We start from the raw sequence: 576,716 nt of genomic DNA, 5'->3' as shown, positions 1-576,716 counted from the left end.
TACCCTAGGAACATGAGAGATCACACTGCCAGTGGGCGATCTTCAGGAAACTGGAAGACAGAGAGAAGGGCCAATGGCCAAGGTAACCTCTCCTCAATTTACCGAGACAGTTTTTTTGGCAAGCTGAAACACAATGGTGGAAAGGGAAAGATTTTCAAGGCCAAGGTACGTCAAATATCGGTTTGTATGCCTTCCCTTCCGATACTGCAAACTTAAGACTGTCAAAGACTCTTGGGAATTACTAATTTTAATAAATTGAACTGCAGGGAACCACCTGCATGTACTGTATTCTGTGTACATAACACAACACCTCCGCTGCAGCTCATAACACCTTGGGAGGGTGGAGGGAATGCAACACAAACTGGGGGGGTTAAGCCCCTCTCCGCCACATCATGGGCCTGATCCACACAACCACAGATGCTTTAGGTAAGTAAAAAGATGTCAAGAGACACAGTTACATAACGCTCACATGACATGTTGTTGTTGGCAACCTTCAGTCTCGAAAGACTATGGTATCACGCTCTGAATGGTGGTTCTGGAACAGCGTCTAGTGTGGCTGAAAAGGCCGATTTGGGAGTGACAATCCCTTCCACACTGGGAGCAAGTGCAGTCCGTCCCTGGTCTGTCTCCCTGGCTATGGGCCTTCCTTCTTTGCCTCTTAGCCTCAGACTGTTGGCCAAGTGTCTCTTCAAACTGGGAAAGGCCATGCTGCACAGCCTGCCTCCAAGCGGGCCGCTCAGAGGCCAGGGTTTCCCACCTGTTGAGGTCCACTCCTAAGGCCTTCAGACATGTAGGCAGATGGCATTTCACACTAGCATTTGCTATTAAAGGATTCCGGGACTAGGACAGACCTCTTCTTGAAACAACAGAGAATTAGTCAGTGCCAAACCATGCAGATATATAAAGCAACTATCATCAGAGAAGAGTTTCTCAATTACATTATTATTCCGCCCCATCTGCTGGGGATGTTGGCTCACCACTGAAGTGACATGGTCACATACCATACCATGGTCTCACACCATTCTTATCACAGGACATAGGTTGAATGTAAGGAATGTGTTACATGTCCACTTCAATCCCAGGCCACAAATTACATAAAAAAGTTTAAGGGCCTAATCCTATCCATCTTTCCAATGCCGAAGCAGCTATGCCAACAGGGTGTGTGCTGCATCCTGTAGTGAGGGGTCAGTCACAGTGGCTTCCAGAAGGTAACTTTTTCCCCCTTACTTTGGGGCTGCACTGTGGTTACATCAGTGCTGGAAAGATGGGTAGGATTGAGCCCTAAGTGATACTGAATCAGGGTAAGTACTAACCATTGCCTGTTATCTAGCATTCAGTTAATAATGTATGAATTAAACCATGAAATCAGGTATGGCTTTATGGATCTTTAAAGGCTTCATTCTGTGTCCATAATGCTTCACAAAGAATCTGGCTCCTTCATGTGGAAGATTAAGGACCATCAGAATAATACATGTAATGAAATTAAGCAGCGTAAAATAGCTGAGAGGAAGGGAGAAAGAAACACTTTCAGCGCAAATTAAAAATGCTACCAAGCTGCAATTCAAATTAAGATCTGATCTGCTTACAGATGCTCTTGGGATGTCAGTTTAACTGGAAATAAGCAATACAATAATTGCTGCTGTTACTAAAGAACAAGCACATTATGACTGAAGAAAGGAATAATGTTTAAGCCATCATGCATCAGTTACCGTACCTTCCATCTCATAATCAAAAATGAAATTACCAGGAAACAAGGTATTTGAAAGTTATTGTTAACCATTTACATTTAAAAGACCAGCTGTTAGGTTGTTTTTTGTTTGTTTTTTCCAGGAGAACTTCACAAAAAGATGTGTGATTCTCGGTCCACTGAAGTGATCACAAGTGGTACAGAAATGTGCAGCATCTGACATTCTAGGCGAAGTTTCAGCTGCAAATTACAACTTTGGGAGAGATGGTTGCTTTCAGGATGGCCGATTTTCAGTGCAAAAATGGCACAGGGACAACATGTTAATAGCTTTCTCTACTTGTGTCATGGTACTTCTCCAGATTCCCTGTCCCGTGCACCTGCTATGTCCTGTCTACTTTGACCCTCAGCGACTTGCTCTTCCCATGTTTGCAGTAGAGCAGGAAATGGCAGGAAGTCCCATGGTGGCACTTCGCTTACTCGAAAGAGACCTAACAACTGCCCCCGCTTACTGTGGATGCAGCACACACTCCATTGGCATTGCTGCATTAGCAGGAGGAATTTCAGGAGGATTGGACTGCCCATTTATTAAGCACACGGCACTGTATTGACTGGGAACCTGATGTAAATCACTCAGAAACCAAGAAGAATGTTTCAGTTCTGCAGTCCTTTGCAGTATGATTCTGTTCTAAATGATTCCCACTGGAAATATTGGTTGAAATGGAATCATAACTTTGACCCAACAAAAGATAAAATCCCAGTTATAATGCACAAAGCCTTCAAATAATCCCATTCTGTCCATTACCTGAACTCCTGATGAAACAAAGTGGTATAATAGTTGGTGTAAGTGGTTTTTCCAACAAATATAACAGGTTTTTTCCCCCCAGACGTCCTTTCTAAAAGCCTGTAATTATGGAACATCAGCAGATGAGATTGTGGAATTTGCCATGCTCTTGTTCTAATCTAAATTGTCATTTGCATGAGATATTTTTCCCCCTCAGTATATTATTCTGTGTGAGAAGTATCTGTGCATAAATGGTGAGAAGTTGCAGGGGGAAGCTCTAGGGTTTCCAGAGTCAAAGCCAGAGAACAGCCCCTTACTTTGAAATCTCCTGCTGCAAGGAGAGGAAATGGCAGCTCCTACCTAATTCTACCCCAGCCCTGGGAAAGAAGACTGTTAATTGCAACATGAACGCATATGGTTGTTGAATTGGCAGACATCCCTGCAAATGTAGCATGTGCTCTCAACCATTCTGTTTTATTTGCCAACATTCAAGACAGAAAAATAGACAAACTGATGTAGTCAAAAATGTGCATAGGCTGCTTCTCTTCCATCTTCTACCCTACCCCATGAGTAGGGGTGTTTGAAAATGATTTTATTTTGTTGCAGATTTTGTGATTCAACGATGATGAAAAACCAGAAGTGGTGTGATGTGTTTTTATTCCAAGTTCTCATTCCATTTTTGAACACGTTAAAATGTGCCAGGTAGGTGATATCGTGTCAGCAGATGCAGCCACAGTATTATTTCTAACTGGAAATGTAATCTATTTAAGTTCTGATAAATATCTTAAACACCAAAATGTGGTGTTTTGTGTTTTTGCCTACCTATCTCTATGATGTCTATATCTCTACCTATCACAGGCCTCTACCTATAAGCCTTCTTCCCCTGCATCTCTTCCTTATACATGATCGAGATGCTCCATGTCTTTCATCAGGGTTTGGATTTCCTTTTGCTTCAGCACCAAAGTGTGCATTCAGAACAAGCAAAATACACTTGCATTTGCTCACACATAGAGCCATAAACACAGATGAAGAAGGGTAGCAAGTACTAAAGGAAAATGGGAGGGGAAAAGTCCCAAATACATATGTGGATTTCTTGTGGGAGCTTTTGAGAAATGCTTTGTTTTCTACTTCGCATGCTGGCTTGATTAGCTGCATTCCAGTTGCTTCTGTGGCTGGGAATGGTGACGCTTTCCACTGTTGTGGAAGGTGACTGATAATTTCGTTTCACAGGTATTCCAATTTGTTTAGGCAACTGTTTTGGAGCTTACTTAGCAAAATGGTGAATTTTCAGCCATGTTACGTATGACTTTGTGGTTGGTATACAGGCTGGAGAACTTCTTGAAATATATTATGGAACAGCTAGCTAGGGAAAAACTGAGTAATTTACATGTTTGGACTGAACGATGTATAATGAACTTTTTTTTTTTTTTTACTTTCAGTTAAAAGTTGTCAGCACTTGTAATTTTTAAATTACAAATTTCATTTCAATGCAGTGCATTTCAAAGTTCAGGCTTTTCAAGAAACTTCTTATCCTCCACGATTAGCACCTCATTTCAGTGAGAAGAAGGGATCAACAGGGCCAAAGTGTTCACAGGTCATGTGATGTGTATAGCAGTGACAAGGGAATATGTGTGGTGTAGTTGCTAAGAGAGATGGTGAAGAGTTGTGATGGGCAGCCCAATCCTAACAAACCGACTGCGCTGCAATGCAGCAGTGGCAGAATGGCTACTGCTTTATCCAGCATAGGGCTGAGGTTGCTGAAGGTCTCGCTGAAGTAAGGGGATATTTATCATCTTGCCCTAGGGAAAGCCCCAGCAGCTGCTATGGGGCTATTTGGGCTAGCGCTAGCAAAATTGCTGGCGCAGGCCCAAGTACTCTCATATCAGTGGATTAGGCCCCAGAGGGGGATAGGAGCCAGCAGGCCTGGTGTCTACCTCTCTCCCAGGCCTGGTCCACCCACCCCCCACCCCTGTCACCACCCTCTCCCTGCTCCATTTCCAGCATCACTCTCAAAGGCCATCTCAAAAGTGCAAGGACTTTACCAGCAAGGGAGTTCCACAGTTCAGGTGCCCCAATAAAATGGCCCTTCTCTTGGCCATCATCTTGTCCAGTCCATTTGGGTTGTGAGTGAATGAATCAGTAGGCAGAAGATACGCGTACATTGCAAAGTGGAGACAGCTTTCCTTCTAGGGTATAATATCAGATAAGTGACAAAAGACACAAGGCAGTCAAGTCCACCACTGTCCCAGAGACAGGGTAAGTAAAGGTAAAGGAAGAGAGATCCAGTGACCTCCTTTGAACTTCTGAAACTCTTCTCCAAACCTGAAGTAAGCAAATTTAACAGCATCTCTGCCTCTGCTACAAATACTTCTGTCATCGTACACTGACAAGCAACTTCAGAAACAGCACATTAGTTCTTTCTGTTCATTTTGGCAGCTTCCTGTCTATATCTTCCTTGATTGTGCAGCTATTTTGGGTTTCTTCTTTTGGCCTCTCCTGTCCACTAATGAGATTCTTTTCCCTTCTGATAGTTTTTCTTCCCCCTGACCTTTCACCGTTTCTTGATTCTGCTCTTCATGCTTTTGCATAATGCCAGCTTCATCCTGACCAGGATCTGTCTTTTTGTTATCCACAGCTCTCAGTAATGTTCCTGCAGACAGATGGATAGCTTGTCCTAACGCTGTTAAAAAGAACCTGAGCCTGCAAGTTGGATGTACACCCCAGTCAAATGTCAAGGCAACTCTAATGAACCTATGGGTGATGAACAGGGTGATGTCCTGCCTGACTGGAAAGGGATTTAAATGAATTCCAGGGATGAAATGCACAGGGCTTGAGAGTGGCCAATCAGAGAGGTCCATTTGAAGCTCTGAGTGGGAGGAGGAAGAGCAGGAGGACAGAACAATTGAACCAAATCTAAGGGAGTTGGTGGTGGTGAAGTTACAGCCCAATACTATCAAAATGTATTTGCTTGCTTGTTTGTTTGCAGGATCTCCCACACTGAAGGCAGTTTGAATCCCTCAACCACTGATGCAGCAGCACCACTGGAGCACATGCTGCATCATGTGGGGGGGGGGTGAGGGGGAATTATAGAGGTCTCTTCCAGGGAAGGGAACAATTCCTTTGCCCTGGGGTAAATCTCTGCTGCCCTGATGGGTCTACTTGGACCTGCACTAGCAATTTTGCTGGCACAAGTCTGAGGAGGGAACTCAGGGAGGTGGATCTAGGCCAGGGGTGCTCACACTTTTTTGGCTCGAGAGCTACTTTGAAACCCAGCAAGGCCCAGAGATCTACCAGAGTTTTTTTTACAATGTTTGCGCCATCATAACATACAACATTTATGTGTACAATGTATGTTGGTGTACCTTGAGCCCCACTGAGTATAACAGGACTTACTCCTGACTAGACATGCCTAGGATTAGGCTGTGAGGCTGCAATCCTAGCCACACTTACCTGGGAGTAAGCCCCATTGAGTACAATGGGCCTTACTCCCGGCGTTTCCTCCCAGAGGCACCTGAAGGGGGGGGTCGGCACTCCGCGATCTACTCATTTTGCCTCCCGATCTACCGGTAGATCGCGATCCACCTATTGAGCACCCCTGATCTAGGCCAAGAAGGATCCAGGCCAACAGTGTAGCTGTTGCCACTGATATCCACCCCCTTCCTGGCTTCAACACACGCTGATCTCCACCCATTGTCTACCCCATTCTTCCCCTGCCCCACCTCATCGGCATCAGGTTTCTCATAGTGGTCACTATTGCCCAGCCACTGCTGCTTACTATTTCCAGCAGCTGCCAGGCTGTGCAACATAGCCCATCATGTTTTGCAATAGCTATAAAGCATACGGCACCGCTGGGATGTGTATTTCAGTGATGCCGCAGCCCCATAGAATTGGGCTCTCAGGGCCCAATCCTATCCAACTTTCCAGCTCCGGTGCAGCCGCAGTGCAGCTCTGAGGTAAGAGAACAAATGTTCCCATACCCTGAGGAGGCCTATGTAACTGTTCCCCCACTGCAAGATTCCACACACACCCCATTGGTATTGCTGCACCGGCCCTGGAAAATTGGATAGGATTGGGCTCTCAGTGGTTGAGGCAGGAGTGGGAGAGTTTTAGGTCTGTTAGGGCTGTGTGGAAACTGGAGTCAGAAAGACTCAAAATTGTTAGGCTCGTCTGTTACCACATACAAATGCAAGCTGGAGTTGGAGTTATTTTGTGAAAGAAATTCACATTTTGTAACACTCTACTAAGGTGACTGTGCTATGAAGGGAAGACTGAGGCCTTTGCAGATCCACACTCCTAGGGCAGTTACATCACTTAACGCAGTGTGTCTCAAACTGTGGGTCGGGACCCACTAGGTGGATCGTGAGCCAATTTCAGGTGGGTCCCCATTCATTTCAATATTTTATTTTAATACGTTAGACTTGATGCTACCATGGTATGCGACTGCATTTGGGGAAATGTGACAGATCTGTACTTTGGCTACTATGTTTATGCTTTTTACTCCTGGGTAAGTGTGGGTGGGATTACAGCCTAGGAGTGTTAAAAATTTCCCTGCTTGATGATGTCACTTCCAGTCATGACATCACTTCCGGTGGGTCCCGACAGATTCTCATTCTAAAAAGTGGGTCCCGGTGCTAAAAGTGTGAGAACCACTGACTTAACAAATAGTGATCATCTCACTGTAATAGGAAGCGCTCTGCAAGAGAGCAAAAGTAAAAAGTAAAAACTCAAAATACTTTTAAACTATTTTAAATCATTTGCTTTCTCTGACTTACTCCAACCAGTCAAGTTGTAACCTCTTAAACCAGAGTAATCTGCACCCAGCGTGAAGCTGTGAAGCTGTAACATTGCATTAAGTCTGAAGAAACAGTCACCAAATAAGCTGTCTCGCACTTGCCAGGAGATTGCAAACTCTTTCAAAAACCAGCCTCCCATGCAGTGCTCCCTCTAGTTTTTTGTGCAGCTGTGCAGACCTCTTCTATGGCTGCATGGCTGCACCTCCGGAGTGCTAGTGATGACATCGCCATCATCACCGACTTCTGGAAAGCCGAGCTCTGTGCTGTGCGGAACTTGGTTTAGCTCTGCAACCTCATGGCTGCAAAGCTTAGTGGGAACAGGGTGCCTGCATACTCCTGAAGAAAGGTTCCTAATCAAATACCTAGACACAGCTCTCCACCACCCTATGAGTTCACAGAATAGTATCATCAAAGCCACATTCTATATAAAAAGTGTAACGCAACCACAACACACACCTTTTGCATTCATACACGTATTTGTGAACCCGAATTTGTGAACTGTGACCCATTGGAGGGTAATCTGTCCAAACCCATCTGTGAGTCCCTGGCTCAAGAAATAAGAAATCTTTTCCTGCCTCATGGGGAAACTCTGACTCATGTCTAATTGTAGGGGTGCCTACACCATACCACTGCCATAACAATCACTGGCATCTTGCTTATTAGTCTTATCCTCCATCCAGTTCACTTAATTAGTTTCCCATCTGCTTCCACACTACTATCTGCAAATTTATTAAGATGCTGGTATTCATCACTGTTTACTTTGACATTCATGCCAGTTTTTCCTGTCCTGTTGCTAACTTCCAGTCTTCACTGTGTAGAAAGCTACCACCGACTTTGTTGCATCTTCTAATCTATTACATTCAACAAATCTTCCAGGGATTATTTAGGTATGACCTACATTTTTGAAACAGAACCTCTGCAGAGACTGCCTAACACTTTTTTTCCTTTGAATGATCAGACATAATGATAGTGAAAGATGGGACACCATCTTCAACTCCTTGTCAGAGTTGAAGTGCAGCTGTTTCCTTTAGATCTTGCTCAAGAGGCCCAAAGTCAAGGCAACTGCAAAGCATGGTAGTATCAAGAAGTTACATTATGGAATATAGGCATAAGGCAAGGGTGAGTGTAATAGAGAGCATGTATGTATACTACATGTGGTGAATCCACTCTTAGATGACCAGATGATGCTTTCCTAAGGGCCAAGCGACACATTACATTCAACGTATCATTAGCACTGACAGATTTATATTTTTTCCCTTCAAAAATAGAACCTATGGGGTTCTCCAATCCAGACTGAAACCATGGTGAGGCTTTGACCCTACTGGGGGCACACAATCCATATTCCCCTATTCCCCTTCAGTGGACGGTGGAAGGTAGTAGCTTCCATTGTCATCAATGAGAATGTTTTTCCTTATCAAACAGCAGCCAAAGAGGTACCTGATGAAAATTGGAACTGTGGCAAGGTCAAGGGATCCTGAACTTTTAGCCAGTAATGATTTCTGAAGTAGTTTTTATACTATCATCACTGTCATCAGCGAGAATTGGAACTGTGGCAAGGTAAAGGAGTCAAAATCACAGGTATGTAGGAAGCTGCCTTATATTGAGTCAGACCAATTGGTCCGTATAGCTCAGCACTGTTGACACTGATTCACAGTAGGCTCTGCGGTGTTTCGGGCAGAAGATTTTTTTTTCTGCTTTACTTGGAAATGCAAAGGATTGAAAATGGCACCACCTGCAGAAACAGTATATGCTGCACTACTGAGTCAAGTCCCCTTCTTCTCCCACAATAGTCCTTTCGCGGTTGTGACTGCTGTTTTGAACATTAAAGCCATTTGTGCCAATGATGGACACCTGTAGTTTGATGTAACATGTAGTTTGACAATGTTGACAATGATGTAACATGTAGTTTGGCTCTAGATAGCACAGCAGGGATTAGAAGAGAGTGTCAGGAATTTGTTTCCAAGCAACTGCTTTGCTTGGAAACAAATTCCAAGAATGCTTGCTAAGTTAGGGCACTCAACTACCATTTCTTCTGAAGGATCTCATAGCTGAACAAAACCAGCCAGAAACTGGCTCAGTCAGAAACTAGAATAACAGCAGTGTTTACTCCACTTGAGTAACTGGAAACCCATGGAGGTAACCCTTGGCTACACCCCAAACTTTATTATTATTATTAGTAGTAGTAGCAGTAGTAGTAGTCACTTCTCTGCATAAACAGACCATCTAAAGAGGATGGAGCGTACATTCACCCAGGTAATGCTACTTGCATGCTGTAGTACATGTCAGATGCTTGATGGAGGACCACACCCAGGAATGTAGTCATGGAGGAGTGGGGTAGAGTGGAGCTCCTGGACTTCTCCTACATCAGGACCAGTGATATCACAGCAGGAACAACCAGGTACTGTCATTGAAACTATTGTCAGAGATAACCTCAGCAGGTGGCATCATCTAATGCAGGGCTGTTAAACTTCTTTTATACAGTGGGCCGAATAGCATTCATGATGCTGGCTGAGGGGGTGGAAGTGATGTCATTAAGTAGGAAGTGATGTCATTAAGCAGGTCATGTCCAGAAATGAGCACCTTTTCCCATGTAAGAACTCATTAGCTGCAAATGATAGAAGAGAAAATACACAAATTTTGATCATATGTTCAAGATAACGGAAGAGCCTAATTATCAAGCAGATTACCCTTTCAGAAGTGACATCTCAGCACAGGAGGTGCTGGAAGAGCCTGAGGGCTGGATAAAGAGTTACTAAGGGCCGCATTTGGCCCACGGGCCTTATGTTTGACACTCCTGATCTAATCTCTAGATCACCCATTCTCAATGGGAGTCTTGGCATATTTGAAGGGGGCCACAGACTTACAACTGTGAAAAGGGGATTTTATGTTTATTGATTCATGAAGGGGGGACTGGAACCTGAGAAGAGCTCCTAAGGGGATGTAGCCCCCACCCCAAAAAAAAGGGAGAAAAAAAGGTTGAGAATGGCTGGTCTAGACCAGGGGTGTCCAAACTTTTTGGCAGAGGGCCACATCATCTCTCTGACACTGTGTCAGGGGCCAGGAAAAAAAAAAGAATTTACATTTCAAATTTACATAAATTTACACAAATCAATACATTAGAGATGGAACTTATATGAATAAATGAAGTCTTGCCTATAAAAGGCCTTGCACAAAGCAAGGCCAGCCTTTCTTTCACTGCTGCTGCTGCATCACAGACATGAAACCACAAGCCGTGGAGGGAGCCCTTGTCCCACAGCTAATGCAGGAGGTTGAACAGTCACCCTCAAGCTGAGAGCAGTTGCACTGTGTCAGCACAGGCTCCAGCAAGTCTCTGGAGGGCCAGAGTCTCATTGAAGATTGAGTGCTCCCTGCGGGCTGGATTGGGAGTCCTTGAGGGCCATAAGTGGCCCCCGGGCCGGGGTTTGGGCACCCCTTGTCTAGACTATTGTTTTTCCCAAGGTCTAGCTGTGAGACAGCATGTAATTCATATTATATTAGGGCTGTAATCCTATGATAATTTAACTGTAAGTCCTACTGGATACAACAGGATTTATTTTTGAGTAAATATGACTAGGCTACCACACTAACGTTTTTTGTATTTATCTGTGATATTTTAAAATTCTATTGTTCCATTTATGTACATTTGTCTTTGCAACCCACTCCAAGAATCTGAGATGAAATGAATTATATATTTCAATGAAGTTGTGATGAATCCCCTATTTTTTCTCTTCTATTTTCCTGTGTTTTTTGGACACCTTAACCTTCCCAGAAGCTCCTGTATAAGTTCAGCAGCCTAGAAAGCAGCTGGGGCATCCTTTGCAAGCAAGCATTGGCCTTTGTATGAAAACCCATTATGTAGTGTGTGTTTGTGGATTGGGGAAATTTCTCCACGTCTGGAGTATTGAGATTGACACATGCTTAGTGATTGGGAATGAAACCTGTCCACCTCGGTCAAGGGGTTGAGAATTGTTTCTAGAATCTGAGCCAAGAACTAGGTGGATTAAGAACATAAGAACAGCCCCGCTGGATCAGGCCATAGGCCCATCTAGTCCAGCTTCCTGTATCTCACAGCAGCCCACCAAATGCCCCAGGGAGCACACCAGATAACAAGAGACCTCATCCTGGTGCCCTCCCTTGCATCTGGCATTCTGACATAACCCATTTCTAAAATCAGGAGGTTGTGCATACACATCATGGCTTGTAACTCGTAATGGATTTTTCCTCCAGAAACTTGTCCAATCCCCTTTTAAAGGTGTCTAGGCTAGACACCAGCACCACATCCTGTGGCAAGGAGTTCCACAGACCGACCACATGCTGAGTAAAGAAATATTTTCTTTTGTCTGTCCTAACCCGCCCAACACTCAATTTTAGTGGATGTCCCCTGGTTCTGGTATTATGTGAGAGTGTAAAGAGCATCTCCCTATCCACTCTGTCCATCCCCTGCATAATTTTGTATGTCTCAATCATGTCCCCCCTCAGGCGCCTCTTTTCTAGGCTGAAGAGGCCCAAACGCCGTAGCCTTTCCTCATAAGGAAGGTGCCCCAGCCCCGTAATCATCTTAATCGCTCTCTTTTGCACCTTTTCCATTTCCACTATATCTTTTTTGAGATGCGGTGACCAGAACTGGACACAATACTCCAGGTGTGGCCTTACCATAGATTTGTACAACGGCATTATATTAGCCGTTTTGTTCTCAATACTTCCTAATGATCTCAAGCATAGAATTGGCCTTCTTCACTGCCGCCGCATATTGGGTCAACACTTTCATCGACCTGTCCACCACCACCCCAAGATCTCTCTCCTGATCTGTCACTGACAGCTCAGAACCCATCAGCCTATATCTTGTTTATGACACTGATGGCCTCTGCCCTGGTACTGTTTTCAGTTGGAAAATGAGAAGCGATTAGGCATGCTGTCCAACCAGCTTGGTATTCATGCTGTTGAGAAGGTGGGCAAGTCTAATAGAGAAATGAGAAGGGCAACATCTTGGAGAAGTGAGAGAAAGGCTAAGTTTCAATGACAGATCCACTGCAACTTGTAGAAAGACAAATGGAGGCAGATTCCTACACACTGTCTCTATGTTTCCCTGTATATCCACACTGGCCTCATGAAATTACATTAAAATATTTAGCAGGGGGAGAGTAACTAGCCCACCTCACCCAGCAGTGTCTTTTCTAGTGGTTGTCCGCTGGTGTTCTTTTGCATCTTTTTAGATTGTGAGCCCTTTTGGGACAGGGAGCCATGAGTTATTTGATTTTTCTCTGTAAACCACTTTGTGAACTTTAATTGAAAAGTGGTATATAAATACTGTAGTTAATAATAATAATAATAATATCAGTGACTGGTTCACATGTTTTGTCCCCATGCAACCTTGCGGGCTGAGGATTAGTTGCACAGTGGGCCACAGCAGGAGAAAAATGTATTATGTGAACACACCCAATACATATGCAATCATTGGGCGATGGGTCAATAGACCTTAAAGCCAAAAGCAGCTTTTGCTTGGGATTTGTGGTTGTCTCTAGACTTGTGCAACTCAAATCAGTACAAATAAGTTGGTAATAGAGTATACCCAAAATAACACATTCTAATGAGTCTTTTATTCAATTATTGCTTTTTTATTGCTTGAGATTTTCATTAAGTTCCCCACTAGCCCTTTGTTACCGAGAAGCACATTTGTTTATTTTCATTTTCAGCAGGAGGCATGATGAGCACCTATAAAAATTCTGTTGGGTATTCATTAACGTCATTATTAGTGATTTAAGCCACCACCTCCATTTTTGGGGAGTAATTTATAGGTTGGGCAATTGCTGAGAGTTAATTGCAAAGAATGGATTTGTGCTTAATTACATTTGTTTCTTCTGAATTCGACACCTGTGTACGGAACGAGCAAGATGGGAATCAAGTTTCTAAGCAAGGGCTGCTGCTCTAATCATTGATGGCTTCTTCATTAAATGAGATAATGGCGCAAATGCTAGACTCACCTGAAAAAAAAGAGATGGAAGTTCATTCCCACAGCAACTGGGAGTTGCTTGACATATACTTGCCCATTAGAACTGGTAGCGATATTTACCAGAAGGAGGTAAACTTCCCGATTAGTTACTGGAAAGATGAAAGTGATTTGTCAATCTGAGCGATGGGAAATATATTTTTCTTTTCAAACATCGTTTTGTAAAAGGTTAGATCAATTCCCCAAGGCAGCCTGTCAAGATTAGAAATAAGAGCACAGCCATTTTCTCTCTAATTGTGCATCACAAGTAAACTTGACTGAAGCACAGACCCATAAATCCTTGAAAGTACATGATAAACAATTGATATCATGGGTGGGTGAGGGATTTATAGTCATGACGGAAAGAGTGGTTTAGGAGGATCAAACATCTTCCACTGAAGAATAGACCTTCTTCATACCATCAAACCCAAATCTAATGCTTCAGCAGCATTTAGTGTGTGGGGGGGGGGGGGGAAGAGGGAAGAGACTAATTAAAGGGGGGAAAAAATCCATACTACCATCTATTCAAGAGGAACACATCCAGGTGTTAGATTATCATAGTTATCAATTTCAGGTTCTATAATTATGGAAATATGGAGCAGAAAAGAGAAACACGGACACTTTGAAGAGAGCATCTTCTGATTTTAGGGTTGAGCTGAAATGCTTGCCCCCCCCCCCCAAGTTTGCAACTCCGTTTGTAAGTGGTGAAATTAGGAAGAGTAATAGTTGCAAGAACTTAATATAAGATTCTCTGGCATCTGGGAAACTGGCAACTGCTCCTTCTTTTCGAACAGACAGGCAGAATGAAGGTGGAGAGTATTTGTTTCATTCTAATTGGCTGCAGGATAATTCTAGATTATCATGAAGTGTTGTCCTTGAGGGAGATCAGAGTAGGGGCATTGCAGCCCACCTTCACCCAGCCTGCTGTAGGGAAAAAATGATAGCTATTTGATGTCAAATGGTAACACATGAACCAGGAAGGAGTGTGAGGCAAGAGAGATTTGGGATTCTCTCTCTCTCTCTCACACACACACACACACACACCACATTTTGAAGCAAAAGGTCTGTTGAAAGAACATTTGATTCAGTCTTTTTTTTAATTAATAAGAGCTATAAAATGCAGTTGGGCAGCAAAGGTGAGGATAACAGAGACAACTGTCTTAGGAGACATGCAGCCAAGTCCTATAAAAATTCCCCCCCCCCAATGCAGCTGCACCAATGGATCACGAGCTGCTTCTTGCAGGGGGAGTTAGTCCCATAGGTCTCCCCCTGGTAAGGGAACACTTATTCCGTTACCAGGGGGTAAGCTGTTGCTACCCTACTAGGCCCACTCAGACCTGCACCAAGTATCAGTGGACCCTAGAAAGTGGATCAAGGCTGGGAAGGGGGATACAATCTCAGTGATGCTGCTGCCACCAATTCTGCCCCCTCCTCTGACTCAATTTTCCCCCTCCCTGCCTGTTCTCTGCCCTGTTCCTCCTCCCTTTTTGCCCTGTTCCATCCAACCCATGCCTCCCTCCCATCCCCTGGGCTGACTTACTAGTGCCAGTGCTCCTTCCCTGTCCACTGGTGCACAGATCTAGCCACTTACAGCTTGCTGTTGCAGCAGCCTGGCTGCACAAAATGGCATGTCACCTTTTGTGACAGATGTGAAGGATCTTGTGCTGCCAGAACTAGCATTCCAGCAGCTCAAGGCCCCCATGGGCCAGTGGTCAAGTTCTGTGAATTCACATCTGTGAGGTCTGATGGTTTTAGAACTTCTTTTGGTGCCAGCAGACAGGCAAAGAGCACGTACAGAAGCTACCTTTAAGGAGTGACAAATCTTTTATCATTTGCTCCAGTGCTTAGGCAGATATTAGTGGAAGTCACAGAACCATTAATTTGTAGGTGCCTCAAGAAAAATGGTGATTAGTAATAGCCCACATAGGTTTGTTAATGATCACGACACCCCAACATAATTGCCTCATTTAGTAAGATAAGTCTTCACAGACAAGGAGAATAATAACATATCATGACTTCAGCAAGGCAGCTGGCTGGGTGCCATCCTCTTAAGAGAGCATGAGATATGGCAATTGTAGTCTAGGCCTCACTGCTGTCTGTACAGGAATCCCAGCAACAATAGCTAGCTGCACCAATTCACCTAAGAAACAAGAGGAACACATCCAAAAATGCTGTAGAAGCCTGGATTATGTCTCCAAACATATTCCCTATGTTTTTCAAGGGGCAGAGTTGTATACATATATAAAATGAAACCAGAGGCTGGGTTAAGCCACAATAACAAATCATGGTTTACAAGATTCATAATTTAGACTTCAATACATGATTTGTATTGAAGTACAATACACTTTGTACTTGAGTACACTTCTGTACTGCAGCGAGTTATGGACTCTTCGCTCACAACAGGAGAGGAAACTGAACGCTTTCCACATGCGCTGCCTCCGGCGCATTCTCGGCATCACCTGGCAGGACAAAGTTCCTAACAACACAGTCCTGGAACGAGCTGGAATCCCTAGCATGTATGCACTTCTGAAACAGAGACACCTGTGTTGGTTTGGTCATGTCGTGAGAATGGATGATGGCCAGATCCCAAAGGATCTCCTCTATAGAGAACTCGTGCAAGGAAAGCACCCTACTGGTAGACCACAGCTGTGATACAAGGACATCTAGAAGAGGGAGCTGAAGGCCTTAGGGATGGACCTCAACAAGTGGGAAACCCTGGCCTCTGAGCGGCCCGCTTGGAGGCAGGCTGTGCAGCATGGCCTTTCCCAGCTTGAAGAGACACTTGGCCAACAGTCTGAGGCAAAGAGGCAAAGAAGTAAGGCCCATAGCCAGGGAGACAGACCAGGGACACACTTGCTCCCAGTGTGGAAGGGATTGTCACTCCCGGATTGGCCTTTTCAGCCACACTAGACGCTGTGCCAGAACCACCTTTCAGAGCGCGATACCATAGTCTTTCGAGACTAAAGGTTGCCAATACAATACATGATTTGTGTTGTAGAAAAACAAACTTTGGCTTGTACTCTTTCTCTTATGCTCCACTTTCTTTTAAAATCCTGAAGGATACCCCAAATCTTTTGGCATTGCCAAAGCTATGCCACGTGAGATGCACTCTGACAGTTGGCACTCTGACAGTTGGCAGCTCAGGGGTAGAGAATGTGCTTCTGAGCATAAGTCCCCAGGTTCAAGCCATAGCAGCATCTCCAGGTAGGGCTGAAACAGATGCATCTGAAAACCTGGGAAGCTGCCAACAGCCACTTGTTGCCAATGCTGACCTAACAAAGGTTTGATAAGGCAGAATCATATGTGCAGAGCAAGCTGAATGCTTGTCTCTTTGGAAATGTGTTGCATTGTAGGGGAAGTACAGGCAGCTGCAACAGACCACCTACCTCCTCCAATCAATTCCTGTTGAAACAATCAAGCCACAAACCCTGCAAAGCAATATTCCTCCTGTACCCATATGCTTCCTTTCATGTGTACTGGTTAACATCTACAAATTTTGGTCCACACTTACCTAAAATGAACAAACAACAAACTCACAGGGATTCCCACCAGACTTCTCATCCAAACTCACCTGTTTCCATTCATTCAATAAAGGCAAACCTTTTTAAAAATAGTTTTATTAATGATCACTCAATAAAACAATGGGGATTTGCAATGATTAGCTGAGAATATAGGATTGGGTTTATATCAAAGAGTAGGAGGAAGGGAAGGGGATTCCAGACCTATGTAAGAATAGTTTTCCCCCAAGAACTGACTCAGGGCATCTCTCATGGTATGATTGAAAGGTTCAGTTCACATGCTGCAGAAATTCCTCTATCGTATCAAAATGGTGTATATGCAGAGATGGCAAACCAGGAGTGTCTTTAAGAGAACTGGTCTCTTGGCTCACCAGTGTTGTGCACACCACACCACCATCACATATACAGTATACAGTACCACACAGTATACAGTACCGTATACACACATACATATACAGTGCCACAATATCCTCTTTCACATTCGGTGGACTATGGAGATATCTCCCCTTGACATTAGCTATCCAAATGTTCTCTTCACCAGCGTCCTTCACTTGATATAGAGTAGCACTTATATTTCCTTTTCAGAGTAGTATGATGAAGAAAGTACAGATTCAGTCACATCTGCAATATACTTGCAGCGCACTCCTATCCCCTGCCACCCCAGAGCATGCAGCACCACTGATGGAGCACACACTGCGTGCTATGGCAGGGAGGTAATCAATGGCCAGTAAGAGGCAAGTAAAAATATTTTTAACTTACTTCCCAGTAGACCTCTTCGTCACCTCTTGGTCATCAATGGGTCTCCTTAGACATACTCCAGCTATTTTGTTGGTATAGCTGAGGAGAAGAAAGGGGCAGTCCAGACTGGATAAGGGGAATAGGGTCAGGCATGTGTGACTGCTGCTGAGATTAACTTCCTCCCACCCCAAATCACTTCACAGTTTGGCCCACTCCCTGCCCCATTCAATCCTCCACCAAACCACTCATGAATCGCCCCCTCCACCACTATGCTCACATTGGCAGAGCATATGGGTGGTTCTGACACAAGCACGGAGCCTCCAGCTGTTTCTGCTGGCAGCTCCATAAGCACATGACAGCAGTGTGACATTTGCATAGTCACAAGGTGACTAATGGCAGCACATCGCTAGATCCATTGGATCCTATGGGCCATAGGATTGGACCATGGATTGCTGATGGTTGCAGAGTTTTGGAGTCAAATTGCTTATGAGTTCTGCATGCTCTGAGAAGCATGTCAAGACTTGAGTTTACACTCCAGGGACAATGCTCAAACTATTGCTGCATCATTTCATTTCCAGTATTTATATCCTACTTTCCCAAGGAAAACCTACAGCAACTAAAAATTGAGACATATGCTATCAATATCAAAACATCAGTATAGCAATGAAAAATGTGTTTGTGTTGGCAACCTTCAGTCTCGGAAGACTATGGTATCACGCTCTGGATGGTGGTTTTGGCACAGCGTCTAGTGTGGCTGAAAAGGCCTATTCGGGAGTGACAATCCCTTCCACACTGGGAGCAAGTGTAGTGTGTCCCTGGTCTATCTCCCTGGCTATGGGCCTTCCTTCTTTGCCTCTTTGCCTCAGACTGTTGACCAAGTGTCTCTTCAAACTGGGAAAGGCCATGCTGCACAGCCTGCCTCCAAGCAGGCCGCTCAGAGGCCAGGGTTTCCCACCTGTTGAGGTCCACTCCTAAGGCCTTCAGATCCCTCTTGCAGATGTCCTTGTATCACAGCTGTGGTCTACCTGTAGGGCGCTTTCCTTGCACGAGAGGAGATCCTTTGGGATCCGGCCATCATCCATTCTCACAACATGACCAAGCCAACGCAGGCGTCTCTGTTTCAGCAGTGCATACATGCTAGGGATTCCAGCACGTTCCAGGACTGTGTTGTTTGGAACTTTGTCCTGCCAGGTGATGCCGAGGATGCGTCGGAGGCAGCGCATGTGGAATGCGTTCAGTTTCCTCTCCTGTTGTGAGCGGAGAGTCCATGACTCGCTGCAGTACAGAAGTGTACTCAGGACGCAAGCTCTGTAGACCTGGATCTTGGTATGTTCCGTCAGCTTCTTGTTGGACCAGACTCTCTTTGTGAGTCTGTCTTTGTGACAGCAATGAAATTGCTCTTTGTGAGCAATGAAAAATAAGTAGGAAATAATTCAACAAGAATACCATGTGACTTTTTCACATGGAAATTCCTATTGTCGGGGTTCCTCTCCTCCCACAGGTCCCCAACTTACCCAGGGAGAAGGCTTCTGGGCCAGAGAATCAGGGAGGAAGCTGGTGGAACATGGGGCCACCTCCCCATATGCTGCCTGGACACTCCTGTAGGCAGCAAAGCACAGCAGAGGAACACTGCACGCTGAACCCCCCGCTTCTCCCTCTGCCTTGGAGGGGAGATGGGGGAGACAGGATGCAGGCCATTCGGCTGCTGGGCAGCTGCAGCTGTCCCTCCCCCGCCTCAGGGGGAAAGGGGAGCACTCCCTCATCCAGCCAGCCAGGACCTGCCTTGCTGGGCAGGGCTCCTGGCTATGACATCAGGGGCCCACAGCTGGACCTCCCAACATTGTCTGCAGGGCTACAGGACCCGGGGGGGGGGGGCAGGGCCAGCCCACCCGCCAAAGGCAGAGACCAGAGCAGAGGCAGCAGCCTTCCCAGCCCTCTCAGGAACAACCCCAGCAGCGAGGAGAGAGAAAGGGGAGGAGTTGCAGTAATCCCAGGGGAGGGCAGTCCTAGAGACAGGCCCTTTTTGTACCAGCCCTGTGAGGGAAGGGGAGGGGCCAAAGGAGAGGGGTCTGCCCTACATAAACCTGGAGGCCAGGGATGACAAGGCAGTTGGGAGTTAGAAGAGCAGACAAGAGGATCTGCTGTGAGCAGCCCCTGCTCCTGACTGGCAAATGCTGCCAACCCAGAGAGGGGGAACCGGGTGACACAATCCCCCCTTCTTCTGGTGAAGTAGGTGTGAGGCCTCCACAAGGGGGTCCCCCCCAGAAAGGCTGGGTGAGCCCACCCCTCCCCCCACAGGGAGGCCTCACACAGATGTGAAATTCATTTCCCAGGAAACATTATTTCAATTTTGAAACCCCATCATCACCTTGCCTTCATCACCCATCTGCATGACATCATGCACAAAGAATTCTTTCATAACTTCTTTGAAACTGAATTCTGGAATATGCCACAGTAGAAGCCAACATGAACTGAACCAACATGCTGTCAGGTTTTTGGCATCCCAGGCTTGAGATTGTTATTAGCCAGGATGTGGCAGGAGGCCCTGATATCTGGGCCTGGTGTGAATTTGTAAAGCAGCACAGCTGATGCAATTAACTGCACCGGTTGCAGGTGGGAGACTTGGGGAGAGATGAGTGCTGAGTCATGTAGGCTATGGTGGAGTGGTGCAATGCACCACTGGACAGCCAATCAGAGTGGGTCACAAGACAGTCTTGTGACTATGAGGTTTCCCTACTCTGATTGGTTGACCCCAGTATCTATGGGGGCAAGAACAGACACCAGGTGTGGGTTATTGTGGTGGTGTTTCTGTGTGTTGTGCTGCTGGTTTTTGGACTGCCTTATCGTGACTGTGACCTGCTGTATCCCTGACTTCTGGACTGTGTGACTGACTACTCTTCTGCCTGCTCCTTTTACCAATAGCTGCTTCTGCTACAAACAAGCCTGTGTCTGCTTCCTTGGCTCTGTTTGGGATCGCCTGCTTCTTGTGCTATCTCCCTATGCTCTCGTGCCACTCTGCTATCGGGAAAGCAAGGGCTATCCTCCCCTGCTGACCTGACACATGCTATTCAACATGGCTGAATAGAACCAACGTGCTATTCAAAGTCCTGTCACAAATGCTAAAGGCCAGCTTGTACTGGATGCTAGAGAGTTTCTCCTCCACAATCACCAATATATTCCTGCAAGATGGGAGCTATCAAGATTCTCCAGGGACATTCTCTGGATCCTAGTAAGGTCCATTTTCTATGCTGTGTCCTCCAACATCAGATGCTGCACAGTCTTATAAGTGATGCCAAGCAACAGCTTCATGGACATGTTCCCTGTCACTCTGCAATGTAAACACCAGGTGGCTGTTGATGGCCCCAGTAAATTTCCTGTGAGCAGCAGAATTTCTAAACCAATCCCTACCTCTTGAGGATATTACTTTGATCTTTTAAAGTGTTCTTGAAAAGTGATTCATTTTACTTCAAAGGAGAGTGGGGAGCTGCCTTCTATAATGACATTTATGGTCTGAACAGGCAATGGAGTGAGTTGGAAAGAAAATATCACCCTTCAGTGATGACAGTTACTAGCTGAGAGGGCAAGAAGGTGATACTACAGAATTCTGTTAGAACTTATAAGCCTTATAAAGGAGGGAGCAGTCGATTTAGGATGGTTTCCCTGAGTTTACTTTAAAGGATGGAGAGTGGAAGACAGGGACCACCTGCTTTAGAGATAGCTCACTGTAGACAAGCTAAAATCCACCAGCTGAAAAATTATATTCAATGCACTGGAGAGTCTTTCAGTGACTGTTGCATGGCATCTGATGGTGGGGCATCTGACCTCCTGGTCTCAGGTGACTGTGTCTCAATTCAGTTGCCATACATAGAAAAAAGAATAGCAATATTGCACAGCAAAATGGGACACACAACCCTTTCAAAATGCTGAATCCTTCTCCATAAGATAAACTAGACATGATGACCGGGGGGGCAATCATTATCCTGGCCCATGTGCCTCCCTGGGTCAGAACTGCAGAATGCCCCCCCAGGAGACTGCTGCCCCCCACTTACCGGTCATGTCCAGAGCCTCATACAATGTCCTCTAGCCCTCTGAAAGCTTTCTGAGGCCTCCAGAAGGCCTTTAAATATTAGTTCCAGTTTTTGCTGGGAAACTGGAAGTGACGTTTAACGGCCCTCCGGAGCCCTCAGAAGACTTTCAGAGGGCTAAAGGATACTGCACAAGGCCACCTTGGCCCTCAGAAAGTCTCCTGAGGGCAGCAGCAGTGCAGCAGGGGGCATAGTGAGACCCCCACAGGTCTCACAGGCATGGCACCCCAGGGCATTTGCCCTCCCCAACTCTCCAGGAATGTCAGTGACAAGCAGTCATAAAGATGGTCAAGAGGAAGGGGAAGGAAAAGGAAAATTCTTCTATGTGTGCAGCACAAGGACAGCCCAATCCTGAGCTGCCCAGAGCACGGGGCTGCCACAACACCAAAATGGCTGCCACGGCTTCCAACGTGCAACCGGGCAGCTCCTCAGGAGAAGGGGACTTTTGTCCCCTTCCCCAAGTAAGGGAAGTAGCCCCACAATGGGGCTGTTCAATCCTGTGGCAGCTCTGGAGGCAGCACAGTATCGGAGAGTCCCATGTCAGACCATGCGGATCCGGGCTCAGGATCTGGTGAAGCAGATCTCGGCCAGTCACATCCCTTCCCCACTCCTCCCTGCCACAATCCCTCCCTGCCCTCCACCCACTTCTCCCCACCCCGGTACACCTCCTCCCCTCCTCCAGTCCAGGCGACCGCCATGTGGTGGAATGTAGACCCAGCGCCAGAGCTGGCCCAGTGCAGGCTCAGGCTGGGCTATCTTTGGCACTGGGCCCATGGTAAGGGCTCGCAAACATGTGACAGTGTGCACCAGCAGTAAGTCAGTATTCACAGGTCTGGATCAGGCCCTATGCCATTTCTGCCCAATGCTGCATAGACACAACAGGGAGCAAATGTGTACACCTGTGGGCTGGGCAAACATGGGTTAAGTTTTCCCAAGTAACCAGTCCTTCCCCCACTGCTCTTTCTTTTCTACCTAAAATCTATGTTTTTGTACTTTTTAAGATGCTCAGCCCAGATCAATTCCCCATGAACCCATGCACACCCTTCTTGCCCCGATGTTCATATGAGTGATGGCTTCTATTAGTAGTGTAGCACACCATCAGCACACCTTCAATCAACCTCACTAAGACGTCTTTTGAGAGTTTTGGGGGGGGGGACGAATCTTTCCCCAACCATGCACTTAGACAGAGGCAAAAACTGTGTCTCTTTACTGAAGATTTGAAATCCAATGCTTTGCAGAGTTCAGCATCACTGGGGTGGAGGTAAAATACCCCCTCATTTTTGTTGGCATAGCTGGTTTAAAATGCAGGGTTTGGGAGATTTCTGTTATTAAGATCACTGCAGTGATTTTCAACCATTTTCATTTCATGGCACACTGACAAGGCACTAAAATTGTCAAGGCACACCATCAGCTTTTTGACAATTGACAAGGCACACCATGCTGTTGGTGGGTGCTCACTTCCCCCATTGAACCAACTAATAAATGACCCTCTCCCAAATTCTTGTGGCACACCTGTGGACCACTCTCGACACACCAATGTGCCACTGCACAGTGGTTGAAAATGGCTGCTTCAAGGCATGTGATAATAAGGGAAGTACCTTATTGATGACAACTCTGTACTTGGATAAGGAGAGAATGGGGCTGGCCCAAGAGCTCCTGATGTGGCACGCCAAAATGCGGCCCCCCTTATGTGATAATGTGCCAGCCTCTGCTCCTCCCACTCACCATTGTTCTAGCTCAGTACTCCCTTCTACATTTGATCTTCCCCTACCTTCCTTTTCCATTTCAGGGCAAGGAAGGAGGAGCAGGGAAGGAAAATTGGTGAACAGAAATGGCACCCGCCCCTTACCAGCCTACTGCCTGGGGCAACCACTTGGTCGGCCTCATGGTTGGTCTGACCATGGGGGAGAGAGAGAGAGAGAGAGAGAGAGGGAGAGGGAGAGAGAGAAAGAGAGAGAGATGCCTGCTATCTAACTGGAAAGGGACTCTTATTATTAGCAGTCTTCTTACCAAAGCAAGCTCACTTTTCCAACAGAGAAAAACTCACATCCCTTCTGGCTTGCTTGATTGTTGCACCTTTCCTTTTCACCTTTCATTTTCCGATAGACCCTATAGGTCTATAGCTGGCACAACTCCAAGTTGATCCATGCATGCGAATCAGGCCCAGAAAGGGGGTTTGGATTCGGTGTGTGCTGTTACCACTGAACCCATTTGCCTCCCAGGCCTGGTCTGCCCATCCCCTTTCCCATCTCCTCCCTGTTCTGCCCTCCACTGCCCCTTCTAAGGTCAGCTGGCACATGCAGGAAGACTTTAGCCTTCCCTCTGGCACCCCAGCAGCTTGCACTGGCTTCAAGTACTTTACAGCTGCTTTTCAGCAGCCAGTGCCAGTGGAATGCACATTCTAAAGGTGCAGCAGCCCGACAGGATTGAGCTATGAATGGTGGCAGTAGTAGTTTATTGAACATGTCAAAGAGCAGTAAATCTCTTCTCTGCAACCATCATGATATGACATCATTTCAGGGGCTATTCTGGATTTTAAAAGGAAAGACAGCTGCCAGGGGGCAACAGCCAAGATGATCTCCAGTACTGTTTAAAAAGTTAAAGAAAGCTTTCAAAATATTTCAAAATTCATCCCCTACCTTTACAAATCACTCCCCTAGTTCAGGCCTCTTTTCTGCCCTGCAAATTTGGAGACACAAGTTAAAATTCCAAAACTTCTTATCTGACTTTACTTAAGACCTGCATGCAGTCAATATTTCTGCGGTTTCTTCTCCCCTCAAACACACACACACCCCTCCAATCAGGACAGCCTGGCTTCAGTCCACAGTTTAAAATTTCAACCAAAGCTCCCCTTCAAGCCCAAAATGTGATCCTAACCATTATCTCACTTCACACCTCATATAAACTTTTTCCTACTGATATAGGAAAAAATCTGTTTTCATAATGCTTGTGAGCAAGCTGAAAGAGATATCATTTACAGGAGTTTTGTTTAAGTTTTGTTTAAGTAAACCAAGAAGGTCTTTTTTTTCAACAAACATACACTGACTGTTTTCACAGAAACTGAAAAAAGAGGCAATGAAACTTTTTCAACAACAACAAATTATTCAGCCTATTCAACCAGGCCACTGACACCTAAAAGTTGTATTGGTAGTTGGCAACCTTCAGTCTCGAAAGACTATGGTATTGCGCTCTGAAAGGTGGTTCTGGAACAGCGTCTAGTGTGGCTGAAAAGGCCAATTCGGGAGTGACAATTCCTTCCACACTGGGAGCAAGTGCAGTCTGTCCCTGGTCTGTCTCCCTGGCTATGGGCCTTCCTTCTTTGCCTCTTTGCCTCAGACTGTTGGCCAAGTGTCTCTTCAAACTGGGAAAGGCCATGCTGCACAGCCTGCCTCCAAGCGGGCCGCTCAGAGGCCAGGGTTTCCCACTTGTTGAGGTCCACTCCTAAGGCCTTCAGATCCCTCTTGCAGATGTCCTTGTATCGCAGCTGTGGTCTACCTGTAGGGCGCTTTCCTTGCACGAGTTCTCCATAGAGGAGATCCTTTGGGATCCGGCCATCATCCATTCTCATTAGTAGATGCTATAAGGCATTGGTGGGCCCCTGGCAAAATGTGATCTAGTGGCTCAACATTCCTTACCTATAATCCTTTCAACCTCATACAGTTTGATTAACTTAGGCCCCAATCCTATCCCCTGCCACATTATAGTAGCATGCAGTCGTGACAACAGAGGTTGTGCTGCATGCTATAATGTGGGTCAATTGGAGAGTCTGTAGGAGGTAAGTAAAAAGTATTTTACTTACTCCCTAGACCAGGGGTGCCCAAACCCTGGCCTGGGGGCCACTTGTGGCCCTTGGGGGCTCCCAACCCAGGCCGTGGGGAGCCCCCAGTCTCCAATGAGCCTCTGGCCCTCCGGAGACTTTCTGGAGCCCATGCTGGCCTGAAGCAACTACTCTCAGCATGAGGATGACTGTTTGACCTCTCACCTGAGCTGTGGGATGAGGGCTCCCTCCACTACTTGCTGTTTCATGTCTGTGATGCAGCAGTGGCAGCAAGGGAAAGACTGGCCTTGCTTTGTGCAAGGCCTTTTATAGGTCTTGAGCTACTGCAAGACCTTCATTCATTTCTATAAGTTCCATCTCTAGTATATTCATTTATGTAAATTTATTCAAATTTGAAATGTAAATTAATTATTTTTTCCCCTGGCCCCCAACATAGTGTCAGAGAGATGATGTGGCCCTCCTGCCAAAAACTTTGGACACCCCTGTCCTAGACTGATCAATTGCTTTTGGGTTTTCTTGGACCTACACTAACTAATATGGATGGTGCAAGGAGAGCCGGGGGCAGGGAGGTCAGAAAAACTGGCAGTAAGATCCAGCAATGAAATAATAAATGTAAATCATGCTATACAGTATAGCATAACCAAATAATACTATTTTGCAAAAGCTCACCTACACTTCTCCTGCCCTGTACTTAAAGCCTGTTAGGGTACTTTCTAGCTGCAATCCAAAACACATCCCCCCTGAAAACAAACCCCAATGAATACAATTAGATTTGACCCTGAGCTCCCCTGTACCCAACTGCCCCAGAAGATTCCCAGTGCAAATCAATAAGCCATCCTCACTAAGTTAAAGGAACATAATCAGGTACATAGCTAGCAGGCCTGTTTGAATCTCTTAGGAGACTGGTGGAGATCCTTCAGAAAAGCAGGATTAAACAATTCAAAAACTTGATAAAGAAAATGATTATTGTGGGACACAACAAAACAAAAGTAAGAAAAAGGCTAAAGTCCAAAAAGGGGGGGGGGAAACCTATAAATTAAAAAAAAATTCATAAGGGTTTTATTGAAAAGTAAAATGTATCCATGATCTCAGAGGGGCCGGGGAAGGCCAAACTTAAAATAAGAATTACCAAAGAAAGGGAGAAAAAGACAAAAGAAAAGGCGCTGTTTTTCCTTCTATGGATATACCAGGATTATACAATTTATTCAATTTCACACCCCATTCCATTCCAAAGTGTGGCTTTCCTCCATATTCAGTGTATATAAATTCTATATTGTGTGTTTGCATTGATCTGTCACAGCACGTGGCCTATTTTGGACACAATTTGCCCTTAATAAAGTCCCATTTGGTTTAAGTACCATTGCAAAGGTATTGATTACTGCAAGTCTCGTTTTCTCCAGGTACCTAATCTGTGAAACTGAGCCATTGCATTCTCCACTGCCTGTTTCATTGTGTCCAAAGGCCACCCTTTAGGAATGCTCATCTCTTCGAGAGGAAACTGTTGTCTGATTTCATCTCAGGTGACCCAGGCAGCCTCATCTGTGCCAACTTCCGTTTTCTTGATTGATAAAATGTTAAACCATCCAGTCTGAGCAGGTCTCTGGTTCATATTCCTGCTCAGGAAAGCAGCTCACCTTTAAGGCATTATGAGCCCAATCCTATCCTGCAGTACACTGGTATACTGCTGCTCTATTGGTCTGTGCACCACTCCTGCTAGTGCAAGGGGTGGGAAGCTGTACACCATCAGCAGTGCTGCACAGATAGTCCCTAGTAGGGTTCTGCTGGTGGTGGAAGTGGATTGGGGCAGTGTGGGGGGAATGGTTAAAACTCCAGTGCCTTCCACAGTTCATATGTGCATGGGGGAAACTATTTGGCTTCTATTTGCAAGAAAAAAAATGAGGCACGCAAGTGCTAAGTACACCGTAAATATCTTGCCTAGTGTGACCCCCATAAAGAGTTTTAAAATTCCCCTTTTAATGCATTCCATTCCACCTTACAAATTACTGATGCGGATGCTCCCAAGGTAAAATTCTCAGACATTTTCTAATTCTGAAAATGTTTCCTAAATTGTGCACTAAGGGCCCAATCCTATTCAATTTTCCAGTGCCAGTGCAGCCTTACCAATAGGGCATTCACTGCATCCTGTGGTGGGGAGGCAATCACAGAAGCTTCCTTAAGGTATGGGAACATTTGTTGCCGTACCTTGGGGCTGCATTGCGGCTGCACCAGTGCTGGAAAATTGGATAGGATTGGGCCCTTATTCTTTTATCTTGAATTTTTATTTGTAGTTATCTTGATAGACAGGAGAGACCCGAGGACTTTGCAAAGACAGTTCTGGACCTATGGAATAAGGGCATGGTACAAACTACTGCATGGCAACCACATTTATTATCACTGGTTTTGAGTCTTGAGTCCTGGTCAGGCCTGGAGATAGGTTTAGAGGTTGAGTCCTGGTGAGCAAAGGATCAAATTGGCTTTGGTATTAAACCCTTCCAGCCAAATAAACCTTCTCTGCATGTTACACTGTACTTTGTTGTACACAAAAAGTATGGGTTTATTCTGGGGCTGAATGAGTGTAGCCATGCATGTGTGAATGAATGAATCAATATTTAGTGCATTAATTAATCCTGACAAGTCAGGCAAATAAAATGATTGCTTCAGGAACAAAGGCCTAGATAACATTAGTCAGTCTACACAAAAGGCAACTAATCCTTTTATAATTAATGAAATCAGGGTCTGCACTCATGCCCAAGCCAACTGGATAGCTGCGTGAAGTTCTATCATCATACCAAATAGCCAACGGGCATCCCCAAGGACAAATCTCATGTCTTTCAGATCCTGCAGTAATGAAAGTTAAGTTCCCTGCTGCACATTCCATGCTGCAGGATGATTGACTCCAGTGTCAGATTTAGGCATAAGCTAAACAAGTTTAGGGCCTCAGAATCTGCAGCAACCTAAAAAAACAAATTCAGAATTTGGGGCTTACACACACACACGCTCACACCTTTGTTAAATAGCTTGTGCAGCAAATTTGGGTGCAATTTTTTTAACAAGAGTTTTCCAGGATTTATGTATCTTAAGGCCTCACCAAGTCAAAATCCACCACTGACTGGCTCCCAGGTTGTAGTTTCCCAAACCATATTCTGAACATGAGCTTCAGTACCAGAGAAAGAACAAGGCTGAACCCCACAGGCTTGGTACATAATTTAATTCAGCAGACCAAGCTATTTTTCTAAAACATCAGGGGGAAAAAACCTAATTTCATATGCCAGCTACAAAGCAGACTCCAGATCAGATCCTGATGATGCCATGAAAAGTGCAGGGGGGTTCGTTCCTCCTCCCAACCCTTCCTAAATCTGCAACCAAGCGCTATTACCTTACCTACTGCCTGCAGTCCTATGCTGCTCTGGTAGCAGGGAAGGATCTCTCTCTCTCTCTCTCTCTGGGAAAATGTTAGAAAAGACCAGTTTGCAGCAACAGTGTTTCAGGGGCTGGGAAGTGAGAAGAAGGAACGAAGTTGAAGGCACCTCCCTTCTTACCACTATAGTGCTAGAGTAAGAGCTCTACTCTGCACACAATAACACATAACACCAGAACCAAGGGACATCCACTAAAATTGAGTGTTGGAAGAGTTAGAACAGACAAAAGAAAATATTTCTTTACTCAGCGTGTGGTCGGTCTGTGGAACTCCTTGCCACAGAATGTGGTGATGGTGTCTAGCCTGGATGCCTTTAAAAGGGGATTGGACAAGTTTCTGGAGGAAAAATCCATTATGGGGTACAAGCCATGATGTGTATGCGCAACCTCCTGATTTTAGACATGGGTTATGTCAGAATGCCAGATGCAAGGGAGGGCACCAGGATGAGGTCTGTTGTTATCTGGTGTGCTCCCTGGGGCATTTGGTGGGCCGCTGTGAGATACAGGAAGCTGGACTAGATGGGCCTATGGCCTGATCCAGTGGGGCTGTTCTTATGTTATGTTCACAATCAATGAAACTATTCCAGAAGCAAGGGGAAGAGCTGGGACGTGGCTTTAATTTTAATGTACTGATCCATGTCTTGGAGGAGAGAAAGATGTTGAAAAGGAGGCTAGGATCCAGCACATATTGCTGTCAGATCCATCCCCTCCTGTAGCCTCTCTGTCCTCATTATGGCCCAACCAGTTTCATCCCACCCTGTTTCGCCTAAGGACCACCTAAGGCTGCCTTACCTGCTCTGGCGGGTGTAGGCAACTCCAATGACAGACTGGGAATGCTGCCTCCTTGTGAGGTAGAACTCCCAAAAGCGCCACTGACCGAGCACTGTCTGCTACAGCAGCAGCCATTTTGTGAGCAGAACTCACTTCCACTGTTGCAAAAAGCTGCACATGATAGCCCAATACTCAATAGGAATTGGCTATTAGAATAGTGATATTGTTGCTTAGTTGGACCTTACTGGGACATTAAAGTGTTCCCAAACGGTTGATTCAATGCAATACAGATTTATATTGGAACATCTAGACCCGATCCCTGTTCAAACCACGGAGAGTTTCACCTGGAGGCGTGCCGGCAAGCCCTGCCCTCACTGCTGACACCCTCTCTAGCTCCAGCCCCACTACTGCTGGTAAGTGAGCACTTGCGATCACAAAGCAAAACTCTCTATGAAGACAGCTTTTGCATGTGCAGGCAAACACGGTCTATAGGAAGAGGGGACAGGGCTGTGGAACACGGGGGCGGGGCTTGCTGGTGTGCTGCAGACATGGTCAAAACTGTCATGCGACAGAATCTTCAGTTTCAGAAGTCCTGAACAGAACCGTAATCTTTTCTAAAAACGAGGGAACAGCCCATACTGTTTCCTTCACACCAAAAAGCCTGGTATAGCCCAAGATTGTTTCTAGTACCTAGAAAGTCTAATTAACAGGAGTCTACTTAAGTCCTCCGATGTTCTTTCTTGAGTCTTTTAGGGCTATACTCCCATGTCCAGGCCCCCCCCCCTTTTCTTTGCTAAACCACCAACATGATAAAGAGCTTTGAAGGACTCAAAAGCTTTCTTCAGACTTTGTCTTTTGCAGTGATTCTAATCAAGAATAGAGAGTGCTAGAGAGTGACTTTTGGTTTTTTCTAATGGATCAGCATGACTGCCTGCGATTTTTTTTTTTTTTAATTTTTCCATTTAATTTCTTTTTTTGTTCTTTCTGCAAACTGTCCAGATGCTGTTTCCAGATGCTGAAAAACCAAACACTGTTTGGGATTTCTTCCCCCCCCCACACACACACACAGGGAAAGGGATTGAACAATGGAAAATTAATCCCACTCTTTCTCCCTGCTACCTCTTGCTTCCTCCATTAGTTGAGATTTCCTCCAAGACATTCATCCATTTCTCCTGCATCTCTGCCTCAGCCATCTGCTTAATTTCTGCACACTGGTTCCCTTTGGCTTGTTACTTCAAATTCGGAATTAATTTGTGTTGAAACTCTGCTCAGAGTTGTGCTCTCCCTTCATCACTTTTGCAAAAGTGCACAAATGTTTCTGATGATTTTTGAAGGTTTGGCTAAGACAAAAATGGAAACTATAAACACATCCGGTGAACCTGTCAAAAGCGGTTACATGTTAGGGGGGGAACAAAACATTCATCCAATAAGAGAAATGACCAAATCTCACTGGTCATTCAATCCAGTTTTGGACAGGGGAAGAGGACGCAAAGACAGGAAAGGTTAGAATCTCTAATTTAAAATGAAGCAGAAATTTTTATTTGTTTACCTGGTCTTAACTGAATTACACAGAAGAAAAAGGAATCTTGGGGATGTCAGAGGGGTGGGGACTGCTTTGGGTTGCCGGATAAGGAATAGCATATTCATATGTTATTTATCCCTTTTTTCAATTAGGGCACAATCCAAACCTGCACTGGAGCAGGCAAGCCAGGAGGCTTGCGCTGTATCCAACGCAGGTTTGTTGGGTGCAGTGGCTCAGCCAGGGGCAAGGTGAAGCTCTTCCCTTTACCCCTGGGTAAGGGCTGCATGCCCCAATGGGTCTCCTCGGACCTGCGCTACTTCTGGAGGTGACACAAGTCCGAGGAGAGGAGAGGTAGACACAAGTCCGAGGAGAGGTAGACACAAGCTACCTCTGGAGGTGACACAAGTCCAAAGCCGCTCCGTTCTCTCCGGGGACGGGAGTTGGGATCGGCATAACTGCCAGGTCCCAGCCCCGCCCCCGGGTCCCTGCACGCCCGCCCCCGGGGTTGCTCATCACCCACCCCCCCACGCCTACCTTCGCCACTTGTGCCAGCGCAAGTGCACCAACACAAGCGGCTGCATGGGAGCCGCTGCGGAGGCTTCTGCCTGCCTCCGCACATCGGCGCATCTGAATGTGCCGACACGGCTCCTGCCCAAAGAGGCGCAAACATGCCTTACGACACGTTTGCAACACTCCAGGGCGTCCTATGCCAGTATAAGTGCCGGTTAGGATTGCGCCCACAGTAATATAACAGCAGAACTTTTTTGATTCCTGGATGAGGGCTAAACCAACACGGTCAATGAATGCTTCCTTTTAGCATGCATATATACATTGCACCTGTAAAGGTATGGCTACCCTTTACTAGGAAAACACTTTTGTTTCTCATTAGTGTGCTGGTCTTGTGCACACAAAAGTAGATGAAGGTTTAAGGCCATGTAATAAGGAGCAATTCACATTTTGAGTTTGGAGGAAAACTAGCAGGGTTCTACCATGATGCTTGTAGTCGCTGACCCAATTCTCAAACTGAGCTGTGATCAGATACCCTATGTCAGGGAAGGAACAAGAGAGAGCAGGTTGAGAGGGGAGTAGTGCCTAGTGGTGAGCATTCATTCACCCCTTCCCGTACTCCACTCACCCCTCCTGGGCTTTGGTAAGAGGCTGGCTACTCCAGACATAAAGAAGCACTAAATCTACATCCAATGTATGGCTGTCTGGAAATGGCATGTTCAAAGAAAGGACAAAAGCTGTTGAAGGATAAAGTTCCAGCAGTTTTTAGGCTTCTAAACCTGCACATGAGCTTTTGGGGGATTAGAAGTCTCAAAAAATAAGTAAAAATAGCTTAATAAATGGGAGGGGAGAGGGCATTCATCATACCTGTCATAGCACATCCCACCCCCTAGCTGGCCATACAATTTTGGTACAGGGTCATCCTGGGCAGACTCATAAGAACATGGGAAAAGCCCTGCTGAATCAGGCCACAGGCCCATCTAGTCCAGCTTCCTGTATCTCACAGTGGCCCACCAAATGCCCCAGGGAGCACACCAGATAACAAGAGACCTGCATCCTGGTGCCCTCCCTTGCATCTGGCATTCTGACATAGCCCATTTCTAAAATCAGGAGGTTGTACATACACATCATGGCTTGTAACCCGTAATGGATTTTTCCTCCAGAAATTTGTCCAATCCCATTCCGCTCCATTCAGAGATCCCTCTTGAAAGTCTCCTAACATCAGACAACAAAACAATGCAGGTTTCCTTATTAAGGAAATGTAAGACCCATGAGCTCTAAGCTACCAAAGAAACGTCATTTGCCATCTGTGGTTGTCACCTCAAGCTCTAAAATGAATGAAGACATTTAGCTGCTAAATCAACAGTACCCCAATTGTCAGCTGGAAGTGAAAGTAACCCACCATGAAGAATATTTTGCTGTACTTGTGTTTCTTGAGGCAACATCATTCTTAGACACATCAGGAATCTTGCTGTTCCACATGCAGGGATTCGTCCCCCGTTTTAGTTCTCTGCAAGCAGTTGGTTCTTGGGGGGAGGGGGAGAATGAAAGAGAAAGAGAGATGCCTTTGGCTGCTTCATGCTGCTTTATAGTGGAAAGAGGGGACAGGGTTACCTGTCACACTATTCCTTTTCCTCCTATGGCAGGCCAGAATCCCTAGGTCCATCAGCCTGTTCTCCTTGCCTCAGGAAGCCAGCTGCCCTGGAGGGAATGTCAGCTGGAGCAATTCCTCTGGACACATTCGTGCTGCTGGACATATTCTATTTTTATAGTGTGTAATACTGGATGGTTTTTTCATTGATATTTCATCACTGGAATACAAAATGATCAAATTTTCTTTTGACATTTTTTTAATAATGGGAAGGCATATAAATGATGTACCAAACTACATTAAGGAAATTTCATCATCAAAATCTCAAAACTGCAGAATCTTTTCCATGTCATGTTTCCATGTCATGTCATGTTTGTGAAGCTGTGAAATTTCTGGTTACACAGAAGTAGGGTAAAATTTTATGTGATGAAGTAAGAAGTCAAATAAGAGAGACCTGTGCTATAAACCATGCTAGATCCATGTGCTAGATCTGCATGTACACTGGCATTTAGAAAATTCACTCTCTTGTTCTGCAACTCTGCCCAAGTCTGCAGACTTCTGACATTTAAATGTAACTTTCAGAATTGGGCATTCAGGACTAGAGCTTCTCAAAAATAAGCTGGTCAGTCTATGCTCCGAGCCCACACAGGTTGACTTTACAGGGTGAGGTAGACATTTTGAATGCAAAATGTGGGGGGCCATTAAAAGATAACACATTAGGCTCTGGGTGGGGAAGGGAGCCATAGGTCAGTGGTAGAGTGCATGTTTGTCTATAGGAGGTCCCTGCTGCAGTTCCCAGCATCTCCAGTTATTATATCTAAAGTAAGTTCTGGTGACCCACTGCCAACTAGAGTAGACAGCTGAGATAGTTATACAGACCTTTGATTCAGTATAAAATGGGTTCATCCATTTCTTTACAGTAATTTATATCCTATCCCTCACCATTTTACGTTATGCAACCAGCTGCTAGAGCATGTGCTGCATGCTATGGTGGAAGACAACCCAGGAGAGGTAAGTAAAATTACTTACCTCTCTGTAGGCTGCCTGGCTATCAATGGGTCTCTTCAGCCCCACATCACCTAAATAACTGGTGTAAGTGATGTGCCTCAGAGGGTGTATTGGAATGGAGATAGGCTCTTGGCATGTGCTAGCACCAGCAAGATCCACCCCCTTCTGCCTCATGCCACACTGTGCCAACTTTCCCCAATCCTCTCCCAAACCAACCCCAAATTGCCCATGAACCACCCCAGTTCCACCGTATTTACTCTGGAATGGCATCCAGGATTCACTAGTAGGTACCTATTAGTGCTGAGAGCTCTGGAGTACATGGCAGCACACCTTTCACGTTGTTGTAACAGGACATACAGCAGTAGAGCATGAGATCGGTCACTGCCATAGGCCGTGCAAAGGATTAGGCCATTAGATTATAACATTTTTACCACCACGGGGAGACATTATTTAAGCTTTCTACCTCCGATACTCAGAGTGGAAAATCCTACTCCCCAGCTCTCATATGTCACCCGTGGTTTGTCCCTAAGGACAGGGTCCAGCAGGAAGTGTTCTTGCATGGATGCCATAGAAATGAAAGAAGCAGAAGTAATCCATAGTTGGAAAGAAACATCAACTATTGAGTCTCCTAGTCAGAACATCCTAGTCAGAACATAGTCCTAGTCAGAACATAGTCAGAACATCAAGCGGCTGTTTTAGGTTGCATCACCTAACCTACTGTGCATTAAAAGTACTCAGAGGTTTTATTGTTGCTGTCCCTGGAGTTCTCTCCTTTGACCAGAGCATGGTAGTGGTACAAAGATCATCTGTTCCCCTGTCTGACATTTCCAAGGTTCTGGGTGCATGACACACTACACATTTGCTTGACTCCTGGCAGGGACCTGCACAATATTGTGATGGGATTTATGCAGGAGAGCATCTGAGCTGGCTGCGCCATAAATTTCTGCAGAACATCATGCTGAACATTCAAAAGATGCACATGCTAATATTAAGTGGTTGTGCAAATATGTCAGTGTCTATATCTGTTGTTATGCCAGCTTGGTGACAAATACATTTTGCAGTGCAGTTTATCTAATTATATTTAACCAGGTTTGCAAATTGATCATTTCCATTGTTTACATTTTGTAAGAAATCCGCTTGCTTCCTTGCTGAAAGCATAATATTTGCCTTAGGTTCCAATTTGTACACATGATTTAGATGACGTTTCTAAGAGTTTGGTACATTAGAGACTTTACTTGCTTATCAAATGTAAGAGAATATAATGAGAAGCAATTCTTTATAGCATCAGTAACAGGGGAAACACTAAGTGCTCTGGTCACGGAGACATGTTTGCTTCACTAGAAATGTCATTGATTGCAATTCATTTGGCTTTTACAGAAATCAGATAAAATAGCAGTGGGTACTTTCAGTATGCGACATGAAAGAACATGCATAAGTCGATTGAAAAATATTTGCATTTTTTACACTTTGATATACACTTTTATATCATGTCATTTAGTGGGGACAGATCTTTTTCTATAATGTTGGGGATCTTCATGCTCTGCAGGCTGACCTGATGTCAGTAGCCTCCATGGGCTTAGGTTTGCCTTCCTCCTTATAGGACTGGACTGTTAATCTGCCAATTCAATCCCAAGATACCATATAGCCTATAAACAGTAGACTGTGGTCCAAAAAGTTGCAGGAATTCACCTGATGCTTTATGCTGAATTAAAGCCAGCAAATACGGGGGGGGGGGGGAATATACATATACTTTATCATGTGAAATGTATTACACAATAATTCACACACATGCTATCATATTACAATTCTGCACATGGTGTACACAGAAGCAGTTGCTTGTCCCAGTTAACTAATGCATTAATGATTTATAGCCCAATCCTGAGCTGCCCATGGCGCCCGGGTCAGGCGGCTCCATGGCGGACTCCCGCCGGATCCTGCCCCTCCCATGCTACTGCGAGAGGCTCCTCGGGAGAAGGGGACATTTGTCCCCTTCCCCTGGGTAAGGGAAGCAGCCCAGCAATGGGGCTACTCACTTTAGTGGCGACCAAAAGGTCGCTGCTAAAGTAAAGGCGCTCGTGTTGGGCAAGCAGCCCTGCCCGAGCGCCTTGGATCCTGCAGAGCTCGGCTCCGCAGATCCGCCTCTCCCCCATCCCTGGCCACACCTCCCCCCTCCCCCGGAACGCCTCCCCCATGCCCTGGCCACGCCCCCACCTCCCGTTTCGCAGCCCCACAGTCCGGGAGACCACCAAGCCGGGGAACCCGGGCACCCACCAGGCGCTAGCCCAGTGCCAGTCGGGAGCCCAGCAGTAAGCCCCGCAAACATGCCTTACGGCACGTTTGCAACTGTGGTTTGCGGCGCAGAGCTGCGCCATGGACCACAGGATCAGGCTCTGAATCCATTAATTTAGTGGTTCCCAAACCTTTTAGCATCGGGACCTGTAATGGAAGATCAGAAGATCATCAGGTGGATGATGTGGTGTTGACAGCGATTCCATGTTTGATAGCTGTTTGACCTGAGGTAGCTCACAGGTGAGCTGCATTTTGAATTATGAGACATACAGGAATAAAAGGCAGCTTCAGAAGGAGCAAGGCTACCCTGACCAAGAGATACCCTGACCCAGAGGGAGATGCTACCTGACCAAGAGCTACCTGATCCAGACCAACTGGAGAAGGAGACTGCCAGGACTCTGCTGGAGGAGACGCTCTGCTGGAGAGGACACTGCTGGCGAGGAGGGGCTCTGCTGCAGAAGACTGAACTGGGAAGGCTGGACTGTGCTTTGGAGACTAGATTGGACTTGGACTGGAGGCTTCAGACCTTTACCCACTGAGTTAAGTGGAGTTTGGGGGAGAGAAAGCCTCTGGACAAGAGGACTTGCAGGGAGTGTGTGTGTCTGTAGCAATAAATTCTTGTTAATTGCTCAACTGACAAGGAGTTCTGTTCATTTCTTTGCACACCACAGCTGTTGTTCTTGGAAAAGAAGGGTGTTAATTAGTCAAAAAGTGGGCATTAGAAGGGAGTTGAAATATTTGGATGGGACAAATTGGCGTAGTTGGCAGGATAGGAAAAATTGGGATAGGACACTGACCAGCTGCTGAATATTTATTCTCACAGTCTAAATTGTGGCTTATAGGAATCTTTGCGATTACAACATATAATTTGATAATTCTAGTTGACGTGCCAGCATTCATTTGAACAACTTCCATTTGGTAGCCAAATGCGAAGAGGCTGTTAGTGCATTGCCAAACATAATTTGGCATTGCACTAACATGCACGTTGATATTAAAAAAGGCATGTCAGGGAATGAAAAGTTTCTTAAAGCCTCTCCAAATGGCTCGCTTTGCCTTGCCTTTCTTGTGCCAGTTTACTCCTGTTCGCAGCCCTTGCTTTCCAGTGCAGCCTAAAAAAAGGGAGGGAGAAATCCAGTATTCTTCCAGGAATCAGTGAAATTGTCATATAATCAAACACAGAAAGGAAACAAAGGTATTCACAGTAAAGGCATCTGCATCCGTTGCCTTTAGTGATATTTTCATCTAGAAAAATCTGACAGTTACATGGTGAATAGTGTATTTCTAGGAAGAAAGCTAATTAATGGTTCTGGAGTTAGACTTGGAAGATTCAGGTTCAAATCCCAGCAAAGCTTGCTGGGTGACCTTTGGCCAGTCACTCTCTCTTTGCCTAACTGACCTCTCCGGGTTGTTGAGAGGCTAAGAGGAAGGATAGAACAATGTACACGACACCAAGCAGCTTGGAGGAAAGGTGGTATAAAAAGGTAAAAAAAAAATTAAACTACAGTTAAGGCGCTGAAGCAGCAGCGGATTGGGGCTGAGAACAGACTAAAAACAGGAGGGGAGCACTGAGGGGGTCTTGTGGTCTTGCAGGGAGCACTGAAGTGGTAGGGATGCAGGTCTCCTTTGATAGGCCCCTTCTTTTGGCTCAACATGAGGACTGGGGCCCAAGTAACTTTAGGCAAGCGAGTACATCTCAGCTGCAATATTGGGACAATAATATTTAGCTTATAGAACTGTTGAAAAGAATACATCAAAATAATACATGTGGAGCACTTTGCCCATGCAAGAAAAACACCATACATATACAGGTAACGCCTCCTTATTCGCGGATTTGGGACCCTGCGGCTTTAACTAATCTCTGACTAAGCAGTTTTGGCCACACCTGGACTCTGAATGCAACCACAGCTCTGCTCTGGTAACATCTGGAGGACCTTCTGAATGCCAGGGAAGTTGCACACAGCTATCCCAACCCTCAGCAGGTCTTCTGAGGCCTCCAGAAGGCTGAAAACTGTCACTTTCAGTTCTTGGATAAAAACTGGAAGTGACTATTTTCAGCCTTCCGGAGCCATTCTGAGGGCCAGGGAGGCTGTGCCTAATGGGTCTGAGTGCAAAGACCTGTGGATCTTGATTAGCTGCAGGTTTTGGCATGGGGGGGGGGGGTGGTTCTGGAAATGGAACCCCTGTGGATGCTGAGACACAACTATATATTCCTCATCATTGTTTATAATAGGAGGACTATATAGCATATACAGTGTCTTCCTATATATACTATATATTCTTCCAACAGATTAAAATGGGAGAGGTGTTTCTAAGGAGCATATAGATGTTATATAGTCCTTGTTTTTGGTATTGTATAGTTTGTATTTTCTTTTTTTATCCTTTTCTGTTGTTTTTTTTTAAAGTTCTCGAGGACAAGGCATTCGTCTGATTGGGAGAAAGGGAAATGTTTATCATGCAAGGCCGTTTTCAGTCGGAATGCTAATATATATCACTATAGTTCCACACTTTATTTTGCAATAATTCAACCAACTATGAGTCACGAGTTATTTGATGTTCAGGCCAAAGGTTTGTTTAAATGCTCTGGCTATATAATCTTTCTGATTCAGAGTCTGTGTTATTGGCTTTCTAAGTCTCTGGAACAGATTGTCCTGCTTGCTTCATTCACTGAGGGTTGATTCTGATTATATTTTAAAGCCCAAAGCAGCTCCTGATGTGCACCCTCTAAATTTAATTTTAATAATTCACAAACTTAGCATGCATCACTCTTTAAATGAAAGACTGTAAGAAACAAGCTGGTTCAGCTCACATCAGAACAAAATCAACCCATTTTTCAAGAAGTTTTAGTTAGGACAATTAATTGAAATGAAATGCCTTGGCCTGAGTTGAATTCATAGTGTTTTCATTTAATAAAAAAAAATACATAAAATAACTTCTTTCAGTTATATATAATATCTTTATGAAGCACTTTATTAAGCAGGTAATATCCAATAGCATATATAGCTATTTTATTTGTGAATAAAAGAGTGCATGAGCAATCAGCACTTTTTGAACAAACTGAATGGAATACTTTGCATTTTTGCTTGATTTACATACGGTTTCCCCCTAAATTTGCTCTTCTGTGCTTCAAATCAGAATAAAAAGTGATCATTCAAATTGAAAAGATTGGGTTCCTATTAAAAAGAAAAGAAAGAAAAAAACCATCTGCAAGCTACCAGCATGAAATCCAAATTGACTTGGCCTCACTGCAAAAACATCCTTAGGCTGCAATCCTACACACTTTCATGGGAATAAGCTCCATTGAATACAATGAGACTTACTTCTGAGTAGAAAGGCATAGGAGCACCACAGAAATGTTCACACAAAATGCAAGAACAGTACATCACTGAGCTATAATTAAACCACTACTCACCGCCCAATCCTAACTAGGAGCAGGCCAAAGACTGCTTTGCCAATATCCTGACCCCCATTTTGCCCTCACGATACCCCCTTGGGTCTGCTCATATTGCACCAGAAAAATAGCAGGCGCAGAACCAAGTAAACCCATTGAAGGCAGGAGTGGAGTAGAGAAAGTAAAATAATATGATGGTAAAAAATGCAGGTGCTACTGTACCTTACGGGTAGCATTTCATTAGGATTGGGCCCTTAGACTGACAATAGCCTTGGGTTATACACAGGATACTTGTCTCTCAAATGGGATTACAAACCAGCTGGAAAAGCACCTCCCTGGCTGATTCACAATATCTGTCCATCAAGGCCTGTTGCCAGGCAGCAGAAGCAAAAGCTCGCTTTCTCACATCATTAATTTTGCATTGATTTTTTTTTAATTTGAGACTTCCTGAGTGAATTCCAAGGACCGGTTGCTTCGGGTCTATGCCCACATTTTTATGGGAATATCTAAGCCCCTCAAAATCATGCAGCGGAATTATTATAGTGGCACCAACTTTGTGGAATTCCCTCCCTCTTAATGTAATAATAATAATAATAATAATAATAATAATAATAATAATAATAATAATAATAATAAACAACTTTATTTTTACCCCGCCTTTCTCCCCAAAGGGACTCAAGGCGGCTTACAACAGGTTAAAACAGATTAAAAACATAGTTTAAAACAAATAAAAACATATTAATAGATATCATAAAAACAGCAGTCAGACAAAAAATAGTTAGGTAAAAAAGAGCATAGAGCAGCAGCAAATCATAAGAATCAGGCCTGTAAAAAATATTAAAAGATGTTAAAAAATATTAAAAGATGTTAAAAAGATGTTTAAAAAGGCCGAGAATTCAGAAGGCTTGTTTAAACAGAAACGTCTTCAGGCCTTGCCGAAAAGTCTCAAGAGAGGCAGCCATTCTTACAAACCGCTCCCTCCTTAGAGGTTTTCTGGCAGGAACTAAAAATGTATTTTTTTACTCTAGCCTTTTGAGCTATTTAATACGGACACTCAGGGTATTTTATAGGGATGGGAAAGTTCAGTGCGGCTTGACTTGAGTCTAACTGAGAGTCACCGCCCCTCTGAGACTCAACTTGAAAACACGTCATAATAGGAGCACTTTCCAAGTCACTGAGTCACCCTTTTGCAACTCTAAAGGACTCAAGTTGAATTGCCCCATTTAAAAAGCCAGCCATGGAAAAAACAAGGCTGCTGTGGGTGTGTCAGAGTTCTTTAATACTCCCCCCCCCATGTCCCATCCCTTCTGTAAACAAGGCAGGAGGGGGTGAGAGGGACTGCATGAGAGCACAGAAGGAAGCAGCAAGGAGGAGGAAGATCACAAGCAGCTACTATGAGGCTTACCAGGACAACCTAATCATTGTTAACTCTACTCAGAAGTAGTCCCACTGTAGTCGGTCATTCCATGAGGGTTCCTCACCCCATCTACATGCCATGCAGTAGAAAACATAATCACTATGAACTGCCTCCCCCCTTCTCTGCCTCCTCTCCCTCCCTGGGCTTTTTCAGCCCATTGTAAAGCAAGAACCCCCTTGGGCTCCTTCTTCTGCCCTCCCTCAGTCAAAGAAATATCAACCCTCCCATCCTGCATCCAATGATCGTTGGTGCCTTCCTTCCTATCAGAGATAAGGAAAAAAAACTCATTCCTGCCTTCCCCCCTTTCAGTTCATGCAAAAGGAAAATATTAACCCTTCCCTACTTCCTGGCAAGAACCTCTTTACAAAGAACTGTTGGGAGATGTGATAATATGGAAAAAGAAGTACAAGAAGAAAAAGAAGTATGGTATTGTACAGAGAGTTGAAAAAGTCAAGGCTGTGACTTTTCAGTACTTTCAGATCTGACATGCTCATATTACATTATTATGGAAAAGCAGAGCTGAGAATCTTCAAAAGCTTAATTTCAAAAGGCAATTCCAATGCCTTAACGTACAATAGATGTGACATTACTACACTACGAGACATGAAGTCTATAATCTTCTAATATATTTCCCTATCTTTCTTCATGCAAAAAAAAATTAAAGAGAAAAAAATTGAATACTGTACATTGTGGACACTGAGGTTCTTTCCTATGCAATGGGGTCCACACTAGCAGTTCTTTGGTTACGGAACATGCCATTACTTTTAAGTAGCCTTAAGACTGTCTAACATAAACACCAAATGTTCAATCCAATCCTCTCATGAATGCAGTTCAGCATACGGAGAGATTCCTTAGCAGGCTAAAAGTACAGTTGCCCTGCATCTTGGAATAAGATAGAAGAAGATAGTGGCATGTGGTCAACTAAGTCACAACTTAATGAAGTGACACGGCTGGAATGGGGGTGGGGAGGTGGAATGGGGTGGTGAAAGCTTGGGGGATGGGTGTATCAGGTCTGAGATGGGGGTGGGTTCAGTGATGGTGGTGGCAGCTAAATCCTAACCCCCTTCCCAGACCTGATCCCATGGTACAGGTCCACACAGACTTGTGTTGGCTATTTAATTAGTGCAGGTTCAAGTAGACCCCCTGTGCCCCAGAGGCTTATCCCCAATAACCTCCTGGATTGCTTCCCCACTGCAGGATGCACAGCATTGGTGCCATTGCGTGGGGTCAATGGGCCACAACAATAAGTTTGGGCTCTAAATTTAAGTAGATTACACAGTTAGAGCCAAATCCAACATACTTTTAAAATTTTTGTAAATAGCAACTGCTGGAGGGAGTCAATCCAGATCAAGACTGTCACAGTGGAGGAGGAGTTAATGCCTCCCGCCTCCTAACTCTCTCAATCATCCCAAATATATGCAAAGGCTTTCCCCAGAGAGTGGCAATTCATCAGAAAAATAATGCCAGAGAAATACTGCCCCCCGGCCTTGGTCCTGGTGTGGAACACCTCTCCCTTGCTGATGCTATTTTCAAAAAGTGTAAAGTGACCACAAGTGACTATGTCATAAAGTGACTATGTCATCACATCTCGTTTGGCTTCTAGATTCCAATTCAGCTTAAGTTAGTCATGACTAAACTCCATTGAAAGCAGTGTGTTTCAAATTAACCATGACTAATTTCTTCGCATTGGCTGCACTAGGACTGAAAGAATGAGAACTTTGCAAATAAACTAGAATTGATGAACAAGAGTAGCAAACAGTCGTCGTTTACTTGACAACCCGCTTTTGAATGAGTGTTATACCAAGTCACTTCTGACAACTGATGGAGGTGAGAGAAATGTTAACTCTTGCTTAAAGCATAGCACTTGACCACCTCCTTAATAAGGCATCACAAAATTACCCTGAAATATATTATTGTCCTAGCTTGGAGAAGCAAAAACCATCATTTCCATACAGATGCAATTTTACATTTACATATTCAAAATAGACTGGGGTGATTTACTATCAGTTTACACTTTTGCCTCAAGCAAAGCAGATTTTTTTTTATTTGCATGTAAATAAATGATAAACCAAGGTTAAAATGCATTAGAATAATACATTACAATAATGTCATTGTCTTTGGTGAATACAGTTCCCCAACTTCTCTAGCCAGAAGGCAAGAAAGATGTATATCAGAAATTTTAAACATGGGTTGCTAATGCCATCTCACATCTAAGCTCTCAGATAGAAACAATATTTATTTGTGGGCTGAGTTGGCCTCACTCAGATGCATACGTTAACAAAAACAATCTCTACAAAGTAGCATTTTCAATTATCAGATACAGTTAGGTTGCCTCTGATATTGTTAAGATATGTTAATGACGTTAAGATATCAGATGTTAAAATACCTCTTAAGTTGTTGCACCCAAGTGACCTGCAATAAGCTGAGCAGTGGCTACAAAGGACACATCAGTCTGTTTCCGGACTGTTAAAACACACATACAAATCAATACTTTATGGGACTGAGATGGAAAGACTCTGTCAATTTTGCTGAATAATCTCAGCCATAGCTCCATTGCTCTAGGCTCCCTACAATATTTTTTCTTTTGCTAGGATTTGTATTTCTCTTCCCTTCTCTAAGAATGTTCTCAAGAGCAACATAAGTCTGAAGCTAGCTATGCTTGATTATTCATTTTAAATCCAGTGATCTTTAACTGTAAACATAATTGGAAGATAACTTTGGACCAGGTCCCCTAAAAAAATCTTCTGTCAAGTACAAAAGTCCAAACTTTCTGAAGGCAAAACCTGTTTTTTAAACCAACCATCTATTTGCAAGAAGCCATTCTGGCCCCATGAGGTTTTCTAAACAAGAATTTAGACCCACCATGTGTGATTGAATGCATGCTGAACTTTGCTGTATTGGGTCTGTGTGTGCACCTTCCAACCAATCAGAATACAGTACATCAGTGTTTCTCAGACTATGGGTTGGAACCCACTAGGTAGGTCACAAGCCAATTTCAGGTGGGTCCCCATACATTTCAATATTTTATTTTTTAATATATTAGACTTGATGCTATCATGGTATGTGACAGCATTTGGAGAAATGTGACAGATCTGTACTTTTAACAGGTTACTATGTATATAAAGTACTTTTAACAATGATAGTAAATGGGACTTACTCCTGCATAAGTATAGGTAAGATTGCAGCCTAGGATTGTTAAAAATTTTCCTGTTCGATGATGTCACTTCTGGCCATGACATCACTTCTGGTGGGTCCAGAGTGATTCTCATTCTAAAAAGGGAGTCCTGGTGCTAAAAGTCTGACAATTACTGCAGTACATCAGCCTGGCAAATGCAGTCATGTCACCCTTCTCCCCTCCTTCCCATCAACTGATCAGCACCATCAAAGATGGAAGCACCAATCACCTACTCACAGTACTCGCCATGCTCACATTATGTTTTGGGGGGGGGGGACACTTTACAAACCATGCAGAAATAAAAGAGTGGTTTGGAATGAAACTGACAAGCCCTAATTTTTTTGTACAAATATGAAAGGGGGGGGGTTAGGTTCAATTTGATTCTTAAGATTAAAACAGATGTGTGGCTCATGAAAATGCATGACCAGATGTTGATTTGTTACCCTTTCTCCCCTCATGCTATGTATTAAACACACTGTGTAGAAACATTCACCCTAGTCTCAAAACCACTGACAAACCCATAGGGCCCAGTTCGATCCAACTTTCCAGTGCTGATGTAGCTATGCCAACAGGGGTGAAGCTGTCATTGACAGCTCCCCAAAGTAAGGGAGCATTTGTTCCCTTAGGGCTACGTTGTAGCTGCATCAGCACTGGAAAGTGGGTAGGATTGGGACCTTATTGTTGGGTCAAAGAGTTGAGTGGCAAGACCCCTGCCCCCAGAGTGGCATCCTGGAACGGGATGCACTGCCACTCCTCCTCACTGCAAGTATTGTCTCTCTGTGGAAATTTCTCTCTGCTTCAATTTAGCGAGCTGTCTGAAAATGAACTAACACATCTGTAGCTATTAGAGAGTACAACAAAATCTCTCTCAGGGTGTTGTCAGAGAAATTAATTATGCAAACCAAGGCTGGAGATAGAAAATTGTTCTGGGTTTATTAAAGCAGCAGTGTGATGGCGACAGCCTAATGCATCTGACCCAGATTTTAGAATTCAAACACTTCTTTTGGCACTATGGAACAAAGAGATAGCAACAGAACAGCATACCTGTCAATCAATCATGACAAAACAAGCAAGTGGAGCATGACTCCAAACAGTCTGTTTCATGTTGCCAATAAAAACCAGCACTTCTTACAGGGCTAGGAGCCATCAGGAAGAAAACACGGGCCCTACGCATACTGGAGTGGAGAGCTAAGATAACTCATCCTGTTTCACACAACAGTAATTCAGGGCCACTGATGTATGTGACTCACTTACTTAAAGGAAATGGTGGTTTGATGCAGACAAGACGGAGTTTGAGACTTGTGCTTTTTAACATGGGGAAAAATGCCTAAAAATTGGGCAAATACAACTTAATTAAAGCAAAAATCAATGTGAACAGCTGCGTTTAAAAATTCATCTCTTGCTATGACAAAAATGCATCAATTAGTTGTGCAGCTGATTGTATGTTCAGTTCTTACTTGATCATGTGCTCTGTCTAATTGCTTCCCCATTAGTATTTGTGGAAGACACAGGGGCTCTCTGTGCATAGAGAGCAGGTGTTTTCTGAAACTCAGAAGCAAAAAAGAGCATTCTAATTCCCAAATTGTTGTTTACATGGACACAATTTCAGTAAACTGTAGTTAACAGGTCCAGCCTATTTATACACGGATTTTTTATACATGGATTTGACTCAACACGAATGACCCCTGCAAATGAGAAGGAATGTGTTGATCCCTGGAGAAGGGGAAAAATGCATCCCTAATCAGTTTTAAAAACTGAACAGTCCTTTAACAACAGCCTCCTTAATGAGAGAGAGAGAGAGAGAGGGCAGCTGGCTGACAATCCATCAATCCTTCTCTCTCCTTTGGACCCATCCCTTCCCCCAGCACATGAAAGAAATGTGATCATTTTGCATTGGTGAAGGGAGGGGATGAGTGAAGTGCTGATGGATTGTCTTCTTAATGACTCTTATCTTAGAGTCAAAAGGTCAGCAAGGCTGTTTTTCCATCACTGGAGCAAAGAAACTTTGTTTTTTTAAATTGATTTGCTATAGTTAGTGCATTTTTTTTTTTTAAATCCAGGTGAGTGCTTGGAACAGAACCCACGCGAATAATTAGTCTCAACCTGTATTATGATTGGAACATTTTCTGCTTATAATGCACTTTAACATGAAGGAGAGTTCAAAGTATTTTCCTTTAGTGAAATGAGTTTTTAATCTGTAAGAATGTAAATGCCCACTAATGCTGTCATCACCCATTGCTTCCTTCTGAGAAAATAAAAAGTTCTATCATAATCTGAGGCTAAAACAGGCAACTCTCCTCTGATGGAGAGTCATCATCATCATCATCATCACAGTATCATTTATATACAGCTTTTCAACAAACATTCCAAAAGCAGTTTACACTGCAAAATAAATGAAAATGTTACCATAGGCTTATAGTCAATGCACCACAATAATTAAAGAGAATTAAAGAAATGCATTTTATGCCAAATGGTTATTTCCTGAAGTTACATCTGTGGCCTCTTAAGAAGTTCTCCTCCTTAGCTGGGAAGCAGTCAGAAGAATTGTTGAAGCTGCTGCAGGTGGAAAGAGCCAAAAAGGCCAGTTCCTCCCTTCCTACACTATGAAGGTGAATTTGAACCTACATTTCCAAGTCTACTCACTCAGGAACTGGTAGTACACCTTCCTCACAATACAGAGCAGTTGCATGACTGACAGCCCCATTGTGTTCCCAGGAGGCAAACAGCAAGCAGCAGTGCTGGCTCTGGTGCATACTATGGGCTGGCCGGAGACCATGATGCAATGAAGATGAAACCAAAAGGCATTTTTACTTACCTACTTGCTGCATCATGATCCCCAGTGTGTCTACTTGGATCTGTGCCAGCTCTTTGGATGGTACAAGTCTAAGTGGGCCGAGGGGAGCATGTTGAGTCCTAGCACTGAATATTGCACCAATGCACAGCACCACCTTTACTAATGATATTTGCCCTGTGCCCTTTCCAACATACTCCCAGTCAGTACCAGCACCTGCTCAGATTTTTCCTCTCCCTGCCCTTGGCCCACCCCCACTACCAACTTAGTTTCACCAACGGTGGCTGGGTGTTCCAATGGCACGCATGCATGGTCCCCAGGTATTAAAACTGGCAGCTCCCTTGCATGCACTATTGCTGCAGCTGCAGTGTGAGCAGCCCACGTCCTCTGTCAACGGAACGGAAGTTCCATCATTGAAAGATCTGAGTCGGATTGGGCCATGCATTCTTTGGAAAATTAGTGCTAACACCACATTAAAGGAGCACTGAGCGATGCAATGAATTTATTTTTTACTAGTTAAATAACCACAAAATTCAGTCAATTAGAATTAATTCTGATGCACACTTAATGAAGCCAAAGTGTGCAAAGAGCCCTCTCTCCTTTCTCAGTTAATTTACAGTCTTTGATGAAAAGCAGATTGCTCATGAACTGTTAATTAGAGTAAACACTTTGCTTAGAGTATACACTTTACTCTAAGGAGGTGAAGTTTACTTCAAAGGGTGGTTTTAGCAGAGTATAGGAACAAAAGAAAAGTACTTTTTATACACTTTTAATGGAGTTGAGAGCTATTACTTTCTTTTATAGGTCTATACTCTGCAATTCTATTCAGGTATACCCAGGCAAACATTACAAATGTATTGCAATTACATCAATTTATTATACGAACTGGATCAAGGGACATTTTTCTTAATTTTTTAATTTAATTTTTTTTAATTTGGAAAAATAGGTATATATCTGAATCTAGGTCAGCTTGATTATTTAGTGGGTACAAAAGATAATGGCAGGGGAAGATGATAATTGAATTTTAACAAAAACTTAAAAGATTAATGCAGAGCACCAAAAGAATGAAGCATAATAATACAAAAAGAATAAAGATTGTATAATTGGATCTTTTGACCCATTGACCTATTCTGTGGCATTTATTTAAATAAAATAGTTCTACTACATTACAAGGAAATAAAAACTTGAAATGGCTTTTGACACATGCAGTTAGAAACAGCAGTCACATGGAAAAAAATTGAACTACTCGATATAACTCCCCTGCAACGTTTGAAAAAGAAAACGCATTGAAATGGAATTCAATTTTGAACCAGCCATGATCCTTTGCTTTGCAGAAGGTGGATGGTGTTATTTTCAAGACAGCTGTAATACTGTCTTGTCGGAAAGTGTCAATCTTGTAGCTAGCATCAGAGATGCTGGCATTGTATGGCCAGCATCAGAGATCAGCATCGTTGGGCAGCTGCCAAGGATCCACAGTCTTGATAAGGGTCCACTGCTAACCCGAGATGACCTCTGAACCCATAGCTTTTAAGTGGTGGTGATAGAACAACTGTCTTGAGCAAGGGCAGTGTCAAGGAGTGTCCACGTCAGGCACTGGTTGAGGGCCCAGGCCATTCTACATCTTTAGACTCTGGATAACTCCTCAATATTAACTAAAACTAAGTGTACAATTCCCCCCAAAAGTTCAAGGCAATCTTATTATCAGGTGAAGGAATGTTTATATATCAAAGGGCATATGTACAATCTGTAAAACTTTGAAAATGCATTTTCTGATACTGGCAATGTTAATGTAGACCACCATCTCCAAGGATCTCCTTAAGCACTGGTGAAACTACCAGACAATAATGAAAATAACCACTAGATGAGCTACATCATACAGTAAGGTGATTATTCACTTGCTCACCGAAATGGTGCCATTTTTCAATCCCCTGAAGTAAACACCTGCATCATCTAATGCTGAAGTACAAATGAGTTGTTTGCTGATTCATCTCCTCAGGCTTCTTTGAAGTCTGTATCTTCACATGTTCTCCATCAGCAAACCATAGCAATAAATTACTAAGCATGCCAACAAATTCCCCATTCTGCTTGACATATTCTTGCCATGGCTGCATTTCAGTTATACAAAACCTTGAAAATACGCAACTCTTTACAACTAAGAAACAAAAAGTGTCGCAAAGGATGGGTACTTAGACTTGTGCTGGGGGTTATGAAAGGTCTTCACAGAGAAGTGATTTACCTTTTATCCTATATGTGTAACGTGGCTCAGCATGTTTGTTGCTTTTTTTAAAAAAAGAGCAGCTGGGGGGCATGAAAAGAAGCAGAACTGTAGTGAGGGGACAGTCACTCAACTCTTCAGTGAGGTTCCACTTTCTTTCATGGCTGGCCCCACCATGAAGCATGGTGACATGGATGCCTTCAGTTGCAGCTCCAGGCAGTTTCCCAGAGAACCACAGCAACACACATAGCACACACACAGATGGCCTGCAGGGAACGAAAGTGAAGTGGCACCAAGCAGTTTTTCTGAGGAAAAAGGAGAGAGAAGGAAGGAGGCGGGTGTCATTTGCTGCTCCACTTCACACAGCATAATGCCATGAGTTGACACTGCTGGGCCATCTCAAGCTGTTCCTGTCTCTTCAGGAGCTGATAATATCTAATCATGAGAAGAAATTACTAATAAGAAGGAAAAAAATGGTACTGAACTCAGCAACAACAGATATGGAAACAATGACAATGACAGCCCAAGCCTACCTGGACCGGGAAATGGAGGTGCTCCTCTTCCTCTGGTGCTGACTCCCATCAGTACCAGTTGTAAAGGGTACTCCAGAACAATGGAGGGAGAGATGGAGCTTTGCCAGTGAATCCGGAGTGCCAAAGTTCAGGTGGCAGAGGAGATGGTGGGGTAGGGGAAAACAATGCTGCAACGGGGTAAAGGGGCAGAACAGGACAGGGATTATTGTTCTATTACCAAGAGAAGATCTCCACAACACCTCCCCCCCCCCCCCCCGCAGGATGCAGTAGTAGCCATTTTGGCACTGCTGCATCAGAGTGGGCAGAAGGATAGAACTGGGTTCTGACTAAGGTAAAAACAAAGCCGGTCCCAATAACATCAATGAGACAAAGTACTGTTGAATCCAAATATGGTGTCCCAATAGGTTTAGGGGGGTCAGAATGCTAGCAGGAATAAGAGATATTAGACAAATGATTCCATGTCCCTGCCTTTTTATTTAAAGAGGCATTTTTCCTCTGAGGGATGAGTTGCACAGCAGACACATTTTTTGTTTCAGAGGCAGCCTATTAGCTTGAACATACTAAGTTTTCTCTTTCACTTTGATCTTTAATTCGGTCATTAGCACTCAGCTTAGTTTTACTAAAATTATATTAAAACTTGCTGGAATATCTTATTTCTCTACTCTTTTGCATGGTTATTTAATTACACAGTTCGCCCATTATGAAGAAATGAGACACTATAGAAACTCAGGGCCAATTTTGATTTATTGTGACATATTCACCTGATTAAAAGAAGATGAATATCACTCTTATTAGTGGAAACACAGTGAGCGCACACAGTATACAGGGGTGTACACACCATAGAGCTCAGCAGTTGAAAGATCTCCTAATCTCCTCAAATGACTTGGCTTTCCCCCCCTTTCTACCTTCTATGCCTAGAACATACTTGCAAATTACCTGCACGTCACTTCCTTTTTTTGCCTTCTCTATAGAGTTCACATTTTCATCAAGTTTTTGGTACATACCCAACTTCCAATTAAGTATCCATACAGGACAGGGGTGTCCAAAGTTTTTAGCAGGAGGGCCACATCATCTCTCTGACACTGTGTCAGGGGCCAGGGCAAAAAAAGAATTAATTTACATTTAAAATTTGAATAAATTTACATAAGCTTTATTTACATATACATAAATGAATATATTAAAGATGACCTTATATGAATGAATGAAGGTCTTGCAATAGCTCAAGGCCTATAAAAGGCCTTGCACAAAGCAAGGCTGGCCTTTCCTTTACTGCCGCTACTGCATCACAGATGTGAAATAGCAAGCAGTGGAGGGAGCCCTCATCCCACAGCTCATGTGAGAGGTCAATCACCCCACAATGAGAGCAGTAAAAGTGTCCTGCTCCCTGTTAACATTCATTTAGTCTTCTCTAGCGTTCAGGCTGCCTGCCTGTTTGTCTTTCTATAAGCTTGCTAACTTATAGCATTCGTAAAAGGAAGATACATAACAGGCAGCCCAATCCTGAGCTGCCCAGGGTGTCCAGGCTCGGTGGCACCGAGAAGGGCTGATGCCGGATCCTGCGCCTCCCAGGCTACTGTGGGAGGCACTTCAGGAGAAGGGGACTTTTGTCCACTCAGGGTGGTATAAAAATGGTTCCTCCTCTGTGAGATAGGTGAGGCTGACAGCGAGTGCACTGTTGTTTCTGGAGGGGGATTACCTTTGCCTTTAAAGTCCTATAAGTACCCCTGCTCTGAGCAGAATCTTGCACTAGGCACTGGGTGATTGTGGCCATGGAGCCCTGCTCCCTAGTCTTGTGTGATAGCAGCAAAGAGCCCTCAGTCAAATTCCAATCTGACCAATAAAAAGAGTGGCCTAGGGAACAAGGGGAAGAGGCCACCATGAACCACTAGATACTGTCTCCAATTTGGCCTTCAACTTCTTCTCTCTCATCACAATCTCATTGCCTAACATCTTTTTTTTCTTTTTGCCTAAGATCAATTCAGTAATTTCTAAAGGAACATTTTAGGTTCCTATGAATTTATAACCCATGTTAGTTGAATATTTACTATACAGCAGTGGTTCTCACACATTTAGCACCAGGTCCCACTTTTTAGAATGAGAATCTGTCACGACCCACTGGGAGTGATGTCATGACCGGAAGTGACATCATCAAGCAGGAACATTTTTCACAATTCTAGGTTGCAATCCTACCCACAAGAGTAATTCCCATTGACTATCATTGTTAATGGATATATATAGTATATATACTATATATACTATATATACACAGTATATATATAGTAGCTTGTTAAAAGTATAGGTCTGTAACATTTCCTCAAATGCAGTCACATACCATCAAGTCTAATATATTAAAAATAAAATATTGAAATGAATGGGGACCCATCTGAAATTGGCTCATGACCCACCTAGTGGGTCCGGACCCACAGTTTGAGAAATGATGCTATAGTATCCTGCTAATAATTGGCATGCATGCATATCAGGCCTGTTCAGCTCGTGAGTTAGCAAGCCAAATGCAACTCATTCATTGTATAAGGTGGCCTACTGGGGCCTTAATAAATCTTATGTTTTTGTTGCCTTCCTGGGACTGTAAAAACAGAGTAGTTGTCAAGCAATTTTCAGGCTACATCACAGTGCCAGTATGCTGCATTTGGCTTGCATAGCCACAAAGAGAGTCACATCTCGAAGACCTGACGCTACCATTGATTACGATCCTCGTTTGTCCTACTGATTTCAACACAATCTTTAAACATGCCCTGCTCCTGAAATCAAAAGGTCCTAATAATACTTAACTGTGGCTGGATTGTGCCCAGCATATATATTATAAACTAGAAAACATACACGAACACAATATACCTCCTCTGTAAATTTGTAAGCAAAACTCAAAACAGAAATGTCACATTCCAACCCGACTTAACTGCCTTTGACATTTAAATACTGTAGAAAAGGGGTCAGTTTTGGAATGTTTTTTGCCTTACAAATGTTTCTTTGCATTTTCTACAGCAAGGTCTGTGAAATAGCAAAATTAAAAGAAAAAAATATATAGTAGACAGTGAAATTTTGTGCCTTTCTTATGCTTTCCTTTCAAGATCTGTAATGCTTTCACTGAAGTTTTTTTTTAAATCTGACCTTTGGGCTGCTGTTTCTACACAGTTTAATTGTATGAAACCATGTCCTCATTGTTATTTATCTGTTTTGTTGCACACTATCTCGTGTAAGCAAAAAGGTCATTTAAACTTTTTCAAGTAAATAATAAAATTACAATACAGTTACAAAACAGATTACTTTTTTTTTTTTTAAACATGGAATTGGAATGGAAATTTGGCACTTATTGAGGCCCCAAATCAGTAAAGCTGATGGATGTATAAGCATATATAATCTGACAGGGTTAGATGTGGCAGAGTTTGACATTAAAAAATGGATATTGTGCCAAGATGCTTTTTCTGAAACCCAAGGTATGTCATTTATTAATGTTCCTGTGAGTCTGGTTTCTGGACGTAATGGGTAATAGCAAATACCTTGCTAGTTAAGACAAGATCTTCTGTCATATCTTCAATTAAGAAGGTATTTAATATGTATAGCATTTCCCCCCAATGAATATGATCAACAAGTTTCAACAGAGAAAAACCCTTGATAAAGATCCTCCTCAAAACTGTTTTGATTAATATTCTACTGCAATGTACTTTGGGATCAACACAGCAGAACCATCATCATTCCTATTGTCTGATTGGGCACAATGAATCTGAAATGAAGCTGGAGCTATCATATCATCCTCACCTTGCGCACAACTAGCAGCTCAAAACTAACTGGGGTGTCCTCCAGTGGAACGCACAGAAAAGCGTTGGCCACAGTGTGCTAAACTAGGCCACCAGTGCACATGGCTGGCAACCACATCCACAGGCTGTTGGAGAGGCATCCCACTACCAGCACCAGTGAGTTGGTAATGGCGCTAGGCTATAGGAAGAACAGGGCAGAGAGGGGGAGGAATGGTGGAGCGTCAGGGTTGGGAAGACAGCGGGCAGGAGGTGCAATAGGGAGGGGGGGTGGATCCTGGTAGCAGGGGGATGCACCAGGATCCTATCCCCGTTCCTTCCCCTGTTCCTCCTTTATTCTCCTTGGTACTGTACAGAGGCATAACTAGTGTTGGTGTCACCCAGTGCGAGAAAATCATGGAATCACCCCATGCACTTCCTCCTCCCACAGAGATAATACAGAATCCTTAATTTTTTTTGTACTAATGTTACTCATAAATTGTAATTCCCATACATGTAATTCCCATGTGGCAATATAACTTTTATCATCTCACAGCACACTGACAAGGTACTAAAACTGTCAAGGCACACTATCAATTTTGTGACGATTGACAAGGCACACTGCACTGCCGGAGGGGGCTCACATCCACCAATAGGCCTACTAATTACCCCACCCCAAAATCTCCCATGGCACATCTGCGGACCATTCATGGCACACTGGTTGAAAATTGCACCTTCCATTACACCTTGATTAAAATTTGTCAAAGCTTCCGCAAGCCAGGAAAACTTCTTTGAATTAGAGCTCAACAGTAGAAAACCCTGGCTTAGATAATGTCTAAGCTTTAAGTCTAACTGATGAAATGTTTATTCATCAGTTCATTTGTATTCATTTGTATTGCCCTGAGCAAACAGTGTGGAGAGCATCTCAGACCAGAAGTTTGACCTGATTTTTCAAGACTGTGGAATATTTATTTTGAATTTCATAACTTCTTGCTTCCATATGAAGCAAACTGAAGAGTTTTCATTGCTTTTCATTATCAATTAGCAAACAATGTCAATTTAGGCTTAAACAAATAACCAGGCACTTTGGATGCTATATACCAACAACTCAAAAACATTTATCAAAAGCAGGAGTGGAATCCTCATATTTTCTTCCTTGAAACTGCTGCTTAAGATTAAAGTTTAATTATCCAAAGGAAACTTCCCACAGAAGAACGACTGTTTTAAATAGCAGTCATTACTAAACTAAAAGAGATGAGCAGCCTTGCCAACAGCGGGACTAGAGAAAATTAATCCTTCAACAAGGCAGCAAAGCTCTAAAACAAACCCCAAACTCCACAGTAGGGGGAAGGAAAATGGAAAATTGCCTTCAGCAGCAGTAGCAGCAGGTGTTTACGTCTGACAAGGGGGAAGGGGAGAAAGAGGACCAGAAATGCTTGATGAGAGAGAGAGAGAGAGGCTTGGGATATGCAGGCATGTATTAAACCAATCAGCCTTTGACTTGGAAGCCTAGGAAAGCAAAGATCATACACAAGTTTGTCAAGGAGGGGGAGGAAAGGAAATACTAAAGAGACTGACAGCCCAGTCCTAAGCTTCCCTAGTACCCATAGCACGTATGTTCCCTTACCCTGTGTGACACTCAGGCTGCCCCAATGTGTCTCCTCGGATCTGCGCCAGCTATTGAGCTAGCATAGAACCAAGGAGATCCATGTCCCAGCCTAGGAAGGGGGTCAGGATGCGGCAGCAGAGCCTGCTGCCATCTTTGCCCCCTCCCAGGCTTGTTCTGCCTCTTCCCCCCAGTTCTGCCCCTTTACCACCCTCCCCCCCCCACCCAAAAAGCCCTGCTGCCATCCTTACCACTGGGAGCTCTCAGCATCCATCTTCGGGCACTGAGGTTCAGCACACTGCTGCAAAAGTGCTGGGGCTGTGGCCCATAGGATTGGGTTCTGGGTCTACTCTAGGAAAGGTAGCAACCTAAACCCAACCATACACCATTGGGAGGGGGGAGATGCCTCATACTTTCTCACACTCCTGAGACTGAAGCCAGAAAGATACATGGGGAGGTGGGAAGGAAAAACAGGCAGGCAAGAATGGCCCAGGAAACAGGAAGGTGGCAGATCTTTCAACACCACCCCATTTGTAGACCTCCTCTGAAGACTGTTTCCCAGCAGTGTCAGGAGGAAGAAGATTGCTGAGCACAGGTGGTATGGCAGGTATGGAATCAGCCCCAGCGTGGTGTTGCTCAGTGCGCCCCATACTAGCTGCACCCCCCTAGTGACTCCCCTGGATCTGCATCAGCAAAAGAGCTGACACAGATCAGAGGAGACCAACTGGACTAGTGGAGGCTTCCCCCAAAGTAAAGAAACAAAAGTTCTCTTACCCTGAGGCCATTTTTGAACTGCAACCCCTCCCCTGCCAGGATGCAATGTGCACACCATTGACATGGCTGCACCAGTGGTGGGATTTAGTTAAGATTAGGATTGGGCTGCATGAGATATTCTGTCTCAGACAAGTGGGATACTTTCTCATGCAGACGAATGCTGTAATGTGATGGGATTTAGAGACTGCTTTCTATTATAATATGTGGTTTCAGGTACCATTAATAGCCTGCTTAATATCAATTGATTTCCATGGCAATGTGACCTCAATTGATATTGAGCGTACTAACTGATATCTTGCCCTGTTGGTTGCAGGTGCTGAAAGGGAAGGGCAGAAAGTATCACTTGGAAAAACACTGAACATGGAAAAATGTTCATTCGGACTGCATCACTTGTGCTCACTCTGATCATCTTCAGAATGACTATTTAGATGAGCAAGGATTGGCAGAGACCCTTTATCCTCACAGGTCTTGTGTGTATTTGATTAGTGCAACTTACACATGAAAAGCAAGACTGTTTACCCAGACACAAGTGTCAAGAGTTTCATCAAAAAAATCCAATTTAATGCCCAGATGCACAGTGTTTTTCATGCTGATCCTTGCTTTATTTAGCACCTGCCTGTAGACCCTGGATGTTGCAGCATGCGCATATTTGCTCCCAATTATATCCAGTATGGGCTTTGCACGCCCTTTAAACTGAGTAAACACGCTGGCACATTGTTATACTTGCATAGTTGCTGGAAATCTCACACAGTATAGGGATACCAAGTCTTTTGAAGCTGCAGAAGAAATGACATTGCAGAACCAACTCACCTGAACTGGGTCAAACTTAGCATCTTGACTGGCCATCCAGGAGAACAAGCAAAGAAGTGGAATAATAGAAATCAGACACAATCCACTACTCCTCAGAAGTCTTCTGCATTTTTTAGGTTGGTGAGAAACACCCTAAGATAGAGATGTCAAACTTGTTTCATACAGATGGCTGAAGTTCACATTCACGGTGCCTGCTGAGGGCCAGAAGTGATGTCATTAAGCAGAAAGTGACATCGTTCAGCAAACGATGGCCAGAAATAAGCGCTTTGTTCTCACCTGAAAACTCCTGAGCTGCCAATGACAGAAGGGAAAAGGTAAAAATCTTGTTCATATTTTCAAGCCCAGAGAAAGCCCAATTATAATGGGAGCCAGATAAATTGCTCAGAGGTCACGTAAGACTCATGGGCCTTATGTTTGACACCTTTGCCCTAAGACATCTCACTTGTCTTAAAAAGCGTATTTGGCTTCCCAATTGTCAGCTGTTGCTCTTTAGAAGGAATCTTGAAGTTTGCTTCAGTTCTCTTTGTGTGAAATTTCATGGCCAACCCTGGATTTTACTAGAAACAAAACTGTAAACTAATATTAAAAGGCTGGCCTGTAGATGGAAAAGGGGGGCAAGGATGAGAGGCCCAGTAGTATCTCTTGACTTCATCAAGTATGGATGAGGACTAAGCACCAGAGTTACTCTAAGCAGAATGACATTTAGAATCCTGAGGGCTCAAGGTACTGGGTTTTAGTGGCCAATATCCATTAACTTGCTAATCTGCTCACAGGTCAAGCATGTACTTACATATTCTGTTTTATATGATCTAATTCAGTCATATGTTTACAGCTAATTAGATATTTGCCAATTTAGGAATTGTGGTTAAATGTCCTTTATCTGGACCTATATTCTATTATTATTCCATTATATTGAAACAGTTCAAACACAATAAGCTTTCATATACAATAAAGATTGTCTTGAATAGATGTGATTGTGTGTCCTTCTGCACTGAACGATAAGAAATCCAGGTGCCTAGCAACCAATTTAGCATTATTGATATTTTAGCCAAGTGAAAAAACTACACTTTTTTTTTTTACAGCCAAATGCTATCGCCTAATTTGTGTAGACATGAAGTTGTACATTGGTCAAGGTCTCAAAGAGAGAACTGATATGGATCTCTGTGCTGCATCTCAGATTTCCAGACTATTTTCCCAGAAAGTATTTTATGTTTCCACCACCACCAATCTATGCTCGGAGAACAAATGGTATAGTAGCCCCTTGACATCCACAGAGGTTCCGTTCCCAGACCCCTTGCTGATGCAAAAATACGTGGATAGTCAAATCTGTTTTTAAGAGGTCTAAAACAAGTTTTTCAAAAGTAAAAAATAGCATTAGCACTGCAAACTGCACCAGCTGCAGGGCAGTCTCTGGCACTCCTAGATGTTGCTTCTGAGTTATGCTAAGGCCCTTGGCATGCTCCTGAATGAATCATGGAAAAGGTTCCCAAACACTTCTGCAATGCATTCTGGGGCAACTCTTGGACAAGGGAGGGAATCACAGGCCTTGGCACAACCTGGAGATGGCTTCCAGGAGCACCAGAGACTGCCTGCAATTGGTCCCCTGGCATGTGCAGATCTGCAGATAGTCAAATCTTCAGATACCAATGCCATGGATGCCAAAAGAAAGACTACTGTCTTTATAGCTTTCCTCTTCAAGACTCAAAGTCATGGTTTCTTGCACTTGCCAGTCATCCTAGAAGTATTGCATTTGGTAGTATGCATACTTATTTGGAATGATGTATGCTGTCAAATAAAGCAGTGTAATTTAGTCAAACTTATTCCATCAGAAGAGCTGGGAGGAAAAAGCTCATTTATGATTAAATGCAAACTTTGAGTCTTGAATAGCTACCCTAGGAACATGGTTTCGTATAGTTCATCCAATTACTTCCACACTTCAGGTATACTGGGAAATTCATTTATCTTAGTAGTAGAACTTTATTACGGTCATAAGACCAGCCACACACTTATCTTAGAAGTACTTATCTTAGAAGTACTTAGAAGAAGTACTTATCTTCTAAGAAACCCTTGAATGTAATTTGGTTTATCCCAAGTATCTCTGGAGAAACCAAGATAACTAATTAGTAATTGGGCTTGGCAGTTTTAAGTCTTGACTAAGTTCACACTTGCATTGTGGTCACCTTGATCCCCAGCTTAAGTATCTGAAACTAAATCAGTCCTCAATCCATGAACTAGATAGCAAAGTCATTAAGCTACTTTTTTATCCCCCTTTTGTCTCCAAATTTTTAAAAATGAAATGAATTCCCAGTATCAGTAATTTTCTGGATCAGTGTTTCTCAAACTGTAGGTTGGGACCCACTAGGTAGGCCATGTGTCCCGTCTAATTATTCCAACTCCCTTCTAATGCCCACTTTTTGGGGCTAATTAACACCCCCTCTTATCTCTAGAAACAACAGCTGTGGTGTGCAAAGGAATGAACACAGAACTCCTTATCTATAGCAATTAACCAAATTTATTGCTACAAACACTTACACTCCCTGCAAGTCCTCTTGTCCAGAGGCTTTCCCTCCCCAAAACTCCATTTAACTCAGTGGGTAAAAGTTGAAGCCTCCAGTCCAAGTCCAATCCAGTCTCCAAAGCACAGTCCAGTCTTCCCAGTCCAGTCTTCTGCAGCAGAGTCCCTCCTCGCCAGCAGAGTGTCTCCTCCAGCATGGTCCTGGCAGTCCTCTCTTCTGTGTCCTCCAGCACCAGTAGGTCTGGGTCAGGTCTGGGCTTTGCTTCTTCTGAAACTGCCTTTTATTCCTTTATGTCCCATTATCCAAATGCAGCTCAGCTGTGAGCTACCTTGTTAGCTCATTGTTAAGTCCAAATTAGGCTCAGGTGAGACATCCCTTCAGTCCATGTCCATTCAAAGTCCCATCAAGGTCAAATGAAGCTCAGGTGTCCATCCAGGTCTCCATTGGCCTTGATTGATTACAGCTGTGGAGCCAGCCCTGCCCCTCCCAGAGCTGTCAACCAGCTGTCAAAACATGGAATCGCTGTCAACACCACATCATCCACCTGATGATCTTCTGATCTTTCATTACACCATGAGCCAATTTCAGGTGGGTCCCCATACATTTCAATATTTTATTTTTAATATATTAGACTTGATGTGACTATGCCATGTGACTGCATTTGGGGAAATGGGACAGATCTGTACTTTTAACAAGCTACTATGCTTTTAACAATCATAGTTACTGGAACTTACTCCTGGATAAGTGTGGGTAGAATTGCAGCCTAGGATTGTTAAAAATTTTCCTGCTTGATGATGTCACTTCCGGTCATGACATCACTTCCGGTGAGTCCTGACAGATTCTCATTCTAAAAAGTGAATCCCGATACTAAATGTGTGAGAACCACTGTTCTGGATAGATTATATAAATAAAGTTAACATTTTTAAAAATAAATGACTCAACCATAATTTATAATAGACATTTATTAAAACAGGCACTTAATACCTATTTTAAAATAATATTTCCACTATAATTTTTTGATTGGTATATGTATTCCAATATAACAAAACTCAATTCCTACTTCGCTAATAATTCCTTATCTTCTCTACCCTTTCCCTTTCCTCTAAAATCTAACCACATTAGTGAACTACTATATAAGATACTCAACAATATTTTCAACAACAAAGTCCAGAGTAAAACAATACCAAAAACATTGTGATACGATAGAAACAATTAAACAATAAGACACAATAAACTTGAATTACAGTTAAAAAAGATTCATAAAAAAGCACCACCCTCCCCACCAGCATAAAAAGGTTTCCCTGAATAAAAAGGTCTTAAGACCCTGCCAAAAGAGCTGTTCTCAATTCCATGGGGAGTATCACTCAGATACTCTGGACCCAAGCCATAAAGAGCTTTAAAAGTCAAAACTAGCACTTTGAATTGAGCCCAGAAACAAACTGGCAGCCAGCATAGCCGCCGAAGCAGCGGCCCGACTGAGTCAAGCCAATGAGCCCCAATAACCACATGGGCAGCCATGTTCTGCATTAATTGCAGTTTCCGAACAGTTTTCAGAGGCAGCCCCATGTAGAAGACATTGCAGTAATCTAATCTGGATGTCACAGAGGCGTGAGTTACAATGGCCAGGTCTGAGCGACCCAGGTATGGTTGCAGCTGGTAAATCAGCCGACACTGAGCAAATGTTCCCCTGGCCACAGCTGCCACTGGGGAATCCAGGAGCACCCCCCAAACTGCAGACCTGCTCCTTCAGAGGCAACCCCATTCAGAGCAGGACAACAGCCCAATACCCGAGTCGTGAACTTCCGAACCAGGAGTACCTCTGTCTTATCAGGATTTAATTTCAGCTTGTTCTCCCACATCCATTTCCTGACTGTCTCCAGCCAACAATCTGGCTGTTCTATTGTTTATCATTGCTCAATACTGTATCACCACAACATCACCTATGCAGCACAACAGAAAATGTAGCAGTGTAATTACAAAACATAATATGACAGATGCAAATTATAGCTATTTAATGCTACGACATTAGGTTGCAATCCTATACACACTTGCCTGAGAGTAAATCCCATTTAAATCAATGAAATTTATTTCTGAGTCATATATAGAATCGCCTGTTAGTCCAATTTTCACAGTGTATACTGTTCTTACAATATGACTTTAATATTGACAGAGCACTTTCTCATTATACCAGCTGCTTCTTTCATCAGAAACCTGAGACAGGTGGAACTCTGCCATCACCTCTGCTCCTAGAAGACAATAATGAACTTGCCTTTTCTCAAAGTGTCATTACTTAAGTTTTTGCAGTTGCAGACCTCCCATTATGTTCTATGGGGCAAATGCCCTGGGCACAAGCCTGCAGGACTCCACGGAACTCTTGCTGAAGCTCCCGACAGGGTCGTAAACTGTGCTTATAGTGTCGGGGAACCTCAGAGAGGCAGCCATGGGTCGCACGAGGCTCTGTGTGCCTCAAGTGAGTGGGGGGGCAGATTTGCACAGGGGGCAGTAACAGCCCACAGGAGGCCCAATTGCAGACATTTGCCCTGGGGTGTGGGGCTGGAGAGGTTCACCACCGAGTTTTTTACATCCCAGTTACTAAACTTATGCAAGTCACAACCCCATTTAGAAAGAAAGGGTCAAAGTAAATAAAATAATTCATTTTAACTGTTCTCTTATTGAAGATTTGCTTTGCAACTTTGATTCACTGTTATTTGAAACAAGCCCTACCCTTGTAGAATGTTACCTGTACTGTTACAGGAATGTATTTAAATGCATGTAACATGAGCACATGGAGGAAAATTAATTGTTATGGAGAGATCCTGTGCAGTGTCATAGCATATGGTTCAGCTGGGAAGGAAGAGGTAGGCAAGGGTGAAAGGTGCAACAAAACAAACTTTATTGTAAGAGTAATGTAACAATAAAAGGGAAGAGGAATAAAAAGAAAGCAATAGAGCCCTCACCCGTATACATCACTCACACAGAAAGGAAGAAAATAGCAAGCAATAAGAGACAGCAAGGATTTGAGGACCAGTGGCAAGGCTGCACCAAAGACCAAGTTTACCCATTCATATCTGCTGTGTGTCAAGATGGGCATATCTCCTGATCAAAGGAGGGTACAAATGTAGGAAAAGTGTTTGAAAGCTTCCCTAAAAACAGGCATTAGCCCAAGTTCACAGGAGGAAGGCAAAAGAGCTGGAAAAGCTTTCCAAGACAGAAGGGACACCTGGCAAGATGGCCCATAAAGATGAGCTGTCCAGCCTGCACTGGCACTGTGGTTTAACTTGTGCTTGGGAAGATCAGCAGGGAGAAAGGGTGGAAAGGAGAGGGAAGTGTGGAATGCCGATCCTGGGCACAGCTTGGCATGGTGGTCCTTACATTACAGCTGGAAAGGGGGATGCAGCCCCAGCAAGTGAAATGCACAATGAGCCAACAGTAGGGCAGGATGAAGGAAAGATGAAACCGCAAGAGACAAGAGGGTCTAAAAAGACAACTCAGGTTTTTATGTATTTTCCACCTTTTATGGGCAACCTAATCAAGGCAGCTTTCTTTATTAGTTTAAAGCCCTTGATAGGTGCTGCTTTTGTCTTTGCACCTGGCTGAGAGCATGGTACCTGAGGAGTTTGGCCTGTGAACATGCCTCTTTGACTGAGTTCAGTCATGGAGTTGGTGGAAACAGTTGGGGTTGGAGATCATTCTTTTCGTTGTGCCAACATCTTGTTTTTCTGAAAGCTGCTAGGAGGTGGGTTTTGTCACAAGGTCAAACTTGCCACACTAGCAAAGTGAGGTCACTTCATTAGAATTTTGGAGCAGCCAAAGCTCCATATGAATCAGTCTAATTCAGGGGCAGAGTTGATTGTTCTGACAAATAAAGAATCTAGCCGTGGACTGGGGAGCTAAGGCCTCTTGCCATCAGTCCAGGAGCTTGGCATCGCCTTTACTGGCCTGGGCTGTGCTCTCTTACTGGACACCAACCACCACATATGTGTGTGCTCACCTGTGTTCCCTGCATTCATCAACATAAAAGAAGTAAGAGCTACCTGGCAACGGCATGCTTGATCCAGAACACTTTTGCAGATTCCTGATTGCACAGAGAGAGCCTACAACACAGTATGTAAACAGGTAGGCTATGTTCAAAACCCTCACCTAAACAGGAACAAGAATAGAGGGTGCGATCCTGATTCCTCCCTCCACCCCATCCATGAATATTTACACAGAGCTATCACCTTGAAAGACTCTAAGCCTGATGTATTTTTCATATGAATGGTTCCTATTATAGTGACAAGCATGGCATAAATAATTTTCACAACAACCTTGTGAGGTACGTAAAGCTAAGAAATATTGACCTGCGAAGGCCAGGCAATACAGTGAAGTTTATGACTGAGTAGGGATTTGAATCTACATTTCCCCTGTCTAAATCCAACATGCAGTGCCAGCTCAAAGCCAGCTAGGGACACTACATCTGCAAAAGCAGACTTCTGTGTGTTCTCAGCTCTAATCTTCAACTAGATAGAGAAATGCATCCACAAAGAGGTATTGCAAGCATATTTTGCTACCTTGACCCAGTCACTGGACTGTGCACATAGAGCCCCTTTTATAAAGCTAAAATTCTGTCAATTGGCTGTTCAGCGGGAGAACAGAATGCTGATTGGTGGAGTCTTACCTTCTTTAAAAGTGATCTGGTCAGTGGCATCACTAGGGTTCGCATCGCCCAGTACGGGATGCCAGCGCATCACCCCCATGATGGACTTCCTCCTATGCAGTGGGTGGGGCAACACCTCAGGTGGTGGGTGTGTTGGGTACCATTGCCCTGCCCTCTGGTTTTTTGTCTGCACCTTTTGATAGAACACAGATATTTCAACGTGATTTGTTTCATTGCATTCTGCATGAAATTACACACCAATTGGTATATAACATGATGGTATTATTCCAACAAACTGTGATTTTAGTGATTTTGGTCACTAGTGGTGTCGCCCCCCCCCCTGCTTTGTACCTGCCTCATTGGATGGTAGTGAGCTTTCTAAGAGAGCCCTGGACCAGTGGTTCTCACACATTTAGCACCGGGATACACTTTTTAGAATGAGAATCTGTCATGACCCAATGGAAGTGATGTCATGACCAGAAGTGACATCATCAAGCAAGAAAATGTTTAACAATCCTAGTCTGCAATCCTACCCAACACTTACCCAAGAGTAAGTCCCATTGACTATCATTGTTAAAAGCATATACAGCAGTGGTTCTCAAACTGGTAGGTTGTGACCCACCAGTTTGTGTAACGCTTTCCCTGTCCCTTTAAGGAGCAGGGGAAGGGGAGGGAGGCAGCAACATGATCCCCAGGATTGCGCCGCTAAGGGGGGCGCTTTGCACTTACTTTCATAAGGCAGGGCTGCAGCAGGCTACATGAGGTGCAGGAAGCCCTGCACAGCGCTCCTCGAGGCTTGGAACCTTTACTAAAAGTGGGTACAAAGCACTTCCGTTTTGCAGGAGGTGCTTTGCGCCTGCTTTTAGCAAATGTTCCAAGCCTCGGGGAGTGCTGTGCAGGGCTTCCTGCACCTCATGTAGCCTGCTGCAGCCATGCCTTATGAAAGTAAGTGCAAAGCGCCCCCCTTAGTGACACGATCCCCAGGAGAGGGGCTGCCCTGGTCCCTCCCCCGTAAGAACTTACTGAGGGAGTAAAGCTCCCTCAAAGTTTGAGAACCACTGATATACAGAGTAGCCTGTTAAAAGTTAAAAGTTAAAAGTACAGGTCTGTAACATTTCCCCAAATGCAGTCACAGATCAGGGTAGCATCAAGTCTAATCTATTAAAAATAAAATATTAAAATGAATGGGGACCTACGTGAAATTGGCTTGCAACCCACCTAATAGGTCCCGACCCAAAGTTTGAGAAACACTACCCTGGACAGTTTAATGCACTGATTTATAAAGCAGATTTCTTTGTGTCTGGATGGACTGGCAACTCAAAATATTTCACCAAGAAATAGTTGAGAATGGTTTGGCCACATTAAAAAACAAACTAGTATAGTAGTTAACCAAAGCTGATATTTGATATTGCACAGTCTCATAATGACAGAAAATGTTCTCCTCCCAATATTGTGTTCATTTCTCCCCCAAACTATGAAAAGGTCTCTCCTGAATTTTCCATTCTTATTAGGCCCTAATTCACTTTTGTTATTTCCTTTGTCCCTGTCAGAAGCAGAAAACAAAAAGTCATTTATGGCTCAATTAGGCAAATACTTTCCTTGGTAGCATGTCTGCAGGCTGATCTAATGGGTAACAGTTATCTAGTCTGTTATACTGGGAAAAACAGAGACCATTCAGTGCCCTTGGCGTTGGCACACAGGAAACATTTACTATCCAGTTCCATAATATGTTGGGTTATTTTACAGTCTCTGTCCAAATGATTGACCTAAAAGAACCTTTCCTATATAAAGCATTTGTCAGCATAAATGGACTTACCTGCATGGTTCTTTCTGAATTATGTTAATGTAATTTTGACATTTCTCTCTTCTTCTTTTTAAAGCAGCATTTAGATTAGGTAATTAATACCACTTAGCATGGTTATGCTCTCAATATGGCACACCACACTGTTGCAGTTATCCAAGTCAAATTTCATCAGTTAATCAGCTTAGATTTCAACATTCTACAAATGGAGAACCATGATGAGCTAATTACAAAATCTTGCTATATGAAGAGAAATAATGGCTCCAGGCTCCAGCATCTTCATTAATTCTTTCAAATATGAAATCGCTATTTTGTTTATGAAGTTCAAGGTTAAGAATAAGGTATACCTAGGTGATAACTTACTCCATTCCTGGTTTGGTCTTTCTGACTAAAACAAGATAGCTAATGAGCAGATACCTTGGAAGAAAAAAAACAACAGATTCTTTCCTTATTGCTCATGGCTGTATTCACAGCTGCTTTTGTTGGCAGTGAAAATTGCTGGGGAATTCATATGGGATTTAAAAAACTGCAGGCACATGAAGAACATAAAGGTTTGATGTGCATTGAATGTACATCCATGCCCCTTTGAAGTGGATACAAGTTCAAAAGGACCTATGTCCTTATACATATGTATTAAAAGTTCCCATGGAGAGCACTTTTACGAAAGTAATGAATGAATGAATTAACCTGCATAGCTTCCCAGCAACATTTGGTGTGAGCACAGGAACACATTTTTAATGTCCTATGTTTGCATAATTCACCACCAGACAGCTTTGGGCTAATTCACTGTTTGTTCATACAACTGCAATCAGAAGACTGATAATAAGTTAAGGCTTACAGCCAAGCTTTTGTACACTAGTGTTCTATTCACACAGAGATATAAATGTCAAGTTGATTCTGTTTTATTGTGTGTTTGTATTGGCAACCTTCAGTCTCGAAAGACTATGGTATTGCGCTCTGAAAGGTGGTTCTGGCACAGCGTCTAGTGTGGCTGAAAAGGCCAATCCGGGAGTGACAATCCCTTCCACACCGGGAGCAAGTGCAGTCTGTCCCTGGTCTGTCTCCCTGGCTATGGGCCTTCCTTCTTTGCCTCTTAGCCTCAGACTGTTCGCCAAGTGTCTCTTCAAACTGGGAAAGGCCATGCTGCACAGCCTGCCTCCAAGCGGGCCGCTCAGAGGCCAGGGTTTCCCACTTGTTGAGGTCCATCCCTAAGGCCTTCAGATCCCTCTTGCAGATGTCCTTGTATCACAGCTGTGGTCTACCTGTAGGGCGCTTTCCTTGCACGAGTTCTCCATAGAGGAGATCCTTTGGGATCCGGCCATCATCCATTCTCACGACATGACCGAGCCAACGCAGACGTCTCTGTTTCAGCAGTGAATACATGCTAGGGATTCCAGCACATTCCAGGACTGTGTTGTTTGGAACTTTGCCCTGCCAGGTGATGCCAAGGATGCGTCGGAGGCAGCGCATGTGGAAAGCGCTCAGTTTCCTCTCCTGTTGTGAGCAAAGAGTCCATGACTCGCTGCAGTACAGAAGTGTACTCAGGACGCAAGCTCTGTAGACCTGGATCTTGGTATGTTCCGTCAGCTTCTTGTTGGACCAGACTCTCTTTGTGAGTCTGGAAAACGTGGTAGCTGCTTTACCGATGCGCTTGTTTAGCTCGGTATCGAGAGAAAGAGTGTCGGAGATCGTTGAGCCAAGGTACACAAAGTAATGGACAACCTCCAGTTCATGCTCAGAGATTGTAATGCAGGGAGGTGAGTCCACATCCTGAACCATGACCTGTGTTTTCTTCAGGCTGATTGTCAGTCCAAAATCTTGGCAGGCCTTGCTAAAACAATCCATGAGCTGCTGGAGATCTTTGGCAGAGTGGGTAGTGACAGCTGCATCGTTGGCAAAGAGGAAGTCACGCAGACATTTCAGCTGGACTTTGGATTTTGCTCTCAGTCTGGAGAGGTTGAAGAGCTTTCCGTCTGATCTGGTCCGGAGATAGATGCCTTCTGTTGCAGTTCCAAAGGCCTGCTTCAGCAGGACAGCAAAGAAAATCCCAAACAAGGTTGGTGCAAGAACACAGCCCTGCTTCACTCCGCTTCGGATGTCAAAAGGGTCTGATGTGGAGCCATCGAAGACAACAGTGCCCTTCATGTCCTTGTGGAAAGATCTGATGATGCTGAGGAGCCTGGGTGGACATCCAATCTTGGGGAGAATCTTGAAGAGGCCATCTCTGCTGACCAGGTCGAAAGCCTTTGTGAGATCTATGAAGGCTATAAAGAGTGGCTGTCGTTCCCTGCATTTCTCCTGCAGTTGTCTAAGGCCTGTCCCAGTGAGCGCAACCTGCAGGTCCGAACTGCTCGCAGCAAAGTCCAACAGACTGCCAGGAGATGTGCTAACGACTACTGGCTCCAGCTCTGTTCCGAGATACAGATAGCAGCTGACACGGGCAACATCAAGGGGATGTATGATGGTATCAAGCAGGCCCTAGGTCCAACACAGAGGAAAATTGCCCCTCTGAAGTCTGCCACAGGCGAGGTCATCCAGGATCGGGCGCAGCAGATGGAACGCTGGGTGCAGCACTACTCTGAGCTATATTCCAGAGAAAATGTAGTCACCGAAGAAGCACTGAACAACATTGAGTGCCTACCTGTGCTGGAAGAGCTTGACAGTGAACCAACCCTAGAAGAACTTCATGTGGCCCTGGACTCCCTTGCCTTTGGCAAGGCACCTGGAAAAGACAGCATCCCTGCTGAAGTCCTAAAATGCTGCAAAGAGATCATCGTCACTGAGCTGCATGAAATCCTCTGTCTCTGCTGGAGAGAAGGTGGAGTACCTCAAGACATGAGGGATGCAAACATCATCACGCTGTACAAGAACAAAGGTGACAGGGGTGACTGCAACAACTACCGCAGCATCTCTCTCCTTAGCGTTGTAGGAAAGCTGTTTGCCCGAGTTGTACTAAAGAGGCTCCAGGTACTTGCAGAGAGCGTCTATCCAGAATCGCAGTGTGGATTCCGAGCCAACAGGTCCACCACTGATATGGTATGTTTTTATTAACATTACTATTAACATAAAAGATGTTATCAGGTGCTGGAACTCTCTTATTTACTTTGGTGCCGTTCCCATGACCTCTCAGCACTTCTATATTTACCAGGCAGTACAAAAATAATGAAGTGTCCTTATGTGAAGTTGTCTGCATATCTGTAAGTCTGTCAATAATGCTTAGAATTTTACAGCAGCTTTAAGCAATTAACTCTCAAAGCTCAGGAAAAAAAAAGAAGTTGCATATGCTTTTTTTTTTTTCTTTCAGACAATGCACCTGAGAAATGGCCAGGTATTTCAGCAAGTGAAAAGCAAAGGAGTCCAACCCAAAAAGGGGGTGGGGTGGGAGAGGATGCACCAAGACAGTCCCATACTAAAGGCTGATTTGCACATGACATTTTCCCAATCTCAGGATTGCTCTCCAAAATCCAACTTGCTCTGTCTGAAATAACATCCTTTGTTTTCCAACCACCTTATGGCTCATCTAGATGCAACAGCAGCCACGTGTATTTTCTGTATCAGCCAATTTCATATATAAAGTGAGTGTATGTGTGGGGAGGGTGTCTGTTACATTTCACATTAAATGGAGCGTGCAAGTGAAGCAAATCGAGCATTGCCTGCCCCTCTGCCTTACTTCATTGTGTTTCACTGCTTTCAGCCTTTTTCCTCTCCAGACCAACTCACAGCCTGGAGGAAAATGATGACTCTTTCCCTCACTCATTTCATGTAAATATTTTTTTTAAAAAACATTGGAGTAAGATAGAACCATACAGCATCCTATAATGCTTCCCATACCTTTTCATAGCAGAACCCACTTTTTAAAATGGCAATCTATCTTGACCCACTAGACAAAAAAAGAAGAGAAATCATTAATTAATAATATTGGGGTCCTGGAGATCTTACATATGTGTGTATACATATTTGCTAAACTATCCCTAGAAGTGGAGTTCAAGAACTGTTCCCCCAAACTTTTACAGTCATTCCAGGGTACTCAGAAGATTGAACTGGAGAGCAAAATGTGCAGTTAGGGACTTCCAGGCCGGACAAAAAGCTGAAATTGGGTACACACATGATCTACAGCATGCCAATTGCTAGAGAAAATAGGAAAACATGACATTTTAATTTGGGGATATAGAGACCACCTCATACCACAGGTCAGCATTCCAGCTAATGATTTTCTAATGGAAGAACTGGGTAAGGGTGCTTGCAATTTTTTTTTAAATGTTTAAAAGACTATTCACACACCACCCAAAACCAGCTTGTGACCCACTAGTGGGTCCTGACCCACAGTTTAGGAAACACTGCTACAGTGAATCTGCCAGAAGATTTGCCAGCATCACCTCCTGAACCCCTCCTACTAGGTAGGAGTAAAAGCATTGCAGTGCAATTTTGTTCTGACCTGATGAGCAGGACCCCACAAGGAGATACTATCCAACCATCCAGGCACTCAGGTAAAGGGTATGGCTGCAGGATCACTGAATACGAAAGGGGAACCATTAATAATAATACTGTTAATAATAATTAACATTAATTATTAACCATTTTAATTATTAATTTACATTAATAATAATACTGTTAATAATTAATAATAATAATAACCATCAAAGTCTGAACTTCACCTGTGGCCTGATAGCTCTCATAGGCTAAACTTCCCCTTCCAGACTCCACTTCCTTCTGAATAGTAGAGAGCCTTAAACAGATAAACCTTTGCTGGGGAGCCTAACATTTATTTCCCTCTGTTAATTCCTGCCTGGAACATTGCCCCCAACAACAAGTAGGCACTGCAGAGAGTGAGTGGAAAGAACTAGACTTTTGGAGGAATCAAGATTAGGAGAGGTCTCTGTTTGGGATTCTCTGTTTCTAAGGTCTCTGTTTGGAATTCTCTGCCTTGAGGGACTATTGATTGACAAACATCCCAATCCTGAGCTTCCCAGTGCCCAGGGCAGCAGCTGCATGGAAATGGCTACTGCTGCATCAAGCTGGGCTGTGAAGCAGCACTGCAGTTATGGGGTAAGGGAGCTTATGCACTCTTACCCCATGTAATGGCCAGGCAGCCCCAATGGGTCACCTTGGATCTGTGCCCACTATTGAGTGGGCCCAAATTTGAGGAGACCCATGTTGGGTCTTCCAGGCCTGGAGGGAGTCAGGATAGGGTGGCAGGGTCTGCCGCTGTCTCTATCCCTCTCCCGCCCTGCTCTCTGGCAAACCCGCCATGGCTTCCCCTTGCCCTCCCACCACCCCATCTCACCTTTCCACCATCTGGTGCTTACACAGAGCACTAGGTGGTGTTTGACTGGCCTATTCCTGGAACTGGCTCAGCACGGATTCACACTGTGCCAGCTCCAGCTCCCACCTGGTGCAGACTGTTGCAGGCGTGGCTTGCGGCACATTTGTGACAGTGCGTGCCAGCGTGCGGGCCATTGGATCAGGTCTCCAGGCTCTGGCCCCAGATCAGTGTTGGGATATTGGTCTAAGACAGTGGTGGCTAACCTATGGCATGCGTGCCAGACAGGGCACACCGAGCCCTTTCTGTGGGCACGTGCCCCATAGCCCCAGCTGCTAGGCGCGAGCCTCTAGGCTCACAGCCCCTGGGAGGCACCAGCAGCTGCGCATCTGCTCTGGAAGGCTGAGGAGCCCATGCGCAAAGGTGGGAGGAGCGAGGCCAAGGGGGGAAAGGAACAGACAGCGGGGGAAGAGGGAGATAAGGCAGGGGGGGCTGATGCCAAAGACTCAGGTGTGCTCCCAAGGTGCCCCAGGCCACCCGGGGAGGAGGAAGGCTCTATGAGGGGACTTTCTCACATCACCCACCCCTCTGCCCAGCAGCCCAATGGGAGCGCTTCCTCCCTTCCTTGTATGGGGTAAGGCAGGCCGCACACAGGAAGCTGCTGCTGCAGGCTTTGGGGCGTCAGCCCTGCACATGGTGCTGGTCCTGAAGTAAGTCTCATTAAAGTCATTGGGGCTTGCTCCCAGGAAAGCATGGCTAGGATTGCAGCCTGAGAGTCCATTCCTATGCATGTTTACTCAGGAGTCAGTTCCATTATAGTCAATGGGGCTTGCTCCCAGGAAAGTGTGGCTAGAATTGTAGCCTGAGAGCCCACTCCTAAGCATGTTTACTCAGAAGTAAGTCCATTGTAGTCAGTGGGGCTTACTCCCAGGAAAATGAGGGTAGGATTGCAGCCAGAGGGGCGTGGCAGGGTTGGAGATGAGCTAGGTTGGAGGGGAGCATAGCTCACAGCGTGGCATAGCTGGAGGGGAGCAGAGCACTCGGGCCACATCGCGGGCGGTGACAGCCTTGCACATGCTGCTGGCCCTGCCTTGTTGCCTGCTGGAGGCTTATCTGTAAGAACCTCACACAAAACTAATTTTTATATGATCTTAAAGGTAAACCACAGAATTGCTTCTCCAATCCTATTGGAAAAGAAGTGCATGCAGAATTTCACATAGCTGTGAGTGTTCATGAAATACAGCATGATGCAGCCATCCAACTAGGATACTGCTGGCTTAATTAAAAAATAAATGCAATCTTGCACAGTATTACTATTACTGACAGCATTTATATGCTCCCTGTCCCTAAGGGGCTCACAATGTAAAAAGAAACAAAAGAACACCAGCAGACAGCCACCAGAAAAGATACTGCTGGGGTGCGGAGGACCAGTTACTCTCCCCCTGCTCAATAAAAGAGGAACACCCACTTACCCAGCATGTACACACTTACCCAGCATGTAATTGCCCAGCATGTAACACCCACTTACCCAGCATGTACACACTTACCCAGCATGTAATTGCCCAGCATGTAACACCCACTTACCCAGCATGTACACACTTACCCAGCAGGTAATTGCCCAGCATGTACACAGTGAGTACAATTACCCAGCAGGTAATTAACCTGTGGAACTCCTTGCCACAGGATGTGGTGATGATATCTAGCCTAGATGCCTTTAAGAGGGGATTGGACAAATTTCTGGAGGAAAAGTCCATCATGGGTTACTAGCCCTGATGGGTATGTGCTACCTCCTTATTATAGATGTGGGCCACTGTGAGATACAGGAGCTGGACTAGATGGGCCTGATCCAGCAGGCTCGTCTTATGTTCTTATGTTCCTATGTTCCAGCCACTCATACAGCCAACCAGTCACCCAGCCAGCACTCTACACTGCACAGCACAGGCTGAGGGAAGCAGCACAAAGATGTTGATGTATGAGTTATTTTTTCTAAAGGAAAACTTCAGTATTCAGGTTAAATTGCCTGTCGACACTTTGCGTTAAGTAAGTGGGTTTTGGGTTGCAGTTTGGGCACTCCGTCTCTAAAAGGTTGGCCATCACTGGTCTAGGACCTCTCCTGCTGGTGCCACTGGCCTCTGGAGTTCACCAGCTCCTCCCTCTCTATGTCAGAGTGCCCACAGCTCAAGACAGGGTTCTTGACAGATTCCTTCAATCCAGAAAGGCTATTCAGAAGAATTTTGTGGTTGATGGTATCAAAAAGCACATGGTATAGCCATTATTGCTTGCAATCTCAAATGACTTCTTCTGAAATAGTTCTTCTTTTTATTGACTCCTCCTGAGTAACTGACATGCAGCCCAAGTCAACAGAGAATGGCATTTACATTCCCCCCCCCCAATCTGATATTTAAACTATTATATCATTTAAGTAAATGTTGTGTCATTTTTGTTTTATTTCTTCAGTATGAGCCTGTGAGAGTGATGTCTCATTTCATAATGTACATGCTGACCAGAATGAAATAAGGCTGTCTTTATCAGTATCTTTGCTGACAATATATCATCTGGAAGCTTTTAGAAAACCAAGATTAAAATAACCTGTAATACTGTGCTGCACTCTGAAGCAAGCAATATGCGTATTTGAGAGCAGATGGTTACAACTTTGTTCGATGCTGTCACGCAGTGGTTCCCTTGGACAGAGGAAGCTTTCTCAAATTGAAAAGATATGTAGCACGTAAAGAGATCTGAGTCTCTAGTAGTTGGCAGCTGTAAAACCATAACATGAATATATTCATAACTTTGTTTTTATTGTCCATTGATTCTCCACACACTTCACGTACACATAGAAAGGAATAGCTCTTTATTTGTAACAGTTGGCTGTAGCACTTTAAAACAGGGCATGTCTTAGAGACAATAACACAGCAAGAAGAAGAATACAATAGGTTATAACAGTGGTTCCCAAACTTTTTACCACCGGGACCCACTTTTTAAAGTGTCATTCTATGAGGACCCACCTAGCTTTACAAGACTTTAAAAAAAAAGATCTAGAAAGAAATAATATTTTTATTTACAAGTGGTAATAATCAGAAAAAAACACTCAAACATTTTATCTCTGTATTTACACAAGCTTGCTAACTGCAGGAGCTGAGCTCTTTGCAGGGCAATTAGCAGCTATCTGATTTTTGAATAGCTTCAGGGCTTGAGGCAATTAGTTATCTGATCTTTCATTGGAGGATCTGCTTGGCATTTTGCAACCCACCAAAAATCAGGTAGCAACCCACCAGTGGGTCCTGACCCACAGTTTGGGAACCACTGGGTATAAGATATCAACATTAAAGAAGGCCACATGAATTTTTTTAAAAAAATAAAATCACTATCTATGTAGCACTAAAGGTGCACAAAGCTCTGCAGAGAAGTGGGTTGTCTTTTGAAGGTAGTGCCCAGGTAACATCACTGTGCACTGACCTGGGAAGAAAAAAGAAGGAGGATGGATGATTCCTATTTAATTTGTTTTACCTGTTATCTAGCAGTTGCCAATGTAAAATGCTCAAACAATATTTAGCATTTATATAGCATTTTCTGCAAAGTACTTCACATGCACTGATGATGTCCTTATAATGATTCTGGACGGTAAGTAAGGCTGCAATCATGGGCACATTTTCCTGGCAATCAGACCCACTGAACAAAAAGGAAATGAATTCTGAGTAGACAAAATATAGGAGCATGCAACATGTATTATTTTCCTCACAGTGTAGCTAAAGGAACAGCCCACTCCTGTGTTCAGCAGCCTCTTCTGCATCCTGCAGGCAGCCATGGAACCTGGCATGACAGAGAGGCAAGTAAACAAATCTTTTACTTACCTGCTCTACCATGCTATGGTCCCCAATAGGTCTACTGAGATCTGTGCAAGCTCTTTGTCACAAGGGGGTGTGGCTGAGCAAGAGGCATAAGATATCAGCACCGCTGTTGTCACCAATAACCATCCCCCACCCTCCTCACCTCCCCTTCCCCACCTACAACCCACCCGCATGCCAACTCACCTCCTGTCGCTGGGTGCTCTGGTGGCACACTCAGTCACCAGCCTTTCACACTGGTGGCCCCGCTGCATGCATTGTTGCTGCAGACGCAGTGCCAATGGAGTTGGCCTGCTGTGAATGGAATGTTCATGCCATCAGTAGAAGGTGCCCATAGGATAAGGCTGTAAGACAGAAGGAGTGGCTTGTGAGTACAAGGAAGAGACAAGATCTGAAGAAAGGAAGTCCTGTTTCACAGCTCATTCTCTTACCCTGAGATCCTCTAAACTCTTTCCTGGAAGGAAGCCCCAGTTAACACAATGGGACTTACTGCTATAATTATTGAGTTGGAGGGTATTCCAAGGCCATCTAGTCCAACCTCCTCCACTTGAAGCAGGAAAACCCTCTATAGAACATCTCCAGAAGGTACCTGCCAAGCTCCTGCTCGAAGCCCACTAGTGAGAACCCACCACTTCCTTCACTATTCAGTTCCATTGTCAAAATGCTTTTACCATTAAGAATTTCTCTCCAGTAACCAACGAAAATCCACCCTTCTGCAGCTTAAGTCCATTAGATCTCACTTTGCTCTCTCAAACAGCAGAGAACAAATCTTTGCTCTCTTCCATGTGACATACCTTCAGATATTCGAAGACCATTATTGTGTCCCCCCTCAGTCTTCTGTTCTTTAGGCTAAACATACAAAGTGCCCTCAACCTTTCCTCATAGACTTGTTTTCCAGACCTCTGCCATCCTTGTTGCTCTTCTAGGAAACTGGTCCAATTTGGTTTCAAACTTCTTAAGGTGTGGCACTCAGTGGCATAGCTGAGGGGGTCTGGGGGGATACTATGCTCCTGGGTGGCACTGCCCCCGCAGTGATCAAACTGCCTGGTTCTCCTCCTCGCAGTTACTCTCAGAGCAGCTGCAGATTCTTCTGCTTTGTAAAAAAGTGGAAGAATCAGGTGGCCACTTGGAGAGTGGCTGCAGAGGGGGGGGGGGGAGGAGAACTGGCTGCTTGATTCTTCCAATTCTGATGATGATGATGATGATACAGGTATTTCTATACCGCCTTTCTTGGTCCTCAGATTTCTCCTTAGACTTTATTCAAGGCGGTTTACATAGGCAGGCAAAGTTAAATCCCAGTAGGGATTTTTACAATTTGAAAGAAGGTTTCTATCTTTCAAGAAACCACAACATTCAGGTGTTTCTTTCTTGATCTGGTCACACATTCTGGTCTCCATCCTCCCACGCTCAGTGCAGATGGAATAGCTCGGCTCAGCTTGTCAGCTGCTTCAAGATCGCAGGGTGCCGGTGGCCTTGAACTGGTGACCTTCGGATGTTATCTTCAGGCAAATGGAGGCTCAACCCTCTAGATCAGACCTCCTGATGCACCAGCATAAGTAATTGTGGTGATGTTATCACCACAATTCCTTCTGGGTCAGGGATGGACTGGAAGTGGTGGCAGTGGGCAGCACAAGAGGGGAGGTTTGGCCATTGCAGACAAAAGTGGAATCACTACTTCTTGTGATTTGGAAGCTATGGTACTACTATCTACATTAGCCTTCTTTGCAGGTACAACACACTGCCGACTAATGTTCAGTTTGTGATTCACTGCACCAAGGCACCTTTCGCACTTTGTACTGCCAAGCCAAGTATTGTTCATTCTACACCTGATTTTTTTGCCAAAGTGCAGAACCTTGCATTTGTCTCTACTGAATTTCATTTTGTTCGTTTCAGCCCAGTATTCATTCTGTCACGGTTCTCCTGCACGCATATGAATGGATAAGGAAAGGATTGAGCTGTTACCCACTTCGCTAAGGTAAGAACGCAACAACATTTTGTTTTAGTCCAATATAATCAGCTGAAAGTCACAGCAAAGAGCTCCTCAAACATTTTAGCCACAATCATGAACTGAATTCCACATTTTGAGAATTCCTTACTTGCCTTCCCCCCTCCCCCCACTGCTCTAGATGGAGCATTTTAATGTATTTATGAGATGCCCATAGATGGGCAGAAATTAATATTGTAAAAAAAAAAATGAAGAAATCATTTTACTTATTGCTTGACTAGCTCACGATAGCCAATTATGATGTTATAAAGTCTGTGTAATTAAAACCTTTATGAAGTGCCAGTAAAAGTAATTGCAATGCCAAATAATTATTTTAGAGCTCTTAGTATGTAGGATGCTTTTAATGTCAGTTTCTCAAGTTTCTCAAACTTTTCAAACTCAGACTTCCCTTTCAAAACAATCTTTAATTTGTCCTTCCCCAACCAATACCTATAATGGACAAAGATTTCATCCACAGTTGCATGCATGTGAGGTTCTATGGACTGGAGTTTGATGAACACATTATAGATACATATGAAAGTGGTACTGCATATATGCCAGGCAGGTATGCCCCAGACCAATCGTGTAGTTTTTGAGAACCAGGATGGTGTTGTGGTTTAGGAGTTGGACTTAGATCTGGAAGATTCAGGTTCAATCCCTGTTTGGCCATAAAGCTTCCTGGATGACCTTGGGCAAGTCACTCTCAGCTTCACCTACCTCACAGGGTTGTTGTGAGAAGAAAGGGAGGGAAGGAACTATGTTCATTGACCTGAGATCCTTGGAGCAAGGGTGGAATAAATAAATATTTTCTTTGAGCTGATAAAAAGAATGCATCAGCTTTCATAGGAAAAATGCCAAACTTTAATTCACCAGAGCAACATCAATCCCCTACCCCCACTCTAAGCTGGGTGGTTTTAGGAGAAGCCTTGCCATTCTCTTTTGGGGAAATTCCACAACCAGCTGCGCCTTGCTTGGTCAGCAGATTTTAATCTGTAAACAAACCACATCCTGAGAGTGTCATGACTTCGAAGTAGACAAAGTCATAAGTGAACGCAAAAGAGGTACCTTCAGTTTTGGCTTCCCTCACAAATGTCGCTGTAACCTCAGTCAAGAGTTGTACAATAATTAAGGCAGGGGCATCCTGTCCAATCAGAAGGCCTCTGCCAAACCCTGCGCAGGGTACAGAACCACAGAGTCACAGAACCACAGAGTCATCCATCTCAAGTGGAGACGGACCATCAAGAAACAAAAGTTGTTGTTGAGTTCACCCCATAATAGCTTGTGTTCCCCTGTGGAAACTTTAGGTTTATAAGGCTTTATAAGGTTTATAAGGCTCACAGACCTCTTGTTTTCGCTGCTCATCTGTCTGCAGTTTTCTGTTGTTTGTGGATTGTGCACTCCATTACCCAAGAACCACTAGCCCAGCTGGTACCCAGGGCTCTCTTAGACCACTCTCTTCTTTTTTCCAACTTTTTCCCCTTCTTCCTCACACCCTTCCTTTGGGAGCAACAGCAAGCTCTCGTGCCAGTGCTACTGAACTTGGTCGCTGAAAACATATTAGATTTCCCCCTTGTATGTGACTTAGAGTGCACCTGGTAACAAGATTACTAACCCAATACAGGTCTTAGTGGAGGAATAAAACAGGAAATTCTGGAAATGAACCAAAACTTCAGGACTTGTCTACCCATCCTTATGCCACAAGTCATAAGACATCCTTGTGCCATAAGCCATAGTTCAGTGGATTGCATGATTTGAAGGCAGAAGTTGTGTACCTGCCATAGACCGCAACAGGGCAAAAGCCCGAGGTGCTGGTTGCTAGGACCCCGCGGAAGCCTCTCTAGGCTCCTGACAAGGGCGGAAACTGTGCTTCTAGAAAACCGGAAGCACAGTTTATAGCATGGGGGAAGGGGAACCTCACAGAGGCTTCCCCGACGTGGGCGGAGGTTGCACGAGGCTCCATGAGCCTCTGGTGAGTAGGGATGATTTCTGCGTAGGGCCGTGGCAATAGCCCACAGGGGGTGCCATCGCGGAGCTTTGCCCCGAGCGCGGGGCTGCGGTGTTCCGTGGCTGGGTCCAGGGTTCAGATTCTAAATTCTCAAGCTGAAAGGAATGGATCAGGTAGTAGTGATGGGAAAGGCCCCTCCCTGAAACCAGGACTAGCCTAAGCAGTTACAGACCTACCATAAGCTCTGATGGGGCAAAAACCCGAGGCACGAGCCTCTAGGGCCCCGTAGAAGCCTCTCTGAGGCTCCCGACGGGGGCAGAAACTGTGCTTCCAGTTTTCCAGAAGCACAGTTTATAGCATTGGGGAACCTAACAGAGGTTTCCCAACACGTTCTTGGGTCACGTGAGGCTCCGTGAGCCTCAGGAGGGTGGGGGGGCAGATTTCTGGGGTGGCCAGCAGTAACCCACAGGGGGGCACCATCGCGGACCTTTGCCCCAGGCGCAGGGCTGGGGAGGTCCACTGCTGAGCCTAAGATCTCCTGAAACTTGGAGAAGCATGTCAAATGCTGCCCTCCCTTACCCAATGATGTCCCAACCTCTGCTCCTCCCGCTGTCCAGTATTGTTGAAAGACCACTTTTCAACAAAAAAAAGTTAACAAAGCAGTTTGCAGAAAGAAAAAAAAAATCAAATAACTAAATGACTTTCTAGCTTAGCTCTCTCCTCCTCTCCGCATTTCATCTTCTTCCCTGTCACACTTTTCCAATCCAGAGAGTGGAAGGAGCAGTGGAGGCAAGTAGGCAGACAGAAGTGTGCTGTCTGAGACTGCAATTCTACTCACACTTACCTGGGAGGCTGCAATCCTATCTACACTTCCCACACTTCCACTCACCATTGAATATAATAGGACTTATTTGCTAAGTAGACATGCATAGGATTTGGCTCTAAGGCAGCTGCTTCAGTTGGCCTTGTGGATGGGCCAGCCCTACCTGAGACACTGGAGAGCCACAACCAACCAGAATGTGTTAATAAGGCAATGTCATATGTCATTCTTTATATGTCAGAATGCAGTTGTTGTACCTTTTCCAATAGAGGGTGTCCTGCCAAGGCACATTCAGTGGATTCTACTCCCACCCCCTCTGGGCTCACCCCATACCAAGAACTGCAAGTTTAGGGTTAAGTGGGCATGGGACCATTATATTCAGTATAATGATTTAAATGGATATTTATTTATTGGTTTTCATAGATTCAGTGTTGCTGCCCACTTTCAGTCCATGGGATGAGGAGGGTTGCCAGTGAAATAAATAAAGAACATTATACGACCTTTCCATCCTAACTGCAAACAGCTATAACAAATCTTAAGCTAGATATGGTCTGGAAAACACAGCTTTTCACATTTTCCCACTACCAACTCAATTAGCCAATTAAAGCTTGATGTTCTGGGCTGAAATGTATGTTATATTTTTATAAAAAGTTTCCATGAGGAAGTCCATGATAAAGCGTAGGCATTGTAAACACATTCTGAGTTGCTGCCTGGCAGCACCATGAACTGCAAACAAGGGCCTGAAATTATAAGCCGTGTCCCAAAGTCTTCCACTTACCTACACACTTCTTCTTTCTAGAACAGTGAGTCTAATCATTTTATTAAACAACCAATTAATGAAGCGACAATGGTGTAAACCTATACATGCCTACTCAGAAGTAAATCCCATTTATTTCAGTGGGACCTACTCTCAAGGAAGTGTGCTAAGGATTGCAGCCTTAATTGAGCACTCAAAATTTTGCACTACCCCTTACAACATAGGCCAATGCTTTCCCAAGCCAAACATCCTGTACCATTGGTAATTATGCCTACATCCATCATGCTCATGATGTAGCATGTAACGTGGGCTGTCCATGCCGCTGCCTGTATGTATAGAGACCTGAATCACATGGATCTTTCTCAAAAATATTATGATTAGAGAGGAAAGAGCACACCTGGCATTCTTACACGATCTTCATTCCAGGTAAGTATCCAAACTGGAACACAGCATCTTACTGAGGACAGTCTAGTGAACTGCCAGGAGGGGTTGGCCAGGTCAGGCATTGGGTGGTGGCCTATGCCCATGAGAGAGCCTACCTGGTAGACCAACTGCCTGAATCCGACCGCCAGAACTGGTTGGATATTGCAGATTCTACCTACTCAGGGCCCAATCCTAAACACTTTCAGCAGTGGTGCTGAGCCTCAGTGCCGGTGCAGGGTGTCGCAGATTTGCTATAAGGCACATCTGTGGCACCCAGAGATGAGGGGCCGCCAGTGTTGGGTCAGTGCCACTCAGTGCTGAGTTTCAGTGCTGTGTGGAGGGCCAGCCAGTGTTCCAGCAGTTTTGGGGCAGGAGGAATGAGGGAGTGGGCAGAATGGGGTTGGGGGAAGACCGGGTGGGGGGAAGAACCAGGCTAGGAAGGGATGAGACTGGCGGAGCTCTACTCCGCCAGATCCTGAACTCCATGATGGGCCAGATAGAGTTTCTCAAGTCTGCGTCAGCAAAATAGCCAGTGTAGACTTAAGAAGCCCCATTGCGGGGCTTGGGGCTTTCCCTGGGGGAGGGGGACGAAAGTCTCCTTTCCCCCAAGAAGACTCCCAGCAGCTTCCCAGCACCCACTAGATAAAATGGTAGATGCTTTGGCATTAATTTTCTTGGGGAAAAGGATTTTACTCAGATTGCACCTGGTACTATCACTGATGATCATTCATGAATGAGTTCATGGGCAGATGTATTTCTTGACTAACTGCGATATCCAGCACATGCGGAAATCGAAGGAGGTGTTCTGGTTTTTTGTTCCACGTTCTTAAACTTGAGAAGCAGATCTCTGTACAAATTGCTATCAATTCTGTTTATACTCCCATTCTTTCAATATTAGCCATTGTTCATTTCAATTAAATCTTTCAGATGTTTTTCAGCATTTTTTCATTTTGTGACAAAACAAAATTTATGTGCTACATTTATAGGTGTGAAAATGATAGAAAATGGTTTTCATGCTCTGTTGTTCACTGCTCAGAGTTTATCTTTTAAAACCTGCTGCAGATCAGTATTTAGGCATTTATTTTTCTACACAGGCTTCCAAAGCTAAACCACTTCAGGTGAATGCATCAATGTTGCTGGCAACCTTCAGTCTCGAGAGACTATGGTATTGCGCTCTGAATGGTGGTTCTGGAATGCATCAGTGAATCACTAACAATGAGAAAACTTTTCATATATGGTAAAGAGAAGATAATCTATGCTGAGAAGATCTCCCCTTTGGGAACAGTAGCATGTTTGCCCTCATCCCCCATACTGCCATAAGGCAGGGTGGATAAAACTAGCCCTTTGGCTGGCATGACTTTTTTGTGGGGGGAGGGACTTTGGCATCCATTCCTGTTCTTCCCCAAATGAAGTGGTATTTGAGCTCTGCGCAATGAAGACAGATGCTCCCTCTCTCCCTGGAAATCAGTGTGAGATTAGCTGGTTGCCTTTGGAGGTTGGGTAGAAATCATTTGCTCTCACATGATAAACGTATTTTTCACCTACTCCAGACTGATAGTGAGGGCAGCAATTAATTGACCAGGATAGTAATAACTAGCTAGAATAGTGTGGGATGGTGGGAATAAGTTTAGTGATGATGTACACTCTAAGGCAAGCAAGCTGTCAAAGCAATGCCCAGAACCATCCTCCAGAGGTCACCTCAGATGACTCAGATATGCAGGCTGGGGAGCTTCTGCTAGGCTTTGTAAGCCAGTCTCTGGTTTGGAATAGGTAGTACAACCCAGCTTCCTTGAACCTCCCTTCCAAGAGCTGACACTGAGAAGCTATTGACATTTTACAGTATGCAGCTTGGAGTCATCATGGGATTGCTCAAAAGGGGGGAGGGGAAGACATCCACTGTGTTTTGCCATCAAGTTATGAACCTCCACGAAAGGGGGGGCAGGTTTTGGGTGTCAGGAGTTTGAATCTGCTGCAGAGTATATTTGAATTGGATGTGCCTTATTCAGTCAATTGTAGCACTTGCTTCTGCCCTATAATGCAGCTAATTAGACTGGTTGTCTGTGTTTCATCAACTTTGCACCTATTTCCATGTACTGCATCTTTTGCATTCAGACGCAATTCGGCAGAGGACATGCTTATTACTTGCACCCAGTTGGGTCCCATGCAGGTCCCAGAAAGCAGAGCAGTCAATCTGTTCTTATTTACCATACATACCAGGTTACCATAAGATGTTCTACAGGTGGAGCAGCTGTTCAAAGTGCAGTATGTCCTTATATTTCAGCATCTCTGGATGAGCCTTAGGGCACAATCCTAATCCACTTTTCAGCACCACCATAAGGGCAATGCTGAGGTAAGGGAACAAACATTCCCTTACTTTAAGGAGGCCCACCCAACTGCAGGATGCAGCACACGTCCCACTGGAACTGCTATGCCAGTGCTGGAAAGTTGGTTAGGATTTGGGCCTTAGAGAGTAACTATGGTAGTAATTCCATGGGGCCATGGTAGGGTCTGGACAGATCACCTTCAAGGTACATTCCAACTCTAGCCATTTTATGCACCTATCATTTTTCTCATCTCTTTGCAAAAATTATGAAAAAACACATTTTTCTGAAACAAGGGTTTAATGACTTCATTTTAATGAATTTGTATAAGAAAAAATATATGCTGGGTGTAAAATGTATAATGAAAACCTTCCATTCTAAATACATAGCTGGTGAGTTACACAGAAGTCATACTGACTTTTTCTGGCATAAGTTTTCAAACAGACCTTCTTTCTTAAAACATTCTGCCAGTAAAATGACATTGTAGTATCACTACTGAAGGAGTCCTCTTCACCAGCCATTAGTACAAACAGAACTTCAATAAACGGAATCACAATAGTCAACATAAACTTTGAAATACTCAGTTTTTGAGCTTTTGTGCTTTTTAAATTTTTTACAAGTTCACTCACATGAAAACCCAGCATTACAAATAAGGACATCTATTGTTGTTGTTCACACATGTGTAGTATTTGTAGATTGTGGTGTGTCAATCTTGCTCTTACTTTCTTTCACATCATTCAAAGACGATCTGTTACCAGTCTGACATTTAAACACTTGTTTATAGGCCTTCCTAAAATTCTCAGAGAGGAATGCATATATAATGGGATTCACAGAAGAATTGCTATAAGCCAGGCAATGCGCTGTCACTCTGAAGATAAATGAGGCTTGGGTCAGAGGGAACTCTCCAAATTCAGCCCAGAGGTGTACGACATGATGCGGCAGCCAGGATATTCCAAAAACTACCACCACCACCAGGACCGTTTGTGCTGTCTAAGGTGGAAAAGGCAAAGCAGAGATTATTTATTAACAATTGAACAGGCTGCCTCACAATATATGCTTGAAAATAATATATTCCCCATGTGTGCCAGAGCAGCTACCCAGACTCACCAATGCAGGTAAGGCAATGGGGAAGACGGGATGGGGGAAGGGTTGAACAGGAAGGTGAGGGCAGAATGAGGTGGCGACAGGTACAAGGGACGGCAGAACATGGCGGCAATGGGGTGGTGGTATAGTGGATTGGTGGTCCACAAAGGGGGTGGGTTTGGCAGTAGTGGCAGCCACCAAATCCTAGCTCCCTTCTCAGATCCAATTCCACGGTGCAGATTCATGTGGATCTACACCAGTGAATTTGCATAGTAGTAGCAGACCCATCCATACTGTGAAGGCTTATTCCCTGGTAAGGAAATGAATGTTCTCTTACCCAGAGGAGTCCACCATGACGTCCCCTCCAAGCTGAATGCACTGGTAGCGGATAGCATCAGGCTCTAACAATGACTCCAATTTGGAATTTCCTTCTCCCTGGAGACCTGACTGGCCCTTATACTTACCTCCTTTAAAGTTCATTTTATATTGCTGCTTTAAAGGAGGCAGTTAAGACTTTTTGTTTCAGCTAGCCTTTTCTTGACTTCTCTGGTTTTTACTGCTTCTCCGTTGCCTGTGTTTTTGTCCGCTTGCATCTGATTTGATCACAGTTTGAATTGTTGTTTTAAATTATGCATGATTGTCCGGTACTTTGATACTTCTTCTAGTGAAGCTAGAAGGTGGTTTGAAGTATGTTAAGCACATGGATTGATTGATTGTCAGGATGGAATAAGTTAATTGGAAAGTATTGTATGTCCCTATATACTGAAATTTTAGCTAGTGCGACAAAGCAATCGGACAATCTGTGCTATACATTAAGAGTCACTCCACACTTAGAACTAATTTTAGGATATGTGAATTTACTTTAGTTTTTGTCAGAATGAAGTCAGACTGATTAGAAATAAAATTATTCCAAACCTGAAGGATGATAATTTGTACCTTTCATATATTTTTTCAGCTAGAAGAAATAAACAGGAAAAGGGAGTTTTGTGGGACCATTTTTCTGACATTGGTCAAAAACAACTCATTCTGTTCATGAATCCAACTAGCAGCACAATCCAATGTAGGACCGTGCTGACATCTATGACAGTGGAACAAAGTTGCACTGTCATCAATGGCTATAAGGTGGAACACTCAGTATCCTGCCAGCAACCTTTTTGAGTCTGCTGCTGCAAACGGTGGTGATGTTGGAGGCCCACTGCCCTTGCCAGTGATGTCTGGCAGACAAGGTAACCCAGCATTGGGGGCAGGGAGCAGCTGGGAGTGAGCAGGACAGGGTGGGGGGATGGGGGAACTTACTGATTGGGCAGGGGGTGGGCAGGTGTTGGAACAGAAGAGGGAGGGGTAGATCTTGGCAGCTCAGGTGTGTGCCAGATCATAATCCCATTCCCTTCCCCTTCCCCTTACTCTCTTCAGACTAGTACCACCAAAATAACTGGTGCAGATCTGAGGAGACCCAATGGAGTAGCAGAGGCTTGCCCTGGGATAAGGGAACAAAAGTGTCTTTGAAGAAACCTTGAAACTGCCCCCCTCCCGTAGAATACAGTGTGCATTCAACTGGCATGGCTGCATCAGTGGAGGGAGGGGCGGGGACGGTGGGGATTTCATTAGGACTGAGGTGTAAAGCAGCCATAGTTTCTAGCTTATAATTACATCACACTTCTCAATATGGGGTTTTTTCTGTCTTGGACTATCACAAGACTTGTAAATAACACTTAGGTAACCACAGATGTAACTGATGACATATTTGATCCTCTGCCTCTTCAACCTATCATACTTATGATAGATGATTCCTTCAGTAGGGGTAATTTTACATAATAGCCTGAAAAAATCCTTTGCAACATTTTATCCCATTATATCTCAGAAACCTGTATAGCACTATTGCAATTTGCAACCAAGGAAACACCATGTTGGACTTGTTTGTTTCATGGAACTGCTCTACGATTCACTCCTTAGAAAATAACAGTGCATGAAATACAATTCCAGCAAATATGAAACACATTTCTAACATCTTATTTGTGGTATTTATACATTATAAACATGATACATCACACTCCAGCCTGCCTCTTGATAACCTTTGGCATTTACTCATGAGTAAATTATGTACTTGTGGACAGACTTCCCTGCCTGCTACCTGAAGCAGCATCTTATGCTTGCTTATTTACTGTGTAAAAAAAAAAAAAAGCAGCAAAAAGCAGACCTCTTCTAGTAATTCAAGTGTTTATTGCTTATAACCTTGAGGAAAAGTGCATAAAACAATTTCAAAAACAAAAAAAACAAAAAAAAATGAACCAGGCAGAACTTATCTGAGTACTGACTAGTTCTGGTCAATCTATGCCTCAGGAGAAATCAGCCCAGTCACTCCAACAGACATCTGCTGCATAACTTTCACATAACCTTTCAAGAGTCTGAGGCCTTTGGGAGTTGACTATTCAAGAGGCCAGGCACAACATGTGACTAGACTTGCTCATTGGTAAACATCCCAGGCTGCTGTTTCAAGTAGAAGGTTAAAGCACCTATCTTTCAGCAAGTAGGTATCCTGGCCTGGCCGAGTATGATAAGTGGCAACTGGACCACCTACCCAGAAGATCTACCCATGAGTAAGGGCTATCACCTTTTGCTTGTACAGTACCTTCTTGTATCTCTCGTTGATTGTTTTGTACTGTGTTTTTGTGAATATGCAAAGAGCAGGCACAGGAACAAGCAGGGACAAATGAAAGCCAAAGGTCCAAAAGAACCAAATTTTCAGTGGTATGGATTCATGAAGATGCACATACAACAGCAGCCAGAATACTGCGCTCCAATGAATCCTTCTAAAAATCATACTGTATTTCATCATTATACATCAACAATACTCACCTTTTTCTTGGATGCTTCAGATTTCTTTGATATGTTCCTCAGTTTTTTACGCAGATGATTGAGGACCTGAAAAAGACAAATTTGCAACTTCCACTGTATTATATGTAACAAAGTCTTCTCAAAACTGTGTAACAGCTAGTTGAATTGAATGAAGAAAAATATAACATATTTCATTAAATGCAAGTTCTAACAGCTGAACATATAACTTTTCATTGCATGTACAGGTATAACCTAATTATCCATGGATTTTTTTACCTTCAGTTTTATCTCAATGCAATGAGAAGTGCCCTTTAAATTAAAGGAAAAAAATCCTTTAACAATAGCCTCGTTAATGCGAGAGGGCAGCTGGCTGACAATCCATCAATCATTCTCCAGGCACTTGGAATAGCTTCACTCTAAGGCAAGGCACTCCTCCCTTCCCCCTGAGCATGTGAAAGAAAGTGCTTTCTTAGCATTCTGGGTGAAGGGAGAGGTCACTGGCTCTGAGTGAAGCCTTTCTAATCACCTAGAGCAGTGATTTTCAACCTTTTTCATCTCACTGCACACTGACAAGGCACTAAAATGGTCAAGGCACACCACCAGGTTTTTGACAATTGACAAGGCACACCATGCTGCCAATCTCCCATTGGCCCTATTAATAAATGATCTTCCCCCAAATTCCTGTGGCACAGCTGTGGACCACTCGCAGCACACCAGTGTGCCACGGCACAGTGGTTGAAAATGGCTGACCTAGAGAGAGACCGATTGATGGATTGTCTGCCTAATAACTCTTTCTGACATCACAAAGGTCAGCAAGGCTGTTTTTAAATCACCTAGCAAAGGGACAGTTTTTTAATGGATTTGTTTTAATGTGATTTTTGCTATCCATGTGAGTTCTGGGAATGGAATCCTCGCGAATACCAAGACTCAACCTGTATTCAAAATATGAAGCACATAGCCTGTGATCCTCTGCTAACTTTTTACAATAGAATCTATTGCAATTTATGAGACTTTTTTCTAAATAATTATATTACTAATCAGAGGTAGACAAATATTCCAAGGCAAAGCCACTGCATCAATGCTGCTGCTAATTTCATACCATTACAGCAACTACACAACAGCTGCCAGAAAAATTTTCCCCTGGCAATGACTGCATGTACCAGCTGTAACTTGATTGCAGCCCACCAGGTGGATTGGCCCAATCATATAGAGAGTTTACATACTGGCTGTACACATTCCCCATGGCTGTTGGCACTAGCGTAAAAGCACTACATGAATGCTGTGATTCATGTGTTGACTGTCTATTGCACATTATAATCATGGCATGGAGCCGCTGTCACATGGGAGCCTTTTCTGTTCTTCCAATGAATGAACAGGATGAAACTACGATATTTTTAAGACTGCTATTTTAAGTCATTTGACACTAATGATTGCTTCTATTTTTGTAGTACAATTTTTTGATGTTAAAATTATAATAACAGAACAAGATGTATCAGTTATGAATTTGAGATTGGATACCACATTACCAAGTACTTTTAAGTACAGATATATAATGACAAATAGCCCAATCCTATCCTGGCTGCCAATGCCGCGGTACAGCAGTACAAAAACAGTCACTGCTGTATCCTGCAGTGCCCAGGAAGCAGCTGGAGGTCTAATCAAGATAAAGGAACACCAGTTCCCTTACCCTGTGCTGGGACCAGGTAGCCCCTATAGGACTACTTAGATCGCTGGTGCAGATTTGAGTAACCTGTGTAGGGCTTTCAGGCATGGAGGGGGGATGTAGGATTCTATGGCAGTCTCTGCTGCCATCCCCATCCCAGGCCTGAACCATCCTGGGCCACCCTTCCGCTCCCAGAGCCAGCCCCTCTCCCCCTTCCCCCACCCTCTCCCCATCCCAGAATGCCTTCCTGCCATCTGTCCATCTGAGCAGCACAGAGACCATGTGTCAACTGGCACTGGCCTCTCTGCCTGCTTGCTCCCTCTCCTAGCTACAGAGAAGTGCCTTGTGGCACTTTCACAACAGCCGTTACCTGGGCAGTATGTGCAAGAGCGGCACTACCCAGGCATAGGATTGGGTCCAAAATTGTCCCGGTCTAAAAATTAATATGAAGTATTTCAGTAACTAAGGGCACAATCCAGAGTCACCCTTGGGCTGCCGTAAAGTATGTTTGCACCTCCTCTAGAGTTGGTTGAATCCAGCCTCTGCACTGACTTGGGGATGGAGCAGGGTGATCAGGCAGCACGAGGTGGGGCTGGGATCCAGCTCTTATACTTCTGGAGGTGGCGCAAGTCCAAGGAGACCATTGGGGCTGTGGTGGCTTACTCAGGGGTAAGGGAAAGAGTTTCCCCTTTCCTCTGGCTGAGCCACTTTGGGGCCCTATCTTGCACTGTGTGGGGTCTTGGCTTGAGGAGGGACCCTCGTATCTGCAAGAGGCAGCGGTAAGGTACTGGAGGTTCTGTCTCCCAGAGCAACAGCCCAGCCACCAGGGCCTCAGCAGAGAATGTGGGGAGAAGGGGGGTTGTATCACCTGGGCCCTTCTTCCCCAGCTGCTAAGGCTTTTTGGCTCCTGGCCAGTCTTTGGTTCACGGGCAGGCTAGGTTCTGCTCCCTCCTGACCCTGACTGCCTTTATCCTTGGCCCAGCTGGGATATGCACATGACCAGCCCCTCCAGGCCCTGCCCCTTCCTCCATGGGAGGGTTAAAAGGCTGACTGGCTTCTCCTAGCCCCCCTTCTCACTGCTTATGATGGCCAAAAGGCTGGAGCCTGGTGTTCCCTCCTCCTCCTCCTGGCCTTGGAGCTTGTATCCTCCTTGCCTTGAGTTCCCCTCTTGCCCTACAAACCTGTTCCCTCTAGGTTTCCCCCAGTTAAGTCAGGGGGACCCTGACACACTGGATACAGCGCAGGCCTCCTGGCCTGCCTGTTTCACCACAAGACAGGATTGTGCTGCATGAATGGTGCAGAATTTCATTGGCTGGTTCCAAAAAAAAAAAAAAAAAGTTTCCCTTAATCTCTATGCCTCAAGAATAACTACAGTCCCTCAAAGCTGTATATCTGAAATATCTGATTTCAGATATCTGAAATCATTTTGAAGGGTTTTGATATTTTATGGTTAGGATATATCATATTTTTATATACCACCTTCCTGAGTGGATCCCTCGTAGCGCCAGAGAGAATGTGCCAAAGACCAACCCCTTACCTGGCAGCATGCCAGTCACCTCCATCTCTCCTATTCCTGGATTTGAAAAGGAAGAAGGGAGTGAAGAGGAAGTACAGTTTGGGAACCACTAGGCTATGTGTTTACTTCAACTGATTTTTCAGATAAAATCAATGCTAACTAGCAAAAACAAACAAAAAAACCCAGACTGGCAACAGAGTGATACATGTTACTGAAAATGTAAACTATGCATGACTATCTCCTGGGGGCTGGGGATAAGAATAGGCCCTCAGTTTGACTGTACTTGTCATAAGAGGTGACTAAACAGCCACGGGTTCATTAGCCTGGGAAGGCAGCTCATCTGAGAGAAAGAAAACTCTGATCCCAAACCTCCACTGCCTTGTGGCTACATTCAGTTATGGAAAAGGCTTCAGGAGTCAACCTCGAGGCAAAATCCGGAGCTGGAATCCCTGAGGCAGTTCATGGCTGAACACAGTCACGTTCTGGCAACTCCTGCGACGCCGCTGGAACCAACCGTATTGGCCTCTGCCTTTCCACTGGACCATTTCAGCGATGTGGAGAGGGGGATTTGCTGCATGGGAAACAGTCTATCCTCCATATCTACTTTACCCAGGCTTCGCGCACTGGACAGGACACTCTGTTCCAGAACCACCATTCAGAGCGCGATACCATAGTCTTCCGAGACTGAAGGATGCCAACAGGATGCCAACAGTCTTCCGAGACTGAAGGATGCCGAGACTGAAGCATCCAACAGCAGCACGACTATTATCTGGGTTCTCATCACTTGAAAGTGTTTTATCACACAGGTACAACCAACTAATTGGAAGCTGATACAGATAAGAGGTAAGTATGAACCTTGAGTTTCTGGAGAAAACACTACATAATGTGCTTTTCAGAGTAGCCAGCTGTGGTTGAGATCATTTGTTTTTAGTTCAACAGCAGCCTGTGAGAAAATTCCCAGAAGATGACTGATGGGCCTTACAATGCTTCTTAAATGCAAGTGTTATGTTAATACATATGCTTTTATAATCAGAATTATGGGTGGCTTTAAAAAATCGCTCTCTAAGGCCTGCTTATAAATGATGGTGCCCTTCTGAGAGTATTGTGAACAAACATATTCCTTTTTTACATCTCCTAGAAATAACAAAAGTACAATAAAGGCCAAATTGTATACAGGTGTAAGATATAGCTGCCAAACTACCAATTATACCATTCTCACTAAGCTCAAAATGGGATGTAGGAGACTATGATGGGGTCCAAATTGGAAAAAAGAGAAAAATAACAAGAGGCATATATGCTGCAAAATCCAATACATAAAGCACCACCAGTAGTAAGTTCAATTAAAGAAGTAAATATAATAATTTAAAGAACAACTCACAATCTCTTATATTTGGATGTGTGCAGTAAACAATTTCATGTTGAAAATAATCTGCCCCAATTGAATTTCTTGAGAAGTGAGCTTGCATATTATAGAAAAAAATGTATAGAATCTAGCCAAAAGGCCATGAAATGGTACAGATTGCTATTTCTGTGTCAACCTGAAATATATACAGACACTTGCATAGAAATGCCACAGATGAAATTTCTTGCATTTCACACACAGTTTATCGTTTTTTCCTATGTTTGTGTCTCATTTAGCTTATGGGCTTTTTTTAAGTGTTTAATCAACCCTTCACATAGTAGGTCATTTAACAATATCTGGTATACAGGTGCAGCCTGTTTATCCACAGATTTTTTTATCTGCAGATTTGTCTCACAGAGAATGGGGTGGGAAGGAAACTGAAAGTAGCACACACCTTTGCCTCCTTTGCCCTGAGCTGCCAAAAGGCTCAAAACAGGGAAATAGACCTGGAGCCCTGGAAGAGGTTCCCCTTGTGAAGGATCAGTAAGACTCCTGGAGCCCCTGAGCAGGTGGCTGGCTACAGGTGGGGTGGTGCACTAAGTTTTGCACCTGCAGAGTGCAAGTGGCTCCTACCTCGCCATTCTCCTCACCCCTGCCCACATGGCTCCAAAGGGGAGGGGAGGAGCTGCTTGCATGCTTTCCGTCTGATCTGGTCCGGAGATAGATGCCTTCTGTTGCAGTTCCAAAGGCCTGCTTCAGCAGGACAGCGAAGAAAATCCCAAACAAGGTTGGTGCAAGAACACAGCCCTGCTTCACTCCGCTTCGGATGTCAAAAGGGTCTGATGTGGAGCTATCAAAGACAACAGTGCCCTTCATGTCCTTTTGGAAAGACCTGATGATGCTGAGGAGCCTGGGTGGACATCTGATCTTGGGGAGAATCTTGAAGAGGCTGTCCCTGCTGACCAGGTCGAAAGCCTTTGTGAGATCTATGAAGGCTATAAAGAGTGGCTGTCGTTGTTCCCTGCATTTCTCCTGCAGTTGTCTAAGGGAGAATACCATATCAGTGGTGGACCTGTGGGCTCGGAATCCGCACTGCGATTCTGGATAGACGCTCTCTGCTAGTACCTGGAGCCTCTTTAGTGCAACTCGGGCAAACGTTTTGGTTCTTGTTAATTGCTCAACTAATAAGTTCTGCATTTCTTTGCACACATCACAGCTGTTGTTCTTGGAAAAGGAGGGTGTTAATTAGCCAAAAAGTGGGCATTAGAAGGGAGTTGCAATATTTGGACGGGACAGTTGCACATGTAGATAAACAGGTGGTGGCATTCCCAGAGGGGAGCAAAGCACTAGGTTTTGCAAGGTGCCTCATCATGGCCTGTAAACTGCCCCTCTCCTTACCATCAGAGCCATTTGAAGTGATGAGAGCAATGCAGAGGAGATGCCTCTCTATTGCTTTCACCACTTGGAATGGCTTCACTGGTGAGGGGGAGAGGCAGCTTACAGGGCATGATTAATTGTCTTGCAAAACTTAGTGCTTCTCCCCCTGTGGGAACACCACTGTAAACATTCAAATTCAAAGAAACAACTTTAGTCACAGTGCTCAAGAATAGTTGTTGATGCCACTTCTAAAGCAGCTACCTAAGTAGGTTTATCAAAGTAGGACCATGCAGCATTGCCCTCCTTGCCACTGGAAATACCTGGGCAGACAATCCTAACTTGCGCTGGAAAAGGCATGCCGAGTGGCCTGTGCTGTATCCAACACAAGGTAGGTGCTTGCTGGAGCGCAACTTGGAGTAAGGGCATATCCCCTTACTCCATGTCAGCCCCCAGTCACCCCTATAGGGCTAGTTGGCATATGCCGGGCTGACTGGAAGGGGAGTTAGGATTTGGCTTGCAGTGCCGTAGTCAGTTCCACCATCCTCCCAGCTGCCCAGCACCCTGCCCTCTCACTGCCACCCAGAAATGCACCCTCCTTACCCTTGTACTACCCTCCATCTTCCACCCCCTAAGCCAGCCTGCCTGGGCAGGTGCAAACATACCCCTTTTGTGCCTGGAGCCAGCGTCCAGGAGCCAGTGTAGTCCTCTGTGTCAGGCCAGCCAGCTCCAGAGTAATTGCAAACATGTTTACAGCATGTTTGTGAAACTCCCAGGTCTGCACAGGAAACATGCACATGCCCATCACCAGGTCTGGATTGTGCTGCAAATTAATCTAGAAATGGGCAGAGGCTTGGGTTTGTGGCAAGGAGTTCATTTACTAATTTAGAGCCATTTGAGTCCAGCAGGAGGGGAGACTGTAGTAGCTCCATCTCCCTCTTTCAACTGGTGCAAAAAGAAAGAGGGGGGCATTCTGGTTCTGGCATCCACAACATCCTCTCTGAAAAGAGAGAATAAAGTGTTCCAATCTGCCCAAAAGCTGGTCCTAGAGGTCTGGATTTCTAATTGCAAAGGTGGCTGTAGTTACTTGGTGGTGGTGAGATCAAGGTAATTTTGCATGTTCAGGTACTCTGTTTTTTACAACCCCTAGTTGATTGAGTCAAATCTTAAACTTATGCGACACTGTAACCCAATCCTATGAGATGCTGAATCAAGATGACAACTTATTATTAGGAGAAAATCTGGTAATTGACTGCTGCTGATGAAAATAAACACTACTACTTATCATATCCACCTATTGTGTAAAATAAATTCAGTATGTTCAGTAGAATAGAAACAGAACAGAAAGACAGACGACTAAATTATTTTAGATGGCATAAAAGAAGCCTTCATTGAACTGTCTTTCTAAGGCTATAATAATGATGCATTGAATTATAGACAATAGCAGAAATTAAGGAACGGTGCTTTAAAGCAGCCTCCAGAGATTTAGTAGCATTACTGTGTTAATTTTCTACTTATCCAGCCTTTCCATCCATTTACTCTCTATTCTCATGCAGTTCAGGGGGAAAGAGGTTCTCACAAAAAAGTATCACTGATGCTACTTTGTATGTACTTCTTATTAACAGATTCACTTTTATCCTTTCTTGAGAGCGAAGAGAACAGATTTTATTAGCTTTACATTTTCATAGAATTTTAAAATATCAAAGGTAGATAAATCTGTAGTCAACAAAACCTTTATTAGGCATAAACATTTGATAGGTGAGAACTCTGTAGATAAATCTGTAGATATATCACTAGAAGCTCTGTGTCCTAATGGGGCTGCCCATGCCACCGTACAGCACCATTGAAATGGCTACTGCTGTATTCCATGGGGGCAGGGAGGCAGCTGGAAGTCTCCTCAAGGTCAGAGAATATTAGTTTCCTTACCTTGCATTGAGTCCCAGCAGCCACTATGGTTCTACTAAGATCTGGGTCTACTCAGCTTTTTTTAGTAATTAGTTAACTGCTGTTTATAGTTTTTTATGTATATTTTATGCATTTTAATTGCTGTTAGCTCTCCAGGGAGAAAGTCCACACACATACACACACCCTCCAGAACTCAGAGTCCTCTAAGCCCAGCAAAAAAAAAAAAAAAAAAAAAAGCTGCTTCTAGTTTCTCTGTGAAAAAGGAAGTGATGTTTTTATTGCCTTATAAGGCACTGGGAGGCCCTGCGAAGTGCTGGAGGTGTTTTGAAGCCCTGAAGTTGCCTCTGTGTAAGCATGTGCATAGTCATGGAGAAGAATCACACCTTTTGTTTACACCAAACCTAGTGATGCCACTGCATTTAGGGTGGGCAAATGATGTTTTAATTTATTCTGTATGCTCTGGTACAGGAGAAGGTCCATCATGGGAGTGATGGAATGAGGTCTTGCACCAGGTGATACAAACCCTAGTGAAGCCTCTGACCACCACATATGGGTGCGCACATGTGTGTTCCCTGTACACATCAACATTATAGTCTGTTGCTACCTGGCAACACATGCCTCTGGGTTTAGGGCTTGTTTTCCATCCCCAGACAATTGACATAAACTATCACATTTAGGGTCAATCCTAACCCCTTATGTCAGTGCTTTCCAGCACTGGCATAGTGGTGCCAATGGGACGTGTGCTGCATCCTGCAGTTGGGTGTCACTCAGGGAGGTTAAGGAGTGGTCATTTATTTCCCACAGAAGACTACTTTTGACTCTTATGTTATAATTATGAACAAAGCTTTATCATACATTCCTTAATTGCAAATTGTTTTATTAACAGCCTAATCCTAACCAAACTTCCGGTGCAGATGTATCGGTGAGAGTGGAGCATGTGCAGCATTCTGTGGGGCGGGGGGGGCAGTCATGGAAGCCTCCTCAAGGTAAGGAAATGTTTGTTCCCTTGCCTCGGGGCTGCACTGCAACTGCATCTTGGTTAGGCTTGGACTGCAGTGCTACATATTCTGACATCTATGTGTACTGTGGTCCATGCTGAACAATTTGCAAAGGATATTGTTAGAACAATCTTCACTATCAACCCAAACCAGAGCCAGCATCAGGAGCAGCAGGGCCCAATGCAGAGCACTCACACAGGGCCTCTCACCCTGTGCCTCCGCATGGGCAATTCCATTCTGGGGTGGTGGCATGGAGCTCCTTCAAAGTGTGGGGCCCAATTTCACTGAATCAGCCAAATATGCCTGAAGACCAGCCCTGATCCAAACTATCTGTTCTGGTTCATGTAAATGGTTTTCATGGTATTTTTTTTCTTCTTTTGCCCAAGTAGACATGAGATACTGTACTTTGGCCATGGAAAACAAGCTGCTAAAACAAGGTATAGGGAGTCAGTCATAAGGAAAGCAGTCATTGGTAAAAGGCCTCAGTTCCATTCCTAGATGGTTGATAACAGAGCTGGTGAGAACATACTGCTATGAGAGCATTCAGTTCTCTGATCTGGCAACTAGCATGCACGCACACCTCTAATCGATTTGAAGCAATCCCATTAACGTCCTGAAAGCTCAAGAAGGGAAAACAAATCTTCCCCCTCCCTAACATAGAGAGCTGTCCTAACCCGCTTTCCAGCACTGACATAAGGGCAATGCAGCTCTAAGGTAAGGTAACAAGCATTCCCTTACTTTGAGGAGGCCTCTGTGAGTGCCACTCAATTGCAGGATGCAGCACACGTCCCATTTGAACCGCTATGCCAGTGCTGGAAAGTTGGTTAGGATTTGGGCTATAACTAATCAGAGCTATATGATGCAAAACTCTTAGCCCATCGTGGCAGAGCTGAATTAGAAAGATTATGGAACTGAATTTTTAGAAACCCTTCTCAGCGCTCAATAAGGGAAACTTGCTATGCTTCTAGATTACACATGGTATGGGGGCATATTTCATATTTTCAATTATCTGGTTAAAATTGGAAAGGTTGCCTTAACTTTACTTCTTGGAGCAAACCTCCACTAGCCTCCTTCTGTCTTTTGTCCAGAAGTTTGACTTTTACACTCCTATGCTTTCTTCTAACCTCAAAACTTGCCAAAGTGTAATTAGAATTGAAACTGGAACCTGCCAAAGTGATATTTAAAAACAGTGTAAATATATATTTTAGTGCAGTCTGATTTAGTTATGTTGTAGGAAGTAAACTTAGCCCCTTCGCATAAATTTTTAGGTTTAAATTTTATGTTAATTGCAAACATTATTTAACAGGACTTTTAATAGAAAGATTATTAAACATTATTTCACAGAAATTTAGAATGTTCTGAATTTCCTGTCAGGGGAGCATTGATTCTTTTATCATTTAATTAGCATCAAACAGCTCTCTTGGATGGTTGTTCAGTAAATTTTCCATATTACCAGAGGCACTGTATCTGCAGGGAGAGTGTCGTTGCAGACATCTCTCATTACTTCTTGGGCCACTCTGCACCCAATGCTATCCAACTTTCCAGTACTGATGCAGTTGTGTGAACAGGGTGTGTGCTGCATCCTGCTGTGTTGGGGGGGGCAGTCAAGGAAGCCTCCTCAAGGTAAAGGAATATTTGTTCCATTACCTTGTGGCTGCATTGGCACTGGAAAGTTGGTTAGAATTGAGCCTCCATGTGTTAACATATCTAGAGCTTTCTTATGAGAAATTTCTCTCTTATGAGAATTTCCTACTGATCAGGCTGAGGAAAAATTAATTCCTACTTACTAGCACTGACAGGAACATTAATTAGTGGCATGTGTAAACCAAAACGTATTATCTATACTGCAGCAAATTATTTTAAAGGTGTTACTATGATTAGTGATATTTTATTATTTTTGCAACCAGTAAGCAGGGCTGGAATCAACACATCAGCACAACTTGGGCTGTTGCCAGGGATCAAGTGTCTCAGGAGGCCCAGCATTAACATTTGCCCTGGCCTCCCAATGAAGGTCTGGGGTCACATAGCAAGTACGTAGTAACCACTGACTGTGTGGGCACTTGTAGTGGAATAGAGGAAGATCTGGTGAGGAGGTAGAATGTGGTGTCTGCAGTGGCCCCTTTAAGAGTTAAGGCCTGGGCTTTCAACAAAGGGTGTGTTGCACAGCTGCAGCCACTGAAGGCAATAAGGCTTTCAGGCATAAAAGCACCTGCTGAAGGGAGAGTTTGGTGTGGGTTGTAGAAGGATTGCAGGTTGGAGATAGGAGACTGACTGGGCGGGCTTAGTGACTTTGGAATCTGACTGTGACTTGGCTTATTGATGGACTTTGCCCTGGATACTCTGACTTTGTGACTAATGGACTGCTGGAACAGACTGCTGGGGATACTGGAGTTTGGTGTGTGGCTGCTGTGCCCAAGACCTGCTGAGGACCAAGGGGCTGCTGTAGTGGTAGCAGGCTGCTGGCAGGAGAGAGGACCTCTGCAGGTTGAACAGGCGAGCTACCCTGGAGGTGGGGTCCAGCAGGACTGCAGGGCAGAACCAGGGTCATTTGTTGGGGGAAAGAAGGGGAGCTAATTTGCTTAAAGTAGGCATAATTCTCCAGGTAGAGCTTGGCCTTGGAATCTGGCAAAACAGCACTCCTACTCATTCCTTGGTAATGGATATGGTAGTGGATATATGAGAAAAATAGAAACATCTACCACCACTCACCATTCAGATAAAAGGAGGGGAATCCACCAGCCTAAGAGACCCACTGGAAGGCATGCTGGCCTGCGCTGAATCCAGTGCAAGTTTCAGGCAGCCAGTGGCTCAACCATGGGCAAGGGGAAGCATTTCCCCTTACCCCAGGGAGAGCCATAGCCTCCGGAGACACATGGGAATGGGGTCCTGATCAGGCATAATGGCCAGGTCATGATGCCGCCGCCTGCTCCCCACCTGCTGCCTGCCCTCCCCCTGCCTTGAAGTCTTAACCCAAGGTAAGAGAACAAAAGTTCCCTTTCCTTGAAGAGATCTCCAGATCCTACCCTCCCCACCCCTGTATGAAGCACACACTGTGTTGAAGCATCTGCTTTGCAGGGGGGAGATTTATTTAGGATTTGGCTGTGAATTAGAATTAAAACAGTAAGGGCCCAATCCTATCAAATTTTCCAGCACCGGTGCAGCCGCAATGCAGCCCCAAGTAAGGGAACTAATGTTCCCATACCTTAAGGAGGCTTCTGTGACTGCTGCCTTACAACAAGATGCAGTGCATGCCCCATTGGCACAGCTACACCAGCACTGGAAAATTGGATAGGATTGGGCCCTCAGGCTGCAGTCCTAACCTCACTTTCCTGGGAGTAAGTCCCATTGAACACGATAGGACTTACTTCTGAGTAGACCTGGTTAGGATTGTGCCCTCAATTTCTTGCACAGGCAGCTAAACTTAGAGTAGTTACACTAGTCAGTATATCATGCCAATCTTTTATCAATGGGTGTTATGCCTTTACTGCAATATTTTTCTGTTTGGACAAGGAATTTGTTGATAGAATAAAAGCAGGACAGTGCTTGTATGCTAGCTTTGTTTTAATACATCCTCTGTAATTAAGGTTGCCCCTCTAGATCAGCCCTATCACCACAGACTGGAAGTGGCTATCCAGTGTTTCACAGCCCAATCCTATGCATGTCTACTCAGAAGTAAGTCCCATTTGAGTTAATGGGGCTTATTCCCAGGAAAGTGTGGATAGGATTGGGCTGTCAGATAGCAGTTTTCCTCTGCTCTACCTAGAGATGCTCTACTACTGAGTCACAGCCATTCCTTTGAATAAACATGCATAGGGTCCTGCTGCATGCCCAGTCCTGTCCTTTCCCCCCTGCTGGTGCAGTTGAACCAGAAACAGGTGTATTGTATCTAATAGGGAGGAGTTGTATTGGGAGGCTTCAGAGACAAAAAGGGATTTAAGGTCCAATCCTATGGGCTTTACCACCAGTGGTATGCACATACCACTGGCTTTGGGTGTTGCAAACATGCTGTAAAGCACATTCGTGGCACTCAGGGAGCAAGGACTGCCAGCGCTGGGCCAGTGCCAGTTGGTGCACCAGGAGGACCTGTCACCGGAGCAGCCCGTGGTAAGCTTCTCTGCCAGCTGGTGGATCAGCTTTTGAGGTGTGGGGAAGGCGGGAGGAGGGCAAATGCTCCCTTACCCCAAGGGACTCTAGTGGCTGCCTCAGCACCCACAGGATACAGCAGCGGCCATTTCAGCACCACTGTTTCTCTGGGTGCCGGGGAAAATAGGATTGGGCTGTTAAACTCCTTACACCTTTGTAAGCTTCCCTCTGCACAATTTTGCTAGTGCAAGTCCAAGGAGAGAAAGGGAATGGGGAGGCTATAGCAGAGGGGGATAGGATCCATTGTACACCATCACTGCTGGATCCACTCTGTTCTGCAGCCTGCCTCCCCCCATTACACACCCTCCATCAGTGGTGTAGCTAAGGGTGGGGTGCAGGGGTGGCAATGACACCAGGCAGCAAGCTTTAGGGGGCAACAAGCTTGACACTAGTGGCCAAAATTGTGAAAACCTTGGTAAGTACCAATAATACCATAATGTTATATATCAGTGGAAAGATAATGAATGCAATTAAAGAAACCACATTGGAATATCCTTATTCTATCAAAAGTTATGGCCAATTAACCAGAAATTTTTACTTACTTTAATTTTGTTGCGGGGGAGGGGGGGTGGTACAAAATCTTCTCTGAATCTAGGTAGCAGATGCCTTAGCTATGCTGCTGCCTTCTATGTTCAGTTTTGCCACTCCCTACTCTCATTTCACCCTCCCCCATCCCCTCCTGTCTCTCCTGCTGACTTATCTGCTCTGGCCAGTGGCAGGAGAGAAGATAATGTGGGGGGTCCTGACAGCATGCTACTGAGCACACAGCTGGAAAACACTTTACAGTGCTTTTGCAGCATTTAGCACTGATGGAATGCTTGTTCTGCCAAGCACTAAAGCCCGATCTAGTGGGCCGTCAATGTTGATACTCATCCTGGATCTTTTGTATATATCATAGATTAGAATTTCAACGGCTACATGATTAAAACAAAACATATTTAGCACTAACCATGAAAACTTACAATAGTTTCTATTTTGCAGTTTAGCACTATTATTATTATTATTATTATCATCACTTTTGTACAAAAATGGAGATTTCTGTTAAGAGAAACCATCCTCACAACAATTAAATGACTGACAGGCTCTGTTAAGTGAAAACTTTACATTCCTGTTGTGGTTAACATAATTGGTATATCAAATCATGCATGTAATATTCAAAGATTTCAGTTTATTTGAAACTTTGGGTTTCTGTACAAAAGCTGTGGTGTAACAGTTATTTCAGAACAATCTTGCTGTTGAAGAAACCAGTTCTAAAATCCATTGCTCTTTACAACATAGCCTTAGGTGATAAGGATTATTTACACACATTGAGAGAGATGTATTATTATAATAAATTTATGTATTAAGGCAACTGACTAGTTGACAATCTGTGTTCTAAATTCCACCAAAACAGCTGCGTGAATTGTTCTTCATTCAAGAGTGCAAGCAATGGCAATACAAAAGTGGACCTTTGGTCAAAATGAAGGGAGTTTTAATGAAATAATTGCATTTCTTCAACTCCTAGTACCTTTGTTCCCCCCCCCCCACTATCTCAATCAGTGAATCAGGATGTGCATCACTTCATCAGTGATTGCTTTCTACTTGGTAGGGATATTACTAAAGCCAATAGCAAAGTTCTCAGATATCTGTGATGCAGTGTTAGGGACACAAATGCCCAGCTGGTGCTCATTGCTTTCTGCCAGTACAATCCATATTCCATTGAAGGACAGGGAAACTCCCACTGGTATTAATAATGCTTAATAATAAGTAATAATACAATCCCTCAATCATTCCCTATCTGGTAAAAGACTCCAATTCACAGATGGCCCTTTGAATTGCAATCAGCACCTGGATATCAGTCCTGGTGATCTGAAGTACACCTAACCTCCTATCTCATGGCAGGTGATTCCCCACTGTTACAACACTCAGGTTTTCAATAGGAGATCATCCTACAAAGCAGCATACTGGACAGCTCAATGCTGTCACAAAGAAGTCTGGATAAGGGTTATATTTTTTTTTTGTCACAAGATAAGAAACAGTTCAATAATGCAAATATGCACCCTATCTTTGAAAAGTATCAGATGAAAAGTTTCATCTGGAAGCCATGTCAGGAACAGGTATGAATATGCTCTGAGTAAGTTGCCACAGAATACGTGGATGACTCCTGCATGACCAAAATGGAAAGATACCATTGTTGTAACCTACTAAACGTACTTGATTTGGTACATAAACCATGAAATTTTGTAATGCATGAAGATAACTCCAGATCAATGTTCATAATCTCTTGAGACTGATATATAAATTTGTCTGAACTAGTGCATATTCAGTGAAACCCTTGTTGCAACCACAACCTTGACATTTTAGTTCTAAGTCACACCCTGTATTTTTCATGCCTTATCTTGATATAGTATCCCTAAACAAATTTATCTCAAAAATAAACATACCTACTGTATTTGTAAACATCATTGACTTCCCTCATCTCCATGAATCCTAAATCACCTGTTACATGTTGAGCACATAGAATAACTATATTTTTAGCTTTGAACCTGACTTAGATGCTGTAACTCTACACACACTCTTTCACTATTTATGTAAGTGAAACACTTTCTCAGAGCTCTGGCTCAATATTATTAAAAAAAACTATTTTATTTTCATATAAAATGTACTGCAACTCATTTAGGACACTGTGTACATATACAATCAAACAAATTGCTCACTGTAATCTGACATGCTAAGCACTCTTTCACACTTTCTTATTTGGGTGCTGCAGGTGGAAATCCTCTATCACAGACATGCATGCATGCACACATGTGCATTGTATAATGTCCATACTCATCTATGTTAGCATAAACCCTTGTGTTCTGGAGCTGTACCCCCTTCTTATATACATGGGAAAGTGGCTGTTGCACACATATATACCTCTGTTTGTAGTTTATACCTACACCCACCTTAGCATAACAGAAGGAGATGAGCAGCAAAGGTAGCAGGTACCCAAAGACAAAGGTGCAGATCACATAGACTTTCTTGTGATGAAGATTGGGCCACACTTCCCAGCAGAAAGTCTGGTTAATGATCTCCTGGTAGACAATGCACTGGTGGTGAGCCACAGGTGAGGCCATGGCAATAGACAGCAGCCAGATGACCGCTACACCAAAAAGTGCATTGCGGGGCACTCGCAAGGATGAGGACAGCTGGGAGTGCACAATGGCCACATAGCGGTCCACAGACATAGCTGAAAGGGTGAAGATGCTGACCAACATGGAGACAGTGAAGAAGTAGTGGATAAACTTGCAGATGAAGGTGCCCAGCACCCAGCCAGGCAACATGTACACCGTAGACTGGAAGGGGATGCAGAAGAGCAAGTAGGCCAAGTCGGCAATGCTCAAGTTGAGGATGAAGATGTTGGTGGTGCTGCGAGGCTTGCCCGACTTGCTCCTGGCCAGCACTGTGATGACCAGTGAGTTACCCAGCACGCCCAGGGTGAAAATGAGGCCAAAGACAACCAGAGTGAGGAAGTTCTCGATGCCTATGTCGAAGGAGAAGTTGGCACCCTGCTCCTTGCCGGGCTGCTCTGGGGAGGGCCAGGAGGCATTGGAGCCCGGCCAGGAGAAGCCCCCGGTCTGGTTCATGGAGACAGCGGTGGCAGCAGCCGCCTCTCCGCTCATGCTCTGTGCAGGTGGAAGAGAAAGTAGACGAAGCCAAAGAGCCCAAGGCGGCCTCCTTCAGTTCCCTCCCATCTTCAGAAAGATGCCCTTGCCAAGCCAGCCCCCACCAGGAATCCATTCAGACGAGCCAAGTCCCTCTCCCCAGCCCGTGTGGAGAGAGCCCCGCAGTCCGTGCCACCAGTCCCTCCACAAGGCGCACGGCGGCGCGCGCCCGTCCCGCTCTTTTCCAAAGGGGAACTTCCCACAGCCTGGGCTAAGGGAGGGCAGGAGGCGGGGCGGCCAGGGGCTCTGTCCCTCTCGGCGTCCGGCTGCCAGCGCGGGACGCTGCCCGTGGGAGAGTCCCAGGCAGGCAGACACTCTGCTGAGCGCGGCGCTCCTCTCGCGCGTCTCTCTTCCCCGGTGCCAGGCGAGCCCGGCTTCCAGCAGCAGCCACTACTGCCAGCCGGACTGGGAGCTGCCTGGAGCGCGCGCTGCCTTTTCTCCTAACGCCCCCCTTCTAACTCCTCCCTCCGCAGCCTGCCTGCCTGACGCGCCGCGAACCCTGCCAGCGAACTCCGCGCCAGCCACTCCCTGGGCTGCCTCCTCACACTGTTGCTACCTCTCCCTTGTTGGGCTGCAGCCAATGGGGGGGGGGGGCAGAGAGAGGCTGAGGAGGCACCCAGTCCTATGCGTGCCTACTCAGAAGTAAGCCCCATTGGGTTCAACGAGACTTACTCCCAGGAAGGTATGGCTAGGATTGCAGCCTGAATGCGCTCTCTTTCTCACTCCTTCTTCTTCTGCAGCCCAGTCAAGCTGGCATAACCCACCTAGTAGTAGCACTACACTGCACCCACAGTGTGTAACCCCCTCCCAGGGCGACAGAGGCTGCACTCCTAACCACACTTTCCTGAGAGTAAGCCCCATTGAACAAAATAGGACTTACTTCTGAGTAGACCTGGTTAGGCTTGTGCCCAGAGTGCCTATACCTTTAACCACAGTTTAGAAAAGGGAATTTTGGCAGGTGCACCTCAACATAGAAGGGTTTAGAAAGCTATACCTGCCAAAATCCTCTCTTCTATCTAGGCATTCTTTCCTCCTTTACATCTGGTCACCCATCCAGGGCGACCAGATACATTGGCGGACAGAGTGCCTATACCTTTCACCACTGTTTAGAAGAGGGAATGTTGGCAGGTCACCTCAGCATAAAAGGGTTTTAAAAGCTGCATCTGCCAACATTCTCTTCTATACAATGGTTAAGATATCCGCACTCTGTCCTCCATTGTATCTGGTCAACGACCCCCGTCATTATTTGCCTTTTCTGACACGTTTCTTACCCTCTCTCTCTAAGCTCAAGGTAGTGCCAATGTCCCTCCTCTCATTAGTCTCATGCCAACCTAAGCTAGGCTGAGAGAGAGACTTGTGTGACCAGCCCCAAATCTTCCACAGAGTAGTAGCCTATAGGGCTCCTCAGTCAACACCTGTCCTTTCATCTTCACCCTCAGTGAATATTTTCCATTCAGAACATGTATCATCAGCTTTCCTCCTCACATATTCTTTCTATATCCCATGGGGAGGGTAGCCAAAGGTAATACAGACTCATCATAGGGCTTGTGGACCTTCAAATGGTGTGTAGATGAAGGAAATTCATTTCTTACATAGTTTTTATTTTTATTTCATTTATATATGCAGAGAATTCAGAGATTGTACGTGCCTTTGTTACACACAAAGCGTAACAATTGGTTTCCTTTTAAAAGCGTTTCTTCCTAGCGTGAATGCGAAGCCTGCAAGGGCCAGGAGCTGCATTCAATGTCTCTTGCACATTCTCTTCCATCTCAGCAGAATTCATACATGAGGAAAAAAGAAAGAGACCACAATGTGCTTCATAATGTCACATAGGAACATGTCCAGGTAAACGTTGCCAAGAGAGGAGAAAGCCGTAACCTGACAACATTTTCTCTCCAGCAGCGCTATGAACAGAACTGTCTTTTATTACATTTAACCGTACATAACCAGTTGAGTAGCTGAAAGTGCTTTTTCATTGATTTATCAACTTGGTTTTAACTTGCTTCTAAAACTGAAAAGGTTGTGTGTTCTAAGCAGCAAATTGATGTGGAGAAATTAAACAGGCTTCATTCACTTCATTTCTGCTTGTTGGAAATGTCAGGAATAGCTAAGTCTAGCTAGTTTTATTGTTTCTTATTACTGATCTTATTTATTGCTGATCTTATTGCTTATTACTGATCTTATTTATTGTTTTTATGTACATTTTGGTGTGGATCTTTGTAAGCCACCATGGGCATTTGCTTCAGCATAGGAAAGGCAGGATATAATTTTTTTCAATATATAAAATTGAAAAAAAAATTCAAATAAATAATATTTGAAAATATTTTTCAAATAAATAATATTTGGCTGGTTTACATATCCAGGTTAGCCCTGTACTGAATTTTTCCTGCTCCATGGGATAATAAGTGTGGGCACATGTTTAATCTCACTGCCCTTGCAACATGCAATCATACTTAATTTTTTTTAAAGAAAATTTGTGAGCTTAACCAACAGAACACAGGAACACACATATAGCCCAAAAAGTTGCCAACACAAGAAAGGCTTGTCTCTTCCTCTGCATTGATGTCCAGTTATGTCAGCAACTGCTTAAAAAAAATTCTTATTTTCCAGTTCTTAGTAGGTAGTGCATGCCTGTCAGTGGTGGTGCACATCACCCATTGCTTTTACTTTTAAAAAGTACCAGACATAGTTCCGTTTTCTGTTCTGTAGCATGGCAGGGCTAGTCTTATTTCCTTGGATCCTGTGAAAGTGCCAGAGCCTGGGTCATTTTGTATGGGTTTCGGACAGGGGTGTGGGTCTATGTCCCTCCATGGAAGAGCAGCTGTGGAAAAAGTAGCTTGAGCGTTAGGGAGGGTTTATTACTAGCCTGTGGAAGGAAGAGATAGGATAGGAACTGGGGCAAGAAAATGTTTTCTGTTTCTTGACTGTTAAAATCTTTTTGGAGTTTGTTTTTATCTTTTTGTGCCAATACAGGCCTCTCTAAAGGAAACTAATAACGCTGTTTGAATTTATTTATGTTTTTCATAGACTCTGGCTAATTTTTCTACAATTCAGCGTAATGAGGCCATCCAACACAGTTTTCAACTCCAAGACAAATCTTTATCCATCGCTCTCATCTACACATTGCTTGGAGTTGGGCTTTTTGTACTAAGCTATCCTCTAAAAGCTAAAATGTGTAGTACATTTGGAGTACACATTAACGGATAGCCAAAATAGTTGTAGTAGTTGGCAACCTTCAGTCTCAAAAGACTATGGTATCGTGCTCTGAATGGTGGTTCTGGAACAGCATCTAGTGTGGCTGAAAAGGCCAATTCGGGAGTGACAATCCCTTCCACACTGGGAGCAAGTGCAGTCTGTCCCTGGTCTGTCTCCCTGGCTATGGGCCTTCCTTCTTTGCCTCTTTGCCTCAGTCTGTTGGCAAAGTGTCTCTTCAAACTGGAAGAGGCCATGCTGCACAGCCTGCCTCCATGCGGGCCACTCAAAGGCCAGGGTTTCCCACTTGTTGAGGTCCACTCCTAAGGCCTTCAGATCCCTCTTGCAGATGTCCTTGTATCGCAGCTGTGATCTACCTGTAGGGCGCTTTCCCTGCACAAGTTCTCCATAGAGGAGATCCTTTGGGATCCAGCCATCATCCATTCTCACGACATGACCAAACCAACATAGGCGTCTCTGTTTCAGCAGTGCATACATGCTAGGGATTCCAGCTCGTTCCAGGACTGTGTTGTTTGGAACTTTGTCCTGCCAGGTGATACCGAGGATGCGTCGGAGGCAGCGCATGTGGAAAGCGTTCAGTTTCCTCTCCTGTTGTGAGCAAAGAGTCCATGACTCGCTACAGTATAGAAGTGTACTTAGGATAAGCCAATCTTCAGCGTGCATTTTCATACATGAACTTTAAAAGCAGTTCCTGCTTCAATTGATTTGCAAAGTGAATTACACTGGCCAGGATTCTCATTGGGATTACAGATGCATCTCGCATTTTCTCTTCTGCAGCATGGGTAATGGCAAACACAGCTCTCAATAGTGACTCACATAAGCTTCATGTATCAAGGTGCTCTAATACAGCTACTCTTGCTGTTCTGTCATAGGTGCTGCTGTTCTGTAGCAACCCCTGCTGGCTACACTTTGTCATGCCAAAGCTATGTTTTAGCACCCAAAGTGGATCTTTTTGACTTCAGATTCTTAAAATTACTTACTGACTGTTCCTGAAAAGGCCTGTTACTAATGATTCATTACTTGACCAGATCAAACCAGCAAAGAAGTCCTAAGTTATTTATTTAAAAAAAGATCCTGACACACTTATCACCATTGAATTTGCTTCATAGTTCTTCTTTAGTCTCTGTTCTGAAAGTGCTTAGATATTTTTTTAAAGCACATAAATGATTGTTACAAAGCCATTAATATTTTCAAGAATGATTTTACACACAGGATTTGTTCAAAGGGCAAAATGTTAATGCTTATAATAAATTTTACAAGAAAAGGAGAAATGATATTTTAAGACTCATGACATGGTAGAACACAATGAGGATTATATACTGCTGTGAAGCTTTAGCCAGACACAGCTACAATCTGAAAGAACTATTTGTTCAGACTGTGAAGATGTATAATATATTAATAAATAGGAAGAGGGATATATAAAATTAGGGGGAAAGATCATTTTAGAATAAAAGTTTAGAGAAGATTTGCTGAGGACAGAGCTCTGAAAAATTTCAGTCTAACTATCTTCAAAGAGGGGGATTTGCTTTGAATTTTGAACCAAAAGATGAATGAATATACGGTATACCATTGTGTGACAGTCATACTAGTTCTTTTTTAATGATACAATAGTCTGTCCTTTGGCAATGGATGGCAGAACTGGAAAAGGATAAATAAACTGCTATTTGGGCATTTAAAAATAGCAGCACTGAAGATGGAAGGGCATGGATTTCCAGTAAAAAAAAATAGCAAAGGGTACATAAAATTGGGGTGAAGCATTGCTAGTGTTCAGTGGGGTATGCTCAGTCTCTAAAGCAGCAAAAATTAATTAAGGGCGCAATCCTAACCCCTTATGTCAGTGCTTTCCAGCACTCGCATAGCAGTGCCAATGGGACGTGCTGCATCCTGCAGTTGAGTGTCACTCACAGGGGCCTCCTCAAAGTAAGGGAATGTTTGTTCCCTTACCTCAGAGCTGAAAATCACTGACATAAGGGGTTAGGATTGTGCCCTAAATATATTTCATTTGTGTCAGTCATCACCATTCACATCAGAGGCAATATCCATTAAAGTATCAAGCCTGTGATACTAGACCAGCCATTTTCAACCACTGTGCCATGGCACACTGGTGTGCCATAGATGGTCTGTAGGTGTGCCAAGGGAATTTGGGGGAGGATCATTTGTTAGTAGGGCCACTGGGGAATGCGAGCTCTTGCTGTCAGTGTAGTGTGCCTTGTCAATTGTCAAAAAAACTGATGGTGTGCCTAGACAATTTCAGTGCCTTGTCAGTGTGCCATTAGATGAAAAAGGTTGAAACTCACTGCTCTAGACAGCCACATTGCACACAGTAATCATGACAGTAATAAATCCACTTTTTGGAGAGGGTACTGTAATACTGCAGATCCAAAACACAGTGTATCTACTAGTATTGGAAAATGCAAGTACAAGGAATAAAACCTTGCAGGAAGATGTTTGGACAATGCATAGCATATAGGTAACAACTGCACATTTAACTATGCTAAAAATGTAATACCTGGAAAGGTCCTGGTAAATTTCTACACAGAGTGCACATATATACAGAAAAGCCATGTAGATGGTTTCATATGATTTTCAAATGGGATACATGCTGCTTCATGCACGGAAATGTTTTTTGTATAGGAATTGTCATACATTTGAAATGGCATCTAGGTTGTGATCCTATACTCACCTGGGAATAAGTCCCATTGAACACAGTGGGACTTATTTCTGAGTAAGCATATATAGGCTTGTGCTGTTAGCTTTTATTTGTTCTTTCCCTTCCTGTCAGCCCAATCCTAACTAACTTTCGAGAGCTGATGTAGCTGGGCCAGCAATCTGCGTGCGCTGCATCCTGCAGAGGGAGGAGCAGTCATGGAGTCTTGTTTGTTTCCTTACCTTGAGGCTGCATTGCAGCTGCATTGGCACTCAAAAGATAGTTGGGATTTGGCTGTGTGGCATATTCTATAATCTCTGCATTAATCTACCTTAGTCTAATAGTTTAATAGTCTATTCACATTTTGGGATTGAGGGGGTATCTCAGGGCCAAATCACACATTATTAGAAACTCGTAACACTGCCCTTTGTTTTTTATTTTTTTCTAAACACTACAATGGAGGGTGCCCAAAACAGCATAAAACCATAGTGGAAACAGGTAGGAGAGGTTTAGCTATTTGCCTCTGCCCTAGTTCTCACCCTAATCACTACCCACTACATACTATTTTTATTGGGGGGGGGGGGAATACCTTTCATTGAAAACCAATTGTTATGCTGTCTACACGTTGACTTAATTTTTCTGCCTACTCTTGCCTGACCTTCTGGTCTGTATCACATTTGCACATCATCTGCAAATTATGTCAAGTCATTGGGGGCAGTGACTCTGCAACTCGACTTGAGTCAAGCCCCACTGAGTTTTTCCAACACTGAAAATTTCCACACAGCAAAAAATGGAATGAACTCTCAGCATTCTCCACACAATTTCAGCATATGAAACACATGATCTCGAAAATAACTGTCATAACTGTACATATAATTTTTTTTTTTGCCTTGCGATTTCAAAACATACCCTCTCAATATCTAGTGGCCTCTCAATATATAGTGGGTGAGTACTCTAAATTACCAGGTCCTTGTGAATCAAGAATTAGAACTTGAGGCACCAGATATCTTTCATCTGTTCCTATAATGCTGAACTCTAGATTTGGTGCTGATAGACCTGTAAAATGGGATAGCCCACAGCCCATGGAGGTACTTGAATATAAATCAGTGTTTCTCAACCAGTGGTACGGGTACTACCAGAGGTGCTTGAGGTGGTATCTGGTGGTACTAGTGGGACCTCTGGACACCTGCCACCCAGCAGTGAGACCAGGAACATGACACACCAAACAGCAGTAGGAGGCTTGGCTCAGAGGGCAGAGCTCTAAAGCATGCTTTTCTGCGCTTAGAAAAGCCCTCCCATTCACCCTGAGCCTCTTTCTGGTGCCTGTCCTATCACATCTGGTCTCTCAATGGAGAAGTAACTGGTGATGTTATCTTCAGTTACTTCCAGTGATACTTTGAATAGGTGGACCATGTGAAGTGGTACAGTGGAGGGCAAATGCTGAGAAACACTGATATAGATAATTGCTTAGAGTTATGCAGAGTTTCTTTTAAAAAGTTTCTTAAGGGGCTGTTACCAAAAGAGCCTGGTTTAGTTGTTTAGGGGAATTAGTACACCAGGTCTATTGGAACACTGGGAACTTTGACTGGATGCGAACCAGCGTTCTGCAGAAATTCTCTTTATTTAAAGAAGAGACTGAGAGAAATATTCCAATAAATGATTACAGTTTTATTAAAAGGGACACAAAACAGATATCCAAAAAAATCAGTAGAGGACTACTGTAGTGCCCTAACCAGAGTGTCCTATAGTGGTGAGTGCAGTGTTGTGAGAGTGTATTTGGTGCATCCGAAGAAATCAGAAAGAGAATGGTAGGGAAGGATTTCAGGGGTCCCTGTTCTGCCAACCCCAGCTGCTAGCTAAAGATGGGGAGAGAAGGGAACAAGGAGGGTGAGGGAAGAGAAAGAGTTCAAAGCGCAAGGTATAGCTACCTGTCTGGACATCTGGTCTGTGAGCAGCAGTTTATGTGAGCAGCGTGTGTGGACACCCCGGAGAGTGACCCCGTGTTAGGGCACTCAGGAGAGTGACCCCATGTTTGGGCACTCAGGAGAGTGACCATTTGCTAGTCAAACCCTCTTAGTATTTAAGGATATTGAAAAGTTGCTTACGTGTAAGCAGAATGTTTTGGGGATAAATGTGTAACTTAGGGTGTTCGCTTTTAATGTATCAATAGGTAACTAGGGTATGAATGAAGGGAATTCCTTTTAATCAACCAGGATGCAGGTAAACAGGGCTAGCAGTGTCAGTTAAAATGCATATTAGCCCTTTGGTGCCAGAGGATGTCTAGCAACTTTAAGTGAGGTTTACCTAAGAATGCAAAATACAGATACAATCTAATGTTTTGGTGCAAAATACAGAAGTTACTGGGACTGCATTCAGGAAAGCAATCACAAACTGCAGATACAATGGTAAACCGTCTGACAGGATTACTGAGTTTCATTCAGCTAGAGATATCAGTTTCCTTCCAGGATGTGTGATTGTGAGGGGAGAAGAGAGAACACACAACCAAGAGTCTGAGCTTGACCAAAGTGCAAATGAGGCCTGTAAGCCAGTGTTTTCTGGGAGAATAGTTCATTTTGCCTGCTAGCAACCATATATGGAGGCCTTGATGTCACAGTAGCATAACCAGAAATACAATAAAATGGGGGGATTTTCCATAATGGCACCAACCCCAAAAAACAAATATTAAAAAAATAGTGCATGAATCACTCCCTTCTGTTACTTCCATTCACTGCCTGAAGAATGAAGGGTTTAAGGAGTCAGTGAGAGGATTCCTAGAAAGGCTACACAGAGTTTAGCACAGACATTTCCTGTGAAGGCCGGGTAGGAGACAATCATTTATTTTCAAACTGAGTAGTATAAGCAGAGCAAAGGAAGGAATTCATTATGCTCAAGCACACAGTGGGCAGAAGGTCTAAGCAACAAAATTTTATTTGAAGTTGGCAGGGGCTTTGTTGAATGGAACTTACTTATGAGCAGGGTGACCAGATATGGTGGAGGACACAGTGCCTATATCTTTAACCATCTCATATAAAGGGGAATATTGGCAGGTGTAGCTCAACGTGGAAGGGTTTAAAAAGCTGCACCTGCCAAAACTTCCTCTTCAATGCAATGGTTAATGGTGCTGGTACTCTGTCCTCCATTGCATCTGGGCACTCTGCCTAGGAGTGTAGACACTCCTGTAGAAACTGCACTCCACACACTGTAGAACAGAGCTGCTCAATACGTCGATCGCGATCGGCCAGTCGATCGCAAGGCAAAATGAGTCGATCGCAGAGCTAGCTAGACTCCTGTCACTTGATTGACATACATGGCAGCCAGTCAGATGACAACTGATTTTTTCTGACCTTTAGATCACGGTGCATGTGCAAACAACTTGACCGGATGCCAGAGTTGGGGGGGAGATTGTGAAGTGGGGGGGGGCTTGAGCAGCAGCAGGGAAAGGCTGCAGGAGGAGCAGCCAGTGTGGGCGGGCGGGGGCTGAGCGGTGAGGCACCCAGGGGGAGAGAGCAGGTGCCTGCCTGCCTGCCTTCCCCCCTTCAGTAGCAGCGCTCAGGCAGCACGCCCTGGGGATGCCCTGGCAGCTGCCGCTGCCCCCTGCTGCCTGGGCGCATGGGGGAGGAGGCCAAGCCACAGCGGAGAGCAGTGCGCAGCCCCCCGCCTCCTGCTGCCCACTGTGCCCTGTCGCTGCCCAGAGGGGTGCTCCCGCGGCTGCTTCCAGGGCGCTCGTCGGTCCCCTGCAGCTGCGGCAGCCCCAGACCCAGCAGCCGAGGAGCCCCGTCCATGCCCTGCCAGCGCCGCCAGCAGCAGCAGCACCGCCTTGCTGAGGGAGGAGCCGCGCAGGGGATGCGGGGGAGGCCGGCCGGGGACTGCTTGCCTGGCTGGCTGGCCGGTGGTCCCCTCCAATCCTGCCCGCAGCGGCACAGGCAGGAGGAGGCGCTCTGGCGCTGGAGCTTCGCCTCCCACAGCACGGGGACATGCGTGCTGCCTGCTGCGCGGGGAGGGGGCGACGGCACCAGCAGCAGCAGCCAGCCTGTCCTCCCGCCTTCCCGCTGCCACGTCCGGCGAGATGCAGCCTGGCTGGCTCCCAGGTGCGCCCTGGAGATGATGTGCCGGTGGACCTTTCCGGAAGGGTCCCTCGGCTGGCAGGCCATGCAGGGCTTCTACAGCCCCATCCTAGGCATGTCTACTCAGAAGCCAGCAGCATCACAGTCAATGGGGCTTACTCCCAGGAAAGTGTGGAAAGGATCGCAGCAACCAGGTGAGGTGCTAGTGGTGGGGTACCTTTCAGGAGGTGTCCCTTGGCTGGCAGGTGATTAAGGACATCTAGAGCCCCATCCTAGGCACGTCTACTCCTAAATAAGCACCATTATAGTCAGTGGGGTTTACTCCCAGGAAGATGTGGAAAGGTTTGCAGCCCTTGGTCTCAGGAAGTAAGCATCACTGTGTGCAATGGGGCTTACCGCGAAACGTTAGTCCTGACACTAATACAGCATTCTTTGTTAGCTGATGTGCAAGTAGGACCTGCAGCAGAATGTTGCATGCATCCCCCCCAGCAACACTCCTGTCCACCCCCAAGCCTGCCAACTCCCTCTCCCTCCTCCTGTTTCCCTCTTCTCCTCAACTGCCACCTTCAACATTCTAATGGTCTAATCACCAACATACATTGTACACATAAATGTTATATGTTATGATGGCGCAAACATTGTAAGAAAACTCTGGTAGATATCCGGGCCTTGCTGGGTTTCAAAGTAGCTCTCGAACCAAAAAAGTGTGAGCACCCCTGCTGTAGAAAGTTCTTGGCCTTGGAGGAAAGCTTCTAGCACTACATTAAATGCTATGTGGAACATATACATATACAGCGTTTATATATATATACATATTGTGGAACATATACAGCGTTTGTGGAACATATACATATACAGCATTTGGGCCTCTTCAGCCTAGAAAAGAGATGCCTGAGGGGGGACATGATTGAGATATACAAAATTATGCAGGGGATGGACAGAGTGGATAGGGAGATGCTCTTTACACTCTCACATAACACCAGAACCAGGGGACATCCACTAAAATTGAGTGTTGGGAGAGTTAGAACAGACAAAAGAAAATATTTCTTTACTCACCGTGTGGTTGGTCTGTGGAACTCCTTGCCACAGGATGTGGTGATGGCGTCTAGCCTGGACGCCTTTAAAAGGGGATTGGACAAGTTTCTGGAGGAAAAATCCATTACGGGGTACAAGCCATGATGTGTATGCGCAATCTCCTGATTTTAGAAATGGGTTATGTCAGAATGCCAGATGCAAAGGAGGGCACCAGGATGAGGTCTCTTGTTATCTGGTGTGCTCCCTGGGGCATTTGGTGGGCCGCTGTGAGATACAGGAAGCTGGACTAGATGGGCCTATGGCCTGATCCAGTGGGGCTGTTCTTATGTTCTTATATTTTAGTTTTGCTTGCATCTAATTCCAGAAATGCAGTGCTCTAGTGTAGAAGTACCTCATGTTTCCCTTAAGAAAATTTGTTTGGTGGAATTAATGGTTAGGAAGCCAGTGTAAAGATGTGGTGCATGTGAAGATTCTTTTCAATAAGGCTGCAATCCTAACCACACTTTCCTGAGAGTAAGCTCCACTGAACAAAATAGAACTTACTTCTGAGTAGACCTGGTTAGGATTGTGCCCTAAGACAAATAAGTTATTACCAATAATGTAACATCATGCCATGTTTGTGTTACTGCATAAAAACTAAGGTGTACTTCTTTGCAGAGGCCTCTGAGAGGAATTATTTTCTTTTGGGCCCCTTCTGAAAGGGGGTGGTTGGCAGTGGCAGAATGAAGGCAAAACAGGCAAGGCAAAAGTGGCAACAGCTGGAATAGTCTTTGGAGCCCAGGTCTACCAGTCTTCTCAGTGCAGAGCAGGCAGGTCTTCCTGCCTGCCTGGTGCTGGCAGCTAGATACAGAAAACCAAACACACTCCTAAGTCTCTCTAAAAATCTTTCAAATATAGAAAATCATTGTAGGAGATTAGCATCATCCTATTTAGGCTCATACTAGAATGGAAAATGTCCTGTGTACACCAAAACCGACTTCTGCAATAGCTGCAGTCCCACAGCTGGGTTCCTGAGCTCCTTTACACTCCTTTGTGGTTAGCAGAGCCACAAGCCAAAGAGCTACTGTAGCAGCTCAGGTTCCTCACAGATGTGACACTGTTAAGGAATGTATGCATTCCTGGCCTGGTGTGTATGGCTTGTAGCAGTAGTCGACACCATGTGCCCACGGTAATGCACCCAGCATCCCAAGTGGGCAGTGAGTTTGGGTGAGATTGGAAAATGGAAGATCCCAGGGTATTTCTGGGCCCCCTCCTTTGGCTCCTGGGCCCCCTTTCTGACCCTGGGCCTGGGTACAAATTACCCCCCTCCTAGGCCCTGCTTCTTTGCAAGACCATATAGAAATTTGTCAAATGGATTTGCTGATCTGGCAAATTACAGTAAAATCAATTTTAAATTTTGTATATTAACCATTGGTTGAACAATAGAGATGGTGACAGTGCAGAAATGGAAGAAAAATAGAACCTATGTAATCTGAACAAAAGTGTAACAGGATTATGCCCAGAGTACCAATTCTAAAATTGTGTGCCAGAAACAATAAGTAATAATGAGCTTCTGTGTACCAAAAGTACCCATACAGGATGCTGCCAGAAACATGTATGCATGATACTGATGGAGAAAAACTAAGTTTGCTTTAATTAAGTTGCATTTATATTTTTTGGCTTTTCCCTAGGTGAAAAAGCACAAATAGACTCTATTGTGCCTGGATCTAAAAGCACCTTTCCCTCTAAGTGAGAAGGTGACGTAGACCAGAGGCCTTTTGCTGTGAGAACCAGAAATGTCCCTTCTTAAGACTGTAGAAGTATGCTGAAAGGTCTATAGAGATGGAGGTTTTTTTGGTGATAAAAAAAATGAAAACACACAACACCACTTTCTGCACTTTTCATTTTTGGAAAGAAAAACAAAATCTGAGGAAAAATAAAACCGAAGAAGCACACCTTCACTTATCTATGAATGCCAGGGTGTTAGATTTCTCACTTGTTTTCATTTCTGCTAGATGTGCTTTTGAATTATGAAGACATGACAGTGACTAGTGTTGGAGCCATGAAAAATATTTTTAGTTTTCTGATGACTGATTGACAATAACGCTTTCCTACCACTTTCTCTTTGTTTACTTTGTGCTATAAGAAGTGAGTGAATCCTAGAATCTGTATCCATTGTGTTACGCATTCACCCAGCAATGCTTTAACAATTTTGTCTCCAGCCTCATGTTGCTTAAATAACTTTATCAGTACCTTGCCTCCTTCCAGTCCATGCCCAGAAGCAGTAATTCACACTGACAAAGGGAAATAACTTCTTCTCTGTATATGTAATTAACCTTACAACTGTAAAAGTAAGTCTACTGGGGATATAAAATTGAATTGCACTTTCATTTTTAATTCTGAAAAAAAGTGTACTTCAGGTGTTGGACGTTTGGATAACACTGGCGTAAGATCTGTTCTCAACCCTGAAACATGCAATTTAGTAAAGGGAGAATGTAACCCTGACCCATGCAAAGCATTTTTACTTCAAAATTATCGGTCATACTACACATTATACTACATATGTAGCTTGGTCCTGTATGAGAACTTAAACCAAAGCTGCAAAAGGGCTCAATTAGAATCGGCATCATAATAAACAAGGAGAGAGTATATAATCCTTTTTGCCAAATGCTGTGACCTCAGGGAAACTGTTGCCCGCCCTCCAAGTTGGTAGGGTCCCAGGAAGGAAGATACTATTTTGTTGCCATGAGCAATCAAACACAGGTCACATATCAAGGAGAAAGGTTTGTGCTCAGACTTCAAGGCAGAACCCTTGAACCCTGCAGATCTCATATTAGAAATTACGGTAAGCCAAAAAGCCTAATCCAAAATGATTGATGCATTCTGAAGCACCTGTGAGGACAGCAGCTTCTCCAGTTATGGAGTCTACATATTTTTAGTAAAAATGAAGAGTAATAGCAAAGCCACAAATTCTGTCTGGCAGATTTTAATTGTACCCTAGGCATTGCTCCAGCATTTCATGTCTGGCAAATGATGCTATTATTGTAGTAGCCAAGATTATGACATTGCCAACTTCAAAGAGACCAATCATTTACTTTATTTTAGTTATATATGGCCTCCTAAGGAGTTTTTACTTTCACTCGGCCTTATTCTCTAAATAATTGCTAATTTAAAATACAAACCTATTAAAATACAAAATAAGTAGTGGGTAGCTTGCTTGTCCTTCTGATATGGATAATAGAATCTCTGTCACTAGGCAGCAAAAGGTAGAGACTGGTACAGTGCTGCAAATTCCAGAGTTTCTGCTGCTTTTCTACACCAGATTCTAGCCTGTAAACAGCCACGTTTTCTTATGTCAATTCCAGTCAATGCCAAGCATCTTTTTTTCCGGCTCAGTACAAATTTGTAACATGGGCTTCTGCTCACCCCCACCCCCTCCTATCTGGCCATTTTGAAAGATTAAAGGATTGATTTGTTCCTTTACCTTTTTTTTGTTCCCCTTTTATAAACTTCTTTGTTTCTGGCTGCCTGATTTGTATTTATAGCAAAACAGGACAATATGGCAATGTTAAGGCCCAATCCTACCATTCAGTAATTTGCCTTCTGATGTCATAAATGGTGCGGTGTCACCATAAATGGCATGCCAATGCCATGCTTGAGGGAGCCAGCAGTAGAAACAGCTGGTGGCTCCCTGTGTGTGCCAACAGTCCACCTGGGCTGCACCAGAAGAGGTAAGCTGATGGAGGGGCAGTTATAGGCAGGGAAAGGAAGATTCAGGGTGGAGAGGGGGAGGGAAGGGGGAGCAGGCTGAAGGTGGTGGGTTTCAGAAGCAAAAGCATATCCTAGATCCTATATGCCATTTTACAGCCTAGCCCACCCACTTCCTCTCTTCAGACTTATGCCAATTACATAACTGGTATAGATCCAAGGTGACCCTTAGGTGGCCAGAAGGTCTATCAAGGGGCAAGTTAAAAAAAATGTTTTTTATTTATCTCTCATGGGCTTTCTGGTCACACCCTTGCCCCCCACATAGTATGCAGGGTGCGCTCTATTGGCATGGCTGCGTGCTATAGCATGGTAGGAGATAGGATTGGGCAGTTAATCATGTACAAGTAACATATGTTCTCAGTGGTGTCGCTAGGGGGTGCGGACTGCACCAGGTGACACGCAAGGGCTGGTGAGGTGCATTGGGGGGGCTTAAATCACATGCTAAAATCACCATCATCGTAACCCCATCATGTTATATATTGTTGGATATGGAATTTTGAGCAGAATGCAATGCAGAACATATGAAATATCTCCTTTTTATCAAAAGTTATTGGCAAAAAACTGGAAAACAAAAAATGCATGGAGCCCAATGGAAAGTGAAACTGAGCCGTATCTCGTGCTTACTCGCAAGTAGGCAAACTTGTCTTAGTCCATCAGAAAGGGCAGGCTGAGAGGAATCCAACAGCACCAGAATGGTCCTGATCCAATGAATGTAGCCCCCCAAAAACACAGAAAAGCAGAATGGTCCTGATTTGATGCAACTGGAGCTCAACAAATGCTCCAGAAGGCAGGGCCCCCCCCCCAATAAAAAGAATGAAACAGAAGCTTGAAAGGGTAAGGTGAATTTTTTCTGTTTTAGGCTGCAATCCTATCCACACTTTCCTCGGAGAAAGCCCCACTGACTATAATGAGACTTACTTCTGAGTAGATAGGCATAGGATTGGGCTCTCAGACTTATAAAGTCAGGTGGGTCCTGATAGTGATATGTTTGAAACATAAGAACTTAAATTGAACTGGGTAGGGATGAAAATCTTACTGATTCTTTTTGGGGGGAGGGGTTTATTGCAGGCATGCTACAGAGAAAAGTCACTTGGTGGAACAGGGCTGGCTTCCCCTTATTTAATTATTTGTTTTACTTTAATTTAATTCTAATTATTTATTTTAATTTGCTTTCTGATGGCTCCTGAACAGATTGTCATTCTAAAAAGTGGGTCCAAGTGCTAAAAGTTTGAGAACTGCTCCAATAAGGTGTTAGTAAGTTGACACCCTGGGTGTGTGTGTGTGTGTGACACCACTAGTGAGCAAAATCACTAAAATCACAGTTTGTAAAAATAATACCATCATGTTATATGTATATCAATGTGTAATTTCATGCAGCATGCAATGAAACAAACTGCGTTGAAATATCTTTATTCTATCAAAAGGTACAGCCAAAATTATTAATTAATTCACATTCCTCTAAGCATGGTTCCTCCCCTTATTTTAACCTCACAACAACCCTGTGAGGTAGGTGAGACTGAGAGCTAGTAATAGTCATGACATGAAATTAATAATAATATTGGCCTGAAAGTAAATGCAGTGAATATTCTCCCACAAGCAATGGATAAAATTCTGCAACAAATGGTATATAATGGTCAAATGGTATATAACATGATGGTATTATTTCTAAAAGCCACAATTTCCAGAATGTTGGTCACTAGGGTGTCACCCCTCCCCACAGGATGTCTCATTGGCCTGTTTTGAGTTCAGGCAGTGGTTCTCAAACTTTTAACACTGGGACCCACTTTTTAGAATGACAATCTGTCCAGGACCCACCAGAAGTGATGTCATGGCTGGAAGTGACATCATCAAGCAAAATAAAATAATTATAAATAATTAAATTAAAGAAAAAAGGTAATTAAATAAGGGGAAGCTAACCCTGTTTCACCAAGTGAATTTTCCCTGTAGCCTGCCTGCAATAACACACCCACACACAAAAAATCAGTAAGATTTTCAGTGCTCCCCAGTGCCCACCTTACCAGCTCAAGCCTCTGTTTTGTTCTTGGGGCGGGGGGGGGGGTGCTGCTTCTGGAGCATTTGTTGAGCTCCACTTTCATCAGATTGGGACCATGCAGCCAGCCTTGCATTCCCCTTTGCCTGACTTGAATAGCAGCCAAGGCACGTTTGCTTACTCAAGAGTAAACATGACCATATGGCTTACTTTCACTTTCCATAGGAATCAATACATTCACTTACTTGGAGGGAGTGACTTCCTTCTTGGGTGTTTTTTGGGGGCAGCTTTCGTTGGATAGGAACCATTCGGGTGTCCTTGGATTCTTCTCAGCCTGCTCTTTCTGATGAACTAAGGCACGCTCACCTACTCGCAAGTAAACGAGCGATATGGCTAGGTTATACTTTCCATAGGGCTCCATGCATTTTTTGTTTTCCGTTTTTTTGGCTATAACTTTTGATGGAAAGGAGATAATTTCCTCTGGTTTTTTGCATTGTGTTCAGCTGGAAATTCTGTATCCAATGGTATATAGCATGATGGGGTTACTTTTCACCTCCCCAATGTTAGCGATGTTGGGTAATTCGTGGTGTCACCCCCCAAGGCTGGTTCCTGGGGCAGTGTGCTCCCCGCCCTTTGCTAGCTACGTCACTGAGACCATAAAAGAGTCTCAGACTATAAAATATATCAACATTGTCCATACATCTATGCCTCAAAAGACTAGAGACCTAACGTATTTAGGGTGCAATCCTAAAACACTCTTGAGCCAACACAAGACCATGTAGCAGCCCAAGACAGTCACAAAAGTGCCATAAAAAACTTTTGCGCTAACTTAAGAGGAGAGAGGCCAATGTGGGACCCAATCCACCAGTGCAAAAGTAAGCCTTTGCTGGCTGAGCTCAGCTAGCGCAGAGATCTGGGGCTGTGGGGAGGGTGGGAGGGAGGCATTTCAGGGCAGAGGGAGGGAGAGCAGTGGGCAGGCCTTTGGGCAGGCAGGAGGTAAGCAGGGGTGTGGCCAGAATCTGGCACTTATGCCAGATCCTAACCCCATTCCTGGGCAGCCTGGGCCAGCCTTGAGCTGCTTGGATCAGCGCCACCTCTTTAGGTAGCGCAGATCTGAGTATACCCATTGGGGCTGCTGCAGCACGACACAGGAAAGGGTAAGCGATTCCCCTTGCCCTGGCTGTGCAGCTTTCAGCCCCATTCCTGCTTTGGATGCAGCGCAGGCCTGCCAGCCTGCCTGCTCCAGAGCAAGTTAGGCTTGGGCTGCCCCTCACATATGTTCTGGATCATGTAAATGTGATCTATATATTTTCTCCCCCAGTGCTGACTTTTCTTTCCATTATTATGTCCATTCTTATTAATCCTATATTAAAATAGGAGTGCTACTCTCCGTGTTTGCTCTTCACATAAGTATCTCTCTGTTTTCATTTTCACTGCATTTCTCAAATGCCTCCTATTTGAACTCAGGAAGTTCCATTTTGAGATGAGTAGGGCCAATCCTAATTAGATATATTTGAATAAACATTAATTTATAGCTTGACTATATTCATGTTTACTCAGAAATAAGCAATGTTGGACTCAAGGGGACTTATTTCCAGGGAAGTATGTGTAGGAGAAGACCTTAATTTATCAAAAAATAGGAACTGTTCCTAGTGAATAAGGATAAGTATGTGAGCATAAAAATGTATGTGTGCACACATCCTGAAAATACATGGTACACAAATGTCCATTGGTGAACATATGGGCAAGCTTTGAAGTCGCACAGAACATGTTATCAGGCAGAATTGCAAGACAGCCTAGTTCTTGGCTATATAAAAAATGGGCAGCCCAGCCCTAACTTGCTCTGGAACAGGGAGGCTGAGTGGCCTGCACTGTATCCATCACAAGGTAGGTGTCAGCTGGAATGAAACTCGGTATAAGGGAATATTTTTTCCCCTTACCCCATGTTGCATGCCAATCCCTTCATGGGACTACTCGGATGTACACAAATCTGAGTCGCCCATGTAAGGCTGATCAGACCAGGAGTGAGGGTTAGGATTCGGCCTATGCTGCCCTCAGCCACTCCCATCCCTTCCCAGGCCCAATTCGTCTCCCAGTCCATTCACCCCCTCTCGAAAATGCCCCCTTCTCACCCCCTGTAAAACCCTCTTGCCACCCTCTCCAATCCCCTACACCGGCCTGTCTCGGCCAGCATGAACTCACTCAACACTGGAGCAGGCTAGAGATCACCTCAGGGTACAGTGGCGTCGTGCGGGGGGTGCGGGCCGCACCGGGTGACTCACACAAGGGGGGTGATGCTCACTGGGGGGGGGTGATACACTAAAATCGCGGTGATTAGGAGTAACCCCATCATGTTATATACCGTTGGATGTGGAATTTCCAGTGGAATGCAATGCAAAAAACCAGTGTGAAGTATCTCCTTTCTATCAAAAGTTATGGCCAAAAAACCGGAGAACAAAAAATGCATAAAGCCGTATGGAAAGTGAAACTGAGCTGTATCATGCATTTATGCGTGAGTAGGCGAACTTGCCTTAGTCTGCCGGAAAGGGCAGGCTGAGAGGAATCCAACAACACCAGAAGGTCCTGATCCAATAAATGCAGCCCCCAAAAACACCTGAGAAGGAAGTCCCTCCCTCCAAGCTGACAAATGTATTGAGCCCAATGGAAAGCGAAACTAAGCTTCACGGTTGCGTTTACTCACGAATAAGCAAACATGCCTTGGCTGGTGTGGAAGATTAGGTGAAGGAGAGCGCAAGGCTACCAGAATGGTCCCGATCCCATGCACCTGCAGCTAAACAAGTGTTCCAGAAAGCAGCCCCCCCCCCCCACTAAAAAGGATCAAAACAGAAGCTTCAGCTGATCAGGTGAACTTTTTTGAGACTTGCAAAGCCAGGTAGATCCTTGCAGTGATCTGGTTTAAACAGAAGGTCTTAAATTGAACCGGGCACTGGATATGGCTGAAAACCTTACTGGTTTTGGAGGGGGGTATTATTGCAGGCAGGCTACAGAGGAAAGTCACTTGGCGGACCAGGGCTGGCTTCTGCTTATTTAATTATTTGTTTTACTTTAATTATTTATACTGATTTATTTTAATTTGCCTGATGATGTCACTTTCACCATGACATCACTTCTGGTGGGTCTTGAACAGATTGTCATTCTAAAAAGTGGGTCCCAGTGCTAAAAATTTGAGAACTGCTGCAATAAGATGTTAGCAAGTTGACACCCAGGTGTGTGTGTGTGTGTGTGTGTGTGTGTGTGTGTGTGTGTGTGTGTGTGTGTGTGTAAGTGACACCACTAGTGACCAAAATAACTGAAATCACAGTTTGGAGGAATAATACCACCATGTTATATATCAATCAATGCGTAATTTCATGCAGAATGTGTTCTATCTTTGTTCTATCAAAAGGTACCGACAAAAAACCAGTGGGGGCGGAGTGATGGTACATCACCACCTGGGGTGTTGCCTTGCCCACTGCATGGCGGGTGACGCACTGACATCCCGCACCAGGTGACGCGAACCCTAGTGACGCCACTGTCAGGGTAAAAGAATACTTTTCCCTTGCCCTGAGTAACGTCCCAGCCTGCCCTATGGGGCTACTTGACTCTGCACCAGCTATTTGGCTGGTGCAAATCCAAGAAGCCTGGTATAACGCTGGGCCGGCTGGGAGGAGGATTAGGATATGGCTTCCGCCGCCATTGCTGATCTCACCCTCCTCCTAAGCCTGATCCTCCCCCATTCTGCTTTCCCTGCCCAAAACCCATTTCTCTATCTCCAGAATGCCCTCCCTCCACCCTCATGGAGGCCTGTGCAGGCATAACAGGCAGTTAAGATTGGGCTGCCCGTCTTACTAAACGCCGACATCTTCTGCATAAAATACAAAAAATCATGGTGATCCACATGACCCACAATTAGACAAAGGTTTTAGGAGAATTTTTACAGAGGAAAATATAACGACAATTTGTAAAAGTCAGATTCTTGCAAATCTAAGGGCACAAGCCTATCCTGCACTGGAACAGGCAAGCCAGAAGGCTTGCGCTGTATCCAGCACAGGATAGGGGCTATAAGCGGCATAGTCAGAGGCAAGGGAAAACTTTTCCCCTTACCCCTGGGTAAGGGCTGCTGGCCCCTATGGATCTCCTCGGACTTGCGCCACCTCTGGAGGTTCTCCCCAGAAATGGTGGTTGGGATTTGACAAAACTGCCAGATCCCAGCACTGCCTCCCTCTGCCTGCCCACCCCTGGGACTGCCCACTGCCCGCCCTTTCCCCTCCCAGGAATGCCTCCCTCCCTCCTCCTGCCCACCTCCCCCATGCCTACCTTTCGTCCTTGCGTTGGCTCACTGGAGCTGATGCAAGGTGCTAGGAGTAAGCTGGCGTGGAGACGTCCGTCAGCCACCACAGACCACTGCTTCTGGGAATGCCGGCCTGCCTTTCTCCTGAGGAGGCACAAACATGCCTTATGGCACATTTGCGACCCTCCCAGGTCGGCCCAAGGGACTTGGGCTGGCCTAACGCCTTGTTAGGATTACGCCCTAAGACTTGTAGTCATTATTATTAATGGTACTTTTTGACATAGTCTGTCCATTCCATTGAGATTGCAAGCAGAAGATCTCCAGGCCCTTGCAGTGGGGACACTGGAGCAAAGGGAAGACTGATTCTACATCGTATTATCAAGTTTATTCCACAGTCGCACATCCAGAGGTCTACAACTTATGCTGATACTTTGTGTGCTTGATGCATGGAAGATGGGTCACTTTTTGAGCCAGTGTGGGCTATACTACCCTCACAACTCAAAGAGTAAAATGGGTACACGGTTCATGTCATACTGTACCCTTTTCAGCTTTCTGTTTTTGAAGAGGAAGAGTCAAACTGGAAGAAAGTCCCATGCAGAAACATTCACTAAAAATGTGCAAATTCCTCTGGAGAAATTCTGTTGGTAGCACTGGGAAATTTCCTGGATAAATGAACAGCAATGGATTTAGTGACAATCATGCAGATTCTAGGCTGCCATTTGCTTCAGAACACTCTTCTGCTTTAAACAAATTGCATATTTCAAATTAAATCCACTTCTATTGCGTTCTTTGGCAAGCTGTCAAAGCCCAGAAGAGCTAGGAAGTGCTAGGATGTGATTCAGCATAGGCAGATGATTATCAAGATGCAAGTAGCAGAAGAAATGGGCTGGTTTTTAGGCGTTTGGTTAGGCAGATGGGAACCAAAGATCCATAGGAAAGAGATGCATTCAAAGGTAGGGTGGTGAGCAGTGAGATGAGGTGAGGCAGGACAATGCTGTTGGTCAGAACAATAGGTTGTTCACACTGAGGTCCAAAAGCCTGGAGTGAGTCTTCTATACAGGGCCTCTAAGAGGAATTTTATCAGAGGGTATAAAGTTTTTTGGCGGCCCCTTTGCAAAGGAGAGGGGGTGAAAGACTGGGGGAGGGTGGTGAAACTAAGGGGGAAACAGGGTGGGGGAGGGTGGAAACAGCTGGAAAAGTCTTTGGAGCCCAGGTCTGCCCACCCATGTGACATCAGCAGCTAGATACTGTAATACGGAAAAGCAAACACACTCCTAAGTTCTCTAAAATCTTTTAAATATAGAGAATCATGCAGAAAATTAGGCTCACATGGGAATGGAAAGTGTCTTGTGTGCACCATAACGTCCTTCTGTAGTCCCACAGCTGTGTCCCTGAGTTCCTATATGCTCCTTCTTGGTTAGCGGATCCACTAGCCAAAGAGCTACTGTAGCAGACCAGTTGCCTCCCAGATTTGACACTGTTTTAAGGAGTGTCCAGCATGCATTCCTTGTGGTAGTGTCCCCAGCATCCCATGTGGGCAACAAGTCTGAGTAGATAGGAAAATGTAAGATCCCAGGAAATTTCTGGGCCCTCTCCTTTGGTTCCTGGGCCCCCTTTTTGACCTTGGGCCCAGGTACAGATTACCCCCTTTACCCCCCTCTCCTAGGCCCTGCTTCTATAGAATCTGCTAAGTCACTGTTGGTACTTCCAGTCACCTGATCTGACTGGGCTGAAGAGCAGTAGTATCAATTCTGATATCTGTATGAGGTCAACTACAACACCTCAGATTGGATTTATCATTTCCTCAGCTTGAGTGCAGTCTTGGTGGCACAAGGACTAAGTCATCTTGTCAGAGCAGAAGGAGCAGCTGTCAACCACTGCAGGTTGATCCATGGTGCTAGAGTCTAGTGGTTAGCACACTCACTCCCTTTCTGCTCCTCTCTCTCCTCTGTCTGACCATGAAGCTCACTGAGAAAAAACCTTGGTAGAAAGAATCAGCTACCACCTGCTCAGGAAATCAGGCTAGCCAGAGCGGCCCCCTGGGCAGAACCCCCCTCCTGAGAAATACTAGACCTCATGGTTCCTATCAAAATCACTCTCCTAGTAATGCCTGCAGAGTGAGCAGACATGACAATCCACTGTACTTCCCATATCAAGAACCAAGCAGGCTCAAGGTTAAATGTAAAAAGTTTATTAACAGTCAAACAGCGAGTGCTCTCTCCTCCATGGAGAACCCCGAGTGACTGCCTTGTGCCACTTGCTCCCAAGGGGAACCTCCACAGGAGATGCAATGTGGCCACAGCAAGTGCTCCTTTCTCCAGGGTGAAACTGATGTGATATCACCACCCCAGGCACTGGGGCAGAACATTACACCTCTGGTCAAAACAGTATTTTGTTCAACATTTGTCCCTTTGGGTATCAGTGTGTGCAGTGAGCCTGGTCAGCACCAGTGATGGGTTTGGAACTATTTACACCAGCAATATCAACTAGTTCTGCTCAGTTATAGATGAGGTTTCCTGTAGCTATATATCCGCAATGAAATTTATCTTACAGTGTCAACAATCCAACTTTCTCTGAAACATTCCCTCCAAAACATCTACAGACACTGTAGTAGGAACCATGCACCTTGCCATCCTGTCTGTACTTACCTGGGAATAAACCCTATTGACTTGGGATTTATTTCCAAGTAAAAATGCAAAGATGCAGAAATACAAATGGTATTTGAGTGACAGTAACAGTAATACAGTTCACTTTAATCCTAATCAAATGTCAACTCACCGATGTACTGTCTGGTGAATTTATGTATTCATAGTTGTAATTATTGATAAGTGTGGTATTTTAAGAAATATAGAGAGAATTATAAAATTCAGACCTAGTTACACTGTATCAATAGAAAAATCACTCCCCTGTGATTCTTCCAAAATCACTAATGTATCTACTAGAATCCTGAAACCATAGAAGCAGGAACAATCATATTTGTCCTTCCCATCTAATTCATATGACTAATCCTGCCCACATAGTTCTAGGTTTCCAAATATTATGGTGGCAGGAAACCACTGAAGCACAGCCAATCATAACAGTCCTTCCCGCTCAATCCTTATGATTAAACTGGCCACATAGCTCATGGCTTCCAAATATTATGGTGGCAGGACAGGAAGAAGTTACAGGAGAAGCAACAGGAAAGTCTCTGGGTTGATATGTTTTTCTCTTTTTAAAAAGTCATATAAAATGTGTAAACAAACTCCAATGATCAAAGTGCAATAATTTCTCCATTGTGAATAAAAAATTAAAATATTACATTGACCTTTTCAGACTTAGGGTGATATTTCTCTTCTACAGCTCAGAGACTCAAGAACACATTTCTGTGCTAATATTATTCCTGCCTGTTCAATGAGAAGCAATTTACAGGTCATAAATTTTTGACTAGGCTCTGGAATAAAATTTATTTTCCTCTTTGTCATAATCATAAAAGGTAACCAACGATTTTCACTACTTGTCATCCACATACTAGAAATTATGACTCAATTACTTTGATCCAGAAATCCATCCTCCTGTAGTCCATTTGAATAGTTATATGGACTAATATGCTTTAATTGCAGTGGCATACTGAAGAAACATGTCTATCTAGGTAAGCTTCTTGGGACAGAAAATGTTCCCATTAGAAAGTGAGTTGTTATTCAATTTTTGCATATACAACAGAAATAACAGGCTGACCTGGATAACTGAATCCCAAAAACCACATGGAAAAATTAGAATTTATTTCCACGTGTGTGAGCACAAGAAGGAAGGTGTGAATTCCAAGAAGGTGAAAAAGAAACTGAATTTGATAAAAATGCCTTTGAAGCCTAACTGTATTTCAATGAATGTCTTCTTCTAGGGCACAAAGTAAATTGATTCCAACAATGTGGGACTCTTCGGGCATCTGTATGTGGGAACACAGGTATTTAAAAATGCAGGTAAACGAATTGCCTGTACACCCACTGAAAGAAGCACACAAGACAGAGGATTAGGTTTAAGATTGGCGACTGTATTAATAATTAATTCACAATGCCCAGGAGGGAGGAGGAGGGAGAAGACTATCTCTTCTCCCCATGTGTGGGCATTTACTAGAGGGGAATGAACCATATATTCCCCAGAATAAGGAGCAAGACCACCCTGATTCCAACATGACCTTTACTCAGTGCGACCTTTCCACGGTCAACCCCAAAGGGTCGAGGCAGCCAGAGTGTGCAGACTCCCACAGGCCAGAAAGCACTTGAGGTTGCCTTTGCTAATCGAAGCCAGAAGGCTCACCAGCCAGCCTTGCCAAGCTAGAAAACATCTGACAATTGGTACTGGCTTACCCAGTAGGTGTGCTTACCTCAGGGTGTACACCTACAAGCCAACTTGTAACTCTCATGCCCACAGGACACCTGCCTAAAGCAACCCAAAGAGAATTAAAAGGAATACTATGAAATGAAATACCTAATAAAAAGCCAAAGCACCAAAGGCAGGTCTGGGGTAGCTGAAAAAAACTGCCATCCAAAGGCCAATCAAACTAGCAGCAAAAAATTCCTACCGGGCTCCCTAAAAGAGCAACCAGCTAGTCTCGCACTGCCCTAAGGGAGAGAGGGACAGGGGTCAAAATTCCAGGACTGAAAGTGACCAGTGGAATTAACACTGAGTACCTGCTGATTCCCACAACCTCAAAACAAAGCACCAATCAGGTGCTAGGAGTTCCGCACCTCTGCCTTAACACGGGAGAACCAGGAAAGACTAGCCAGCGCACAACAAGCATGCACAACTGAAATAGTTTAGATCAGTGGTTCCCAAACTGTGGGTCCACCAAACCTGATTTTTGGTGGGTCCCCAAAGGGTGGTGGAAAGATCACATAAGTAATTGCCTCAAGCCCTGAGGCTATTCAAAATCAGATACTGTAGTTGCTAATTACTCTGCAAAGAGCTCAGCTCCTGCAGTTTGCAAGGATGCGTAAATATAAGGAGATAAATGTCTGAGGGTCTTTTCTGGTTATTATTACTTATAAATAAATAATTTATTTCTATATCTCCTTTTTTCAAAGTCTGGTAAACTTAGGTGGGTCCCAACAGAATATTATTTTAAAAGTGGGTCCCGGTGCTAACAAGTTTGGGAACCACTGGTTTAGGTACCTTACCACTAACTTTTGGTGTACTTCTTGACCTCCAACAAGAAAACACAGAATTAGGATGCCTTCGTAATTTATATCATAGTTCTCATTGCGCTGGGAGGAGGAAGGAAACAAGGAGACATGCAGGCTGTTGTGTGGCAGCGGAGACAGCATGTGATCAGAGATACACCAATGTATAGCCACAAAGGGTGAGAATGGTTGCCTCCAACAGCTCCAAGAGGAGCTGCAACCTCTGTTGTCAGTTGTGTTGAATTTGTTGGCTGCTTCTCTTCCAATATATAATTAACCCCTTTTTGTAGATTCTTAGTTTTCTAGTCAGTGATTCTGCCTGCGTAAGTAACAATGCAAGCAGTTGTTTTTTTTTTTCTTGTGTCCATAACACTCAACTTTGCTGCATGTGGGACTGCTTGATTCCCTCAGCTCAATTAACAAGCCATAAAGAAAGACAGAATGGATGCAGTACCTGGAAGGGTGACCGGATGTCATAACCACAAAAGAGGACAAGGCACTCCAAAATGTAGGACATCCAAAAAATGTAGGACATGACAAAAATAAAAGCTAAAAACCACTTGTCTATTGATTTCATATGGTTAGTTTAAACACGTTACTACTTATTATTAAATTTAAAACTATATTACATATAATTCGTCTCTGTTTCAGCAGTGCATACATGCTAGGGATTCCAGCACTGTGTTGTTTGGAACTTTGTCCTGGCAGGTGATGCCGAGAATGTGTCGGAGGCAGCGCATGTGGAAAGCGTTCAGTTTCCTCTCCTGTTGTGAGCAGAGTGTCCATGACTCGCTGCAGTACAGAAGTATACTCAGGACGCAAGCTCTGTAGACCTGGATCTTGGTATGTTCCTTCAGCTTTTTGTTGGACCAGACTCTCTTTGTGAGTCTGGAAAACATGGTAGCTGCTTTTCCGATGCATTTGTTTAGCTCGGTATCAAGAGAAAGAGTGTCGGAGATCGTTGGCTCGGTCATGTCGTGAGAATGGATGATGGCCGGATCCCAAAGGATCTCCTCTATGGAGAACTCGTGCAAGGAAAGCGCCCTACAGGTAGACCACAGCTGCGATACAAGGACATCTGCAAGAGGGATCTGAAGGCCTTAGGAGTGGACCTTCAGATCCCTCCTAAGTGGGAAACCCTGGCCTCTGAGCGGCCCGCTTGGAGGCGGTCTGTGCAGCATGGCCTTTCCCAGTTTGAAGAGACACTTGGACAACAGTCTGAGGCTAAGAGGCAAAGAAGGAAGGCCCACAGCCAGGGAAACAGACCAGGGACAGACTGCACTTGCTCCCAGTGTGGAAGGGATTGTCACTCCCGAATTGGCCTTTTCAGCCACGCTAGACGCTGTTCCAGAACCACCTTTCAGAGTGCGATACCATAGTCTTTCGAGACTGAAGGTTGCCAACAACAACAATTACATATAATTTATTAATTTCAAGAAGGGTGTGTGTTATCTGCAGAGGCCTGCTCACAGAGAAAAGGAAGACATTTCAGTTCTTTTCCAGGACACAATGCTAAAAAAGAGAACATGTCCTGGAAAAAGAGGACATCTGGTCACCCTGGTGCCTGGTAGTTAATGACTGTGCCCACATCTCCACTCCCTGCTTCATTCTTTTAACTGCATAAAATCAGGATTGGGATGCCAGGAGGAGGGGATGGTAGTTACCACTGCCACCACCCAAAGTTAGAGACCCACAGAGGGACACTGGGAAAAACCTTCCTCTCAGTTTAACAGTGAACCACAAAAAACTAACCAGTAGCAGGATGTACATCGTATATAGAACCCGATCCTTCTTAGATGAACTGAGACCAGGCAGGTAAACAATATAAAGAGTTTATTAAAAGGTCATAAAATCAGGACAATGGAGAGAAATCTGCAAGGAGTAAAAACAAGGCACAGACACATTTAGCAAAAGGCTAAATGGGAGCAGATGGCAATAGACTGGCAAGGATATCAAAATGCAAGTGGAAAAATAAAAACATTTAGGTTCTCTAAACCAACTTTCCAGCACTGGCACAGCTGTACCAATGGGGCATGTGCTGCATTCTGCAGTTGGAGGGCAATCAAGGAGACCTCCTCAAGGTAAGCAAAGTTTGTTCCCTTACCTTGGTGCTGGAAGGTTGGTTAGGATTGCATCCTTTGGTGACTAACTGGGAATTATTTCTATTACGTATTCATGCTGTTTCCTGATCCTGGTCTCAACATGCACACCAGCAGTAGGGTGAGCGGTGAGCCCCCAAAAGAATCACATGCTCATGATGTTGGACTGGAGCAAATATGCAAATAGAGTTGTATAACCTTGTTTTTTATGACCTGTGGGCATTCATCCAGCTTCACCTGTGGGTTGGGTACAGGAACAGGGAGATCATCTGTGTCCCTGAAGTTCCCAGCCTGGATATCAGGTGGGTTTTACAGTCCAACAAACTCAAAGTCAGGTCCTTGGTTTAGTGGTCAGTTGAAGATGAAGATGTGCCAGCAATAAACAGCAAGAAGGAATAATGTTTTTGAAGGACTCATAACTCTTTCAGGACGCTGGGGCATCACAGAAACCTCTGAGGTATTTGAAGGGTATAAACAGGGGGAAAATAGGCCAGAAAAGGGGGAGAACCAGGGATTGTGATCTCAGCAGCTCATTGGTCCACAGTTTTCAGATAAACAATACCACTATGGCATAGGAAGAAATTGGAGCCTGCTAGACAAGTCAGTGTATGTCAGATGCTCAGTAATATATATCTATGGCTCTGTAGGAGGTCCTGGAGTACACAGTACTGGAGCTCAGCTTGAGTTGACTGAAAAAGAGAGAGACTACATTTGCTGAGCTTACCATTCATCAATATTAAGCCTGCTACTTTTCCTATGAGGCCAGAGCCAGTTATTTCTCTCATTGGCTGGCAGGCTGCCAGGTTTTAGCACTTTTGTCAGCATAGGCTCTTTTAAAAAAACCATATAGTTTTCTTCCATGCAATTATCTTGCATTTGTCACTATGATTGCTCTGTTTGGTTCTCTGCAGCTTAAACCTTTTTGCACTATTGACTTTGGTAGCAGGCTGCTCTAAGCAGATTATTGATGAAGAATCTGGTATTGATTATATAATTTGCTTTAGGATGAAGCATATTTTTATGTCCAGAAATGACATAGGGTGCAATCTTAACCAATTTTCCAGCACTGGCATAGCTGTGCCATTGGGGCATGTGCTGCATCCTGCAGTTGGGGGGCACTCACGGAGGCCTCCTCAAGGTAGGGCAATGTTTGTTCCCATTCCCATAAGTTGCATTGCTCTTATGTTGATGCTGGAAAGTGGGTTAGGATTGTGCCCATAGTGTCTTATTGCATCTTAAAGATGAACACTTTTATTTCAGCATACACATTTGTAGACTGGAGCCTATTTCATCAGATGCATGAGATATCCTGTTGCCATCTTTCTCTCTCTCTCTCTCTCTCTCCCCTCCACATGTGTTTTTGTGTATGTGGCCAACTGTTCAGATTCCATTTACTCTGGTTTCAGAATATTTCTCTCTCAAGCTTAGTTAGAAATTCAATATGAAACATAGACAATTCATTTATTAAATATAGCTAGGAATTTTGTTGTGCAACAATCAAAGATACATCTCAGGCAAGAGGAAGACCGATTCATGAAATGAGTAAACTGTAAACTCAGCAGTGGACCTAGCACTGGGCAAACGAGGCAAATGACCTGAACGCTGAGTCTGCGCACCTCCAGGACCACGCGGGAAGCCTCAATGAGGCTACCGACACGGTCAGAAACTGTTTTCTGGAAGTACCGTTTAAGACTGCGGGGAAGCCTCAGAACACTTCCCTAGTCGGTCCTGGAGTTGTGAGAGGTTCTGTCGCACTTGAAAGGCGGGGGGAGTAGCTTTGAGTGTGGGGGTGGCACCTCACAGGGAGCAGCATGGCAGACCTTTGCCCTGAGAGCAAGGAGGGTTAAGTCCGCCACTGTGTAAACTTCTTGCATTTTGAAAAAGGTATTCCTCAAATGAGTTTGTCTTAGCAAAAGCAAGAAATCTACTGGAGGGAACTCAGTTAAAGTCACACTATGAGATGGTCTGGGTTTGGTTACTGAAGTTATTTTAAACTTTGGATTATTAAAGAAAAGTAACGGCCCAATCGTATCAGAGGCTTCCAGTGGTAGTAAGCATGTTATGGTGTTGCGAAAGGCAACCCAGAAGTGCATGAAGCCGCACTCTTCCAGGCCACCACAGCAGGTAGGACACCGTGACAGTGGCAAAGAGGAGCCCCACCAATACAGGTAAGTTGGTGGGTGGGCAGAATGGGGTGGGGGGTGGGAGGATCAGTGTGGATGGGGGAGGGCTAGGGGAATGCCTGAGGCAGGAAGGGGTGGTACCCAAAGCGAGCAATTCACACTGATGCTCTTCCCTCTGGTGCCAGTTGACATGCCCCCTTTCTCTCCTTGGCCTTGGGTCTGCTAAAGAGCTGGCATGGGTCCAAGGAGACTTAGTGGTGGACAAGGGGCAAGGGGAAAAAAGTTTCACTTTCCCCTCCCAATTCTACCGAAGGCTTCCCTCCCACCATAGAATGCAGTGCAGCTTTTTGACATGGCTGCATGCCAGTGTTGGGAACTTGAGTCTGGTGACTCGGACTCCGGTCGTGAAAATGCGCATTTTTCTGTGACTGCAACTGGTGAGTCACATGCATGGAAGACTCTGAAAAAGACTCGACTCAGGGTCCCCCTGACTCAGCACTCATTCTCACACATGCTGGCTCCAGTCTGCCTGTGTCTGGGTGTGCTTGCTTACTGCGTTCGCCACGTGGAAAATCTGGTGGACCAGCATTCTGAGGGTGAGCAGCAGTGGAAGAGTTGAATCAGGCAGGATAGGGGGAGGTGGGAATGAGCTCTTTTCCCCCATCTCTGATAGGAAGGAAGGAACAGATTATCATTGGACAAAGGCTGGGCATTTGGATATTTTTATCGGCTGAGGGAGAGCAGAAGGAGGAACCCAAGGGGTTTCTTGCCTGAGAGTTGGCTGCAGAAGCTCTTTGGCCCGATTCTGCTTTCCAACCTTTATGTCTTCTTGGCTCTGTTGTTACTTGGCAGAAAAACACTCATTGAATGACTGGCTGCAGTGGAACTACTTCTGAGTAGGGCTGCCAAGGATCAGGTCATCCTGGTAAACCTTCCAGCTGCTGCTTGTGACCTTCCTCTGTCTCGCTGCTTCAGCTCTCACTCAGTTCCTCCACCCTTCCTGTTGTCTGTACATATGGGTGGGAACAGCAGGGGAGTGAGTAAAGAGAACTCACACACACACACACACACACACACACACACAGAGAGAGAGAGAGAGAGAGAGAGAGAGCCTGGCAGCAGACAAGTTTTTTTCCATGGGGGTTTTTTAAAGGGGGGGCTGACTAAAGGGTGTCACTAAAGGGTGACTGGAGACTTGGAATGTACCCCGGTTAAGACTCTTTTCGAGTCAAGTTGCAGGGGGCAGTGACTGTGACTCTGCTCGAGTCAAACCCCCTGGGTTTTCCCAACATTGCTGCATGCTATGGTGGCAAAAAGAATAAGATTGGGCTATTAGATTGATTAGCGTTAGCTGATTAAGCTATGGGGAGACATTTCTAATTAGTGGGATTTACAGTTAAGGGCACATTAGCATGTTTTATTTTATTCTATTTGCTGGTGTGGTTCTGGTCAACTAATTAATAGGGAATAAAAAAAGAAAAGAAATGCTAAAGATTGTCTTTCCTTATAACCATAAACAATAGTTCTTTATTAAACTGTACCTTTTTCAGACTTCAGTACAGTATGTCAAATAGGCACCTATAGCAGTGACAAAACTAAGGGGGTGCAAGGGATAGCAACCACACCAGGCAACAAGCTTTAGGAGGGTAACAACCTGAGCTTGACACTAGTGGCCAAAATTGTGGAAACCATCATGCTGTTTATTATTTGATGTGGAATTTAATGCAGCATGCAATGAAACAAACTGCATCAAAATAATTATATTCTATCAAACATTATAGCCAAATAACCAGAAAATAAAAACACAACGGCACTATGTAACAAAAACTGGATTTTCTTAACTCAAACTGACGAATGAGATTGATTGTTCCACAAGCCAATTAGGTGTTATTATGATACAGCAGGGAGCCAATATGGTATTAATATGGGGGAGGAGCCTGGGGGGCAGCAGAGCAAGTGGGCAGCAAGTTGCTGGGGGGAGGATGCAGATTCCCCCCCCCCCCATTTTCACTTTTTTAAAAGCCTGAGCGTGACGTCGCTTCCAGGACATCATTTTGAGCTCAGCACTGGGCTACACGATCATTAGCTATGTCACTGACCTTTAGTGAGTTTTTGAATTCAGTTGCTTAACAATTATTCTCTTAAAAGGTGGACAGTTGATCAATTAAAGTTCTTTGCAGCACAATTCAATTAATGTTTACTTGGAAAAAAAAAAAAACAACTCACTATGTTCAAGGGCTTCCTCCCAGGTAAATGTGTTCTGGATTGCATCTGTAATCACCCGATAACCCTAGGGCACAATCCTAAAGCGCCTTTGGGCCAGTTCAAGTCCCTTGCACCAGCCCGGGAGCATTGCAAATGTGCTATGAAGCATGTTTGCGTCTCCATTCGAGTTGGCAAGGCTGGCGCAAGGACATGCAGTGGCCTCCTCATGCCTCTTTGGCCGCAGGATGGGTGAGTTTGTGCCAGCCTTTCCAGACCACTGCAGGAGTTTGGGTGGGCATGGGGAGGGCGGGGAGGAAGTGTTCCAGGATGGAGGAGGGCGGACGGACCTATGGGAGGGCAGGCAGGGAGGTGAGCCCACGATTGGACACTTATGCTTAATCCTAGCCCTGTTCCAGGGCAGCTTCAGGCTCCTCAGATTTGTGCCACCGCTATAGATGGCATGGATCTGAATAGCTCCATTAGGCTGTGGTGTTACCTGGGGTACCAGGAATTATTTCCCCTTGCCCAGGGTTGGCCAACAGTCAACCCCAAACTTGCACTGGGTACAGCGCAGGCCCACCAGCCTGCCAGTTCCAGTGCATGCTAGGACTGCGCTGCTTGTTGAAAAACTATTCAGAATTCCATATGCAACCAGGAAAGAAAATCTTCTGCAAGAAAACTATAGGACTCAATCCAGAAGCTCTGGCTACTGTCACACAACCATTTGTGGCACTTTTTTTTTTTTTAACTACCTTCTGTTAGACTACTGGAACTTTTACCAACAAGGGGGTCATGTGGGATAAAAGAAGATTGCAAAGTGTATATAACATAATAGGTTTTCACATGCGTCACTAATCAAAGCAAATATTCACCTTAATGCTACTTTGCTCATCTTCTTTCCTGAGACAACATGAACAGGGGTGGCAGTATGTCTGCTGGCAGCTACTGACTGACCACCCAATTCTAATTAAATTCCCATGCAGCGATGCAGCGATGCCGACTTGGGCTACATGGCATCCTGTGGGGGAATTTCAGCTACTTGAGGTCTCCTCAGGGTAGGAAGACATTTGCCTGCTTGCTCCAGTGTAAGCCCCAGCAGCCACAGTAGGTCAACTTGGACCTGCACCAGCAAAATGAGGAACCTGGTGGCGCCTTAAAGCAGGGGTCTTTTAAGTACAAGGGCCACATCATATATTTTACACATTTTCACGAGCCAAAAAAAAAAAATCAATTTTATAAATTAATGAATTAAATATAAATGAATAAATAAGATTTACTTGGATCTTTTATCTAATCAGCATGATATGATTCAGAACAAGAGAGAAATGTGCCAAATACGAAGAAACAATGTCATGTCTAAACATAGAAATGATATATAATAAGTAAATATGTCAAAACATCAGTAAATGCTCTGACAAAAAATACAAGTTGCTGCAGGCTAGATAAATGTTGTGACAGGCCAGATATGGCCATAGTTTGGAGACCCCTGCCTTAAAGACTGACACATTTATTTCAGCATAAGCTTTCATGGATTACAGTCTACTTCATTGGATGCATGATACATCGTAGGCAGCTATGGGCATAGAAAAGGAAAACCTGAAAACAGCAGAGTGAATTTGCAAAAGGACATTAAGCAAGGCTGATCCTGAAACAGCATTATGCAACACAGGCACAGAGACAGTTCACAATTAGTGCTCATGATCTCATGGCAATGCTAAGTTAATTATCTCTAATGTGATAAGAAGCCCAGGTCATGATTCAGATTTTGGTTCGTTGAATGTCATTAAAAGACACATTACAAAATGGATTAGACAGCAAGATAATTGCCATAATAAATCTGTTGATCTTTAAGGTACCACAAGACTGTATTTTTGCTGCAACAGGCTTCTTTCTGTAAGATAGCTGATTGTGCTCCAGAACAGTGAACCAAGTGGCAAAAAGAAAACCTAATTGCAAACCTGCTGGCAATCACAGTGACAAAGCAGATTTAGCAGGCATACAAACAGGCATACAAACAGATAAACATCTGGTGCATGATACACCAAATAGTAACAGAAAAGAAAAAAAGGTCTAGATTAGAGATGTGGCAACACTCGGGAATGCAAGAACTGAAGATAAAGAACATCAAATATATTATAGATAAAGCAATCAAATATAAAGACCTTCAGGCTGAAGCAAAACAACATTAGCAAAGGCAAAGATTGTGCCAATAATGGTGGGGGCATACCCCAAAATCTGGAAAAACACCTGCATTTACACTTGGGTGTAAATGAAATCACCACATATGAGCTGCAGAAACCAACTTTACTTGGAACTGCACATATTTTATGCAAATACCTCTAGATATCTTCAGTCCATGGGGAGGATTTGATATTTAGAAAATTCCAGCCACCATCAGGTGGGCTGTGCACTTTAATTAATAAATAAATAATAATAATAATAATAATAATGACCCACCTTTAAGGTTGCTGATATGCTTAAAGCTAACAATAGTACATAATTATTTGGTATATTGCTGAGTGTTCTGAATTTTCTTAGAGAGGTTCCCTAACTCTACCATGCCATACAGTTGTAAGGGTTTCTTGGGAAAAGGAACTGACAAACTAAATTAACTTGGTAATATAGCTATGTCTACATGGATGTTTGAGAGCAACTTGTTTTCATTCAGGGTATAAGATGTAGAAATGATACCTGCACTGAGCTTTTATAAAAGGTGGTTTGTGGCTTTCCACCTTTAATCTGCACAGAGGCAACTTTTGCCTCTGCTACATCTATTCTAACAATGCGGATTTATCGATCAGGATGAAAGAAGTGCTGGCTTTGAAGAAAATCAAAAGACTCCTTCCCTGACATTTCTCATTTCAGATACTACCAAAGAATCTCTTTCTCCCTAAAATCTGAGACATCATAACCAAGTATTATCTTTCTAGTGTTTTATTTCTGCTCAGACATTTCAGCTTATGGAAGGAGAGAGATGCCAGCCTCAATCCTTCCCTGGAACATAGGAAACTCTTATACTGCATCAGAGCACTGCTTCATCTAGCTCAGTCCTATCAACACTGACTTAGAGTGGTTTTCTAAGGTTTGAGGGCCCAATCCTATCATACCTCAGAGCCGGTACTGAGTTCCAGTGCCGGCACTGGGTGTCACAAACATGTCGTAAGGCACATCTGTGACACCCAGCGAGGAGTCAGTACTGGTGACAGCCCAGCTCCAGATGGGCGCTGCCCAACATGGAGCACAGTAAGAGCTCCAGGCAGTGGTGGGGGTGGAGGAGGCATTCTGGAGCATGGAAAGGTGGGGGGAGGGTGGGAAGGGAGGGAGTGACCGGCCCTTGAGGGAACTGGGACCTGCTCTGCCAGATCCTTTCCTCCATGTTTGGTTGCAAAGCCCAACACAGAGGCTCTCAAGTCTGCACCAGCAAAATAGCTGGCACTATTGCAGTGCTGGGGGCTTTCTCCAGGACAGGGGTCTCCAAAGCTTTTGGCAGGAGGGCCACATCATCTCTCTGACACTGTGTAGGCGGCCAGGGAAAAAAAAGAATTAATTTATATTTAAAATTTGAATACATTTACATATGTTTACATAAATGAATATATTAAAGATGAACTTATATGAATGAATGAAGGTCTTGCAATAGCTCAAGGCCTATAAAAGGCCCTGCACAAAGCAAGGCTGGCCTTTCCTAGAGGGAGCCCTCATCCCACAGCTCACGTGAGAGGGCAAACTGTCACCCTCACGCTGAGACCAGTTGCGTCGGGCCAGTGTGGGCTCCAGCAGGTTTCCAGAGGGCCAGAAGCTCATTGGAGACTGGGGCCTCCCTGAGGGCCGCATTGGGAGTCCTTGAGGGCCGCAAGTGATCAGGGGTTTGGGCACCCCTGATCCAGGATGGGAAGAAATCCTGATTCTACAGGGAAAGGATTTCTTTCCAGAATCCTTTCCCTACAGAAAGAAAGTTACTTGCCCAGGAGTTATCTTAGCCTGGCCTGCCAAGACATTTTCAGTAGTAGCAGTGTACTTTGTAAGTTAGAGCTGTAATCCTGCATGTACAATATTTATAGTGATTCAAACCACTTCCAGCCTACTCTCATGCTGTTTGATTTAATAAGTCTTGAGATTAGGACATAAAATGTTGTTTAAAATTGCTTTGTACAAGTTGAAGAGAGTGGCAAATGAGATCTAGAATTTCAAAGTCCTTGGATTTTACTGGCAGGCAAAACCAGAGAAACTGTCTATCTTGTGATGTCGCGTCAGCAACAAGTCTCCTCAATGAGGTTGCTGTTGCAGTGAAAAATCTCTAGCTTATTACTAGTCAGGAAAGCAAGTGCTGGTCCTTTGGCCAAAGTTATGCCTATAAGTCAAAAATCAGATAAGATTTTTTTTGCTAGGCACATGTCTTTGTTACAAACAGAAAGCCCTATTAACCATGCAGTGCACATTGTCTGGATATTTGGGATGGCACCATTCTTATTTCAATTCCCTGAACACAAGAATTGATGTGACAAGTTGATTGAAAGGATGGTTGTGCATACCCATGAGCTAAGAGCCTGCAGTTTCTTGGTGAAATGGCACATTGTGGCTACTAATGAGTTTTGTTTGTTTTGAATTAGAAGGCAAACTTCCAGAAATAGTTATAGTTTTAATTTATATACTGGAGAGAAGGGCTCTCAATTTACATACCAGGAGAGAAGGGCTCAGTCAGGTAGGAGGGAGTCAAACAGGATTCACCTTGTTGAGGACCTCTTCAAACTTGGAACCGGCCCTGCTGGCAGGGGACATGGCAACCGGGTGTTCAACAAGAACAGTAGAATAATCAATTCATCAGTTGAGACGGGAGAAGGGGATAGGGTTTAGGAGATAATAGGAGGATGGAGAACAAGAAGACGATGAGAGGTAAAAAAAGAGATCCTCTGTTTTCAGGTGTAAATGTCAGGTAGCCATTTAGGATAGATTCACATAGGCATCTCTCTTCATCTGTATCAGCCAATCGCTCAGCTCTCAGCCAAATGTGCAAAATCTCTCTACTGAAAAGTGCTTATGAAGGCACCGGGTGATATGGAACTACTATTTGTGGAAATTAATCAGTCTCTCACGCACACTTTCCCACACGCACAAGTTACTGTTAAAGTCACCACCGAGTGATGAACACGTCCGTGAAGCACCCTTTGTCAAAATTCTGTCGGGTATCACAGCATTTGATGACTTGTTCAAGGTTGTCTGTGTCATTAGCCTCTTAGTTCATGAGCCATGGGAGAGCAATCACAGTTGCCATGGAGCCTTCAGGAGTAACTGTTTCAGAATCTGTATCATCCTCAAAGGTGAGGGGCAGCATGTCAATCAGATCTAGTGCTGGAAGGATATAGCCCAAGGAAAAAACAATTTTTAGACCAGCACTACCATACCAAAATTAATATAACCACAGCCATACTATAGAATACTGGGAGGTATTAGCCCTGTCCACTCATTCCTCTCATTCATTCAGTGAATGTATGAAGGGGAAAGCAGGATTTCCCTCATTGGCCATGCCCACAGTGCCGTTAAGTTTTGCAGCTATATGTGCATAAGCACTTCCATCCAGATCACACTGAAACTACTATGTGTATACAGCCATATATATACATACATACATACTCTCACATGTTCAACTAAACACACAAAAATAATGTCAGGGGTGTGACCAGTGGCCCTCTGACATAAGTAACAGGGACAGCAGGCGTGGTTCCACTCTCCTCTCCTCTCCCAATTTTCATTGAGCATGTGAGAAGAAAAAAATGAATGGGGTTATTTTCTTAGAAATCCAATTTGTACTCCACCTCCAATTTTTCATTTTCACAATACTCTGTAAATTAACTCATTATCCTTTACGAGCCTGTGCAGAAGCTGCTAGAGCAGGAACTGCTATGGGTAAACAATTCAAATGTTATAGTAAACTCCATGTCTGAAATGACAAAGCTTCATAAAGTTAAAAAAAAAAAAAACCAAATTAAATGGCTGGTTATGGTTGGCAACCTTCAGTCTCGAAAGACTGTGGTATAAGCCTACAGCACTTGGTATTCCCTGGAGGTCTCCCATCCAAGTACTAACCAGTTCTGACCCTGCTTAGCTTCCGAGATCAGATGAGATCGGGCATGTGCAGGGATGGGAATTGCATCACTTCAAAACACCTATTAAATAGGTACTGTGCAGATGTTCTCACTATAATGTGGTACACTCAGTAGATAACATTTTTCAGTTGAAGTGACCATCAAGCAATGATGATTGATTTTGTACTAACTATGGATATCAAATCCACAATGGAACCAATAGTATCTGGGGTATTAGTAGATACACAAAATTCAAAATGAAATGATTCTGTGGCTGGTGCTTTTGTCCTGTCTCAGAAGTTTGATTTTGGAATTACATTTTCTATGCCTGAGCCATGCAGTTTCATCATAACGTGCATTGGAACTTATGAATAAGATTGAGGCTGAGAAATGGCAGCAACGATAACATACATGTAGTGGTGTAGCTAAGGGGGTGCAGGAGGTAGCAGTTGCACTGGACTTTAGGGGGCTTTAGGGGGGCTACAAGCTGAGCTTGACACTAGTGACCAAAATTTGTGAAAATCTTGATATGTATGAATAATACCATCATGTTATATATAATTGGAAAGGTAATTTAATGCAGAATGCAATAAAACTAACTACACTGGAATATCTGTATTCTATCAAAAGTTATGGCAAATTAACCAGAAAATGAAAACACAACTACCTTATGGAACAAAAAGTGGATTTTCTTAACTCAAAACCGACATATGAGATTAATTGTTCTGAGAGCCAATGACATGTTATTATGTTATTGACATGTTGCAATGACATGTTATCATGATACCAATATGATACCAATCATGATACAGCATGATATCAATAAGGTCTTAATATGAGACAGTTCTCATTTCCATGTATCATAATACAGTTACCCCTGCTAACTGGGTAAAAAGGCACATTTTCAAGTGGTGCCCCTCTTATATTTAAGCAGGGGGGAGAATAACCATCCCTCTTCATCCCAGCAGTGTCTCAAACCAATCAGGGGCACACTTTTTATTTATTTACTTAATTAAATTTGATTTTGTCTGGGGGGGCTACAAATCTTTTTTGACCCCAGGTAGCAGATAGATTCCTTAGCTATGCCACTGACTGGGGGGAGGCAGCAGAGCAAGTGGGTGGTGAGCTGCTGGGGGGAGGAAGTAGGTTCCTCCCAATTTTCACGTTTTTAAAAGCCTGGGTGTGATGTCACTTCCTATTGTGACATCACTTCTGCGGCAACATTTTGAGCTTGGCACCATTAGCTACACCACTGCATAAATGGCTTCTTGCTGTAATCAGATCACAGAAATGAGAGAAAGAGGCTCAGATGTGGAGCTAGGCAGATTAAATTAGACAATTTTTACTATGCTATCAAAGTTTTGATTGCTCTACAGAGGGGTTATAAACATTAATGAAAAGAGGGGAAAGACAGGTACTGTATTTCAAAACTATGTATGGTCCTTCTGGAGTTTTCCATCAAGCCAAAGAACGGTGCTATGATTTGAAAATGAGTTAACAATGGCTGTCATCTGCCTAGCAATTCTACATTCACTACCACTTGGGTGCAGCACTGCTATGATGTTTTTAATGAGGTAACTATTGATCCAGAAGCCCAGATTATAAATGACAAACTATCCCAGCTGGAGTCATAATGCCCTGTAAATATCAAGGAGGTGGACAATCTCATTCTGCAGCTGGCTGATGAAAAGGCTCCAGGCAAGGATGGTCTTCTTAATGGGGTTTTCAATTTTTGATTGGCAGGCACCTGCTAAATCGTTAGACCTTTTTGAACAAAACATGCCAATTTAACTTCTGTTAATTTAACATGTTGCCCAACTGCTGATTAGAATGCAGGTTTTATAGTTCCTGTTCAAGAATGGTAGCAGAAATCAGTTTTTAAAAATGTATATATTCATTTTTCTAAAGAAAAAAATACATTTTAGAACACAATACAAACACAAACAGAAATTTTTGCAAGTAGGGATCAGCTTTCAATATAGGTCAATATGTTTAACTGATGCTTTGGACAATTATAAATACTATTTAAATATTTATTTAAATATTTTGTAGGGTCAGTCCACATATATTTTTTTAAAGAACAGCAGGATTTACTGGGAAGAGCTGTGTCAGAGTTGCATCGTCATGGCAGTCTTGTTCTATGGCCCTTGTTGCTTTGGTGTTGGTGTGCCCTCAGTGTGATGTTGCCAGGACAAGCTTAGAATAGATGTAATAGATAATAGATGTAATAGATAACTTAGATCTACCACTGGGTAGATGGAACTCGTCAGCCTGGGAAGGCAGCTCATCTGAGAGAAGGAAAACTCTGATCCCAAACCTCCACTGCCTTGTGGCTACATCCAGTTATGGAAAAGACTTCAGGAGTCAACCTCGAGGCAAAATCTGGAGCCGGAGTCCCTGAGGCAGTTCATGGCTGAACACAGTCACATTCTGGCAACTCCTGCGACGCCGCTGGAACCAACCGTATTGGCCTCTGCCTTTCCATTGGACCATTTCAGCAACGTGGAGAGGGGGGATTTGCTGCATGAGTAGCAGCCTATCCTCCATACCTACTTTATCCAGGCTTCGCGCACTGGAGAGGACACTCTGTTCCAGAACCACCATTCAGAGCGTGACACCATAGTCTTCCAAGACTGATGCCAATGTAAGCTTAGAATATGATGGACATTGCATGGGTATACATGCACTCTTAGCATGGTATCCAAATAGGATTGGGCCATTGATTAATTCATGAGTCTGAATAGGTCCATCTATGCTTGTGATTCCACACAACACAATGCACAAATTCCTCTCTCACACCATAATTCTGTATGAAAAATGAAGGTGTACATGTGCCATTTTGGTAGCACTGTAAGGGTGCAATCCTAATCAACTTTCCAGCACTGAGGTAAGGGCAATGCAGCTCTGAGGTAAGGGAACAAATATTCCCTTACCTTGAGGAGGCCTCCATGACAGTCACCCAACTGCAGGATGCAGCACATGCCCCATTGGGCACAGCTATGCCAGTGCAGGAAAGTTGGTTAGGATCTGGGCCTAAGCCATACTATTCCAAGTTTGATCATTCACAGGAACTGTTTTGCCTACAAACTGAAATTTACAAACACACATGCCTGTCTGCAAAGATGAATTCACTGACATAAGAGGGCCACCCAGAAAATACTTGTTACAAATATTCATGTGCCTCATGGGTACTTTTTAAAACACTAACTATATTCTGTAGCAGTGTTTATCCACAGTGTGATGTCCATCCCCCAAAACATTATTTCACTCTGTGACACACCAGGTAGCTGGAGGCTTCCTCAATAATATAATCCCCTCCTGAAAGGTTCTGGATTCTGTTAATGGAACAGTTTTCTTTTGTGCCTCAAATTGTCATGGGCATAAGGTGTACCTCAGGGTATTCATTCAGGATGCAGTGAATTCAGCTGGGCCGCTCGACTCGTGTATATTATGTAAGTGATGTACAAAGGAAATGGCTCCATTGTAGGTGATTATGAAGTTAAATTCTATCTCCTGAAAATGTGTTTGCCTAAGGTGCCATGCTTTAACTGGCAAATGGTTGTCCCCCAAAATATTCTATGCGCTTTACACTTAAAAAATTCAAAGTATGTTTCACTACACCAACAAATAAATATCCAGTTGGGTTGCAGTGAAAACACTAAAAGCATTTCTATTTTGGTTAGCTTTTGAGGGAGGAGTAGGGGGCTGCTGGCCCAATCCTGTCCAACTTTTCAGCACCGGTGCAACTGCAATGCAACCCTGAGGTAAGGGAACAAATGTTCCTATACCTTGAAGAGGCCTCTGTGACAGCCTCCCCACCACAGGATGCAGTGCGTGCCCCACTGGAACAGGTGCACCAGCACTCGAAAATTGGATAGGATTGGGCCCTGCCTCACTGCCATCCTGTGATTAATGGGCTGTTCACTTGCCATTGCTCCCAGGGTTTCATGGGGTATGTTTTGTCTATAACTGTTGTTTTGATTCCTGTTTTTATCGCTGCTATTTTATTGCCTGTTGGCTTTTTAAAAAGGTATTTTCAGCCTGAAGCTATTGGGCTTCCCTGCTGGCAGAACTAGCTTTTTGCTAATGCTGGCTGCCAAAAAGCAGTCATAAAGCACACACTGGCCATGCACACTGCCGGAATGCTGGCAGGAAGGCTGGCCATCCACCAGAGCAGGTAAGTGGCAGGTGGGAAGGGTTGGGGAGGGCAGAACAGGAGCAGGGAGGAAGTAAAACTGGGAGAAGAGGGGAAGGAATGGGGCTGGGGAGGCTGCAGGAGGGGGTGGATCAAATGGTGATGATGCACATTGGATCCTATCCCCTCCGGCAGCTGCCTCCCCATCCCCTTTTTCTCCTTGAACGTATACCAGCGAAATAGTAGGTACAGGTCCAAAGAAACCCATTGCGGGGCAGGAGGCTTACAGAGAGGAAAGGGGCCTCCTGCTTCACCTCCTCCCAATGGATACAACCCACACCTTTCTGATGCAGCTGCACCAGCAGGGAGAGAGGAATCCAAAGAGCTTCTTGGACATGCCTTCCTATGCCAAAAGCACCTCTGCAAAAAGCATCTCTGACTCAATTTGCCTACATAGGTATGCAAATCAGTTGGGAGCTTCGGTTACATGGGGCCTAATGGAATTTGATTAAATGTAGTATTTGGAGAGCACTTTACACCACTTAATTTTCCTTGTTCAAAGAAGAGTCTGTCCTTCATATACATCTGTTCAGCTGCAAGATGCCTCTACAGCATCTAGTTCAGCTGATATTATGAATAGGGAATATTTTGTCCCTGGTTAGTGAACACAAGTTGAGCCTGCATCTTATCTAATAATTATTTTTTCCCACATTAGCATGGATGCTAAAGCAATTCGTAATTGCTGCATTAATATTCTCATCCTGGTCTCATCTCCTGTTTTCTTGTTGTTTACCTCCCGAAATAGTTGGACTTTTAATGTTAGTGCTTTTGACCATTTAAAACAAACAAAAAACAACCACCGTTATAGGTTGTGAAAATGATGACTGTGTAGGTGACATCATTTTCCCCCCTCTAAAACAGTGATTATGAAATGTTTCCCAGTGCTTATAAGTGAAAAGCTAATGTCCCTTTACCCTGAGGAGACTTCCAGTAGCAGCCATTTCAGCTGCAGCCCAGGATAAGATTGGGCTCTTAATTATTATTATTATTATTATTATTATTATTATTATTATTAATTTGTATCCCGCCTTTTTGCCCAACGGGCACACAAGGCGGCTTACATCATTTAAAAAAAAATACAACATTAAAAACAACAACAATTTACATAATTAAAAAAAATCTAAAAACAAACAAACCCCGTGGATTTTCATATAAAAGCAAGAACGCCAGCCAGCCTGTCAACAATTAAAAGCTTTTTGAAATAAAAAGGTCTTCAGTCCACGCCGAAATGTTAGCAACGAGGGAGCAGTTCTCAGTTCTAAGGGGAGGGTATTCCACAGTTCGGGGCCACCACCGAGAAGGCCCTCTTCCGGGCCGCTACCCCTCTCACATCTCTTAGTGGCGGCACAGTCAAAAGGGCCCCCCAGATGATCTAAGAGCACAGGCAGGATTGTAGGGAAGGAGGCGGTCCCTCAAATACCCTGGACCCGAGCTCAATGATCACACGTGTGTATTTTCATGTACTGGTGGTGCCTGAACAATGGGAAATCTAGCAAACACATCCATATTGTAATATTAATATTTACAGCGCAATCTTAACTTGCACTGGAATGGGGAGGCCAGCTGGCCTGCCCCGTATCTAGCATGAGCTTGAGGCCAAAAGTGGCTCAGCCCAGGGCAAGGGGAATCGCTCTCCCCTTACCGTGGGAGAGCTGCAGCCCCAATGGGTCTACTCAGACCTGCGCCACCTAAAGAGAGCTGCCCAGGAATGGGGTCAGGATCTGGCAAGTGACCCCACCCCTCTCTCCCACCACCTGCCCACAGGCTTGCCCAACACCTGAACTCCCCAGTTCCAGTACGCCTTCTCCCTGCCCTCCCTACCCCACCCCTCCCCCAGATCCCTGCACCAGCCGGCCGGTGGGGACTTACCTCCATCTGTCGTTGCAGAGGCTGGCTGCAGCTCTGTGGGCTGGTACATGTCCTTGCACCAGCCAGGCCGACAATTGAGGAAGCACAAACATGCTTTATGGCACTTTTGCGACCCTCCTGGGCCAGAACAAGGGACTTGCACTAGCCCAGCACAGTCTTAGGATTGTGCTCTTAATTACATATTTAATAAGGCATCCTCAAAGGGCAGTAACAGGGACAAAATATGGACAATGATTTATCAGGAAGGGACACCAGAAAACAGAACTTGTCCCTGGTAAAGTGGGCCAATTGAATCATATGCTTTGAGCCTTTTCTTTGTAACCACTGAAATTATTCCAAAATATGTTCAAAGCCAAACCACTGACACAAGAATATGTAATATATGCTACACCAGCATTCAACACACGCCCAGTTTGGAACTTGGTCCAAATCTCAACTTTTCAGTGCACATGAGTAAAATTAAACAAAAGGAAGCTTCATAAATTACAAGAAAGGTCAAGATGAACATTGTCTCATAAGTCTATGAGAAAGAAAGAAAAAACAACTTCCATTTTCCTGATGAAAACAGGAAGTGCTTTTTTTCTTTTTCAAAGTGGTTTGGAGCTGCCAGGAGGGCAGCAGAGGGAGTCACAGGCTCCCCAGACCCTCCAGAGAGCCATAGTGACCCCAGGTAAGTTGCAAAACCCCTTCCTTCCCCAGCAGCAGCATGATCTTCCCAGTCGTGTTGCTGCCCTCTCTCCTCTGCTTTTCCTCCCCTACAAATACTTACAGGTTCCCAAAGTTTGAGTAAGACTTTGGGAACCACTGCTTTAGTAGCCATAATCTAGTAGTGCCTTTTTGGGGACCAACCAAAATGACACAAAGTCTCGTGCAGCTAGCTTTTAAGTTTTCCATAGTTCTTAATTAGACCTTAATTAATTGTCATCAAGCAAAGCAAAAGAGAAGGAGGGGGAGATGAAAATGGTGCTCTAGTCCAAAAGGACTTCAGTTTATAACATCTTGAGATGAAGTATTAAAGGAGTTATGCAAACTTGTGTTGATTAGTCTTGCTAAGGGCTAGACACTAATCTCAGATTGTGCGCAGGGCTTCCTGGATGAAGAAGAGACAATAATGATTGTCCTCCCATTTTCTTTTCATTGTCCTTTCAGCATAAACCTCGCTGTCTGTACTTAATGCATTCTTGAAAATTACAGCTGAACACAATGAAATTATATTATGGGATGTTAGAGAAGGACACTTTGTCAAAGCCACCACAATGGCTTTTAAGTTTGATGTCTTGTGATTATACCAAGACATTTTTCTACAATGGTCTCTGCGGAGTTAAGGAACAACTAATACTAGGTCTCTGAAGCATTTTAAATGTCATTGTGAAATTTGAGTATGGTGAAGTATTACATTTGAAAGGTCGAAAGTATTACATTTGAAAGGACATTTGAAAGTGTCTTATGTCGACACTTACAGCTTCCTGGACAGTGTGTTGAATATGGAGCAAGACGATACGGATTCAGGCCTCTGCTCTGCCACAAAGTTCTGTGGCCTTGGGCAATCATACCATATTATGGTGTTGTGAGAATAAGAACATAAGAACAGCCCCACTGGATCAGGCCATAGGCCCATCTAGTCCAGCTTCCTGTATCTCACAACGGCCCACCAAATGCCCCAGGGAGCATACCAGATAACAAGAGACCTCATCCTGGTGCCCTCCCTTGCATCTGGCATTCGGACATATCCCATTTCTAAAATCAGGAGGTTGCGCATACACATCATGGCTTGTACCCCGTAATGGATTTTTCCTCCAGAAACTTGTCCAATCCCCTTTTAAAGGCATCCAGGCAAGTCACCATCACCACATCCTGTGGCAAAGAGTTCCACAGACCAACCACACACTGAGTAAAGAAATATTTTCTTTTGTCTGTTCTAACTCTCCCAACACTCAATTTTAGTGGATGTCCCCTGGTTCTGGTGTTATGTGAGCGTGTAAAGAGCATCTCCCTATCCACTCTGTCCATCCCCTGCATAATTTTGTATGTCTCAATCATGTCCCCCTTCAGGCGTCTCTTTTCTAGGCTGAAGAGGCCCAAACGCCATAGCCTTTCCTCGTAAGGAAGGTGCCCCAGCCCCATAATCATCTTTGTCACTTTCTTTTGCATCTTTTCCATTTCCACTGTCTTTTTTGAGATGCGGCGAACTGAACACAATACTCCAGGTGTGGCCTTACCATAGATTTGTACAACGGCATTATAATATTAGCCATTTTGTTCTCAGTACCTTTCCTCATGATCCCAAGCATAGAATTGGCCTTCTTCACTGCCGCCGCACATTGGGTCGACACTTTCATCGACCTGTCCACCACCACCCCAAGATCTCTCTCCTGATCTATCACAGACAGCTCAGAACCCATCAGCCTATATGTGAAGTTTTGATTTTTTGCCCCAATGTGCATGACTTTACACTTACTGACATTGAAGCACATCTGCCATTTTGTTGCCCATTCTGCCAGTCTGGAGAGATCCTTCTGGAGCTCCTCACAATCACTTCTGGTCTTCACCACTTGGAAAAGTTTGGTGTCGTGTGCAAACTTTGCAACCTCACTCATTCATTCACTCATTCAGAATGAAATAAGATAAGCCTGTTTCCGTTGCCTTGGACTTGGAGTAAACATGTGATTCAAATGTGACAGATAGATAATTTTTGAAAACACGTTTAATGTGAAACAGTAATGTGTGTGTAAAACAGGTTATAGATTTTTTGCAGCTAGTTAAGTTTAATCCCTTCCCTAAGGATCCAATCTTAGGATTTGTTCAAAAGTGTACTGAGCCACATGGGAGCGACATCTCCATGATGATATGTCACAGGACTGTAGTACATGGATACCAAATCTACACTGGCTGGGCTGATTGGTAGGACATTATCTTGGAGAAGAAGATTGTAAAGGGTCTGATGTGAGCAGAAAAAGTGTACTGCATTTACTGTGATATTGAAAGAATAATCATTTGAATAGCACTTTCATGTGCCGTGTAGTATTCTGGTCTGAGTCTGCAATAAATACCAGATTTGCTAGCGGCAGGCTAGTTGATGTTAAATAACCCAATGGCATTAAGAAAAGCTTTATATGCTATCTTTCAGCCATTCCATGCATTTCAGACAAATTTGCAAATTTCCACAGCACAACATTTCATCCAGAACTGATATAGCCTGCTTGATTAAATACAAAAAAGCCAATAATTCACTGTTGTGTGATTTTAGCCTTTTATAATAATACCAACTTGCTGCCTTAAAGGCAATTCACTTAAAAGTAACATGAAGAATAATAACTTTTCTACTTGGATATTCTTGTTCAATAAAAAAAATGTCATGCTTGGTTGAGCAGGAAAGCAATAATCATTCGGTGGCATCATTTCCTATTCTTATTCTTTCTGTATCTTCTATGCTGAAGCAACCTGACTTTGTTGCCATGTCCTCCACAGCTCTTACACCATAAAGGAGCTGCTCATGTAAGTACCTAGAAAGGCAGGCTCTAGTGGCAGGCTAGCAGGATGAGTAACAGTTGATGTTACTCAAGTAAGGGTTGGAGAAGGCAACTGGCCAAGCCAGCTGGCCAAGTAAAGTGAGGCAGTGAAGGAAGTGGATGAGCGGAAGAGAGGGAAAAATGTTTCTGAAGAAATGTGGGAAATGGCCAAAAGGAGCTATCTCAGGAATGGATAAAACAGGAAGAGTCCAATCACCAGCAATTATCAACAAGTATTCCAAGTTTGTTTGTTTTTTCCCAGGTGAATTCAGTATTTTCTACCTATTTTTACATTTATTTATTTAAGATATTTGTACCCTACCTTTCCACCCTGCTTAAGGGCCCTCAAGGCAGCTTACAGCAATATTTTAATATGTTAAAAACAGTGCTAAAAATATTAAAAACATTAAACAAAAACAATAAAACACAACTGGATCACAGATTAAAAGATGTTTCATTTTTTAAAAAGTGCTAGCCCCCACCAATGTTAGCATTTAAAAGCTTCCCGAAATAAAAAGGTCTTGCCAAAAGGACTCCAAAGGAGGAGCTGTTCTCAATTCCAGTGGGAGGGAATTCCACAGATGGGGTGCCACCATCGAGAAGGACCTATTTCTTGCTGCCAACCCCCTTACTTCTGCTGGTGGTGGCAGTTAGAAGGGCCCCCTCTGATGACCTGAAAGAATGGGTAGGATTATATGGAAGGAGGTGGTCCCTCGAATACTCTGGACCCAAACCATAATTTACTTTATTAGCATGTAGAATTTTCTTTACCATTTGGCATAGGTCTCTCATCAGTTTCCTATGGACCAAAATATCTTTTAATAATCACTATTTCTGTGTTACATTTATATCCAGCTCTCTCTCCAATAAACATAATGCAGACTTTAACCTCCCAACAATTCTGGGAGGTTTAGAGAGCATCACCAGACAACCTCATGGCTATGGGGAGACAGAAACTGGAATTTCCAACATCAAAGACAACGACATCCTGTAATGGAAGATCAGAAAATCATCAGTGGATGATGTGGTGTTGACAGTAATTTCATGTTTTGACAGCTGGTTGACAGCTCTGGGAAGGGCAGGGCTAGCTCCACAGCTGTAATCAATCAAGGTCAATGGAGACCTGGATGAACACCTGAGCTTCATTTGCCCTTGATGGGACTTTGCATGGACTGAAGAAGGCAGCTCACAGCTGAGCTGTGTTTTGGATAATGAGGCATACAAGGATAAAAGGCAGCTTCTGTTCTTGGGGGGGGGGGGGAAGAGGGTATTAATTAGCCAAAAAAGCAGTCATTGGGAGACGGAACATTTTTTGGACGGGACACACCCCTATAGCTCTCAAACTACTATAATTGTTGCAGCAGGGAATTGCTTCCTCATGCTAAGGCCAGTGCTACAGTTCTGACAACTTGCAATACACATTGCTAGGATCCTTAGCCAGTCCAGTAGTCAGTCCATGCCACAAATACAGTGACTTCCTCTTGCTCAATTCAGCACAAGGCGGTTTTACCATGATGAATGCATAAACCAGAAGCCATAAGGATGTAAGAGCATTCCTGCCCAAACAGTTCAACACTCTGCCTCTCACAGATATTTCTAGGAAGCCCACCAACAGACAGGAAGTCAATACTTTCCCCTGCTGTTGTCCTCAAGCAATGGTATTCGTGGGCATACAGCTGTGAACCTGGAAGTTCAATTTAAAGGTAGACCAATCTGCCAATCATTCATCTAACCCACTTTTGAAAGCATCTCGACAAGCATAAGCTACTTCCTCCCCTTCACTCCACAGCCTCTCTCCTCAACAGCCTGAGCGTGTGGATCCAGCATGCTTCAGGGGCAGTCAGAACTACTCCCTTTATTTATTTGTTTAAAATCCATCTTGTTCTACCAGGCAAATGCCTCTCTGCACATAATTTTGAGTACATTTCAAAAATATAGCCTAGAAAGAAAATCAGCAGGAAGAAGATGAAAACCAGAAATAAAAAATAGAGGTTGAAATGCAACTTCTAAATGGCTTGCATTCCAATCCTGAGCTGCCTGGGGCGCAGGGCTACAGAGGCGCCAAAATTGGCTGCCTCCGCAACCTGCGTGCTCTGGGCAGCCGCCTGCGGATCCTTGAGAGAAGGCTCCTTGGGAGAAGGGGACTTTCAATCCCTTTCCCCAGGTAAAGAGGGGCTACTCACCAACCAAAAGGTTGGCGGTGAATCAGGAACCTCCATGTAGGGCAGTGAGCCCAACATGGAGGCTCTGGATCCAGCCGAGCTTTGCTCTACCACTTCCGCCTCCCTCCCTCCCCGGTTCCTCCCCCCAGCACACCTCTCCCTGCCTCTCCCCACCTCCCACCTCCCCGTAATGCCTCCTCCCCGCCCTCTTCCCACCTGCTTCCTTCCACCCTGGAACACCTCCTCCCCACCTTCCCCCATGCCCCCACTTACCTCTCCGCTGCTCAATGGTCCTTGTGACCGCTAAGTGGTCGAGCTCTGGCGGCTGCCTGGCACTAGCCCAGCACCAGTCAGTACTGGGCTACCACCAGTGCTCACCCAGCGGTAAGCTGGCACACACTGCTCAGGATTGGGCAGTCAGACAGATGAAAGGGACTTGCCTGGCACCGGTCAGATATGATGGTGCCATTTGAGCCTCTATCAGGAGAAAATTTTCAAGTCAGGATGCCCCAAACGAAAGGCCCCCTCACAGATACTGAAACGTCCTTTTTCTGTAATTATGATAATAAACTAACCAGATCTCTCAGTATAAATCCTCTTTTTGTAAGAGAGCACCTTCTTGGGCATTTCGAATTGTGATTATTCACATAAAGATTAAATAGCATTGTCTTCAGGCCTGCAGGGTTTCAAAGAACATCTGGAAATGTTCAATTACCTCTAATTTCATAACTATTAAGTTGTAAGACAAATGGCCTGTTCGGGAACAGAGTGCTTTATATTGGCAAAAAAAAAGATTTCATTTCATCAATTATGAAAGAAACTCTGAGCGTGTGTACACATCCACTCGTATATACTGCCCACAAAAGCTAAAGGATGTAACAAGATGTCCATTGCAGGGAACAATTTAAATTAGAGACATCCCGATAAAACAGGATTTACTGTATAATATAGTTCCTGAACGGAAGGAGCCCTTGTTTAAGGTTATATTTCTAGAGAAATACGAAGACTTCACAACACCAGGGACAATGTAATCATGCCATTATTCCACAAAGCAGGATGCTGAAAGGCCAAATTATGAGTAAATAGGGGGAAGTAAATGGAAAAATTCAAAAGGAAGAAAACACCTGAAATTGCTTACTGTACTGAGGAAAAACAGACTCAGCTCTCTTCATATTTCAGTCACCACAAGTTTCAAGCCATGGAACTTTCTCTTGGGCTTATCTCTTCAAGTTTGTGCACTTCCTCACTCAACCCATCTTCTCTTGTGTGCAAATTCTGCCTGCTCCTTCCCCAGTAGTCTCAAAGTTTATATCTTCACTGACATTAATCATGGTTAATACTAACTCCCATTTGCCAGGGTTTGCAAATCCATTTCCGAGCCTGGCTTCAAATCCTGCTTAAGAGCAGGACCCTGGTTAGTCTTAACCACTAGTGGTTAGTCTTAATCACTGGTGGTAAGCCCAGGCAATCGAGGAAGAATAAATGGATGGAAGATTGAATGTAGACATTAGGGGAATGCAGGCAAAAGGCTAAGAGAGGGGGTGTGCAATCACAGAAGCTGATACCAGTCTACTAGCTATGTCTGCACCAGTTCAGTGTAATGAAAATAACTCACTCATTCTGTCATAAAGTAATTCTTTTCTCTTTAGCTGACATAATTAGCAAATTTGAGTTATTTGAGCATGAACGTTTAGCTACATGTTACATTCTTCACATGAAATAGCACTATGGGAGTCAGGCTCTGACTGCTGAGAATTTTGAAGGCCCACCAGAGAAAGGCCAAGAAAACTAGAGGAGACCCTAAGCAAACAAATCAGCAAGCTGGAACTACTAGCCATGTTATTCCACTTTTCCCCATTTCTATCCCTGGTTTCCTTACATCTCCCTTGGTAGCTAATTTTTCCTGCCCCTTCCCTAGGGACAATTAGTTACCAAAGTGAAATAAAGGCTGGCTTCCAGCTGCTGGGGCACCGGCAGGCCCCAACACTATCCTTTGTCTAGCATAGCAGCTGTTGCTATTGCTCACTGCAATCACCACCTACTCACCTGCTTAGGCAGCAGAGCAGCAACAGTGACAAGACAAAGCAGTAGCTGCCACTCACTCACCTGCCCTCCTTCTCTGGGCAGAATTCCCATTGTCAGCCAGAGGGAGAGAGCTTTCAAGTGAGCATTTGGTGGCAGATGCTGCTGGTCCTTGGTCACCATCATCTGCTTGCTTACTCATCCACCAGCCTTTGCAGAAATAAGATGACATTGAGGAGGACATCAGTACAAGATCCTGGAACAGATTACTAAGTGGAATGTCTGTGAGCGCTTCGAAAATAATGGGGTGATTTCTAGAAGCCAACAAGGATTTAAGTACATGTTGTGCTGGACTAATCCCGTCTCCTCCTTTGAAAGAGTGACTAGGTAGGAAGACCACGGTAACGCCATGGACATCGTGCATGTCCTAGATGTCAACAAAACGTTTGACAAAGTCTCCCATGATGTCTTGTGAATAAAAGGGTAACGCGAGCTAGGTGGTGTTATTGTTAAGTGGATTTGAAGCTGGTTGAACAACCATTCCCTGAGAGTGTTACTAAAAGCTTCCAGGTTACCCTGGAAGGATATATTGCCATAGGACTCTGTCTTGGACCCTGTGCTGTTTAACATTTTTATAAATGACCCAGATGAGGAGGGGGAGGGAATCTTTATCAAATTTGGATGGGGGGTTGACATGAAGGGGGGGCGATGTAGCTAACACCTGGAAGACTGAATCAGATTGAGCTGGATGATTGGGCCCATACCAATAAGACAAAGGTCACCAGAGACAAATGTAAAAGTTCTGCATGTATGTATTTTAAAAAATCATAAGTACAGGATGGGGGAGACCTGCCTGGCAGCAGCATGGGCTTAATAAAATCTGAGTGTTTTAGGGTGCAATCCAGAAGTGGTGATTGGCCAGTGCAGCTCCCTCCCCCGTGCCAGCCCAGAAGTGTCACAAACATGCTGTCAAGCACATTTGTAGCTACTTGAGAGATGGCTGGGCCAGAGTAAGGATATGCACCAGCATGCCAGTTCCAGATCCAGGCTCAGAGGGGGTAAGCTGGCCTGGGCAGGCTGGTGCAGGGAGTGGGAGGAGGGTGGCACAGGAGGGTGTAGGACAGGGAGGGGTGTTTTGGTGGGGGAGGGCAGATCTCAGAGGAAGTGGGATCGACTGCAGAAACCCACACCAAATCGAAACTCCCACTCCTGACCTGCACAGCCTCACGTGGGCTGGTCAGATTTGCACCACTGGTTTTGTTGGCACAGATCCGAGTAGCCTCTTAAGGGTGGCTGGGGTGTTACTTGGGGTAAGGGGAAAAAATATCTCCTTATCCTGAGTTGCCCTCCAGCTGGAACCTAAACTGCAGTGGATACAACGCAGGCCACTCAGCCTGGCTGTTCCAGTGCAAGTTAGAATTGGGCTGCCCATGGACCACGAGCTGAACTTCAGCTTTGATGTGGTTGCCAAGAATACTGGACTGCATTAACAGAGGCACAGAGTCCTGATCACATGTGGTAATAGTTCCACTCTATCCTGTTCTTGTCAGGCCTCACTTGGATAACTGTGTCCAGTTTGGGATACTATGTACCCAAAAGGACACTGATTATTTAGAGCAGGTTCAGAGGAGGGCAATGAGAAGCCTTATGCTTCCCAGCGCCTGTTGGAACAGTGGTGCCAAAGTGGCTACTGCTGTATCCAGCGGACACTGGGAACCTGCCAAGAGCCTCCTTAGAGGAAGGGGACTTTCATCCCCTTCCCCAGAGGAAAGCCCAGGCTCCAGCAGTGTGTGTCTTTACATCTGTATAGGCTATTATGCTGTGTCAGGCCTCTGTATTGGGCCTTCCATGTGCTCTAAAAGTGCCCTTCCCTGTATATAACAGCTATAAGTAGACTGCATACTTTTCTCTGACTGTCAGGAACATCAAGAATTGGACTGTCACCCTAGAGCATTTTAATGTATTAATGGCTTTTGAATCAGTCTACCTTGAATGTGCTGTAACACCTATAAAGCAAAACGTATCTTGGATGTAATTATGGTAGTGACTGATCACATGTGGTGGTGTTGGCTAGAGGAGGGATGGGACTTTCAGCAAATGTTAAAATGAAACTTCATCACACCTCTCTTTTTGTCTGCCTTTATTACGACATCATCTTGTGCTACCACTCACCTTTTTTGGAGCGTGTCATTTTTGAAATCATTCCTTTTATGAATATTAATAAATTGTCATGTCAGGATAAAGAAGCTTTGAAAGAACACTTTTGCTTTCAGGACTGAAAAGCACTTTCTTTCAGCCAGGTTTAAATGTTTGATCTGTATTCATCAGAGAAATTACAGTTCTGAAAAAAGTATTGCAGCATGGGCTTAAACACATCCATGCAGAGAAAGCTTTCATAAATATATATGCTCCTAGCTTTGGGGCATTAATTCCAAAGCTATTCAGAAGAACATTCAGAGGCATGCCTAGAGTAAAGCACATACTTGAGCCCTATGGGATCCGGAGGGGTTTATGCTACATGCCTAAAGCTATTGAACTGGGATGAACGGATTATAATGAACAATAATCATTTCCAAATTTTCCAGTAAAACATGGTTTAACAGGCTCAGTGGAAAGCTTTACCCAAGATCACATGGGAAGCCACTGATCAAGAAAAAAAAATCTAAATTCTAAAAAGAAGCAAAGCCTTCAAATATTTTTTGACCCTGGAACTAAAGCACCTTGCAAAGAGGTGCTAATGGCCCCTAGACCTAAGACTGAGAGCTTTTCTCCTGGCAGAGCTCCTGGGCCTTAGAACAGATACATGATGAGTGGAAATTCAGGAGGTGAACCTTTCCCAAGCTAGAAAAAGCTCCTTTTTCTACCGGTCCTGTTCTTGCACCTTTAACAGCCTCCCACCCAAGACACTGAAATTGGGCAGAAGCTGCCTTTTCCAGGGAAAAGCTTTTCTGCCTGATTTTGATGTGCCAGGTTCTATTCAGCATCCAAGGCAGCGTACATAGAAATCATTTTTAAAAGCAGTTATAACAATAAAATAAAGCTATGTTTTTAAAAATCGAAGGTGAAAATGCTTATAAAGTCACTCACTGTGACAATGCTACTGCCAGTGATGTCTTATTTGCTGCCCTGTCTCCTCAGTTAAAAAAAAAACAAAATCTTTAAAGGGCCACCAACCTTTAAAGAGGTGCTGGCCACATCACTCCCAGCACCTATGTTTTCACACCTCCCCATGCAGGTGTGACCCTGGTCCCAGAAACAGCTGCATTTGGAGCCATAGGGAAACAAGGATGGGTGGGCAGGCTGATTTTGCGGCATTTGCACACCAACCCAGCAGAGGTGGCAGAAAACCACCACTCCACCACAATATACCCCCCAGCCCTGGCTTAGCTACACCAGTGCCCTGAGGATGTGCCCATCTGAGGGCAGTAAGTGTTCAACTCTTGCCAGCTCATATGCTGCTTGTTTTCTGTGGAAACATGCTGACTCACTCTAATGGGAGCAAGCTGCTGAATTGAGGAAAAAAATTCAGGCAAACAACTGGGAAAATATTACAGAAGTTGTTACACAGCTAGAACCAGTTGAAATTTCCATCAACTGCTGAATTGTCTATGGAAATCAACTGACTAGCACCAGAAAAAATTTCAGTTTTTCCTAGATTTTGCATATGACCAGTCAAGGAGTTCTGAGCAAAATTTGTTTGTAGGGACACAGAACTCCATAGATACGCTTTGGGTCATCCACATAAATGTAATCCATATATATGAGACCCAAATTCAGGTTGAGTAATGGCACCTGAAGATGCTATAATGTGTGGTTTGGTTTCCATACTGGTGCTGGTTTGCTGGAGGCCTTGGGGCAAAGACCTCCATTCCCCCCACTCCCCTGGTTACTGCCCAGTTACTGGCAACTGATGATGGCATCAGGCAGTTCCTATCACCCTCCCATCGGCAAGTAAGGACAAAAAAAATGATAGCTGACTGGTACTGGGAGATTCAGAGAACTGACACAGCCAGATGGGCTTTCTTCCCATGGCTGACCTAGCCAAACTCTGATGTCACCCTGGATTGACTTATTTGCCTGGGCGATCTGAAATGCTGTACTAGTCTTTTTGCTCTGGTTGACTATTTGTTGTGGAGCCCTAGGGTCACTGAACTACACCTTGTTCTTTGGATGGTGTGTAAGAAAAAAAAATAAACACAATTCTTTCCTTTAAGATATAAAAGGAATGTTTATCACGGACAAACTGTTTAAAATTCTGAGCAATATGAATCCATCTTTCACCTCAACATAGATCCTACCAGAAAAGACAAGACAGTGAAAAACAAGGGCTAAAGGCAGGGTAATCAGTTAGAGGTGCTTCTTTTGTTGAGATTGTCATCCTTGAGAAAACTGCAATAAGTCACTCCTAGAGCTAAAATTGAAAACCAAAACACAGAACGAAACTTTGAAAACGTTATACCTGCATCTGCTCAAGAGCAAGAAATCAGTATGCCAAAGCTCTGCGGTGCCCTTGGCACTCCTATATCGATTCAATGGACACATTACAACAATGCTTCTAGGTTGCACTTAACTGCTCTCCATCTCTGGGGAGCAAGCAGCCCTGACTTCTGCTCTTTCTAACAAATGGCACTATAGTGAAATTCAGAAGATAAGCTGACACCATGGCAGAAGTGTTGCAGCTCCGTGATCAAACACCTGCTTTGCATGTGGAAAATCCCAGGTCCAGTTCCTAGCGTCTCCAGGTAGGGCAAGAAAAGGCCTACATCTAAATTCCTAGAGAACTGCTGCTACACACTGCAGAAACAATGACCTAGCAGCTTTCTGTGATCTGACCATTTCCACTCATTTACAAACAAAACGGGCATAAACGGAAAAGAAAAATCTTGCACCTCTGTTTCCACTCCAGGGTAGGAAAAGAGGGAAGATGGAGTGGAAGGGGATGGGACTGACCTCCTGTCGATCTCCTCTTTGCTTGAGAATAGTACGTTCTGTGTTTCAATTCCCTTGCAAAAATATCACTTTTGCCTTTTCCCTGTCAGGGTCCTGAAAGATGAATCAGAGGCAACAGATCAGTGGTATGGATCCATCGAAGCGGTACTTTTCCCACAACCATCTAGATAAGTCTCTATTGATCATCATCACTGTCAGGTAATTGAAGATGTGGGTAAATACATTGCTTCTTTTTTGCAGGCTATTGATGACAGCTTTTCAGTTTTGCTGGTAACTACAACAGTGTATGTGGCAAAGAAAAATGAAGCTTGTCTACAGGAAAACTAAATGGAAATGTGAAAACTTTCATGACTTGTTCTCACTGTCAAACTTTTTTTTCAATTTTGAGTTCCATACCTAACTAGAGAGATAATATTAGAAGGGCTTGAAAAGAACTGTGCACTGCAAGACCAGGGACTGATTTCCATTCACATGGATCCATTTTAGCATACAGTATTCTTTTCACCCATTCTTTCTCTGTGTGATAGGAGCACGAGCCTGGATGCAACCAGTGGTGTTCTGAGGGGGGAGGACAGTAAGTTTTGCAGGCTCCTCAATGTGACGTGTAAGCGGCCTGTCCCCCTTGCATTCAGAGCCATTCTAGGTGATGAGAGCAACATGGAGGCGTCTACTCTACGTTGCTCTCACTGCTCGGAATGGCTTTGGAGGTGAAGGGGAGGGGCCGGTAACATGGCGGGTTGAGGCACCTGCAAAACCTACCATTCCCCCTCTCAGAATGCCACTGGATGCAATCTCATTTCCCCACCCACTGTATCTACTGTATGTAGTGATAAATTTAGAGAAAGTAACATCCAAACCAGAAAATTCAGTCAAGGAGATTCCATGGCCAAAAATGAATTGGTCTCTTATTTGCATGAACTCATTTGGTGGAGTGATCTGAAACATAGCTCTAGAAACTATACATGACCACACAAATAATGTTTTCTATTGCTGCCTTACTTGAGGTTGATCGACTGATCAAATATTCAATGAAACCAAGAACAGAAACATAGGAGACCGCCTTATATGAAGTCAGACCATTGGTCCATCTTGTTTAGTATTGTTGGAACAGACTCTCCAGAAACAAAACTTGTCCAGAGACAAAACTTTCCAGAGTTCTGAAGATGAATTTTTCTCTGCTCTACCTGGAGATGCCGGGTAGATGCCAAATGCTGGAGCCTTCTGCATGCAAAGCAAATGCTCCCCACGGAGCTGCAGCCCCTCTGCCATAGTGCAGCTGGCATCGTTACAATTAGCTCCAGGAATTGGCTTTTTGCATTTCTCTCAGGGATGAACATCCCCCCCCCCCAAAAAAAGAAGCACCTTAACCTTGATTATCTACTTTTATTCCTCTTTTTTATTTTCTTGTCTTTTACTGTCGGATCCATGCTCATTGAATAGAAATGAATTAATATCGCTCGGAATTTTAAGCAGAAAGGTTTGTCCTTGGTTAAAAAAAATTTCTCTGCTGCCTTTAGCAGCAATTTGACATGCAAGATTTGGCAGGTGAAGCTATTCACAGCATGGAGATAAGCGTCCTGTTCTTAATGGTTACAGGTCACCTAAGTGTGAAAGGCACAGCTACATGAACCAAGGACAAATTAGCAGTCTGCTTGAGGGCCTAATGCTATTCAACTTTCCAGCACCAATGCAGTCATAATGCAGCCCTGAGGTAATGGAACAAATGTTCCTGTATCTTGAGGAGGCCTCCATGACTGGCCTCCCACTGCAGGATCCAGCACACACCCGGACAGCTGACACAATAGGATTGGGTCCTGTGGCAGGAAGAACAGTGGCAAAGAAACACAGGGCACCAAAGGGCATGAAATGGTATTCTCACAAATGCCTAGGGCTAATTTTAAAGAATAGGGTCTGTGCACTGGAGGATATTTGGAGGCCTTGTGTCTTTCTGATGAGTATGCCATATTCTTGTGTTTGCCATTGACTTTGAGAATAGCTACATCAGATGCACCCACTGGCTTGACATCCAGGAATTTAAGTTTAGGGGTGGGCAACTAATCATCTCCACATTCTCATCAAGCTTTTGTTCCCAGAATTCTTCTGGTAAAACATGACATTTAAAAATATATGATGCTAATAGGAGTTTATAATCTTGAAGAGGTGTAGCTGAGGGGGAGTAGAGGTCTAGCACCTCTCCTACAGCAAGGGCAGTGATGTTGATGGAAGGTGGTAGAATAACCAGGGTGACAGCAACCTGGGTAATATACCATTCAAGTAAATAGCTTAAAAGCTACATCGCTAAAGCATGGAAACACAGAGAATAGTAAAACGCTGTTTGAAGCAAAATTGTTAGTCTCACAGAAGCTGCTCACAGAAGCTGTTTAGACCTCAGAGTGTAAGCACACTGGAATTTAGCAAAGACAGTGCAACTAAGGCAACGAAGAGATAGGCTTCACCATATATATATATAAAGGCAAGAGCTAGGGCAAAATAATTTTTGCCCTAAATTGTAATTCACATATGGGGACATAGTAGTCATTAGAAGTAGTTCTTAAGGAACCAAAAGGTTGCTTGATTTTAGAAAGAAAAGACAAGAAGCTTTGCAGAGAGGCTTCACAGGTGTCCAATGTTTGGACTAACACAAAGAAAAGGAACGCAGAAGAGATAAGATAGGCCACTCGTACCAGGCCATCCTATTGAAGGAGGAGTAAGTTCTGCCAAGAAAATATCTTATGAAGTCAGCCTTCACACCTGTCTTTGTGTTACACTGCTCTCTTTTAATGATGTAGATAAGAGGACCGTCAAGTAATTTCTAATTGGAATGATGGATGTGAATAAGGTTCAACACTGGATAACCACTGGATGAATGTTATAGCAGACCCTACTGGTTTTTGAAAACTTTGTAATTCAATATGTTTAAATGTCTGATTTAACCTTTTTTGGAAACCTGTAACTTGAAGCACACCTATCAGGTGTCTCTAATGTTATCCTTAGCCTATTAAGAGTTAGCCCCATCTATGATGCGAATTTTCAGTAAATGGGAAGTCCAGATTTCCAAGACAAAGAACCCAGAAAAGTATAAAGGGTCCAGTTAACGTTGACAATTGTTCTTACGCTTTGGACACTAGTTCCATAGGATGCCCATTGCTAGCAATGAAATAAAGCTTGTGAACGACCACTCCTGTGTACTGAGTTGTTCTTGAGTTGCTTCCTTCAACCTTGCAACAATGTCAGCAGCAGGAATGTGCAGGTGCTGCCTTTGAAGCTTTTTTCCAAAGGAGCAAAGCAGAAGCATCAGATTCCATAGGAGGCAAACTAAGAAACTATGGAGGCAAACTATGCATAGGGGCATAATTTAATGTCTAGAATACCTTCTTTTCTAGAGAGCCAATATGTTGCTCATAGCACATTTAGGCTACAATCATATACACACTTGCTTAGGAGTAAGTCCTATTGAACTAAATGGATCTTATTTCAGAGTAAACATGCAGATGCCAGCACTATTATTCCTTTATTTGGGATTTTTTTAATTTCATTTTTCTTTTTCTATAAAGTTTTGTTTTAAACTACCTCAGCCCACTCCAAGAGTTTGGGATGAAATGAGCCATGTCTTTAAATGAAGCATAAGAATTTTCAAAGTTGGAATAAGTGGCAGGAAAAGAGAGCACTCAAATGAATGTATCAACAGTTGGTTTTGTTGTTGCTGCTGTTATAGTCTTAATGGGGCATGGCTATGTGGGTGATGCTATGGGGGTATCATGACAAGCTACTATACTTTAACATTTGCCACTGAGTATAGAGCATCACAGTTCAATCTTAACCAGTGGCATAGCTAAGGGGGTGCAGGGGGTAGCAGTTGTACTGGGCAACAGGCCTTAAGGGGACAACCAGCTGAACTTGACACTAGTGGCCAAAATTGTGCAAAAGATTGGTATGTACGAATAATGCCATCATGTTATATATCATTGGAAAGGTAATTTAATGAGGAATGCAGTGCAACAAACCCCACTGGAATATCTGTATTCTTTAAAAAGTTATGGCTAATTAACCTGAAAATGAAAACTGCCTTGTAGAACAAAAAGTAGATTTCTTTAACTCAAAACTGATCCATGAGACTGACTGTTCTGAGAGCCAGTGAGATGTTATTACGGTACAGCACTGAACCAATAAGGTGCTAATATGAATCAGCTCTCATTTCCCTGTATCATAATACAGTTACCCCTGCTAATTGAGTAAAGAGACACTTTTTCAAGTGGAGCTCCTCTTATATTTAGCAGGGGGAGAATAACTGTCCCTCTTCACCCCTGCACAGTGTCTGTAACCAATAAGGAGCACACTTTGTATTTATTTGCTTAATTAAATTTGATTTTGTTGTGGGGGGGGGCCTAAAAAAATCTTCTTTGACCACAGGTAGCAGATAGATGCCTTAGCTATGCCACTGGCTTGGGGGGAAGTGGCAGAGCAAGTGGGTGGCAAGCTTCTGGAAGGAGGAGGCATGTTTTCCCTCAATTTTCACTTTTTAAAAACCTGGGCATGACATCATTTCTGGTTGTGACATCACTTCTGGGGCATCATTCTGAGGTTGGCACTGGGCTACACGATCATTAGCTACGCCACCAATCTTAACAAATGCCTGTACTAGCAGAATATACATTCCATTGGCAAAGGCTACTGCAAAAACATCAGAAACCTCTTTGTGGCAGTGCAGAGAGTTGGCATGCTGGCAGGAAGACCAGAGCCTTTGTGTGCACGCTGGTGGAGCAACAGAGCCTATTGGAGCAGGTAGGCCCTGCACAGGAGTGGGTCAGGGTGGGGGAGTGGATTGAATGTGATGGGGTGGAATAGGGAGGAGATTGGACAGTAGTGTTCTGGCAGATTCCCACTCCAAGCCTCACTTAGGGAATTTATGCCCACTCTAAGCTAATTAGCTCCCCTTTTGTTCCCCCAACAATGGCCCCAGTTCTCTACAGCAGCACTGCTAGACTTCACCACCAGGGTAGCTTGCCTGTTTAAACTGCAGGGACCCCTCCTCCCAGTTCCTAAGGCAGCAGTCCTTCCCGGTATAGCAGCATACCTCAGCTCTCCAAAGCCTGTTCAAGTAGTCCATTAGTCAGTCAGTTAGTCACAAAGTCAGTCAGAGTATCCAGGGCAAAGTCAATAAGCCAAGTCACAGTCCAAGGTCAGATTCCAAAGTCAATAAGCCAAATCAGTCTCCTCTCCTACCTGCACTCCTTCTACAACCCACACCCCCTTCCTGCCTCAGGTGCTCCTTATATCCCTGAGGGCCCTATTGCCTTCAAGTGGCTGCAGCTGTGCAGCACATTCTGCTGGATGCCCAGGCCTTACCCTTAAAGGGGCCACTGCAGACACCACATCTACCTCCTCGCCAGATCTTCTGCTATTCCAATACAAGTAGTCAGCAGATTGGGTCTGGGAGGGGGTGGGTTCGGCAGTGGCAGTGCATGCCAAATCCAACCCTCTTCCCGGGCATACACTGAGATTAAAAGTTGCCATTCATGCTAATCTTGCTGGGTGTCTTATCTTTTCCTTCTGTAAATGTGGATCTTTAAAACAGACAAGCTCAAAGACACCTACAATTCTTCTTTCAAACTTCTGTTGCCCACAGTTGGTTTATCTGCCTTATTAAACCACTTTCCAGTTGCCTCCCTTGACACAATGAAAAACGGGACAGCTGCTCACAACTCAAAGCTTAATCGGAGCATGTAAGAAACCACACAGAGGGCAACCTGCAAGATGAATCATGTATGAATCAGGAGGCAACAAGCTGGAAGTGTTGCAGAAACTCTCAGCTGAAGAGGAAGCATGATGGAAACACTCGCCACAAAGCTAAAGGGGTGCATATACCTTCAAACCCCAGATCCAGAATTCATTGGCCTACAAGTGAGAAGAACATTAATAAACATAATATTCTCCTTGAGATCCAAAAATAAAGAGACTACCACTGTATACCGTGGACTGAATGACTACAATGTGAAAAGATGCTACTGTATTCTGCTTCAGAATTGCATGCAGATTTGGCAATCACTAGGAGACATTCAGATCTCTAAGAGAAATTGACACACCCATTCAAGTACATAAGGCTCATTTTAGCCCTCTCATGTGATTGCACAAAAGAATAAAATGAACTGTATCTCAGAAATGAGCTTATTACCATGCAGATACCTGCACATTATGACCTTCACAAATAGCTGGGGGAAAGATCTGCTTTAGGAAAACAAGAAATGAATATGAAGTTGCTCATGGATAATCTGCTGTTTTCTATGTTCATATGCTCAGTCTGAAAGAAAAACCCAGAAAAACCCTTCTCCAGAAATGAGCTTCAAGTCAGATTATCAAAATTCAAACCCTGGTGATCACATGTGATGCTGGAGAGAAAAATCATACCTATATAGTTGCTGGTGAGTGCAATTAAATCAATATCAGTCTTGCTATGATAGAGTTCCTTTTGGATCAAACGGTATTAGAGCACTGGCCTTCAACTTTTTCAGCCCAGGCGTGCATTTAATCACAATCTGCTATATGATACCCCATTTCTTTTTAAAATGTATACATTTGGGCGCAATCCTAACCCCTTATGTCAGTGCTTTCCAGCACTGGCATAGCAGTGCCAATGGGACGTGTGCTGCATCCTGCAGTTGGGTGTCACTCACGGATGCCTCCTCAAAGTAAGGAAATGTTTGTTCCCTTACCTCAGAGCTGCATTGCCCTTAAGTCAGTGCTGGAAAGCACTGACATAAGGGGTTAGGATTGCACCCTTTGTCTCATTCTCTCTTCCGGTCTATGTTTACCTTTTCTCTCTCCATGACCCCCATCTTTCTGTTTGACCCCTTCTTGAAAAAAAGAATTAAAGAAAATTCATGATTGTGTCTTTGGTGTAACCTAACAGGTTTTGTAGGCAACCTAGCTTTGGGTTCTTACCCCTGCTCCATGATGACCAGTGCTTTACAGCCCAATCCTGAGCTGCCCATGGCACCCAGGTCTGGCGGCTCCATGGCGGGCTCCCGCCGTATCCTGCTCCTACTGCGATACTGCGGGAGGCTTCTCAGGAGAAGGGGATGTTTGTCCCCTTACCCCAGGTAAAGGAAGCAGCCCCACAATGGGGCTATTTACTTTAGCGGCAACCTTTTGGTCGCCCCTAAAGTAAAGGCGCTCGTGTAGGGTGAGCAGCCCTGCCCGAGTGCCTTGGATCCTGCAGAGCCACCTCTCCCCTGCCCCCCGACACACCTCCCCCATGCCCCTGGCCATGCCCCTACCTCCCGTTCCGCAGCCTGGCGGTCCAGGAGAACGCTGAGCCGCGGAGTCCGGGCACCCGCTGCACACCAGCCCAGTTCCAGCTGGCGCTGGGCTAGCTCCGGCGGAAGCCCCGTGGTAAACCCCACAAATATGCCTTATGGCACATTTGCGACTGTGGTCCACAGCGCGGAGCCGCACCACGGACCACAGGATCAGGCTCTGAGTATGCTACCTGCTGAGATTCTGTTCTTCTTTCACTGGATAAGCCGACACTTCAGTTCTCAGATTGTGGAATAGACTCTTCTTGGCTGGCAGTGGAACTACTGGAGGAGGAATGTATCATGCTCCATGAAGAGAAAAGATTTTGGGACAGATGGGGGTCTCCTTCTACCAGCAACCATAACATAGATGGACTGAATGATCCCTAGCAGAGATTCTTCATTGAATGTGTAACTGTTATACTACTGGCATCATCATCTCAGTCTGATTTGGAAAACATTCTTATTTTAATTATGTTTCCTGTCCTGGTTTTTGGAGGAGCTGGGCATATCCTGTTATAGTCCATTTTTAACTCCTGTCTTATATTAGCATCCCAGACCACAGATCAGTACACTCAGCAGCAGCCTGCATGCATGCAACTGTGTTCAAATGATGAGAGGTGACAGAACTAAGGTGACAACAACCTGGGCAACATGCCATTCAAGCAAAAAGCTTAAAAGCCACACTGCTAAAGCATAGAAACACACAGAATAGTAAAGAGCTGCTTGACTTCATTTAAAAGCAAAAAAAATTAGTTTTACAGAAGCTGCATGGGCCTCAGAGTCTGGAATATAACTTAGATAAACAAGTTCCAGCAGGAGAGATGGACCTCACGACCATGGCAGAAAATACACGTCTTGGCAAAACATTCACTCACTGATTAATGCCTGCATCCACCAGAGAAAGACTCTGCAGCTCCTAAACTTCTATACCTCTATACTGTCATGCTTTTAGAGCAAAAGGAACATATAGACAAAAAGCTAGGACAAGATAGTCTTTGCCCTAGATTGTAACCCACATATGGGGACATAGTAGTCATTAGAAGCAGGTCACAAGGGACCAAAGTTGCTTGGTTTTAGAGAAGCTTTTAGAAACCTCTTTAATAAAAGACAATAAACCTTAGTTTTGCAGAGAGGCCCTACAGGTGTTCAATGTTTACATTAACACAGGGGAAAGGTATGCAAATAAGATAAAAGTACCAGGCAGATCACATTGTGTCATCTCTTTTAATGATGTTAGTAAGAAGACCTGTCAAAACAATTTTAATTGAATTAAATGATGGGAATGTGAATAAGCACTGGGTAAATGGTATTATAGCACACCCTACTGGTTTTTGAAAACTTTATAATTCAATATGTTTAAATGCCTAAATTTACCTTTTATGGAAACCTGTAACCTGAAAAGCATTCTATCAGGTGTCTTTAACGTTATCTGTAGCTTATTAGGCATCTGCCCTCTCTATGATGCAAATTTTCAGCCAATGGGAAGTCTAGATTTGAGGACAAAGAACTGAGAATTGTATAAAGGTTCTGGACACCATCAAAACCAGCTCCGTGCTTTGAGACAAGAGTCCCATGGGCCATTGCATATGCAATCCAAATAAACAGCCTGTAAACCATCACCCTTGGGTACCGAGTTTTCTTTGAGTTGGCTTCCTTCAACCTTGCAACACAAGGATCTGTGCCTAACTCTGTTGTGAAGCAGATAGTTGATGCTGGGTTGGGGGCTCAAGAAGTGAAATATCACCTCCATGATGCAGAATATCCACAAGTGGATTTCCCATGTGCTACTAATTTGATCAGGAAAGGAGAGAGAGAGAGAGAGAGAGAGAGAGAGAGAGAGAGAGAGAGAGAGAGTAGACCTTTTAGCCATGCTGCTTTTCCAATCTAAATTCACCTCTTCCCTGAAACTGCTGTCCACTTCCCAGGAGACAAAAATACAGGTGCTTGTATAACCCTTAATGTCCAATTAGCTTTCATTTTTACTGCTGGAGAGAGAATATTACTGAAGAGAACCTATTTTCCCGTGCTCCCTAAATGGGCTCCACAAATGTCAAAGCAGTTGTTTGAAAATGCCCACTATGTATTATTTGTATTATGTACTCTTGCCAAGATCCATTAGAATTTAATGGGTGGAAAAAAAATGTTTTTTTTTAAAAAAAAATATATACATATATGCGAATACTGATGATTCGGTAGGAAAATTATTTTGGGTGCCATTTGAAAAAATCAGAACTGAAGACAGATGATGAGTAGTAGTTTTAAAAGAACATTGTTTAGTCATTCATAAATATAAATCAATTAAAAATCAAATTATTCTCAAATTAAGACAGAATGTTATGTATCAAATCTTAGCAGCAACTGTTACCCTGCACGTGCCCGATCTCGTCTGATCTCGGAAGCTAAGCAGGGTCAGGCCTGGTTAGTACTTGGATGGGAGACCGCCTGGGAATACCGGGTGCTGTAGGCTTATACCATAGTCTTTCGAGACTGAGTAGCTCAAAAATTTGCTAACTGAAAGTTTTCTCTAAACGGCTGGCACCATAGATACATTGACAGCCCTGACAGAACTCTGACAGAACTCAAGGCCCAGGCCACTGGTGCAACGGCCATAGTGATGGTGCACAGAATAGTGGCATGTGCCACCAGAGAGCCCAGCCACCGCTGGTGCTGGTAAGTTGGTGGGGGAGGGCATGGGCAGGGAGGGGGATGATCGGTGCTTTTTCAGGGAGGAACTGGGGAGTGTTTGGGGACGGAGGGGTGGATCCATTGGCAATCATACAAGCCAGATCCAATCCCCATAACGCCACCCCAGAATGCCCATGACTCTCCTCAGACATACACCAGCCCCACAACTGACTTAGTGCCAAGGAGATTCATAGGAAGCCAAAAGGTCTATGAAGAGGTAAGTAAAAACATGTATTCCTTCCTGTTTGCTTTCAGGTGGCCCTCCCCACAGCATGCAGCCCAGCCTCCCTTCAAACAGTTGCTACTCTGCATCTTGTGGGGGATTTTGGCTAATGGAGATCTTACGTATAAATAGTAAACCACTACAATAATACTTAGCATGTGTTTTTGAGAACACAAAGCACTTTACCTGTATTACCACAGTGTAATTACCACACTTACTCAACACTGTGACACAAGTGAGCAGTTTCATCATATTGTAGTCGGGTTGCTGCTGCTGCAGCTGAGAGGGAGGGGCTTGCCTAAAGCCACCTAGTAAGTTCATGACAGAGGAGAAACTTCAACCAGGTAAGTCCTCATTTGTGGCGGGCAGTCCAATCCTAACCTACACTGGAAAGGGGAGGCTGGCCGGCCTGCCCCATATCCAACTCAGTGAATGCAGCTCAGCCCAGGGCAAGGGGAAATCTTCCCCTTACCCTAGGAAACGCTGCAGCAGCTCCAGTGGAACTACTCGGATCTGTGCTACCTCAAGAGGTGGCTCAGATCCAAGCAGTCCAGAGCTGCTCCATGCTGCCCAGGACCAGGGTTAGGATATGGCACAAGCCCACACCCCCCACAGCATAGACCTAGTGTGTTTTTTTGAGCCAAAAAAAGTGTCTTATATTTTTTTTGGTTCAAAAAAACACTCTAGGTGTCTTATTTTCAGTGTCTTATTTTCGGTGTCTTATTTTCAATGTCTTATTTTCGGGGTAAACACGGTAATAGTCTGCTGCAGAAGTTTTAACCTTTTGAAAATTTTGCTCATCAGTCGTTCTGCTAGAGTCCTATTGAAATTTATGTTATTGTGGATAGTGTAAATGCCAAGTAAATACAGAGTTACCTTCAGTCTGCTGGCCATGAAGAAAGAATATGGACATGCAACACAATACAGGAAAGGCCACTTGGAAGCAGATGTAATCAGATTGTGTTTGCTCAATTAAGTGATATTAATTAATGAGCTGGATTCTTTATCTGAACTCCTGCTGAGGCCTCAGAGCACTTCCACCTACACAAAGAAGTGATCATTATTATTGCTTGACTGTAAGCAGGGGGTTTCAAGTATTATCTTAATTATCCATCATATTGATTCTTCCCTGAAGCAAGAGAATAACAGACTAGCAGCAGAAAACCCTGTAGCCAAAGAAGTTCTGAGATCACAACTGTCTGTTAGATAACTGGATTTTGCTGCTGGATTTGTGGGGACCCTGAACATTTTGCATATGTGCATAGACAAGGATTGTTCTGTTTGGTGCTAGTAATCCATAGTGCTTCCCTCGTAAGGGCACATTTGCTCTAAAGATAGTGGGAAAGAGAAATAAATGCTTTGTGAGTTGGGGGTTCTTCACTGAGCTTCAGAAGAGGAGATGTCACTGGTAGACTTCCCTCTCCCCGCTCCCAGGGCAAAGGTCAGCAAAGCTGCCCCCTCTCCCGCAAGATGCTGCTCCCCCCAATGCACAAAGCCACCCCCTACCTTTGGAGCACGACAGAGCCTCGCTCAACCATAGGACCGACTGAGGAAGCCTTGTGAGGCTTCTTCGCAGTCTTAAGCTGCACTTCCGGAAAACCAGAAGCGCAGTTTCTGACCGCGTCAAGATCCTCAGTGAGGCTTCCTGTGCGGTCCTAGAGGTGCATGGACCCAGCACCTAGAGCATTTGTCCTATTTGCCCAGTGCTAGGTCCACTGCTGGGAGATGTAGCAAAAACTAGTTAGTGAGAGGAAGAACAAAATTATGGGGCAGCTCTCACCTCCCCATGAATGAGAGCAGAAAGCAGAACTGCACACAGAGCCCTTACCAAGTTGAAGACCTCATTGACCTGAGTGTGAGAAAAGTACAGGAAGGCATCAGGGCCCTCAGGGGTCTCTCCTAGAGATCCTGACCTCAAGGCTCAGATCAGAATACATAACTATAAAGTAATACTGGAAAATATTTGTAAGTGGCTAGAGCAAAAACTAGGTTGAGCCAGGAGGGGAGAGATAGCTAAGGGAAAATGGCTTTCATCACATCTTCATCCAGTAAGGGAAATGATTGCCAACTACAAGGTTGCCATTTCAAGACCCTGAATAGTCTAACATTTCATAACCTGGGCTCTTATATCGCTAGTAAGAATCAGGCCATGCAGGGTGTACACAGGTTCTGCATTTGTCGCGGTCATCCATGTAGATAATAAGAGGCAAGCACGGAGTTCATAGCACATGTGAACTGCAGAGAATGTGATCTAATGCCTCAGCTTTACAATGCTATAAATAACAGGTGATGATCCAATCTTTGAAATAAGTGCTGTGTGCTTGTGCCCATAAGGGCAGTTAGAATTTAAGCTTATGCTTCAGGTAATTTACTGCTGAAATATGCTAGAAGTTGCAGCATAGATGGTTACAGGTCACCTAGATAATGGAGAATAAATCCATGCTCCTTCCCATGAGTTCCTTCCCATCTGTGCATATACCCTTATATCCGAAGGCCAATTTTTCCTGTTATTAGTTGAAAGTTTGAAATGTAATTTGGTACAATTTGAACTTCAGAGGTGGCTGGCCTTTGCTAGCCCTTCTTCACAAGACATGGCACTGGAAAGATTTCCTTTGTCTTTTTGATGGAAAATGAATTGAGCCCTCTAGTCTCCTATTGAAATGTGAAGTCTCAACAAGTTCCAAGAACCGTTTGGATGTCAGGACAGGAGAGCATTGCGGCTGTAATTCTGTCTTCTTCCCCTTTGAAATTTTTTCCTGTCACTTCATTTGATAAATTAAACTTGTACCCTTGAATGTTCCTTCATGTGATTTTCATAAATTATGAACTGAAATGCAGTGTCCTGTGAAACTGAACGTTCAACACCTTTGCTTTGCTCATTGGCTTAAAGTCTCCTACCCCATTTTGCTCTGAGAGGGAAGTTCCATTGGTACCAGTGGGATGGTCCATCTGGGGGCAAATACCAGTAAAGTGGTGGGGTGATTCACACTGAGACAATTGTAAGGGGGAAAGGCTAAATCCCCCCCCCCACACCAGTGCACCATAGTCCCATTATGAATTTGGGGGCCCAGAAGATGCTTTGAAGTTACTTAAGTAGATAAGAGCCAATGATGCATTTTCGTATAACATGTTCATCAAAGACCCAACTGGCTTTGATCTGTAAATAAAACAGTGTTGTATGCTTTGAAAAGAAGGAGTATTATATAGGGTGGTTTAGAAGGGACAACAGTGACTATTATAAACTCATTAACTTTATTCCTTGAAATAAGAAAACAAAATATGAATAATAACCTTTCCACCATGTTAACAAGGAGCATAACATTCTTTTATAGCCAAGAATGCATTTTAATTTGTTTAATTTCTTTCCGTTAGGTTTGAAGGTCCTTAAACAATAATTAGCATTCTGTAGAGCCTATTCTTTCATTTTGTATTCAGCAGCCTTTAGAACATAGCCTTCTGAAGATGATTAATGTTGTCAAATCTGGCAGAATTCTTGCATTTTGTATCTTTGCATGGGTCTTCAGAGCAATTGGGAAACCCCCTGATGCACACTTCTAAGGGTACTACATTATAGCAAGTGACAGGCTACACTAGGGATGGGCAAACAGTGTCTTCAAGAAACAAACGAATGGCCCAAGATGAGCTCACCCCACAAGAGACTCTATGTTGCCCTATGGAGAAGTCCCCTATAAAAGAAGGGGCCCACTCCGAGAGCCCAGGGAGGGGTCAGCTCCAGCACAGCTCCTAGGAGGTGCAACCTAGGCACAATCACTCTAGGATTAGGAAGAAGAGGACTGGGGGGGGGGGGCAGTGGACATTTTGCAGCAGTGGGACTCCTTCAAATGAAGATGCAGCTCTCCCAACAGCTCCTCCAATCTGCTACATGAACCAGTTGCATGGACACAAAAAAGTGGGGCTACCCAGAGGTATGTGCCCAAGTGGAGAGAGGAAGAGCAAAGGAAGTCTATGCTGCGCCTTATCCATATTGCCTGTGAATATTTTATTTTAGTTTATGATTTTTTTTTTCCTTGATTCATCCATGTTTTCTTTCTTAGGAATTCCTAATACTTAGTTTCGTGTACTTGTATGTAGATCCTGATTTAGGAAATCATCTCAAGTCTGTCCCCTTAAACTAGAATATAGTGAAAGAATATGATGAATGCCCTGTTTCCCCCCTATTTCTTGCCTATATTCTGTATTTTTAGATACTTTTAACTCCTCCGAAGTTAAACCTGGGCAGATTCAGCAGCCTAAAAAGTTGCTGGGGCATCCTATGCAAGCAGCCTTTGTTTGAAAATCCATAATCTAGCTCTAAGTGCATTTGTAGATTGTGGAAATTTCTCAGTGTCTGGAGTACAGAGACTGGCAGCCAAACATGTGGGATGAGTGAGCAGGTGGATTCCATTCATCCAATCAGAGAAACTCCTCCAATCGGATAACTTCATCAAAGTCATAAATTTCCCACCCCACAGGAAGTGACTCTTTCAATTGCCTGAGTGACGAGCACTCATTGTTCACCCTCAAGTGCAATGACTGGGGATTCCTTGAGCAATGTACTGTAACTTACTTAAGTTAGGAACCTTCTATTTAGATGGTAGTCAGAGACCTTTTGATGCTTTTCCTGCTAAGTAACCCCAGCCTTAAAATTCCTTGACTTAAGGTAGGAATGGGTAGGTTGGATTGTAAGCTGTTTGAATATGCTCCATCTGCTGGGCATTAGTGGTTACTGCATCCATTTGGTGAAAACTTTCTTTTATGCTTTGAAATCAAATCCGGTTATTTTCCAACAGCCTGGCTATAATTTTACAACTGACCATTCTTTCTCCATATTGCTTAATCCCCTTTTTATTAAGACATTTAATAGACTAGTTACCTTTTGACCCCTTGTCTGCCTGGTCCATGTTCTCAGGTAATTTAGTGGATTATCAGAATTTGCCCTGCAAATTCTACTGTATTTGATTTTTACTAAGAAACCCTGAAGTCCAGTGATCTTTCTGAGAAGGTGGTTTACACAATCAGTGCCCCTCTGCCTGGTCTCTGTAGCCTGGGATGATGTCAGTGGATAAAAACTACCTAGGCTTTTTCCCTGTTCAGCTGCTGGTCCTGTAAAGGGAAAGCAGCAAGTAGGAAGGAAGGGGTGCATATGCACTAACCACTAGGTGTTACTCACTTTGGTCAACTGGACTTCTCCTGGGAGTTCCTTTTCCTGACTATAGTAAACCACTTTGTGTGCTCTGGCAAGAAGGCAAAATATAAACACAGCAAATAATTGAAAGGCTCAGAAGCAGTACAGGTACATCTGAATCAGACCTCAGAGATACCCCATTCTACACAATGTAGTCTGGTTTGAAGCATATGATTGTTCATGCTGTGACACCTTGAAAAACTCCTGCTATAATTATGCACCATGGCCATTATTAATCAAGAAACAGTATGGCCCACTGCTGTGCAGTAAGGAACGGGTGTCTCTGATTCATTTTAATGTCCACATAAACAGCCACAGGAAAGTTCAGGAGGCCTTGTACGTATGACCATTAACTAAGTTGTTAATCCATCTTCTGTCAAAAAGTTGCAAATGCTTTCTCTGCTCATTCTTTTAAACTGTTCTGCGTGGCAGGTCATTACAGAATGTGAACAGCCAGCAAAGAAATAGTTTCTAGAATAATGACCCTTCAGATGCCTGTTATGGCCTAGAACATTTACATGCTGTTTTGAAGAAAGCATACCACAAGAAAATAAAATCAATAAGCAGCAGCAACAGCCTGAAATCACAAAATACAGAGATTTAAGTGAGGAAATAGCAGAGAAACTTGAGTTTACTACAACATTCATTACAGACAAAAATAGCAAAATAGACTTTTTTTTAAAAAGACTGAAGAAGGACAAAATCAGCAGTGGACTAGTTGTTTAAAAACAAACTACTACATTTTAATATTGAACAACTGTAATCAGAAAAAAGGAACAATGTAGAAAAATGTAAGAAGATAGGAAAGATACAAAAGCAATATAGTGAGATTTCATTTTCGGTAACATAACAGTCCCCAAATAACAAACAGTTGGCATTACTAGTTCATATAAAATGGGGTGGGATTGATTTTTACATCAGAATGGGTTCACAGATTGTGAGAGATCAACTTTCTCCTTACCCTTCCCCCATGCTCTGTTATGCCTGTAACTTTTCGCCCAACCCCAGCTCCAAAATTGGAAATTGAAGACGGAGAGGGTCCATTTGTTTTCACCCAAGTAGCCAAACTTCCAATCTCTGTAATGCGTATATGTGAATGGGGCAGACTTCTGAATGGCTGTCCAGTCCCATCACATCTCATTTGGCCCTCAAGCAGTTGAGGGTGAGGACTGATTTCAGTATTTGCATAGAAATGGACAATAGAGATCAATCTGAGTGACTTTTCTATCAGGGCACATCTTACAACACTCTGAAATCTTTCAATTTATGTAGCTTTTTATTTTCTTCATATCAGACAAGCACCCTTATTGCAAGCACATCTACTGATTTTTTTTTTTTACTGTGGCTTTTTTAAACAGACAACTGATAAAATGAGATGGTTTGAAATGGAAGATATTACTGACTTTTGGTCAGTGATATGAGTATCAATCATTTCAAAAGCTATGGAAAGCTTTGTACACACTGGAAAAGAATTGTTATCAGGTTCATAACTCTGGATGTGTTAATTGCATTTTGAGTTTAATAAAACAAATTTTAAAATGGGTGGCAGCTTCAAGAGAGACATTCCAGATGGGCAAGGCACTAACACCTTTACACATCTCAGATCTGCCTTGTACAGTCTGACTACGCAAAGCAAGGCATATTTGGTACGATTTAGACTAGCAACCATTTAAATTACCGCAAAACTATAGGCATGTCTAACTGGGCTGAACAACACATTTTAAAGGAGGGTCCTCTTATGATTAGCAGGGGAAGAGCAACTGTCCCTTTTCACCACAGCATGTTGTCTTTTCCAGTGGCTATTGCTGGTGTCTTTTCTGCAACTTTTTTAAGATGTGAGTCCTTTGGGCACAGGGAGCCATTTATTGATTTATTTTGCTATGTAAATTCATGGTGACCAGATACAATGGAGAACAGAGCGCCTGTACCTTTAACTACTGTATAGAAGAGAGAATTCTGGCAGGTGTAGCTCAACATGGAAGGGTTTAAAAATCTGCCTCTGCCAAAATTCCCTCTTCTATGCAATGGTTAAAGGTAGAGGAACTCTGTTCTCCATTGTATCTGGTCACCATGTGTAAACTGCTTTGAGAACTACTTTTTGTTGAAAAGTGATCTATATTATTAATGTTAATAATACCCAGAAGTATTGGGGCAAAAAATCAAAACTTCACATATAGGCTAATGTGTTCTGAGCTGTCTGTGACAGATCAGGAGAGAGATCTTGGGGTGGTGGGCAGGTTGATGAAAGTGTCAACCCAATGTGCGGCGGCAGTAAAGAAGGCCAATTCTATGCTTGGGATCATTAGAAAAGGTATTGAGAACAAAACGGCTAATATTATAATTGTATTGGCAACCTTCAGTCTCGAAAGACTATGGTATCGCGCTCTGAAAGGTAGTTCTGGCACAGCGTCTAGTGTGGCTGAAAAGGCCAATCCGGGAGTGACAATCCCTTCCACACCGGGAGCAAGTGCAGTCTGTCCCTGGTCTGTCTCCCTGGCTATGGGCCTTCCTTCTTTGCCTCTTAGCCTCAGACTGTTGGCAAAGTGTCTCTTCAAACTGGGAAAGGCCATGCTGCACAGCCTGCCTCCAAGCGGGCCGCTCAGAGGCCAGGGTTTCCCACTTGTTGAGGTCCATCCCTAAGGCCTTCAGATCCCTCTTGCAGATGGATAATATTATAATGCCATTGTACAAATCAATGGTAAGGCCACACCTGGAGTATTGTGTCCAGTTCTGGTCGCCACATCTCAAAAAGAACATAGTGGAAATGGAAAAGGTGCAAAACAGAACAACTAAGATGATTAGGGGGCTGGGGCACCTTCCTTACGAGGAAAGGCTACGGCGTTTGGGCCTCTTCAGCCTAAAAAAGAGATGCCTGAGGGGGGACATGATTGAGACATACAAAATTATGCAGGGGATGGACAGAGTGGATAGGGAGATGCTCTTTACACTCTCACATAACACCAGAACCAGGGGACATCCACTAAAATTGAGTGTTGGAAGTGTTAGAACAGACAAGAGAAAATATTTCTTTACTCAGCATGTGGTTGGTCTGTGGAACTCCTTGCCACAGGATGTGGTGACGGCATCTGGCCTGGATGCCTTTAAAAGGGAATTGGACAAGTTTCTGGAGGAAAAATCCATTATGGGTTACAAGCCATGATGTGCATGTGCCACCTCCTGATTTTAGAAATGGGCTATGTCAGAATGCCAGATGCAAGGGAGGGCACCAGGATGAGGTCTCTTGTTATCTGGTGTGCTCCCTGGGGCATTTGGTGGGCCACTGTGAGATACAGGAAGCTAGACTAGATGGGCCTGATCCAGTGGGGCTGTTCTTATGTTCTTAAATAAATTCCACTGAGTTCAATGGCACTTAGCCCTGGATACCTGTGTATAGGATTACAACCTTAGAGCCCAGTCCTGAGCTCTGCGTGCCAGCTTACCACTGGTGTGCAATGTCACAAACATGCCATAAGACATGTTTGCAGGGCTTAGCACAGGCCCAACTCAAGAGCTAGCCCAGTGCAAGTTTGTGCTGGACTAGCACCCGTGGAACACCGGTACTCCACCACTTGGCAGTTGCTCAAACTGCCAGGCAGGGGACAGGTGGGTGGGGATGTGGAGGAAGTTGGGGGAGGGTGGGGAAAGGGTGGGGAGGAGGCATGTCAGGGGAAGGGAAAGGGCAGGAGGTGGACAGGACCAGTGGATCTCAGCCGCACAAGGCCTGACACGGAGCTCTTTGGTTCTGTGGCAGCGCCAGAGCTGCATCAGAATCAAGTAGTCCCATTGTGTCCCCTTTCCCTGAGGAGCCACCGGCGGCTGCCTGGTTGCGCTTACGACACCGCAGTAACCATTTTTGATGCCATGGCAGCCCCACACTCTGGGCAGCTCAAGATTGGGCTGTTATGCAGTAGCAGAGTCAGGAGACAGAGCTGTAAGTTCCACATGGCTCCAAAACTGATCATATAAGCAGCCCCTCCCCTCACTTTTGGGGTCATTCTGAGGAGCGAAAGCAGCGTGGAGGCATCTCCTCTGTGTTGCTTTTGCCCCCAGACAGGCTCTGAGACATCTCTGCCCCCCCAGCTCTGCTACTGACCTTCAGCATATTTACCTAGGAATAAGCTACATTTGAATCTGTAGGATTTAAGTTTAACTAGACATGTCAAGGATTGCACTGTACAGCAGATTAATAGCTACCATTAAGAAGAAGGGAAAGGAGAAGAAATTCCTCTTTGTTTCATTTTCTTTGTCTTCTGGCTGTTGTCAGACTTGTAAATAAAGTTACTGGCAATTTCAGAACAGCCTTGAGTTGATTGCTAGAAACGAACAAACATATACATCATTCATCAGTTCAAAGACTACTGAACTAGCCTTTTTTTAATTTTTAAAAAACTATAAATATCAACCCTGTTAATAATAGCATCATCACCACAATTAAAAAAAAAATAAAACTTTAGGATGGAGTAGATATAAAACATTCACCATAAAAGGCCCAGGCAGGGGGCACTCTGGCAGTCCTGAAGGATGTGCACATCTGTGACCATACCAATCTGAGGCCTGCCTCCTTCTTCCCCCTTTATTTTTAAGGGAAATATTTTTTAACTGGTGGGTGACCCTCCCAGCAGTGTAGAATTGCACCTATCATATTGGTGTGATTGTGCACTACTCCAGGCCATCCTGCCTTCTTTCCCCTTTTTTTAAAGGGGAAGAAGTGGGTGACCCTCAGACTGGTATGGTTCCGGACCACACTGATCTGAGGGTCACCCCCTTCTTTCCCTTTAAAAAGAAGGAGGAAGAAGGAGGAGCCTGTCCAGAATGGCCCATGATCACTTTTTTAAAGCGAAAGAAGCCAGTGTCAGCTTACTGTCCAGGTACACCAGTGGATGAGCCTCATCTTGGGAAAAGCATTCTCCAACCAGGTTGTCACAGCTCTATCTTTCCATCACCTTGTGTTTAGGCAAACCTTCTCACGCCCATATCCTCCAGTGTGGGGATAAGAGACAGGATTTTTGCAATAACTTCAACAGAATATTTGTGAAGCTCTTTGCACACTCAAAAGTGCTGTATAAATGTCTAGATCAGTGGTCCCCAAACTGTGGGTCTTGACCCACTAGTGGGTTGCAAGCCCATTTTTGGTGGAGGGGCTAAAAATGACATGCTGGTAGCTGACAAGGAAAATGTATTGAGCCCTATGGAAACTGGAACGGAGCAGCATGTTTGTGTTTATTCATGAGTAGGTGAGTGTACCTTGGTACTCTTCAAAGGGCAGGTCAAGGGGAATGCAGTGTCACTGGAATGGTTCTGGTCTGAACAAACTCTCAAGAAGGAAGTCCACCCCGCCAACTGACAAGGAAAAGTGAAACTGGGCTAAACGTGTGTGTTTACTTGGTGCACTGTGAAGGGGAACTCAAAGCCACCAGAATGGTCTTGATCCAACAAACACTCCAGAAGGTCCCCCACCGCTACCATAAAAAAAAATAAAAGCAGAGGCTTGAGCAGCTGGTAAAGTGCAACTTTCTTTTTGTCTCATAAAGCTAGATTGGTCCCAATAGGGTGTTGTTTCAAAAAGTATGTCCTGGTGCTAAAAAGTTTGAGAACCACTGCTGTAGTTGATCTCCTGTGAGATGCTGTAGGTCATACCTCTCTCTTCTCTGCCACACACTTCATCTTCTTGCTGCCCACACTCTGCTCAACTTGTAAACACTGAACACATGGGAAGCAGAGGACGCAGAAGTGGAGAGATTGCAGCTAGGCCAGCTGAGAGGATAAATATCTATGCAGACAGACTTTGGGTGTGCTCATCTTTCTGAGGCATCCAGGTCACCCTGCATCATGAACAGGCTGACCCTGGAGATCACCCACAATGTCCCAGGTTCAATCCCTGGCATCTCCAGGTAAGTCTGGGCAGGATCCTTGTCTGAAACCCTGGAGAACTGTTGCCAGCCAGTGGACAATTCAGAGTTAAATCAACCATTTGACTCAGTAGAAGGCAGATTCCTTCTGTCCCTAATTAAAAATCATTAACATTCAGATATTCTGATGCTGCTTTGAATTGTTTTTTAAAGAAGAAGAATGTGTTAACATTTTGCCCATTTCCTTCCATTTTATGCTTCTTTGATAGTTTTAAAAAGACCTATTATATGATTGCCTCTAAAAGAATCTCTAAAAGAATTGCTAAAAACAGAGGCGCTTCTAAATGAAATCTTCTTTAATAGAATTGTATTAACAAGAGTCACCAGGGGGCATCAATTATTTGTGCAAACTGCCTTAATGAATCAGAGGTGCTTAATTCATCTGTGTTTTTATATCCTAAAACAATCTATTACCAGAAGGAACAGAGTTGCAGTAAGTGGGAAAGTAATGATAAAGTGGCTTCAGCATGGATTTAAATGATGTAACAACAATAAACTAATGAATAGATGCTTTAGGCAATTCTTAAACAAACAGTCTTTTTTGCCAACATTTTCAATGACAATTTTGCAGAACTATTATATAATGTCATGGAGAGACTAACTATATTTGTTGATTTTATTGTTTCAGTTATTGTTGCTTAACTTTTTATTGTGTTTTGAACCAGGGAGAGCAAATTATGACAGCAGAAATAACCTCCTCTGTTGTAAAACGGCTGTCGGTGCGCACAGTGCACCATCAGCAGCCATTCTGTGTGTGCTGCTGTGAGAGGTGATGTCGCCACAGCTCTGTCACCAGACCCCGCCACATTTGATGGAGCTAGTAAGTCAGAAGCAGGGGGCTGGGGTGGGTGGGAAGGGGGATGAATTGGGTAATAACAGGACAGGGAAGGGGGAGGAACCAGGAGTGGGGAGAAGGTGGGAGGGGTGGATCTGGCAGCAATTGCATCTGCTGAATCCTATCCCCCCCATTCCAATGCTCCCCACTCCTTTTCTCTCCTTAGATATACGCAACCAAAAGTGGTGTCATATGCCCAAGAAGACTCACAGGTGGTCCCAGGGCTTACCAGGAAGTAGTTACAAAACAGTTATACTTCCTCCTGTTGCCCTTGGGTTCTCCCCCCATGCACTGGTTGCAGCATGCAGAGGATAGGATTAAGCCCTAAATTATTGCAATCTGCCTTGAGTGCCCTTACTGGGAGAAAGGTGGGGCTAAAAAATCAATTAAATAAATAAATGTTATGAGCAAATGCATGTGTTTGATGCCCATGCATTTTGAATCCTACAGAGCAGGAGAAGCAGCTGGGGAAAGTGATTAAGGCCCATATCCTAACCACCTTTCCAGCACTGGTATAGCGATGCCAATGGGATGTGTGCTGCATCCTGCAGTTGGGTGGCACTCACGGAGGCCTCCTCAAAGTAAGGGAATGTTTGTTTCCTTACCTCAGAGCTGCGTTGCTCTTATGTCAGTGCTGGAAAGTGGGTTAGGATTACGCCCTTAGTGTAGAAAAATGATACATCTACCTCAAATTCACCCCTCCCAATTCTTTAAAAAAAAAAAGGTATCAAGTGTTCCTATATAGGAAGCTGTCATCTATTGAATCAGATCGTTGGTTTATCTAATTCAGCATTATCTACACTGACTGGCAGTGACTTCAGGGTTGCAGATGGAGATCTTTTCCAATCCTATCTGGACATACTGAACTTGGAACTGTGTGCCTGCAAAGCAGGTGCTCCACCACTGAACTGCTTGTTACGTGTGTTTCTAAGGAATATTCAGTGGTGGTAGAAAAGCTGCCTTCCAGGGAAGGTGGTCTGCTATTACCTGTTTTCCCAGGTACAGAGGTTCTTGAGCTTCCAACACACTGTTCACCCTAAAATGCAGTTTGAAGGTGACTGTACTCCCTTATGCTCCATTTTCTATCTCTATGTCCAACACGAGACATCTTACCCTGTTCTTTTTTCAATGTCTCTTTTATCACTCAAGGGTTTTTTGTTTTTTTTCTTCCTTGGCCACTCAATTAGCTGGTTTATATGTCAACCAAGTGAAAAATGAAGCAAAAGATAACCTTAACTGTAAGACCTGTTTTAATTATTTAAGTACCCCTATGTAATTCTTGGCACCCAGCAGGCTTATTTTGTATTGATTCATTGTTTGGAAACAGAACTTAATTTGAGTCAAAAGATCACCTCAGCCCTGGAGGAGCTGATCACTTGGAAACAAGGCCAGAAGCTATTTATGGGGAAACAGATGGATTGCCCTGGCTATTTCCCTAACCTGGCAGCAACTTTCCCAGACACTTCTTCTAGTTCACAAGTACAAAAAGAAAAGAATAGAGGCTTCCCCCATATCTGTGGATCCACTATCTGCTGCTTCACTTATATACAGATCCAAGGGCCTCCTGCACACACAACTGTGCTCATTACAGTACCTTTGTTTCCCCTTAGAAGCAATTGGAGCAGGGGTGTTTCTTGTTAACAAATGAACATTCTTTTGGGGAATTGCAACATTGAGCAGTATTCATTGGTCAAGGGAGCATTTAGTTCTTTGAAGTAAAACTATATGTGGTCCCTTTAGTGGTTATTGTAAAGGGTGTGTCTTTTGCTGATTTCCTCTCTGTGTATATATAGCTTTTCTGACTTTCCTGTTAGCTTTGCTGATTTTTGCATTATAGGTGAGTGTATCTTACTCTCTGGTTTTAGCTACTGTTTTTTTAAATCATACCTGCATGCATCCAGGGGCAGCTATTTAGGGCTCCTGGTCTTTCAGTGTTAACTACTTTGATGTGAGTAAGTGTCTGCATGAACTTGCATCATGTTGAAAAAAGTAAACCTTTCTCAGTCTTAATCTTTGACCTAAGTTTTTTTTGTGCCTTGGTTTGCAAGCAGCCTGGGTAGAAGAGCAGTTCTTTTGGGTGATAATCTTTTGCCCTGTTCCAACACATTCTAGCTAGAGGGAGTCTAACTTAACATTAACAGGAAGCAGGACAGTTCCTGCTTCCTGTTAACGTTTGGTTAGTTTCCTCTCTGTAGCATGCAGACTGGTTGTCTGAACATTGTGTTCTTCAGTGAAGCAAGAATGTACCTTTGTTAACAAGAAACACCCCTGATCCAATTGCTTCTAAGGTGAAACAAAGTAATGGGTGCAGAGGATGTGAAGGAGGGCACTATTTATATAGAGTTCCCCTGTATTTGCAGTTTCCTTATCTGTGGGGGGCCCAGGACAGAATCCCCACAGATACAAGGGGAGGTCTGCATCAGAGAAGGTTCTCACTGAGGTTTCCTAAAGCCTAACTAAAACTAGTTAGGATTTAGTTAGTAAGAAAATAGCTGAAGAAGGGAAATCTTCAACACAGAGATCTGCTTTTTTAAAGATGGGAACAATGGGTTATTGGGAGAAATTTGAGTGAAGTGGGTATGCCCTGAAGAAAGGAATCAAATAAACCTTTCTGTTTATTTTGTTATTACTGTTTTAAATTGAAGTTACTAAAATGTTTCTTGCTGGTCAGCAACAGATGAAGAGGATTTTTTTGAAACAGCAGAAGTACCTGTGCATGTGCAGGAAAAATCAAGGCCGTGTTAAACTGGATGGTGAAACAGGGAAGTAACAGAAGAGTGGAGGGCAAAGGGAATACAGTGCCTTGCAGTTAGCAATGGCACCTTTCTCCTTTGCTCCTCCTTTCTATACAGGGAAAACTGGGAATAGATTGGGAAAAGGTAGAAACTTGTTGCCACCACTCAAAGTTAGGAAGCCCAGACAGGAAGAGGCTGCCATGGGAAAACCTTTCTGCCAGGTTAACACAGAGCCCCAGCAGTCTGGAGAATTCTTTAAAACTGTGGTCTTCAAAGTGGAGACAGCTGCTTTCCGGAAAAGGCGTGACAGGTGCTTACCGTTTCACCAGGTAAGGAAAGCCTTCCTTTCTTTCCTTTCTGCACAGTTCCCCCCAAACTGTGCCCCAGCCAGCCACAACTGCCCTGAAATCCAGGTGCAGTGGCTGCTGAAATGATAGAACTCAGAAGCTGCAGGCTGAAGCACGGTTTGGGGGAGATAGGCAGCAGGGAAGGAAGGCTCCCCCGTGGAACAGAAAGCACCGTTCACGTAGGGGAGGGAAAAGACAGGGCACCAAATTCAGCCTGCGGGCCAGGGTCTGGAGGGTCCTGCTTTAAAATGAAGCAATTGGTCTAAGAGAGATGGCAAACCAGTTCCCTTCTCAATGAAACTGAAACCAGGCAAGAAAAATATCAAACGTATAAGAAATTTATTAAAAGTTTGAACAATCAAGACAAAGTATGCAAGAATGCGAGGAATGAAAGCAAGGCGCTGATCAATTGGCAAATGCTGGGAAGGATTGGCAAAGATCCTTTGGTTGACAAGCAACAAACTCTCTGACACAACTTTTCTGGGCAGTTTTCCCATCTCTATTTACTCACACTGTTCCAAGGTCCTGGTTCTAATACACTTGCAGCAAAATGAGTGGGGAAATCCCCATAAATCATCAGACAAATATCAGACCTGGGCAAACCACAAAAGTGTGTACGCGACCCAGAGTTTCATATCCTGTGGTCATTAATTCTGTTTTACCTATGAAGTTGGATATTGCAGTATCATTAGGCACTTGAATGTCCCACTCTGGGAAATAAGGTGGACTTCATGGTTCAACAGACTGTCTCAAACATAGGTTCCTTGTTAACTGGGTCAGGGGTGAGAAAAAAAACACTCAATAAACAGCAAAAGGATAATGGCTACTACTTCTGACAGAACAATCCTATGCATGTCAACTTAGAAGTTAAGTCCCATTGAGTTCAAGATTGCAGACTGAATAACTTAGCAGTCTCTTCAGAATGCTGAGGCATCACAAAAGCCTCTGTGCTGCTAGAAAGTTTCAAAATAAGTGAAAATAGTTTTTAAAAGGGGCGATGAAAATCCTAGATTCTTCCAAGAGACTTGTGGCAACCAACTGCATTTGGCCATCTGTGGGGCCCTGAGACTGGTTTTGATACTGATTGCAACAGTACTGGCCCACAGATAGTTTAAAGGAGAAATAATGGGTCAATCTGGACTTAGAGCATATTTTTGGATCCGCAGAAGAAGAGTGATGGGGAACACAAATAAGAACATGTGGAAAACAGTCAGAAGGCATCTCAAGCTAATTATTCACACCACTTCACCTCCCTTTAAGAACACTTTTTTGAAATCTTAATTCAATCCTAATTTAAATTCTGGGTTCCTTTGGGGAGAAGGGTGGGATATAAATAAAGTTTTATTATTATTATTATTATTATTATTATTATTATTATTATTAAATTCAAATTGCATATACTGAAAATAACCCACCTGCAGCCTGGGCATAAATCAAATTGCTATGAGTTAACTTTTGGACTGATCTTAATATTTTGTCCTATACATTTATGAAGTAATTAGTCAGGATTACAAGTTCTTGATTGCCTACAAACCACTACTAAACAGACAAATTACAAAGTGCAGTTTATGCAGAACAAAACACCAGCAAAGAAACCTCTGCAGTCAAAGTAAAAAAAACCTCCTCCTCAGTTAGCTGTAGCCTAGATAAAGGATTCTTTTAGCATAGTTCTCTCCCATAACCATAACCACAGCAGTACAAACCCCTCTTTCTTGCAGTGCAGCTCAAGCAAATTCCATACTGGATAGAGGGGGCACCATCAGTGGTGGTTAGTGTTTTGTTGCAGTACTATCCTGGGTCTCTTGGTGGCACCAGCACAATACCACATAGGAAAGAAGACCTCATGAAAGGGAGGGAAAAAAAGTGAAACAGAAACTCAGTGACCTCATTCATTTGCACTTCTATCTGTAACTGGAACCTAGTTCACGCTTTCAAACACCTCCACTCCAAATATTTTCAATATACATGCAAAAAGAAGTGAAATACCTAAGGCAGCTATCATCATTCAAGATGTGAAGTTCATGAACTCAAACTCAACTAGAAGTCATGGCCTTTCCCTTAAAAACAATGACCCCCCTCCCCCACCATCCAATTCTGGATTGACGAGAATAGTGATTGTTTTTTGAACATGTTCTAATGATAATTCTTGACATTTGTATAGAGATTTTTAAGTATGCAAAATACTTCATGTTTATTATTTCACATGAACTTGTTCTCAATGGAGTTGTACTCCCCTTGAAAGATTAGGTCTGTTGTTTGGTAGTAGTCTTGGAACCACTTTTGGACCTGGATGCCCAGGCGATGGAAATGGCCCAGGGCACCTTTAGACAGGTACACCAACTATGTCCTTTCTTGGATCAGTTGGTCCTGGTTATGGTGACCCATGCACTGATGACATCATGATTTGACTTTGGTAAGGCACGCTACATGGGATTGCCTACAAAGACTGTTCAGAAACAGAATGTGGTTGCCAGGTTATTGACTGGAGTTGTGACCATCTCACTGCCTGGTTGAGCAGGATTCAAAGTGCATTTAAAGCCTGTAAAAGTTTGGGACCAAAATACTTGAGGGACCATCTCTTCCTGTACAAATCTGCCCACCCGGTGAACGAGACTCTGCTGAGGGTGTGGAAATATGGAAATATGGTTGGTGGCGGCCCAGAACAGGGACATGATCTCTCTTGTGCTGCCCAGCCTGTGGAATTTAATCCTGTTTGAGATCAGGACTACCCCTTCCATGATGGTATTTCAAAGGGAAGTGAAACCTTTTTCTGTTCCATCAGATCTTTTAATTGATTTGTTTTCTGCTCTGTTCTGTTTTGCTGCCTCTTAAGTAATATGTTGCTGTTCTTGTTGCTTTTTTATTTGAGTTGGATTGTTTTTTTCTTTCTTCTTTTTAAAAAATTAATGTAACATTGTAAGCTGCCTTGAGCTGACCTGTTTGGTTAAGGAAGGGAAGGCACAAAATGTTTATAAATAAGAATTATTTATCAAATAAATAATAAATGTTATAGTAGATTATATATTATTACATAAAAATAAGTAAATACAATTTATTCAATTACAAAATAAAAGAAAGAAGAATTATTTTGCTGTTGCCCTTAGAACAGCCCTGTAAGGTAAGTAGTATTATCCCCACATGGTGGCTGGTACTGAGGGCCCAATTCTATCGAACTTTCCGGCACTGAGGCAGTCACAATGAAGCCCCTAGTGGAGGCCACTGTGACTGTCTCCACTACCACAGGATGCAGTGCATGCCCTGTTGACATGGCTACATCAGTGCTAGAATGGTGGATAGGACTAGGCCCTGAGGCTAATGAACTGAAGCTGGGACAAAGCAAGGAGAAAGTGACTCAGTAGGTAGACTACCTACCAAGTTCATGCCAAAGACTAAATTCAAACTAGGGAAGTGTCCTGATTTATAGTTTAGTTTCCAAGCTACTATGCTACACCAGTGTTAGCTATGATTGATCTATATCTAAAACCCTCCTCTCTCTCTCTCTCTCTCTCTCTCTCTCTCTCTGTGTGTGTGTGTGTGTGTGTGTGTGTGTGTGTGTGTGTGTTTTAAGAGGGGTTTATTGTGTTTCTAGGTGGTTTTCCTCCCTGGCTGGTATGATAGAGGGCAACAACTGGTGCAGGACACCAAAGTAAAAGTTCCAGGGGGCAACACAATTATGTACATGTGTGTTGTCCCAACCACATTCACAGCCAACATTACAAGCCAGGAAAGAGCTCTTGGAAAAAACTGGCAGGCTTTTTCAAAACATTTGCCAAGAAAGCTAATAAATACTAACGTAAGCAAGCCAAGGTGAATTTGCTCATCACTACAGTGTAAGGTGGGCTTAAATATGATTATTAAATACGAACAGACCAATATTTCCAGGTGGTGCACAGGAGGAAATACAAAGGGCTATTCTTAAGCATTTCTTTATGAGAGGTGCATTTGATACTTGTTTTGTATACAATCTCTAGATTGAGCAAAGTACTTGCAATTTCCGCTTCTGCAAGGCTGCAACCTTGCTGTGATTTTATTTTATTAGTGTGGCTTGAAAAATCATGCTTCACACTGAAAAGAACAAAACTTGAGGGAGAAAATGGGGCAGAGTAGGTGTGCCCCCTAAACAGATGGGGCAGAGTAGGTGTACTGTGCTAGAAAGTCATACTGGGGGCATTATTTGTGGCAGTTTTCTATTTGGCTCCCTTGGTTGCTGAACTCTCTTTGCAAACATAGTCTCCACCCACATTTGCCCTTTTAGTGACTGGGAAAAAAGGATGCAATAAAGCCTATTGTGGTTCCAATACAAAGAAAAAGACTTTTGAATATTTTTAAAACATTTGCCACGAAAGCTGAAGAAATGTAAGCTTTATAAAATATATTGTACAGTAATTGCATTCCATTTTTTGAAAGTTTTATTCAATTCATGTGCATGATGTTTGTGGGGCATGGTCTACAATATTCATTTTATTTTTGGGGCGGGTTTTTGGTTTGATTCATTTTATTTTTTTTATTTTAAACTTATAGATGTGTTAATTACAAAAGTGAAAAGTAGAGCCAGATGTTGCTCAAGGATCACTTCCAAAGCTCCACCCCAGATATCTATATGTCCTCTGCTTGTGCTCCACTTCCCCCAGTGGTGAGAAATTCCAGGGGCACAGCCTCTTTATAATATGTGCTTTATTTAAACATGCATAGGTTGAGCCCTGGAAAGGAGTCTGGTAGCAGCACAGTCTGGCAAGCAACAACAGGTTATATCTCCCCAGTTGGCCCCCTTGCACCCCACAACGTGCCCTGGCCCTAGACTGGTTTCCTGCCTTAACTTCCATTGCAACCTCTCTTACATACCACTTCCCTTTCACTCAGAATACACCCTGCTCCAGAAACTGCCAGCCATACTGTCTTTGTTCTTTTGACTAACTTCCTGAGTGACTGAGTACACCTTATTATGCCTCTCCAGCATAGCCCCTCCAGTCAGATAGATGCAGTCAATTGTGCCTTTCATTCTCCCAGGCAAATTTTTCATTAAGAAACAGTCTGGGCTGTTCACACCTCTGCCTGTGATTTCCTGCCTTCAGCCAGTCCTGTGAAGGTGAGAAAGCAGCTCATCATCCCACTATTTATAGTTGTAACCTCACAGCATCCACTCAGTCCACAACAGGATGGTTTCTGAAGGGCACCAGAACTACTGTTTCACAGTAATTACTTCTAAGGGATCAATTGTAGAAAATCTGAAGTGTGGTCTATTCACAGTTTAGCAGTGATGTTCCTTCTTATTTACTTCAGAGACTGCTGTAGATTACTCTTATATGACTGCCAAAGAGGCGGATGAATATAAATGAACATGGTCACCGTTTGTATCTCCTTTAGCACTATCGGAGGGACAGGCAAAAGTTAGGAGGCAAACCACTGAGATTCATTGCTAGGAGAAAGCTCCTTCTGCTCAGTTTGTTTTCCCTGTCATGCATCTGTTACATATAAATGTTTTACAGGTCATGCCTTGTTATCCACTGGGGTTCCATTCCAGAACCCTCAGTGGATTTTTAAAAAAGAAAAAAAAAAGTGGATACCAAATCAGTGGAAAAAAAGCTTTAAAGACCACTTCTAGGTTTCTTGCATTGTTGCATTGGCATAGATGCTATACTGCATTCAGCCACTAGATGGAGTAAATAATGAAATCTAGTGGAATGAAATCATGATCATTTAACAGCACAAAGGGGGGAAATTGGATTTTGGTGCTTTTATCCTTGTTACAAGGCCTTTAAAGGTGGACCTTGGTATCATTGGTGAGTCAAACCAGTAGATACCAAACCAGTGGACACCCAAGTCCCACCTGTATTAAAGAATTTATTACAGCCCAATCTGCTGATGCAGGTGCACCAAGGAGGTGTGCACTGCATCCTATGGTGGACGGGCAGTTGAAGAGGTCTCCTCAGGATGAGTGAACTTTTGTTCACTTGCCCTGGGGAAAGTTCCCATAGCCCCTATGAGCCTCCTTGGTTCTGTGCCATTTTGCTAGCAGAGGACCGAGACACATAAAGGTGGAGGAAAGGGAGAGGGATAGGATTCTGCCTCATGCTTTTGCTGCTGAACCTGCCTTCTCCCTCTCTTGTTCCACCCCTTCCCAGCTCAGAAACTCACCAAATTCTTTCCACTGCCTGTTGTTTCCCCCCCCCCTTTACCTTTTACCAGTGGATGGTGGGCTGCGCTGGTATTCTCACTGTGCTGGCCAGCAGTCTGGGTGCATGCAGCACCATTATGCAACTTTTGGCAGATCCAAAAACTTCTGCCCGGATCCCACTGGCAGAGCATGCATTCCACCAGCAGATAATTTTGGTAGGAGTGGGCCGCCTGTCACCTGTCAAAGATTGCTCAAGGTGATGTACAAACAGTTTGTTTTCAGTTGTTTAAAACTGGGACTGTATAGAAAGCTAACATAAATATTTTGAAACAAAGATGAATCACAGGGTAAAAACGCACAAGACTGAGAGCAAAATTATAGAGGAAGAATATTCACAGAAGCTGTGAGTGACAGTCAAAATGCCTTTGTGAGCAAAAAGACCCAGCTGACAAAGGGCTTAATACCTGACAGGCGCCTCTGGGATAATTGGCCTAAAACAGGCATGAAGAAAAAAAAATAGCCATACCAAAGAAGACCTTGTCCCGTGTAGCAGAAAGTGCTTGGGAGCACAGCCTTCCCCACAGACCTTTAGGAATTGGGGTGTTCATACAGGAAAAGGCATTCAAGGCACAGGAGGCCTGCTAAGAAAGAAAAAATAGCAAGTCTACTACAGAAAAATTAAACATCAGAAAAGACATACTTTGCTATGTATGCACATATCACATACATACTATATCCATTTGCAATAAAAAATTAATGTTTGAAGGTAGGTGTTCTGGTCTTTCGAGACTGAAGGTTGCCAATACTATACTATGGCCACTAAAGTAAGAGTTGCTTAATTTTTTCATTTTCTGAGCTTTGGGACATTCAAATGGTTCTGTGTATCCAAAATGTGCGCTTCAGGGTTTTTTTTTGGGGGGGGGGGGGTACTGAAATGTTATTTATTTATTTATTTCAAATTTTTATGTCACCCTTCCTCCAGGATCTCAGGGTAGTGTACATAATTCCTCCCCTCCTTTTGTCCTCACAACCCTGTAAAGTAGGTGAGGCTGAGAGATAGTGACTGGAACAAGGTCATCTAGGAAGCTTCATGGCTGAGCAGGAATTTGAACCTGGACCTTCCAGGTCTTCAGTCCAACCGGTTGCGGACCTCCCAGTCAGTCTATGGAGCAAATGCCCTGGGCACGAGCCTTTAGGACCGTGCAGAAGCCTCTCTGATGCTCCTGATGGGGTCAAAAACTGTGCTTCTGGTTTCCTGGAATCACAGTTTATAGCGTTGGGGAACCTTCACGAGGCTTCCCCGATGCAAGCACAGGTCGCATGAGGCTCCTTAAGCCTCAGGTGAGTGCGGGGGGTGGATTTCTGTAGGGGGGTGTGACAGCCCACAAGGGGGCACCATTGCAGACCTTTGCCCCGGGCACGGAGCTGGGAAGGTCCACCACTGAATCCAACTCCCAAACCATTATACCATCCTGGCTAATCTGGTTCATCCTCATTCTGGTTCATCCTCGTTCAAACTGCACTCAGGTAGTTCCAGGTGACTCATGTTATTAAATACAAGGGATGTTGTACTGAGATAAACTGTCAGTCACACAGTTTTCCTCGCTTACCCCTTCCACCTGTCTCCTCCTTAGAGTGTAGGCAGGCATCCTGTACCTTTAATGTGTGTGGGTAAAGGAACAAATTGGGGGACCCAAGTTCAAATCTCTGCATTTCTTTATTCTCACTAGAATGTTGTGCCAGTGTTTGTCAGGCTAAACTTCCTCACGAGGCTATTATTGGGACGTCAAAAGTATTAATAGACAAGACTCATGTATATAGTGCATAGTACTTAAGAGACAACTTTGTGATAAAAGTTATTCAAAACTACACTGACTGAAAAACCCTCTTCTACACAAAATGTTTGATGTTTGTGAACCTGACACCTGTGAATACTGATGCCTTACTTTTTGTTACATGTGGATATTCTAACCAACACCATCACCTGTTATATATTCTTTGCCAGTTGGGAAGCAACCTTTATAGACCGCTGTCTGAGACTGAAAGAGATTCATCAGGTTGCTGAGGCCTGGTGGGGAAAGCACTCTCCTGGGTGCCCATTCACCCACTCACTCCAGTGGCACTTGGAGTGCCAGCACTGGTGGTAGGATCAGTCTGTCCATGTTGGTCCTCTGGGGGGTGGCCAATCTCTGACTCTGGGATTTCCTACATATCTGTAGGGATACAGCCCAGTGTCTCCCATTCCTGGCTGTTTAGAATATTGATGAGCTCACAGCAGCTCTCTCCCTTAGCTAAATGGAAATTTGGCTCCAAAACTCTTCTATTCCTTCTAAGCTGTGCAGCTGCGTAGCTGAACTTAGCTGTCAGGGTGCTCCAGAGCTATGCTCCAGGGTGCATATTTGTCAAGGTGCTCCAGAGCTGACCCAGTACAGCCCCCACACAGCTCTGCACACTCCCTGTAAAAGTTACAAGGAACTTTGTTTGTTGGCTCTTTATGAAACATACTCCTCAGCAGGATGTCACTGGGTGACATGGTGACATCACTTCTCCCCCTCACCTTCTGTTCTAAGCACAGTCACATGACACTTGGTCTCTATTCTCCTCACCACAGAGAAGTGATGTCAGGCCAGCACAGGAGATGGGAGAGGGTGGTGGGAAGGTGGAACAGAGGCATTTCAGGGCGTGGGGAGGGCAGGGGGAGGGTGGTCCGTTAGGCAGATTGGGCCTGGGAGGGGGTGGGACCAGTCTGGGTGACATAGGCTGGATCCTAACCCCCATCCCCATCAGTGTTACAAAGGCTGCTTGGATTTGCACCCACAAAATCGCAGGCACAGATCTGAGGAGGTCCATAGGGCAGGCTGGCATGTGACACGGGGTAAGGGAATATAAATCCCCTTATACCATATTGCACCAAAGTCTGCTCCTACCCTGCTCTGGATACAGCACAGGCCAGCTGGCCTGCCTATTCCAGCACAGGTTAGGATTGCGCCCTAATAGTGCCAGTTAGATTGACTCAAATGATGTATGGGAACTGCGGAATTACACAGGCCAACATGTATTTTGCTTCCTTAATCATTACACCAATTCCTGGGAATATTTGGGGTGCTGATTCCAAAAATGGCATCGTTTTGCCCTATCACATCTAGTTTTAGAGACACGGCATAGCCTCTTTAGTGAATGGTTCAAGCAGCTTCCTCATGAGGAAGCCTACACCTTGGCTTCCTCATGAGGAAGCTGCTTGAACCATTCACTAATGAGGCTATGCTATATCTCCAAAACAAGATGTGATAGGGAAAAACGGATGCCATTTTTGGAATCGGCACCCAAATTCATATCAAATCACCATAAAGTTTGGGAAAAACTTTTCTGACCCTCAGTTTTGTAGCAATTCACATGGTTAGACCACATGATACTTATCCAATGCATACTGTATAAGGAGAGTGAAGTAAGGCTTAATAACATCAAGGACAGATTCTGAGAGGGATCATACACTGAAATATTGTACGAGTTCAAGTGTGCAACTGTTCAGGAGTTGAAGGGAACCTTTTTAAACTTTAAATGGGATGAGCAGCAATTTCAAATGTGTTCTTTGTTCTTGGCGATTAACAGTAAAGAATCAGCCCACATATAATGATTTAAAGCTGTTTCCTTCTGCCTTTGTTTTTCTTGCATCATTTTCTCATAGAATGAAAGGAGCACACACAGAATTCAGACCTAGCTTTTACTTAAAATGACATCTTATTTTAGGACCTTGATGATCAGGTTCTAGTCGCTGACAATGAGTTAGCTCATCCTAACCAAAAAGTAAATCATTCTCTGTCTCAAGCAATTCAGCGTCTCTTCTGGCTGTACCCTGTGAAGCTGTGATTGTAACGGAGGCCATGAATCCTCAGAGTCTGATACGGATCTGAATGGCAGTGTGGGAGAATGGAATGGGTGCCAATAACAGCTTCTCCCCCCCCCAGGCAGAAAGCAACCATGCAGGCCTTGCTCTAGAGCAGGGGTATCCAAACTTTTTGGCAGGAGGGCCACATCATCTCTCCAACACTGTGTCGGGGGGGGGGTCAAGGAAAAAGAAAAAGAATTACTTTACTTTTCAAATTTTAATAAATTTAAATAAATGAATATATTAGAGATGGAATTTATGAATGAATGAAGGTCTTGCAATAGCTCAAGGACTATAAAAGGCCTTAAACAAAGCAAGACCAGCCTTTCCTTTGCTGCCACTACTGCATCACAGACATGAAACAGCAAGCAGTGGAGGGAGCCCTCATCCCACAGCTCATGTGACAGGTCAAACAGTCACCATCAACTGAGAGCAGTTGTATTGGGCCAGCACTGGCTCCAGCAACTTTCCAGAGAGCCAGAGTCTCATTGGAGACTGGAGCTCCCCACAGGCGGGATTGGGAGTCCCCAAGGGCCATAAATGGTCACCCTGGCCAGGGTTTGGGCACCCTGCTCTAGAGCAAGGCTGTAGCAGAGGCAAAGGGTGAACTCATCTTTCATCCTAGTTCCCAACTGGATTGGGCACCCCCAGCACCTATTTTGAAACAACCAGTTTCAAAACAACCGGAAGTACCTGAGAACTGACGATACACTGATGAGCTGACCCTAGGTGGCAGAGAGGAGTTGCCGTCAAGTGGAGCGTGGGAGGCGAAGTTGCCAGAGAGAGGCCAGACCGGGAAGGAATCCAGCTGGAACAAGGTGTTATATGAAAGACTAGAACTATTCAATTGTAAAAATCCCTACGGGGGTTTAGAACAGCCTGCCTATGTAAACCGCCTTGGATTAAAGTCTGAGGAGAAATCTGATGACCAAAGAAAGGTGGTATATAAATACCTGTATAAATATAGAAATAAATATTTTCAAAACACACACAGAAGCCAAAGGTCATGTTTAACATAATATCTAATTAGGCCTATATAAACAGAACAGTCCTTTAATACCCAACTTTCGGGAAACCTCATAGATATACACACAGGGAGTCACTTTTTGCATGTCTAAGGCTACCGTCTTTGCTTCAGAGACTTCATCCTGCCAACTGGTTTCCTTGCACAAATATCTTAGCCAAGCTGTTGGTCACCTATTAATACAGGAACTCTGCCACAGTTACCAGTTTTTTTCTGGCAGAGCTCCTATGCTATTAAGGCCTGCTGACAAGCAGACATTCAGCAGGTTAAGCTTTTCCCAACATACAGGTAACAGTAATGGGAGAGTCACACCTGCTGAGTTAAAATGCACAGCTGCTAAAGGCAGAAGAGCCCCTTAAGAAAAAAGGTTGGTAACTTCAGGCCAGAACAGTGAACTCAGCTCCGTGTATTAAACAGGAAGTTATAAATTAGGCAAAAGACATACTTTTCAGGAGTAAACTGCAACAATAATACATTTCATTGCCTGAAATGAACAGTTTTGGGGTTCTTGAAAGTGAAAACCAGCCTTGTTCTCTCCCAGTCTGTCTGCAGAGATAAAACCTTGGAGTGATTTGTAGGCTTTGTATTTTCCTCAACCTGAATTAGTCAAGTTATTCCCTTGAGGCCTAATCATGCTATTGTCAAATAGACAATGTTACTAGTGATTTCAACAAGAATGATGTGTTCACAAGCATTGCTACTTCTCTCCTGCAGAAAGGGTGCTCCTTGTGCAAGTCCAGAGTTCAAATCCCTGCCCAAGTTTGAATGTAAACATAGCTACTTTAAGTCCCCTTTGGTGTGGGAGAAAGGCAGGATAAAAATCCTATAAACAAACAGACAGACAAACGTTTGCCTCAGTTCCGAATGGTAACTGACATAGCAGGTATAGACATAGCAGGTATCAGTATATGGGTTATTTTAATAGATCAGAAACACATGCAGTGCAAATTATAGCACATAGCTGTTCAATTAGGACTGCTTACTCAATGCACAACACTGATTTGATACGTTTAACAAAATTTGATACTTGAAAATATCTAAAATGTGAAAAATTGATACACTTATCACAACTTATGATATTTAATACACTTACAACTGCGACAGCACTAATTGCCTCTTTGGGAAGATATGGATCCTGGCTACATACAGGATACAGCCTTCTGCAGTATTGTGTGAACCACTACACTCATTAGCTTCAAGGAGTAGTATATGTAATTTATCCATCTTTATCCCATCTGTACCACAGACCAGCCACACTAGTGAGACCTTGACATTTTTCCAGAATTGCCCTGGAGTAATATATTTGTCTTTTTTTAACCAGACTATACCATCCTTTAATTTGTGCTGAATGCTTATGTGAAGCTAATGCCAACATAAAGCAAGGTATTAGTCATAACGCAATCCCCATTGACCCAATCCTTCCATACCTCTTGATGTTCATCTGTAGATTGTGATGATGGTATACAATCTGCTTACTGCATCGCTCTAATAAAGAGTATGACATGTGCTCTCCATATGTAGCATATGGACTAATAACACAGAGAAATTGAACTGGAGAGGGATAAGGTGGGTGGGGACTAAGAATGAAGGTGGACAGCAGGATATCATTGAAAGCTCATTTGCCTTTCCTTGAACATAATTTTCTTTTTCTGCTGAAATCAAGTCATGCAATATTGCGTATTATGCAATAGTCTCTGGCAGGAGACATTTTGGCTTTACATGCCGTGCTAATTCACATTTTAGCTACTACATAGATAGCCTCACACTTCATTCATCTTGGGGCTTGCATTGCCAATTGAGCATGAAAATAATGGCTTGCAGTAGCTGGATTTCTGACCTATGGGTGTGTTTTGGTGTTTTGTTGTTTTATTGACAATCACCAGCAAAATTTTAATTTGTCCTATTGTTATGGGTTCAGGCAACATAGGTCTTGCCATGTCAGAGCATGCCACATGGTCTCTGAGATAAGGATGTGGTTTTCGACAGAAGAGCAAAAAGGTTGCTACTAGGGCACAGAAGTATAAACCAGGCCCAAGTATGCAAAATATTGATACTGGTGCCTAAGTAAAGCGAGGCTAGGGCACTGGGAAGGCCTAAAACAATCATCTGAAAACTTAAATCTAAATCACAAATCTCCCACATTACCTGTGTTTTTCTAGCCATTTTTATTGTTATTGAGGTTTCCTAAATTGGCCCAAGAGTAGAAGTTGTAGTATTAAAGCAAAACACTTAACTCTGCAGGTCTTTTTGCAGCTTTGCAAAGCATTTTATTAGTCAGCTTCAAAAGTGTTAAAATGCACTTTGACCTGTCATGCAGTGGGCTTTGCAAAGTACTTTGTTTGGTTTAAACAAGCCTGTCTCTTGGGTGTGCAGTATCTGAACTGCACCAGATCAAATCATAACTCTTTACAACGTCCCAGTTCACCTGATATGCAAGTTTAATTAGGTATTGTTTATGCTTTATCTGGGCTCCTAAATGGCTCTGATCTAAGGTCTTTACAGACCCTGCAAGAGAAGCCAATTCCAGAATTTGTTAATATTAATACTATTGCATGGCATTTTGATATTATTGCTTTGAGCACATTGTTGGCTTGTGACTATAAGCAGCATGTTAACATTAAAATGGTCATTGTGTTTACAGTATCCTGCAGGCACCTAAGCTTTGTGTACAAATGTCACAGACTGTACTGTTTGGATCTCCTGGCTTTATGGCCTGAAGATTTGGCCCGAATTTTCCTTGTACGTGTCTCTAGTCTGCAAAATCTTAAGCCATGGGAAATCCACCACCTCTATGGTTCTAGCCTTGTCCTCACCCCCCTTTTTGGAACAGGTGAACTCAGGGTGAAGGGCCACCCCCCCCCCACAATCACGACCCCTGGTTTGGGAACCACTGCTTGAAGATCAGAAGATGGAATAGAGAGCTGTGTCTCACCTGCGTACTGGTGACACTTCAAACCAAACCTTGAGATGACCTCACCCAGTGCCTTCATGCCAAAGTTCAAAACATGGGAAACAAGGTGGCAGCACCCTGCAAGGCAAGGTCCTTGAAGGTCAGGAGGCGGGGGAGGGGGGGGTTCTGGATTGCTGGGCCCTACCTCTCCTTGCCTTTCCAGCTGCTTTCCTAAGTTGCCAAATGGTAGAGGAGGAAGAGGGTGAGGAGGCTGTAGTGGTAGTGGCAGCAGCTCCCACCCTCCTCCATGGCACTGTAGATGACGTGGGCTGTCACTGCTGCAATCCTCTTCCAACTTGTTCTCAGTGAGCAGGATCAGAGAGCAGACTGAAACAACTCAATGGATGAGCTGCTCAATGGATGGCTGGAGGGGGGCAGCAAGCAGATGTTCAGGCACCCCTCCCAACTTGCCACTTAAAACAAGCACTTCACTCAGCCTCATCACTAGGCTGGCCCTGCCACTTTTTGGGACTGCCAAGGAATCATCAGGGACTCATTCCCCTTGTCCATCCCCCAGGGCAGGTTTTCCTTTGTCAGGTGACCAAAGCCGTCTGAGTGCATCCAATATCCCAACAGCAATTTGCAGGCAGGTGTGGTTGATCTCATTTGATCTACATTTTATCCAAAAACAGGCAATATCCAAAGACTGTATCCATCAATGAGACAAGTTAGGACTAACTAAAGTTCTAGTAATTTTAAGTGACTGCCTTTCTTTAGATACAACCCATTATCTTTACTGAGCAGCTGTTGGAGCCGAAACAGTAAAAGAAAACATTGGAAAGCATTTTGGGTGTATCCTGTCCCCCAATAGGCATTCTGCAAAAGTGGGTGGATTCCCTCCACTGTAGGTTAACTTAATTTTTTCCATGCAGCTGTTGAAAACAGCACCAGCAAAGGCCAACATCCCCTTGCACCCTTTGGATGGAGGCATCTGCTATGGGCTGCTGACGAAAAGGACAGAGAGGGGATTTTTGAGTCATTGCAGCTGAAGCAGCAGGCTGTTTTGCAAGGAACAGGAAGGATGCAGAGGAGGAAATGACTCTTGTAGGCCAGGCACACTGAGAGGAGATAATAAAGCGGCTGGTCAAGAGTGTCTTCTTCTTGTAGGCAAGGGAGCCTGGAAAAATTGCCACTGGGGTCCTGTACGAGGCAGTGGCATAGCTAGAGGGGGTGCAAAGCACTAAGCAAAGCACTAAGAGCCTCCCTGCAGGTGAGGTTCCCTGCAAAACTTAGTGCTTTGCACCTCCTCTCTACGCCACTGGTGCGAGGGATTGGTGCGCCAGGACAGAAAGCCAAGGGGTGTTGTGGAATCCCAGTATGCCTTTTGAGGGCAGGCTGGACAAAACATTGGGTAGGTTCACCTAGGTAGACTCAAGGCAGGAAGTCACTAGATGGTGTGTTCCAGTCACTTCTCAACCTAGGTTGGAAATGGAGGAGGGCAAGCAGCAGCCACTTGTGAACAGGGCCTGACACTAGTGGCTTCCCTCCTGCTCCACTGAACTTCCACTTGTGAACTCGTGCCCTCCCTCCTGACCCACGGGACTTCTCTCCCAACCACCTCTGAAGGCTCTCTCTCTCTCTCCTTCCCAGCCTAGTGTGGCAAATTGGGGTTGAGTGCCGGGGGGGGGGCGATCCTTCCCCAGCCCCGGAATCCCTCCCCGTGCAAAGCGAAAGGCGCGATGCCAGCCCAGGTTGGCCCTTCGCCCTCGGTGTTTACAGGCGCGTCTCAGCCACGCTCCGTCCTTCCTGGTTGGGAGCGCAAGCACCGCGGGAGCCCCGCCCCGGCCCTCCGTGCTCCCCCCGCCGCGCCTTTGCCTGTGCGAAGGTGAGCCTGGAGAGGGCAGCTGGCAGCTGGTGCGGCGGCGGTGGCGGCGCAGGGTTCCCCCGGGGTGGATCGGGGGGGGGGGCGCTGCCTGGCTGAGCCCGATCGCGGGCTGCGCGGGCGCCTGGCGCTGGGACTGGCCGCTGAGGGCTGCAGCGGGCGCGCCTTTGGAGAGGCACCTTCGGAGAGGCCACCTGGGCGGCAGGAGCGCAGCGCATTGTCCACCCAGCCCGGGCACCGATGTGACTGCCGAGCCCAGCGCAGGCCACGCTCGCTGCAAGGGGAAGAGCGCCCAGCCATTCGGAACGGATCCCTTGGCTAGACAGCCACTCACTCCAGCTTTGGAGCAGGCAGGAGGGGGCATTTGTCCCTCCCCCCCTTTGCTTTTCTGCCCGCTGACAGGCAAAGCCGCCCCACCCTGACCCCCCACTTCCCACCAGCTGCATTTTCTCTTCCCCCCCCGCCTGGGTGGGGGTCTCCTCTTGCTCCTCCCCCTCCCCTCCGGTCTCCCTCCCTCTGCTGGTGGATGCTGCAGACCCCCCACCCGGAGCCCGCCGGAGCCCAGGAGAGCCAGACCGAGGGGACACTGCGGGTGCGTTGTGCTCTTTCTTCTTCTTTCTCTGGGTTTTGGTCTCCGCTCAGCGCTCCCTGGTGGGAAGCGGGGCGGGGGGGGGGCCATGTTGGCGTGGCTGGTGGAGGATCGTGCCAACCTGTCTCGAACGTGTCTGGCAGCATCGCGCACACAATGCATATTCATCTGCGGGCGTGTGCGTGTGTGTGAATGGGAATGCCAAATATTGTGATCCTGGCTGCTGACGGCGAGGCGGTGCTGCTCGTGGGGGATCTGAGCATCGCTGCTGGATGGATCGCAAGCAGGGAAGGCAGCCTTGGTTGGACCCCTGGCAGGCTTGGACCCAAAGCCCTGGGGCCTGATGAAGGAACGGGTTGCCTTGCTGGAGAGACACACTCAGCTCTCTCCCACCCCTTGCATGCCTCTCCTGGTTTCCACGCAAGGTCTAACTCAGGGCTGGTATTGAATGACTCCTGGACAGTAGTGGTGGTCAGGGTCAGTGCCCACTGCCTGGGAAGGCCCCAGCACCTCTGGAGGACCCACCACTGACCACCTGCTGTGGACACGGGGCACTTGGGCTCCTTTGAGTGGAATGGGCCTCTGCCATGGGCAGTGATGCCAGCACTTCCTCCTCTTCTGTCCAGACTCACTACCCAATCCTATGCATGTCTGCTCAGAAGTAAGTCCCATTGTGCTCAATGAGATTTACTCCCAGGAAAGTGTGGCTGGGATTGGACAGTCAGTGAGCAGGCAGCAGGGCAGTTGTGGCTTCATCACCCACAAATGCAGGCAAGGTGGTTGTTGCAAGAAATGGCTGTGGCTGCCTGCCTGGGCCTGCCTGCTCCCTGACTGGGCCTGCTGCCCCTGTCTCCTTCTCTGTCTGGCATGGTGGGGAGAACCGGCTCAGTGGAGTTGCCTAGAGAGAGATCAACCCCTTGCCTCACTTGCAGTGTTCCTGGAAGCCTATCAGTCCGAGAGACATGGCAAGCATGCATGTGTGCTAGCAGTCTCTCCCTCAACATCTGGCTCTTAGTTTGGTTGACATGGTGGTGAGGATTGGGCCAGTAAGTCTGGGCTTTCCCCTCTCTCATCCTGAGGAAGGAAGGAAGGTAGGGGAATGAGCGGAGGTGCTAAGTGTGTTTGCCACACTTCCTTCCTTGCTCACTTGCTCAGGGTGGGGGTGGGGGTGGTTGCTGGTTCCAGTCTTCTCCACTCCAGGTGCCACTCAGAGCATGAGTGACCCTTCTAGAGTGGGAGGGCCAGGGCAATTGGAAACACCCATGGCCACTTCTCACAACTCTATTTTACTCAGCGAGAACACAGGTGAACCAGAGGGTGCAGATGCAGCAGGGAGGGTTGGTTGAGCAGTAGTGGCAAGGAATAGAGGCCTCTGCTCTCACCTGCCCTCTTCTTTGGGAAAGTTCTACTTGTTCACTGTATCTGGGCAGCTTGCTGGAGGAGATTGGACCCAGGTGGGCCACCCAGAGTGAGTTCTTGCTCATTCTCCCTCTCAGTTTGAATGGAGCAGCAGGGAGGTTGGGACTTTTGGGTCCAGTTCCCACTGTACTACATCCCAGATAGGCAGGTAAGAAGATGTGGCAGGTGTTCCCTGCAAGAGCAGCCACCTCTGCCTGCTTGTGGGCCCAACCATATGGGCCCAGTTCTCCCCATTGTTCCACCCAGACAGAGAGGGACTACGAGGAAGCAGAGTCAGCTCATGCTCTTGAGCCTCAAACCTTCCTGCAGTGCTTCCAGAGAGAGGAAGTCCACATGCATCTGATCCACCACATTTTCCTGCTTATTCTCTGTGGCAGTGTAGCGGGAAAAATTAGGCACACTGTGTGGCAAGGAGATGCATAGGGGCTGTCTGGTGTAAGAAGTAACATGTTATGTGTATCTTTGTTGCTGGTCTTTTCACATCTGTTTTCCTAAACCTGAGTAGTTGGTGAAGGAGTGTTCTGGAGGCCTGAAATGTGTCTGTCTTGCTAGTGATGGCTTGGAAAATGCATGGAATGAACTGGAAATTTTCTTGCTCTAGCAATAGAGGAGACCTATTCAAGGAGCTGCAAGATAACATTAGATAAGAGTAGGGGTCTCCAAATGCTTCAGTACGAGGGCCACATCATATAATTTTCCACATTTTCACAGGCCAAAAAAAAATCAGTTTTATAAATGAATGAATGAAATTTAAATGAGAGAATAAGTTTTACTTGGATATGATTCAGATCAAAAGAGAAATGTGACAATTACAAAGAAACAAGGCTGCGCTTAAACTGAGAAATGATATATACTGAGTAAAAATGTCAAACATTAATTAGCAAATGCTCTGACAAAAAAACCAAGTTGCTGTGGGCTGGAAAAAAATCTGGTGGTGGGCTGGATGTGGCCCCCAGGTCATAGTTTGGAAGCTGCTGGATAAGAGGAAGAGGAGCAGGCAGTCGTTGTTGGTTACAGAGCCCTTCATTTGCCTAGGTGATGAGTTTTGTAAACTAAGTGGGATGAATGACTGTACACTCTCTGGTCAACATATCTCTAAGTTGTAATTTTACATTAGTTTTACATTGTATTGCATTGCATTACAGTACATACAATTACATTTGATTACATTGTTCTTCAGTTTGCTGAAGAATAATAGAATAGACTGTGGTCATGATGTTAGCTTCAGAGGATAAGAAACATGTCATAAACAGCTCAGTTGAAAGAGTCACTTTAAGTTGGCCAATAAAAATATTATTCAATTCCATCATTTTGTATCATTCTGCTGTGTAAACCACTTTGTGAACTTTTTGTTGAAAAGCAGTATATCCATATGTTAGATCAGTGATTTTCAGTCCTTTTCATCTCATGGCACACTAACAAAGTGCTAAAATTGTCAGGGCACACCATTTTTTTTTAATTTTTTTTTTTTTGACAACTGACAAGGCACACTGTGCTGCTGGCAGGGGGCTCACATCCCCCAATGGCCATACTAGTAAATGACCCTTCCCAAACTCCTGCGGCATACCTGCAGACCATTCACAACCCACCAGTTGAAAATGGCTACTTTAGATGCTGATGATATAATCAAAACTAAATTCATCTCTTGAGTTTGTAGTAAACTTTCTGATTTGGGATGATTTTGGAATTTGCAAACAAGCAACTGTAAATCTCTGGCTTCCAAGCCAAACCCCTTTTAATGTGGCTACAACAAAGAGGGCAGTGGGCTACATTTAAGGGATGTAACACCTTGGCATGTGTGTGATGCAGCTTTGCAGGTGACCTTTTGGAACTGTTCCAGATTCCCTTAATCGGAAATTTACAGAACTTGGTTAAAGTGCTATGATGGTTGCCATTGCTTTGTAATAGATGCTGAAGGGCATATCAACAATGTAAGCTCACCTGTGACACTGCTCAATAAGTTTCTTGTGCCCATATGCTTCATTTACTGTTTCAACTTGGCCTTTGCTTTGCTTCTTTCTGCTACCTGCTTTCAGGAAGGCTTTTCTTTAAATCGCCTACACATTTTGTGTTGCGCAAAATGGCAACATTTTTGTTTTATGAGCTGTGATTATTATTTAAGATGAAAAGAATGAGGCAGAGTTCAGCACACGTTTGTTTACTTCTCTAACAGCACAAGCCAAAAGAAAGTCCCATGGTGTTCACTACTCCCATGTAAGTGTGTATATGATTGCAGCCTTTCTCATACTTTGAAAAAGGCTGCCATCAGTTTTACACCACAAGTCCATGTGTGTGTATCATAGCAGCAATCTGTAAGATGATCAGAGTGTAACTTTTGTCACAGAAATGGAAATAACTCCCCTTTAAATCAAGTGTGTTTCAGTTGGTTTTTAGAATGTACAATATTTGGCTTTATTATTGCAGCTTTGGTAAGCTACCACATGAACAAGTGTATAGATTGTGCACCTCCAAGATTATTACACAGTTGACTGTGTAGGTCCTTCCCTGCTTATCTGCGAATTCAGAACCCACAAATTTAACTGTCCAAAGGTTCAGAATCCATGATGGAGGGCTGGACCTGAGCTCCTGGACGCAGCAGGAGGTGTTCTCCAGTCTGGTAGGCTTTTTGAGACACTCAGAGGCAGCGCATGACCTCCCTGGGCCTCAGAACATCTCTGGTTGCATCTGAAGGTCATATTGGGCCAGAGCAGAGGATTTGCTTATCAGTGGGTTTAGGTATCTGCAGGAGATCCAATAATGGATCCCCCATAGATATCAAGGTCCAACTGTACATAGAATCCCAACAATGATCAAATAACTAACTTTGCAGCCACTGGTTGGCGCATAGTGGTTTGCTGTGCAGATGTGTCGCTGACTGCTACACAACATTTTGGGCAAATTGCAAGACACATGCAAGGAATGGATGCCATGTGGGTCTGCTTTCAAGCAGCTTCCTCACTACTTGGTGGGTATTTGAAGCTGACCTCAGGAGATATATCTTCTAATGCATTTCAGACTGAAGCTTGTGGCCCAGCTGCACACTTTCTTTCCTATCAACAGCTAGACTCCAGAAGAGTTCTCTTGAAATTACCAGGAAGTCAGAAGCTGAGCCTGCACTGCTTATCCTTATTGCTTCGGATCTTAAAATGCCAGTAATGAAAGAGGCACCCTCAGGGAGCTACCTGGAAGAATATAATAACACATTCCACTTACAACTTTTGGATGCTCACAGGTGTAAATTACTGGCCCTCTTACTGCTGTATCTGATAGAAAGCCTTGGCCAAGTACTGTGACTCATAGGAGATAATGGGCTAATAAAGCACCCTTGTCTTGACTATACAGTATGATGCATTGATTGGCTAGGTGAGTAAAAATGACCGGTGCAAACAGAATGTTACAATGGCTTCAAGGTGGCAATGATTCATGATGACTTATAGGCATGGATGGTTGGTCACAGCTCTCAGAAATCTTGTTCTCAATTTAAAATTGTCATTTTGAGAAGCACTTGAACAACATTTTGACTGGTGAGTGACTGGGGATGTCACTGAGAGAAAGCGGGCTGTGATGCTGAAGATGTGGCAGCTGTAGTGGTTTATAATCCTTAGTGGCACGAACAAACCCTGAACACCTTTTACGCTGTCCACACTGAGGTCTCCTTCACACTTCCCCAAGTGACAAAATTGCTACCAGAAATCTAATTTGGTTAGATATCAATCTGCACATGTTTTGGGCTGGTTCTAAGCATTCTAGGGGATCCCTAGGGGTGATGCTAGGGATCCCCTGGAATCACAACAATCAGTCTGAATCAAGAGAACTTCGCTTCACATGAGTGGCTAACTGCACAAAGAAAAAATTTACAGCTTTGGTTCCTGAAAGCAGCCTTGCAGCTTGGGTACTGTATAAAGTTGGGCTGAGACCTAGGAGATAAAGCCAGAGAAGGATCAGAATGTGGACTCTGCTTGAAAGAGGAATATAAACCTTTGCTCCTGAATAGTTTCTTCATGTAAACATTGCACGAGCAGGGCCCAGTCCAGTCCCCTCCCAGGATGCCCTGAAGCTTGGTTATAGATATGGTTGCCAGAGGGATACCTGCAAAAATGGTATGCCCTTGGCAAGCTCCCTGTTTCACTGCTGTAATATTAACAGGCTCTGACATGTAAGGCATGATCAAACGACATGGTTTATTCACTGCATGCTTTGAACTTGTGCATCTCATCATTTGTTCCCAGCACAAACTTTGAGGGGCCCAAACTAAATCAAGATCATGGTGTGATGTGGAGGAAGGGTGGCTTTAACCCATTTCTGCCCAACCCACAGGTGTACACATTTGATCCCTGTTGCGTATATGCAACGTTGGACAGAAACGGCTTAACTCAATCTGGATTCCTCATCTCTTCCCCCCCCCCACCACCTAATGCTATTTGTTTTGGAGAGGAAGTTTCCGTTGGTTCAAAGAGCAGCTTCTGGGGAAAATGACAGTTTTGGTAGAGATTTTCAGTGAGGACATGGTGTGGAGGAAGAGAATTAACCTTTCCCTTCTGGCACGTTGCAATCCAAATTGGAATTGCCTCCCTATGTCTGCATTTGTTAAAGAAAGGCAGGAGGGTGTGGTTAACACCACAATTCTATGTGTGTCTAATAAGAAGTAAGTCCGATAGTGTTCAGTGGGGCTCACTTCCAGGAACATGTAAATAGGATTGAAGCCTCAGGGCCCAAACCTATCCAACTTTCCAGCATTGATGCAGCCCCAAAGTAAGGGAACAAATATTCCCTTACCTTGAGGAGGCCTCTGTGATTTCCCCCCCTATTCCAGTGGCACTGCTCCATTAGCATTGGAAGGTTGGATAGGATTGGGTCCTAAGTCTCTTTCTGAATAAGGATGCAATCCTATCCTGCACTGGAACAGGCAAGCCAGGAGGCTTGCATGGTATCCAGTGCAGGATAGGTGCTATAAGCGGCATAGCCAGAGGCAAGGGGAAACTTTTCCCCTTATCCCTGGGAAAGGGCTGCTGGCCCTGGTGGGTCTCCTCAGACTTGTGCCACCTCTGGACATGGCACAAGTCCGAGGAGAGCAGAGTGGCTTCAAGCTGCTCCATTCTCCCCGGGAACAGGGGTTGGGATCCAGCATAACTGCCGGATCCCAGCCCCACCTCCTGCTCCCAGCTCACCTGCCCCCGGCGCCACCCATTGCCCACCCCCGCTCGCTCACAAACACCTCCCTCCCTTCTCCTCCCCGCCTACCTTTTCCACTTGCATCAGCCCACTAGGGCCAACGCAAGCATTTGAGGAGAAGCCATCACGGAGGCTTATGCCAGCCTCCGCACGCTGGCACTTCTTGGAGTGCTGGCCCGGCTTCCCCTTGAGGAGGTGCTAACATGCTTTACGGCACGTTTACGACCCTCCCAGGCCGGCCCAAGGGACTTGGGCCAGCCTAACCACTAGTTAGGATTGTGCCCTAACACAATAAACGTCATGTATCTGGCCCTAAGTATTGCTCTGCAGCTTCCTTGGCTGCCACAGTCTTATTTGCTTATAGCTTGTGTGTGTAGCCTTTGAGACAGGCTAAAACAATTTGTTAGAGCAGGCTAATTTCCTTTTTTACTCATCCCTTTGACGATTTTGCTTTCAGCAACTTTGCTAGCATTTGCTAGTGAAACTAGTTTTCTGTTGGTGTGATGTTTACAATGAACAAGAGAACGAAGAATGGCCTTGATAGGCTAAAGCTGCAATTCTGTCATTCTGAGAATAACAGCGCAATCCTAACTAAATTCCCCTGAGTTGATACAGCGGAGGCTGCTTCTGCAGCATCCTGTAGGGGAATTTCAGCCGCTGAAGGTCTTTTGGTAAGGGGACATTTGAGGTAAGAGACAGGGTAAGTCTGCAAAGCTGCAGTGGGGCAACTCAGGCCTGTACCAGTGAAATCGGTGGACCAAGTCCACATTGCCCCATGTTGGCAGATCAGACCCTGGAAGGGGGATTGGATATGACCCATGTCATATCCCACCCCTTTCCAGGCCCAATCCAACCATTCCCACCCCCACTGCTGCCTTGCCTGCCCTGTTCTGCCCTTCCCTTGCACTGCTTGGTAGAAACTTACCTGCTGTGGCACTTGCTGTTCCCATCACTGGTGCCAGCAGGACAGCGGAGGTCTTCCTGCTGGCAGGCTTCAAACCTGTGCTGTTGCAACGTGCTGTACAGCACATTTGTGACAGTCTGCACCAGCAAAGCATATACTCTGTCAGTGCAGAAGGGGGATAGGATTGTGTTAAAAACCTTACTGAACTTAGTTCAACTTACATCTGAGTAAACGTGCTTGTGTTTACTATGGATGTGCTTGTGCTTAAATTATTTCTTATAAATTGATATTGCTAGCTGTGATGAATCTACCTTCAATAAGCAGAAATTACAACATTATTCAATTCATAGATGTGCAAATTTAGTGATTAATTTGATGTCTTTAGGATAGGACAGCCTTTAAAATTCTTGTGATTCAAAATGGAAGCATGCATTCTTTCTTCAGATTGTATTTCTAGAGTATTTTTATTGGCTGAAGTTCCAAGGACTTTGCAGAGAAGAGTATGTTTTGCATATTTGATCCCTGTCATCGCCAGTGTATTTTCACAATTGGTCTCTGTGGTAGTAAAAGCATTAAAACCAGGAAGGTGGAAAGTTCGTGGGAATATTTGTTCTGTAAAGAAGGTATCCTTTTTCCTTGTGTTGACCTCAGAAAACACACAGACTTAAGGACAAATATTGATACTAGGCTGTTGCCCTTTTGTGGTATGAACTGTTGGGAGTTCAAAGATGGTCTCGGCACATTCACCAGGGTGTGTCTCTAGGGAAAGTCTACCTAACGGAACTGGGGAAATCACTGTGTTTGAAAGGGGAGATGTAAGATTTGAGATTCTATAAGATCTGCTTCATGTCAAGGTTGATATTATTCCAGTAGTATAACCAGTGCTTTGCAGAGTAACGTAAGCAAAAATCAGATCACTACCGTGAGCAGATCCAGGGATGATGGTGGTGCTGGTTGAGAGAATACAGGGACCTAAGTAAGATGTTAAGAAAGTGTACAGAGCAGCTGACTGAGGACAGGAATGGGAGAGGCAGGGAAAATTGTGAGCAAATGTTCTTATACAGGTTGAGTCCATTATTCGTGTGGGTTCATTCCCAGAACTCAGGTGGATGTCGAAAATCACACTATAGCAAATCAATTTAAAAAACAAAATCCCTTTGCTCAGGTGATTGAAAAACAGTCTTGCTGATCTTTGTGATGTTAAGATTGAGTCCACAATCAAGAGTCCACAAAACAAGATAGAGTCGAGATAAGATGACAGTCATTCTCTCTCCAGGCGCTTAGAAAGGATTATCTTTCTTTCAGGTGTTCAGGGGGAAGGGGGGGTTGCTTGGAGAGAGAATGATTGATGGTTTGTCAACTGGCTGCCCTCTCTCTAACTATTGTAAAGGACTGTTTTCCCTTAATTTAAAGGGTCCTTCTCATCATGTTGAGATAAAAATCTCTACAACAGTAAGAAAAACACTTTAAATGGGTGCATTTTTCCCCTTCTTCAGGGATCAGCACATTCCTTCTCATTTGCAGGGGCCATTCGTGTTGAGTCAAATCCGTGTATATAAAATCCGTGTATAACAAGATTGGACCTGTATGTATTTTGGCTTTATTTTGATTGGGGATGGGAGTAAATGACTGGCTGAAGCTTAAGGGTCAAACTATAAGTTACTTTAAACAAGTGATCGGAGCTAGTGTACTTGTTTTGTATTCAGTAAATAGCAACTGGTTCAAGCACCATCACTGTGGTGTGGGGGAAGGGGGTTAACCTGCCCCATCAAGGTCCCACTCTGGGGACCTGCTATAGGTGCTATTTGTTACCAAAAAAAACCCACTCCCATTGCGGCCAATGAGAGCTTTATATCCAGTGCCATTAGCATTTGCAGGAGGGGACAGCAATTCAGAGGGCAAACTATAGTAGGGCAGAGGATCCTAGGATCCAAGTGTGCTGGGAACCCAATCGGCTGCTATTAACTGAATTTAAGAAAAGGCATACTAGCTTCAGTCGTATGTTTAAAGCAGAGATTTTGATTTTGATTTCATAGTACGCTGACAAGGCGCTAACATTTTCAGGGCACGCCATCTGTTTTTTGATTATTGACAATTCACACTACACTGCCAACAGGGCTTACATCCCCTAATGGCCCTTCTAATAAATGACCCTCCTCTAAACTCCCAAGGTGCACTTGTGTACCATTTGCAGCACACCAATGTGCCACTGCACAGTTGAAAGCCACAGGTTAAAATATTTAAGAGTTAGGTTTTCAGGACACTTTCTTTGGGGGGGGGGGTTGGTGGTGGAGAAGAGAGATAGGTGCTAGCATTATGTAGACAGTTGGTTAGCTTCTTATACTTTACAACATTTGTTTGCTTGCTTCAAAGAATTGTATTCCCGGATTTCACAGTATGTCAGATCTTCATTTTTTCCATTTCTTTGCTTAATCTCTCAGGCCAGGGTTGACAACCCAATTTGGATATGATAATGATCATCTACAGAAAGCCACGCTGTTGTATACACTAAAAGGTGATAAAATGTCTTTTTGAGCTGGCTGTCTTAGCAACACTGGCATAGATTAATTTAATAAAAAGACAATAAAATAGCAGGTGATTCTTGAGATTTGGGGTGAGGTGGTTTTGACATGACAGGAGCATTGTGGATAATTGAAACTCAGAGAGCTTGGGAGAGGCTTTCCTAGATGTCACTGGGATTGCTGCCACACTGCCACCTGGCTCATTTTTCAATTATACTTCACAGATGGCTTCTTTTAAACTTAGGAGTGTGCATTTGTAACCCTCCACATATTGTCACCATCGGAAGAGTGACTGATGCTGTGATTTTTATTTCCGTTGCGGCTGCTATGTTTGGATTGGCAACTTAATAAGTGGCAAGCTTTGCTCATTGTGCATGTTTATTCATATAACTATAGTTGAAGTGGAGATGCGGTGATGGGAGCATCACGGGTTTCAACAAAATCTAAAACAAATATATTTAGCATGTGGTGGTTTTTTTTGTTATAGTGCATCAAGTTTTCATGCTGCACCCCTCCCCCAGTGTTTATAGTCAAAGTTTTTGTCATATAATTACTGGTGCGGGTAGGACACGAATACCTGAACACAGGTATGTGTATTGTAACAGCCTGCAATATAATTGCTTAAAAAAAAATCTTCAGCAAGTGGGTTGGGACCCAGAAGCAGGTTGTGACCTCAGGTGAGTCATAGCTGTTGTGTCACCACCATTTTGTTTTGAGGCTCCAGCTTGCGCAGCTTAGTTTGAACATTTGCCAGAGATCCTAGATGAGATACACCCACCTCTTGTTTTACGCGGAGGTTACATTTTTGAAAAGCAGTGTGTGTTTCAATAGGGGGTAAGTATTTTTGCCCAAGAAATGTATGTAAATGGTACAGGTTGGGGGAAAAAAATATTGTAACTGTCTACATCACAAAGTAAATGTGTTCCATGTGTTCCATTATAGAAATGTGATCATAAGTGGTTTTCTTTGCATTTGTGGATGTCCCTGATTGAGTACTTTTCTTGATCTTCTCAGCACTGTCTCAAATGGTCTGAAAAGTTCCTCCATTTAAACCGAGCATGCAGCCATCATCCAAAACACACTCTCCTCTCTGAAGGCAGTTGATTGCATCTACTTCCACATCAATTTTGATTCCATTTTGTGCCTTTTTAGCTTTAGGCTCTGCAGACAAGGCAGATGGATGTTTTCCAGGCATGGTTGATGGAGAAAACAGAGATTCACAGACACAAGAAAATACATGAAATACAGGCACTGCATGCAACTATGTTGTCAGTCAAACATGCGCAAGTGCGCAGGAAGTTTGACTGCATTGTTTCAAAAATTTGCACATCTAAATTAGGTTTAATTAAACAAACACATTCTTCGTGCAAATCAAATCTTCAAATCAAATCAAATCTTCATATAAAACATACAAATCAAACATGTGTAAAATGAGAAGTACCTGAAGATCCTCCTGAAGAATTTGATGAGGTTGTTCAGTTGCCCATCAGCCACCTCTTCCATGTCATACCTACAGCAATGTTTCTGCCAGCTTTATTGATATGGATACGTGCTAATTTACATTGGGTGTGCTCTTGTTTGGGATTTGAATGAAGTGGTCCATATGATACTTTGATTTTTAAGGTGGTTCAGATAAAGCAGAAACTGTATAACATTTGATATCCTAAAATAGTATTGGAAACAGAATTTGCTTATCATATGATTTTTGGGTAAAACATTTCAGTATTACTCAAATGGCACAAACATCCTCTTACCATCTCGTGACATAATTTGGTGTTCAAAGTGGAATTGTTGTGCTCATCAGAACAATTGACTGCAGGCTTTTTTTCCTAAATGAATCAAAAGAGGTTAATTTTTACCTCTTAAAAGGCAAGCAGGTCTGGTGAGCTCAGTGGTAGGGTACCTTGTATGCAAAAGGTCCCAGGTTCAATCCCTGGCATCTCTAGGTATGGCTGGGAAATACAAATTTGAAATCCTCAAGATCCAGTGCCATTCAGTGTAGACAACGCTGAACTAGATGGATCAGTGGTGTGACTCATGATAAGGCAGCTTCCTACGTATAACACCCTGTGACTGATACTGAAATATTTTTTGAGAACTGGAAGATATCTAGGTAGAGATCCTCCAGCCTATTCTCAGTAAAGCCCTGACAATCCAAACTTGTGCTGGCTGAGTGACCTGCACTGTATCCAACACAAGGTAGGTGCTGGCTGGAGGGCAACATGGGGTAAAGGAATATTTTTTCCCCTTATTCAGCCACTCCTATGGAGCTACTTGGACCTGCGACAGCGATTTTGCTGCTGAAAATCTGAGCAGCCCATGTGAGTCTGACTGGGCTAGGAGTGGAGGTTATGGTTCAGCCTGTACTGTTATGGCCAATCCCACCCCCCTCCGGTTCCCGGTCTGCCCCCTCCCTCCAAAACGCCCCCTTCCCACGTATGTTCTGCCCTCCCACCACCCTTTTCCACCTCCCATGCTGGTCTCCCTCAGCTGGCACAAACATATCTTGTCCGGGGCTGGAGCTGGACTCTGGGAGTTGGCACAGGCCTCTGTGCCAGTTCTCAAATCGCTGTGGATGTGCTTTATGGCACGTTCACAGCTCTCCTGGGGCAGGGGGCCTGCGCCGGCAGAATGACATCTCTGGATTGCAGTCTGAGACATCTATTTTTTTTTCCTCTGTAGATACTTAAATGCATATTTGCATATCTCCTTTATGCATGTATTCATATTGTTTATCCCTGGACATGAACTTGCCACTTTATAAGTGAAGTTCATAGCTACTGAAAGGCAATTCTTTGCTGGTCGTGAGTAGATAGTAATATGGAAATCCCAAACAAAGAGGTATGGAGAGCTTAGTTCCAGGGTAAGCATATTGTGAAATTACTTTTTGCGACTTCAGCGTTACAATTTTTAGACCCAGGGACTCTCTTAAAAGTCACTTCCACAGCCAGTAATTATATCCAAGGCCTCTGTCAAACGCCTCCTATACAGTACTTGAAAATCTCTTTTTGGAATGTTTATTGCTTGCTGTGAGCCACATCTCTTGACAACGTAAATAATCATTTCCTTGTATTGCAATGTACACAACAAACTTCCATCTACGATGGATACACTTGACCTGCCTCTCAGAGTAAGTGCTCTCTCCCATGACACAGAATTAACAGCGCAATCCTATTAATATTTACTCCGAAGTCTCACTGTGTTCTTTGGGGCTTAATCTCTTAAGTGTGTATAGGACAGGAGGCTTAAGGCTGAAATCCTATGCATATTTACCAGTGCATAAGTCATAAGAACATAAGAACATAAGAACAGCCCCACTGGATCAGGCCATAGGCCCATCTAGTCCAGCTTCCTGTATCTCACAGCGGCCCACCAAATGCCCCAGGGAGCACACCAGATAACAAGAGACCTCATCCTGGTGCCCTCCCTTGCATCTGGCATTCTGACATAACCCATTTCTAAAATCAGGAGGTTGCGCATACTCATCATGGCTTGTACCCCATAATGGATTTTTCCTCCAGAAACTTGTCCAATCCCCTTTTAAAGGCGTCTAGGCTAGACGCAGCACCACATCCTGTGGCAAGGAGTTCCACAGACCGACCACACGCTGAGTAAAGAAATATTTTCTTTTGTCTGTCCTAACCCGCCCAACACTCAATTTTAGTGGATGTCCCCTGGTTCTGGTATTATGTGAGAGTGTAAAGAGCATCTCCCTATCCACTCTGTCCATCCCCTGCATAATTTTGTATGTCTCAATCATGTCCCCCCTCAAGTGTCTCTTTTCTAGGCTGAAGAGGCCCAAACGCCGTAGCCTTTCCTCATAAGGAAGGTGCCCCAGCCCTGTAATCATCTTAGTCACTCTCTTTTGCACCTTTTCCATTTCCACTATGTCTTTTTTGAGATGCGGTGACCAGAACTGGACACAATACTCCAGGTGTGGCCTTACCATAGATTTGTACAACGGCATTATAATACTAGCCGTTTTGTTCTCAATAACCTTCCTAATGATCCCAAGCATAGAATTGGCCTTCTTCACTGCCGCCGCACATTGGGTCGACACTTTCATCGACCTGTCCACCACCACCCCAAGATCTCTCTCCTGATCTGTCACAGACAGCTCAGGCCCCATCAGCCTATATCTAAAGTTTTGATTTTTTGCCCCAATGTGCATGACTTTACACTTACTGACATTGAAGCACATCTGCCATTTTGCTGCCCATTCTGCCAGTCTGGAGAGATCCTTCTGGAGCTCCTCACAATCACTTCTGGTCTTTACCACTCGGAAAAGATTGGTGTCATCTGCAAACTTAGCCACTTCACTGCTCAACCCTGTCTCCAGGTCATTTATGAAGAGGTTGAAAAGCACCGGTCCCAGGACAGATCCTTGGGGCACACCGCTTTTCACCTCTCTCCATTGTGAAAATTGCCCATTGACACCCACTCTCTGCTTCCTGGCCTCCAACCAGTTCTCAATCCATGAGAGGACCTGTCCTCTAATTCCCTGACTGTGGAGTTTTTTCAGTAGCCTTTGGTGAGGGACCGTGTCAAACGCCTTCTGAAAGTCCAGATATATAATGTCCACGGGTTCTCCCGCATCCATATGCCTGTTGACCTTTTCAATGAATTCTATAAGGTTCGTGAGGCAAGACTTACCCTTACAGAAGCCATGCTGACTCTCCCTCAGCAAGGCCTGTTCGTCTATGTGTTTTGAGATCCTATCTTTGATGAGGCATTCCACCATCTTACCCGGTATGGATGTTAGGCTGACCGGCCTATAGTTTCCCGAGTCCCCCCTCTTTCCCTTTTTAAAAATAGGCGTGACATTTGCTATCCTCCAATCTTCTGGCACCATGGACGTTTTGAGGGACAAGTTGCATACCTTAGTCAAGAGATCTGCAACTTCATTCTTCAATTCCTTAATAACCCTTGGATGGATGCCATCAGGGCCCGGTGACTTATTGATCTTTAATTTATCAATGAGGTCTGAAACATCTTCTCTTTTAACCTCTATCTGACTTAACTCCTCGGTTAGGAGGGGCCGTTCGGGCAGCGGTATCTGCCCGAGGTCTTCTGCCGTGAAGACAGATGCAAAGAACTCATTTAATTTCTCTGCCATCTCTAAGTCTCCTTTTATCTCCCCTTTCCCTCCCTCACCATCCAGAGGGCCAACCGCTTCTCTGGCGGGTTTCCTGCTTCTAACATATTTGAAGAAGCTTTTATTATTCCCCTTAATGTTGCTGGCCATGCGTTCCTCATAGTCTCGCTTGGCCTCCCGTATCACCTTCTTACATTTCTTTTGCCACAGTTTATGTTCCTTTTTATTCTCCTCATTAGGGCAAGACTTCCATTTACGGAAGGAAGCTTCCTTGCCCTTCACAGCCTCTCTAACTTGGCTGGTTGGCCATGCGGGCACCCTTCTGGATTTAGTGGAACCCTTCCTTCTTTGCGGTATACACCTCTGCTGGGCCTCTATTACTGTTGTTTTAAGCAGCCTCCATGCACTCTGGAGAGATTGGACTCTTTTTGCCCTCCCTTTCAACCTCCTTCTAACCAGCCTCCTCATTTGAGGGAAGTCCGCCCGTCGGAAGTCAAGGGTTTTTGTTAGAGATTTGCCTGGTATTCTTCCCCCAATGTGCACGTCAAAACAGATCGCAGCATGATCACTGTTTCCCAATGGCTCAGTAACGTTTACATCTCTAACCAGGTCCTGCGTACCGCACAATATTAAATCCAGAGTCACCTGTCCTCTGGTGGGCTCCGTGACTAGCTGATCTAAGGCACAGTCATTTAGCACATCAAGAAATCCGGTTTCCTTATCGTGACCAGAACACAAATTGACCCAGTCAATATCGAACTCGAGAGGCCTGCTTTTCCCAGAAAGTATACATGTATATGAACAACTTGCAAGATAAGAGAGTATCACTTAAAATCTTTCCTTGAAAAATGTCATTTTAACAGGCTGAAACTGTGTCTTGAGAGTCATGATGGCTGACTTCTCGTTTGTTGGTTCTGCCTGAGGTAGTTCGCTGTTCTTGAAAAATAGGTCTTCTAGGGTTGTCTGAAGATTTGCAGTTGAGAACCCGTGAACAGATTTTTCTGAGCAGATCATATGATCATGTGAGAAACTACTGGGCACTACTGTCTTCATATATTGAACCCATCGCACAGAGATCCATTCTGTGAGGAGAAGTTCACATACCAGGTTGCTATTAAATAATTGCTATCTGCTGTATCTTCCTGGGGGCTGGACTATTAGGACTGTCCCCCATGGGGCCTTTTGCTTATTCAGTGGACTTAGGTGTTTGCATGTTTGGGGGTACTCCTGCTCATGTTCTCACTGAGAATTCCAACTGGAACTCTCATAGTCTGTATTGACCATATTGCCAGCTAGCTGGATGAAGATCTCCCAGATATCCAGTCTTGACACTTCTAAGAAGCTTATGTCATTTTTCTTTTCACTTTGTGTGTTGGCCTCTTCTCATTGTCATTGTCTCATTGTGTTTTCATTCTGTGGCAACCACACCTTGCCCCAAAGCATTGATGGGCAGCTATGACTCTTATTCCCACTTGGGTATTGTCATGGCAAATTGTTTTCAAATGTTGGAGTGAGGCGTTGCTTTAATTTTGCATCTAGACCACCTGGGGAAAAGCTGCTAACAGGAGTGAGGGAGTTGTGAGTGTGAGGACTCTAGAAAGAGATTTTGCTGCAGCCTGAAGACAAGTTGTGGCTGCCTGAGGGTAGTCTGTCTCATTCCAGTCCCTTGAGAAAGGACTTCACAAGCATCAACAGGAAGAAAGAGCTGTTTTGGTCTTGTCCCTTGTAAAAATGTGTAGTGTATGCCCTTTGCCAGAGAAAAGAGTGGGAGCAATAGGTGTGAGGGAAGAGCGTAGCAATTTTTCTAAAATAATCATGAATATCCTTTCCACTGGCATCTGAGCTTGATAGCATATTACAATTCTCCACCTAGTTCCTCCTTTTCTGTTTGCTTCTGCAGATTGGGGAAACAAGTTTCAGGAAGCTGGACAGGCCTTTCTTGTCGTAGCTCTTGTCAAAGTCAATGGCTTTGCTCCACATGATCAAGTCGTGAAAAGCATGATATTGTGTTTCGGTTCTCCTGCTGCAGGATCAGTGAGTCTGTAAACAGGCATGTGGTTGTAGCCTCTTTACAGAATGTATTGCATCTCCATGATAAAATGGTAACACGGGGGGGGGGGGGAATGAAAATGGATTGCAAAACTCAAACAACTTATATAAGAAAAGCAGAAAATAAACAGGGATTACTGTTGTCTAGAGAATAATAGAACATGTTCAGACTGTGGAAGCATGGTACAGTAATTTGTTTTGGTTTCTTTGCTTTTAGTATGCAGACAGATTTGTTGCAACAATTAATCAATTCTAGGTCAGTTTGGGTGTAGTTGGCAACCTTCAGTCTCGAAAGACTATGGTATCGCGCTCTGAATGGTGGTTCTGGAACAGCGTCTAGTGTGGCTGAAAAGGCTGATTCGGGAGTGACAATCCCTTCCACACTGGGAGCAAGTGCAGTCTGTCCCTGGTCTGTCTCCCTGGCTATGGGCCTTTCTTCTTTGCCTCTTTGCCTCAGTCTGTTGGCCAAGTGTCTCTTCAATCTGGGAAAGGCCATGCTGCACAGCTTGTCTCCAAGCGGGCCGCTCAGAGGCCAGGGTTTCCCACCTGTTGAGGTCCACTCCTAAGGCCTTCAGATCCCTCTTGCATCGCAGCTGTGGTCTACCTGTGGGCGGTTTCCTTGGACGAGTTCTCCATAGAGGAGATCCTTTGGGATCCGTTTGGGATCAGTTTGGGTGATACTTAAATTATCCACTGGTTCTATGCATGTAATAATATGTGCACTCATGTCTCCTCATCCCTTCCCTCTCTTCCCAGCACATATTCCTAGTCACGTGGATGATTATGAACTGCCTCTGAATGTGCACTGCTAAGCCTAATTTTCAAGTAACTTTAGATAGAAGTGTATTTAAAAAGCTGGTCCTCATGAACTGCCCCCACCATGGTTTAACAATGGTAACTGGGGCAGAGGAAGCTAGGGGAGGGCAGTGAGTGTGGAGAAGGTATCGTCTGAACCAGCCCCTTTAAAAGCAGGTTTAGAGTACTTGTAGAAAAGCAGTTGACAAAACTCCCCCCTGTGCAATTCAGAAAATTGTCCTGGACTCTGCAGAAAGTAAGAAGATAGCTAGGATATGTGTGTGCCATAAGCACACGTATCTTTAAGCATGTGAGGCTGGGCAATTTTAAGTATTGTCAAAACTGGCCCCAATTTATTGTCTCAAATGCAAATGAAATTGATCAAATAAGTTCAGATCTGCCCTTTCTTAGCTACTAAGCTTTTCTGAATGGGGTGATATTCCTGACCTTGTTGTATCAAAGGAAAACAGTGCCGCAAGCTGGGAGGAACCCACTGGAGTGTGTAAGTGGACTAGATGCTGCCCTTTGCTCCTTCATTTGATTTCTGCATAGAAGTGGTGGCTGTCAGTCTGGCTTGTCTGTATTCAGCAAGAAGACCAACAAGACGGCAGACTGGTTTGAAGCCCACTCTGAGGAGTTGACACCAGTCATTGAGGAAAAGAGGAGAGCTCAAGCAGCATACAAGGCCTGTCCCAGTGAGCGCAACCTGTAGGTCCTCCGAGCTGCTCGCAGCAAAGTCCAGCAGACTGCCAGGAGATGTGCTAACGACTACTGGCTCCAGCTCTGCTCCCAGATACAGTTAGCAGCTGACACGGGCAACATCAAAGGGATGTATGATGGTATCAAGCAGGCCCTAGGTCCAACACAGAAGAGAATTGCCCCTCTGAAGTCTGCCACAGGCGAGGTCATCCAGGACCAGGTGGAGCAGATGGAACGCTGGGTGCAGCACTACTCTCAGCTGTATTCCAGAGAAAATGTAGTAACCAAAGAAGCGCTGAACAACATTGAGTGCCTGCCTGTGTTGGAGGAGCTTGACAGTGAACCAACCCCAGAAGAACTTCACGTGGCACTGGACTCCCTTGCCTCTGGCAGGGCACCTGGGAAAGACAGCATCTCTGCTGTGGTCCTAAAGTGCTGCAAAGAGATCACTGCCACTAAGCTGCATGAAATCCTCTCTCTCTGCTGGAGAGAAGGTGGAGTACCACAGTATATGAGGGATGCAAACATCGTCATGCTGTACAAGAACCAAAGCGACAGGGGTGACTGCGATAACTACCGCGGCATCTCTCTCCTTAGCGTTGTAGGAAAGCTGTTTGCCTGAGTTGCACTAAAGAGGCTCCAGGTACTTGCAGAGAGCATCTGTCCAGAATCGCAGTGCGGATTCCAAGCCAACAGGTTCACCACTGATATGGTATTCTCCCTTAGACAGCTGCAGGAGAAATGCAGGGAACAACGACAGCCACTCTTTATAGCCTTCATAAATGTCACGAAGGGTTTCGACCTGGTCAGCAAGGACGGACTTTTCAAGATTCTCCCCAAGATTGGATGTCCACCCAGGCTTCTCAGCATCAAGTCTTTCCACGAGGACATGAAGGGCACTGTAGTCTTTGATGGCTGAACATCAGACCCCTTTGACATCTGAAGCGGAGTGAAGCAGGGCTGTGTTCTTGCTCTGACCTTGTTTGGGATTTTCTTCACTGTCCTGTTGAAGCATGTCTTTGGAACTGCAACAGAAGGAATCTATCTACAGACCAGATCAGACGGAAAGCTCTTCAACCTCTCCAGACTGAGAGCAAAGTCCAGCTGAAATGTCTGTGTGACTTCCTCTTTGCCGATGATGCAGCTGTCACCGCCCACGCTGCCAAAGATCTCCAGCAGCTCATGGATCATTTTAGCAAGGCCTGCCTGGACTGACGATCAGCCTGAAGAAAACTCAGGTCATGGTTCAGGATGTGGACTCACCTCCCTGCATTACAATCTCTGCGCATGAACTGGAGGTTGTCCATGACTTTGTGTACCTTGGCTCAACGAACTCCGACACTCTTTCTCTCGATACCGAGGTAAACAAACACATTGGTAAAGCAGCTACCATGCTTTCCAGACTCACAAAGAGAGTCTGGTCCAACAAGAAGCTGAGGGAACATACCAAGATCCAGGTCTACAGAGCTTGCGTCCTGAGTACACTTCTGTACTGCAGCGAGTCATGGACTCTTCACTCACAACAGGAGAGGAAACTGAACGCTGTCCACATGCACTGCCTCCGACGCATTCTCGGCATCACCTGGCAGGACAAAGTTCCAAACAACACAGTCCTGGAACAAGCTGGAATCCCTAGCATGTATGCACTGTTGAAACAGAGACGCCTGCATTGGCTTGGTCATGTCGTGAGAATGGGTGATGGCCGGATCCCAAAGGATCTCCTCTATGGAGAACTCATGCAGGGAAAGCGCCCTACAAATAGACCACAGCTGCAATATAAGGACATCTGCAATAGGGATCTGAAGGCCTTAGGAGTGGACCTCAACAGGTGGGAAAACTTGGCCTCTGAGCATCCCACTTGGAGGCAGACTGTGCAGCATGGCCTCTCCCAGTTTGAAGAGGCACTTGGCCAACAGTCTGAGGCAAAGAGGCAAAGAAGGAAGGCCCATAGCCAGGGAGACAGACCAGGGACATACTACATTTGCTCCCAGTGTGGAAGGGATTGTCACTCCCGAATTGGCCTTTTCAGCCACACTAGTCACTGCTCCAGAACCACTTTTCAGAGTCTTTACCACTTTACCATAGTCTTCCGAGACTGAAGGATGCCAATGATGATGCAGCCCACCACTGTCAAGAAGCCCATTGATCCAGTTGTAGGAGGCCTAGACTACGGAATGAAGATAATGCCATACTTCTGTTGATTAAAACATGAGGATAAAGCAAGGCAACAGTCAGGACATGATGGTCCTTATCTTGCATCATCCTGTAACCTGGATATGGTGCAAACTGGTGCAAAATACAGGCATGGAAATAGAAAGATAATAACATCAAGCAAGATATCTGATCAAATTGAGGGAGAGGTGGTACATTTCTCTTTCTGACAGTCAGTTACACACAGAAATTCCCTGCTCACATGCACAATGTCAGGGACTCTGGCGTTGGAACTGATAACCTCATGGCTGATAACTGGAAACTCGCAGAGCATCTTCTGGCTGAAGGGAATAATAGGATTAGTTCCCTGATTGGCATACTGTGAGAGGCTTCTGGACTGGCCAGAATTTTAGAAATACTGGAATTTCTGCCCTTGCCTGGTTAAAAATCATGGTCTCCTGCATGCTACATTTCAGCACACAACTTCTTCAGTTCATAGCTCCAGCAACTTAACTTGGGGACTCTGGGCTGAAGCCAAAGCTCTCCATGTCTAGATTCTGGACCTGACACGCAAACTCAAAGTCCTTTCCCACCTACTAATATTTCTGTCATGCATGCCCCCCCACAACTACTTGATTGAATTACTCTTTTCTCACCCTACATTTTTTGTGGGAATTGTATTTTTTTTACCTGAGTCTTTTTCTTAAGGGTTTCTGTACTCTGGTACCATGACTCAACCACTCCCCTTATGGTTAGGCAATGGTAGGAAGGTGTGCTGGATGGGGGGGGGATATACGCACCTGTGCTGCTCCCCACATGACTGAGAGGTTCAGTTTCAATTTGCCCAAAGTCAATATCTTGTCCTTGAGTATGAATGGAATAAAGAAATCTAAGCAAATCCTTCCATATTTGCCAATCTGAACTGACAGGAAAAAGATACACCAAAATTGCTGGGCAACTGGAATGCTTTCGTATACTACTTTAAAATGGGTCAGTTTTCCTGTTTAGAGTGCTAACTTTTCTCTTCTTATTCATGTGAATTAAAACTTGGTTAGTTGTGAAATTAATACTGCCCCTTTTCTACAGAATACCAGATTGCATAGTTTTGTAAACAGTCTGTATTACCTACTGGTGCACAGCATGAAGGGAGAGCTTTCAGAGATATGGTTGGAATGGAACCAGATATCTGCATCCCTCTTAAGATACACTTAAGATTATTTATTTAGCGCTACTGATGTACCTGGCACTTTACATTGAGTGGAAAGGCAGGCCCCTTACAGTGTTGACCCAAAGAAGACAACAAATGAGAAGGGAGGGGAATAGAGGCATGATGAGGTATCCTAGGAGGGAAGGTGGCACAGAAGCATTGGTCAGATTTCTACGAAAACATTTTGTACATGCTCTGAAGAATTCAAGGTTGCAGTGCACCCACAGGAATGCTACCCTTACCATATTAGAATCGGGGCTCATACTTAGGGGACAAAGGAAAGTTGGCCCTTAATGAAATACACAAGCCTCCCCCCACCCCTGTTCCTGGCAATTTAAGCCCAATTATGTGCCCCCCACATTGCCTTGTAAAAACACTAACTAGAGAGAGTGTTGCAAAATGCCCCTCCCTTGTAATCTGAGTGCTGCCTTGGATATTGGCACTGCTTTCATCTTCCTGAGCTACCTTTAATGACTTTCGCAGGTACCAGCTGGTACAGAATGTGACCGCCTTTTTCTTCTGCCGCGATTGCGTTGTACCAGCATTCCTCATTAGTTGACTTTCAGTGTTCATGTTTAAGGACCTGTCCTTGCCCTGTAAAACCTTAAATGGCTTGTACTTCTTGTACCTTAGCAATCAACTGACAGTCTGCCCTGATTTTTGCAGAGATTGGCCTCTTGAGGGTGACTATTAGAAATGGCAAAGGTGCACAGAAAGTGATTCTTTGTGGCTGCTGAACCGTTGCGGAACTTTCTGTCCAGAGGTCCCGGAAAGCTTGGCCCTAAATGTTTTGCGAAAGCAATGTGGGCACTTCTTATTTGGCAAGTATTTTGTGTTGGCTGTTGCTCTGGAAGCTTTCAGTTATGAATTTGTTTTTAACATGGCATGAATTAGGTTCAAACCTGAATTTTAGGTGTCATTGTATGTTCTTTACATGCTGCTTATAATTCAGAGTCTTTGGGCAGGGTTATCTGCAGGTTTCTTTGGGTCCAGACAAGGGACCCTGGGCCTCCATACACAGAACTGGTGCAACTGTCACTGTCCCAGCACAAGGCAGTGCTGAGCACACAACCTGTGGCTGCCTGGTGTTTCTGGGTCTGGTAAACCAAGATGGATGGCCATGCATAAGGGGCAGCTTTTATGGCCAACACCATGATGCTTCAGAGGAGAGAGGCAGCAACTTGAATGGAACTTGGGGGAGGTAAAGGAGAAGGCAGAGGCAATAGTGAAGGGGGTCAAAGCAGTGAAATTAGGCCTCTTTCTGGAGTGTAAATATTACTAGATGCGTAATGATGCTGACTGATCACTGCAGCTTCTGGGCATAAGTGTGTTAAATCATCCATCACAAAAGTAAATACAATTAACTTACCTGTCAGGAAAAGGATCTTGTACCGAGCACTCTGTACAGAGGACGCTTAGCATGAAACATATGGCATTTTCCCGGAAAATTGTATCGTACAGTGTGAACTTTGGAATTGAAAACTGGCTTTTGCTGGATCATTTTGAAAGCCCTGGGAAATTTGACATTGTCTGTGCTCTCTAGTCTCAGACCTCTGATCGCTTATTTTAACCTATATCTTGAATTTGCTACTGGAAATAGGAAATTTGGAGTCTCACTGCCCAGTTCACATCATTCATAGAAAAGGGGGGGAAAAGTACAGGATTTCCTATGTTTCTGCTGTGTACAAATTGAGTGTTGCTGCTTCACACAGTTTCTTTATTAGGTGTAGATTTTTTTTCCTACTGTTTGTAGTCATTTTGAGACAAATATGCAATCCTATATACTGTATGGTTACTTAGGGCCCAATCCTCTCCAACTTTCCTGTGCCGGTGCAGCTGTGCCAATGGGGCATGTGCTGCATCCTTTCATGGGGAGGCAGTCACAGAGGCCTCCTCAAGGTATGGGAACATTTGTTCCCTTACCTCAGTGCTGCATTGCGGTTGCACCGGTGCTGGAAAGTTGGATAGGATTGGGCCCTTAGGCATAAGCCCCGCTGAACTCAGTGGGGCTTGTTTCTGAGTAGACAGGCATAAGATCACACTGTTCTAATCTGTTCTTTAGTTTACAGTAAGTAATGCCACAGCATTGAAATCCATTGAGGAGCCTTGGGCAGCCTGTGCTGCTCACAAGTCAACTGAGAGGAAAGGTGTTCAAGTCACACATTTTAGCAGAAGTGGCAAAAGACTAATGCAAATCATGCATGCTCGTCTTTCCCTACATAACATTCCTGCTAGTCTGTACCTTCGCAAAGGAGCAGCATGTTTTTCTGTCCTGTCGTGGAAACCATTTTCTGCCAATCACAGTTGCCTGAACAGATTCAAGTGCTGACATCATTGGTTCTAACTCGGGATATGTAAATCCGCTGAACTGGTGTGACCACAGTGAATGTTTGCAAAAGGCAAAAGTGAATGCTGGGAAAAGGCAAAAGTGAATGCTGGGAAAAGAAAAGAGATAACAGAAAGAGCATCTCCTGCTGTGGAATGCCTGGAGGAGTTTGAAGCAGTGCTTTTGCAACCAGTAGAACTGGCAGTCGAAGAGTGGCAGAATGATGCTGGACGTACCAGTACGTACCAGTATGTGTCATGGCACCCTTTTGCATCACGCTCGGTACTGACTAATCTAAGTTGCCAGCCAGGGCTCTAAAATCTCATTCCCCTATTAGCTGTCTTCAGAGACTTTTCTCACTCGTGCTTTCTGAGCAAGCAAATTGTTTAAAAAAAGGGAGAAGTTCAAGGTAGCTCTCAGAATGTTAATACAAAGGTGTCAGAAAACTTCTGTCCCATTCTTCTTAAGCCTCTCACCACTTTGATGTGATTTTAATTCAAGTGTCACATGTTGACACCAGAAACCTTGCGTGCTGACTCTGCTTGGTACAGCAGCCGCCCACGTTGCCTGTATAATACAAGGTGATGCAGAGTGAATAAGATGCCCTAGTAGCACCATCTGCAGTGTAAATTGTGATTGAAGCTGGGGAAAGGCAGCTGAAATGCCATGCTTTCTTGATGCACATTATAATAATTGTTATTTGGCCTTGGGTTTTTTTCCCCCTTTCCCTCATCTTTTTGTTCTGCTGGATGCTTTGTCAGTACACAGGGCTTCAGTGAAAAGGGCAAGCCATGTTTAATCAAGATGACATGAAACAGCAGCAAGAGCAGCGAAGATGTGAGGTGGCTAGTGGAGGGTATGAATGACTGCTCTTCTGCTCAGGACTCATAGTGAAGTGCTCGGGACTGGAGGACGTCATCCTGGAGAGGAGGGAAACAATCCCCTAGGGGGGACCCTTTCTCCAGGGGATGGGCCCGTATCCGAACGCACTCAGGATACTCCTCGGCGGGAGGGGGGTCGGGGGCTTCTTGTAGTGGGGGATCGATTATTAGAAACATAGAGAGGGGGGTTTGCGATGGATGTGAGGACCGCATGGTGACTTGCCTGCCTGGTGCGAAGGTTGCGGACATCACTTCTCATCTAGACAGGCTAGTAGACAGTGCTGGGGGAGAGGTAGCGGCTGTGGTGCATGTCGGCACCAACGACATGGGCAAGTGTAGCTGGGAGGTCCTGGAGGCCAAATTTAGGCTTTTAGGCAGGAAGCTGAAAGCCAGGACCTCAAAGGTAGCGTTCTCTGAAGTGCTACCTGTTCCACGCGCAGGGCCAGCTAGGCAGGCGGAGATCAGGGGTCTCAATGCGTGGATGAGACAGTGGTGTAGGGAGGAGGGGTTTAGATTCATTAGGCACTGGGGATCGTTTTGGGACAAGCGGGGCCTGTACAAGAGGGACGGGCTCCACTTGAACCAGAATGGAACCAGACTGCTGACGCATAACATTAAAAAGGTGGCAGAGCAGCTTTTAAACTGATCCCTGGGGAAAGGCCGACAGGAGCCGAGGGGCATCTGGTTCGGGACTCCTCATCCCTGTGGGATGAGGATGGGGAGGTTAGAGAACAACAAGACAAAGGCAGAGTAGGAGAAGAAACTGGGAAAGGTAGCGTGATGGGATGTGATAGACGGTTTGGCACAATGAGAGGATGCGGGGACAAAGGAGCGAATAAGCAGCCCATCCTAGGGCATTCCGTGTATAAATGCTTTTATGCGAATGCCCGAAGTCTTCGAGCAAAGGTGGGAGAACTGGAATGTCTGGTGACAAGGGAAAACATTGACATAGTGGGCATAACGGAAACCTGGTGGAATGCGGAGAATCAGTGGGATACCGCAATCCCGGGCTATAAACTCTACAGGAGGGTCAGGCAGGGGCGTGTTGGAGGTGGGGTGGCCGTTTATGTTAAGGAAGGGATAGAATCCAGCAAAGTAGAGATTGAAGGTGGGTCCGACTCCACCGTAGAATCTCTGTGGGTTAAATTACCAGGCTTGTGCAGCGATGTAATACTGGGGGCATGCTATCGTCCTCCAGACCAGAAATCAGATGGGGACCTTGAAATGAGGAAACAGATCAGGGAGGTGACAAGGAGGGACAGGGTTGTAATCATGGGGGACTTCAATTATCCTCATATTGACTGGGTCAATTTGTGTTCTGGTCACGATAAGGAAACCGGATTTCTTGACGTGCTAAATGACTGTGGCTTAGAGCAGCTAGTCACGGAGCCCACCAGAGGACAGGTGACTCTGGATTTAATATTGTGTGGTATGCAGGACCTGGTTAGAGATGTAAACATTACTGAGCCATTGGGGAACAGTGATAATGCTGCGATCCGTTTTGATACGCACGTTGGGGGAAGAATACCAGGCAAATCTCTAACAAAAACCCTTGACTTCCGACGGGCAGACTTCCCCCCAAATGAGGAGGCTGGTTAGAAGGAGGTTGAAAGGGAGGGTAAAAAGAGTCCAATCTCTCCAGAGTGCATGGAGGCTGCTTAAAACAACAGTAATAGAGGCCCAGCAGAGGTGTATATCACAAAGAAAGAAGGGTTCCACTAAATCCAGGAGGATGCCCGCATGGCTAACCAGCCAAGTTAGAGAGGCTGTGAAGGGCAAGGAAGCTTCCTTCCGTAAATGGAAGTCTTGCCCTAATGAGGAGAATAAAAAGGAACATAAACTGTGGCAAAAGAAATGTAAGAAGGTGATATGGGAGGCCAAGCGAGACTATGAGGAATGCATGGCCAGCAACATTAAGGGGAATAATAAAAGCTTCTTCAAATATGTTAGAAGCAGGAAACCCGCCAGAGAAGCGGTTGGCCCTCTGGATGGTGAGGGAGGGAAAGGGGAGATAAAAGGAGACTTAGAGATGGCAGAGAAATTAAATGAGTTCTTTGCATCTGTTTTCACGGCAGAAGACCTCGGGCAGATACCGCTGCCCGAACGGCCCCTCCTGACCGAGGAGTTAAGTCAGATAGAGGTTAAAAGAGAAGATGTTTCAGACCTCATTGATAAATTAAAGATCAATAAGTCACCGGGCCCTGATGGCATCCACCCAAGAGTTATTAAGGAATTGAAGAATGAAGTTGCAGATCTCTTGACTAAGATATGCAACTTGTCCCTCAAAACGTCCATGGTGCCAGAAGATTGGAGGATAGCAAATGTCACGCCTATTTTTAAAAAGGGAAAGAGGGGGGACTCGGGAAACTATAGGCTGGTCAGCCTAACATCCATACCAGGTAAGATGGTGGAATGCCTCATCAAAGATAGGATCTCAAAACACATAGACGAACAGGCCTTGCTGAGGGAGAGTCAGCATGGCTTCTGTAAGGGTAAGTCTTGCCTCACGAACCTTATAGAATTCATTGAAAAGGTCAACAGGCATGTGGATGTGGGAGAACCCGTGGACATTATATATCTGGACTTTCAGAAGGCGTTTGACACGGTCCCTCACCAAAGGCTACTGAAAAAACTCCACAGTCAGGGAATTAGAGGACAGGTCCTCTCATGGATTGAGAACTGGTTGGAGGCCAGGAAGCAGAGAGTGGGTGTCAATGGGCAATTTTCACAATGGAGAGAGGTGAAAAGCGGTGTGCCCCAAGGATCTGTCTTGGGACCGGTGCTTTTCAACCTCTTCATAAATGACCTGGAGACAGGGTTGAGCAGTGAAGTGGCTAAGTTTGCAGACGACACCAAACTTTTCCGAGTAGTGAAGACCAGAAGTGATTGTGAGGAGCTCCAGAAGGATCTCTCCAGACTGGCAGAATGGGCAGCAAAATGGCAGATGCGCTTCAATGTCAGTAAGTGTAAAGTCATGCACATTCGGGCAAAAAATCAAAACTTTAGATATAGGCTGATGGGGTCTGAGCTGTCTGTGACAGATCAGGAGAGAGATCTTGGGGTGGTGGTGGACAGGTCGATGAAAGTGTCGACCCAATGTGCGGCGGCAGTGAAGAAGGCCAATTCTATGCTTGGGATCATTAGGAAGGGTATTGAGAACAAAACGGCTAGTATTATAATGCCGTTGTATAAATCTATGGTAAGACCACACCTGGAGTATTGTGTCCAGTTCTGGTCACCGCATCTCAAAAAAGACATAGTGGAAATGGAAAAGGTGCAAAAGAGAGCGACTAAGATGATTACGGGGCTGGAGCACCTTCCTTATGAGGAAAGGCTACGGCGTTTGGGCCTCTTCAGCCTAGAAAAGAGAAGCCTGAGGGGGGACATGATTGAGACATACAAAATTATGCAGGGGATGGACAGAGTGGATAGGGAGATGCTCTTTACACTCTCACATAATACCAGAACCAGGGGACATCCACTAAAATTGAGTGTTGGGCGGGTTAGGATAGACAAAAGAAAATATTTCTTTACTCAGCGTGTGGTCGGTCTGTGGAACTCCTTGCCACAGGATGTGGTGCTGGCGTCTGGCCTAGACGCCTTTAAAAGGGGATTGGACAAGTTTCTGGAGGAAAAAGCCATGATGTGTATGCGCAAGCTCCTGATTTTAGAAATGGGTTATGTCAGAATGCCAGATGCAAGGGGGGGCACCAGGATGAGGTCTCTTGTTATCTGGTGTGCTCCCTGGGGCATTTGGTGGGCCACTGTGAGATACAGGAAGCTGGACTAGATGGGCCTATGGCCTGATCCAGTGGGGCTGTTCTTATGTTATTATACTTTGGAATACAGCAAAGAGGGGACAGATCATAGCACTGCTTTTTCCCTTTTGTGTAGATCCATTTTTTGAGATTTCTTGTGTAACACCTTGTATACTGTCCACAGAGCTAGGTTGTTTTGTGCAGCAGAGGAAAAGAGTCCGGCTTCTACATGTGGAATACTTTACATTAACTCTGCAGAGTTGCATGGGTTTATTCCAATCTGATCACAGTATTTTGGGTTTCAAAAGAATTTCATCATTTTTGAAAAAAGGGTTGCTGTATAGAAGAGGAGGGAATTATAAAAATGTGAGCTACCCAAGAAGCCAGGGAGTCCTTCACACAGAAGTACGTACCAAAGTATAGCATAATATGTGGATAGCCCTATAGACTCCATTCATGCAACTAGGGATTCTCCATTTTGCAGAATTCCCAGGTGTGTATACAGACTCTATATCTGAGTTACAATACCTGTGGATCATGTATGGAGGTTGGTTGCAGGATACTAGGGTACTTCTGCTCCAACCTCCATGTATAGAGACTGCCAAGATTTTGGAAGTATGAAAAGGTCTTATATAGCTGCATTATAAGTGAACCTTCAAATTACACATTATGAGTTGAGTATCCCTTATCCAGACAGCTTGGGACAGGAAGGTGTCTGGATTTCTGAATAATTGCATAAATATAATGAGAACTGCTTCCTCTTGCTCTTTTCACTGTTACCCATACAAGTAACTGCTGGCCTCTTTGACATTTTTCAACTGTGTCTGGACCAGTACACACCACAGAACAGTTCATTTGTTGTGAAAGTCAGGAGCATTCCCATAATTTTGAGCCAAATAGCTTAATTCGCTGCATAAATAGGTAAAATTATCATTTGTATAACTTTTGGGGTTTGAAGGTCACTTGCTATGAACTTAGGTGTCATTGTGACTGGGTGACCTTGGACCAGTCACTCTCTCACCACCTAGCCTATCTCACCAAATTGTTTGAGGATGAGGGGGCTGTATAAGTGGAAGGACATTTGTCCTTAAAGAGCTTTAAACTTCAGCATAGAAGCAAGTGTTATATTCATAGACAGGCAAGTGTCAATGTTAGAGACTTGGTTAAATTCCAACTTGATAATTATGTTCTGCCTGCTTAAAACACTTCCTAGAGACTCAGTTGAAATAATTCCACTGATTTTCTGTTCCAGATGAGGTGTAATTTACAACATTCCCAAAGCAGCTGTCCTATATTTGTTGCTTAAACATTTCCCCAAATTAATCTTTGGGATCCTTAAGTGAGCTTGCACAAGTGGGAAAATGTAGGACCTGATTCCTCAGTGTTATGGTCCCAAACACTCACTCACTTAGAAGAGAGCACAGTAAAACCTCTGCCCTGGCTAGTGAGTCCTACATTTAACTGAAGGAAGTGGTGTTGAGAAACTGCAAATCACCAAGGATTTAAAATTCATTTCAGGTGTTATCAGAAGATGGACCTCCATGTAGAAGAAGACTCCTTGACAGACAAAGGTCCAAGAACTCACATCCCAAGCCCTTAGGAACCTGCTTTACCAGTGGCCACCACACATTCACCTGGAACAGGGGTGCCCAAATCCCGGCCATGGGGCCACATGTGGCCCTCGAGGCCTCTCAATACGGCCCTCAGGGAGCCCCCAGTCTCCAATGAGCCTCTAGCCCTCCAGAGATTTGTTGCAGCCCGCACTGGCCCGACACAACTGCTCTCAGCATGAAGGCAACTGTTTGACCTCTATGCGTGAGCTATGGGATGAGGACTCCCTCCACTGCTTGCTGTTTCATGTCTGTGATGGAGCAGTGGCAGTAAAGGAAAGGCCAGCCTTGCTTTGTGCAAGGCCTTTTATAGGCCTTGAGCTATTGCAAGACCTTCATTCATTCATTCATTCATTCATTCATTCATATAAGTTCATCTTTAATATATTCATTTATGTAAACTTATGTAAATTTATTCAAATTTTAAATGTAAATTAATTCTTTCTTTCCCCGGCCCCCGACGCAGTGTCAGAGAGATGATGTGGCCCTCCTGCCAAAAACTTTGGACACCCCTGATCTGGAACATCAACTAGCCTGCCAAAATGTAGGCCCTACTCCTGCTTGTCTGGTACAAGAGCGGCAAAGCTTGTAACATTATTTAGTGCTGTGCTCTGCTTCCACTGCTGTACAGGGTTCGGTTCTGGCCCAGAAGTTGTTGGAAGGAACATGCTGTTATTTGCTGCCTGGGAGCTGTCCACAGTTCTGCAGATCCTAGCTTTGCCATCTGGTTTCTTCTGATAGTGGGCTGTCTGGCAAACTATCACTGCCACTATCTGCAGACCTCTCACTACAGAATGCCAGCCTTGTTAGTGTGGCTTCATTCTGCCCACATAGAATTAACCCAGTGAAGACTCAGGCCCAAATCCTAACCAACTTTCCTGCACTGACATAGCTGTGCCAATGGGGCATGTTCTTCATCCTGCAGTTGGGTGGCAGTCAAGGAGGCCTCAAGGTAGGGGAATGTTTGTTCCCTTACATCGGAGCTGCATTGCCTTTCATCAGTGCTGGAAGGTTAGGATTGTTCCCTCAGTTATTTATCCTACAATGATGACTTATTTATGCATTATCACAAAGTAAGCCCATCTAGCCACAAAATAAGTATCCAGATTAAGGTCCCAATCCTGTTGGGGCCTTGCACTGCCAGAACTAGTTCCCTGGCAGCACAAGACCCTTTATGACAGCACAGAAGTTGGGCTGCCATTGCGCACTTCCAGGCTACTGCTGGAAACGGACAGCCTTGCGGTGCGCACAGCAGTGGCTCCAAAAGCCTCTGTCAGTGCCAGTAAGTTTGTAAACACCTTCGGCACGTCTGAAGTAAATCTAAAGTGGCTCCGGCCCCCAACTGTTTTGCACCAGAGGTGCAAACCTCTGCACACCTTTGTACACCTCCAGCACCAGGCCTAGCAGCAGTTGGTGTAGGGCCATAGTGCCGAAGGACATGTGGTGAGGGCTCCTAGCAATAAGTTGTACTGCCAGCTAGCAGCAGGACATTTTGGGGCATGGGGAAGGGTGGGGTGGAGGCAGAACTGGGCAAGGGGAGGGTGGGAGAGAGGAGGAGCAGGTCTGGGATGGGGGCGGAGCAGGCTCTGCTGCCATATCCTAACCCCCTCCTGGACTGAGAAACAAACCTGCTATATAGCAGGCGCAGATCTGAGGAGACCCATCGGGGCCACCTGGCTGATACACGGGTAATGGAATGTATGCTTCCTTACCCCAAGACCTGGCGGTGCTTCCCTGGCTCCATTGGATGCAATAGTTGGCTTTTCGGTGCTGCTGCATCCCTGGGTACTCGAGAAGCTTCGGATTGGGCTGTTAATCATAACAAATACAATCAGTTCTCTATATATGCAAATTCATTATCTGCAAATTCTTGAGGGGCAGAATTACCACCTACCTTTTGTTATCTGTGACTCTGTTCTTGTTATCCGTGAATATTGTGGCTGAGGCAAGCCCAGTGAAGGAGCCAAGAGGCAGGTGGCGGAAGAGGAAAGGTGAAGCAATCTGCTCCCCACTGCCAAACTCTGAGGCCTTGTTGTTTGGACAGCAACCTTCAGTGTGTCAAGGGATAGCCAGCAGGGAGAAGGAAGCCTCAGATGCTGGACATGATAAGCCCTTGCTGTCACCCAGCCCCACAGACTTCAAAGTAAGATTCAGGTTCATAAAGTTCATAGAGCGTATGGTGAAGAGGGTTTCCTGGAACCTAACCCCATTTTTCCCATAGGCTCAATGATTTATTATCGGCTAATTCACTAGGTTTTCCAGGAACCCAACCCTAACCGATAATGAGAACCGACTGTATGATAAATAATACTCTAATTTCTGTGTGAATCTAGATGCATGTTACTCTGCTCTTCCACATGTTACTCTCCTGTTCCACATCTGTCCAGTATAGAGATCTGTTTTCTTGATTTTTTTTTTCCCTTCTAATTTGAAGGTTCCCAAGAAACTGGGCTTGCTGAAGTACAAGTGACTTATGCATTAGAAGTGTCCAGTTGCCTAGAGCAGGGATGCCCAAACACCAGCCCTGGGGCCACTTGCGGCCCTCGAGGCCTTTCAATGCGGCCCTCATGGAGCCCCCGGTCTCCAATAAGCCTCTGGCCCTCCGGAGATTTGTTGAAGCCCACACTGGCCTCTCAGCATGAGGGCAACTGTCTGTCCTCTTGCATGAGCTGTGGGATGAGGGCTCCCTCCACTGCTTGTTGTTTCACATCTGTGATGCAGTAGCGGCAGCAAAGGAAAGACCAGCCTTGCTTTGTGCAAGGCCTTTTATAGGCCTTGAGCTATTGCAAGACCTTCATTCATTCATATAAGTTCATATTTTGTTTCTAATGTCTCCGAATTCTATGCCAGGGAAGATCTTAAATATATTGTTGATGTCCCACACTACTTTGCCCAGCTGGAGAATTATAAGCACAGAAGAGCCTTTACACTGGCCTGACTCCGAGGACTCCCCTCAGCAGTGTCAGAGGGACGATATAAAAAGATACCTTGGATCCAACATCTATGTCCCTATGGATCAGAAGATATAGAAACTACTGAACATGTGCTGCTCCATTGCTCTTTTTACAGGAACATCCGTGCCACTCTTATTGCACCACTGCTGACCCATTTTCTGGGACATACACAGCAACAATATATGAACTTGTTGCTTTCTGACACAAGTCCAGGTATTACATCTAATGTTGCGAGATTCTTTGCTTCAGCGATACGTATCAGGACATTGATACTGAAAGTGGATTAAATTCAGTAGAGTTGCTGCCTATGATGGGAAGTTTGCCACTGAGAATGGGTGCTGGGTTTGGGCTGTTTTGAAGATAGAGATTATTTAGTCCAATGTTTTAACTGTAAAATTTTATATTTTGTGTACTGACATTTTTAAGTGCACATTTTTATATCTTATGTACTGGTCAGTGACCGTAATAAAAGATTCATTCATTCATTCAAGTTCATCTTTAATATATTCATTTATGCAAACTTATGTAAATTTATTCAAATTTTAAATGTAAATTAATTTTTTTTTCCCCCGGCCCCCGACACAGTGTCAAAGAGATAATGTGGCCCTCTTGCCAAAAACTTTGGACACCCCTGGCCTAGAGAGACCCCAGATTATGTGGCATGGCACATGTGCTTGAACCAGCTGGAGTTATTTGCTCTGAAAGCTCCTTCTGTCATGCACCTCCAGATCATTATTGGGGGTGTGTAGCTTCGTTAGGCAAATGGCAATCATGTAGCCTTTTCATCCCATTTATCAGAAGTCCCGCTATATGCAATAGGATGCACTTCCAGGAAAGTGTGTATAGGATTGCAAACTTGGATTTTTGCAAAGAAAAAAGTGTGTGTGCCCATGTTCAGTTCATTTGTGTATAGGTAATATTTTCATCCTACCCCTTCCCAAAGAACAGGACAGCATATTTCTCCCTCTCTTGCCTTTCATTTTCACACTAACCCTCTGAGGTAGGCTAGGCGGAGGGAGAAGACTGAAAAAGCAAAAAAGAAAACAGTGATTCATTTTCAGTTTTTGATTAAGAAATGGCATTAACAGACCAAGGCAGCTGATCTTTAAGAGATAAATAAATCTGTTTGTAAGCAGACAGCAATAAATCCTGCTCACAGTTCCTAAAATAGGCTAGTGTCTCCTGACAGAGTGTTGTACCAGTCTGTGTAAATTGCAAAAGGTGGAGAAAATGATGAGCAGGAGAGGACCGAGGCGGAAATTACTGAATCCAGATGGAGAACAATGTAGGGCCTCGGTGCCAGCTGGCACACGCAGTGTGATCCTCGAGAGCTCTGGCTTAATGTCAGCCACGACATGTTGTGCTTAAAGAACAGAATGTATAATCTTTAGGTAGCTGGTTTGCAAATTCTAGTTACAGATTGCATAAGATCACACAGTGTACTTGCTGCGTGTGTTTGTGAGAGCGGGCATGACAAGAATTTGGTGCACTGAAGTCCCACAGTGTACAGCAGCCACCAGGCACACTTAGGTATATGTTCTTCACGATTATGAGAATAATAATGGCTTGCCTCTTCAGGTTCAGTGACTGCTTTCAAAATTAATTTATTTTTCTCACTGATGGACAGAAACCCCCTGCTGCTTGTCATGAAATATTTATTAACTGGTGTCCAAGAGCTATTTTAGGAAATCAATTTTGAGTTTAGGCCGACGGGATGTTTACCTGACTGTTCAAAATTGCTGTGCTGATGCCATTTTTAATGTTCTTATATTTTTTTTTTCTTCTGTTCCTGGCAATTCAGAGTAACATTCCAGTCTGAAATTTTTTGTGTCTGTCTACATTGCTCCCTCAAGCTGGTATCATGTTTGGCAACGTTTCGCAATTGCAGACATGGTTTTGTCGGAACAAATGAGTTGAAACTGTTCCATTAAAAAATGAAATTGAATTGACCAGGGTTACCATAAATGTGCTTAGCAGCCGGTCTGGCTCATTCTGAATGCCAGGTCAACACTGCACATTGTGATGAATACCAGGCCACTGCTAGGGATAGCAGTTCCTGTGAAGAAAAGCCCTTTTCCTTTCTGCCTCCATTTTCCAGTCCCCCCACATCAGAACTATTGGCTATCCATATTACATGCACAAGTCTCCTAGAGGAGAAGCTGTAACTCAGAAATACAGAGCATGTGGTTTGCTTACAGAAGGTACCAGGTTCAATGTCATCTTCAGTAGCACTGGGAAAGACCCCTGAAGAACCACTGGTCATCTTCCATGTTTTTATGTACCAGGACCTTTTTGTCTTGCAGGAAAGACATGAAGTTTCTTCCTATTTGTACAGTTTCCCAGTCTTGGAGAATCTGTCACTGGTTCAACTCAAGGTGCTAAAGGCATGCATGCAAAAGTTGTTACCCTCTATTTGCCTAAATCAGGGGTGTCCAAAGTTTTTTGCAGGAGGGCCACATCATCTCTCTGACACTGTGTCGGGGGCCAGGGAAAAAAAGAATTAATTTACATTTAAAATTTGCATAAATTTACATAAGTTTACATGAATGAATATATTAAAGATGAACTTCTATGAATGAAGGAAGGTCTTGCAATAGCTCAAGTTCTATAAAAGGCCCTGCACAAAGCAAGGCTGGCCTTTCCTGGAGGAAGCCCTTGTCCCACAACTCACGCTGAGAGCAGTTGCGTCGGGCCAGTGTGGGCTCCAGCAAGTTTCCAGAGGGCCAGAGGCTCATTGGAGACTGGAGTCTCCCTGAGGGTCGCATTGGGAGTCATCGAGGGCCGCAAGTGGCCCCAGGGCTGGGGTTTGGGCACCCCTGGCCTACATGATGCTAATGAGGCAGTCTCTAAGCCTGTTGGGGGGGGAAATACTCCCATTAGCTGGACACCACCAGGCTGTCTCCACCTCCCAGGAAATCATTAAATGCCAGTGTTCCTCCCCGCACCCACTTTGTCCTCATGTAAATTGATTACTTTTCCCTGGAAAAGTGGCAGCTTTTAAAACTTCAAGGAATTCTTCCTTGAATGAGATATTGTGTGTATATGTGGAGACCAGGACCAGTGTACAGTGAACCAGAAGTTACTTTTTTTTTGTTATCTGATTGATGGCCATTCTTTACTAGTCATTCTTTATCCACCCAAATGAGGAAGTTTCAGTGACTTGGAGCCCAATCCTATGCATGTCTACTCAGAAGTAAGTCCCATTAGAGTCAATGGGGCTTACTCACAGGAAAGTGTGAATAGGATTGGGCTGTTGTTCATTCTTTAATAAAAAATGGGAGTCATTCTGTAGTGTCTCAACCTGTTCATTAGCTGGGATCCCAAAAGAGATATGGGACTTATAAATACCAGTTCGTCATACCACATGGCAAGATACTTTTGAAACTGAGGGGTTTTCTAAAGCAGTTTATGTGGTGATCAAACAGCTCACTGGGCATAGCAAAATCCTTGCTCATCTCTAAAGTCAGGGAATTTTTTAAAAGTAAGAAAAATATAAACTTATAAAATGGGTTGTATGAAACAAACTTCATAGTTACATTAGTAGCAAAATCCTACACATGTTTATTCAGAAGTAAGTTCCACTGTGGGGCTTACTCTCGTGTCTAGTCCAGTGGTTCTCAGACTTTAAGCACCGGGACCCACTTTTTAGAATGACAATCTGTCTGGGACCCACCGGAAGTTATGTCATGGCCAGAAGTGACATCATCAAGCAAATAAAAATAAATAATTATACATAATTAAATTAAAGTAAAACAAATAAATAAGGGAAGCCAGCCCTGTTCCACCAAGTGAATTTTCTCTGTAACTTGCCTGCAGTAACACCCTCCAGAACATAAGAACAGCCCCACTGGATCAGGCCATAGGCCCATCTAGTCCAGCTTCCTGTATCTCACAGCAGCCCACCAAATGCCCCAGGCAGCACACCAGATAACAAGAGACCTGCATCCTGGTGCCCTCCCCTGCATCTGGCATTCTGACATAGCCCATTTCTAGAATCAGGAGGTTGTACATGCACCTCATGGCTTGTAACCCGTAATGGATTTTTCCTCCAGAAACTTGTCCAATCCCCTTTTAAAAGCGTGCAGACCAGACGCCATCACCACATCCTGTGGCAAGGAGTTCCACAGACCAACCACACGCTGAGTAAAGAAATATTTTCTTTTGTCTGATCTAACTCTCCCAACACTCAATTTTAGCGGATGTCCCCTGGTTCTGGTGTTATGTGAGAGTGTAAAGAGCATCTCTCTGTCCACTCTGTCCATCCCCTGCATAATTTTGTATGTTTCAATCATGTCCCCCCTCAGGCGCCTCTTTTCTAGGCTGAAGAGGCCCAAATGCCATAGCCTTTCCTCTTAAGGAAGGTGCCCCAGTCCCATAATCATCTTAGTCGCTCTCTTTTGCACCTTTTCCATTTCCACTATGTCTTTTTTGGGATGCGGCGACCAGAACTGAACACAATACTCCAGGTGTGGCCTTACCATCGATTTGTACAACGGCATTATAATATTAGCCGTTTTGTTCTCAATACCTTTTCTAATGATCCCAAGCATAGAATTGGCCTTCTTTACTGCTAACGCGCATTGAGTCGACACTTTCATCGACCTGTTCACCACCACCCCAAGATTTCAGTAAGATTTTCAGTAAGATTTTCAACCCTAGCCAGTGCCCAGTTCAATTTAAGTTCTTATTTTTAAACCTTATCACTATCAGGACCCACCTAACTTTAAAAGTATAAAAAAGGAAAAAAAAAGTTCACCTTATCAGCTGAAACCTCTGTTTTTTATAGTGGGGGGAGGGGACTGTATTCTGGAGCATTTGTTGAGCTCCACTTTCTTCAGGTTGGGACCATTCTGGTGGCCTTGCAGTCCTCGTTGCCTGACCTGACCATGAGCCAAAGCACATTTGCTTACTCCTTAGTAAACATGACCATGTAGCTTAGTTTCATTTGACACAGTCATCAGCTTGGAGCAAAGGACTTTTTTTGAGGGCTTTTGTGTTTTTTGAGGGCTGCGTTCATTGGATCGGAACATTCTGGTGTCATTGGATTCCTCACAGCCTGCCCTTGCTAGTGGACTAAGGCAAGTTCACTTACTTGCAAGTAAACATGCAATATGGCTCAGTTTCACTTTTCATAGGTGTCCATGCTTTTGCTTTCTCAGCTATTTCTCAGCTAAAGCTTCAACAATCAGCTCACAACCCACCAAGTGGGTCATGACCCATTTTGAGAAACCCTGATCTAGTCTATCAGCCCAATTCTAACTAAATCCCTCCCCTCTGCTGATGCAGCTGTGCCAATGGAGCATGCAACTGTATCCTGGGGAGGGGGGTAGTCTAGAGGCCTCTTCAAGGTAAGGGAACTTCTGTTGCCTTAACCTGGAGCAAACCTCCACTGCCAAATGGACATCCCCCCAGTTTGTGCCATCTGTTTCGCTGGCACAAATCCAAGGAGAGTAAGGGAGAGGAGATCCAAGGAAGGGGGGCAGGAAATGGGGTTAAGACTTGGTGCTCTTCAGTGCCACCAAGATCCACCTCCTCCCTCTCCTGTTCCGCCTCCTACCCCCCCTCCTCCCTGCCCAGAATCTTCCCTTTCTGCCCACTCCTCACCCCCACCACTGTCTTGCTTTTGCTGCTGGGAGTAGACGGCAGCAACAGCAGGTCCCTAGTATAGGCAGACCCAAAATGGCTACTAGTGGCAGCTTTACACACCTCTATTTGACTGTTTAAGACAGTGGAACTGTGTTTCACTGTTGTAAAGAATAGCCTAGTGCTAGTGAGTATTGAATTGTAAGGTTTTAGTCCTACACACATTGATTTGGAAGTAAAGTCCATTGGAATCACTTGGATGTGCTTATGAGTAGACATGCATAGGATTGCACTGGAAGTCAATCTACATCTCTCACCTGTACCAGGATTCCAGCCAATGTTTTGAAGGTATTTAACAGTTTCAAACAATATGATCTTCCCAAGTTGTGTTCTCTTTCTCTCACTTCTGCAAAAATCCCAGAATATTTTACTAAGCAAGCAGTAATGATCACAACATGAAAATGATGAGAATTCTTCAGCATGATGTTGCCCATTCTGATTGCAGGGTCCCTAGTCTGGTTGAGAGCCAGGGTGGTGTAGCAGTTCAGGAGTTGCATTTAGAACTGAAAGATCCAGGTTCCAGTCCCTGTTCAGCCATGAAGCTTCCTTGTGCCAGTCACCATCTCTTAGCCTCATTCTATGTTCCTTGAACATAGCAGGAATTGCTGCATAAAAGTTGCACTAAAGAGGCTCCAGGTACTTGCAGAGAGCATTTATCCAGAATCGCAGTGCGGATTCCGAGCCAACAGGTCCACCACTGATATGGTATTCTCCCTTAGACAACTGCAGGAGAAATGCAGGGAACAATGACAGCCACACTTTATAGCCTTCATAGATCTCACGAAGGGTTTCGACCTGGTCAGCAGGGACAGCCTCTTCAAGATTCTCCCCAAGATCGGATGTCCACCCAGGCTCCTCAGCATCATCAGATCTTTCCACGAGGACATGAAGGGCACTGTTGTCTTTGATGGCTCCACATCAGACCCCTTTGACATCCGAAGCGGAGTGAAGCAGGGCTGTGTTCTTGCACCAACCTTGTTTGGGATTTTCTTCGCTATCCTGCTGAAGCATGCCTTTGCAACTGCAACAGAAGGCATCTATCTCCGGACCAGATCAGACAGAAAGCTCTTCAACCTCTCCAGACTGAGAGCAAAGTCCAAAGTCCAGCTGAAATGTCTGCGTGACTTCCTCTTTGCCGACAATGCAGCTGTCACTACCCACTCTGCCAAAGATCTCCAGCAGCTCATGGATCGTTTTAGCAAGGCCTGCCAAGATTTTGGACTGATGATCAGCCTTAAGAAAACACAGGTCATGGTTCGGGATGTGGACTCACCTCCCTGCATTACAATCTCTGCACATGAACTGGAGGTTGTCCATGACTTTGTGTGCCTTGGCTCAATGATCTCCGACACTCTTTCTCTCGATACCGAGCTAAACAAATGCATCGATAAAGCAGCTACCACTTTTTCCAGACTCACAAAGAGAGTCTGGTCCAACAAGAAGCTGAGGGAACATACCAAGATCCAGGTCTACAGAGCTTGCATCCTGAGTACACTTCTGAACTGCAGCGAGTCATGGACTCTTCACTCACAACAGGAGAGGAAACTGAACGCTTTCCACATGTGCTGCCTCCGACGCATTCTCGGCATCACCTGGCAGGACAAAGTTCCAAACAACACAGTCCTGGAACGAGCTGGAATCCCTAGCATGTATGCACTGCTGAAACAGAGACGCCTGCGTTGGCTCAGTCATGTCTTGAGAATGGATGATGGCCAGATCCCAAAGGGTCTCCTCTATGGAGAACTCGTGCAAGGAAAGCACCCTACAGGTAGACCACAGCTGCGATACAAGGACATCTGCAAGAGGGATCTGAAGGCCTTAGGAGTGGACCTCAACAGATGGGAAACCCTGGCCTCTGAGCGGCCCGCTTGGAGGCAGGCTGTGCAGCATGGCCTTTCCCAGTTTGAAGAGACACTTGGCCAACAGTCTGAGGCTAAGAGGCAAAGAAGGAAGGCCCATAGCCAGGGAGACAGACCAGGGACAGACTGCACTTGCTCCCTGTGTAGAGGGATTGTCACTCCCAAATTGGCCTTTTCAGCCACACTAGACGCTGTTCCAGAACCACCATTCAGAGCGCGTTACCGTAGTCTTTCGAGACTGAAGGTTGCCAACTAAGGGTACAAATGTCCCCTTACTCCAAGAAGACTTCCAGCCCAGCAGCATAACAGGGCAATAGCACCCTGGGTGGGGTGATACAGTGATGTCGACCCTTGTGTCACCCTGGCTCCACCTGCGCCACTCCACCACACCTGCCCGCATCCAGAATGGTTCCATTTTAGGACCATATGGACATGGGGGAGGACAGGAGGGCCCAAGTCATTCTTACTGCTGTCATTTTCTTCCTTGTCATTGTCACTGCTGCTCTTTGCCTTTGTTTACAACTCTGTGTCCAGCGTCCGTTTATAAATCTGGATCCTGGCTGCGGGGTGTCCCGTGCCCCACCTCAACTGGTGCCTGGGGCACCTGTGTCCTCCCACACTACCCAAGATACTTCTCTACTCCAGCCTGTTCAAATCCAGCACGGGATACTGTGGGAGCTGTTGCTTTGTACTGGATAGATTGGGCTCTAAGCAGCCTTGAGTGCTCTTACCAGAACAAAGGTGGGGTAGAAATTCTTCAAATAAATAAGTCAATAGAAGTTGATGGACCTTTTATGAGAATAGCCAAAATGTAACAGGTGATTATTTTAATTGGCAATTTTATCTTTGTTAGTTCATCTACTGTTCCCAGCCTTGACAATCCCTTTTGGCCTAAATTCCCACAAACACATAGAATGCATGTTTTTCAGCCTCAGTGAGTACTAGCCACATGACTCTCTTTTTCTCTTTTTGATGAATGGATTGTAGGACTGTGAGTGAAATGAATATTTGAGAGAGATCATTATCTTGCATTTAAATCAAAACATCTTGTTCCTTTTTTCGCACAGTGAAGGAAGAATGGCTTCCCTGCATCACTGTGAAAAAGGAAATGCATCAAGAACGTGTGACTTTGCATAGATAACAAGCAATTACATGTTCTCATGTAATGCAGCAAACAGGAACTTCTGCAGTTAGTTCTAGTCTGTCTTTTTAAAAAGGCAATTTAAAAATGCCATTCGGTGTTATTATTAACCATAATAAATTCTTGTGTAATAATACTATACGCAAACAATTTTTATAGGCATGTTAGTTGCCAGCCAACTCAGATGTGTGAATAAATAATTGAGAGACTACTGGATTATTTATGAAAAGGCAGTGGATAAAAATTGCTAACAGCATGTTCTCCAAGAAAGCAAGGATTAGATTATTACATTGAAAAACAAGTCCATTCTAAAACACTGTATGGTTCCAATCTAGCATCTTGTAAGACACCTAGAGCAGTTTTCACAGGGCAATCAGTGAAGAATTAGATATTTGGAATGAGATTTTTGTACAACAAACACTAGATACTAGTGCTAGATGACCTTTGAGGTTGGTTCACACATGCTTGTTCCACACCTTGTGGCAATTGTTGCCTCAAAAAACTGTATTTTTCAAAAACTGTTCACACATTCTGTTTAAGTAATGTGGGAAAATCAAGTGATGTGATAAGAATGCATAAATGAACCAACTTTCAGAATTTGTGTGTGTGTGTGTGTGTGTGTTTTAATTTATTTATGGCTGCAATAGCCTAGTATAGCTACTTCTCTGCAATATCAAATCTATGAAAAACATACTTTCCAAGAAGTAATCTCATGCTTGGTTCACAGTAGGTATGCCACCTGTCTTCCAGAGGGAAAGATAATGGCTATTGTTAATGTGCATAAGTTGATTGCTTTACATGCAAAATTTGACCACTGAGCAATGTTGCTGCTAAGAACAGGTCCAGGAAGAACATAACCAGTTAAACAGGTTGTACAAATATTTTTCTTATCTCCAGCAGCCTGGCTTGCGCAATAGACATTCCTCTTTTCTGTACAGAAAGGAAGAAAAACAAAGGGGTATGTGTACTGAAGAGCAAGTGAGTAAATTTGATGTTACTCAAAAGAAATAGTCTTCCAAAGAAATTGCGAACTCAGAGGTGAGGAAGAGGTTATAGCTCAGTGATAGAACACATCCTTCACAAGAAGATGGTCCTAGGTTCTCTCCCTCCTATTTCCAGCTGTGATGGGGGGGACCATCTGAAACCCTGATGAGCTTCTGCCAGTCAGCATAGACCAGGGGTGTCAAACATAAGGCCTGGGGGCCGGATGTGGCCCTTGGAAGCTTTTTATCCGGCCCTCAGGCTCTCAGATGTTGAGGTATTACAGCTGAAATGGCAGCCCACATGAAAACTGGGCTTTCCCAAATCTTGATCAAGATTTGTGATTTTCTATTCTGTCATTTGCAGTTAATGAGTTTCTATATGAGAACAGGGTCTGATTTCTGGCTATTAGCTGCTTAATGATGTCACTTTCTGCTTAATGACATCACATCTGGCCCTCAGCTGGAGCCCTGAATGCTAACTTCGGCCCTCTGTATGAAACGAGTTTGACACCCCTGGCATAGACAATACTGAGCTAGATGAACCAATGATATAACTCAGTATAAGGACGCTTCCTGCGTTCCCACGATTCTTTTTCTGATTTCCTTAGTGTATAAGGTAGCTCTTTCTTTGTTTGTGTTAAGTGGTGCCATTTATGATGAGCAAGATACAAGTTCAGCATTCTGCAGTTGGGTCTGAAAGTGTCTGCACTGGAACCCAACGACCACTCTTAGAACACAAACCATTTGAAAAGCGCTGTTAGTTAAAGAGCTCTATAGTCTTGTTTCTGAGGCAGGGAAGGGGTGGAGAAATAATTGAGCACATCCTCTGGATTGCTGTTGAGGGAGGCTGGAGACCCAGAAATCTCCGTATTCACCTTCAATTCTAATAATACTGGAAACTGGTTGTTTTGAAAATACCTGCATTTATTTGATACTTCTGAGGAAAGTCTGTCAGCAAGGAAAGTTAGTGCCAAGCCACTTCAGGGCATTTCCCACGTATCAGGTGTATAAATGCTGCATGAGGGGATTTGCCTAGTGCAGATGGGGGTATACTGTGGTGGGGCATGCTGCAGCTGTAGGTTAGTTTTGTATGGTCCCGTTAGTGATTAAGGAATTTGCTGACTGGGAAGGAGACCGGGGTTTGATGGGAGGAAACGAGATTTTAGAAAATCTGTCTGGGTCTGCGAGATTCCCCGTAATGGTGTCCAGCTGTATGGAGCATCAAATATTTAAAATATGTATATCCTGCCTTTCCCTTTGTTTCCAGGAGAGTCTACAATAATTAGTGAAAAGCATATAATGCAATTAAAAATATACATTAAAAAAAAAAAAGACAGCAAAAGCTTGGTGCCCCACAGGGCTAAAATCACATCCTGTGCACTGTGACCATCTTCACCTGCAGGTTTCTCAGCAGCTATCTTAGGGCCCAGTCCTATCCAGCTTTTCTGCACTGGTGCAGCCATGCCAACAGGGTGCACACTGCATTGTGTGATGGTGGAGCAGTCCTGGAGGCCTCATCGAGGTAAAGGAATGTGTGTTCCCTTACCTCAGGCTGCATTGCAACTGCATTACTGCTAGAAAGTTGGATAGGATTGGACCCATAGTACCTTTGAATCCTTCCACCCAGTGGCAGAACTGGAGCAGGGATGGGGGGAGGAAATGCCCCGAATGCTGCACTTGCCACGCAGCTGCCGCCGCCGCCTCAGCTTGCTACGCCACCCCACCTGCCCGTTGAAGCCGCTCCATGGGCACGCAAAGGCCCACGTGGAGTCGGCAGCGCTCATAAAGCCTTCTGAGGCTTTTCGTGCAGTCTTAAGCAATACTTCTGGTTTTATTGGGAAACCAGAAGTATAGTTTAAAACAGTGTGAGAAGCCTCAGAAGGCTTTTCAAGTCATCTTGTGTGCCACACAAAGCTCTGTGAGCCTTGTTGAATATCCTGGGGAGGGGGACGCCATATCAGGGGAGTTCCGTGTTGCAGACCAGCCCCGGGACGCAATGAGGGCAGGTCTTCCACCCTTCCTTTCCTCTTGGTTTTTCCCACTGCTGCCATAAGAAGAGCCCCGCTGGATCAGGCCCAAGGCACATCTAGTCCAGCTTCCTGTATCTCACAGTGACCCACCAGATGCCTCAGGGAGCACATAAGACCACAATATACTTGCATCTTGCCTGCATCTGGCATTCTATTTACCCTCACACCCCCTAACGAAGACACCAGATTGCAGTAGGGTTTAACTTGTGCTACTTTATTAAACTCAGTGACCAATTTTTGATGCATGAAACCTACTGAACATACCTTTCCTCCTTCACCGGTCTGGGGTAGGCAAAAAAACTGCTATCCAGGGCCAATCAGATGACAGGAAAAATTCCTACCCTCATAATGAGCAACCAGCTGATCTCAGACTTTTCACCTCTGGACAGAGAGCAAACCTAACCCAGAAAGGACAGAAAAGTCAACAGAGAGACAGAGGCCTGTTTTTGAGAAGGGGAGCAGAGTCACAAAACCACCCAACCCATTGGTTGTCAAGTGGCTACATTTGGCCTAGATCAAATACAGATCAAACAAGTTGATTTAAATTGGCTGCCAAAAACACAATGGCTTCCACAATGAAGAAGAAAGTGTTGAGTGTAATTCATACTTTTTTTTTTAAATTTAGTCCAGATTTCATCTGGAAATACTCAGTTTCCCCACCCCAGAGGAAAACAGTGGAATTTGTTTTCAATAAAAATATTGTCTCATTGATGTGTAAAATTCCCCAGAAGATTTTAGTCAGAGTTATGTTCGTATCCCTAATGAGAACACTTTGTTTCGATAAAAAGAGAGTCAAAAGCAATCTGTGTGAGATGGCAGTGGTTGAGCTATTTTGGAGATGAATGTGTGTGGCTGCCTCTCTTCTTTGCTCTGGAATGACTTGCTGAGTGGCACACTAGTTGTATATGTTTCAAAATCACTTTGGAAGGAATCGGTGTTTTGAGCACGTGTCTGCCAACCAGCTGTGTATTGTCTCGGATGGAAACATGACTATCATCTGCCCCATTCCTCTGTATGCAGTTCAGTGGCTTTGCCTGTCTGCCGCAGTGTGATCTGGAGAGAATACAAATCAAGAGAGATGGGATTGCGTTAGCTAACAAATGATATTAATACCAACGTCTTTAGATCAGGGGTTCCCAAACTTCCCATCACTGTGACCAACCTGTTCTGTGGAGGAGGATGCTGCAAACACCTCCTTCTCCAGTGCTGTGCCTCTGCAGGCCTCTGGAAGCAACCTGAAGTCACTTCGTGGCTGCCTCTGGAGGCCTGTAGAGGCCCGGTACAGCTTCCAATGGCATCTGGAGGGCTCTAATTTGGTGTTAAGCAGACAAAAGGATGAGTGGCAGGGCCCGACCCAGGACCCATCAGTCATCATATTACATGACTGCATCCCCATTCTTCAGCAGACCTCCCAGATGTGACTGGAAGGCTTGTGAATCCTCTCGAGAGGAGGGCTTTTATGTTAGCCCGGTTCAATATTTTCCCCTCAGTGGTGTTGAGTGGCCGCTACTCCCGGGTTCCCTTCAATCAAAGGCGCTGTAACTGGTGTGGTATTGAGCCTGATTCTGTTACCCATCTTCTTTGTGTTTGCCCTGTGCTCAGTAAACTTCGCTGTTCTATCTTGGGCCCTGTTCTTTCAAGTTATTCCGGCCCCCCTCACCTTCTTGTTGCGTTCCTTTTACACGACTTTTCGCACGAAATTACGACTCTAGTGGCCGAGTTTCTAGCAAAAGTCCTTACCTTTAACAGTGTTGGGTAGCTCTGAATGGTGTATTTGGGCGAGCATTTTCCTGTGGCCTCGTTTCTATGTTTTGTTTTATTTTATTTGTTGTTTTGTATCTCTGTCATTTATTTATGTATGCCGTAATAACTTTTATTATGCCATTAAAGGTTGTTGAAATTGAAATTGACTGGAAGGCACTTCCGGTCATGTGTGGGAGGTACTGTGTGGCCCTCCAGCTGCGGGTCGAATCCACGTTGAGTCAAATCCACAAATCCCAAACCCATAGATAAGGAGAGCCCATTGTATTGCATTTCTGGTGTTCAGAGCAGTTCACATACCTGACCTCTGTAATCCTAAATATTGGCTGTTTTAATAACAGTCAATATTATGACTCTCATGTTCCAGATGTGGGAGTTGGGTTTAATAGAAGAGTTGCTGATTGAATGCCAGCTCATGAGATTGGAACATGGGACTTTCCTGATACCATTGGAAACTTCCAGTCTGAGATCATCAGAAGGTGATGGAAGCAATTCAGATTGTGACCATGGCAGGGGCCAAGGGTTGAAGCCTCCTACTCCCGATCGGTAATACTATCCAGATTGCCCCTCAGCTGTTATTCAGCACATCAATCTTGAGGATCAGTTGTAAATGTAATCAGAGCTTTAGAAAATCTCTTGTGAAATTGGAGTCTCCCACTGAAATAACTGTTCAAGGTGGATGCTGAAGATAGGTGCTGTTCTTGGTTGAATAACAAGAGTTGGCTCTGTGTGCTTTCTGATCATGCCCTGTTTTATTGTCTCCATCTGTCAAAAAGGCAGATGGTAACAATAAATGACAGATGACTGATGTCTTTCTCCCTTTCCCTCTCGTCCTCTCACCTTCTTTGAAAAATTGCCCAGCTGCATCTTTAGTGGTCTGCTGCTATCTCTCGAGATTCCATTACATTTCAGAGAATCTGCATTTTGTTCTTACCCTGGAGAGCATAGCCTTTTATGACTTTCCTGGAAGTAGTTCAATGTCAGTAAAACTGGTACGATCCTTCAAGTACTGCCAACCACTTCCAAGACATTGACATTTTAATAGCACTCCTGTATACTATAAAGAGTGGGTGTTAACTGCTCTTGATTGATCTTTATTTCTTCTTGTCTGCCAACTTCCAGAAGTGGTTATTGCTTATTAGTGGGGAAACTATTTTAATCAGCCACACTAGCATTTAGCAGTCGGATTTTGAGGATGAATGGCATTCATACAGCTCACTTATGCAACTGGATGATTTGCAGTTTGATGGCAATTCCCATTAATAATTAATTTGAAACAGTTGTATTTGCCATTATTAATCTCCTGTAGCTACTTTTGATCGGGCTTTGGAGTGAGCGAGCGAGCATGGTAGTAGTTGAAACTCAGGAACCCTCCATGAATAACATGCCCGCACACCTGGCTTTGCCATCAGAAGTCCACTCATCAGGTAGCTGCATCCAATCCTTGCTTCTAATGAGTGTGCTGGCAGCAACTGTTACCCTGCACATGCCTGATCTTGTTTGATCTTGGAAGCTAAGCAGGGTCAGGCCTGGTTAGTACTTGGATGGGAGACCACCTGGGAATACCGGGTACTGTAGGCTTATACCATAGTCTTTCGAGACTGAAGGTTGCCAGCCAGCCAATGAGTGTGCTAGCATAACTCCTGTTTCCAAACACATTTTTCTCATTCCCATGTTGCATTTGCAACCTAAAAAAATTAGGTATAGACCTAAGAAAGATAACTTGTAAAACAACCCTCAGGTTCGTATTTGTATCGAATGGGTGGGGACAATTCTTGCATTTCTACAGGCAATAACTTAAAGACAGGTCTCACTAAGGGTGCAATCCTGACGCAGGGTTGGGTAAAGCATGTTTGCACCTCCTTGTGAGTCAGCTGGGCTGGCGCAGGGATGCATTGCCCCCACAGTGGCATACATATACATATACATACATAGGTGTATGTACACATACATAGGACCACTTCACAGATGCCTAGTCTATGTATACTGAGATCCACGGGTGAACCTGTAGAGGATCTCGAGGCACGACCAGAAGTGCCTTTCTCGGCAAAGCAGAAGTTCCTCTCAGAGATCAGAGATCAGAACCCACATCAGAGATCACTATACATTGTCCTCATGAACAAATTTATCATCACATCCACATGGGAAAGAGTCAAAACGTTTGACTTTTCACAAATGAAAATGATAATTAGCAGGATGATCAGTTTTATAATGAGTTCTTCATTCTAAGAACATAAGAACAACCCCGCTGGATCAGGCCATAGGCCCATCTAGTCCAACTTCCTGTATCTCACAGTATCCCACCAAATGCCCCAGAGACCACACAAGACAAGAGACCTGCATCCTGTTGCCCTCCCTTGCATCTGGCATTCAGACATAGCCCATTTCTAAAATCAGGAGGTTGCGCATACACATCACGGCTTGTGACCCGTGTTGGATTTTTCCTCCAGAAATTTGTCCAATCCCCTTTTAAAGGCGTCCAGGCCAGATGCCATCACCACATCCTGTGGCAAGGAGTTCCACAGACTAACTACACGCTGAGTAAAGAAATATTTTCTTTTGTCTGTCCTAACTCTCCCAACACTCAATTTTAGTGGATGTCCACTGGTTCTGGTGTTATGTGAGAGGGAAAAGAGAATCTCTCTATCCACTCTATCCTTCCCATGCATAACTTTGTATGTCTCAATTCTGGTGAGGTTCCATCTCAGGAGGGTGAAATGTACCACAGTATTGCAAATGAATGTGAATTAAACATGCCCTACTATTGAGGCACTACAGTATGATAGTATAATTGGTATTCATATATGGATTATCTCCTACATTAATTTTAAATAGGTGATCAATCTTCAGCAGCCTCCCGGACTAACGCCTTGTGACCTTTTTTACTGTTGTTGTTCTAGAAGAAAGTGAAGAAACTTGAAGATCACCATGGGGAACCATGTTGGGAAACGAGATCAGAGTGCTGAGAAGGTGAAGGTAAGAGAAAATATTTTGCGCTAAATTAGTCTAGGACCAAAAAATGGAAATATTTATAGAAGTAAGTTTATAGTTGTAGAAGCGCATGGTTAAGAAACCATATGTGCAGTTTTTTCTCTCCTTGCAGCACAGTGATAGCGCTGCATGTCACAGATGTCTTCATAAGCTCAGGATCAATCTTTGGATCAGAACTGGCTGCCATTACTTAATGATTATATTTACTGTAATTTGTAGTGACCCCCAACTCATTGTATTTGGGCCAGTGTTGGCCTCTGCCTTATTATTTCTGGACCACACAGACAGTGACCAGAAGCGCAAAACAGAGTTTACAAGTATACTTGGGCTTTTAGAAATTGTAGGAGCAGTGCTTGAATTACATAGGCCTACAAAATTGAGGAGTTTTTCCCAACCTTTATGGTAGTTTGATATGAATTTGGGGTGCCGATTCAAAAAATGGCATCCGTTTTGTTCTATCATGTCTAGTTTTGGAGACACGGCATAGTCTCTTTAGTGAGTGGTTCAAGCAGCTTCCTCATGAGGAAGCCATGTTGCAGGCTTCCTCATGAGGAAGCCGCTTGAACCATTCACTAAAGAGACTATGCCGTGTCTCCAAAACTAGACATGATAGAACAAAACGGATGCCATTTTTGGAATCAGCACCCCAAATATACCCAGGAATTGGTATAACGTTTAAGGAAGCAAAATGTGTGTTGGTCTGTGATAGGGGGCCAGTTGGGCCTTCAAATTTTGTGTTTCTTCTTTAGCTGTTGTCTTTAGAAGGCTACAGTACAATATGCTTTGGCAAGAATTGAAAGAAGTCAGGGGTTAACTTTGTGGAGTTCATTGAATGCCCCTTAAGTAAAGGCAAAGGTTATTTTCCCTTTCCAACTGAACCACAGCCTAAGGGAAGGGGAGCACATAGCATCTGTCCCAGAAGGATCTGTTGAGCAAGCGTTCTGGATTTGGGCCTGTGATCCATGATGGGCCACATTGACAACCACGGATTCAGGATTTGCACACCATCTTTGACTACAAGTCACCAGTTGGTGCTTGCATAAATCTAAATCTCTGGTTCTCCAAATCTAAATGTCGAGTTCTCCATCTAGTTGTATAGGATTAGTCTTGCAGGTTTGACACGAGTTCCTGAATAAAAGATCTCCATGAGTTGTAGACAAGCATGAAGCTACTTCACATTTGTGTAACCGAGACTCATGGAGAATGTTGACTTTTATTCTTCCTTTTTTCCCACTTCCCTATTTAGAGAAAATATAGTTCTATTTTGTGTGTGCATGCATGTTGCCCATTTGTTTTGTCAGGGACCATGGCAGTTCTGTGTTTTGGAGAAGTAAGTTATGTAACTTGTTTAAAAATTATGCCCCTTTTTTGAGATCACAGTTATTTCTAGTGCATAAAGTGAGTGAAACTCCTGAAAAAATTAAGTAGGAAGAATAGGGAAGGCTTTGGGTGCTGTGTTGTTAAAGCCTTGAAGAGGGATAAATGGAAAAGTGGTGTGTTATCCAAATAATTGTAGGCAAATCGGACACGATGAATTTGGAGATTATTTGAGAGATCTGTGGACTAGTTTAGAATGTTTGTATTCCAGAACTGATCTATCCACTTAGAAAGTATGTGGTACAGATCCCCTCATCACAATCCAGAAAGAGAACCACATCTTTCCAGTGCTCTCAGAGCCTCCAAGAGGAATTTTATCAGGGAGTAAAAAGTTTCTTTTGGGCCTTTTCCCAGAGGGGGAGGGGATGAAACAAAGCTGGGGAGGGTGGTGACAAGGCTGGGCAGAACGGGGTGGGGAGGGGACAAAACAGGGCAGGGGAGGGTGGCAACAGCAGGAGAAGTCTTTGGAGCCCAGGTCTACTGGGCTTCCCAATGCAGAGCTCAGGTCCACCTGCTTGGCAGCTAGTTACAGTAATATGGAAAACCAAATGCACTCCTAAGTCTCTCTAAAATATTTAAGATACAGAAAATCATTACAAAAAATTAGAATCATTGTATTTAGGTTCACACTTCCTTTGTGTATCAAAACTAAATTCTCTAGCAATGGAACACATATCGTGTATTTTTTTCTGAATGGTATATCAACCCTCCGCTCTTTATACAAGCATGTGCCACTTAGCAACCATTCACTTAACGATGGACCGCATATATGATGGTGGTCAAAGCCCAGTAAAGATGTTCTTAATGAGGCAATCCCATCTCCCATTGCCTGGAACAGAATGTCTGTTTACGCAACAGAGAGGCTCTTAAAGCTCTGTTTACACAACAAAGGCAACAGAATGGACTGAATGTTCACTTAATGACCTAATTGCATAAAATGGAGATCTGAGAACATATTCCCATCGTTAAGTATAACACACCTGTATATATGGAATGCCAGGCTAGGAGTGATTAAGGAAGTCTAAGGCTACAGTCCAATCTACATTTTCCTGGGAGTAAGCCCTATTGACTATAATGGGGTTTACTTCTGAGTAGACACGCACTGGTTTGGGCTCTAAGTGGTATTTACTCTCCAGCTGAAAGACTTTGGTTTGAATCTCACACTGCCATGAGTCATTAGATAACTTCAGGCAAATAACTCTTTGTCAGTCTCCCCAAACACTCTGCAGATTGAGGATGATAATAATTCTGATCTATCTTACAAGGTTGTTTGAAAAATTTCAGCACAATAATGTCAGTTTTGAAATGCTTTGGATACTTGAGAGCACTATACCGATGCTATATATTAATTTCATTATCTTTCCCATGAGAACTGTGATTTTCGGAACCTCTAGCTTTCCTGAAACCAGCCAGTCTTCGTGTGTTTGCAGGAAGCTATTTTTGCACAGGCCAAACTTTGAAGTGGACGTGTGCAATATACACTTTTAATAATTTATTGGACCTCATTGATAGTCTATTGCCAGCATATGAAGCTGCATGAAGTATTTACTGCTTGTCCAGCATTTAATTTAAGGTGACCACCTTCAATTCCAATTTCCACACCTTTTGGAGTGCGAGTGAAAATTGGAAGCATCAAAGGTTTTTAATATATATATTTGAATTTATTATACAGGCACACTAATGTCTATATAATTAAGCGTGGTGAGGAAAAGCCATTCCACTATAACTCTGCGCCCTTCCAGATCTGGTCCATATATAGAGAGAAGTGAGAGAATTACAGCAGTTTAAAATCTAATGCAGCTGGGGGAATCATGGACCCTGTTTGCAACCATTTTGGGGGGAGGGGGTTGGATCTGGAGCTTTTCACTTGTGGTTTATCTTCTGACTCTCGATTCAAAAACTCAGCACTTCACTGAAGCATGTTTTTCAGTAATTTTTGAAGAAAATCAAGTAGGCATTTTAGTTATCACTGGCTTGTGATTACTCCAATGTTTCTAAGATGGGTTTGTGTGGGCATCATACTCTGCCTATTAGGGGTTTTGAAGGCATGTCCTTGATCTCAACAAACGTGGTTGTTGTAAGTGCTTGCTGGAGGTTGTGTCCATGGTTGGACCACAGTCTGGGGGGAATGTGCTGCCCCCCCTTACAATCAAAGTCCACCTGTCTATCAATCAAGGCTCACTCAGCACCAAGAAGGAGACATGAAGTCTTGTGGTGGATGGTGGCACCGCTCAGCAAAGCAGGCATTTTGTTTCTTTCTCTGGAGCTGCTTCTGGAGTTCTCATCTGCTACTGTTCCTTTCCACCTCTGCAGAAGAGTGCTCTGTCACTTCAGCAGTAATAGTGCTCTTTTACCTAAATGGAAAGAAGCTGCCACTGTAGTTCCCACTTTTCTGGGGATTCTGCAGGCGGCCAGGCAGCTCTTTTTCAAAGCAGTCCCAGGAAGCTGTGCATCAGTGGATGCTTTTGCCAGCTCTTGCAAGAGCTCACCTCTAACATGGAAAAAACCTTGCCTCGCTCCCTTCCTCTGACAGTCCTTCCCCAAATCTGCCCCAGGGAGGTGTGTCAGTGAGCAGACCATGGTTTGGGAGCACAGGGCCCTCCCTAGGTCTGAAACAGTGGAGGAATTGGCTCATTTACATCAGTTATTTAATTTTGACAATCTTTTGGGGGGGGGGGAAATTGTGCTATGGAGCAAAACATACTCCTGGACATAGTTTGCTGTTTAAGAAAAAATGTTTAAGCCTCTTAAAATGATAGAGTGTGAAAAATGATTAAACAGATGAAACTTTTCTAACCACTTGCAAAAGATAGATACCTTTCTTGAACGTCTACTTGATGCACTGCTACAAGGCTCAGCACTTCCTCAAAATGCAGCTTACTAATGTAGTAAATGTCCAGGCAGATATTCTACAGGAACAGCACACATACACAATTGCTTGCCACAAGTGGACTGCTTAAGGAATCCCAGTGGCACAAGCCTGTCTGGCACTGGCCGATCTTGCCTGGACCCAGCCAGCCACATGAGGCAAAGGTGCCTATTGCAAAGCATCTGATTGGTGCCTTTGCTGTCTGGTGGAAGAGTGCAGGTGAAGGTTATCCGTGTTTTTCTGCTGCTTCCTTCAGTCTGTGTCCAACTTTATGCTGTGGTGAAGGAGTTTTTAGTATGCTCCCTGCTGCAGGTAGTTTAAATTGTGACCCAGTTTAAACCCAGTCCTTTGTCTTGCATGTTTTATTGGAGAGGTGCACAGATAATATGACATGAATTGTATGCAACATAGCAGCATTAGTACCATATTCAGCTGTGATCCTCAAAGTGTCACAAATTGAATTCCCGCCTGTATGCATCCCTTCCCAGTTTAGTGTCAACCTGAAAGACTAACAGCCCAATCCTGTTCTTCCCTCCCCTCCCCCTACTGGTGCAACTGCGCCAAAAAGGTGCGTGTTGTATCCAGTGGGAGGGGACAGATCTGGAGGCTTCTGAAGGGAAAGGGGATTTATATCCAGTTACTCCTCTGCAAGCCTCCTGCTCCACAGTGGTTCTCCTTGGACCTGCACCAGCAATTTTGCTGGTGCTAGTCCAAAAATAGAAAGGGGGTGGGGAGGCTTCTGCCAGAGGGGATAGGATTGGGTGTGTGCCAACACTACTGTATCCACCACTTCCCTGCCCCTCTTCCTACCTCCTGCCCAGTTTTGCCCCTCCCCACCCTTTGCCTACCTGTTCCACCCTTTGCCTACCTGTTCCACCCCTTCCCTCCTCCCTTGCGAACTTACCTGCTCTTGTGGATGGCCAGCGTTTTAGCAACATACATGGGAAGGCTCCAACTTTCCTGCTGGCATGTGCTTTATGCATTCTGCCTGCAGGGCAGCCCAATAGAATTGGGCTGCCAAAAAACTTATGGATGCATGCAGGACTAGTGCCAGGCTATTTTGCACCCTAGGCAAGGCTAATTGCTTGCACCTCTGAAAATGTGACTGTAAGATTAAAAATTTAGTGCATTTTCACTTTTTATGTATGTTGTGATATTTATCTTAAAATAAAAATTATAGGCTGTCAGTTGCATTGTTACATGGGTTAAAAAAACTAATCTGTATAAAACCGTGCCTTTCAAAAGTCAGACCCCTCTGAGGTCTGCACCCTAGGCGACTCCCTAGGTGGCCTAATGATAGCGCTGTCCCTGCATGCATGGAACTGAATTTGAGCCGAATCCTATGCATGTATACTCAGAAGTAAGTCCCATATTAGTAAATGGGGCTTACTCCCATGAAATTGAGGATAAGTTTGCAGCCTTTGTAAGGCAAGCATAATATAGGAGACTATGGCCCAAATCCTAACCAACTTTGCAGCACTGGCATAGCTGTGCCAATCGGGCATGTGCGGCATCCTGCAGTTGGGTAGCACTCATGGAAGCCTCCGTGGGAATGGGAATGTTTGCTCCCTTACCTCAGAAATGCATTGCCCTTATGTCAGAGTTGGAAAGTGGTTTAGGATTGCACCCTATATGTGTTTTTACTTCTTACATGGTTCAGATGTCAAACCAACACCATAATTTCCACTTTTCTGTGCTTTCAAGAACATGAGAGAAGACTGTAAGTTGCTTAGCTCTCAGCAAAAAAGATTTCAATAAATAAATAGCTGTCCAAGGAACAGTGGACCCATTGAGATAAGCTTACATTTTGGGTTCTTGTAATACAAGAGTTGCTCACTTTATTTTTAGCCCTTTCTAATAAGAATAAGTGAGCAAAAAAGTTTTGATCTTCATGTGTAAAGGAACATTTGGAAGAGCCTCCATTTATCCCAGCTAAAGGAAAAAGTGAGAGTTGGGAGGGAGGGAAGGGTTGTGAAGAATGCACAGGGCTATTGCTCAGTGCTGGATGAAAGTTTGTTTCTCAAGAGCTCAGTCTGTAGCACTGATGTCAAGATATGCAAAAAAAAAAAAAAAAAGACTCAGATACTATTGTTTCAGTTAACTCTTTCACTTCTCTTTTTTTCCTCTTCAGAGATGAGTAAGTTGTTTGTCTGGCTTTGCCACGTGCCCCACAACAGCCTTTTCACCAGAATTTGTGGTTTAGACTGTTAAAGATGGAGTGTGCAGGACCAAAAGAAAGACTTTATTGGAGAGAAAACAAAGGCACAAAGTTATGTGCTGGACAATTGTAGGCACAAAGTAATGTGCTGGACAATGTGCTGGCTGGGCACTTGGCTGTATGTAATTCAGGATAGCATTAGCTTGCTGTGAACTTCAAAATACGTACTTCAGCCAAAGGAACATAGCTCAGTGCTCTGGGTCAAGTCCCAGGGTTCATCTCTGGCATCTCCAGCTAATAAAATCTCAGGTAGTAGAACTGGAAAACCTCCCTATCCAGGACTTGGAAAGCCACTGCAAGCTGGGGTAGACAGTAAGCTGCTCCTTGCCTTCAGCTCAGTGTGTGTCAGAAGGGTTGGAGTTGCATTGGTCTTGGGGTGGAGACTGGTCAGACTTGGGTGCCTTTGCAAAAAGCTCATTACCCACCGTAGGGGTTTAGCCAGTCATTTGGGGGCTGGGCAGGAATTTTTACAGCCACTCTGATGGGCTTGTTAGTTTTTGACTACACCATACTAATTGCCTTGGATGCTCATTCTAGTGGTTGGTGCTTTAATGAGTGTAGTCCCGGGTCACAACAGGTGAATATAGATACTAGGGGTATAACTTAGAGTGTTATTGGTGACTATCCAGAGACACTCTGGATGGTGTGGTGCAAGGGGAATTTCATGGAACAGTCCCTTGGAGCTTTGGGATCCAGGGTTTCTTGGGGAATTGCTTGTCTCACCCACTCAGAGTTCTGGGGCTCAATTAGGGCTGAGTCAGGTTATTGCCCTCCTTGACCCAGTAAACTATGTGGCTTTGAAGAAGTGGCAGCAGTGAGGAGGCTGCTGTGATCTCTCAGTCCAGATGGCCCGCATGTGACGGGAGGTATTTTCACAATGGCAGGGACTGCACCCCACTAGGAGGGTGCATCCATAGTACAGGTGTGCGCACTTAACAGGGATATGTTCTCCAATCCCCGTTGTTATGCGGTTAGGTCATTTAGTAAACATTTAGCCTTTGTTGTGTAAACAGCCGCTCCTTGCCAGATACTCTGGCTACAAAGGCTACTGGAGATAGATTGTCTCTTCTTTGCATTAAGAGCCTCTCTGTTGTGTAAACAGACACTCTACTTCAGGCTATGGGAGATACGATTGCCTCATTAAGAGCATCTTAATTGTGCTTTGACCACTGTCATATATGCAGTCAGTCATTAAGCGAACCATTGTTAAGTGGTGGATGCCTATATAATGGTTCATATTAGTTATGACACTGCAGATCCCCGTTACATGTAATTAATAAAATTGTGGCCCATGTCCAGAATTTGATTTCCGGATATGGGTGCAACTGGTTTAGGCAGTATATGGAAGTTTCATGTGTTCTTTCTACCAGTTTGAGACATGGAGGACAACTTATCATAATGAGATGCTCGAACAACAGAAATGATCTTAGCTACAGCTTGCAGGGATATCTGCTGTAGCTCTCCCTGAGTTTAGGGCAATGATTTTCAATCTTTTTCATCTCACGGCACACTGACAAGGCACTAAAATGGTCAAGGCACACCACCAGGTTTTTGACAATTGACAAGGCACACCATGCTGCCAGTGGGAGGCTCACGTCTCCCACTGGCCATATTAATAAATGACCTTCTCCCAAATTCCTATGGCACACCTGTGGACCACTCATGGCACACCAGTGTGCCATGGCACAGTGGTTGAAAATGGCTGGTTTAGGGGGTTATTCTGTCCCTTCCGTGTGGTCAAACCATTGTTTAAAAGGGTGGGCTTAGCAGTGAATGCTATACTCAAGGTTCCACCTCCTTATGTGGAAAAGAAGCAAATGATCTTGACTGACAGAAAGAGTCACAAAGGTGAATATATGACACTGAAGCAATAGCATAGCTAGAGGTGGTAACAGCGCTAAATTTTGCAAGTGTTTGAATGCAGCACGCAAGTGGCCCCTCCTCTTCAAAGCCGTTTTGGGCAGCTAGAGCAAAATGGAGGAGACGCCTTCATTTTGCTCTAGCCGCCTGGAATGGCTCAGAAGGGGAGAGGGAGGAGCCACTTACACAGGTGCCTGCAAAACCTAGCTCAGTGACTCCCCACCTAGCTATGCTACTGTACTGAGGTCTACTTCATGCCACTACTCTGTAGTGATTTGATTATATGAAAGAAGTGACACAGGCAACATCAGTTCTCTAATAAAACTTATGGTCCATCAGAACACGTTTTTCTGAGCTGCTGCCAACTTGACAGGGAACCTGCATGTACACCTGTTGCTAATATCAGAGAACTGAACAATATGCCTCCTTGAGATTAACACACTGTACTTGCCTGTTTTTCTTCAGCATTTTTTGTTGTTTTCTTTTGTTTTTGTTTCACAAGCCCTTGAAAATAGCTTTGAAATCCCATTAAGACTACTTCAGACAGGGGTGTGATTATGTTAAGAAAGGATTGTCAAATAAGGATTTTTTGTTCTTTTTTTGCAAAAGTTGTTTTTGTACCTGAAGCATTGAGAAGCTTGAGAGCGTGTGTGTTTTTGGCTGCATTGTACTGTTGATAGCTTCACATCAGCCCTTGTCTGATAATTGTACCGAAAATCATTAAGGCAAACACTGAAGGAGATGTTTATGAAAGACAGGAAGTGGCAATGGCTGTGTTCTCGCAGCTTCAGGCAACAGGCAACAAAGCAGGTGTGAAAGAAGCAACAGGGAGAATTGAGGTTTTGTCTTCCCGCATTCAGCAGACTTCAATGTTTCTGAGGCATTGTCCTTCTCTGATTAACATCACACTTCAAATCACCAAGCGAAGTAAACTGTCCTGCAGAATACTGAGTTCGACTTAATGGCACCCTGAAATTGTTGTTTTTAAAATTGTATTTTTCCCCTAGTTTACCTTTTATTTATCATGCCTTTAACCTGAAGGATATTCCTTCCTATAAATACAAATCTGTATGCTAGTCTTCCTGCTTCTAGTTCAGTGTTCTACCTCTAAACAAGTCCAAGGAAGAACTTGAACAAAATAGTGACATTTGCATGGTGCAGTCCTCCCAGATTTGAACACAGCACTTCAAAATAAACATAGGGAATGATATGATTGCTCCCTGTGTTGAAAGCTACTAGCACGTGTAAAGCTAACGCTTCAGGGAGAAGAGTTCTGATCTAGCTTTCACCTTGATTGGCTAGCTTTACATATAAGTGGTTTGTGATGTGCAAGAGAAATCAGAGCTGCAATTTCCTACCTCTATTTTCAAATGGTACAACAAGACAGAGTTGATAGGCAGCCTAGTTTAAATGGAAATGAGTGTATTCAAACCAGCATGGGCTCACAGATGCCAATGGGTTTATACCAAGTTCATCCCTTGAACTGGTTTATAGACTGGATAGCATTATTGCCAGAAACATATGGGATAATTCAGAGAAAGGTCATAATAAGAAACCAGTAGGAACATAACTTTAAGATCTGCTTTGTAGCCCAGTCTTTTGTCTTTCAAATCCCTCAGTCCAAAATGTAGCCAAATATTTTTGCTACTTATTATTTTAGCACATTTTTGTTTTCTTTCTTTTGATTTGCCCAGACAGGAACACTGTAATATCAAATTTCAGATATTGATCATGGAAAATAATTTAAATGAACTGTAATGATATGCTAGAGCAGTGTTTCTCAAACTGTGGGTTGGAAGCCAATTTCAGGTGGGTCCCCATTCATTTCAATATTTTATTTTTAATATATTAGACTTGTTGCTCCCATGGCATATACAGTGGTGCCTCACATAACGAAATTAATTCGTTCTGTGAGTCCTTTCGTTATGCGAATTTTTCGTTATGCGAAACGCGTTTTCCCATAGGAATGCATTGAAATTTAATTAATCCGTTCCTATGGGCAAGAAAAGTCAGAACAAAGTCAAATTTGGTTTACAAAGTGTTTATTAAGTGCTCTTTAAAGGCATACATACTGTACAGAGGATTTCAAAAATTTCAAGCACAAAACCTCAACTTTTTAAACATGACAGAAAAACACTTAAAAATCAGCAAACATGAGGCAGGACCATCTGACTTGAGGCTCAACACTGAAACCGAACAGAAACAGTCACGAACAGTCCTTGGACTGTGCAAAACTCTTCAGAAAGTACATTTTTAAGGCATGTAAACAGGGACATCATACAGAAACCAATACAGAAACTTTTTAAAATCACCAAAGGACTCTCTAAGGCTCTAGGGGACACTTGTACACAAACATTTTAAGGTGACCAAGTCAGGCTGAAGTGTCTCAACCTACAGGACCAGTCTTTTAAGTCAGGAAACTGGAGGCAGACAGAACTGTCTCCACATCACAGCAGCAGTCTTTTACGTTCCCAGAGCTGCGGAGGGTCTCTCTGGGGATGGCACGAACGCTGGTCAACTGGGAGAAGGTGCAGTAGAGTAGGCAGGGACACTGGCAAACATGGAGAAGGCGCAGTAGAGTAGGCAGGGACACTGGCAAACATGGAGAAGGCGCATGCAGGAATGGTCTCAGGCTGTCTAGCTAGGACAGAAGCAGTTTGCAGTTAGCCAAAGACAACCTGGAGACAGACCTCTCTGTCCCCCAAGTCTCAGCATCACTGCTCTAACTTACCTTAACTTAACAACTTGGACAACTGGGAGAAGGCTTCAAGACTTGACTTCAAGGCTTCTAGGAGGATGAGGAGGAGGAGGAAGAAGGCAATTGGGCACCACTGGTAGAAGCAGCAGGTTCCTCTTCCACTCTTTGCTTCTTCATGAAGAACCTGTCCATGGTCTGCTGCTTCAGCCGCCTTTTCAGCACCCTTCTGAAAGAGGACATGATCCTTCTATCAAACATGTTTGCAAGGTCATGTGCCAGAGCCTTGTCTGGGTGGTGCCGCTGTGCATAAGTCTGCACGTTTTGCCACTGTTGGCAGATGTCCTTCAGTTCTGTGGAGGACAGCTGTTCCTCACTTGTCGCTTCTTCCTCTTCCAAAGAGGCCTGCTCCTGCGTAGCCTCTGCCTGCAGTTCGACCAGCTCCTGGGTGAACAGCTCCCGGTCGTGGTCCTCCACCTGTGATGTCCTCCTCTGTGACCTCGAGGCCCATGGTCCTCCCCAAGGAAACAATGTCCTCCAGCACTGTTGACTCTGGTGCAGGCGCAGAAGCATCAGAGTCACTTGTTGCCACACACTCTGGCCACAGGTTGCGCCAAGCGGAATTCAGATTTCTCTGGCTGATCCTGTCCCAGGCCTTGGTGATCATCTTCACGCAGCTGACGATGTCGAAGTGGTCTCTCCAGAATTCATGCAGGGTGAGGTTGGTGCAATCGGTCACCTCGAAGCAGTGCCTGAAAAGCTCCTTGGTGTACAGTTTTTTGAAATTGGCGATGACCTGCTGATCCATTGGCTGGAGTAGTGGGGTGGTGTTAGGCGGCAGGAACATGATGTTTATGAAGCGGAAGTCCTCTAACAAGTCTTCCTCAAGGCCTGGAGGATGAGCAGGAGCATTGTCCATCAGAAGCATGGCCTTCATCGGCAGGTCGTTGTCCAGCAGGTACTGCTTGACAGCAGGGCCAAAAGCCAGATTGACCCACTCCACAAACAGGACGCGTGTGACCCAAGCCTTAGCGTTGGATCGCCACAACACGCTCAGCCGGTCTTTGTTGACCTTGTGCTTCCTGAAGGCCCGTGGGTTCTCGGAGTGGTACACCAGCAGGGGCTTTATCTTCAGGTCCCCGCTGGCGTTGGCACGGAAGAGGAGGTTCAGACGGTCCTTCATGGGCTTGTGGCCAGGCAGCTTGGTCTCCTCTTCAGTGAGGAAGGTCCTTTTGGGCATCCTCTTCCAAAACAGCCCGGTCTCATCGCAGTTGAAGACCTGCTGTGGAAGGTAGCCCTGTGTAGTCACGACCTCCAGGAACTCCGAGGCAAAGTCCTCAGCCGCAGGAACATCGGAATTGGCAGCCTCTCCATGCCTGACCACGCTGTGGATTCCAGATCTGGTTTTGAATCTTTCAGACCAGCCTCTGCTTGCCTTGAAGACTTCTGGCTTGGCTGAGGTTCCTGGCTCTTGCTGTACGAGGTCTGTGTGCAAGGCCTTGGCCTTCTCACAAATGACAGCCTCAGTCACGGTGTCCCCTGCACGCTGCTTCTCTTCCATCCAGATGAGCAGCAACTTCTCCACCTCCTCCAGAACAGGTGGCCGGTTCCTCATGATCCTGGTGACTCCCTTGGCTGCATCTGTTGCAAGGATCCTCTCCCTCATCTTCAGGATGGTCCCAATGGTGGATGGATTCCTCCTGTACTCCCTGGCAAGGTCTGTCAATCGCATGCCTCCGTCGTGCTTCTGGATGATCTCCTTCTTCATTTCTAGCGTCATCTTTGTCCTCTTCCTGGCCTCTGCAGGAGCAGCCTTCTTGGGACCCATGTCAGCAGTTGCTACGTTCGCAAAAACAAAAGGCAGTGCTTCACATCCGCTTCACGCACACCTTCCCACCTCTGGCCAAACCTGCCTGGGACCAAAAAGTGGCATAACACCCCCCACCCCCCCAACACAGGAGAACAAATGCACATGGTGAAGCTACGCTCCCTACCTGGCCAAACCTGCCTGAGACCAAAAAGTGGCATAACACCCCCCACCCCCCCAACACAGGAGAACAAATGCACCTGGTGAAGCTACGCTCCCTACCTGGCCAAACCTGCCTGGGACCAAAAAGTGGCATAACACCCCCCCACCCCCCAACACAGGAGAACAAATGCACATGGTGAAGCTACGCTCCCTACCTTTCCACTGCTTGAGATGTCCCTGTGAAGAAGCTCCTTAAATCCTGGTCTGGAAAAACGGTTGCAAATGAGTTCCACAGATTCCCCAAACTGCTGGAAAAACTCCCCTAACCTCCCCAAAACAGCAGCCCAAAACTGCTGTTGGCCAGCTGGCCCCCCAAAACGTACCTCAAATGCTGCCCACCACTTCCCAAAAGTTATGAAAAGTTCAAAGAAACTTACCTTAACTGCTGGTAGTAGGTTCCCCAAGGAGTTGGTGAACTGCTCAGAACTGCTCAGAACAGTTGACCAAAGACAGGGTTCGCCCACAGCACAGACTCCTGGAAGTCAACCCTGGAACTGCATGTGGAGAAGTGAGCCCAGGCTGCATTGGGGAGGCTTTTTAAACCTCCAGGCACAATGCATCCTGGGTATTAATGGTTGTGCGATTTAAAACAAACCAGGACAGGACAATAAAAAAAAAAATCGTTATGCGAAGCATAAGTCACAAAAATTCGTTATGCAAGTTACCAAACTTCGCGAACTGCTTTCGTTAAGCGGGTTTTTTGGTGCGCGGGACATTCGTTATGCGAGGCACCACTGTAACTGCATTTGGGGAAATGTTACAGATCTGTACTTTTAACAGGCTACTATTTATATGCTTTTAACAATGATAGTAAATGGGACTTACTCCTGGGTAAGTGTGGGTAGGGTTGCAGCCTAGGATTGTTAAAAATTTTCCTATTTGATGATGTCACTTCAGTCATGACATCACTTCTGGTGAGTCCTGACAGGTTTTCATTCTAAAAAGTGGGTCCCAGTGCTAAAAGTTTGAGAACCATTGTGCTAGAGCAGGGGTTCCAAAGTTTTTGGCAGGTGGGCCACATCATCTCTCTGACACTGTGTCGGGGGCCAGGGAAAAGAAGGAATTAATTTATATTTAAAATTTGAATATATTTATATAAGTTTACATAAATGAATATATTAAAGATGAACTCATATGAATGAATGAAGGTCTTGCAATAGCTCAAGGCCTATAAAAGGCCTTGCACAAAGCAAGGCTGGCCTTTCCTTTACTGCTGCTACTGCATCACAGATGTGAAACAGCAAGCAGTGCTGTCAAATAGTTGCCCTCACGCCGAGAGCAGTTGTGTTGGGCCAGTGCGGGCTCCAGCAAGTCTCCGGAGGGCCAGAGGCTCATTGGAGACTGGGGGCTCCCTGAGAACCTCATTAAGAGTCCTCGAGGGCCGCAAGTGGCCCCAGGGCCAGAGTTTGGGCACCCCTGTGCTACAGCATGGGTCTCCAAACCCCGGCCTGAGGGCCAGATGTGGCCAGCCTCTTGTCCCCTGAAAGCCTCTGGCCCACTTGGCTGAACATGATTGGAACTATGATCTGGTTGCGTTGGGAGGGTGTTCTAAGGGCTGGAGATGTTGAATGAATGAGCCATTCATTCATTTATTCACTCATCTAATTTCCATCTCTAATTTATTTCTATAAATTTCATATTTAAATTTTTTTCCAGCCCCCAACACTGTGCCAGATATTTGATGCTGCCCTCTGGCCAAAAAGTTTGGACACCCCTATGCTAGAGAATGGGTGGTTTATAGGTAATAGAAACTTTGTTCCCTTACCCTGAGAAGAACTCCTGGCTTCCCTGACCCCATAGGATACAGCGGTAGCTAATTTGGCGCCACTGTAGCCCTGGGTGCTAAGAAAGCATAGGATTGGGCCCCAAGAAACCTTGGAGGAAGAGTTGCTAGTCCTGAAAATAGCTCCATAAGTGGGTAAGTGAGAGGTGGAAGAGGTTGGTAGGAGATGGAAGAAAGAAGCAACAGTAGTTCTGGAAATGGGAAGAGAGAAACAAGTCTTGTGGCAAACTGGTGTGAGAAGAGAAGCATCAGTTGAAGGGACTTTGGTTAGGATTGCTGTGAAAAGGAAGAGAAATTTAAGGGTGTGTGTGTGTATGGGAGAAATTGCTGTCGTGTGGGTTGTGACACTTAGGGCACAATCCTAATCCACTTTCCAGCACCGACATAAGGCCAATGCAACTCTGAGGTAAGGGAACAAACGTTGCCTTATCCCTAGGGGGCTTCCATTACTGCTCACCAACTGCAGGATGCAGGACATGCCCCACTGGCACAGCTATGCCAGTGCTGGAGAGTTGGTTAGGATTGCACCCTTAGGGCTTCTCATTATTTGAAGACTTTGGTTTATGGCCTTCAGGCTGATGAACTTGGCCCACCCCACATTTCATTGGTTTGAAAATGAAGGCAATCTGGTGGGAGGCAGGCTAGCAATGGAGAAGTACTCACTAGGCTTCTTCCAGTGTACTTTGCTCCCCTCATTGCCAGTTTAGGCAATAAGGTAACATTGGGAGCTGGACAATATTGATTGGACATTGCTGGCTGAGAACTAAGGGTACAATCCAGCCCTTGACTTAGGCCAGCTCAAGTCCATTGCACTGGCCCAGGAGGGTCGCAAACGTGTTGTAAGGTACCTTTGTGCCCCCTCAGGAGGAAGCCAGGCTGGTACTCAGAGAAGCGCCAGCCTGCGATGGCTGACGCAAGCCTCCATGCCAGCTTCCTCCATGCATCTTGTGTCGGCCTGGCTGGGCCGACGCAAGACTTTGAGGTAGGCAGGGGGTGGTGAGAAGGTGGGAGGGGGCGTTCCTGAGCAGGGGGAGGGCAAGTGGTGGGCGGCCCCAGGGATGGGCGGGTGGGTGGGCGGGCGGGCAAACGAGAGGCGGGGCTGGAGGAGCAGCTGTTCCCGGGCAGAATGGAGTGGCTTCAAGCCACTCCGTTCTCCTCAAACTTGTACCACCTCAAGAGGTGGTGTAAGTCCAAGGAGACCCATAGGGGGAAAGGCGCCTTTCCCAGAGGTAAGGAGAAAAGTTTCCCCTTACCTCTGCCTAAGCCGATTTTGTCCCTATCCTGCGTTGGATACAGCGCAAGCCTCTTAGTTTGCCAGCACAGGATAGGATTGCACCCTAAAAATCTGGCTATGTGGAAAATTAATTTCCTCTGAACTGTATGAAAATTAGAGAGTGAATCACTTAAAATTGTGCATCTCTTGTTTGTTATAGAAGAAAATCATTGATGAATAGTTGGAGTGGACTACTAGATTGATTCTCCATGTTGAAGATCAGTGAACTAGGTCTGATTAATTGCTTCAAGAAAATGAATTATGAACTTCCAGGGGGAAAAAAGACAGGTGGACTTGACTAATTTGCTAATTATTCGTCTCAGTGAATTTGATCAGATGAGTGATTAATGGGCTGCAGTGTAATTTTATTTCTATAAACAAAAGCGTTTTTCAATTTTTGTATTCTAGTTTGTGCATATAACAACATACAGTATTCTAGCTTTGTAAATTATTTTAATCCTTGTACCTTAGTTGGCCTTCCTGCTGGTACTCTGGCATCACATGCCTTCACTTGCTGTCAGAGTGTCCTTTGTGACTGACATAAGGCAGTTAATGCTGGCAGAATCCTCGTTCTGCCAGTATTAAAGCCCAAAGGACTGAGCTGGCAATGTGTTCAACCTGAGGCACCACTTTTGGTTAATAAATGCTTCACTTGACCTCTTGATTTTATCTGAGAAGATGAACTAGGCAGTGCTGTCCCTTTTCACCCTTATGACATGGTTTAACCATTAAGCCCTAGCACAAGCAGCCAAGGGTAATTTACAGCCCAATCCTTTCCCTAGCCGTTTCCAGGGCCCCAGAAGCACAGAAAGGGCAACTGCTGAATCCAGTGGGTGCCAGAATAGCGCTGGGAGTTTCCTCAGGGTAAGAGAGCATTTACTCCTTTGTCCCAGGTAATACAGTCATGGTGCCAATGGGTCTCCTTGGACCTGCTTCTGCTTTTGTGTGGTCACAGACCAAGGAAGTCCATGTTGGGCTGCCCAGCAAGGGGGGAGCACGGGATATGGCGGCACAGCATGCTGCCTTCTCTGCACCCCCTCCCCGGCTGAATCCTCCCCTCCCTCTGCCCTCCCCTTACCCATTTTCACCCACTACTCATCTCCCCCCCCCCCCGGTCCCAAGATGGCTTATTGCTGGCTGGTGCTGGAGGAGTGCTGGCTGGCTGTCACATTGCTGAGGCCCAGCACTGACTGGTACCTCCTCCCCTTAAGGCGCATTTGCAACATCCAGCACCAGTGCTAGGGCCGTATAGGATGGGGCCCTTAATTAGAAGAAGGGTCTCTGCTGAATTTCAGAGAATTCAGATTTCCTTGTATGCAGATGATAAGTTATCATTAGAGAAGATTAAGATCCTCTGCAAATATATTTGATGTGTTAATATAGTCTAGTTTCTGGCTATATGATAAATAAAGATGTGTGAGAACAGATTCATGTAAATGTAAAGGTACAGAACAAAACAAATAAGTCAGGCATTTGGACTAAGAGCCCGATCCTGAGGTCCCTGCGCCACAGACCCCAGTCGCAAACGTACCATAAGGCACGTTTGCGGGGCTTACTGCTGGGCTCCTGCCAGAGCTAGCCCAGCACCAGCCAGCAGTGGGCTAGCGCCCTGCGGTCATCTGGGTTCCGTAGCTCCGCAGTCCCCTGGACCGCCAGGCTGTGGAATGGGAGGCGGGAGCGTGGCCGGTTGCGTGGTCGAGGCATTCTGGGGAGGGGGGAAGCGTGGCCGGGGGCATGGGGGAGGCGTGGCCGGGGGCGGGGAAGAGGTGGATATCCTAGGCGTTTGTGCAGGGCTGCTTGCCCTACACGAGCACCTTTACTTTAGCGGCGACCATTGTGGGGCTGCTTCCCTTACTCGGGGGAAGGAGATGAATGTCTTCTTCTCCCAAGGAGCCTCCCACGATAGCGCGGGAGGCACAGGATCTGGCGGCAGCCCTCTGTGGAGCCGCCGGGTCCGGGAGCTCCGGGCAGCTCAGGATTAGGCTGTAAATCAGTCTGACAGTGCAACCCTAGGCATGTCTGCTCCTAAATTAATCCCACTAAATTCAATGGGATTTACTCCCAGGTAAGCGTGTATTGGATTGCAGTATGAGGAACTGATTAGCTATTTAGGTATCAATTTTGGAAAAAAAAAAAATCTACAGGCTTTAAATCATAGAATCGTAGAGTTGGAAGGGACCCCTTCCTCAACCCCTGCCTATAGCAGGAAATCCTCTTAGAGCATCTCCAGCAGGTGTCTATCGAGCTTCTGCTTGAACATCTCCAGTGAGGGAGAAACTGTCACCTCCCTCTTCAGTCTGTTCCAGTGCCAGACCACCCTTCCTGTCAATAATTTCTTCCTGATATCAAACCGGAATCTCCTCTCTAGCAGTTTATACTAAACTGAGTATAAACAAGTATAATTATCTACTATAAGGGGAGAAAGTGATGCATGGGAGACTCTTCAGTTGTCCTAGTTTGCAAAGGTATTGGTAATTAAAATAGCCAATTTTCCAAGATTTTTCTTCCAATTTATATCAATACCACTGTCTGCAGTTTATGAGATTCCTACTTAGTAAAGAATGTTACTGAAGTACATTTGGAATGGAAAACCTTCTGGGATATGGACTTCCGATAACCAAATAAGCAAGGAGGTCTCTAATCTTTTGTCAGCCCAATCCTATCTTGTGCTGGAACAGGCAGGCCATGTGGCCTGCGCTGTATTCAGCGCAGGGTGGGGGCTGGCTGTGGTGCATCCTGAAGCAAGGAGAATTGATTCCCCTTACCCCATGTTGCACGGCAGCAACCCAAATGGGCCTATTCAGATCTGTGCCACCCAAAGAGGTTGGCTGGGTCAGTGCTAGGTCGCCCAGAAGGGGGGTTAGGTTCCTGCCTAAGTGCCAGATCCTGGAACCACCCCTCTCTCAGACCCAGCCTGCCTGTGGGCCTGCGCACTGCCCGCCCTCCTTTTGCCTCAGAATGCCCCCATTCCACCCCTACCCTGTCGTCGTCCCCAAACCCCCATGCTGGCCAAGGCAGACCAGCACAGTCTTACTTGTCCATCAATGCAGCAGGGTCAGATTCAGCCTCTGGAGGCTGACACACATCTATGTGCCAGCCTACCTCCTGCACAGTGGTGCAGAAGTGCCTTATGGCACTTTTGTGACTTCTGGAGGTCAGCGCAAGAGACTTGTGCCAACCTAGGGCATGGTTTGGCTTACGCCCTGGATCACTCAGCTCAGATTGCATGGCTAATCATTGCTTTTAATCAATAGGGTAATAATGACATAAATTTGGAATTAAGCAAGTATATATTCCAGTTTAACTGAAAGATATGTTATGGCTTAATACTATATAGACATGTATACGACTACATTGTTGAAATATTTAACCGTCAAAGTGTCTGTATCTCCTTCTGATCCACCCAGTGAAAATGTTGCTTACATCAGTATTCTCTCATCAGTATTCTCGTACATCTGCTCGTTATACATCTATAAACCCACTGCCAATAGAGAGACCTCCATTTATTATGAGGCAAATAGCACCACTGCTTTAAAGTGTTTGTTTATAACAGCAAATCATTTATCAAAATAAAAGCATCTTTTGGGAATTCAGCTAAATGGAATAACCGCTTCATGTGGAAGCATGTTGAGCATCATTTTAATAATGAATGGAGCCACACAAACATCTTACCAAAAAATCTGCTGGCAAGTTTCCGTATCAGCATAGAGATTTCAATGGAAAACCAAACCCAAAATACTAGATATTAATGCCAATGTACTGCAGTGAGATGAACCAAAGGGGAAACATCCTGAGATCAAACTTCCAGTGACATCTTTTAGTATCAGGATCTATATATTGTGAAAAGATAATGTACGAGTAAGATAATGTTACTATTGTACCTTAGAGTCTCAACTCCGGTGAAGGATCTTGTTTCCCTGGGCTGGGCCCCCAGCAACATGGGTCTCCTTGGGAGCAGGGGTCTCCTCGGGAGCAAGTAGCTGGTATTGCCTGGACCTGACCCCCATGCCAAGTGTCTCCCCAGGAGTAAGAACATAAGAGCAGCCCCACTGGATCAGGCCATAGGCCCATCTAGTCCAGCTTCCTGTATCTCACAGCGGCCCACCAAATGCCCCAGGGAGCACACCAGATAACAAGATACCTCATCCTGGTGCCCTCCCCTACATCTGGCATTCTGACATAGCCCATTTCTAAAATCAGGAGGTTGCGCATACACATCAAGGCTTGTACCCCGTAATGGATTTTTCCTCCAGAAACTTGTCCAAGGAGTAGGGCCCAAAATCTCATGGGATCCTGGGCCAATCACACGGCTGGAAGGGGTGGTGCCAGCCAGGCCGGTTGCTGGGCTTATAAGGAACCCAGCAGGCAGAGGGAGAGGTGGCTCCTCTCTCAGCTGCTGCAGCGCGAGGGATGGGGCCATCCGAGGCAAATGCCCTATCCTTCACTGACTTTTCTCTTACCTTAAAGGGGTCAGAGAGATGTCAGCCCCAGGGAATGGGAACTGGGCCTGGGAGAACCCAGGACTGGGAGCCTCTGGGGCTTTGTGGAGCCCAGCCAAAGGTGGTCAGGGCAGGGGGCCCCTCAGGGCTTGCCCCAACAACCCGCAGGTGCTCAGGTGGACCCTGGGCTGGCCATACCCCCCCTTGGGGAACCCCCAGCACCAGCAAAAGACCCACTGACAGGCCAGAGCAAGTGACCCCTACCTTCTACCTCAGCCAGCCTTCAAGGCCCAGCCTTGGCCAAGGAAACTTGCTGGCAAATTGCAGAGGGTAGGAAAGGGCCAGGAGCTCACTCAGAAGCCAAAGCAGCCACAGTTCATGGGGACTGTGAGGGGACTAAGGGGCCTTTGAGGTAACGGGACCCCAGTGAATGTAAGGACAAGATTAAACAGGCTCTGCTAGGCAACACTCTCAGCTCCACATTCATCTGTCCACCAGATCCTTCGGTCAGCTGCTTGGGTAAGCCCCCCTTGTACCATCCAAGCCCCAGGGGGTGGAGCCCCCGGCAGCCATGGACATTACAGACAGAGAGACGATCCAGAAGACCGGGAGTTTGCTGTATGCAGGGTGGAATGAAGGTAGAAAAGTCACTGTCCGTAGAAGAGTGTCACAGGTGAGCTTGCTGAAAGGACAAAACATGACAGAGAAAAATGACACTTTTAATGGGCAAAAGTGAAGGCCTTCTACACAGTCAGTCAACAGTCAACAAAACCTTTATTAGGCATAAACATTTGATAGGTGAAGACTCTGTACCTTCTACACAGTACTCAGAGATGCTGGCAGGGTTGTGAAATTTTTGAGGTTCAGAGGTTATGCGCTGCCACACTTTATCCATAGCCATGTGTGAAAATGCCTTTCCTCATTGGACCTGGATTCTAAAGTGCCTATTTTCTGATGGACCTGCCATGTATTAAAAATTATTCCAGAAATCCTTGGTTAGTTTTGATAAAAACATGTGCAACTGAGGTAACCTTGAGAGTCTTACTGCATGTGTCTGTGCTGCTTAAGACTGCAAGGACACTATTTGGCCTGCTACTGAAGTAGCCATCACATTAAGCATGTCATAGAGTTGGGCCTCAGCCAGCTGAAGTCTAGTTGTCTGAGAGCGCCTTGATGTGGAAGGAAGGCAGAAAAGAATCCATTGCTCTTGTCACTTCTGATTACCATTTCTAATCAAGATCAATGCATTTTGATCATTCACCTGTACTGTTGAATTACAGATATAATTTTTAAAAAACAGACAAAACACTTCTATAAATCCAGTACAAGAAATGTTGCCTTAACCAGTACTGGATTAAGACAAAAACAAAAAACTACTACTGAATAACAGTTCTACAGAGCCAGTGCTTAGGAAAGGGCAAACTCTGCACACAGGTCATCCAAAACTCTGTGCCAAAGAAAAGTGCAGTTCCAGAGCTTACAAACGGTGTATTTGCAAATATGCATCCTTTCTCTTAATTTGCATGATTTACAAATTAAAGTCTTTGTAATCCTGAGGAAAGGCTCGTAGGAATGTTTTGTATTAAAAATTAATACAAAATTAATGTTTTGTAATCCTGAGGAAAGGGAACCCTCGTAGGAATGTTCTTCACCCTACTGGCTCTTCTGTACAAGGGCAGACCAGCCCTGGACCTTGGGCTGCCCTCTTTTAGAAGGCATGTGCATTCTGCTATCGAGAGTGCCATGAAGTTGGATGTATTCCTCAATCTTACTTACTTTTGCATCTATAAACTGTTTATTTTTTTGTATTTTTTTGTTCAGCTGAGGAGCCTTATGTTCATTTTTCTCAGAAGTCGCTGTGAGAGTTCCTTTGGGGTCTGAAGGAGTACAAAATGCCCTACATTTAACAGCAAGTTTCAGAACACTTAAGTTTATTTTTTTTCTTCTTTAGACACAGTCATACAGTTGATCATTACCACATCCCGTGGCATTATGATCTGTGTGCAGAAGTATTTCTTGATGTTCCTTTTGAAGAAAGGAGAATGAACATTTCCTTTTTAGCGTAGTGTGCATCTTCTTTGCTAGAGGCAAGAGCATGAGCTGAATCACAAACCATGCATGGTGTGTTCTTAGTACATGAATTGTTTTTGAGTGCCTCCCAGCAATTATCATCGAACGTGTTCACCAGGTCCTTGCAACTTCCTTGCCAACTGTCATAGCACTTCAGAAGAACTTTAGAATAACTAAGGGCCCAATCCTATTCAACTTTCGAGCACTGGTACAGCCGCAATCCAGTCTTGAGGTAAGGGAACAAATGTTCCCATACCTTGAAGAGGCCTCTGTGACTGCCTCCCCACCACAGGGTGCACTGCACCCTGTGCCCCATTGGCACAGCTGCACCAGCACTGGAAAATTGGATAGGATTGGGCCCTAAGATGGCACAAAGATGAAGCAAATTGGTGCAGTGTGCTGTGCCCCACGTATCTCTGCAACAGTGGTTCTCAAACATTTTAGCACCAGGACCCACTTCTTAGAATGACAGTCATCCACTAGAAGTGATGTCATTGACCTGGAAGTGGTATCATGGCAGGAAGTGACATCATCAAGCAGGAAGTTTTTTTTTTAACACCCCTTGACAAAATCAAATCAATTAATCAAGTGAGTTAAAGTTTGCAATAAGTATAAGTTTAAAAATAAAGAATGCTCCTGAGCTGTTGCTGATCGGTTTAAAAAAAAAAATTCCTCAAACATCCAAAGGCTGCAATCCTTTCCAGATTTACCCAGGAGTAAGTCCCATTGACTGTCATTGTTAAAAACATATCTATTGTAGCTTGTTAAAAGTACAGATCTGTAGCATTTCCCCAAATTCAGTCAAGTACCATGGTAGTATCAAGTCTAATCAAAATAAAATTACAGAAGTGAAATACTGGGTGAGCTTTGCTTTAAAATAAAAGCAAAGCACACCTGCGTTAAACTAATGAAGGGGCAGCCCAAAACTGTGGTTGGCAACCTTCAGTCTCGAAAGATTATGGTATAAGCCTACAGCACCTGGTATTCCCAGGTGGTCTCCCATCCAAGTACTAACCAGGCCTTACCCTGCTTAGCTTCCAAGATCAGACAAGATTGGGCATGTGCAGGGTAACAGTTGCTGTCTAATCTGCACTGAAACAGGCAGGCCTGCTGGCCTGTGCTGTACCCAGCACAGGATTGGAGGTGACTGTGGCGCAACTTGGGGCAGGGGGATATGTTTCGTCTTGTGACAGTATCACCTCAGATATGCAAACCAAGGGGTAGCATGTTTGAATGTATGCCCAGAATAAAGATCTCCCAGGATGAAGCTAGCACTTCGGAGAGTAGACGTCTCTAATTTGTAGTGGTGGATACAGATCCCAGTGTTATCCTTGTTGTGATTTTCTTTCCTCCTCTTCTCCAATTGCATTAGCTTCTTCATCCAATTTTGTATCTAATTATTTTGATGTCAATTAGTCATGTTTAACAAGAACTGCCAATTCAGAGGGACATAAGTGATGTACTCCCAGTTCTCATCAAAGTTTGCTTATATACCTACAGCAAGTTCCACTTTTCAGTTGTGAGGTGGATGTGATGCTGGGGATTAAATAGATTTCTGGAATTTCTGTGTATTTTCTTTGCTGCTCCATTACCCAGAAGATTTAGTGAGCTTGGTTTGATTAATGAGAAGATGCAAAATAAGTGAGCTAGGACCCTGAAAGTCAGGATTCCTCCTTAATGAAGCATGTTTCCCATTGCTCTGCATAAGCAGTGCTCTGTCACGTACACCATGTGGTGTGAACTAACCGGGTGGTTTTCAGTGCTTCCAGCTACAGTCCAGTCTGCACCAAACTTAAGTGGTTAAAAGTTTTCTATGCTATATAAATTGCCCTCTTCCTGTGCCCCCTTTCCATCCCCAACTGTCTTCTAGGTAATTATCTTTATTTCATTATGAACATGTTCACTGAATAATCTTCCCTTTGCTACTTCCATCTACTTCTCCTCCAAGGGAGCAACCAGAACTCCCCTTAGTCCTCCTCACTGCAAATAGAGTGTGCAGACGCATAATCTTCCCAAATACAGGGGGGTCCCATATCAGCAGATCCCATATCAGGTTGCAGGCCCCCCCCCATGTGTGTCCCCCTCTGGAGGCAAGGGATCTCTTCTCCCCTCGCTTTCAGAGAGGCTTCTGAGCTCAGCAGAGGCTGCGGACGTCCATCTGTCCCAGAGCGCTTTCCCCAGGCCTCCCAATGCCTTATAAGGCATTCAAAAGTCACTACCAATTTCTGTGAAACTGGAAGTTGTGTTTTTCACCCTCTGAGCTCAGTCTGAACCTGGCAGAGGCTATGGACAGACATCTGTGGTGTCTATTGAGCTCAGAAGCCGCTGCAGACAGGAGGAGAGCCAGGCTCCTCTCTCCTCCGGAGGGTCCAGACCGTGGGGATGAGCATTCACCTGTATCCATGGTTTGGGGTATCCACAGGGGGTTCTGAAACAGAACCCCCCGCGGATAAGGGGACATGCCTGTATTCTGAAGACAAAGGACTTGAGCTGGTCAGAAGTTTCATCTCATCCAGCAAGTGAATAGCTGTGTTGACCTTCGTCTTTCTTTGGGTGCTGGGGTGGGCAGAGCTGCTGACAACCTTGGAATGAAGGCGGGATGAGGTCAGCCAGGGCAGCATCTGATTGTAAGCTGGTCAGGAGGCCAACCATTGGTGGTGGCACTTAAGAGTTATTTATTGAGTTTCCACACGCTGCACCCTTTGCTCTTAGCTCAGCACCCATACACCATATCAGTATGGGATTTGCTGGTCATCTCAAGGTCAAGTAGGCATTTTATCCAATTGCTTTGAACGGCATTGAGTGATTGGTTTTCTTAGCCACCCCATACTGGGGATTGTCTAGGCTAAGAGCCCATTTCTAGGTGGGTCTACTCAGAAGTAAGTCCCATTATAGTCAATAGGACGTTCTCCCAGGAAAATGTGGATAGGATTGCAGCTTAGTGAGCAGCACCTTAATACAATCCCTGTGGAACAGCAGGGTACTACAGGTACTGGAAGGAGAATTTCAGAATGACATTGGTGAGCATGTGATAGTGTTGCACCCTGTGATATTGCACAGTGTTGCACATGTGATAGTGTTGCACACACATGAAAGGGGGATTTCATGGAACAGCCCATTTCTCTGGCCTTTGGAACCTGGGGTGTGCTGGAATGACACCTCTTTGGAAAATTGCCAGCCTCTCCCATTAGAATTATGGGGCTCAAGGAATGGGGATTCAGGCAGTTGCCTTCTTCAGCAACTGTGTGGATTGAGGAGGTGAAAGCAGTCATGTTACTGTTGCTGGTCTCAGAGCCTGGAGGGCTCATTGGGGGGGGCAGCCCTTACAATTTCCAGTATTGCATAACCCCCAGGAATTTGGACTCAAGACTGTATCATTGTACCAACAATGGTTCCTTGTTACACTGAAGATCTGAGATTACTTATTAATAAACTGGGATTACATATTAATAAACTGTGCAGCAAGTTTAATTCACTATAGTCTCTTTATTTAGTGTGTGGTTGCATACAGTACTTTAAAGTGGGCCTAATGTGGTATAGAAACACAGGAGTTTGCATAAGTAATCTAAAGCTATGGTTGTTCTGATAAGCTGCATCCAGGTTCTCTCACCTGAAAACTAACAGACCAATCCTAACCTGTGCTGGAACAGGCAGGCCAACTGACTTGCGCTGTATCCTGTGCAGGTTAGGAAGTGGCTGTGCAACATTTCGGAATAAGGGGATATTTCTCTCCTTACCCCGTGTCTTGCGCCTGTCACCCTTGTGGAACTACTCAGATCTGTGCCAGCTAAATCACTGGCACACATCTGAGCAGCCTGGTGTAATGCCGGGGGGTTGGGGGTTGGAATATGGCCCAAGTTGCTGAGGTTGGTGCCATCCCACTGTCAGTCCCAGTCCACCCACCAGCCCACCCTCCACTGCCCCAAAACACCCATGTTTCACCCTCCTGCAGCCCTCTCTGACCCCTGCGCCAGCCTCCCTAGGCCAGTGCTTACCTCCTCCACCACTGCTCCGGCCTACCCAGTTCATGAGTCATTGCAAATGTGCTTTACAGCATGTTTGTGTCACTCGTAGGCCAGCACTGGCTTGCACCAGCCTACCCTGTGGTTAGGATTGTGCTCTAAATTCAGTTTGTTTCTCTAATGGCATGGACAGTTTTGGTGGGAAAGAAATATTTTAGTCTCTCTGAAGAAGCTAGACTTTTAAAAAGGGTAATTCCTAATGGGAGAGAGATTGCATAGATCACAGCAAAATTAATTCATATATTTGATTTTGTGTCTCCTGCATCTTTTGCAATGTAACATTTACTTTATATGTTTTGTCATCCAATAATGCATAGCTGAGAAAAGTTTTAAATATGTCTTGTCATCCCTATAGATGTGTTTTGGAGATTAATTTAAGGCTCTTTCTGGCAATGACTGGATTTCATGTCAGTACACGCTTCTGGAATTTTTTACTCTGATCAGGAATTTTTCTTCAACTGACAGAAAACTTAGTTTAATGGGAATGGTATACAGTATTCATTATTCCCTGGGATGCTATAAACTCCTCCAAGATCTGTCCACTGTTGGAGGCAGGATACAGGGGTAAATGGATCATGATTATGTTTATTATATTTGTTCGTTTGTCTTTTGTTTAAGAGGAAGGATAACCAAAGTTCCAAGAATTTTTCTTGTATGTCCAGCTAAAATTAATACCATCTTTTAACCACAAGATGCCATGAGATATTCCTCTTCTTGGTCACAGTGATTTCCAGATCAGTGCTGGAACAGTCATTTTTTTCATTTTTTTATATACCATCATTCCTCCAAAGAGCTTAGGGCAGTGTACACAACTGCTCCCCTTCTTTTATCCTCACAACAACCCTGTGAGGCAGGTGAGGCTGAGAGAAAGTGACTGGCCCAAGGTCACCGAAATAGCTTTGTGGCTGAGGGGGCATTTGAACCTGAATCTTCCAGGTCTAAGTCCACCTTCCAAACCACTACACCAGGGGTGCCCAAACCCCGGCCTGCGGGCCACTTGCGGCCCACTGCGGGTCCCCATCTGGCCCCCAGGGGGTCCCCCCACCTCCAATGGGCACTCGGCCCTCACCCAAGCCCGCGCTGGCCCACCACGCGAGCGCCGCGCCTTGCTTTCCCTCGCTGCCGCTGAGCTCAGTGGCAGCAAAGGAAAGACGAGCCCAGCCGGCTTGCAGGGCCTTTTATATTGGGAAGGTAATGTGAGACTTGCAGGTCTCGCGTTATTTCCCACTATAAAAGACCCTGCGCGCTTGCATGCTAGTCTCCTTTCTTGCCCAGGGGCTGGGCTGGGCTTTGCTCTGCTCCGCTCCGTTTGGCTCAGCTCCCCTCCCCTCTCCTCCCCTCCTGCAACCTGAGCCAGGGGAGAGAGAGAGAGAGATCACAGCTGGGCTGGAGGGGAACCCAGCCCAGCTCGCAGCACATCTCCCTCCGGAGCAAGCGAGGGAGGGCTGGTTGGCTGGCCGGCCAGGCAGGCAGGCAGGCAGGCGGCAGCAGCAGCAGCAGCACATGGGCAGGCAGGTAGGCAGCCCAGGCAAACGAAGGAGGGGAGGGCTAGGGGCAGGTGAGCAGGCGGGTATGTGAACGTGTGGAAGATCCCCCCTCCGTGTGTGTGTGTGTGTGTGTGTGTGTGTGTGTGTGTGTGTGTGAATGGGATCATAAACTGGCATGAAGATCCCCCCCTTACTAGGGTGGATAGGATCATAAACTGGATGGAATTCATTCATTCATTTTTGGTTTCTAATATATTCATTTATGTAAATTTATTTAAATTTGAAATGTAAATTAATTCTTTTTTTTTCCGGCCCCCGACACAGTGTCAGAGAGATGTTGTGGCCCTCCTGCCAAAAACTTTGAGCACCCCTGCACTACAACACCCTGGCTCTCATGGAGCCATGAAATCAGTGCCTTTGTAACCATACAGAAACTTCACTTAAAATGGGGTAGTTATGTGTCTTGGCTTGATATAGATTTATGGATTATTTCCAGCAGAACAGGAATGTCTCTTTGCAGATGACTCAGCTGTCACCTGGGAGCGGAGGGCACGCCTTGGTATGGTATTTGGATGAATCATTTCCTGGTAATAATCTCAATACCTTAACTTGGATTCGTAAATATTTAGCTGAATGTGCCACTGGGGAGCCTTGTGATGGAAAGTGTTCTTCTAAAGCACTTTCTTTGGGGCCACACAGATATTGTACTAACCTGCCTATCACTGTTAATGGAATCTTGCCACATCCCTTTGTTTTTATTAACTCTTTATTTATTAATGTAATTGATACCTATATAAATAATTAACATTATCATGTCTAAATGGCTATAGTTTGTACATCAGATGCTTGGTTGATGTCTGTCTTCCTCACTGTCTGTCTATGTAAAAATAAACTGGTGCATCTGATGAGAAGAAATATGTAACCATCAGCCAGTGTGTCTGATAAATATACTAGGGATTTTTAGGAAAATATTGACCTCATACAGTGAAAAAGAATTTTTTTGGAAATTCTGGTCTTTATTTCTTCTGCACTGCAGGCTAGTAGCCCATTCCTGAGCTTCCCAGAGCTCAGGGCTGCTGCAGCACCATAATGGCTACCACTGCATCCCAAGGCGTTAGGAAGCACTGTCGGGGCTACTCAGAGCAAGGGGCTTTCACTCCCTTACCCCATGTAGCAACCAGGCAGCCCCAATGGGTCTCCTTGGATCTGCACCCGCTCTTCAGTGGACACAGATTCAAGGAGACCTGTGGCTCCTTGAATCCCAAGCTGGGAGGGACATCAGGATATGGAGGCAGGGCCTGCTGCTATCTCTGTCCCCTCTCTTCCCACTCCCTAACCTGTTACACCTTCCCCCCCGCCCTTCCCTCACCTTGGAACGACCCCCCGCCCCGCCCCGACTTACTTCTCCAATGCCCAGTGCTCACCTGGAGCTCTGTGCAGCGCCCCTTATAAATATTCTGTTTGCGTGCAGTGGATATAATGAAATAGTTTGTTCTTTTAAGTTAGAAAACTGACCATTATACAGTAATTGCTGTAATTGAAAGTATGAAATTGGAATGCAAATGAAATTGCTAACATCCATGTACTTGGAATGAGAAAGGTAGAGCCACAAATTGTTTTGCTTCATTTAAGTAAGAGGGAAAATTTATTTAATTTTTTTTTTTAGGTAATTGAAAATATAATCAGTTTTGTCCATGTTGTTCATGATGTTGATAGAGCAGACAGTAGTTTAGTTTAGCATCTGATTATTGATTGAAAGGGGTCATGGTACATGCCAAGGCATTCCAAGAAGGGAGACATTCAAAGCATATAGATGAGTTCATGAGCATTGGGAAATAATTTTCTTTAGACTCTAATGTATCTGTTTAGCAACTGATAATCTGTTTGTCTACCAAACCACTTCAAATAGCAACTAACTGCTCAAATTTCAAATCTGGGACGCCCCCAGACAAGAGTACTCAGGTATCCTAAATCTGTCAGGCTTGTAGTTCCTTCTGCAGTGCAACACCACATCTTCCCTGCAGCAGGCGAGATGTGCAGGGTCGGGCAAAAGAAAGAAAATATGCCAAGCCTCTCCCTACTACATAGGGAACAGGAGCCATCTCCTGGTGGAAGTTAAACTCTTCTATCTGTTCTTATGTAATCTGATCATGCATTTCATGGACTGAGAAAACGTGTTCTTCAGTTCATGTGATGTGAAGTCCTATCTGTACGAGTAGTTGAAGCTCTTTTGCATTAGCAAACAAAAGCATTTTTCCCCACTACAAGCAACTGTTAAAACATTTTGTGTGAAAGAGCCTCTCAGTTTGACTTGTTGTTTGTCCTTTTTTCATGTGTCCCAGTTATTTACAGGAGCCTTTTTTCTCTTCTATGGTGTAGAAGTCTGGTCAGTGTTTTGTTTCATTAACTACTATGTGCTGATAATTGATGGCTCTGAAACATCATTATCATTCTAAACCCCTCTTTTTCCTCTGCCAATGGTTTTTTAATGCACTGTTTTTGCCGTCACAGTTATAAGGCCCATTACACAGCATTCAGATAATTTGGTTCCATGGGCTTTTATGAGAATGTCTCTTTATCCTTGTGCTGGAAGAATATAGTGACAGCACTTTTCACATTTGCAGCCTAGATTACACTGATCCTAAATTCCTCATTGTGCTAGAAGACTGACAGCTTGTGAGCAGAACCACCCAGTATGGGTGTGGCTATATAAATCTCGACCAGTAGGGGGCGCTGTTACTTATATCATCACTAGTTTAAAGGTAAAGGTTTGTTAGTTGCTCTCTCCTACTTGACTAGACCTCTCATTAACCAACCCCCCCCCCCAATTTCATTTTTCTGCCTCTGTAACACTGGCTACGGTTCTTTTGTTGTTGCAGTAAAGTTCTTAATAAAACATAGCTTTGCTGTGTGTGGGACAGATTGATTCCTTCAACTCTGCTAAGAAATTGCACAGAAAAAAAACTTTATCCTCCATCTTTATGGAGCCACTGCAATCTAAATGAGTGGCAGGATTCTGCATTCATAGAATGCATAGACAACAGCTTGACTGAAGGGCTGTAGTGCAAGAAGGAAGAGGCACCTTCCGTGGCAAAGTTAAAGCCTGCTGGTGAAGTTGCTACCACTGATAAAGACTTTAGTGAAAAGTGAACAAGACCACAGATTATCCCCTCAGGTGGCGTTTTGCTTTTCTGCCTACAAAACTAGATGGGCAGATGCTTAGCAAATAATATTTGCCATAGTTCAGCATATAATTAAGCATCAAAGTGTGCTTCCAAGCCCCGTTGATTACGATGCTGTAAATCATGCTGTTTTGTGGTCAGTTCTTTTCATTATTTCAGCCTGCAGAGAGTTGTTTATGCTTATATTAGGTGAGTTTGTATGATACATCCTTCATGGAGTTGAATCCGAGGGAGTGAACTTCCTTTTCAAATACCCATTCTACTACTTCTGCTATCCCACCTGAGAGGAAAATTTGCTTCATGAACCTCATCAATGGATGCTTATGCCCAAATATGAATTAAAAAATCTAAACATTGGCAGCAAATAAAAAATGCCTCCTGCCTTCTCCCTCAGTTTCCAATCAAGCAAGTAGGAGGCATGAAGTCGGCTGCTAGGGCTATAGCTTCTAACCAGCAGTCCTTAGGCCAGGTGCACCTATTGCCCAGTTCTTGGCCTACTTTTCCAATGGCTGACTTGTTCTTCAGTCCACTCCATCTGATGCGGCAGGTGGTGATGGTGGTGGTTGCATTTGCCTGTGGTATTCCAAGGAAGGAGGGAAGGAAGGACTTGAGATTACATGACACAGAATGAACACTTAATTTAACAGGTTATTGTGGCAGTTGTTTTAATATTGATTAATTATTTTGGTTAAAATATCAGAGTAGAGTACACCGATTCAATAGCCTTATCCAGGAACCATTCATTGATGCAGAAAAAGAGATAGAACACTTAAATGAACACTAATTGCGCAATCACCTAATCTCACGAACCTGTCTTAATACAGACTTCATTGGTAAAGTTAAACAAGGTCCAACCTTGTTATACACAGAATTTTTATACATGGATTTGACTCAACACAAATGGCCACTGCAAATGAGAAGGAATGTGCTGATCCCTGGAGAAGGGGGAAAATTCATCTCTCCTAGTGAAGCCTAAGCATCTGGAGAGAGACTGATTGCCTCTGTGTGCATTACAAAAAGGTCAGCAAGGCTGTTTTTAAATCACCAGAGCAAAGAGACTGTTTTAAAAATTGATTTGCTTTAGTGCGTTTTTTTGCCATCCACATGAGTTCTTGGAACGGAACCCTCATGAATAATGAGACTCAACCTGTCAGTTGGCAACCTTCAGTCTCAGAAGACTATGGTATCGCGCTCTGGATGGTGGTTCTGGCACAGCGTCTAGTGTGGCTGAAAAGGCCGACTCAATCTGTAATGGGTGTTTATTTTCAGTATTATGAAAATTTCCCCTTCTGGTTATTCTGGTAACTTCTTTCATTAGCATCTGATTATCATGGAGGATTTTCTTCCTTTCATTCTTAGTAGAAAGCTAGTTGAAGTATCGCATGTTTTATTATGTTGTCCTGGGAAACATTAAGCTGCAGCTCCTAGCAGATGTTTCATATTTTGGAGCATTTCAAACATTCTTGACTCTGGGAATGTACAGATTTGTGGCTCTAGGGTGATGATATGCAAGGTTCAAAAGTTAATGCTGAAGTAAAACCATCTTACAGTCTGATAATAGCCTTTCTGCATTGTGCATCCACATTTGGGGATTCCTAGGCATCTTTGTCTTGTTCTTGACAGCTGTAATAATATCAAGACGAAGATCTGTAAACCATTAACTAATGAATTTGTATTCTACTCTTCTCACTAGAAACTCAGACCAGCCTGTACAGGGTTTTCCAATAGTGTCCCGTCAGGGTACTGAGCTTCAGAGGTGGAACCACATCAGACCATGTTCTAGTTGCCTGTAAACTCTCAGTCCACTTGACAGTCCAGGAGGTTTGTCCCATTTTAGCTGAAGATTTTTCCTATCCAGATCCATTTGAAACCCTCTTGTGCTCCAAAAAGAGAGATGCTGTTGCCTTCAAATTGGCACACTGTCAGGTGGCTTTATTACCACCATCAGTCTCAGCCAGAATTCTGTAAACTGACTAACATTGCACAGCTGTGCCACACAAAGGCATGAAGAATTCATGGAGGTAGCATGTAGCAGTTCAAGGTCTGACAGTAAAGAATCAGTTTCATTCTGCAGCCCTACCCCCTGTGCCTTGCTGCCCTTGCAAATTTTTTTCTTGCATCTTATTTGGTAATCTTTGTCCCTGAAATTTTCACAGTTCACTTGTTTGCTCTCTGTCGCTCTCCCCTAGTTTTTCAGGGTTTACAGCACAATCCTATTCCTGGTGGGACCACCAGGTGCAGCAGTGCCAAAATGGCATTTGTCCCCTTCCCCCGAGTAAGGGCGCAGGCCCCGAAATGAGGCTAATCAAGTCTGCATTGGCACAGACTGGAGAATCTCTGTGTCAGCCTTACACAGAAGACAGGATCACGCCGGTCCCACCCCCCTCCCAGGCCAGTTGCTCCCCACCCACTCTTCCCTGCCCCAGAACATCTCTTCCCTACCTCTAAAACTTGCACTTCTGCCTGGCAGTGAGACTACCTCCAGGCACTCCCACAGCATCCCCACTCCGTGCTGAGGCCCAGTGCTGGTGGCCCAGGTGCCACAGACTTGCCCATACAGCATGTTTGTGACTCCCAGCACCAGCACTTAGCTAATATAGTATTGGGCATTTCCCTCCTCTTTCAAATGCTTGTCTTAGATTGTATGTCTGAAAACAAAGACATCTCTCAATCCCAATTTGTGGTTTCTTCTCACTAGATTCTCCCCTCCCAAAGCCCCAAATCTTGGGGGAGGGGGACAGCATCATGGGTCTATTATGTGTATTTGTATATAATGTGTACTTAGCCCCTGTAGACCCAGCAAAAGCAATGGATAGTTAATCTACAGTGTTTCTCATCTCCTATGCTCAACAGAAGAATAAAATAAGACTTTAGTATTCATTTTCTTCTTATAGTGTTTCTGTTTGTGTGAGCGCTTGCATTTTTATGATGTAGTTTTAATTGGGTAGGTTGCTCTGTTTGTATTATGTTGTGGGTTTAGTTTTATTTTTAGACTGTTACTTGCTGCAAGCCCAAAGAAATTGTACAAGACAAACAGAAACAAATGAAAGTTTAAAGAATGTTTATTTCAGTGCTGTGTACATGACAGCAGTGTGAGAGGCTTCACAGTTAGTACTAATGAAGTGACTTAGCATCTTGATTTTTTGGAAATGCAGTATTTTTGGCAGATTCTTATATTTGTGGCAATTTGCTGTTGTCAGCCCATTTTTTTTTCAATGCAAGTATCTGCAGGCTTTCATTCTTAAAAAGCTATACAGTATTTACAGCAAGGGCAGATTGGATTTACATTTGGTTGGGGGAGCATAGGATCAGGATATTAGAACATAATACACAGTGGTTCCTCCCAGCATGTTGCCAATATGATGTATATTGTATATTATGCCACCATTTGTGTTATATTATATTATATTATTATATTATATTATGTGCCACTCTTGCACTTCATCTGTTGAGGATGGCTGTTGGGTGATATACTGTATAGGTAAGAAAGTGAATTCTCTTTCTGGACCCAATCCTATCCTTTGCACCCGCCACCCATCAATGCAGCAGGGCCAGAAAGGCGACCACTCCATCCTATATTGTTGAGGAGTAGTTTCAGAGGTCTCTTCTAGGTAAGGAAACCATTGTTCCCTTACCCAGAGGTAAGCCTCCACAGTGCAGAGGGGTCTAGTTGGATCTGCAACAGCTATTTTGCTGGCGTAGGTCCACAGTAACCAGGTTCAGGCCTGGGAAGGTGGTTGGATATCAGCGGCACTGCTGATCATCACTGGTGGGAAGGCACAGGCAGAGTGTCTAAGAGACTCAGGACCCAATCCTATCCAACTTTCCAGAGCTGATGCAGCTGCAGTACAGCCCTGAGGTAAAGGAACAAACATTCCCTTGCCTTGCGGCAGCCTCCATCACTGCCCCCCTCCACTGCAAGGATGCAGCTCACACCCCCCTGGCATGGCTGCCTCAGCATTGGAAAGTTAGATAGGATTGTTAGATAGGAAAGTTAGATAGAAAACCTCAGTTTCAAAACTGGAGTCCCAGTTTGAATTTTGCCTGTGCCATGAATTCTAGCTAGGGAGTGACCACTTACTCACTCACTCAGGAACCCTCTGAAGGCAACCAGATCTCTACTCCAGTCTCCTCCAGAGGACTTTCTGAAGTCTACAGAGACCAAGCGCGTCTGCCCATGTTCCTGCAGGCTTCAGAATGGCTGAAAAGGCCAAAAAAAGCTACTTCCAATTTCCAGAGGGAAACAAGAAGGGACATTTTTAATGCCTTAAAAGGCATGTTTTTGTTTCCCTTCGAGCTCTAGTCTCCTTCACAGGCTTTAGAGGGGCTAAAACTAGAGTTCAGTATCCGCAGTTTTCAGTGTCCGCAGTCTGTCCAAGAACGGATCCCTCGTGGATTCCGAGGCCTGATACCGATACTGTACATTACAGTATGTTATGTGTTCTGTTTTATTATGCACAGCTGTGCATGCTGACATGGAACAAGATTTATCCAATCCTGTGTGCTCAGGACAGGGCCTCCTCTGTGATTGTTCCCTGAATGTACAACTCCCTGGCTGAGGGGTTTGAGAAGTGCTCTTTATTTTCACCTTAAAAATGGCCCTTGACTCACCAGATTTGTCAGGTATTTGGGCTCTGAAGCTGATTTGTCCTTTGGTGTTGGCCTGCTGCTGGAGTAGTTGTTTTTATATGTCACTGATTATTATTGTTTTGTTTTTAAAAAAAATATTGATTTCATTGCAAATTCTTTTTCATGTTAGCCACCTTATGACCTTGGGTGGAGGGCAGGATAAAAATGAATATTTATATTAATACATGTTAAAAGGCAGCATACCATGGAACTTTAGTTGCTGGGAGCATCAGTGGAAGAAAGTTATTGCCTTCGCTTCTAGAAGCATCCGGTTGGGCCCCCATGGAAATGGAATGTAGGCTTCTGCAAGGATTGAGAGATATCACTTAAAACTACAAGCTGTTGAACAAAAGGAGGACAATTAATTTCTCTCATAACTAATCTTGGGAGTTTAAAACAACCTCTTCCCTTTCACTTTGATAAATCATTCAAAGGATTGAGGCTTTTCCTGCAGATACTGAAATAAGCACAAGAGAGCACTAAAACATCCGAGAAGCATTGAGGAAGATGTGTAATTCTGGTAAGAGAATCTCTGTAGCCCAAGAGAACACAAAGCACCACTGAGACAGAAATAACTCAAGGAAACATTGATTCATACAAAGGACAATCGGTTTTGTTCTGGGTTTGTGTGGAAATAACTTGGTGTGTAGCTGTAAGTAAGGCTGCCACTAAACAGTCACTGCCAGAGAATATCTCACCAAGTTTGTCACTTGTCTTTTAGACAAAAATGAATGAGGCAAGGACACTCCCTTAAGGTAGGATTTATTCATGTGAACGGCACCTCCATTGAACAAACCCATTGCACTGTTCTGTATGGTGGCTGGTTGGAATATAATGAAAGCAGTCTTGGCCTTAAAAAAGACCACTTTTTGTTTTATCAGTACAACATCAAGTTTCTTGTGCTCATCAGCTGTATTGTGTGGTAGCTCCATGAAGACAATTACCAAACAGGTGTATAAACAGGAAAGGAGTGCACTCCTAAGACTTTGAGCCTCTGTTCGTGTGAATACAGGTTTTTTCAAATTGTCTTGGGAATGAGGTCCACAATTTTAAGATGACCTGTGCTGCAGGAAACAGAAGATGTCAGTTTCAAGCTGAAATTGGAATCTGGCAAACCCTGGAAAAGTCTTTCTGGTGTGTGGAGATGATGTAATTGAAGGAAACTGTCAAGACTTTTTAAAAGTTTGGAGATGATCTCATAAATGGGAAAAAGCAGTGTCTGAAGAGAAGTACTGAATGGAGGGGATGATGAATGAAAAGATTTAACTGATACAGCTGAAGAAGGAAGTTATTCCTCTTGCATGGAGCTAGTTGTCAGCTACCTTGTCTGTGACCCTGCATGGAACACCTCCCAATAGTCACAAAGAATAGACAGGTGTAATCTTGAAAATGAGGTTCATTGGGGGACCATTTTCTAGGACTCATTCCAATGAACAACACAACAGGTTTTACATTAACAGAGACATTGCTTTAGAACTAAGAAGAGTAACTTTTAGAAAATACTGTGCAGTATCATATAAAATTGGAGCACACACCTGTCTTGTGTCTCCATGAATCAAATCTGCTTATCACTGCAGAACTCCATTGTCCAAAATTGCCTTGCAATTTACAAAAGTTTGATAAAATGACTTCTTCGTTTATATATTTGAAAGAGGCTATTGGGAGCCAGCAAGCTACATTGGACAAGGTTTTGTTGGAGGAAAGAGGCCAAAGGCAAAGGTTTTCAAATTTGGGTGAAAATTGAACATTTTTTTCCCCTATGGGCTCTGACCGCTTGTGAAATTGTTTTTCCTGTGTATCTCCAGATATCAAGGGAACCTCAACCAAGCTGATGGTTGCAGAGGGATGTTTTGTGTGCCCAAAATAATTGATACCTTCTCTGGAAAATGGGCCATAAATACATGCTGAGTCATTCTTCAGGAAAAGCTGTGGGAAGATTTTCAATTGAGAATTCTGTAATCACAGTTATTACATGTAAGCACATGGGGGGTATGTGTGGTATATCCAAGAAACTTACACCACTTTACAGCTGTCACAAATGGCACTCTGACAGCTCATGAAACCACTGCCAGAAAGGCCAGATAGCAGTAGGGCCATGAACAGCATTAGGAACAGGAGCTCATGCAGACAACAGTGAGTCACTGGGGAGAGGGAAACAGGGAGGGGGAGGGCTGAGTGGGACAGAATGGGAGAGGGGCTGGGAGCATGACAGAGCTGGGAGGAGTGGCATCCAGCACAGGTGACTTGTGCTGGAACTGTCCTCTTCAGGAGCAGCGAACATGCCTCATTTGTCTTCCCCTGACTTGCACCAGCTAAAGAACTGGTGCAGGTCCAAGAACAATTGGTGATCAGGAGACTTCTGGAGGTGTAGAGTAAAATATTTCTCCTTTCCTCTCACAAGCCTCCCAGTCTACCCTTCCACTACAGCATACAGCAGCTGCATGCTATGGCGGGGGAAAGAATAAGATTGTACTTTTAGAGCCCAATCCTAAGCATTGTCTACAGTCCCATTATAGTAAATGGGGCTTATTCCCAGGACAGTGTAGATAGGAGTGCTGCCTTAGGGCCCGATCCTGAACAGTGCACACCAGCTCACCACTGGCATGTACTGTTGCAAAATACCACAAGCCTTGTCTGTGAGCCCTTACCACAGACCCAGCACCACCGCTAGCCCAGGGCAAGCCTGCACTGAGCCAGCTCCGGCACTGGGCCGGCACTGGGCCTGTGGTCCGTCACCCAGTGGTTGTCTAGACCGCCTAGCAGTGGAGAGGTGAGTAGGGGTGCAGAGGGAGGCGGGGTGAGGGTGTAATGGGGCAAGGGGAGGCGGGCACAGGGCAGGGAAGAGGCGTGGTAGGAGGACGGAATGGGGCAGGAAGGGGGCGGGACCAGTGGAGCTCATCTCCACCAGATCTAGAGTCCTGTTTTGGACAACATGTTCTGACATGAGACTATTCAATTCTGTGCTGGCTTGAGAGCCATTGAAGAATTGAGTAGTCCCATTGCAGGGCTACATCCCTTACTTGGGGGAAGGGGACAAAAGTCCCCTTCTTCCTGGGAGGTGACAGCGGCTGCCCAGGGTGCATTGGATGCTGCGGCTGCCATTGTGGCGCACTCTGGGCAGCTCAGGATTGGCTTGCCTATCATGGCTAACTCCAACTGAAATTTAATGAGCCTTGAGTTAATCCAACTAACTTGTCTCACTGATTTCAGTGCTGCTTTGTCATTTATTGTTTTCTTCATGATCTCTCAATTATACAAGCTCAAGGCAGAAACTGTGGAAACAGCTCATGTTTAATTTATTTTATTCATATTAATCGTAGCTTTTTTGGATATCCTATTTTTCCTCCTGATTTAAGAACCTGCTGCAAAAACTTAAGAGTGTAGAGATAATCTTTTATTTTATTTTTCTATGTAAAACCACATTGTGAATGCTGCTGTATGTCATAATATTTGAACCACTGTGAAAAAAAGAGAATAGTAAATCTTTATAAGATTATTCCAATTTAAGTGTGTTTAACATCTCTCATTTAAAGTTTGTGAAAGAAATGCAAAACACTGTAGATGATGGTGGTCCATCCACAGATTTAAATCCCCACTTTGAACCCTATCTATTCTGCTGCTATGTGTTATATAGCATCTGGGTCACATATTGCCAGCGAGTTCTGAAGGAACTGAAAGCCATGGTGCTTGTCATACCCTGTGTGAGTGCAGAATTATTTCAGTGAAAGCAACTGTCCATCTGCTTAACAGAACTCCATTTGCAAGGCAAACACATAAACACCAAATAAATGATCTGTCAATCCAGCTTATCCACAGTTGGTGCCTACACACGTCTGCCACTGCAAATGTGCCCTTCAAACATGAAAGTCAGGTGTTCTGAAGGGAAGGGGCTTATTGCCACAGTCATGGTCCACTTCCTGCATATACTTTGAATACTTTTGGACATCTTCACACAACTCTCCATTTTTGAAATTATTTCCAGTGTTTGGAGAGCCAAAAATATTCTTCTTGGTGAATACTCAATGATAGTGAAAGCTCCTATGTGAAATTTTCATGGACATCTGCTATAAATTGTTTCCACAACTTTTTGGGAAACAGGATTATACAGGTGTACCCTAGTATATATGGATCCAGCACCCGTGATTTCAGTTCTTTGCACATACACCCCGAGCTTCCTTTACTTTTCCTTCCTTTTTAAAGTGCGTCCCTGTTATCAGCAGATGTGCGGTATCTGCAGGAGAGACTGGAACAGAACCCTGCAGATACAGGAATACACCTGTATACTATTGAGAGTTCACTGAAGACTGTTTTCAAAAATGTTGGAAAATGCAGCATAAGAAATTTACTGCACAGTGGTTATCAAGCACTGGATGGACAAATTAGCATTTCATTTTTTATCTCATTGTTTCATGTAGAACATTATAGAAGGAACCTTTTCTTAACATGTCTAGAAGTTTATTAGAATTTAGTTTATATATCATATCTTCATACATGTTTAAGAAATTTTTCTCACTATCTATCTTGGTTTAAGGATTTGTAAAGGATGGGCAGCCCATTTCTAACCTGCACTGGAACAAGCAGGCCTATGCAGGTTAGGAGATGGCTGGAGTCAACTTGAAGGGGCGTTCAACTCAGAATATTTTTCCCCTTATCCTGTGTTGAGCCCCAGCCACCCCTATGGGCTACTCGGATCTCCACCAGTGAATTTGCTGGTGCATTTCTGAGCAGCCCTTCTAAGTCTGCAGGGCCCAGGAGTGGGGATTAGGATTTGGCCTGTACTGCCTCAACCAATCCCACCCCCTTCCCAGGCCTAATTCGCCTTCCAGTCCACTCCCCACCCAAAAACGCATCTTCCTTGCCTCTGTTCCACCCTCCTACCACTCTCTCCCACCCCATGCACCGGCCTACCCAGGCCATCACAAATTTATCCCATCTGGGACTGGATCCGGCGTCTGGAGGCTGGTGCAAGCCTTCGTGCTGGCCCAGCCAATTTCCAAGTCAGCATGAACATGCTTTATGGCACATTCAGAACACTTGGGAGATAGCACAGTGTACCTACACTGGCTTATTTAGAACTTTGGATTTCTCTCTTACCAAAACTTTATTATTATTATTATTATTATTATTATTATTATTATTATTATTATTATTATTATTATTATTAATAATAATAATATAATAATAATATACAGTATTTATATACCGCCTTTCTTGGTCTTTATTCAAGACTTTATTCAAGGCGGTTTACACAGGCAGGCTTATTAAATCCACGCAGGGATTTTTACAAATTGAAAGAAGGTTCTCTCTTTCAAGAACCACCACATTCAAGATGTTACGCTCCGATCTGGTTTAACATTCTGGCCTCCATCCTCCCACGCTCCAAGCAGATGGAACAGCTCAGCTGCAGCTTGCCAGCTGCTTCAAGGTCGCACGGTGCCGGTGGCCTCGAACTGCCGACCTTGTGGATGTTAATCTTCAGGCAAATGGAGGCTCTACCCTCTAGACCAGACCTCCTGCCCTTATTATTATTATTATTATTATTATATTATTATATATTATAATATTATAATATATTATTATATATATTATATATAATATTATATTATATTATATATTATTATATTATATTATTATTATTATTATTATACCGCTTTTCAACTAAAAGTTCACAAAGTGGTTTACAGAGAAAAATCACATAACTAAATGGCTCCCTGTCCCCAAAGGGGCTCACAATCTAAAAAGATGCAAATGAATACCAGCAGACAGCCACTAGAACAGACAGTGCTGGGGTGAGGTGGGCCAGTTACTCTCCCCCTGCTAAAAAAGGAGCACCCACTTGAAAAAGTGTCTCTTGCCCAATTAGCAGGGGTTTTCTGGTTTGTGAAGCTACTGTATAAGAAAAAAGTTATTTCGTGAAACCAGCAGTATTTCTGCTTAATGAGAGAGCAGATTTTTCATGTCATGAAATTGTTTATCCCTTTGATGCATTATCAAAACAAAATATCTACTGTATTTAGTTCATGAAACTACTTTCTCTTTTTTCCTATCATGAAATAAACAAAGCACAGGGCATAGATGTAGGGTCATTGTAGTTGGTAGGCTTAGTGAAGGAGATAAAGTGGCTGAGCAATTTCAACAGGTTCATAAAGATAAACTACATAGATGTGCTCTCAATTTCATTTTTTGTTTGAATAAAAACAGTGTTAATTAAATATGAGTGGAAGTACAAATGCTGTAAAGCTAAGATTTGTGACATTGTCATTGAAATTTACAACATCCATAAAATTAATTTTTCCAACATTCTCTCTCTACTCTTTTCATTCAGTTATGAGCAATGGATTGGAGGACATTGTAGGACACTGGGAATGACAATTGAGCAGCTGGATAAGAGCTTGGTTTTCAGTTTCTTTTATATAACAGAAAATGTTCACAGCATCTGATCCCCACTAGACAGGGCACAGACCTACAGGGCTTCCACATTACATAAACATTGGAGAGAACGAGGAAAATGCATCAGACTTTACTTGGGATAATACCACAGGAATTTAAGACCACAGTCACCAAAAGAGGGTTTTGTAAGTAACTAGCTTTAACTTTTTCCTACATTAATTGTCCAGTTGTGTGTGACTGTAGCGCTACAGCACAAGGCTGCCAGTGTAATGTCCTCCAAATCCAATGTGCCACCATGGTGGAAAGGCCTGTCAAAGGTAGTGAGAGGTATAAGCCTTATTGCTTATTCTGCAGAGCCTCTATGGGACTCCTTTGAGCTGTGCCAGCTCTTTTACTGGCTTAGCGCTTCGCAGTCATTGGGGGTATGTTAAGCTTGTTCAGGACCCGGGGTTCAGAACCCGGCACCCACTGACTGTGCTTCATCTCCTCCTGCTCCACTCTCCACACTTTTGCAGCCTCTCTGCTGGTGGGGTTGTGCTGGTCTGCACCCTGTTGACAGTGGCTTATGGCTCTCCAGCTGTTCCACTGGTGTCCATGCAGTGCCCACTAGTGGGACTGTCTGTGCGCTGATGTACATAGCAGTATGCTGGCATTTCCCCTGGCTAGGTTTGGGCTTTTATATAAGCTGGATATAAGGGGGGAAACCCTTGATCCAGTGTGACATGGTGCAAGAAAACCATAAGGCAGCATTATATAGGCAGCAAGAATTACATTTACCCAGTCTGCTCTTCCTTTGCTATGCAGTGGCTGGTGTGGGGATTATGTCATGAAATGTGAGGATTCTGTACACTGAATAAGAAAACCCAAAGCATGGACACAAAGTGCCTTGTGCAGATATATTTGTTTCAGAAATTCTGGACTCTAGGGGTTCTCTCAGTGTTTAAGTGAGTAAATACAATGCAATTTTAGCTGCATTAATAGAACCATAACTTCCAAGTCGCAAGAAGTTGTGGTTCCGCTTTATTCTGCATTGGTTAGACCTCGCCTGGAGTACTGTGTCCAATTCTGGGCACCTCACTTTAAGAAAGATGTAGCCAAACTGGAGCAGGTTCAGAGGAGAGCAACAAGGATGATCAGAGAGCTGGAGAACAAGTCCTATGAGGAAAGGTTGAGGGACCTTGGTATGTTCATTCTGGAGAAGAGAAGGGTGAGGTTGGATATGATAGCGCTTTTCAAGTACCTGAATGACTATAACATGGAAGAAGGGACAAATTTGTTTTCAATTGCCTCTGAAAGTAGAACTAGATCCAATGGGTACAGACTGCAAGAGAAGAGGTTCCAACTGGGTATCAGGAAAAAATTCCTGATGGTAAGGGCAGTTCGGCAGTGGAACAGATTGCCAAGGGAGGTGGTGGATTTTCCCTCACTGGAAATCTTCAAGCAGAGGCTCACCTGCTGGAGATGCTCTGGGAGAATTTCCTGCTACAGGCAGGGCGTTGGATGACCTTTTAGGTTACTTCCAATTCAGATTCTATGCTTCTGAGGTCTCCAGCTTGCCTTATTGCACCATCTCGTGTCATCTACCTATTATATTGTTCCACAGCAAATCCCATGGGGCTGAGTTCATCTATTTCAACAACAGATTTATCAGGAAAAACACATACTCATCAAAAACATTTTTAAAAAATTAACCTTAGGTGGTTGTGGGAAAGAAATGCCTGCAGTTTGGGATGGAAGCTGGATTTATTTCTAATTAAGACGTAAGCTCCTATAAAAATAACATCATGTTTACATTTACAGCAGATATACATTCACTGCATGGGAATTGTCTTTCCTTGCCATTGAAAGTTATACAGCTTTCTCAGGATGAGATGGTTCCTTAAAAAGCACATCCATGGCTTGTCAATTGCTACTGTTAACTTCAGCAGTATGGTCCTCAATCACTTTTGCCCAGCCTTGCCAACATGGTCTTCATTCTTTGTATGAAAGCCTCTTTGACTTTGTATTAGAAATTCCACATTTAGAAAAAATATAAGGGGAGGGAAAATAAGGAAGGTGTGAGGGTTCAGTGATAGACCACATAAGGGGCAGAACAGGCCTGTACCAATGAAGTCAGATACATAAGAACATAAGAAGAGCCCTGCTGGATCAGGCCAAAGGTCCATCTAGTCCACCTTCCTGCATCTCATGGTAGGCCACCAAATGCCCCTGGGAGCACACAAGACAACAAGAGGCCTGCATCCTGGTGCCCTCCCTTGCATCTGGCATTCTGACATATACATCTCATATACAGCCCACTAGTCACATAATAGATACCATAGAAGGGCCATATTTTTCCCTAACCACTGCTGGATCAATGACAAATCTTTCTGTTATTTCACTAACATCAGGAATAATAAAGACCAAATCGGTATTAGCATGTGTAGAGTGTGTTTACTCATCCCACATAGCTAGGATACTGGATCAGATTATGGTTTCCAGCTAGACATGACCTTGGCATCTTCCGTGGTTGACATGAAGCACTACAAAAGTGCTTATACTTTTGCTAAACATTTGCACAAACATCTCTTGTAGTTGCCTTCTTAAATTACTTGTGCAATGTATCTTTTCAGATTGCTGAAGCAAAAGTGGAAGAAGCAGAAAATAAAGGAAGTCCCAAAGTAGTCCGGCTAACTCAGGAGCCCTCGGAAGAAAATGAAGTTTTTGGTATGTAGCCTAAGAACTTGAGATTTACAAAGTATGCTTTATACGTAGCTTAACTGCATAACAGTGTGTACCCTTTGTAAAAAAAACAAAACAAAACTTACACTTGTATAACTTTAGCTGGGTTAAATATACTCTATTTGGAAAAGGTTTGGGAAATACTATGCTTGCAATTCTCAGTTCACGTACTGCAAGGAAAGTTAAACTCCATGAGCTTGAGACCAAACCAGATATGATAGTGGCAGTTCTTTGTGCTTAAGCAGGAAGTGACTTCATTTCCAAAGAGGTGATTGACTGGACTTCTGATTTTAAAAGCAAGAGGGGTATGTGGAATTCAGAACCCTCCCACTGTCTATGACTGACCTCCCTGTAGCTTCTCTCCCCAAACACATTTCTTGTTTCTTGTTTTAAACCCTGGCATATTGACTACGGAAGGGAGAAAAGACTGAAAAGTCCAAATATGAAATGAAGCAGAGTGGAGGAGATACAAAGCCACATTTTCTACATGATAGTGCAACCTACACCTCATTCCTGTGCATGTTTACTCAGAAATTGCTCCCACACCTTATTCATTTTAAAGTGCTACCAGGCCTGTTTTTTCATTTGTTTGTTTTGTTTTTCCCTGCAACAGACTAAGAGCCCAATCCTATTCCTATCTACTCAGAATTGTATATTGTTGCAATATACCTCACGTGCTGTCACTGAAGCAACTGCCTCTTTGTTAATTTGAGTGATACAGCAATGCAAACATAATTCCTCTTTGCTTCTGGAAGCACCCTCACACATTAATAGTTCTGTAAAGCCCTGGAAAGCTGATGTGTTTGAAACCTCATATGGCATGCGAAAGCATCTCCATCTTCCTTGAAAGGTTTTGCTGTCAACTTTGTACATCACATGGATGAAATAAGCACCAGAGAGCTGCCGTTACCAGTATTCATTTCTGAACTGATGGGTGGTACATTCTGTACTGCACAAAAAGCAGATTGCACTGGGAGAGGAAAGAAGCAAGCCTGATAGAAGAACTCTTCATTTGCTGCATAAAAAAACCCTGCTACGAACAAGAAAATTGACTTGTTCCCATTCTTCTCATCGCCAGCATAATGAATAGTCATAATCCAGTGAAAACTAAGCTGGTGAGATCAGCTACTTTGGGTTCAAATTCATCCTCTATAGTGGAACACCAGGCAAACTAACATCACTTATGAAGCTTACATAAGAAACCGCCTTATAGTGAGTCAGAGTCCTGGTCTGTCTAGCTGAGTATCATTGATACTGAGTGGCAGCAACTAGGGCCACAATTTTCAACTACTGTGCCGCGACACATCAGTGTGTCGTGATTCGTCTGCAGGTGTGCCATGGGATTTTGGGAGAAGGTCATTTCTCAGTAGGGCCATTGGAAGATGTGAGCTTGCCCACCAGCAGTGCAGTATACTGTGTCAGTTGTCAAAAAACTGATAGTGTGCCTTGACAATTTGACCACCTTGTCAGTGTGCCATGAGATGAAAAAGGTTGAAAGTCACTGGTCTAAGGTTTCAGGCAGGAATTCCTCTCTGATCTACCGAATCATACTGGGATTGAACCTGGGACTTTCTGCCTGCCAAACAGATGCCTTTTCCACTTACCTGCAGCCCTTTCCTTATTTGCCAGCTTAGAAGTGACCTAAACTTTAGGCTAATCCAGAACACAAACAATGGAAGGACAGACACAAAATCTAATGACTACTCAAATTTTGAGAGACAGTTACAGGCTTGTTGTCAATTACCATTGTTCTGGTTACCTGTGGCGAGTAATCATCTCAAGACAGACAGACAGCCAAGGAAGAGATTCTGTTCTTGTTTCCTTTCTAAATGGAGAGTGAGCCACAAGTGTCTTCCGAAATATATGTGAGCGCTTAGGGCCCAACCTTAAATGAATACTGGCTTGCAAGGTGCAGTACTGAGAGTGCAAGCTCAGCTGCATCCTGCAGGTAGTTGGAGACAATGTGGGGATGGAGAGGTAAGCAAAGGTGTTTTTACAGCCCAATCCAATCCTTCCCAGTCCCGCTGCTGCAGTCATACCAAAAAGGCTCATGCTGTATCTAGCATGGGGAATAGAATCAGTAGGCTTCAGAAGAGAAGGGGGATCTAAATCCCCTTAAACCCCCCCCCCCATTCTGTGATGGATCTCCTCGAACCTGGGCAAGCAATTTTTCTGGCATACGTCTGAGGAGAGAAAGGGGCTGACGAGACTGTAGAAAAGGAGGATAGGATCTGTCGTGCACTATCACTGCCAGATCCACCCTCCTGCAGCTTCCCCACCTGCCATTTGTCTAAGTGGACTTACTGAAAGGCCACCCAAGTATTTTATAAGAAAAAACTCAAAATTAGGATAATCTTAAAGGTCTGGAAAAGCTTCCTGCCTCCTCCAGGATTTCCTATTGTTTCCAGATGATTGTGATGTTTTATGCAGCACCATTAATGTAAAAAGAAAGATCTCTTCTTGTGTTCAGTGAGCTGAAACCTCTACTTCCTTGAGCAAAGACAAGAATATTTTATTACCTGCAACACTTCATCCATTGTAAAGATGTCTTCCCAGAGGCTACCCAGTTCCTGACAGTCTTAGAACACCTCATTTATATAATCTTCCTGGCATGGCAAAGTCTACAGGTTGGTTTCAGATATTTATTGCTTACAATAAATATGTGCGTCCTAGCAGAAGAAGGACCCAGTCCTATCCAACTTTCCAGCACTGGTGCAACCATAATGGAGCCCTGAGGTAAAGGAACAAATGTTTCCATACCTTGAGGTGGCCTCTGTGACTGCCTCCCCACCACAGGATGAAGCACACATCCCACTGGTCTGGCTGCACCAGCACTGGAAAATTGGATAGGATTGGGCCCAAAGTTTGCATCTCTGCCATTTAGAAGGTATTGGGAGATGTATAGGAGGGAGAAGCCATAGCTCTGGGGAAGAGCATCTACTTTGAATGTACATAGAACATAAGAAGAGCCCCGTTGGATCAGGCTGAAAGCCCATCTAGTTCAGTTTCCTATATCTCACAGTGGTCCACCAAAAGCTTCAGGGAGCACAAAAGACAGTAAGACACAACCTGCGTCCTGGTGCCCTCCCCTGCATCTGGCATTCCTAGGTAGTCTACTTCTAAAATCAGGAGCTTGCAAATAGCTATCATGACTTGTAACCCATGATGAACTTTTCCTCCAGAAACCTGTCCAATCCCCTCTTAAAGGCATCCAGGCAAAATGCCATCACCATTTGTTCCACTTTTGCTTCTGTGGCAAGGAGTTCCACAGATTAATTACATGCTGGGTAAAGTAATATTTTCTTTTGTCTGTCCTAACTCTCCCAACACTCAATTTTAGTGGATGTCCTCTGGTTGTGGTGTTATGTGAGAGGGAAAAGAGCATCTCTCTATCCACTGTATCCATCCCCTGCATAATTTTGAATGTCTGACATGTCCCTCCTCAGGTGCCTCTTTTCTAGACTGAAGAGCCCCAAACACTGTAAGGAAGGTGCCTTAGCCCAGTAATCATTTTGGTTGTTCTCTTCTGTACTTTTTCCATTTCTACCGGTGGTAGTCCTCCCATTATAGTCGATGGGGTGAATGCCCCAGACACAAGCCTGTAGGATCCCACAGAAGCCTCTCTTAGGCTCCTGATGGGGTTGGAAACTATGCTTCCAGTTTTCCGGAAGCACAGTTTATAGCGCCAGGGAAGCCTCAGGAAGTTTCCCTGATGCAACCTTGGGTCGTGTGAGGCTCTGTGAGCCTCAGGTGAGGGGGGGCGAATTTGCATGCGGGGGGGTTGGCTCCAGCCCGCAGGGGGGCTATTGCAAACCTTTGCCCTGGGGTACGGGGCTGGGGAGGTCTGCCACTGATTTCCACTACATCCTTTTTGAGATGTGGTGACTAGAACTGTAGAAGGTCCCAGGCAGGGCATGTACCTGAAATATTGGAGAGCCATTGCCAGTCAGTCCAAGTTGGGCATAGTACAGCTTCCTATACAAGGGTATCAGCTCCGACCAGTTGAATTTGCAGCAACAACAGCAGATCTTTGAATAAACATTAAATAATCCATGGGTATTTTGTGTCCTACAACAGTGTTTCTCAAACAGTGGGTTGAGACCCACTAGGTGGGTTGTGGGCCAATTTCAGATGGGTTGCGTAGCACCTAGCTCAGCCACCTTTGAAAATACAGAGCTGAAAATACAGGGTACCGTGCTGCTGGGAAGGGGGGGCTCCCAGTGGGAGAAAGGCATGGTGTTTTTCCCTGAATATGTGGTAAGATGGGATGCTGGAAGGGGGGGAGGGCTTTGTGACTGGAGAAGGATCCAAGTTTGTGTTCTGCTTTGACTTCCAAGTGGGGATGTTTGAATTCCAAACTGTGCAAAATAACAGCACAAGCGCACTATGTAATGGGACCTTTGGCTGATTGCAGCTTAGGTTTGAAGCTTAAATTGATTACACTACCAGCCATGACATCACTTCCGGATTAATGACATCACTTCCGATGGGTCCCAACAGATTGTCCTTCTGCAAAGTGGGTTCCGGTGCTAAAAACTTTGAGAACTACAAAATACATATCTGCAAAATAAGTATCTACAGAATTAAACCAATGGACTATCTAGTTTAGTATTGTCTACACAGACGGACAGAGGTCCTTTCCAGCTCCTTCTGGAGAGTCTATGGATTGAATCTGGGACTTTCTGCATGGCCACGTGACATTAGCCAAATATTTCAATGGGGAAATTAAGACTGAGGGGAACTGCCTAGCAGGAAAGTCCGGAGTCTTTCTTGTTCTCATTTAGAAATGCTCAGAATGATGTGCATCATCAGAGCACTGGAGGCAGAAATGTTAATGCAATAAAGTTGCAGTGTAATTCTCAGAAAAAAGCAATATCCTAACCATATCTGCAACTGAAGATCTCCATAGATAGAGCAATCTATTGGGGGGGGGGGGCTGTTCTTCTTCTTCTTATGATAGGCTTCCTTTTTGAACCAGATCAAAAGAAGCAAAAGTTAAACCAAGCAAATATGATAGAGTTAAGAAGTTATGATAGAGTTAAAAGGCTGGGTATTAAGAGAAAAACACTAACGACTGAAGGAGATAGTAGTGCTTGCTGACTTACTAAAGTGCTTCTTATGTTTTCTGTTGCTTTTCAGGAGGTGGCTTATGATAAGAAGTAGCAATTTATTATTGTAACAACACAACATCTGAAAAATAAGAATTAAGCCAACCTTCTCCATAGCAACTGATGATTTTTTCAGAATGCCAGAAATAGGAGCTATTGTGCTCCTAATCAGTAAGTGCTGTGCCTTGAAGTGCTTCGTTTATGTAAGGATGAGAAAAGCGAGCACAAATGAGAGCAAGCGAGGCCCTAGCAATGTACCTGATTAAGCCTTCCCTTAGTGGATGTATGGGGCTGCCATGTGCCGGCGGGATGCAGTGAGGTTATTGCCATTCAGAGAGATCTGCCTCCTGTGCAGTTTCTCCCATCAGTTGTAAACACGCTTATGCCTTCAGAGCAGGTCCTGGCATTAGTGCCAAATGGTGACCAGCTAGTACAAAGCTCATTCTAGTGACAAGGCTGTGAGGCCATCGCATCATGTGTCCTAATTGTAGCACAAACCTTCTCTGCTTTTGATCATTATAAAGTGAAGAATTTGTTCTTTGTGGCACCTCTGGGAGCCCATAGAAGCTTTGGAGGGAATTTTTGGTGGGTAAAAGCTGATACAGAATTTAAAAAAATTCTCCTTCAAGGTAAACTCCAAACTAGAGCATGATACATTATCATCACATCAGGTTTAACCAGTTAACCTTGTTAACTCTTACGGGGCAACACTGAAACACTTTTAAGGCTGTAATCCTGTGCTCAGGCCCAGACCAGATGTGCAGTTACTCCATAGCAAAATACATCCTTGAGTCACATCTATGGATTTCCATTCACGTGGGATTTGTGACCACATGTGCACTGCAATCCAAGCTTTTCTTCAAGGAAAAGCTGTGCTAGTGCAGTGCTGCCAATAACCCTTTGGCAGACTTTCTGATTCTACATGTATCCCAACAGCACTTGCCATCCAATCAAATCAAGCAAATAAAAGCCACCTTTGCTGATTTATCTCCTGTTTGCCAAGAGCAAAGGGAAACCCTTTAAAACTGAGAACAGCAAGATGGCAAGCTATAGCCAAGGAGGGCTCCGCTAGGAACCAGTCTAGGGTGCCGTCTCACCATCTCCTAAGACTCAAAGCACACAGATATAAAGAACCACATGGGCTTTGCAACCATACATTCAAAAACCCATGTGAAAGGCTCCAAACTCATGGATTAAGAAGCAAATGAGTGGAAAATAAATACTTGGAAATTCCATGACAAAAAAACCCACAGAAGCCTTGTGGATAAGAAAACTCTTGTGGGTTTTGCTTCCAAACATGTACTGTTGTGGAAATGCTGATTTCTACATGGGTTTCTTCGCTTTTGGCCTGAACTTTACCTGGGAATTGGTCCTGTTGAATCCAGAGTTACTAACACCCATGGTAAACACACACTGATCAGGCAGCAAGCATGTGCCAAACTCTTACCGAACTCTTGATGGGACTTGATGCATTCTGTTTGGGTAGGACTCTGCCTATTAGTAATCATATTAATTTGAATCGCACTTCTTCAGGATGCAAAATGCATACAAGTATTTTCTTATTTCCATCACCCATTTCTTCCTATATATTTTAAATTACTCTCCAATCTCCTCCTTTATATTACACAATTCTTACTGTTGTGCTGAAGCAGTCTCAAAGTCTAATCCCTGTGATATGAGTTAGATTTGCAAAAAGGAAGGCTTTCAAGGAACAGTTTGGCTCATGAAGCCATAGCTTCTAATGAGGAAGAACCTGCACTTCTGTTCCACTTTATAGGGACAAGGAATGTCTCTTTAAGAACTGACAACGGGCTGCACAGTAGAAATTAGTGTCTGGAGATTTTTATTTTAAATGGGGGAAGGAGAAGTGAAAAGAACTAGTATGTTCAGCCTCCATACACTGGCACTTGTGTAGAAATATCCTGGTGGTGACAAGAAGGCAGCTCCTCGCAAGCCTTGCAATTATCACAGTGGACCCTTGATAATGCTCTCCTTTATTCCAGGCGCATTCAGAGGAGGCTTGCTCTCTAGTGCCTGCCCTATGCTCCTCTCATCCCTTTTATAGCACCAATGAAATGCTTGATTTATTAGGGGTTTCTCAATGCACAGATCACCAGGGTCTGTCTGTATAAAGACCTTCTATTATAACAGGGCTTAAAACTTGGTCCCCTCCCAAACTGGTTCAGTTTCTGGTACTAGAATGCTGAGCTGTTTTCCTGGTGCTTTTCTTTTGCCTCGGGCAATGCTTTCCACCCTGCCTTCTCGCAGTAGCCTGAGTCAAAGCCAGAAATGTCAGGCACAGTTGCTTTTTCACACTATAAATAGGACAACTCATTCACCAATGAGAGCAACTTTGGAAATGCAAGATGAGGTTCAGGACCTCACATTTTGCACAGTGGTTACGTCATTGTAATGAATGTGGCAGGTGCCAAACTAGTACATTCCACAAATGTTACCCTCTCATGTGAACAACCTGAGGTAGTTCTTGAAAATCTTGGCAGATAGCCTTCTACTTTCCCACCTTGAAAATCTTGACAGATAGCCCTGTACCTAACACAGGTGTGTTTCTGAGTAGATATTTTACTGATTACAGCTTGCATAGTATAGTGACTAATAGCACAATTGTATGCAAGTCTACTCAGATGTAAGCCCCACTTAGTTCAATGAGAAGAAGCAGAAGCAGATGCTGTTTGTGGCTCTGACATGGCAGATCCAGTGGGCAGTTGGGGTTGACAACTCTCCAGGATTGGCCTGCAGTCTCTCGGAATCAGTCTCCTGGTGATTACTGAAAGCAGTCCTGGAGATCTTAACAGGACTCTAGGTATTTCCAACATCATATCATGTTGGAAAATAAATCCCAAAAGCCAATAGGGAAGGAGGAGGGGGTACCAGCCCCCACACAGTACATCTGCTCCCTTTGCTGCAGAACATCCTGCACAAGATATGGGACAGGCATGGAAAACTCCTTCTGGCTTACTAAACCTCGTTCCCACCCTCTTCTAAATGGATCTGAAGACTCCCATTATCTTCAGCCCACAGTGCGGCATGTCTACTCTGAAAAACTCCCTTTCTAAGAAAAGACTTCTTGGACAGACCGGCTGACATCCAAGTGTCCCCACCTGTTTCCGATTCAAAGCATGTTTGTGTTCTTAAAAAGTGATTATTTTAAATAGGAGGTAGAATTGAAAGAATAAATACTTGAATTTAAGTAGCTCTCTTCCCCCCCCCCCCCCCAAAAAAAAAGACGAGCTTTTAAGTAGGAATATGCACATGAAATTGAAAGAAGAAAATTGTCTGTCTGTAGGGGGGGAAATCTTTTGGATCAGAAAACTAATATAAAAACTGTCTTTTGTGAAAACTCAGAGTCAAGCTAGATGTAATAACCACTGCCCAATACGCAAAATCTGCAATAAGGTGCAGCCAGTTAAAGTGCCATGTAGATGGGGAAGACTGAACCCTCTTCTGACCCACACTTGTACCTTCTCCCATTGGGCTTCTACGGGCAGAAGTAACCTCAACTGGAAGAAAAAAACAGCTTTCTAAATAACACTTTGGGATAGAAAGTCAAAGGCAGGGGAAACATTCGGCTCAACACCTACCTGCCCCCCCCAATTCTACCACCTGCCTTCTCCTCCCTACCTGCCTTTCTTCCAACTCCATCCACTGTTCAGCATCAGACCTGCTTAATTTTAGCAAGTATCATGAGTTCTCGGCCCTGGGAAAAGATTCTCTGCCAAAGAGCTAACTGGCTGTCTTCAGAGTATCTGATCAAACTGATAGGTGTGCATATAATATAAAACTTATACTCAGTTGGAAGATATGTTTGAAGGCAATGTAGCCTATTTGCTGTTATATTTAGAGCCCAATCCAGCTCAGAATGCCCAGCAACCCACCAGCCCAGGATGTCCACCCCAGGAGAGGTAAGTAAAAACGTATTTACTTACTTCTGCATTGGCTGCCTGGTTGCCAGTGGGTCTTCTCAGACATAAACCAGCTCTTTTGCTGGCATATGTCCAAGGAGATTCCTGGAGTCGAAGCCAGACCAGGAAGGGGGGATATAATCTCAGTATACACAACTGCCACTGAGATTGTCCCCTTTCCACTCCTGAATTGCCCCCATCCTGGCGTGTTCTCCACCCCAGCCCACCCCCACTGTTGACCTACCTGGTCTATTGGAGGGTGGTGTAGGTTCAGTGGGCCACTGTTGCCCATTGCCCCCAAGCATTTTCACTGGCACCTGCAACCCGCCAAATGACAGAGCACCTTTTGGACCATCAGCCCAGGACTTAGAATGGCAATCGTGAGATACACCTCTGTAAAACCCAAATAGGATAAGTTTGTCAAATGGTCTTGCCAACTGTGCTTAGCTTATTTTCTCTTTCCAAGGTTATTGGGAAAAGGAATTTCCAAATCTATACAACCCATAGGTGACTATGTTGCCCCAAAATTGTAGAGTTCAAAATATATTTAAGTTCTGCTTTACAAAATATATTTAAGTTCTCATGGGAAGTACTCATGGGAGCCGAAGTTCATTACCATGTTATCATGCTGCTTCCTCTGATTTTTCAAACTGCTGTAAGTTGCAAAAGTGATGTCTAGTTGAAGGCCCAAGGTACGATGATCATGCATAAGACCACCTTGTGTTCCTTCTCAACTGATCCTAAAAATTCCTTGTTTTTCCTTCAAATACATGAAAGGTATTTTCATGTTGTTGTGAACTTTAAAAATTAATAAGCCACCATCTTTAATCTGTTTAAATTGATTGCTTCTTGCCAGTTCATTATGATAATGTTATATACTTTATTATTATATCCTATATCTGCTCATTCCTGTATTATTTGCATCTTTATAAGGAGGCCCAGCTCTAGATAATTCCATTAAATTGACTCTACAGCTGGCACAACTTCAAAAAGTTCACTGCCAATTATTTTAATCTCATGACCCTTATATTCTCTGCCTGCCAGCAGATGTGTAAATTCCTGATAGTGGCAGAGAAACAGGTCATGCAAAGTTGGATTGAATTTCAACCTAATTATATATCTATTCCAGCAGCTTCTTTTAGGGTGTAAGAGACTGCCTTGGCAGTGAGTCAGATCCTTGGTCCATGTCGTCCAATATCACCTGACAGAGAGAAGTTCGCCCAGATCTCAAATACGCATGTTTTCCTGCCTTGCTACCCAGGACCTCCTTCATGCAGAGAGATGTTCTGATGCTGAATGATGACCCCATTGTCTTATCACTGAAAACAGTCTGCACAAATTAGGCATTAGTTGAAAAACTTTTGTAACTTTCAAGGTTGCATCCTACCTTTTTAAAATACTAGTTGTTCTAAAACTTAAAAAATGCTTTAGCTTGCTCTGAGTTTCCTGTTAGCTTGATTTATCGTTCAGTGTTTCCATCTGTAAAACAAACCCATGGGGAAAAAATATATGGTATATATCCCTTCTCGTGGCCCAATACTTAGGGGCCATTTACCACAGCAGATCTCACAATCTGCTGGTGTAAGTGACCCAGCGATGACATAAACATCATGTCACCATAAACTTCCAGAAGCTCTGTGCACACACCACAACCACACCAGCTGCTCCGCTAGTCCAGGTTAGGTGGGGGGGCAGTTCAGGAGGAGGGGCTGAAGGGCAGCTTCAGGATGCAGAGGCTCAGCAGCAGTTGTGCAAGCTGGATCCTCTCCCCCTTTCCCCAGCCCGGACCCATCCCCTTCTTCTTCTTGGACTTTCAGCAGCAAAATAGCTGGGGTGGATCGAAGGAAAACCATTGATGATTATGCAAGCTACTGGGAGGTAAGTAAAAGACATTTTAACTTTCCTCTTGCTGGCCGTCTGATGGCTCTCCCACCATAGAATGCAGTGCGTGCTCTGTTGGTTTCGCTGCGTGTTATGAACTGGTGGGGCATAGGATTGAGCCATCATTCTGCATTACACATTTCCCCTGGGTGCCACTGCAGCATGTGCTTCTCCTACACTGCTTTAATAGCATAATAAGAACATCTTGGTCATATGGGAGAAGCCCAACCATGCCGGCATTGTTCCATTTGCCAGGAGGACCAATGCTGGCATAGTACTGAGCCACATCATAGGCTTCTCTCACATGGTCTAGAGATCTTCAGATGTTACCAGAGCAAAGTGAGCGCATAGTACTTGTACAGGGTGAAAGGAGCACAAAGCATTTACACAGCAGCCTGGGAGCCTCTCCAATGTATGAAAGTGTCACAGAAGTCCTTTTGTATTTTTGGTACTGGTGGGGTATAGTGATGCTATTAATCTGTTCTTTAAGTTCACAAGTTTTGAGCCTCCCTTTTCTTGGCATTCAGAAGGGCACAAACCCATGTACTGCAGTAACACTGCATGATCGTAATTAAGTCGTTTGTATGCTGTCATGTTCTGTACTTCCAGTGTATAGCTGTAATATGGACTCATTTGCATATGGACTCATGCTTTCTTGCAAACATGAAATTTGTGGCAATTCTGAATATTAATCACTCTCACATTCATTTTTTGTTTCCAAAAAGATTCAAACTAGGCTTTTAATCCTTCCAGCAGATGGATCCACAATTCTCTTTCTGGCTATATACTCATTGTACTGTGTCTGGTTGCCAGAATAAAATTATTAAAAAAACACGCTGAGGAACATACTCATTATGGGCTGTAATAGACAGTTTTGCCAATTTAGTGCAGACGAGCTTAACTCGCAAAGGATGTGAGAGCTGAAGTATTCTCTGAATATTTTTGTTCATTTAAAACACTTAGGCGGCATTCCTATACGCACTTACCTGGAAGTATGCCCGTTGAGAAAACATGCACAGGATTGAAATTGAATCTCATTATGTATAGCATAGAAATGGAATCTCATTATATGCAGTAAAAGGAACAGTCCCCTCATGCACTAGAATCCTGTCTCAGAAGGCACATTGGAAATATCCATTAGCAGTTGGCCGTGTTCTGTATATGTTTCCTGTTTTCAATAAGCCTGAACAACAATGCTGTAAGAGAATGATTTCTTGTCTAGTTAATGCATCTGCCCTGTTCTTTCAGATGTAGAATGAGGTCTGAAATGTATTGATTTCTTGGACCATTTAGATGTCGGGCAGCCCAATCCGGAGCTGCCCAGGGCGCGCGACTGCAGCGTCGCCAAGAATGGCTCCTGCTGCATCCTGCGTGCCTCAGCCTGCCGCGGATGGCGCCTCAGGAGAAGGGCCAAAGGCCCAAAGGACTTTCATCCCCTTCTCCCAGGTAAGGGAAGCAGCCCCGCAATGGGGCTACTCACTTTACCGCCGAAGAAAAGGTTGCCTCCCACCTGTCCTCTCTCTGCCCCTCCTCCCCGTCACACCTCCTCCCCACCCTCTCTCCACCCTCCGCCTGCCTCCCCCTCCCCAGAATGCCTCCTCCCCACCTCCCTCCCCACCCCCGCTTACCATGCAATGGCTCAGCAGTCAGTGAGACCACCAAGCAGTGGAGGATGGGTGCCCACCCGGCACTAGCCCAGAGCCAGCCAGCACTGGGCTAGCACAGGCGCTGGCCCGGTGGTAAGCCTCGCAGATGTGCCTCACGGCACAGTTGCAACAGTGCGCTCTTGTAGAAAGCCAAAGTGCCAAGTTCAGGATTGAGCTCTTAATTGTTACTCAGAATCATTTGACTGCCAACAAATGGCTTCAGTGACCCTCCCACAATGCAATGTTTGCTTTGGTGCTTTCTATAGTAGTAATGGGCAACCTTTTTATGCACGTTACATGTGTGAGATGGTACCAGTTTAGTCCACACTACAGCAAAACTATATCCCTGGTATTGTACGTAGTTTTAATTATGATTTAGTGATCTGGAGAATGTTGGCAGTCAGCGCTGGAAGACGCAGACAGAAGTGCTGCCTTAACTCTGTTCCCTGATCAAACCCATAAACCAGTGGTTTCCAAACTATGAACTATGACTCCCCAGGGAGCCATGGAAACCAGCCAGGAGAGCTGTGGAATCCTTGTGAAAAATCCTCCGCTGTTATACAATGTATAGGATTATAGCCATAATGGGTAGCCAGCCAATGGGCTAGTACAGCCATTTTCAACCACTGCGCCGAGGCACACTGGTGTGCTGCAAATGGTCCACAGGTGTACCGCGGGAGTTTGGGGCATTGTCATTTATTTGTACGGCCATTGGGGGGACGTGAGCCCCCATCAACAGCATGGTGTGCCTTGTCAATAATAAAAAAAACTGATGGTGTGCCTTGACAATTTTAGTTCCTTATCAGTGTGCTGTGAGATGAAAAAGGTTGAAAATCACTGATCGAGTAGGTAAAGGGAGCTGCCAGTCGAACAAGTTTGGAAACTACTACCATAAACAAATGTTCTTGAACAGGATTGCCAAAATTCTCTGCTGTTTATACCATATATGGTATGTGTTCATGGAGTTCTGTGACAAGTAGGTCATTCGTATCACACAGATATTTCTGTGCTTGACCTCTTATTGCTATAATTACTGTATTCCCCTATCTCCATCTTCAAAGCACACACTGTTTACTCTTCCACCAGATCTTGCCTACTGTATGTCAAATAGTATACCTTTCCAGTGCTTTATCTTCTTTTCAATTTCCTCTCCACTCCGTTTCTCATTAAATGAATGACAGTTACCCAGCTATTTCTGCCACAGTAAACCCAAATCCATTTTCCCAAGAGACACGCAATTATCAATGTTCCACTGAAGGTTGATTCACACAGGTCTGTCTATCACTAAGGCATTAAAAACATCACTTCCAGTTTCACAGAGAATCTGGAAGTAGCATTTTTTTGACACTACCGGGCTCAGTCTGAGTGCAGCCTGAGCCCAGCTGAGGACAGACATCTGCAGCCTCTGCTGGGCTCAGAGGACCCTTTGGAGGTAAGGGAAGCAGAGCTGCCCTCATCTATGGAGGGTAGTGGGAGGCGCTAGCTCATATTCACAGTTTCACTTAACTGCAGGGTGTTCCAGAATGGAATTCCTGTATATACGGGGCCGCACCTGTATAGTTATTATATTTTTAATAATTTATGAGCAAAAGTCTAACTTTTTTTCAGTGCCATTCCAAGTGCACCCCAGAACCACCCTAAATGCCTAATATCATAAGGAAGAGGTCTCCAAACTAGAAATCACTGTGTTTCCAAAAAGCTCTCCCTGTCCCAATGGCGCTTACCATTCTGCCATGGTGCTGTGTTTCTTTCAAACTGATCTGGGCATGGGATGCAGATGGGGGAGGGGCTTTTTCCAAACGCTTGATCCAACCCGTGGGCTGGGGTTTGGAGAGTCCTGCCATATGGAAAAGATTGTATTGCATAATAAAATAGAATAAGTAACAATAACACTACTACATCAAAGAGTAATAAAAATTTTAAAAAAGTTTAAAAACAGATTTAATAAAAGTTAGCTTACCATAATAATGTGCATCAACTGGCTTTAGCAAGGCAAAAAAAGGGGGGGCAGAGAGTAGGGGCAAAGGTGGAGAAGGGAGATGTTGGCTTGAAACTCATTACAAAACTGAGCATGGGTGCGCATCCATCATGCAGTGTATTTCACATAGCTATTTGGTGCAATTTTTAATTGTCGTCACAGCTCACATGAACCAGATGCCTCTTCCTGGACCTTATATGATATTAACATTTGTGATCCATGTAAGTAAAAATCAATATAGCGAATGTATGGACAACGGGTGTGTATGTGAGTGTTTCAGATTCCCATAGTCCTTCTGATTCCCTCTTTTGAGGGAGGGGAAGCTGCAAATTGTGTGCATAGAGAGAGAAGGTTATTTGTCCCAGATCACATACTACACTATACAAGAGGTATCAAGAGGAACAGCTGGCTCACGTTGCCCAACAACATAGAAAAGATTGCCAGTTTGAGTGTCAACTATCCTTTAAAGAAGATTACAAGTGACATTGCTGAAATAAAGTGATGTGAAAATGGAAGTTAATCTTCCAGAGAGGATTTGTAGGACTTGACCAAACACTAACAAAACCGTAATTTGGATTTGGACTTACCCATAATAAAATGTTGTATAGCAAGACAAAGTTAAGCTGAACATGGACTTCATGGACTCCATGGGCTGCCTCTGGATAGAGATGGTTCCCCTTTGCTCCAAGTGCAGTTAGCTTGTCTCTTCATTCACTTTGTGGGATATGATTTTGAGATGCTTTGTGATTGTTATCAGAAGTGATGGAACCAATAGCTAACTGGGGTTGGGGATATGCTAAGTCCAATGCACTGTTTTGTTTTCTGTTTTGATGAAAATTTAGACTGCAAATCCACAATGGATTTGCTGTGGGATTAAGATGTATGTCTCAGTTCTATCCAAGTGCCAATCCCTGGCCAATGCACAAGCGCCAGTGGGGTGTGAACTGCATCCAGTGGGAGGGCAGTTGCAGAAATCTCTTCTTCTTTGTTTCTTTATCCTGGGAAAAGCCTTTGCTTTCCCTATGGACCTCCTCAGTTCTGCACCAGCTGACACAGAACCAAGGAGAGTAAGGGAAAGGGAAGGGGGATAAGATATGGCTGCACATGAGTGCCATAGATCCTGCCCCTTCTCACCCTATTCCGTCTTCTTCCCCACCCCTTCTCAGAAACATTCCCCATCCGTCCCTGTCCCTTCCACTGCCCATCCACTATTGCATTTTCTCACTCCTCTATTTTCCTAAGGCCAGCAGGATAAGGTAATATGAAAGAAAAATATGAAGGTAGTAATTAACGCTATATAGAATCTTGGTAAATTCTCTGATTAGTCATCTCAACTCTAACTTTAGGTTTGGCTTTTGCCCCTTGATGAAGGTGTGCGCATTGCCAGGTGTCCGGGCAAGTGATTCTGTAGCCATGTAAAATCATATGCATGGGCTTATGATGCCCAAACAATCCCAATACAGCTGTTGCATCCTGTGTGCTGGGGCCCATCAGTGTGCTCTGAAGATTGTAAAGGGGCCATGAGAAATTAATTAATGTAATAATCAAAAACTCCTGTGAACACAGGAGTGTGCATCTGCAGAAGAAGGCTTCTTCTAGTCTGCCTATTCTGCCAGTGACATGGGGCCCAATCCTATCCAGTTTTCCAGCACCAGTGCAGCGGTGCCAGTGGGGTATGCGCTGCATCCAGCAGTGGCGGGGAACAAAGTCCTCTTTGTTCCCTTCCCTCAGGGCTGCACTGCAGCGACATCGTCGCTGGATAGGATTGAAGCCTAATTCCTCAGTTGCTCCCTGCATCAGATGCGACTGCCTCATGGGCAGCCCAATCCTGTGCTTCGCAGCATCCAGGGCTGCATTGGCACTGAAATGATGACCGCTGCATCCCATGAGGCTGGGAAGCAATGCCAGGTCTACTCAGGGTAAGAGCACAGAAGTGAACTATGTTTCCAATTTTAATTCAGAAAAAAGCAAGCCTCTGCCATCAGAAGTTTTGGAAATGTTGCTCTAACCCTTTCTTTTCTCAATTAGATGATTTTTCATCCACTACTCTTCCCATATTTCATAACCTTTGTGATTCCACATTACAGCTATTAACTAATACAGTAATCTGAGATCAGCTTTTTATCCTAGACAGACTGTGTTGTTATCAGCTTAACTGCAGGATTAGTCAACACTGCTAAACCATGCCAAATTGGACAAGATAAGTTATAGGCTTTCTGTTTCCTGCATCCCAAAGTGTTCCATGTTTTTAATACACGGCTGCTGTTTTTCTATCCATCCTACGAATGAATGAAAGCTGTGAAATAAAACTGGTATGCTTTGAATTGGGTTTAATGCTTTCCCACAGTGAATCAGAATAAAAAAAATTTTCTCCGATTCATAATAGAAATCCAAGCATTATAAAGCAACCAGTGCTGATTTTTCCATGCTCACTTATTGTATTGTATTGGCAACCTTCAGTCTCGAAAGACTATGGTATCGCGCTCTGAAAGGTGGTTCTGGCACAGCGTCTAGTGTGGCTGAAAAGGCCAATCCAGGAGTGACAATCCCTTCCACACCGGGAGCAAGTGCAGTCTGTCCCTGGTCTGTCTCCCTGGCTATGGGCCTTCCTTCTTTGCCTCTTAGCCTCAGACTGTTGGCAAAGTGTCTCTTCAAACTGGGAAAGGCCATGCTGCACAGCCTGCCTCCAAGCGGGCCACTCAGAGGCCAGGGTTTCCCACTTGTTGAGGTCCATCCCTAAGGCCTTCAGATCCCTCTTGCAGATGTCCTTGTATCGCAGCTGTGGTCTACCTGTAGGGCGCTTTCCTTGCACGAGTTCTCCATAGAGGAGATCCTTTGGGATCCGGCCATCATCCATTCTCACGACATGACCAAGCCAACGCAGGCGTCTCTGTTTCAGCAGTGAATACATGCTAGGGATTCCAGCACATTCCAGGACTGTGTTGTTTGGAACTTTGTCCTGCCAGGTGATGCCGAGGATGCGTCGGAGGCAGCGCATGTGGAAAGCGCTCAGTTTCCTCTCCTGTTGTGAGCGAAGAGTCCATGACTCGCTGCAGTACAGAAGTGTACTCAGGACGCAAGCTCTGTAGACCTGGATCTTGGTATGTTCCGTCAGCTTCTTGTTGGACCAGACTCTCTTTGTGAGTCTGGAAAACGTGGTAGCTGCTTTACCGATGCGCTTGTTTAGCTCGGTATCGAGAGAATGTGTGTCGGAGATCGTTGAGCCAAGGTACACAAAGTCATGGACAACCTCCAGTTCATGCTCAGAGATTGTAATGCAGGGAGGTGAGTCCACATCCTGAACCATGACCTGTGTTTTCTTCAGGCTGATTGTCAGTCCAAAATCTTGGCAGGCCTTGCTAAAACGATGCTCACTTAACAAGAGCCAAAACCCAAAGACAAAGGGGGTTACTTGAGCAATCATGAATTACTGGTTAAAAAATAGCATTGCATTTTTTTTTCTTAGAAGAAAAGTTTTGGCAGTTCTGAGTTCTGACGGTTCAAGTTAGAGTAGTATAGAATTGATACATTGAGGCCTTTCCGTCAGCACTTTAAGAGGAAGCCTTGCTTTTCTGGATGTGAGGCAGAATAGGGTACGTGGGAGAGAGAGGAAGAGGCTGGTCTGCCAATAGAAGAGGGAGAGTTGTGTCACTCAGAAAAGGGGTTTTTGTTTAATCCTGCAGAGGACACTGGCAGAAGAGAACAATTAGAAAGACAGTGGGAGGGAGAAACCCACAGAGCAGTGGCAGGGCCAAGCTTGAGCTCACATGTATCCTTAGCTGGCAGGATCCTGTAGTTGCCCTCTTGAGAGAAGGCCACTCCTGAGAGAAGGAACACATATTTCAAGCAGCTTCGGCTGTTTCATTTTGGTGCTACAAACTCAGATTTATTTGTTTTCTCACTCTAGTGGTACAATATACGAGTTTTATAGCTCTGCTCTCTTATTTGTCATGCTTTGTTTTGGCCGGTGCTATTTATTTTGTCATATGTACTTTTATGTTGCAGTTTTTTTAAATGTTTTTCCCCTATGGGTGGCTGAAAAGCTTTCAAAGTAAATAAAAATAAATCTGGGACAGTGGACTATTTCACCATCTTATGACTCAGTGGTAAATGCACACTATGCTGGAGGGATACGTGTTCCACTTACATAATGCTTTTCCAAGCAGTCACAAACATGGTAACACCAGAGAGCACAGCCTGGCTACACTGGAGAGTGGCAACTGGCCAGGTCCACACCATGATGGACTGTGGATACCCACTGCCTCAGATATGACTTACAATGGCTGAAAGGGAGGCGAGGAAGGGATGGAGCAGAGAGAAGATTGGGCAGGTAGGGGGCGGATTGGGCCCAGAAATGAGGCAGGCTTGGCAGTGGTGGCACCCATCAATCCCTAACACCTTTCCCATACCTGATCCGCCTTCCTCAATCAACACAGACTTATGCTAGCAATATCACTTGTGCCAGCAATATCCAAGCTGATCCACCAGGCCAGTAGGATCTTATCAGGGGAAGGGGGTTCCCCACAGAGGCCTCCCAAGGCAGAAACTCTCTCAGGATTCAGCTGACACCACATTGGTGCCACTGCTTTCCCATGCAGAGAGTTAAGTAAGATTGTGGGCACTATTCTGACAGAATCCTGGGCTGATGCAAGTCCTTTGTGCTCACCCAAGACAGTCATAAAAGTACCATAAAGCACTTTCACAGTATATCTGGAGGAGGGAGGCCCATGCACAGACGTGCATTGGCCTCTGGAGGTTGGCATGGGACCCGCTCAGCCTACCTAAAAGATGAGTCCACACCAGCCAAGCCTGGTTGGTGCAAGGTCTGGCGGGGCATGGGGAGAGCGGGAGGGAGGTGTTTCAGGGCAGGGGAGGGTGGGCAGGCAGGAGGTAAGCGAGAGCAGGGCCAGGATTCGGCCCCTTATGCCAGATCCTAACCCCATTCCCAGGCAGCCTGGGGCAGCTCCGGGCTGTTTGAATCTGCGCCACCTCTTTAGGTAGTGCAGATCCAAGTAGCCCCATTGGGGCTACACAACATGGGGCAACACAACACAGGGTAAGGTGAAGCAATTTCCCTTGTTCCGGGCTGCACCAATTTCAGCCCAACCCTGCTTTGGATGCAGGGCAGCCAACCTGCCTGCCTGCTCCAGGGCAGGTTAGGATTAGGTTGCCCACAGCTCAACTTTGATTTTGTATTATCCCTCTGTCTTGTGGAATGAAGGACAAACACAAAATAAAGACTCATATGACAGCATCAACCATTATTAGGTAGCATGAAAGTAGTCCTATCCAGCAGTGAATGCCAAGGTGCTGGTCATGGAATTCTCTTCCATCATGTAGCACCATTTCACAAAGAGAGGGTATGATTTGGAAAGGAATCTGCTAATGGAAACCTGTGTATATGCATTGATCACATTTCATGTTTTGGGATGAAATTCTCTTTTGCCAAGATCTCTCTCATTTTGTAAAAGCAGCCTGTGAATGCAGCTTGCTATTCTGGGGGAAAAAAGCTTGTCATACTTAGAGATATTTTGATTACTCAAATTTTATTTCCTTCTCAATCTTCAGGGATTTAGAGTCCTTAAATCCTACAAGCTTTAATTTTAATTTCCTGTCTGGTTGACCAGAGATTTAGGTTTTTCTGTTTGCAGCGAATGGCAACCATTTACATTCTCTGTACAATTTTAAATTATGCATACATATTTTCTCTGATTTTCTGGAAACAACTCTAATATGAACGCTAATGTTTGCAAAAAGGAAGGCACACCAAAGAGCAATTTATAGTATATTCTCATCCTCTTGAGTCTTTATTTCTGCTTTGTTGGGCCTGTTTTGTGTAGTCACTATGTCTGAACAAGGAAGCTGGTATGAATGAATAACTTTCCTTGACATATTTTCTTTATAATTGGAAGGCACAGTTGAACACTACTTCTACAGGAAAAGCATGTGACCTGGACCAATAAGAAAGAGATATCTTCTAGGATTATCTATATATTAGAAGCCGGTTAAAGTGAAATTAAAAACAACAACCGCAACCTGATTCTATTTACTTTGGATCAAGTCTTTTTGGTTTTACTAACTTACAAGCAATTATGTTTAGACTTGCCATCTACCAGCAGCTCTTCCACTGTTGGCTACTGCAACATACACCTCTTCCTATAGTTTAGAAGTATCATATATGTGTTGTAGCGCTAACCTGCCACTGAAATCGTGTCCTGGTAATCATCATGCTTCCCACTTCCTGTTGAGTATTTTGGTAAACCAGGAAGCTAGGTAGACGTTTAGGTGTCTATATTATTATTATTATTATTATTATTATTATTATTATTATTATTATTATTAAGAATATATATATACTTTTTTCAACAAAAAGAAAGTTCATAAAGCGATTAGCATAGCAAAATACATAAATGGTTCCCTGTCCCAAAAGAGCTTACAATCTAGCATATACCTACATCACTTGATATAAATATTGAGCAGTGTGTGTTGGGGGTGGGGGAACCACTTTTGCAATATGTAATTGATTAAAACTTGGATGCCATGTATAAAAATAGGTGCAGTTGCCAGTTTACATTCACAGGATGCTGGGCCGGCAGAAATTCTGGCAGAATGAAGTGCAAGTAAGGGTGAGAGAAAACCAACCCCCTGCAGTTTATTCATAATCTTATCCATCTGCCTTTCCTGTAGTGAAAGACAGGTATGTGACACTTTACACCAGTGTCCCAAATAATTGCCCAGGATGCGCATCCAGTTCACCAGCACATTTTGAGCAGCCTGTCGAGTAGCATTATAGTTACATACTCATCACTTCGTCTTTTCTCTCACCCACATCTTCTCTTCACCTTCTGCTGGAAAAAGTGACTGCTGGACTGGCTCGCTTTTGTGGGGGGAAATGAGAGAGAGAGAGAGGATCACAGCTACAAATATTGCAAATATTTTACAGTACTGTGACAATTCTTAGAGTTGTGTGCAAAATAGCTATAAATGACCTGACTGCAGCTCACCATAAGAGCAAGACTGAGTGATGTGGTCCTTTCAGCTGAAAGGTTGGGGACCCCTGCTTTACACGATACAACCATAAATCAAGGCAGCATTTTTTTTAAACCAGGGATTCAGAAGTTATACATTTACCATTCCCAAACTTAGAACATAAGAACATAAGAACAGCCCCACTGGATCAGGCCACAGGCCCATCTAGTCCAGCTTCCTGTATCTCACAGCGGCCCACCAAATGCCCCAGGGAGCACACCAGATAACAAGAGACCTCATCCTGGTGCCCTCCCCTGCATCTGGCATTCTGACATAACCCATTTCTAAAATCAGGAGGTTCCGCATACACATCATGGCTTGTACCCCATAATGGATTTTTCCTCCAGAAACTTGTCCAATCCCTTTTTAAAGGCATCTAGGCTAGACGCCAGCACCACATCCTGTGGCAAGGAGTTCCACAGACCGACCACACGCTGAGTAAAGAAATATTTTCTTCTGTCTGTCCTAACCCACCCAACACTCAATTTTAGTGGATGTCCCCTGGTTCTGGTATTATGTGAGAGTGTAAAGAGCATCTCCCTATCCACTCTGTCCATTCCCTGCATAATTTTGTATGTGTCCGTCATGTCCCCCCTCAAGCGTTTCTTTTCTAGGCTGAAGAGGCCCAAACGCCGTAGCCTTTCCTCATAAGGAAGGTGCCCCAGCCCCGTAATCATCTTAGTCGCTCTCTTTTGCACCTTTTCCATTTCCACTATGTCTTTTTTGAGATGCGGCGACCAGAACTGGACACAATACTCCAGGTGTGGCCTTACCATCGATTTGTACAACGGCATTATAATACTAGCCGTTTTGTTCTCAATACCCTTCCTAATGATCCCAAGCATAGAATTGGCCTTCTTCACTGCCGCCGCACATTGGGTCGACACTTTCATCGACCTGTCCACCACCACCCCAAGATCTCTCTCCTGATCTGTCACAGACAGCTCAGAACCCATTAGCCTATATGTGAAGTTTTGATTTTTTGCCCCAATGTGCATGACTTTACACTTACTGACATTGAAGCGCATCTGCCATTTTGCTGCCCATTCTGCCAGTCTGGAGAGATCCTTCTGGAGCTCCTCACAATCACTTCTGGTCTTCACCACTCGGAAAAGTTTGGTGTCGTCTGCAAACTTAGCCACTTCACTGCTCAACCCTGTCTCCAGGTCATTTATGAAGAGGTTGAAAAGCACCGGTCCCAGGACAGATCCTTGGGGCACACCACTTTTCACCTCTCTCCGTTGTGAAAATTGCCCATTGACACCCACTCTCTGCTTCCTGGCCTCCAACCAGTTCTCAATCCACGAGAGGACCTGTCTCTCTGACCTGTCAATTCCCTGACTGTGGAGTTTTTTCAGTAGCCTTTGGTGAGGGACCGTGTCAAACGCCTTCTGAAAGTCCAGATATATAATGTCCACGGGTTCTCCCGCATCCACATGCCTGTTGACCTTTTCAAAGAATTCTATAAGGTTCGTGAGGCAAGACTTACCCTTACAGAAGCCATGCTGACTCTCCCTCAGCAAGGCCTGTTCGTCTATGTGTTTTGTGATCCTATCTTTGATGAGGCATTCCACCATCTTACCCGGTATGGATGTTAGGCTGACCGGCCTATAGTTTCCCGGGTCCCCCCTCTTTCCCTTTTTAAAAATAGGCCTGACATTTGCTATCCTCCAATCTTCTGGCACCGTGGCCGTTTTGAGGGACAAGTTGCATACCTTAGTCAAGAGATCTGCAACTTCATTCTTCAATTCCTTAATAACCCTTGGGTGTATGCCATCAGGGCCCGGTGACTTATTGATCTTTAATTTATCAATGAGGTCTGAAACATCTTCTCTTTTAACCTCTATCTGACTTAACTCCTCGGTCAGGAGTTAATAAATAACTTCTTTATTACTGACACGGAAATGTTGTATAGTACGCAATGCACAGTGTTTAATTACACAGTATAGAACCCAATGCAGTGGCGTAGCTAATGATCATGTAGCCCAGCGCCAAGCTCAAAATGATGCCCCAGAAATGATGTCACAACTGGAAGTGATGTCACACCCGGGCTTTTAAAAAACCACATGAGACTTATGGTTTATTGGCCATAAGTTTTGATAGAATACAGATATTCCAATGAGGTTTGTTTCATTGCATTCTGCATTAAATTACTTCTCCAATGATATATAACATGATGGTATTATTCGTACATACCAATTTTTCCCCAATTTTGGTCACTAGTCTCAAGATCAGCTTGTTGCCCCCTAAAGCTTGTTGCCCGGTGCAGCTGCTACCCCCTGCACCCTCTTAGCTATGCCACTGACCCAATGTAATTGATGATTTGTCTGATTTCAACAGGCAATGTTGCTATCATTTTGCAGTTTGCCTTTCTTCAATATCCATAAAATCAATTTCATAGCATTTTTCACTGGCTGAAATACTGTCTGGGAAGGAAGCATTCTTTCCCAAAATAGCAAATCTGATTGAATTTATCCTCTTTCATTTACACATTTCTTATTCTGAATTATGCAAAATGCTCCAAGCAAAATCCCAGAAACCTGCACAAATCCACTGCTTGCATAAATAAAACATTGTTTCATATTTGCCCATTCAGCCAATTATTGAGCATTATTTTTGCTGCTGTCTTGGTTTCGAAAGGAGGGTTAATTCCACATGAAGTAAGTATTCATAAAGGGGCATGCTCACTCAGCTATTTAGATAGCATTTGCTCAAGAATCTTGCCGATTATAGCTCTCTGGAGTATAATTTCTGTTTCTTGTTATGGTTTTTTCCCCCTTTGTGATGTTCATAAAACTGCAAATTAAAATTGCCAACTATTCTTTAGTGATATTGCATTGATTGTGGTTAGCTAATTTATTCAGAGCTGTGCAAAAGAATCAACACAGAGGCTTTGAATGGAAGCCTAATTCAATGGTGGTTCCCTTGTTACTGTTCTTTTTGACAAACCACTGCCTCTGAATAAAACAAAGTTCAGATTTGGGGACTACAGGTGGCAGGATTGTCCTGGAGCCACGCTGAAAGCTGCAGCGATCTTATTGATCTTAAATTTTCGTTGTTGATTGAACTTAAAAATTTTGTTGTTGATTGCATGCTACAGGCTGCACCGTGCTTCCCAGGGGCTAAAGCTCAATGGGCTCTGCGGTCATAATATGTTTTCTTTTGTGAACATTCAGATCGAACTGCTTTGGGCCCTCCTCCTCTGCAGACATGGCATCCATGGATTTAACCAACCGCAGATCTGATCACCAGCAGGCGGGTGGCAAGTGGGTGGGAGCACTGCCTTCACCCTTACAGCAGCTGCCCTCCACTGCAGGAACAGAGCCGCTGCAAAGAGCAACCCAACTGGCCACTCTTTGCTTTCTCTTTACAAAGGGCAACTTTTTTATGAAGCTGGGATTATGTGTGTACATAGTGTGAGTACATCTTGTCTATGGAACTGTCCATCCTTTCTGGCAGCAGCTAGATCGCACATTCAGTGAGTGTTAGAAGTACACCTAACATACTGTCCCCCAACACTGAGCTGATGCAAGCATTACTGAAGTCTGCAAACCCATACAAATAGTTCCTCATGCAAAGATGATTGGAAGTGTAGTGAGAAGACCAGAGGTTTTGCAGAAGTTCTCATGATTCCCCTTTCATTATTAGAAAAATTGTGTGAAGTGACAGGACATGGTTCAAACCAGTGTCTTTCCACGTGGTTTATGTTCTCGGTGGTAACTGTGCAACCAGATTTTAGTTTGTTGTTCCTGAGCTTTTCAAACAGTGCAGAGTAAGCAGCAAATGGATTATCATCTGCAGGAACCAAAAAGGTATCACCTTGAGGTTTTATGTAGAAAAAATGCTTTCAGTCATTAGGCTGCTCAAAAGTGATTTGGTGACTATGCACCTAGGACATGTTCATTCATGTGCGTCTGAGCAGGCATCTAATTAATGACATGATTAATTAGAGTTGAATGTCTAGTCATGCGAGTGAGATTACATTGCAAGTAATAGTGCAGGCTGATTAGACATGAGTAATTTCCAATGTGGATCTAATGATCTTGTTCAGTGTAGTTTCCCCATGGCGTACCATATTTCCTGATACAGGTGGCCCCCATGTCCGCGGATCCCATATCCATGGTTTCAGTTATCCATGGATACAGGGGGCATGCCCATTAGCATGATTTCAATGCTTACCTTTGTGAAAATGTGCTTTCTTTATGGAGTTGCTATAAGCCAATGGGCTTATAGCATTGCAGTGTATTCTGGGGTGGCACTGGGAGGAGCAGAGAACTTCCACGTAACCCAGAAGTGCATCCTTTGAGCTATTTTTTAACCCTGAGAGGTTAGGAAACTGCACAGTTTGATTGTGTGAAGGTAAGAAATGTGATTTTGGCACTTTCTTTCCATTTTAAAGGCATTTAAAAGGTGATCCCGGCATCCAGTGGCATCCATGGTGAGTTAAAATCTGTAGTTGCTGGATCTGTGGATACCTAGATTGCACCTGTGTAAGGAAGTGGCTGAACTGAAGCAATACATCATCAAGGCTATTATTGTCAGAGGTGACTAGCAGCAGCTCTCTTACAGCCCAATCCTAACTTAAAGCTGCCTGCAAGATGCAGTGGCATAATGGTTGGCAACCTTCAGTCTCGAAAGACTATGGTACAAGCCTACAGCACCCGGTATTCCCAGGCGGTCTCCCATCCAAGTACTAACCAGGCCTGACCCTGCATAGCTTCTGAGATCAGACGAGATCGGGCATGTGCAGGGTAACAGTTGCTGTCAGTTGCAGTGGCATAGGCTCCTCTGTATTCTGCAGGAGTCCAGAAGCCATTTGGGGGTGGAGAGATAAGTGAACGTTTCTTTTACTCATCACACTTTGCTTCCCCATGGGCCTCTATGGGTCCACTTGTACCTCCACCAGCTCTTTAGCTGGCACAAGTCCAAACAGAAGCAAAAGGAACATGTCATGGCCAAAACAGAATGGAGGACATTGGCAGAGCCATTGCTGTCAATATGAGCCCACCCCCACTATGTCCCCCTGAGGCCTGGATCCCTTCCCCGTTCTGTCCACCCCACTTCAGTGTGGGGTGTAGTTGGCTTACCTTCAATGTGGGAGTAGTTGGGTCCAGCTGCAAGCCTCCAGTGTTGCCACCATTTATGGCAGCACTTCTGAAATGGCGGCACACTGCTCTTGCTTCTGAAAGCCATTTTACAACTGTGTTCTGCTGTCATTAAAGCTGGCCCAGCTCTAGTTAGCATTGGCTAGTTCCGTTCCCAGGCAGGTATGTTTCATAGCACCACCACCCAAAATATTTTAACCAGCAGCATCAAGGATTGACCCTATGCTCCCATATGAGCAAAGTGTATAACACCACTGGGTTACAGCCCTTCCCATTATAGTTACAGGGGAAAGATAGGGTGTTCTCAGCTGTCCCACTGATAACTTTGTCTGTCTTCCTCTTTACTCCTTGGGAACTTTCATTTTCATAATATCACTAACCAATCCAGGTCTTCTACAAGTCCGCTACGTGTCCTAACCTCAGTGGAAATATCTTAGTGGAGGAAGAACTCATTAGTAGAATTCAAAAAGTCCTTTTCAGACACTAAAGCATTGGAAGCTGCTTCTTGATTACCATTCCTATAGTTTTGACTTGGTAAACCCACATCTTTCTTTCTGTGTGCCTTTTTTATACCATGTTATACTGAAGAATACTATACATATTTGAAAAGCTAGCTACATTTTTCTTTTTTTAAAAAAAGGATGGTGTTTTTTGTTTTGTTTTTTAAATAGCAGTAACTCCCACTAACTGGTACAAAGCTTAGTACTGTGCAAGCCATTTCTTACCCCCAGAATGTCCAGGCTGAAAAGCTGATATTGTGCTCAGCTCCATCGATCACTGGTGCTGTTATATACCGTTTGCCACCATTGTTCTTCATGTCACGTTGAGTCACTTTTAGGAGTCAAGTGCAAGGGACAAATTTTCCAGGGTGGAGGGAGAGCAAAGAAAAAATGATAAAACATAACAGAATGCCATATATTTTTAAAAAATCACAGTACAAGGAAACATTGAGAGACTGGACAAACATGTATAGTATTTATCACTGATATAGAGCAGCCGTTTTCAACCACTGTGCTGCGGCACATTGGTGTGTCACAAATTGAGGGCCATTTGGGGTTTATGAGCCCCCTGCAGGCAGCATGATGTGCCTTGTAATTGTCAAAAAAACTGATGGTGTGCCTTGTCAATTTTAGCACTTTGTCAGTGTGCCATGAGTGTGCCAACCTTTTAACATGAAAAAGGTTAAATATTACTGATACAGTAAACTTGAAGACCACTTCCTGATGAAGCCAGTTCCATTTGTGAATTATCTGTCTTAATACTTCCTGTCCCCAGTGGCAGACCTTCAGAGACTGCTGTCTGTGAAGATCTCTTCCCAAACCATGGGCAGTGTAATTTTTTTCTCCAGTTAAAAAGCATTAACGCAAAATTTTTTTTGCTCTTCCCATGCATTCCAAGAAATGCAGTCTACGTTTTTGGCCTGCAGTTTAAACATTGTCTCATGAACTCCTGCTAACTGGGTAAGAGGCACTTTTTAAGTGGGTGCTCTTCTTTTATTTAGTGGGGAGAGAGTAACTGACCCTCCTCACCCCAGCACTGTCTTTTCTAGTGGCTGTCTGCTGGTGTTCTTTTGCATCCTTTTAGATTGTGAGCCCTTTTGGGACAGGGAGCCATGAGTTGTTTGTTTGATTTTCTCTGTAAACCACTTTGTGAACTTTCTGTTGAAAAGCGGTATATAAATACTACTTACTACTACTACTACTACTACTACTACTACTACTACTACTACTACTAATAATAATAATAATAATAATAATAATAATAATAATAATGCCCATTTGGTGGGAATACCAAACCTTGTTATTTCTAGAAAATATAATGCTTTCATCTGGGATGATAGAGGAGTTAAACATGGATCAGTTGTTGGTGGAAATGGCATGCTGAGCAGAACATGATGGGCTTTCTTTGATGCGAATAAATCAGTCCTCAGGGACAGGCATGAGTTCTTCTTTCAAGGGGCTATTTTGAAGTCTGATGAAAATAAGTGCATCCTAAAAACATGCGTTATGAAATGATTGGCTAAAGCAGGGATGCCCAAACCCCGGCCCGGGGGCCACTTGTGGCCCTCAGGGAGCCCCCAGTCTCCAATGAGCCTCTGGCCCTCCAGAGACTTGCTGGAGCCCATGCTGGCCTGACGCAACTGCTCTCAGCATGAGGACAACTGTTCAACCTCTCACCTGAGCTGTGGGACAAGGGCTCCCTCCACTACTTGCTGTTTCACATCTGTGATGCAGTACTGGCAGTGAAGGAAAGGCTAGCCTTGCTTTGTGCAAGGCCTTTTATAGGCCTTGAGCTACTGCAAGACCTTCATTCATTCATATAAGTTCAATCTCTAATATATTCATTTATGTAAATTTATTCAAATTTGAAATGTAAATTAATTCCTTTTTTCCCCGGCCCCCGACACAGTGTCAGAGAGATGAGGTGGCCCTCCTGCCAAAATGTTTGGACACCTCTGGGCTAAAGTAAAACAACTGAGATGCAAATGAACATACCCAATAATGTTTGCCCTTGAAAGTGAGAAGGAAAAATATCAGACTTGTGGCATCCTGTTACTTTCATTGTTATTCAAACAGGAAGTGTGGTTGATAGGAAGTGAAAGAAGCAGAGAGAAGTTTATTGGAAAAGTAAACAGAAATGTGGGGAGGAAAAATAAGGCTGCAATCCTCAGTCATAAACTAAGGATATATAACAAGGTCTGCACTGTAACACAGTAAAAGTGGCATCAAGAATTATTTCCAGATCAGGGCGTAGGGACTGAACGTGGACTTGTTTGTTCAGACCAAACAGAGAATCTAAGAACATAAGAACAGCCCCACTGGATCAGGCCATAGGCCCATCTAGTCCAGCTTCCTGTATCTCACAATGGCCCACCAAATGCCCCAGGGAGCACACCAGATAACAAGAGACCTCATCCTGGTGCCCTCCCTTGCATCTGGCATTCTGACATAACCCATTTCTAAAATCAGGAGGTTGCGCATACACATCATGGCTTGTACCCCATAATGGATTTTTCCTCCAGAAACCTGTCCAATCCCCTTTTAAAGGCGTCTAGGCTAGACGCCAGCACCACATCCTGTGGCAAGGAGTTCCACAGACCGACCACACGCTGAGTAAAGAAATATTTTCTTTTGTCTGTCCTAACCCGCCCAACACTCAACTTTAGTGGATGTCCCCTGGTTCTGGTATTATGTGAGAGTGTAAAGAGCATCTCCCTATCTTTGGGATAACTGCATGTTTCAATCTAGGGAGACTTGTCAATAGTTTGATCCCTGTTTGTGCTTTTTTGACCAAAGCAATTAACCGACTATGCCCCTGGGCTCCCTGGGCATGCTTGATTATGCCATTTACAAACAAAGGCATTTTGAGAAGCCAGTGAAGGCACAGTGCCCTCTTGCCCTCCCCACCGTAGACAATAGTCAATAGGACCCAGAAAGGGCTGTGCACTCTTCTCCCTGCAGTTCTGCCAATGGGGTATTTGGGGACATGCTGGAGTGCATAATAGGAATCCCACAAGGTCCTGATGGAGAAGATTTAATCTCACTCTGTTTTATTCTTTTGCCACAAGCTAATTTACTTGGGCTTGAAGTCAGGATAAAGGAAAATTGTCCTAATATGTGCCCAAGCTTGCTGTTGCAAACAAAGGCCCCCTTTTTTTTTTTGCAATGTTATTTAACACAGAACACATACGTATTTGCATGTCCCCCTTGCAAAGGAGCATTTGATCTGTGCCACCCACTGGCTTTTAAAACTGTGTTCTGGTGAAGCTTATTAGGGGTGCTCTCATGAGGAAGATTGGTAATGACAAACAGGAGTCCCTGAAAGACACCTTGCCCACAATGATGCCTGCGACAAACAGCTGGTGGATATTGCTGGACACATTCTGTTTTCTCTGAAACAGAAAAACAAATGGCAGTTCCAATCATGGAGTTCCCATGTAACATCTAGCTTGGTCCTGAGTTTGCAGACAAGCCTGACCAGTACACCAGACAGGACCAGTACACCTGACCAGGACCAGACAAGACCTGAGAAACCTGACCAGTACACCATATGAACTAAGTGCACGCCTTAAAATATGGCTCAGAGTCCCCTCCACTGCACAAGGGTTCTCTGGTACACATACAGAGTTTCTTTGGTAGGCAAACTGATGTGGAAAGTGTTCTCTGAAAGTAGAAAGTCTGAAAACAGTTAAGCTGGAAAATGATCATTTTGTAAAACCATAAGGAACTGGGCTCCTCCTCTTTTTTCTTTTCAAAAATTAACAGTTCCAGCCGTCATGGTACTATGCAACTGAATATATGTCAATATTGTGATGTAAATAATAGTTAATAAAAGTTGTGAAATATGTTTCCACATTAATTTCAAAGCATAAGGTGAAGTGGAAATATGAAGGGATATGTAGTGAATTAAAATATCTGCATTATTGCTAGCAAATGTTCTACTGCTGATGTATTTTATTATCATCATATAGTTCAGCTTATTGCTAACTGTTTCCCAGAGGCTTGAAACACGTAACGTCAGAAATTAACTGCAGATGTTTTATTTTAAAACAAAGTACCTCATTAAATTATAACCCTTTGACACACCATGATCCCAGTCCAGATTGTCACCATCCCCCACAACTCCTTTGTCCAAGGGGAAGAAATCTGCCATTGCTGGCAATTGTGCTGGATTCCTTTTCACACCAAATATTTTTGCTTTTTTCAGTAGTGCTTCTCAATTTTATTTTTATTCAGATACATAAGTATGTAGTACTGTAATCTGTAGTGCTATATTGGGGTACTGATTTTTGCTTTGCAACACTACGCTCCCCTTGCCTCTGAAGGATGGGGGTGGGGCAGTCCCATATTTGGGGATTCACGTATCCACAGGGAGATATGGAGTGGAACCCTCTCGGATACAGAGGCATGCCTGTATCTGCTCAGACGTGGAAAGGAAAGATACCCTTGGACTTGAACAGTGAAGACACTTCCAAATCAACTCAAATATTTTCAAGTGTTACTTTCATCTTAAGGTGATCCTTGCTATACTTTGGGATTGAAAAGGGTGAGGCAGGGCAGAACGGAGAGAAGGCGTGTGGAATGTGTCAGTGATTGGGCGGGGAGGAGAGTGGATCAGGACCAGGAGATGGTGGGATCAGCAGCAGGATCAGACGGTGGATCAGTGGGACACGCCATATCCCAAGTCCCTTCCCAGGCCTGATCCACCTGCATGGAGCAACATGGCATTGCACCAGTGACTGAGCTAGCGCAGGTACAAGTTGTCCCATAGTGCCCTGTGTCTTACCCCAAGGAGACCTCCAGCAGCCAAAAATCCATCAAGGGATGCAGTGAAAGCTGCACTGCCACCCCTGCATAGCTGCACAGGGATTTAGTTACGATTGGGCTGCCTGACAGAGTTGCTTATTATGCCAAAAACCTGGGTATGACTACTACACGCCTTATAAAATAATTCATAATCTTACCAAAAATCTGCAAGCAATGTCTTCATTATTTGGATGTGCATGTCCATCTTTATTATTTTGTAACAGTCTCTGGTCAGGTTGCTAAGCCAACAGGCATCAAAAGGTCCTTTCTGACAAGGACAACAGCTGGACATTCCTTTGCTGAAGCAAAACTAATTGCTTATAGAAGAATGTCCACATGTTCCTTTGAATGATTCAGTCTCAACTTTCCATAAAACAGATGGGAGACAAACTTGTATAGGAGAAGGACCCCTGAAAACTGCACTATCTGTGCAATCTGTTTTCTTCAAGGGGGCTCATGGGTGAAACACTTGGGCTAAATAAAAACTATATGTTCTAGATGCACAAAGGATCATTTCTGCTTGAAAGGTGTGGGTGTCTTGATAGAATTTACTTTTTGAAAAGGGTTGAGTCTCTGCGGGGTTGTATGGATGGCTGCCACATGCTTTTCATAGATTCCAAATTTCTGCCATAGCAAATCCCACTAGCTGCAACCACAGGCTTTTGTTTTCTGCTCCTTCTCCCCCATGGCCCTAAGAAACCCATATCCATGCCAGGAGTCATTAGAAAACAAAGAGGATGTTCTTGAAACTAGGCCTACCCTACAGAATTCCACTTAAGAGCCACTGTCCTACTTAATCTCTGCAAATAATGTGCTGCCCTAGTGTACAAAAATCCTTGGAGGGCTTCAGTTTTTTTGTTTGATCTATAATCCAGATTTGTTCAGTAGTTATTAACTCTCTGGAATGCTTACTCACACTATAGGTTTTTTGATAATGGAACCTTGCATTTAAGCATTGTAAGCAATGCTACATCAACAAATCAAGAATGGACTCTAAGTAGGGTTCTTCTATTTATTCAAAACAGAAGGGAATAATAAATGCTGCATAGTTTTGCCTGTGTATATTGAAATATGGTATAGATCTCCAATGATGCTCGAAGATGGCTGCAGCCCTAAGCATACAATGCATGATCACTAAGTTGAACAACTTTCAATGGGTACATTTTGTATCCATCACACCTGTCTGTCTTCCTGTCAATAGACAGACATATATCAGAGAGACATGGGCTATGTTTTATTCAAAATCCCATTTTCCAAAATGGACCTTTTAGGTCCCTTCCAACTTTAGGATTCTATAATAACAAGGCTGTGCTGTATAAAATCACAATGAAAACTGTTTAGGCACCCAAAATGTTTGAGTAAATGTTCATGGCTGACATAGTTGGTTTACACCCAACCATGCGGGTGATTTGCTTCCAGACAAGCTTATTAATTAATATGCATAGTTCATACGTTCATACGTTTTATGAACTATAGTTCATACATATATACAGTCAGTTCTCATTTATCCACTAGGGTTAGGTTCCTGAAAACCCTAGTGGATAGTGAATTTTCAGATAATGAACCATTGGTCCAATGGAATCAATGGGGTTAGATACAAGGGAACGATAGGGGAGGAAGAGGTACCTTCCCTGCCATCAGAAGAATTCGGCAGACACCCTCAGGAAGTCAGCAGGGTGCAGCAGGAAGTGCCAGAATTTCTCAGAATACTGCAGAGACCTTCCAGACGCTGCCCGCAACCTCACAGATAGTGAATTTACATATAAAAAGAACTAACTGTACATAGATTTTGACTGTTTCTATGCACAGTTCAGTAGGAGCTCCCTACTATGAATGGGATTAAAATAAGCAGCAAAATAAATTCTGAACCAATCAATTCAGTATCCATGGTAAAAACGTTCAACAGTCATTTCACTTCATTCTTTACTATTTAAAAGGGGAAAAGCAATCAGCTCCAGGTGGTCACGCTGTTTCATTAGCTACCACTAGTATACAAGGACCATTCACAGGCTCTAGGACTGAAACCAAAAGGTGAAATTCTGCACTCACTTCCACAGAATAAGTCAAGTTGTAGCTTAAGGATTGTCTTTTGCACAACTAATTATAGTATTGCTTGATCTGTTTGTGCATTTTCATTTCTGTAGAATCTACCAGGCTTTGAATTATTGGGCTGTGGGCTGTGGTTATGGGCTTTGCCAGCAGCAACACAGTTGTATTTAGACTTTTGTTTCCGAAGCAGTTTAATTAATGAGTGAAGCAGAGTAAAATGAGGCTTTCTGCTGAGCTGACATGCATAAATCTGGAGTGCTAACAAACCTTGTGCACTGGGAAAACTCAGACCTGACAATTTTAATAGAAATAAATTAGTTGAGCTGAGAATCAAGTTAGTCATTGCATTCAGCTATTTCAAGCTGAGTTCTAACTTCCATGGGACCTGGGGTTCCTCTGAAGCTAATCAGAAGCACTGCAGATACTTGCCTATAAGTCGATCTCACAGTTACGTTGAGGGCAGGTTTTGAGCCCCAAATCATGGAATTTTCTATGATCCTCGGATCAGTCAGGGGTTAAACTTAGGGGGGGTCTTATAATTTTCTCTGATTTTACCCGAGGTCAGATCCTGAAAAATAAGCTTCCAGTAATTGTTACCTAAAAACTATACCGTTTCTAATTTATTAAAAATACAATAAAAGATCATAAGATGCATTTTTGTTCATTAACTTTAAAAATTCTGGTCTTCACAACATTTGTGTAAACAGTGTCAGAGTAAGTGCCTGTAAACAACATACCAGCAGAACCATTAGTCAAATCCTTCTTGAAGGTGCCTGATGTGTGAAGCCAGAGGCTCTACATATAACATGCAACATTAAACATGCAATTGGGAGTGTGCAGTTCAATTCACAGCAGGGAGACGAGCAACAAGGACTGAGCTGTGCACAGTTGCAACCCTCTTTACTCAGAAGCAGACCCAGTGCTTTCCATGGGTGTTACTCTTAAGTACTGGTGCATTGCAGCCTGCAACCTTGTTTCAGTTGGAAATGAGGATCCCATCCTGGGGTTTTAAAAACCAGACCCCTAAACTTGGGGGGTGAAATTCTTTGCAAATGACTTGCCAGGAATGTTCAGAGGCAGCAGCAAAAGAAAGAGGCATTTCCCTTCTTCTCCAAACTGGAAGGAGAATTGTGGGGAGGCTTTGTGGGAGCATGTGCTGCATTCCATAGCAGCAGCCCATACAGACTACAGTTCCCAGAAGCGCCTTCGCTTCTCTTCCTGTCTGGAGAAGAGGCTGCCTCTGAATACTGCAATTACTGGTAAAAATTCTCCTTTTTCTCCACCTGCTTCCTGCTTCTCAGGCCATTTCCAGGCCACCCCCTCCCCCCCCCAACTTCACCAGACAGCTGCTGAGCTTCCATAAGCCCCTGCTTCATTTACTGCATTGACTCAGATATAAGTCAACCCAGGATCTCAGGCTCCATTTTTCGGCATAAATTTTTCAACCTATAGTATATGTGGCGAGTAGATTGGCCATAGTGAGCTAACTCCCTGAGAGACAGCTTTATTCTTACTGCTATGGATATTCCTTGCAGTCTTCAGCTACAGGAAAGCACTGAGTTCAGAAGTACCAACAGATCTGGTTGGTACAGGGCACAAACTGAAGGCACCCTTTGAAGCATGCAGGGGTTCTTAAGCAGACAAAGCAAACTGAGCTTTATCTTGTGTCACGATTTTACAGACTCACCGTAAGTAAGAAACAGTAGCCACCTTTCATAATAACATAAGAAGATGTCTCTGAGAAGCCTGCAAACAGGGCATTTGGGTTAATAGTCCTGAGCTTCTAATTACTTTGAAGGAACATCACGGTAGATCAGAGCCAAATTCCAGAATGGAAGCATTCTTACATTGGACATGGGGTTGTGGGAAGGTGCTTGAGCTTGTTCTGTGGGACCAGGGTAGAATGCAGGACTCAGTTGTGCCTTCTTTCCCGCTAACAACATAGCGTCTGTTGCTTTTTGAAAGACAAATTTGTAGAGGATGGTCCTATTAACAGTGGTTAACCAGTATAGCAAAATCCTCATGTGTTAGTTGCACCATTCAAGTGTTAGACTGTATCTGTGTACCCAGAAAAATCATTGTTAATTTGTGTCTGGATGCAGTTATTCACACGTTACATTCAATGGAAATGTGTTCCCTGGTGCAGCATAAAGTTTGAAAAGCCGTCACATCTCACTGAATTCAAGCCTTCCAGAGGCGTTGAGCCAGCACAGTTACAAACAGAATCCTGTGCAGTACTGGCCGCGATATTCTAATCTGGAGAGTTTTTCTTAACTTTTTAATTTGGTCCTGAAGGAGAAAAGAGCCTGTGTAGAGAGGGAATTGATTGGTTTGTGCAGTGTTTTCCTCTGTGCTCCATCCTTCCTTATGACCACTTGACTGGCTCATGTTGTGGTTCCTCCCCCAGCTTATTTCTGACCACAACAGGCTTCCAAGCAGAATGGTGTAAGTGCAGAGAGGGGAAAAAACATTGTCCTAGCCAATCCTATTTTTTCCTCAGCCATTCCTGGGCTCTGTACATCTAGACTGAAAGTTGTTCTGGCCACAGGTCTTCAATTTCATTCAGCTGAAATTCAAACAGGTGACTGCTAAAATGCCACTGCCATGCTTAACTTCCATACTGCCTGAAAGACGGAGGCAAGGCAAAATAGGAAGCCATGTGCTCAGCACAAGCACATGTTGTTGTTCAGGATAAGGACATTTCCTGATGTGTACTACAATGTACATATACACACATCCATGCACGCAAAAACTTGTGTGTGCACAGCCTTCCTCTGTGCAGCACACGTTGAGGTCAGTACCACATGCAAGTAGAGATATACACACCATAGTGCATAGGGAAGCTATCTCATGTGTGGATCTCAGTGCATGGACATGTTGTCTGTGTATGCAAAGAGCCCATTAATCAGGCTGCACTAGAAAGAAGCAAGCAGCCCAACCTTAACTAACTCCCCGTGAGTGATGCAGCGGCCCCAGCACATCACCCACTGAAACTCCTCAGGGGAGTTTCAACCTACTCAGGGTAAGGGAACATTTCTTCTCTTACCCCATGTAAGCCTGTGCCAATCCTTAGGATAGCCATTTTCAGCCACTGTGCTGTGGCACACTGGTGTGCCACGAATGGTCCCCAGGTGTGCCGCAGGAGTTTGGTGGAGGGTCATTGATTAATAGGACCATTGGGGATATGAGCCCCCCACCAACAGCAAGGTGTGCCTTGTCAATTGTCCAAAAACTGATGGTGTGCCTTGACAATTTTAGTATTTTGTCAGTGTGCCATGAGACAAAAAAAGGTTGAAAATCACTGCCTTAGGATGTACTTGGACCTGTGCCAGCTCCATTATCAGAACCCAGGACTGGTAAGAAAAGCCATGGTTCAATATATTGAAATATGTGAATTGGTTGTTAGTACATATAATTTCAGCTCTGAAATTATTCTAGTACTTGAGACAATGCCCATTGTTGGATGGAACATAGAAAAACTATTCATTACATTTAGAAAAATTAATTCCACAATCTTAAATTAAAATGGTAGGGTTTTGTTTTTCTTAATGCTCATGCTCAGTATTGGGACATTTCAACATTATGTGTCTTTATGAGTTTACACGAGTATGTAATGTAAGGAAGCAAGAAATATATTTGCAAGGACAACCTTTGCGAAGGGGCAAATATATTTAATCTCATCTTTAAGAATCAAAGGAATATTATATACAAAAATGAAGAGAACAGGAAAAAAATGAGTTGTACACTTTCTAAATTGCATGTTGGGACTTTTCTTATCCTTCGCTTTCTTTGTTACAAGTAGTAGGTGGGCAAAAATAGCATTTTTTCATCAATAAAAAATAAAAAAAACCAAAGTATCAAATCAAATGGACAAGTTTAGGGTCCAATCCTATTCAACTTTCCAGTGCTAATGCAGCCATGTCAGTGGGGCGTGTGCCACATCTTGCAGTGGGGAGACAGTCATGGAGGCCCCCTCAGGATAAGAGAACATTTGCTCCCATACCTCCAGGCTGCATTGCAGCTGCACCGGTGCTAGAAAGTTGGATAGGATTGGGCCCTTAGTATAGTATAGCAACAGGCAGCATATAATTTTGAGGTTGTACCTGGCCTACCAAGACCAAATTACAATGGCATGTAGACCAGACTTATGGTAGTTTACTCAGAATAAAGCCCCATTGAATTCAATGGCTGCATTAAGGATTGTGTGCTTGGTCGTAGTTAGCATTAGCCAAATAAAGGCCAGAGATGTGACACAAACAAACAAATGCACACACAGTTTAATTTGTGTGTAAGCACTACATTTGCAGCACCTGTACACTAGTGACCTGTGACCTGAATGGAAGTTGTGTTGGTGTTCATGTTTCACCAGCCCAATTAAGGCCCAGGTCGCTGCTCAGTTGGGAGTCATGTTCCAGTGGCACAGCAGCCATTCCAGCATCACAAACCTCAATGTGCTGTCATGCACAACAGAAGGAGGAAGGAGGGCAGGAGGAAGGAGGGCAGGAGGAGGAGGAGGGCAGAGGAAGGATGAAGAAAAGGGCAGGGACAGGTACATGGATTGGGGTATTTCAAGGATGGGAAGGAGCAGTGAGGGCAGCTCTATTGATACCCTAGCCCCCTGCCCAGCCTCAATCCACCTACTTGGGTCCACTCAGAGTTGCATCAGGAAAAAAGCTAGCATAGGTCTGAGTAGATCTATTGGGGAAGTGGAGGCTTACCAGTGGCAATCCTGGTCCCTCTGCCACCCAGGGCCAGGGCCTCAAAATGCCACTCCCCTCTGAGAAAAATGCTACTCCCCATCAGTCACATCTGGAGATTTTCTGAGGACTGGAGAGGCTATATGTTACATCCCCGGCCTTCAGAATGCCTCCGGATGGGGAGACAGTGGGCACAGGTGGCCCTGGGGCAGCATGGCTGAGAGGGTGGCACGTTCCCCAGCCCTGCCACCCGGGGTCACTTGGACCCTCCCCCAGGTACACCACTGAGGGAACAAATGTTCCCATACCTTGAGAAAGTCTCTGGGACTTCCCACTCTGCAGGATACAGTGTGGACCCTGTTGGTAGACCTGCATTGATGGGCTATGCGTGTTTTATTTATTTATTATTTATTACATTTTTTTTTATACCGCCCTTCCTCCAAAGAGCTCAGGGTGGTGTACACGACTGCTCCCCTCCTTTTGTCCTCACAACAACCCTGTGAGGTAGGTGAGGCTGAGAGAAAGTGACTGGCCCAAGGTCACCCAGGAAGCTTTGTGGCTGAGGGGGGATTTGAACCTGGATCTTCCAGGCCTGAGTGTTTTAGTTAAGATTGGGCTGTTCAACATGTGCCTTTGAACATAATGCCACGCCAAGTGGAATCCTGTATAAGTAAATGCCACTTCTTGCTTCAGTTAGAACCTAGCCTTTCCCAAATTCAGGCAGCCCCATGCCATCATTTTCTGTGGCATTCCCAACTTCTCATTGAACAGGCTGAGTATAATCCATTACTTTCAACTATCCAGAGTGTGATGTCCATAATCACTTTGGAGGAGAATTCTAAAAACGTAGATTGGTAAATCCAGTGCAGACAATTCTGTACCTTTAAAACCCATGAAATCTATCACTCAAAGTTTAAGAGAATAAAAAGTCTCAATGCATACTTTCATCACTAAAGAAAGGCATAAGATGTTCTAGCCACTATTGGGAGAAGCTACTTTTGTGGCACAAATGCCTGTCTTTGTTGCCCACAAATAAATGCATTCACTGACACAAAGCACAACTGTTGTAAAAATATTAGCATGCAGATGCTTTGGTGTTTTGTTAACACATTTAATTAAACACAATATCTCCATTGTTCTTTTTCTTTTCCCGTGCAATGCATCTGTATTATGGCATAGAATCTAGCCAGTGTTAATGAATAAAATTCCTTATATTGTTTTGGTTGCTCACAGAATCTTTATGGAGGCATTAAGATCTGACTGAGTTCCCTTTTCAGAGTCTTAATAGAAAGAAATTTGCTCAAAATTATAAAGTATTAAAATGTCCTCTCCAACTTTAAATCTCAAGTGTCAGCAAAACCAGTCAGCAGAAAAGTTGCTGGAGTCAAGGAAATGAACAGATGTGTTCTCAATAGGCCTTTGGGCTTTGGAGTCCTTAGCTGGTAGTTGTCACTGTAAAGCAAAATGAGCTTTCATCTCTGAAGATTGTTCTGAAATTAGAATTGTTAGCGATTTCTTCATGAAGCTTCCTGCCTTTATCAGTTGACTAGAAGACAGAAAGTCATCAGACACAGTCCTTTGTGATAATGGAGAGCAGTGTCTGTTGAATTTCTGCCTGCCACATGAACAATTAAGGACAATATAACTGCAGTCCAGAAGACAAGGGTGAAAAGTTCCCTGTTCAAGTACCATCAACAAAAGCAGTAGAAATTCAGTATTTTTAACTATGATTTAAGAAACTTTACCATGCATACAATACAAAAATACATTCTTGTCAGGGATCTTGTATGGAAACAGCACCATCCCATTAAAGCACGTTGGATGCCCCCCATTTTCATTAACCCATTTTTACTTGGGTATATAAAGTCCAGTTAACACCAAAGTGTTGAAACAAGTAGTCACTGTTTCTCTCTTCACCCACAGTCCACCTCCAAATCCCTCCCTCTTTATCTCACTTTCCTTTCCCCATAAGTCCAACTATCATATCCCTTGCCAAAGGGGAACACTAAATATAGGAAATTTCGGATAAAATAATCAATAGAGCAACAAAAATACCCATATTAATGTTAACAATAATTGTAGAAAATGGGAATGGGGAATTCACACAGTGTGGATTCCCCAAAGGGGAAATGGGGGATTCACACAATCATTCAAATATATGTCAATTTGTTTTTCTGCATTTTCTTAGAAAACAAAAGATATTTGTAATCTCCAGAAGCTCAGGGAATCCCTGCCAAATATTTTGGCATTTTTCCAGACAAGCTTACTTTAGAGGGGTTACCTCACCTTCGGCAGGCAGGGCACTTAAGTCTCAAGTTCAGTCTCTGGATCTGAACTAGCTTTCCTGCTTAGCAGTTGTATGGCCACAGTTGTTGGACACGAGTTGGTTGGCATCCTTCAGTCTTGGAAGACTATGGTATCGCGCTCTGGATGGTGGTTCTGGAACAGTGTCTAGTGTTCCACTAGACTAAATCGGGCTAAAAAGGCCGATTCGGGAGTGACAATCCCACACTGGGAGCAAGTGTAGTGTGTCCCTGGCCTACCCCTGGCTGTGGGCCTTCCTTCTTTGCCTCTTTGCCTCAGACTGTTGGACAAGTGTCTCTTCAAACTGGGAAAGGCCATGCTGCACAGCCTGCCTCCAAGCGGGCTGCTCAGAGGCCAGGGTTTCCCACCTGTTGAGGTCCACTCCTAAGGCCTTCAGATCCCTCTTGCAGATGTCCTTGTATCGCAGCTGTGGTCTACCTGTAGGGCGCTTTCCTTGCATGCGTTCTCCATAGAGGAGATCCTTTGGGACCCGGCCATCATCCATTCTCACGACATGACCAAGCCAACGCAGGCGTCTCTGTTTCAGCAGTTGGACACAGAAATCAAGATTTCCTGTATTTCCTGCCCAATCATTCCCAAACTTAACCGTGGTCACGATGTCCTTCTTTTGTGGTGGCCTTTTCTTCCTGGCTTTCCCAGGCACGGCCATCTTGGATTATGCAAGGTGTTGTGCAATTCTCACAAAAATCTTGTGAGACCTTAGGCAATCCAAGATGGCATTGCACAGGACAGCCAGGAAGATGAAGTCGCTGGGGACATCCATGTGCATTGGATATGAGCTGTATGACACTTTTAGAGCCACATAAATTCATAACACCATTTCAGAAAGGTGAGATCATCCTATCATTTCCTGAACTGCAACACTAGTATCTTTCTGAACACATGAACCCAATGCATAGGAGTAGGCTGGAATCAAGAAACAGTAAGTAGAATCACCTGAAATGAAGGTGTAAATCTAATGAAGTGGACGTGATCGCTGCAAATGCAGACCTCCATTGCAAAGAATGGATTTGTGGATTTTCTTTTTCTTTTACCTATGTCCTTTATCTTGATAGAATTAATTGTCATGAAGTTCTCATGGAATTCATGGAGTGCCAGTGCTTCCAGGAAAAATAACTGTTGATAGTCCTATGATATCGAAATCCAGGTTCAGAGAAAATCATATGCTCAGATCTCACAAGAACGAAACAAACCATTACCATTACCTCCACAGTCCATTTGCAAGCTTCTAGAGGCAGTTGATTGGTTGCTACTACCAGAATGCTGCATGGACAGCTCAAACTTATCTGAAGCTTACAGTGGCAGATCTCGTGATCAGCTACTATAGATCCCAGACCTGCATGAAATCCACACCGCTGTTATGTACATCAGGGCTGTCAGGTCATCTGAGGAGGCCTCTCATATCTCCTATCACCATCAGAGGTTTTTTTTGTTGGGAACAAGTAAGGGGGCGGCTTTTCTGTTGTGATACCTTCTATGTGGAATTCCTTGCCATGTGATATTAAAGTGCCCCCTCCCCAGTTTTCTTTTCATCTCCTTTTAAAAGCTTTTCTTTTTCACCAAGACTGAATCTTAGTTCTTACAGCTGAGCTGGTGCCATTTTCTATTATTTGACTTCCTTTGTTCTTGATTTTATAGAGCGTATTCTCACTTTGTTATTGTGTATCCTTTGGCTTTTTATTGAGGTTTTTCTGCTTCTGGTTAGTCGGGTGCTTTCCTTTGGGAGGTGTAAGGTAGAAAAAAATGTTTCAGAATAAACACAAAAATTCCGAAATGTTAAAAGGTGAAAAATAAGCTGCAAAGGTCATTCTTCAGCAGGTTTCCACCTCTGTAACTCTCACCTGCAGTAGACCCGTCAGGGGTTGAGAGGATTCATTTAGATGCAAAAGGTGTAGAAGGTTTTGCTAAAAAGTGTTTTTCATAATTTAAAATGTTTGTTGCTGGCCTAAGCCTAGAGAACAGAGAGGGCCAGATATCTAAAATAAAAGTGTTGGGGTGAGGAGGGCCAGTTACAGCCATGCTGAAGGAGTTTGCGCTGCATCCAGAGGTGCCACCTCTGTCACCTCTCAGGAGGCCTGCCAGAGGTAACTCAAAACCAGTTGACAGCAGAGGCACATGTGATAATCCTGAGGGGTCGGGAGCGGAGGGTTGACACATGAGACAGAGTTGCAGCATGAATACATTGCAGCATTGCATTTCCTTCCCCCTTTGCTTATCTATGTCCATTGTGCTTGCTTTCCCCTGCTGGGCTGGCGAGGTAAATGTTCCAGTTGGGTGTCTGTGTGTGTAGATCTTCTGAAGTAGAATACCTACAATCAGAATTCTGAAAAGGCAACATATCTTGCCATACATATTGTGAGGGTCAAAAGGGTATTAGTGCAAAGTGCTCCCCTTGTGCTCCATTGTCTTTACACCATGGTTCCTGACAGCAAAGTTCCCCTTGGAGAGGCTGGAGAAGTAGGGCCTCTTGCCATGTCCCCTGTGATCTTACTGGAGTTGTTCCCAACAGAGGCTCATATTCTAGGGGTCAATGCATTGTGGTTGGCTGCCAGATATCATCTGTATCGTAAGCTCCATTCTTGTGGAGTGGTAGGTCAGGAGGGTGAAAAGTGTTGTGCCTTTCCTTTTATTTTGCTTCCCCATTGTACCTTTTGGGATTCCTCTAACCTACATCAGGTCTGTTAGTGGTATACCATTCTCCTGGCATTGGGAGCATATCTGTCTTCTGAATGGGGTTTGGGATCTCTCGTCCAGTGAATCTGTCTTGTCCCATTCACAACCCATCCACAACCCACTCTACTCCCATTTTGACCTCTCTCTGCCAGGGTTATACCAGTGTCTGGGCTGTGTCAAAGTTACAATGCTAGAGCTTTTTCTTGCATCTGTGCTGGCATATGTGACGTGGCCATTGGCAAGGGGGCTTCTGAGCTGGTGGGGCTGTTGTTGGACCAGTGTACATGGTGTTGCATCAGAGTATTTCAGGAATTGGATTGGGCCTTAAGAAGCATGGTGAGACTAGATCATGTTGCTGAGAGATCTGTACAAATGAGTTAACATAAATGGAAGACTGAGAAGTTTTAAGGTAAGCAAGAAGAGGGAACATACAACAAACATTGAACATTCATTAGGGCTGCAATCCTGTACACCAGTGATTCTCACACATTTAGCACTGGGACCCACTTTTTAGAGTGAGAATCTATCTGAACTCACCGGAAGTGATGTCATGGCCGGAAGTGACATCATCAAGCAGGAAACCTTTTAACAATCCTAGCCTGCAATCCTACCCACACTTACCCAGGAGTAAGTTCCATTGACTATCATTATTAAAAGAATATTCATAGTAACTTGTTAAAAGTATAGGTCGGTAACATTTCCCCAGATGCAGTCACATGCCTTGGTAGCATCAAGTCTAATATATTAAAAATAAAATATTGAAATTAATGGGGACCCATCTGAAATTGGCTCATGACCCACCTAGTGGATCCCAACCCACAGTTTGAGAAACACTGCTGTACACATCGACCCAGGAGTGTGTCCCATTGAATGTAATGAGTTTTGCTTCTAAGTAGACTTGCATAGGATAGCACTGTCAAATTCTTTAAGAATACAGTGATGTTGGGAATCTCTGATAGAAGTGCTGGAAACTACATGTTCTAATGTGAATTGTTTAAATATGGAAGCCTTTTAGACACCTTGGCAAGTTCAACATTGTTTTTAACGTAGAGCACACACACACAAAAAGGTGTTTGTTTTAATCACTAAGGAATAATAGAGGCAAGCCAGGGTGGATCCTGTCCATTCAAAGGTCAGTGAAAGAGGATTCAAATTGAAATTTTTTCAGGATTGTCACAACTTGAGAATTAATAGTCACTTAAAGGAATCAGGTGCATTTGACTGTTTAGTCTAATGATGGTGGTAATCAAATGATAATTTAGGACCCAGTCCTATCTGACTTTCCAGCACCGGTGCAGCCGCAATCCAGCCCCAAGGTAAGGGAACAAATGTTGCCATACCTTGAAGATGCCTCCCCACCACAGGATGCAGTGCACACCCCATTGGCACAGCTGCACTGGCACTGGAAAATTGGATAGGATTGGGCCCTCATTCTATAGTAAATGGTGAATTGTTAGCAAATCATTAAAATAGACTCCTATAATGATAAATGAAACAAACTTGTTCATGGCTAATTGCTTCAATGTCATTTCCTAGATAACTTTACTGATACTCCCAATGCAGTCTTTAGCAAAAACCAGTCTGACAGCACCTCCTTCAAGTTATATTAATTCTGATAAAATGCAATGGGGCTGGTAGAAAGCAATTCTGTTGCAACCTCACATAATCTATGGACTTTGTGTGAAGCAGCTAACTCCAGGCATGGGGAAGAAAGCAGCATTGTTCAAGCACACTGTTTTTAACAGGCCTGCATTCATATCTCATCCTTGTTGTTCGCAGGAGAGGCAGATGTGAATCAGAACAATGGAACCTCCACTAAGAGCCCAGCGGTGACAGACTCCAAGGGCACAGCAGACCCAAAGAATGCTTGGAAGGAGGCCAACCCAGCTGATCTGACTGGTCGCCCCCATTTGGTCCGCCTCTTTTCCCGAGATGCCCCAGGGAGAGAAGACAACACCTTCAAAGATCGGCCCTCCGAATCAGATGAGCTGCAGACCATTCAGGAAGACACTGCAGCAGCTGCTGAGAACTCGGATTTGATGGCTTCACAGAAACGGTCCTCTTTCCGGCACGGATCCAAACTTGCATCCGCAAGTACCATAGACCATGCTAGACATGGATCCCCAAGAAGATACAGGGAGCCGGGTCTACTTGATTCACTGGGCAGATTCTTTGGAGGTGACAAACATTACCACAGGAGGGGCAAGGTGAGCTCAGAGGAAAGCAGAACAGAATAGCTGCCATAAGAGCGCAAGAATTCTAAGAGGAAGGGTGGGAGAAAAACCAAGAGAACTGAACAAAACCTCCCTAGAGCAAGAGCTGAATTGGCCTTTGGAATGGTTCCTGCCAGTTTCTAGTATGAGATTTGGCTGTTGTAACAGTTTAAAAAAACACAAAACCGCATTAGCAAGTGTGTTCCATCCTTAAATTGACCAGAAATTTTAATTACCCCCAGTCTTTTCTCAACTGGATGCTGGGATTATTTCAAGTCAGCCTGTGCTGTGGTGACACTCCATAGGGGAGGCTTGTTGTTAACTAGTTGTAACTAACCCGGTTATATATGGTGATAAAAAGATTACTCTTTCTTTGTGTTTTGTTTTGTTTTGTTTTTTTGGGGGGGAGGGATGTAATATTTTCCTTGCAATGTTTCTCAAAATCTGACTGGAGAGAAATCCTACAAGTACACTTGTTTACAGAAACTCTGTGGTAACTTTATAAACACTGGCTTTCATTTAATGTCTGTTGGTTTAATGCCTGGTTTTGACCCTTGTCTGCATTTGATAACACCAGGCTGTGTTATTGTGTCTTGAAAATATCTTTGCAAAATCTGAGGACAGCTAAACAATCCTAATATTTTTTTTCCCATGGGGGAATCAAGACGGGGGAAAGGTGATTCTGTGCAACGATTGGAGTATGTCTATGTTAAACAGTATTTTTAAATTGACAAGCATGTTTAGGGTTATTATAAGAAACTACTTTTCAGAATTGCTTTGGAGTGTCAGTAGCAGATATCGGACCAATACCTGGAAAACAAGAATGTGCACTCTTGTCCAAGTGGGAAATAGACAAGCTGGAGGAATTTGAGATCCTTCACTTCTTGTCTTTTAATGTTCTGTGTATAAGTGTTTTCTAAACCAATGTGGCTACTGGCTGTTACAGTTTATATTTTTATATGTACCTTTTTGATCTGGCAAATACCTTAGAAGTCTCAGCAACTTGGCTGCAAGAAACAATTTCTTCCCCCTACTTTGAGGCATAGCTCATGCCTATGAAATACCCATGCTTTAGCATTCTGACATATCTTTGCACTACCGGTGGTGAAATGTGTCTTTTTACGTGCTCAAGGACCAAGTACAGATTTCTGCTTGCAGGGCATAGATAAAACTCCATTTTGGGGGGGAGGGCCTCTGTTTCATAATTGTTTAAAAAAAAGTTAAGACATTCCAATGTAACTAAGGCTGCAATCCTAACCACACACTCCTGAGAGTAAGCCCCATTGAACACAGTAGGACTTACTTATGAGTAGACATGCATAGGATTGTGCCCTACATTTTAATACTTTGTGATCAAGCAGTGAGACTTTCCACACCAGTGACATGCCTTTTGTTACTGTGACTGTTAGTAATGTGGACTGGTAATTGCTCACCAAACTAGGAGTCATTGAGTCATTACTCAGTTTTTGATTTGCTTTACTCTTCAGTCCTGGACAAGTCATTCAGTTGTCCATTTGGTAGCATTTGCAGAAACAGCCAAGTACCTGCAAGAATAATTGTTCAAAGTTAAAAAAAAAAAAAATCACCTGCTGAAAATCCATTGCTTTCAGATTCTGAAACCGTGCATGTCATAATAGTTTGGTCTGTGTTGCTTTGCTAGCTCAACTCTGGTGTAACTTTAGATTGACCTGCTGTGGAGTCACAGAACCAACAGGTATAGAATCCCTGTAAAAAGACACTATTTCTCACAGGTCAAGAGAAAGGTGGTAATAGGAGTCAAACCTGCACCTCTTATAGGCTGCCAGGTCCTAAGTCTTTTCACATAGTGGTGGAGATGCATTCATTTCAAGCATTTGGTGATCAGATTGTGGGTGTCTCTGTATTTAGCGGTCATTGAGAAATCTGTTCATCTTTTAGGACAGATTCATGCATAGACATTTATTATTGTTTTGTAGTGTTGATTCCTAGCGCACAGCTATTGATTTCAACTGCTCTTGCTGGTACCTTTATATCACCATAACCTCTAATCCAGTGCCTAAAGAACAAAGGTAAAAGGTTATGAATAATTCCGAATACTGTTTAGTGATGACAGGACAACAGCTTTCAAAGTGCTGACTTCCTGCTGTGTTGACAGTGACAACTGGCGGTGCTATCCATATTACTCTCAGAAATAATAATACTGATAATAATAATAAAAAACTTTCCTAGGAATCCACTTCAGGAGACTTTCAGTGCTGGAAGTTTATTCAACAAGTGCCACAAATTATTGTTAATGCTAGGTGTGCATGATCTGTGTGTTGTAGAAAAGCATCAAATTGTTGGTATCCTTTGTTTGTCTTGAGTAGTGTGGATCACAGAGGATTGTTGTTAGTTCACAACTGTGTCACAATAGTTAGAAATATAGAGTTATACTTTTTCTCACTGTATTTAAAAACACAGTAATTGCTAGTTACTGGATTTGTGTAATGGCTAAAAAAACCGCAGTGATGGACTTTGAAAGCATCTGGAAAAATAACTAGGAAAAAAAATGGAAACTGAATTCTGCAGATACTCTTGTGCACCCAAAGCATATATTTGCAGGGGAGAGGAATCATACTTAACCAAGCTGCTGAGAATCTGCCTTTGTTTGACAGGCATCAGACCAGGGGTGCTCAAACTTTCAACTTTAGGGATGCTGGACCTTTAACAAGTGTATAGAAGAGAGAATTGCAGCAGGTGCAACTTGTCATCCCACAGATGACAAGCTACACCTGCTGAAATTCTCTCTTCTATACACTTGTTAAAGGTCCAGCATCCCTAAAGTTGAAAGTTTGAGCACCCCTGCATCAGACCAAAATTACAAACATACAGGACTATAGAACTTCAGTACTAATGACATAGGAAAACATCTGAAAACATGCAGATATGATCTAATGAAATGAACCACACAAGAGTTCCTTCCAGATCTATAGGAAACACTCCCTAAGATCAGTTGGTAAGGATTCCCAATGTTGCAGCTCATGATGTAATAGGAACTGGGATGGAAGTCAGGACAATGTTCCAATCTTCCTTTCCAAGTACTGCAGTGCTAAAGGCCTAATCCTATCCAACTTTCCAGCGCCAATGCAGCCCTGAGGTAAGGCAACAAACATTCCCTTACCTTGAGGAGGCCTCTATGACTGCTTCTGCTCTTCAGGATGCCATGCATATCCCATTGGCACAGCTGCATCAGCGCTGGAAAGTTGGATAGGATTGGGCCCTCAATCATATATCTGATCTGCCCACACCAGTATGTGTTGGAATGTAGCAAACACAGATATCCTTTTGTCCAGAAACAACACTGACATTCAGTCAGAAAGCATTGTAAATTCTTTGTGGAGGCATATTCTTCTTTTCTTATGAACATCCATGGAGGGAAAATACATGTGTGAATAGCATTCTCCATTGTTCAGAGAGAAGAGGAGGAAGGAAAGCAGAAGAATGCTTATTTTGTTTCTGCCTCCTTCCTTCTCCTCCTCTTCCCTGCAGAAGGCAGGTTCTCCCTTGCCCTGGTATTTGTGATGCATTGCAAAAGGGTGGGAGACTAATAAAATATACCAGTATGAATATATGGAGAGATTGTCTTTCCTCTGTAGGAAAAAAAAAAACCTATCACCTATCTTCCCATTTTAAGATTTAGAACATATATATCATCTGAGATATATATGTCCAGATATTAAGTTACACATGCATGGGAGAATATTTTTATTTTGGCCACATTTTGGCTGAATTCACTGATTCTTCCTTATGGTACTTCCCTTGGTGCATACCACATAATTGCAACTTTAAAGAAGCAGCAGTGAAAGCCCATTGATATCACCACATTAGTACAGTTGTCCTTTTTCAGCTTTCAAAAACACTGCTGCACAAACACCAAGAGATGCTCTTCAACATGGGTGCACTGAGTGTTGGCCATCAAAGCTGGCAAAGCGCAAATGGTTCGTGTCATCTGTTCCCAAAGGCCTTTTGTGACTGACTACACCATGTTAAATATTTGTGGAAGTTATAACTTCAAAATGAATATAAACTTTAAAAAAAATTATCTCTTTGTTTTTAATTACTACAAACCTGTACATTTTTAGAGTCATATAAACCTAACACCACAAAACTACAACTTTCAGAATTGCAAAACCTAGCAATAGATGTTAGAGAGAAAAGTCTGTTAGATCTAGTGCCAGGCTTGGTATTCTACCAGTCATTTAAGTGGGAGTACAAAATACACAATACACCCAATACATTATGAGAAAGCATGTAGTGTTCTTGTTAAAAGACCTGTTCAGGAGTTTATGGTGACAATATGCCATGGTACTACCTACTTGGCCTTGTCCTGCTGGTATCATTGGACTGAGAATGTTTTTGCTTTGCTTTTCTTTTTGGGGGGGAGGGGGAGGATGTGCAGTTGAATTTACAAGCTATAACATATAATTGCTTGTTTACATCATGAGTACTATTTCCAGTGTTTCCACCCAAATGTTTAGTAGTTGTAAATGACCATTTTAAATCCATTTTAAGCCCTACTTACTGGCTTACCTGATGGTCCTAAACATTTCCACTGGTATGCAATGGAAATGTGACATTTTGCAGATCTAGCATTGAATGGTGGCTTGAAAGGTTACGTTGGTACAGCTATTGGTATAACCCTCCAGAGGGCTTATGTTAACTAGTATTTTAAACCTTGGGATCAAGTTGTAGTTACCTTTCACTTATAAAGCAGTGATCCTCCCCCCATTTTCTTACAGATTCCATTGACATTTAATAAAGTCTATTGTAGAGAACCATAGCAAGGCAGATTGGTAGTGATGGTTAGAGGTGTTTGAAAATGGTGTTATTTACCTTACTCAGAAGTGAGCCCATTGTGCTCAGTAAGACTTAATAAGACTCACACCTCTAATGATGGTGGACTGAATGAAAGATTCCTTTCAACATCCTGAGCTTGGTATAGCTTTGCACAAGGACCTGTCATTATTAAGCCAGCTAACCGCCAGCTATTGCTGTGCCCCTATCAAACTCTCTTTCTTCACTTCTCAATTATTCCTCTTAATCCTAATCTCAAGATAAGGCATTACTTTGGGTGAGATCCTAACCTTTGGTTGGAGCAGACCTGATGCAAAGGGGGCATCTATGAGCAGAAGGGGTCATTCTGAGAGTACAGCTCTCCTCCCATTCACACAGGGAGCTTCTCTTGGTGGAGCATTGTTCCACCAAATATTAGGATCCAGCCTTCTGTCACCAAACCTTTTTCCCATTTCTTTCTCCAAAGATTTCACCTGATTGCCCTCTTAGCTTGAACCCAACATTCCTTCTCTTTCACCTAGGAAGGGACAAAGATTGAAATTTCTTTTAAGAGCCCCAAAACTTTGGGATTTAGAATCTGGATAAAGGTAGTTCAGGTAGTGAGGAGGGGGCTACTTCTGCAACTCAGCTCCTGCATTTTAGATAGCTGTTGATGTAACAATATGATTTTTAGGGCTACACCAATAGTAGGAGAAGTTCAGTTAAAATTTAGGAATTGCAGGCATTGGTAAGGAAGAGGTGGGGCAGAATGTTTAATTGCAGCAATCTCCTGGGAGAACTGGATGGCAATTGTGCCTTTAGCATCCTCATGAACATGACTCCTGTGGTTCTGGCCACATGGCCATGCCTTCACAATGGCTCTATGGAGCCAGATTTTACTGAAATATCTGAGACTTTGGTAATACTCCAGTTTCATTCCATATTGCTACTCAGGAACCACCCTCTTTTGAAAGGCAACTGGAATTGTTCTGACTCTGTGATCCAACCTGGATGTTTTCTGTTTCTATCCTCGGAGAATATTTTATATTCATAGAGAAAGAAAAGTGGCTGGGGCTTTTAAAAGACAAGTTGAAAAAGTTAATCATTACAGAAAATGGTGAGAGAAAGTGAATGTGTTTCTCAGACAGAAGCAGTGGATATTGCAGTGGATCAAAAAAGCTTGGTGTTTTTACAGAAACCGAACTTGCCACTCACACAAAGAAAACATAAGCTGTTAAAGTACATATGAAATGTTTTGTCTATTATACATAGGGGGAAAATTAGCCACATAGCTTTCAACCCATTAAGCTTTCAGTGTGTATACAGTGCTCTGAAGGAAATGGTGTGCTGTGACGTTTTCTTCTTTCAAGTTGTCTCTAGCAAAACCTTGTTGTATCCAATGTTTTTGTAAAACTGATGTATAAATTGTAGCACTGTAAAAAAATATATCATGAATGGTACGAGTTTTTTGGAGTGTGTAACATAACATGATTTTGTTTCAATATTTGACCTTTTGTCTATGCTTGAGCATTGATATGCATTTATTAAATAGCTTCTCACTGCAATGTTGTCTACTAATTATTTTTTATTTAATTTATTAATTTATACTATCACCACTTTTAAACCAAGTGTTCTCAGTGTGGTTTAAATCTCAAAGAAACGAGAAGATGTTTGAGATTAACACCAAACATTGGGGGGGAAGAGAGACCGATTTTTAAGTTTAATTAATCTTATTTCTAACATCTTAACCCAAATGTAACAGGTTTGCATATAATACTTTGCAGTTAAAGGCACATTTGAATTGTACAGAATGGTGGATATAAAAAGAATGGTGGAATGTATAGAATGGTGCATGTATATTCAAATGTACATACACCTAATGAAGACAGGCTGATCAGGTTAGAGATGGAAACATTTATGCTGAGTTTTAATAAGTGCAAAGTAGAAATGTGGATATTGCTACTGAGTGTCATTGGTTTACTTACATTTAGGTAAGAAGAATCTTATCAAAGTACCATTAAAGTATCAAAGGGTGGGAGAGAAGTAAAATATTTCAGAATGAGGTGTGGTGGGAGGCTGGGGACCCACATGGTCAAGCCAACCTCTGAAACCTGTGGCAGCAGTAGCACCCAATACACTTTCAGGGAAGGGGAATCATGGGATCCCAATGCATTACTTTGCTCTAATCTCTAGTAACCTGCCACCAGCATTGTTCATCATATGCATAGAGACTGCTGAGAACTCCATTATTTTCACCGTGGAAGAAAGTGGCATATAACTGATAATCCATCCACACAATCCTACATGCTTGGTAAGATTGTAGACACCTAGTATAATGAGATTGCAAATGACAAGGCTTTCCCCATACCAGATTCAACTGTAGTCATGCCAGTCCGAACCATTCTTTGTCCTGTCATCGTGTTAAGTTACGGTTTTTATTATTTATTACCAAGTCTGTTGCACTGAAATAAATGAGCCTGGATTTCCCCATGTGGTCCCTATCTATCCCATGAATTATGTTCTTAGTGTGCACAATTAACTTGTTCAAAAATACTCTCTCTTGCTTCTTTTCAAATTTTGATAGTTTGCCAGGGCACAGTGAAACAGGCTCACAAGATTGTGCACCACACTACAGCACAAGCCTATGCATATCTACTCAGAAGTAAGTTACATTGTGTACAATGGAGCTTACCTCAAGGGAAAAGGTGCTGGATAGCTCACTTTCAGGTATAGAGTTGAATTCTTAGACACACTTTCCTGGGAGTAAGCGTCAGTGACACAATGTAATTTCCTCCACGTAGACATGCATAGGATTGTCCTGTAAGTATGCTGATGTTCGTCCAACGTTTTTGAAGAAGACCTTGACATCTAACGGGTTTGTTGGGGGGATGTCAAGACTTGTGCGTGAATTGGATTACAGTGAGGGAGATGTGCGCATAGTCAGCCTCACTCTCTCTTCCCAGATTCCATCTTACTCCAATGGCAGAACAAAAGTCATGATGGTTGGAGATGGGCTGGGCGCAGTGGTTGACCAGGGCGTCTTCGTGTCTTGCCATGCTCTTAGCGTACCACGTCGCTTGCAGAAACCGCCTTCATGACTGTTGGTCCTATTCTAGTTGGACTCATCCGCTCGATCCAGCCCAAGTCTGATTTGTGTCAATGGTAGTGTTAAGGGCCTGGTTAACTTTATCACTGTTGATTGTTCCCAGTTAGAAGTACAGTATATAATTTTAGCAGGATTGTGCCATAAAGATATAACAACTGTAATACCTCCTTTAACTCTGTGGGGGTGTTCCTGGTAAACAGAGGGCTGCCTGAAACAGCATTATAGGAGGTAATGATAACACTATTCTAATGTGAATATGTTCACAGTACTATACTCACCAGTGAATTGAATTGGGTCGGTGCCTGACCATTGCAGCTGTTATACCTCCTATATGGCAGTGGTGATGGGAAATTGTAACTTATTCTTGGGAACTGCAGAAGGACTCATCCTTCTTGTTGAAGAAGGCATCTAGAGTTGATTGCCTGGCCCACTGTTTCCTCTCCTGAAAAATTTCCTGGTGCCAGATGATTGGCCATATGCTAGCCAGAGTGGCAGTTCACTGGCTCCCATACACTCTCATGGGCACAGAATGTTCTAGCCAGAATATGCAGCAGGCACTGGCTGAAAGCACAGCTCAGACAGCTATGCAGCTATACTTTTCTGCACAGAACTTTTGAATACTTTCATGGATAACCTTTTCCTTTTATAGAATGCTGTAATAATTACACCTAGGACAAAGAACTGTATAGGAATAAAAAATTATTATAAGAAGCAGCTTTAAAGGAGATATTACTGTATAATAAATCAATGTGAATTAGTGTGCTATTGGTGTGCTATTGTCCTCGCATCCTGAGGACCTTTACCAAGAGTCTAGTGGATTCTTCCTAGTCCTGGTGCAAGGAAAAACCAACTTCTGTGATCATTTTGTAAATTTCACAATTCCTTTTCAATGGCATTAAACTCAATGGACACTGAAGTACACCAAGCAACTATAATGCCCTTCCTACATATAATACGAGAGAAAAATGCAGATCATGGAACTGGTACTGGGAAGTATGAAATATCTGCACTAAGCAGAAGACTCAGGAGAGAGGTGGAATTTACCACTCTTATTTCCAATGGCCTCTAATTTAACCTATGTATGAGTGTTGCTACATTGGGTCAAAAAGATGACAAAAAATAATGTGATCTCTGATTCTTATTTTAGTTGCAACCATGTCAGTGTTCCTTACGCTGCTATGTCCAAACATATCTGCTTCTGGCTGATTCTGCATACATATGAGCAACTTGTTGCAATGCGCTAAATATCCTACTTTTCAATGTACAATAGTAAGTTTATTTCTACTTCTCACTTCCCCAAGTGAGAAGAAGATGAAATTTTCATTAACACTCTTAGAAAAACATTGCCTTGACTTCCATTTGGGGGACATGATAATGGAGTTTGTGTCTGTACATACATTAATTTGACAAAAGAGGTAAAAATGTCATCCAGAAAGGATCACTTAATGGCAGAACTGCTGTTAATCCTTCAGCTACAGGATACTAAATGTTTCCCGTCCAGTGACCTTCTTGCTGACTAGGCAGAAGTTTTCTTCTAAAAGGCTCTACAGCCAACCTTTATGTAATGTACCTGGAAGATCAGCAGAATGAAGTGTGGCTGTTGAAAATGCAGCCTTTTCAATGCTCAAGTGAATCGTGCCTGCTGCACAAATGCATCGAGCCATTGAAATATATAGTTGCTTATGCAAGCAGCACCACTTAGAGCGATGAGGTAAGCAACAGTGTTTGACTTGGATTTTTTTACTAATAAGCTCAAAAACAAGCATCTTGTGTTGTTTTTTTTAAATCTTCCCATCATATTCAATACATGCTCAGAAACTAGATACAGTGCCGCCCCCCCCCCAATGATTCTGTTATATTCTATAGGCTGCATTGAAATGTTTACATTGATACTAGCAGTGATATAAAGAGTGCAACTTTGACTCTGACAAGAATGTCCTTCTCAAAAGTACATAATTGACTCCATGAGCCCATTTTCCTAAGTCAGAACCTCAGTTTATTTAGATCAACTATTTTCAACTAGAGTGCCGTATCACATTGGTGTGCCGCGAATTGTCCACAGGAATGCCATGGGAGTTTGGGAAAGGGTCATTTGTTAGTAGGACCATTGGGGGATGTGAACCCCCCCCCTTTCCAGCAGCATGTTGTGCCTTGTCTGTCAAAAAACCAATGGTGTGCCTCAACAATTTTAGCACCTTGTCAGTGTGCCATGAGAAGAAAAAGGTTGGAAACAGTTGATCTAGATCAGGGGTGCTCAAAGTTTTTGGCAGGAGGGCCACAATATCTCTCTGACACTGTCGGAGGCTGGGGAAAAAAATTCATTTACATTTCAAATTTGAATAAATTTACATAAATGAATATATTAGAGACGGAACATGAATGAATGAATTCAATCCAATTTATGATTCCATTCACCCTAATTGGGGGGGGGGGGAGATCTTCATGCCAGTTTATGTTCTCATTCATACACACAAATGGAGGGGGGATCTTCCACACTTTCACATACACCCGCTTGCTCCCCTGACCCTTTGCCCTCCCTCCTTCCCTCCCTCGTTTGCTTGGGCAGTATGTGCTCCTGCCTGGCCGCCCACTTGCTCACTTGGCTGCCTGCCTGCTCGCCCAGCTGCCTGCCTGCCTGCCCACCTAACCGCCCTTCCTTGCTACCTAGGGCAGCATGTGCTGCTGCTACCTGTCTGCCTTCCTGGCTGGCTGGCTGGCCAGCCAGCCAGCCAACCAGCCCTCCCTCCCTCCTGAGGCATGTGCTGCGGGCTGGGCTCCCCCCCTCTCTCTTCTGCACTCCCCTGGCTCAGGTTTCAGGAGGAGAGGGGAGCCGAGCCGAGCCGAGCCGAGCTGAGCGGAGCCCAGCCCAGCCCCTGGGCAAGGCAGGAAGAGACCAGCCAGCAAGCAGGCAGGGTCTTTTATATTGGGAAGTAACGCGAGACCGTCTCACGTTACCTTCTCACTATAAATGGCCCTGCGCACGCACTGGGCTTGTCTTTCCTTTGCTGCCACTGAGCTCAGCAGCAGCTAGGGAAAGCAAGGCATGGGCCAGTGCGGGCTGGGGTGAGGGCCGACCGCCCATTGGAGATGGGGGAACCCCCTGGGGGCCGGATGGGGACCCACAGCAGACCACAAGTGGCCTGTGGGCCTGGGTTTGGGCGCCCCCTGATCTAGATCAATACTGTCTACACTGGTAGTGTATAGAGAGGAAGCAGCGCTCTGGGCCTGCAGACAAAGGTCATTTCCAGCCATACCCAGAGATAGCAAGGACTGAACTTGTGACCTTCTGAATGCAATACATGTGCTCTACCACTGCGGTGTCACCTCTCCCATAAATTTGGTTCCACGGACTGTGGTTAGATGACTTTAAAAGGAGGTTAGACAGATTTGCAAAGGATAATTCCATCAATGACTGCTAACCATGAGCACAAAACCAAACTCTGCACTCACTGACAATGTGTCTCTGTCTAGGAGTTGCTGGGGACCGGGCTTTCAAAAAGTGTCTTCCTCAGGAATTTGGTAAGCTAGATCAGAATTGTCCCCATCTCAAGACTGAGCCTTTGAGACAGTAGGTTACCAAAGGCCACTCAATGAGCCCATGGCAGAGGAGAGCTTTGAATGAGCCACTTTTCACCACTTCATGCACTGGTTGTCTGGCCTTCTTCAGAGATTTGTGGGCTGTTGTCAGTTTCACACCACTTTGCTAATGTTTAGAAGTAGTAATGATGTGGAATGGTGGATTACATCTTAGCCACATAAATGCCACTGGCTCTCAAAGAGATATGATGGTAATTCAATTACTTTCCACCATATCAACCCAGCTCAAATGCAAACAATTCCTTACAGAACTCAGTTCCTAAAACAATTGTGTATCAGATGGACATTTTATTGTTGGGTTTCCTTGAGAATCTTTGACCCCAGTTTCCTTCACTTGGTAGGCATTCTTTGTGGGTTCCAAGCTGATGCAAAAATGCCTACAGTCCAATTTTTAATTTCCTTCTGATTTTTTTATGGCTATGTCTCAGTGGCTTTAACTGGAATGCTGGAATTTCCTGCTTTCTGTGCCACATTAACATTCTTAAGGGCATTTTCCAGACTAAAAGCTGCCCTTAAAAACATCTTCACTGGTTCACAACATTCATGTTTGTCACCTGGCAACATACCCTGATGACTTACAGGTAGGAAAGGGATGTGTATATTACCTGACCACCTCTGGCACACGTCAGATAACTAGGGCTGATCCCAGATCAAATGCCAAACTCAACCACCCTTCCCTTTTCTTTGAAGCCAGGTGTCAGCATCTTGATAAGTGAATCATGGCCACAGGGACATGTTTTCGTCAAGTTGTACAGAAGCATCACTTCTCATACTTGAGAACATAGAAGAGATACAGCTAACTAGACCAGTGATTTTCAACCTTTTTCATGTCATGGCACACTGACAAGGCACTAAAGTGGTCAAGGCAAACCACCAGGTTCTTGAAAATTAACAAGGCACACCATGTTGCCAGTGGGGGCTCACATCTCCCATTAGCCCTATTAATAAATGACCTTCCCCCAAATTCCTGTGGCACACCAGTGTGCCACGGCACAGTAGTTGAAAATGGCTGAACTAGACAACTGTTCTTGTAATGTATTGTTTTTGCAGGTTATAAATGGTACTGTCCAAAAGCTGCTTGCAAGTGAGAGGCTGGATCTCTTCCTGTGTGCAAGCTGTTTATTTATGTACACAAACATGCATGCTTGCTGCCTTGGGGACCCACAGTGTGGGGGAAAGATGCAGTGTAGTAGTAGTAGTAGTAGTAGTAAACCTTTAATGGCATAAATACATCAGTAACAAATTCTACAAAACAATGGGACCAAAAAGCATGCAGCACAGGTGACACACATCAAGGAAAAATCAATCCACAAAGAGTGAACTATTCAGCCAACCAATACTATGACTAAGGAATCAAGGCTTGGGATCAACTGTAAGGCGTTCTGGGAATACCCAAAGTAAGTAAGAAAAATAAGTAAAAAAAAAAAAAAAATAAGACAGATCATACATTTCACAAAGACAAATTAACTTGTCTAAAGGCAGGAGTTTTTGATAACACAAGAGCCAAGATGCAGTGTAAACACACTAAATAAATAATATTTCAATTGTCTGAATATGACAAGAAACTTTATGACCAGAGTCCATAAGTGTTTCCTATGGGCAAGAAGAGGAGGCTCATAAATAAATGCAACAATGACTTGAGGTCTCTTTAGAGTTTCAAATGTTGAACTTCAAGGTTACTTCAAACATTGCAACAGTCATGCACAAAAAGAAGTGCATGAAGCAGACATGTGATTTGTAATATCCACATAATTTACACATTGACTACATTTATAAGTTGCAGATGAACATTTTTAATAAGTATGGCCTGGGAAAAAAAGAGAATCTGTCTGATGGTTCCCTCTATAAAATGATCCACATTTTAACTAGAAAATGCCACCTGCAGGTTGGATGGCACCTCAGCAACACAAAAAAAGCACAAGTTGCATGTTCACTGCATTGGAGGACATTTTTGGTTCTTATTTATGGCATCTTTTCATCTGTGAAAAACATTCTTTGCTAACTCTCATCCATGGTTTTTATATTTTGCATTGCTATTGTTATGATGTGTTTATTTTATTGCTTTAATCTTTATAATATGAGATGGGAATATTTATACTGAAGGGGAAAATTCAAATGTGTTAATGAGTAAAATGTCAAGAAGGGTCTAGGTACCTCATCTGATTCAAAGGGGCACAGTATCCTCCAATACCATTCTGTACACAAACAATATATTGCGCTGACACTCACTGACCTATGACCAAATAAGTAATATTCCAATGTAATGCAGATGTTGGATTTGTTTTAGGATGGGAATTGGCAACTTTGACCCCCATGGGAAGCCTTGCTTGGCTTTTCAGTTACTAGCATAGAGGCCAAAGGGGTATGGAGAAACTTGTGTTAGGGCTATATAACTTCAAGCTGTGTTGTACAGATAATTCTAGTCCATACATATACAACCAATATGTTGGGAATGAGGTTAGGCTAAAATTCGTCTCCTTGACATGCTAGTTTTCTGTGAAGAGATATTTTTATGTGGTATGGAGGAGTACTGACTCCATTTGAAGTGGTACAGTCCCCCACCCACAGAAGCAGGGGGACACCACATACTGACACATACTTCATTTACTTCTTAAAACTGTGGATAATTGGTTGTTGACCAAGATCTTTTAATTATGGGCTCAATATTAGAGGCCAAATAATACTAGAAGTAAAATACAGCAATGAAACTATACCAGCCTGTTCTTCTTTGTTTTTAATATAAGGGATATTGTCTGTAGATTGTAGCTTCTGCTTTCAGGGCATGTAGCATTTCATCAAGAGTATTGATTGTTCACATTTTTAGTGATTGTGGAGCCAGGAGATAACAGGAACATGAAAAGTAAGATGCAGGAAAAGTCCAATTATGGTAGATCTTTCAGAGGTAAAGGTGGCAAGAACTACTATTATTATTATATTTGACCTTAATGCACTAACAATAGGCAAACTGAGTATCATGGTTAGGGTACTGAACTGGAGAAACACAACTTCAGGTCCCCACTCAGCTAAGAAGTTTTCTAGATGGCCTGGGGACAGTCAGCATACCCCACCTCGTAGGATTGTTGAGAGCTGAGCAGCCCAATCCAATGTTAGGGTTATGCTGACTGACCTTGCAATCCATCAGCATAATCCCTGTTCCAGCAGCACAAAAGCCATACTGCACTCATGTGCTTCGGATCCCCCAGCTCAAATGGCCAGAGGCCCATGTGCTGGACAGCAGCTCATCGACACCCCATAGGAGCAGGAAAGGTGGCAGGGGATGGTGAGAGAAGAATCAGGGTGGGAGCAGGCCAAACCAGTGGTGGGAGGAAGAACATGCCAAGATCTATCCGCCCTTTCCTTGCCATATATGCCCCTTGAAGCTCCTTGGACTAATGCCAGCAAAATTGCTGGCATAGGTCCAAGGAAAGCCATTGTTGACAGGCAAACAAAGGGGCAAACAAATCACTTGAGATTTCTGGTTGCCCTCTTCCCCCCACCCCACAGCATGGAGCATGTGCTCCATCAGCATCTCTGCATTATATGGGCTGGCAGGGGGTACGATTGGGCTGCAAAAGAAAGAACATTTCTGGAGCTCCTTGGAAGAAAGGTGAGATGCAAACATAATAAAATAAATAGCAAAATAAAATATTGCATCAAACGAAATCATAAGAACAAACTCTTAATCTTCTGCTCAGAAACCATACAACAGAATTCTACTACTCTGTCCCCCGTCCCCCGTCTCTATTTTAGGCCTAATTCATGTTATGGTAACAAAACATGTGCCACAATCCAACAAAGAGTTAAAACATTCTTAAATCCATTGAAATAAATGGAGTTTACTGCACTTAATTCTGTACTAAATTGTGATCATACCCAGTAAAGGTCATACCTTGTTGATTCTGGAGTTGTTACTATAAAATAACAAGGAGCACAATACAGCCATGTTCCTGGAAAAAAAATAGTTCCGGAAAGTAGTGATTTTCAGGCATGAAATCTGAACCATTCCTTTATGCTGTGTAAAAGAATATTATTATACAGTCACATCTTGCTTTTCAGGGCCCATGTATGTGGCATAGGCAGCACCACAGACAGGTGAGTTTTCCCTCCCCTCCGCCCCCAACAGGTAGCTTGTCCTCTTTGGTAACTTGGAGGAAAGGCATTTTTCATATATTTAGGCTGCAGGTATACACACACTTCCCTGGGAGTAAGCCCCATTGAGCATAATGGAAATTACTTCTGAGTAGACATGCATAGGATTGCGCTGTCAGAGTGCTGTTCATCATTATCATCAGTCAATATTTCTATAAATATAATGCATCAGTATGCAGAACATAAAGAACAGTTCCCTGTGTGTTCATTTCTGTTAATATTTAGGATAAGAGTATTAATGTGAAATACAGCCATTACTGAAAATAATGTGCCACTATTTTCTTACAGAAATCAAAGTCATAGGACAAAGTTTTTCTCTCCCCCACCCATGTTTTTTACCCTTTTGTGCTTTTTTTTTTTAAAATCCTGGTGCCATCTCAGCCAATATAAATGCTACTCCCCCAGGTTGAGCTACATGAGTCTTGGTTTCTTATATGCCAAATCACCAAAGAAGCAAATGGCTTTCAAAAAAAATCAATACAAAAATCAGCCTTTGCTTTGCTCACATATGATTGGCCAAATTCATTGTTAGAGGCTTCCACAAAGTGATTGTGAAAAGTGCTCCCCCATTGCTGATGTTCCATACATCGTGTGTCAAGAGTTTTACAAAGCTTTTAGTCTATCACCAGTCCCTACACCTGTAAATTTGTACATGACTGCTGTAAATTGCAGTGATGGCCATGCTGCTCTTCCAATACCATGCATGTGTGGACCAGAACAAAATATACCAACATTTTAAGTGCATATGGCACATTGCTTTAAAACATTTATATTCCACCTTTCCCATTTGTTACAAGGGAACCACACTGAAAATAATTGATAGCCCATTACTTGCATTGTAGATCTCTAGACAAAGAATTCTGTCTTGTTCAGATTTAATTTCAGCTTGCTAGCCCTCATCCAGTCCCAACCACCACCCCCTCAGACAATGTTTTGGGACCTCTGCAGCCTCCCCAGCATTCAGAGGCACAGAGAGGTGGAGCTGGGGCCCATCTGCATATTAGTGATGCTCTGCTCCAAACCCCTGGATGTTATTTCCCAGTCTTGATTGCTGGCATAAAATAAGGGTCTTATGGTAGCAGTTGTGTTTCTTCCTCAGTCTGGTATATCCTCCTTCAGCCTAATGAATGGCTTTGGATTTGAAGTCACCGCACCACTCACCTTTTATCTATTAGCTTTCATCCACCAGCTTTGTTGCCTTGGCAGCTCTTGTTGCTTAGTGACAAGAGAGTTGGAAAATGACCTGGTTATGAACATAAACATATAAAGCTGCCTTACACTGAGACCCCTCTATCTAGGTCAATTTTGTCTACAGGGGCTGGCAGCAACTCTCCAGGGTTGCAGGCAGGGGTTTAATGTCTGCCTTTCTGCAAAAGTTGTTTTCCAAGGGATTTTGTGGTGGCCAGAAGTAATTAGAAACAGGTGCAATACACACAAGCATACCTCTGATTGCTTAATAATGGGACAGACTGTGTGAAACAAAGCTGGACTACATGGCCATTCAGTCTGACCCAGTCTCTTCTTACGTTCTTGAATACACATCAAGCTAACTACCTGGTTGACTGTGACGTCTGAATCAGATTGTGAAGCACATTCACGACAGCATTAGGTTCTCTAAAAGCCATGATAAAACTCTTCTGATTCCTTTGTGGGCTAGGTGAGGACAAAGTCTTCTGAAAGAAACCTCCTTACAGAACATTGTTTAGACAGTTGCTTAATCTTCCCACATTACTTATGTGGAGGAGAGTCCCCCATGCATGAGCAATGGGGAGAAGGGAAGATGAACCAGGTTGTGTTCTCAGAACATGGGCTGAAATTAATCTGGAATGTCCAGGTACAGTGGCCATCCATGTGCATAAGTGGCCCATGCAAAATAAAAGGCACTGGTCTGAAAAATGGTCAATGTGTTTATGAACCAACCTGTCCCATGAGACCAGAACAGACCAGACCAGCTCCATCCATCCTGGAGTTCCATCAGTTGTGAACACTTGCTTTTTTTAGCAGGCTTTGAATTTGCCTGTTGGCTACATTTTTGTTCCTTGCATTCTCCTAGGATATTTTCTGTTTGCTTCTGCTGCTGCTATTGATTTGGATTGTTGAATGGTTTTAAATCTTCTTATTACTGTATAAGCTGTTTTTGGCATAGCATACTGAAATGGGAAAGAAAGACAGCACATTCAAAGTCTCAGACATGGTTTGTTTTTTAACTGTGTTATCTTGAAACTTCATGGGGGTCGGATGCACCACTTTGAAACAGGATAGGTTTGTTTATACAACTTGTTTTCTCTGTTCAAAATGCTTAGCACCAGTTACTTAAGAAGTGCAGCAAGCTATAGAAAAATGAAAAAGTGCCATTTTGAGTGAAGAGCAAAAGTGGACTGAATTCCCATGGCATTCAATAATTTTTTTTCTTTCTAGTAGATAAATACATGCATATAGGATGGATATAGAGTAAACCTAACAGAACAAGCTTTTAAAAAATGGGTTACATGGCATTTCAAAAGTATTTTTTTCTCCTAACAATGTGTAACATAGAAAATTAAAACAATATAGACAATGGGAAAGTTTCTGGTTTTCATTTATTTTGAATGATCTTCTAATGGCTCTTTCGCACTTCTTCTTAACTTACAAGATGTAAGTTCTGCTCTACTTAATTTTAAGAACTGTCTCTGAAGCTTTAAACCACAATCTGAAAATGTGACACTGGGTTCACATGGACTGTAGATTCTTCAGAATCAGTTTTAGAGAAATAAAAAATCATGTTCTAGACCTAAGGACTACAGGACCAAGAGCAAACGAGCAAAAAAAAATAAAATAAAATAAAAGCCTGACATCAATATATCTTCTCTCTATTATTATTATTATTATTATTATTATTATTATTATTATTATTATTATTATTATTAACAGTATTTATATACCGCTTTTCAACTAAAAGTTCACAAAGCGGTTTACAGAGAAAAATCAAATAACTCTATGTACATATAGTACATTTTTGAAGGACTGACAGCCCAATCCTATCCACACTTACCTTGGAGTAAACCCCATTGACTATAATGTGACATAGGAGGCATTCATAGGAGGCATAGGAGGCATTCAATTCTGAGGAGGCATGCATAGGATTGGGCTATCAGTCAAGTCACAAATATTTGAGGATAGCACTCTGAAGTATATAAATTGTAATATAGATATGATGTAACCATTGGCATCTAGCACATTGATGAAAATTATGCAAATATTAATGGAGCATGCCCTTCTAGTAAGATCTGCTTTTTTGGTCTATTTCTGGGACTAAGGGTTAAATCAGAAAGGGTAGGGTCAGTTCATTGATTTAGATCTTTAAGACTACTCAAAGACTAAAGATGGGGCAAAATATCAGTCTAAACAGAGAAATTAAAAAATCAAGTTGTTCTATAGCAGTTCCAACTATTTTCTGAGCAGTGATTTAATGGATTCCTATGAAATATGTATCATCGCCCCAAATAGCTAACTGAAATGCACAATGTCTTCTACTTAAAAATGTGATCCTGTACTCAGGATTTGATTGAGACTACTTTGCTACCATACAGAACAGAAGGTAAGTGTATATATTTGAAGTTTATATAACATTGATATTCCAAAGTGCATATAATTTCTTATAGAGCTTATTGCACCTTATTTTACCTAGTACTTCAAGGCTCCATTTCAAAGACATGGGAGCACTCTCAGGACTTCCATTGGTATAGGAAGATGGGAGCTTTCAAGTTACACAGAATTCTCCATCAGGAGGAATGGAAAAGTAGCTAATTTGCAGGTATTAAGAGGGGAGACAAGGGATAGAATTCAGAGAATGTTAAGGATATTCAACTGCCCCGTACTGTGCTTTTCATCCATTTCACAGCTAGGACATTATTTCAAGGTTATATAAGACCATTCCCTGCAATCATCAACACAAAATAAATAAGAAATTATTTGAAATGAATCTGTACTTAACAGCGCAAACCTATACATGCTTTACATAGAAGGAAATTCTATGTGCTTTTCATCCATTTCACAGCTAGGACATTATTTCAAGGTTATATAAGACCATTCCCTGCAATCATCAATACAAAATAAATAAGAAATTATTTGAAATGAATCTGTACTTAACAGCGCAAACCTATACATGCTTTACATAGAAGGAAATTCCACTACATTCAATTGTGTATAGATTGTTCAAGTGAATATAGGATTGCAATCAGTATGCATTTCAATTTTTCTCTAGACCTGCAGATGCAATGTCCTATATCTTTTGCATTCACTACTCTCTGTTTTTCAAGGACCTATGTGGCAGGGGCTCAGTGAATACAGAAAACTGCCTGGCAATTTAGTTTGCTTCTTAGCTGATAGGCTTCTTTATTTAGCATCTTGCTAACTTGTTTTGGGGCAACTGGCTGACCCATCCAGTAAAATCAGTAATCCAGATGACACAATTGCTGTTTAAACTTCATATAAAGAACACTCGACTTTACTTGGCTAACAACACTAGCTTTTACGTGTAATATCATTTTGTTCCCATTTATTTTCTGCCTTAAATACTAATGCCTAAAGAAGAGTTCTGTGGAACTTGAAAGCTTGCAGCCCACATTTTGAGTATTATTTTTTTCAATTAAGCATATGCATATCACTTTTCTCTTTGTTTCTATCAACACTACTACTAAGACCCTTGATGGATACAGGTGATCGTTTACCACACATTGGCAGCTTGTAAACTCAAGGCAGGATATACACAGCCATATACGGATCTGTCATAATAACATTTGGCCATAGTATTATAATCATGTGGCAAATTTTAAAATTTCTCTGCAACCCAATAAATATGAAGTAGGGAGGTCACTATAAAACTCAACTTGCCACATAACCAGTTACAGATTACCTTCTGTGGCTGTGTGCATCCTGTCTCAAATTTATAAGAAGCCAGAATGCTAAACAGCTTTCTACTCATCCAATCACACACAACTATTGCGACATCAAAAATGTGTCCGGTTTACCTAATAATAGACAAACACTTATGAAAGAAAGGAATCATAGCACATTATCATGACACATTATTTGCATACAGAAATTCCCAAATTGGCACCTCCACCTAACGTAAATTCCGGTAAAAAGGTTGAGCAAGGCCTCTGCCTGAGATTTTTCAAGGGCCATTAAGTAGGTGGTACTCCACTAGATGGCCCAATGACTTCATTCAGTATAAGGTAGCTTCATGTTCATGAGAATTAATGATTGATTATTTCTGGGCATATTGTTTAAAGAGGTTCTTGTTGAAGATGAGGACAGGGAGGTCAAAGAGGGAGCATGATGATGGGATAAATACGTTACTCAAAAGGAATCTGCTGGTGACTGCTCAACCTGGCCTCAGAGGTAATCATGAAAAGATTTCACTTCAGTGGAATACGTTTGTAACAAGCGCAGAGGATTGTATGTGCTTATCTCTATGAGACAATTAATGGAGGTTGGGTCTAACTCTTAGCCATGGTTGCTAAATGGACCCTGGCCTGTTCCACTAGGGCCATTTCTATGTTCTTAAGTACCCAAGGTTTGTTTCTATCACCTCTGTCTCATCTTATCATGGATTCAGTAGATATTTTCTTTCCTAGCAGAATTCATTCATCCTTTTGAGGCTGGATACTAATTTATCAATCTAACCTATGCTGTGTTTCAGGACTATCATCACTCTGCCAGAGCTAGCCATGTAAGTTCCCTGCCTCATCCGAGGTCTCAGCACGGACGGTATGTGGATGACAACCCCGTAGTCCACTTCTTCAGGAACATTGTAAGTATTTGTGCTATGTTTATCATTTGAAGTTTAAAGGAAATTCTTCCCCCTTCTTTTTTGTTTAACATTAACAGCCAGTGCCCCAAAGTAAATTCTCTTGTCAAAGAGGGTGGACAAGGTAATCAAGCATCTTGTATGCCTTTTAGAATGAAATACATAAATAAATAGTTCCCTGTCCCCGAAGCGCTGAGAATCTAAAAGATACTAAAGAAACACCAGCAAACAGCCAGTAGAAAAGACACTTTGCAGAGGTGGATAGGGACTCTACCCCTTCAAAGAGAATTACACATTATAAAGGTTCATTTTTGCAGTTAGCAAGGGTACAAACCAACTCTGGGGAGAAGGAAGGAGATGAAAATGAAATATGCCCATCTATAGCTCATATGGTCTAATAAATATCTTTGAGACTGAGGCTGTCACTGTTTGCTTCAGCAGAGAGGGAAACTCTACCTACTCAAAGAGATGAATAATGCCCTCTGCTCCATTGAAATGAAATGAGCAATTCTTGTGCAGAGAACAACTTCATGTGCATACCGAAGGCCCTGCAGCAAATTGCTGTCCTTGTTTTGAGTAAAATATATATGCATTGTCCAGAGTCAACCATAAGGCTTCACACACTCTATTTGCAACTTTGTTTGGCGTCTCCCATCTTTAAAGGAAATCATTTTCTGCTGTTACCTTTGTTTTCATTTTCTGTGTTTCATGTTGTTTTGGCTGCCTGCATTAGGTCCACAAAAGGGAACTATAGCTTAAATTACACCTCTATGAGGCTGTAACAACAAATACAAAGAAACAACCAGTTCTGGAGTGCCATAACTCTGTGCTGCTGTTTTCAGAGGCAGAAGAGAGTTTATTCAGTTTTTAAACTAGCAGGAAGGGGTCTATACTAACAACAAACTATTCAGAATGTCAGGGCCCAGTCATGGATAGGTGCCTTCCCCCCACTCATTCTTTATGAAATTTCTGGAATAGCACAGAAATATGAAAAACGTACCTTTGCCAAAAGTAATTTTTCCTATCTTCATTCATTAATTCAACTGGGAGCAGGGTTGCTGCAACAATATGGGGTAGAGCGGTTTGAACCCAATCTCTCACTGCTTCAGGTAACTCCAGGGTGAACTGAGTTTTCTACATGGCTGTCTCATCATGCAAACCCCTTGGATAACATGAAGTGGAGGACCATCAATTCTGTTATGAAAAGATTTTAAAAAAAACTTTAGTTCTAATAAAACATTCTTAATTCAATGCAATTGTATACAGCTTAGTGAATTCCTTGGATGAACCCAAATATTCCATCCTCAGCACCTATGCATGTTGAGGGTTTATTTGAAAATGTGCTCTTAATAACAGGTAATTCCATGTTACCCCCCCCCCCCCACTCACCCTTGGAGCCATTCAGGCAGCCATGCGCAGCTGTTGCTCCAAGCCTGAATGTCTCTGAGGGCAAGGGGGGGTTGCTCGCACTCACATTCAGGAGCCTGCACTAGTTATGATTTTGCACCATTCTAAGCTACACTATCATTTAGAATAATACACATGACCCCTCCCTTTGTCTCGCAACAATTTTATTGAGTAAGTTAGGCTGACAGATAGTGACTGGCCTGCACTGTATCACTCTGACCACCTCACGATACTGACCATCTCCTGTTGGTCTCACATCCATCAGAGTCCATGGTTGATCTCAGCCTGTTAAACCCAAGTTTAAACTGCTCTGGCTATGCTATTGACTCTAAACTCCTTAGAGAAAGGATGTTAATATATACTCCTTAGAGGAAGGATGTATAGTTTTTCACATCCAGGCAGGGAATGCAACCTCATTAAAATGCCCTTTACTAGTCAGTTGCCAAGACACATTCTACAGTTGCAGTCTTATACATACTTACCTTGGAGTCAATCCCATTGAACAGAGCAGGACTCACTTCTGAGTAAACATACATAGGATACATAGGATTGTGCCATTAATGTCACACAGACAAGGTCTAACTGGTCCAAGATCCAGAGTGCAGCGGAAAGAAATCTCAATAACTAGTATTCAATTCATTGTTTTTTATTTACAATGCTGTGTTGCTTTTCAGGTGTCACCCAGGACAACTCCTCCCATGCAAGCAAAGGTAAGTGGCTCCATGTGAAAAGTTGGCATTAATTCACCAAAGATTATGTTGTCTCTTTCATTAGCTCACCTACCACTGGCAATACAAAATTTTTAGGCAAAGAAATCACAGTTCTTCTGTGCTTGAGATGTAGCTTGTGGGAAAATGGAGTGTGATTTGCATTCTTATAGAGCAGTGGTTCTCAGATGTTTAGCACTGGGACCCACTTTTTAGAATGAGAATCTGTCAGGACCCACAGGAAGAGATGTCATGGCTGGAAGTGACATCATCAAGCAGGAAAATTTTTAACAATCCTAGGCTTATCCTACCCATACTTACCCAGGAGTAAGTTCCATTTACTATCATTGCTAAAAACATATACAGAGTAGCCTGTTAAAAGTGCAGTCCAAATACAGCCACAGACGAAGGTAGCATCAAGTATACTAAAAATAAAATACAGGTCCAGCCTATTTATACATGGATTTGACTCAACACGAATGGCCCCTGCAAATGAGAAGGAATGTGCTGATCCCTGAAGAAGGGGAAAAATGCATCCCTTTAAAATCAGTTTCAAAAACTTAACAGTCCTTTAACAACAGCCTCCTTAATGAGAGAGAGAGAGAGAGGGCAGCTGGCTGACAATCCATCAATCCTTCTCTCTCCTTCAGACACCTCCCTTCCCCAGCACATGAAAAAACATGATCATTTTGCATTGGTGAAGGGAGGGACTGAGTGAAGTGCTGATGGATTGTCTTCTTAATGACTCTTATCTTCGAGTCAAAAGGTCATCAAGGCTGTTTTTCAAACACTTGAGCAAATAAACTTTGTTTTTTAAATTGATTTGCTATAGTGTATTTTTTTTTAAATCCAGGTGAGTGCTTGGAACGGAACCCACGCAATTAATTAGTCTCAACCTGTATATAAATTAATGGGGACCCATTTGAAAATGGTTCACGACCCACCTGGTGGGTCCTGACCCACAGTTTGATTAACACTGTTATAGAGAGGTACTTCAAGAATTTTTCCAGAAAGCTTCTGTGCAATGTAGATTCTGATATATATGATGCTACCTTAAAGCAATTGGGACAAGGCATGCAGTTGGAAGGTCCTCCCTTGCTATTGAGTGGTTTCTAATTTCCACGCTGGTGCTTTCTGACTAGAAAGTGTAGGGCTTCTAAAACACACCTCCTGTGACCAGAGCATTTCCCCATTTTCTTCAAAGTAATCCTTAAGAGGCCACCACTGCTCTAATGCCAGCCATCAGGATGACTTTGATCAGTGTGTTTTTGCCCATGTTTCCATGCATGGTGTTGTACACTTCAGCTCTTTTGTGTCTAAAATGAAACAAGTCACTATTTCCATCTTCCTGGGTCCTTTTGGGGAGGGGGGGGCATGGCACAGTGTTCTGCTTCTCTACTCTAGACCCCAGTCCTATCCAAATTTCCAGCACTTACACAGCCATGAAGACCTCTTTTAGTAATGCTACACACAAAATTCAGAAACTAGGCAAAATCTCCAGGTTACTTTCAATGCTTGATGAGCACTACAACTTAATAAGGTGTGTGGTATTTACAGTCGCCAGTGATGCCTTATTTTAAGGGATATTGCTGAATTTAAAAAAATCACAGCTCCAAACCACCTCATCAATTTCCCTTATCCTACCTCAGACTAAGGAACTGCATTAAATGAAACCAAGTAAGTAGTCCATCTAAACCAATATTGTCACATTTTGGTGCACAAACACCTACAGCATTATGCATTAGAAGTTAGCATTTTCCAAGAACGACCACAAGATCATTCTTACAGACCCACATCTTAAGGGCCAAGTCCTGCTTCATGAAAATTCCAATTATAAAAGATCAGAAGGGTGTTTATTACTTCTGAGAGACTGAAATTCTCCTAGGCAATTGGAAAGGAGAATGCGCTCTTTCTTAGGAGTAAGTTTCCAATTGAATACAGTGGAACTTATTCCTGAGTAAACATACATAGGATTGCACTGTTAGTAATGCAAGAAATCAATGGTGAGTCCAACCACTCTTCAGTGATACTTGCATGTATTTTAGGAGATGGGTCTTAAAATGAACATCCATACAGTACTAAATAACTTTACAAGGTCATGTAAGTCACAGCTTCAAAATCCAAAACTGAAAGTGCCTTATTATTGAAACATTGATCCTAGTTAATAGAGAATTCCTCTTTCACTGATTATTATTTTTTATACAGCATCAGTGCCTTTTATGTCCATGGTGGTCACCATGTCAATGTTTCTGTTTCTTATATGTGCAGGGGAGAGGATTATCTTTCAGCAGATTTAGCTGGGTAGGTGATGAACCAGCTTCTACTTGCAGCCATTTTGTTTTACCAAGGCCCAAACAGCAACTGTTTTATCTGTTTTGCCTTTCTAGCTGCTGCAGAATCTTGACACTCATGTTTTCCGCTTTATTCCTTCTGATCCATTCCTGGCTCATAAGCAGCTTGTTTATGCCCAGTTTTGTTGCTTGCTTTCCTCCAAAAGCCTATTAAACTTACCGTGTGATTAAACTCTCTTTTGCCAAAGCACAAACAGAGCAAATGCACTGCATGGCAAATCTCTTTCCTATAAGGCCACCTAAAGGTTTGACTGATCTGTGCGTATGTGTGAGCGGGTGTGGATGAGAGAAAAATAATGGACAATAAGAAATTATGAACTGTACAAAATTCCACTTTCATTTGGGATTAAGAAAGTGGTTGCACTATTAGTTAATGGTATATCTATTCTGCATCCCATCCTGATGTTGTGACAGCAACATTGCCATTTCTTTAGACCCTGTACAGGTGAGGCCTCATTATTTGCAGGGGATACGTTCTTGGACACCTCCCCCCCCCCATGGGTACTGAAAACTGTGGATAATGAAATCCACAGTTTTCACCCTTTTAAATCCTCCAGTGGTGACTGGAGCTGTGCTCTGATCCCCTCCAGAGGGTTTCTGAAGCCCTGAGGCTGCACACATCTGCCTGTGGTCTCTGTAGGCATCAGAATTCCCTTTTCAGTCAAAAAAACACTGCTTCCATTTTCCTGAGGAAACCGGAAGTGAGGTTTTTATGCCATACAACTCATTCTGAGGCCCAGGGAAGCCCCTGGAGGGCGCACACATGCGGCCTCTGCAGGCTTCAGAAAACCTTCTGGAGGGTACCGAAGTGCAGCTGCAGTTGCCTGCAGAGGGTTCAGGTTGGGCCAAGTCTGGCTTAACGCAGGTCTGGGGGACCTGTGTTGAGCTAGATCCGCAAACAGATTCGACCCAAAATCCGCCCCGCCTGTACATTCTTCTGCAGATATATGTTTTTAAAAGACATGCAGAGGTGGAAGACGAGATAACTTTTCATCTTTACTGTTAAATTATATGCAGGGCTTCTGTCAGAGCACCATTAGATTGAATGAACTATGAACACTGCATGATGGGGCCCAACTTTCAAAATCCCCCTGAGCATAAGACCTGTTTTTCTTTCATGCCGAAGAACAATTTTCCTCCAGTTAAAAAACCTTTAAGCAGAGTAGGTGCCTCCCCCCTGCTACTGCCCACTCCTCACATCTCAACCTCAGTTTTGCTTCTCTTGGCACCTCAATTCACAACAAAAGGCTTTGCAGTCTTACAATTATGCATATTGACCACACCATTCAGCCAGAGTGGAAAGGTGCCAGAGAAAACTAGAAATGGGAAGAAGAGACTTCGCCCCCCAACAGATCACCACTGATATATTTTTATCCTCATTTTACAATGCCAAATAATGTTAAAATCCGAGGAGTGAGAGAGCTCCTGACTACCTGACCCAAAACGGAGGGGAAATGTGCAGAAGAAAGGTAATACTGTGAAAGGTTTAAAAAATTAAAAACACCTCAGTTTAAAGCATTCCATTCACCCAATTCAGCTCTGACAGAATCTATGTCAAAGCAGCATTTGGCTGGGGAAAAAATAATAGCTTTTAAAAATTGTTCAGCAAGGAGGTCAGGGTACAACTTAAAAGGATAGGAACTGCACTCTCACTGCTCTCTCATTCAATTTTTGTTTCTGTCAGTGCAATATAAAAAGTATTTTTGAGTGGCTTTTCTTCCATGACTTCCATGAGTGTGACTGTTCAATGACTGAAATTCATAGCTGCCTCTATCAGAATCCACAATTATCAAATGACAGCAGAACATAGGTCATTTTTGCTAAGAATTTACAGTTAGGTCAGATTTTCACCAGTTCTGCCTCAGTCAAAATTCACCAAATTTGTACAGCTGAAGTGAATACTTATTTAGGAGAATATAGTACAGCATCATGAAGCTTTCAATAAATGGAAGGAAAGCCCATTACAGACTTCAAATTTACAGCCAAGTCAAATTCTTCACAAAGGCATTATTAGTACAGCATCCATCATCCAGTAGACATTTTCCTAGTCCATGAAAGGCTATCACTGGCTGCTTCATGGCTTCAGGGAAATGCTCAGATGGCCTCAGCTCCCTTCCTAGTAATTTCCACCTCATATTAGGCAGCCTGGCAGCCTCCATCCTGGACACTGAATGCACTTTTTTTATCAGTTGGGAGTGAATTAACTAGACATGCATTTTTTAAAAAAACACCAAATCAACTTGGACTGGGGTGTTTCTTTAGGTCATTTTCACAAATTTGTAATGGACTTTGTATATTCACCATGGGTAAGAAACTTTTTTAATAGAGCTCTAGAGGGGTTTTTCCTTCTTTAAGCAGGAGTCTTGACCAGATGCCTTGAAGGGCCCCTTCCATCTCAATCGATGACACTATGAAAAGTACCACCTCACAGTTGCTGAGGGAAATATTTGAAAAATCTTGCTTAAATTCCCAGTTTTCTTCAGATAGTTATGCAATTCCTTTCAATAAATGTCTCATTTTTTTGTTTTTACAATACTTTTCAAAGAAATGGATAACACTGAAATGTAAGTACATTGCTCCACAACATACCAAAAAGCTTGCCATTAATGTGAGTAACATTCAGTAGAACTTTCTCAAAGTGGTCAGTGTTTTAAAAATTCATATATTTCTTTTCTAAGACCACATTTTTTTGGTTAGTATTTCTTCCAATCGCATCACTTACATAACTGTTGTCACTTGATAGCTTAAATTTACGAAACAGTTTACATCAGGTATTGTGTGGGTTAGTCATCAGAGTTCATCATTACCTCAGGCATTTCCCAAACAATGGCAGCCAAAATGTGCCATAAGGTATTTTGTACATGTTGTTCTTATTGTTATTGTTAACAGTATTTATATACCGCTTTTCAGCGAAAAGTTCACAAAGTGGTTGGCTTTCATTTAAACTGAATAGACTCTCAGTTATCTTGTCTTGATTCTTTCTTCTCCCTTAACTATGTATTTTACTACCAAATGGATCTGAGAGTTCTTTCACTATTAGTTATTTGGCGAGAGAAAGCTCCACCCTTTCATGTATTCTTTCATGTACTTGGCCAGTTCAATAGCATTCTCATCCAGTATTTCTAAATTACGGTAATGTATTTCAATGGCAAAAACTAGAGGTATTTGTAATTTCTCTTTTACAGGGTGGTGAAACCCACAAGCCTGGATATGGAAGTGGCAAATTCTACGAGCATAAATATGCTCATAAGGGACACAAATACCACCATGATGGCCAAGGCACACTGTCTAAACTCTTTAGACTGGTAATGTACACAAAAGAAGCTACCATAATCAAGAAATAGTTGACCAGGTTGGAGGGCAAGGAGGAACTATGATCTCCAATAATTGCATTCATTTGATTAACTAGCTACTATGGATGGGAACTCAAGTCATGACTCAAGTCCAAGTTGCAAAAAGTATGTGTTTTTTACTGACTTGTGTACACTCAAGTCAGGCATATCACTGACTCAGGCACTAACTTGAGTTTGAGCCACTGACTCGGAAATGAGTCCCCATGTATGCAAGGGTTAATGTTTCGCATCGAGCAGGAGCCAGAGGAGGGAGGAGGAAGTGGGCTCTCTTGTCCATTTCTGAAGGATTATTGGATGAAGAATGGGTGGTCTTTTAATTTTTTCTTCTATACAAGGGAGAGCAGGAGGAGGAGCCCAAGGGGGTATTGCCTTAGGCTTGGTTGGAGGGAGAAAAAGGAGGCAGAAAAGTCCAAAAATAGTTCCTTGTGGCTCCAGTCAGTTCCTCATGGCTCTGGTCATTGTTACCTGGGAGGAAGAAGCTGCCTCACTGAATGACAGGCAATGGGACTACTTCTGAGTAGAGCTATGAAGGGTTGGGTCATACTCTTAACACAAGTCTCCCAGCTGCTGCTGTGTGACCCTTCACCCATTTGCTGCTTCTGTCCCCTCCCACTGTCTGTCCCACCCTCTCCTACCTTGCCAAGACCAAACGCCTCCCAGACCCTTTTGGTGTGTGCCCTGAACCTGGAGTGCCTGACCCAAAAGAAACTGACTTGAGACAAAATGACTCAGGAATTTTGGAGGCGAGTCAGCAAAAGGCACCCATTAAGCCTTGTGCACAAGCTGAGTCACAGGGGGTGGAGACTTGGGTCTAAAGTTTCATCGCGGTGCCAAGTTCCCATCCCTGCTAGCTACTACAGATTTAGAAGAAATAGGCTTATGTCTACTATACATGCTTAACTGGGAGTAAGTCCCATTGATCTCTGAGTAGACATGCATTGGGTTGTGCTCTTAAGCAACAATCTCAAAGAGCAGTAGTGCTGTTTATGCAACCAAAGAACTGTAGGGTATGTGGGCATTTGATGATAACATTTGATGATGCTGGATAGCCAGGCATTCCTTTCCCTAAAACAATAATCTCTCATATAATAGTCATCTCCAGTGTATCTTCCCCAGGCCTCCTAATGCCTTATAAGGCATTAAAAATGTCACTTCTGGTTTCCCTCCGGATGTGACAGAAGTTGCAAGGTTTTTTGCCTCTATGAGGCATTCTGAAGCCTGCAGAGACTTCAGAAAGCCCTCCGGAGGCAACCAGAGCACAGCTCTGGTTGCCTTCAGAGGGCTCAGGTGGAGCCAAGGAGGAATCCATGGATATAAAATCCACAGATAAACAGGCTCCACCTGTATTGTATTGCAAATGAAATGAAAATAGTCTTATTCAGCATTCAGTTAACATGAAAGACCTAGAATTTAAGCCAATTTAATCCTATTGATTTCAATGACATTTAACATAGTTAAAACTGAAACAATTTGACTTAACTAGATCAGCTCGCTTCAAGCTCACTTAGATGAAAGCAAACCTATGGGTGTGATACTACTAAACACAGTTTCCATCTTAGCCAGCACCTTGTGTTTTATTCACAGAATGCAGGTGCAAAGTTGACCATTCTGCAAAAAAAGACAGTCTGCTTAATGATCTGGATGCATGGCCATGCTGTACAAAGTCACATATAAATGGAAGCTTCCATTCAGCACCCATTTGTTCTGATCCAAAGATGACAGACTCTAAAGCAGCAATCCTATACACACCTCCGAAGCACCCAATCCTGAGCTTCCTGGCGCCCACTGGAGCAGTGGTGCCAAAGCAGCAGCTGCTGTATCAAGCAGGCTATATGCTAGGGCTCAGCGCTGGCCCTGGGTCACCTTAATATTGGGCCCTAAGTCCCATTAAACTCAATGGGGCTTACTTCTGAGTTGACGTGCATAGGATTGTGCTGTAAATCTCTCAATCTTTGATTTGAAGGTGTTCTTCCAACAAATCATATTCAAATCAGAAATAAATATATCTTGAGCAAATGAGGTATAACCATGTGAGATTTCCAAGTTGCAGGAGGAAAACTGTGAACACACTCATATATGGCTGCATTGATAAGAGTGGAAATCTGATCTGTCTTCTAAACCTGTACAGCCGAATTGCTCGTTCAAGCTACAGTAACTTTGGCAAACTACCTCAATGAGAAAAATGACATTTTATTGCTTGCTTAAGCTAAAAAGACAAATAATTTTATATGCTTTGACTCAACACCAGCCAGCAGTTTACAGTAACAATTTAATGACCTTTCTGGATTAAACAATGCATCTGGCAGTCATGAAATCACTGGAATAGCCAAGGTTCTACTATTTTGGGGGGAAATGAACACTTTCTTAATTTCCTTAAGTAATTCAGTATTTCAAATTCTAACACATTTTTACACATCCATCTGTGGAAGTACGTTTCACTAAACAGGGCCTACTTTCAAGTAAAGTCATGCGTCACTTAGCAATAGGGATGTGGACTGGCACCCCCAACACCAAGCGAGGCTTGATGTTATGCAAAGCCTCCAAAGGCAAGAGGAGCCATGCTCCCCTCACCTTCTGAGGTTTTTCTGAGCCTCGCAGAGGCAGCATGCATCCATCCGCTGCCTCTGTGAGGTTCAGAATGCCTATTTTGGGCTGAAACATGTGGCTTTTGGTTTCCCGGGAAACCAGAAGCTGCATGTTTTTGGCTGAGAAACGGCCAGTCTGAGCCTGGTCTCTTCGAGGCTCAGAGAAGTCTCTGGAAGCGAGGGGAACGCGGCTCCCCTCAGCTTTGGAGACTGGGGAGGATGAACAGGGACCACCAGCAGCCATCACATATGCAGGATGTTGCTGGTTGAAATGTTGCTGAATGATGCCCACCTGTACCTATGTAGAAGTGTTCCCTCCCCCTCATTCAAAATAATACCTGCATACTATTTTAAAAGGGATACTATTTTAAAAGGGATCTTGTATATGTTCTCACATGTTTCCAGCATCAGGGCTTTAAGTTTCATTTTCATTTCATGGGACTGAAGTGTTTCTGTCCAGATCCAAATTTAAATGAAGTTAATGCTAATTTGTGAGCCATTAGTCTTGAGAATGATAAGGAGGCTGATTAGGGATGAGTAGGCAAAGCAGAACATCCTGAGATCTAACATGCATTTGCATGGAAAATGCCTTCCTCAGCCCTGAGACCATCATTTTCTTTCAGAGGTACTTTCTCACCTTATGGATGTTACCTATGTTAATGACCTCACTCAGTGTTCCTATCAGTAGGATATTTCCCACATTACCCTGTAAAAATGGAGCTTGATTATCTGTACTTTAATGTTAAAAATCTATGAAGTGGTACCAGGCTACATTATCCAACGTTTTCTTTAAAAGCAGAATCTGTAAAACAGGGGTAACTAAAGGAGCATTTCTATGACAGGTAATGGATTTTGAAGGTCTACAATAATGTGAAAATCAACAAGTAAAAAGAGGAAATGCAATTGTTGCTGCTATCATTACATTCAGAAACAAAAAGTACACAAAATCACCATAAAATAAAAATTGGAAAGTGTCAAAATACCATCTACTGCAATCGAATCCACCTCTCCCAGGCTCAATCCACCTACCCCCTGCAGCCGTCCCCTCCCCCACCCCATTCATCCCCTTCCATGCCCCCCATTCCACCCTCCTGCAGCAGACTTACCTGCTCCGGTGGGTGCCCATGCAGCACCCACCAGCTTCAGCCTTCCCACTGGCAAACCAGTTTCCTGCACCACTGCAAAGTGTTTTACAGAACTTTTGTAATAGCGTCTGCCTGCAGAACACACATTCTGCAAGGACAGGCTTTGGATATGATTGGGCTATTAATTTCTCTGGCCTCTCCAGTAACACTGAACAGGAGACTTAAGATACTTGTCTACTAAACAAGAGGATCTTATAGAAGATACTAGCAAGTCTTTTTTATGTGGCATTTCATTAGAAAAAATCCAGCCTACTTGAAAATTGGATAACTTTAAAAAACCCAATATTTGCAAAGGAAAGCAGAATTTTAAAATGCAATAGATTCAGAGTTCAAAGTATTATAGAATCCTAGAACACAATCCAGTCAGCACTGCTACTGTGCATCCTTTGCTCATTTCAAAATATTTTGTCTGGGTTTCATGAAAGAATTCATTTGAAGGAGTGGAGACTGGGTAGCTGCCATGCATGATGTACTGACCAGTAGTCAATGGAAATAATCAGGCTGATCACACTCATAGTTACAATCTCTGGGTATACCAGCCATAAAATCTGAAAACAAGTAGTATTGTTTGATGAATTAAAAAAATGATGAATTAAAAAGCGTTTTGTCTTACAATTGCTGTTGGCATCATCAGGCAACCAAAGGCAAAACTCCACCATTCTCCACCATGCCTGGTGATGTCTACAGTGATGGTAGGACAAAACATTTTTTAATTCATCGAACAACACTAGTTGTTTTCCAATTTTATGGCCGGTATACCCAGAGATTTTAACTATGGGTGATGTTGCCTCTGGCTATGATAATCTGAGAACCTATATAATCAGGCTGATGTCTACCAAAGGTTATATGGAAGATATACATTAAAGGTCCAATAGTATTAGGTATAGCACCTGAATACCATACACATGTGCAGTATGTTCATTTTAACATTTATTTTCTTTTCCAAAGGGAGGATCTGGTTCCCGGCCCGGATCCCGGTCTGGCTCTCCCATTGCTAGGCGCTGAAGCTCTAAGATGTCACTGAAGGACTACGTTCTCTGCTTCGTAACATAGCTGCCTTAAAGATCTAATAACCAATAGCAGAATTCCCTAGATAGAAACACAATCTGTTTGTTAATGTCACTTGAGTTGTGCATGCAGTAGGAATATATAAAACTTTATTGGCAAGTGCTGACCAATGTCAAACTAAAGCAGGAAAAAAAAAATGCCCAAACTTGCAATATTGCTTTCACTTGCCGCCAGCATATCTTAAGGGAAAGTAACAGAATACCCCATATTATTCATTCTTCTTCAAGGTGTTACCCAAAAAACCATAGGGTTTTTTAAGCACGTACAACATTAAGTCCCTTTCAGATTTCTTTTTCACTAAACCTTTCATAACAATATAAAACACCATTGTCTACATTTTTGAGTGCTACCATTAATGAACATTGACACCTCTGCTGTAATCAAACAAAATAAAAAAAAACAATAATAAAAATGTGTGCAGAAGTTGTGAGGACTGTTGATCCAAATTTTTTATTATTATTATTTGGTTTGATTTTGAGTTATTGTTTGTATTATTTTTGGTTTTTTTCAGTGCCCTTTTATCTCACCAAATATTTTTAATTTTCCTAACTGGATTAGGCAGTCATGGAAAGGGATATTAAATTGGGAGGTTCAAGGTATGTGAGATGTGGAAGAAGGCAGCTGATATTTCAATGAGACTGAGCAATGGTCATAAGAATGACACATATTCTTCTTGGTGGATGACCAATTTCTCGTCACACCCAATACATTAGGAATTAAGAATGGCTGGGAGAGAGAAAAGAGGATTTCAAACTTGAATTAGACTTGTTTTACAACAGCAAATGAGGGATCATCCCAAGGGCAGAACACCTAGACTTGAACATGTAACAACAGATGTTCCTGTATCTCCACACAGGCACTTGCTGCAAACAAAGGTCTCTTGCAGCTAAAATTTGAAGTCTAATTTCTGCATGATAGAAAGCCCTTTGGTCAGGAAGTTTCCGATAGTACTGCACACTGTTAGCATTTCTAGCTGTCTTCATATTAGGGCAGCAGAGCTATTACATAAGCAGTGCGCCAGAGCAAACTACGTTTTACATTTAATGATTGTATGCTAGATATACATTAAAATGAATGAATTAGCAATAGTTATTAACTATTCACACATGTACTACAGTATACACACATGTGGCAATGGGACTACCCATCCACATGAAGAAAAATGCTCTTCTGAATTGCACTGTTTTTTAACCTTTAACTTATTCAGTCTCTAAATGACCTTCCTTTACTCACACAATGTTTTATTTGAGCTTATATGTTGTAGACACTATATTTAAAGCTATGTTGGCATCTACCTTGAGCTAAGCTAATGAATACCAGGAGATATCAACGTTAATGCCAACTGACGTATAGTGGATGTTGTTGTTAATTATAGACGACATTAATCTACCATAGGTTTTGAGCAACATTCTTAATATGCAGCAATGAAAGATGAGAGGGTAGAAAAACACAGAAACTAAACAAAGCAGAACACCAAAATTGTTAAGCACACACACAAACACCTGTTACATCTTCTGTCAAGTGATGTTCTATGGCTATGTGTATTTTTCTATGTGTAGCCTCATCCAGTTGTGTATTCCACAACGTAATAGTGAGTTTCATTTAAGTGTATTGTTCTTAAAAGTGTACGAATACAACTCCTAAAAAAATCATTATTGAAATAAAATACTCAACTTTTAATGAAATCTGGAAGATTTAGTTTTTTAAAGGCTAATAAAAAGTGTGTTTTCAGTTGGGTTATGCAAAATGACTAACTGGATAACTGAAGTGTGACAACAATACACACCCTACACTTGAATTAGGTGACCTACCTTTTAGAAGAAATCTCTACATATTTATAAAAGCATGGAGGGTGTCGACCTAAGTATTTTTTTATTTATTCTTGCTATAGAAACTTTCGCACCTTCCTGAAGAAGAACACTACCAGCCTCAATGCATTTATTCTGAGTTCCATTAAAATGCAAGGAGTGCACTGGCAAGTAAATATATTTAGTATTGGTTGTAAGTATGATTCGGTGCATTCAGACAAGTCAAAGTCAGCAAATGAAATACTGGAGCAACTGTGACAGTTCAGACCACTCACATCTTTTTTATTCTTCAGAGTAGGAAGCAGCATACGAGTTTATAATACTCCATACAAAATAAGCACCCCTCATGATGTCAGATACAAGGGTTCTAGCCAAGTCTTCTCCCTAGCATGTTAATTTTCAATAGGCAAAGGAGGGGAATTTTCGAATGAAGGAGTATTCAATCATGAAAGTCATCATCTCTAGGTGGTATAGCCAATACAAAGGTTCGCCACCTAGGCAAGAACTAGACATAATAAAACAAACTTTTTTAATGCTGTAATCCTATACACATGCTATACAAGCCTATACACAGGAGTAAGAGTTCAATCCTATCCAATTTTCAAATGCTGGTGCATCCACGCCAATGGGGTGTGTGCTGCATCCTGTGGTGGTAGGACAGTCACAGAAACCTCCTCAAGGTATGGAAACATTTGTTCCCTTCACCCAAGGCTACATTGTGGTTGCACCAGTGCTGGAAAGTTGGATAGGATTGGGCCCTAAGTCCCATTAAACTTTATGGAGTTTATTTCCGAGTATGCATAGGATTATGCATCGTTTTGCATTGCTTCCCGATTGGGTTAATCTAGTCTGTCTATTCACAGATTATTTGTATTGCACTGTGAACTCTCAGTCATCTCAATTCCTGTCCAGACACAAATTCACTCCCCGCAAACGTACCTGTCTCAGCCATAGAGACAAAACTTTAAAGTTCTATTATTTCTTGGAATGGCTACCATTTAGGACAATTATCTTCAGCCTCTTCAGCCTAGAAAAGAGACGCCTGAGGGGGGACATGATTGAGACATACAAAATTATGCAGGGGATGGACAGAGTGGATAGGAAGATGCTCTTTACACTCTCACACAACACAAGAACCAGGGGACATACACTAAAATTGAGTGTCGGGAGAGTTAGAACAGACGAGAAAATATTTCTTTACTCAGCGTGTGGTTGGTCTGTGGAACTCCTTGCCACAGGATGTGGTGACGGCATCTGGCCTGGACACCTTTAAAAGGGGATTGGACAAGTTTCTAGAGGAAAAAATCCATTACAGGGTTCAAGCCATGAGGTGTATGCGCAACCTCCTGATTTTAGAAATGGGCTATGTCAGAAGGTCAGATGCAAGGGAGGGCACCAGGATAAGGTCTCTTGTTATCTGGTGTGCTCCCTGGGGCATTTGGTGGGCCGCTGTGAGATACAGGAAGCTGGACTAGATGGGCCTATGGCCTGATCCAGTGGGGCTGTTCTTATGTTCTTATCTGACCACTTAGATTGCATGCAATTCAGGCATTTCAGTTTTAGTGACTGTTGCACGTTTCATGCAGCACATGAGCTCTCTTAGGCTCAGACCAAGCATGCAGTTGCCCTGTGGCAAAATATATCCATGAGTGACATCCATGAGACTCACCCCACATGGGATTTGCAACCATATGTTCACTGAAATCCAGAAGTTTCTTTGTGGTAAAAGGTATGCAAGCCGCCACCCCTCCCCCGCCCTGCCAATCATCCTTCAGCAGCCTTTCCATGTCTGCAGGCATCCCAGCAGCACTTGCCTGCCAAAAGGAGTGTTTCCCTCTGAGTGCTTGTACATCCAAAGAGTAGGTATATCATATGGTTCAGTGCTTCCTTTCAGAAGGATGGTGTTTCTTCCTCATGGTTCAGTTTTGTTTTTTTTAAACTAAAACTAAGATTTTAAAAAAACTTTTTAAAAACATCCAAGACATGTTGGATTCCCCCAACATGGAAACAAAAATTTGGACTCCCTTTTGCACTTCAATCAGGGAGGTAAACAATAAAGTCATGGCATCTAAATAGCAGGACAAGGGTGCACCGATGTTATTACCCCACACTTTAAGTTCTGGGGATTGCAACAAGAGCAAGGCAGTTTTCAAAGCAAGGCACAAGGGGAACATGGTCAGACGGAGGAAAGTGGAGGACAAGTGCACATTCCATATGTCCAGGAGTTTTAAAAGCAGATGCTTCCAAGGAAAACCTGTGCCGCAAGATGGTCCAGTACAAATATTTACATAATAAATTAACAAAAACATCTTATTCAGTAAATAATCAGTTCCCAGATTGGTAATGTCCTCCCCAGTAACTGGTGAGACACTGCCTGGCTTCAGTTTAGCAAATCTACACAAGAGCATATGTGCCAACCCCAGGCATAGTAAGATTGGTCAGTCCAAATTTAATAGGAAAATTCCTTCTCCACATTCTGTTCCTTGGGCCAGAAGGTAGAGTTCTTTCTAAGCCTGTAGGTCACACAGGCTAGAAAAATGGAAGGGAGCTGGTGGATTGTCAGACAGGGTGGGCACTGCTGCTGGATCTATGCAATTTCTGACAAAAAGATCAAGGATGTCCTCTGGAGCTCAAGGAACAGTGAAGGGCCGGCTTAATCAGTAACTCAAGTAGAGATGAAAGAGATGTCTTTTTAGACACGCCTTGTTGCCTGTTAATAAACATTAAGAAATAAATTTTCAACTGTGCATTTACTGTATTCAAACAGATTATTACAAATGCACACAAAACAAGTGTTGCATTCCAGTGCTACTTTTCACAAATGCCATGTTCCTACATAACAAGTAATTACAATCACAGATATTTACAAATTCAAAATGCACACGTGTTGGCCAGAAGAGGGTGTCACATGTCCCCTCAATGATGCAGTCTCCATGCTTCCACCCCCTCAACCTGAGAAGATTCATGCCTGGACAAGTAAGCTTACATCATAGCAGTCCGCCTCTTCATGAAGACACTAAGCAAAAAAAAATTTCAGCCTATATTACTTGGACTACATTACTTTTGGATTGTACTGCCAGCCACTTGCCCACTCAACCCCTGCCCAGCATGGCTAATAAAATCAGACCAGAGAGATCTGGCTGTGTGTGTGGGAAGAGTAGTGAATACATCCTTGACGGAAGGTGGCACTGCTTGGAGCCTTGAAGATGGTGGTGGTTTGTCCCTGCTCAGAAAATCCTTCCACAGAAGCCAGCAGTTTGGGGAATTACTGTCCAGTATCATACTTCCCTTTCTTGGGCAAAGTGATTGAGTGGGTGGTGGGTGGGGGTTTGAGATCCAGGGGGCGCTGAATGAAACATTGTCTGGATCTCTCTGAATCCAGCTCTGAGGGCAGGTTTGGGGGCAGAGATGGTTTTGTTCACCTTGGCAGATGACGTGAGATGGGGACTGGGCCGGGGGAGTGCATCCCTGTTTGTCTTGCTGAACCTTTCAGCAGCTTTTGACACTATTGACCATAGTGTCCTTCTGGATTGGTTGGCTGAGTTCACACCTCCTAGGAGATCTTGCAAACCCAGCAACACACATAGACATCTGCTGAAAAATGACCTCTTTCCTCTACTAACGCAGCGTTCTCAACCTGACGCCTTCTATGTTTCACTTTTAAAGAGGCAGTATTATACACAAGAATAAATCAAATCTCTTCCAATGAGATTTGAAGAGAATCCAGGTAGTTGCTTTATTATTGTTGTGAACATGGACTCTGACATCACAAATGAGTCAGACCCTCAGGCAGTGACTAGCTGGTGCAAACTGGCAAAGAATCAACAATTGTTAATGGTCCAAGATGCTTCCTTGATTTGAGATTTCTCTAGGAGGCAGAGAAAGCATAAGAGCTTTTTAAAATGTCATGTAGCTGCCAGAGTAGAAGGGATGAAGAGATAATGTGAGGTCACTCATCCTCACCCTGCTTGGATGCTTAGTGGGAAAGAACAAAAGATGCCATTTTTCCTGTAGCTGCAGCATGAAAACACACAGTTTTGAGAGTAAGAAGAGTGAGAAGAGATGTTATTTTGATCTGAGACTCTGGAAGTGAAGAGTGAGAGCTCTTCATTAATATCTATTTTATGGATGGCCATGCTTATTTGTATGTTTATTTGAATATATCTATATCTATCTATATATATAATCATCCTTTTCTTCTTTTCCTTTTACATTTGTTGTTCTTTATTGTTATTGTATCATTGTATCATCATCCACCAACAAAGGAGGAAGCAGAAGGGTCACTAGGTAATTTGCTTTTTACTGCTTTTCAATTTATAGCACACTTTACAAAAGAAATATTGTAGCACATAAACACTGCTAAAAAAAAAATACTTGGCAGCAGAAACTCACAGAGATTGTAAAAGTTTGTTTGATTGAGAAAGCAAATCATGAATCTATCAAGAACCTGCACAGCAGAATATAAAGCTTGCTAACCAGTCACTAGTCATTTCAAACATGATCCTTAGCTTGTGAAGAACCACTAGACTTTTCAGCAACAGATACTTATCTCACGAGAGAACACAAAGAAGTCATACAAAGATGGGGAAGGACAGCAAACATGCTGAAAAACATGCATACATCCAGCCATTAACTGGATGGGGGGGATCAAAAGTATGTGGAAAAGCAACTTCAATAGCTTTTTTAAAAGTAATGGAGTTGGGGACTAAAGCACACATAAAACCCATGTGCATCTGAGCCTCGCAGGCTTCTGTTCATCCACGCTACCTTCCCTTTCTCTGGGTCATGCAGCATGGCAGAGAATCCAAAAGCAGTACTTACTCAGCAGCTAATCTTCTAGTAACCAGCCACCACTCTTCTTCCTCCAACCAGCATCCCAAATAGAAGAAAAAATCAGTACCATAGCGGCTCCTTACCACAGACAAGAAAGTAAGGGGATTGCAGCTTCTCTGCGTCCCTTATCTCCTTGGTGCTTTAGTACTATAAAGCTGCACTACTGTTTACATTACAACAGTAGTGTAATCCAAGACTTGGATATCGTATAGAAATTTAATAATTTTTACACAAACTGAATATAGAATGAAGACAAGAGAGGAGCTTTTAGGGGAGGGATTTAAGGCCCAATCCTATCCAACTTTCCAGCACCGGTGCAGCTGCAATGCAGTCTCGAGGTAATGGAACAAGACCTTGAGGATGTCCCCAGACCTTGAGGAGGCCTCTGTGATTGCCTCCCCACCACAGGAAGCAGTGCATATGCCATTGGCAGCAACGGCACTAGAAAATTGTCAACGTCCCTTAGTTGTCAATGGTTTCAGTATGCACAGCTTTTGGAGAGATTCAGAGTGGATAAGAAAATGTATGGTTTTGAAGATTGTATGTCACTGTTGGAGAGTCAGTTATGTTTGGTAGAATAACAGCCCAATCCTGAGCTGCCCGGGGCGCCCAGGCTTGGCGGCACAGAGAATGGCTGCCGCCGGATCCTGCGCGCCCCGGGCTACTGCAGGAGGCACCTCGGGAGAAGCGGACTTTTGTCCCCTTCTCCCAGGTAAGGTAAGCACCCCAGGTGCGGAGCCCTCCACGAGTACCTTGCATCCTGTGGAACAGAGCTCCGTGGACCCGCCTCCCTCCCCCCGGCACACCTCCTGCCTGCACCCCTCCCCACGTCATACCTCTGCATCACGCCTTCCCCCGCCCTCTGCCGGCCTTCCCCTCCCCGGAATGCCTCCTCCCCACCCCCGCTTACTATGCCATGGCTTGGCAGTCCATGAGACCGCCAAGCCGCAGAGGTTGCACAACTGCCCTGCACTAGCCCAGTGACATGAGAGAGGAGGTGAGAGAGGAGGTGGGTGCACATCCTGCCCCGCCAGGACCATGTGGCCTTAGGTAACTGACCTGAGGATCTAAAAAGGAAGCTGACCCAGGTGAGAGTCAGAAAATAATATAGCCAGTTAGCTTTATTATTTTATGCTGATATGTTTCCTAGAAGTTTTTGTTTATTATTTTATGCTGATATGTTTCCTAGAAGTTTTTATGCCTCTAGCATTTGCTGCCTTTTGTAAGTTTTGTAGCCCTATGTACTTAATAAAGTAAAAATCTTTTTACCATGTTGGTTCATTGTCTGTTGGGGACAAAGGTTCAGAATCCTGCCTAGCCGTTCAGCAAGCTACCAAAAATCCTCATTGTAGACTAGTAACTTGAGGACTGAGACTTTAAGTAAAGAAAGTGCTCAGTGCCTACAAGGGATATAGTTAAGCCTAGAGGGTCTCCGTTTCCCTGGACTGAGGCACTGGCTCTTACAGGGTGGTGGCAGTACTACCAAACAGGGAACTTTGAGGGCTCTAGGGTTCAGAACCAACAACTCTGAGCACCCAAAACCCTGGGAGACCAAGTGTACGACACCCAGCACCAGCCGGCACTGGGTTAGCATGGGCGGGAGCCCGGTGGTAAGGCTCGCAAACATGCCTTACAGCATGTTTGCGACAGTGCTCAGTGGCACAAAGCCATCCCACCAAGCGCAGGATTGGGCTCTAAGTCATTACTAAAATGTATAAGTTGTTAAAATCTGAGACAGAAGAGGAACAGGTTAAGGCTGTTTCTCAAACTGTGGGTCAGGACCCACTAGGTGGGTCACAAGCCAATTTCAGATGGGTCCCCATCCATTTCAATATTTTATTTTTAATATATTAGACTTGATGCTATCAAGGCATGTGACTGCATCTGGGGAAATGTTACCGACCTATACTTTTAACAAGCTCTATGAATATTCTTTTAACAATGTTACCCTGCACATGCCTGATCTCGTCTGATCTTGGAAGCTAAGCAGGGTCAGGCCTGGTTAGTACTTGGATGGGAGACCGCCTGGGAATACCGGGTGCTGTAGGCTTATACCATAGTCTTTCGAGACTGAAGGTTGCCAACCGATATTAAATGGGACTTACTCCTGGGTAAGTATGGGTAGGATTGCAGCCTAGGATTGTTAAAAATTTTCCTGCTTGATGATGTCACTTCTGGTCATGACTACACTTCCAGTGGGTCCTAACAGATACTCATTTTAAAAAGTGGGTCCTGGTGCTAAATGTGTGAGAACCACTGGGTTAAGGAGTACATGATACAGTGGACAAGAAATGTTGGTCATGAGATATCCATGAAGCAATGGGAGAGCTTGTGGATTAAAAGATTCAAATTTACTTTGAATGTAAACTTTAAAGAGAACTTTTATAAGATGAAGTATAGATTGTATTTGACTCCAGGTAGATTGGCAAAAATGTATGAAAATATACCAAACAGATGTTCGAAGTGTAAAAGACAAGAAAAAAACGTTCATCACCTGTGGTGGACTTGTACAAAAGCAAGAAAATATTGGACTTTGATACACCAAAGTCTTTGATACACCAATATTGTTTACATTACAACAGTAGCATAATACAAGATGGTCCAAGATTAATTGAGCAACTTTCACCTTCATTCAAGAAGCACTTCCAAATTGAGGTAGATTATAGGAATTTATTAAGAAAAGAAAAAGGGAAGATTGGATAGCAGCAATACAACATATTCAGTTAAGAATCATAGCACACAGCAAGGAAATAATGAATCTAACTAGCTCTTACAATTACTGTACTTACACCGAGCATTTCCCTGGAGCACATGTAGAAAGTTGGTGAGGAAAGTGGGCAAATGAACAGCATCGCAATGGGTGGACAATTTGTGAAATTTCCTAGGGGGATTTTTATACAATTTCAGACAATCAGCATTTGAATGATGGAAAGAGTAAATCTTTCTGAGTCAGGCTGACCTGCAAAAAACTCCATTTCTTTTATGATTTCAAAGAGCCCTGCTGGAGCCACTTTTATAAAATCAGGGTTCAACATCTCTGTCCTTGAAGAGATGGGCCAGTATACAGGTAGACCAGTATCTCATCTTCTTGGCACCAGACAAGGGTGCCAGAGCTGCAATAAGGTTTTCTCACACAAAATTTTATAACTCACTAAAAAAAGACAGAAATCTGTTGTAAAGATGGGACTCCAGATTTTCATAAATCAAAACATGCCCCCCATGCACATAACTGGGAAGAAAAAGCAGTTCAAAGAAATACATTCTTAACCTTAAAACTATGAATAAGAAAACAAGTATCCACTCGTACATTCAGTGGATAGGGACTTAAGTTTTTTTTCCCCTCTTCACATTACACAGCTGCAGGAGTAGCTTTACAGCTAAGAGTGGTCTTTTCATTCTATCAATATGAAATCTGAACATTTTATTCATAATAAAATCAGGACAATTTCATAAATTTCTTTATGAAATTTGTTGTGGAGAATGTACTTCATGAAACATAAAATAATATTTATTTATTTAGTGCCATCTATGCACATGGCACTTTTCACAAAAAGTAATCATATTGTAGGGATCCAGTGAATGACTGGGGGCCGAATCCAATTTTCCAGTGCCAGTGCTGCTGTGCCTATGGGGAATGTACTGCCACCTGTGTTGGGGATGCAGTCACAGAGGCCTCCTTGAGGTATGGAAACATTTGTTCCTTTACCCCAGGGCTGCATTGCAGTTGCACTGGTGCTGGAAAGTTGGATAGGATTGGGCTGTGAGTTTTAGAAATTTCCAAAAGAATGACATTAAAATGTAGAATCCCACGATTGAAGTTTCTGCTAACCCAAACATACCTTCAATGTTTTCCTTTAAGCATACTCTTTAAGCAAGAGTATGCAAAAAATGCAAACATACTGATTCTGTGAAAATCCACTGTGCATTCCTAAACTTATGAGATTCAAAGTGACTTAGTGCATGCTCTTTGCTAGATTGATGGTTCCTAAATGGAGCCCGTTTTTCAAAATATAAAAATTAAAAAAGCCAGACTGAGCAGGCTGGTAGATAGGGCACCTTGTTGTATGTGACTCCCTTTCCCTGTAAGCTGTTCTCAGTTATATGTTTTGAGATGTTTGATGGCTTCCCTTGATTTATAACCTATGAAAACAAAGGCCTACATCCCAGAACTGTTGTAATTCATTTTGTCTCATCTTTAGTTTCCCTCATCCAGAGAACAACAGTGGGCTACATTGCATCTCTAATACACTTCTTGAACCATAGGAGAAACTGTGAATACACCAAAAAAACCAAAAACAAAAACAAAAAAACCATATGGAGATAAGAATGAAAATGGCTTACCTTTCAGGATTGATGATGTGAAACATTTTCAACACAAAACATTAAAGTAACCTATTACAGCATCATACCAAAGGCAAATTCCACCCCACCCAACTCACATAATTCAGTTAATTTCCTTTTCAACAAGAAGAAAAATCTAGAATGTACAAACATACATTGGTTTAAGAGATGAGTTAAGGTGCTTACAATCATTCATGCACCAAAAAGCCAACAGCAGCAGAGTCTAATAAGGCATCATATTAAATTATGTACAGTGGAAGCAATAAATATGCTCAAATAGATACACTCAGCTGACAGTACTCAGAACCCACAAGTAAAGTTAGACTTCCGCTTCCAGTTTCTGGGTATTTCTCCCCACTGCCCAACCTCCCATGCTGCATTGCACATCATTGCCATGGGTTTCCCAACCCTATGCATAGGATTTTCATGGGATTGGGGGAAGACCAGTCGAAAATATGGGGTTAAACGTTCCGAATGGATCACTATTGATCAAGTGAATGTTAATTTAAAACTTCTGAAAAAAGAAAAACATATCAGACACAAACCAAGTTTGAAAAAAATTAATATTATTTAACATATATCTGACTTAAATATTTCCACATAACAAAAGTGTTATTTTCAAGTCACCAACTATATTACTTATATACATGTGTCCAGAGTTAACAAAAGAATTATGAGATGTATTATCAAAAGCAGTGATTTTTTCCCTCTTCAGGAAATAGAAAGTTACAGTCTTATAATACACAAAATGTAAATTATATGTACAGATTAACTTTCTTTGGGAACTGAGGGCAAATAAAAAGCAATTATTTTTCAGAAAGGTAAAATTCACACCTGCATTACAATAAAATGAATCAATACTGATTCTGAAGTGCTCATCAAAAGCTGAAAACTTTATCAACACTTCCTGAAATTGTAATTGTTATTTACAAAATATACTCATCCGCCACATAGAGGCTTAAATATCTGTACATATACATACATACACACACACACACATAACATAAATAAATTCAAAAAATCAAAATAAAATTAAGCAAGGTCTTTCTGTCTTTGGAATGTCTAAAACAGAACATATTCTTTATTCCAGTGTTTCATTTGATATGATTACACTTTGTCAATAGGGCCTTTCAGCAGTACTTTTAGCAGTACTAAAAGGCCTAGGTAGTTTTAAAAATTGAAAAAGCTATCAGGACAAATGACAAGAAAAGACTGTTTTATTCATTTGGGGTTGGTCTGTGTATCTGGATAGACCAGTCTGTGTTAGCAGACATAACCTGTGCTGAAGCTCACTTGGGCTAGTAGAGACAATGTATGGTCTTCTATGTCCTACCATCTAATATATGGCTTGTTTTTCATAATTATCCAGCTAAGGTTTCCTTGCTATAGATGTACACAGAAAATATGTTTATTGTTCCTTTCATGGAGATACTGCTTTTGTGAGTTTGGTTTTCTTTGCATAATTATTGCTGAAGCTGAACATGTACAATTTGAGAAATCAATAATAAGTTATTGTAATTAACATAAAATAAAATGAATATGGTCCATCACTTTCTGACACATCAGCAACATCATAGTGTAGTGTCAATGAGTTTACTAAAACAATATCAGACATTTAACATCCATTGTAACATGAATTCCTTACCACATGCATCTAATTTGTGATAATTTTCTTTCCAGCCACAATGAATTTTTCAATACATCCTCATATCTGACAGCATGTCCAACATGGCCTGCCTGCTAATGACTCTTCACTGATATCAAAAGTCCAGTTTGTTGTTTGTTTTTTAAGTGAATACACTTATGGTAGATTAAAAAGATGAACAAGTTAATGTACCTGAGATTGCTGATTGTAGTCAATATAGCAAAGATTTTCTGATGTTTCACCAATCGTCTACAAGCTTACAAAAGACAGTAATTCTTTAGATATTTTTGCAAATATTTAAAAAGTTATATTATCTTATTGTTTTCAATATGTGAAGTTTTAATCATAAAAACCCACAGATGACTATTTTTAGAAAAAGTATAGTCCTGAAAGCATTTCAAGCTTTCTTCTTAGGTGTTATCAAAAAATATTGGTTATACTCTGCCATTCATTTGACGATTCTTGGACAACTTCTTCCAAGTTCAGAGTACGATTAATATCTTCACTTTCCTGTCCTTGATGACTGGTGGATTCTTGTACCGTGCCTAGCATAAGGTTGAAGAGAAATAAGCGTGAGATCTACTGTAAATACAGAGGACTGAAATATAAAAGGTGTTTTACTATATTCAGTAGGTTTCATGCATTAAAAATTGGTCACTGTGTTTAATAAAGCAGAACAAGTTCAACCCAATTGCAATCTGGTGTCTTTGCTGGGAGGTATGTGAGTGCAAATAGAATGCTAGATGCAGGGAGGTGTCAGCAAGATGCAAGTATCTTGTGGTTTTGTGTGTGCTTCCTGAGGCATCTGGTGGGCGGCTGTGAAACACAGGAAACTGGACTACACTGGCCCTGGGCCTGATCCAGCAGGGCTTGTTTTATGTACTAAACTGCACAATAAGAAATGCAGTCAATTTTTTTTGCTGGAAAACAAAACTAAATCCAGTCACACTATACAATGTGAAAATCTGCTATGAATAAATACTCCCATTCAACACAGTAATTTTGATGCAAAGCCCTGAAGGTGATTCAAGCTGCTCTTGCTTTGGAGTCTTCTCTAATTTCAAACAGAAGAAGCAGATTTAGTCATGTTAAAGAATATGTACATTTAATTTACTTTGTTCATTCAAAATTTAAAATTAACAGAATAATTCTTAAGTCCAATGGAGCTCCATGTGTGCATTAGTGCTGTAAGATATTACTAGATCATGGCAAGAGGCTACCATGTGTATAGATGGTATAGACATTTTCTTCTGAACACAGGTTTGACTGTGAACCTGCAGCCAGAAAAGTAGTGCTTTTTCCCCCTTTCGGTGCTTTTTCACCACTTTCGATTATATTAATGATATCTTCCTTGATCCTTACATTTGTGTAATTTCTGAAGGTGATGATGCAGAAATAGCTGTATTCAATTGATTTAGAAAAATGATCAATTCATTTAGAAAAAACACAGCAGTGTTTTGTAGCCAAAATGTTCACCTGTCCAGGGCAGCCTCCAGAGGTGGTGCCGATCCAAGCAGCCCTTCATTGGGACTGCCGTGGTTCTCCCTGGGGTAAGGGGGAAAGTTTCCCCTTGCCCCGGCTGAGCATCTGGCTGGCTGAAACTTGCACTGGATACAGATCAGGCACGTTGGCCTATCTGTTTCCAGTGCAAGTTAGAATTGCACTCTTAGGGCCCAATCCTATCCAAATTTCCAGGGCTGATGCAACTACAATGCAGCCCAAGATAAAGGAACAAATGTTCCCTTACTTTGAAGAGGGATCCATGACTGCTTCTCCATCACAGGAGGTAGCGCTCGTCCCATGGCTGCATCAGCCCTGGAAAGTTGGCTAGGATTAGGCCTCTAGTGTACAGATGTGTCTCAGTATTCGTGGGGGTTCTGTTCCAGAGACCAGTTTTTGGTTTCGGTTAACTGAAACTGCAGATACCAGGAAATTCCCCCGCCCCTCCAGAGGCAAGGGGAGCTCTGCTTCCTCATCACCAGAGGGTCCTCTGAGCTCAGAAGAGGCTGCACACATCCATTCGCATCCTCTACCGGGCTCAGACTGAGACTTACAGTTTAAAAAAATGTGACTTCCAGTTTTTCTGTGAAACCAGAAGTGATGTTTTTAATGCCTTATAAAGGCTGTAAAATTTTTAACTACAGGTTCAGCCTTGTTACACATGGATTTTTTTATACACAGATTTGACTCAACATGAATGGCCCCTGCAAATGAGAAAGTATGTGCTGATCCCTAGAGAAGGAAAAAAAGCACCCCTTTAAAATCACAGTTTAAAAAACTGCTTTTTACTGTTGCAGAGGGACAGTTATACAAGTGATTACAGGTTTAACCTAAGTATTCACAGATTTTTCTATCTCTAAGCTGATGAGAAAGGCCCTTTAAATTAAAGGAAAACAGTCCTTTAATAATGCCAGAGAGGGCAGCCGGCTGACAATCCATCAATCATTCTCTCTGCAGGCTTTACTCCTCCCTCCCCCCCAGCACATGAAAGAAAGCTAAATGGCAGCGATTATCACCTTCTCCATTCTTTCCCCCTTGCTGTGGCTCCTGGTGAAGGGAGGTACTGCTGCCTGCTAGTGAAGCCTTAGCTCCTGGAGCGAGACTGATTGTCTCTGTGTGCATTACAAAGGTCAGCAAGGCTGTTTTTAAATCACCAGAGCAAAGAAACCTTGTTTTTTAAATTGATTTGCTATAGTGCATTTTTTGCCATCCATGTGAGTTCTTGGAATGGAACCCTCGCAAATAATGAGACTCAACCTGTATAAGGCTCAGTCTGAGCTTGGCAGAGGCCGTGGATGGACATGCACAGCCTCTGCTGGGCTCAGAGGACCCTTCAGAGGCAAGGGGAGCAGAGCTATCTTGCCAACAGAGGGGGTGCACGTGGGGGCCCTGTAGACCCAATCCACGGATAAGTGAATCTGTGGATACAGGCCCCACCCCCATACTTTCAAATTCCTAGAGGTTGAGAGCTGGGACTGAAAACAAAAAAGGACAAATATTTCCAATGCAATCCAAGGAGCCTTGCAGGTATGTTGCTGTAACATTGCTGGATTCAATTAAGCCCCACAAGATTCTATATAAATGTTCACTGAGTAAATATTACATACCAGTATAGCTATGAGCTCGTTTCATATGAAGTTTCATGTTGCTTTTCTGGGTAAAGCCCATTGTACAATAATCACATTTGTATGGTCTTTCTCCTGTGTGTTTTTTCATATGAACTTGCAGTGCACTCTTCTGGTTAAAAGCTTTCTCACACAGTGTACACTGAAATGGTCGTTCTCCTACAATAAACAATAAACAATGAAATATGAAGTGCAAAGGGATGCAGAGCAAAAAATAAAATAAAAAATTCACAAACACACTAACGGGCCCTGAACTTGCTGTGAGTATCCAGGAAATAAATCAATGAATTAGATCTCTACCTATAAGTTACTCTTCTTGTATTATCTCCTCTGCCTCTTTCCAGAAAGTTAGGTTATATACCCAGCTCAGGATAGGAGGCAGTCATTTAGGAGGGAAAACTGCTTCTAAGAATACTTCGGTTCTTTCATTTCCTGAGATTTTCCATGTAAGAAATTCAAAAACAACAAGTTCAAAATAAAGTGCGTAAAGGTATTGGGGGCAGTGGGGGGATATTTCCTTCAAAAACCAAACACTGGAAGCCTATAATGCCAACTCCAACAATATATATGGAAATTGCCATTTACCAATGATCCCAATTCCCCTGTCAATATCCTGTGCTTTTTCATTGATTTCTGTGCAAATAATCATTTTAGTCAATGGATGGGTTGGAGTTGCACAAGAGAAAGACATCTCACTTGTTTGAACTTGAGATGCCAATAAAATTCTCCCACAACCAGATAGCAATACACCTGGCTAGCAAGAAGAAGCCAAGGGAACAGTACTTACATACTGCTTTTCAACAAAAAAAGTTCACAAAGCTGTTTACAGAGAAAAACCAAATAACTAAATGGCTAATTCAACTGATTCAAATTGCTATTGTTACCTGTGTGAATGCGGCTATGTCTTTCCAGTTGACTTGGCTTAGCAAAGGCTTTTTCACAGGTATCACATTTAAATACTCTGGGCTTCTGAGAACTTAGAGATGGTCCAGCCTGATGTGTCTGCATATGCTCCTAACCAAAATGCACAAGAAATATTTTTACCTGTTCAAACATTAATTATATTTTACAAGTACATTAAAAAAAATTCAGTGATGCTAATGAGGTACTTGGATCAATCCCATATCTCAGGGTTTCTCAAACTCCTCAGGAGTAAGACTCCCAAGGTAAGTCTTGGTAGGGGATGGGGGAATGCAGCAATGCAATCCTCAGGATCACACTGCTTTTGGGGGTGGGTAGGGGCTGCAGCAGCCTCCTGGAGACATGGGGTGTCCCATGGAAGCCTCTGCAGGGCTCCCCAAGCCTCGGACAATATTAACAAAAAATTTTTTGGTTTCACAATCATAAATCTTAATCTTAAATCCCATTACCCACCAGTTTATGCAGTGCAGTGACACAAACAGTGCAGACACAGAGTCTGATGGGGGGGGCAACCAGACTGCTGTGGAGAAGCAAGTAAAAAAATTTCTGGGGGGGACGACCTGGCCACCTATGCCAGCTATTTAGCTGGTGTACGTTTCAGAAGTCTTGGGGGAGGGTCCAGGCTGGGAAAAGGAAATAGAATCCCTGTACATAATAATAATAATAATAATAATAATAATAATAATAATAATAATAATAATAATAATAATAATAATAATAATACAGGTATTTCTATACCGCCTTTCTTGGTCCTCAGATTTCTCCTTAGACTTTATTCAAGGCGGTTTACATAGGCAGGCAAATTAAATCCCCGTAGGGATTTTTACAATTTGAAAGAAGGTTTCTATCTTTCAAGAAACCACAACATTCAGGTGTTTCTTTCTTGATCTGGCTTCACACTCTGGCCTCCATCCTCCCACACTCAGAGCAGATGGAATAGCTCGGCTCAGCTTGTCAGCTGCTTCAAGGTCGCACGGTGCCGGTGGCCTCGAACTGGCGACCTTCGGATGTTATCTTCAGGCAAATGGAGGCTCAACCCTCTAGACCAGACCTCCTGCCCCCTGTACATGCTGCTGTCATTGAGATCTACCACCTCCTGGATAGAACAAATGTTCCCTTACCTGGAGAAGACCTCAAGGACTGTCGTCCCCCGTCCCCCCCCGCAGGATGCCATGCATGCTCAAGTGGCACAATTATATTGGCGGGGTGTGTGTGTTTAAGATAGGACTGGACTGTTAGGGCGCAATCCTATCCTGTGCTGGAAGAGGCAAGCCAGGAGGTTTGCGCTGTAACCAGCACAGGATAGTGGCCATAAGCAGCTTAGCCAGAGGCAAGGGAAACTTTTCCCCTTACCCCTGGGTAAGGGCTGCTGGCTCCAATGGGTCTCGGACTTGTGCCACCTCTGAAGGTGGCACAAGTCCAAGGAGAGCGGAGTGGCTTGAAGCCACTCCGTTCTCCCCAGGAATGGGGGTTGGGATCCGGCATAACTGCCAGATCCCAGCCCTGCCTCCCATTCCCCGCCCACCCCGGGGCTGCCCATTGCCTGCCCTCCCCCCGCCCAGGAATGTCTCCCTCCCTCCTCCTCCCCACCTTGCTTTTTTGTTTGCGTTGGCCCAGTGGGGCCAACACAAGTATTTGAGGGGAAACCAGTGCGGAGGCTTATATCAGTCTCCGCAGGCCAGTGCTTCTCAGAGCACCGGCCCGGCTTCCGAAGCGGAGGCGCAAACATGCTTTATGGCACGTTTGCGACCCTCCCAAGTCCCTTGGGCCGGCCTAACTCATAGTAGTTAGGACTGCGCCCTTAGTCATGTATCCTGTTTATCATTGGAAACAGTAGGAAGTAAAATCCAGTCAAGGATCCCTGCTTCAATTGCTGAAGAGCCTTTTTATACTAATTCTTTTAAAACTTATTTAGGACACAACAGGCATGGAATATTTTTGTTTTTGGCAAATAATGCCTACACTGAAGAGGTACCTTCACCACAAAAATTAATAAAGATAACCAATAAAACAAATACATTTCATTTTCACTGTAACAGTTTCTTAAGTTTATCACGTACCTTAAGGTGTGTTGCCCGTTTGAAAGCTTTACTGCATACGTGGCAAACATGGATTCTTTCCTTGCCATGAACTTCTTTACTGTGCTGCATCAGCATGGCAGCTGAAGAAAAGGTCTGACTACATTCATAACACTGGTGCATACGGGGCTCTTTTTCAGCTTGAATGCTTTTAGATAGGCTTGGAGTAACCTCACTCACCTGCCACAGTTAGATAAAATGTGCAGTTAGATTAAAAGTACATAAAGCTAATTGAGGGCAATAAAGTCACAAGAAAACTATTCTAACTAGTTCTTTTTCAGATGGTACTTTGAAGAACACATTATCACAGAATCCATGTTAAGATATGTCATTCAACTTTTAGTTCAGCTCTTCAGTAAAATAAAGGACATAGCTGTGATGCAATCTATTGTGGCACCTATTTTTCCCAAGGTTTTAAAAAAAATTATTTATAAGTCACCTTTCTGCCCAATATCTTTTCGAACATACTTACTAAATAAGTCTTACCTGTGAATTTCCGCTTTGTTAAGTGGCAGGAGGTTATTTTGCTCTTAGGATGCCCCTCCTAAACAGACCAGCAAGCAGGGCTCTTCCCTTTTCATGAGGCTGGGTGAAGCTACTATCGCAGGAGCCAGACTGGTGGGAGATGGCACAATGGTGGTGCCTTGCCCACCACCTCCACTGGCCAGGCACCAGTACCATGCTGCCTCCCAGAATAATTTACAGATTGGACTTGCCTTTCCAATTAACATGGGAGAGCATAATATCTTCCTGCCACTGTCCTAGAATCAGCCTGTCACACTTTGCCAAATGACAAATAATAAAACAAAACCAGAAAGATGAAGGTTGAAAAGATGTTTTCCAGATGTAAGCAAACCATCAAGTACAGAAAAGTTATTACCTGACAATTTTCTTAAGATTTATGTCTCCATCAATCCATCTTTCCAAGCACTCCCAGTCTATGAGCAAAGACCAAAGGCAATACAAGCACTGTGGTTGAAAGCTCCAGGCTTAAAGCCTATCAGTAAATTTTTCACTAGAGTAGTATTTCCAAAGTAATTAGCATATTTAACCCATATGAACAACTATTTTGTTAAAATGTATTTTGTTTTGGCATTATTCTTGGAATAGTAAAGATAAAATGCTACATGTAATCAGTAGTTTGACTGAAGCAAATCTTGATTGAGAGAAATATTAACCCAAAAAATAATTAGGTAAGACTTTTCATTGTTTCATAATGATTATTAACTTGACAACCTGGAAGCAGAAAAAAGTAGTACTGTACTATGCCAGCAGCATATAAGGTTCTAAATGAAGAACAGTTGGAAACAAATTTTTGGTGAAAATGATAGGAAGGAATAAGCTTAACTGACAAATGAGAACTGTCCACAGTTGAAGTTTACAGGAGGATGAGGAAACTGGTCAAATGGGATTGGCCATAAGCAAAGTGAAACAAGTTAAGAATGACAAATGAAAATGGGGAAAAGATAAGAATAAGAACAAGCAAGAAAGAACAGAACAACAGAAGAGGCTAAAGAAAGATCCTCACATATGTGCTGCTTAAAAACAGGAGTTTATAACTGGGGAAGAACCTATAGAGACTGATAAACACAGAAACTAATACCTTAATACAGTGTTTCTCAAACTGTGGGTTGGGACCCACTAGGTGGGTCATGAGCCAATTTCAGGTGGGTCTCCATTCATTTCAATATTTTATTTTTAATATATTAGACTTGATGCTACCATGGTATGTGATTCCATTTGGGGAAATATTACATATCTGTACTTTGAACAGGCTACTACGTATATTCTTTTAACAAAGAAAGTCAATGAAGTTCACTCTTGGGTAAATGTAGGTAGGATTGCAGCCTAGGATTGTTAACAAGTTTCCTGTTTGATGTCACTTCCAGTCATGACATCACTTCCAGTGCGTCCTGACAGATTCTCATTCTAAAAAGTGGGTCCCGGTGCTAAATGTGTGAGAACCACTGCCTTAATATAATAAACTGATGTTGTTAGATGCCAAAATGCACAAAAGGAAGACAGAAAAACTTCTTATAAACTAAATGGGCAGCCCAATCCTATGTTTCCTGGTGCTGCAGGTTACAGCCGAAAGAATCAACACTGTATCCTGTGGGGCCTGGGAAGCCGCCAGAGGTCTCCTCAGGGGAAGGAATAATCGTCCCCTTGCTCCAAGTAAATCCCCCAGCCCCGAAATGGGGTTTCTTCAGTCTGCACCAGCTAAATTGCTTCTGATCCTGACATGGGGGATAGGATCCAGCAGAGGAGGCCTTTGCTCCCCCCCCCAAGCCAGATCCACACCCGTTTTGCCCTCCTGCAACCCTTCCCACATTCCTGTGCCGCCCGGTGCTCACCTTCTGGCTGCACCTCTTCAGTGGTACTGAGAGGGCGGCAAAGGCCTCCCCACCAGTGCAGCTTCCTCCACAGATGCCGCAAACATGCCTTATGGCACATTTGAGACATCCAGCGCCAGTGCTGGGTTGCAGCACGAACACTAGACCCGGACAGGATCAGGCTCTAAGTCTTTGCATTAGCCTTCCCTGCAGAGGATACTGGAAACATATCCACACCTGAACCACTATTTCAGGCAGCATATCTGGAAAGCTATGTCAATCAGAGGTTCTAGCTGAAACATTAAAAATAACATTAACAAGAAAGCTCTTAAAAGCAACATTCTTGACAGAGGACTTGAAGATACAAGAGTGAAACAAGTGTGTGGTTTTTTAGTTTCAAAAAGGTAATTAAGGACAGAGGAAGATAAGACAGAGGTTTATGAAATTATGGATGATGCTGAGAGAACAGAGTTTTTTAAAATTTTCTGATAATGTTTTAACTCAAAGCCATTCAAAGCAACTGATTATTAACGTGTTAATATGTTCAGGGTTGATAGGAAGTGCTATTTCACATAGTGCATAGTTCGAATGTAGGATTCACTGTCACTGGAAATGTTACTACCTTAAGCTCAATTTTAATGAGATACAGGCAAGCAAGAACTTAGCCATGCGGTGGTGATCTCAGTTGGTGTCTCATCTAAACCAAGACTATAATATGTGCAATGTTAGCATGCCAGCACAGCTCCCATCCAGGTTATGGATTCTTGACATGCCAGCACTGCATACACAGGCAAGGCAAACCAGTTTAGAGATACTGGATACATGATAATTTGCATAGGAAAATTCATCTTGCTTGTTAAGCATCCTAAGAAGAGCCCCACTGGATCAGGCCAAGGGTCCATCTAGTCCAGCTTCCTGCATCTCAGTGGCCCACCAAATGCCCGAGGGAGCATACAAGACAACAGACACAACCTGCTTCCTGCTGCCCTCCCCTGCATCTGGCAATCAGAGGCAGCCTATCTCTACCTTGCACATACCTACCATGACTAGTAACTCGTAATGAACTTTTCCTCCAGAAATTTGTCCGATCCCCTCTTAATGGCAACCAGGCAAGATGCCATCACTACATCCTGTGGCAAGGAGTTCCACAAACTAAATACACGCTAGGTAAAGAAATATTTTCTTCTGTCTGTCCTAACTCTCCCAACACTCAACTTTCGTGGATGTCCCCTGGTTCTGGTGTTATGTGAGAGGGAAAAGAGCATCTCTATCCACTCTGTTCATGATTTTGTATGTCTCAATCATGTCCCCCCTCAGGTGCCTCTTTTCTAGACTGAAGAGGCCCAAACACTGTAACCCTTCCTCATATGGAAGGTGCCCCAGCTCAGTAATCATTTTGGTTGCTCTCTTTTGTACCTTTTCCATCTCCACTATATCCTTTTTGAGATGTGGCAACCAGAACTGGACACAATACTCCAGGTGTGGCCTTACCATAGATTTATACAACGGCATTACAAATATTAGCTGTCTTATTCTCAAAGCCTTTCCTAATGATCCCAAGCATGGAATTAGCCCTCTTCACTGCTGCTGCACACTGGGTTGAGACTTTCATTGAGCTGTCCACTAGCACCCCAAGATCAGTCTCCTGATCTGTCTCAGACAGCTCAGAACCCATTAGCCTATGTGTAAACTTTTGATTCTTTGCCCCAATGTAAACGCACCTGCCATTTTGCTGCCCAGTCTCCCAGTTTGGAGAGATCCTTCTGGAGCTCTTCACAATCTCTTCTGGTCTTCACCACTCAGAAAAGTTTGGTGTCATCTGCAAACTTGGCCACCTTGCTGCTTAGCCCTGTCTCCAGGTCATTTATGAACAGGTTGAAAAGTACAGGTCCCAGGACAGATCCTTGGGGCACTCCACTTTCCACCTCTCTCTCTCACCACATTTAAATTGGATGACTTTTTTAAAAAGACAACTCAAATTCATGATCAGATAACTAAACAATAGCTCAATGGAAGTTCCAAAATTATTTTTAACATAATGTTGCCTCAACTTCTTCAAAAGGAAGAGCTTACTTAAATCCTAAACCACAGTTGATGCAACCGTTAATAAACTAAATTAGGACAAGACATAAATGAAATTACAAGACACAGCATGGCATATTTTGTATCATCATTCAAGGTAAGTATATATGAAACATTTACCTGATATGCTAGTTCATCATGGTTTGCAGCTGCTGAATGTGGCGTATGACTCACTAGTATTACTTGGGAGCTTGCAGTGTTTTGTCCAGACAGACTAGAATCTGTGAGTAAAGCAGGAAACTGCTGCCCCTGTCAAAAGATTTATTTAAGAATGAATTACAGGTAAAGGAAAATACAACAGTCACAAAAACAGGAATTTGCCTTACCTGGGTAAGTCATGTTCCTGGTGGAGGCAGGGGGCATTCCTCACCAATGGGATTGTCCCTCGCTGCTGCTGGAGGCAGGGCCAACACAAAGGTGGGCAGAGCTTCACAAGCACAGGGATCCAGTCCCCAAACACTACTTGCCAAGCTGTGACAGGATCCTCATACACACTACGACTGGTTGCAAACTTGCATCACAATTGCACTCTGTTAGGAAAACTGCTTTGCACGTAAATAGGTTTAATACCCCAGAAACAGAAGGGTTTGAACAAGGGAAAGAGGTCATAGGAAACCCTAAATACCACCTTGCATCTATGTTTATGCAGTAGAGGGAGTGATCCCCTGAAGTGTGGTGGGCAGAATGCCCCGTTTCCACCAGGAACAAGACTTAACCAGGTAAGGCAAATTCCTCTTTCCCCTGATGGAGGCGGGGGCATTCCTCACCAACGGGATCTACCAGAGCAGTATCCCTCAGGGGTGGCAGTTACATCACTCACTCTCACACCTTCAGTACCCTATGGAGAACTTTCTTCCTGAAGGAAGCCTCTGCCGAGGCTGATAGATTTACCTTGTAGTACTTAAAGAAAGTGTGAGGTGATGATCACGTGGTAGCCCTGCATATATCCTAGAGCAATGCTATGCTGCCTAAGCAGCTGCCATCTAATGGAAATAAGCTTTCAAACCATCTGGAGGTTGTAAACCAGCTGCCTTGTACACCATCAGGATGCGAACTCTAAGCCACTTAGCTAGAGTTACCAGAAACACCTTCCCGCCTGTGGTAAGTTACAGATAGAGTGTCCGTCTTCCTGAATGGGCGAGTGCTTTCTATATGGAAGTTTAGGACTCTTCTGACATGTAGTGTGTGCCAAGCCTTTTCCCTTGTATGTTTAGGGTTAGGACAAAATGATGGTAAAAACTAGTTCTTGCTGTGAATGAAAAATTGAGTTAAGTAAGAAAAATGAGTCAATCCTAAGTACCATGGTGTGTGGAATACACAAAAGTCAGGATGTATAAGGCCCCCCCCCCCATTCAGATACCCTTCTTTCCGATGTTATAGCTACTAGAAAGGCAGTTTTATATGACAGGACTTCATGGGACTACGGCCACAGGCTCGAAGGTAGGACTCATTAAAGATGTTAGGACCCTGTTCAGATCCCAATTTGCAAGCCTATGGAGGAATGTTCAGTAACACTACCCCTCTGAGAAAATGTTCCGAGGGGGGGGGTCTGAAGATAGGCAGATAGACCCACCCCCTGCCCCTTTGATAGCCGCTACTTGACAATGTAGCAAACTAGTTCTAAGCTCCTTGACTAAGCCATCCTGGGGAAACTCCAAGATAACAAACACATCAGGTGAAGTAGGAGAGAAAACCTTATCCCTGCACCAGTCCCTAAAGGTTTTCCAGGTGGTCCCATATACGTTTCAGGCATTCAGAGGATAGTCTGGGCTTTATAACCCTATCGGAGAAGCCCAATTGGTGCAATTCCAACTTTTCAACCTCCACACTGTCAACTGGAATCTGTGTGGTTGTGGTTATTGTAAAGCGCCTTGTAAGAGTAGATCTGGCCAGGCTGGAATCTCCCAAGGTTCCTGTCTTAATTGTATTAAGTTTGGGTACCAACCTGGCCACTTTTGTGCCACCAGAACTTAGGAGCCCCTGAGGTCAAGGGCTTCAATAGTGCATCCACCACTTCCACTCCCTTGTCTATTACCCTGGAGTAGAATTTGTTGTTGCGAGTTTTCCACAGTAGCAAACTATTACAAGTAGCAAACTACCTACTATGGGTATCCGAATCTGGTCCTCAGTTTCTGGATGCAACCTGCACTCTGTTTCCAAGAGGCTTCATCTGCGTAGGCAGTCTGCCTCTATGTTCTTCTCTCCTGCTAGGTGTTAAGTTGTGAGAGAGAACTGTGTTTTGTTTTGTGTGTGTGTGTATGCTGTCTGTTCTTACTAGAACATGACAATGGCAGAAATGAGGTTTGAGATGAAAACAGAGCAAGACAGATAGATCTCAGCTCCAGGAGACTGATGCTTTGAGACATCTCCTGGGAGAAATAATGACCATGAATCACTCTCCCATTTAGTTGGGCCCTCCAACCAAATATGCTGGCACCTGTGGTCAGGATCACTTGTTGCTAGCTCTAAAGGCTCACCCCTTGGACAGCTGTCCATTGTACACCCACCACTGCAAATCCCTCTTCAGGGTTGGTGGAATAAAGAGTGTGGAAGTGGCATCTCCTCTCCATCTTCTTGAGTGGGACCAGAGACACTCCTGAAGAGTTCTGGTGTGGAATTGGGTCTAGTTGACCAGCTGAACCAACATTCATAGCAGGTGGACTAGCGTCATGATACCTGTCTACTTGACTGAGAATCTGGAGGATTGTGTCTGTGATCCTCTGTCATCTCTCTGTTGGCAAAAAGGCATGGAAAATGTGGGTATTGAAAAATACTCCCAGGTGTTCCAGTATCTGGATGGGAACCAGTGAACTGTTTGACTGGATTATCACAAAACTGCGAGTTTGCAGGCAGAGCACCATCTGGTGCGTGTTGAGCTCTGCTTGCTCCCTGGACGACACCTTTATTTAAAAGTCATCCAGGCGAGGGAAAAGAAACATCTCTGCCTGAGATGCGCCAATAGTACCACTAACACTTTAGTGAACCCCCCTGGAGAGGTCATTAACCCAAAGGGAAAGTCATGGTACTGAAAGTGCGAGGATTTGTAGGAGACCTCAGATATCTACCGTAATTTTACAAAAACAGTTCAACCACCTTAGATCTAGGACTCCATGCCTCTCTCCATTCCGCTTCAGTACTGGAAAGATCACCAAGTAAACCCTGGTACCTCTCTCAGCAGAGGGAACTGCCTCTATCGCCCTAATATGAGGTAGATGGTAAATGGTTGCTAGGATAGCTGCATGTTTATTTGCATCCCTTGATTTTGAGATCTGCCAGAACCCATCCCTTGGTTTCCTTACAAATTCCAAGGAATAGTCTTTGGAGACATGTCTCCAGGAACCATGCGTCCAATATTGTGTTGTACCAGGTTCGCATATAATCCTGAAGACTAGCCTGCACCTTGGGTGAGAAACCCCTGTGCCAACCTGTCTCTAGCTTCATTCCCTGCCTTGGAAGAATGGGAATGCTGGAACTTTCTGTGGAAGTTCCCAGATTTGTGCCACTTGGGGTTGAATTTGGACAGCTGTCTGTTCCTTCTTTCAAGATGAAAGGGGTGAAAGCTCTGGTTGGCTTTAGTCTTCCCTGTCTTGGAAGCTGTGGGAAGTGCTCTGTTTTTGCCCTTGTTTCAATGAGAACAAGTTCTAATGCTTGCCAAATAGATCTGGAGAATAGAGTCCCCAGTAATCTACTTTGAGACTGCACAGCCACAAATTTCTAACGGCCACCACACTGGAGGTGGCTCTAGAATAGTCAGCTGAGAAAGCAGCTGGCAAGGATACCTTTTCCAAAGTGTCTTGATTGGTTTGGATAAGGTGTTGTTCTTCCTCCCAGAAATTGATGGCTCTGGAGAAAAACAAACTGGCTGCTGAAGCTCTGAGAGCAAACAAAATAGTCTAGAAAGCTCTCTTCAGCTACGCCTCAATGCATTTGTTGCATGGGACACAAGGGATCACGGCCTGAGAAGACAGTGCTGCAACAGGTGCATCCATTCACTGATGGTACCTTGAGTTTATCTAAGATTCCCTTAGGAAGAGAGTAAAACTTGCTCATGAGTTTGGTGTCTCACTAGCCATGAAGTGAGGAGGACCACTCCATCTCCATCATTTTAGGATGGGTTCTGGAAAAAGGCATCTCTGCTGGCCTCAGTGGACCCTGAGGAAAGAGACATTCTGGAGAAAGAAGTTAGAGTTGCAGCACTGGCTCTCATTCTGAGGCTTTAAGGCTCAGTGGCTTAATAACCTTATCAAATATGCTGGAAAAAACTCCCTCTGGAAAGAGATTTTTTCCACAGATGTGAGCTTCCACACTCTCCACATCCTCACCATTATTGTTTGGGTTTTTTCGGTCCTTTACTAAGGAATGGGCAACTCTGAATCTGAGGAGTCAAATTGGCCTGAACATTGTGAGGGAGAGCTGGAAGGGACAGGGTTCCTCAACGCCTGAGGCTGCTTTCCCTTTTCCAACCTTGGTCTTTCGGTTGTTTAGGGAGAGGAAGCAGACCCTGCGAGGCTACCCAGTACCACTGCTTGACCCCTTCTAGGCTAGCTATATATATATATATATATATATATATATATATATATATATATATATATATATATTTTCACTGGACTGTTTATGAGGGAAAAACAGAGGTTGGTCAAAAAGAGCAGGAAAACAAACCCCTTACTAGGTTACTCACTGCATGTGAGAAAAATGTTGCCTGCTGAGTTATAAAATGGCACCCGTAGAGGTAAAAAACAGAGCTGGTGCTTATGAGCGTTGGGCAGGCTCTGTGCACACTGATGGAGAGTCCTGTCCGTTTGCCCCTGACACTGCAATAGTGCCTAGATTGACCGGTGTGCCTCTGTTTCTCAAACCTGCCATCACCTCAGAGAGGTGCAGACCAGGCACTGTCAGCACAAACAGCTGAGATACAAAATGGTGCCTGCTGAGGTAAAAAACAGAGCCGATATTTGTGAGTGTTGGGCAGGCTCTGGGCACGCTGATGGAGAGTCCTGCCTGTTTGCCCCTGACACTGCAATAGTGCTTGGTGATCAAGGTGTATCCCTCTGTTCCTCAAACCTGCCGCCACCTCAGAGAGGTGCAGACCAGGCATTGTAAGCCCAAACAACTGAGGTAAAAAACAAAGCTGGTGCTTGTGAGCATTGGGCAGGCTCTGGGCACGCTGATGGAGAGTCCTGCCTGATTGCTCTTGACACTGCAATAGTGCCTCGATGGAGGGGTCTGCCTCTGTTGCTCAACCTGCTGCCACCTCAGAGAGGTCTCAGTACCTCAGACCAGGCACTGTCAGCCCCAACTGCTGAGGTAAAAAAAATGGTGCCCGCTGAGGTAAAAGCAGACCTGATGCTTGTGAGTGTTGGGCAGGCTTTGGGCGCTCATGGAGAGTCCTGCCTGATCGCCCCCAAACACTGCAATAGTGCTGGGTCGATCCAGGGGTCTGCCGCTGACCCCTAAACCTGCCGCCGCCTCAGAGAGGTGCAGACCAGGTGCTGCCAGTTCCCTCACAGCAGGAGAAATGGTGAAAAAAGCGGCAGTTAATGTTTCTGTGGTGAAGAGAGCCGGGCCTCAGCCGCATCTGTCAGGCAAAAACGCTCCTTTCTCTCTGGAACTCAACGGACGACCTTGCTGAGGAGGGGAGCTGAGACAGGCTGAAGAGAACCATTTTCCCTTCCCTTTGAAATCGCTGAGGAGGAGCTCCAAAAGAGATGACTGAATTTCATCGAGGCAGGGACAGTCTGGGGACTGGATCCCTGTGCTTGTGGAGCTCCGCCCGCCTTTCCGTTGGCCCTGCCTCCAGCAGCAGCGAGGGACAATCCCATTGGTGAGGAATGCCCCCGCCTCCACCAGGGAACAACTGAAGACTATGAACCTGAACACATACATGAATCCCTCAGGATTTCCAAAAGGGTTTTTCAGTAAATATATTTATGATAAATACTTATCCAAACACCCCAAAATTCTTAAGTTGAATAGTTCAATCAGTATCTTCTTGTGTAAGTAACCTAGAGACTGTGAACACTTGAACACAAGGTGCCATATTTTAAGGCTTCAATCCTAAACAGATATACTTGGGAGTAAATCTCAATGAAATAAACTGGACTCACTCCTGAGTAGACATGCATAGAACTATCCACAAAAACTCCTGAAATCATAAGCAGCATACTAAGTACATGATATGGACCTATCATGCAACACTTTATTATACCTATCCAGAGAAGTACCTGTGTTAGGGCCTGATCCAGACCTGTGCACGCTAGCGCACTGTCGCAAGCATACCGTAAGGCACGTTTGTGAGCCCTGTGCCAGCTACGGTGTTGGTCCCATGTTCCGCAATCAGGTGGTCACCAGGACTGCCCGGCAGTGATGGGAGGATGTGGAGGAAGGTGGGGTGAAAGTGTTCTGGGATGGAGGGAGGAGGGGAAAGGCAGGGCAGAGGCATGGCAGGGAGGGAGATGGGCGGGAGGAGGACGGGACTGGTGGATCCTGAGCCCTGTGTGGGACCGCACAGTCTGACACAGGTCCCTCCGATTCTGTGGCAGCTCTAGAGCTGCCATAGAATCGAATAGCCCCATTATGGGGCTACTTCCCTTCCCCTGAAGATCCACCACAGGCTGCCTGGTTTCACGCAGGACACCGCAGCAGCTATTTTTGGTGATGTGGCAGTCCCATGCGCTAGGAAGCTCAGGATTGGGCTGCCCATCTTGTAACATCTTAAAGAAGCACTACAGTAGTAGAAGGAGCACTTTAAAGGAGTACAATTAATTTTAAGATAGGTTTCTGGAGATGGTAGCCCAGACCCTGTTGATGCAACAGTTGCGTAGCGGGGGGGGGGGGTCCGCAGGACCCCAGACAGCAATGCCACCCCTGCTGTGGCGATCCAATCGCTGCAGTCCTATCCCACCTTGCTTTCAGCCAAGCTGCTTGGAGTAAGGCTGTTTGGAGAAGCAGCCGGGCTTGCTCTGAGCAACCATGCCAAAAATGACTGTGGGAGGGTAAATTTTCCTGCCTGTCCCTGCAGCCTTCTCAGCATGGTTGGTCGGAGCGAAGCTGGGCTCTTCTTTGGAAGTGCCAGCTTCACTCCAACCGCACCAGAAATAATTGCAGTGACATCATCACATCACCACAATTTCTTCCGGGTTGGCAGGGCAGCAGGCTGACCAGTATGCCCCACGGTGATGCACCAGTCAGCTAAATGGATGGGGCGCAGGAATGTTTCTCCCTGTCATTGACAACATGTGTTATGTGACATATATGTCTGTGCATTGTATGTTATAATGCAAAGCTGGAAGACCACCCATTTATATTCTAACTCATTTAGGATAGCTTCTACCCTGAAGACTACCTGAAACTTCCACAGGTGCTGGACTAATCAACACCTTTTCTGAGCTGTTTGTTTCTGCTCTTATAGCAAGGAAATGTTTTTAATTAAAGTAATTAATTCAAATATACATCACAAGTGTACTAATGTTATAAAACCAGAAGAAACGGATTGATGACTGCTTCAGGCATGAAATCTTTTTATAGAGGACAACACCTAACACCATGTTCCTTATTGTCTCCAAAAATGAGGATTTCTCAAAAACCACAGAAAGGTCAAATGCTGACAAAAGCAAAATGCCACAACATCAGAGGGAAAGTCACATATATGACTGAAAGTCTTTGAAAGTCACAGGTAAATGATTTGTGGATAGAAGCCAAAGCCTTTGCAATGTTTTATGGTACATTTGAAAAGAAAATTGTTTTAGAGACAGTAAGGGACATAATCTTAGCTATTGTCTACAGATTGAGAACCCAATCCTGAGCTCAGCACTCCGGCTTTCTGCCTGGTCTCAATGCGTGGATGAGACGGTGGTGTAGGGAGGAGGGGTTTAGATTCGTTAGGCACTGGGGAACGTTTTGGGACAAGCGGGGCCTGTAGAAGAGGGACGGGCTCCATTTGAACCAGAATGGAACCAGACTGCTGGCGCATAACATTAAAAAGGTGGCAGAGCAGCTTTTAAACTGATCCCTGGGGGAAGGCCGACAGGCGCTGAGGGGCATCGGTTCGGGACTCCTCATCCCATAAGGATGAGGATGGGGAGGTTAGAGAACAACAAGACAAAGGCAGAGTAGGAGAAGAAATTGGGAAAGGTAGCGTGATGGGATGTGATAGACGGTTTGGCACAATGAGAGGATGCGGGGACAAAGGAGCGAATAAGCAGCCCATCCTGGGGCATTCCGTGTATAAATGCTTTTATGCGAACGCCCGAAGTCTACGAGCAAAGGTGGGAGAACTGGAATGTCTGGTGACAAGGGAAAATATTGACATAGTGGGCATAACGGAAACCTGGTGGAATGCGGAGAATCAGTGGGATACTGCAATCCCGGGCTATAAACTCTACAGGAGGGACAGGCAGGGGCGTGTTGGAGGTGGGGTGGCCCTTTATGTTAAGGAAGGGATAGAATCCAGCAAAGTAGAGATTGAAGGTGGGTCCGACTCCACCGTAGAATCTCTGTGGGTTAAATTACCAGGCTTGTGCAGCGATGTAATACTGGGGGCATGCTATCGTCCTCCAGACCAGAAATCAGATGGGGACCTTGAAATGAGGAAACAGATCAGGGAGGTGACAAGGAGGGACAGGGTTGTAATCATGGGGGACTTCAATTATCCTCATATTGACTGGGTCAATTTGTATTCTGGTCACGATAAGGAAACTGGATTTCTTGACGTGCTAAATGACTGTGGCTTAGATCAGCTAGTCACGGAGCCCACCAGAGGACAGGTGACTCTGGATTTAATATTGTGCGGTACGCAGGACCTGGTTAGAGATGTAAACGTTACTGAGCCATTGGGGAACAGTGATCATGCTGCGATCCGTTTTGACATGCACGTTGGGGGAAGAATACCAGGCAAATCTCTAACAAAAACCCTTGACTTCCGACGGGCAGACTTCCCCCAAATGAGGAGGCTGGTTAGAAGGAGGTTGAAAGGGAGGGTAAAAAGAGTCCAATCTCTCCAGAGTGCATGGAGGCTGCTTAAAACAACAGTAATAGAGGCCCAGCAGAGGTGTATACTGCAAAGAAAGAAGGCTTCCACTAAATCCAGGAGGGTGCCCGCATGGCTAACCAGCCAAGTTAGAGAGGCTGTGAAGGGCAAGGAAGCTTCCTTCCGTAAATGGAAGTCTTGCCCTAATGAGGAGAATAAAAAGGAACATAAACTGTGGCAAAAGAAATGTAAGACGGTGATATGGGAGGCCAAGAGAGACTATGAGGAACGCATGGCCAGCAACATTAAGGGGAATAATAAAAGCTTCTTCAAATATGTTAGAAGCAGGAAACCCGCCAGAGAAGCGGTTGGCCCTCTGGATGGTGAGGGAGGGAAAGGGGAGATAAAAGGAGACTTAGAGATGGCAGAGAAATTAAATGAGTTCTTTGCATCTGTCTTCACAGCAGAAGACCTCGGGCAGATACCGCTGCCCGAACGGCCCCTCCTAACCGAGGAGTTAAGTCAGATAGAGGTTAAAAGAGAAGATGTTTCAGACCTCATTGATAAATTAAAGATCAATAAGTCACCGGGCCCTGATGGCATCCACCCAAGGGTTATTAAGGAATTGAAGAATGAAGTTGCAGATCTCTTGACTAAGGTATGCAACTTGTCCCTCAAAACGTCCATGGTGCCAGAAGATTGGAGGATAGCAAATGTCACGCCTATTTTTAAAAAGGGAAAGAGGGGGGACCCGGGAAACTATAGGCCGGTCAGCCTAACATCCATACCGGGTAAGATGGTGGAATGCCTCATCAAAGATAGGATCTCAAAACACATAGACGAACAGGCCTTGCTGAGGGAGAGTCAGCATGGCTTCTGTAAGGGTAAGTCTTGCCTCACGAACCTTATAGAATTCTTTGAAAAGGTCAACAGGCATGTGGATGCGGGAGAACCCGTGGACATTATATATCTGGACTTTCAGAAGGCGTTTGACACGGTCCCTCAGCAAAGGCTACTGAAAAAACTCCACAGTCAGGGAATTAGAGGACAGATCCTCTCGTGGATTGAGAACTGGTTGGAGGCCAGGAAGCAGAGAGTGGGTGTCAATGGGCAATTTTCACAATGGAGAGAGGTGAAAAGCGGTGTGCCCCAAGGATCTGTCCTGGGACCGGTGCTTTTCAACCTCTTCATAAATGACCTGGAGACAGGGTTGAGCAGTGAGGTGGCTAAGTTTGCAGACGACACCAAACTTTTCCGAGTGGTGAAGACCAGAAGTGATTGTGAGGAGCTCCAGAAGGATCTCTCCAGACTGGCAGAATGGGCAGCAAAATGGCAGATGCGCTTCAATGTCAGTAAGTGTAAAGTCATGCACATTGGGGCAAAAAATCAAAACTTTAGATATAGGCTGATGGGTTCTGAGCTGTCTGTGACAGATCAGGAGAGAGATCTTGGGGTGGTGGTGGACAGGTCAATGAAAGTGTCGACCCAATGTGCGGCGGCAGTGAAGAAGGCCAATTCTATGCTTGGGATCATTAGGAAGGGTATTGAGAACAAAACGGCTAGTATTATAATGCCGTTGTACAAATCGATGGTAAGGCCACACCTGGAGTATTGTGTCCAGTTCTGGTCGCCGCATCTCAAAAAAGACATAGTGGAAATGGAAAAGGTGCAAAAGAGAGCGACTAAGCTGATTACGGGGCTGGGGCACCTTCCTTATGAGGAAAGGCTACGGCGTTTGGGCCTCTTCAGCCTAGAAAAGAGACGATTGAGGGGGGACATGATTGAGACATACAAAATTATGCAGGGAATGGACAGAGTGGATAGGGAAATGCTCTTTACACTCTCACATAATACCAGAACTAGGGGACATCCACTAAAATTGAGTGTTGGGCGGGTTAGGACAGACAAAAGAAAATATTTCTTTACTCAGCGTGTGGTCAGTCTGTGGAACTCCTTGCCACAGGATGTGGTGCTGGCGTCTAGCCTAGACGCCTTTAAAAGGGGATTGGACAAGTTTCTGGAGGAAAAATCCGTTATGGGGTACAAGCCATGATGTGTATGCGCAACCTCCTGATTTTAGAAATGGGTTAAGTCAGAATGCCAGATGTAGGGTATAGGGCACCAGGATGAGGTCTCTTGTTATCTGGTGTGCTCCCTGGGGCATTTGGTGGGCCGCTGTGAGATACAGGAAGCTGGACTAGATGGGCCTATGGCCTGATCCAGTGGGGCTGTTCTTATGTTCTTATGGAGTGCACTGTCGCAAATGTGCAGTAAGTCACATCTGTGAGACTTACCGCTGGGCCAGCACCTGTGCTAGCCCAGCGCTGGCTGGCTGCGCTGGGCTAGCGCCAGGCGGGCACCCATCCTCTGCTGCTCGGCGGTCTCATGGACCGCCAAGCTGCGGCACAGTAAGCAGGGGAGGGGGCGGGAAGGAGACGTTCCGGGGAGGGAGGAGGCAGGTGGAGGGCAGAGAGAGGGCAGGGAGGAGGCATGGCAGGGAGGCGGAGAAAAGGTGGGCAGGAGGCATGCCAGCGGGAGGGAGGCGGATCCTGTGAAGCACGGATCCCGTGGAGCTCCGCTCCACCGGATCCAAGGCATTCATGTGGGGCTCTGTGCCCTACACGAACACCTTTAACTTACCGCTGACCTTTTGGTCGGCGGTAAAGTGAGTAGCCCCATTGCAGGGCTGCTTCCCTTACCTGGGAGAAGGGGACAAAAGTCTCCTCCTGAGGCGCCACCTGCAACTGGCTGAGGCACACAGGATGCAGCGGGAGCCATTCATGGCACTGCTGCAGTCGCATGCCCCGGGCAGCTCAGGATTGGGCTGTGAGTCTCAGTTTCCACAAGGGTTCCATTCCCATGACCTATGTGGATGCCAAAAATTGCATTAAAAGAAATCCATTAAAAAAAACAATGTCCCTTTGCTCAGCAATTTACCTTTGTAATGCTGGGCAGAAGCAGACAATCGATCAACCAGTCTCTCTCCAGGCGCTTACAAAGGCTTCACTCAGAGGCAGCAACCCCTCCCTTCACCTGGAGTGCAGTGTGGGGGAAATAATGCAAAGAGGAGGTGATAATCACTTGCATTCTTTCACATGTTCAGGAGGAAGGGAGTTGCCTGCCTCGGAGTGAAGCTGTTTTAAGCGCCTGGAGAGACAGATTTAAGACTGTCTGCTGCTGTTACAATGTTAAATGAGGCTATTGTTAAAGGACATTTTTCCTTTAATTTAAAGGGCCCTTGTCATTGCGTTGAGATAAAACTTAGGGTGAAAAATCCGTGGATAATTAGTTATACCTGTACTGCAAAAATATGCCCTCTTTAAACTGTCTTCAAACTGTTCTACTTTTACTACAGGGGTTAACGAATTATCTTTTTGCAAATGACACCAACCTGTGATGTGATGTTAAGTGTTACTGCGTCAAGACCAGCAGATAACATACTCTGAGTATCAGCCAGGGTCAGGGTGACACTTCCATCTCCTCCTACTCCTGAAGATGACATTACTAAATTTTGAGCTGGTTGAGACATGGGTGATGTGGATGGAAGGTTCACACTGGAGGCATTAAGTTCTGTAAAAAGTATGACATGGTACAAGTCAAGATGTATCATACAAAAATGTATTTTACTAGATATTCGAATATTGTTTAACATATTGTCATTTTCATATCTATAGCCAGTACCATGCATTTTTCTATATTGTCTAATTTTAGAAGAAATGTTCTCTCCACTACTTCATGAACTGAAGCTTAGGATCAATAGACTTTGTATTTTATACACCAGCCTACTTATTTACATACTTTTGACTGTCCATCCCCATACGCTATGCACATATTAATTACCGTAGATACCCACGTACAGTAAGTGAAATTTTTGCCAAGTAATCAAGCTCCAATTATCACTTTATCTCCGGGTCAATCAGAGAGCAGAGCCTTTCAACTCTGAACAGTTTGTTTCTCAGCTGAGCAGTTGCTCAGCTCAGGCACACACCTCCTTAGTTGCTATAGTTACTTTCCAGGGACATTCCAGTCAAAATTAACCTTTTATTCTCCTTCCTTCTGCTTGCAAAGCAGGTCTGTTTTTTGAAACACCAGGATAGGACCCTCCTTCCCAGGCTACAATTCAGTGCACCATTACTTAAGAATAACACCCATGGAAAGCAGTGGGTCTACTTCTGAGTAAAAAGGGTTGAAAATATCTCATCTCTCTGCTGTGAATTGAATTGCACACTCTCAATTATGTGTTATGGGTTGTATGTTGTATGTAGAGCTTCTGGCTTAACACACCAGACACCTTAAAGGTATCTTTGATTCATGGTTCTCCTTATGTCCACCTTAAAGGTGGATTTGATTCATGGATCTCCTGCAGTGGTTCCCAACCTTTTTCACTTGCATATCCCTTGGCAGCCCATTTCCATAAATTGTACCCTTCATATTAGCAAAATGTTTGTAATTAATAATACAAGCCTTCATCTCCTCCATATGAAAGCCCAGACTTCATGTATTCATCACATATTTTCTCTTTTCATCTGTTTGAAGAACAGAAGACTCTGCCTTTGCACTGTTTTGCACCAGAAGTGTGCTGAGAAATTCTGGGTGATTGATCACTTTTCATATTATGTTTCAGTTTTTTTACTGTGATGGTTTTCAATCACTGGTTCATAGATGAATTGATGACCAAAAACTATTGGTGGGGCTTTCACAGCCTACTAGCTACCTCCCTTCCTGCCCTGCAAAGCATTCCTGCAAGGGACATTCCTAACTTGCAAGGCATTGCAACCCTTCCTGCCCTGCAAGGGCCTGCCTTTTTCTGCCATTATTTCATTCTTTTTCAATTACCCCTAAAGGTCCTGTTGAGTGTCCCTGGGGGTACGTTAATACCAGGTTGGGAACCACTGTTTTACTGGTATCTAGTTTACAGTGCACTTACCCTGATAGTGTTTAGAAAAAGGTGGTGAAGACCAGAATTTTAAAAAGAATAAAAATGTCTCTTATGATCTTTTACTATGTTTTTAATAAATTAGAACTACAGTTCTTAGGTAACAATTAGTGGTAGGTTATTTTTCAGGATCTGGTCTCAGGTAATATCGGACAAAACTATAGTCAGACACCCCCCTAAGTTTAACCCCCGACTTATCCGAGGGTCATAGAAAATTCCATGATTGTTGGCTCAAAACCTGCTCTTGACTTATCTGTGGGGTTGACTTATAGGCGAGTGTCTGCGATAATATGTGGCGTTTTTAAACAACAGGTGGGGATAACATTAATGCCACAACAATACTTTAGTGCAATATGCTATATTTTAACAGGATACCTAACAGAAAGTAGGGAGCAAAGGAATGAAATTGTTGGGCCAGATAAAATGTGATAGGAATAACAATTTATAGTAAATCAACAGATACACTAGAATAAATTATGGAATGCCTACCTGCAGTACTGTTTAGTGCTGGGGTCTGAGACAGAAGTTGATCATTGCTTATTGTTAAAGTAGCCGCTGCCGATTGATTGCTGATAGTTGGTGTTGCCAGTCTTAGGTTACCATTCAGTTCACTACCTCCAGAGGAACTATGCTGAATAAGATCTTGGCCTACACAGAAAATGTTATCTATGACACACTTAAGATTTGCATTTATTTATTTTTTAAAAAATTCTTCCTTTACAAGAATGAAACAGCATGGCAGGAAAATACATGCAGTAAGATGGAAGTATTAAATCATGAACCTACCAAAGTACAAAAATTCCTATCAACCAAAGTGGTTCATATCACAAAATTCATACCACCCTATCTCAAGTAATCTGGAGAATTCTTCAGAAGAAAATTCATTTTGGTTGGTCCTAATAAAGAAACTATTATGACATTCGAAATTTTGCTGATGAACCAGCATGGTTACATATGGTTTCTTTCATTAAAAGTAATTCATGTATGTTAAACAAATTTCATAAATAATAACACTGAAAGCCTAATTAAAACAGCAAATGATAGAGAGCTATGTTAAGGAAAATGAACACTGGATCGTTCTGAATCGTATAAAGGTTTTAAAGATCCTTTTCAGCATGAAGATAGAAGAATGATTAAATATCTGGAAAGTGCAAGTTCTGTACTGAAAAGCCTATCAGAGCAAAGATCAGATTTTTTGCTGATTTAAGGTACAATTGTAAGATCCCCAGATGGTGAACACTCTGAGTGGACATTCAAAACAGAGTTTCGGGAACAGATCTATAATATAAACAGTATCTATAAGGGTCCAGGTAGTAAAAACAACCAGATCAATTTCTATGCTAATCTGCCATCCAACGGCCAATACAGAAAAAGTTAAAAATTAAATTCAGATCCAGAGAATGATCTGAGAACAGCTAGTGCTATAACATTGCCGAACCCACATAGGCATGAGCCTTATCAGTACAGGTGTGCACCCCTTAAAGACCTGGCCAATGATAGGTTGCATATACCATGGCCACTGCTGGTCAGGATATTGTACCCCCCCCCCAAGCTTCTGAAGCTGAGGGGAGCTCTGCTCCCTTGCCTCCAGAGGTTTTTCCTCAGCCTCTAGATGAAGTGTGCATCTGTGCGCTGCCTCTGCAAGGCTCAGAATGCCCCAATCACACGAGATGCGATTTCTGGTTTTCCAACGGAAACTGGAAGTCACATCTCTCACATGATTCAGGCAATCTGAGCCCCCTTGCCTTTGGAAGCTTTGCATAGCATCAAGCCCTGCTTGATGACAGGGATGCCGGTTCACATCCTGTCTTTAAGCAGTCATGACTATACTTGAATGAGATACCAACTAATAAATATTTACAGGCGGCCCTCAATATGTGCAGAGGTTCTGTTCCCGGAACCCCCATGGATAAGGAAAAATACCACTATTCAAAACCCATGGTTTCTGGATCCCCCCAAACCCAACTGGAGCTGAGCTCCAGTCACACTTGGAGAGCTTTCTGAAGCCTGGAGAGGCTACATGTGCCTGCCTGCAGCCTCTGAAGAATTCAGAATGAAGCACAGAGTCATTTAAAGGCGATTACCAGTTTTTGGCAAAAACCAGAATTTGCCTTTAAATGGCTCTGAGCAGCTTTCTGAGGTTCGCAAAGGCCGCGGGCAGATGTGTGTGGACATGAGAGGTGCAGAGCTCCCCTTTTCTCTCGAGGCTCCAGGTTGGCCCAAACCATGGACCTGCAAATAAAGAAATCATTGGGTACCAAATCCATGGTAGGCCATCTGTATTTTAAAGTATTTCAACTCCCCTTGGATTCTGAATGCTTAGATTTGGATTATTTATGAACAGAATCCAAATATATGCATAGGAGGTATACAAAATCATGCACACAGTCAGGGCTTCATGTGCAGATTTTGCGGTCATCTTTATGCCAAAAAACCAGGCTATTTTCTAAGCTAATAGAGACGCATCTCTTCAGCAATGACAAACACTGCAGTGAAAATAACAAATAAAGCACAATGAAGGCACGAGCCCCACCACCCACTCCCCGCCCGTCCGCCCCAGGGCTGCCCACCGCCTGCCCTCCCCCCTCCTCCATACCTCCCCCCACCTACCTTTCTTCATTGCTGATGCAACTTGCAAGGAGGAAGCTGAAGCGGACGGTTGCGTTGGCCTCTGCAGGCCGGCGCTTCTTTGAGCGCCGGCCCAGCTTCCTCCTGAGGAAGCGCAAACGTGCCTTATGGCACATTTGCAACCCTCCTGGGCCAGCGCAAGGGACTTGGGCACCTTTGAATTATGCCCTAAGATATTTTCTGCATAATCATCAGCTCTGTGACAAAACAACTACAGGAGTAACAGAAGGAGAGAAGCCTACTACTTCTAAAAAGTTTAGTTTATTCTTAAAGATTTTACTTTCAGCAACAGCTACATATTCCAGAAGGATCTGCCAGTTATAACAAACTTCAAATCATATGTTCCTGAGACAAAGTCATTGGGATGGAACTGACTAACTTCCACAAATAATTAGAAAATTGCCACTTGCCTGATATGGTGAGGGTAATTTCTTGAGGGCTTCCTGATGAATTTGTAGAAGTAGCACTAGATGCATGAGCTAAAACATGGCTCAGACTTGAATTATTTATTGTCAATGTAATCTCATGTTGACCATTTGAGGTTGATACCATGCCTTGTGAAGTCATGACCTGAGAGAGATCCTGTGAACCTGTAAACACAAGTCGGGTAAAAAATTAAATAGTCAAGTTTAATCTTGTTAATATTTATCTATATAAAAATATATAGGCCGCTTTTCTACCCAATGAATAATAATAATAATAATAACTTTATTTCTACCCCGCCTTTCTCCCCGAAGGGACTCAAGGCGGCTTACAACATATTAAAAACAATTTAAAAAACAAATAAAAACATATTAACACATACTAAAAACAGCAGTCAGAGTAAAAATAGGTAAAAAGAGCATAGAGCAGCAGCAAGTCATAAAAGAATCAGGCCTGTAAAAAAATATTAAAAGATGTTTAAAAGATGTTAAAAGGCCAAGAACTCAGAAGGCCTGTTTAAACAGAAGGGTCTTCAGGCCTTGCCGAAAGGTCTCAAGAGAGGGAGCCATTCTTAAGTCAAGGGGAAGGGAGTTCCATAGCGTTGGTGCCACTACTGAGAAGGCCCTATTTCTTGCAGCCGCCCCACGTACCTCCCTAGGCGGCGGCACTTGTAAAAAGGCCTTCTCTGATGACCTGAGAGGGCGAGCCGGATTGTACGGGAGCAGGCGATCTCTAAGATACCCTGGTCCAGAGCAGTATAGGGCTTTAAAGGTCAATAACAGCACCTTGAATTGGGCCCGGAAACGAATGGGCAGCCAGTGCAGCCGCTGGAGAAGCGGACTGACAGGGTCGAACCGCCTACCACACGGGCCGCCACATTCTGCACTAGTTGCAGTTTCCGAACCGTCTTCAAGGGCAGCCCCACATAGAGTGCGTTACAGTAATCTAATCTCGATGTCACCAAGGCATGGATCACCGTGGCCAGGTCTGCATGATCCAAGTACGGCCGCAGCTGGCGCACCAGCCGAAGCTGAGCGAAGGCCCCCCTTGCCACAGCCGCCACCTGGGAATCCAGGAGCAGCTGCGAGTCCAGGTGGACCCCCAAGCTGCGGACCTGCTCCTTCAGAGGGAGTGCAACCCCAATGAAGGGCTGAAGCCTTTCCAACTTTCCAGGGCTGATGCAGCTGTGCCAATGGGGTGTGCACTGCATCCTGTGGTTGGGTAGGAGTCACAGATTTGTTCCCTCCTCCACAGTCAAAGTTTGTTCCCTCACCTCGGGACTGCACTGCGGCTGCCTCAATGCTGGAAAGCTGGATAGGACTAGGTCCAAAGTCCCCAAAATATAAATTTTTAAAAGTCAAATACTATTGTTACACTGCTACATGATTAGTAAAAGGAAGAGGCAGGACTACGCAATTCATGGTAGGTCCTACCTACACCCAGTGATGATAATCCAAGAGTATCCTTTGCACAATGCTGGAAAGGGGTGCATTCAGATGCAGATTATTCACCCTCTCAGCAAGCAGTCCTATGAGGCAGTAAATACCTTCCTGATCTCTTCAGGAATACTGGAGGACCTCAGGAGAAAAAAGGTTTGGATGGTGAGACTCTCCCTCACTTTCTTGCTTCATTCTTCTTTAGGGTACTGCCCAGCTGGGAAAGTATGAGGAATCTCTGTGAATTTAAAGCAGCAATTTTCAACCACTGTGCACACTGGTATGCCGCAAATGGTCCACAGGTGTACTGTGGGAGTTTGGGGGAGAGTCATATATTCATAGGGCCATTGATAAATGTGAGCCTCCCACTGAAAGCACAGTGTGCCTTGTCAATTGTCAAAAAACTGATGGTGTGCTTTGACAATTTTAGCATCTTCTCAGTGTGCCATGAAATGAAAAAGATTGAAAATCACTGCTTTAAAAAATCTGTCACCAAGTAGTTAACCTAGTCAAAAATGCCTGTGCATGAGTATGTGTTATCACTTCTTACAAAGAACTAATTTCATATTTTTCAGAACAATTCTGCAAATATATTTAAATGATTTAAACAATAAATCAAGCAATTAAAAGATACAAGCATATTATTTAACTCTGAATGTGTTTGGTTTACATTTACATTTTATAAATGGATTTATCTTTATTTATTTATATCCCACTTTATCTCCCTGACAGGCATTCAAAGCAGCCCAGTCTTTATACTTAAAACATGCTTTTATCAATGTATGCAAAAACAGAATAGTATTTATTATTAAAAATAAATTTATACAGTGACTTTAAGAAGGGATTAGCAACGTAATGAATTTTGTTTAAAAAAAATGAAGACTTTGGGAAACTATTAGCTAAAAAATAATTCCAACTTTAAAAGTGTATTTTCTTAGTAGTACCTACCAGTAGCACTAGTTGTCAACACAGAATCTTGCTCAGACATAGGTCCTATTGATATATTTGCTGAAGATGTAACAGTGGGTTGTAAAGATAAACTTGACAATGGCTGTATTACCACATTTGCTGGCACTGAACTGTCTGCAGTTTGGAGAGAGGTATTCTGAGGAGTCAGACTGGGATCCCCAGTTAGCTGCTGAGTAAGCACATTACCCTGTTGTAGTGTCTGCTGTAAAAGACTGGGATCAATCTGAAAAATAAACACATGAATATATGGTTCATATAATTCAGATGCTTTGTAGAAAAAACCTTACAAGCAGGCTATTTTTAAAATACATTGTTACAAAGCTTGCACAGGGTGAGGGAGGGAGGCGGGAATGGGGTGGAACAGGGAAGACAAGGAACTGGACCCAGAAAAAGCATAGGTTTGTTAGCAGCAGCGCCCATCGAATCCTAACCCCCTTCCCAAGTCTGATCTGCCTTCACTGGTCAACGTGGACTTGATATTGCTGGCATAGGTCTGTGTCAACCCATGGTGGCAGTGGGGGCTTACACCAGAGAAAGGGAACCCCCAAGAGTACATGACTTGCCGAAACTCTCTTGTGAGATATAGCAGATACCACATTGGTACCACAGCATGTGGGGAGTTAGATAAGATTACCTGTTAATCAGTTACAAAACACGAAGTCATGTGTTCCTAGCCACCATGTTCCATAAGATTTACTGGAAATGTATTACAGTATGTGAAAGTGCTGGAGAGGAAATATCTAGAAGACCACTTCCTTTGACTGGGCATTGGAAAGTAACTGCCAAAGAAAGCTAGGGCTGCAATCCTAGCCATACTTCCCTGGGAGTAAATTCCACTGAACACACTGGGACTTACTTGTGAGTAGAAATGCACTAGTTTGCACTGTAAGAGCATCTGTACATAAGTTCTTGCATGATTATTTCTGAAAGATTATAAACACACCTGTAATGTAATGTTGTTAATACTGGTAGGATCTATTCCAGAAATTTGAACATTTGGTCCAATCAGGTTAGCAGCAAGCTGTAGCTGTATTCCTTCAAGGGTTGCCAAACTACCATCTGTCAGGGACACAGTTAAATCACCTCCAGCTGTGGAAGAAAACAGTGATAATTTTTCAAACACATGTATTAACAAGATATATCTTGTGTGACTGAATATATACAATTCTTCATTCTGCATAAAATAATCTTTCATCCTATTAGTAAAGGATATTGTAATAGATTTTATAATCGTTTAATATAATCACTGGCCCATAACATAAACAGCGTTTAAGTCTAAACAGATATATTTGTGAAAAACACATGTTCACAAGACATGGTTGCCAGTGAGCAACCATGATTTATAACATGACTACTGTGTGCCAAAAACAGCCTCCCAGGCATGACCAGAGCTTACTATTCTTATCTTTATTCCCTATCATCCCCAACCTTGCGCCAGCTATTCGTGTTTGCCCAGAAATCTGAGTGCAAAGGCTGCTGGGGTAACAGACGGAAATGGCTGGCTAGCGCAAGGTTCGGGGAAGATCAGGAATGAAGAGGCTCCCCCACAAAATTGTAAGCTCTGTTTTGCAGGGGAGGTGTTACCATGGGTGCTGGATTCGGCTCGCAGGCTGTAGTTTGGACAGCCTTGGTCTATAAGCAGAAGAAATATCTGCTTATTACTAGTGCTGCATATGTAATAATCAGCTGTTCCTCATTGACTTAAATAATTTTGGTGTTTTCTGTTTTTTATGCTTATTTATGCAATAGTAGTTGGCAACCTTCAGTCTCGAAAGACTATGGTATCGCGCTCTGAAAGGTGGTTCTGGAACAGCGTCTAGTGTGGCTGAAAAGGCCGATTCAGGAGTGACAATCCCTTCCACACTGGGAGCAAATGCAGTCTGTCCCTGGCCTGTCTCCCTGGCTATGGGCCTTCCTTCTTTGCCTCTTTGCCTCAGACTGTTGGCCAAGTGTCTCTTCAAACTGGGAAAGGCCATGTTGCACAGCCTGCCTCCAAGCAGGCCGCTCAGAGGCCAGGGTTTCCCACTTGTTGAGGTCCACTCCTAAGGCCTTCAGATCCCTCTTGCAGATGTCCTTGTATCGCAGCTGTGGTCTACCTGTAGGGCGCTTTCCTTGCACGAGTTCTCCATAGAGGAGATCCTTTGGGATCCGGCCATCATCCATTCTCACGACATGACCGAGCCAACACAGGCGTCTCTGTTTCAGCAGTGCATACGTGCTAGGGATTCCAGCACGTTCCAGGACTGTGTTGTTTGGAACTTTGTCCTGCCAGGTGATGCCGAGAATACGTCGGAGGCAGCGCATGTGGAAAGCATTCAGTTTCCTCTCCTGTTGTGAGTGAAGAGTCCATGACTCGCTGCAGTACAGAAGTGTACTCAGGACGCAAGCTCTATAGACCTGGATCTTAGTATGTTCCGTCAGCTTCTTGTTGGACCAGACTCTCTTTGTGAGTCTGGAAAACGTGGTAGCTGCTTTACCGATGCATTTGTTTAGCTCGGTATCGAGAGAAAGAGTGTCGGAGATAGTTGAGCCAAGGTACACAAAGTCATGGACAGCCTCCAGTTCATGCGCAGAGATTGTAATGCAGGGAGGTGAGCATATTTATTGCATATTTATTGCAATAAAATAAAATAAAATAAAATATTGCATATTTATGCAATATGCTGGGTGTTTTGGATAGTTTTCTTGCATATTTTATTGATAGAAAAGCAGAAGAAAAATAAGTCTAATTTTCTTGTGCATTTTAAGCACTTTAATTTATTTCCCCTTCCTTGTCCCAAAGTGCACATAATGGGCCAAAATACCATTCAAACTCAACCTGTATTATAATTGAATGAAAACACTACCAGGCATAAATATACCTTGCATTATACGCTGCTCAAAACAATAAAGGGAACACTTAAACAACACAATGTCACTCCAAGTCAATCACACTTCTGTGAAATCAAACTGTCCACCTAGGAAGCCACACCGATTGACAATCAAGTTCACATGCTGTTGCACAAATGGAGTAGACAGCAGGTGGAAATCATAGGCAAGTAACAATAAAGGAGTGGTTCTGCAGGTGGTGACCACAGACCACTTTGCAGTCCCTATGCTTTCTGGCTGATGTTTGGGTGACCTTTGAATGCTGGCGGTGCTGTCACTCTAGTGGCAGCATGAGGCGGAGTCTGCAACCCACACAAGTGGCTCAGGTAGTGCAGCTGATCCAGGATGGCACATCAATGCGAGCTGTGGCAAGAAGGTTTGCTGTGTCTGTCAGTGTAGTGTCCAGAGCATGGAGGCACTACCAGGAGACAGGCCAGTACACCAGGAGACATGGAGGAGGCTGTAGGAGGGCAACAAGCCAGCATCAGGACCGCTACCTCCACCTTCGTGCCAGGAGGAACAGGAGGAGCACTGCCAGAGCCCTGCAAAATGACCTCCAGCAGGCCACAAATGTGCATGTGTCTGCTCAAATGGTCAGAAACAGACTCCATGAGGGTGGTATGAGGGCCCGATGTCCACAGGTGGGGGTTGTGCTGACAGCCCGACACCATGCAGGATGTTTGGCATTTGCCAGAGAACACCAAGATTGGCAACCTCGCCACTGGCATCGTGCTCTTCACAGATGAAAGCAGGTTCACACTGAGCACATGTGACAGATGTGACAGAGTCTGGAGATGGCAGGGAGAACGTTCTGCTGCCTGCAACATCCTCCAGCATAACCGGTTTGGCAGTGGGTCAGTAATGGTGTGGGGTGGCATTTCTTTGGGGGGACACACAGCCCTCCATGTGCTCACCAGAGGTAGCCTGACTGCCATTAGGTACCGAGATGAGATCCTCAGACCCCTTGTGAGACCATATGCTGGCGCGGTTGGCCCTGGGTTCCTCCTAATGCAGGACAATGCTAGACCTCATGTGGCTGGAGTGCGTCAGCAGTTCCTGCAAGATGAAGGCATTGATGCTATGGACTGGCCCGCCCGTTCCCCAGACCTGAATCCAATTGAGCACATCTGGGACATCATGTCTCGCTCCATCCACCAGCACCACGTCGCACCACAGACTGTCCCGGAGTTGGCGGATGCTTTAGTCCAGGTCTGGGAGGCGATCCCTCAGGAGACTATCCGCCACCTCATCAGGAGCATGCCCAGGCGTTGTAGGGAGGTCATACAGGCATGTGGAGGCCACACACACTACTGAGCCTCATTTTGACTTGCTTTATGGACATTACATCGAAGTTGGATCAGCCTGTAGTGTGTTTTTCCACTTCAATTTTGAGTATGACACCAAACCCAGACCTCCATGGGTTGATAAATGTGATTTCCATTGATGATTGTTGTGTGATTTTGTTGTCAGCACATTCAACTGTCAGGAACAAAGTATTTAATAGGCATATTTTGTTCATTCAGATCTCGGATGTGTTGTTTAAGTGTTCCCTTTATTGTTTTGAGCAGTGTATATCACAGAACCAAACAGGATCAGCCTTAGAAGCTGCAGGACCCAATGCAAAACATTTTTGCAAGGGGCCCTATTCAACAGGATGAGAGGCAGTGGCAAGGTACCTGGCAACACCATCAAAGTCAACTGCTTCAGGGGAGGGGCAATTCCAAGCCAACTGGACCCCAGGGGCAGGTGGGGGGAGGGCTGTCCAGTGGCAATGTTCCGCTAGACACACTCGCCTTGCAATGCCTCTGCATGGAGGATTCCATGCTGGAGCATCAGCTACAGAGTGAGGTGTCAGTTATAGCTGCTCTGTTCTCTGCCCCAGTGCAGGGCCCCTTCAGGCTCAGAGCCTAATTTGGTCAAACTGCTCTCAGACCAGCCCTGAACCAAAGATTTATTGGACCAAAGATCCAATAAATCAAGAACCCCTGTGGCAAGACAGTATGAATATCTGTAAAAGATGCCTCTCTTTCAAACTTTTTTGAAAAACTGCCAAGAAAGGAAATTTCTCACCTGCTTAGTTCTAACACACTACTTTCATAGCTAAGAAATTTCTTCTGATGGACTTCTATGACCACAATTTGCCATTCTAAATTCACTGCATCTTATCCCTTCCTTGGTGAACAGACCAAAGAATAGTGATTCTTCCCAGGTTGTGATGAAAAACCAACATCTGCAATCTGAATCGCAAATAAAATGTAACTATTTTTACCTGACATAGAAGCAGGAAGTATAGCCTGACCCACCAGACCTTGATGAAGCAGATTTTGGTCAAATTGGCCAGTGAGAACAGAATTATTCATGATGAAAACATTGGGATCAGTTGAGGATGAATTAAGAAGATTCACAGGCTGCAGTCCCTCAGATGATGTACGAGGCACAGGCTTCCTGGCTTTCTTGGATTCTGGTTTAAAGTGACACTGTATATGGGTCTTCCTTCGTCCAGATGTTCGAAACCTTAAGTCACAATGAGGACATTTAAAAGGCTTTGCTCCTGTATGCAGGCGCATATGCACTTTTAGACTCCCTTTTGTAGAAAATGAATTGCTGCATACATGGCAGCTAAAGAGCTTCTGACCTAGAAAATAATAAAAAGAAAAAACCCAGTGAGATACAAGGTGAAAAATAAAGGTTGTTTTTATAACCACAAATCCTGAAGAATTTCTAATACGTAAGTGGTGAAATCATACAAACTACACTTGGCATTTCACCTCATTTGGAGTCTGAAAAAGATCTGATTCCAGAATTCTTATCTAGGATAGACTAGGAATGCAGACAGGATTCAATATGAGCTTCCTGTGCTTCTCCCCACTCCTTTATCCTTGTGGAAGGTAAGCAAATGTACCAGAAGATCTCATGTATAATTGAATGAAGGATCACTGCTCCAATTTACATTAAAATCACCTAAATAGCTCAGTTTAATTTCCAAAGGAAGATGAGCAACCAAGCCAGGGTCTATGAGGTTGCTGCTTATATAGCAGAATATTTCTTTCATTTTCATAAGCAAAAATGATAGTCACATATCTTTTTTAAAAATCTAGTGTGAGATCCAACCAAAGTTCACCACAGAAACAGAATAGATGAGTACATACTTGGCTGTACTTCTTAAACCCATCTATAAAGACACACATCTCCTTTAATAATACAATCAAGGAGGAAACACTCTTGAGTGCTACTTTAATAAATGTGAATAATAAAGTGCTACTTTAATACTGAAAAGTTAGCTGCTATAATAATAAATTAAAACCTGAACTATTCTGGCCAATTTATCAGCACAAAATATTTATGTAGTATGATGTACATCATTTTACTTTGCAATAACTAACAGAGTAGAAGGTACGCACTATTCAACTTACCTGTGTGTGTTTTTACATGACAATCCAGAGTAGACTTCACAGTAAAACTCTTTCCACATTCACCACATTTATATGGTTTTTCTCCTGTATGGATACGCACATGCCTACACAAAAATATTTGTCATTCGATTACTATATGATGCAATTGTGATGGGATGAAACAAACATGACAAATAAGTTTTAAAACAAGCAGGCCTCAACAATTTTAAAAAAAAATTAAGTGTGGTTTACTGTGCAAGTCAAAACAACATATCTGGAAACATTTCTGGTTTTCCCAGCACATTTTTTTAACTTTATAACATGCAATGTTATTTGAATAAACTTTCTGCTAGATTATCTGTGCACAGAGTTATACAACTATTAATTAGTTTAAACAAGGTAGAATGCTATAATATATAAGACAATAATAATCAGAGAAGAGTCTTCTTTAGCTCAAAAACCATTAAACCTGGATCCAGCAGGTTGGCTTGCTAAAGATATGGCGGGTATCCAGAAGAAACAGGCCTTCTCAGAAGCAGCACTGATCCTCTTGGAGACCAGAGAGTTACCTGCACTGCAAGCTTTTAGGTGGCCAGTCAAACCAGGTTTCTCAGGCAAGCATTTAGAATTACAGAACCACAGATACTCAATAGCATTTTCAGCATTTTTACCTTGAAGGGACCCTTCACCCATGACAAATGCAAACTGCTTTTGAAGTTACTCTGAGTTCCAAAATTGTTTTTCAATGTGACATGAGCAGCTACAATTTGAAAAGATAAGTCAAAAGTCGCTTTGAAAATACTAACTTGCTTGTGTAATTCTCTAGATCAGAAGTGTCAAACCCATTTCAAAGAGCAGGATAAATAACATTAATGGTGCCTGCTGAGACCCAGAAGTGATGTTATTAAGCAGAAAGTGATGTCATTATGCAGGTGATGGCCAAAAATAAACACTTTTTTGTCACTTTGCAGCTTAGCAGCTGAGAGGTGCTCTGCAAAGTGATGCCTTAGCAGAAGTGGTGCTGCTGAAAGGGCAACCCACATGATAATTGGGCTGTTCCAGCACTGCCCTTTCAGTAGTGCTGCTTCTGCCAATGTGTCACTTTGGTGCCCAGCAGCTGAGAGCAGCTGATGGTAGTCCTGGGAGAGACCAACTATCATTTGGGGAGGATAACTAGGTAACTGTGGCGGATAACATGCTAACTGGGGGCTCTGCTAACTGGGTAAGAGGCACTTTTTAAGTGGGTGCTCCTCTTTTATTTAGCAGGAGAAGAGTAGCTGGCCCTTCTCACCCCAGCCGTGGTGTTTACAACTTTTTAGACTATGCTCCCTTTTGGGACAGGAAGCCATTTGTCCCAATGTTACTTATTTGCATTTCTCTGTAAACCGCTTTGTGAACTTTTTGTTGAAAAGCAGTGTATAAATACTGTTAATAATAATAAATAAATAATAATAATCTTTCACAGGCTGTACCTGACCCACAGGCCTTATGCTTGACACCCCTGTTTTAGACTATGTGACCAATGTGACTAAAACTAAGCTGAAAATATTTTACTTAAGACAGATCCTTTAATTTTAATAGTCAAACCAACTTACCTTACCAAATCACTAGGCTTTTTAAAGCTTTTGGGACAGTAAGTACAACAGTTAGCATATTTTGGCTCAGCCTCCATTTCTGCCTGTTTGTCTTTGATTTCACTAATTCTGTCCTTTTCTGCAGCAGACTGAACAAGAACTTTTTCAGAGACAGTTGCACTTTCTTGGGGTCTAATTTTTGCAAGTTCTGCTGTTTCTTCCTCTGTGAAAGTGATAACACCAGGCCTTGATTTTCTAGAAGCAGTTCTTTCAGCAGTTTCATCTTCTTCTTCTACATATTTAAAGAGAGAAGCAAAAACACATCACAAAATACTTTTAAAGTTTTATTAAGAACATCAAATGAGCTTCTTGAACATTGATTTAAAAAAAATCAAAATATTATCCAGCATTTTAAAAAGCACAAATGTTTCAGGGTTGGGGCAGGCAATATGTTAGTTCTGAAAGCCACTCCATGTGGCCTATGTCCACTTCCCAACTTCAGATTGCACAACACAACTACTGCAGAGAGGGGGAATCTTCTAATTATAAAGATTAAAAAACAAAATCACTATTCCTCAATGAATATTGACCCAAATCAGTTGCTTAGGTCTATCTGGAAAACAATGATCACCTGCTGCTTCTCCACCCGTTGCTGCTGTTGAAGATACAGTTTGATGCTTTTTCATGTGCTTTTTGCAGTGAACTGTGGTCCTGAAAGTTTCATCACAAAATGGGCACTTGTATGGTTTCATGCTCATATGAGTTGCCATATGTCTAGTGAGGCTTCCATTAGTAGTGAATGATGTACTGCAAATGCTACAGCTGAATGCTTTAACTCCTGGAGTAAGACAAGTGAATAAAAAACCCAAGGATTTTTTGTTATCTAATTTACCTGCACTGAGAAAATATTACAAAACTGAGGTTCTCTCCATTTAACCTGCAATCCTGAGTACATACTGGTTCGGAACAAATCATCATCTACCATAGTTCAGAGGATTATCAATGAGACTGCCCTCCCATTGGAGTTTACATGGTCCCCATTCCTCCTCCTCCCACTCTTCAGAGGAGATCAAAAGCTTCAGCTTTTACTTGTGAACCACAGCATGATCCTAATTTCTTTTTTTAAAACTGCAGTTCCAGGGTGATTGGCGGGAAGGGCACAGGGGAGGCTTCCCAAAGACTGCTAGGCAACACAAACTGCCAGCACCATTCTTGTCTCACCCTTCTGACACAAACTGACATTAGTCAGTCCCTTTTGGGGATGTGTTGGAATTTTTGCTTTACTACAGATTGGTATCAGAATGGAGTGTTTTTCACCTACTCCAAGGATGGGCATGCACCAGGTAGACATGACCTGCAGGATAGTACGGGGAAGAGAATTAGGAACAGTGGCGTCACTAGGGATCGTGTTACCCGGTGCAGGATGCCAGCATGTTACCCCCCCCCATGCAGTGGGCAGGCAAAATCCCAGGTGGTGGGTATGGTGATGCACCATCACTCCGCCCCCACTGGTTTTTTGGCTGTACCTTTAGATAGAACAAAGATAGAACACATTCTGCATGAAATTACACATTGATTGATATATATAACATGCTGGTATTATTACTCCAAACGGTGATTTTCGTGATTTTGGTCACTAGTGGTGTCACACACACACCCCTGGGTGTCAACTTACTAACACCTTATTGCAGCAGTTCTCAAACTTTTAGCACTCGGACCCACTTTTTAGAATGACAATCTGTCCAAGACCCAACAGAAGTGATGTCATGGTGAAAGTGACATCATCAGGCAAATTAAAATAAATAAGAATAAATAATTAAAGTAAAACATAATTAAATAAGCAGAAGGCAGCCCTGTTCCACCAAGTGAATTTCCTCTGTAGCCTGCCTGCAATAACACCCCCCCCCCCAATCAGTAAGGTTTTCAGTCCCACCCAGTGCCCAGTTCAATTTAACAACTTCTGTTTAAACCGGATCACTGTCAGGATCCACCTGGCTTTGCAAGTCTTAAAAAGGTTCACCTTATCAGCTGAAGCCTCTGTTTTGATCCTTTTTAGTGGGGGGGGGGGGAAGGCTGCCTTCTGAAACATTTGTTGAGCTCCAGTTCCATCAGATCAGAACCATTCTAGAGGCTTCACATTCCCCTTTGCTTGGCCTGACCACCACCCAAGGCACGTTTGCTTACTTGCAAGTAAACAGGACTGTGAGGCTTAGTTTCACTTTCCATAGGGCTCAATACATTTGTCTGCTTGGAGGGAGGGACTTCCTTCTCAGGTGTTTTTGGGGGCTGCATTCATTCGATCAGGACCATTCTGGTATCACTGGGTTCCTCTCAGCCTGCCCTTTCCAGCGGACTAAGGCAAGTTTGCCTACTCACAAGTAAATGCGCGATATGGCTCAGTTTCACTTTCTATAGGGCTCCATGTATTTTTTGTTCTCCAGTTTTTTGGCCATAACTTTTGATAGAGATATTTCACTCTGGTTTTTTGCACTGCATTGTGCTCAAAATTCTACATCCAATGGTATATAACATGATGGGGTTACTCCTAACCACCGCAATTTTAGCGCCTCACCCCCCAAGTGCGCGTCACCCCCCCATGTGCATCACCCTGTGCGATCCGTACCCCCCCCCCAGCAATGCCACTGATTAGGGATCCCAGTTTCTTCTATTATGCAAGCAAGGCTTGGGAGAACAACTGGTCTCCAGAGGCTTCCCAAATTGGGAATGCAGGCGGGTAAATCCTCAGGTTTGAACTGTGATGTCTGCCTTATAGTCCAGCTTGGGGTAGGAAGAGCAATTCAGCTTTCTTGACCCCCTTTTCACAGAGCCTGACAGTGATGAAGCTAGGAGACATGCAGGTGATCCTGGGTTTGGATCCAAGGTAATTCTGCCTAAAGGAGGCTATCTCCTCCAAGTCAGGTGACCATACAAGAGGGGATGGTGTGTCTTAGGAAGGACATGCTGTATTTACTGACTCTTGTCTGGTTAAATGACCAATAAACATGGCCATAATTTTTAACAAACAATTCTGTATCGTGGAAGTTTGTATGAGAGAATACCTGGACAAATGAAATATTATACTATACTTTTATCACCTGTATGCGTCTTCTCGTGGGATTTAAGAACTCCAGAAGAAACAAATCCTCGACCACACAGTTGACATTTATAAGGCTTCTCACCAGTATGTGAACGTACATGCTGCTTCAAGTGGCTGGATTTCTTAAAACCTTTGTTGCAATACTCACACCTATTAAAATTAAAGCTTACTTTGAATAAAATGGACTGTCAAATTCTGAGGATTATCTGTAAAGAAGTGCAATGTTTTGTCACTGTCACATTTAACATTAGCAACAATTGTCATTGTAATACAAAACTGTAGTTTTTATTGTAGTACCTTCAATGTTTCCCTGTCATATTACACCCAAATCATAAACAAATTAACCTGTAGTACTAGAAATTTTAATTGTTGGACAGCCCAATCTCTCACCGGGGTAGCGCAGGCGGCCTGCACACTTCTCCAACAATGGCTGTTGCAAATGTGCCATAAGGTATGTTGTGACAGGAAGGGAGAGTTACCATCAGGGATGCCAGCACCAGTTGATGTTGGGCATCCTACCAGTGGGAAGAGCACACCGCCAGTTGGCAATAGAGGTGTTCCTGGGCAGGGGGAAGGTGGGGAAATGGCAGCCCAGGGCGGTTCACAAGTGGGAGGGGGCAGGAACAGCAGCAGAGGCTGCTGCTGGATCCTATCCCCTCACCCCTTCACCTGAAAGCCTTACATGGGCTATTCAGATCTGCACTAGTGATTTTGCTGGTGCAGATCTGAGTAGACCCATAGGAGTTGTGGGGGCGCTACATAGGGCAAAGAAACCAATGTTCCCTTACCTTGAGAAGACTTCCAGCTGTTTCACCTGCCTCGCAGGATGCAGCGGTGGCCATTTTTGGGCCACTGTACAGTGGGGCAGGCAAGCAGCATAGGATTGGGCACTCAGCTGCACTGAAGTTAAATTCTCTAAATTTTAATCTCCATCATTATAATGACAACCACTAGCAATTTGTACTTGCACAAAATATGAAGATTATGGAAAAAGAATAATTATTCAAAACTAAAGAACATTTCTCTAAACAACTTGATTACAATCAACTTAGTTTTTACGATGACAAAACAAAATACATGTAAACATGCAATGGAAATTTAGATGAAAAGATAACACTGACATACAAAAAAAGCCCTTTCTTCAGTTGCTAAGAATGTTTGAACAAATTTAGGATATTTTTGGGGTGCAGAATCCAAAAATGGCACTGATTTTGCCCGACTGGTTCTAGTTTTGGGGGTATAGCATAACCACCTTATATGCTGATTCAAGGATCTTCCTTGAGAAGAAGCTGATGCCATGGCTTCCCAAAACTATACCCCCAAAACTAGGGCCAATCGGGCAAAACCAATGCCATTTTTGGATTTCGCATACCAAATATACCCAAGGATAGATCTTTTTCTTCAACAAAACAAATGTAGGCCTCTGTAATGCATATCTTCAAACTCTAAGGGAACAATCCTAACCCACTTCCAGCACCTACATAAGGTGCATAATGCAGCTTCAAGGTAAGAGAACAAACATTCCCTTACTTTGAGGAGGCTTCCGTGAGTGCCATTCAACTGCAGGATGAAGCACATGTTCCATTGGCACAGCTATGCCAATGCTGGAAAATTGTTAGGATTTGGGCCTAATCTAAGGGCGCAATACTAACAGGCACTTATGCTGGCATAAGTGCCCTGGGAGGGTCGCAAACGTGCCGTAAAGCACGTTTGAGCCTCCGTGGGAGGAAGCTGCAGAATGTGCCAACACACAGAGGCCAGCAGAAGCTTCCACGGCGGCTTCCTCACTGCCGCTTGTGTCAGCGCACCCGCGCCAACACAAGCGGCAAAGGTAGGCGCGGGGGAGCATGGAGGAAGTGGGAGGGAGGCGTTTCTGGGTGGGGGGAGGGCAGGCGATGGGCGGCCCCAGGGGTGGGTGCATGGGGAGCCGGGGGCAGGGCTGGGACCCTGCAGTTATGCCGGATCCCAACCCCAGTTTGGGATCAACTGAAGGAAGCAACCCCAGCTTCCTTCCGTAAATGGAAGTCTTGCCCTAATGAGGAGAATAAAAAGGAACATAAACTGTGGCAAAAGAAATGTAAGAAGGTGATATGGGAGGCCAAGAGAGACTATGAGGAACGCATGGCCAGCAACATTAAGGGGAATAATAAAAGCTTCTTCAAATATGTTAGAAGCAGGAAACCCGCCAGAGAAGCGGTTAGCCCTCTGGATGGTGAGGGAGGGAAAGGGGAGATAAAAGGAGACTTAGAGATGGCAGAGAAATTAAATGAGTTCTTTGCATCTGTCTTCACGGCAGAAGACCTCGGGCAGATACCGCTGCCCGAACGGCCCCTCCTAACCGAGGAGTTAGGTCAGATAGAGGTTAAAAGAGAAGATGTTTCAGACCTCACTGATAAATTAAAGATCAATAAGTCACCGGGCCCTGATGGCATCCACCCAAGGGTTATTAAGGAATTGAAGAATGAAGTTGCAGATCTCTTGACTAAGGTATGCAACTTGTCCCTCAAAACGGCCACGGTGCCAGAAGATTGGAGGATAGCAAATGTCACACCTATTTTTAAAAAGGGAAAGAGGGGGGACCCGGGAAACTATAGGCCGGTCAGCCTAACATCCATACCGGGTAAGATGGTGGAATGCCTCATCAAAGATAGGATCTCAAAACACATAGACGAACAGGCCTTGCTGAGGGAGAGTCAGCATGGCTTCTGTAAGGGTAAGTCTTGCCTCACCAACCTTATAGAATTCTTTGAAAAGGTCAACAGGCATGTGGATGCAGGAGAACCCGTGGACATTATATATCTGGACTTTCAGAAGGCGTTTGACACGGTCCCTCAGCAAAGGCTACTGAAAAAACTCCACAGTCAGGGAATTAGAGGACAGGTCCTCTCGTGGATTGAGAACTGGTTGGAGGCCAGGAAGCAGAGAGTGGGTGTCAATGGGCAATTTTCACAATGGAGAAAGGTGAAAAGCAGTGTGCCCCAAGGATCTGTCCTGGGACCGGTGCTTTTCAACCTCTTCATAAATGACCTGGAGACAGGGTTGAGCAGTGAGGTGGCTAAGTTTGCAGACGACACCAAACTTTTCTGAGTGGTGAAGACCAGAAGTGATTGTGAGGAGCTCCAGAAGGATCTCTCCAGACTGGCAGAATGGGCAGCAAAATGGCAGATGCGCTTCAATGTCAGTAAGTGTAAAGTCATGCACATTGGGGCAAAAAATCAAAACTTTAGATATAGGCTGATGGGTTCTGAGCTGTCTGTGACAGATCAGGAGAGAGATCTTGGGGTGGTGGTGGACAGGTCGATGAAAGTGTCGACCCAATGTGCGGCGGCAGCGAAGAAGGCCAATTCTATGCTTGGGATCATTAGGAAGGGTATTGAGAACAAAACGGCTAGTATTATAATGCTGTTGTACAAATCGATGGTAAGGCCACACCTGGAGTATTGTGTCCAGTTCTGGTCACCGCATCTCAAAAAAGACATAGTGGAAATGGAAAAGGTGCAAAAGAGAGCGACTAAGATGATTACGGGGCTGGGGCACCTTCCTTATGAGGAAAGGCTACGGCGTTTGGGCCTCTTCAGCCTAGAAAAGAGACGCTTGAGGGGGGACATGATTGAGACATACAAAGTTATGCAAGGAATGGACAGAGTGGATAGGGAGATGCTCTTTACACTCTCACATAATACCAGAACCAGGGGACATCCACTAAAATTGAGTGTTGGGCGGGTTAGGACAGACAGAAGAAAATATTTATTTACTCAGCGTGTGGTCGGTCTGTGGAACTCCTTGCCACAGGATGTGGTGCTGCGTCTAGCCTAGACGCCTTTAAAAGGGGATTGGACAAGTTTCTGGAGGAAAAATCCATTATGGGGTACAAGCCATGATGTGTATGCGCAACCTCCTGATTTTAGAAATGGGTTAAGTCAGAATGCCAGATGTAGGGGAGGGCACCAGGATGAGGTCTCTTGTTATCTGGTGTGCTCCCTGGGGCGTTTGGTGGGCTGCTGTGAGATACAGGAAGCTGGACTAGATGGGCCTATGGCCTGATCCAGTGGGGCTGTTCTTATGTTCAGTTCCCGGGTAGAACGGAGTGGCTTCAAGCCGCTCCACTCTCCTCGAACTTGCGCCACCTCCAGAGGTGGCACAGGTCTGAGGAGACCCATTGGGGCCAGCAGCCCTTACCCAGGGGTAAGGGAAAGAGCTTCTCCTTGCTTCTGGATGAGCCGCTGCAGCCAGCGAACCTGCGTTGGATGCAGCGCAAGCCTCGTCGCTTGCCTGCTCCTGCGCAGGTTTGGATTGTGCCCTAAATCTATCGAAGAATGTTGGTATTCCCAACTAACAAATACATCCAGAGTAGTTATTATATAAGTCTAAACTTTGTCTTATGGGAAAGTAAGAAAGTGTACTGCCTCACCACTTCCTATGTTTTCAGGAAGCAGAGCAGAACATTTCTGGCTAGAACATAATGCTCAGCTTATGTTCCTTCTGACCATTAGGCAAACCACCTCTGTCAGCTGATTAGAAAACTTAAAAAGATATATTTTCCTGTCAGCAAATACATAAGAACGGCTCATTGTGAAGTTGCATAGACCTGTATGAACGCTTGCTTTGATCTTCATTATCTTCCAGAAACTGGGAACGCTGAGTATGCAGTTCAAGTTCCTGTGACTGATCTTGTATCAGGCGTGTCGTCTGAAAATAAAACAATAATCATATGTTTACTGATACAAGATGGAATTCTTATAAGAAGAGATGTTACGTTTTACATTTCATCAGTGTGCTACTGAGCACACTTTTGCCATTTTTGGATTCTACACCCAAAAATATCCTAAATTTGTTCAAACATCAAACAGTGCGCTACTGAGCACACTTGAAGAAGGCATCTTACTGCTCATCCACCTTACTGCTCATTCGGTAGTGTAAGAAAAGAATTATCATCCTCATCCACTACAATCCACACCAGAGCTATTGAAACATAGCAAATAAGAGATTGGTTCTGATCTGCCTCTAAAAGAGACTCACAGCCCAATCCTGAGCTGCCCGGCATGTGGAGCTGCAGTGGTGCCAAAAATGGCTGTTATTGCATCCAGCGCGCTCCAGGCAGCCACCGCCACCTCCTCGGGAGAAGCGGACTTTCTTCCCCTTCCCCCAGGTAAGGCGAGGAGCCCCGCAATGGGGCTACTCAACTCCATGATGATCCAAAGGTCGGCATAGAAGTAAGAGCCTCCATGTCGGGTGGACAGCCCAACATGGAGGCTCAGGATCTGGTGGAGCAAAGGTGCCACCTCCCTCCCGCCCCACTCCTTCCCCCGGCATGCCTCCTCCCCACCCACCCTCCGCCTACATGCACACACAGAGAACCAGGCTGTAGTTAGGGGGTGTGTGACTGAAGACAGATTAGCATCAAAGGGGATCCTCTATTTCTGTTGAGCAAATGGGGGGGGGAGCTGTCCCTATTTATACTAGCATAATGTCTTTCCCAGGGAAAATCTCTGGTGTTTCTCTTATATCTTCTTTAGATTATGATCCCCTTTGCAACAAAGAACAAATTTTTTTATTTCTTTTGCAAGGGACATGGAGATTGTCAAAGATTATTGTGATTATCCACAAGTAAACCTATTCTAAACATTATGGTCAATGAGAATCACTAACCACAGGAAGACTGTTTTTGGCAACTGGACATCAGATGGTGAAATTATAATTCTAATTTGGACATGAAATTTAGATGGTGAAATTATAATTTTAATTTAGACATCAGATGGAGGTGGTTATTCTTGAGAGAGAGTGATTCCCATTAAACAAATTATATAAATAAGCGAACATATGCGAATAATAGAAACAGTAACACTATGAAGGTGTTCATATTATGAGTGTGTAAGGAAGACAGCAGCACCACACCTTCCTCCGTAGGAATTTCTTGAAAACCTGAATGGAAAACCCCTGTGACAACAGCAATATAGGAAGAGAGCTTTATTCACACTATCAAAAACTGTCTTTTTGTGTGCAGAACCCGCCAAGGGTACTGCCCTCCCATTGCACACATTCACTGAATGTATGACACATAAAGCTGAAAAGTGCTAGTGATTCCAACCTTTCAATAAATACTTACTGTAGTAATAGCATCTGTTGTAGGAACTTGAAGCAGATTTGGTTGGTGATAACTTGTTGAAAGAGCTTGAGATTCGAGGGTGCTTGAATCCTGAAGCTGTTGTACAGCTGGAAACTGATTTGGCTGATTATAGCCATCACTAACTGTGAAACCTGCCACAAAAAAAGCAAAAGGATTTGTATGATTTATCTGCACATAACTCAGGCTGCAATCCTATACACATCTATTTAAAAGTAAATTCCATTGAATTCATTTATTTACTTCCACATACACATGCAAAGGATTATGCGATCAATCTTATCCACCACAGTGCAATTAACTAACTTTTTGCAAAATAAAATATCTCATTCATATCACACACCTGTAATGGTATCCTGGCTCAAGAGAACAAGAAAACAGAGTATAAGGAAACCCCTCTTTCAAATTTCTCATACAAATCTGAAGGTCAGGAAGACAGATTCTTGCCAGGGAAAGTACATGTAATGGCATGCAAGTTACAGAATCTATCCCTCAATGTTGCTGTACATACATACAGTAGCATACAGGATTGGCCACATCTAGTAAGTTTATTTCAAAGCTGTAAGCTGCCTTGGGTGTTCCCACTGGGCTAGGAAAGGCAAGATATAAAAAATAACAATAGAATGGTAACTTATGGGAGGATAAAATACATTCTGCTTTACCTGGAAAAAAAACCCAGCAAAAACACAAACATTCTATACATTTATATTCTATCTATCTATAAATACCACAGTGCAAACGTAACTTACCCTTAGTTTGCCTTTTGTCAATAATATTCTCCACAGAACACAAATTTGAAGTTTCCTTAAGAAGCCTCAATTATCTCAGAGCCATTCAAATTTTGAAATTTTTATATGCATGCATGTGTCTAACAGGTTGACCCAGTTCCCTGTACATTGGTATCACACTCTCTACAACCCTATCATGCAAATGCAAAACATAGTAGGAAAGATGGTGATTAATAGGCATGTGACCTATTCCATGAGAAACTATAATCACTCAACAATCTGTAAACCTTCATCCATTGATAAGATTACAGGAATGACTTTAAAAGGTGAAAATCTAAATATAAATTATTTTCTCCTATAAAACAAACTAAACAATGACAATAGCAACTCTATGTACAAAAATGGGGGGGGGATTCCCTAGCTTGCCCATCTTTTTGAAGAAAACAGAGTTTCATGGCTGATGGAACCAGTTGCTAAAAGCAAACTGAGGTTTAAGGGCTACCCTCTCTGGTTACACACAGTAGCAGCCACTGCATCCACTGGGTTTAAGACCCTTTTGAGCAAAACTTTTCATGAGCCTATAACTGATTGCAATTTTGCCTCTAAGTGCTTGCCTAACAACTAGTACCCATCAATATGTAGCACCACTCAATGGAAAATTAAAAGTGATGCCAAAGTTTGCTTGATTCTGTTTTCCCTTGCTGAAGGAAAGGTTAGAGAAACTGCATAAGGAAAGGCATCTCCACTATACTAGCTATCTCTCATTTAAGCACTGAAACTGTGGGCTTTTAAACATTTTTAGTAATTTAGAAGACACATAACAAAAATAGCTTCTTCTAATATGATCCCTAGCATTGCTGAAAATTGTTTATATAAAAGACCTGGAAAAGGGTTTAATGAAAAAATCAAGAAACCCTTTCCTATAACTGCTACTATTTGCATCCATGCAAAATTGTCACTCAAATCTGGTATATACATTCCTACGAACAGAATTCAAACCGAATGTTATTGCTGAAGAATAGCAAAGGATCCAGGATGGTAAGTAATGAAATCAGAAGCCATAATCTTAGCACAACCATGAAGTTGAACAGTATTGCATTCTTGTGTGCAATACATGACAGGCTGAGTCTCCTTACTGTTAGAACTCAAGTGGAGGGCAAAAATCATATTAAAGCAAATCCATTTAAAAACAATGTCCTTTTGCTCAGTGATTTAAAAACAGCCTTGCAGACCTTTCGTAATGCACACAGAGGCAATCAGTCTCTCTCCAGGAGCTTAGAAAGGCTTCATTCCAAGGCAGCAATCCACCAGGAGCTGCATGGAGGGGGGAAAGAATGGAGGAGGTGATAATCACTGTCGTTTAGCCTCCTTTCATGTGCTCAGTGGGGGAGGAAGAAGGGAGTGAAGCTGTTCTAAGTGTCTGGAGAGAGAATGATTGATGGATTGTCAGACGGCTGCCCCCTCTCTCACATTAACCTGGCTATTGCTAAACAACTTTTTTCCTTTAATTTAAAGGGCCCTTCTCATCACGTTGAGATAAAAATCACAGGTTAAAAAATCCATGAATAATTAGGTTATACCTGTACGCAATTCCCTTTTTATCCATACATTTGCTATATAGATGTTTCACTTATCCATATTGTGCATATTAATATCATCCCTCTTTATCCATACCAAGATTATTGATATAAGATCCAGGAACGGTGGGGGGAAAAAAGGACCAAGTCCCTCATGGATGCAAGGTCTACCTCCCATTTTATTTTATTTTACTTTATTTGATTCAGAGCTTTTCAGATATTTTTTTAGTGTATCAAAATTTCTTTTTAAAAATTTTTTAAAATTAATAAATACGTCCCATTTTATACAATAGTTAGAGCTTCAGCTTTGAGATCCTGAGCTGGAGAAGGAGATGAAGGTGGGATTAAATTTTGGATTTTTCCCAAAACTGGATTTCTCTCAAAAACTACATTTCTCAAGTAGGAGAGAAGTCCTGAAGGGCCCCTTTTTTCTGGTGTGCTCCTAACAGCCATAGGGGAACTGCTCTTCAGGACCCACAGAGGACAGAGAGCAGCTGGGGAAGAGGCACTTTCTTTGTTGTGACACATACTGCCTGACGGGTAGCACATCCCTACACTTCCACAGTACATGCATGACACTCCCTTTTACAGCATATCTGTTTCTGTGTGTGTTTCTACAGTGAATAGAGATCCTAAAGAACAACAGAATTTTAAAAAATGGGAAAAGTGGAAAAACGGGTGAAGTAAGTCTATTCCTCATATTTTGCAACTAAAGTTTATAAACCTTTTTATGAGAAGCTAGAATTTCTGAAACATTTTTCAATGTCTGAAACACTTTATTGAAGCTGTATTAAGTTGTTAGCTGTTTTTTATTCTATTTCATCATACCACACAATGTTTTCCTTATGGTATCAGGCATTTAGAGCAGGGGTGTCCAAACATTTTGGCAGGAGGGCCACATCATCTCTCTGACACTGTGTTGGGGGCCAGGAAAAAAAAAGAATTTACATTAAAATTTGAATAAATTTACATGAATAAATTTATTAGAGATGGAACTTATATAAAAGAATGAAGGTCTTGCAGTAGCTCAAGGCCTATAAAGGCCATGCACAAAGCAAGGTCAGCCTTTCCTTTGCTGCCACTGCTGCCTCACAGATGTGAAACAGTAAGTAGTGGAGGGAGCCCTCGTCCCACAATTCAGGTGAGAGGTAGAACAGTCATCCTCATGCTGAGAGCAGTTGCAACGGGCCAGCATGGGTGGCAGCAAGACTCCGGAGGGCTAGAGACTCACTGGAGACTGGGGGCTCCCCGAGGGCCAGACTGGGAGCCCACAAGGGCCGCATGTGGCCCCTGGGCTGGGGTTTGGGCATCCCTGATTTAGAGTGATTTTTTAGAACTTCGAATGGATTTGGAACAAGTTAAAATTTTTCCCATTGAAATTAATCCAATTAATGAAATTAATGCAATAATGCACCACAGCCTCTAGTTTTCACTGCTGATCTTTGCACAAACTCACACTGGGCAGCTGCTTCCGCATCCCATTGCGCCAGAAGTTTCTGCAACCTGATTTCCAAGGGGAAGTAGCAGCCCAGCATGAGTTTGGGCAAAGATCGGCAGCAAAAACAGGAGGCTGTGGCACAGTATGGTAAGGCTTCATCACAGCGATGCCTGGAAGACTAATGCCTGGAAGACTAATCCTGGCATGCTGGATCCAGCCTGCATTAGGGGATGCCCTTGCATTAGGGGATCATTTTGCTTTTAAGTTTGCCTGTAACTGCCTGCTTAAAGTTTTGCTAAGATTCATACATAGGCACTTCCAACACCCAAGAACCTTTCCAAGCCTGCTTGTTCTATTTTTTCTACCACGTATTATACAACCCCCACCTCCTTTACTGATGTTTTCATAAACCCTTTTTATGTTTTAACTCTTCACTCTGCCTGCACTTTGCCCCATTTCTAGACTCTTGGCTACAAACTACCACGTAGACTTTGGGGAATTCTCTATGCAACTGAGGGGAATGCTTTTGAGGACAGTCTCAATCTGACTAGCTTTGTCTTTGTGATTGCAGCAGAACCTACCATTTTTTTGCCTGGGACAAAGGAACAAATTAGAGGGAAGGAAAGTGGCACCAGCACCAAGGCTCCCCATTTCACTCTGATCACCACAGCATTAGACAAAAAACATCTGAAAATTTCATTTTCCTGTCTAATCAGTAAAAATGAGGACAGAGGAAAATGAGGAACATAGGGTGAGGGTCCACCAATTTAAACTCATGTATCCATATGTACCCACCTGAAATTCAAAATTTCTGAAGGGCTCTAAGATTTTCAAGAAAACTTCAAGTATGAAAAATGCCTACTAGAATAAGAATCAAAGTAGAATAGCACTCTAGTACGATATATGTTTTAAACTATGCTTTGCTATCATTATTGAATAACTTACATTTCCATCACTTAAATATACTAAGATAAAAGTAATTGTTTTCTAGAAGAATGCAATTAAAACTAGGTTCCGCATTGAGAGAGAGAGAGGCAGCAAATCATGAACCTATGGTTTCATAAATCAAGATAAAAATCTATAATTGGCTTTGAAGCTCTAGTAGCACAGTTTCATATGCACTGACCTCTTTTCATGTAGGCAATGACACCTTGGGATTGCAGCCACTGTATAACATCATTGTAGTGAAGCTAAAATTCCAGCACTCTACTCAAAATTCCACACAAAATACACTGATACGTCACTTAGAACATTGCTGTCTATAATTTTACTAACCTTGCGATAGTCCTTGCTGATCAAAAGATTGCTGTGCAATAGTTTGCTGTTCAAACTGATTTATATTTTCTTGCAGTGCATGCTGGGATGTCACAAACGTATCTGAAATTAGAAATATAATTTCAAAGAAAGGAATTAAATTGCTTAGCAATTATCTAATGAAACTGATTTAACAAATTTGGAGGTGGGGGTTGATAAAAAGCAACTGAAGTTAAAAAAAAATCTAGAAATTCATCCTTTTCAAGTACTTAGCAGTTTGAGGATGACAAAGCTACTGCCAGAACCACCAGTGGTCCTTGGGCTGGAGAAAGGACCAGAGTCTGCCTCTGACTGACTCTCTTTCTACTGCAACAACCTGCCTGACCTCCACCGACATATCTACCTGGGCTCATCACGCTATTAACAGAGGCACCGCTCACACCCCTCTTGTCATCCCAATACAGACTCCCAACAAGGCTTATCAACAAATGTAAAAATCATCCCCAATGACCCCAACCCACCCTACATCCATACAAAACAAAAGGTACTGGGAGGCACTGCCAGCAGTCTCCACTGCCATCACTACTATCAACACTACATTCCCTCTCCCCACTCCATCCCAAGTAGGACCACCTTCCCATTGGGAGGACTGTTAACACTGATGTTAATCACAAGTTCCAGCTCAGCAGCCAGCACAGGCCATCTTGAACTTCTTCTGAACAGTCCCCCTGAAATTGCCAATCCCCAAGCTGCTGCCCTCACCAGGCAAGACAGATTCATGAAGAGCTGGGGGAGGGCTCACCCTCACTGAAGGGACAACCCCCTTTGGAGTCAAGCCCTTTGATGGCAACCTAGAGTTCAACCTAAAGAAAATACCTTCCACCTCAGAATTGGCCAATACAAAGAGGGTGGAGCTCCAAACCAGATGCTGCAGTTAAAGTGTTTTATGTGGATGCTAATTTGTTTGCCTGCTGCTGCTCCTGCAGCAATTGCCCTGCCTGATAATGTAACTCCCTATGAACCCCCTATTTAAATGAAAGAGGGGCATGATTATAGCTTCCCTTCCTGGTTACAAAGAACTCTATAATCGGCAGAATAACAAAAGCTGATAGGTGTCAATTCTCATCTTTGTATAATTTGACTGCAAACCTGTCAAGTCTGAACTTTTAAGCAACCTGAAGTATGTGATAGCTTGGTAGACACCTCAAAATGGTCCTACAGAAGTAAACACACATAACCAGCGTGACTTGTTTCTACAATTTTTTCATTGCAGAAGATATTGTTTCTGTAATGAAAAAATTGAACTTGCTTGCCAATTGACAGATAAAAATTAAAAATACTATATATTTTAACCTTGAAAAATTTATGTTTTATATAACAAAATTTATATTTTATATTTATATTCCACCTTTCTCCCTGAAGGGCACCCAAGGTGGCTATTAAGAAAGAAAAATTGACAAGGCAGTAGTTATAAGTTAGGCAACAGTGGTCTGTTTTAAAGTGCTTCTGTAAAATTCAGATTTGGTGCCTTAACTTTAAACTTTGTATTTAAAAGTTTTCTTTTTAAACCAGCTTTCTTTACTGTACATTTTGTTTGCTTTGAACATTTACCTTCCTCTTGCCCTAATGGTTGATCTGTCAGTTGTGATCTCAATCCTGTTTCCTCAGAGTCTACAACCTGTTGCTGGCCCAAGTCCAAAATAGCTTCTTGCTCTGTTGTGACAGCTTCAGTTTGCTGTAGCTCTTCACTTTCAATCTCCACTTGCATCTGAGTAGAAACATGAATGCTCTGCTGATCTACTGTTGTATCATCTATTGAAGCAGCTTGCTGATGCTGCTGTAGCTGCTGTGCAAGTTCATACCTGAAAGAGGAGAAAAGATGTCTTCTGCACTGCCAGAAATGAGGATGATAGTAGGAACATTTTTTTTTCATATCTAAAATCAGTAGATCAACATGTGAAGCAGCAAAGCTTTTGTCTTATTTCATGTACTTCCTAATTTGCTTCAATTATACTGAATTTCTACTGATGTTTGCCTGTAAGCTGATAATAGAATATTATCTGAAAAATGACTAGGAAGGAAACTGTATCAACCTTCTGAATTTTTTTACATCACCAATTGTTTATTATAGGAAGCCATTAAGATTGTAGTTAATCTAGGGCAGCAGTTCCCAAAGTCCTCCTCGTCTGGGATGCTCACAGCCCCCTCAGTTTACCCAAACTACATTTTCATACCATGCACAAACACCCATTCATATGTACACACCATTCATAATTCATGCACATACTCAGCCTAACAGCTGATCATCACTGTGAAACCTTCGTCTTTTCATTCTTCTATACTCTATGGCACACAACATTTTCTATCCTTTTGTGCTATCAATTTAACTCCTCAATACAGTTATTTTCATATTGTGAGCTTGAGTCTTTGCAATAAGGAAGTCAATAATAGAAGATAAACATTCCTGAAAGGCAACATTGCCCACTACTATCATTCTTCCTTATACTGCACAGCCAGAAGGCAGATATCCACTCTTAGTTCATATGCACTATGTATGAATAGACTATGTGTCCTACTAATATACTTCCCACAGTCCTTTGCAATGTGCAAGCATTAACCAAGGCAGCTGTTCAGAAGCTCATTAGAAGAACTGACGTAGAAAGGCCTGAGAGAAAGTTTGAGCAGTCAGCATGTTCACAAATATTCTCTGACACCACAACTGTTCATCCAACGACAGACAAGGTAAATGCTGAAGCTGTTGTTAACAAACTGGAAAACTCAAGGCTGTTCTGCAAAGTTGTGTTCTATGCTTGATTTGATTCCCCATTCATATCTGTCACCGAAGTAAGTGCTCTAACAGCTCATTCAAAGATTGAGGTTGAATTAATTACAACAGCAACAATCTCTCAGTTAATGCCATGAGTTAATTGCTGAAAAACCTAGCATTGTCTCAAACAGTGCCATAGAAGACATCATTGAAGAAGACTGTGGCTGACAGGCCAGAATGCACTGCTCCAATACAACAGCTACAACAGCTGTCAATCAATCCAAGATGAAGAACACAATAGTGAAACAGTGCTAAAGGAAACAGTACTACTGAAGGTATTACTGTGTATTGATAGACGCTTTAGAATTCCAAGAGTAAAAATATTAATTCCCCAATCATAAAGCTTAATGCATCTTCAAATGCTGAATCCTGAAATATTCTCAGAACTTAAATGTACATACCTATGTGTTTTCATGTGCTTTTTACAGTTTAATGATGTTTTGAATGTTTTTTGACAATATGGGCACATATACGGTCGAAGGTCATTATGGATTCCCATATGCCTCCGCAGGCTCCCTCCAGTTGTGAATGCCCCGTTGCATATAAGACACTTGAAAGCTTTTAATCCAGTGTGCGTTCGAATATGCGCTTTTAGCACGCCAGCAGACACAAAACCTCTTCCACACTGAGAACATTTGAATGGTTTTTCACCAGTATGTGATCTTTAAAAAACAAATAAAATGCAACAAAAATCAAAAAGAGACAGAAGGGGAAACAAAAACCAACAACTAGGCGTGACTTCTCAGCGTGATCAATTTTCAGAGAGAAAAAGATTGTTCCCAAAATTTACCAGCAAAATTATACAAATAAAAATGTAATCATAGATTAATATTAAATCATGTTACTCTATATATAAATTTAAAAAACCAGAAAACCTGAATTAATTCAATAATTACCAGAAATTCTTCTATATAATTCTTAGTGACTAACACTGTTCATTGTTGATATTAATTTAAGGTTATTTATTACAGTCCCTTGGCTCCACAATTAAAATAATTTTAATATGATCAACTATTCTGGGAACCACTTAAAATACCACATCTGGAAAGCAGCAGTAATGGATCCAGATGGCCTCCCAAACCACATTTCTATGGGGGAGCACAAGCCTTTTAAGAACAAGTGAAACACCTACTTCCTTGTAAATAAGTCTCCTAAAATCAAAATTTCTATCTTATCCGGCTTGAGCTTCAGTACATCGAGTGCATAACCTTGTTATACACAGATTTTTTATATAGATTTGACTCAACACAAATGACCATTGCAAATGAGAAGGAATATGCTGATCCCTGGAGAAGGGAAAAATGCATCCCTTTAAAATCAGTTTAAAAAAACTGCTCTTCTTACTATTGTAGAGAGACAGTCATGCAAGTGAACATTCCATTCTTCAGCTGAGCCAGGCAAAGGCAGGGGGTCCTCTGCATTTCTAATTGCTGACTGCCTCTCTATGACATAAGAAAAGTCGTTTTTAAAACACATTTGTAAAGGGACACACTTTATTTTTTTAACTGCTTTTATTTAACACATTTTATGGTATCAGCAGGGAGCCCCATAATCAAACCCCTGCGGATGTCGAGGCAAGACCTTATTCCAATAGGAGCAACGGAGGGGCAAGAAACCTGAAGTGGGACTTTGAATCTATTTTTCCACTGATTTTTTTATCCATGAATTTTTTATCCACTAGGTGTTCCGGAAGGCTGTTGCAGGGACTGGTAAGTGCATGCCAGTCCCTGCACCCCTTAGCGATGTGATTCTGGCAATCGCATCACTGCCTCCCTCCACCCCCACAAGAACTTAGTGCAGCTCAAACTCTCCCTGAGAGGTTGAGAACCGCTGCCACAACCTTTTGTTACACTGTCTTTCCTGGCCCATCATAATATTGCACACATTTAGAACAAAGGAGAAAGAAACCATAGAAAAAAATAGAAATTTCTTACTTGAGAATTCCTGTTTGGGGGAGAAGAGGGACGAGCCTGACCTTTCGGGAGATGCCCCTCCCAGCACTAGGAAGAACAGCCAACTCAACATGTTAGCCTGCTGTAGAGGGCATCCTGCCTGGCAGGGGATCGTGAAAGATAAGATGGAACTCAGCAGCAACCTCAGAATCCTCAGTGTTTTTTTGATGGGAAAAGTGACAACCATCATGCTGGCACTTCCCTGTAACCAGCCCTGACAGTGCAACAGCCCAGGATGGCTCAGCTTCACCACACTCAAATCACCACAAAGCTGTGGGATAGCTAGAACTCCGTGATTCGCCCGCCCGCCCGAGCTGGCTTGTTAGGGAGTCCGGCAGGTGTCCCTGATCCACCTCTCCCTGCCTCCGAGTAGTTGGAGGGGCATCTCCCAAAGGGTTAAGAATGCCCCCTTCCTCTACCAGAAAAAGAAGATATTATATGTAGTTTTACTTTTAAAAAAACATTTAGATCATTCCTTTATTCTGTGCAACATACCTGATATGTTGTTTAAGATGGCAAGACTTTTTATAGGCTCTGTGGCAGTAATAACATTTGTATGGCCTATCTGCTTCATTAACAAAATTATTATTGAAGTAATTCTGGAAGAACTGGCTATTCCTTGGGATTGGCTGAATGAGACCTGTATGGGGGGAAAAAGATGGATACTAATTCAGAGGTGTCAAAATATAACATAATTAACAGTGCCTACCATATTAATGAACTTAAACAAAAGTTAAATAGTATCAGTAGCAAAGCTTCCAGCAACAAAATAAGGACCACTGAACTTACTGTAAAAGTTTCTTCTCTTCAGTGGATGGAGGGTATCCTGCTACAGGTTACTCCTCCACTTACTTCTAGGCAGGGCCATGCCTATCAAAGAAGGTTTTGTACCCTCCTTAATGATTACACCCCACCCAGTAATAGGTAGAAAACTACGTAGAACAAACAGCAAGGAAAAAACACCGCTCTGAATGAATAAAAAATCATGTACATATTTACTCAGAAGTAAGCCCCACCATGTTCAATGGGTGTTTGTTACCAGGTATGTGTGCAAAGAATTGCAAGAGAAGACCTTAAAAACAAATTTGTCAGAAGGTGGGCAGAGAAGCTCTAGTCAATGATCTTCAGAGATACTTTGCTTTACCCATCTCAGTCTGTGGAAATGAAGTTCCAGAACTTGCTGAAATTCTGAAGTCTTCTCCCTACCTGTGGGGTTAGAGATTCATGTTTGCTATCATCTTCTAGGTTGTCTGGAACTTCCTGTGGGCTGGGAGTTCTAATTAAATATAGCTGAGAAGGAGGTCCGGGAAGTTCAGTTCTGAAAATGTTGTCTGGACCATGTAGGCTTTGCACTGAAAATGATTTTTGAACTCCCTGCCAGGGCCTCTACTTCTAAGCTGCACTCTATAAGGATGAAAGGAAGAACTGGTTTAGCTAAGAAATGTGACTGGCTTGCACCCATCTTTTCCGGAGGCAGAAGAGACCACCTTTTCTTCTCCTTTGATTCTAGTAGAGTATCTTGCAAAGCTGCATCACAAAAAGAGGCTGGGCCACCTACTGCTGCATGTTGCATTGCATTGTTGGTCTCGGTGCCAGGCAGCAGGGGTCTGGGGGGTCCCACATGTACCACCAGACACCACCTCAGGTACCACAAGTGATATAAGTACCACTGATTGAGAAACAATGACCTAAGGGAAAGAATACTAGAGGATAAACTTCTGCTTTTCAGGCATGAATGCCAGCACATTCATTTTATATTACCTCATCAAAGATCCCTGAAAGGGAACTGTATTAGAAGTTTTGTCATTGGAAAAACATTTGAAATTTCCTTCCTATGGTAACGGGATCATATGTAGCTGTGTTCTTAAGTTATAGAACAAAAATTGCCTTTGCTAGCAAAAAGAATTCCTCACGGTGGAACAGCCTACAGCCGTGGTTCCCAAATGTTCTAGTACTGTGACCTGTCCTCTGTGGTGAGTTGCAATGCTTCTGGCAAGAACAACTTACAAGGAGCCTCCAGAGGCTTCTTCTGGGCCGGAGACATACTCTGTTGGCCTCTTCAGGCCTCAGAAAGGCCCGCGGAAGCATGTGACATCTATTTTTGGTCAAAACAGAAGTTGCCTCCAAGAACCAGAAGTAGCTGGGCCAGCACATCCCTTTTTGGAATGACTTTGATTTGGAGCCAAACAGTCCTGGGGCAGGCAGGACGGCTCCGCTCATGACCCGTCACACATGGGCTCATGACCCAGTTTGGGAAACCCTGGCCTAGAGGTTTCAGGCTAAGAACAGCCTACCACTCTCCTGCTCCTTTCAAAAGAACTCTGACAATTTTCTTGGTCCTCTTAACAGGTATGCTCTAGTAAATAAGAGACGTCACTATATGAGGTTGCTGGTTGTTTATAACAATGTAAAGATTTAAAGCAGTCCCCCATGCTACTTCATATAGATCAGATTATCTACTAACAGTTCTGAGAAATGCATCTATGTATATTGGACTCTTTTCAGAGCGCGATACCATAGTCTTTCGAGACTGAAGGTTGCCAATACAATATTGGACTCTAAAATTTCTATCCTTCTTTAACCCAGACAAAAGGGTTCACCATCACAATCAAAAGAGGGGAATGTGGATTGCATAGGAGCATTATTCTTTCCTTCTGGTTGGGTCCTTACGTTGCAGCTCAGGTGAATACATCATTATCTGGAATTCACCCTCAGAGCCCTTAAAAGACTCACTGGAAATAACCAGTGATCGTTTGTGATCGTTCAAAATAATTTGTGATTGTTCTGGAACTTGCATTGGAAGCACTAGTCATCATAAGATAGGAACAGAGGGGGTTTGCTCCATGTGTATGCGTGAAGTTTCTCCATGACAGAACTGGCATTCCTTGACATATGGGGAGGAAAAAGATTATTACTCTGTAGATTCAGAACCTGTGGATTTAACACATCATGGGTTCCAAACCCTCAGTGGAAGGGCAGACCTGAGCTCCTGGATGTCACCGAAGGTGTCTTTTGAAAACTGAAAGTGCTTTTCCAGCACCTCTTTCTGGTCTTTCTTAGTCCCACAGAGGCTGCGCGCCTGTCCAGTCGCATCCAAAGGACTTTTATGGGCCCACATGTGGATCCCAATATCACAGATTTTGGCATCTATGGGAGTTCCAGGAACGGACGCCCTGCAGATGCCAGTTGGATTGTAATGTCTGAAGTTCATACCCCCCCCCATTAAGCCATTGTTCCACATGTTGTATGGTAAGAGAGATCTCTAATCCTGAAGGTTTCACTCCCACTGAGTATGAGAGCAAGGAAGCTGCCAAATTCCAGCTCATCTAAGTATTTTCTTCACTTTATTTTGCTCCTCTTGCACTACATGGGGCAGCTTATGGGTTTTCTTATATGTTGTTGTTGCTGAGGGCCGCACTGTGGGCAGTTTATAATTACTGTCCATAAGCCGGCTAAACAAAGGCAACAAAAGGAATGAAGAAGAAGGAGTACAAGGATATAACAGATAAAAAAAGGAGCAGCAAGCAGTCATTGATTTGTGAAAAAAGGAAAAGAATCACCACAACATTTTTACCTGAGAATCAATTGTGGGATTACCTGTCAAGAATAAATTAATGCAGAGATGCCTAAACCCCAGCACCGGGGCCACTTGTGGCCCTCGGGGGCTCCCAATCCAGCCCACTGGAAGCCCCCAGTCTCCAGTGAGCCTCTGGCCCTCCGGAGACTTGCTGGAGCCCATGCTGGCCCGACACAGCTGCTCTCAGAGTGAGGGCGACTGTTCAACTGCTTGAGTGAGCTGTGGGATGTGGGTTCCCTTCACTGCTTGCTGTTTCATATCTGTGATGCGGCAGTGGCAGTGAAGGAAAGGTCAGCCTTGCTTTGTGCAAGGTCTTTTATAGGCCTTGAGCTACTGCAAAACCTTCATCCATTCACATAAGTTCAATCTCTAATAAATTCATTTATGTAAATTTATTCAAATTTTAAATGTAAATTAATTCTTTCTTTTCCTGGTCCCTGATACAGTGCCAGAGATGATGTGGCCCTCCTGCCAAAATGTTTGGACACTCCTGAATTAACCAACCAAATCAACAACATTACATATAGAAGTAAAAAAAAAATTAATTTGTGCTCCTCTTCTGCCCTAACTTACTTGAACAAGGAAAGGAAAAAAGAAGAGAAACAGCCTAGAGTGAAGCTGAAGAGCTGAATCCTGCTGCTGCAAAGCAAGCAAGACCAGAGCTGGGTGGAGACTAATCCTGAAGAAGAATAAAGTTCTTTTGATTGCTGCTAATGAAACTGGGAAAAATAATCCATAGCAGGATCCTCTCTTCCACTGATGCAAAACAGAAAATTCTACTCACCACTCAATCAAGATACTTGATTGGGTTAATACCTGATGAAGCACATTTGACCAAATTTCAGAAGGTCTTACATAGAATAGGTGAGCCATCTTAAAAGTGTGCTTTGCACTACCACAGCATTGAACCTTGTGCCACTTTTCCCCCAAAAAAGGGTCTACCCAAAAAATTCCCCTTTGTCAATGCACATTAGATTACAGGTATAATTATCCAAAGATTATCCAAGGATATTTTACCTGCGGTTTTATCTCAACGTGATGAGAAGGGCCTGTTAAATTAAAGGAAAAAAGTCCTTTAACAATAGCCTGGTTAGTGCAAGAGCCGGCTGACAATCCATAAATTATTCTCTCTCCAGACAATTAGAACAGCTTTACTCCAAGGCAAGCAACCCCTCCCTTTCCCCTGAGCAAGTAAAAGAATTCTGCTAAGTGGAAGCAATTATCACCTCCTCCATTCTTTCCCCAAGCTGCAGCTCTTGGTGAAGGGAAGGATTGCTGCCTCAGAATGAAGCCTTTCTAAGCACCTGGAGAGAGACTGATTGTCTGCTTCCTGCATTACAAAGGTCAGCAAGGCTGTTTTTAAATCACTTAGCAAAGAGACATTGTTTTTTAAATTGTTTGTTTTAATGCAATTTTTGCCATCCATGTGAGTTCTGGGAACGGAACCCTCATAAATAACAAGACTCAACCTGTATATCAAAAATTCAAGGACACTGCATTGGTGTGCCTTGCTTGTTTGGTGAAAATCTAACATGTAACTCTGAAGTTATGAGGTTTAAAGTTCCCACTTTGATAAGTCATTCCATTAAAGGCAGGTATTTATTTAATACATTTATATTTATATAAATTTATATCCCACCTTTTCCCCACAATTGTATTGCAGCTCATGCCTGCCTTGAAACTCCTGGTGGTTTGCTTCACAAAAATAATATAGCTGGCATCAGAGTGAGTAAGCTGCAGTAATGGAACATAACAGATACAGGAAAGGCAACTACTACATCTGTATGGGTTTGTGTTTATGAAGAGCTGTTGAGTATGTCTGCACAGGTTTACAAGCGATGTGCTACCGTATAACATGTGTGCTATGTGTGTTAAATGCTGCAAGTGCCATGCTAGGAATATGTGTGACATACTTCTGCAAGTGTTTATGTTTGCAAGTGATGGGTGGTTGCTGTGTGTAGTGTGTATTTACATGTGACATGCTGAATGCATTTGTGTTTGCATGTGATGTGTTGTATGGGCTTATGATAAGCTGCTGAGCATATGTTTATGTGTTAAGTGTTTTATTGAATGTGTTTGTGTGACATGTTGCATGTGTTTGAGCATATTTGCATTTAACATGCTATTAACCATAACTAACATTACCACATGTTTCTGAAATGGTTTACAGGTGATGTTTTTTTGTTGTTGTTTTGTTTGCATGAAAATGCTGCTATGTGTAAAGAAAAGGAAGAGAGAGGGAGATACCATGATTTCACTTGATTTGCAATCTGTGGCTTAGCTCACTTTCTTTAGTGATCTGTTCTCCATCTCTTTTGAAATCTCTATTTATTTGATTTGCAATCTATGACTACACTCCCAGGTCATAAACCACTTTTGTTCAGCATTAGCTGAAACCATCAGTGAAGTTTTTCATCATTCAATCTTGCGGATTGAGTGGATGGAAAGGAACACACCACAGTGTTCAGACCACTGTCTCACTAACAAATAAAGAGAGTACAAAGGTAGACAACTTTTCCAATTCTTTACAAACAAAAACATGTCATACATACTTTACCTAAATCTGTGATGAGTATAGGTTCTTGCAAAGGAATATCAGGTACTGGAACATTGGACTTTCCTATTCGAACCTTAGCAGGTTTCCGCTGATGCCTCATCTTTCTTAGTTCAGTATGTTTAAAGTGAGAGGCAATGTGCGTCTTTCTGTGACCTGAAGTTCGGAACTTTTTATCACAGTGTGGGCAAGCAAAAGGTCTTATCCCTAAAAAAAGTTTAAAATGTTACTTTTTTAATTCTCTGTATATCAAAAAATAAATCCAAAGAAGGGGAGAGAGACAATCTGATATTTATTGAACTAGAAACTTTGCCTATGCAACCTCAATACATAGTTCAACTTTTGAATATACCAAATCTGAAGTCTTCATATATTATCTCCCTACCCTTACGTGCATGGAAATTATACAAAGGATTTCTATCTTGCCTTTCTTTAAAATTCAGGGTGGCTTACAAACCACAAAATGCTAATGGTCCAATTCTATCCTGGTCCAGCCCACAGAGTGCAGCAGTGTTGGCACTGGTGCAGCCTCCACTGCATGCTATGGACCGGCCAGGGACCAGATAGCAATGGAGATAGCTACTTCTCCTTTCCACGGTCCCCAATGGGCCTACTGATTTTCATGAAGCCCAGAGTGGTTTACATACAACAATAAAAGTTAAATACACAAGTACAATTAGATAAAGGCAATTAAAAAAGATCTTTGGCTAGTGTAAATCCAATGGCTCCAGAGGAGCATGTTGAGGCTGTGCTGGGGCTATAGGATATTGGCAGTGCTGCTGCTACTGATATCTGCCCCCAGCCTGCTCTGAACACTTTCCTGGTCAGACCTATTCCCTGCCCCAATCTTCCCCCAGAATACCCTGTAATGGCCTCTGCTGATTTACATGCTCCAGCAGGGGCTGAGTGCACTGCTGCCACCCTCCTGGGAATGCCAACCATTTTAACTGCCAACCATTTCTGGACACCATTGCTACAGCTGTCGCACCAGCTTCCTGAGTTTTGCACTGACGGAGCGCAAGTTCCATCATTACAAGGCCCAAATAGGATTGGGCCATAAGACAATAAAAAGCATACAGGGCAAAAAAGAGGGAACAATCAAATTGGCAAAAATGGGTATAATCAGTGCTTGGTTGGACAGACATGCCATTCATCTCCTTTTCCTTCACCCATCAGCTATAACATATAAATGATGTGTATCCAATACAGAATCAATAATACTCAATCTGCCTCTTGGTTTATAGCAGTGGTTTCTAACCTGGGGTACATACGTATACCCCCAGTGGTACTTGCTAGGACATTTAGGGGTACTTGAAAAAGAATTGAATAATGATGGGAAAAGGCAGGTCTGTTTTAGAATGTCTTGTGGGACTAGCATTAGAATGCCTTGTGGGGCTAATATGAGGGGCACAATTTATGAAAATCTGCTGCCAAGGTGCACGCAAGTGAAAAAATGTTGGGAACCACTGCCTTATAGGCTAAAAATCGTGAATTATTGGACCAACACATATTAACCAATTTCTGCCCAGCCCACAAGTATACACATTTGATCCCTGTTGCATATAAGCAACTCTGGGCAGAAATAGCTTTTAACCTCTATGCATTTGTTCACTATTTACATATTATATCCAATTTATGAAGGGGCCAAAGTGAACACAATCCCCTCCTTTCTTACCAAGTTATACTCAGTATTGTTGCCTGTGAACAGAACTTCAGACATATGAAGATTTTGTGATTTTTTTCTTTCTTTGTCAAGGCTAACAATTATCAGGACTACACATATAAAATACTTGCCATTTTTAATACTAACAAAAGTTGTAATAAAAATGTGGATGCTTTACTTACAGATCCTTAAAGTGATTAATCAAACAAAACAATAACAAAAGATAAAAATTCCCATCAGTAAAAGGTATTATTACTTGTTTTTCTCATTAAGACTTTTCTATATTTAAAAGGCTTAGTACTAGAAGGATAATTGTGAGGTCCTACCTGTATGCAAACGAATATGGACTTTTAAACTTCCTGAGGTAGAAAAGCACTTCATGCAGTACTGGCACTTAAAAGCCTTAATGCCGGTGTGTGTTTTTATGTGTGCTGTTAGAGTGCTCTTTACAGCAAAGGCCCGGAAACACTGAGGGCATTTGAATGGCTTTTCATGAGTGTGAATGCGAATGTGTCGCACTAGATCACTAGGTTTTTTAAATTCTTTAGAGCAGTATGGACAAATATGCCATCGTATTCCATTTTCCTCACGTATGGACCCTGAAATACAATTACAAAACGGACATTAGAAGAACAGCATTTTTAGTATAAATAAGGTAAGTACAACAGTTTTAGGACAAATCAAAATTTACTCCAAACTAAATAAATAAAGGTAATCAAAATACATTGGGAAAATGCTGCATTTCACCCCAGACGCCTCCAACCTTAGCTTTGAACATATTTGTGGGGAAAGTAGAAGCAGTCAGCTTTGAACAAAATATTAATTGACAGTATCTCAGTAATAAAAAACGATAAAATAAATTGAACTGTAAAAAACAAGCAGCATCCAGAGTTTAGATGTACAGCGGCACCCTATTCGGAGAAGCACTTTTCATGAACATAAGGAGAGTTGTAGTCAAGCAAGGACCTGCTGTTATTACAGCTCATAAAGAGCAACTTCCCTTAACAATTAGCTCAGTGGTTCCCTAACTTTCCAGCACTATGACCCACCTCATCCTCCACGGTGGGCCATGATGAGATGTTACTCCTCACGCTGCAATGTCTTTTTGAAAGGCCTCAGAGGTTTCTTCTAGGTTGCGCCAGGCTGGCGACCTACTCTATTAGCCTCCACAGACCTCAGAATGGCCCACAAAAGTGTCCAGAAGCAACTTCCAGTCAAAATACAAGTTGAACCTGAAAACTGAAAGTCACTTCCGGACACTTCTGCAGGCCATTCTGAGACTCACGGAGACCAATAAAGTGGATGACAAGCCTAGTACAACACAGAAGAAGCCTCCAGAGTCTCCCAATGCCAGATTGGCTCTGATTTGGAGCCGAGCGGAAGCAAGTGGGGGGGCGCCAACTCACAATCCACTGCGTATGGGTTGCAACCCACACTTTGAGAAACCCTGAATTAGCGGAACTATACTACTAAGTCTTATCTGAATGTTCACCCTTCACAAATGTATAAGGAGAAATGAAAATTTTTAGAATATATCAAATGTATATTTGTGGCTAGATCATATTCTCTGGAAAAGCCACACACTACAGAATGGCTATGACAGACACTACTAATAGTACAGTACTTTAATGCTACTGTTTTCTATCTTAAGAAGCACTAATGCAAACTATCTTCCAGAGTACAAATTACAGAAATTCTCTCCATGTGACTTTTGGGGATTTTCCTTCCTGCAGCAACTCTCTGAGCCATATACTGTTCCGAAGGATTCCCTGACAGTCAAAAATGGCTTTTCGTGGAGGGGAGCTGCCTTATGGAAGAAAGGGCAGGGCCGTTAGCTTGTATGAGAACTGCTGAACTCACGTTTCTTATGATACAAACTATTGTATACAATTTTAGTATTACCAGGTAAAAATGGTGACTTTTTCTTCAGAACCTTTTTGTCCTTTTTGTCCACTTTATCCAAGTTTTCTTGCTCTTTAATTTGACCTGTATTGCTAGAATCAACATGATGACTAGAGATATTCTGAACATCTGCATTTTCATCCTGACTTGGAGGAGTCTTACTTTCACTGCAGTCAGCATTTGCTGAAACTGGAATTGAAGATAGCCCACTATTTTCCAAGGCTTGCTAAAAGAAACATAATGAATTAAACTGAGAACAAGATTCATAATTATTCCCTAGTTAGACTTACTAAAAAATATTAGACAAGTACCAAGTAAATCTAGTTATTCAAAACTTTATACTTGGTTTGTTTCAAAGTTCATTTAAAAATTTTACATGTCTTCACACATTCCTATCAAAAAAGCTGAGAAAAGTATCAGTAATTTGTTACATTAGTACAGCTCGTAGAATAGTAACAAAAGCAGCTTCTCAGATTAGAGCAAGGGTGTCAAATTCCTTTCATACAACGGGCCAAGAGGCATTCATGATGCCTGCTGCGGGCCAGAGGTAATGTCACTAAGCAGGAAGTGCGATTGCGAAACTGGAAGTGGGTCACAATTGCTATTTTTACCTTTTCTGAGGCACGGGAAGCCCTGCAGAGGAATCCGGAGGGCTGGTGCTGCCAGGGGGCAACTAGGGAAAAAGAAAATCCTTCTGTCCCCAGGAACGGTGCAATCCTGGCAATTGCATCACTGCCTTCACCACTGCCCTGCCCCTTAAGGGGGCAGAGACAGGGCTTACTTGGCAAGGGAATCATGATGCCAGCATTTGTGAACCATACGGGTTAGCATATGCTGCTATGGTCAGTTGCAGAAAAATCTGGCAGCTTGAAACTAGATAGTGTTTTGCACAGTACTTTGGGAGATGTCAATTGGTTCCATAATTTTTAAAGGAAGCCTGTTTATTGTCTCATTTGCCTGTGTGAATGTTTCCACTCCAAACATGAAAGGCTTTCCACATGGTAGAAGAGGGAGTGGGAGTCCAAAATAGGATATGGATTTCTCTACCTGTAAAATGTCTCTGTTGATTCCCACAGCCATAGTGAGCTGCTGACCAGGTTGCTGGGACTGATTATTTTCTGCTGGCTCTGATAGCTCAAGGAGTTGCTGAATAACATCAGTTACAGACTGCTGACCTTGATGTCCTACAACTGAAGTTACTGGAGTTTCTGTCTGTGGACAAAAAATAGAACTGTGAGTTCTCTCTCTCTCACACACACACACATACAGCTCATGTACTCCCAAATCCAAGTGTTTCTCCCTAAATACCTATAATCTGAACACCTATAATCTGAACTGAGTCAATTACACAAAATGAGACCAACAATTCATAAAGTAACTCACAGCTGAATTTTAGGCATGACTATTCAGAAATAAGTTCCACTAAGTTCAGTGAGATTCCCAGGTAAGTGTGCATAACATTACAGCTTTGATTAACATTATGAATTACAAAAATAAAGACAACCACAAAATACATTTTGAAGCACATGACTTACAGCACAATCCTATTCTCCCCCCCCCCAAGCCAGCACAAGTCCATCGTCACAGTTTCTGAGTAGCACAAACATGCTGTAAAGTACGTTCACAGCTACTCAGGAGGCTAGGCCAGTGCAAAGATGTGCGCTAGCCCTGCTGAGCCGGAGCAGCATCTGAACGAGGTGAGTTTATGCTGGCCACAGGATGTGGTGATGGCATCTGACCTAGATGCCTTTAAAAGGGGATTGGACAAATTTTGGGAGGAAAAGTTCATCACCGGTTACAGACCATGAAGCGTATATGCAACCTTCTGATTTTAGAAGTAGGTTGCCTCAGAATGCCAGATGCAAGAGAGGGCATCAGGATGCAGGTCTCTTGTTGTCTTGTGCGCTCCCTGAGGCATTTGGTGGGCCACTATGAGATATAGGAAGCTGGATTAGATGGGCCTATGGCCTGATCCAGCATGGTTCTTATGTTCTTATGCTCTTAAACTGCTAGTAATAACAGTGTTCTCATATTCACATGTAGCATACCATTCCAAAACAAAGATGCTCTTGCACAATCTTTGCTCTTTTGAATGAGCAAAGATCCACCCTCCTCCACCACCAACCTGAGTGGTTGAAGACTCCATAAGGTGTATGCAATACATATTTCTGGCTCTGACAGCAATAACAAGGAAAGAGAAAGGATTTACTTGGATTCAGCCCCTTTTCAAACTGGTAATCAGTATTGTCAAATCTGGCCTTGTTGATAATTACACTATTGCACACTATGCAGGAGAACACTCTGCATACACCAGATTTTGGTTAACGGCATTATTTTCTCTCTGCATTATCCTCAAGCACTCTTGGAACCTGCACAAAGTTCACCTTTATTCAAAGTTCACCTGTGCCAAATCTGGCATAGCACAGCATGAAATTTCTCTTGGAGCTGGTTACCTGTCTTTCAGACAACACAAACTGTCTGCAAAGGTTTTGCAGACAGACACCTGCGAGTTCGCACCATATCAATAACACGTAAATGAGCAAAGAACTGGAATACTTACATTCTTCCATTTATTATCAACAGGCTGCAACAAATTAACGGTTGTCAATGTAAGAGGCTGAGTAACTGTATCCTGTGGAAAAGAACAGCAGTGGCATTAACTAGCTGTACAAAAAGAACAGAAAATGAAATTTCCTCACCTGTTAATTCCTGTTCCTAGTAGTGGAAGGGGGCATTCTTAACTGTATGGGAATGTGCACACGACAACACAAGGTAGGGTCAGCTGATCAACGACATCTCAAGGTGCAGAGGACTGACTGTTAACCCCAATTCACATAGCAGAACTGGAGTACCCTCTGGAAACTGATGATTCACCAGGCCAACTGCAACTAGGAAGACATGATTGCACTTCTGGATAGCGAAATCATAGAACCTTAGTTCTGTGGTCATGAAAAGAGAGGACAGCCCGACTGTATCTATGTTAGTAGAGTAACTTCAGGTAGTCCCTGCCTACTAACACATGTTACCTACCACCCAGGACAGCGGGGCACTGAGCAATAGGCATGGTGGGTGAGATGCCCCTTTCCTCTACCAGGAACAGGAATTCACAGGTAGAAATTCTGTTTTTCCCTGTCAGTGGAACGGAGCATTCCTAATTGTATGGAATATTCAAGAACAGTTCTCCCATGATAATAGGGTGGGCCACTGAACAGCCAAGATATAACACAGATCAAGCACATGTTAAAACATCTTCCTGCGAAAAGCAGCTTCAGCTGAGGCATCACATTCACCTTGTAGTGTTTAATGAATGTGTGAATGGACAATCATGTCACTGCTCTGCAGATTTCTGGCAATGATATTGCTCTATCATAAGCGGCTGATGTTGCTGCTCCCCTGAGCAAGTGAGCCTAAACCCCCTGTGGTGGTTCCAGTCCACAAGCCTGGTAAGCCATTTAAGTACACTCTTTCAGCCATCTGGATAATGTAACTGTCGAGGCTTTTCCTTCTACATTATTTCCCTGCACTGTTAACAAACAAGGCCTCAGTCTTACACATCGACCTGGTCCTGTCTATAAAAACACAAAGCTCTCCTAACATCTAGTATATGCTGCTCCTCCCTTGGATAAATGAGATTAGGACAGAATGAGTGTAGTACTAATTCCTCCTGCATATGCAAGAGAGTGTTAATCTTAGGCATAAAGATGGAGTCTAGTCTTAGACCACCTTATTCCGGAAGAAATGCATAGCCTTGGATAGACTGAAAGAGGATCCAGTTCAGATACTCTTCCAGCGGATGTAATTGCTACCAGAAATATTGTCTTGAGAGACAAAACCTTCAAAGAAACCATGGCCATGGGTTTGAAGGGCAACTGCATCAAGGACTGCAGTAGCTTGTTGAGGTCCAAAGTCAGGAATCTGTGAACAAGCAGAAGCCTCAACTGGATCACTCCTCTCAGGAACCTCTTTGTATGAGGATGGGAAAACAGATGAATGTCTTCTGTGACCTCTAAGATCCCCTGGCAAGCCAATACCTGCATGCACAGTCACTAAGTCCCTTATACAAACCATCCTGTAGGCGGGTCAAGACATTCACCACTCTTGGACATGGATTTGGAAGATGCTTTTTGGTACACCAAGCACAGAAGGTCTTCCATGCTGATGTGTACATCCTCCTTGTGAAAGGTTTGTGCACAGCTAAAAGGATTCTACAATCCTGTCCATGTACCCCAAACTTTCTAGATGTACGTAACCTCCCAATTTCCATGCTGTTAGATAGAAGGTTTCTGGATACAGCAAAGGTAGTTGCCACAGGAGATCTGCTCTGAGTGGCAGAACCCAGGGTTCTTGTATGAACATAGGCACAAAATCAAAGTAACATGGGCTCCTTGGCCATCCTGGAGTTATGAGGATTTTGACCTTCAACCGGCATATTCTCTGGGGCACCAGAGGAATTAATGGGAAGGGGAGAAATGCACAGAGGAGCCCCCAAGGCCATTCTATCTGGAGAGTATCTGTGCCCTCAGCTCCTCACTCTGTTAGTCATGAGATATCTTGGGATCTGAGCATTGTCCCCCGTCACAAATAGATCCAGTGCTGGAGTACCAAACCTCCATTTGGGAAATATCTCGAGATGCACACACCATTCTGACTCTTTCATCCTGTGGCAACTGAGCCAATCAGTTGCCTTGTTCTTTATGCCTGCCAGATATTCTGCCCTTAATGAGTTTTAGGTTGTTTTCTGCCCACTGTGACCTGTCTTCTGCCTCTCTGTAGAGACCCTGCAACCCTGTGCCATCCTGGTGGTTGATGTATGCTTTGGCAGAGTCATTATCCATCCTCACTAGTACATTCTGTCCCCTTAGACCTGCCCTGAATTTCTAGTAAGTTAATCAAATGGCCTTGTGCTCCAGGAAATTAATTTTTTCCTGGAGTCCCAGTGGGACCACATTCTCTGGGCAAAGGCTCCGTGCATGTAAGCCTTCCACCCCATCAGACTGACATCCATGGTATCTACTGTTCTGATTGGGGTTTGCAAATTCATGCCCTTTGTTAGCCCGCCCAGACTCAACCACCATCTGATGTTTAATTGTAGCTGAAGGGGGCACATTGACCACCTTGTGGATTCATCTCTCTATTACAGTGGTTCTCACACATTTAGCACCAGGACCCACTTTTTAGAATGAAAACCTGTCAGGATCCACTGGAAGTAATGTCATAACTGAAAGTGACATCATCAAGGAGGAAAATTTTTAACAATCCTAGGCTGCAATCCTACCCACACTTACCCAGGAGAACGTCACATTTACTATCATTGTTAATATACATAGTAGCTTGTTAAAAGTACAGGTCTGTAACATTTCCCCAAATGCAGTCACCTACCATGGGAGTATCAAGTCTAATATATTAAAAATAAAATATTGAAATGAATGGGGACCCACGTGAAATTGCCTCACAACCCACCTAGTGGGTCCCAACCCACAGTTTGAGAAACACTGCTGTTAGATGTGCAAATGATAGCAGGATCCCTTGGAGGCATCTTGTGTGAAACCTTGACCAAGCTACCAGATTCTGGCACAAAACCAAACCATCAACCCCAGTAATACGGCCAATGTCATTATGTCTACCATTTCTGTCCTTGCCAGATCTCATAAAATTTCCAATAACCTCTGTCTTCTTTGCAGTGACAGAAATACTCAAAACCCCTTCCTGTCTATAAGAACTCCCAAGTGTTCCAGGACCTGTGCTGGGATCAGTGAACTCTTTTTGACATCAACTACAAACCTGTGCCCAGTCAGGCAATCCATAACCAACTGCATGTGAGCAAGAGCCTGCGGTTTGGAGGATGCTCTTATTAGAATATTGTCCAAGTATGGGTAGATATATATTCCCTTCTGTTGTAGATGGGTAATTAACATTACCAAGACTAGTAAAAACTCTTGGAGCAGTCGCTACTACAAAGGGTAGGACTCTGTACTGACAATTATAAGAACCGTATGAGAACTGGAAGTATTGCCTGTATTGTCTTTGTATTGGTATGTGAAGCTACACTTCTGATTGTTCTATTAAAAAATAATTTAAAAATCTCCAGTTTTCAGTGAGACCAAGATGAACTCTACTGAGTACCCGACTGATACTGTCTCTCTCACACATTGGTGGTTGTTTGATACCAATGGTGTGCAAACTGCAAGAGACAGGCCCTGACCAGTGGGGTGAAAGATTCGGGTCTGGTATCAGGCCTATTTGGGCTTGTTGGATATAGCCTAGAGATTGTTTGAGGAACTGCCAAGGGATCTCCCTTTCTTTGAAGTCTTAAACCTTGACCATTTTGGACAGAACTTAACCTGTCTCTTCTCACCCAGGTCAGGTGTTTAGGGAGGCCTGACAGTTCCCAAACACTTAGCTGCTACCACTGTGGAAGGGTGCAGGTACAGTGTGTCAGACACAGGCCCTCCTGGGTACAGTGTGTCAGACAAAGGCAAAACCAACAACAGCAAGGCTGAGCAGGCCTTGTTGACTTCCACTGCCTGCTGGACAGACTTGGGCTGTGCAAGGTAGCAGAGAGACAGTTGCTGCTAAATGCACATAGGACATTTACAGACAGCAGCCATAAGCATCCTCTCTCCCTTAAAGGGTCCACACCCTATGCCACGAAGGAGGGAGAGATTAAAGGAGACCAAGAAGAAAAAGGTAAGTCTTTGGGCAATGAGCCCAACAGCATTGTCCGTACACTTGATGACTGGGGTTAACAGTCAGCAGGAGGATTGTGGAGAGGAGACCTTGTTAATCAGTAGACCCTACCTTGTGCTGGTGCGAGGGCATTCCCATACACTTATTAACAACAACAACAACAACAGTATTTATATACCAATTTTCAACAGTTAGGAATGCCCCCATCCTTTGCCAGAGAACAGGAAAAAATAAATATGTTGTTTGTAAGTTGAAGTATTTGTTATTTGTGAAGTAAGTGTTGTTTGTAAGTTGTATTGAAGTAAAATATTCACTTTCTCTGGGAATTGAGCAAGAATTTTTAGTCAATTCATTGGTTTAATAGATTTTAAACATTTTGATTAACTAAAACAGGGATGTCAAACTCATTTCATACAAAGGGCCAAAGTTAGTGTGCATACTGCCTTCTGAGGGCTGGAAGTCACATCATTAAGCAAAAAGTGACATCATTCAGCAGATGATGGCCAGAAATAAGTACTTCCTTCTCACATAGAAACTCATGAGCTGCAAATAACAGAAGAGAAAATGTGCAAATCTTGTTCATATTTTCAAGATATCAGAGAGACCCAATTATAACAGGGGCTGGATAAATTGCTTCCAGGGGTCGCATCTGTATTGGAATCGCGGAAGATCTGGCAAGGAGATAGATGTAGTATCAGCAGTGGCCCCTTTAAGGGTAAGGCCTGGGCATCCAGCAGCGTGTGCTGCACAGCTGCAGCCACTTGAAGGCAATAGGGCCCTCAGGCATAAAAGCACCTGCTGAAGGGAGAGTTTGGTGGGGGGTAGCAAAGGAGGAAAGCTTGAGGAAGGACAGACTGATGTGTGAATGGACTTTGGAAGCTGCTGGAGCAGAAACTACTGGAGACACTAAGACTGGTGTTTGGCTGCTGTGTCCAAGACCTGCTAAGGACCAAGGGGCTGCTGTAGTGGTGGGAGGCTGCTGGAAGGAAGGAGGACCTCTGTAGGTTAAACAGATGAGCTACCCTGGTGGTGGGGTCCAGCAGTACTGCAGGGCAGAACCAGGGTCATTTTTGAGGAAAGAAGGGGAGCTATTTAGCAAAAAGTGGGCATAATTCTCCAGGCAGAGCTTGGACTGGGAATCTGGCAGAACAGCATCTGCCTGCGGGCCTTACATTTGACAGCACTGGACCAAAAAATATCCCCAACTAATTGGCTAGCATAGCATTTCTCAAACTTATCAGTCTCCAGAGCCCTTTCCACAACTAAAAGCAGTTCAAGGAGCCCTGCAAGAGCATGCACACAGTCTTAGGGAGACCAAGAGTACAGGTGCAAACTGGGCAGGGGGCAAATGGTGGTCACTTATGGTGTATTCCTGGAGCCCCTAAAGGGGTCTCAAAGAGTCCCAAGGTTGAATCACATTTTGAGAAATGCTGGGAAAGTAGAGTTTTAAGAATGCATTTTAGGTATGTATAAAAACTGCAGAAGACAAGCAAAGGAGGCATTCCCTCCTTTGCAGGGGAATGATGTATCAACTAAAAACAAAACATGCTTTTTTCTAGAACTATTCTTCTCATATATGAGACATAGACACAATCCTTAACAGACTTAATTAACTGATTAATCGACTAAAAATGCATAAAAGCAACTTATTTCTGAGTACCATGCATAGACTTGCAGTATTAGGATACAATCCTAACAAATATATTGCCGTGTGAATTTTTAGAGGCAAACCACCATCAACTACATTTGTAAGGGAGGGGGCATTTTTATTAATTTCTCCTTAAATCCTGTTGCTCTGCTTTGTCTGGAGCAGATTTTGTGGAGTGTGGGGGGGGGGGGGAGGGGAGGACTGCTTTGCTCACTTGAGTGAACTTTCTTTCACTTGCACTCCTTAGGATGAGTCTTAATAACTAAGAGTTAGCGAGCCTAGAGACTAAAAAGACCCAAGCAGATTACTGTGTCCTAGTTAAATTTGTTATATTACTTATCTGCTAAGGAAAAGAAAGCTAAAGGCCATGGCCATAGTCTACTGAGAACTACTGCTGGCATGCCTCACTGACATGAATGTGAATTGGCCAACATACTGTACACTTGCAAAACTACAATTCCTGAAGAGAAGAAATTTGTGGTAGATTTTGCCCATCTCTGAAGAAATATCATCCACATATATACCCAGAAAACATACATGTAGGCAATGATATACAAAAATCCTCTTTACAAACAGACTAGAATGTAAAGGTTACCGTTGTAATGTGAGATGTTTCTGTAGTAGAACTTGTTGCATTTTGAGTGTTACTCATGTGCATCTTGCTGATATGGGTATTTAAGCTGCCTAAACTTTTGAAGATACAACTGCACTCTGTACAGTTATATGTTGGGCCATTCTTTACCTTTAGGAACAAATGAGAGAGAAAAAAACTCAGTTTTAAAACTTTGCAATTATGATTATTCTATGAAATATATTATAATTAGTAGCTCTTTCAAAGGTGCAAGCAAATGCATGTCTACTCAGAAGTAAATCCTACTGAGCTCAATGGGACTTACTTCTAGGTAGCTATGTATAGAATTGCAACCTTAGCCTCATTGTACAGCTGACAGAGTAGTCAAACACGCACCACAGAATAATTCTAGGCAGCAAAGATATGGGGGGAAAAAACCCAGCCATATCCCTAAGCATGCTGCACAGCACAACCACTTCCAAGAACCCATTAAAGCCCTTTTTCAACTCACAAAATGGATAAAGACTTGAACTATGAGAAGCAATGTAGGTGGCTTTTTTTGTTCGCTGTTTTTGACTATGCTTGAAGCAAAAGAAATTAAATTATGTCTCAAGCAAATTCTATTGTTAAGACGAAAACAATGTAAAGAAGATAAGCATAAAGGTGTTAGGATGGTGATGGAGCCACTTAGATGCTAGGACTTAGTACTGTATCAAGATTTTACACATCAGAGAAAATGGTACCACAAATCCAAATATGACTGGAGATATTCAACATTAAATAAAGGTGGCAACGTTTTCAGCTACATTGGCTGTTGATCAGAAAAGTACTGGCTTAGTGAAAAATCTACTTTCACATGCTCTATAAGGGGCTGTACAAATTCCATTGCAAACAGTGATTTCGACTAGCAATCTCAATTATACAATTGAGATTGTATATTATACAATATATGCAATTATTATTATACAATATATGCAATTATACAATAGCAAGGTAATTCATTGCCTGTGAAATTTCACAGGAGGTGGTGGGGAAGAGCTGTTTGGGAGTTCAAAGGCCTCTTCCCCCTTGCATTCCCTTCACATCTAACTTTCCCATTTCATTCTCTTTTCTCTCCTTCTCTGTGTGTCATGATCATTGCCAGTTCATCATTACTGTTGGCCAATGCTCCCAAATATGAACAAAAAAGTGTGCCCAAGCAGAATGACCAACAACCTGGCAAAGCAAACCCTTCTCCCTTCCTGGTCTTGGGATGAAAGTGGTAAAGAGGGTGATTATGACAATAATATACAGCCTGGAAGAGAAGAGCACAAGAAGGAGTAGGACAAGAGAAGAGACAAAATGAGGGAGAAGGAAGGAGAAGAAGCAAAAAAAAAAAAACTTACAAGAACAAAGGAACTCTCCCTTTTCTGTCCAAACATCCCTCATAGACAATTATCTAGATTCTGTACAATACTTCAACAACAATAAAAACATCTAAAACAAAAGACACCTATTCTATTCTACCTAGTAACAGCCCATACAATTAATGGTTCAAAACTTATAGAAATACTGAATGTTGATAGGGACAATACAGATCTTAATATAAAGTATGTTGCTAATAACCGCCATCAATGAGCTAGTTACCTCTGAATGAACTCTCTGAATATGTGACTGAAGATTGCCTTTCTGAGAAAAGGCTGCAGGACAAAAGGCACAGGCATGTGGTTTCTCACCAGTGTGTTTAATCATATGAGTTTGTAATGCTCCCTTCTGATTAAATGCTTTTCCACATTCACTACATTTAAATGGTCGTTCACCTTTAAAAAAGATACAACACACAGAGATATGTTCTCATTAGAAATAAGTAATATTAAAACACAGAAATTGATTTTAAATTTAAAATAAATTTGGTAATAAGAGCACACTGAAATTTAGTAATGCATACAAAACTGTAATGGAAAAGAACATTTTTGTCTACCAAAACCCTAAAAAAATGGCCCTTGTATATTATAATTCATTCTCTCTCTCTCTCTCTCTCTCCCCCTCTCCCCCCCATGGGACAGCAACAATCACTTTACCAAGAATAACAAAATCATATTGTGAGGATTAATACTGTATTATATATAAAAGTTATAATTACAGAAGTTATCATAAGTTTTTAAAGAAAGTTTTCAGCAAGAGGCTAGCACTTCTGCCACAAGTTGGTGAAGTATGTTTACAGGTTGTTCATAGGATGACCCTAGGAACCCACCCAGAACTTTTTCCAGCCACAGCCTCTAACCATGGTCTGAATTGTCTTTCTCTGGTAGAAGGGGGGCATTCAAGACCCTTCAAAAGATGCCCCTTCCATGACTAAGAAGCAGGACCAATCCAAAAACGTTGTCTTCACATAGTGTAGAAGGTATCCTACCCCTCCCTGCCAACCAACCCTGCCTCTGCTAGGGACGGGGTGCTAATCCTCTGAGCTCTGTAGTTCAGCGGTTTTTTTCACCATCCTCTTCTCTTCTTCCCTCTCTCCTCACCAGACTCCAACATCCCATTTCTGAGCAAGGTAACTGAATGGGTGGTAGCATCTCAACAAGAGGTTTCTGGATAAATTGGATTATCTGTCAAGTCAATCTGGCTTCAGACAGGCTTTGGGACTGAAAGCACTCTGGTTGTCCTGGTAGATTATCCGCACTGAAGACTTGATGGGTGACTGCATCTCTGTGGACCTCTAGGTAGCAACACCATCAACTATGGAGACCTTCTGGGATGTCTGGCCAGGCGTGGCCTGGGGGGGGCACTGTTTTGAAGTGGTTCCAGTAGGACCCAGAAGGTGTTACTAGAGGACACCTATTCAGCACACCGGTTTTTCAGGAGCAGCAGAGTTCCATCTTATCCCCCATGTTATTAATATCTATAAGAACAATCTCAACAAGAAAACTTCTTCCTTTTATTCAATGGTACAGTTATAGCTGTAGATTCAAAATTTCTAACTATTCAACATTTGCATTAAGTAGTCCTGGAAATCAAACAAATTTCATTTCAGAAAAGAACACTGAAACACTGTATTGGAATTTAGGACAAGGCTGACCTCTTGTGTCCTTTTTCTGCAATTTCACATTTTAAAAAAACTGAGCTTGTTTCCAAATCACATTATTCTCATTTCCAGCAAGAATTAAAATTAAAATACAAATTAAAAGTTGTTTGCAGGTAAATTAAAAAAATATTCACAATGTAGAACCTAGAAATGATTGTATCAGTTTGCTTGCCAACAAATATCAGAAGGCACTCTGAATGATACATCTGACACTTCAAAATAAAAGTGCTCACTATTGGTATTTCAACTTAATTGTTGCATTTTAGTGCAACAATTCTGTGCATTCAGCATTAAAGTCTTTAATGCAAAAATTATTTTATTCAATCATAAAAGTGTAAAATGTGATACACAGCAAGCAGTGAGTAAAATGTGATACACAGCAAGCAGAGACATGCAGTCAGGAGAGTTGGAGCCTCCCGTCCTGTACTGCTGCAATGAAAATGGCCCCAGAGCCTCATGTGTCTCCAATTAAAGTAGCCTCAAATAGAGGGAGAGACGAGAGCTTGTGGCAGCAACAGCTCAGCCTCCCGTTTCTGAGTGGCTGCGCAATCACAGGGGAGGCAGAACTGTTAGTGGCACAAACTCGAGTCTCTCTGACAAGAGCTGCAGCAGCAACAGCTCTGCTTCAACAGGCAACATGATTGTACAGGGTCTGGAGTAGCTCCCCCCGAATGCCTTACAGTGTGACATCAAGTATTACTTCCCAGTCTGCATCCCCAGCCTTGGATCTCATTGCATCCCACTGGCAGACAGCGTGTGGAGTTCACTCTGTGACATGCTGTGGTTAATCACATATGTATTATACACATCTGAGATGAGTTCCAGCTTTTGCTAAAATGCATACAAAGCCCATTTTAAGCCATTGTTGGGGAAAATCAGTAAGCATGCTATTGTGAAAATACAGAACAATACTTGAATTATCCTGAATACACATTGAATTCACCTTACCTGTGTGTATTCGAACATGTCGTGTCAATTGACTTGGTTTCTGGAACGTTTTTCCACAGTGTGGACACGAATATGTAAACCCACTTCTGTCAATATTTCTATTGTACGATCTAGAATTTGATACCCTGCAAAAGCACATTGAACAATTAAATGTATTTGTATTTGATCCTATACTCATCAGCTCATTTAAAAAATACACTAATTTTTGTTCACTGCCCCCAATGATTTTGTATCTTAGGCACCCTACAAAGTCGGTGCCTGCTGATAGAATACATATGCATAAGATCATAAAACTGTATTCCAACAAACACTGCCCCCTAAATCTGTAACAAACACACAGCACAAGAGCCCCAACAAATGTCCCATGGTTAGTGGCAAAAAGACAGTAGCCATTTGGGATCTCTTATATCCTCTTAGTTCTTCTCCTTAACCCCAGGGCCAGGTTTGCAATTGGATGGACCATTCCTCCATAAATCTGTCCAATCCCCTTTTGAAGGCATCTAGGTCAGGTGCCATCACAACATCCTATGGCAAGGGAGGTGCCCCAGGCCACTATAATAATTTTGGTTGTTCAGTTCTGCACTTTTTTCAGCTTCACTGTATCATTTTTGAGATGTGGTGACCAGAACTGGACACAACAATGGCATCATAATATTGGTTGCTTTATTCTCAATACCTTTTTAATGATCCCAAGCACGAAAAAGGACTTCACCTTTTTAATGATCCCAAGCACGAAAAAGGACTTCACAGACGCTGCACACTGGCCAATCACTTTCATTGATCTGTCTCACCAGAACCTCACTTCATCTCTAACAATCAGTCACAGACAGCTTAGAATCCATCAGTGTGTATGTGAAATCTTGATTTCTTGTCCCAATGGGCATCTCTTTGCACTTACATTGAAGTGCATCTGTCATTTTGCTGTCCATTCTCCCAATTTAGAAAAATCTGGAGCTCTTCACAATCCATTCTAGATTTCACCACCAAGAAAAGTTTAGTGTCATCTGCACACTTGGCCACCTCGCTGCTTATTCCCAACTCCAGGTCATTTATGAACAAACTGAAAAGCATTGGTCCCAAGACAAATCCTTGGGGCACACTGCTCTTCACCTTTCATCTTTGTAAAAACTGCCAATTTACACCCAACTCTGTTTCCTGTTCTTCAACCAGTTCCTAATCCTTCTTTCTTGACCAAGGAGTTTTCTCAGGAGCTTTTGGTGAAGGACTGTGTCAAGTGCACTCTGAAAGTACAGGTATGTATCAATGGGTTGACCCACATCCCTGTTGATCTTTTCAAAGAATTCTAAAAGATTCATGGGGCAAAAAGTACAGAAGCCATGCTGATTCTCCTCCAGCAAAGCTTGCTCATCTATATAACTTAAGATTTTATCCTTGATTAGGTGTTCCACCACCTTAACCTGGAACAAATATGAGGCTGACCCACCTGTCGTTTCCTAGACCCCCTCCCCTGGGCACAACAAGCATGATGCCAAGGCAGTTTCTGCAACATACTTCTGAACATATTCAAATATTCATCTCACCTTATTTTGTAATGAGTTTTCATGTGCTCCTTTAGTTGGGTAGAAGAGTCAACCTCTTTTTTACAGGTTTTACAGACATAGGTTTTGTTTCCTGAGAACTCCTGACGATGTTCTTCCAAGTGTAGAGCCAACTGGCTCTGCAAAGTAAACTCATCTCCACACTCTGAACAGATAAGATTCTGCAAAAATTGCAAAACTGGTTTGATTCTTTTCTACAATTTCATAAAATCAACTGTTGCAGCAACATTTTGTGTCTCAAGAACTGTACAAACATTAAAAAGAGTGAAAAACGATATACACTTATTCTATCTTGAGAGCTTACCCAACTCCTTCTAGAGCTAATATAAATACGCCACAAATGTGTGAAATACATACTTTAATAAACAAATCCTATAAAGATAACTTGCTCTTCCAAAACTAGCTTAAAGATCTCACTATGATCACACTATGAGCTGGAACTACATAATGCCAAAGTGTGATTTATCATTAGGTAAATGAGCCTCCTGCTTTTCTTGTGTTGCTCAGATGCAATTAGTTTCTATATCTTTAGCACAGACCACTGTTTGCTATTGTGTCTGCATTTAATCACCAAACCAGAATCACAAACAAGATTCAGATATTAGTCCAGTGGTTCTCGAACTTTTCCGGCTCACGCCTCCCCTGATCCTTGTAGCCATTGGCCACGGCTCCCCATTACAACACCTCACCTCAGTTACCCCCAAAATGGGGATGAAGGTGTTATAATTATACACTAGAAACAAGGCTGCCAGCACTCTGAGGCTGCAATGCTAACCACACTTACTTAAGAGTAAGCCCCAACGAACAAAATAGGACTTACTTCTGAGTAGACCTGGTTAGGACTGTGCCCTGAGTTTGTTAGCAGCACACCTGGAGGGTTTTGGAAAGGGGGGGGGAAGTGATGAATTTGCAGGAGGGGAAGACTTTGTTCTGTGTGTATCTGCTAATTGCAAACTGATGCAAACTGAGATCTAGAGACTGTTTGGCTGGAATCCTAACCCCACTTTCCTGGGAGTAAGTCCCACTGAACACAACAGGGCTTCCTTCTGAGTAGACCTAGCTAGGATTGTACCTTTTGTCTTACAATAGCAGCCAACAGAGTACCACCCCCCCCCCCCAAAAGGAGGCAGGAGGAAAAAGGGATAGCTGAAAAGGAATGGGGATTTTTTTATTTTTAATCAATTTTTGGAGAGAAAGCCATCAAGAGTGGGTTTTTTTCTTTTTTGAAGGGGAAGGAAAAAGAGAAAGGTGAGGATCCTTGGTTAAGCTGACACAGACCCCAAGCCTATGTCGGTCTACTCAGAAGTAAGCCCCATTTGAGTCAATGGGGCTTACTCCCCGGAAAGTGTGGAAAGGATTGCAGCCACACCCTGCAAGATTACAACTCACCCCAAAGTAGATGGGGGCTGCTCACACACACACACACACACACCCAACATGCAGATGCCACCCGTTCCCCCCAGCAAGACGGAGGGATGCAGGCTGGGGCATTTGGACACCCCCCCCCCACTAGGAGCAGGCTGGCTCCTTCTTTCCCAAGCAGCCTTGACCAATCCCAGGTTGCGCAGGGCGAGGGGCACACTGGGAAATGTAGTCCTTGGGGCAAGGTTGCACATGAAGAGAGCTCCATGATGAGATGCGGCACGTCTGCCTGCCCAGCCAGCCTTCTCTCCCACCTCCCCCCACCATGTTTCACACTGTCCCACCCACCTCGTTCTCAGCCTCGGAAAAGCAGCAAGTCAGGAGGCAGCATGTGCAGCTGAGCTGAGCAGAGCAGAGCAGAGCAGCCTCTCTCCCCGAGATGCCTGGTGACGCCCCTGGAGGCTAGCCACGCCTCACTAGGGAGGCGGGATGCACAGATTGAATACCTCAGTATTAGTCTGTAACAGCTAATTACAATTTCTGTTAAAACCCTTTGTTTTGGTGCAAAAACCTTTTCCAGTAGAGTTCTGGAGCCTCTGAAACACACAAGCAATCACTTCCCATGTTTGTATCCAATGTGCACTTCAAAAAAATTAACGTAAATACCTCCTCCTTTTCATGTAGCATAATATGAGCTTTAAGACTAGCCACTCTGGAGAATTTTTTGTTGCATACAGGACAAGTAGGATCTTCTCCATTGTGGGTACATTTATGGAGTGTAAGGTTGAATTCAACATTAAACGACATTGGACACTGGTCACATCGATGAGGCTATTGATGAAAAATGAAATCAAGGCAATATTTCAGCTTATTAAGCAGATAATATACAAGACAAAAAACACATTAAATAGCGCCAAACACATCAAACACAAACAGCACCAAAATGAGGAACTGTCAATTACCCAAACTTCCTAATAGGGCCCAATCCAAAGAGTTACTTAGGCTGGAGGTGTTGCAAAAGTGCCATAAGGCACTTCTGCACCACCACAGGAGTCGAAAGACCAGTGCACAGAGTTGCACAGACCTCTGGAGGCCGAATTTGGCCTCCACAGCACTAGCTTCAGGTAAGTTTGCACTGACAGCAGGCCACTGGCACAGGGGTGTGGGGAAGGCATTTCAAGGGGCATTCCTGGGTGCGCAGCAGGCAGGGACCAGAGCCCTGGAGGACCAGGAGAGGCAGAACCAGGATTCTGCACTTAGGCCAGATCCTAACACCCCTCCCGGGCAGTCTGGCCTACCACTGGGCTGCACAGATCTGCACCATCTCTTTAGTAGCCCCATTCCGCCTCTGCTGCATTGCTTGGAATAAGGAAAATTAATTCCCCTTGGCCCAAATTGTGCCACCAGACTGCCTGCTCCAGGGCAGATTAGGAATGGGCCGCCCATGAATCTTCCCAATGACTCTCTTTCCCTTTGCCATATTTTCTCTGTTTACTGCATTTATATGACATAATTTTGCCAATGCACTTTGAAGCATTCTCCTCTTTACACTCTTTTGGCATTATAACTGGGCTTTACACAATGCAGCTTTACAGAATTCAACCCTCAACATTTCCTTGGAAAAGAGATTAAAATTTGCAAAACAGATTTGTGAGAGATAGAGCTGCTTGTCAGCCTGCGTGGGAGAACTGGAGGCCAGAAGTAAGACCAAACCAGGAAGATCCATTCTGAAATGTTGGTTCTTGTAAGAGAGAACCTCTATGATTGTAAAATTCCCCTTGAGGGATTTAGAAATGCCTGCCTATGTAAACTGCCTTGAATAAAGTCAGAGGAGTAATCCGATGACCAGAAAGGCGGTATATAAATACTTACTCATTATTATTATTTCAAAACTAAGATCCTAACGTACTTTATTACACATTGAAGCTGCGGAAATTTTGCACAGTTAGTTTTCTTGATAAAGTTTGAGTTTCTGTATTATTAAGCTCATTAATATATTTATACACTCAGTGGGTCAACTAGCTGTAATTCCTAACGCAACTGGTTATTGCTAGGCTAGGAACAGTAAGACATCCTTATAAAATAAGGTTTACCTTGAATCTTTCTAGAGATATTTAAGGGAAAGAGGATTATGAAAATTATGTTCACTTAGGCTTCTCAAAATGTAAATTTACAAAGAATTCTGAAATTTGATTCAAGAGAAAATTAAATGGAAATTTGCACACATTGTTCATTTTATCATAAAAATGACCCAGATTTATAGATACACACCTTGTCATTTTGCTCATGATCCCTCATGTGGCGCTGGAACTGCGTGTCTTTTGAAAAAGACAAAAAACAGATCTCACACTTACGAAAGTTTGATATTTTCTGTGTATAATTATTGCTGTCTGTATTCAGTGTTAAAACACCATCTACAAAATAAGCACAACACTTTTTTGAGTGAAACTATGCTTCCATTTGAAAATGTACTCTCAAATTAGACATTCTGTTAGTGCATTACAGAGGAATTATTGCCCAATAAGAACCCACTAAATTTGAATAGCAAGAGGCTAACATGAGACATACCTAGTATTCTCCTTTAATAGTTGAAAGACAATGCCCATTAAACAAAAATTGCCAAAAGATCTAAAAGTAATACCACAACAATAATTGTAGCTTCGAACCTGGAAGGAAACATATTAAAAATGCCTTACCAGTGGTATCTGACACTACATTAAATTAAAACTGATTTATAATCTTGCAAATGAACTTTGCTGAGATTCTGGAAACCTTTTCAAATTCAGTTGAGTTTTTTAAGAGGAGATTAATTTTTATTTCTTTGGAATTTCAATATTTAAAAAGACCAAAAAAATTCAGAGGCTTGTACTGCATTATACAGAACAAATTACAAGGTGGAAAATACCCAAGTCTTTGTAGATTTTACCTAATTAGCAGCATGGCCTTGCTAAAGAAACAGATGTTGAAGTGGAAAATAACAGCCCATCCTACCTACACTTTCCTGGAAGTAAGCCCCATTGACGCCAAAGGGACTTACTTCTTAGTAGACATGCATAGGATTGTGCGGTAAGCTATTCAGAGCACAGTCCCGAGTGCTCCCTGGGCCAGCGCAAGTTCCTTGTCCTGGCCCAGTACTGTTGCAAACATGCCATAACGAACGGTGCACTTCCTTTAGAGTTGGCGGGGCTGGCTCAAGGATACACAGTGGCCTGTAGAGGAAGGATCCAGCCTCCATGTTGCCCAGAGAAGCTAAGGTTCCACTGGTTCAGAGTCAAATTTTTATCAGAAATGTCAGAATGCCAGTGTTGGCAAAGTGAGGTAAAATTGAGCACATGGTGTGCTGAAGAGATGTGGAGGGGCAATGAGGTGGCATGATTAAAACTAGGTGCAGGATTGAACTGCAGGTAGGGGAGAAGACAGATAATGCAAGGTAATGGATTCCAGATCTTTGGAAATTAGGGACGAACAAGGGGAGTATGGAAAGGGAGGTGTTAGGTGTGATTATATGAGATTTTAGGATGGGGGAAGGAATGAGTTGTGTGGGTGGGTGGGGTGGAGTGGGAAGAGGTGGAGAGATGTGTTATTTGCCTGCTCATTTATTTGAGAGTGCAAATAACTCCCTTACTCTAAGTGCCAAAAAGTGCCCTCTCAGTGGAGCAACACAAGGAGGGTTGCTGCAGGCAGGATCTTTTTCAGCTAGCCAATCCTTCAGTCAGTGGCTCCAAGCAGACTCCACTTCACTTGCTTGCTTCTCACCTGATACACGTCTGACTGGCTCACTCTCTCTCTCATCCACAACATGGCTCCTGTCTGGCTTCTCCAACTGCCCAATCAACATGCGACAGCATGAAATTCAAAGTGGCAGCTCCTGGTCACTTCTTATAAGCAGGCTGCAGAGTGAGGCAGAGCAGCCGCTTCTGCTCCCTTTGCAGCAAGTACTTGTGTTGCCACGCAAGGCTCAGTCACTCTTCCCCCTAGCAACTGCTGTCTCCTCTGGCCCTGTGGCACATTTGAGGCTCACTTGTGGCGCACAGTGGTTGAAAACCTCTGCTATACATTGTATAGTGCAGTGGGTTTTTCACAAGGATTCCGCAGGTCGCCAGAGAGCTATGGCTCAGTACAGGAACCACGGCCTTACCTTGAGGATGCCTCCTTCCCGCCCCCACCACAGAACGCAGTATGGCTGCATTGTTGGCATGGCTGCATCAGTTCTGGAAAAGTGGTTAGAATTGGGCTGATAGTCCCATTGAAATTAATGGTGTTTATTAGTCTTATTTCATTGGTTTCAATTGTGATTAGTCATGTTTTTCTTACTGTACAACCCTACTTTTTAAATCTTTTTTTTTTTTTCATTTTATGGTTGTTCTGGCTTTTTAGAAAACCAAAAGTAGAAATAAACCCAATTCCAGTGTAAGAAGTTCATTTTTTAATAGAAGAAACTTAATTCCAAAGAATGACAAGAATGCAAACATGGAACTGGAATATATCCTGGATTCAGATGTGCCGTCAACACAGAGGATTTATTAAAACCAAAGCATGTATGTGTCACAATGGGTTGAAACACAGAGACTTATGAAGCAGAGGATCAGGAGCTCTCAACAGACAGCACCTGAGCACAGACAGAATAACAGTTGTAGATACTTAATAGAGAATGTAACATGCACAGCTGTCTCATTTCTTCTAGGTATGGAAGAATATGTTAGCAATTGCCTTGTTATGACACAGAACTGTAGTAAACCAAATCTAGGGAATCTGTGTGCAGCTTCATGCTTCTAATTTGGTTTTTTAAGGCACTAAGTTGGAGCCAACATCAGAAGGTTTCAGACTTCACTTCATACCTGCCCCTAAACAAGTGTTATACAGGTGCCTATGCTTTAGCATGGGGGAGGGGTATGTGATAAAGGCAGGTGATGTGGCATCACTAATGGGTATCTTCAGATTGAACAGTGTTGCCCATCTCAAATTTCTCACCTTTGTTCTCCTGCCTGGACTGGAGACACAAGAACAGACATTAGAAATGGCCAAAGGCTGAATGAGACAGACTAATTCTGATCAGTAACAAGAAGTGAGGATTGTACTCTGCAGGTTGAAGACAATTAAGGATGACGGACCCGGTGGTGAGAATGAAAAAATTTTTTTCCTTTAGCAGAGGTGCAGAGAGGGAAGAGGAAGGAGACATTAATCTGCTGAGATTTTGACCTGACAGATACCACAGGAAATTCAAACAGGTATGAAGCTGATAGTTATCCCATTGTTTGTTCCTAGCATTAGGTGTTATGGTATATGGCTCAAGAACATTACCATGGGCAATAAGTGTTGATAGAGTTACCCACCACAAATGTGTTTAAATCCTTAAAACCTAACTTGGAGCCCAATCCTAAACTCGTACTGCTGGAGGTCTGCCAGTGGTGAATGTTGCAAACTTGCCATAAACGTGCACATTTGCAGCCCTCAACATCAGCCAGAGGTAGCTCAGTGCCAGTTGGCAATGGGCTACTGCTGGTGAATCACCAGTGCTCCTCTGCTCAGTAGTCACATGCAAACATTCTGGGATAGGGGAGAAGGCGTGCCAGGGAAGGGAGCCCATTACAAAAGTCAAGGCGTGTTAGCATTACTAAACTGCACCTTAATGAAGTCAGTTTTCCTCTCATTTTTTTCCCTTTAGTAACATCTCCTTTGAGGAAGACTACACAAACAGCTTTTATTCCATGTCTACAATCATTTTCCCATTATCAGATGGGTTAGTAACCCTGGGTTTTTGGATCTTCCCACATCTCCTTGTATGCTGTCATTCAGCTCACTATAATCCACTGCAAAAAATTCAGATGGGCAGATTGCATCTGTGGCTGATGCTTGATTGAAGATGGAGGACTAGGGAAAAGTACAATTCTGGGAAGCCATAACAAGGGGAAAGACATTTAGGTACACAATCAACACTAAGAATTTTGGAAGAATACAGGAGGCCAAAGAAAATGAAAAGTAGAACAGCTCGCGAGTGAAAGAGAATCATTTTTAGTCTGCCCTCTTTTCATAGCTGCCATACCTGAAGAAGAGCATTGGCTCATCAAAGTCAGTACTGTCAACAACCAAGATATCATACAGGAATTCCCCCCCCCCCTTATTTGGGGAAGCCAGGAATTGAAATTGAATTTGAGATGAGGGTTGATAAAACTTCAGAGATGGTATCATAGGTACTAATGAAGTGGCTGCCACCCCAATCCTATGCAATAAAATAGGGCAGTGATTCTCAAACTTTTAGCACTGGGACCCACTTTTTAGAATGAGAATCTGTCAGAACACACTGAAGTGATGACCAGAAGTGACATCAAGTAGGAACATTTTTAACAATCCTACCTACACTTACCTAGGAGTAAGTCCCATTGACTATCATTGTTAAAAGTATATACATAATAGCCTGTTAAATGTACACATATGTAACACTTCCCCAAATGCAATCACATACCACAGTAGCATCAAGTATAATATATTAAAAATAAAATAATGATATGAATGGGGACCCACCTGAAATTACCTTGCCCTTTGGCTTGTCCTAACCCACAGTTTGAGAAATACTGGGATAGGGTAATAACTAGCACTACTACATTAGGAGTAGTAACATTAATGTTAAGAAGCAGTATTTGTTTAGCACTTCACAAACATGCAAAGCACTTCCCATGCATTCCCTTCCAAACCCTGTGGGGTGGTGTGCCAGGAGTTTGGGGGAGGCTCACAGCCCAATCCTAGCCAACTTTTCAGCACTGGTGCAGCCGCAATGCAGCCCCAAGGTATGGGAACAAATGTTCCCATACCTTGAGAAGGCTTCTGTGACTGCCTCCCCACCACAGAATGCAATGCACACCCCACTGGTACGGTTGCATCGGCACTGAAAAATGGGATAGGATCGGGCTGTTAGTAGGGCCACTGGTGAGGGGTGCAAGCCCCCGGTGTCAGTGCGGCATGCCTTGTCAACTGCCCAAAACCTGATGACAATTCTAGCACCTTGTCAGTGCTGCGAGATGAAAAAGGTTGAAAAATTGATGTCTCAACATAACCTAAACTGTGTGTATTTACCATGTATATTAAACCACGTGTATTTACAGTCAGAAACGGCCTGAGTGCAAATACAGCACTTGCACCACCCCTAGAGCAGACGTTTTCAACCACTGAGCCGTGGCACTGGTGTGCTGTGAGCGGGCCACAGGTGTGCCACAGGAATTTAGGGGAAGGTTGTTTATTAGTAGGGCCAATGTGTGTGAGCCCCCCACTGGCAGCATGGTGTGCCTTGCCAATGGTGTGCCAGACCATTTCGGTGCCTTGTCAGTGTGCCATGAGGTGAAGATGGTTGACAGCCCTGGAGTGAGGGAACTCCAGAGCTTCACCTGCGACATGGTCTGTCACTTGAGGCTAGGGCGCCACAGGCACGCCAGCCTGGCACTGAGGCACGCAAGGGTGGCACTGCCCAGTGATGCAAAGTGCCTCAGAGGAGGGCTCAGGATGGAGCGGGAGGCAGCCGAGCCAGTGTAGAGGGAGGTGGACCCGAGAGCGCCCCCTTCCCCCGAAGGCGCGCCGTCCCCCAGCACTCGAGGGGAGCTTCGTGAGGGGACTCGCCCGCCGCCCCTTCAGTCGGGGAGGGTGTGGGGGGGGAAAGATCCGCCGTGCCGCTGCCAGTCCCGTGGCCTTCACAGGCGCTCGCCCCCCGCAAAGCGCGAACCCGTGAAGGGGACGCTCGTGCCACACCGCGGCGGAAGCCCACCATTCCCCCCCCCACACGCTCCCGCGCCGCCCGCTCTGACTAAACCTCGCCTTCCCTCCCTCTATATATAGGTTTTTAGGAGCGCGCGGCGGCCGCCACACGCGGCTCCTCCGCCACCGACCGCCGCGGAGTTAGCTCGGTATCATTCCGCAAAGGGCCGGCCGCACACTGAAGTCCCACGCACGATAGGCCCGGCCATCCTCCATATCCGGGGACTATATACGAGGCCCGGCGGATTGTTTCACGGCGCCTTTCTCTCGCTCACCCTGCGCGCGCGGTGTGGAAGATCCAGCCCCAGCACTCGGGAGGCTTTGTGATGCGGCATTTCGGGAGGGGGATTTTTTTTCCTCTTTTTTTTTTTAACGAGCCCGCCCGCGCTTCTTTTTTTGGTTGTTTTTCTTTTTTACCTGACTCGGTGGCTGCTTTGGTGTTGTTTTCTCGGCCGCCGGGTTTTGGAGGCCGCCCCCGCGGCATGGTTGCCCCCTCCCCTTTCCTCTCCCCCCTCCCCCGCGCGGTGGAGCGCGCACGCGCACACTCGCACAACGGCGGCGGAGGGAGAGGCGGTTGGGCGGTTCGAACTCTGAGATGCAGTGGGGGAGGGGTGCGCGTGGGTGAGAGAGAAACGGTGGAGCAGCAGCAGTAACCGCGCGGGCACGCGCCGCGCTGTGAGACCGGAAAACAAGCCTTAGCGCGTGAACGCCCAAAAAGGCTGGGGGGGGGGCAGTGCGAGAGAGGAGCGCACGCGCGCAACTGACAACGGGCATCTCGTTTTAAAACAGGGAAGCGCTCGTGATCCCCTCGCAATAAGCCCAGCAGACGTTGGGAAGGGCGGGAGCCTGTCTTATGACCCCCCCTCACCCCCTGTAGGGTTTTCAGGCTGCAGGCCTGTCCACACATTCCTGGGAGTAAGCACCATTGACTCGAATGGGACTTACTTCTGAGAAGACGTGCCCAAGATTGGGCTCACAGGCTGCTCTCCTGTCCACACTTTCCTGGGAGGAAGCCCCATTGACTCTGATGGGGCTTACTTCTGAGTAGCCATGCATAGGATTGGGCTCTTGGGCTGCAATCCTGTCCACACTTTCCTGGGAGTAAGTCCCATTGACTATAGTGGGGCTTCATTTTGTGAAGTAAGAGGTGAGCTCTGTGCATGTGGAGAAAGAAACGAGTTCTAATATTAATAATAATAATACAAGTATTTCTATACTGCCTTTCTTGGTCCTCAGATTTCTCCTTGGACTTTATTCAAGGCGGTTTACATAGGCGGGCAAATTTAAATCCCCATAGGGATTTTTACAATTTGAAAGGTTCTATCTTTCAAGAAACCACAACAATCAGATGTTTCTTTCTTGATCTGGTTGCACATTCTGGCCTCCATCCTCCCAGGCTCAGAGCAGATGGAAATAACTGCTCAGCTGCTTCAAGGTCGCACAGTGCCAGTGGCCTTGAACTGGTGACCTTCGGCTGTTATCTTCAGGCAAATGGAGGCTCAACCCTCTAGACCAGACCTCCTGCCCAAGTCTAAAGCAGTGCTTCCCAAACTTCTTAGCACCATGGGTCACCTTTTTAAAATGACAACCTTTCATAACGCATATACTAATTTTACTAGACAAAAAAGATTTTTATTTATTAATAATACATTAATTAATAATTTTCAGGGTTCTATGCAACTGAAGCTGCTAGAAACCTTGCAGATAGATAGTATGTGTGTGTTGTGTTGGTTGACACTTGCTAGACCCTCCCTAGAAATGGAGTTCAAGGACTGTTCCCTCAAACCTTTACAACACTGGTTCCCAACCTGTGGTTCAGAGACCACAGGTGGTCTGTGAGACCCTGAGAAGTGGTCTGCGAGATCTCAGGAGAAAAGATCACTTTTGATCATTTCAAGCCTCTTGCCAAGCGAGCGCTCCCCCACAGACCACCAGAGAGGGTGGAGAACAGACTGTCTGTTGCCTATTGAAGTGCCACTCACTTGGGAGGTGCTTCCCCACGGACCACCAGAAAGAGCAGAGAATGGACCACCTGCAGCCACGGTTGGCAACAAAAGCAGCAACCCAATAATCTTCTCTGTAAATAATAAATCTCTAATAAATATTCTCTAATTATTACAAATTTAATTGTATTTGTTTGTGTGCAGGGGAGTAGTGTGGTCAACAATAATTCCAATTTTTGCCACAATGGTCCACGAGCTCCTAAAGGTTGGGAACCACTGCTTTACCGTCATTCCAGGGTACCTAGAAGGCTGAACTGAAGAGTAAGATGTGCAGTTAGGGACTTCCAGGCCAGAAAAAAGGCTGAAACCGAGTTCACACTAGAGAAAATGGGAAAATATGACATTTTAATTTAGAGCATGAAGATGACCTCATTCCACAGGTTAGCATTCTAGTAATGAGAGCAATTTCTCCATCCGGTTTGCCTGCTGCTTCAGTTTTCTTCTGTAAAGGGTGCTTGCAAAGTTTTTTTTTTAAACATATTTCAGAAACTTTTCACAACCCACCAAAAATCAGCTTGCAGCCCACTGGTGGGTCCCAACCCACTGTTTCGGAAACACTGTCCTAAAGGCTCAATAAAGTGGCAATACTCTATTATTCCTAATGTAGATAAAGTTAGTGTGCTCCTATGCGTGTCTACCTGGTGGCAAGCCATCCAGTGTTCAAGTGAGGCTTTCTCCCAGAAAGAGAACTACAAAGGATAAGATTGCAGCCTCAGGGCCCAATTGTATCCAACTTTCCAGCTCTGGTGGAACCATGCCGACTGGGTGTGCACTGCCTCTTGAGGTGGTGGTGGGGCAGTCACAGAGACCTCCTCAAGGTAAGGGAATGCATGATCCCTTACCTCGGGGATGCATTCCAGCTGCATCTGTGCTTGCAAGTTGGATAGGATTGGGCCTTCAGTTATTACCAGCCCTTCTGATCGTTTATCTCTTTGGGCACCCCTATACATTGTACTGCGGGCTGGTGTTTAGCCCCTAATTTGTAAATCTTTCCATTGAATTTGTATTGTTCTTTATAATTCTGTGCAGCCTCTTGTCTAGTCTTCTTGTCTATATACTACACTGCTACTAAGTTTAAGTAAATGCATGTGATAGATAACAGCACTTTTTTCTACAGTCCCTGCATCCATTTTCCTGCTTCCTAGATTGGCTTCCTGGTGTGTCTTTTTAGACTGCAAACCATCCAGATTGGGGCCTATCCCCCCCAAACAACATATACATGGATAGTACTATAATTAGAGGTGTTTGTTTCCAGTGAGTAGGATAGGATCACAGCCTGAGGGCCCAATCCTATCCAATTTTCCAATGTCAGTGCTGCTGTGCCAATGGGGCATGCGCTGCATCCTATGGTGGGGATGCAATCACAGAGGCTTCCTCAAGGTATGGAAACATTATTCCCTTACCTTAGGGCTGCATTGCAGCTGCACCTATGCTGGAAAGCTGGATAGGATTGCGCCCTAAGTCTTACAGTACACAATGGGCTGAGTAAAGTAAATGACACCTTTTTCAAACACCTCTAACTACGAGAATACTCATATAATGGTTATTCTCTCTCCACTTAAGTGACATGTAGTTGAAAGGAATTTACTGTTTTGTCCAGCCTTCTAGGAAGTTTAAAATTTGTCATTAAAATTTCTGCATTTCTTCAACATTGCTGAAATAATAACTACAGTGGCCAGAATAAGGAAATGAAGCCAACTACTGCACAATGCAACACACTGCAAAACAACAGAAAATGGGAAGTGAGTTTATTTGGTATTGTACATTGACACAGAGGCATCACTTTAGCACAGGGGTGCACAAACCCCGGCCCCAGGGACACTTGTGGCCCTTGAGGACTCCAAATTTGGCCCTCAGGAAGCTCCCAGTCTCCAATGAACCTCTGGCTCTCGGGGGACTTGCTGGAGCCTGCACTGGCTTGAGGCAACGGTTCTCAGCATGACGGCCAAATGTTCAACCTCTTGCGTGAGCTGTGGGATGAGGGCTCCCTCCACTGCTTGCTGTTTCACATCTGAGATGCAGCAGCAGCAGCAAAGGAAAAGGTCTTTTTTAGGCCTTGAGATATTGCAAGACCTTCATTCATGCATTCATTCAAGTTCCATCTCTAATATATTTATTTATGTAAATTTATTCAAATTTTAAATGTAAATTAAATCTTTTTTTCCCTGGCCCCCGACATAGTGTCAGAGAGATGATGTGGCCCTCCTGCCAAAAAATTTGGACACCGCTGCTTTAGCATGATTGGTCCCTGGTTCAAATAAACAATGTTTAAATATGCTGACAATAAGCATTTCTATATTTACTCAGTGATGTGTGCTTATGGCATATAGTAATTATCTTACCTTGTATTTGGTTTCCTAGGAAGAACTTTAAAAGACAGCAGGGTTATCATTACTGTATTAAACACCTGAGGAGAGTTATGTCCCTCTTTTCCCCAGCATAGCCTCTTTTCCAGTATCTGTCTGCTGGTGTTTCTCTTTTTTTTCAGATTGTGAACCTTCTGGGACAGGGAACTTTTTAAAACTTATTTTGCCATGTCAACGGCTTTGTGAATTTTTTGGGAGTGAAAAGCTGCATGTAAATATTTTATTGTAATAATATAGTTACATTAAAATGTGCATTGTAATAAACCAACATAGAAAGCATATCTATTTTTTGACTGAATTGCTACAGGAATCCTATGTGTGATACTAAAGTTACAGAAATGAGATTTGTTATAAAGAGACGGATTGTGGTACCAACATAGTTTTCTGTATGTATATGTTTTCTATTCTTAGCCCAGAGAAGAACATTTCTGAGGAAAGCTATTACTCCCCAGATCAAGTCCAGGATCAGGAATACTGCTTGTTCGCTCCAGGATTTGATGATTCCACAGCAACAACCAAAACAGAAGAAAGGCTTGGCCATGGGAAGACAAATTGTCAACCTCTCCAGCCCAGTCTCTTCCATTTTCAGTTGTCTGCTCTTAAACCCACACACACACACACACACACACACAAACACACACATTTTGTTCGTAGAAATGACACAAGTCAGATCTATAACATCTTTTTCTTTGATTTTATATTTTAATTGCAAGGCATTACATTTTAGATAATGTGTTTTCTTGTGTTAGGAGAACAAGACGTAAAGTACTGAACCTTGATGCAGCCTGAAAGTACTGCCTAACTGTTGCCACACTTCCCTTAACCTAATACTAACTGTGGAATCTTGGGCATGTCTACTTAGAAGTAAATTTTATTGGGTTCAGTGAGACCCCTATTTTAGTCTGTATGTGATTGCAATTTTTGTGTTATCGTACAGTGTTTTAACATGGAAGACTAGCTCGAATTTCCATTGATTGCAGCTTGCCCAAAGTCACCCAATCAAGCCTAACCTCTGTAGAATTATTTTCTTAAATGACATAACTGCGATTAAGAAAAAAAACTGTGTTCAGATTAAGTCTAGCTGCTGTGTGGTAGGAAGTGCCAGCCTGACACAGCCACAGAAATCTTGTCATGCACGGTAACCTATAGCCCACTTCAGCCAGGACTGTGGAAACTAGTGAGAATACAGGGTGAGAATTTGGTCTCTTTCTGTCAACAGAACTACACCATAGTTCTCAGACTTAACTTGTGCTTCAATTTTGTGTGTGTGTGTGTGTGTGTTGATACTTTTGGAAAAGAAAAGTGTTAAGAAGCCAGAAGTTAAACCCCAGCATAATTATGTAATGAAGTCACACTGCCTTTGAACTGCAAGAGATGTCACAACATCATTCCAGCAATTTTCTTTTTCAGTTTATTCAGCTCAGGAAACTTAGGGTACAGGATTAGAGAGAACTCTGGAAAGAACACAAGGCTGTAAGTCACTTAATGGGACGATGCTGATGTCATCCACCACAAGTACACAGCCCAAGCAATTCATGAGTAGAAAAAGTACTCAGAACTCAATGGAAAAAATGATTTCAGACATTGCTGGTGCTCTTTATGAATTTTAGAATTTTATGAACAAATTAAAAGCTAAAAACACTTGTATATTGATATCATGTGGTGTTAATTTAAACGCTATTATTATTATTATTATTATATTTAAAACTACATTACATATAATTATTACATATAATTTATTAAATACAAGAAGGATATGAGCTGCCTGCACAGGGAAAAGGAGGATCCACAGGGAAAAGGAGAACATTTAAGTTCTTTTCCAGAACATGAGGCTGAAAAAAGGACATGTCTCTGGAAAAAGAAGATTCTGCTCACCCTGCTTATTACTGACTTTACAGGAAGCCTGCCTAATTCTATATAAAATCATAGAATGTTAAGTGTTGGAAGGGACCTGAAGGTCATCTCATCTGAACAATATGCTCAGCACAGGAAAGCTATAGCATCCCTGACATCCGACTTCTACTTGAACACCTCCAATGAGGAAAAGTCTACTACTGCTCCATGAGCAGACTGTTCCAGTGTCAGATACCTCTTACCAGTGGCATAGCTAATGATTGTGTAGCCCGGTGCCAAGCTCAGAATGTTGCCCTGGAACTGATGTCATAACCGGAAGTGACATCACGCCCAGGCTTTTTAAAAAGTGAAAACTGGGAGGAACCCACTTCTTCCTGCCAGCCACTCACCACCCACTTGCTCCGCTACCTCCCTCCAGTCAGTGGCATAGCTAAGGCATCTATCTGCTACCCGGAGTCAAAGAAGATTTTGTGGCCCCCTCATATGATAAAATCAAATTTAATTAAGTAAATAAATAAAAAGTTATTGGTTCCATGCTGTATCATAACATCTCATTGGCACTCAGAACAATCAGTCTCATAGGTCAGTTTGGAGTAAAGCAAATCCACTTTTTGTTCCACAAGGCAGTTGTGTTTCCATTTTCTGATTAATTGGCCATACCTTTCGATAGAATACGGATATTCCAGTACAGTTTGTTTCATTGTACTCTGCATTAAATTACCTTTCCAATGATATATAACATGATGCTATTATTCTTACATACCAAGATTTTCACAATTTTGGTCACTAGTGTCAGCTTGTTGCCCCCCTAAAGTTTGATGCCTGGTGCAGCTGCTGCCCCCTGCACCCCCTTAGCTACGCCACAACCTCTTACAATTAGGAAATTATTCCTCCATGTCTAACATAAATCTACTTTCCTCTCGTTTCAACCCATTGGTTCAGGTTCTGCCCTCAGGAGTCCTCAGGGAGTGAGTGCTTTCTTTCTGTGTTACAGTCATTCAGATACTTGAAGACTATCATATGCTTTGTTTTTTCTTATCCAAACTATACCAAACTCCTTTAACCATTCCTCATAGGACTTGGTTTCCAGATCCCTAGTTATCTTAGGGCGCAATCCAAACCCCGTGCCTGGCCAGTGTAAGGCCCTTGTGCTGACCTGGGAGGGTTGCAAAAGTGCTGTAAAGTGCGTTTGCACCTCCATGTGAGTTGGCTGGGCTGGCGCAGGGATGTGCACTGGCCTGTGGAGACCAGATCCAGCCTCCGTGTCGAACAAGACCAACAAGTTTGCGCCAGTCAAGCTCTGCTGGCGTACGGTCTGGGGGGTGTGGGGAGGAGGCATCTCAGGGTGGGGAGAGCAGGCGGCAGGTGGGCCTTTGGCAGGGTGCAGGAGGCGGGGCAAGGATCCAGCACTTATGCTGGATCCTAGTCCCGTTCCCGGGGAGCCTGGGCCAGCCCCAGGCTGCTCAGATTTGCACTACCTCTTTAGATGGTGCAGATCTGACGAGCCCCATTGGGGCTGCTGTGGCTCTCCCCAGGGTAAGAGAAATTTTTTCCTATTGTCTTGGGCCAAGACTCAGTCAGCCCAAAACTTGTGCTGGATACAACACAGACCCACTGGTCTGCCTGTTTCAATGCAAGTTAGGATTGTGCTGTTAGTTGCTGTCCTTTGAACGCATTCCAGTTTATCAGTGTCGTCCTTAAAAATTTGGTGCTCAGAACTGGGCACAATATTCCAAATAAGATCAGACTAGTACAGCACAGAGTAGAACTTCTTGTGCTCTGGACTCTGTATTTCAATGCAGCCCAGCATTGCTTTTGCCCCCCCCCTTTTTTTTTTGCTGCATAACATATTTGGTTCATGTTCAGCTTGTAGTCCACTAATAGCCCAATCCAATGCATGTCTGCTCAGAAGTAAGTTCCAATATAGTCAATGGGGCTTATTCCTAGGTGAGTGTAGATAGGTTTGCAAACTAAGACACCTAGATCTTCTTTAGGTACACTGCTGCCAAGCCAGAACTTCCCCATCCTGTATTTGAGTGTCTCATTTTTGGTAGCTATGCACAGGAACACCATACTGAACTCTAAATCATCATTTGTGAATTTTGGCTGATTCTGCCAAGAACTTGACAATTCCTATTTTTGCCAATCCAGACAAGCATCAAAAGCAGGAGATCTGCTGCCCCCTAGTTAGTAACCATACCAAAGTGATTGCTGAGTTTGGCTTGGGATCACTGCTCATGCAAGTTTGCAATATTGGTACAGGGTATATAATCCTATATGTAAGATGTATATGTGATGGAAGTCAGTGAGACTTACTTCCAAGTTAGTATGCTTATAATTAATCACCAGCAAATCTGCTTAACTCTAGTATTTTAATTAGAACTGAAATGGTGACTAGTACTGGAGGAATTCACTCACCATTTAATGAACATTTTTATAATCAATTTCTGGGAAGTAATTCAAGTTTCAAGAGTCCTAGTAGAAAAACTCTATTAGTAGAAGGGGGAAAAAGATTTTTTAAAGTTAAAAATATCCCCAAACTTATCTATATTATTCCTATAAAACACAGACCGAATGTCACTGTAGCTGCTCCATGTATGCACTTGGGCAGCTATCACAAGACTAACAAAGTCTATAACAGCAGTATCAGCAGCACCTCCCAAATGCTTTAGAAATGCTGATGCTGCAAAATACCTAGAAAAATTCCATTTCTATTTCTATATAATTAAATATGTCTCTATATATAGTCTATTGAGACTGTATGTTTACAGGCAGGTAATTGTGGACTGCATAATGACACTGTGATTTATCCAGAAAAGCAGTTGGAAAGTCAAACTATTATTATCTAGAATGTGCTGCTTTGAAAGAAAGTATTATTTGCTGTTAATTCAGCCTGAGATAATATTCAAGTCATTGGTCCATGGTTCTCAAACTGGGGCATCATGATAACCCAGCCTGAGAGCCCTGGCCTCTGCCCCCTTAAGGGGAAGGGGGAAGGCAGTGAGGCGATCTCCAGGATAGTGCCGCTATGGGGGCAGGGGAACTTTTTTCAAACACGTCATCTTCTGCTGGGGTCCAAGGGGTGTGGGGAGCCCTGCGGAGTGCTCCACAGGACTCCTCGCAGCTTGTAAAAAGTGGAAGTTGTGATTATGACCCACTTCTGGTTTCACGATTGCAACCCAGAAGTAGGTCATGATCACAACTTTCACTTTTTTCAAGCTACAGGGAGCCCTGCAGAGCGCTCTGAAAGGCTCCCCACCCCTAGACCCTGGCAGAAGGTAGGACGTGTTTATTAAAAAAGCCCCCTTGCCCTGCAATGGTGTGATTCATTGCTGCCTTTTTCCTGCTCTGGCAAAGACTTATCTCAGGAGGTTTGATAACCCCTGCCTTAGTCTTATCTGAAATTATGATTTCTCCCTGTCATTTATGGGATCTAGCATTTAGCAGATGGAATGAAGAATTCCTGCAACCTAGGATGTACTGTACTGTACTGTTCAGCAACATGCATTGACATCAGTAGGTCCAACTGTAAATGTTAACAAACACAAGCTTCTAGGCCTTGTCTTTGTACAGTGTGTATTGATGAGTTGGGAGAAGGCTGGGGATATATATCATTGGCTCATAAAACTGAGCTGTTCTAATAGGATATTCAGAACCATACATTCTTCCTGATAATGAACAACGTATCTTCTTTCAAAAGCTTGTTCAAAGATTGTATTTATATACAGTAGAGATCTCAGATGAAAATGATTTTAAGAGAAGCTAGTGCATAGGAAAATAAATCAGCTTTGATGTCAGTTTGTCTTTTTTTTAATAATAGTCACCATGGAAACAAACGAACTGACCTATTTCTTTTCATACCTCTGAGTAAACAATAGGACTTTCCATTTTCATACATACCTTCATTGGTACTAGCGATTTACCTTCTTCAGCATTAATAAAGTGCTGTTTTCTTGTAAACTTCAGTCCCCTGAAGACTTCACAATTTCTTTTCTGTGAAGGTTTTTAATTTATTTATTTTGCAAAGACAACGAAAGCACAGACCTGTCAGGAGGAAGCATTGTGTTCTTCTAGGTGTGTATGCCATTGTAAAAAGGATAGTTGCCAAAGCTGCGAAATAGCAACTATAGCTATAGCAAAGGATAGTTGCCAAATAGCTGACCTTGAAGTTAATCCCACTTGTGTGAACCATTTTATCAGTACTCAGGGGACAGCACTCTTTGTATGTTCTGAGGAAGTTATCATTTTTCACATGTTCCAGGGCTGACACTGGCATTCCAAAACTGAATTATGGTGAGCGCTTGTTCAAATTAAGCCTCGTGTGCATGATGCTAAGAGGCCCCCAGAAGACTGCTTAACTTGTAGAGGAGCCTAAGTTAGCCAACACTACTGAGACCTCAAAATGGTGGGTGAAAAGAGGTGAATCCCATTTGTTAGGTTGCCATTCTGAGAAACAGATTCCCCTGAGAGCAGGTAGCCAAGTGTTTTCCCCTCTCTGACATTTGCCTCCTAGTCAGGACTTAAATGCTTTGAAATTTCAGAGTACATGACCATTTGTCCACAAAGCTCCACTCTATAAGAAATCTTGTGTGACTTCTGGGTTGCTGCAACAGCTGTCCCCAAGCTGGTGTGAGGTTGCTGGGGGCTATAGGCACAGCTTTGCAGTAGGCCCCCATGACACCCTGATGGTGTATTAGGTGCCACAATTGCCACCAGTATTGACAATTCTGGGATCATCCTGACCAGGTGAACCACTGATGGGAAAGGGCCCTTGAACAGTGCCCAACCTGGTCAGCTCCTGACACCACCATGACCTCTGTCTATCACTTAATATCTATTATCCCTTGCCCCACCTGGTGATGTGAAATCAGGGCGATTCTGCTTACAGCCTAGCTAAAGCTGGAAACATAGGAACCACTGGGGAGTCATTTACACAAAACTCCCACAGCACATCAGTAAGCTGTTCTTAACAGTTGTGGTTGCCCTGGGTCCATTCCAATATAGCCAAAAATCAATGTGATCCTCCCCAGGTTACCTTGCAATCTGATCAGGATCAATTGTGGTCACAGAAGTATCACAGTAGTATGTTAGGAACTGTGCAAGTACTTTGAACAGTGGGTTGATCAAGGAGTACATTGTACAACCTCAATTGTTCATGCGGGTATCTAACATCGGACTTGTCAGAATCCATCAACGTTGCATATTTTCAACTTAATTTTAATAATAGCTCTGCCCTGTTTGTTAAAAACATTTGGATCCCATCTTACTGTCATAAAAAAGTTAAGAACTATCAATAATTAAAACAAATAAATTGCAATAGCAACTCTGAAATGAATCTCAGAAATTTAACTCATGCAACAACAGAAATAGCATGAGTAGCAACAAAAATAAAATTAGCTATCAAGTCAGATCAACCACTAAAAGTGCACGAAGATAGAAACTTTGTTGTTCAGCACTCAATGGACAGTAGTGCTGGTGCCATATAAGTACCTATGGGGAGGGTATGCCATACATGGAGCACTACAACAGAAAACGCCCTTCCACTGGTTACTTTTCATGTTTACCATCCACAGAGACCTCAGAAGGTAAGAGCATCCTGAGCAGGACTTCTAAAGTTGATCATAAGGATGGGCAGGTTCATATGAGATAAGGAAGTCCTTCAGATAGCCTGGCCCTGAGCCTTATAAAGCAGTTCAAAGCAAGAACCATTTGTGGGTGTGCCTTGAACCACACCCACAAATATACTGAGTGAAGATCATTCATTTATTCACTACAATTATATCTACAACACGTTTCCATAACAAAAACTCAATAACAATAATAATTGTTTCAATAACAATAACAAAAGCTGCTAAACCAAGGGGAGCAAAACCAAGGGGAGAGGGAATAGTTCTTTGTCCCAAAGGGTCTCAGTTGCATTTAACAATCTGGCTTCTGTGTTTGAAACCTGTTTTCAAATGCAACCCTATGTACAATAATATGGAAGTTTCTAGAGCATGGTCTAGGGAAGCCTAAAACCTCTGGGGAGACATGGCGATCCCCAGGTGGGTCTAAAGAACCCTTCCCTTCCAGGCAGCAGCACAATTGTCCTATTGTAGGACAACCTATTACAGGGTTCCCAAAATCCAAGGTGGACTTTGGGAACCATTGGCTTAAAACATTAGATTATATTTACTGAGCTTATCATTTATAACTGGTTGGCAGTTATCATTTATAACTTACCCCTGGGGGCTAGGGATAAGAATAGGCCCTCGGTTTGGCTGCACTTGTCGTAAGAGGCGACTAAACAGCCACCAGGTAGATGGGACTCATTAGCCTGGAAAGGCAACTCATCTGAGAGAAGGAAAACTCTGATCCCAAACCTCCACTGCCTTGTGGCTACATCCAGTTATGAAAAAGGCTTCAGGAGTCAACCTCGAGGCAAAATCTGGAGCCGGAGTCCCTGAGTCATGGCTGAACACAGGCACATTCTGGCAGCTCCTGTGATGCTGCTGGAACCAACTGTATTGGCGTCTGCCTTTCCATTGGACCATTTCAGCGATGTGGAGAGGGCGGATTTGCTGCATGGGTAACAGCCTATCCTCCATATCTACTCTACCCAGGCTTCGCACACTAGAGAGGACACTCTGTTCCAGAACCACCATTCAGAGTGCGATACCATAGTCTTCCAAGACTGAAGGATGCCAACAACATAGAGCATGGATAATTATGGCAAAATATCTTCATCTGAAAGGGACTGCAACTGCTGCAACAGCCTAAATTAACAGCATTTAACAGATGCCAACCCTCCCCCCAGCTGAAAACCTTATACAGTCAGCCCATGTCTTATATGAGGGTTAAATTCTGAGATAGGAGCATAAAGTTAAAATTCCATATACAGGTTGAGTCTCATTATTTGTGAGGGTTCCCAGAGCTCACTTGGATGGCAAAAATCGCACTATGGCAAATCATTTTAAAAAACGAAGTCCCTTTCCTAGGCAATTTAGAAACAGCCTTGCTGACCTTTGTGATGTAAAACAGAATAATTAGGCAGACAATCCATCAATCACTCTCTCTCCAGGCACTTAGAAAGGTTTCACTTTGAGCTAGCGACCCCTCCCTTCACCTAGAGCACAATGCTGGGAAAGAATGCAAAGTGATTATCTTTCTTTTCATGTTCTCAGGGAGAGTGAAGCTGTTCTAAGTGCCTGGAGAGGGAATGATTGAAGGATTGTCAGCTGGCTGCTCTCTCTTACAATAATGAGGCTATCGTTAAATGACTTTTTTCTTTAATTAAAGGGCCCTTCTCATTGCATTGAGATAAAACCCATCACAGATGAAAAACCCATGGATAATTAGCTTATACCTGTAGTTATAACTTCCCTAAAGCCAACAAATTCATATTGTCACTTTAAGAGCATAGAATGAGAGACACAAAGGGACTGAGGGAAAAGCAAATTCATTTTCGCATTTCAGGCTTGCTCCCAAACATAGAATAAGTGGAATGGCGGGCAGAGTTTTTTTTTCCTTTCTATATGGCTGAGCGCATATACTGTGCCTGAATTTATACAAATCAGTTGTGCATAAAATGCAGGACGACTGTATTTGAGGGAGAATGCAACCCCATCCAGGCCAGTTCATCTTGTGAAGTGAAGCAGGCACCTCAGTTTGGTCTGGACTGAACTTCAGTTTCTTAGTTAAAATACAGACCATTACCATCTCCAGAGATCCATGTAACCCTTTACCAAAGCATCTGCCTATGCATAGATTATTTTGTTATTTTGGTTAGTCCTAATAAAAGTATTACTAGATTGTGACTTTTAAAAAATCTATACTTACATTCAGCTAGTATCTCTAAATATGCAAATATTGGTGTTCCAGCCATTCTGTGCATGTAGCTCAAACCTTCCTCTAGCACAGTGGTTCTCACGCATTTAGCACTAGGACCCACTTTTTAGAATGAGAATCTGTCAGGACCCACTGGAAGTGATGTCATGACTGGAAATGACATCATCAAGTAGGCAAATTTTTAACAACCCTAGGCTGCAATCCTACCCACACCCAGGAGTAAGTCCTGTTCACTATCATTGTTAAAAAAATATACATAGTAGCTTGATAAATGTACAGGTCTGTAACATTTCCCCAAATGCAGTCACATACCATGGTAGATGGGGACCGACCTGAAATTGGCTCCCAACTCACCTAGCGAGTCCCAACCCACAGTTTGAGAAACATTGCTCTAGCAATAAGGGCATAATTATTTTTTTCTCACATGTATTTGTTCCACCAGCTATAAGGAGTTCTTTCTTGTGGCTTGGGAGAGAAGATTCTTCCTCTCTCTGACCTGTTTCATGACTTCCTCCAACCTCTCACACACATTCTTCATAATTTACAGCACATTTCCCTGTTTGGAAGTTATAGATTTTCATAACAATGGACACATTTAGTCACATCATAAATTCTATTCTTCTAGTGTTACAATTCCTTATTTTCCTAGTATAGCAGCAGGATGCTGCTCTTCATAAACTACAGAAAATTCTTCTGGATTTGTCATTCAGTGCCTATTTTCTTGTAGAGCGTTTCTTTGCCGTACTTTCTCAAACCATGCTGGCAAGTCCTTGCTGGCAAATGGATAGATAACATTTTCATAGGCTGATAATTTTCTTTGTATTTATCCACAAGGCTACAGTGAAGAATCATTTGGGTATCCCAAGCACGAAATCATCAGTAACAATGATGGCTGAATATTCTTCCAGAAACTCAAGAGTGGAAGGATAATTGAGTACTTTTCTCAGAAAGTTAGGTTGCACTTGCACACATGTATGCTTTTTTATGAGGCAGAAACAGAGACACTAACATGATGTTCTGTGGGTGTATGGAGTCCAGAAGTGCCATGGATCTTTGTGCAGCCCCGTGACAAACTTCCATTTATAGTGAATCTAAATTTAGAGGGGTGTGTATTTTTCAGGAAGCAGTCTGGATTTTCTTGGTTGCCAGGAAGAAATATTTTGATATTTGTAGCTTTCCAGCTCAATAGTTTGCATTTTTTTCAGGCTCTGATGCTAATTCCTGGGGGCTCTGATGCCTTATCCCCTGGGGGCTGGGGATAAGAATAGGCCCTCAGTTTGGCTGTACTTGTCGTAAGAGGTGACTAAACAGCCACCGGGTAGATGGGACTCGTTAGCCTGGGAAGGCAGCTCATCTGAGAGAAGGAAAACTCTGATCCCAAACCTCCACTGCCTTGTGGCTACATCCAGTTATGGAAAAGGCTTCAGGAGTCAACCTCGAGGCAAAATCCGGAGCTGGAGTCCCTGAGGCAGTTCATGGCTGAACACAGTCATGTTCTGGCAACTCCTGCGACGCCGCTGGAACCAACCGTATTGGCTTCTGCCTTTCCATTGGACCATTTCAGCGACGTGGAGAGGGGGGATTTGCTGCATGGGTAACAGCCTATCCTCCATACCTACTTTACCCAGGCTTCGCGCACTGGAGAGGACACTCTGTTCCAGAACCACCATTCAGAGCGTGACACCATAGTCTTCCGAGACTGAAGGATGCCAACAACGATGCTAATTCCTTAAGTGCCTCAGAAAGAGACTATTAGAACTGGAGGTTTACAAAGCTTTGCACTGTCAATCCAATTAGCCATTTGGCACTAAAGAACCCATACATGGTTGTGTTTTGGTGTGGGTGCGTTTTACTGAAATTAATCCTGAAGTTGGAGGTACTTAAAGTAGCCAGACCATGGTTTAAGGTGCAATCCTATGCATCTCAGAAGTAAGTCTAGTTGAATTCAATAGGACTTGCTCCCAGGAAAGTGTGTGTGGAAGTGTGTGCTGCACGCAGTTACCTAGGAGCAAACCTCATTTAACTCAATGAGACTTAGGGCACAATCCTAACCAGGTCTACTCAGAAGTAAGTCCTATTTTGTTCAATGGGGCTTACTCTCAGGAAAGTGTGGTTAAGATTGCAGCCTTACTTCTGAGTAGACACACCTAGGCTTGCACTCTAATTAAATCAGAGGTTCCTTAATCTTTTCACTCTTGGAAACACCATCATCTAGAAAAGGACCAAGAGGCACACATATATGATTACACTTTGTAGCTAAATCTTTTTCTGGGGTGGCTATGTCCATAAGCAAATGCACATTTAGGCTCCCTCTCTACCTTCTCTGACATTTTATATCTGGTTAGCTGGCAGACAATGAAAGTATGTTCAACCGGTCCTTCTGCTGTGCTTGGCATGGACTCTGACACTCAGTGGAGTTGCCGCAGATGTTCCTAGAAGACACACCTGTTCCTAGATGAACAGTATCACTGCAGCAGCATCGCCAGCCCATCATCTGAGGGGGTGAGGGTGAGCTTGTGGGAAAAGAGCCAACTTTGAAATGTTGCACAAGGAAACCGTTTGTGAATGGATTCTCATGGGAATTTGGAGCATTTCCAGAAATGTTTCTAATTCTGATTAGATCGATTTCTCAACAAAGTAGGAGCAGTTGGATCCTTGCAAAGGGAAGAACACATGCTTTATAATACCTGCATCTTGGATGTACCCAAACAAGGAATATGAATGTGTAAGATGTAGTGTATCCTGCAAATGAATTATTTTAGTACTGAACTCTGTAACTTTTACTGATTGATTTTTCTTACGACCCTTTTCCCTGCAGAAAATGCTTACGACATAAGCTACAGCATCCCTTGTGGATTTTGGCTCTCATTATCAAAAGATACATGTTTCCTATCAGTAAATCCAACACCTAGGAGAACAGATTGTACAGATTGATGGCAGCAAGTTCTAATGTACCCAGGTGCCTCCTACAATACTCCAAGTAAGCAATTTGTTCCTGGTGTTTTTCCAAACTCCTCAAAAATTGAAAATTGAACCTGTCTGTAAATCTTTGTCTCCCAAGAAGCTATTAAAGTGAACAACCATATTTTTTTGTTAATAAACCTTAAAAGATAACATTTTTCAGTTTAGAATTCCAGGGTTTTACCTGCATGCAAGCATAGAGATCAGCCAATTAGTTCTATATTAAAGAACGGTTGAGATACAACAACTATATTAAAGTATCAAATGATTACACTGATGCAATTACTCTAGTCACTCCACTGGCACTTGTGCTGCAGCACCTTCCTCACACCTAAAGGCTGGGTGAGGGTGCTGGTTCCCCTGAATCTGGTAGGATGGTCATTCCCTCACCTTCTTTTGTGCCTAAGAGCACAATCCTAACCAGGTTTACTTAGAAGTCAGTCCTTTTTTGTTCAATGGGGCTTATTTTCAGATATCAGATACCTTTACTAGCGTCACAAACAACAAATAAAACATGCAAGCAATAAAAAGTCAATAAAATAACCCAGTGGTTCTCAAACTCTCTAGGAGAGTTTGAGATCTACTAAGTTCTTGCGTGGGTGGGAGGGGGGAGGCAGCAGGGGTGGGGGAAGGCACGTACCCAAGCCCCTGCAGCCTCCCAGGGGTGTGGGGTGCCCGGCACAACCTGCAGCAGGGCTTCCCGCAGCAGTGAAAGTAGATGCGGAGCAATTGCACTCCGCCTCCGCTAAAGCACAATCTCTTAGGTGGCTGTCTGGTGCTAAGTTATCCCTCTTACATATCATTGATACAGGAGTCCTAGCTGCCTTATGTCCATACACTAGGACAGTATGCCGTGAAGACACCTTATGCCAACCAGAGAAAGGATGGGGAAAGAACTTTGAGGCCCATTGTGTAACTTTTTGTGGACCATCCAGGAGCCTAAGAGGCAGTCAAAATAGCAAGATGGCTCCTCCTGATTTGTCATGATTTGTGCTTTTGCTTCAGTGATGCAATTCATTGCTTATACTGCTGAAGCTATAGGCAGTCCACAGAGGTGAGCTGTTTGTCATTTTGAGCTTGAAGAACTTTCCACTGAAAATCTGTATACCTGATCTCCAAGTACAGTAAATACGTTCACAGGAGCAGATCATAAAGCAGCTAATCAAGTAACTGCCCTGGTGTCCAATATGCAAATCTTTTTGCACAAACCTGAATGTCTCCTTTCAGCTCCAATGGAAAAATTTTCTCCACCAGCTCTTGTCATAATGAGATAGAAGCTATGTAATTAGACTGAGGGTGCAATCCTAACCAACTTTCCAGCACTGGCATAGCTGTGCCACTGGGGCACATGCTGCTTCCTGCAGTTGCGGGGCAGTCATGGAGGCCTCCTCAAGTAAGGCAATGTTTGTTCCTTTACCTCGGAGTTGCATTGCCCTTACCTCGGTGCTGGAAAGTCGGTTAGGACTGCATAATGAGTGTATAAATACTATGAGAAACAAGCAGTACTAATATTGGGAATTTGATCAGTTGTGTGCTTTCAGTCTGGTAATTTTCAAACATAATGAAAATAGAAGAATGTGTTGCTTCTTCTTTGATAAAGAGCACGTTATAAGATTTTGCATAGGCCACATACTTTATTTAAGGGCCTGTCAGCTTACAAGAGACTTGTTTGTTTTATAGGGCTTATAATGCAGGTTTTAGTCCACATTCTGAAAGTGAAGCAGCTTGGTCTTTCCATTGGCATCTTTGCTTGTTATAAAAACTGTATTGACAGTTTCCAGTATGTTGAAAACACCATTACAAATTGTAAGCCTAGCTTGTCATTCTGCTGGCACTAATCACCCCCACCACCTAATGGCATGCCAGGAAGAATAATGCATTGCTGATGGAACAAAATAAGTTTGATTTGTATACCAAACATGGTTATGTGTGCCTGAAAAAATGCACCATCTTTGTAGCAAGATAGGCGTAAAACCCACAATGTATTAATGTCTGTAATAGATTGTTTTTAGTTTTGCATGCCCTGTAAGCACAACATTATCACACTGGTGTCAGAGCATTGTGTTCAGTACAGCATTGTGCTGCAGTATCTGAAACTGCAATACCAAGAAAACCAGAGAAGACTTGCTCACCTTGACTACATTGCAATGATCCAATGCCTGAAAATCTCATACAGCCCAATCCTCCCTAATTTCCCACATGGTGATGCAGCAGTGCTGGCGTGGCTTCCACTGCATCCCATAGGGCATTTTTGGCTGCTGGAGGTCTCCTCAGGACAAGGGGACACTTGTGCCCTTGCCCCGGGGTAAGTTCTAGCAACTGCTATGGAGCGACTTGAATCTGCACCAGCAATATCACTGGCACAAGTCCACATTGCCCGTACAGGCGGATCAGCCAGGAAGGGGCTTGGGATTTGGCATATGCTGCCACCCCCAATCCCATTCCCTCCTTGGAACTACATCTAATATTGGGGGTGGGGGTCATAGAAAGGAAGAGAGAAAGGAGCAAACAGACCTTTCTCTCACTGCAAGACTCTTCCCACACTCATACACTTTTGAACCATGATCACACTCTTTTGGCAGGGTTAATGCTATTCAGTAGTACAGCACAATTTCATTGCCCTGAAATTGATCATTTGTACAAACTCATAAAAAACAGCATGCCTCTTTTATCTCAGGACTCCAAAGGTTACACAAGACTAAAAAAATAAGACAGAAAACTCAACATCTCAAAACTGTCATTGTTCATGCTGTCTGTTGTGGCTTTGCTAAAACAGGAAGAGAATGCCAGAATCTCCTGGAAGCCTGCTTGGAGGTCAATTTATTATCTTAAAAATGTGCAATATCTCTGTCTCCCAGGAGATGGCGTACAACTTCTAGAAAAATTTTCTTTTCAGGCAATTATCTTATAACTTCCACAAAGGTCAGAGTTTGAGAGAATACTTGAATTCACCACTGAATAGCAACTTCAAAGTTGTTGTTTTTTTTAAACATAAATATAGGTGTCAGAATCAGGGGTGGCATCAGCTGTTAGCCAGGTCAGTCAGCTGACCAAGGTCAAATAGCCATCAGAGAGCCTACCAGGTTGGACCACACAAGAACCCTCAGCACCAGTGGTACAGCAGCACCCAATCTATCATTAGGAAGTGGGTGGAGTGCTGTGGAGGGCAAATACAGGGCTTTGCCTTAGGACACTGGTAAATTCGTGCTGGTACTGCTCAGAACGTATCAATTTAATTAATGACTGAATGAATGGGAAAGCAGTAGAAATAGGAACATGAAATAGGAGTTTTGAACCTGAAGGACTAGGGCAAATGTAAATTCATCACATTTTTTAATATAACTCCTTAGGATAGTGGTTTTTACACACTCATTCAAATTATACTTTGAACAGTTTGGAGTTTGACAGGAAGTGTCGACTGTGAGAAAAGGAAACACCTATGACAATTACACTTTAAAACCAGGGAGCACTATTTACATCTTAATCTAAAACATTTCTGTTGGTAAATCTGCCTGTGCAGCTTGCCTGTTATTATAAAATGTCAGTGCAAAGTCATATGATTTTGTGCTGTCGTGGCTAAATACCAACATGCTGGTACAGCATTCTTAGGAGTGTGCTTCAAGTAAACTATTTAGACTAGGAAAGAAAGAATCTAGCATTGAAATTCTATCATGGTGGAATGCTAACTGAACAAAGATAGAATTGCAACTAAGATGCAACAGTAAAAGTATCGTTGTGCTCCCATCCTTAATCAAAAAAAGGGGGTTGCAAAAGTGTAACACATTGCCTCAGCACCTGGAGCAGTGACATCACTTCTGGGGGGGGGGGTGCAAAGCCACCAGCGCCTCCTCTGGGGAGAATCCAAAAGTGACTGCCTTGCGCCACTTGCAATGTAAGGCAGTCACTTCAGGGTTCTCCCCGGAGGAAGGAGTGTTCGCTGCAGTGGCTTTGTGCCCCCATTCCTTCTCCTGTGGTGGCTCCCCTTTGAAGGAGAAGGAACGGGGTGTGAAGCTGCCAGCACCTCCTCTGAAATTAGGTCAGAGCCTGAGGAGCAGTCATGCGCATCCCTTTGGTGTAGCACCTGGGGCAGGTGCCCCTCAAGCTCTAACCCAGTTATGCCTCTGGGAGATGGTATTCAGTTGGTCATCACTAACAGCCCAAACCTATCCTCAGGATGCACCAACCTATGACCACAGGTGCTGGTACAACAATATCTCCATTGGCACAGAAGTCCACTGACTGACAAATATACCAAGGATGCTGGAGAAACATCATGCTGATTTAGCTCAGATGCTAGTGCAACTCTGCTGGCAGAGAGGCCAAAACAGGGAGGAGATTGGAGTGTAACATGGGAGGGATGTGGGAGAGACGAGCAGGTGTTAACATACACTGTATCCTAACCTCCCTTTCAGACAACACACACATTCCTGACACCAGAAAAATGCTCATGACAGAACTGGTTTAAGGAGTAAATCCATATGGAACAATGTGGAAGAATAAAAACACCAGACAATTGCACCTCCTGCCACACCCTGCCTACAACAGAGCCTACAACAGGATACAGACTACATTTGGCAGCTAATCACACCACACTTACTCCAGTATATAAGGCCAGGCCAGACAGACTACAGCTCAGATGAAAAAATGTGCAGCCAGGGCTAAGAGTAGAAATCTTTTAAACTAACAAAAATTTCTAGCCTCTCAAAGGGAAACTTTAGTGATGGGAATTTTGGCAGCAGTGGACCTAACCAGTTCCGTGTCTGGGGCAAAGGTCCGCCATGGCACCCCCCTGCAGGCTACCGCCACCCCCACCCCTACTCACCTGAGGCTCACGAAGCTTCACGCAAACTCTACCTGCGTTGGAGAAACCTCCGTGAGGTTCCCCAATGCTTTAAACTGTGCTTCCAGAAAACCGGAAGCACAGTTTCCGCCCCCATGCCAGCCTCAGAGAGGCTTCTGTGGGGTCCTAGCACCTCCTGCCTGGGGCTTTTGCCCCATCAGACCTTATGGTAGGTCCGAAACTGAATTATGGTGAAAGGGCACTTGGCACACAGAATGAACACACGTCTTAGATTTCTTATTGCAGGTGTTCCACCCCAGGAGAACTCAACAGACAGACACTCAAATGGAATTTCTACCTCACCATTCCAACAGGGGAAACAAGTCCAATGCACACAGGAAAGCAAGGGAGGGGCAAGAATCCTGCGCTGCAACATATTGATGTTGCACCTCTATTCTGTGTCTTTATGCTCCAATGCAGATCCTGTAAATATTGTTAGTAGGGTTGTCAAATGGCCCCTCTGCTCTCAGGGTCTGCAGCATCCTCACTCTACAACTCCTTGGGCTCCAGGGGCATGATGGTGCCCCTCAGTGGTCATGAATGCCTGGTTTTCCCCCTCTTTTTGCGGATTTTTCTGTGTTCTTGGACTCTTTTACCTCCAGAAACTCCTACACAGGCTGAAGTAGCCTGTTCTGCTAGTGCAGCCCAATCATAGAATTGGGCTGTGAGCGTTGGATGTAGTTTGTCCCTAAGCTGCAATCCTAAACAGACTTATTAGGAAGTAAACTCCATTCAACATTATGGGATTTGTGCTACACATCTCTGAATGCAGTCATATGGCAATAGATAGGAATGCAATTATAATCCGTAATACATTGGGGGATCATATTACTGCCAGTTAGCTTTTTCAAAGTTTTGCTCTGTTTCTACCAATCAGTGCCTTTGAATGTTTCATCCTGGAATTTGCTTTGCGCAATTTATTTTCCTGACTCCACACAACTTTTGTTTCAGTATAAGTGTACAATTCAGATGTCAAGATTAACTACCTTAGCAGCAGCATTGAATAATTGCTATCAGTTAATCAGTAAAAGATGTTTGAACACAGAGCACCTCAGCGCAGATGATGGGGCTATAGAATGGGTGGATGCAGATGATAATTTTACCATATATTCTGCCACACATCTGCACATAAAACTCTCCTTACCACTGAACAGGATAATACAGATGGCCAAGGTATCCTGCAGCCAAATCCTACCTAAACCCCCCCCCCCAGCTGATGCAATTGCACTTCCAGAGCATGTGCTACATACCGTGGGGAAGTTTCAGGTCCCGGAGATCTCCTCCAGGTAAGGAACATTTGTTCCTGGGGATAAGTGTCCACCACCCAAATGGGTCCACCTTACTGGCGCAATTCCAAGTGGACCTGGAAGGGCAGATCAAGGTTGGGAAGGGGGATGAATATCAGAGACCCTGCTACCACTGAAACTACCCCATTTCTGTCCCCCATCTGCCCCCTCCTTGCCCCAGTCTCCACCCATTCCTTCTCCCTCCCTACTCTTTTGCCCACCCTGACTTCCTGCATGCCTCCTGCACTGACTTACTTGCACTGGGGCACTTTCTCAGACTGCTGGCGTGTAGCTGCAGTTGCTCGCTACTTGTGATAGCAGCCTGCTGCACTGAATGGAATCTTGCATTTCACAATAGCTGTAAAGGACCTTGCACTGCCAGGATGCTAGTTCCAGTAGAGCAAGGCCCCATTAGGACTGGGACGCTGGAGTGAGAAAAGTTCTAGACTGGTAGATTGGCCATAGCTATATGCTCAGTGTTCATGTGGATTACATTCTACACTTCTATAAATATAAGCTTTTATTGCACACATTATGGCAGTGGTTCTCAAACTCTCAAGGAGAATTTGAGAGCCATGAAGTCTTAGCCTCAGATGGCAGGGGGGTGGAGGGGGGAAGGCAGAGACGCGATACCCAGCATCGCGCCTCTGATCTGGGTGCAGGGGCGCACTGCCACTCACCACCGCCTGCAGGAGCCTCCCAGGGGTCAGGGGAGCCTGGCGCCAGCCTCAGCAGAGGTTGTTGCTCAGCAGGGCTGCTCAGCAGCCTCACGCAGTGCAGAGCCCCCTCCAGAAGGCGATCATGACCCTGTTTCTTGATCACAAAACCATCTGCTCCAGGAGCGGCAGGCTCCCCCAACCCCCAGGAGGCTCCTGCAGTTGGCGGTGAGTGGCAGTGCACCCCAACCAGAGGCGTGATGCTGGGCATCACATCTCTACCTTCCACTCCTCCCCACCCCTTAAAGGAAAACAGCACAGGGCTCTCAGGCTGGGTTGCCCTAGTTTTGAAAACCACTGCATTTTCGTATAGCACCTACTGTAACTACTATAGTTAAAAAAGAAAAGAAAAAAAGATAGTACCCAATTCTTTCATAATTATGTTGTCTTCCTGTTTTTCATGGATTCTCACTGTTTCTGTACTCTCACTGGATATATTTCATACAGACTTTAAAAACAGTCCTGTTGTTCGGCAGGCACAGGCCAGTGCAACAGGAAGAAGGATTCACAGTGTTTTGTCGAACAGCATTATTTACAAACAGCATTATTTATAAGAAATGTGCCATAAACCCTTTTTCCTCCTTTTACAACCGCCAGACTGGAAATAGTTGTCATGAATTCACTGTTCCATTTTCCACACACCAGGGCTCATTAACTCTTTATTAGAGGCTGACTGTTAATTATTAATCCATACCGTGGCAACGGCCTACATGAAGGTGTCCCAGGTCTGAAAGGCAACTTAGCACTTGGCAACTGGGATATTGGTCCCATGAACTGAGTCTGAAGGGGCAGGAACCAAGCAGGTTGTGGCTGCCACCTTTTCATCTCCAAATTATGGAGAAATGGACCCCCAAGTTTGCCCCCTATTTGGGGCAAAATTGGAAATTGCTGAAAGAGAGGAAGTAGTGGAAAGGCAGCTTCGTTCTTGGAGGGAATAAGGGGGAAAGATAGGAAGAAGGTGGCGCATTCCAGGACAGAATGTCTTGAGGAAGTATGTGAACTTGGTGAAGGAAGGAACTTCTTGAAAATGGGGTGGGAGATAAAAGTGGTAAGGGAAGATAGGTTGGGAGAGACAGATTGGGAGAGCGGGAAGCTGAATTGAGTTTTTGCATTGGGAGAAAGGGGCTATCCAAGGCCCCTTGGCCTGCAACGCCCAACTGGAAACATTTTTTGCAGGGCTCCAGGTTCACAGCTAATGTCTGAAGAATCTTAGGGATATAAATAAAATTTATTATAGACTTTATATCTCTGTGGTAGAATGGAAAGCAATCAAAATGTGCACTTAAAAGTTCATGGACCAAATGGATGAAATCATATTTTAATATCAAATGGCATGTGTGTAAGCCTACAAGTAAACAAACAAAATGTGTAGATTGCCTTTGAAAAATAAATAGTTACAAAACTACTTGTTTTAGTGACTGTGAATTGATTAATAGAAATATTGATTTTATATTTTGTTTAGAAAAAAATGCAAAATGTGCATTGCAATGTGTTATTGTGTATATTTGACAAGACTAGAGTAGATTACCCTAGCACGGGGGCTCAGGCACAGGGTGCAATTGGGAGCAATTGGTCCAGTTGGCTAAAAGTCAGCCCAGGGCTACCATGGATGAGGAAAGGAGCAAGAACAAAAGAAAGGTCACTTGGTTGGGAATTGTTTCTGAAAATTCATGTTAGAGTTTAAGGAGGGGTAGAGCACACAATAAAATGCACCAAAGGAGAAGCACACTTAGAATTCATTAATTTGCCTGGAGTTTATGGAATTGGTACATAAATAAATGTCACACATTATTCCCCTAGAGCTTTTCGGGAGGGAGGGTGGGACAGTATCTTTTTTGATTTTAAAAAGTTGAAACTTGCCCCAACACTTCAGGGAAAGGCGGGATAAAAATCCAAATACAGACCTAACTATCAGCCTTGCTGTCAAAATAGTGTCATGTAGGATGGCTGTAGTAAAATTCCACAATCCAACAGGCACACTTAAGCCTATTGAAACCACATGTTTAATTGTGGTTGTTATGTATGGATCTATCACAAAGAACTGGCTGCTTCAAATTATATAGAGAGTCGTTGAAGCATGGGATTTAGGCAGTAGATTAAAAAAAAAAAACAAACAGAATCCAAGTAACAGTTGCCTTACCACTTCCTGACAGTCAAGACCCTGTAGAAACATACTGCACCAACAAAGTCTGCACATTATGTTGATCACCAGAATAGACTGTGGCCGGAATGAATAATATTTTTAACAAACAAAAAACAAAAAAAAACTAGCTGCAACAATTCTCAGAGACTCGTGCACAAGTCTTAATGAGCAGCCGTGGGGACTTGTCCAGAGCTTTTCTGGGATTCCGTTTTACTCGAATCAGAGTTTTTTCAACAGATGCAGTTCTGAAGTAAAAACAAAGCTGCTGGTGTGTGAGTTGTATGCATGTGTGTGTGTCAGAGTTTTCCTTTTAACACTCCCCTGATGATCCCAACCCATCTGTAAACAAAAGCTCTGCTGTTCTTCCAGTGAGGGCAGCAGTGCAGAAAGTGCTAATCTGATCAGTTCCTGACAAGCCCCTGTTCGCATCATGACTCCCAATTCCACCTGGACAGACCTACAGGGGCGGGGGGGGGGGAGGAAGGAAAAGGTGTCCCAGCTTGCAAGGTGGGAGGGGGCAGGCAGCACAAGCGAGGGAACAGAAGCAGTAGAAGGGCAAACAAAGCAAAATTTAAGCCTCCCTCCTCCCCTCCAACCCCCTTGCCCCCCTACCTGGAGTCAATCTACCCTCCTCAGAGAGTAGGGTTTCTCTTGCTCATGCTGGTTTAAATGCAGCTTCCAAATCACACATGAGATTCTTCACTCGCTGTCTCCACTTGTTCCCGAGTCACTTCTGGTTTCAAAACAAGTGTAAATCAAGTCCATATGAGTCAACAAAAATGTGTGTTTGATGACTCGAGTTCAAGTCTTCCAAGTTAAATTGCCCGTCCCTGCTGTCGGGGGGAGGGGGCTTCAATGGGAGTTTTTTCCCCACAGTAAACAGCACATGGCAGAACCTGATCCAGTCTTAGTCTGGATCACAGAACTCCATTCATGCTGCTTATTGGGGGGGGGGGGGAGAACCAAGCCAGAGTCAATGACATAATGAAAGTCACATTTGGACCTAAGAGATTCACCTCAGATGTATGAAATATTTGAATCTTTCTTCTGCAGGAATGACAGTTAGAGATCTGAAGCTAGCTAAATGCAAACCAGGAAGGGGAAAGGGATCAGGAACCAAAATCAGGTTCCTAGCCCAAGTCTGGATACATAACTGGATTCTGGATACAAGTTATAAGATTGGTCAAGAGTCATAGAACAAAACAAACGCAGGAACCAGATGAAGAATCAGCATGAAGCTTGCTGCAAAGGTTCTTCTTGCTTGCAAGGCTGATCTTTATCAGCAAGGCTGCTATATAGAAAGGGCCTCGAACTGGAAGCCCAGTTACTGGCACTGGAATGTACCTCTTAGCTCAACCAAATGCTTAAGTCCAAAGGAACTCCTTCGTAGCCAAAGGAATGTCTCACAGAAAGTATTCATTATTATATAGCTTCTCCAACACTCCCAAAACCAACCCACATGAAGTTTTGGGAGGTCAGCTTACCATCTAATGAGTCAAAGGAGAGTCCTGTAGAATGGCTATCCATATGATTGCATCACAGACAGATAGGGACATGTCCATGACATGCAAAAGCAATTGAAATACACTTACAGGCATTCATCTATGTCAGGGGTGCCCAAACCCTGGCCCTGGGGCCACTGGAGGCCCTCAAGGACTCTCAATGTGGCCCTCAGGGAACCTCCAGTCTCCAATGAGCCTCTGGCCCTCCAGAGATTCGTTGGAGCCCACACTGGCCTGACGCAACTGCTCTCAGCATGAGGGTGACTGTTTGACCTCTCACATGAGCTGTGGGATGACAGCTCCTTCCACTGCTTGCTCTTTCACGTCTGTGAGGCAGTAGCGGCAGCAAAGGAAAGGCCAACTTTGCTTTGTGCAAGGCCTTTTATAGGCCTCGAGCTATTGCAAGACCTTCATTCATTCATATAAGTTCATCTTTAATATATTCATTTATGTAAATGTATGTAAATTTATTCAAATTTTAAATGTAAATTAAATCTTTTTTTCCCTGGCCCCCGACTCAGTGTCAGAGAGACGATGTGGCCCACCTGCCAAAAACTTTGGACACCCCTGATCTATGCAAACAAAGAAATGCATTCCTAATATGGAAAACATACAGCCTCTCTAGAGTTCTAAGAAGGGAGAAATTAATTTCAGCCAATAGCACTAATTCACCCACCTTGTTGCAGCAGGGAAAGCTGCTTGGTGGCGGCAGCGGCAGCTGTTTGCCATTTTGTTAAACTGGGAAAGAAATGCACTCTGGAGTGGGTAGCACAGCCTTTAAAGGGCAGAAGAAACCTAGAACTGTGTTCTTCAAAGGATAGGTTGCGACCCAGTACTGGGTTGCAAGATGCTTTTCATTGGATCCAAAGGGGTATGTACTCTATAATGGTGTGGACCAGACTTGACCAAAATAATGAGTAACCCCATTATAGGCCCAGTAACCCCAGCAAACAATGAATTTTAAACTGATTTTGTTATCATTAATTTTATTAAATTAACTGTCCTGTTGCCTTGCTTTATATTACACGTTCAGGCATTTTTGGACTAAGCACAGGAATAGGGTCATGAGAGTATGTGATATTATTGATCTGGGTCATGGGCAAAAAAATTAATTTTGAAGGACACCAGTCTAGAAGTTCCACACTATGTATAGCAAGATGCTGTGGAGAGTTAAGTAAAGCCTTGCTTGTGTTTGGTTCTGTTTTCAGTTTAAAGACCTTCCACTCTTTAATGCCACTGTGTCTAATGTTAAATATTTGAAAGCTCATAAAACAGTGTGGGCACAGAGAGGAGTTGTATTGTTCATCACTAATGGTATCGCAGGCCCTATCCACAAGGTGTCTGTGATAGTCATGTAATTCTGTTTGACATGCACGTTCAGAGCTGACATGCTAACTTGACATGGGCAGAGAGAAATAGAATTTCCCTAATGGATAAAATGTTGCAGTTTGGGTATTGGCAAAATGTAGTCTCTCGCCACAGAAGGCACCACTTTAAGAAAATATATTTAGTGTGTCGGCAACAAATGAGTAACAAGGGCACATTTCTTGTACAAAAAAACAAAAAGGTTAGGTTCAGATCTTATAAAACAGACTTTGGTGTCTTATGTTTATCTGTGAGTCCCAGCTGAATTAGCAGCTGATCCTTTTTATTCTTTTCTAGCTGTGAAAGAGACTTGGATGCTTAACATAAACCTAGTTGGATTATGTTCTGCCGTCCTTTGTGGAGGTCAACCAATGTGTCAAGACAGATTGGCTGCATTGCACATTCAAACAGAGGAGAACTGGTTTCAGGAAAAGTTCACAGAGGAGTACTGGTTTTGGGAAAAGTAGAAAACAGATCTGAAGAGTCATAATAATTTGCTCGGGATGTCTTACAGATAATAAAATAGAGAATTTGCATAAAATCCTAAAATCACTATAAGTATTAACAAATCTTAAACAGTCCTCATTTCCCTAAAACACTATAGAAGGGATTTGTTTCATTTGGATGAGAGTACTGGAAATGCATGTGTCTTTGTAATATCTGCTGTTCACAATGATATCAGCCGAGCATATTGGCAGCAGACTCATATAGTAGATAGCATGACCTCTTGGTTCTCAAAGAGAACAACTACACTCAAAGGACGCCAAGAATTGTAGTCAATTCCAGCTAAAAAGAACACACCCTGATTTCTATGACTTTGTGTTCAAAGTCAAAATTACTACTTGCTTTTTCTCTGCCAGCCATTTTTGCCCAATGTTGCATATACACAACAGGGATCAAATGTGTTCACCTGTGGGCTGGGCAGAAATGGGTTCAGTTCCTCACCACCTGGGACTGCCCGATTCACCAGACTGCCAAACTTCTAACAGTATTTCTAAAAGGCAAACCAACAGTGGATCCCCAAAAGCACCTACAATTTTTCAGGTGAGAAATGACAACAAAGACAACAAAAGCGATCAAGTTCCATAGTGTATAATGCATGTGCATCCATGTACACAAACCAACCTACCAAAGGTATGATTATTGTTTTATTGAGGCACAGTGACAGGGCCCCTATTTAGGACCCCTAAAAAGATAGATTCCAGGACTAAATCTCAAGTGCTCATACCAAAAAGATCCTTGGCTCCAAACTTAGGGGAAAGATCTATGAATTTATACACAGAAGGAAATGGGCAATGTCAGTAGGTCTTAGTCACAGTTCATTTAAGTTTAGCCTTCAGGCCACCACTTGGCAGATGCAACACAACCACTCAAAAGGGACAGCTAAATAAATCCTAGAGCCTCTCAACAGTGTGCTTCTCAGGCTGAACTCTTAGCCTTCCTTTGTTCCATTATGTTCAATACAATGCAGTTGCAAAGCACAGGGCTGAGACCACACCAGACCCATCAAGCACAAGCAAAAAAGTAACTCAACCTAAACTGCCCATATAACAGACAAAGGCAACTACAGTACTGAATTTGTTGTTGTTATATTTCATAACAGCCCATGCTGGGCTGGTTATAGTCTGCAATTTGAGGCCTAGTTAAGATCCTGGGATAATATAATATAGTATAATTATAATTGTTATTATTTACTACTTCATCACAGCCTATGCTGGGCTGGTTATAGCCTTCGGGATCTAGCCAAGATCTAGCCAGCTCTTTGCAGTTGTTCAGCTATTATCTTGTTAATGTTACCAGTCATAGTAGAGATGGCACCCCATACCACTATAATCATTTTGGTCACCAGCAGCGGACCTCCCCAGCCTCACACCCAGGGCAAAGGTCCACAATGGTGCCCCCCACGGGCTATCGCCCACCCCTTGAGCAAAAATCCACCCCCCTACTCACCTGAGCCTTGCATGACCCAGGATCACCTCTCTGAGGTTCCCCAACGCTATAAACTGTGCTTCTGGGAAGCACAGTTTCCACCATGTTGGAAGCCTCAGAGAGGCTTCTGCGGGGTCCTAGTGGCTCATGTCTGGGGCTTTTGCCCCATCGAACCTAATGGTAGGTCTGCAACTGCTCCAGTGCTGTCTTTGAAGAGTTTGCAAACTAAATCCAGAACATGCATACTCCAAAGAAAGGGACTTCCTGAGTTCAAGGCACAATTTATTTCAGCCTTTTTTTTTTTTTAGCTACAAAATGGAGCAGTCATCAGGTAGCCTGGCCACTGTCAAGTTAATTTCAAGCATTAAAGAGCTTACCTCTTCTTAAACATGTTAGTTCTGCTATAGATCCTTGACGCGATTAGTTATCCTAAGGCAATTTATTAATTTACTTCAGGCTTTGATTTGTGTACATCATCAAGGATTTAACCCAAGTCTGAACCATACCAAATATGATTCGGACAATTATATTGTCTTGCTTCACTTCTGTTTCATGGTAGTAGTAATGTTCACATGGGCTTAGCTGGATCGATTTTCACTGCAAGCATGCAGCCACATCAGATAAATCAGAAAGGACTTATTGACACAGGGCACAATCCTATCCTGCACTGGAACAGGTAAGCCAGGAGGCTTGTGCTGTAACCAGCGCAGGATAGTGGCAAGAAACAGCTCAGCCAGAGGCAAGGGGAAACATTTCCCCTTACCTCTGAGTAAGGGCTGCTGGCCCCTATGGGTCTCCTCGGACTTGCACCACCTCTGGAGGTGGCACAAGTCCGAGAAGAGCGGAGCAACTTGAAGCTGCTCCGTTCTCCCTGGGAACAGGGGTTGCTGGATTGAGCCTCCGTGTGTCAGTGCGTCTGGATGCGCCAACGCAACTTCCTCTTAAGGAGGTGCAAACGTACCTTACAGCACATTTGTAAGCCTCCAGGGCCAGTGCAAGAGACTTGCGTCGGCCCAGGGCACAGTTTGGATTGTACCCACATTCACTTTTCCCCTGTCCTTCCTTCAAAAGCAACACCCAGAGTTCTCCCCACTCACAAAAACCCTTTGAGGTCAGTGGCATAGCTAAGGGGGTGTAGGGGGTAGCAGTCGCACCAGGCAACAAGCTTTAGGGGGGCAACAAGCTGACCACTTGTGACCAAAATTGTGAAAAAATTGGTATGTACGAATAATATCATCATGTTATATATCGTTGGAAATGTAATTTAATGCAGAATTTAATTAAACAAACCTCATTGGAATATCTGTATTCTATCAAAAGTTATGGCCAATTAACCAGAGAATGAAAACACAATTGCCTTATGGAACAAAAAGTGGATTTTCCTAACTTAAAACCGACCTATGAAACTGATTTTTCTGAGAGCCAATGAATGTTATTATGACACAACATGGAACCAATATGAGTCAGCTCTCATTTCTATGTATTATAACACAGTTTCCCCTGCCAAATGAGTAAAGAGGTATTTTTTCAAGTGGTGCTATTCTTATATTTAGCAGGGGAAGAATAACTGTCCCTCTTCACCACAGCACAGTGTCTCTAACCAATAACAGGCACACTTTTATTTACTTAATTAACTTTGATTTTGTTGTGAGGGGCTACAAAATCTTCTTGACCCCAGGTAGCAGATAGATGCCTTAGCTATGCCACTGGCTGGGGGGAAGCAGCAGAGCTAGTGGGTGGGGAGCTTCTGGGAGGAGGAGGCAGGTTTTCCTCTGATTTTCACTTTTTAAAAAGCCTGGCCATGACATCACTTCCGCTTGTGACATCACTTCCAGGGCATCCTTTTGAGCTTTGCACCGGGCTATGCAATGATTAGCTACCCCACTGTGTGAGGTATGTTAGGCAGAGAGCAAAAGACTGGTCAGAGGTCAATCAAGGAACTTCATAGCTGAGCAAGATTTCAATCTGGGCCTTCCCAATTCCAGGTTGACATGTGATCCACTACACTACTCTGATTTTCTAGTGTCTTCCATGACTTCTGCTCCCTGGGACTGACCTCTGGCATAATCAGACAAAAATAGTAAATGAGGCAAATTGACCAAGTGGCTGAAGATCAGAATGATCTGATTTATCAGAGCTCTCATTTTTTAGCCAAGGTGGCAGAAGGGAGGAAAAGGACTGAAGGAGTCTCTTAAGGGGGAGAAGTTAATCTTTTTCCCCATGCCATTTCCTCGGTCTACCCCTACCAAATAGTAGGACTGGGGGCAATTTTGCCTGGGAAAATATCATGTCTAATGCCTCTTGCCCTAGGCTTTGCAGCTGCAACCTGATTTGGATGTGTGTGTCCCATCCCCCCCCCCTGGCTAATAGTAGCTTCAGAGATGTTTAGATGGAATGAATGGCACTGGGGGAAAGTTAACCCATTTATAACCCCCCAATGTGGCTCCATGCCAATTCAGGCACTGCACGCAACTGCTTTTAAGCTTTAAATAAGACACTGAGAGATCCAAATGCAGATCTCTTGCATCCTGTGGCTTGGCCCTAATAGACCTAGGCATGAAATTGTATCTTCATAAAGACACCACAAGGATTTGAGCTCAGTACTTTAAAAAAAAAAATCCCCCTTGCCTTGACATAAACACAAAAGCAGCTCACAGGATCATAGGAGATGCATTTGGCTTATCTTCACAAAGTCTCCTGTTCTTTGGATAGGGTGCTTTGCAGTTATATGCCCCATGCCCTGTCCCGTTCATATCTTTCATTGCTTGTTTGCTCTGAATGGATATTGGAGGAGATGCTTTTGGGGACTGGAAATTGTTTGCTCATCCATTCCACTCCTAGGTCTTTATCCATGTACAGTTTTAAATTATGTGCCAAATCTTCCTAAAGCTAGAAAAATCTGAACTTCCAACATTATATTGTAGGCATTGATTGACTGATTAAGAACATAAGAACAGCCCCACTGGATCAGGCCATAGGCCCATCTAGTCCAGCTTCCTGTATCTCACAGCGGCCCACCAAATGCCCCAGGGAGCACACCAAATAACAAGAGACCTCATCCTGGTGCCCTCCCTTGCATCTGGCATTCTGACATAACCCATTTCTAAAATCAGGAGGTTGCGCATACACATCATGGCTTGTACCCCATAATGGATTTTTCCTCCAGAAACTTGTCCAATCCCCTTTTAAAGGCGTCTAGGCTAGACGCCATCACCACATCCTGTGGCAAGGAGTTCAATAGACCGACCACACGCTGAGTAAAGAAATATTTTCTTTTGTGTCCTAACCCGCCCAACACTCAATTTTAGTGGATGTCCCCTGGTTCTGGTGTTATGTGAGAGTGTAAAGAGCATCTCCCTATCCACTCTGTCCATCCCCTGCATAATTTTGTATGTCTCAATCATGTCCCCCCTCAGGCGTCTCTTTTCTAGGCTGAAGAGGCCCAAACGCCGTAGCCTTTCCTCATAAGGAAGGTGCCCCAGCCTCGTAATCATCTTAGTCGCTCTCTTTTGCACCTTTTCCATTTCCACTATGTCTTTTTTGAGATGCGGCGACCAGAACTGGACACAATACTCCAGGTGTGGCCTTACCATAGATTTGTACAACGGCATTATAATACTAGCCGTTTTGTTCTCAATACCCTTCCTAATGATCCCAAGCATAGAATTGGCCTTCTTCACTGCCGCCGCACATTGGGTCAACACTTTTATCGACCTGTCCACCACCACCCCAAGATCTCTCTCCTGATCTGTCACAGACAGCTCAGAACCCATCAGCCTATATGTGAAGTTTTGATTTTTTGCCCAATGTGCATGACTTTACACTTACTGACATTGAAGCACATCTGCCATTTTGCTGCCCATTCTGCCAGTCTGGAGAGATCCTTCTGGAGCTCCTCACAATCACTTCTGGTCTTCACCACTCGGAAAAGTTTGGTGTCATCTGCAAACTTAGCCACTTCACTGCTCAACCCTGTCTCCAGGTCATTTATGAAGAGGTTGAAAAGCACCGGTCCCAGGACAGATCCTTGGGGCACACCGCTTTTCACCTCTCTCCATTGTGAAAATTGCCCATTGACACCCACTCTCTGCTTCCTGGCCTCCAACCAGTTCTCAATCCACGAGAGGACCTGTCCTCTAATTCCCTGACTGTGGAGTTTTTTCAGTAGCCTTTGGTGAGGGACCGTGTCAAACGCCTTCTGAAAGTCCAGATATATAATGTCCACGGGTTCTCCTGCATCCGCATGCCTGTTGACCTTTTCAAAGAATTCTATAAGGTTCGTGAGGCAAGACTTACCCTTACAGAAGCCATGCTGACTCTCCCTCAGCAAGGCCTGTTCGTCTATGTGTTTTGAGATCCTATCTTTGATGAGGCATTCCACCATCTTACCCGGTATGGATGTTAGGCTGACCGGCCTATAGTTTTCCGGGTCCCCTCTCTTTCCCTTTTTAAAAATAGGCGTGACATTTGCTATCCTCCAATCTTCTGGCACCGTGGCCGTTTTGAGGGACAAGTTGCATACCTTAGTCAAGAGGTCTGCAACTTCATTCTTCAATTCCTTAATAACTCTTGGGTGGATGCCATCAGGGCCCAGTGACTTATTGATCTTTAATTTATCAGTGAGGTCTGAAACATCTTCTCTTTTAACCTCTATCTGACTTAACTCCTCGGTCAGGTGGGGCCGTTCGGGCAGCGGTATCTGCCCAAGGTCTTCTGCCGTGAAGACAGATGCAAAGAACTCATTTAATTTCTCTGCCATCTCTAAGTCTCCTTTTATCTCCCCTTTCCCTCCCTCACCATCCAGAGGGCCAACCGCTTCTCTGGCGAGTTTCCTGCTTCTAACATATTTGAAGAAACTTTTATTATTCCCCTTAATGTTGCTGGCCATGCGTTCCTCATAGTCTCGCTTGGCCTCCCGTATCACCTTCTTATATTGATTGACTGTCATTGACTTCTTACATTGATTGATTGATTGACTGTCATTGTGGTCATTAGGGTGGTGGTCTGAAGATTCTACAGCAGTATGTTGCCCATCAAGAATGTACAAAAGACTCTGATTTGATCCACAATTTTCTTTTGACATCTGGACGTTACAATCCTGAGAAAAAGCCTGCTGATAGAGAATGCAGCACTAATAACTGTCAGGTATATTTTATAGCCAGATTTCTTTTTGTCTTCTGAGGAAATCAGTGTGAGCAATGCAAAATTCCAATATGCTGTTTTCTGTATCTTGCATTTCAACAGTTGATAGGGGAACAGTAAAGTCATTGATCACCAGATGTCCTCTGCAATTCTTCAACAGCAAGCTCTTTGACATTTATCTCTCAGGGGAAAAAATTATGCGTGGGTTATGGTTGTGACTTGACAAGACAAATATTTATGTTTAATAGTGCTGACAATCCTATTAACAGGGAATAGTATTATTCAGAGAATAATCAATTCTGGTCTAAAATTCAGGAATACAATCAGTAAGTTTTAAAAAAGAGTTTCTGTTTCTGGAGAAAAACCTGGCCAGAGTTCTTTTCAGTACCTTTGCCCTCTTTTTAAATTTCTGGTAAATAGAGATGCTGTATACATCAGCATGGCCAGCTTCTGTGTTCTGAAGTGCTTTTTTGTTCTCCCGAGATTCTACTTAATAGAGCTAACCAATCCACTCATAAGTTCTATTGGCATCATTGGAGGACCATGACATGAAGAACAAATGTGCTTCCTGAAAGCTCTCATCAATTGACAGGGACTTGTTGGCTTTCCAGGTTTATATGAATTAGCAATCCAATATTATTGTTATTAAATACACACTACATCTCTCTCTCCCCCCCAGGTGAGACTATGAGCAAAACAATCTCCCCCCCCCCCACAGTGCACTCCTTTTTTGGGTGCAGCTGCACCAGCTGGGGGGAAAGAATAGTGTACTTATTTAAATCTCAAATTCAAATTGTGATTAAGAACATAAGAACAGCCCCACTGGATCAGGCCATAGGCCCATCTAGTCCAGCTTCCTGTATCTCACAGCGGCCCACCAAATGCCCCAGGGAGCACACCAGATAACAAGAGACCTCATCCTGGTGCTCTCCCCTACATCTGGCATTCTGACTTAACCCATTCCTAAAATCAGGAGGTTGCGCATACACATCATGGCTTGTACCCCATAATGGATTTTTCCTCCAGAAACTCGTCCAATCCCCTTTTAAAGGCGTCTAGGCTAGACGCCAGCACCACATCCTGTGGCAAGGAGTTCCACAGACCGACCACGCGCTGAGTAAAGAAATATTTTCTTTTGTCTGTCCTAACCCGCCCAACACTCAATTTGAGTGGATGTCCCCTGGTTCTGGTATTATGTGAGAGTGTAAAGAGCATCTCCCTATCCACTCTGTCCATCCCCTGCATAATTTTGTATGTCTCAATCATGTCCCCCCTCAGGCGTCTCTTTTCTAGGCTGAAGAGGCCCAAACGACGTAGCCTTTCCTCATAAGGAAGGTGCCCCAGCCCCGTAATCATCTTAGTCGCTCTCTTTTGCACCTTTTCCATTTCCACTATGTCTTTTTTGAGATTCGGCGACCAGAACTGGACACAATACTCCAGGTGTGGCCTTACCATCGATTTGTACAACGGCATTATAATACTAGCCGTTTTGTTCTCAATACCCTTCCTAATTATCCCAAGCATAGAATTGGCCTTCTTCACTGCCACCGCACATTGGGTCGACACTTTCATCGACCTGTCCACCACCACCCCAAGATCTCTCTCCTGATCTGTCACAGACAGCTCAGAACCCATCAGCCTATATCTAAAGTTTTGATTTTTTGCCCCAATGTGCATGACTTTACACTTACTGACATTGAAGCGCATCTGCCATTTTGCTGCCCATTCTGCCAGTCTGGAGAGATCCTTCTGGAGCTCCTCACAATCACTTCTGGTCTTTACCACTCGGAAAAGTTTGGTGTCGTCTGCAAACTTAGCCACTTCACTGCTCAACCCTGTCTCCAGGTCATTTATGAAGAGGTTGAAAAGCACTGGTCCCAGGACAGATCCTTGGGGCACACCGCTTTTCACCTCTCTCCATTGTGAAAATTGCCCATTGACACCCACTCTCTGCTTCCTGGCCTCCAACCAGTTCTCAATCCACGAGAGGACCTGTCCTCTAATTCCCTGACTGTGGAGTTTTTTCAGTAGCCTTTGGTGAGGGACCGTGTCAAACGCCTTCTGAAAGTCCAGATATATAATGATTACCTTCCAAGTGTGATTCAAAAGAAGTAAGCAAGTTCTTCAGCAAGTACTTTTACCTTAAAACCATAAAAGCTTCTTCCTTCGCTCCTTTCTTATAAGAAAAAAATCCATTTCAAAGGAAAATGTTCTTACATGTGGAAATGCTTAACTTCTCATTACTGAAGCTCTACCAGCAAATTTTAGAGAATACTGTGTTCATAGTTTTGAAAGCAAATTGCTTCAGCATTCACTGCGTCTAACTGTCAGCTTCCTGGTGCTTCTTTCTACCCCTCTTTCACAAGTTTATTTGTTTTCTCACTGAGTGGAAACGACTGAAGTACAGCAGCTTAGCAGAGCATGGGGTGCATTTAGCAATGCCAGCTTGAGTAACAAGTCAACATAAATGGTATCCTTCTATGCTTGAGGGCTGTTCATTAGTTTCCTTGATGAAACCCTGCTTTTGGAATGAACTGCTTGTATCAGCATGAAAGCCAAGGTTCTTGACAGCAAATATCAATAGGACAAATAGCAGAAGGGGCTAGTTCCCTTTAAAAATGAACAGGAGATGTGCAGCATTTCATTAATTTATGGCACAGTGGTGCTAGGAGGGCTTCCATACCTCCAGTGGTTTGGGCTTTTACATTATGAATACTGACATTTAAACATCTCAGCAGCATCCTTAAATTATCACACTGAACTGAGACCTATATATTCTCATTCAGAAAAGGAACCCATATACACTGTTTTAGAAAACACTTAGGGCCCAATCCTATCCAATTTTCCAGTGCCAGTGCAGCTGTGTCAATGGAGCTGCAATGCATCCTGGGGTGGGGAGGCAGTTCACAGAGGCCTCCTCGAAGTATGGGAACATTTGTTCTCTTAATTCAGGGCTGCATTGCGTTTGCACTGGTGCTAGAAAGTTGGATAGGATTGGGCCTTCAATCATGTTTTGTTCCTGTGTGCCAAACATTAACATTATCAGCCAGGTGGTATTTTCAACACACATGTAATGGAAATGCACAAGATCCCTTGAGGAGATAGAGTGGTGTCAACTGTGGCCCCTTGCTCTGGCATGCAAGCATGGGATTAACACCAGGCTCTTAGATTGCAGTGAGTGGGCTGCACAGTTGCAGCCACTTGGAGGGAAGGCCCTCAGGGTTAAAAGCAGCACCTGCAGGAAGGAAAAGGGTGTGGGTAGTAGAGGAGGAAAGCCTGGAGGAGAGGACTAAACTGATGGATTAATGGACTGAGGAATTATTGGACTGGCTGATGGACTACTGGACCTGCTGACTGGTCAATGGACTAACTGACTAATGGACAGATAGGCGAATGGACTTCTGAGTGTTGCTGGAACAGAGACTGCTGGAGACCCTGGAAACTGGTGTGTGGCTGCCATGCCCAAGACCTGCTGAGGACCAAAGGTGTTGCTGTGGTGGCTGGAGAAGCTGCTGGCAGGAGAGGGGGGAAGGAGGATCTCTGCAGCTTGAACAGGCAAGCTACCCTGTTGGTGGGGTCCAGCAGTGCAGAACTAAGGCCTTTGTTGGGGAACAAAGGGGAGCTAATTTGCTTAAAGTGGGCAAAGGTTCTCTAGGCAAAGCTTGGAATTTGGCAATACACACACACTTATATAACAGTTTTTCTTCTTTATAAAACATTATGTTAATGTTAGATTTTGTCAGGGCTAACTCATGCTAGGGTGTGAAGAGACAGTCTCATGTTAAATTGAAAAGGAATACCTGGTTGCATGCAGAAAAACTTATTTATTGACTTAAAATATTTCAACCATGCCTTCAAGACCAAGTCTTCCTAGGTACCAACAATAACATTAATACAGTAAAATACCCCAAACAACATCACCACAGCAGTAAAAATTAAGTGGCAGCCTTAATATTCTAGATAAAACCAACAGTTAAAAGCTTAGCAAAAGAAAAAAAAAAGTCTTAGTCTTTTCTTTTGCTTAAAACCAGAGAGGAAAGTGGGCCTGTTGAATATTCCTGGTAAGACAGAGAGCTGTTGAGGCCCCATCACCAAGAAAGTCCTGTCTGCCAGATAAATATATGTCAAAGTTTTGAGAGTGATCATAGAACCTGGTAGGCTCAAAATGTTGCTTTTGTACCTGCCTGGCTTGGCCCTTTCATGCAAGACCTGTCCTCAGCCATATGAGCTCCTTGTTTGGGTTCAGCATCCTCCTACCAGCAGTGTAGATTGCTGTATATACAGCAATCTGAGGCTCACCATTACATAAGTTCCAACTGACCCTTTCTCCACCTTCCTAAGCCTTTGTTCATATACAAAACTCATTCTTCTTTCAAAAGGCTCAAACTATATAACATCATTTGTTTCATGCAACTATGAGCAAAGTTGTCGGCAGTAAGAGTGTTGAATTCTTTGGCTTGGACAATTTAATTCCATGGAATCGACTCAGGGAATATTTATACACTACTTAAGATGCAGTAAGCCGTACATTCCTACTTGAGAGCTCCTATTAGCAAACAGTGTTTCCTTTATAAAAAAAAAAAAATCTTTCCAAGCCATTGTTTTTGAGAACTTCCTTTCATGTACATTACTCTGACATGATCAGGTGAAATATAGCTGCAGGTGGCGGTGGGGGGAGGGGGGAGCTAGGTTTTTTTCACTTCAGTGGAAATTGCCTTTGGTTGAAGGCAAAGAAAAAGAGAAGATGACAATGCACCTAGTAGATTCTACCAGGGAGATAACATCTTTACAGGTGCCTCTATCCATATCAAGGACTTCCAGTGTTTGAACCAAAGTACTGGTGTCATATTAAATGCTATTTTTGTGGCAACAGCTGACTGAGATAAAACAGAAGTCACCATTATCCAAAAAAGACATTGGGCCACTATCTCCCCACCACCACCTGGCAAAAAAAAACCCTCTCTTATTTTGGCCCTGAAAATTACCATAATAGTAGCTTAGCATTTGGCCAATAAACAAAATTCCTGTAGGCACAAGCTGAGATACTGGAACAAACAAAAGATGATGCAGCAGATCCAAATGCAGTATCAGAGGTTAGCAGGTTGGCCAATTGATTGATGCAAGTAGTCAACAGACTTGTACCTCTACTGCCTTGGTTAGTACTCCTACCATTGGCCAGTGGGAGTGTTTTCCAAAGTCCCCTGCATCATTACAGGGCACCTAAGGGGATGCTCCTATTGGCCAAAGGGGAGCGAGAAGGAGGTCTGGCATACAAGTTGCTTGATCAAGAGACTGACCCAGCAGCTTCTTTTTTCTTTCACGCTCCCCACTTTTCATTGGCCAATGGAAGTAGAACAGATGCAGCAGCTCCTTCTCTTCTGCCCTCATTTTGATAGGGGGAGGAGCTAATAATGGCAATGACATTGCCAACCGTGCCAATACCTCTTTCTTTCTTCAGTAAGCTGGGTCAGGACTCCCAACACACCATAGGGGCATTGCAGTGCAGGTCTTTGACCCAGGATCCCAACAATCTGGCACCAGCACTAAAAAGATCAAATCATGCCAAGATAGAGGACTTGCTCATTTGATTAGGGAGGTGCCACTAGAGGAAGGTGGCTGAACTTTTTCCCAATTTAAAGCAGATGTTTCCAAACTGCTATCCACTGGTAAGGAAAAGAGACAGATACCACTATTGCATTGCATCATATGGGGCCATATTATAAAGAAGCCATATTGTAAGGTGCTTTCTCTTACCGCATGGGGTTAACCTTTAGCAGTCAAGATACAGTTGCTCTAGATTAGTAGTTCTCAAATTTTTTAGGTATATTACTCCCGAGGTGAATCTTGGGGGGGGGGGGGCGAGGGCAGCGATGCGATCTCCAGGATCGCTAACAGGGGTGAAAGGGGAGTGCTTTTACTTACTAATGCTGCAGGAGATGCAGGGAGTCCCACAAAGCCCTCTGCAGGGCTCCCCAAGGCTTAGGACGTTGAAAAAAAGAGATCACAAAGCACTTCCTAGTTGCTATAGCAAACAGGAAGTGCTTTGCGAGCTCTTCTTTTCAATGTGTTAAGACTTGGGGAGCCCGGTGGACGGCTGTGCAGGGTTCCCTGCAACTTGCAGCAGCCTGTCGTAATTAAAAGCAACCCCTTTACACCCTGGGGGTGTCTACACCCTTTACGATCTAGGAGATTGCATCGCTGTCCTTGCCCTGTCCCCCACCCCTTAAAAGGACTGGGGGAGCTTTACACGAGCTAGTGGGTTGTGACCCACCAGTTTGAGAACCACTTCTCTAGATATGTCTCCTAGAACCTGAGCCAAATGAAAGTGAGATTCATGATTGATGTAATCATGCAGTTTCCAATGGTACTGAAGATCTACTTGTGAAATCTTGATGCTGACCAGGATGTGGCTTCTGATATGCCTAAAATAAATTCAACCACCCAACCAGCCCTAAATTATTGAATACAGGGGAGGGGCCCATATCTGCAGATCCTGTATCTGTGGATTCACTTAGCCGCAGATTGGGTCTGTGCCCCCCTGCGTGCACCCTCGCTCCATTCACCTCCAGAGGGTACTCTGAGCCCAGCAGAGGCCATGGATGTGCATCCTTGACCTCTGCAGGGCTCAGACTGAGTACAGCAGTTTAAAAAATGCAACTTCTGGTTTTGCCATGAAATCGAAAGTGATGTTTTTAATGCCTTATAAGGCATTAGGAGACCCAGGCAAGCCCCAGAGGGGTCCTAGGTTTCATGGAGTAACCGGAAGTTGTGTTTTTTTAGCTACTGGGCTCAGATAACACTCCAGAGGTGGGAGGAGTGGAGCTCCCCACAGATCCAGAGGGTGGGGGGAGGTGTTTGCCCATATCTGCAGTTTCATGTAACCATGAGGGGGGGGGGGTTCATGTTGCAGAACTTCCATGGATAAGGGGCATGCCTGTATATGACTATTCATGACTATTGTGGGCCTCTAACATTAGAACAAAGGTGACAGGGGTGACTGCAACAACTACCGCGGCATCTCTCTCCTTAGCGTTGTAGGAAAGCTGTTTGCCCGAGTTGTACTAAAGAGGCTCCAGGTACTTGCAGAGAGCGTCTATCCAGAATCGCAGTGTGGATTCCAAGCCAACAGGTCCACCACTGATATGGTATTCTCCCTTAGACAACTGCAGGAGAAATGCAGGGAACAACGACAGCCACTCTTTATAGCCTTCATAGATCTCACAAAGGCTTTCGACCTGGTCAGCAGAGACGGCCTCTTCAAGATTCTCCCCAAGATTGGATGTCTACCCAGGCTCCTCAGCATCATCAGATCTTTCCACAAGGACATGAAGGGCACTGTTGTCTTCGATGGCTCCACATCAGACCCTTTTGACATCCGAAGCGGAGTGAAGCAGGGCTGTGTTCTTGCACCAACCTTGTTTGGGATTTTCTTCGCTGTCCTGCTGAAGCAGGCCTTAGGAACTGCAACAGAAGGCATCTATCTCCGGACCAGATCAGACGGAAAGCTCTTCAACCTCTCCAGACTGAGAGCAAAATCCAAAGTCCAGCTGAAATGTCTGCGTGACTTCCTCTTTGCCGACGATGCAGCTGTCACTACCCACTCTGCCAAAGATCTCCAGCAGCTCATGGATCGTTTTAGCAAGGCCTGCCAAGATTTTGGACTGACAATCAGCCTTAAGAAAACACAGGTCATGGTTCAGGATGTGGACTCACCTCCCTGCATTACAATTTCTGAGCATGAACTGGAGGTTGTCCATGACTTTGTGTACCTTGGCTCAACGATCTCCGACACTCATTCTCTCGATACCGAGCTAAACAAGCGCATCGGTAAAGCAGCTACCACATTTTCCAGACTCACAAAGAGAGTCTGGTCCAACAAGAAGCTGACGGAACAAACCAAGATCCAGGTCTACAGAGTTTGCGTCCTGAGTACACTTCTGTACTGCAGCGAGTCATGGACTCTTCGCTCACAACAGGAGAGGAAACTGAGCGCTTTCCACATGCGCTGCCTCCGACGCATCCTCGGCATTACCTGGCAGGACAAAGTTCCAAACAACACAGTCCTGGAACGTGCTGGAATCCCTAGCATGTATTCACTGCTGAAACAGAGACGCCTGCGTTGGCTTGGTCATGTCGTGAGAATGGATGATGGCCGGATCCCAAAGGATCTCCTCTATGGAGAATTCGTGCAAGGAAAGCGCCCTACAGGTAGACCACAGCTGCGATACAAGGACATCTGCAAGAGGGATCTGAAGGCCTTAGGGATGGACCTCAACAAGTGGGAAACCCTGGCCTCTGAGCGGCCCGCTTGGAGGCAGGCTGTGCAGCATGGCCTTTCCCAGTTTGAAGAGACACTTGGCCAACAGTCTGAGGCTAAGAGGCAAAGAAGGAAGGCCCATAGCCAGGGAGACAGACCAGGGACAGACTGCACTTGCTCCCGGTGTGGAAGGGATTGTCACTCCCGGATTGGCCTTTTCAGCCACACTAGACGCTGTGCCAGAACCACCTTTCAGAGCGCGATACCATAGTCTTTCGAGACTGAAGGTTGCCAATACAAACATTGGCCTCATCCATGTAACAAAAGTTGCTATGAAGACTATGTGAAAGTGAGAGAGAGCACGGGGAAATACTAGAATATGACTCTTTGCATTTGAGGTTGTTCTATACATAATATCATTCAGGGATATTAGAGAAAGGGTGGTGTAGTGGTTTGGGAGGTGGACTTAGACCTGGATGATCCAGGTTCAAATCTCCCCTCAGCCACAAAGCTTCCTGGGTGACTTTGGGCCAGCCACTTTCTCTCAGCCTCACCTACCTCACAGGGTTGTTGTGAGGACAAGAAGGAGGGGAGGAGCAGCTTTGTAAACCTCTCTGAGCTCTTTGGAGGAAGGGCAGTATAAAAATGTGAAAAAATAAATAAATAGGTTGCATCTAGGTGCCATTATGATGTTCTTTTTTTGAGTTCTACTCTTTTACTTCAGTATATTAGGAGCCAATAAATAATAAGGATGCATTTCCATGACGTTCGCTCAGACTTTCGACAAATCAAATCAGTCATTATGCCTCAATAATAATTTCCATGCAAATCCCACAAAAAATAACAGAATGCTTTCCTTCAATGATTTATATTTCCTTCTCTGACTCATTATGGCATTTTCTTGAGTACATAGCTGAAACCCAATTCTGGCTCTCATTATGGACTGCAGGGAATATAACTCCTAAAGAAGCTTGCTGTAGACTTACACATTAAACATGTGTATTCACTAATAATAATAATCATTAAAACAAAGTTTGAAGCCAGAACTATCTTGGATGCCGATTACGTAGAGGAGCTTCCTAGAACACTAATTTTCTGTTATTCACACACACAAAAAATCTTGTCATTGCCATGGAAACTGACACACTACTTTAGCAATACTTTTGAAAGAATCACACAAGCACAGTCCTTTGGGCTCTCCCTCCTTCTTATGCCCCTGTTATTTTATCAAGGTAAATATGATATCCTGTCAAGTTCACACATCACAAAAAGAACAATATATAATTGATGGCAATTCACTCTTAGGAGGCCCTGAAAATAGCTAAGGGCCCAATCCTATTCAACTTTCCAGTGCTGATGCAGTTGCAATGCAGACCCGAGGTAATGGATCAAGTGTTCCCTTACCTTGGGAAGACCTGTGTGACTGCTCCCCCACTGCAGGATGTAGTGCATGCCCTGTTGGCATGGCTGCATCAGTACTGGAAAGTTGGATAGGATTGGACCCTGATTAGGCAACACTCACCATCACAAGCACAGGAGTGTTGGGCTGAGATGCATCCTCTGCAAGCTGCATTAAGATTGCAGTCTTAGGGTTCAATCCTAACCATGTGCTATGGCAGTGGAACACACGTTCCACTGACATAGTATGCCTTGTGGCTGTCACAAACGCAACTCCGCCAGAGAGTGCAGCCTGGTAAATGGTCATACGACAGCGTAGATAACATACTGCCAGTAGTTATTCCAGAATTCCTGCCCCAAATTGCAGCTATGTGTTGGCCCACTACCACAGCTGGCTACTTGCAGAACTGCAGTTAAGTCAATGTATGGGGAGAGTGAGGGGTGGAACAGGAAAGTGTCTGGGCAGAGAGGAGGCAAGCAGGAGGCAGAATGGGGGAAAGAGGGGTGGATTCCAGCAGTATCAGCATGTACCAGGATCTTCTTCCTGTTCCTCTCCACTTCCCTTACTTTCTTGGATTCTGCACCAGCAAAATGGACTGCCCCCCTAAAGGATTCAGTGTGGCTTCCTTTGGCATGGCTGCATCAGTGGGAGGGGATTTAGGGCCCAATCTTGAAGGCCCAGCGCTGGTCTTCCGCCAACACTGAGTGTCACAAATGTCCCGTAAGGCACACCCTTATGAGCAAAGGATGAGCTCCAGGCAGCAGAGAGATATAGCGTGGTGGGGAAAGGCATTCCGGAGCAGGGGGAGGCCGGGTGTGTGTGTGGAAGAACTGGAGCTGAAGAGGGCATTAACTGAGCTCTGCTCTGCCAAATCCAGAACCCCGCATCAGGCCTCCTGGCTCAACATGGGACCTCTTAATTCTGTGTTGGCTAAATAGCCAGCACAAACTTGAGTAGCCGCATTGCAGGGCCTGCTCCCTTCCCCTGAGGAGCAGCCAGCGGTGCCTTGCACACTGAGGATGCATCTGTCACCATTTTGGTGCTGCTGCTCCATTGGGCAGCAGGCAGCTCAGGATTGGGCTGCCTGTTAAGATTGTGCTGTTCTTTAATTTAAAATACTTATGCCCTCCCTTTTTGTTCACAAAAGGACTGTCTAGGCAGTAGGGGCTATCCATATGGGGTTCATAACACCTTATGTTGTAAGATAAAGCATATGTAAAGTTTTGAACAATCAAAAGTGCTATAAAAATGCTAAGTGTTATAATTGTTTATTTGCTCAACATCATTAGAAATATAATGCTGGAATTACATGGATTTTGGACTAGGCGTAAAAGAAACAAGCAACACTCTGACAATTCATTAACAAATATTTTAGCAGAGACAAAACTGCCCCGTGCCAGCACTTAACAGGAGGTGTGCATTTTTGTTTGGTACTTATTCTGCCATGTGAGTAGGGAAAAGAAAATCCATTTACACCACAGAGACTGTGAGCATATGCAGCGCAAATATTTTGACAGGGTGTATAAACAGCTTTATGGCATTTAAAACTACTAAATCAAAGGGACAAACTCCCATGAACCTCCAGATCACAATCTTCAGTGAAGATGGCCCCACATCTGTTTTGCATTTGTGATTTCATGGTGTACTGTCTGGATGGATTTTTTTACCCATTTTTGTGATTTATTTGGTTGTCATGGACACCACAACCCACGACCATCCTTGTAAACACAGAGTGTGGCAATTCAAGAAGAGACCTTGTACCAATGCCTTACACCAACAAGCAATTCTGTTTAACGATGTCTTAGTGTTCTAATTTGAAATCCTTTTTTAAAATCCTATAATTCTGATTTAATTGATATAGATTTAGAGAGTTTTTAAAAAATTCAGGTTTGTTCTTGGTTATTGTTACTTGTGTCCAACTTATTTCAGGAGTCTTCAGTGGAGATATAAACACTTTTTCCCTTAGTGAACAATGTATGGGGGGGACCCCATAAAATGGGGGCCCCTGCTTTGGTGGCCTCACTTATTTATTGCCCCCCCTTTTAAGGTTTTTGAGAAGAACAGTTTCTAAGAATGTAAATGTGATTGAACAAAAAAGGAAGGAAGGTGTTCCTATACTCCAACCAAGAAAATCCATATATTCGGGTAACTCACCCTTGTAAATCACCGCTCTTGTGTTATAACTAAGCTTAAATCAACAAGAATAAATGAAGCAATCTCATTCTGCCCCTGCTTATCCCTGTCTCTACTTCCTTCCCATTCTTCTTATTTTCTATGCATCTATTTAAGACTGAGTCCCTTGGGCAGCCCAATCCTGAGCTACCTGGAGTGTGGGCCTGCTGCAGTGCCAAAATGGCTGCCACGGCATCCACCATGCCTGAGGTAGCCACCACCGCCTCCTTGGGAGAAGGGAACTTTCGTCCCCTTCTCCTGAGTAAGGGAAGTAGCCCTGCAATGGGACTACTTGATTTTTGTGGCAGTTCTGGAGCCACCGCAGAATCAAATTGTCCCATGTTGGGCCATGCGACCTGAAACAGGGCTCTGGATCTGAGCTCCACTGGTCCCACCCTGCTCCTTCTCCTCCACGCCTTCCTCCTGTCCTCTGTCTCCCTCCCTCAGCCCCGAACACCTGCTCCCCACCTCCCCCCACACCCCTACTTACCTCTCTGCCACCTGGCAGTCTGCCAACCATCGGGCAGTGGAACATGGACCCAGTGCCAGAAGCTTGCACTAGGCTAGCTCTGGCACTGGGCCTTATGGCATGTTTGCACCACAGGCCATGTAAGGAACTCAAACTCCTGAGAAGTTTGGGAACCTCTGTTGGTGGCTTAATGGTAGAGGGGAAAACTTGGGGTTTCTTATTTGTAGCTCAGTCTCTTAGCCTCTATGCTACATTGGCTCTTGTAAACTTGCAAAATGTGTTTCCTATGGCCAGACCCAATTTGGAGAGTAAACATTTCTTTCCCATAAATGTCTTTAATGTCTTGTAGGGAATTTATTAACCAGTACTGTTCTGTGAAACCTCCCTTCCTTTGTACAGTATTTGCTTCATTGCAGATTCAAGCCACAACTAGCACTTACTTAAATGTCACTGAAATCAATGGCAGTAACATGCTGTTAATTCTTCTGAGTAGCCACTTAAATCTAAAGCAATGTAGCACTGAATTTAGTGAAAATCTGGGAAAATACCAGTTTCTGCAGTGATCCTGCACAATACACAATGCCCTTAATTTGGAGGCCGCAACACTACTTATAACATTGACTGCTACTCACATTCCTTACATGGTTTTTATAGTATTTGAAAGTGATTAACATTTGCTAACCAGTTACAGTCATTCACACACTGGGTGCATATATCTGCTGCATTGTCTAGCACTAACCTTATTCAAGGACAAGAGGTCCTAGTAGTAACATGTAAACTAGATGATTCAACTGAAGGATTCCCTTTCTGTGTCAATGGGGTTTTAATATTTTTTCCTGACTCATGCTAACAATAGCCTCATCTGGAACTATGCAGAATCTGTGACCCATCAGACAAAACTTATAAATAGCACAGCAGATGAGGAATAGGCAGAACAGATTTGAATTTATCGTCCTCAGCTGCCACCCTTCAGATAAAATGGATCGGAACCATCTCTGCCTTTTAACAAATGGCTTGCAGGCAAATTTGTGTGGAAGTGGGTGAACCCGAAACTGCTTTCAAGGAGGGTTTAGGAAGCCAAATTTTATGGCCCTTGTGAGCTGAGTTTAGCCATTTCTCATGAGGTCTCAGTATGGTTTTACTGCAAGGAGGTAAAATTCTTATTTCTCTGGGAAGATTTACCTCAGAATGCCAGATGCAAGGGAGGGCACCAGGATGCAGGTCTCCTGTTGTCTTGTGAGCTCCCTGAGGCATCTGGTGGGCCACTGTGAGATACAGGAGGCTGGACTAGATGGGCTTTTGGCCTGATCCAGCTGGCCTTTTCTTATATAGTTACGTTACACAGCTTTTATTCAAAGATTGTTTGGGGGACTGCTATTACAGCACTGTCAACTGAGCTCTAAAAAAAGCATTGTGAACATTAAAAGAGTTCTGTCTTGTTTTCTGCAGTTACAGTTCAGTACTTGGAAAGAGTTACTAAAAAGTTAAGGCCCACTCGGTTTCAGAAAAGCTTACTTCCAAGTAAGACTTATTCAGCTTGTTACAATGAATAGAACAACTAATTGTATAGCTTGCATTGGAGTTCCTCTTTATTAGTAATAGACATGTTTACTGTCTAAAAGGGGAAAAAATATTTAAAATATTATCTCCTCTTCTTCAGCATTATCTTGCAGTCAAGTCTATGCATAGCAAAATGCGAAAACTTGTAGAACAATGTGAAATAGAGTTAGCCTATATAGAATCTATCATGTGGAATGGTTTGTGATTTGATGAGATCAACCAGTGGGGTGGAAACTGCTTCAGTGAAGGGTATGTGACCATAAGTGGGGTGGTGCACAGTGCATTAGCCTGAATAGATGAGTCTCTAAAAGGGTACGCAACACATCTTTTGATCTTTTCTTGCAGCCATGAATTAAAATAGCAATAATCACTGACACTACTAATCCCTTGCCTATTATGGCCTGCACATGTGTTCATTTTGAATATTTCTCTCCATGGGCCAGAACACTAGCATGATGCTGTTGGTGGCATCCTATCACTTCCAACTCAGTTGTGCTTATTTCTGGCTATGCCAGCTGCATCTCAGAGCCTCAGAGCCCAATCCTAACAAAATTCCCCTGTGCCAATGCAGCAGCACCACTGAGTCTTGCGCTGCTTCCTGCGGGGAAACCTGTAGCCTAGAGGTCTCCACAAGGGATCATTTGTCCCCTTACCCCAGAGAAATCTCAACCTATGCAATGCGTCTACTCAGATCTGCCCCAGTTAAATAGTTGGTGCAAGTCTAAGTGGATCTGTGTTGGCAGAACCCACCCGGGAAGGAGGATAGGATATGGTGCATGTCAGTGCTACCAATCTCACCCTCTCCCAGGCCCAATCTGCTCCCATCACTGCCCTCCCTTGCCAGCGGAACAGCTTGGTAGGATTGGTCTGTAAACCGGGGTGCTCACACTTTTTTGGCTCGAGAGCTACTTTGAAGCCAAGCAAGGCCCGGAGATCTACCAGAGTTTTTTTTACAATGTTCACGCTATCATAACATATAACATTTATGTGTACAATGTATGTTGGTGTACCTTGAGCCCCACTGAGTATAACAGGACTTACTCCTGAGTAGACATGCCTAGGATTAGGCTGTGAGGCTGCAATCCTAGCCACACTTACCTGGGAGTAAGCCCCATTGAGTACAATGGGCCTTACTCCCAGCGTTTCCTCCCAGAGGCACCTGAAGGGGGGGGTCGGCACTCCATGATCTACTTATTTTGCCTCGCGATCTACTGGTAGATCGCGATCCACCTATTGAGCACCCCTGCTGTAAACCATATAGATTTTTAACTGAGTCCTATGAATGGAGGATTTGGGGCTGATGGCAATTGTTACTGTCCAGTGTAGCTTTTATGTGTTTAGACACACAGTGGAATATACATGCTCAAATATAAAGCTAGTGCAAGGAAAACATATCAATTACAGATCAAGAGTCATGAACATATGAAGATACATGAACATACTGAGTTAGACTATTGGTTCATCTAGGTCAAGGTTGTCTGCTCTGATTGGTAACCTCTGGCTTTCAGACGGGTATTTTCCAGCTCTACCTGGGGATGCTCAGGATTGAAGCTTCTTGAACTTTCTGCATGCAATACAGGTAGTCTACCACTGTGCTGTGGCCTCCTGCCCTGAGGCATTCATTGCTCTACAGATGTGTAAGTTTGACAAAAATAGGATTAGGCTGTGTGATTACATGGCAAGAAAGATAGAGCAGTGTGATTGCATGGCAAGAAAATCTGGGCAAGCAGGAGCCTGCCCAGAGATGTAAACCAATCCAGGCTCATTGGTTAGCCAAACCAGAGACACCCAAGCCAGCTTAGTCAGCAAAAATGGACCCCAGCTCTTATGTTTCACCCAACACAAACTCAGCTTCTTCTACCAGAACCACTGTCTAGTTCAGCATCAGTAATAGTATTAGTGTCTGTGTTGGTACATTCAGAAAGGCATTCCAGTGTCACAATGACAAGACTAAGAGAAGCTCAACTAACAGGGACTGAATTGGTTGATGTGCTTTCAAAATACCTCTCTGGTGGTCTATGCACACCTCCAAGTTATACTTGATGTAGCAGCAATCTTGGAACAATGATGATATAAGCTCTCCAAGCTTTACAAGGACTGAACTGGGAGGGAGGGGGACAGATCATCTGTCAGATGCTGTTAGATGGTATCCTTTGAAGCATTGGGAGATGCCATAGTTGTGACTATGTGACCACCTTTGCTTATGTGTTTATTTTAATTTTCACATGTTTATACTGCCCTTTTTTCCAAAGAGCTCAGTGTGATGTACATGGTTTCTTCCCTCCTTTTGTCTTCACAACAACCCTATGAAGTAGGTGAGACTTAGAGATAGTGATTGGCCCAAGGTCACCCAGGAACTTCATGGGTAAGCGAGATTTGAACCTGGCTCTTCCAGGTCTGTCCAATTCCCAAATCACTACACCATCCTGGCTCCAAAGATGGTCCTTGGTAACCTGAAGTGTTCATAAAATCAACACTGCCTCCTAAATTTCATTTTCAGAGTAATTCTGGATTGTTTGACTTAAGCATTTACATCACTTGATTTTTCTACATATCTGTGGTATACTGTATGTGCATTTGAAGTCTGGTGGTCAAATGTGTAAATGGACTAAAAAGCATTGTTTTAAGGTGAAGTTCCATCTCTGGTGGTCCTTTCACACCTGAAAGTCATCAGTTGATGTTGCAGAAATCAAGGAACAAAGATAGGTGTATGAGACAGCTAGGATTTCCCACCATAGGCTTACTTTTCAGGATATTAGCTCAAGATATACATATCCCTAATTCTTATGCAGCTTTATCCTTACAATATCTGTCCTCCTTCTGTGATCTTAGCTCTTTATAGCCTTTTAGCCCATCTTTATTCAATTAGCTCATTAGAGACAGACATACTGCTGTTGCAATTCAAATAACTCTTGCTACAGTCCAGTATTTAATAACTGTTATTTTTGCTTATCTGTGGATTATATACAGTGCCGACAAAGTCAATAGTTACATAGAATATACAGGTTGCAAAAGATCAGAAATCTGTGTCATCAAGCCTCTCAGAAACAGTGCAGCACCATTCATGTGCATGCTTGTAAGTTAAATATGTATTTTCAGATTGGTGCTTTAACAAGTAGAAGCTTGATTATTTCACAATTCCTTGTCTCCTTTTATGCTAATGATTGACACTTTTTTCCATTTTGCTGACCTGTGCTCCAGTTTCTCTTTATTTTATTTATCACATTTATACTGCCTTTCAATTTTTTCTCCTCCAGCTGCCACTTTTAATGTCTTTATAGCACTTTCATATGGTTAATATACTGGATTGATTTAAAGTGGTTCCCCCCAATGTTCCTGTTACAAGAGGTCCATGTTTATGAAGCTTCTTCAGCCTGCAGTGGTCCTTACCAGTCCACACAGTTGACAGGGATTCAAACAAGTATCTAGTCCACAAGGCTGCCTAGTCTTAGAACCAATCCTATCCCCACCAGCCTGCACAATGCAGCTGCGCCAACGGAACATGCTGCATGTTATGGGTGGCTGAAAGTTAAAAGTACAGATCAGTAACATTTCCCCAAATGCAGTTACATACCAGGGTAGTATCAAGTCTAATATATTAAAAATGAAATGAATGGAGACCCACCTGAAATTGGTTCACTACCCATCTAGTTTGAGTTTGAGAAACACTGAGCTAGACCAAAGACCACTTTATCCAGACCACTTAGATGCGCCCAAGTGGGAAGAAGTTATTTGACATCTGCTGCTGGAGGGTGGGAGTGGCTTTTTGGCATGAATGAAACTAACAGTCAGGAGGTGAATGGGTCAGCTGTCCAGCCACATCTCAAGATTAACCAATGGATCCTTAGTACTTAAGCTACTTTGCCTGTAGAACAAGACTCCCAATGCAATGGGTGGATGTGCATGGCAATCAGAAAAGTATATGAGATGCCTGCTACTTCCAGCTGCTGTATTTGGATAATGTTAAACCATCATTTTTCCAAGAGGTACTTTTGAGCAGTTTGTTAATCAGAAGGTGTTTTCAGTTACCTTGTCCTTTCCTCTGGTCAAGTTACATAGCCTATTTTTATGTCTGCAACATCAGCAAAGCAAACAAAGTTGCATTTACCGATATATTACCCATCCCGATGTGCTTGTGTTTATTTTGCTGGCGCCTGTTCTTTTCCCATGCCATCATCTTTTAAATTCCATCCCTCAGTACCATTCCTTATTCACCAGCGATACTGTCTTCCTTTTGCTGCTCTTCATTGCCTCCCACCCCCATCTTCCCCCTCCCTTTCTCCTTTTATACTTAACCTTCTGTTTTCCTTTGGTGTCTTAGCAAGAAGGATGTAGTACAATTCCTGCTACACAGTAACAAAAGTAAATATGTAGCACCAAGGGAGTGAAATGAAGCAAGACAGCCCTTTTGGAATATGATACCAAGTCTGGTTTCTAGGCTAGAGAAAGTTACTTGAATACTCAATGGTGCTGCAGCTCTTGTGTGTTCATTTTTTGAAATACCTCAGCCGAAATCTAAAATGTGAATAAAATCAGAAGCTAGGTTGGTGGAAAGGTTTGCTAATTCCTTCCTCAAAATCAATAAATAAAATAACAATCCCACTCATATCTATTCTTCAAATATAAATGGGAATTAATTGCCAGAGACTATGACTGAGACAATTACTTACATCAACAGAACAAAAAAACACTGTCCTTAATCTCAGTCTTTCTAGATAAATGCAGCACAACCATCTTTTATAAACAGCCACTGGCACTTGCAAAGAAAATTATGTTCCAAAAATTAGAATGTTTTGTGGTAGACCAAAAGGCAGGAAAATATTCAATGTATATTTCCAGAGATTTGTTTTAAAGGGGGAAACCATAATCATACTTCAATAATTGAAGTAATTATTTACTATTAAGCCCAATCCTAACCTATGCTGGAATAGGCAGGCCAACTGGTTAGGTTAGGAGGTGGCTCCTTGCCTTTTAACTTTTTCCCCTTACTCTGTGTTGTGCGCCAGCCATCCTTATGGGGCTATTCAGATCTGCGGCAGTGAATCACTGGCACAGATCCAAGCAGCCCAGTGTAACGCCAGGCTGGCTGGGAGGAGGGTTAGGATCCGACCTAAGTCACCCGAACCAGTCCCATCCCCTTCCAGGACTTGGTCTGCTCAGCAGCCCACCCTCCCCAGCCCAAAAATGCAGCACCCTCCTACCAGCCCCTCCAACCCCTCACACCCTTGTGAGGAAGCTGATGCCATATTTGGATTCAGCACCCAAAATATACCCAAAAATAGATCTAACTTTTAAGACAGCAAAATTGTTAGCCTGTGTAATCATTCAACCACAAAGTGAAGAGGAATAGAACATTACCCAGAAGACACTGGCTGCTTTCAAACACCCTCAGATATGTGCTATGGCAGAATCTAAGCCTCATCCTGATCTTGAACTGTTGCTGGATTATGTTCTTGTCCTCACAAAACATGTGTACATGAGTCCTGTTCTCTTGCGTTATAAGGGACCAGCAGGTTGCCTCAGCATCAGGAAGTTTGTATAACAGGGGTAGTCTCACTTCCCATACTTACTGAACACAGGCATGGTTTTGTGGGAATAGGGCTTGAATGAAGGCTCTTAAATGGCAGCCTGAGTGTGACAAGCTGCACATACTGCAAAGAGTCAAATTTTTCAGGATTGGAAATTCAGGCATTTACTATGTTGCCAACTGAATGGTTGTGCTGTTGGATCTCACTGTTTGAAAGCATGTGGTGTACAGGTGACATGATCAAGGGGACACTTAACTGGATGATAACTGGGTCTTCACTTATAAACCTTAATGTTTGGTTCAATAGCATTTATGGCTTCATAGCTCTTCACTGTTTGTAAGACACTGAAATATTTGTAAATTTATTTGTTGAACAGAAGAGCAGATTTTATCTCTTGCTCTGCTATTTTCACTCTATCCCATCTCTACTCTTTTTCTCTGGTTTATACTGCTTTTCTCCTTTAAAACCCCTCCTCACTTTGCCTCTTCCTGTTGTCTTGTTTCATATTCTGATAGGCACCTTACCCCTAATATCTACATATAAAATGGTAAGGATTAGATTGTGGGATATAGAAAAACAATAGCTTACAGCGACAGCTAGGAAAACCTGTTCACCCCTTTTTTTTCATCTTTCTTGGGTGCAAAAATCAAGCTACAATTATGTACACTGTTTGACTAACCCCCAGGAATGCCAAGCCTTCACCAAATTCTTTTCCTTTGTTGAAATTTTAATATGGATTGTATTTATGATTGCCTGTTATGCTATCAAATCATAAACATAATAAAAAGTCAGTAGCAATATTGGTTTACCTAGTTACAGTAGGAAGAGATTGGGCCCAGACCAAGTAGTCCATAAACAAAGAAGATCAGGTCACACTGTTGTACTTTGGGGCCCAACTGCCTGAAAAGGGAGCAGAGCAAGTAGATACTCTCCTCTCCCACAGCCCTAAGGAACTGAAAAGAAGCTAAGGGCCAATCTAAACATTAAAACCATGTTGAAATCTTGCAACTGAGATTCCTTGCATTTTTAACTGATATAAAAAGAAGCTTTGGGAGAGGGGTGCATTCCAGATCAGAGCTATGGTTCAGGAAAGGGGGGACATGAACTCAATTTTTCAACTTAAAACTGACCCCCTCATGCTGCTGTTTCGTCAATGGCCCAAAAAAGAAGAGTTCATTCTTTTAACATGCTGTTTCAATAACAACTCAAAAGCATCTGCTTAAACCAGGGGTGTCAAACGCAGTTTCATACTGAGGGCCGAATGACATTCATGATGCCTGCTGAGGGCTGGAAGTGATGTCATCAGGCAGAAAGTGATGTCATTAAACAGTTCATGACCAAAAATAAGCACTTTTTCTCACTTAGGAATTCATTAACTACAAATGACAGAAGAGAAAACACGCAAATCTTTATCATATTTCAAGATATGGGAGAGTCCAATTTTTGTGCGGGCTGCCCTTTTAGCAGCAACACATCAGCACTTCTCAGCAGCTGAGAGCCTGAGGGCCGGATAAAAAGCTTCTGTAGGCCACATGTGGCCCCTGGGCCTTATGTTTGACACTCCTGGCTTAAACTTTGTGTCATTTTGGTTGGGTCTAATAAATGCAGTACCAGTTTGTGGTGATTGGACATTTCCTAATAGACCAAACTAATGCTCCCTACCTGTTTTTCATGGATGATAGGCCAGTTAATACAAGCCCACGTGACAATTAGCATAATTTTATTCCTTATGTATATTTAAAATAAAAAATCCCTAGAATAATTACTTCGACAGCCCAAGCCTATGCAAATTTACTCCTAAGTAAATCCCACTGTGTTCAGTGGGGCTTACTGCCAGGTAAGTGTATAAGACTGCAACCTAGGCCCTGTCCTATCCAACTTTCCACCATGGATTCAGCCGTACCAATGGGGAGTGCACTGCATCCTGTGGTGAGAGGGCAGTTATGGAGGCTTCCCTCAAGGTGAGGGAATGCAGCAGCAGCCCAATCCTAACCTACACTGGGAAAGGCAGGCCAACTAGCCTGCACTGTATCCAGTGCCCTTAGTCAAATAAAAAAATTACCAAAGGTATGTAAAGCCTCACTAACACTGTATTTGCAAAGAGCCCCTCTCCTTTTGTAATACACAGCAAAGGATGCCATCAAAGCAAGATGATCCACCAGAGAGAGAAAAGCCAGGGGTAGGAATGTGTCTGACTTTGCATCTTTGCGGAGGAGTTTGCCTGCACAGCATCTCCTCTCTTTTAGAGCAGGGGCTTTGTTTTTGTTTGAAGAGGTTTGCATTCATCATTCCAAACCGAATCAGTTCCAGGCACAATGAAACCCAAATGATGACAACTGGTTTCCTGTCTCTCAAAACTCACACAAATCCTGCAAATGTATTTCATAATCTGTACAGGGGTTGTTATTGACTGGGTATAATTTACTTGAAAGGTTGGCAAATCTGTATTGAACTGCTTGGTTAATCTAGCTTGAACTTTCACCTTCTAATCAAGCCAAAACAAGGAATGTTTGGGGGTGATGACCTCTGTTTTACAAGGTCAAATACTGCTGAAGTCAATAAGAGCAGGCACAGCAGGGGTCATACATACCCAAGCTGTGACCTGGGAATGCGGCACCAAGGAAGCTGTTAATGTACAGCAATCTGGAACCAGACAATCCATTCCTCAGTTTCAGAAAAGATGCCACATACAGACCTAGGCTGTGCACAGTCTTGCCAGCCATTGTATCTCCTTGTTTTAGATACTGCTTTCTGCACCCCTTACCATTTTTTGAGGCAACATAAAAAAAGAGTAGGAACCTCTTGTGCAGGCATGCCAAACCTGTGTTGTAGGCATGATGATTAGGAAGTGAGCAAGGCATTCCTGGTTGTTTCCGCAATGATCAAGGATGGAACAGAGAATGGGCTCTCCCACATCCACTCCTATGTGGGATATACTTTTATTAATTATTATTTTTACATCCATTTGATTTATTTCACTAGGTAAATTGCTTTGTGAACTACTCTCGTTGAAAAGCAGTACATAAAAATTAATGAACTAAGCTAGTGTTTCTCAAATTGTGGGTTGGGACCCACTAGGTGGGTCGCGAGCCAATTTCAGCCGGGTCCCCATTCATTTTGATGTGTATTTTATTTTTAATATATTAGACTTGATGCTTCCATGGTATGTGACTGCATTTGGGTAAATGTTACTGATCTGTCCTTTGAACAGGCTATAATGTATATGCTTTTAACAATGATAGTGAATAGGGTAAGATTTTAGTCTTTGGCATGTTTGGGGAATTTTTTAAAACAGATCAGCAACTGCTTGGGAGGGTTAGGAGGGTTCTTTATTTTAAATAAATGTTTAAACTTATTCTTAGTTTTAACATTTAATTTACTTACTTAGAGCCCAATCCTGTGCTCAGCAGCCATGCCGCCAAGCACTGTCGCAAAAACCTCACCACCGGGCTCCCGCCTGTGTTAGCCCAGCGCCAGCCAGTGCTGGGCTAGTGGGGGCGGTCGCCCAGCTTCTCCAGCTTGGTGGTCTCCTGGACCACCAAGCTGCGGCATGGTAAGCAGGGGGATGGGGTGGGGAGGAGGCGTTCCTGGGAGGGGGGAGGCCAGTGGAGGGCAGGGGAAGGTGAGCCGAGGGGAAGGAGGGAAACGTGCGGGGGGAGGGAGGCGGGTCCACGGAGCTCTGCTCTGCAGGATCCAAGCAGCTCGTGGAGGGCTCCGCGCCCTACACAAGCACCTTTACTTTACTACCAACCTTTTGGTCAGTGGTAAAGTGAGTAGCCCCATTGCGGGGCTGCCGACCTTACCCGGGAGAGTTGCATAGGATCCAATGGCAGCCCTTCTCGGTGCCGCCGAGTCTGGGCGCCCCGGGCAGCTCATGATTGGGCTATTATTTGATTTTGTCATATGGAGGTGTTAAAAATTTTTCCTGCTTGATGATGTCACTTCTGGCCATGACATCACTTCCAGGTTAATTACATTACACCCAGTGGGTCCCGACAGATTGTCATTCTAAAAAAGTGGAACCCAGTGTAAAATGTTTGAAACCACTGAATTAAGGGCATAGTGCAGCCCCTAGGATGGGCAGCGCAAGTCCCTTGCACCGGTCCAGAGGTGTTGTGAAAGTGCCCTAAAGCACTTTCGCACCACTATTTGAGTAGGGAGGTAGATGTGAGTCCCACTCGGATGGCAGAGGAGTAAGGCAGCATCAGTCAAGGCAGGCCAGCGCAGGAGCTGGGGGAGGGCGGGAAGGAGGCATTCCAGGGTGGGGGAGGGAACGTGGGCAGGCTGCAGGTGAATGGGGTTGGGCCAGGATCCAGCATTTGTGCCAGATCCTAACCCTGGTCCCAGGCTCCGGGCTGCTTGGATCTGTACCACTCTTTAGGTGGTGCAGATCTAAGTAGCCCCATTGGGGTTGCTGCAGTATTACACAGGATAAGGGGAACAAATTTCCCTTGCCCCAGGTTGAGCTGCAGACTCTCCCAACCCTGCATTGGATACGGGACAGGTCACCCAGCCTCCCAGCGCAGGTTAAGATTGGGCTTTAATTTAAAAATACCTCCTGCATTCCCCCCCCCCCCAGCATGCAGTACGAGTCCATCTATTGGCACTTGGATGTGGCAGTGGATAGGATTGGGGCCTGTTTTTTTTTTCCCCAGGCCATGAGCCAACAAAGAAATTTTCCTATCTTAAAACCAAAAGTATTTCAGCAAAAGCAAGAGAATTTCCTACTGCACTTCCATTGATTCTCACATGTATTCTGTAGTAGAGACAGCCCATATCAGCTGTGTGTGGAAACAGAAACAACTGTGCCCTGGTTCTGGAAAATGAGTAGTGTAGACTAGCTTCACACACTTCTGTGTGTTCCCAATACTCCCCATATAATCCCTTCAGTAACTTGGCTTCGGTTCAAGGGAATTTCTTGCAGAAAATATACAGGACCAAGTTCTTTTGCACCAAGTTAATCCTGTAATATTCCCCACAGCTAAATGATACACTGTAATGTAGATGAAGAATATAATCATTGTTTCCCATTTGATTGAATCATAACCTTCTTGAAGCTATCATTAAGGTTAAGTCAAAAAGAAAAAGAAAAGTTTCGGTCATCACCAGCAATCAAGGGTGGCACAAACTGTCTGCCTTCAAAATGAACCTTTCTCAGACCACAAGGTGTCAAAAAAAAAAAAAAAAAAAAACACTTTAGACCTAGCACTACACCCTGGATTTGCAAGGGGGTCGTCCAAGTTCTTTACCTTAAAAAACATCAATCAGCTGATTTTGATCAGGTCTCATTTCCTTTGACATTGGAGACAAACTCTTGTTTACTAGTTCAGATGCTTTTGGAAGGGGAATGGACAAATCAATGGAAAACATTCTATCAGTGGCTGCTTGTCATAAATGAATGGCAAGAAGAGGAACTGCATGGCTTTTAGAGTTTGGGATCATATGATCATATCCCTTGCATACATAAGGCCCCAGGGTTCTTGATAGGGTGATAGGTCAGTAGCCTGGATGGCTTGAAAAAGAGATTGGACAAATTCATGGAAGACAAGTTCATCAATAGCTATTAGACATGGTAGCTGTGTGCTACCTTCACATTCAGCAGCAGTCTGCCTCTGAACAGCAGTTGCAGGGGCACAGTGATAGTAGAGAATTATGCTTTTGCTTTCTGCTTGTGGGCTTTGTAGAGGCAGCTGGTGGTCCACTGTGGGAAAGAGGATGCTGGACTAAGGGCCCAATCCTATGTTCTCCCAGCTCCAGTGCTGAGCTCCAGCGCTGGTGCTGGCTGCCATAAAGTACATTTATGGCACCGGGAGAGCAAGGAGCGCTAGTGTTTGGGCCCAGTGCCAGGAGGCTGACACCAGGGGAGCACTCGTAGTAAGGCTCACCACCAGGCAAATAACCAGTGCAGACCGGAGGAGTCTCACTGCAGCCCCATGCCCTTACTTGGGGGAAGGGCAAATCCCTTTTCCCCAAGGAGGCCTCTGGCAGTCCTGGCATCAGAGGTTGCCATTTTGGCACTGCCATTAGGATTGGACTGCCCATGGGCCTTCGGCCTGATCCAACAGGACTTTTTATGTTCTTATGTCTGCTTGGTGGAATTAGGATATGTTTATCTTTGGTTAGATAACATGGTCTTGAACAGTAAGGTGCCCTGAGAGATCTGTTTATTCAGAAGGAAAAGCAAGATATAAATCATTTAAGTAAATAAATAAACCCTGTGGACAGAACAGATTGATGTCTGCACAATGTTGTCACTAAATATGTTTTCAGTAGTCATTATAGCAGCAGTAGTGAAAGGGAAAGCATCAGCATTCCTTCTCTCTTGACACAGATGACAGCAGTGCAAAGATGATGCTGTTGTGGACTTAGGTATAAAGCTCTTGTATGAGGTAGCCTACCAATTATGAAACCTAGATCTGAAGTTCAGCTATTTTGGCACAGCTGCAGAGTAGAAACTGTCACCTCCAAGGCTCTTTTTTTTGTTTTAACCTGGCTGATCTCTCCAATAAAACATCTCTTACCTTCCACAAATAAAGTCACTAGATGCAACTTTGTCTAGCCTTCAAATGGTGACATTTCACCTTTTCTTACTGGATTTACTTCATGCTTTTTTTCCCCAATTGCCATAGCAAATGACAACCAAGTACACAGAGAAGCACAAGAGTGAATGTTAAAAGATTGGGAAACAGCAGATACCCTGTTAACAAAGGATCTTGCCGATATGATTTCAACTAGGCATTTTTAAGTAAGTTCAGCATCTCATTATAGATTTTGACCGCAATCCTGTGTGTTGTCGGGCTGCTTAAATTTCATGGAAGTCAATAGGATTTAAAGTAGCCTGCAGTAATTCTGTACACAGAATTGCAGCCTTCTTTCTTACGATTCAAGTACAGGCACATCCTACAAGCAAGTGGATGGAATCTGCAAACCAGGGTCTTAATTTTATGCCGAAAAAACCAGACACTTTGTTTAGCTCAAATGGCAGCTTCTACAGCCTCTAATGAAAATAGGGATGATTTAGCACTTTCAGGACAATCGCCCTGCCCTGAACTTTAGATAGCTATCTTATTATGAACAAAGAAATGGGACATCAAACCATCAAGGGCCCAATGCAATGAATCAATGAACAGCTTTTTCATTTTAGCCTGAAAACACTCTACATATTGTTATTGTGCAATTCACACCACCTGACCCTCTGGCAATAGGGCGACATCTCTGCAGCAGGGATATGTTCTCTACCCAAAAATGAGTCATACACAGTTCTCTTTCAGGTTCCATAAATTAAAGCGATGACCTGCCCACTCAGAGTATGCAATTTCCTTTCCAGGTCCTTGTGTTAAAGAAATAACCTAGTCAGCTCCGTAATCCTTGTAGCATACACGTGTAGGTCAAAGTGTTTGCTAACATTTTTGTGTATTCCAGTTCATTATTTTTTAAAGAGAAAAGTGATGTCTGCTCTGCTTAAAAGGAATGCAGCTTATATTCCTTGGAAGACTGAACAAATGTTGTAAATATTTTATGGACAAGAGTGTTATCAGTAAGAAGCAGAAGTCCATGACTTTTTCAAAACGAATGCTTTTTCTAATTCTAAAATTGATATTGGTACCATTTTAATACAAGTTAAAATAGTGCTATTAACTGTTTCAGTGAGAAGGATCATCTTTATTGAACCGCAGCAATAACCTGCTAGTAATCTGACTATAAAATCCAACTTCTGCTCATGCTGGCTGTGACAAATGTCTTTTCTGCAGAGTGTGAATTAGCTTGGCAGAAGACTCTCTCCCAGCTTTCTAGCTTCTCCCATGATCTCATGATCATTCGTTTTAAACTTCAGGCTAGAATGTTAGTTGCAAAATGGCAGCTGACTCAATTCCACATGACAATTTCAAACAGATGCAATTCTTGATGCAAGGTATATAGCAATTTTACATCAGGTGAACATTGGTAACCTGCTTTGCCTTTTAGGCCTTAGAAGTTACTTAGGAGAATTGTTAAGCCCAAGTGTATATTTTGGAAAGCAAAACGTCCTCGCAGAGTATTGGAACAATCACAAACTCTTATGAGGGAGTTCAGATAAGCAAAGATGCCTTTCAGAGGACAGGGAAGGGAAAGATCAGGTTTAAAAGAAATGTGTTTCAAGAGTTATTACTACGTATTTTGTTTTGTGGTTCCATTTTTGTTTATACTCTTAGACTGAATGGTAGCCTGGCATCTTTGGCACCCCCCCCCCCATTGGTACAACTTGAATATTTCATTTTGTGGTGCATTTGTAGCCCTTTTCATGGCTCTGATGCTATATTTGCAGGAATCATTTATCTGAAGAATTGAATTCAGGAATCTGTGAAATCCATTTGTTTTCATTCCATATGTAAGCACGTTTTAGAAATTGCTTTCTTTAATCTTTTAGAAGCATTTTAATTTTAAGAATAACTGAAAGGCCCTACACGCACTTATGTGAGTATGCGTGCACACATCAAGGGACCCTAGGCATTCACCTGGGTTGCCTACTCTTAAATCTGACCTTCTTCATACCTCCTGAAAACTACAGCTATTGTCAATACAGGATAAAGCATCCACTTGGATGTGAGACAAAAACAGTATTCATGTCTTTGGCATGGAACATACAGATCCATTTGATTGTTGGCAAGTGATGAAAGGGACTCTAGTTGACAAAAGCTTATGCTATAAGGACATGTGTTTGTCTTTAAAGTGTTACTAGACCCCTTGTTGTTTTAGCAACAATTATCCCCCATATTCATAACCAGTAACTGGCCAGAGAGCAAGATGCTCCTGAGAAGCAATCATACATGTGAGGCAACACTGAGAGGGGGACACTGTCCTTGTTCTCCTGACATCCCGGTAACCTGTCCTTCCAAGGACAGTACCCAAGAGACATAAAACACATTCATGAAGGCCCATTGCTGCATTTTAAGAAAAGGGGAAAATAGCTTTTCTCAGAATTAATACTAGTCAATGTCTTCTTTTTGCTAATCAATAAAACAAGACTGTTATTTGGAACATTCTTAGATCTATCAGCTTACTAAATTTTGTGTGAAGGAAATTCTGTCCTGGTGAAGTTTTTGAAGGGAAGGTGTTTGTTTTAATTTTTAGGGTGGTTATCTAATGGATTGTTTTAACACATTTGTGTATATCAATTTGGATCTTAGGCAAGACAGGGGAATATGACCTTTTGCAGTAAATGTATTTCAAAATAAACAAATAAAATAAATGAAAAATAAGTTAGCCATCTATTTGGATTTCCTTTGCTGTGGTGAGATTTTGGGGGTGGAAATCAATATCAGTCAGTCTTTCAGTACACTCAGGTTATAAAAGCCACATGGACTGAGAATTTTGACAGAACGTGTGCTACATACTGTCTCTTGGGTAGCCCTCTCAGGAAAGACAGTGGCCTACTAGACATTAGTGCTAAGCCAGTGGTGGTCTTCCCCAGCCCCACAGCCTGGGGCAAAGGGCTGCGATGGCACCCTGTAATGTCCACAGCGGGAGGGGGCCCCTTCCCTGGGGTTGCCACTGAGCGCGAGGGGCTTACCTGGTCGATGAACAGAGGTCAGCGGTGGATTAAGGGACAGGAGGCAGGTAGAGTTGCTTGACACAGGCGGTTTAATAGCATCAGCCGTTTTACATTTATGTGGACTGTTACAACACAGCCCACCGTACATTATGCTGACACGTGCCATCGTCGTCTGGTAGGATCTGGACCCGACCCTTCCAGTTCCTTGGCGGCCTCAGTCTGAGCTTTTTGCCCAGTGTCTCTGGGCCAGGGGTCAGGGTTCTGGAGGACTGCAACCCAGCTGGTCGGGGTCTGGCTAGCTGGCCTTAGGGGGGCCCCCCAATACCTCTGTGCTTCTTCCCCAGGCAGCTGGCCACCACAGGGTATAGTTGGCTGCAAGCCCCTGCCCCGATAACCCCGTCTCTCCAGGGGTCACCCTCTGGGTCCGGGTTGGTCTGGGGTCCGGGAGATCTCTGCCCCAGCCTCCTCCCTCCAGGGCAAGTGTCAGTCCTCTCCCTCTGGAGGCCTCTCTCCTTCCCCTTAGGCAGGGGTGTTTTTTCCCCTTCAGGTTTCCCTCGGGCCTTTCCTCCAGCTGGAGAGGAGCCTCCTCCCTCTTCCCTCTCCAGGCCTCTTATGAGGCCAAACCCCGGTTGGTTCAGCTCCACCCCTTCTGACCACATGCCTGCTTGTTGTTCCCAGCTGGTCCTTGCCCCTACTTCCAGTCCTGATGGCACTTGGGTCTTACCCCCAGGAGGCCTCTACCCTAGAGGAAATCCCTGCTCCTGGGGAGCTTTTGGTCACCCGGGCTGGGCCCAGGTGACACGCCTCCTGCGGGATATCACCCTCCCTCCACACACAAATCTAGTTCCCCCCCTTACCTGGAGTGCACGGTGCTTCGTGCAACTCCAGGATGCCTTGAGGAAGCCTCCTGAAGGTTCCACCAACACTTTAAACTTCTGTGCTTCTGGCAAACTGGAAGCACAGTTTCTGACCCCCGCCGGGAGCCTCAGAGAGGCTTCTGCAGGTTCCTAAAGGCATGTGAGGCTCCGCGCTCAGGGCATTTGCCCCATCGCATTAATACAGGTCAGCCACTGCCCTAAGCAAATTTCTTGGTTTGTCTTCTGAGCCTGATGCCTTTTCTCACCTCAGGTGCTTTGAAAAAAATTTCCATGGTGGCACCTGAGCATTCCTACTGACGACGCCACTGCTTCTGCTGTAAGAAAACTCCTGGAGTTTAGATGTCATATTAGAAATTAAGAATCAGATAAGAAAGATTTTATTTTAGACACTAGTTTAGTGGTAAGAAGAGTGTATAAGTAAAAGTTTGAAGTTGTTTTTTTTTTATGATGGGATAGATAAGGTTAGAGGAAAAATATGGAATGTTAAAGTATTAACTAGTTGGGTTAAAGAATATGATAATTTTTGTATTGATTATTAATTTCGTTTGGATTAATGTTTGTTGTAATCGATGGCCACCACCCTCGTGTGTAACCTATGTAGTCCTAGCCCTAAGTCTATCCAATTTTCCTTACCTGTATCTGTAATAAATAAATAAAGCATTATAAAAAAAAAAAAAGAAAACTCCTGGAGCTCAACTCTCCCCTGCCTTCCCTTCCACTCTGGTTGTGAGGATAGCATTGTGGAAGGACAGTCATGTCTCTGCCCCAGTCTCCTTGGGTGAAGGAAGGGATAGGCATGGAACACATTCTAGTTTGCTTCTTATTTCCAGAAATGGTTGTGAGAAATAAGAAATACAAGAATGCAGCTGGAACTTTCTTTAGTATGATGTGTGGGTGTGGGTTAGTGAGAGTGCGCATGATGTGGTATACTCTCTCCATAATTACTTTAATGCTTCTGTTCAGTCATACTGATGTGATTATTCCAGCGCCAACCTCTCCTCAACAATTGCCCATCATTGCGGAATAAAATGTACTAAATTATTATTACACTGCAGCTTAAAATGTATTTTCCAATTACACATGACTATAACCTCCCTTTAATAAATAGTCTAATTCTGTATACTTAACCAAGTTTTTAATGGAATTTCATAACGGGAAATTATTATATAATTTTTCAAGCCCACTAGCACAGGTCCATTATTAAACTTTTAATAAAAAAATTTGAAAGCTGAGCTGTATTTTATCACAGAAATGGCTCTTCTTTTGTTTATATTAAATACAGGATCCCAATCATGTTGTGGCAGTGGAAGTCATTTCAGCAAGTGCTATGCCTGTGTTTACCTTTCTGGTTAAAAGTGAAGCTATACTGAACATCTAATTAACAGTCAGTTCTTCTTGGTTGGCTAGAGAGGGTCTTGGTTGGCTAGAGAGGGGGAGTGGCAGTCTTGCAATAATAAGGAGATTACTGCCTGGGGTGGAGCTTTGGACTTGCATTTGCAACAAATTCAAAGATCTGAGTATCCTAAGGAGTATGCCAGAATTTGGGTAAAACACACCAAGATTTGTTTCTGAAACAGCTGTGCAGATCTGGCATTTCCAGAGAAGGCAGCTGCATTCTGGAAGGGTATTCATTCAATACATGAGAACATTTCAGGTGCACTGACATGGTGGCTTTTAGAAGGTCGGACTTGAAAGAACTACTGTACTTTTGGTTTGCCTCCATGCTGCAATTTAAAAGGTTTACTATTGTTCACAAGTCTCTTTAAAAGAAAGAAAGAAAGACGTACTTGTGCTCTTTGTTACATCCAAAGAGCTACTGGAAGCTCAGTGGCTGCAGAAACAACATGATGACTTTGGGGCGGGGTGACTGGACGTCCTTTTTTCCCCAGGACATGTCCTTTTTTTCAGACTTGTGTCCTGGAAAAGAACTTAAATGTTTTCCTTTTCCCTGTGAGTGGGCCCCTGCAGGCAGCGCATAGCCTTCTTGTAATAAATTATATGTAATGCAGTTATAAATTTAATAATTACTAATACAGGTGTGCACTGCTTAACAACTGTTCGCTTAACAATGGACTGTATATATGATGGTGGTCAATGCATAATAAAGATGCTCTTAATGAGGCGATCAGATCGCCCATAGCCTGCAGTAGAGTGTCTGTTTACACAACGGAGAGGCTCTTAATGCAAAGAAGAGGCAATGTATCTCCAACTAATGTCTGGCAGGGAGGGTCTGTTTGTACAACAAAGGCAATAGATTGGACTGAATATTCACTTAATGACCTAATTGCACAACAACGTGGATTGAATAACATATCCCTGTCATTAAGTGGCGCACACCTGTTTAACCACATGAAGTCAATATATGAGTGATTTTAGCTTTTATTTTGTCATGTCCTACAGTTTTCTTGAATGTTCTACATTTTGGGGTGCCTTGTCCACTTTTGCAGTTATGACATCTGGTCACAATGCTTTGGGAGCCAGAAACTCAGCATATGCCTGAGTCCCTCACGGTCCCTCACCAAAGGCTACTAAAAAAAAATCCAGTCAGGGAATTAGAGGACAGGTCCTCTCATGGATGGAGAACTGGTTGAAGACCAGGAAACAGAGAGTGGGTGTCAATAGGCAATTTTCACAATGGAGAGAGGTGAAATGCGGTGTGCCCCAAGGATCTGTCCAGGGACCGGTGCTGTTCAACCTCTTCATAAATGACCTGGAGACAGAGGTGAGCAGTGAAGTGGCTAAGTTTGCAGACGACACCAAACTTTTCTGAGTGGTGAAGACCAGAAGTGATTGTGAGGAGCTCCAGAAGGATCTCCCCAGACTGGCAGAATGGGCAGCAAAATGGCAGATGCACTTCAGTGTCAGTAAGTGTAAAGTCATGCACATTGGGGCAAAAAATCAAAACTCACATATAGACTAATGGGCTCTGAGCTGTCTGTGACAGATCAGGAGAGAGATCTTGGGGACAGGTGGACAGGTCGATGAAAGTGTCGACCCAATGTGTGGCGGCAGTGAAGAAGGCCAATTCTATGCTTGGGATCATTAGGAAGGGTATTGAGAACAAAACGGCTAGTATTATAATGCCGTTGTACAAATCTATGGTAAGGCCACACCTGGAGTATTGTGTCCAGTTCTGGTCGCCGCATCTCAAAAAAGACATAGTGGAAATGGAAAAGGTGCAAAAGAGAGCGACTAAGATGATTACGGGGCTGGGGCACCTTCCTTATGAGGAAAGGCTACGGCGTTTGGGCCTCTTCAGCCTAGAAAAGAGACACCTGAGGGGGGACATGATTGAAACATACAAAATTATGCAGGGGATGGGCAGAGTGGATAGAGAGATGCTCTTTACACTCTCACATAACACCAGAACCAGGGGACATCCACTAAAATTGAGTGGTGGGAGAGTTAGAACAGACAAAAAAAAAATATTTCTTTACTCAGAGTGTGGTTGGTCTGTTGAACTCCTTGCCACAGGATGTGGTGATGGCATTTGGCCTGGATGCCTTTAAAAGGGGATTGGACAAGTTTCTGGAGGAAAAATCCATTATGGGTTACAAGCCATGATGTGTATGTGCAACCTCCTGATTTTAGAAATGGGTTATGTCAGAATGCCAGATGCAAGGGAGGGCACCAGGATGAGGTCTCTTGTTGTCTTGTGTGCTCCCTGGGGCATCTGGTGGGCCTCTGTGAGATGCAGGAAGCTGGACTAGATGGGCCTATGGCCTGATCCAGTGGGGCTGTTCTTATGTTCTTATGTCATGGCCTGGTGGTAACATGAGACACACATAGGTAGGAAATCATCAGACAAACCGATGATTGTTCCTGCAAATAAATAACTTTAATGATTAATTTCATAATTTAAAAAACAAGTTAATAATTAAAATGCTGTTGGTTGTCTTTTTTTTATTTTGGAGCGCATAAAGTAAGATACAAATGATGGCATATCAAGCCCCAGGGCAATCTCCAGTTAAAGAGTGGCCAGTCAACTGCTCACAACCTATGAATGCTGATGCCATCCATTCCTCATTGTTTTATCCCAAGTGCTGTAATTGGAGAAACTGTATTTTCCTTCTGAACAGGTAGATCCAGAAGGGTAAGCCCTCCCTATGTAACCAAGCTGGCAGGATGCAACCTTGGTTCAAGAAATCCCAAGCTATTTGCTGATGGATGACCAGAGGCTGACTGGGTTCAGAGGATTTCTTTCGCAAAGGGGGGAGGACGGTGAAATTCAAGGGGTGGTATTTTTTAAAAATCTAGATCGAGCTGTTTTTGGCTGAAGAATCAACTCACACTACCTGTTTCAACACTGAATGCAAGTTAAATACAGTGGGTAAGGAAGCAGCTGAATACCTTATTTGCACATTAAAAGCCGATCATTAATCCTGTATTTTAACTCTACAATTGTCAACAGCTATTATTTTCCAGAGAGCCTGACACTTCCATGGATAAACTGGAGTTAAGTCCCATTATAAGGTTCTATGAATAGGCAGCAAGACCGTTTGCACAGCAAACCCCAAAGGCGGTTAAATGTGATACTGAATCAATTTGCAGCTAAATTAAAGGTGAGGGATGTGAAATGTGGGATGGATTCCAACAAAACAGGAAATGTAACTCATAGAAGGTTGGGGAAGGGGCATGCAATTAAGCAGGTGTAAAGGCTGAGAAAATGTGTTTTAAACCTTAAAACTTCAATTGATTTTTCCACCTTGATGTTTGAAAGAAAAGAAGAAGTTGGCTGCACACATACTGAGCTAAGAGAAGTGCTGAAATACTGTTATCAGAATTATGTTTTCAAGGGACTCTGGGTCAAATCGATATGAGAGGTGACTCTGTTAGAAGCCTTTGAGAAAGTCAGCAAATATAATAAACACTAGTTTACAACCCGAACACTAGTTGTTGTTTTTTTCCCCCTGCCCTTCTTCAAAATGGTGGTTTTTGTAACAGGATGCCTTACAGACATATTGAGGCTCATTAGGCTTTCAGTCTGGAATCTGATAATGCCACCTGAAAATACCTGACATGTAGAGCCAAATAAGGAAGATAACTATACTTAGGCTCAACTTTAGGTTAACTCAGATGTCTGTTTGAGAGTGTGGTTTGCAAGAAGTCAGTAGGACAAACATCCGAAGCAATTGTCTCCCATGTGGAACAAGATATTTAACAAGATGTTTTCTCATGCTACTAAAAGTTACTTGTGCCTTGATGCTATGATATGCGAACTAGATACGGTGCTATGCGAACTAGATGTGGATGTATAAACATACACATCTCTTCATAGGCAGAAGCACGAGTCACACGCTGTATCCTAACTGGGCCTAGCTCTGGCGCTGAGCTCTAGTGCCAGTGCTGGGTGTCATAAAAATGCTGTAAGGCATGTTTACGGCACCCTGTGAAGAGTTAGTGCTGCTACCAGCCCAGCACTTGTCGGTGCTGAGTTCAGCACTGGTGGGACACTGCCCGGAGAACAGTAAGAGCTCCAGGCGGCAGTGAGGGCATTGGAGGTGGCGTTCCGGGGTAGGGGGAGGAACCAAGGTGAGAGGGAGGTGGGACCGGCAGAACAGTGCTCCACTGGATCCTATGCTCCATAGGGGCTGAGAAGCCCAACATGGAGCTCCTCTAGTCTGCACTGGCAAAATAGCTGACACAGAATGGAGGAGGCTCATTGCAGCCCCTGCACCCTTACTTGGTGGAAGGGGATGAAAGTCCCCTTCGCCCAGGAGGCTTTTGACAGTCCCAGCAGTGCTGCTGGGTGCAACAGTAGCCATTTTGGCACTGCTGCACCCAGTGGAGCAACTCAGAGTAAGGCGATTTTATTCCCTTTACCTCATGTCCCACACCAGCCTGCCCTATGGGGCTACTCAGATCTGCACCCAGGATTTTGCAGGTGCAATCCAAGTGGCCCATGAAATGCTAGACAGGCCAGGGATGGTGGTTAGGCTCTACGTCCAGTCGCGTCCAGTTGCACCCCTCTCCTGGGCCCAATCGCCTCTCAAGCTGCCCTCCCAGCCCCCAAACCCCACTCCTCGGCTCTGGTACAATCCTCCTACCACCCTCTCCTACCCCTATACTGGGCTGCGCAGGCCTGCACAAGCATATCCCATCTGGGCATCCTGCGCTGCATGTCCTTGCACTGGCCTAGCCTGCTCCTGTGCTTTATAGCACATTCGTGACACTTGGGAACCAGCGCAACCTTGTGCCAGCTCAGGCTTAAGTCTAGACTGCACTGCTCAACATGGAGCAGGCACTTTTGCAGCACACTGAAGTGCTGTCTGCTGCCCCTTCCTCCAGGAAACTACCTTCACTGTGTGTTGCAGACTTAGAGCAGCAGTTCTCCAGTCATACCCACCTTCCATTTCACAGTTCATAGAAGTATGGACAATCCCAAACAGTACTTCATGGCTGGGTGCTTGGAAAATGTGCTTCACTGGCACCCCTGTGATTTCCCATGCTCTCCTCAGATTAACCTCTGCCACTGTCAGCAGTGCTGAGGGTTTGAAGCTGGCTCAGCATGATGGACATGGGCCACTATCTATGCTTGACCTAGTCAACCTATCACTCCACTCTGACCACAAATGTATAAGCATCCTCTTGGCTATTGGGTTTGATATGCTTGCAGTTCAAGGATATGAGCTGCATGAACCCACAACGAACTGGGCAGGGAGGGGGGAAGAACTAGGATGGATCCAGTGGCAATGCCACGCACCAGATGTTCACCTCTCTTTGCAAACTTTCCCATCCCTTTTCCCTCCTTGGACATATGCCACTTATTTTGGTGGCTCCAGGACTTATGCAAACATTACTTACCTCACATTTGTGCTTTGGGTCGTCCCTTCCCCACCATAAGATGCAGTGCACATCTTTTTGTCATGGTTGCATTGGTCATGGGGGATAGGATTGACCTGATAATTGTAATTTAGCCCACCTCACCCCAGCAGTGTCTTTTCTGGTGGCTATCTGCTGATGTTCTTTTGCATCTTTTTAGATTGTGAGCCCTTTTGGGACAGGGAGCCATGAGTTATTTGATTTTTCTCTGTAAACCGCTTTGTGAACTTTTAGTTGAAAAACGGTATATAAATACTATTATTATTATTAATAATAATAATCCTATCCTCACTTTCATGGGAGTAAGCCCCATTGACTATTATGGGACATACTTCTGAGTAGGCATGTATAGGATTGGGCTCTTAATATTATAGTGTTCGCTATCGTGCTATATAGTGAATCTGCCTTAAGTAATATTAAGTAGTAAAGTCCCAGTGCAAAGAATGCAAGTTGTATATTACAGAACTGCACAACAGACAGATGCAATAAACCACTGTGTGAATGGGCTTGCACACTGGTATGTTCCCAATGAAAACTATGTATGTTTTTGGGGGGAGAGGGAAAACTCTACTCTGATATTTCTTTCCCCCTCCCCCTGTTTCACAGTCATTCTGTATGGGAAAGATAGTAAAATGGGCTGGGCTGAAATCAGCAACAAAACTTCATTTATAGCAGTGAAGCATGGATTTTGGTCATTGTATGTGAAATTATCCACACCCTCTCTGTGCATTGACTGACAAAACTGGCTGGGTTTGGCTCAACAGTGGGAACAGGATAATCGTAGCCATAATCTTATTAGAGGAAAATAGGTTCACAAATAGTGTTCCACTTTTGTTACCAGCATCAATGATGGGGAGTGGACTGTGAATCATTTGCAATCATAATTACCCATTTTAATTGTAACCATGTTTTGATGCAATGAAAGAAAATGTTGACCATCACCACTGTAGCTAAAAAATTTTTTAAAAAAGATAAAGGAATAAAGGATAAAAGGAGCTTTTGAATGCTCCAAATATTTGAGGATTGAAGCAGTAGCTGATGCACAGGAGCTTTTGTTTCTCTGCCTCTCAGAGGAGGAGTAACTTTTCTTTTTTAATTGAGAACTAAGTAGTAAATACAGTCAAAGGAAATGGCTGTTGCAGTCACCCCAGGAATGCTAATTCTGATGGGTATGAAATATAAGAATATCTTTACCAATTCTGTGCCTCCAGTGTGATGGATTTGCATAAAAATAGCACAACCCAGTGAAAGGCAGTATAGGTAAAAAAGCGTCTCTGGTACACAGCCTTTCTTTTCTGAAAAGGCGTTTTTGGTTTCATGGAACAAATAAAGCATGAAGCTAAATAATTAAAGCCTGGCATGATGGGACAAAGTAATTTGTTATTATCTGGAAAGGATTTGTGCATTACTGACAACGCTTATTTGGGAAGAGGGTTTTTTTTCAAAATAGATATGATTTTTCCTCACAGAAAGCATGATCTCTTATAGCATTTGGAAAACTTACACAACCTCTGAAGAGGAAAAAAAAGGAACAACCCACACAGAACACATCTGCTTACATGAAACTTAATACTGTTATTGTAAGGTTTTGTATAACTCACTTCCTGTCCTTATAGTTACACAACAGGATATTTAAATTACAAGGACTACAGGGGAATGAGGCAGAGGGTGCAGCTTGTTGTGTGGATAACAAATACATGGTGTCTGATTAAACCCTCTTTTTTTTTTTTTGAGGAAAGTCACATTCAGAAATAATTAGGAACCCCAAGGTCACTGCTTAATTAAACAAGCACAAGGGATTAAAATCAGATCTACTGTTTATTAACGGTTTTACTATGCTGCTGGAAAAAAAGTGGAGAACTTTTTATAGGAGCAACCACTAGTCCTGTTACACAGTTAAGTCTGATCACCATTTCCGTCATTAATGCCATCTTTGTGGCTTAATATCTCAGCAATAACAAATTGCATCGACCTGAAACCTTGCAAAGATGTGGAGTGGAGTCATTCACTTTATGACACTAAATGCAGTCACCTGCATTGGAGAAGCTGAAATGAAACAGTTGAAATGAAATAAAATAGTTGAAATAAAAGCAATTTTCACTTTCAGTCACCATATGTGAGCCTCCTTCAGTCTGAATGGTTCACATGTCTACTAGGAGAGCTTGCAGCTCAATCCTAACTTGCGCTGGAGCAGGCAGGCCAGTGGGCCTGCACTGCATCCAGTGCAGGTTTGGGGCCAGAATTGGCACAACCTGAGGCTAGCAGAAAACTTCCCCCTTACCCCATATCATGCTGCACTGGCCCTAATGGGTCTACTCGAATCTGTGCCACCTCAGGACGTGGCACAAATTTGAGTACAACGGAGCAGCCAGAGGCTGCTCCACGTCACCCAGGAACAGGGTCAGGATCTGGCATAAACATTCTTTCTATTGAACATTGTGGAATTTACTTCCAAGTAAACATTCATAGCTATTAAGTGAAGGTCTTCTTAAACATTTTGATTTTTTCCTAAGGAAAATTTGCAGAAAGCAGTGTTACGTGTTCTAATTCTAAGGGCACACATTTATAAATTATGCTTTAAAACTGTATTAGGTCGGTGATATAGGTGGTATAATGTCGGCAGATGCAGCCACAGTCATAACACAGTCAATTAGGTGTTAGAAAATGATTTTTTCCCACAAATTTGGGGGTGGTTTTTAGTTTTTTTTTTTTACAAAATTGAGAAATGCAGAAAGTGCCATTATCTGTTTTTATTTTGTTATCACCGCAAAATCACACCTCTAGCTATTAGTAACTAAGATAAAAACTACAGAGCCATCTTTCATATGGCTATGGTGTAAGCCAGTTGTTCCCAAACTTTTTCAAGGCCCTAGGGGCTGCTGCCTGATTTATAAAAGCCAGGGACCGTGGCTCTGATAGTGATTGGGCAGCAGTGCTCCCCCCACAAGCAGCAGCTTGTTTAGATAGCCTAATCTGTCCTTTCATGGACTGTCAAAAACTGGGTCACAACCCACAGTTTGAGAGCTGTAAGCAGGGACTTGTCATCTTCCTCTGTTGGGTAAAGTGAAGTTCAGCATGAGGTGCTTTACAAGTAGTTCCTCTACCCGTGACATCCTCCACAGAGTTGAATCCAGCACATATGGCTTCCAGCCAGCAGCATAAGAAATAGAAACTCTCTGGAGAACTAGAGGAGCCCAGATCATGAACAAAATGGCTGGGGAAAAGAATGATGTCATGTCTCATGTGATTCTGCACCAATCATCACATGGCATATAGACAGATGAAGTGGTTACTGGTCACATCTTTTACACTGTAATAGAGGTATTTATCAAAAAGATTGATTTCTCAGTGGGGAACCAGATGAAAGAAGAACCTAATGGCACATTAATCAGACCAGTGGCATAGCTAATGATCGTGTAGCCTGGTACCAAGCTCAAAATGTTGCCCTTGAAGTGCTGTCATAACCAGAAGTGGCATCACGCCCAGGCTTTTTAAAAAGTGAAAATTGGGAGGCTCCCACCTCCTCCCGCCAGCCGCTCACCATCCACTTGCTCCGCTGCCTCCCTCCAGTCAGTGGCATAGCCAAGGCATCTATCTGCTACCCGGGGTCAAAGAAGATTTTGTAGCCCCCCCCCCGCATGATAAGATCAAATTTAATTAAGTAAATAAAAAGTTATTGGTTCCATGCTGTATCGTAACATCTCATTGGCACTCAGAACAATCAGTCTCATAGGTCAGTTAAGAGCAGGGGTACCCATACCCAGCCCTGGGGCCACATGCGGCCCTCGAGGCCTCTCAATGCAGCCCTCAGGGAGCCCCCAGTCTCCAACGAGCCTCTGGCCCTCCAGAGATTTGTAGCAGCCCGCACTGGCCCGACACAACTGCTCTCAGCATGAAGGCAACTGCTTGACCTCTTTGCATGAGCTGTGGGATGAGGGCTTCCTCCACTGCTTGCTGTTTCATGTCTGCGATGCAGCAGTGGCAGCAAAGGAAAGGCCAGCCTTGCTTTGTGCAAGGCCTTTTATAGGCCTTGAGCTATTGCAAGACCTTCATTCATTCATATAAATTCATCTTTAATATATTCATTTATGTAAACTTATGCAAATTTATTCAAATTTTAAATGTAAATTAATTCTTTGTTTCCCCGGCCCCTGACACAGTGTCAGAGAGATGATGTGGCCCTCCTGCCAAAAACTTTGGACACCCCTAGTTTAGAGTTAAGCAAATCCACTTTTTGTTCCACAAGACAGTTCTGTTTTCATTTTCTGGTTAATTGGCCATATCTGTTGATAGAATATAGATATTCCAGTACAGTTTATTTCATTGCACTCTGCATTAAATTACCTTTCCAATGGTATATAACATGATTGTATTATTCTTACATTTAAACCAAGATTTTCACAATTTTGGTCACTAGTGTCAAGCTCAGCTTGTTGTCCCCTAAAGCTTGATGCCAGGTGCAACCACTACCCCCTTCACCCCTTTAGCTACACCACTGAATCAGACCACTTATTAATATCTGTAAAAAAAAAGTGTTTACCTGGTAACAGAAGATAAAAGATTGGAGATATCTTGTCATACTGTAGGAAAAGCAAAAGATTAGCTGTCTGACAGGCTGAATGCTCAGTGATTCTAGAAGACATTTCCCATGTCTAAAATGGAGATACATAGCCCAATCCTACCAAAATCCCTATGCAGTGATGCAACGGAGCCAGTGCAGCTTTCACTGTATTCTGTGGGAGAGATTTGGCTCTCCTCCTGTTCACATAAGAAGTGGGTGAGAGATATAGGATACATTTGAGAGGAGCACTGAACTTCCTTCCTCCTTCGGTACCTCTGCTCAATCCATTGCTCCAGCCATGCTTTTCTATTCTAGGCTTGCTTCTTCTACCAGAACCTGAAGCAGAGCCAAAAACAGTTGCTCTTGCCATTGACTGAGGTGAGTTCAGGTTTGGGAGAAGAGGACATATTAGCATTACCCATATGCTCCTGCTTTAAAATAGCCCCCTATTTTATTGGGGGCTGTTTAACCTCTAATTACGCATAAATAGTTATGCATAGGCAGGGATAGACGCATTGTAACTGGTACCAATACAGATACTACCACCCTTTTCCCTTGTAGAGGTGACATTGGGGCTCAGCCAGTTGGAACACTGGCCAGAGGCCCACACCCAGCAGAGGGCCTACCTGGGCAGTTTCAGAATCGCCAGTACCCAGTGGTAGTGATAGTCATGGGTTCATAGGTGTGCCCAGAGCCAAAGTTTTCTCCAGGTTCCAGAACAACGATGCTGGCGCTGCCCTCTCATAATTCAGTATTACAGCACTCTAGGAGAAGAGGCCTAGCTGAATAAATACAACATAAATGGTTCATTGAAGCCATGCCATTGAAACCTTCATTTTGAAGCGTATCCCTAATATGCATAAAATAATCCCAAATCTTTGCCATTGTGGTTCAGGTTTCCAATGTCAAATATAGAGCCAGGTTAGTGTCAATGAGCCACAAGGGTTAAGAGAGTGACAAAGATGGCATGGCAACAACTGAAGCCCAATGCACCTGTAACCATAGCAAAATCATTGCTAACAAGATCTGCTTCTGTATAGTTGGAGCTCTATTTATGTCCATAATGTCTATGTGACAATTGGGTGGATCATCTGTATTGCATAGTTGGTTTCCATGGCAATTACTTTACCCATGGCAATACCACACCTCTGCATAAGAGGTGCTAGTGATTGCATGGAAATTTACTATGCAATCCAGGAGACCCATGTAGTAGACACTTGATATGTTAAGAGACTTCAAGATGGAGACCTGATCAGTTTGTCTGATGAGTGGGTCAGTGGATGGGTAAAGTAATGCCTGAATTGAGCCTGAAGTTTCCTTTGTTAAGGCATCACAGTTACTGTTTTTCTTGACATCCACCATATTAATACATATACATTCTTGTGTCATTCCATTCAGGGCAGTGGTGAACCTAGTCCATCTGTCACCCAGGGCAAACTAACATTTTGATGCTCCCCCATGATTTAATTAATTAATTAAATTTATTATTACTGTATTATAGAAGATAGCAATGTAAGAATGGTAGATGAAATAACTTTAGCTTACAAAAAGTTGTGCCACATTACTTTGTTAGGGCACAATCCTAAGCAAGTCTGCTCAGAAGTAAGTCCTATGGTGTCCAATTGGTCCTACTCCCAGGAAAGTGAGGTTAGGATTGTAGCCTTAGGGCCCAATCCTATCCAACCTTCCAGCACCAGTGCAGCTGCAGTGCAGTCCCAAAGTAAGGGCACAAATGTTCCCATACCTTGAGGAGGCCTCTGTATCTGCCTCCCCACCACAGGAAGAAGTGCATGCCCCACTGGCATAGCTGCACTGGCACTGGAAAATTGGATAGGATTGGGCCCTAAGGGCCGCAGGGTCGTGAATATTTTACAATCTTGGCACATCTCCCACACATACAGTTCTGTCTTAAGTAGCCTTATGAACTCTGAAAATATCTGATCAAAAGCATTCTCTCAGAGACAACTGCACCCTAAAGTGTTCTGTCTCTTTAAAATGCAATTTAAGAAGTTGCCCATAAATCATAATCCTGAGCACATTTATTTGGAAACAACACTGAAATAAATTAAATTTACTTACAAGGTAAAGGTGTTTGGGTCCATAGAGTTAGGTATACCATGTTATCATTATAATATGAAATCCATAATGCTCAGAATGGTGCATTTGCACAGGATATTTTTCAGGGACTAAAATCAGTGCATCTAATCCTGCAAGCCTGTCATAAAACACAACCTTCTTTTCTGGGGTATAGTTCCCTATGTTTCTAGTTTTGCATTTGACATAAACACAGATCTCTCCTAAGCAAATATGCCCAGAAAATGACCCTGCCCTCATATGATATTTAAATCAGACACAAAATAAAGGTGCAGCTAATCAGTTACAAACACACTCAAACAGCTTTGATTGGCAGAGTGGCCATGCTTCCTAAAATGTACACAGCACTCATGAAATTGGCAGGAAACTCCAGGGCTAGCCCAGGCTAGGAGGCAAAGGCTGCAATCCTAACCGCACTTTCCTGAGAGTAAGCCCCATTGAACAAAATGGGACTTACTTTTGAGTAGACCTGGTTAGGCTTGTGCCCAAACAGGATCATTTAGCCAAATTTCTGCTTCTCCAGCAAGGCCATACCACACTTACTGTGGGAGCCTGCTTTGGGTCCCATCCCCACATGTCTCCTATGCCTTTAACAGTGACATTCTACAACAGGCAAGAATTCAGTTGTTCTTTTTGCACCAGAGAGAAGCTCTGGGAATCTAATTAAGTTCAAGGTTGGAGAGACTGGGATTCTCTCAAGTCAAAAACAACAGAAGAGAAGTTGAAGAGCTGCCTCTGTTCTCCCCCCAGTAGTTTCACCATGAAGCATCCTTTAATTTTCCCCACCCACCAACCCATTTTTTGGTGCTTAACATTAAACATGATAATGAACTAAAAAGGAATGTTTGTTCACGCTTTGGGTCTAATGTGCATCAGTTGTGTATGTGTATGTGTTGGGGGAGGGTGCATAACAGCTTTCCACTGTGCCAGGGACTTCTGAAAAAGTCACCCCAGACTACCTACCCCTCATTGCCCAGGGTTTGCCTGGGGTGGGCTCCTTTCCAGACAGCTAAGATCCCCAAGCCCCTCCTTCCAAAGGATACACACTTCTACTGGGAGGAAAAAGTTCTTAATGGAAGGAGCTGACTTTCCAGCTGCAATCCTCTATGTCAGTGGTTCTCAGACTTTTCTGGCCCTCAGCTGCCCTGATCCTTATGGCCATTGGCCAGGGCTCCCCATTACAACACCTCACCTCAGTTACCCCCAAAATGGGGATGAAGGTATTATAACACTAGAAACAAAAAAACAGCTGCCAGCACTTTGAGGCTGCAACCCTAACCATACTTACCTGAGAGTAAGCCCCATTGAACAAAATAGGACTTACTTCTGAGTAGACCTGGTTAGGATTGTGCCCTTCATCTATGAGAAGATTGATTTGGACAGTAGCTCTACCAAAGGTCATTTTATTATGTATAGGTATGACTCAATTATTCATGAATTTTTTACCCAGGGTTTTATCTCAACATGATGAGAAGGGCCCTTTAAATTAAATGAAAAAGTTGTTTAACAATAGCCTTGTTAATGTGAGAGAGGGTAGCCAGCTGACGATCCATCAATCATTCCCTCTCCAGGCACTTAGAACAGCTTCAAGGCAAGCAACCCCAGACTTTCCCCTGAGCACATGAAAGAAAGATAATCATTTTGCATTCTTTCCCAGTGCTTCACTCTGGGTGAAGGGAGGGGTCACTGGCTCCAAATGAAACCTTTCTAAGAACCTGGAGAGAGACTGATTGATGGATTTTCTGCCTAATGACTCTGTCTTACATCACAAAGGCAAGCAAGACTGTTTTTAAATCACCTGGCAAAGGGACATTGTTTTTTAAATGGATTTACTTTAATGCAATTTTTGCCATCCAGATCAGTTCTGGGAATGGGACCCTCATGAATAATGAGACTCAACCCATATAACCTTTTTTCTTTAGCAAGCCCCTGTTGAAATGAGGAAGACATTATGCCTTTTGCACTGACAGAGTTTTGTGTGTGTGAATTCTGATTTACTTAGGGCACAATCCTAACATTGCACTGGGCAATGGGTGGGTCACAAATGTGCCTTAAAGTACGTTTGTGCCTCCTCAAGTGTCAGCTGGGCCAGCACAAGGATATGCTCTGGCCCGTGGAGGCTACATCCAGCCTCCACACTGATTGAGGAAGGTAGGTCCATGCTGGCTGAGTTCAGCTGGTGTGAGGATTGGGGAGGGGGGGCATGGGGAGGGTAAGGAGGAGGAGGAAGTGGCATTCCAGGGCAGGGGAGACCAGATGGTGGGCAGGTCTGTGGATGGGCGGCGGGGCCAGGACTCGGCAGTTATTCCGTATCCTGACTGGGCAGTCTTAGGCAGCTCTGGGCTGCTCGGATCTGCGCCACTTCTTTAATAATAATAATTAATAATAATAATAATAATACAGATATTTATATACCGCCTTTCTTGGTCTTTATTCAAGACTTTATTCAAGGCAGTTTACATAGGCAGGCTTATTTAAATCCCCGTAGGGATTTTTAGTAGTTGGCAACCTTCAGTCTTGAAAGACTATGGTATCGAGCTCTGAAAGGTGGTTCTGGAACAGCGTCTAGTGTGGCTGAAAAGGCCGATTCGGGAGTGACAATCCCTTCCACACCGGGAGCAAGTGCAGTCTGTCCCTGGTCTGTCTCCCTGGCTATGGGCCTTCCTTCTTTGCCTCTTAGCCTCAAACTGTTGGCCAAGTGTCTCTTCAAACTGGGAAAGGCCATGCTGCACAGCCAGCCTCCAAGCGGGCCGCTCAGAGGCCAGGGTTTCCCACTTGTTGAGGTCCACTCCTAAGGCCTTCAGATCCCTCTTGCAGATGTCCTTGTATCACAGCTGTGGTCTACCTGTAGGGCGCTTTCCTTGCACGAGTTCTCCATAGAGGAGATCCTTTGGGATCCGGCCATCATCCATTCTCACGACATGACCGAGCCAACGCAGGCGTCTCTGTTTCAGCAGTGCATACATGCTAAGGATTCCAGCACGTTCCAGGACTGTGTTGTTTGGAACTTTGTCCTGCCAGGTGATGCCGAGAATGCGTCGGAGGCAGCACATGTGGAAAGCATTCAGTTTCCTCTCCTGTTGTGAGTGAAGAGTCCATGACTTGCTGCAGTACAGAAGTGTACTCAGGACGCAAGCTCTGTAGACCTGGATCTTGGTATGTTCCGTCAGCTTCTTGTTGAACCAGACTCTCTTTGTGAGTCTGGAAAACGTGGTAGCTGCTTTACCGATGCGTTTGTAGGGATTTTTACAGTTGATAGAAGGCTCTATCTTTCAAGAGCCACAACAATTCAGATGTTTCATTCCGATCTGGCTTCACATTCTGGCCTCCATCCTCCCACGCTCAGAGCAGATGGAAATAGCTCGGCTCAGCTTGTCAGCTGCTTCAAGTTCGCACGGTGCCGGTGGCTTCGAACTGGTGACCTTGTGGATGTTTTCTTCAGGCAAATGGAGGCTCTACCCTCTAGACCAGACCTCCTGCCCTCCTTCTTTAGGTGATGTAGATCCACATAGACCCATTGGGGCTGCAGCAGCTCTCCTTGGGGTAAGCGGAAGCGATTCCCCTTGCCCGGGGCTGAGCCGCTTTCAACCCCAGATGCTCACTGGATACAGGACAGGTCTATCAGCGTTCCCCTTCCAGTACAGGTTGGGATTGCGCTGCCCCTTATTTAGCTTGCACATTGTTTTTAATACAGTGAAAAAGAAACCAATATAGCCCACAGATAGATTAAATGTCTAACAATAGAATTCTCCCCCTGTTGCCTAAATATGCGAATCTACAGTAGTCCATTTTGTTTTCCCATTCAGGATTTTGTTGCTTTCCTTACAGACAGAGCTACCATCACACTGCCTGACACATGGGAAACCATGACTGAAAGGCAGGTTAAACATTGAAATTTTTAGCACACTTATGAGATTACTGAGGTCGTTCTTAGGTTTTTCTCTAGGAAAACGTTTGTGTTTAATAGCCGTTTAATAGCCAGCCATCCCACAGCATTACTCACAGCATAATATACCTTTTCTGTACAGATTTTAAAGGCATATTGTAAAGAAAGCAGAGGGGATTGTAAATTAGTTTTTTTTAAGTCAGTCCATGTTCAGCTCCTGTGTGTGTGGCACATTACTAAAATATCTTCAGATCCTCACCACAAGTTTCTTAAAGTTCTGGAGCCTCTAAGTAAGGCCTTTGTTGATATGAGTACTTCACTTGTTATAGAATGCTGAGGGTTTATTAGTTTTGGAGTTTAACAGGGGAAAAAATAGCAAGCTGTTTCCAAATTCTGTAGCAGACACAGCCCATAATAGCCCACTTTGGTTTTTAAATGAACACTAGTATTTAGAGGGGGGAAAAAATTCTTTTGAGCTCTATTCACAATAATGGGGTATCTGAAGCCTAATATTTGTTAGGCTACCATGCTAATTATTTGTTTCAACTCTTCTCAGAGGGCTCCCAGATTCTAGTGCTGAACACAAAACATGACTGATGTATAATTTATGTGTATGAGAAATTTAGCCTCTTTGGCTTAGGAGCGTTGATAGAGAAAACAGACAATCCGTCAGACATTAAAGCAAAAGAAATAAGTGGATGATTTTGAAATACTTTCCATTACTGATACAATATTGACTATAAATATGCACATATTCATGGGCTGAGATTGTGGGAATGACAACTAATTTATAATTCAAATATATTCACTGAGCTGCCTCTCCATTTTTAATCCCAGTAATTCAGAAAGATAAATTACACATGGCAGCCAAATCCACCCTGTCAGCCTATGGGAATGATGGGCCAGCACTGTGCATTTGCCCAATGCGAAGGAAGCTGTTGTGCCCCACCCTCATCAAAATCATTGGTATGCAGTGTAAGTGGCTGGGAGTGTGGCTAAAACACACACACAGACCTCGAGTAAACCCTGGCCATGCTTGCAAGTTGCCTATTCAGCAAAGGATGGGATTAGATCATTTAAAAAACAGCATGCCAACCAACATAACTGACTACATCCCAAACACTCTACTGAATTACACAGAATTAAGATCTGAATGTTGGCCTTTTATGACATGCATTACACATTTATGAACTAAGTTTTTGGCACAACGTAACAAACTTTTCCTGCGTAGATTGTACTACAAGGAATGGAAGTTGAGAGCCATATAAGGATGATGCTGAAAGTTGTACCCTGTCTAGCCCCCCGCCCTGACTCTTACCCCAGGAAACACTTGCAACAAATCTGGGTTCCCCCTTCCCTCCCCCCCTTTTCAAGGGTTGGCATCTTGCGGCATCAGCAGAATCCCCCTGCTGAAGTCTTAGGTTTTGAAAGCCTATGTATGTCCCTTGCACCGGTTTAGGAGTGTTGCAAAAGTGCCATAAGGCACTTCTGCGACAACTCTGGAGTTGGAGGGGGCCACTTCTGACCATGTTGTGCTAGAGCAGGGGTGCCCAAACCCCAGCCCTGGGGCCACTTGCGGCCCTCAAGGCCTCTCAATGCGGCCCTCAGGCAGCCCCCATTCTCCAATGAGCTTCTGGCCCTCCAGAGATTTGTTGGAGCCCGCACTGGCCACTGCAACTGCTCTCAGCGTGAGGGTGACTGACCTCTCGCATGAGCTGTGGAATGAGGGCTCCCCCCACTGTTTGCTGCTTCACGTCTGTGATGCATTAGCGGCAGCAAAGAAAAGGCCAGCCTTGCTTTGTGCAAGGCCTTTTATAGGCCTTGAGCTATTGCAAGACCTTCATTCATTCATATGTTCATCTTTAATATATTCATTTATGTAAACTTATGTAAGTTTATTCAAATTTTATAATTCTTTTTTCCCACAGCCCCCGACACAGTGTCAGAGAGATGATGTGGCTATCCTGCCAAAAACTTTGGGCACCCCTGTGCTAGAGGAAAGGTGAGTTTGCACAGGCCATTTCAGGCTGGTGTGGGGGTCTGGGGAGTGGGGGGGAAAGGCAGAACAGAGGCATTCTGGGGCTGGGGAAGGGCAGGCAGTGGGTAGGCCTGTGGGCAAGGGCTGGATCCTGACCCCATTCCCGGGTAATCCAGCACAGTGCAAGGCTGCTCAGATCTGCACCACCTCTTTAGGTGGCGCAGGTCCGAGTAGCCCCATTGGGGCTGCTGAGACATTATCCACAGTAAGGGAACTTAAGTCCCCTTGCCCCAGGCTGAGCCATAGACAGCCCCAACCCTGTTCTGGATGCAGCACAGGCCAGCCGGCCAGCTGGCCGGCCTGCCTGCTTCAGGGCAGGTTAGGATTGGGCTGTGAGCTACACATGCATGTTTACTCACAAGTAGGCAAATGAGCCCCAGCTCAGATCAAAGGCCAGGAGAAGGTGAACGCCAGGCTACCATAAGGGTCCCAATCTCATGAATGTGGAGCTTAACAAATACACCAGAAGGCAATGCCCCCATCATAATTAAAAAGATGAAAACAAAGGCTTGAGTGGCTGGTGAAGTAAAACCTTTTTTCTTTAATCTCATAAATAGAGGTGTTTGTTTCCAGTGAGTAAGGTGGGATTACAGGCCAAATCTTACTGAAAACAATGGACTTACTTCTAAGTAAGGTAAATAACACAATTTTCAAACTCCACTACTTATAAAGCTAGGTGCTTCCCAATAAAGTGTCATTTAAAAAAATGTGTCCCAGTGCTAAATAGTTGGGGAACCAATGTACTAAGATGTGACAGTGCTGCATAGTTACCCTGAACTATCATAACATGTAGAATGTCCTGCACATCAGCCCAGTTCTCATCGTAATTTTTGACACAGCCATTTTTGTAAAGAAAAAAAAAATTCTTTTGTTGGTCACTTTGGCAAGGTACATTAACAAGCCCATTTCAGGTTGTCAATCAGACAGCATATTAGAGCCTGATACTTAGCAGTCAGCATGAAAGGAAAATAAACACACCACCAAAACAACTTATGAGAAAGATGGAGTATTCTGCTGTAGAGAATTCCTTACTGAATATGTACCTCTTAAAAATAACTCAAAATTGTGGCTTCATTCTTCTTTTTACTAAAGCTATGAAGGACCACATCTGTGGAATTTAACAAGAATTATTTTGCAACCAGCTGCTGCTGAGATTCTTTCCCTTGAAATTAGGAACAGGTTTCTTGGGTTTTCTACCTGCTGTGAATCCATGATATGATTTATAAAATCACATATGGCTAAGAATATGTAACTTCTGTGGACTGGGTTTTATTTTTTATTTTTTAAAGAAACTTGTATTTATTCTCTAGTCTTAAATTGTTCTCACTCTTGGCTAAAGATTATTAAAACAAAAATTTAATCTGTCTTTAAGGGTGCAATCCTAACCCACTTTCCAGCACTGATATAAGGGCAATGCAGCAACAAGGTAAGGGAACAAACATTCCCTTCCTTGGAGAAGGAGGATTCTGTGAGTGCCCCCCAACTGCAGGATACAGCACATGTCTCATTGACACAGCTATGCCAGTGCTGGGAAGTTGGATAGGATTTGGGCCTAAGAGAAATCACATGTAGAAAAAGGAATTTCATTCATATGTGTATACCTCATTTTCCTCCAAACTGAGAGAAAGAAAATAAGGTATTGGTTTTATAGTGGCAAGAAATTAATGGCCCAATCCTATCCTTGAGATGCAATGGCGTATCTCCACATCCATCCGTAGGTCTCCCCCAGTCTTCATTTTGCTTCAGTTTGAAGGTTGGAGCAACTAGCGGTAAATTGGAAGTCGCCCTGACCTTCAGACTGGAGCAAAACAAAACTTGGAGGAGACTCGCAGATGGGGCTGCAGGCCTCCTGGACTCTCTCCAAGGCTTGCAGACCCTCCCCCATGTTCAAGTCCCTGCCCCTACAACCACTTACAAGCGGTTTTTGGACTTCCAGCAAGTTGGAGAACAGCTGCTCTAAGGTCTTCTGAGGCCCCAGAAAGCCTTCCCATGTTTCAGAAGATCTAAGTCCTTAAAGGTCGCTTCCGGTTTTTCCTGAAAATCAGAGATGACTTTTTAAGCCCTCTTGAAGGCCTCAGAATACCCTCCTGACGTGAATGGAGCACAGCTCTGGTTGCATTCGAAGGGGATGCAGAGGTGGGGGGGGGGCAGGAGCCCAGCAGCCATGGTGGGACAGCATTGCCGCCCTCTGAAACAGTGCTGCCTGGGGCCCTGTAACCCCCCTCAGCTATGCTACTGAACTCAGGTGCCACTCGGATGCCAGCACTACTCTGCCTGCTAAGAGACCAAAACAGGGAATTGGTGCATGACATGAAAAGGATGGGGAGGAGTTGACATACACCACATCTTAACCTCCCTTCAGACAATGGATTCACTCCTTATGGCAATAAAACACTTTCCAACAATGGAGCTGGCATAGGTAGGAGTAACCCCATAAGGAACAATGGGAAGGAAAAATTGCACCTCCTGCTGCCCCTTTGTACCGCTCCCTTACTTAGGGCAGTACATAGGATGCAAACACATTTGGCAGCCAATCATAGCACATAGGCCCAGCAATTAAGCCCCTGCCAGGGAGACAACAGCTCAGATGTGCAGATACACAGTATGCTACACCTCTCTGGTCTCTCAAAGGGGTGCTTTGCTGATGAGAATCATGATGAAAAGGCATTTGGTGTACAAAGGCAGCACTTTGCTCAAACAACCCCTGTCCCTCACAACATGCATGGCAAGATATTTTGTGAACACTTATCCTCACAGAATTCTTATTAAAGGTAGTTTGCCCCAGGAGAACTCCATGTGCAAATTCCACCTCTGCCTCAACACCCCAACAGGGAAAAACAAGCACAGTGCCCCACACAGGTAAGAAAGCGGGGTGACGGGAGAGAATTCCACGCAGCAATGTATTGATGCTGCTACATCTCTATCTTATGCCTCCAGCTCTCCCCTTCTGACCCTTCAGGGTTATCAAATGTTTCCCTGCTATCATCTGTATTGCCTACCCATCCCTGCTTTATGCAACAGCTAAGAGCTGGAAGTACAGTATCTTATTCCTTTTGGTAAATGCCATAGGCTCTAACCATTGGTGCTGCTTGCCGAACACTCATCTGAATCCCATTTGTTTTTCAGGACTGCATCATTGCCAGAGGGGCTGAACATAGATTCCCTGCAGAGTTCCACTGTAGTCCCCCCTCCAGGGAGAGGGAGTGTCCCAAGCTGCTATGGTTTGGCACTCAACAGGCCACAGCTGCATGTACACTCTGGTGGCACCACTCTCCCACACAAACACTGTGTATGCCCCTAAAGCCAAAGAATAGGTGTGGCTTATGCTGTGGTCTATGACTTGTTATTCTCTGTTTTTCTCTTTGCTGTCCACGGGCAGCTGTCCCACAGGTAAAGACACTGTGCAGACCACAATGGAAGCCTACAGCCTGCCTGCTACCAGTGACCAATAGGAACCTAGCTGCTGCTGAAAGAGGTTGCTGGCCTGCTTCTTCTAGCCTGTGGCTTTGCAGACTCCATGGCAGACAGTGTGAACCAGCTGGTGCAACCAGACCTCACAGGCACCTGTTACTTGGCTGTCTGTTGGATATTTTACAATGGCACAACAGCCCTGCTGGGCAGAAATGGTTGGCAACCTCACTTGCATGCTTCCCGTTCAGATCCTAGTCTATCATCCATAGCTGATATGGTTCAATAAAAACTTTGGCTGGATCAGCCCATGTTGTCTCCTTGTTAGCAGATAGGAATCTTTCTCCCTACCATAGTTGTTTCTTACCCCAGCTAGTCTCAGGGTGGAACTCCATAGGGGGAGGGGTCTCTCTGCTCTCAGGGTGTGCAGCATTCTCACTTCATGACTCCTTGGGGTCCCAGCAGGAATGCCTCTCAGTGATCATGAGCCTGTTCTCTGCTGCCATTGATCAGGGTGACCAGATACAATGGAGGATGGAGTGCCTATACCTTTAACCAGTGTATAGAAGAGGGGTTTTGGCAGGTGTAGTTTTTTAAACCCTTCCAAGTTGAGCTGCACCTGTGTAATGGAAATGCGCAAGATTCCTCCAGGAGATAAAGTGTGGTGTCAACAGTGGCCCCTTGCTCTGGCAGGCAAGCATGGGGTTAACACAGGGGCCTTAGAGTGCAGTGAGTGTGCTGCACAGCTGCAACCACTTGGAGGCAAAAAGGTTCTCAGGTTAAAAGCAGCACATGCAGGAAGGAAAAGGGTGTATGTAGTAGAAGGAGGAAAGCTTGGAGAAGGAAGGAGAGAGTGAGTGTTAAACTAACAGATTAATGGACTAGCTGATGGACTACTAGGCCTGTTGATTGACCAATGGACTAACGGACAGATGGGTGAATGGACTTCTGAGGATTGCTGCAGCCACTGGGATTAGTGTATGGCTGCTATGCCCAAGACCTGCTGAAGACCAAGGTGTTGCTGTAGTGGCTGGAGAAACTGCTGGGAGGAGAGGGGAAGAAGGAGGACCTCTGCAGATTGAACAGGTGAGCTACCCTGGTGAGGGGGTCCAGCAGTGCTGCAGTGGAGAACTGGAACCGTTGTTGGGGAATGACAGGGAGTTAATTAGTTTAAAGTGGGCATAAATTCTCTAAGTGAAACTTGGAGTGGGAATCTGACAAACAACCTGCCAAAATACCCTCTTCTATACAATGGTTAAAGGTGTAGGCACTCCATCTTCCATTGTATCTGGTCACCCTGCCATTGGTCAGTGAGACATACAGTGGTAGGGAGGGCAGCATATTGACAGCCACACTGGCTAGTGCCATCGATGCAGCAAAGGGAGTGGGTGTGTATGTGTTGGCTACATGGGTGGACTGCTGTAGGAGGAACCCTCTATCACAGTGATTTTCAACCTTTTTCATCTCATGGCACACTGACAAGGGACTAAAATGGTCAAGGCACACCACCAGGTTTTTGACAATTGACAAGGCACACCATGCTGCCAGTGGAGGCTCACATCTCCCATTGGCCCTATTAATAAATGACCTTCTGCCAAATTCCTGTGGCACAGCTGTGGACCTCTTGCAGCACACCAGTTGAAAATGGCTGCTCTATCACCTGCAAGCCCAGTGATTAGCTCATGCAGTACTCCTTCTGACAGGTCCCTGTGCTATGACCTCCCAGCCAGGTGTACCTCTTTGCTTTAATACAAGGTGGTACATGCTATCTGAGTGGTTAGATAGCAGCTTTGTGGAGTGACCAGTGTGAGTTCTAGGCCTGCCTCCCTCTCTTCTTTTGCCCCTGCTATGAATGCTTCTGTCCACTCATGGAAAAGGTGGTTGCCTTGCTGGTGAGGGCACATCCCTTGGCTGGGCTCAAATGCATCTTGAATCTGCCAGCCTGCATCTTTGTGCAGTGAGCTTCTAGGACTCTGCTTTGCCTGGGTGCTGTTGAGGCTCCCCTTTTGACATTTCCCAGTCCTTCCTCTTGCAAAAAAAAAAAAAAAAGTCTATTCCAGGTATGTCTGTTGAGCAGCTTTCTGCCTTTCCTGTGCTCTGCTCAGAAAGGTATGCCTTGAACACGTGTATTTGCATGGGTGAGATAAGGCAACCTGAAGCCTGGGTGTAGGGGTTCCTAGCAGGTCTTTGCTTTTGCCCCTTTGCTGATAACACTGTAGCCCCTGTAAGGGGTGTGGGTGCTTTGGCATCCTTGTATCATGTCGTGTGTGGGTGTTATCCTTGGGGTACCTTTCCATGGTTAGTGAAGGGTCATGCTACTTATTCCCAGTGGCTGGTGGCAGTGGGGGGGAGGGGAAGGAGTTTCCTTAGAATTGGCCACTCATTGCCCTGCACCTACCATACCCATTGCTCCAGTCACATGGGTGGCAGTTTTCTGGTTCTCTGGATTTTCAACCAATTTCACACTGGGGAATGCGTTCCTTTTGGGTTTGCTAAATATAGATGTGGTAAAATATTCCCCCACCCCCCAAAATAGGAATGCTGTTTCCTAAGAAATCCCAAGCATTGTTTTAATCTTTCCATTGAAACAGTGGGTTGTATCCAAATAATTTTAACCATGACCAAGTCCCATTTAAATCAGTGGCTCTTAAGTTAGTCCTGATACAACTCAAGGTTGCTGGAACAGATGAAGAGAAATATTGATGGGTGGCAGATATGGCTGAAAAAAAAATATATCCATTATGACTATGTTCACATGATGATTCATTTGCCAAAAGGAAAGATTAATCCAATGACAATAGTAATGAAATGCCTTATGCTGGTGACCAGTTTATGGCAATAAGACATCTCATCTACTACGAGAACCACTATCTTTATATTATTCTCTTTGTACTCCCCTGAAATACTATCTTATTGCTTCTGGCAAGTATAGCAACACTTGGATAGGCGGCTGGATTATCAAGGTTGAAAACCTACTTGTTTGTCTGATGGGAAGTCACAGTATTGCTTCATGTTCGCTGGGTTTATGTGTGATAAGGTACAAAATCTTGATCCAACAGCATGTACTTGAGTGCAACATAGGTATATCAAACAATAATGGCTGGAAATGAAGGGATTGTCTCTACGATAACTTTAGCATAGCTCCAGCACCTCATGGCTATTAAATGCTCAGATTTTTGTGGCACAGAGAGTGCTGAGTCAGAGCCCTATTTGTAGTTGGGCAAAATTCATTTTGCAGACAGCTGTGCACACCCCTTCCTGGACAAAATGTAGCCAGATTACAGGTGACTGTAATAGTAGAAGAGGGGAAAAAACAGTGGTCTCAAACCCCCCCTTTGCCAAGTAATCTTCCCATGTGACAGTGATGATATTTTCTATTTGTAATTGCAGAAATTATATAGACTTCTTAAAGCATAGGTCTTTTAAAAATGGTACCAATAGCCCCATCCATGTTTATGTGGAAGTATGCCTCACCAAGTTAAATGAGGCATACTCCCAAGTAAGTGAACAAATAAGAATATATGCTGCCACGAGTCAGACCATTGACCTGTCTTGCTCAGATTTGTCTACACTGATGGCAGTGACTCTCCGGGATTCCAGATATGGGTCTTTCCCAACCTTATCTAGATAGGATTGCACTGTCAGTCCCTAGCCTATGTATGTCTACTCAAATGTCAGTCCTATTGTCTTCAATTGATGATTACTCCTAGGAAAGTGTGCATAGGATTGCAGCCTAAACTGGATGCAAATATGTGCTTTAGTACTAATTTTTGACACCTCCCATAAATATAGGTATATGCCCTTATAAGAATAAACCTACCTGAACTCATGGGTCCTACAAGTAAATGTGTATGCAGAGACATGAGCTACCAACCATATTATTTATGTAGTATGATTTCAGAAACTAATCAGACCACGTGCCTTGAGTGCACTTTTTTTCCTGTACTTTGCATGGAAATCTGCCTTTAAATAAATTGAAGCAGAAAGGAGAATAATTGTAATGCTTTGTTTATTAAAGAATACTTTGCATTCACAGGAGATCCACATGAACTACCATTGGGAGCGGGTCCTATGGTTGAAATGGAATCATAATACAGTGAAACAGCATACATGGGAATATATTCCATAGAATTCAATGTAGAAAATAAAACAAATATATGTGCTAGATGTGTTTCATGGCATATATGCAATGTGTGTAAGTAAAGTCGGTTCACTTTCCAGCTTTTGAAAATGTGATATGAACATAGAGCCTTTATTTCCTAGCAATAGTGTGTCTCACAAACCTTTCTTATCTACATAAACTTCCACCAATCATTCCTAAGGCTAAGTTATGCAGACAAGTCACTGCACAGACTTTCATCAAAATGCCATTTTCCTGAGTCTAGTCCCAAATGTTGAACAAATAATTTATCTGACTATTGCAAAAGTAAACAAATGTATTCCTACTCCTTGCATTTCATTAGGCAGAATTATTATATGCAGAAAACTATAAATAGGAAAACATGTATTGAGCTATTAATATCACTGACATTCTCATCCAGAGTATTGCAATTTAACAAAATAATTTCAAATTGGAGAACTTGTGCAAAATATCATGGCAGCAGAGTGGATAATGCAGTAACTTCAAAAGAGGATGATCGGATAATATTCTGATATATTTATGATTTAATATTTTTAAGAATTGAAAAATATCTATATTGATTTTTATTATAATTTCACTTTCTGAACCGGAAGCAGTGGGAATAAAGAAATACAGAAATGTGGAAAAGAAAAATAAATTGCTTGAAATTATTTAGACTAGTACTTTCAACGATTCTTAAGAAGATTCTAGAGCAGTTCATTCTAGATTCAACAAGATTCTAGCTATCCAAACCACTGATTTCAGTGGAACTAGAAAATGCAATTCAGGTTTGCAAACTGAGTGCAATTCTGTATTTTGCAAATTTGCAAACCGAATTTCAAACCAAATGCAAATTTTTAAATGATTTTATCACTAGAATGATTTTATCACAGGAATTATCCAGGGCAGTTGAGGTGGATTCCTGAGTTGAGGGGAGGAAGTCTCATGTGAAATTGCAGCTCAACAAACCCAAATCACCTAAATCAACTCGCCATGCAGTGAATGCATGAATTAAACCAGGTCTTGTTTTCAAGAAAGTGTGCAATCTCAATTCTATTCAATTTTTTTAATCCAGTTTTGTTTCAATCACAAACTCTTCTTACTTCCCAAATGCAAGGCCCAGTTGGGCAGTCCTTGCAAGTATTTATTTTTTTCCTTTTCTTGTATGTGAGGATGGCCTCTGTAAAAAGCAGTCACTGAAGACTACTTAATGCTATAATAAGATTAACACCAAATGAGACCCTGTTTCATTGTCTTCCATTTCAAGCATTCATCTGGCATTCAAGGGCTGCCAATGTTGGTCAGCCATTAAAGCTTGTCATGTAAAGTGGTCACTACCCTCAGCATTTGGTGAACATAGCACCCTATGTATTTGCTGGCACAACAAGCTGGCCACAAGAAGGAAAAAAAAAATCATATTGACCAGAGAAAGACATTGGGCATGAAATCCATGTAGTATAGAGGTTTCAGCATCCTGACTTGTCAATTTTCCCCATATGGACTCGATTAGCTGTGTACCATCCTTTTAAATACTCCCCAGGAAAGCTGCTGACTTCCAGTGGATGCCTTAAAAGACTGTAAAGAAATACTACACTATGGATGTCCTCTAGTGATTAGAAAGGTTGTGTGTTACAGGGTTGCTTGCCACATAAGGCTGGTGTAATGCGGGGGCACCTTAAAGGGAGTGTGTACTGTATGGTAGAAAAAGAAAACACTGTGATCCTAGGTTTAAAAATAACAAGCAGGAATGATGATGAAACAGCAAAACACTGGCTTGGGAGTGCAAGGCCAGCTATTGAAATAAAAACACACCCACTTGGGCAGAAAGTCTTGATAAGCACATGTGCGTCAGAGAAGCTGTTGTCACACATCCCCATTCATGTGGGCTGGAACAGACTCTGTATACACCGAATTATTAAGATCCAATCTGTGGTTTGGAATGATTTTTTTTAGAACCCAAAGTATCCCATTCAGGCTGAAACCAGCAACAATTGTCAATGGCCTTTAACATGCTTGCTATTCAAATGAGCGCAGATCATTAATCACACAGGGTGTGCAGTGTGTGTGTGTGTGTTACTAACTCCCCCCCTTCTTTCTGCTCTATCCTCAAGTTCTCTGATTCAAAGTATTAATTTCTGAGTTGAGTGCCTCTTCCCCCCACCCTCACCCCCTCTTGCTCTTGGGGGTGGGGGTGGGAGCAGATTCTGTTGCAACCGGGGAGAAGTGGGAGAAGGTTGCACACAGCCAGCAGCTGTGCCTAACCTTGTGTGAGCCAAATACCACTGCACTAGGTAACCGTGTCAATTGCAGCCCAGCCGCCCTTGATGATCTGGCAGGCAACGAAGAACCACGTTGGAGAGATTTGGACAGTGTGTTCCCTTTTCACTGCCTTTCAGTGAAGGGGGGGGGAGGAGGCGAAATGGGCGGGCAGAGAGGAATAATGCAAGATCGAGGGTAGGGAGAGAGCATCAACCCTCCTCAGAAATTTTGCATTGCCAGTTCAACCTCATCAAACATTTTTTTTTGGGCGAAGATGACAAAACAACAACATTGAGACACTCTTTATGTCTAGCACTTGGGATCCAGCAGATTCCAAGTAGGGTTTCCAGCCCCAGACTAAACATAGCTGAGCATATTATTTGGGCTGGTGAAAGTGAGCTTCACAACAAAAACACTGGTCAATATCTTGTGAACTTGGAAAGACGAAAACACTCTCTTTGCAAGAGAGAAATGGCAGATGGATTTGTTCAGAGATTTCAGCTCTTCTCACTATTAGTAAGCAGTATTATCCTCTTCATTTAAGGTCTCTGAAAGGAGGGGTGTGGGGAAGTAAGTCTGCTGTAGGCCACAGCAAATGTAACGAATTCCCTACATGGGATGCACTTTTGTGCAGGAAAAGCATTAATGCCTTGCAAAGTGCATCTGGATTGCTATGCACTATAACCACACGCACATCTGTTGAGCTCTGCGTGCAAATGTTGCAGACACACACTTTGGTCACCTCAAATGATGCTGTTGCATTTTCATTTGAAAGCTGAGCTCCAAGGACTAAGTGTGCACATGGCTGACAGAACTATAATCTTGATCAACAATCAATACTTTTAACAGCATGGGAGTGTGAATATATGCTATGTAGTTATCTGTTCAGCATAAGTGTTTCCTGTGACCCCAATGAAATGATTGGGAACACAGGTGTGCATACAAGAGCTGGAAAGCCACCACTGCGCAGTACGGTATGCTCATGATGAAATAGAAACACATACAACTGTCACATGTTCTCATCCAGGGTGACCAGATGTCATAACAGCAAAAGAGGACAAGGCACCCCAAAATGTAGGACATCTAAGAAAAATGTAGGATAAAATAAAAACTAAAAACCAGTTTTCTATTAATTTCATATGGTTAATTTAAACACTATAGTACTTATTACATTTAAAACTATATTACATATTTATTACATATAATTTATTAATTACACAACAGCTATGCGCTGCCTGCAGGGGCTTGCTCACAGGGAACATTTCAGTTCTTTTCCAGGCTAAAAAAGAGGGCATGTCCTGGAAAAAGAGGGTGTCTGGTCATCCTGCTCTGCCTTATAGTCTGCATGGAATTTCCGCCATAAACGTTTGTAATTTTTTTTAATGGCCTTGGTAAAGTTACTTAGCACTTGAATTAATGAGCTTCAAAAATAATTAAAAACAACATTT

The 576,716-nt window shown here is 43.8% G+C and overlaps 3 protein-coding genes and 5 pseudogenes across 3 annotated transcripts; 4 read left to right on the top strand and 4 right to left on the bottom strand.

Annotated features, from left to right (window-relative positions):
* Nucleotides 1-83,909: 83,909 nt before the first annotated feature.
* GALR1 (galanin receptor 1) lies at nt 83,910-103,740 on the bottom strand. The gene is made up of 3 exons (XM_066624447.1): nt 103,024-103,740; nt 87,177-87,242; nt 83,910-84,227 (listed from the first exon to the last, which is right to left on the bottom strand). The coding sequence occupies exons 1-3, from the start codon at nt 103,738-103,740 to the stop codon at nt 83,910-83,912; spliced, it is 1,101 nt and encodes a 366-aa protein (XP_066480544.1).
* A 67,044-nt stretch (nt 103,741-170,784) lies between these two features.
* Nucleotides 170,785-170,904, top strand: LOC136649906 (5S ribosomal RNA; annotated as a pseudogene).
* A 31,770-nt stretch (nt 170,905-202,674) lies between these two features.
* MBP (myelin basic protein) lies at nt 202,675-378,036 on the top strand. The gene is made up of 9 exons (XM_066623953.1): nt 202,675-202,745; nt 252,602-252,677; nt 297,628-297,721; nt 343,233-343,660; nt 364,993-365,103; nt 367,182-367,217; nt 369,483-369,515; nt 372,751-372,870; nt 377,597-378,036. The coding sequence occupies exons 2-9, from the start codon at nt 252,630-252,632 to the stop codon at nt 377,651-377,653; spliced, it is 927 nt and encodes a 308-aa protein (XP_066480050.1). The 5' UTR covers nt 202,675-202,745; nt 252,602-252,629; the 3' UTR covers nt 377,654-378,036.
* On the top strand, nt 251,163-251,282 carry LOC136650177 (5S ribosomal RNA; annotated as a pseudogene).
* On the bottom strand, nt 276,272-276,388 carry LOC136650507 (5S ribosomal RNA; annotated as a pseudogene).
* Nucleotides 323,948-324,067, bottom strand: LOC136649809 (5S ribosomal RNA; annotated as a pseudogene).
* An 8,252-nt stretch (nt 378,037-386,288) lies between the features above and the next one.
* On the top strand, nt 386,289-386,407 carry LOC136649917 (5S ribosomal RNA; annotated as a pseudogene).
* Nucleotides 386,408-389,247: 2,840 nt separating this feature from the next.
* On the bottom strand, nt 389,248-480,837 carry ZNF236 (zinc finger protein 236). Its single transcript, XM_066623772.1, has 33 exons — nt 480,769-480,837; nt 474,880-475,022; nt 473,275-473,439; nt 471,229-471,407; nt 469,688-469,812; nt 467,302-467,474; nt 465,700-465,846; nt 459,330-459,401; nt 457,817-457,981; nt 456,770-456,995; nt 455,194-455,466; nt 453,208-453,411; nt 447,569-447,713; nt 445,523-445,783; nt 443,906-444,156; nt 442,316-442,417; nt 437,280-437,431; nt 435,762-435,862; nt 431,172-431,323; nt 428,708-428,914; nt 428,098-428,368; nt 426,524-426,627; nt 425,380-425,745; nt 421,186-421,331; nt 420,222-420,465; nt 417,825-418,004; nt 415,276-415,434; nt 413,242-413,420; nt 401,003-401,131; nt 396,450-396,647; nt 394,353-394,482; nt 393,451-393,627; nt 389,248-390,888 (listed from the first exon to the last, which is right to left on the bottom strand). Exons 1-33 carry the CDS (start codon nt 480,833-480,835, stop codon nt 390,764-390,766), a joined length of 5,718 nt encoding a protein of 1,905 aa, XP_066479869.1. The 5' UTR covers nt 480,836-480,837; the 3' UTR covers nt 389,248-390,763.
* Nucleotides 480,838-576,716: the final 95,879 nt, after the last annotated feature.

The sequence above is a fragment of the Tiliqua scincoides genome, chromosome 4, assembly GCF_035046505.1.
Source record: "Tiliqua scincoides isolate rTilSci1 chromosome 4, rTilSci1.hap2, whole genome shotgun sequence".
Taxonomy (NCBI): Eukaryota; Metazoa; Chordata; class Lepidosauria; order Squamata; family Scincidae; genus Tiliqua; species Tiliqua scincoides.
This window is presented reverse-complemented; position numbering and strand designations above follow the sequence as displayed.

Excerpts from the sequence above, each read along its gene's own strand:
- GALR1 (XM_066624447.1), bottom strand. The coding sequence starts at position 103,740 with ATGAGCGGAGAGGCGGCTGCTGCCACCGCTGTCTCCATGAACCAGACC. Across the intron at positions 87,243-103,023 it reads TCTCCTTCTGTTATGCTAAG|GTCCTCAATCATCTGCGTAA; the intron begins GTGGGTGTAGGT and ends TGTCTTTTTCAG. Across the intron at positions 84,228-87,176 it reads CTGAAGCATCCAAGAAAAAG|ACAGCACAAACGGTCCTGGT; the intron begins GTGAGTATTGTT and ends TTTCCACCTTAG.
- MBP (XM_066623953.1), top strand. The coding sequence starts at position 252,630 with ATGGGGAACCATGTTGGGAAACGAGATCAGAGTGCTGAGAAGGTGAAG. Across the intron at positions 343,661-364,992 it reads ATTACCACAGGAGGGGCAAG|GACTATCATCACTCTGCCAG; the intron begins GTGAGCTCAGAG and ends GCTGTGTTTCAG. Across the intron at positions 369,516-372,750 it reads CTTTCAGCAGATTTAGCTGG|GGTGGTGAAACCCACAAGCC; the intron begins GTAGGTGATGAA and ends TCTCTTTTACAG.
- ZNF236 (XM_066623772.1), bottom strand. The coding sequence starts at position 480,835 with ATGCCGCGGGGGCGGCCTCCAAAACCCGGCGGCCGAGAAAACAACACC. Across the intron at positions 459,402-465,699 it reads AAACATCTCACATTACAACG|GATACAGTTACTCAGCCTCT; the intron begins GTAACCTTTACA and ends TCTTTTCCACAG. Across the intron at positions 428,369-428,707 it reads AACGGGTGGAGAAGCAGCAG|AAGAAGAAGATGAAACTGCT; the intron begins GTGATCATTGTT and ends TTAAATATGTAG.